The sequence below is a fragment of the Dermochelys coriacea genome, chromosome 1 (genome assembly GCF_009764565.3).
Source record: "Dermochelys coriacea isolate rDerCor1 chromosome 1, rDerCor1.pri.v4, whole genome shotgun sequence".
Classification (NCBI taxonomy): Eukaryota; Metazoa; Chordata; order Testudines; family Dermochelyidae; genus Dermochelys; species Dermochelys coriacea.
In genome coordinates, this window is record NC_050068.2 from 263875498 (window position 1) to 264447966 (window position 572469).

The 572469-nt window shown below is 45.4% G+C and overlaps 2 protein-coding genes and 3 long non-coding RNA genes across 8 annotated transcripts; 3 read left to right on the top strand and 2 right to left on the bottom strand.

The window, feature by feature from the left end:
• Positions 1 to 34495: 34495 nt before the first annotated feature.
• On the top strand, positions 34496 to 326053 carry GRIN2B (glutamate ionotropic receptor NMDA type subunit 2B). 4 transcript variants are annotated; one of them, XM_038386872.2, is made up of 14 exons: positions 34496 to 34764; positions 35578 to 35987; positions 87053 to 87481; positions 148864 to 149462; positions 213217 to 213331; positions 282733 to 282941; positions 283264 to 283435; positions 285202 to 285355; positions 287099 to 287224; positions 291312 to 291541; positions 307752 to 307912; positions 310084 to 310271; positions 314973 to 315211; positions 318123 to 326053. In XM_038386872.2, exons 3-14 carry the CDS (start codon positions 87071 to 87073, stop codon positions 320019 to 320021), a joined length of 4503 nt encoding a protein of 1500 aa, XP_038242800.1. In that variant the 5' UTR covers positions 34496 to 34764; positions 35578 to 35987; positions 87053 to 87070; the 3' UTR covers positions 320022 to 326053. The 4 variants fall into 4 exon arrangements, with proteins under 4 accessions (XP_038242800.1, XP_038242801.1, XP_038242802.1 ...); XM_038386873.2 differs by lacking the exon at positions 34496 to 34764 and adding an exon at positions 35147 to 35206; XM_038386874.2 differs by lacking the exon at positions 34496 to 34764 and adding an exon at positions 35152 to 35239.
• Positions 326054 to 389748: 63695 nt separating this feature from the next.
• Positions 389749 to 392210, top strand: LOC122457476. The gene is made up of 2 exons (XR_006277010.1): positions 389749 to 390489; positions 391877 to 392210. It is a non-coding gene; the product is annotated as an uncharacterized LOC122457476 (long non-coding RNA).
• Positions 392211 to 410324: 18114 nt separating this feature from the next.
• LOC122457472 lies at positions 410325 to 413888 on the top strand. Its single transcript, XR_006277007.1, has 2 exons — positions 410325 to 410464; positions 413596 to 413888. It is a non-coding gene; the product is annotated as an uncharacterized LOC122457472 (long non-coding RNA).
• Positions 413889 to 506123: 92235 nt separating this feature from the next.
• Positions 506124 to 524499, bottom strand: LOC122457479. The gene is made up of 3 exons (XR_006277013.1): positions 524489 to 524499; positions 506827 to 506833; positions 506124 to 506207 (listed from the first exon to the last, which is right to left on the bottom strand). It is a non-coding gene; the product is annotated as an uncharacterized LOC122457479 (long non-coding RNA).
• Positions 512014 to 530927, bottom strand: EMP1 (epithelial membrane protein 1). Its single transcript, XM_038386035.2, has 5 exons — positions 530518 to 530927; positions 519103 to 519238; positions 516312 to 516417; positions 516052 to 516192; positions 512014 to 513810 (listed from the first exon to the last, which is right to left on the bottom strand). The coding sequence occupies exons 2-5, from the start codon at positions 519178 to 519180 to the stop codon at positions 513650 to 513652; spliced, it is 486 nt and encodes a 161-aa protein (XP_038241963.1). The 5' UTR covers positions 519181 to 519238; positions 530518 to 530927; the 3' UTR covers positions 512014 to 513649.
• Positions 530928 to 572469: the final 41542 nt, after the last annotated feature.

Here is a 572469-nt window from a genome sequence, read left to right on the forward strand (position 1 = left end):
TCCATTTGAAATTTTATATGGATCCGCAAATGAAAAAAGGTTGAAAACCACTGGTCTAAGCAAAGAGAATGAAATGTCTCTCTGTTTGACTAAAAGTCAGGTGATTCTCTCAGGGGTAATGAAACTGTCCCTAGTACTGAATCTGCACAGTGACAAGATCACACAGAGAGAAATATTTGTAGACTAAGATTTTTTTAATATCCTATATCAATGCTCCTAGTCCCTCCTTAGGCATCTAAATAAGTGACCTGATTTTTAAATGTGCTGAGCACCAGCAGACCCCATGACAGTCAATGAGGCTCCAGACTGGCATATTGCCGGTTTGGAGCCCAAGGTCCCAATCCTACAAGCACACAGGTGAGGAAAGTTACTCCCATGTGCAGGCATGTGCAGGACAGGGGCCTGTGCCTGTGGGGTGGGGGGTTGTAGGTTAAAAATGGATGAATACTGCAAAAAGTTTTTTGTCCAATTATGCCTTTGGGGACTAATGGCAGAATTCCCTGTAGTGGATGAATCCTCAATGCCTGGCTCTTATCTGTGTGGAGAATGGAAATGTCAACCCCCTTTGGAGAGAGACCCATGGCCATTTCCTCGGCTCCACTCAGTGAACACAGCCAGGGTCTCTCTCCATGAGGGGCCCCTTTGTAATGATACACCCTGGTGCTCTCCAGCAGAAGGCTCAGCACCTGCAGTGGGGAACCTCCTGGGGGCCCATTGTCAGGGCAGCCAGGCCAGGGCTCTCTGATGCAGTTGGGTTTCTTGCCTGAACCTGTTTTTCCTTTTGTTTTTGTTCCCAGAGATGGCTCTAGCAAAGAAAGGGGGGGTTAATCTGCTTTCAACCCCTTAACTCCCAGCAGAGCAGCTGGCTCATTAGTCAGCAGCTTCTCTCACTCTGGGCTGGGCAACCTCCCACCGCTCCTACCCCTATGTGCACAAAGGGCCCAGATTCCATGCCAGACGGGGCTGCCAGCTCTTTTTCTGTGATGCGCCTTTTGCCTGAGGCTCGAGAGGAGGGCTGGGCTCTGTGGGGTTTTCCCTTTAGCTGCCTGTTAATTAACTGAAGGTGATAGATCTTGTTGTAAGAGTTGGGAGGCCACCACCTGTGCCTGGGGTTTTACTTTCCTGCCAGAAGAGACAGGGGGCAGAGAGACAATGTCAGGGTCCTTCTGCCCCACCTGTTCTTCAGAGAGCTCAGACCCCCCTAGAGGGTATTTTAGATCTGGGCATTTTAGCTTCCAGAAGTCATTAGAAAATGCTCATCCCAAACTGTCTCCGACATGACTGGGAAGGCCCTGGAGAAAGGTGCTGTAGGTAGAGCATAGAACTGCCCCACCCTTCTGCCCGCCTATGGCATGGGGACCCAAGTCTCATTGTTATGCTGAATTCTGCCTCCGAGCCTTTTTTGGCTGAGACCTGTGCTCCTTTGTAGAGAGAAATCTTCTGAGCTACCAGCACCTTAGTGGCACAGAGCAAATACAAGACGGGGACAGCTTAGTGATCAGGAGTCTAGCTAGCTGACTACAGACCCCTTAGATCTTTCTTCTGCAAGATCTACTGATTCTGTGGCAGGGATGGGGGCAATAAATCAGATGAGGAGTCTGGCTCCTCTGTCTTTTAAAGAAAGAGAATGTATCAGTATTAAACATGCCTCTCTTGATAGGGGTGATTTAAAATAGAAATTGACTCAAGAAGGGGAGAAAAAAATAGCTGGAGTTAAAAACTGGATAATGCAGTGCTCTTTGTGCATGGTGCTACCCCGGAGGTTCTGGAACAGGACAATCCTGGTACAGCTATGGTTTCCAGACGTTACACCTATCCTGTAATGATTATACCTCAGTGTTGCTGTCATCTCCCTGAGGGAATGGTTGGCTTGATGGAGTTCCCAGAAAAGTATTCTTGTGGAAGGAGCTACTGCCTCCTTGAATCCTGTGAGGCTCAAGACAGTCATATAAGCTGCCCTAAATAGGCTTTTGACAAGGCACAATCTGGAATTCATGAAGTTGTTTCATGTACCTTAGTTGGTCCCAGATGAAGATATAGGCACTATGAACCTGGGCCTGGGGCTCTAGTTTATAAAATCATGTGGTTATGTCTATCAAAACTTACATTTTCTTTAAAAAGGCCTTGTCTACACTCAAGACTTGCACTGATTTGACTAAATTGGTTCAGAAACCAATTAAATTAAATCAGATCTGTGCAACTCTCTTTTGGGAGTGAATCACTTTGACCATACCTTTTTACCAATTTAGGCTGAGTTCCTTAAACCAACTCCATTTAAATCAAATCAATATAAGGCCATGTCTACACCATAGAGTAAAGTCTTAGGTTACATTGATGATAACAAACCGGTGTAATTACATTGCTTGTGCATGTTCACACAATGCTCCTTATGTTGGCGGAGTGCATCCACAGTTGGTGCTCTGGCACTGAGATAGAGAGCAACTCACCACCCTCTGCCACTAGGAATTCCAGGAATGGATCACAGTGCATCATGGGGGCGGGCTCAGCATCCCACATTATTTCATGGGCTTCCGACAATGTTTCATGCCATTTTTCAACAGCTTCTGTAAACAGTGTGCCTGCTCTCTCTGCCTGAAAGCATGGATCCTGCACTGCTCACCAGTCCTGTGATGAGCATTATGAACACAACATTGCTGATCCTGCAGTATTTCATGAGCTGCAAATCTGAACAGGAATCTGTGGGTGGCTGCCCTGCTGTGTGCCATGGAAAGAAACAATTTAAGGTTGATTTTGGCATTCATGGAGCAGCTACACATGGTGGACTGTCACTACTGCACTCAGGAAACAAGCACTGAGTGGTGGGATCCCATCATTTTGCAGGTATGGGATGATAAGCAGTGACAGCCGAACTTTTGGATGCGCAAAGCCACCTTCTTGGAACTGTGTGCAGAGCTTGCCCCTGCCTTCCTGCACAAGGACACCAAAATGAGAGCTGCCCTAATGGTGGAGAAGTGAGTGGCGATCTCTGTGTGGAAGCTGGCAACTCCAGATTGCTACCACTCAGCCATGAATCAGTTTGGAGTTGGGAAGTCCACTGGGGGGGTTGTGGTGATGCAAGTGTGCAGGGTCATTAACTACCTCTTGCTATGAAGGACTGTGGCTCTGGGCAATGCCTGAGGGGGGGAAATAGCGGGTTGCTTTGTGACAATGGGATTCACTAACTGTGGCAGAGCGACATATAGCACACATATCCCAATTTTGGCCCGAGACCATCTTGCAATGTAGTACATCAACAGAAAGGGCTACTTTTCTATAGTATTGCAGGCACTGGTGGATGACCTGGGTCATTTTACTGACATCAGCGTGGGAGAGTCACTGAAGGTGCATAATGCATGCATCTTCAGGAACACTGGCCTGTACAGAAAGCCAGAACTTTCTTTCTAGACCAGAAGATTCCAGTAGGGGATGTGGAAATGCCCATAGTGGTCATGGGGGACCCAGCCTACCCCTTACTCCAATGTCTCATGAAGCCTTACATGGGAAACCTTGACAACAGCAAGGAGTGTTTCAACAACAGGCTCAGCAGGTGCAGAATGACCAATGAATGTGTGGTTGGCAGATCAAAGGATTGCTGGTGCTGCCTTTTTGGCAGGTTAGACCTTAATGAGGAAAATATTCCCATGGCCATAGCAGCCTGCTGTGCTCTGCACAACATTTGTGAAGCTAAGGGTGGAAAGTTTCCCCAGGGGTGGAATATTGAGCTTGATCACCTGGTGGCTGACTTTGAGCAGCCAGATACCAGGGCTATTAAAGGGGCTCAATGGGGGGCTATTTGATTCAGAGAGGCTCTGAAGCAGCATTTTGACAATGAGCCCCAGTAATGTGTCTCTCTGTAATGCATTCAGCCAGGCATTGTTTCCTTGCTGCCTTGAATGACCCTCGTAATGATTGCTGCCTGAGTGTTAATTGTAGTCTGCAAATGTGTCGTTTGCCACTGTGAATGAATTTCTGCAGCAATCACCCTATGTAGGACACAAAGATTCATTTTATTTCTAAGACAACATTTTTATTAAAGAGCAATACACAGATTTCCACTTCCTGCTAGGGACATGACACTGGGGAACACTTTCTCAAACAAGGCTCTCACAGCTGTGTGTAAATCCAGCTGTCATTATGAAACAAGTCCCGAGGGTGGAGTGGAAGGGGTACTGCGATGGGCCAGGAACATGCGAGTACTGTGTGTGGGGAGTTTGGGGAGGGCATGGAACAGTGTTGTGTATGGGCTGCAGGAGAAGTTGAGCACAGATGTTCCTGCAGCACAATAAGGGACCTCAGCATCTTTGTTTGGTCCTCCATGAGTTTAATCATCCACTCTTGCCCCTCTAACATCTGCTGCAGCCCGTCTTCTCTCCTGGCTGTCCATTCGGAGTTTTTCATTTATTGTCTCCCTCCATGCTTTGTGTTGACTATCTGAAGCATCGGATTACTGCAGAACTCCTTTAAACATGTCCTGCTTATTCCTCCTGGTTTGCCTTGTTATCTGATGGAGGTGCTCTGCTTGTGCGTAAGTGGTGTTCCTCAAGGGCACATTTTCAAAAGCTAAAAGAAACAATAAACAGCTTGGGGACACCTCAGCAGGGGAGTCACGGGCAATGCCCCTACCTCTGGCTGAGCAGAGGCCAGGGAATCTGTTGCCAGTTCCTTCATCAGTGACCCCCTGCTGGCATCATGACCCTGACTGTCAGGTCATAATGCCACTCACTGAAATTTGGCCCAGCCCCCCCCATCCAAAGAGCGAGGCAACTCAAACTTAATTGGTGTTGCAACCCTGCTGCTATGCTCTGACAGCAGCCATACTGATTTAGTATGGGGCCACTTCTTAAAAGTGTCAGGTTATGTCCCCCCAACTTCATGGAACTTTGAGCAAGTGCAAAAATTGTGGGATGAGGGGGACATTACCCCCCCCCCCCAGCACCACTGGCCAGAAGAGGCCCCTGTTGCTTGTTGTGGATTACAGGTTGTACCTCTCTAGTCCAGCACTCTCTGGTCTGGCAACATCCATGGTCCGGTATGATTTTATTTTATGTTTTATCTACTTATTTCCTTGTGCCAATACAGTGAATTTGTATAACATAAACACTTTATTATGAAGAGACCCGGTAAGCCTTGGCTAGGCAGGGTTGCAAGCATTCAGTTTATTTGCTTTGGCAAGATAAAAATAAAAAAAAAAAAAAAAAAAAGAGACCCCCCCCTCGCTACAATATTGACCTGTCGTGGTTCGGCAAATTTTCTGGTTCAACACTGCTCAGGTCTTGAGTGTGCTGGACAAGAGAGGTTTGACCTGTATTTGTATTACAGTAACACCTAAAGGCCCCAATCAAAATCCGGCTCCATTGTTCGAGGCACTATGTAAACAGTATCAGATAGTAAGGGGCAGTCTCTGCATTGAAGAACATGAAAAATAACACCCGATTTATATTTTCTCATTCTTTTAAAAAGGGAAGCATTCAGATTTTTAATTACAGTGAAAACAGTCATTCCTGTCCATCCTATAGGGGAGAGGCGGAGAGTGTACTCTTTTCATTGCATTGTGCTAAGAGACCTGAGATTTCTGACCTTTGTTGGACCCAAGGAAATGAACAGCTTTCTAATATTTCCATTGTCCTTTCAGATGTAGGCGCTGAAATCAGTAATTGAAGTGGTAAAGCCAGGGAGTATTTATCATCCATACATAGGCAAGATGCTTATAGTAATAAGTCTATTCTATGAGCAGCTGCTGAGATCATGTGATTAATTATTTCTTCCATTACCATTCAGCCTAGCGACAGCTTCATGCATATATACCAAGACAACACTGGTCCTGGCCACAGCTGCACATCAGGAGCCGACAGTACTGTTGCCCCTTGGCCCAAACAGTCAGCTAGTTTTGGGAGCCTTGCCAGCCTTTTCTTTTAGGAGGAGAAATTGATTATGTGAGTCAGTGTGATGGGGCACACACTGGGTTCTAAGGGGTTAATAGAGCCTTGCGAGGCAGTGCAGGAGGCAGCCAATCAGCGAGAGGCTGCGAGGAGCAGCCAATCAGGGCTTGGCAGGCCCATATAAGAAGGGCTGCAGGGCAGAGCCATTTTAGTTATTAACCCCCTGGAGCTTGAGGAGGACTGGTTGCCTTACAGGCTGAAGATAGCAAGCACCCTGGACAGAGCACAGGGAACCAGGGCATGTGACTAGGCAATGCCCTCAGACAGAACAGGAGCCCAGGGAAGGGCAGTGTCTCAATTGGGGATGAAAATGAGGACCAGAGCCAGGAGAAGGGCAAGGGAGACAGGAAGGAACAGAAGGAGGTGCCAGAGACCCAGAGGGGGTGCACCAAGATGGTGGAGAAGGCCAAAGGAGCCAAACAAAAGAGAAAGGAGAAGCAGGAGAGAAGGAAGAGTTCCTTAGACATCTAGCAGAAGGCTGTGGGGACTTGCATGGAGACCAATCGAAGGGAGCTGGGAACTCACTCCCTTGGAGAAGAAGTGCTGGGAGAGCTGACAGAGCAAGGACCAGGGTTATGGGAGAGGCTAAAACCCACTGAGTGGGCCTTGCTAATAGCGCAAGATGGTGCAGAGGCAGACAGGGAAACTCAGACACCAGGAAGGAGAATGACAAGTTGCTCCTCTTAGTGGAGAGCCTGAGACAGGAGAGGGACACCGTGTGAGCACAGCTGTGGGGGAAGCAGGGGAGGTGGCCCTTCCTCCCCCAGGGCAGTTGGTCTTAAGGGGAAGGGTATGTGGTGGGGGGCCTGTCCCACACTGGACTCTAAGGGGTTAATAGGGCCCTTAGGAGGCTGTGTGGAGGGCAGCCAATCAGCGAGGGGCTGTGAGGAGCAGCCAATCAGGGACGGGCTGCCCCAGTAAAAAGGGTTGCAGAGCAGCTTCAGTCATGCCCTGGAGCTCAAGGAGGGAGGAGGACTGGTTGCCTTACAGACTGAAGGCAGCAAGCACCCTGGACAGAGCAGTGCTGCAGGCAGAGACTCAGGGAGCTAAAGGCAGCTCCTGGTAGTCTGCAGGCTGAGGCCCTGAGGCAAGGGCAAAAAGGGTGCTGGGGTGATGGGGAAGGGGTCCAGGGAAATCTACTGAGGAGTCAGAGGGGGTGCCACAAGCAGCGGCCTGCTACAGAGTCCCTGGGTCAGGACCCAGAGTAGTGGGTGGATCTGGGTCCCTGCCCCTACTTGCCACGGAGGAAGTGGCTGGACTGAGGGACTGCGATACCATCCCCTGGAAGGGAGGAGCACAGCATGTGGCACAGCCAGAGGGCTGTTTCATGAGAGGATGCTGCAGTCCTGGGAATGACATACCCAATTCACAGTCCATTATGGAGAATTTTACAGCTGTAGGATTTGAAAATTGGTAAATTTCATGTTTTCAAATGTTTAAATCTGAAATTTCATGCTGCCGTAACTGTGGGGGGTCCTGACCCAAAAGGTGATGGGGGTGGGGTTTGCAAACCTGTTGTAGGGGGATCATAGGATTACCACCCTCACTTCTGTGCTGCTTTCTGACCTGGAAGGAGTGGGGAGGAGGGGTGTGGAGCTATCTGCAGCCGGGAGAGATACCAAAGAGCAACCTTGCAGGGAAAGAGCAAGCCCTGTCCTTCCCCAGCGCTGCCCAGACTAGCAGCTAGGAGCCTCCTTTGCTGGGCCCCTCCCAGTGGCATTGGAAGATTGGACCCACATCCACAAGCCTTCTCCAGCTGCAGAAATTGCTGTGAAATTGGTAGGGCCCTAGTCATGGGTCCTGGAGCAGAAGTGATGGTGGTGAGACGCCACCAGAAAAGGATGCACTGGTTTCCAGAGCTGATCTGGGATATCCACCAGGGTGCTGAAGTGGTGAGTCCACCCTGTCACAGTTGGGTATATCTTCGGTGCAATCCTGTTTATCTGTAAAGAATGTATACTAAGTCTTATTACCCTGAATGCACTAAGAACAAACAGTAGTAAGTTTCCTTGCTCACATTTCCAAGTCTACCTTTCCAGCTGTTCCTGTGCCCCAAGGAGCTCTCTGCTCCCTCACGTCTCACTGTCTTCTGGCTTTCTACTTTCTCACTGCTGTTTGCATCTGGCGCACACAGTTGCAGCCAATCAATGCCCCAGTCCCTATATTTACAATCAGTTCCCAAGGAAACCCCTGCCTGGCTTAGCTTGAGCTTCCAATTGGCCTTACACATGGCTTAGTGCCTTGAGTTGTGTCTTCCATTGTCTCTAGCTATCTTGCTCCATGAAGGAATTTTATTGCTTCTGTTTAGCCTAGCTGAAGGGTGGCAGCATGTCCACATGGTTTCTGATTGCCTATTATAGATCAAAAGCACACAAAGGCAGCCAGCATAACATCATTAACATCACCCAGCATAACAGTTTATATAGGTCACTTAGTGCATTATAATGGAGAAAGTTGGTCTCCAGCCACCAGGCAATAGTATCCATCACTAGTGTATCTGTGGGCCAGTTTCAAAAAACAACCTGGTGAAAGTGCTCCTGTCAGCTCAGAGTGCTGAAATGGCAGATTCAGGTGTAGTACTCACAACAGGCAGTGACAGACACAGCCTGTCCTGCCTCCAGCTCCTGCTGACCTTGCCAGCTTGTTTGGTCTAATGCCATGAGCTCTATTCCCTATGCAGTCCTTTCAGACAGTGGTCCCTGCAATCACATGTGTATATGGTCCAGCTAATTCTTTCTTGAGAGAGAGGTCTTTGGAGTAGTGGCTTCTGGACTAGGGGAGGGTATTTTACTCTTTCCCCACAGGACTCTGATTACAAAACCCAGCAATCTTCAGAAACTGTGTTTGCATGGGGGTCTGCATTTTGTGGATGGAGACAGGCAGACAGTGGGACTTATCTGGGAAGCCGAGCAGTCCAAGGTCATGGAGTGCCCAGGAAAATAAACTTTCAGTCAGGCTCCTAGAAACCAAAGCAGTTTGGCTAGCTTGCCTCCATTTCAGAAGGTTGGTAGTGAGAAAAGCTGTTCAAATCCACACAAACACTTCTGCCATTGTATACTTTACTTAGGCAACTAGGGAGGTATTCCCAGCCAGGGAATGGCAGGGGAGGTGGGGAGATCTCTTTATGGTGGAGTGTAATACAATAGAAATCGCAATGTTTCATACAGCCAGACGGGAGAATTGTAGAGTCAACTGGCTGTATGTAGAAACTGATCATACAAGGGAAATCCATCCCCATTTCTTTCAAGGAATTAGTCAAGGGTTGGCTATCTGCAGGAAGACTGATGGCAACCGGGCTGCACAGTAACCTCAGTTGCTGGAACCAGATATGCATTCCCCTTTGGTGGGCATTCAGTTTTGGTGTATGCTTTTCCTTGTCTTCCTTTAACGAGAAGAGATTGGAGAAAAATTAGCTCAGAAGCAGGTAATCCTGATAATAATGGTTCCCAATTGGCCAAGGTGACCTTGGTTTCCAGAGCTAGTCTTAAGAATATTGATTTCTCCATTTCATTCCCCTCTGAAGAGAACCCTTCTGTGCCAGTAACCAGAGCTGCCTGATGACCCAAATAATTTCTTTCTTAGTAGCACAACTATTGAGAGAAAACATTTTGCGAAGTAGAGTCAGTACGAAGTGCATAATAGAATACTGGAGGAAGCACCATATCTCCATACCTTCTAGGAACATCCCAGACTGAGAAACTTCTGGTCTGATATTAGAACTGACAAGAATGATTTCAAGTGTAATGCGGCTAGCCAGGGCTCAACCCTCTCCGGGGTGGTGGGGAGCCACACCGGCTCACGACACACAGATAATGTTTGGGGAAATTAGTCCAACCGCAGGAGTCTCCCTTGATGGCCCTTGCGGCAACTGAAACAAGGACCGTAAGCCCAGGCCCTAGGTCAGGGCAACAATAAGTCAGGTGCTCAGGCCCTCCAGCAGGGGCTGAGCAGTAGCAAACAGTATATAGAAATAGGCCCAGGGTCAGGGCAGGGTAACCAAGTCAGTAGCTCAGGCAGAGGCTGAGCCAATAGTTTAATGTTACCAGGCCCAGGCCTCTAAAGGGCCAGGGAGAGGGGAAGACTGCCACCCATGAGTTGGGTGGCCGGGGGGACACAGCCCCTCCCACTCCACTGCATCCCAGCCCGGGGCCTTAGCAGTGGCAGAAGACCCACTGCTGTGTCAGTGGGGATCCTGGCTGCAACACACTGACATGGGCTCCAGCAGTGTTACAGCCAGACTAGGGTCAGTTGCACCCAGGCTACTTCCTAATCCCCCCTCTTGGGGTACCTGGGTCCAGGCAGTGTCCTCCGGGGCATCCAGCACCATGGGTTCCTCAAGGTAGCAGGCAAGTGGCAGGTCCAGCAACTCCTCCAGGTAGCGGCCACAGGGTAGGTCCAGCAACTCCTGGCATGCAGCGGAGGCTTCCCAGTTGCGGGCCAGGCTGGAGGCATCTGACCTTCCCAACAGCTGGGTCCTCAGTGAGCTCTGAGGGTGAGCCTTTATACTTCCGGGTCGCCGCCTGACCCTCTGAGGGGTGGGCTCAGAGCTCCCTGTCTCCGCCCACTCCGGCACCCGGATAGGCTCGTCCCTCTCTGGGGTGGCGGGGAGCCACGCTCCCTCACTACACAAGGATGTATTCAAATTGGTATTAACAGGAGTTAGGAAAATGGCCCTGATTTTACTGAAATTAATCAAATACATACACTTTGTTTAGAATCCTTGTCATTGCACATAATAAATGCATCTAACCACTACAGTTGTTGCCCACTCACCCTAAAAGAGTTACAATAGAAATGTGGTTCACAAGAATAAAGGAATTAGGAGTATAGAAAACTATACTGCTTATATATATATATATATATATATATATATATATATATAAAACAGCTGAACTTTCTGGATCAAGTAAGATGTAATGATTAAAAACAATCATTGGTATAACTTCTATTACAGTAAAAGATATAATCATTAACCTGTGCCTCAACTCTGCCATATTGTCTTAAGGTGAAATCAATAGCACTGGCATAAAGCATAAGCAACTGGGCTCTCTGCTAGCAGAGTGGTTGGTGAGGTGAAATTCATTTTCCTCCAACTCAGCACTAGGTCATAGAACTGTGTGCGGGTCCTTTGCAACTGCTAATCCATCATATGGCCAGCCCCTTGGAGCTGATGCAGATCCAATGGTCCTAAATTCTTTGTGGACTTTTCTGCAGAGCTGGGGTGAGGACCGTTCATTCACCATGTAGGGGGCATGCAGACACCCCTGCATGTCTGCTTCAGCATTGACTCTGGGTACAAAGGAAGGGGAGTGTTAAATTGTGCTATAAGTATTGTAAGGGCGCTCCACACTAGAAGTGAATTTCACTTGTCTTTAGGGTGAAAGCCACCCCTATACAGAGGTCCTGCACAAGGTCTATGCATAAAGTGACCATATTTTGAAATAAAAAAAGAAACTTTTGTGGAGATTTCTTAGGGTCACAAAATATTTCTACAAAAGGCAAAAATACACTTTAAAAAATTCTATGCCAATGTTACTGTTGTAATATGGGCCTATAAATGTACCCTCATTGTGAGTTCTACTGTAAAAAGTAAGTGTAAGTTCATAAGATGCCACAATAACCTATATCAACAAAAGTTGATGGAGTGGGGAGGTATGAAAGGGAGACAGAGTTAGTCCAAACAAAAAGGCCTGCTGGTATAACTACTGTGTTAAGGTCATGTTTGATAAACAAGAAAAAAGGGAACCAGAAATCAGTGAACCAAAATTGGTGTGCTAGAAATTAGGCCTAATTGGTAGACAAAATAAAGAGAGGATAAACTATTCTACCCACAGGTTTCAGAGTAGCAGCCATGTTAGTCTGTATTCGCAAAAAGAAAAGGAGTACTTGTGGCACCTTAGAGACTAACACATTTATTTGAGCATAAGCTTTCGTGAGCTACAGCTCACTTCATGCATCCGATGAAGTGAGCTGTAGCTCACGAAAGCTTATGCTCAAATAAATGTGTTAGTCTCTAAGGTGCCACAAGTACTCCTTTTCTTTATTCTACCCACCACTCCCTTTGTGGGTCTTTAAAGAAAGATACTTTGGGGAGAAAAATTGTCTATAGGAGTGAGATTCACCATTATGGCTCCCACCCCCACCATAGATTCATAGATTCATAGATACTAAGGTCAGAAGGGACCATTCTGATCATCTAGTCTGACCTCCTGCACAGTGCAGGCCACAGAATCTCACCCACCCACTCCTATAAAAAACCTCACCCATGTCTGAGCTATTGAAGTCCTTAAATCACTATCTTCTGGTGGGGCCCTGGGCCGCCTTCATCCTGAGTCTGAGAGAGATCCTGACCAGACCAGGCCAGAGAGAGGAAGCCAGCTGATATCGTCATCTCTGCTGGCTCCAAACATCACCTGGGATGAAACCAGATTGGACTTTAACTACAACAGCCCATCTCAACTCACTTCTTTCCCCTAAAGGACAGTTATTACATCTTTGATGCCATCTAAGAGTCTGTCAGACAAAGGTTTTTTCATTCTAAAAACTTTCTCCAACTAAAGGGAAAGGGAACAAAGGATGCTGTGAAAATGAAAGTGTTTAATACTTTACATTGCAAATGCTTTAACTGTTTTTCCTTATCTTTAGGAAAGGTTAAAAGGATTTGTAATGGTGTGTTTGCCGTGGTACTAAGCAAGCTGAGTTGTCTATAACACACCCCAAACCTTGTTTAACATTGTTTAATGTTGGACAGAGAGTGGGTTATATTAACACCTTTAGCCCATTTATTCCATCTAAATTACTACTAGCCAACTACTGCCAACTTTTGAAACCACATTTCTCAGAGTGGAGGATTTCCCCCACCCCAGTAACTTAGTGTCAGAAAGAACCATTGTGATTACCTGATCTCCTGCACATTGCAGGCCACAAAACCTCACCCACCCCTGTAATAGAGCCATAACCTCTGGCTGAGTTACTGAAGTCCTCAAATCATGGTTTAAAGATTCCAAGTTACAGAGAATGCACCATTTTCACTAGTTTAAACCTGCAAGTGACCCGTGCCCCATTCTGCAGAGGAAGACAAAAGAACTCCAGGGTCTTGGCGAATTTGACCCAGGGGAAAATTCCTTCCTGACCCCAAATAGGGCGATCAGTTAGAGCCTGAGCATGTGAGCAAGACCTGCAGGTAGATACCTGGGAAAGAATGCTCTGTAGTAACTCAAAGCCCTCCCCATCTAGTGTCCAGTCTCCAGCCGTTGGGGATTTTTGCTACTGGCAGTTGCCAAAGGGCCACATGCCACTGTAGGCAGTCTCATCACACCATCCCCGCCATAAACTTATAAAGCTCAGGCCTTGTCTACACTACAAAATTAGGTCGATTTTATAGAATTTGATTTTTAGAAACCAATTTTATACAGTCGATCGTGTATGTCCACACTAAGCACATTAAGTGGGCAGAGTGCATCCTCACTACCGTGGCTAGCATCGACTTACAGAGCAGTGCACTGTGGGTAGCTATCCCACAGTTCCTGCACTCTCCGCTGCCCAATGGAATTCTGGGTTAAGCTCCCAGTGCTTGATGGGGCAAAAACATTGTCACTGGTGGTTTTGGGTACATGTCGTCAGGCCCTCCACCCTCCATGAAAGCAATGGCAGACAATCGTTTTGAGCCTTTTTTCCTGGGTTACCTGTGCAGATGCCATACCATGGTGAGCATGGAGCCCGTTCAGCTCACCGTGACCATACGTCTCCTGAGTGCTGCTGGCTGATGCTGTACTGCATTGCTACACAGCAGCAGCTCCTTGCCTTCGTGGCAGACAGTGCAGTAGAACTGATAGTCGTCGTACGTCTCCTGGGTGTTCCTGGCAGATCTTGGTGAGGTCGATCGGGGCACCTAGACAGACATGGCTATCCTCCTCTTAGAGCACCGAATGGGAGCCAGAGACTCCTGGTCATTCTTTTCTTTAAGTTTCTTCTCATGGAGATTCAGTCCTGCCTGGAATATCATGCGAGCTGGAGGCTTCTGCCTCATGCTGCTCTCCCAGCCGGCAGCACCTCTCGGTCTCACCTACTCCAGCCTACCCCTTGCTCCCATAGCTCATGAAGCCTGGACAGTAGTAGGGAGCAGTTCAACTATAGGCTGAGCAAGTGCAGAATGGTGGTAGAATGTACCTTTGGACGTTTAAAAGCTCGCTGGTGCTGTTTGCTGACTAGGTCAGATCTCAGCACAGCTGACATTCCCATTGTTATTGCTGCTTGCTGTGTGCTCCATAATATCTGTGAGAGTAAGGGGGAGACGTTTATGGTGGGGTGGGAGGTTGAGGCAAATCTCCTGGCATCTGATTTTGAGCAGCCAGACACCACAGCAATTAGAAGAGCACAGCAAAGGGTGCTGCACATCAGAGAGGCTTTGAAAACCAGTTTCATGACTGGCCAGGCTTCGGTGTGACAGTTGTGTGTGTTTCTCCTTGATGAAAACCAACCCCCTTTGTTGCTTTTAATTCCCTGTAAGCCAACCACCCTTTGAAATAAAGTAACTATTGTTTTGAAACCATACATTCTTTCTTTATTAATTTTAAAAAAAAGAGAGATAACGGACAAGGTAGCCTGGGTGGGGTGAGGGAGGAGAGAAGAACAAGGCCACATTGCTTATTGTAGCTACACTAAAAATCAAACTGTTTGAATGACAGCCTTCTGTTGCGTGGGCCATCCTCTGGAGTGGAGTGGTTGGGTGCCCGGAGCCTCCCCCTGCGTTCTTGGGCATCTGAGTGAGGAGGCTATGGAACATGGGGAGGAGGGTAGGTGGTTATACAGTGAATGCTGCGGGGGTCTTTGCTTTTGCTGGCTTTTCTGCAGCTCCAACAGATGCTTCATCATGTCTGTTTGCCCCCTCATTAGCCTCAGCATCATGTCCTGTCTCTGCTCTTCGAGCTCACTTAATTCTTTCCTGGCCTCTGCCACTGAATGCCTCCATGCATTAAGCTTTGCCCTACCAGTGCGGTAAGACTGCATGAGCTCGGAAAACATGTCATTGTGAGTGTGTTTTTTTCGCCTTCTAATCTGCGATAACCTCAGGGACGGAGATGATAGGGGGAGCGTAGAAACATTCTATGCTTTACGATTCTGGGGGGACTGCATGGTCACCTGTGCTGCTGAATGCTCCTGAGTTCGCTACGCTGACCAAACAGGAAATGAAATTCAAAAGTTCCCAGGGCTTTTCCTGTGTACCTGGCTAGTGCATCGGAGTTCAAAGTGCTGTCCAGAGTGGTCACAATGGAGCACTCTGGAATAGCTCATGCAGGCCAATACCATTGATCTGCATCCGCACTACCCCCAATTCTACCCCGCAAGGTCGACTTTAGCGCTACTCCCCTCGTCGGGGAGGAGTACAGAAGTCGATTTTAAGAGCCCTTTAGATCGACAGAACGGGGTTGGTTGTATGGACGCAGTCAGTTTTAAATCGACCTAACGCAGCTAAATTCGACCTAACCCCATAGTGTAGACCAGGCCTCAGTCTTGAAGCCAGTTAGGTTTTTTGCCCCCATTGCTCCACTTCGAAGGCTGTTCCAGAACTTCGTTGCTCTGATGGCTAGAAACCTTTGCCTAATTTTGAGCCTAAACTTGTTAATGGCCAATTTATATCTATTTGTTCTTGTGTCCACATTAATGCTTATCTTAAATAACTCTTTTCCCTCCCTCGTGCTTATCCCTCTGATGTATTTATAGAGAGCAATTCTCAGCCTTCTTTTGGTTAGGCTAAAAAACCCAAGCTCCTTGAGTCGTCTCTCATAAGGTAGGTTTTCCATTCCTTGAATCGTCCTAGTAGCCCTTCTCTATACTTGTTCCAGTTTGAATTTGTCTTTCTTAAACATGGGAGACCAGAACTGCACACAGTATTCCAGACGAAGTCTCACCAGTGCCTTGTATAATAGTACTAATGCTTCCCTGTCTCTACTGGAAATACCTCTCCTGATACATCCTAGGGTTGCACTAGCCTTTTTCATGGCCGCATCACATTGAGAGCTCATAGTCATCCTGTGATCAACCAATGCACCCAGGTCTTTCACCTCCTCTGTCACTACCAACTGATTTGTCCCCAGCTTATAGCAAAAATTATTTTTGTTAGTCCCTAAATGCATGACCTTGCACTTTTCACTATTAAATTTCATCCCATTTCTATTACTCCAGTTTACAAGGTTATCCAAGTCTTCTTGTATGACTTTCCGGTACTTCTCCGTATTGGCAATACCTTCCAACTTTGTGTCATCTGCAAATTTTATTAGCATGCTCCCACTTTTTGTGCCAAGGTCAGTAATAAAAATGTTAAATAAGATTGGTCCCAAGACCGATCTCTGAGGAACTCCACTAGTAACCTCTCTCCAGCCTGACAGTCACCTTTCAGTATGACCTGTTGTAGTCGACCCTTTAACCAGTTCCTTATCCACTTTTCAATTATCATATTAATCCCCATCTTCTCCAATTTAGCTAATAACTTCCCATGTGGAACTGTATCAAATGCCTTACTGAAATCCAAGTAGATTAGATCTACTGCATTTCCTTTGTCTAAAAATTCAGTTATCTTCTTAAAGAAGGAGATCAGGTTGATCTGGCATAATCTACCTTTTGTAAAACCATGTTATATTTTATCCCAATTACTGTTCACCTCTGTGTCCTTAACTACTTTCTCTTTCAAAGTTTGCTCCAAGACCTTGCATACAGTTGAGGTTAAACTAATAGGCCTGTAGTTTCCTGGATCACTTTTTTCCCTTTCTTAAAAATATGAACTATATTAGCAATTCTCCAGTCAGAGGGTATGATGCTTGAGATTACAGATTTGTTAAAATCCTTGCTATTGAGTTTGCAATTTCATGTGCCAGTTCCTTTAATATTCTTGGATGGAGATTATCTGGGCCCCCACATTTAGTCCCATTAAACTGTTTGAGTTTGGTTTCCACCTTGGATGTGGTAATTTCTATTTCCATTTCCTCATTGGCATTTGCCACCCTGCCACTACCCCTAAACCCTTCATTAGCCTCATGAAAAACTTCGGAAAAGTAATTGTTTAGGTGTTTGGCCATGCCTACATTATCTTTAATTTCCACCCCAACCGCAGTGCTTAGTGGTGCCACTTTTTCTTTCCTTGTTTTCTTCTTATTTATATGGCTATAGAACCTTTTACTCTTGGTTTTAATTCCCTTTGCAAGGTTCAGCTCTGCTTGGCTTTTGGCCTTTCTCACTTTTCCCCTGCACTTTCTGACCTCCAAGAGGTAGTTTTCCTTGCTGATTCTTCCCATCTACCATGCCTTTGTAGGCTTTCTGCTTTTTCTTAATCAGTATTTCATGCTAAACTCACTCATTTAAGTGTTAACAATACCTCTTGAACAATCATTTAAATAAAAACAACTAGTGGTTTGACAGATGAAATGAAAGAGCAGGACACTCTGGGTGTCCTGAAAAAGTTCCTGGGCTTGAATGGGACTTAATTGGCTTGAATGGTGCATGGGCCTTTTTCTGGCCTTCTGTATAAGAGTGAAGGAATTCCCACCCACTATGCTTAAGTAATATTATTATTTGTATTGCCATAGCACCTAGGAGCCCCAGTAATAGACCAGGACCCCCCTGTGGTAGGTGCTGTATAAACATAGAACAAAACAATGGTGTGCTACTAACTATTCTGTTTGTCTATAATAAAAAAACTAGTAACTATAAAGCCAGGGATTCCAAGATAAAATAACTTTGGTCCTTCTGCAATCTCAAAACAAGCCAGCCTCAGTGTCCTCTTTTAGGTTCTGGGCAATTTTTCTTAAACAGTTTGCAATGGGGAAACTAAAGGCTTTTGGAATGCAAGTAGCAGAAATTTGGTAGGTTTTTTTTTTGTTTTTTTGTTTTAAATAAGACTGGCTAGGTAAGAGCCTCGGTATCAGTTCCCTTGGGGTGAGTGCCGCAGCCTTCAGTAGCACAAGCAATAAACTAGATAATTGGTGTGTTGGTTCTCATCCAATAATAATGTATTTCCTCGGAGCAACTTCAAAGCCTAATCCTAGAATTAACTCCCCTGTTCCTCCCTGGGATTCTAATTTAGTTTTGAACGCTCAAATGGATCCTCTGTTGGAATATTTCAGTCAGTTTTCTGACCTAAGGGCAGCATTCCTGGTTGCTGTATGCCCTGCGGGGAGAATAGGTGAAATACAGGCACTTTTATGAGGAGACTCCTGTTTAGCCTTCCATCAGGATACAGTGGTCATAGAATCATAGAATCATAGAATATCAGGGTTGGAAGGGACCCCAGAAGGTCATCTAGTCCAACCCCCTGCTCAAAGCAGGACCAAGTCCCAGTTAAATCATCCTAGCCAGGGCTTTGTCAAGCCTGACCTTAAAAACCTCTAAGGAAGGAGATTCTACCACCTCCCTAGGTAACGCATTCCAGTGTTTCACCACCCTCTTAGTGAAAAAGTTTTTCCTAATATCCAATCTAAACCTCCCCCATTGCAACTTGAGACCATTACTCCTCGTTCTGTCATCTGCTACCATTGAGAACAGTCTAGAGCCATCCTCTTTGAAACCCCCTTTCAGGTAGTTGAAAGCAGCTATCAAATCCCCCCTCATTCTTCTCTTCTGCAGACTAAACAATCCCAGCTCCCTCAGCCTCTCCTCATAAGTCATGTGCTCTAGACCCCTAATCATTTTTGTTGCCCTTCGCTGTACTCTTTCCAATTTATCCACATCCTTCTTGTAGTGTGGGGCCCAAAACTGGACACAGTACTCCAGATGAGGCCTCACCAGTGTCGAATAGAGGGGAACGATCACGTCCCTCGATCTGCTCGCTATGCCCCTACTTATACATCCCAAAATGCCACTGGCCTTCTTGGCAACAAGGGCACACTGCTGACTCATATCCAGCTTCTCGTCCACTGTCACCCCTAGGTCCTTTTCCGCAGAACTGCTGCCGAGCCATTCGGTCCCTAGTCTGTAGCGGTGCATTGGATTCTTCCATCCTAAGTGCAGGACCCTGCACTTATCCTTATTGAACCTCATTAGATTTCTTTTGGCCCAATCCTCCAATTTGTCTAGGTCCTTCTGTATCCTATCCCTCCCCTCCAGCGTATCTACCACTCCTCCCAGTTTAGTATCATGCGCAAATTTGCTGAGAGTGCAATCCACACCATCCTCCAGATCATTTATGAAGATATTGAACAAAACGGGCCCCAGGACCGACCCCTGGGGCACTCCACTTGACACCGGCTGCCAACTAGACATGGAGCCATTGATCACTACCCGTTGAGCCCGACAATCTAGCCAGCTTTCTACCCACCTTAGAGTGCATTCATCCGGCCCATACTTCCTTAACTTGCTGACAAGAATGCTGTGGGAGACCGTGTCAAAAGCTTTGCTAAAGTCAAGAAACAATACATCCACTGCTTTCCCTTCATCCACAGAACCAGTAATCTCATCATAAAAGGCGATTAGATTAGTCAGGCATGACCTTCCCTTGGTGAATCCATGCTGACTGTTCCTGATCACTTTCCTCTCCTCTAAGTGCTTCAGGATTGATTCTTTGAGGACCTGCTCCATGATTTTTCCAGGGACTGAGGTGAGGCTGACTGGCCTGTAATTCCCAGGATCCTCCTTCTTCCCTTTTTTAAAGATGGGCACTACATTAGCCTTTTTCCAGTCATCCGGGACTTCCCCCGTTCGCCACGAGTTTTCAAAGATAATGGCCAAGGGCTCTGCAATCACAGCCGCCAATTCCTTCAGCACTCTCGGATGCAATTCGTCCGGCCCCATGGACTTGTGCACGTCCAGCTTTTCTAAATAGTCCCTAACCACCTCTATCTCTACAGAGGGCTGGCCATCTCTTCCCCATTTTGTGATGCCCAGCACAGCAGTCTGGGAGCTGACCTTGTTAGTGAAAACAGAGGCAAAAAAAGCATTGAGTACATTAGCTTTTTCCACATCCTCTGTCACTAGCTTGCCTCCCTCATTCAGTAAGGGGCCCACACTTTCCTTGGCTTTCTTCTTGTTGCCAACATACCTGAAGAAACCCTTCTTGTTACTCTTGACATCTCTTGCTAGCTGCAGCTCCAGGTGCGATTTGGCCCTCCTGATATCTTTCCTACATGCCCGAGCAATATTTTTATACTCTTCCCTGGTCATATGTCCAACCTTCCACTTCTTGTAAGCTTCTTTTTTATGTTTAAGATCCGCTAGGATTTCACCATTAAGCCAAGCTGGTCGCCTGCCATATTTACTATTCTTTCGACTCATTGGGATGGTTTGTCCCTGTAACCTCAACAGGGATTCCTTGAAATACAGCCAGCTCTCCTGGACTCCCTTCCCTTTCATGTTAGTCCCCCAGGGGATCCTGGCCATCTGTTCCCTGAGGGAGTCAAAGTCTGCTTTCCTGAAGTCCAGGGTCCGTATCCTGCTGCTTACCTTTCTTCCCTGCGTCAGGATCCTGAACTCAACCAACTCATGGTCACTGCCTCCCAGATTCCCATCCACTTTTGCTTCCCCCACTAATTCTACCCGGTTTGTGAGCAGCAGGTCAAGAAAAGCGCTCCCCCTAGTTGGCTCCCCTAGCACTTGCACCAGGAAATTGTCCCCTACGCTTTCCAAAAACTTCCTGGATTGTCTATGCACCGCTGTATTGCTCTCCCAGCAGATATCAGGAAAATTAAAGTCACCCATGAGAATCAGGGCATGCGATCTAGTAGCTTCCGTGAGTTGCCGGAAGAAAGCCTCATCCACCTCATCCCCCTGGTCCGGTGGTCTATAGCAGACTCCCACCATGACATCACTCTTGTTGCACACACTTCTAAACTTAATCCAGAGACACTCAGGTTTTTCCACAGTTTCGTACCGGAGCTCTGAGCAGTCATACTGCTCCCTTACATATAGTGCTACTCCCCCACCTTTTCTGCCCTGCCTGTCCTTCCTGAACAGTTTATAACCATCCATGACTGTACTCCAGTCATGTGAGTTATCCCACCAAGTCTCTGTTATTCCAATCACGTCATAATTCCTTGACATCACCAGGACCTCCAGTTCTCCCTGCTTCTTTCCAAGGCTTTGTGCATTTGTATATAAGCACTTGAGATAACCTGTTGATCGCCCCTCATTCCCAGTATGAGGCAGGAGCCCTCCCCTCACAGACATTCCTGCCTGTGCTTCCTCCCGGTATCCCGCTTTCCCACTTACCTCAGGGCTTTGGTCTCCTTCCCCCGGTGAACCTAGTTTAAAGCCCTCCTCACTAGGTTAGCCAGCCTGCTGGCAAAGATGTTCTTCCCTCTCTTCGTAAGATGGAGCCCGTCTCTGCCCAGCACTCCTCCTTCATGGAACACCATCCCATGGTCAAAGAATCCAAAGCCTTCTCTCCGACACCACCTGCGTAGCCATTCATTGACCTCCACGATTCGACGGTCCCTACCCAGGCCTTTTCCTTCCACGGGGAGGATGGACGAGAACACCACTTGCACCTCCAACTCCTTTATCCTTCTTCCCAGAGCCACGTAGTCCGCAGTGATCCGCTCAAGGTCATTCTTGGCAGTATCATTGGTGCCCACGTGGAGAAGCAGGAAGGGGTAGCGATCCGAGGGCTTGATGAGTCTCGGCAGTCTCTCCGTCACATCACGAATCTTAGCCCCTGGCAAGCAGCAGACTTCTCGGTTTTCCCGGTCAGGGCGGCAGATAGATGACTCAGTCCCCCGGAGGAGAGAGTCCCCGACCACCATCACCCGCCTTCTCCTCTTGGGAGTGGTGGTCGTGGAACCCCCAACCTCAGGACATCGCATCTCATGCCTCCCAACCAGCGGAGTCTCCTTCTGCTTTCTCCCCCCAGACATATCATCTGGTCCACTCTCCGCAATGGTACCTGTGGAGAGAACATGAAAGCGGTTAGTTACCTGTGTCTGTGTTACTGGAACCCGGACATTCCGCTTACCTCTTCTGGAGGTCACATGTTGCCAAGCTTCTTCACTGGCCTCTTGGCTCCTCTGTGCAACCTGCTCTATATCTTTAGAGCTTTGTGCCCCTAGAAGCCTATCCTGAGTTTGGTCCAGAAAATCCTCAGTCTCTTGTATACAACGCAGGGTCGTTACCTGTTGCTCCAGACCTTCAATCTTCTCTTCCAATATGGAGACCAGCTTGCACTTTGTACAGACAAAGTCGCTTCTGTCCTGTGGAAGAAAGACATCATCAAAGCTGTACCTCACTTCTTACTGAAAGCACTTTAATTTAAACCATGAAATCATTCTACCTCGTCAATATGTCTCACCCATCCCCCAAGTGAGGAGAAGAAAGGGTGCCATAGCCTAGATTTGGAGAGAGCTGATAAGGTTTTCATCAAACGGAAACTTGGTTTTAGAAAATTAAATCATTTGTTTGTCCTATTAGAGCGGAACAAAAAGGGAATTACTGTCTGCCTACAGGGTTAGTTTCCTGCCAATTGAAGGAGTGCATTGAAGAAGTTTACCTTGTTAAGATTAAAGTGGTGCCTTCCAGGACTGGGACAAAATCGTACTCCACTAGGGTGATCTTTGCAACCTCTACTGAGAGAAGAGATGCTTCTCTTCTGGGGCTGAGTAAGGCAATCTGTTTTGACCATAGAAACCTTAGGTTTTAGTTATGACAATTTTGGTTAACTAAATCACAGAGAAGTTTAAATTTTTAAGCAGTTGGTATCCTCTTATGAGGTACCACTACAAAAAAAAAAAAAGAAAAAGAAAAGATCATTGTAACGCTCCCAATGGAGAGCATGAGTACCAACATCAGGCAGACTGTTAAAAACAGGGCACAAACACCTAGCTGGTTGCAAGTTCTAAACTTAGATTCCACCAACCAATTGTGCCAAGTGCAAACTCCTCAGGCAAGTTAACAGCCTTAACACAGAGTCACAGACAGTCCCGTTGAGTATTCCAGCCTGTCTTGCCATGCAGGTAAGCGCATCTCTGTGATAGATGGCCCCTTACACCAAGAATCACAGCAACATTCAGATTACGCTTGATCCCAAAGGACCAATCACTTACCCCAGGTCAATTGTGCTTTAGGTCTCGCAACAAAGACAATGCCAGTAACCAATCCTATAGTAACCTGTATTAAGACTAATTAAATAGGAAAAGAAAATTAGAAAGTTATTTACAAGGTTAATGCAAGCAAATGTAGTCAAATGAATAAGTTACAATCTTATGTTTCAAAAGGTAATATATACTTCTATAATCAGCAAGCTTTATTTGTTCTTTAGGGATAACCCAGGCTAAACAGCTGGGGCTTTCTTGGGATTTATGCCTAGAAATACCTTGCAACCTCCTCACCCCCAAACCAAGTAGCACAGAGATACCTTATTCCTTTTGTTTTGAGGTTTTATCCCCCTCCTGCCATGTGCTCTGTCAGTGTTCAACTGAGACATGGGGACCTTGGCATGAGCTGGTGCCTAGTCTGCCAGCATCACAACCATATGCCTCAGTTTTACCTAGCAATCATGGTTCTTCATATTATGTCCTAATGTCCAGGATCCTCTTTTGGGACTCATGTTTTTTCATTTCATCAATCAAAAATTTTTGTAAATAGCTCCAGCATTTTTGATCAGGACATAGTAGGTTAAATCTACATTGTAGCATAGATGCTTCCTACAGCGATGGAAGGGGGTTTTCCATCGACTAAGATAATCCACCATCCTGATTGGCAATAACTAGGTTGATGAAAGAATTCTGTTTACACTAGGGGTTAGGCTGGCTTAACAATGGTGCTCAGAGACTTGAATTTTTCACACCCCTGCATGCCGATGCTATGTCAACCTAACTTTTAAGTGTAGACCAGGCTGTATTGCTACACTGAAAAGGATTTGCTCTGTGTTTATCAGGAACATACAGTGTCATGGGACAAGAATTTAGTGTGATGCTCACAGTCTAGAGCAAAGAGAAAAGTCAAAGGAATATAGACCCTATCAATGTTGTTCTTTCTCTCAAAGTGAATTTTAACTACACTTAATCATTGTTTCACGAGAAACTCATTCAGAACATTATATTACTAGAAAAAATCCTCCACCCTAAGAAATAAGTATATGTCCCTGTTGAGTCAGAGTCTGGTAGTAGTGACAACAGCACACAGCTAAAAAAAGCTTTTGTTTATTATTATTAATAATAATAATTAATAATTTGTATTACTGTAGTGCCTTGATGCCCTACTCATGGACTAGGACACCATTGTATTAGGCACTACAGGCTAATGGGCTTCTCTAACTGTCGTGGGACAATAGATGGGTCATATAACCTCATTCTGTTCCCCTCTCCTTGCTTCTGAGTACATAATCTACTTTTGCATGGTTATGCAAGTGATGGTCAGTCCCTGGGGACATGTCACTGACATTTACTTTGGCTGGTTAGGGAAGGTTCACAATTCTCTCACCTTTAGGAATACAGGACTTTTTGAAAAGCTGCCATCAAGGACATTTTCCCCAGACAGACATATTCATATTAGGGAGATGGGGAGGTTGCTCCCTAAGAGCTCCCAGAGAGCTCCTCCTCTGTCCCAGTCTCACCCAGCACTACCCTCAGAAGAGCTTCTTAACTGGTCTGCTGGCTCTCTGTTGGTGCGTGTCAGTTCCTGGGCCTTCTAGGCCTTCAGAAGATAAAATCTCTCTGGTAGCCCAGCCGAGTAGGTTTTCCTTAAGCAGAGGGTGTCAGGGCCTTGTAAGAAGGGTCAGATGGCCTGATAGACCTTGCCACAGAGGGGTAATTGCTTAAGGGGGTTTACCTCTGTGTATTGTAAGATCAAGAAAATAAATCATGTTTTTCACAAAATAGAACTTTGTTGTGCTGTAATAAACCACACACTACAGTATTAAAAAGGCAACGGCGAGGTGCTGGCTGCTCTGGGCTGTGTCAGTGCACATGTACTGAGAGTAGTTCTCATTATTGTCCACTGGGATTGAGCTGAAGGGATACTGTTGCAAGGCATGCGGGTGTGCTTGTTGTTGGAGGAGCTGCCTGGTGTCTTGGTGCACGTTGCGTGCTCCTATCAGTCCTTCTGCCTTTCCTCTAGCATGTGTCCCCTTCATTCCCTGGGCTCACAGGCCCCAGACTCAGAATTCTGTGCATCCTTATTCCTCATTATCATGATCAGCCTTAACTAGATGTGGCAGGATAGCCCTCACGGACACCCCCGCGGAGGTCACTGATTAACAATGGCTTTCTGTCTGGTTGTCTGAGCATAGGGATTAGTGGACGTCAAAAGATAAGGGTCACGCTCACAACAGCACACACCATGGTGAGTAGATGGGGGTACTTTTCGAACCCTCTAGTCATGAGTTTGGGGACTGGGTTTGGGGGTCCTTGGAAGGGGAAGCGATACTGTACTAAAATGGTTACACTTGACAGACAGTGGTGATCAGGGGTGTCATTTCAGAAAAAATTCAGGAAGAGGGGTTAAAGTTGTGCCATTATTTAGTACATTATATGTGGTTGTATTATATCCTGCAAAGTCTTTTTTTGGGGAGGAGGGAATGAAGGGAAGGAAAAATGGAAGACATAATGGAACATATAGACCAGAGGTCCCCAAACTGTGGGGTGTGCCCCTCTAGGGGGCGCAGAAGAATGTTCTGGGGGTATGGCAGGGCCTGGGCCAGCCCGCCTGGAGGCAGGCAGGGAGGGAGCACCACCCAGCCCTGCTCCGCCCCCAGCTCTGCTCTGGCGCTGCCCCCAGCCTCAGCCCCTGACTGCAGCGCGGGTGTGCCTCCACACCCGTCCCTGCCCACAGCACCATTCCAGGGGTGCTGGGACAATTTATGTAGTGGAGGTGCTGAGAGTCATTGAACCAAATTGTAAACCCTGTATGTGATGGAAACCACTTCAAGCCTGGGGGTGCTATCACACCCCCTGCACCTCTAGTTCCAACACCTATGCTCCATTCCCAGACCCACCCCCAGCTGTGGCTCCAGCCTCGTCTCCCTTACTCCTGTCCGTGTTCCCCTCCTGGGAGCCGTAGCCCCACTGCTGGCGCTGGCTCGGGGCGGGGGGAGCAGGGGCTGTCACGCAGACAGGGGCGAGGGGAGGGGCGAGAACCTGAAAAGTTTGGGGACCACTGATATAGACCTATGAAAAATCTGGGAGAGGCAAGTATTTCCTAAGGAGCAGATGCCCTTGGTGGTGATCTTAGTGCACATATCGCTCATCATGAGCATGCCAAAGGCCCAGAGAAGGCAGCAGCTTGAGATGGTTTGCAGTCACCCAGGCCCATATGCTGGTGTCCTCTTCACAACAGTGGTGCCTTGGAGCTCAATGCAGAGTGGTATGGAAAGGCAATTTATTGCAGTGGGAAAAACAAGGCTTTTCTTCCTGGATATGTACAGGCAATAATCAAACAGTACTTGCTTTGAAAAATTCAGCAAAATTATGTCAGAGGGCGAAAAGGATGTCTGGGCCAAGAAGAACCAGAAACTCTTCAAGCAAAGAAGAATTGTTGTTGCTGGCTAGTTCTGTGAACCAGTCCAAGCCCAGTCCCCCAAGCCAGTAACAGTTTCTTTATTTTTCCTGAATAGAAGCCTAGAATGCAGATGATTTGTTTTGTGCTTGGACTTTCAGACTTCAGAATCAAAATATTGTGTGTTAGACCAGAAACTCTGCACTCAGTAGGTTTACAGTGGTATATCTGCAAAAGCATATAGTCTGAATGCCCAGATGCTGGATTGTTTGCAAGCATTTTTGGATGTATTTGAATTTGGATGGATTTGAATTTCAATGCTCAGGTATTGGTTTGTGGTTTTGAATGCACAGAATTACAGTTGTATGGTTTTTATTTTACTAGATTTTTTTTTCTGCCGACAAACATTTTTACTTTGAATGCATCAAAGGCTGCTGCTAAAGTATGTATTTGGGAATGCTTTTTGGTTGTTTAAGGTATTCTAGCTGTTATTTTTTGCCAAGTACTGTCAGTGCATGCTCTTAAACCGGCCACTTTAAAACAGAATTTCTTTGTTCCCTGCCGTCAGGTGGTGAGCTGCCATTTTGAGAAGGGGAGGAGATGTGAAGTGTCAGGGGCTATGAAGAAAATTACAAGAAGGCATAAATGAATGGGGGAAGTAAATTACATCTGCCTGAGTTCCCTTACCCTTGCTCAGTGGGTTCTGTCTCTGGGTTTGGCTGGATTTGGAAAAGCTCCTGGCTATCCGTGGGCTCTTATCCTCCACATCCCCCTTCTCTGAGCTTGTTGTCAGTGTGCAGTTCTGGGAGCCCGTCTTCTGGGTGTTGCAAGGTGTTCTCTGTCACTTGCAGGAAATGTTATTGGCCTTTTTTGTCTTCTGGTATGACTGCTGCAGCTGCTCCTGCCAGGGCACTGGAACTTATCCCTGTCACACCCCAGTTTCCATGTCTCCTTTGAAACATCCAAATAAACATCTTTAGTCCTCTGAGATTTCCACAGCTGGGGTTGCACTTCTCCTTCCTGCCACAGCCTGACGAAATCCGGGACTTCCTTCCTGGACCAGGGAGCAGTGCTAGGTTTAGTGAGATTTCTAATAGGGTTGCCAACTTTCTAATCGCACAAAACGAAACGCCCTAGCCCCGCCCCTTCCTCGAGGCCCTGCCCTCCGCTCACTACATTCCCCCTCCCTTGGTGGCTCGTTCTCCCACACCCACACTCACTTTCACTGGGCTGGAGCAGGGGCTTGGGGTTCAGGGGGCGTGAGGGGTGCAGGCTCTGAGGTGGGGCTGGGATGAGGGGTTTAAGGTGCAGGAGGGGGCTCCAGGCTGGGAGGTGGGGCAGAGGGGTTCAGGGTGTGGGAAGGTGCTCCAGGCTGGGGCAGGGGATTGGGATGCTGGGGGGTGAGGGCTCTGTCTGGGGGTTCAGCTCTGGGGTGGGGCTGGGGATGAGGGGTTTACAATGCAGGAGGGGTCTCTGGGCTTGGGGGGGCTCAGTGTTGGGGCACAGGCTTACCTCTGGCAGCTCCCAGTCAGCGGCGCAGCGGAGGTCTTAGGCAGGCTTTCTACCTGTCCTGACTCTGCGCTGCACCCCAGAAGCGGCCAGCGGCTCCTGGGTGGAGGTGCAGCAGGTGGCTCTGTATGCTGCTCTCACCCTCAGGGACTGCCCTGCAGCTCCCATTGGCTGTGGATCCCAGCCAATGGGAGAGCAGAGCCAGTGCTTGGGGTGGGGGCAGCACACGGAGCCCTGTGGCCCTCCCCCTGCCTAGGAGCTGGACCTGCTAGCTGCTTCCGGGGTGCAGCATGGAGCTAGGACAGGTAGGGACTAGCCTGACTTAGCTCCACAGCACTGCTGACCAGGCTTTTAATGGCCCGGTCAGTGGTGCTGACCAGAGCTGCCAGGGACCCTTTTCGACTGGGTGTTCTGGTCGAAAACCAGACACCTGGTCACCCTAAGTTCTAGACATACTTTTACGTGAAGCCGTAGCTGTGTGCCCACAAAGATGGGCTAGCAGGAAGACAAGCATTTCCAAAACATGCTGTGGATTTTTAAAGGACTTCAAGCCACAGTGACCCCAGGTAGAACAGTTCAAAAATTTGACCAGAGTGGTCACTGCCACAGAGACAGTGGCTTTGTAGGATCATTGCTGGAGGACTGTTTGTACAATACAGGTAATGCAGCACCCATACAGATATTGTACCAGTGGAAAAGGGCTGGTAGAGTGCTTATGCCACTTGGGGAGGTGGTATAACCTGACCGGCAGAAGCTCAGGGTTTTGTGGGCTCAACTCAAAATTGAGTGTAGACACATGCAGCCTCTGTATTGATAGTAGGCAAGTTTTAGCAGTAAAAACTTGTGAAGACCAGATCAAAGTGTAAAACAAGATGGATACATACGGACCAGGAAGCACATGAAACAATATTGTCAGCACGATAGGTCGTGGATTTAGCTCCTCACCAGCCTAACTGTTAAGTGTTATTGTAGGCATCACTGCAAAGGAGAGTGTTAAAGAGGGTTTTGAAGAAGGCTAATGAGTTAACTTTGTGGCTGTTTATGGGGAGCGTCTCCTAAGTGTGAGGGACAGCATGGGGAAAAAGCATGAAGAGGCTTGTTTGAAAATTTAACAAGTGAGTGACAGAGGCTGGTATCATGGGCCAGTCAGCAGTGGGAGTTGACATTCTAATAAGGAAGGCGGGATGATAGTTTGGGTGGGGATAGGCCATGAAGGGCCATAAGAATGAAGACAAGTAGTGTATGTTTGATGTAATAAAGAAGAGGGAGCCAGTGGGGGGATGCAAAGAGAAGGGTGCATTGGTCCAAGTGATGGCCTAGGAATATGATCATTGCTACAGCATTCTGAATGGATATGAATGGGGCAAGATGGCATTTGTCAAGATTGGAGAAAAGGATGTTGCAGTAATTGAGACTGGAAAAGATGAGAGCCTGGAGGAGTTTTAGCTGTGTAGATAGGTAGGGAAAGCTGTCTTGGAGATGTTATGTAGAAAGAATTGGCAAGATTTAGACATAGCCTGGATGTGAGGACCTAGAGAGAGGTCTGAGTTGAAGGTGGGGCCCTGTTTATGGGCCTGAGTGAAAAGGAGGATGGTGGTGTTGTCCACAGTGACTAAGAAAGGAGGTATCTTCTGCATGTCTATTTCACAACACTAAAAAATGTTGCCACAAAAGGTTCTGGTGTTTAATTTTCAAAGTATGGTCACCTTATATAAAGTCCCATCCACTGTAAGAGACCAGGTAAAGTTAATTTCTCACCTAATAATTCAGTTTCTCCTAGGCAGCTTTCAGCAGCCCAGACATCTCACTCAGTTTGGTACATTTCTGTGAATCACATGGTCTTGGTGGTATAGTGAACTAATGGCATCATGACTATGTATTCAGCCTTGCTGTCATTGGGGATGGGAGAGAGGATGCACAAGGAGGCTCTGGGCAGAAGCAGTTTTGTTATCCAAGTAGGTCCTGAAGTCCCCAGGATTTCTAATATATTTTTCCATTGAGGTTTATGAGGATTAGAGCATGACCCTTTCCCCATTGCTACAGGCCCATTGTCTCCAGGGGGATGTTGTAGTGGAACTGGCCTCTGATGCCAGGAAGCTGGGGATGTGATTAACTTTTGCACATGTTACCATAGGCAGGACAGGATTGATAAGGCCCTAAATTCTATTCTAAATATGGATTCCTAAAAAAACCCAAAAACCCACCTTCCTGTGTTATGAATAATCCCTTTGAATGATTTTGAACAGAAAAAACTTTTAAAATAATCTTTCATTTTTCATCATTGATACTTTTATTTTTATACAGTTCATTCATCTTGGCCAATGAAATAAAAGTAGTCAATGGCACTTTATTTCTCATGCACTGGCACAATGCTTCTGTGGTTGGGTTTTCATATAAGTTCATTATTTTTTTTTAAATTTACAGGTCAAGCTTTTCAAACATCCCTAGTGCTTCTGGGTGCCTCAGTTTGTGGGTGTGCAACTTGAGTCACCTTGGAGGGCCTGATTTTTCAGAAAATGCTGAGTACCTGCCCTCTGAAAAGCAGGCCTCTTTAAGATGGCTCAAACTAGCCACCCAAAATCACTAGTTGTTTTGATATCAACTAGTGATATCTCTTGGCCTTAATGATTTCGTTAAGTAACAGAGAGAAATTTTTTTTGAAAAGGGGAGCAGGGGGTGATATTAGAAATTACAACAAAATGGAATTTCCAAATTTCTTCTGCTGGGCTAATTCACCCTACACATGGGTTAATACTCATAGAATTCTTATCATAGTACCAACACAGAGGAAATGGAAAAGTCATGTGTATCTCATGGAGCTTTAGTGCACTTTGGGATGACCTAAAAGGGAGGGTGTCTCATTTTTTACATGGGATTTGTACTGTAGAAATTGATGGGTTTATCTTGTGACTAAGTAGCAATGGGATTATTTGTCAACTCCAAGATCACTGGGAAACAAAGTGCAGCAATGATGGGGATCAAACTCTGCTGAAATGTAAGGACAAAAACTGTGAGATAGGAATAGACCACTGGTCTACTACCTATCTCTAAGAGTGGCCATTGCCAGAGGAAGGTGTAAAACTCCCATACTGCATCTAATCATGCAGTATTAAACTATGGGGAGAACACCACTGATCTGAGCTAATGAGCTACTTATGCCTTGAATCCTGAGGACTGATAACTTTATCCCACCTAGTTATCATTGCCGATGTTATTCTGATCCATATAACCCTTTTCTGGGACATTTACAAAACTATTTTCTTTAACCAACCATTCTGTGTCCCTGGTTACACGGGCAAATTACATGTTGCATAAAAAGCATTTCATTGTAGCCCTTTGTCATTCAGTTTCACTGCATGTCTTTTCTTGTATTTTGTAAAAGAATAAATAAAGAGCAGCCAACTGCTTTTCTTCTTTTATTTCACTATTGCCTCTTATTTTTCTTTCCAAATCCTTGTATTATCCCAGGGCCAAATCCTGCCTGCGTGTCTCATGCCACTAATCCCAGTGAATTGGATGGATTATTTGCATTAATAAAATGAGAAGGATTTGTACTCTAATCTATCTAATAACCTCTTTCTTTCCTCCAGTCATTTTCATTGACTTGCTCTGGACCTCTCCTGAGGTGCCTTCAGACACTGGCCAAGCCTAGAATGACCTCCTTTTACTGGAATTAGACTTAAAAGTGAGCTGGCATGATATCTTTCTTTTCTTTGTACACACAAAAATGATAGGAAACTGACACCCGCTCCATATCACCAACTTCCACACATGTAAATTTGTTTTTAAAGCTCCTGAGGGTCAAACTTGAATGCCTAGTGGGCCATCATGCACAAAGATATTAGATAAAGGTTCATTGACAACCGTTGATCCAAACGGGATCATGGTATATGCGTAAGAAGTCTAAACAGGTGCCTGATGAATCTGCTTATGGTTGACAAGCCCAATTAGAGAGCAATGCAGCTTGTTACAAATTTCACAGATCCATGTGTTGTCTGAGTTAGAATCCAAGATTACAACATGCTTCTTTTCTTCTTTCTCACTTTGATTCCATCCTCTGGATCAAAGCCACTTCATGTTGAGCTGCACCCAGTGCTACATATTCCCTCCAAATTGGACGGGATTCTGCATTCTCTTCCCAGCATTCTACGCTGATGTTGAATGACTTCATGTCATTTTTTCATGTTTTATACTGTCATAAAGGGCTATCCCTTTTCCTAGTGCCATCCTGAATCTTGCTATATAAAATATTTCTGGGGAGACGGTCTCTTCCCATTCTCTGACATGACCGAGCCATTGCAATCTCCTCTTCTTGACAGTGGTTTCTAAAAGTGTGTCAATGCGCTCCAGCTCCGGCACAGAATTTTATGCAGGCATCTCATATGGAAACTATTCAGTCTCCTGCTGTGCCTAGCATATGTAGTCCATGTTTTTGAACCATAATGAAGGGACAACAGCACACGAGTCTTGTAGATTTGCATCTTCACCTACACTCCACTACACATACACAGTAGTGGTAACTGTACATATAAATTGGACATACGATTGCACACACAAGGCATGCAGAGTACTAAAAATACCTCAGGCCCCAAATGACTCTGCAGTGTGTGCCTGCTGCTACTGTGATGTGTGCATTACAAAATGCCACCCACCCACACCTACACAAACAATTAGACAAAAATCACAGCTCTAAAGCAATACTGAAGCTTCTGGAGATTTTTGCACGTGGCTCAGATACAATGTTTTCATAGGTCCTTTATCACCGAGAAACATTAGGAGCATTGTAGTGTGTACACTACACTGTTTAGTGACAAAAGCTGCCTTTTGTGTAGTGCAAACAAGGCCTTGGGCTCTTTCACAGCATGGAACAGTGTGGATTCAGAGAGAATCCTTGCGGGAGGTGAGTGCCACCCCAAATGGCACAGTTGAAATCCAACTCCCTCTGTCACATTGGGCACTGTGCTCCTGTGCCTGGCTAGTGGGGCCTGGTGGACAGGTTCCCGCTCTCCCCCCACCCCGGCTCAGCAAGGAGCGTGGTTGCCCGGGGCCAGGGGTTTGGTTTGTAAAGAATCACACGTGTAGACAACACCCACTTTACCGCCTGAGGGCCAGTAGCCTTGGGAAAGAATGTGGGGGCTGGGCCACTGGCCTGTGAACCCCCAGAGATGCACCCAAGACAATAACGTTACACGTGTCTTGTCCCAGCAGGGCCTCACTGAATCCGCATCTGTTCCTTAGCCAGAGGCATTGACATGGCCTTGCCTCAGGGGCTGGTGAGCGGGAGGAGGCATGGGGCTCCGGTGGGGGGGTCCCGGGTGCTCCAAGCCACGCAGAGTCCAGTTGTCCCAAAGACGCCAGGCAGTCTAGTTCCAAACACTTGCCAGGGCAGGGTGGGCTTCCTGTCCCCCCTGCAGGTGTGGATGTGGGTTAGAAGCAGGCCCGGGCTTTCGGAGGGGGCAAGGATGTTCTCCAGATCTAGGGGTGCCACATAGGATCCAGCCTGCCTTGCCTCTCCCCGCTCTCCTTCGCCCTGGGCTGGGGAGCTGCCAGACTAGACCTGCTGCATAGGCCTGTCCCCAGCCAGGCCCCCAGGCCCAACATCTCCCTCCACCATCCGGACAGCTTGTCCCAAGAGTCTCAGCTAAAAAGCTGCCCGAGTGGGGGGTTAAATACCGGTCTGTTTTAATGTTAATCAGCTGGGGAGCCTCCCAAGCTGTGGACGGCCCCGGGAAGAGGGCGTGTGCTCACATGGGGACGCTGCAAACCGGCTGCCGAGTGAAATTGTGTTTTCCTTTCTGTTCGGGTTGATTTCACCTTACTCAGCTTCCAGTGGGATTTGAGCACGGCAATTAAACCACTGGGCTTAATTATGGAGTATCCACTTGGATTATTAATGTTATCTCGGCTCTGACCCCTTTCGTTTAGTTCAGATCCGATTTCCTTTTATGTTGTCTTCCTATTGCTTCATAGAATAAGCATGATAGTCCCCTCCCTGTGCCCCTCCGGCTCGCTGCCTGCCAGCCGTCAGCGAGTCTTGCCGGGCAAACGTGAATCTCCTTAACTGTGCAAACAGAGTCCTGAGATGCAACTCCCCAGAAATGCACTAGGGATTTAGGGTGGAGGTAAAGGGAAGGTTCAAAAAAATCCTCCCCCTTTGATTCCTTCCCTCTCCGGGTTCCTTCTTGCCAGGAGCCAGGGCTAGATGCTGTTCTATTCTTTCACCAGAAGGAGGCCCCCTGGGTCCGGGATAAGCCTGCGTTTCTCCCCTCTGCTTCCATGACGCGGGAAGCTGCCTCAGCCAGTGTCTCTGCACTAGGGGGAAAAGATCCAGAGAGACAGCAGGAGAAGAAATGTCTCTTTTTTGTACCCAGAGCCCGTTCTGTATGTGTGTGTCTCTGTGCGTCTGCGTGTGTGGGAGGTTCAAACCCTTTTCCAGAGCTGGACAACCTGCATCTCCCCACCCCCACTACTGGGTGATTAATATCCATTTCCCTTGCGCTCCCTCCTCCTCTTCCCCTGTTTTCCGTGCTGTTGACTTGCAAAGCTCCCCCCCCCCCGCACCCCATAACCACCAATTGGGATCGGGGTTCTTTGCTGTTCCTTCTTCTCTCTATCGCTTGCTTGCTTTTTGCCGGGTGTTTTTTGATTCACCGTCCTTTGCTTCCCCCCCCCTCCCCGCCCCCCAGGAAATCTTCTCTGGGATTTTATATTGCAGAGGATTTTTTTTAAAATTGGCTCTGAACAGTTCGCGCCGGCCTCCCACCTTGGCTGTGTCAAAGGAGATCTTGAGTGAACCTGAAGAAGTTCACAATGCCTGAGATGGATTGTTAATACTGCTTTGCGGGGGGGGGGGGGGGAAATAGCCACCCCAGAGAATTCAAAATTGTTGGAACAGGATTTGCTGGTAGGTACATGTGTCTATATTTTACCATCGCTTTGAGGTTTAATTGTTTTTGCGCGAGAGGAGTGATGGGAGAGGAAATAATACCCATGAGTTCATTAAGGAAACGTCGGTATAAATATAACCCCCCTGCCTTGATAAATATATTAGAGAGTTAAACAAACAAATCCCAGAGAGCAAATGGATGTGTTCGGAGGGTGACTGTGTGGCCGGGCGTTTCAGTTACTCTGAACGAGACACGTTGCAGGTGAAACCAACAGCCCTGTGATGCACATCAGCATACCAGCTTCCGTGCGTGTGCGTGTGTGTGTGTCCCCACCTCTCCAGAAATACAAAATGTACACTCAGTGCACAATCAAGTCGCTGTTCAATCCCAGAGCGGGGTGGGAAGAGATGGGGTGGGAAGAGACGGACAGACGTGTCAGCAGCAATGCAGATGGGGATGGTAACTGCATTTGCTAAGTGTTTGTTCCAAGCGGTGTGTTTTATTTTGTACGTGTGTGTGTTGGGGGTGTGTGTGGGGGGAGGGGGCAGAGTGGTGGGGGGAGTAGAGGTTTCTCTTTCTCTCCACGATTCACAGCTCGCGTTTTCCGATCTCGTATCCATGCCTATCCCAGGAATGGTACAACCAGACCGTATCTGAATTATTTATAGACTCGTGCCAGCTGTTTTCGATTCCTCCTGGCTGCATGCACTATTGGAAAATGCGTTTTTCCTCTCTTTCTTCGAGATAAATCCATGTCTTTATCGGGGAGCATTTTTCGTCTCCCTCAAACCCCACTAATACAAATATCGATCCTTTCCCCCCCCCTTCAGGTGGGGAACGCTGTGGGAATAATCATGCTTCACAGAAGAACAGCACCGATCTCCAGTGGCTCTAAACACAACCTCATCCTCTAGGGCTCCAGGAAAAACCAATAATTACAAGAATCGTACTTGTGAAAAAGCAAAAAAGAATGATTGCTTTGGATTTTGCGCTTTACCATCTTCCCCGCACGCTCTGAAGTGAATCTAGTCTCTTTGAATTTGCACCGCTTCAGGACCCAAGATCGACACACACGATACTTTTATAGCCAAATCGGATTTTTTTAATCATTTCCCCCATTTGCTCCCCCGACCCCTATTCTTCTTATGTGGATATGCAAGCAAGAAGAGAAGTCTGGATAGTCCCAACATGCTCGCTCCTCTAATCTGTCCGTCTAGAGGTTCTGCTTCTACAAACCAAGGTAGGGAAATTCCTCTTTTTGTTTTTCTCTCAAGGCTGACAGCTCATTGTTGCTCGCTCCTTTGTAAAGGGAAACCACAGGCGACAGAACGGAGAATCCAGTGATGTCGTTTTAGGAGTAGATCTAGCTAAAAGAAGGAATAGTCCTCAGACATGTTGATTCCTCTTCCCCTTGTCTCATCAGATAGGATGCGCAGAGAGGGGAATAGGAATGTTTGAGTTATTATTTCAGTGAATGGAGGGGAAAGTTCCCTGGGTTTTGGGGGGTGGAGGGGGCTGTAAGGGAAGGGGAATTAAGACAATTAAAACCCAACCCAGGGCAAATCGACTCCCTCTCCCGTCACTGCCCCCCTGGGTTCCCTCATTCATTCTATGCTTCGATTCCCTCCCCGCAGTCTGTTATTAAGAAGAATAAATGCAAACCTGCATGTTGCCTAAAAGGATGATGCATAGTCTAGAACCAGGGGCCCTGGGCATCATTGGAGGCCTAATGCAGTGAAACTGATGGAAATGGGGACCGAGGCTGTCCCAGGAACAGCGGCTGAAACGAGCCAGGCTGCTGAGTGTGCTTGCGTGCAGATGAGGGGCTATTTTAAGTCCAAGCACGTCAAGAGACTTTAAAATAAACCTACCGGTCGCTTTATTCAGACGAGTCCATAGTTTTAATTTATTCTCTCCCTCCTCCCCCCCGGGTGCTGTGTGGCGGCTGTGTTCAGCGGTGATCTTCCCTCCCTTCCCCTTTCTTACCCCACCCCCGCAGCCATACAGTCCCTTTCTCTGTCTCCGCTCCCACACGCCCTCCTCCGCACACGGCTACTTGCACTCGTGCAAAATGGCTATCTTGCCGTTTGACTGTGCCGAGGCGAGAGATACCGGTACATGCACGGCTGTAATTTGCCATGTGAGTCTTTCTGTAAGATGGTGGCGAGACAAAGGGAGACGTGCTCTTGGGGGCGTGTTCATTTATATGTGTCTCGTGTTTGCTCGATACGGAAAACTAGCAAGTGCTGGGTTTTGTTGTTTTTTTTTTAACCAACATCCATTCTCCAACCTGCTGTGCTGATCGGATCCCTGGGCGGGCCCCCCCAAATACACCCCGCGCGCGCGAAAGAAAGTGCTGTCACTCTACCAGGCTCTCCTTGGCCAATGGCTAATGTCAGAGAGGACTGAAATCCAGGGTAACCTCTGGAGCCTGTTAGATGCGATTCAAGGAGCGTGACAAGAAAACGGCCCCTCGCTCCCTGCCACGCTAGACCCGAAGGGGTCTCCAAAGGCCGGGGGACGCTGTAGCAGCCACTGCATGCATCCGATGAAGTGAGCTGTAGCTCACGAAAGCTTATGCTCTAATAAATGTGTTAGTCTCTAAGGGGCCACAAGTCCTCCTTTTCTTTTTGCGGATACAGACTAACACGGCTGCTACTCGGAAACTGTAGAGCAGTAGCCCGCAGAAGGAAGGAGGCTAGAAGGAAATCAACGTGCAGAGGAGCTAGCCCGGTGTGGGATTTGTTCCTACCACACCCCCCTAGCTTCACCGTACTGCGCGTCCGCTGCCCAAGATGCGGGACAATACAAGGGAGAGAGGGGGGACGGCGAGTGGCTTGGGTGGAAACCCCAGCAGAAGCAGCAGAAGCCCCCTCGCTTGGGTCATTTAAAACCGGACAAAGCCCCGGGGTGCGAAGGGGGAGGGTTCTGCAGGGGTGAGAGGGGGCGCGCGTCCAAGATCCTCTCCCCTCCGGAGTCTCTCCTAATGTTGCTAACGGGTCTTTCCCCTCGTTAATGTGTCTGACTCTTGTATTGCTGAAACCAAAGGCGACCCGTCCTGGCGAGGGGCAGCTGAGCGGCAGGGCCCCACCTTTGTAGCCACGTTCTCCCAGGCTCTAGAAATAGCATCCGCGCCCAGCTCCGGCTCGGTGCCAGCGGACTCCGGCCGCCTCTCTCAGCGGGCGGGAGCCGAAAGTTTCCCGGCGCGCGGAGCGGGTGTGCTGGCGGGGGCGCGGGGAGCTAGCCCGGCGGCGTCACCCTTTCCCCAAGGCATGTCAGAGGGCCCAGCGCGGGTGAGGCCGGGGTGGGCAGCCCGGCTCCAGGCGGGGACCGAGCCTCGGGCTGCGCCTTCCCGATCCCTTTGTAACAGCACCGGGGCTCCGTGCGGGCACCCCACCCGCCCCACACTGTGTGCAAGGAGGTGGGCTGGGGGATACATTCTCATCCGTTCTCTTCTCCCCACGGAGCTGGGGCTGGCCGGGGAGCAGGAGATCTGGCCGAGGGACCGGGGCCCGGGTCCTTAGCCCGTCCTACTATTCATCATTGTGCTTTATTTTATTTAGTGTTTGTGAAAAGCCAACTGCGTGCTCTGCCCGCTCCGTAGGGCACCGGCGGGAGACACGCCCCCTGCTCCGGGGGCCCACACGATACGTGCCCCGCCCGGATACTGACCAAGCAGCTGGGTGTGCGCCCGCAGCTGTAGCGGGGCCCTGGAAGGCTGCTGGCCCCCGGGTGCAGCACCTGGCCTGCGGGCAGACGCAGCAGTGGGGCGGATGGGGGCGTGCGTGCAGAGCCACAGGCTGCGCCGCTCACACAGCCCGGCGGGGACCCGCTTCTCACGATCACACCGTGCCCGGCACCAGCCTCCGCCTTGCTCTGCTGTGGCTGGGCAGGGCTCTCTCGGGAGGGTCTGCGCAGCTGATGCTCGGCCCTGGCTGCAGATCTCTCCGGCTGGGGGTGAGAGCTCGGTGTTCGCCAGCAGCGCGTACCAAGCTTGGCCAGCCCCTGAGTCGGCCCCCGCCCCCTCTGTCCACAGCCCCGCGCCCCCTCCGGCTGTCCCCGCCGACCGCATAACCCCCAGGAGGACGCAGCGCTTGGCCTGGGGCCCCGGGGAGGCTGAGAGGAGCAGGCTGCTTCTGCAACCCCGCACCCGGAGACCAGCGCAGGGGGGCTCGGGGGTCCCTGCTCCTGTGTGCGCTCCCGGAGCCCGCAGTGGAAAGCGCAGGAGGCTGGAGCCCCAGGCAGCGGCAGCTCCCCGGGGAGCGGGCTCGGGCTTCGCGCTGGCCGCCCGGAGGGGCAGGGGAGCGGCGGGAGACGGGAGGCAGCGGGCGGCGATCGGGGGCTCCGCGCTGCGGCAGCACAAGGCCCCGGACACACAATCCCACGCCCACGTGGACGCGCCCCGGGGGTCAGCTGTGGGGCGGGCAGAGAGCAGACTTCAGACCCATTGTAATGCACCGTTCTGCCCCCCGGCTCGCTCCACGCCCCGGCCGAGCGGGTCCGGAGGCTGTTTCATTCGAGGAGAAACGCGGCGTTTCCTTTCCCCCAGAAGGAGCGAGCGGCGCGGGAAGGAGGGCCGCGCCCGGGAGGGGTCAGACCCAGGTGCTGGGGGGGGGGGAGCAGGGGGCGGGCCCCCGGGGCGGGGAATCACCTCACCCCACACCTGACGCTTCTGGCACCCGCGGCCTGGGCTCTGCGGCTGGAGACGGAGGCGAAGCTCTGCCCATTCTCAGCCCAGGGGCTGCGGGACCCGGTGCCTCTCCCGCCACGTTATTCCGGGGCCACCACTCCCACCTCGGCTCCCCGCCTCGGCTCCCTTTCCCATTCCCAGCCCTCCCGCGGACCTGCTGCCACCTCTCCCTGCTCCCCTCTTTCCTCCCCCGCCCCCCGCTCAGTTGCTTTCTCCCTTTGTGTCTGGGTCTCCTGCGCTCTCCTCCTCCCTTCACAAGCCTCTTCCTCCCACTCCCTGCAGCCCTCTCGCTCCTCGGCATCTCGCCCGCCCAGTCTCTGTTTCTATCCCGCGCTGTCCCTCCTTCTTCCTCTCAGTTCTCTCTCTTCCTTTCCCCACCCTCCTCTCTTCTAGCCTCCCTGTCCCCGCTTCCCTCCATTCCCTCTCCTCCTTCTTCCTCGGGCCCGCTCTCCCTCCGGAGGCTGATCGTAATCTCAAGCGCGCTCCCTGACCCGCCTGCTCGCGCAGGGCACCGCCCGGCTGGCCCGCACCCAGAAGGGAGGACCCCTGCTCTGGGTGCTGTGAAATTGACCAACCCCGACCCTTGTCTGTTGTGCCCGCTGCTGTGAAATGAGGGAGAGATACGGACAGCCCCGACCCACGCCCCTGCGTTGCAGCTAACTTTGTTTATAGCCGATATAAGGAGGGAGCCAGCCCGCCCGCCCGCCGGCCGATTTGAGCGCAGGGAGAGAGCTGGCCACTGGCCCCGGCCGTCGCTCTGGGAATGAAAGCGGAGGAGCTGGGGCTGGCGCGCGGTTGGAGCAGTGACGGCCCGGGGATCTGCAGTCCGATCCTTGCCACTGGCCGGAGAAGGAGCACCACATCTGTGGGCAGAGAGGGGCTGGCTTGGCGGCCCCACCCCGCCCCAATTTCTCGGGGATCGACCCTCCGCCTGCTCAGGAGTCTGGGAAAAACATGCCTGGGAGCAGCTGAGGATCCAGGGCTGGGGAATACTTGCTCTTTAGGGGGTGTGTTAAATGGTCACCCAATCTTTTGATTGTATCCCGTCTCTGCCTTCCTACCCTCTCCCCCTATAGCGTATGTTCTCCTCGCTGCATCCAGGGACAGGGGTGAGTTTCTCCGTGGTTGGGAGAAGCCAAAGGAAAGATTATGCAGGGGCTTCATAACCAAAGGCAGAATTTATGGCTCGGGAAAACACGAACTTGCTTTGGAACTGCTTCAACTTTCAAACCATCTTTCCCTCAGGGAACAGCAGCGCAGGGAGAAGGTGCAAAGCACAGACCTAAAAGGAGAAAAAATTGAACCGTCAACTGTGTTAATTCTGTCCCCGCTGACCGCCACCTCTGCTGCCCCGCCTCCCCCCCTCCACACACACGAGCCTGCTTTGTGGGTCTCACTCTGATTGCACACCAGCGGGACAACACGCGGTGCACCACTGAGGTAAATAGCGTTACACCGAGGTCGAGCCTCTGTGTGTGCGCCTGCATACCGAAGCACAGGAGACAGTGTGCTACACATAGATACATATGTGATAAGCTGGTTATACAATAAGTTGGATACAATAAAGTTCCTAAGTGGCTGGTGAAGGACTCTCTGATCAGTGCAATTATCTCAGGACACCTGCGCTGATCGTAACTTTTGCTACATCACACTCTCCCACATATCCATACATCCATGAAAGAACATTAGGAGACAGCAGGAGAAAAAAAATTCACCAAGATCTCTCTTTCCCCCGACAGCCTTTTTAATCATTTATTGTTTGGTTCGTTTTATCCTAATGTTGGAATATTAACAGCCTTTAAAAATCTTGTCTGTAGGGGAAAAGGTGGTTTTATTTATTTATGCATTTTAAATACCAGTTGAAGTTAAACCAAACCTGTTTCTCCTGTGTTTTGTTGCAAAAGAGGCCAGCTGACTCTGGAGTCCAGTAGTTAGTATTCTGTGCTGCCCTATGGAATTGTATTTTGGTTCCAAGTCCTGGACTCTCAGTGCTTGGGTTGGTACCAGAGCTCAGAGATCTAAGGTTTAGTGTCTCTGCAGTGCCACCTGGGAGGCCTGGGTTTGGCCTCCAGATCCAGTTCTGTTCTCTCACCCCTCCCCTCAAGCTGGCACAGGATGAGGTTGTTGCACAGCCTACACAGAGCTCTAGGGGTTAGTGTCTCTGCAACGGGTTTGATTCCATGTTCTGGTCTTTCACTTCTGAGGCTTAAAGAGTTTAGGAGTAAGCAAAACCAGGGGCTCATCCCTTGATTGTTAATGGTCTACACTACCCTGAGAGAAATGTGGGTTGCACTGTGAGTCTGCTGAAGCAAGTTCCTTCATCTAAACCTCTTGGCACCTGGAATGTAGGGCATGTGGTGGTCAGCCGGGATCCAGCCTCAGCAGCAGGAGGAAATTGGGGGGAGGAATTTGTATGTCCTAACATATACATGAGGAAATAGACTAGTTAATCAGAGAGACAGACTGGATGATTTAATAGATATGAATGGAAAAGTTTTATGTATCTATCTGATCTACTGTATAGTTCCTGTAGCATCTGAGCACCCTATGATGAGGTTCCAAAATTGCCTGAATCTTCTGTGCCTCCTGTCTGGTGGAAATGTTTATACTTAAAGGAAAAGCAGTGAGTGACTGGGAGAAACATGACTGATAAATCTTCCATTACAATGATCCCTACTTCACCCACCCATCCACAAGAATTCTCTCACCCACAATGAATCAGCTGATTAATTTAATTGCTTCAATGCAGCAAAATATACCTGCAACTGACCTGGGTGCCTCAGGGACTAAGAGGAAATGGCCATTTGAAAATTGCAGTTCTGGGATTTGTAGAAGAGGGGTCCAGGAGTGATAAGATTAAAATCAAAGCATGATATCCTCCTACCAATTGCCTAATGCCCTCTAGTCTGAGCCCATGATTTGCTAAATTTTACAAGTATTTCATAGCAGAAGTTAAAGGGATGCCATAACTGGTCATGAGTGTAATTCCTACTGGTCATGAATGTGACTCCAGTCCCTCTTTGACCTACCTTTATTTTTCTTATATCTGTTTGCAGTTATTAGCCCAGGACCTCAAATGTAGTCAATTGGTGTAGTGCTACTGAAATTAATGGAACTATGCTGATTTACACCAGCAGAGGGTTTGGCTCAATAAGATTAAATATTAAACCTTAATTTTTGTCTTCTGAAAAACACAATCTAGGCCAGCACAGCAGCCCCACCACTCACAATCGCCTGATAATAACAAACAGCTGTTGAGTAGCCCAGCACTCATGAACAACCATGCAAAAATAAGTCAGTATATGTAAACCCTGAGCCAGTGAACAACCCTACAATATCAAACAAATGTGTGCAGCTCTGCACTTATGAGCAAGCCCACAATAAACCATGTGCACACCCTGTCAGAGGCAGAAAGAGGGCTCAGTGGATGCGAGCTAATTTTCATGCTATTGAGGTTTCTATGTGGAGAAGGAAAGGTGTGTGACTTGGTAGTAGACACAGTACACTGTAAGTAAGCAAACCCAAACCATAGCTAATTTGTCTCTTTGAGCTAAAATTGCTTTTTCATGTAGTTCTTTGGTACCCAGTGAGGCAGGAGTGCCTTAGGCACTAGTCCTGGGCAGATGGAGAGAGTTTTAGTTTTAAACATACACTGAATGAATTTAGTGCTGCTAAAAGGTGTCAGCTGATTTGATCTTTGTAAGCTGGGGGACTCCCTAAAAGGGATCTCCTCCCACAAAAACAACAATGGCCTCCCTTGTACAAAAAGGATTTACAAAAAACAAACAACAATTAATCAGCTGGGAGCAAATGATGAGAAAATAGGAACAGGAGTGTGGTGACAGGTTCAGCATGAGGGATGCACAGGGACACGTCAAACTGAGACCCCGGGACAGCACCCCTCCCTCCATTTAAGAAAGTGTCAAGGGAGTCAGTGAATGTCTCTGGTTGAATTCTGGAGAGGGATGGCCTAAATCGCCTGGACCAAATGAAGGAGAAGCGATAGAGCTCAGAAATCCAGTGAATATGGGGGATAACAAATGAAAACACAGGAATGGAATGAGGGTCAAAGCTATAAAATGAGTGAACTGAATGGGAACAGCACACAGAGAACCATGGACAAGGCTCACCACTCCATGGAAATGTCAAAGGAGTCAGTGGATGTTGCTGTTAAATGTGTTAGACTGACAGTCTTGAGAACTGAAGATCTGCTTCCTCTATCCCCAGCACAGATACAGCTTCCTTAACCCTGTTGTGTACTGCTGTGCCATACCGTTTACGTGGAGAAAAAGAGAATCAAGTTTTCATGGTGTGTTCAGTCCTTGGTGTCTGTGCCAATTGGAATATGACTGTTTGCCTGTCAGGAACTGGAGGGAAACCATCAGCTCACTTGACACAAGGTAAATTTTTCAAAGGTGCCTTGATGATTTAGGACCTTATTCCTATTTTCAAAAGTGGCGTAGGCACTTAGGAACTTCAGTCCTATTGACTTTTGATGAGACTTAGGCTCCTAAGTGCCTAAGTAATTTTTGAAATTAGGACTCAGGCTCCTAAATCACTGAGGCACTTTTGAAAATTTTATCTATAGCTACTAAACAACCATCAGATGGAAACCATTTGCAGTCTTTATTGACCTAGGCTGGATTTGAACCAGCAAGATGTAAATGATTGGATAGCTTAGTATTAGTCCTCTGACACAGCCAACACATAAGCAAGGTAACTTTATACAGGATACTGGTTTGTGTAAAACAGGAAAGTAATTATTCTCTTTGCAGCCTTGGTTAAGTCTCTTCTAAAGCATGATGTTCCAGTTTGGGCTCTATATATTTAAAAGACAGAGAAAGATTGGAGAGAGTTTGCAGGACTGAGCAATGAAAATGACCAAAGGTCTTAGAAAACAATACCTATTATTGTCAATATTAAAGAAAGGTTGAGAGAAAAGACAACAGTGGGTGGAGACATAATTGTCTGCAAATGTGTAAAGGACTGTCTCTGAAAGAAGACAGGGGCCAATTATCCTCATTAGTCACCAAGGACAGATCAGGAAGTAAATGAGTTGAAGAAGCAGCAGCAAAATTTTTGATTAAACATCAAATTAAAAGTTTACTGCAAGAACAGTTTGGGTGACAGAAGATGCTGATAGAGGTGGTGGAATTGCTATATTTAGAGATATTAAAATCTAAAACCTAGATGCTCAACTATCAAGATTATATCTAATCTAATCTTTCTTCAGTGAGCCATTCACCTTGGTTTCAAGGTGCAAATAAAGCAACTTTAGGAAGGAAATAACAAGATCAGTCTTGTCACTACGCTGAGGACTATATGTCTAATTTGTGAGGTCTCTTCCCACCAAAATGAGTCTAGAGCTCTGACACTTAACAAATGACACTCAACATCATGTTATGTATGTAGAAGCGAACATGGTGTTGCTGAATGCTGCTGTAGTTTGAACTCCCTGCAGAAGGTGAGTCAGGGGCTTCTCAAAGGTCTTTATATTTTCAAAACCTCTAGGATTTTGTGATATAATTATCTACCATGGTGAACTGCTAAGTTCACCATTAGTCTAAATGTTTACAGGAGAATCTCAGTTTTCACAAGTCTGTCTCACATCGTTAGCATTGGCAGGGGAAGTTAAATAATCATGAGTATATTTTTGGCCTCACTACCTCATGACCATTGCCCCTTGTCCTCAGAATGTTTCTCTCTATCTCCTTTTATCTTAAGGTTTTGAACTGGCTCCCATCATCATCCTATTTGAACATCCAGAATTGATGGTGCAAGGTGATGTGACATTAGTGTAGGTAGTCACACATTAACTCAATGTCACAGTATGAAAACACATGTTTTGCCATGTCACGGTATGGTTGTTTTCTCAGGCAAGACAAGCAAAAAAGTTAGATAGATCCTAGTTTAAAGCCTCCTTCTCTTTCCTTCCCTTTGTCCCTCCCACCAGCAGTATCATAATTAAAATAAGATTTGAGGGGACAGGCAACACAGCAGTTTCTAAGTTGTTTTCCTGCCACCCTCGATAGTAGCTTCAATCTCTGGTCTGATTTATTTGGAGGAATGGTGTTCTCATTAGAGCTCACAAGCCATGTAGGTTTGGGCTTGGTCAAATGGGAGACATCCAAGGAAAACTTGCATCAAGTGGGGTTAATGGTTCACTGAATGCATCTCATGAAGTGAGCTGTAGCTCACGAAAGCTTATGCTCAAATAAATTTGTTAGTCTCTAAGGTGCCACAAGTACTTGGCTTGTGATCCTTTAAGATAAAAGAAATTATAGACTTGCAAGATTGCTGTTTCAAACCTTGGGTAGCTCAAAAAGGGAGAGGGTTAGTGGGAACCAGGTGAAAAGGATATGATTTCGTGTCCTGAACTTGCAGTGAATATATCAGTGCAAATGCCATGTCCCTCATCCCATTCTGCAGTCTAATACATAGAGGATTTGCTTTCTGGCAACTGGCTTTACAACTCTGATATTACCTGAGGATAGGGGTGGTTCCATAGATAGACATGGGCTGTATTTTTTGTCTCTTAATTGTTCAACTCTAGCTGTAAACACTTGTAAGTACGGAATTATTTGACAAAAGGTTTTTTTGTCAATAAATGTCAATTTGTCCAAACCAAAACTTTTTGGGGAAAATGTTTCAGTTTGGAGGAAGCTTTCTGGCTGAAACCAGAAAGACACCTCCCAGAGTAGCCCTGTAGTTCGTGCACTTGTAACCCACACACCTTCTGGGTGTGGTGTTTTGTCCCATCTAGTGGCACCGAGACCACTTAGTTAAATGAGTCTGCTCTACAGCCTTTGCTAACAGCCATGGCTTTTAGCTCATGCAGTAGAGGCTTATGTTTTAAACTCCAGAGGTCCCAGATTTGATCCTACCCACCGTCGACTGGGGTCTGTTGGTGTTACACACTTGCCTGGAATCAGGAAGACCCGGGTGAATGCCCTGACCATTGGGGTTTAGAATCAATCTCTCTCTGGTTCAATGAATAGTCAAAGATATATGCAAAGTGAAACAGCTTCAACAGGAGAGCTTGGGAGACTGATTCTACAGCCTGATGGGGAGACTACATTGTTTGGGATGTGGGAGATGTTAACCACCTGGCAATTCTGGGTGTCTCTCATTTTTTTCACAAAAGAATTAGGTTTCATTTACGTTCTGATGCTAAATGAAAACAAAGGTCAAAACGTTGACATTTTTCCACAAACTGGAATTCTTGTTTTCTAGCCTAGACATTTACTTGATTAGGCTGCATTATGGGATTGGAAGAAAGCAAGAGGAATCTGTTATAGCATGGATTATCAACCTATTGGTCTTGAACAAGCTCTGCAGAGACATGGCCATCCTCCCTTTAATAGCTAGATGGAAGGATGTCCCAAAGCCTTTTTGGTGGTTGTTGTAAAAGGGGATCATGGTATCAAAAAGGTTGAGGGAAACTCCCATACACAATAGCTAGGGCCCTACCAAATTTATGGTCCACTTTGGTCAATTTCACAGTCATAGGATTTTAAAAATTGTAAATTTCATGATTTCAGCTATTTAAATCTGAAATTTCATGTTGTTGTAATTGTAGGGATCCTGACCCAAAAAGGAGTTGTATGAGGGTGGGGCTATTGGTTATTGTAGGGGGAGGTTGTGGTACTGCTACCCTTATTTCTGCACTGCTGCTGGTGGCAGCGCTGCCTTTGGAGCTGGGCAGCTGGAGAGCAGTGGCTGCTGGCTGGTGCCCAGCTCTGAAGGCAGACCTGCCACCACCAGCAGCGCAGAAGTAAGAATGGCATGGTATGGTAATGCCATCTTTGTTTCTGCGCTGCTGTCTGCAGAGCTGGGCCCTCAGTCAGCAGCCTTCCCTCTCCGGCCGCCCAGCTCTGAAGGCAGCAGAGCAGAAGTAAGGGTGGCATGGTATGATATTGCCACCCTGACTTCTGTGCTGCTGCCTTCTGAGCTGCATTCAGAGCGGGGCACCCAGCCAAGAGCTGCCACTTTGCGGTCTCCGAGCTTTGAAAGCAGCACAGAAGTAAAGGTGGCAATACCGTGACCCTCCTAAAATAAGCTTGTGAACCCCCTGCAACTCCCTTTTAGGCCAGGATCCCCAATTTGAGAAACACTGGTCTCCCCCATGAAATCTGTATAGTATAGGGTAAAAGCACACAAAAGACCAGATTTCACGGGGGTGACCAGATTTCACAGTCTCTGACGTGTTTTTCATTGCTGTGAATTTAGTAGCCAATCCCAGCAGGGAAGAAGGTCTTATAGGTGTACTGGATGTTTGGCACTTACAGCCACGTCACCTTTGTCTCCAGAAGGAGGCATTGTATTGAATGGTGTGGGAGAACTGGGCAGTACAGGAACCCCAAGCTACTGCAATCTGAGCCTCTCCAAACAAGGAGGCACTATGAGAAAAATGTCATGGGGATTGGTTCTGAGCTGATCCCAGCAGGAGGTGCTGTAGCTGTACTAGCTGTGGGGAAACTCACAGCTGCTTCAGGGCCAGGCTGGCTCAGAAGGTACTGTATGAAACAGGGTAGAAACTCTGTCTACTAAGGAACTTCCAACTTGTGAACTGTTTCTAGAGAAGGATGCAGAGGGGATTGCTGCTTTTCTGCCTTGAGTCTCTCTCTACTTGGTAATGCAGTGGATTAATTAACTGCACATGACTGGATTCCTGTGAGGTTTCTGTCAATGAACTCCTCTGAGAAATGCACTCTGGCAGAGGAAACACACAGTAATGCACACTATTACTTACACATATGCACACCGGAGGTATCCATGCATCCCTTTGTGTGCCTGTATCTAGCTCGGTTGCTAATTGCCTAGTATCACTGGCTACTGTATTCAATGGGCTAAGAATCTCAGGGGAGATTCCCCAGTGTCAGATGTGTTTCAGCAGTATCAAGATGAAACATCGGAGGATGACAATCCCCAAGGGAGAGTCTAATGAGAGTGACAGAATGACATATCCGTTTTCTCGGTCTCTCTCTTCACTTGTTCACATTTTTGTACAACTTGAAGTTGAAATTAATCTCTAATTCATGATTGCAAAAAAATGCAAATGTAAAGTCCTGAAATTTTGAAATCCAATGTAAAAAGCAGGTCAGTACAGTGCAGAGATCAGGCACTACACAGCCACAGAAGAAATGTTTGCAGTCTACATTTAGAGATAGTGGGGTAGCAAACTCAACAGTGACAAAAGCTGTGTGTGAAATATAAATTTGGAGTTTTCCATGACTATCTGAAGGGACATAACATTTAATTATAGGATTGGAGGTCCTGTGCCCAAGTTGAAGAAAATACAGATTGGGCAGTGTAACAGGTGCCTTGCCCCTTTATGGACAGTGGTGCCTACTAATCATTTCATCCCTGTCAGATGACATTGGCACTTTAAGAGTTGGGGTGGTCTGATGTATAAAGGTGGAGAGAGAGGAAATGGTCCCCTGAAAAAGTCGTGCTTGGAAGGAATCTTGTGACTGTATCTTTAAGGACCTGGGCTCAGGAGCAGAGTGGGTGGGGCAAGGCCACCCTGTTCCAGTCAAATGGGATGAGCTTGGGAAGGGGACCAGTTTATATACTGCCTCCGTCCTCTCATGGTAAGGTAGGTATCAGTAGAGGCAGTGGTGAGCTGGAGCCGGTTTTGAAGCAGTTTTAGAACCGGTTGTTAACCCGCTTCCCTGCAAGGGGTGCTGAGGCTTTGATGGGGTCTGGCTGGGAAGTGATTTAATTCCTCCTCCGGCCACCGGGGGCGCGCTGCGGGAGCCATGTGGGCTGCCGCCTGGCCCTGGGCTCAAGCCCTGTTGCTGCTGCTGCTGCTCCCCTGGCCCTGGGGCTCCTGATGATGCCTGGTGGGTCCCCGGCTGCTCTGCTGGGCCTGGGCTGCGTCCTGCTGCTTTCCCCGTGAGCACCCACCACACTGCCTGCAGCCAGCCAGCCCCTGCTGCACCCCCTGCCCTGCCTCCAGCCACCCCCACACCCCCTGCCCGCAGCCAGTCCCTGCCACACCCCCTGCCCGCAGCCAGCCCCTGGTGTACCCCCTACCCTGCCTGCACCCCCTGCCCTGCCCCCAGCCAGCCCCTCTCCAGCCAGCCCTGCACCCCCTGCCATGCCCGCAGCCAGCCCCGCACCCCCTGCCTCCAGCTAGCCCTGCCCCACACCCCTGTCTGCAGCTGGCCCCATGTCCACTGGTGCCCTGCAGTTCCCAGGGCAGTAACCCTGCACACCTGCTTCAATGAGGGGGGCAGGGAGCAGCTGGGACCCACACATGTGCACACCCTAGGGTGACCAGACAGCAAGTGTGAAAAATCAGGACAGGGGGTGGGGGGGTAATAGGAGCCTATATAAGAAAAAGACCCTAAAATCGGGACGGTCACTATAAAATTGGGACATCTGGTCACCCTAGCACACCCCCAGGGAGTGGCGGGGACCCACACATGTGAAACGGAGCTCATTTCTAGTTCAGGCCCATCTTTTTAAAAAAGAACTTTAGGCAGGGTTATCATACATCATATTTTCCCAGACAGGTTAGGCTTTTTGGTTCTTAAATCCTAAATCGGGAAAATACGGACGTATGGTAACCCTGTTGGTACAAAAAATACATACTAGGGCACATCCCTTAAATCAGAACTTTTTATAGGGAACAGGTTGTTAAGATTTTGGCAGCTCATCACTGAGTAGAGGGGTAGTTTGCTCATCTTTCTGAGCTGGAGGACTAATTGGGGAAAAGGGTCCAGCTGAAGGTGAAGCTGGCTAAAGCACTGCAGCTGGCCTGAACCACAACTCCATAGAGGACAGTTGTGGGGGAAACTCTTGTTCTGAGGATCAAAGTAACTATCTGAATCACAGCCCTAGCTCCATAGGGAGACCTGAAGGGATACTGCAAGCTTGAACCACGTCCTCAACTCCAAGAGGAGGGCTGTGAACGTTTCCCTCAAGGAGGGAAACCATAAAGATAGTTTGGAATAGAGTCTGCTGTATGCCAGAGAAGTTGAGGAGCCCCCAAGAGCAGGTGCTCTCAGTAACAGACTGAGAAGCTGCTCATGGAACCAGGACCCCAGGGGAGAAGACTATGGGACTGAACCAGAGGAACATTCCACAAGGTGAGCATAGCAGAAGCAGGCCAGAGAAACACTAAGGAGTTGGGGAGAGATTGGCACTAGCTGTCTTGTACGGAGCCATAGTCTGAAATCCACAGAGTGGATGGGCTTGGGTTCCCCCACTAAACTCCAGAAGAGAACTTTTTGTTATGGCCTTGAGCAAGTGGGTCTAACTGAAAGAGAACAGATTGGTAAGCCCCTCAGCTGGGGTGACTGGCCTCCGGAATCATTGAACTCTTTAGTACCCTGATTATTAACCCAGATGGAGGTTTGAGGTTAGGACAAGGACCACGAAGTGGGCTAGATAGTAAGGGGGTCAATCAGAGGAGGGACACTGAGGCAGATTTACTGATGCTTAGTTTTGCTGCAAGGGATGGTGAAGACAGAAACCAAACAGTTAACATGTGGCTGTGAAAGAAAGCTCTCCCTGACCCCTAATAGGGTATGGTTGCCCTGAAGAATGTGGTGGCTATGAGAGAAGGCTCTTGGAACCCTCACGTTAGAGAAGCTGCAAATTGTAATGGTTATAAATACCATGGTTACCAAGTCTCAAGTTGTGATCATGCTACTGAGGAGTAGAAGGACTGTGGTAAAAGACTCTGAACCATAAGGAGGAGGTAATCCTAGAAACTGGATGTCTTTGAGAGGAAGCTCTATAAACCTGAAGTTAGGGAAGCTACACTGGGGAAGAAGCTGGCTTAAAAACATAACTGACAAAACTGCCATGAATCAACAATAGTTCAGTTCTAACTTCTCTGTCTTTCCACATTCATCACTATCAGGGACATTAATATGAAATTGGGACTCTTGTCCCGTGGGAGTTCACATCCTCCTGTTCATTGTTCTCTATAAAGATCAGAATCCTCTGTTTGATAATGAGGATTGTGATGTAACTAACAGAGGGTCCTCATTCCAGGTGGGACAATAAGCCACAGGAAGAAGTGAATTCCCAGAGAACAGATACTATCTTAAAGCATATGCCCTTATTCAAAGAATGAGGGATAGAAGTTAGAGAGAATCTGCGACAGGGAAATGGAACTGCTGCTTAAATGGTTTTCTATGATATGCAAGTGGCTCCCTAAAATTATCTTAAACTCCCCCCTATTCCTCCTCCCCCAAACCACCTGAAAACAACACTGATACTAGCTGGAATAACTGAAGTCTTAATCTGTTTGTGCCCATATTTCATTGTTGATCATAGGCTTGCTTATATTAGAAGTGTGGGATATGTTTGACTTGAGCCACAAAAGTGTTCAAAATTCACCTTAGATTCTAATGGCATGAACATTATGTACATGTTAGGATGAGGGCTGGAAAAGGCAGGAGTTAAATTAAATTAGACACCCTCTTGGTTTACTTAGACTCGGCTCTGAACATGGGGATGAGTGTGTGTCAGAGCCAGGAAGAGAACCCAGATCTTCTGCCTGACTCCTAGGGCTGTGCCTCAACCAAAAGATTATTCTTCTCCCATGACAAAACTGGTTTCCTTACAGCCAGATTCCTTTGAACCTCTCAGTTTGTGGACTCTGTGATCAGGTTCTGGCATAAAAGGATTCTCAAACCTATTTTGAACACCATTTGGAACAGTTTACAAAGCTCTAGTCCAAATAGCACATTCCCATTCTCTGGACTCCAACATTTCAAGCTAATGGGTGGCAATTTGGCAGCATGAATCCCCTTGATATAAACAGATATTTTAGTGCCTGTCTCAGGCACTGCATGGAGAACCTGTCCTTCAGAATGGTTTGGGAAGATTAAGGAGATTGCTCTTTCTGTATCTCTGGTAACTCATGTTCCAAAAGGGAGTTGGTGCAGAAAAATATACATACCTATAACTATAGCAATGCATGTATGCGTTTACATGTTGCTGTATTCCATGAAAATAGTTATACTCTAAGAATGTTAAGCTTTCCTGATTAAACATTTGAAAGTTAGAAAACTGAAAAATAGGTTGCCCATATGAGTTGAAATGTGTCATTTGAGATGTATGCATTATGATACAAGTATCCATGTATGATTTCTGAAATTACACATAATGTACAATTTTTGTACAACCTCAAATACACAAGTCTCTTCTTGTAGAGCGGTGCACCGCTCTACATGACTGAATCCCTAAAAGTCATTTATCTACTGTATACCTGATGCTCAGTGAATGAGGTGGTTGCTCTTGAGGAGTCATAGCTCATTCAGGCTGACCCAATGCTCATCAGAGTATCTCACTGGGCTCTTGCTGAGTGTTTTGAGAGACACATAAGTCTATAGAAAAGATAGGATGATATGCTATTTGGTATGTTACTTCTGAATAGTGAGAAAGGTGGTGTCTCTACTACTTCTGAACTGTGAGAGAATGCCCCTGGCAGGCCAAGGGTTTAGCTATTTGGGGCCTAAATCCCCCTGCAGGGTATTAGTAACTCCTACTAGTTCAGTGGGAGTGATGCATATTTAATTGGGGAGAAGAAGGCTTCTTGTGATCCAAGTATGAACTATTAGAAACCCCTTGAACTCCAAAAGTGAAATCCTGGCCTCACTGAAGTCACTGGCAAAACTCCTATTGAATTCAATTGAGGGAGGATTTCACCACCAGAAAGGAATGGCTTTTGAAATTCAGAGCACACAAGAAGAATGAGAGAGAAGGGTGTTAGATATGTGCTTGCACAATATTGTAACTCAGCTGCTAAAGGATTAATGAATTCTGACATGTATGTACATGAGTTAAGCGGCGGGCTTTGCACCTGATCAAATGCTCTCTGAAGTCAATGTGAGCCCTTCTGTTGATTTCACTGGGTGTTGGATCAAACCCCAAATGCTTACTTTACTCTTAGCCGCTACAAGTGCTCAGTACAAAGGTTGAAATCTGTTTCATTTGGAAGTGTCCTCTATGAAATAATCAGGTTTTGTCTTCTAGAGATCAGTTTGAAGAGTTATCTGGAAACTGGTTAGCCTGCTGTTTTGATTGCTATAGTGAGTGCTACTTACATTTTGATTACTGAGCACAGCGGTTTTTACCTTTGTCTTTACTGCTTTTGCTATATCCGAAGCAGTAAATGTCAAGATTTTAATGGCACCTGCTGCATCAATTCTTTGGAAACATGCCTTTTTTGGTTTATATTAACCATTTATTAAGGATTGCCAAGTACATGCTCTTCAGGAAAAAGTAAGGAATATTTGGTGATGAGAATGGGATCTAGTCAGGATTAGGTTTGGGCCACATTAAGGTTCTGGCTTCTTTACCAAAGGGCTCTTCATGGGTGTACCTGTAGGAGACAAAATGAGTATCTAGTAGGAATAGTTTAAAATGGCTGTATATGGTACAGCTGAGGATATGCACTTTACTGGAAATGGAAAGTCTTGAATTCTGTGCCAAGTGCTCTGAGTGGTATCTCTTCACTAATAAAATTACTTCACAAGAAGAAAATAAAATAGTATTTTAAATTAAGGGGAGAAAACCAAAGCACTTAACTTCACTCCAGAAACCTAGTGGGGGAAAAAGTTAAAGACTTAATCGAGATAATGGGATTTTAGGGAGACACTATGTTCCCAGAACCATTGTATTGTTGGATATCACAAACTTTGTGAAATCAACTAGGAAAGGAAATGCATTCCAATTACCAGTCAATCTAAAGACAATGGCAGGAACATGCTTGTGGCCATGCCTACATGAAGTGTTATGTGATAGATTCATCTGTGGTGTGTGAAATCTGGAGCTTAGAGACTGCTTGTTGCAAAATACAGAAGACTTAACACTAGCCTAGAAAAGTGCCAGATTTTGAAGCAACTAGAGAAGTGTCCAAGTTGGGAAGAAACTAGTAGATAAAACCCATTCGATAAAACCAGGATAGAAGTTTAGAGAAAGAAGAGAGAACTGACCTGGAAGCACCAGAATGATTCATGCTTTTCATATAACCAGACTTCAAGATCTAGTGGGAGAATTTGCTGAGGATCAGGAATTTTACACTGGACACCAGTTCAGCAGTTATAGAAGAAAGTAGTGAATGGAACCAAGTTTCCTGCTGCAGAACCTGAGGATTTAGAAAAGATGCAGAACTGGGAGTTGCCTCATCCTTAGCTGAGATTTTTCTCAGCTGGGAGTCAACTTCCTCTTGACTGAACCGTAAAAGCCAGGCTGACATGTCTCTGCTGGAAGTTGTCTCACCCTGGTTGAGTGGGCAGGTCTATGCTGATCTGCTTTTGGCAAAGAGTAGCCTACCTGTGGCCTGAGCCAGTAGAGCATCTCCTCTGGGGGTGCATATACGTGGTGTCAGTGGGAAGTGATTCTTTTCAGACTTTACAAGCATCTATACATGTTCTGGTCTGTTGCTTCATGGAAGACCCATGATTTTCCAGGAAGCACAGATGTTAGAGATGGAAAAGATGTATTTGTATACACCTATTCCCTTCCCCCATTCTCTTTGCCTCTGGCCAATGTAGGGATGCTCCTTAAATTGTATTCTTCTGTGATTCATCCAGTCCTCCTTACATTTTTTTTTCCTTGCTCAAACCGATCACTTTACTTTAGTTCAGCCTTTTGAGATTTCCGTAAACAATTCCTTGTTCAGTGAGCAAGCCCACATTCAGCTTCTTAACTGGGGTCACATAAATGCTTTTCTTGTTTTTTTTTTTTTTGGTTTTTTTTTTTTGCACGCAAGAATGGGAAATTAAAGCAGTTGATCTTCTCCTGCTTCTGGTTGAGGGGAAATGGGCTGACATGGGTCACTAGAATAGGTGGTGAAGATTTACACAGCTCAGGAGATATTCACAGGCTGTAAATTCCACTGATATCCTGGGAAATCCTAGATTATGATGGAGTGAGGAAACTGGCCCATAAGTCGTCAAACACAAGCAGCAGAGCTGCATGGGATGAGGGGACAAGGAAGTCAACATAATTGCCTTCTAGGGAGGTGAGGAAGAATTACGATGGAGTCTGCTGCATCTTCATAGAAGTCTCCCCTGCATTCCCACTCCCTGTAGTGATACAACATGGGAATGTAGACTGGAGAGGAAAGCCCATCCAGCCATTTTATTTTCATTCAAAATTGAAACAGAGGTACTGGTGGGTGGCAGCTCTCTTACCACTTAATTTAGAAGACTGCTCAGCAACTATAATTTAGCAATCAGAAGAGGTAGAAATCAGCCTCTGTTTCATTGTAGTGCAGCAGTTAGACTCCCGCTAAAGGGGCTGCATGAGAGAGAACAACTGTATAGTTCTACCATCTGTCTACATTTTCACATGTGACCCATTGTGCACCTGGGAGCAAGTACAAGGGGTGGAAGGGAATAGACACACAATGGTCAATACTATAACAATATATTATATTTCTATCTTATCCCAAAGTGATCTACAAGCCAGGGCCAGACTGAGCCACTCCCTCATGTGAAGCAACAGCTTACTCTGTGAATAGTTCCCCTGAAATCAGCGGGACTATTGTGGGCATAAGGAAATACTCCACATGAGTAAGGGTTACACAATCACATCCTATGCACACGGTGGAGTCGCCTCAGCACTGAAATGCAGCGCCTCTGGGGTAGCACACAGCGCAGCTTAACAGGTGCAGGGACGCTCCAGAGCAGTGTTTGGGAGGATAAACGCTGGACGGTGTAGCCAGCTGACCCTGCAGGGAGGATTTCGGCTGGGCAGTGGCAGGAGCGGGCGGGTGAGAGTCTGTGGCCTGCGCTGTGCGGGAGGTCGGACTAGAGGATCAGAAAGGTCCCTGCCGACCTTAGTAGCTATGAATGCGCCTAGCGTGAGTGTCTTGGGCACCGCAGGTAAAACCCTCTTTTGGAAGTCCCACCCTCCAGCCAGCCCCTGCGGAGACACGTCTGCCAGGGCGGCCCGCGAGCCTGGAGTCCTCCCCCCCCGCCAGCCCTGGGGCGCCGTCCCACCGGCGGCCCCCCCCCCCCCGCGGGCCGCGTTTGTAGGAGCCGCTGAACCGAGTTTCGTGGGGCCCCGCGTTTCCCGCTCGGGGCTCAGCGACGCGACGGCGGCCCCGGGATGGCGGGGGAATCCCAGCCGCCCCCCCCGCGGGCCGTGGTCGCCGCAGGCCTCCTCCGCGCAGCTCAGCGCCGCGGCCCCTTCCCGCCCCCGGGGGACCCTCCGCCGCTCGCTGGGAAGGGACCTGGCGCTGGCCCCGCCTCTCCTCAGCCCGGGGGGGGGGGGCGTTTCCGCGCCGTCCCGGCCGCGCCTCTGCTCTGGGCGGCGGGCTGGGCTGCGCGAAGGCGGGAAACCCCGGGGGACGCGGCCCGCGGCCCGGGCCTTGCTCCGCCCGAGCTCCCCCGGCGCCGCTGCAGCGGGGGCCAAGCCTGCACCCCGCGCGGTTCCCAGCCGGGCTCCCGCTTAGGCCGACCCTGCTCTAGCAGGGCCCCGCGCCTTCCCCAGGCAGAGCCCCCGGGACACGTCACCCCCGCGGAGGAGAAAAGCGGGGGCAGGGAGGTTTCCCTTAAGCTAAAGCGCGGGGTCGCTCGCCTGTCCCGCTGCCGTGACGGCCCCGCGCCGCCTTTCGGGGGGAGGGGGCCAGACCGCAGGTTCGTCTGAGCCCCCGCACGGCTGGGAGACTTCAGGAAAAGACCTGCGGTAAAAAAAAAAAAGCCTCCGCTTCAGAAACACCCTATGGCATGGCCCTGTTGGCTTGAGGTGAATGTAAAGGGTGTAAAACTGAAAAATCTCTAGCATTAAAATAAACGTCCGGCTCTCAGGGAGGGGTTAGCTCGGGCCGGGCCTGTGAAAAAATTCATATGATCTTGTGAATGTGCAGCTGTGCCCTGGCCTGACTTCGAAGCCAAACCTGTGCTTTTTTTTTGCTTTGTGATAATATTCCCCTTGAAATCAAAGATTTGAGCGAGAGCGAGAACTCGCTGAACAGCCCTACCTAGGGCAGGATTTGGAGACTGTGAGAGTAGATAATAAAGCGAATAGCAGGCATTTAAAAACCGGAGGCAGTCATGTAGAAAGCAAACGCAGATATTCCATGGGCGGTAGAAAGCAGTAATGCCAAGGAAAAAAGCAGTAATGGGGGGGGAAGGTGTGATAATGAACAGTAAATGAGAGATGAGCTTGTAATACAAAATGGTAACAAAGAAAGCAATGCAATTTTGAGTTGCATAAACAGGACTATCACAGCACAGGTAGACAGTCTCATTTTCTACATATCACTGGTAAGACTGTGCCTAGAACATTGCTCTCATTTCTGGACAACTCAGGGCCACATAAATGGCAGCAAATTAGAATGAATTCAGTGGAGCAATAAAAAGGATTAAGAGGCTGGAGGGATTGATCTAAGAGGAAAGATTAAAATAACTAATTACATTTAGCTTGGCCAAATCACCATTAAAAGGGAGACATGACAACTGCCTAAAAATGAATAAAAAATCTCAAAGGGCTGAACTAAAGTAAAGTGATCGGTTTGAGCAAGAATGTAAACACCAAAGCGAGAGGAATCCTTGAGTGTGGTTCAGGCAGTTAGTTGTTGGTTAGATGCCCAGATACCATTGTAATGGGAGTGGTATAAGAATCTAAATAGAATTGAATGGAAATTGGCTATAACGAAGCAATGAAGTGAAATAGAACAAAGCGAGAATGCTGTCAGAATTCCAGAAAACAATTCCTAATGGTGAGGTGTATTAAGCAGTTGGAGAATTTCTAAGGGAAGTGGTGGAAGCTCCATCAACAAAACACTGGAGAATATGCTATATAGAGAACAATCCCGCGTTTAGAGCTCTGTGTGGATATACAATTTGTATCTGCAGCCAATCCGTGGTCCACAAACGTTGTCTGTGGATATCGGCAGATTTGCAGGGCTCTACCCATGTTGGCCAGTACAGGAATAGAGGAGAGGGAGAGGACGAGATGTCCTGCTAGGATTTCCCCCCTTCTCTGTTCCCCCCTCTGCATTTTTGTGACCCTATGGATTATTTACTCTCCTTGGTCCTGGTTAAGCCTCATGCAGAGGATTAGGTTCATCTCAGAAGTGCCACATTTTAAAAAGACAGTTGCAGACTAGAGAGAGTTGGGAGGAGTGAGCAATGAAAATGACTGAAAGTTTTACGCAGTAGGTCCTCTAAAGAAAGATTAAGAGAGGCAGCTGTGTTCAGTCAAGAGAAAAGACAACTGTGGGTGGAGACTTACCTGTACAAATGTGTAAAGGGTTATTATAGAAAGACGGGCTAATTATTCTCTTTACTCACTAAGGACAGATCAGGAAGTAAATGGGCCCTTCGCTGAGGCAGGGAAAGTCAGGTTCAGTATGAGGGAGAACCTTCTAAGTGTTGGGTGACCGAAGAAGCCAGTAAGAGGGTGTGGAGGAATTGCAATGGTTGGAGATACTCACAGTTGAGATTAGACACCCATGTATCAGGCATGATTTTGGGATATGGAAATCAGTCCTGTCATAATGAAGAAATGAATCAGCTGCTCCACACCGAGGCCCCTTCCCACCCTGACCCATATGCTTTCATTGTCTTTGTAAATAGCTCTTGAACTTGCAGATCATGCGCTACTCAGTGCTTTCTGACTGAAGGTTATTTCTTTAGGACATGTTTGTTAAGGCTTCTGTTTTAATATATACTGGGGATAACTTCCCCCCTGGACTGTGAATCTGTGCAAATGGCTCCTTTAGATTTAATTTGCCCTTGTTACAAGAAATGCAAGGGTGAACCAGTTCCAGTGGAGCAAGAATGAGATTGGACTTTTACCCCTGAACTTGATTCTTTTTTGAGATATGAAACAATTCAATTAACGTTTTAAAAAAAATCCCTGTGTGCCACTTAATGTCCTGAGTTTGACTAAGACGGGGAAGTGCCATAAAGAAAAGCTGTCCCTGGAGAATTTCTGACTGAGTCAAGTTCAGGAAGTCCTGGAAGTCTCTCAAGGAAAGCCCATTCTCAGAGACTAAGAATGCATGGTCCTGGGATATATTCGCATTAACTTCCTGAAACTATTAAGGTGAGGGCAACTGAAAGTGAAATTGGGAGATAAGGATAAATAATAAAAGGTTTTGTCTCTACAGCATCTCAGTTGATTGGAACTGTATAGGTAATAGTCCCATATAAATAGTAACCAAAAATTGTTGTCATCTGATAATTGTTTAGAGGTCGGTGTGACAAACTAGTGGTTTTAGCCCAGTTTCTAGTGAGCAGGTGTCTGTGTATCACAAGTTCACTATCACAGTGACACAACAACTACTAGTTCCTTAGTAGTTTTATGAGGGAGTCCAAGACCAAGGAGACTGAACTTCATTTTTATCCGAGAAGTAATTGTTTTACAATCAGAGCAGAGGCACCTTGGTGAGGGGCAATGTACATGGGGAAAATTGTGTTGCCATTTTCTATGCTATAGGGAAGAAGCTTGGCCTTATAATAAAGACATGGGACTGGGGATCAAGAGATCTGGGCTCTATACCTGGCTTTGCCACTGACTCAGTCTGTGATCTTAAGCTAGTTGCCTAACTGATCTGTGACAGATTTCAGAGTAGCAGCCGTGTTAGTCTGTATTCGCAAAAAGAAAAGGAGTACTTGTGACACCTTAGAGACTGATGAAGTGAGCTGTAGCTCACGAAAGTTTATGCTCAAATAAATTTGTTAGTCTCTAAGGTGCCACAAGTACACCTTTTATTTTTTAAACTTATCTGTGCTTCAGATATCTCATCTGTAAATAGGGATGCTATACACCTACTGCACAGATGTGTTATGAAGCTAAACATTAATATTTGTAAAGTTGTCAAAGGGTTTGTTTTTCCTGTAGTGCCCCAAGTTGGCCAAGCATTTCTATGCAGGGTCCTGATTGCCTCAGTTTCCCCAGATTTTAGGGCTTCCGTGTTAGTATTATGCCAGGATTTCCTGTGTTTATGCCCACCAGGGATTCTTTATTGGCACAATGCCACTTTATTTTTCCCACAAACAGGAGACTTCACCTTATTCTAAACCCTAATGTCCAGAGACAATAACAGTCTCTCTTTCTCCTTACTATTCTTCTAGTGCATCTTTTCCTGGGCTTTTCTTCCTCTTAAACAACAATGCTCAATAATTGAACACCCCGCTACCCTCTCAGCAGGTGATATCTGTCCAGGCTCTCCCTCTGGAGAGGAAGTTTAGCTGTATGCATATTATGTATCCTGCCACCTTTCCCCAGATGGATGTCTTCTCAGGGCTTGCTCCCTGGAGGCAAGCTTCTTCTCTAGCCCAGGATTTTGGATGCCCTTTTATCAGATTTACCAGCTTTCTTTTTGCCTCCTTGTTTCCTGTGAAGGGCCTCCATTATGAAGTCCAGGTGCCCTCCCTTAAGCCCAGTTGGGCAGTAGGCAATCAGTCACAGGTGCACTGGACCTCACTTCTGCTTATGGGGACCAAAGTGACAAAAGTGCTTTGAGATTCTTGGACTGATGGTGCTTTAGAAATGGGAAAAAAAAATAAAAACAAAAGCTCTTTATCTCTTCTCTGGATAAAGGATTTTGATTTCCAGAGCTGTAATTCCACTGCCTTCACCAGCATGGCACTTACTAAAAAGTTAAATATTAAAAAGAGCATCATACAGAGCAGAAAAACACTTTACAAACTATGTTCAAATGAAATCAACTCACTGAAGAGCTGCAGCAGGTCAGGGAAGCAGCCAGAAATGAAGAAGAGGGCATACGGTAGGTGACTTATACTATCAGACATCACTTCAGGGCCCCAATCCTGCAAGATTTTTGTACAGAGAGAACTCTGCGTGCATGGAATACTTGCAGGATTAGGCCCCTGGTCTTTGCCATTATTAGCCAATGGTCAGGAATTGAACCTGGTCTCTTCATGGCAAAGGAGAGGAATGACCACTAGGGTTCTGGCCCAGCAGCCTAAGTGCTCCCATTCTCTTCTGACCTGGGGAGTGGACAGTGAAATCAGCAGCAGAACTTCAAAGGGACTCCCTCAGTTCAGACACTGGCAGCCTCTTCCCATTCCCGCACACTACTGCCCCATTGTCTTGTTGAGCACAAACATGCACAAAGGAAAAATACGCAGTAGAAATGGAGGACTAAGAATACCCTGGTGTTCTGCCACCCCCTGCTCTCTGCCAACTAGGGCATATGGCAGTGATGTTCAAAAGCACACTGTGACCAAATAAGGAGACAAAATGATGAGGCTGCCAGAAAATGCATTGCTGTTTGGTTGCAGGCAGCATTTCTCCCCAGTGTTGCTAAGCGTGGGAATAGTTCAGTTGCCCAGAACTGGCAGCATTGTTCAGGAACAACAATGGTATGCATTAGAGAAAAGCTGCTACAACAAGCAATCTAGGCTTCAGTGCTGGTGGAGAAAGTAGTTGAGCTGGTTGGAGAAACTTTGACAGAACCACATTCCATCAGAGAATGCATCCCACTGAAATAAAAATGCTTTGCAAATTGGATCTGTTTAATTGGAATTTTGGTTTAGAAGAAAATGGGTGTGGGGGGAGGCTCCCATAATGTTGAAATGGGGCATTTCAATATTGTCAGAATAAAAGATTTCAATTTTTTTGTTTTGAAATGACTTTGTTTTGAAGTTTTTTAAATAATATAATACAAAACAAACAAACAAACTAAAAGCCAAAATCAAAACAAGTCATTCTGACTGACCCAAAACAATTTTTTTGCAACTTTGTGGAGAATTTCAGAATGATCAGGTTTTGTTCAGATTTGGAACAATGCTAAATTTTGAAATCTCAAAATGCTTCATGAAATAGAATTTCTGTCCTTTGCCCAGTTCTAATAATTAGTGTGTATGCGAAGGACTGCTCATAAATATTATCACCTCCCAGATGCCAGGACACAAGAACAAACACTGACCTCAACCAATCTATGGATGCAGGCTGTGAAGTGGGATTCACAGCTGATAGGCAAATGTACACATCCACATGACCAGCTGCTAGCAGGTCCTCCTGTCCTCCGCTCACTTTGTTGGCTAATATGCAATTCCCATCCCAAGGGGCTACTAATACAATGTGTGCACATCTGTCAGTTCTTATATGGCCATTCAGTGCTCCCACTCCTTGCATTAGAATGCAAGCATGTATGGAGACATAACTTGCTAAATCCATGGCAAACTGTTAGCTAATCTTAGGGGAGGGTGCCCCTGGGCTACCTAGAGACTGGCCTCTGGTTTGTGAACAGTTTCATGCAGGGAAATATGATCAAATTAAAGCTCTTGGAGACTGCCTTAATTTACACACTGTGTATGTGTCTGCAATCCTTGTGAAGGGCAGGATGCTTTTCATGAGACTTTTCCAACAGCACATCCCACACAGGCTGTTCTGCCCTTTACCAGTTCATAGTGGGAGCAGGGGAGCATGTGTGTGGGATTTCCTATACTGTTTTCCCTTACTTTTTGGTACTTTTGCATATCTTTTTTCAGGTGGGTGCTGTGAGCTGGATGGGATGATTGGGTGCCAGGGTCTATCACTGTGTGCTGACATATTTAGTTTACCTGAAGCTCTTCAGCAGCCTCTAACAGCTTCCTGCCAATCAGATTAAATATTTATCAGTGATAGATACTGGGCACCATATTTCTGACAGTGTGTTTCATGCATCATTTGCTTTAAATGTTGAGAGATTTACTTTCCAGATGTTTGCTGAAATCTCCTCATTGTGTCTGTCCCTTCCTCCTCTTTCCTTGTCCCTTTCTGTCTTTTACCTTTTGTCTGTCCCATTTTCATTCCATCTCTCTCTTCTTTTGCTTCCTCCTCTCCCCTCTCTCTTTTTCATGTGAGTGGCAAGCAGTGTAACTTGATTATTATTCACCAGTGTGTGTTTGTGTAAATTGCACCTGGAGTAGTTGTCAGTATGTGATGGAGGAGTAGCAGCACTGGCTCCATCTTAATGAGTACTCCAGCCTTCCTGGGGACAAACAACCAGAAACAAGCACTGTATGTCTATGCTGACACTTTGGTTTCCATGCGGGCAGTCCTCAGTCCAGGCAACACACACTGAGGAGAGGGCAAGAAAACTCCTGAACTCCTTTCATTCCTCCCTCTCTCCATCACACATCCTCTCTACCTGGGCACTGCTCAGCTTGTTCTTCACATGATATGCCAGCTGCTCTGCTGTGATGGAGGGGGCAGCTAAAGGTCTGTCCCTTTTAAGGTTAAAACCTTAAGGAGAGAGAGAGAGAATGGCACTACTCACCCCAGTACCCCATTAGCCTTGGGTTCACAGCTCCCATGAACTTCAATGTAAGTTGTATCCATGCAATTGATTGGCATGATCGGGACCAAGAAAAGGTGCAGCTTTAAATTGGAACAGGAAAAGAAAGCACAATGTACACAAAAAAGGGGGCATCTCCATGTGAGTGCTTCACACATGGAATGTGCGGCAACTAGAAAGGGAGTGTCACTTGGTGGAAAAAACAACCAGTAATGCGCATCCCTCTTCCTCTCCTCCCTCAGCCCCCAGTACACTAGAAGAACATTCTTCAAAAGTAGAATGGAAAGATGCCCAGTAGAACTGCAAAAGTGGCCCCCAGGGGAAAAGTGGATAAGCACGGATACATTCACAACAAGCAGAGGCTGCCTTTTTCAGATTCTATGGGGTGCCACATACTTTGAGTTTGTAGGCTTTATTCATGGCTGGGCGTTATGCACCCATCATTGCTGTATGCCTCTTTTGGGCTTTGTCCCAGCCTGGTCTCCTTTTGTCTGTGGCTTTCGCATTTTTGTGTTGCTTTGGCTGGCGAGCTCTGCCAGTTCACAGATCTTCAGGAGAGAGGCAATGTGTCGTCTACACACTCTACTTGGGATGTGCATCCTTTCCCATGCCAACTACCTACGATGTGTTCCTCTGTGGACATGTCTTCATGTTAAGAGGTTTGCTTGTACTCTTAATAATGCCACATGGGCAAACACATGGTGCTAGTTGCCCACATTCACCCTGGCTGGTCTGTTGCTCTACGTGGCCATTGGCCCACACCCTTCTCCTTCATCCTGGCCCTGGCTGCTCCTGCAATCCCTCCATTGTCTGTTCTATCTTGAGCAATGCCTAGATTGGTTGCCTAGGAGGACATATCTTGCTGCTGTGGCCATCTCCATGCACTGTCAAGCTATCTGGTGATGCATCGTTATTATCACTCTGTACTTTTATTGGTATGGTGATTGCCATTCATCATCACCACAGCTGCTACTGCACCTGAGGGTGGCTCTTGGGGATGCATAAGGGTGACAGTACTCCACATTGTTATCACTGATGGGAGAGGGTGCACACCTTCCCCCACCTCATATAGAAGGGAATGATCTAGCTTAGAGAAATGTGTGTATTGTTTTCCTCTTATGAAGAGCAGGGCACTGCAGTTCATAGCAGAGGAATGAGAGGAGACCAGAGCCATCTTGCCAGAGAGACTGGAGGAGGCTGTTCTGTTCACTCTGTGGCAGATGCAACTGAACCCCTTGGCTGGGGTCAGGGGCTGGGCTGAGCAGAGCAATCATAAGAATTCAATCAGAATAGAGATGCAACTCAGCAGCCAGAAGGTACAACTAGCTCAGATTCGATCCAGGAGAGAAGTGACAAACAGCAGCGAGTTTTGTAAAGAGTAATAACTAGTGAAGGGTGAAGTTGTTTGGTTCATTTTTCATGGTTTATATGGCTAGAAAAGGCCTCTGGGCCAATCTAGTCCATTCCCCTGCATCAGGCAGATTATTTCCCTGCAGATGTCTTACCTACAGTTAATAGCTCTAAAGCACCTCACTTGGGGAGTCTGTGCCACTGCCTAATTGCTCATTTTCCCCCATAATGTCTTGCCACCTGAAATTTTTCATTTTTACCTTTAGGCTATTGCTCCTTTTCCATTTTTTTTTTAAAGTGAATTTTAGCAGGGGTGAAGCCAGAGGACTGACAGCCCTGGAGAAGTTCTTTTTCCACAGGGCAGGCATAGGTACAAGCTTTCTCTGCAGTGGCAGTGCAAGCTTCCCAACACACAGGCTACCAGTGTGTGTCATCCCGGCTGTTAGGATCAGAAGGGAGGTCAGCCACTGTCTGATTCAGTCCTTGATCCTTTCAAGAAGGGGAGAAGGAATCAATTCATTATATCAGTAATTATTCTGTTTCTTATGTACAGGATTAGTGCCCACAGGCTCTGGTTAAGACTATGGCCCTATTGTACTTCAGACACATAGGAAGAGGGTCTCTGCCTCAAAGAGCTTACAAGCTAAGAAGGTAAAATACAGACAAAAGGAGAGGGATCAGAATACAACATACAAGCAAAGGAATCAGGGTAATGACAGGCACATGGCTTGTTGTTCTAGTTTCTCCCTACCCCCCACCTCCCCAGACCAATTACATATGAGGAGTGAGAGAGCAAAATATATACCATATTTATAATGACAGGTTTCAGAGTAGCAGCCGTGTTAGTCTGTATACGCAAAAAGAAAAGGAGTACTTGTGGCACCTTAGAGACTAACAAATTTATTAGGGCATAAGCTTTCGTGAGCTGTAGTATGCTCAAATAAATTTGTTAGTCTCTAAGGTGTCACAAGTACTCCTTTTCTTTTTACCATATTTATAGACACTGAGTTTGATTTCTTATTGCCCTGCACCTTGTGCAGCCATTTACGCCCATGCAAAGTAGGGGTGAAATGCTGCCAGATCAGTAGGGTGATGTTTTACACCCGTTTTTCATTGGTGTAAATGATTACCCAGAGTGCAGGGCATTGGGGAGTCAGGCTTCTTATGGACATTTTAAAAACCTAGTTCTCTGTTTCTTTCTATGCAGTTCCTTGTGGGTGTAAAACTGTGCCCTTGAAAATGGGACCCATAATTAGTGCTTCAGAGCAATGGAGAAGGTGTTCAAGACATCGGGCCAGAAAGGGGGTGTAGTGTGAGTAAGGTAGAGGGCAGAGGACTGACTGTACCTAACTGTAACTTTTGTTGATCTTCAAAATTCCCTGCTTACAGTTGAGTTGGAAAAGCATATAAGGTTTTCCCTGTGATAATTTCAGTGCATTTGGGGCCTGATCCATATTTCACTGAAGTCAGTGAGAGTGTTTCCATTGACTTCACTGGGCTTTGGATCAGGCCCCTGGGCTGGAAGTGGGAAGCGGAGAAGCAGCTGTGAAAATGAAAAATACCGTGAAACAAAAGCAAACTGAATGTTCTGAGCCTCTGGACATGTTGAAGGGTCAGTGGGTGGTTCAGGCGTATGTTTGGGGGCAAAGGTTGGAGGGCTGGTTAATATATCTGAACTGACTTGTTTCACCCACTCATCCCTACTCCATTATAGGGCCCTGAAGATATTTTATAGCAATGTAATCTTAGTGTTCTGAATAGCAAAAGATAGAAACTGTCATGTGAAAATAAGGGAAGGAGCTACCCGCAGAGTGCAGCCTGTCACTAGCTGGACTCCCACTTTAACAGGAGGATATTATGAAAGTATTTCAGAAGACAGGACTAATATCTCAGTGCTCACCTATCCCTTCACAAGAACAGAACTGACAATGCAATGGATGGGGAACCACTTTGGCACCATCCTTAGTTAAAATTTAGCTTCTGGCTGGATGCTGTTGCTCCCTTCACCTCAACAATGACCCTGGCGAGCAGGAGCAACAACCCAGCATGCTGGACTCTATGCTGGCATGGGAGGAAGGTTGGTGTCTGGTTGCAGAGTTGGATTTCTATATAAGAATGGAGCAATCCAATTTGGACAGAAATAGAAAGAGTCCTGAGCATTCTTTCCAAACTTCAAGCACTCATATTTGGTTGAGGCGTCAAACATTTCATTTCCCTTCCTCCCATGCATTTATACAATGTCTGCCTCTGTGCTTTTCAGTTCATTAGGTCTAGGAGGCCTGACATACTGCCAGGAAACCATTGCATTTGTGGTCCATTGGAAGCGGGAAGCACTGGAAACATCACAAGGAAATCCTATTCTCACGTGATTTCAGTTTTGCAATCTCAAGAGGGTTTGGTTGCTTACCTAAATGGAACCGCCAAACTCTTGGAGACTCACTATATGGTAGTGATAGCTCCATTTCAACCCTCTTTTTGAAAGGATTGAAGCATCTTTCTTTAGCCAGGAAATGTTTTAAAACAGAAAATTGTGTGGTTTGCCTTGGGTGGGGACTGATCAGCCTTGACAGAAATTCCTTACGTTCAACAACAATACTATTAATTTAATTTCTATAGAACTTTTCATTCCACAGGGTCCTAAAGCACTTGAAATATCATGTGCCAGATTCTCAGCTTAAGTAAATCAACAAAGCTTCATGGAAATAGATGGAGCTATGTTTATCCACATCAGCTGCTGATCTGGTCCGAAGTGTGTGTATGTATAAAATGCATCTACCAGTGAAATGTATTTGCTTCTGGAGAGGGGTGTGTGTGTATGTGTAAAATATGTCTACTTCTGGAGGGGAACATACCAGCTTTTTAACAGAACACACACACGCTATATGATAATATGGTCCAGGAAGTGAATATAATCTCTAATTGAAACTGCAAGGCAAATCTGGGAGGAAATTTCCTTTTTTCTTGACAATAATTGTAATTGGATCTCTGACTTTTATGGCCAGGGTATCAGAATGTGGAATCCTTGAAGTAGAGCAACTCTTAACACCACATCAGAGCAGTGATTCAATACTAACTACTCTATTGCCATCACTTCTTGAAGCACCTTGGGTTTCTTTGGCCGTCTCCCATTCAAGTACAGACCAGTCATGACACTGTTTAGCTTGTGAGGTATGACAGCATCACAGTCCAAATGGGTATGGCTGTGTCGGTATTGGTTATGAGGGGATTTTCCTTTGAAACCAATAACCATTTGTTGAATTAAATCAACACCTTTCTCCCTACCCCCAATTAAACTAGGATTTACTGCTCTGGAGACTTTATATATTAAAAAATCTTGTTAGCTCCTATCTAGGATACTGGGTGTTATCTCACAGAAAGAATATTATTGCCTTGGGGAAAGTGCAATGGAAGACAATAGATAATATACCATGAACTTCTACAGCTTTTATAATCTGATGATCAAAAAAATGCTTCACTAACAATAAATAATTAAGCCTCCCAAATCTATGAAGCAGTGCAGTTTTATCTCTTTTTTTTTTTTACAGATGTGGAAAATGCTCAGAAGGGGCACCACTTTGACTTTCAAATAGTATCCACTAATTCTGGGTGCTGAAGTTGGGGTTACATTGCAGCTTCATATGGTCCCTTCTAACCAAACTGTACTCAAAATGCTTTCAAGCATTTAAAAAAACAAAACTAAAAACAAAACCACAAAGCCAACACAATGGAAGTAGAAAGTAGGAAGGAAAAACGTAATTCAGCCGAGATTTCAAATGGGATAGGGAGTCACTGAGGCAGAGAATGAACAGACAAAAAGGATTCCAAGGTTAGCTAAGTGGTGGCTGTGGGTAGTGGAGAAGGGAGAGATTAGGATTAGATTAGATTGCTAACTTTCTAATTCCAGAAAACCGAACACCCTTGCCCTGCCCCTTCCTGAGGTCCCGTCCCCCGCTCACTCCATCCCCCCTCCCTCCATTACTTGCTCTCCCCCACCCTCGCTCACGTGATTATTTTTAATGCAAGGCCCAAACAGGCATATTTATTGTTTTGACAGATGTATTATGCTAATTTCAGGTTTAATTGTTACAGGACACTAGAGCTGGCAGCAAAATAGTCAAAAAGGATAATTAAAAAAAAAAAGAAATTTCACAAAGGTTTTCAAGATGCTTTCCCTCCCCTCTTCCCATTTTTTGTAACCAGCTCCATGTTTTTTGTTCACTAAAGTTATTGTAATTTTATGTGTGGAATTAGGGCCAACACATTATCACAGCTGCAATGGGTCCATTAAAGGCCCATTCCTGAAGCCCAAATACAAATCCATCTGACTCCCACACCTACATGCAGATACACACATGTATTCATATGTACACATACTTCCACGTTATTTTTGATCATAATTGTGTTTTTTTTGCCTAGAGACCCCAACTAAGGTCAGAGTTCCAGGGTGGCAGGTACTGGACATACACATAAAAAGAGTCTGCAACAAAGTTTATAATAAAGCTAGACCAAGGTGGGGAGAAATGTCTGATACATTGGCTCTTCTGCAATTACTAATCAACAACATTCACTTTTTAAGAAATAATGCATTTCTTTTAGAGTTCCCTTCTCTGTTAAAAACTTGTTATGAAATGAATACACATATATTTTATGTCGTCAATTTTTTTGTGCACAAGTCAGCAAAAGGACAGCAAAAAGTCAGTTAGGCTGCAAATTTTATTCACACAGGTATACACACATGCACCTCCCTACACAAAGACACAGTCTCTTACACACATACAATGCGTGCATGCACACACTTGCCTACACAGAGACACCCAGCCAGGAAGGGAGGAGAGTGGGCTGGAGGGAAATAGATTGGGGGGGAGGGGGCATGGACAAGAGAGGATGGGGAGGGAAAGAGGACAAGAGCAGGGTTGGGGTGAGAGGGGGCAGTGAAGGAGAGAGGAGGCTGGGGGGGTATGTGGGGTGGATGGGGATGCAGGAGGTAGCAGAAGGCTACAGGTGCATGAGGATGTGGAGGGCACAGGGGTGTATAGGGACATAATGGGAGTGCAGCAGTGTATGGAAGTGAATGGGGTGCAGGGCTGTGGGGGTTGAGGGATGGGGCTGGTGACTCTGGGAGGTGGAGACGATGAGTTTGAGAGCACTGTAAGTGGTACAGGACTGGGATGAGTAGGTGGGGGAGGCAGGGCAGGATGGGACGGGGAGGGATGCAGTGAGGGGGATGAGGTGGGGGGGTTAGGACAGGGAGGGATGCAGTGAGGGGTATGGAGTTGCAGCCCCATTCCTAGCACTCGGAGATGGGGATACATATCTCAAATTCGTGGGTGACGGCGACGGGGCAACAGACTGCGGTCTGCCACCAGGCATGCGCTGCCGCACAAGCCCAGCCACAGGAGGAGAAGAGGGTCAGCTGCAGCGGGAGAGGTGTATGCCACAACCCCCAACAGCCACTAGTTCATCCCCTGCTCTGCCCGGCCAATGGGAGCTGCACCTGCGGGTGGAGGCTGGGGCAGCATGTGGACCCCTCTGGTCACCTGGCCCTAAGCCTAGGAGATGGACATGCCAGCTGCTTCCTGGGATCTGCATGGCGATCCTGCCAGCCCAACTGTGCGGCACCGTCATCAACTGGAAAGTCAATGGCCTGGTCAGCAGTGCTGACCGGAGCCATCAGGATCCCTTTTTAACCAAGTGTTCTGGTCAAAAACTGGATACCTGGTCACCAGGGAGAGAGAAGGCCATGTGGCAGGCTGAGGCACATTTTGGAGGGCTTTGAAAACCAGGTTCATGATTCTCATCTACACTAAGGTTCCCTTTACACTGTTCTGGCAGTGTAAAAGTCCCTTAAAATGGGAGTAAATAGTATTTATTTTTACTTTTATTTGTTCTCTTTTATTCTTATTTTTAAGGCTCTTATGCTGCTAACACAAAGTAAAATGGCTTTGGTGTAAATGGGAATCAGGCCCAAGAAGTTTGAACTGTATTGAGTGGGGACGCCAGGGCAGAGCCTGAGGGAGAGAGCTGATATGGTTGCACATCTTCGGAAGGGAAGGAGCCACTCGGTAAATTGCTGGGGAAGATGATTGAAGTGGAGGCCGTGACTGAGTTTGTCAGGCACCGCAGTTTAGCTGTGGAGAAAGGAGAGTGTGAGGAAGTCTGGTGAAAACGGATGAAGGTGGCATTAAGCGCAGCCAAATCTGGCCCATCATTTTGAGCCAGGTTGGCTCTTTCCATTGTTGCCTTTGAAGTATTTGTAGCCAATGACTAAAGCTGGTCACAACTGGCTGTGCGTGTCTTATGTCTCCATCTCTACGGCTATATGAATATGATCTAGGGCTGAGCCGTATGAGAGGTCAGGAGATGTTGAACCGTTTTCCTAAAGCTGGCAAAGCTTTCTGGCCGCCACCGATGGAAAGTCTCAGTAAGATGAATTGGCCCTGACTCGTCGTACAATCACAGGCACAGCATGGTCTGGTGCACAGCACTAATGTACTGTGAAAACATATTGAATCCAATGGCTTGATGACTGACTCCTTACTGGTCATTAAACTGAAAGAGAAACTGGGTTGGGGGGAGGCGGGGGAGAGAGGGAAGGGGAGAGTTGGGAGAGGGAGAAGAAAAAGCCAGATGCAGGGAGGGAGGGAAATGAGCAAGAGTGAAACAAAAGAAGGAGGGAAGAGAGACAGAGGGAGAGACAAGCAGGGGAAAGGAAGATGGAGAGGAAGAAACAGAGAGACAATAGCAGAGAGGAGAGGGGCGAGGGAGAGAAGAGATAAGTGATGCTCCTGAAGCTAGAAGCCCCTGTGCTCTGAGCTTCCTTTTCCTAATTCCTTCTAATCTAGGACTGATCCAAATCCCAGGGTAGTCAAGGAAAGACTCTATTAACTTTAGTGGAAGATGGAGTGAGACTCTAGTGTATAGTATCTGGGAAATATTTTTGATTTTTTATTTACATTCCCCCCATCCTCCTTCTGCATTAGTATCCCCCATGGCTTTGATATTTATTAGAAGAGCCAAGGTTTTCCAAAGGGATGAGGGATTTGGATGCTTCAGTTCTTAGGGTGCCCAACTTGAGGCATCTTCAATCAGCCCCCTGTAAGGCATCTCAGATTGGCCTCCCCCAATCACTAGTCACTATTTGGCAGCTTGTTTTTTGTTCTTAAAGCAATGACAGTAATAATTCAAAAATTATGAGAGATCAGAGTGAAGTGAAACCGGGACAAGGAAAGGAAAAAGGGTCGTTGTTGACAAGGGCAGGCAGTTTTAAAGTAGGGTACTGACAGCAAGCCTCTGCTGAATAGTCATCCACCCTTCCCAAATGGTCGGTCCGAGCCACATTGCTCTGGACTCCAGTATGTGTAAAATGCTGCTGTCTGCTGCCTTGTCTATAGAAATCAGTTTGAGGTCCCAGAGCTCAGGCTGCAGAACCAAACCAGGAAATCTACACTGCAACTAAACAGCCTGGCAGCCCAAGCCATGGGAGCCTGAGTTAGCTGTCATGGGCGAACCATGGGTTTTTAATTGCACTGTAGACATACCCTTAGGTGTCTAAGTCCCAGTGACTTTCAGTGGGATGTAGATTCCTAGGTCACATGGGCACTCTTGAATATTTTGCCCCTACTTTAACCTTGTCCCCTTGTTTGTACAGAAGTCAATGGCTCTGCCCTGACCTGTCTCATGGACTTGACCTCTCTGTATTTCCCTTCCCACTTCTGCTACTTTGCTGCTTCTTTGTGCTTCCCCACAGTCTTGGCACTGCTGGCACAAGAGTCTTCTCCTTTGCAGTGCCTGCCATCTGTAACATCCTTCCTTGATATCTCTGACACACACACTGGGCAAGGACTGTTCATGCAGGCTGGGATTCAGTGGTCCATCCGTTATTCATCAAAGCACCTAAGCATGTGCTTATCTTAGAATCATAAATATACCTAGATCATCTCTGACAAGTGTTTGTCTAACCTGTTCTTAAAACCCTCTGGTAACAGAGATTCCACAACCTTGAAGCACATGGCTAAGACCCACTGAAGTAAATGCTTAAGGTTAAGTGTGTGCTTAAGTGCTTTTCTGAACTGGGGTCACAGCAGCAGCCTTTGTGCAGAGACTTTTCCTTTGCCTGCTGTCATTGAAGGGGGTATAGGCAAATAACCTCTTCCCCTGAGGACCCTTCCCAGGGGTTGGTTCCTTTCTGGGTTCACAATGCTGCCGGGGGGGGGGCAACATTCTGATTGTTTCCATTAAAAAAATTACAAAAACTTTCCTGTTCATATTATATTCTATGAAACCCTTTTTCTTTTTCAAGATGTATATTTTGGGTCTAAATAGCTTGGCAGTGTCCCTTTATGTGGCTTTTTCTACATCAGCCCTTGGGATTTAAGCACTGTGGTGACTGATGACAGCTGGTTCTCCAAGTGACTAGAGAAAATAATGCTACCTGAAGATTGACTTCTCTGTATTCCCCCTCAGGGGCATTGTGCAGGGAATGAAGAAGTACTAGGTACAGAGAGGGAGAGATTCAGTGACTTGGGACATTCCTTCCAATGTCTAACTTTTTTTTTATAAGGATATTTAGTTTTTTTTTCATAAACTTACAACAATCGACCAAAGCACAGAAAGAGCAGAATGGGCAAAGACTGCATCAAAAAACTTCACTCAATACGGGAAAACAACCGTGGGTGGAAAATTCAAAGAGAAACACTTGGTCAGAGGTATTCAAAGCCACCTAAGGGATTTAGATGCACAGCCCCCATTGCTATTAATTGAAATGGGGTGTCTAAATCCCATAGGTCACTTCGAAATTTTCAGATTAACTTTCAGTTTGGTTCAAATTGTGTCTTTGGTTAGGGCTAAAACCAGAATGTAAATACTTTTTTTAAGAAGATGAGTTTCTTTATATAAATGTTCTTCAGCTGACACCTTATTTATCTGTGTGGAATGAAAACTGAAAGAGTGAGGCCTGGACTCCACTCAGAAATTGCACCAGTTTAAGTAAAGGTGTGATGTTGCACTGGTTTAGCAGATTGGTGTAATTATGTGTGCTGACACTCTTGCATTGTGTTAAACCTGGCTTACATTGTTTTTGCTCTTCATTAAGCTAAATTGACATAACCCAGGTTCAAACCTATCGAGAGTGTTCACACATGCATACAATTGCTCAGTTGGCTCAGAGTATCTAGCCCTAAATCTGATTTCCACTCTGAGACTGGCGGAGGATGAGGATCTGAATTCTGCAGTTTGGGAGATCCAGGAATCAGTGTATGAAAACCCATTTCCATCTTGCAAGCTCTGAAAACCTTGTTTCAAATGGCACATACATGGAGTGACAGCTGCTGTAACTGAGCCCTCCAACTGGAGAGGATCATTCAATCTCTTTGGCAATGAGGGAGCTGTCTCATAGCTGCAAATCTGTCCAACAGGATAGATCCTGGCACATAGTGAGGGCTCCAGTCTGGCTCTGCAGGTCAGAACTGAAGACTGTGCCAAGCCTCTGTGTCTTGGTATTTACATGTTGGCACTGGCCAGTGCTATACTGACCTGCTGTCTCACGTAACGGCATGTGTGTGTTAAGCTCACTCCAGCAGCTCATCTTACATGTGCCAGCTCATAGAACTAAGTCACCAATACCCCACTCTCAGTAGCTTGGTTCTTACCTTGACTGTCTCTGGTTTGTCCTGCGACGGGCCAAAGGAACGATTCAAAGAACTAAGCACATACTGTGACCAGATGATAACTAAGGAGGTGATCTGATTAACCACCTACAAATACTGTAAGGGTGGAAACATCAAGGAGCAGAGGGAGGAATTATTTAAGCTGGACCACAGGGGTATAATTAAAGTCACTGGATAACACTGAGCAAAGGCTGAATGTCAGGAAATGTTTCCTAAGAGTGATCTCTGTTAGACTGTGGAACTGTCTCCAAATGGTGGAAACCCCATTGCTTGAGTCATTCCAAACTGTACAGCTTGCGGAAAAATATTTGGCATAGAACAATTCTGAAAGGCCAGGAGGAGGCCAGGATCATTAAATAGAGAATTTTCATTTCTAATTGCGATGAAGTATACAGTGCCGGTCTCTCCAGAACCATAGATCTTGTAGCCAGATAAGATAGCATCCATTTACCTATGCACAAAATATATATATTTGGAGAGAGGAGAGGTAGATTTGGCTCTGTTACAATGGTCTAGTATCAATATGCGACTGTGTGTGAAACAGAAGTCCCCACATGGGGTTCGCCAAGGGAGATCTTCTCAGCAGGGCATAAAAATGCTCCTGGCATTCTCCCCATCCCCACACTAGACACCTGTCCAAAAGTCACAGGCAGTATGGCCTTTAAAGATGGGGGAGAAGGGAACGCTGTTTACTACAGATGGCTCTGGACCTCCTCAGACTATGAGGATATTTGGATCTGGATCCAAACTTTGTGGCTCAAGGCTGTCTGTAACTTAATGGGGAAGAAAATGGCTGAAAGAAAAGGAACAAAAAAGTGACTATAGGGCCCAAATCAAAGATAATTTAAGTCAATGAAAAGACTGCAGTTGATCTCAGTGGGCATTGGCTCAGGTCCGTAATACATTCCACAATAAAAGAGAAAATACTAAAGGAAACAAAACTGAAAGCTAAAGAGAAAGCTAGACTTGGGGGAGAGAAATAGAGAGGGGAAATTCAGAAAAGTTGAATGTTAGAAAAATTAATTGGTGGGAAAAAGATGGAGGAAGAAAGAAAGAATGATGGAGGGGAAGAGAAGGACTAAACTCATAGGACATGTAGAAATGTTTTATTATTATTGCAGAGAGAAGTTTGTGTAACACGGTCAGAATGTAACTGGGTTTCAAATATGGTTAAAATAATCTAAATTGCAGCAATTTTCTCCCCTCAGACTTTCCAGGAATTTTCATTCCTTTCCTGAAGGGATCTTGCACAAATCACTGGGCGGCAGGTTTGTTTATTCACCCTCAGATATCAATAGCCTCTGGGCCCTCACTTTCTGAATGTGTTAATATTACTCTTTATCATTATTAATTTCATTTATCAACATCCAAAGTGTACAAGCAAATAATAAATGTCCAGGTCTTGCTCTGAATAGCTTATTATCTAAATGAAACACAGCACTTTCTGGGGCTGGGACTGTCTCTTCGTCCTTGCTTGGAAAGTGCCCAGCACAATGGGGTCCTGATTCCGATCGAGGCTACTGGGCACTACTGTAATAAAAATAATTAATAACAGCATAAGGGTTGACAGTGAACAAAGAAGTTGGGGCCAGGATTGGGGAGGACAAGGGCTTGAGCAGTGAAAATGCATGGGATGTGCTTTTTGTTGCATACAGCATGCAGGTTTTTAATACTTACAAATTTTCAGGGCAGTGCCTAGAGTGAAGTCTGGGGTGGAGGTCTGCAAAACAGGGGCTGGGTGAATAAAGAGAGCAGAGGAGAGGTTTAAAGGAGGTGTGAGGAGAGATGTGTGGTACAGGGGTATGGAAGGATGTTCCAGACATTGGGGCCAGCCTAACAAAAAGCACAGAAGCCCAGATCCCTGGAGGAACTTAGATATTGCAATGCTCAGCATCACTGTGCCAAACTTCTAGGCACCTAGAAAATCACTGGAACAACACTGTGATCCACAAAGCCAATTTAGAGGCCCAGGCTCCCTACACAATACATGTGGAAGGGAAGTGCCTACAAATGTCATCCACAAAATCAGCTTGTTAGGCAGAGAACCATCATAACTAGCCAAAGGGCGATGCAGACGAGAGGGGTGTGTCCTAAGCCCTGCCTCTCTCGCAGAGAGAGGTGCCTAAGTCTGGGCTAGCAGTCCATTGCTGGGAACCCCTCTCCTGGAATCTGGCAGCTTAGGGGCCTATGGCTTTTCTTCCAAGAATGAGTTAGGTGTCTGCCTCGTTACACACAAAGCAGCTGGAGGAGAAGGAGGAGGAGGTGTTGCCCACTTTATATCTCTTAGCTCAGCGGTTAAAGCACTCACCTGGAATGTAGGAGACCCAGAATCAATCCCTCCCCCCCTCCGCCCTTTCTGACAGAGCAGGAGAAAGCATCTAAGCAGAGATCTCCTGATAGTAACCCTGCTATTTCAGTCCTGACCTACAGCATGGCCAGAACTGGAACCCACTCTGTCCTGCTAATCCTGACCTATACCTCCTGCTACTCTGGGTTTGGGCCTGTGACAGTTGTCAGGGTAATTCAGGCTGAAAATTATCTTGTCACCCCCTTCCTCCAGCATGAGCGAGTCTTGCCTGTGCTTAGCTAGGTGCCAGCCTTCTAGCCACCCAAGTACTCTCCTCTGGGCTATGCTAGCCCTTACTGTGCCTTGCAGGTTAACAACAGGTGCACCCCGATCCACAATCCCCTTTCAAGTGTCCCCCTGTAATGTCCAGCCCCTGTCACTGGCTACTCATGAAATATCAGGTCTGCTGTTCTGTCCCCAAAGGAACAATATACGCTGCAGCTTGTAAGTTTCAGCTCTGATCCAGCACTTTGCTTAATATAATAGCATTTCAATAAACTTATTTTTGTTTTCTCTGTATATTACCAAAGGTTCAAGTGATAGTGAGTCAGGATATTGGAAACAAAAGGCTATATATAAAACAAAATCGTAACATACTTTCTAGAGACGAATGTTAATTAACAGGTTAACTTCCTGTCTAAAGAAGTTTCTTGTGCAACAGTTTCAACCAAGGTTGGTTGAGATCCCGTTTTCATGAATGTAAATACACTGCCCATTTACTTCCTAGGTGCAGGATGGGAGGGGGTGTTTGCCTTCTATTTATACTCTCCCCAAAAGTTCCTTGTCTGTTCTCAGATACAGGGTAACCACCTGTGGCTTATTTTTCCTGTGTGCTACTTCACTGTTGACTTCACATCTCTTCTTTGGCTTTGTATGTAAATTGTGTCCGCTGTGTTACCTAACAATGATTAATTTACATCTCAACAGAGATAGGTGAATTAACATCTGGTCTAACAGAACCCGTTTTTCCCCCTCAGTGCGTGATTCATACCTTGATACAAAATCTGAGAATGCATTTTCATCATACACACAACTCCTTACATTACTTCTGGGGGAATTCTGTGCCAAAAAATTAAAAATTTTGCACCAAAAAATTAAATATTCGCTACACAACATTTTAAAATTCTGCAAAATACTGCATATTTTATTGTCAAAAATAGCACAATATAATCTTGCCATTTTCCATTATTTTGGTAATTTATTTCAAAATACCTGTCAGCAAGTATGTCTGTAACAATAGAGACAACAAAAAAGATTCAGGAAATGTTTCTGACAAATAGATTCCTTATTAGGCATATTAACACAGAACGTTGAGTAATAATTCATTTAAATTACAATACAGAACTGTATTTCCTGCACCCCTCAGAAGCAGTGGAAAGTCTTGGGGGAGTCAGGGGTAATGGAGCAGCTGACGAAGAGGGACGTAATAGCTGAGAAGGAACCTGGGAGTGAACCAGGAGGTTTGTTGGGTGTGGGCGGGAGAAGTATGGAACAGTTTTTTTTGCAGGGGAGGGATTGTTAGGGAGTTGGGGAGTCTCCCCCATGCAGATCCTGACTGACCTCTAGCCTCTCCCATTCAGTCAGGCCCATCTGCCCTGTCCCCATGTGGCCTGCACTCCCCTCCCATTCAGCCTCTGGCTCAATGCTGTTATCCCACTAGCCCTTCTGAACCTGTCTGTGTGACCCCCTGCAGCTTTGTGTGCCCTGCTCTGTCCCCCCACCATCCTCTGCCTCCTCACCTGGCCCCGTGTGTAGGGTGCTGTGAGGAATGCAGTCTCTGCCCCCTCCCTATCCACAGCTGGCTGCTCCAGCCTGTGAACTGGCTGCCCTCTCTTCTGGTGCCAAAACAGCCCTTTGTGGGCAAAAGATGTAACTGTATCCAGCAGAATGTATTTTCTGCAGGGAAAAAAAAATCTGCAGGGGACATGAATTCTGCATGTGCAGAGTCTCCCCAGGCGTATTACATTGTATCTGTACATACATTTCACAACAATATTAGTAACAAGTGTTACCCTGGCTTTCATTTCAGACCTCGCATGACGTTCTTTATTGAACCAGAATGTACATACCAGAATCAAGACATTGCTGTAACCCCATTGTCAGTTGGTATTAAGGGATTCTTTGGTCACAGGACTGTCACACAACTTTGCAAATGGATCACAATCTTGACTTGCATCCCCCTACTATTTCAATCCTGGGTGTCTGCTTAAAGCCACCTAACATGACATATGACTTAAACCAGATCTGAACTTCAGGTCTCAGAATTGATAAGTTAGTGTGTTGAGATAAGGCTCCCATTAGTCCCACCCCTTCCTTCCCAGAATTCTCCTCCACTCTCACAGTTCATTTGGGGAACAGCTAGTGTAAAATATTAAATATACTGAAGTCTTTTTCTCCACCATGTAAACATAGAAATAAAACTCTTGTTTGGTATAAGAATATAGGGATTCCCTTTCCAAAACAGTGGCTTGTCTAGTATGGTATCCCACCTTTTACAAACCAATGGCCCAGCTAATCCAGCATCCTATCACCTGTTATATGTAATGCCATATACTTCAGAGGCAGGTGTAAACACCTATAATGCATCTAACTGTACTGTACTATACCAGTCATGAGGTGAATTTCTTCTTGACCCCACTGGTGATCTGCTTATGCCCTGAAGCATGAGTGTTGTCTTTGTATTCATTGTCTGTCATAGTACAGACTAAGTTAAAAAGTTAAGCATGGTTCATTTAAGGTTATATTCAGGGTTAGCAAAGGGTTAATAAAAAGAAAAGGAGTACTTGTGGCACCTTAGAGACTAACAAATTTATTAGAGCATAAGCTTTCGTGAGCTACAGCTCACTTCATCGGATGCATTTGGTGGAAAAAGCAGAGGAGAGATTTATATACACACACACACACACAGAGAACATGAAACAATGGGTTTATCATACACACTGTAAGGAGAGTGATCACTTAAGATAAGCCATCACCAGCAGCAGAGGGGGGAAAGGAGGAAAACCTTTCATGGTGACAAGCAAGGTAGGCTAATTCCAGCAGTTAACAAGAATATCAGAGGAACAGTGGGGGGTGGGGTGGGAGGGAGAAATACCATGGGGAAATAGTTTTACTTTGTGTAATGACTCATCCATTCCCAGTCTCTATTCAAGCCTAAGTTAATTGTATCCAGTTTGCAAATTAATTCCAATTCAGCAGTCTCTCCTTGGAGTCTGTTTTTGAAGCTTTTTTGTTGAAGGATAGCCACTCTTAGGTCTGTGATCGAGTGACCAGAGAGATTGAAGTGTTCTCCGACTGGTTTTTGAATGTTATAATTCTTGAGGTCTGATTTGTGTCCATTCATTCTTTTACGTAGAGACTGTCCAGTTTGGCCAATGTACATGGCAGAGGGGCATTGCTGGCACATGATGGCATATATCACATTGGTAGATGCGCAGGTGAACGAGCCTCTGATAGTGTGGCTGATGTGATTAGGCCCTATGATGGTATCCCCTGAATAGATATGTGGACAGAGTTGGCAACGGGCTTTGTTGCAAGGATAGGTTCCTGGGTTAGTGGTTCTGTTGTGTGGTGTGTGGTTGCTGGTGAGTATTTGCTTCAGATTGGGGGGCTGTCTGTAAGCAAGGACTGGCCTGTCTCCCAAGATCTGTGAGAGTGATGGGTCGTCCTTCAGGATAGGTTGTAGATCCTTGATGATGTGTTGGAGAGGTTTTAGTTGGGGGCTGAAGGTGATGGCTAGTGGCGTTCTGTTGTTTTCTTAGTTGGGCCTGTCCTGTAGTAGGTGACTTCTGGGTACTCTTCTGGCTCTGTCAATCTGTTTCTTCACTTCAGCAGGTGGGTATTGTAGTTGTAAAGGGTTAATATTAGAGTTAAGTTTATGCATAACATTGTGCTCAGGAGGGTGACTATAGTTAGTGTTGTAGTAGGGCAGTGTTTCCCAAACTTGGGATGCTGCTTGTTCAGGGAAAGCCCCTGGTGGACGGGTCGGTTTGTTTACCTGCTGCGTCCGCAGGTTCAGCCGATCGTGGCTCCCACTGGCCGCGGTTCACCGCTGCAGGCCAATGGGAGCTGCGGGAAGTGGCACGGGCTGAGGGATGTACCGGCCACCACTTCCCGCAGCCCCCATTGGTCTGCAGCGGTGAACCGCGGCCAGTTGGAGCCGTGATCGGCCGAACCTGCAGACGTGGCAGGTAAACAAACCGGCCCGGCTCACCAGAGGCTTTCCCTGAACAAGCAGCGTCCCAAGTTTGGGAAACACTGTAGCGGGGCATTAGGTTATGGTTAGCACCAAAATTAGGCTTATGATTAGGGATGGGTCAGAACTAGATTTGATTCAGAAGTGAGGTTAGCAATGGAGTTAGGGTTATGATTAGGACTATAGAATTTGAAGCCATGCTACCTGGGACTGTGACCTCATTCATAGATTCATAGATACTGAAGTCAGAAGGGACCATTATGATCATCTAGTTCGACCTCCTGCACAACGCAGACCATGGAATTTCACCCACTCACTCCTGCGAAAAACCTCTCACCTATGTCTGAGCTATTGAAGTCCTCAAATCGTGGTTTAAAGACTTCAAGGAGCAGAAAATCCTCCAGCAAGTGACCCGTGCCCCATGCTACAGTGGAAGGCGAAAAACCTCCAGGCCTCTTCCAATCTGCCCTGGAGGAAAATTCCTTCCCGACCCCAAATATGGCGATCAGCTAAACCCTGAGTATATGGGCAAGATTCATCTGCCAGATACTACAGAAAATTCTTTCCTGGGTAACTCAGATCCCACCCCATCTCACAGGCTAAGCAGGGAAGGGCCTAGAAAGCGTTCGGATGCGATACTTCTGAGGTGCTGTAGGAAGTGATGTTGGCAGTTGAATAGGTGATGTGCTTCTTCCTGAGTCAGCAATGAACTAATTTCCTAGCAAGGTTCCCCCTAAGATGGTATCCTGATAGCAAGCACAGTGCACTCAGCTATGTGTGCAGAGCAGGGGAGGCTTCCTGCATCAGCAAGCATCTTCCTCCTAGCCCGGAGAGAGGTCTCCACGGTTTTTCCTCCTGTGTCTCTCTCTGGATGAAGCAAGGGGATGTTGGGACTTCCCTTCCTGCTGCTGCCTCTGGCTGGGGGGTGGGTAGAGCTCATTGGGGTTCCCCTTCTGCCTGTTGCTGCCTCAATAGCTGACACAGCTATGGGGAAATGAGCTGGATTGTATAGCTTCCCCTACATTACCAACAAGAATGGCTAACGGAATTCCAGTTAGCAGGCCTCACTCTGTCCTCAGTTCCATCTGGGTAACTGTTTTCCAGCCTACAAGATTAGCTAGTTACCTTGTGTACTGTTCTAATGACAGCCTATTCATAGTTACATTTGTTAGATGAAGGATAAGCTGTTTGTGTACTTGACGTATTTTGAAATATTGTATAGAAGTATCTGCAATCACTGAGCTGTACTTTGTCCACACCTCCATATAATTTTCTATTAATACTTGTCTCAGATGTAATCTGTATTAAAAAAAAACAGTGTCAAGTGAAGATCCCATGGCATTTTTAAGTGTATTAGCTCTTGTGTCCTGGCTGAATTCCAACCTGAGTAATGACTTTCTGCCTACTTAAATTCCCTTTGCAGTTTCAACTAGAAAGTTGTTCTTCCCTTCCTGTCCTAACAATTGTTGTGTAACATTGCTCTGCCATGCTAACTAGATAGCACATTTCAAGAAAAGGGGTGGCTGCATTTTAATGGTGGGTGAAGTCAGGTTATAGGCTGTAAAACCATTTTAGCTCACCACACTCTGGTATATTCTCTCTCTCTCTCTCTCTCTCTGAGATAAAATGTTTTATTGGCCAAGCTTGAGCTTGGGATGGCTACATTGCTCAGGAGTGGCAAAACCTGGATTATATTTGCCACCCTAAATGAGGTCCAAACCCCACACAGAGCACCATTGTGTATCCTGAATATGCCACATAATTTACAGAAAAGCCATTTTAAAGAACTTTTATACAATATACCAATGATATTTTGCATTAACCTCCACCTCTGAGGGTAAACACCTTGAATGCTAAACCTGGTATTATTAATTGTGAATAAATTATTTAACCAGTGTAGCCCTTTTTATGCTAGTGAGCCTATCCTGATTTCTGCACAGATATATGTTATTTGCACATATTTAGTGAATAGTTTATATGAACAACTTTCAGCCAGTGGGGGTGTCTGTAAACTGCTCCCTTTGCTTCGGCTCCTTGATTGGATGATTGAAACTTTATTCTTTTTTTTTTTTGTTTAAAAACAATGAGCAAGGAATATTCTTGTTCTGGCTCAAATACCCTTTGTCATATGTGAACAGAGGTAGCAGGAGTAGCAGCCATTACCTGAACATTTGTGTAAATAAAACTTATTCACACGAGAAGTGGATAATAAAGATTACAAACACAGGCAAACCAAATGTGTTAGGGCTTGTCTACACTTAAAAAGCCGCAGTGGCACAACTGTAGTGCTTCAGTGAAGACGCTATCTACGCCAGTGGGAGGATTTCTCCCATCAGCATAAGTAATCCACCTCCCCGAGAGGTGGTAGCTAGGTTAATAGGAGTATTCTCCTGTTGACGTAGTGCTGTCTATACTGCTGGTTAGGTCAGTTTAACGGCATTGTTTGGGGTGTGGATTTTTCACACCCCTGAGCAATGTAGTTATAGTGACCTAATTTCCTAGTGTAGACTAGGCCTTAGAATCTGAGCAAATGTTTAGGAACACTTTTTGCAGTTACTGACCCTCAAAGCTTAGCACCACGAGCCCAGTTATGCAGGCCTTGTGGGGGTGGAGGAATGACACATTTCAGAAACCGTGATGAACTACATAATTGTGATTGTAGGGTCTAATTTCTTAATTTCTCTACTAGGGAAAGAAGCACATGACTTATCCCATTGAAAGAGCAGGGATTCCTGCTGGGATTCCTGTCCATTTTGAGGCCTGCTGGATTGTGGGATTATCAGTCCTAAAACCTCTCTAGTGTAACCTGTAAATTGCTGAGTTCCTTTATGCCCATCCGATCCAGGAAGAAATTAAAGATTCCATGGCTTTGATGGGAAGAAAAATGGAGGTAACTGTGGTGTATTGCCCAGCGTTTCCTCCTTCAAGAAAACAAGTCTGAGTGCAAATACAGAACAGCTGCCATGTTTGTCTGCCTACTTCCTGCATTGCTAGTCTCCATCTCAGTGCTTTGTAAAGCATTTCAGAATAATCAGTATGAAAGGGATGTGCTGTAAAACTAGATTCTATTCTCTGGGCATCACAACTAGCCATTGCATAACCAAGCATTATAATGTGTGAGAATAAGTAGCGAAATCACAGGAGACGTATTTTAAAGAGAACTAATATAACATTAAGGCGAGTGAATGAGCGAGAATAGAGTGCATTACAGTTAATAAAGCATTGCAGTTGTGGGGACCACATTTCACTGTGAAGGAATTTAATTTAGCAACTTGTAATTGGAGGATAACAGTCCTGCTGGAATGAAGTTAGCTGTTCATTTTGCTGAACTCTTGAAGTGTCTCACTCCTTCTTGTGAACTTGTTCTCAGAAGGAGAATCCAGTAAAAAGGCTGGAATTGATTGATGTTTCACATGCACAGGCATAGAATCTCAGGGTTGGAAGGGACCTCAGGAGGTCATCTAGTTCAACTGCCTGCTCAAAGCAGGGCCAATCCCCAATTTTTGCCCCAGATCCCTAAATGGCCCAACTCAAGGATTGAACTCAACCCTGGGTTTAAGCAGGCCAATGCTCAAACCACTGAGCTATCCCTCCCCCCAGTCTGTTCAGCCTCTAAGTGGATTTGATTCCTTCTGTGAATATTTATTATCTGTTTATTAATTTAGTAATATTAATGCAGTGTATGCACTCTCTGCCTGCCCTGGGCAAGAGAGACCAGGAAACTGAACTTAGGTCTCCTCCATATCAGGGCAGAAAACTAGCCTTTAGGTGACTATGCAAGCAATATTGTCCTGTTAGCCTCTGGCTCTGTTTAGGACAACAGAAGATATAAAGGAGGGTGGGTTGTACATTCTCTAAGGTTCTACCAGTCTCATTACAGCTGTTATGAATATCTATCTGTGTAACAGGCGAGGGGAGGAGATTTTGATAAAGGTAAGCAAAATAATGAATGGTATAGATGGGTCCAGCTGGGTCCTCCTATTTACGCTCTCTCACAATACCAGGGCAAGAGAGCAGCTGATGCAGTTTAGAAGACATCCTGGTGTACGCCATGTTTCTTTAAACCATTTCAGAATGGAATCTTGAGGTGAATATCTTAATGAGATTGATAGGTTTGAAGAACAGTCTTCCATAACCTGCAATACATACAACTGCTTGAGAAAGTGATGTGGGTGTTTGGTCTGAGCATGGGACGGAGAACCAGGAACTCCTGTATTCTAATTCTGGCTGTTCCTGACTTCCTCTATGGCCACAGGCTAGTCTGGAACAAACCTGTCTGTGGTGGTTTGCAGATCTGTAAAGTGATGATAATAGTATTTAATTCACAGAGGTGCTGGGAGGATTAATTAGTTAAGGTTTGTAAAGTGCTAAATAAATGCTAAGGATTATTACAAGGAGACTGGAAAAAACCTATAAACTATACTGTAGGGAAAGGTCCTGCATAGGGATGGACTGATGACCGAATAGAACTCTTCCATTTCTAACTTCCATGATTTTTAAAATAAAAAATAGACATTTGCAGGTTATGAATCATAGTAACATCTGTGGATACACTAGAAATGAAAATGTACAAGATCTATTTATCCTTGTGCTTCAGAGCAAAGAGGGTCATCAACTGGCGTAGAAAGGAAAATCTCCCCCATACTATAACAATCTGTAATTGGCCATGTGCACTATCAACATTTGGCCCCACTTCAACCCCTTTTTTTAAATAAGTGAATTTAGCATTGGTGAAAGGGGCCTAAATGACAGTCTCACAGATTGAAGTCCTGTATTTATCCCAAAGGTAAGTGGATTATGGGCCATTGCAGCATTTACACACACTGCCCCTGCCAATACATCCCAGCCTTGACCTGGAAGGATTATACTGAGAGCTCAGAAAGGAGTTCTGAATCCATGATCTAAGTAGGCTTTGGACTCTTTGCTTATAGTACCTAAATGTGGGCAAACTGGTGCCAATTATGTGATAATTGCTTTTGTGCTGGGGACACACATTTAGACATAGGACTGACATCTCCAGCTCATTCCATGTAGGTAACTTGACGTCAGTTAGAGGACAACAACTTTCAATCACTGTTGACTTGGGTCTGAGATGAAATACAGGCTTAGAGATAATGTGCTTTGTATTTTCTGGCCAGTCCCTTAAGCCATCCAATTCTCTCTCCACCACTTCCTCCCCTCATCTGAACTGTCAAGTAAAGGCTGCTGTCAGATGGCCTGATTCAAAACCAACTGAAGTTAATGGAGAGACTTCTGTTGATTGGGCTTTGGATCAGGCTCAGGGAGTGGATATCTGACAAGATGGACCAACAGTCGGATCCAACAGGAGGTGATCTAATGCAATGCTTGTCAACCTTTCCAGACTACTGTACCCCTTTCAGGAGTCTGATTTGTCTTGTGTACCCCCAGTTTCACCTCATTTAAAAACTACTTGCTTACAAAACCAGACATAAAAATACAAAAGTGTTACAGCCACATTACTACTGAAAAATTGCTGACTTTCTCATTTTTTACCATATAATTATAAAATAAATCAATTGGAATAGGAATATTGTACTTACATTTCAGTGTATAGTATACAAAGCAGTATAAACATGTTATTGTCCGTATGAAATTTTAGTTTGTACTGACTTCGCTAGTGCTTTTTGTGTAGCCTGTTGTAAAATTAGGCAAATATCTAGGTGAGTTGGTGGTACCCCCTGGAAGACCTCTGTGTAGAACCCGTGAGAACCACTGGTTTAATGGACTAGATGGACCAATGACATACAGTAGAGGCTGAGTGCTATATTGACTTCTCATTTAATCTCCTCTCTCTTTTCTTCTCAGGGAGTGTAAGAGCTGAAGATGAGGCCCAGGGCGGAGTGTTATTCTCCAAAGTTTTGGCTGGTGCTGGCAGTCCTTGCAACGACGGGTGGTGGGGCCCGTGCCCAGAAGAGCCACCCCAGTATCGGCGTTGCTGTCATCCTGGTGGGGACCTCAGACGAAGTGGCCATCAAGGACGCCCACGAGAAAGATGACTTCCACCACCTCTCAGTGGTGCCCCGAGTGGAACTGGTGGCCATGAATGAGACAGATCCCAAGAGCATCATCACCCGCATCTGTGACCTCATGTCAGACCGGAAGGTTCAAGGTGTGGTGTTTGCTGATGACACAGACCAGGAAGCCATTGCTCAGATCCTAGACTTCATTTCTGCCCAGACTCTCACGCCCATCCTTGGCATCCACGGAGGCTCCTCCATGATCATGGCAGACAAGGTAGACATTGGCTTTCTTCCATTACAGATCAGGAAAGTGGGGTTTGGTATCCTGAGAAATAACATAGCCAGTGGTCTGCAGATGGAATCTCACTTGGCCAAATGATTATGTGCTTGGAGAGAGTCACTTTCAAGGAGAGATTAAAAAAAGCTAGGTGTGTATAGTGTGGCTGAACTACATCTGTAGAAAAGATGCTAACTGTGTAGAATTATATGAGAAAGACAAGCTGGGTGAGATATTTGTTAATTGGAGCAACTTTTGTTGGTGAAAGAGACAAGCTCTTGAACCCCACATAGCTCTTCTTCAGGTCATTCTTCAGGAATTATATGAAGCACACAAAGATCAAGGAGAGAAGGGAGTTGCTAAAAGGGATCTGCAAAGGATTTAAATATTTTATTCTTTTTTATGATGTTTTGTGACCATTTATGACCACTGTATTTTTTACTTTTTGCCTTCACTGGTTTAGCTGGAGAATCACTTGGGGGTCTCAGGATGCTTACTGTGAACTCTCACATTTTAATGGAAAGAGTTCAAGTGTTGAAACTTTAATAAAACCATCCTCTCTCCAAAGTGGTAATTAGTTATTGGGTTAAATAGGTGTTAACCAAAGTGTCAAAACACAAAACCAACCCCTCTCCCCCATACAAAAAAACCCTCCAAAAATCCAACCAGTTTGGCTAACAACCCTTTCTAATTTCAAATCTTTCATTCTCTTGTATTGTATTGTCATAATTTCACTAATTCTTCAGTCACCATAGTATACCAGTGCAGACAAGTCCTGAATTTTGAATGTGAAAAAACAGCAGGCCTGATTTTCTTTGAACTGCAAGGCAGGTCTCAAACTTGTCCCTGTAGAGTTGCTAGGTAGGGGACACCTCCATGCTGCCACCCATGATCTGCTTTGGATATAGACCAGGGGAAGTTCCACCTCATGAGGTCTGACAGACAGCAGCATCATGGCTCCTGATTGACTCCCTGCCCCTTATAAATCCAAGAGACATTCTAGGAATTGTTCAGGCAATAGTATGGGTCTCCTGTGGCTTCCACAACCATTCCTGTTCTTGAACTCCTGGTTTTGACCTTGGCTGATTTGGATCTTGCCTCCTGACTTGGATCCTGAAACCTAACTTGGGCTCCGATCCTTGATATCAACCCCATCCTGAAACTTGATTACAAACTCCTCTGCTATTCCCAGCCTCAGGTTGACTCTGCTCTGACCAGCCTGTTCTGCTTAGCTGAGAATTCCCCCAGCTTGGGCGATCTTTTAACTGGTATACAGTCAGTGTAGCTGGACCTACATCGTGGGTGCAGGGAAGAATCTGGGCCAACAACTCTTTTTTGGCAAAATCTCTTCTGGCCTTCTTTTATACATCACAAACAAGAGTACAAGCCATTTTATTCCTTTGCAGGTCACCTTTCAGGGGATCTGAGAGACATCAAGACGTAATTTGATGTAATTGAATGGGGGGGTGGGTGGGACTTAAACTGGATAGTAAGGAAACATTTCCTTGGAGTGAGTTCTATTAGACTGTGGAATTTGGGTGGGCTGAATTTTTTGTTGTGAATAATTTTTTCCATTTTTTTTTCATTTTTGGGACTAAATTAATCACAAATATGTTTCTCAGTCTTTTATCAGCTTTAGAAATGGACAAGTGATATTCAGGAAGTAATTGAGTCAATAAAAAATAATCGCTGAATAAATGACTCTCAAATGATTTCCCCCCCTACTTTTTGCCCAGCTCTATGTACAATAACCCCCAAGCCTTTTCCATCTGAGAGGAAACTCAAGCAACAACTTTGTGGCCTTGATTATCCATTGCCTTGCACCTCGTGCAGTCGTCTACACCTGTGCACAACGGGTGTAAAACACTAACAGAGTGGAAGGATGGCATTATACAGTCACTTTGCATAAGTACAAATGACACCACCAGGCCCAAAGTATTGAAAAATTGTGAGTTTAAAGTTGAAGGGGAAAATTCCAATTTAAGATTATACCAGTAGAAATTCAGAGTAACTCCACTGGTCGTGGTGCAATCAGATCAGATTTACACTGGTGTAACTTAGAGCAGAATTTGTACCATGGAGTTGTTTGAAGAGTTTTTACCCTTCCCTAGGTCTTTCCTTGGCAGAGTAGCATGTAATCCTATTATTGTATGTTGCCCATTGACTTCTATGGGAAATTCTGGTAGGACCATGAGGGGGCATGAAGATGGGGCCCAGTGAATATAAAAATCGCTTTTACCAAGCTTCCCATGTGCAGCTTTTGAACAGGGTAAGCAAGTCAAATAAAGAGATTCCAGTTTTAGAAAAATTGTATAAACATTTTCTTTACAGACCTTTTAAAATGGCTGACCATTAAAGCTTCTGACTTCTCATGTGGGTAATGGATAATATTTATTTGGCAAATTGAATAAAATATGTTATATATGAAATATCTGTTATATTTCTTTACAAAAATGAAGTTATACTGGTAAGTGCTTAATGAACCATTTCCACACAGCCTCCATAAATACGGGTTGGTTTTTAGTCACAGTACTGGAAATGAGTTGTATAATTATGGTTTGATCCTGCAAGGTGCTGTGTGCTACCTGTGAAGTGCTGAGCATCCTTAACTTTGACAAGAGTCAGTTCTGGCTGAGGTTGTTCAGCATTTTGCAGCTTCAGACCCTTATTTCAACTCCATAATCCTGTGCTTGGTTTAGTATCTATCTATGGAGTGGTACGGATCAAAACCTATGGAACTGCACGAAACAGAGTTGTGCAATTCCTTAGTGTGACAGGCAAGATTCTATTTCTTTAAAAAACACTTGGCCAAATCTAACCCTGTTGCATGCTGTGCGTGTTAACTTTTGATTCACTTCAATCGAGACTAGACAACTGGTGCCTCCCCATACTGCGGGGGGAGCACAAGCTAAAGGGGAGGACACGTGACCTCCCCACATGTCTCCTCCCCAGCCTGGGGCCCCCACACTCTCCTGGCCCCACATTACCTGTGTGTGTGTGTGGGGGGGGGGGCGTGGAGGCGGGCGCTGTCCTCCTGCTGCGCTGGATCCCCTCTGGCATGTTTGGCTTCTGTCCCTGGCATCCAGGCCCAGGCAGGGAACGGGATGGAGCCACTTCCAGTCACTGCTCTGTGCAGAGTAGCCACCTGCCCGGGAGAGAGCCTGGCTGTGGGTGGGGGGCGGCAGCCCGGTCCCTGCTCAGGCTCAGCTTCTGGGGACAGAGGCTGAGCATGCCACAGGCGGGGACTCTGGCTCACTTGGTTGCTGTCCCCGGAAGTTGAGCCTGGGCAGTCGGAAGCCCCCCTGCTGCTGCAGCAGGCGCTCTCCCAGGCAGCTGTTGTGCTGCACCAGGCAGTGTACCAGCGCAGCCGGAAGAGGCTATGTCTCCATCCCTTCCGCTTCCCACTCAGGCCGGCTGCTGGGGTAAACCTGCATGCCCCCCTGCTGGTCGCTTCTCGGAGAGCAAATCTGTGTCCAAGTACAAAAACCTATGTTAGGGGTCAACATTAAATTGGAAAATTTGAACCCAAAAAGGCAAGAAATAAAAAAATAAGTTTCCAAACATAAGACTGACTCTGCAACATTGTGCATATCTATACCTATATCTATTACTGGTTAGACTGATACATATATGCAGTGGTGCAAGTAGAAATCATTTCTTGCTGGTACTGCACTCATGGGAGGGACACAAGGGGGGGCATGTGACCTTCCCATATGTCCCTCCATGTGACTCCTCCCTGCCCCCAATCCGGGGCCCCCATGCTTTCCCCATCCCCTCTGACACCCCCCTTTGTATATACAAACATCAACATGCTTAACTAGTCATTTTCCTTCAAATATGTAGTATTCAGTCCCTTTATATGGAATATGGGAGTTGGGTGAGGAGGCATTTCAGCATATGTATGACTTATTAAAAGACAAATTTTAAGGCGAACTGTATCCTAAACTGCTTTATGGTGTTGTACCCAAACATTGCATTTCAATGGGAGATTCAACTTCCTTTATACGAACAGAACAGACTCCTGAGACTCTTACCAGTCCACAAAAGTGGTCCATACTCATGCAAATAGTCCCATTGACTTCAATAGGATTGATCAAATGATTAAGGGTTTACAGGATTAGGTTCCAAGTTTGTAAATTGTTCTGGATGAAATTGACAATGCCTGAGCTGTCAGATCAGAAGGAGCTTCATTCGAATAAAGGTGGGCAGATGTGTGATAAGTCTTAGCTCCGTTGCTAAGATGAGGAACTTATTTTCAGTGAAGTTCTTGGCAGATTCCTGAGGTAGTTGGTTTAAGGCTGTCAGTGTCTAGCATTATAATCTTCACTTATAGTTCTCTCACCCACAAAGATGGAAAATGAGGCATTTGTTTTCTTTATTTTGCTGCTCCAATTCCAGTTAACAAAATGCATATTAGGCTAGTTTGGCTGCAAAAGAAGAAATCTATGTATGCTGGGGACAATACCTGATTCCTGTCAGGCTGCAGAACTGGGCTGACATCAGAATCCAAACATCCTCTGGTCAGTGCAAGCGGAGGCATTCCTCTAATGATTTGGACTTGATGTGATGCAGTATGGATGTCATGGATAATTCAGACCAATGGGGAGAAACAGAATCAGAAACACTGTTTAAACAGGTTTCAGAGTAGCAGCCGTGTTAGTCTGTATTCGCAAAAAGAAAAGGAGTACTTGTGGCACCTTAGAGACTAACAAATTTATTAGAGCATAAGCTTTCGTGAGCTACAGCTCACTTCATGCATCCGATGAAGTGAGCTGTAGCTCACGAAAGCTTATGCTCTAATAAATTTGTTAGTCTCTAAGGTGCCACAAGTACTCCTTTTCTTTTTACTGTTTAAACACCTTCCATCCTCCCATCCCTCCCCTCTTGAGGACTCCTGAGCAAACAGCACCATACATATGCTAAAAAACTTTTGTTTAAAAAAGTTTGTTAGCATATGTATTGTGCTGTTAGTCATTTAAAGAATGAATGCCTCTCCCTAGCTGTGTTGCTCCTTTAAGGAACAGAGCATAGGCCTACCCCCTCCCCCTTCGGGGGGGGGTGGCTAGCCCCAAGTCTTTCCGGTACTCCGTACCTGCTAAAAATCTCTTGCCACTACTGTGTACTGCAGGGTACTGCCCTACTTGCACTCCTGCATATATGATAAACACTAAATGTAACGTGGCAGAATTAATTATTCTGTTGGAACCTTAACTTTTGTATTGCCTGACTGCTTTTGTTCAAATTCACATAATTAATATTGCATTAATTTTGATTTTGTATGTAATATTTATTTTTCCTGGGTCTTTCTGCATTTTCTCTCTCTCTCTCTGTCCATTTTGTGTGAGTGGTGTGCGTGTGTGACCTATATATAGTTTCTTGCACACAGTTTTGTTGTTTGCTTTTCCTGATGCTAACACATTTAATTCCAATATAATATTATAAATAATATAATACAAAATAAAAAAGAAAAGAAATGAAAAATCATTTTGAAAGGAAAAATCAAACCATTTCATTCAGAAAATATTGAAATGGCATGTTTCAACTTTCTCAGAACTACTTTCCTCTTTTCCCCCCTCCCTCTAAAATGAAATTTCAGGGTAATTGACATGATTTTGCAAAGTGTTTCAATTATGCTGGAACTATGGTCTCTGATGGAAAATTGTTCCATCAAAGTTTTTCTGACCAGCTCTAGTAATTAACAATGAAAAACTATTTTTATTGTAATAGTTGTTATTACTCATAAAACTCCCCAGAAGTATTAAATCAATTTGTGCCATCCCGAGCCAGATGAGAAGATTAGTTTCTTGGTTCTGGAGCAGGCAAGACCTTTATTACAACCCAGAGCAGATACTTGTCTCACAAAATTTGAATTAATTACACTCAAATTGAAGTGAGCTGTAACTCACGAAAGCTTATGCTCTAATAAATTTGTTAGTCTCTAAGGTGCCACAAGTACTCCTTTTCTTTTTGCGAATACAGACTAACACGGCTGCTACTCTGAAAAATAAAATTGAAAACCTCAAGTGTGAAATTGACCAGTGCTGCTGCCTTAGATCCTCATGTCATTCCTCAGTAACCATAGGACATAGAAAAACAACTCTTTCCAGGGAATCTCTTGTTCTGTTTGCCTTTTCTTTGCTTCATTAACCACATTTAGAGGGAAAGGATTATGAGGGAAGTTAAGGGAATTAAATACACACAGCCTGAAAAAACAGAGGGTACAGGAAGAGATAAGATTGTAGTATATAACTCTTTTAAGGGCCTTAAGGAATTGATATATGAGGATAGATTAAAAGAGCTAAATATGTATATTGTAGCTTGACTAAATAATGACTACAGGTAAATATAACTAATGTGTTGTGCCTAGATATATACCAAGGAGAGAGAGAAACAGTTTAGGTTGGTCTAAACGAGGTGTAACTAGGAGCAGTGGGAACAAATTGAGTAAAGGGATCATTAAACAGAATATCAAGAGAATTTTCCAAATGGCAATCTCTATTAGATGTGGAGTAGTCTCCTCAGGGAAAGATGGAAACCCCATCACTTAAACTATTTCAGATTTGGAGTGGATAAAACTCTGGAAAATGCACTGCAAGGGAAAAATCCTGCCTTAGCTAGGATGAGTGGGAAGAGAAAATAAACAAGCTGAGAGAGAAGAGCAGGCCAGAGAGACACAAATAGGTGAGGGAGAGCTAGAAAGAGGGGGTCCTTCTCCTGAACCTCACATGATCAAAGAAAAAAGTTTCATTAAAATACAACCTGTGAGGCAATAAAAACAAACAAACCCTGAAATGATTCTTTTCCTCTCGGTGCTGCAGTGCCACGTATCTGCAAGGTTCCTTATGCTAATTAGAAACATTAAGTTCCAGAAGAAAGCAGGAGGGAAGAAATAAGGGCAGTGGAGTTGGCTGGAGAATGTTAAAGTCAGGAGAGAAAAGGAAGGCATTGTAAAACCAGTCATATTCATCCCAAGGAGGCATTGTGGCCAGTGCATAGGGCACAGTTCTGGGAGTCCAGAGACCAGAGTTATACTCTATAAATGGCTTGCTATATAGCATTGGATAAGTCTGTACTGCTGTTTCTCCATTCACAAAATGGAGATAATGATACTTTTGTAAATTGCTTTGGGATCTACAAAGGCAAAGCTCTAACTGCTATGTTTTGATTAATGAATTATTCTAGTTGCAGTCAATGTGATGCTTTATATAAAATTCTAAAATTCAGGAGAAGAAGCTGTAGCCTCTAATAGTGGGTAGTTGAATATCTCTGGTGTGCACGAAAGATTATTGTAGGAGGGGCTGGTCATAGAATCACAGGTTTAGAAGGGACCACAAAGGTTATCTAGTCTGATGCCCTGCCAAGATGCAGGATTTGTTGTTTCTAAGCCATCCAAAACAAATGACTATCTAAAAATCTCCAGTGAAGGAGCTTCCACAACCTCCCTAGGCCATCTGTTCCATTGTGCTACGGTTCTTAAAGTTAGGAAGTTTTCTCTGAGATTTAATCTAAATCTGCGATGCTGTAGTTTGAACCCATTGCCTCTTGTCCTGCCCTCTGTGGCAAGAGAGAACAACTTTTCTCCATCTTTTTTTATGGCAGCCTTTCAAGTATTTAAAGACTGCTATCATGTCTCTTAATCTCCTCTTTTCCAAACTGAACATACCCAGTTCATTCAGTCTTTGCTCATACGGCTTGCATTCCATCCCTTGGATAATCTTTGTTACTCGCCTCTGGATCCTTTGCAGTTTCTCTACATCCTTTCTATACATTGTTGACCAAAATTGGACACAATACTCCATCTGAAGCCTAACCAGTGCCAAGGAGAATGGTACTATCACCTCCCATGGCTTGCATGCTATGCCTCTGTTAATGCAATCTAAAATTGCATTTGCTTTTTTTGCAACAGCATCGCATTGCTGACTCATGTTGAGGTTGTGATCCACTACAACTCCCACATCCTTCTGAGCAGTGCTGCTGCCAGGCCAGTTTCCCCCCATTCTGTATCTGTACACTTGGTTTTTCTTCCCTAAATGTAGCACTTTACATTGGTCTTTGAATTTCATTTTGTTGTGTATAGCTCAGTTCTCCAATTTATCAAGATCTCTCTGAATTTTAGCTCTATCCTCCAAAGTATTGGCAATCCCCCAGCTTTGTGTCATCTGCAGACATGATCAGGATGCTCTCTACTCCTACATCCAGGTCATTAATAAAGATATTAAACAACACTGGACCCAGAACAGATCCCGGTGGAACCCCACTTGAGATCTTCCTCCAATCTGACATCATTCCATTAATAGATACTCTTTGTTTGTGGTTGTTTAACCAATTATGTATCCATTTAATGGTAGCTCTGCCAAGCCCACATTTCTCCAGCTCACTTATCAGAATGCCATGTGGGACTGTGTCAAAAGCTTGCTGAAGTCCAGGTATATTATGTCCACTGCATTCCCCCTATCCAGAAAATCAGTTACCCTGTCAAAGAAGGAAATCAAGCTAGTTGGCACAATTTTTTCTTGGTAAATCCATGCTGGCTGCTAGTGCTCACCTCTTCAGTGTCCAGGTATTTGCAAATTGAATGTTTTTTATATTACTCTAGTAGCTTCCCAGGTTTCGAAGTCAGGCTGCCGGTATATAGATCCCCGACTCCTCCTTTCCCCCCTTTTTAAAGATGGGCACTACATTAGCCTTTCTCCAGTCTTCCAGGACCTCCCCTGGTCATCGCCCATCAGCATTGTGATCAAACATGCAGTCTACTGATGACCATTGTGCTAGCCAGAGTGACCATGGTTGATGTAGTGTAGTTCTCAGATCTGCCTCAATCCTGCGAATCCACAAATCTCTGGAATGGCACTGTGGACGGCACCAGCTAGGATGAGGGCATGCACCCCTTCACACATTGATGGAGCGCTTGAGAGCACGGTGTGCAAGGGTGTTTTTGTCCATCCTGGCCACATGGCCAAAGAGCATGCAGTGCTACTTTTGAATATAATGAGTGAGCGAAGGAAGGCCAGATCTCTGCGAAATTGACATTTCTCACAAAGTCAAACCACTTTATGCTCAGGATGTGGTGCTGACAGTGCCTATGGAATGCCTCTAACTGCTCCAGGTCTGCCTGTAAGAGGCTCTGGATTTCTGACCCATATAGCAATACAAGTACTGTACAGGTTTGATAGATTCTGGACTTTGTTTCAGTGCAAGGATGTTTTTGCATCCATAAGCAAGACATGGACGTCTTGCAGGAGGTGGCAAGGTCTATTTGTCGAAGCACATGCGCTTTGCTGTGACTGTTTAAACTCCCAAGATAGATGAATTTGTCAGTGTTGTCCCTGGTACTTGACCCCACCTGCACCAGCAGAAGAGTCCCTGGGAATGGGGATGGTGTCCCTAAAAATGAAACCCCTCTACATCTTCCCAGTCAAGAGGAACAACCAGCCATGACAGACTGTGATAACAACACCAAGGTTAAAGCTCCTGCTATTACCGACTCCAGAAGGGTGGGAGTTTTCTGCACTCATAGGATGGGCATGATCTAAATTGTGCTTAGGGGAGGTGCAGCCCCAACTACCCCAACTTCCTGGAAGTCCAAACCAGGAACTAGGACTGATGGATAGTTGGGGGAGGTGAGAAATGGGGACTGGGAATATAGTTTGGGAGACTGGGATTGTCTGGGCAAGAAGCTAGGGCCTAGGATTCAGGAAGGGAAATAGGGTGGGGGACTGGGAGGCAAGTAGGTAGTGGTTGTGCGACTGAGATCAGATGAGGAGTTAGGGGTGGGGGAGAGACTAGGACTGGCCAGGCAGGAAGATGGGGGCTGAGAACTGGTGAGCGGGGAGGGGAGAGTGATGGGGTGCCAGGGTACAGGGGGAGAACTGGTCTGGGTAAAGATGCCGGGGCTGGGGAGGATGGACACTAAGATTGGATGAGAAGCCTGGGTGAAGAGATTGGGGCTGGGAATCAGTGGGAAAGGGGAATGTGTGGGGAGTGGGGAAGAGAAAGACACACACACACACACACACACACACACACACAGATCATATGAAGAACTGGGTGTGGGGGAACTGGGAGTGGCTGGGCAAGGAGGCAGGATGGAAAGAGCTGGGAATGGTGGGCAAGGGTCCCGGGGGCTTGAGCCTTGGGGGGTGAGACCTAGGGATTGGGATGAGAAGTTTGAGGAGTGGCTAGGTGAGAAGAATGGGACTGGGATTAGAGGCAGGGTAGAGAAGAGATAGGACTGGGGCAGTTTGGAGGGGATGGGACAAAAGGGCCATGCTTGGGGATATGGGCAGCAGAATCTGTGCCCACTATGACATATTCACCACCAGAGCCTGGAATGGAACCCAGGATTCTCGAGTCTCACCATTCCTCTGCTGTCAGCAAATATCTACGTAACCCACTGGCCAAGTGTTTCATCCCCCTCCAGTGCTGGCTCACATAGAGTAGGTTGTCGTCATCTATCAGTTCCCGCATTAGCTGAAATGGCAAAGGTTTGACTCTGGATCTAGAAGTTCTAACACTGCTGATGGCCCATGTGGGGGTCACTCGGTTGCCACAGGATGGAACTTCTGTTTGTTCAGTTTGCTTTTTAAAAAAATTGAAAACTACCCACAACAAATGATACTAAAAGAACACTATTAAAGTTGCAAAGTCAAGCACTCAGAAGTTGGGAAATGCCAGAGGTAAGGTTGACTCGAGCAACCTTAATTTGTTTCCCTTGTGCATATGGATGATGAGACAGACTTTCATTGCATGATGACATCCTTTTTTTTCCACAGGACCCCTGCCTCATTCAGTACACAGGGTGGATGGAGTTGTTCTGGGGGAGAATCAGGGTTGTCTAGTAAAGGAGGCTGTTGTTTGTAGGATACCTTTCTCATTTGTCGGAGAAGTTGGAAGGTATGTAGTGAAAGAGGTAGGGGGCTGTGGGAAGAGAAAGGATGGTCACATGGTTAAGGCAAGTGAATGCTGCTCTGGAGAATGGGATTCTATCCCTGCCTCTGCCACAGAGCTCCTGTGTATTGCCGGGCAGATCACTAAAACCAAACTTTTCACACCTGGTCACTCATTGTGCATTCCATGTTGTCTGGGTGCCTGGCTTGATACCCTGGGGACCGTTTTTCAAAAGTGCTGAGTGCTCCCAGCTACAGCTGAAGTCAATGGGAGCTCTGCTTTGAACATATAAAATGCTATATAATGTGCAGTACACTGAAAAATGGGATCCTGGGTGTCTCAAACTGGGCACCCAAAGTGGGTGGATACTTCTGACCTTAATCTTTGTGCCTCAGTGTCTCATCTGTAAAATGGGGATAACAGTAACTCCTCCTCTCACAGGGGTGTTGTGAAGATAAAAACCATTAATGATTGTGAAGCACTCAAATATAGTCTTAAGTACTTATACTGTAATAGCTGAGTGTCGCATCATTTTTAGTATGTTTATCCTCACAACACCCCACTGAGGTAAGGAAGTGCTCTTATCTCTCCATTGTAGAGATGGAGAACTGAGGCACAGAGAGACCACATGACCTACCCAAGGCCCCATGGGAAGCACACCCAGGTCTCCCAGCTTCCAGACCAGTGCCCTAAGCATCAGACCAACTGTCTGTTGTGAAAAGCATCATAGAAAAACAGTGAGGAAAATAATAATGCTGCAGAGCAGGGTTTGAGTAGTGCGCAGGAACTAAGGCCTAGGGCCACACACTGACTAATGAGGAGAAAACACAATATTGAATAGCTGCTCATTGTGTGCATAGAATGAGGCAGGGTGTGACGGGCTCTATTAGGCCTTCTCTGCCCCTTGCTGGAGGGATCAGCCCCCTGACACTCCCGCCCAAGAAAAATTCACTCATACCCCATGGACAACAAAACTGTCATCTAGATGGGCCAGTTAGAAATACTGACCAATCAGGAACCAGCAGGCCAGTTAAGAAGGCTTGCCTTCTTTTGCTCAGGGGAAGGGCTGGGTGAAACTGGGGCAGAGGAGAAGCACCTTATGGCCAGGGCTGGCTGTTCCCTGCCCTGCCCTGCCCTGAGCACTGCAACTAAAGCACTTGCATTTTGAAGGGTTTTTTTCTTTTTTTTTGTTTAAAGACAGACAGCTGAATCCTGAGTTGCTGTTTTGCCACTTGTCTATTTAGAGACTGATGCCAAGCTTATGGCATAAGCTACCCTGCTCCAAACGGTTGGCCACATTTTGTAGACTCAGGCCATGTCTACACTATGAAAGTACTCCGATTTTACAGAAGTTGATTTTTGAGAACAGATTGTATAAAGTCGAGTGCATGTGTCTACACTAAGCACATTAATTAGGTGGTGTGCGTCCACACTACTGTGGCAAGCGTCGACATTCTGAGTGGTGCACTGTGGGTAGCTAACCCACAGTTCCCACAGTCTCTGCTGCCCATTGGAATTCTGGGCTGAGCTTCCAATGCCTGATGGGGCCAAAAATTTGTTGTGGGTGGTTATGGGTAAATGTTGTCAGTCAATCCTCCCTCTCTCCATGAAAGGTGGAGTCCAGATGCAATACCACACGTGCCCTGAAGGGGGCATTGCAGAGCAGCAGTACCTGTCATAGCTTGGTAACAGAAGTGGGATTGACTCCTCCTTTTCCATAAAGGGGAACTATGGAGGAGATCCTAGCTCAGCACCAGAAGGACCAGGCAGAGACCCAGTGGCTTTTCCTGGAAGGGCAGAAGGAGGTTGTGCTCCTTTAACTAGAGCAGCAGCAGTTTCAGAAGGTGGTACTGGAATGGCTCACTGGAATTGCCCTTTTCAAATTGGGAATCCGCTGATGACACTGAGGCATATCTTGTTATATTTTGAGTTGGTAGTCCATGCTCTCAATTAGAGAAGACCATGTGGACTGCGTAACTAGCCTTGGGTGACCAGACAGCAAGTGTAAAAAATCAGGACGGGGGTGGGAGGGTAATAGATGCCTATATAGGAAAGAGCCCCCCAAATTGGGACTGTCCCTATAAAATCAGGACTTCTGGTCACCCTAAACTAGCCCCCTTTCTGCCCGGGGAAGCCCCGGCGGCTATGGGCCCAAGATGATGAAGCTGCGAGGATTATGATACCCTGAAAGCTGCTGTTCTAGACCAACTAGGAGCATTGCCTGAGATGTACCAGCACTGATTCCACAGAACCACTCCCACTGCGGGCATAACCCTGGGCTGTTACTCAGACCTGGTCTACACTATGGGGGTAAGTCAATCTAAGTTATGCAACTCCAGCTACATGAATAACAGAGCTGCAATCGACATAGCTTAGGTTGACTTACTGCGCTGTCTACTCAACACTAGCTCGATGTGAGAAACTCTCCAGTCAACTTACCTTATGCTTCTCATTCCGGTGGAGTACCGAGTCAACGGGAGAGTGATCGGCAGTTGATTTAGCAGGTCTTCGACCCCCAGTGCATTGATCACTGCAGCGTCGATCCCCGGTAAGCGTAGACATACCCTTAGTGGCTAAAGGACTGGGCCATCTGCTAACTCCAGTTGGCATTCTGCTCTCCAGCCAAGATTCTGGAGTCGGTGGTACTTGAACACTACCTAGATATTTTGCCAACTACCATCCAAATCTGGGTATGCAGATACAATTCCAGCATACTGAGAGTTGCCGTCCAACTCACTGGGGACTTTATGGAAGCAGGTTTGGTCTGGCCAGAGTGAATGGCCCAGGTCTGGTAAAGGCTGGCCCCAACTTCCTGAGGAGTCAACCTGGGGTACCAGAAAAGGGCCAGGGGGCTGTGGACTCCCAGTGGAACCCAGAAGATGCCCCACAACCCCACTTCAAGAACCATCAGTGGGAAGTACACAGAGTCTCATCTAGGGGCAAGCCATGGAGCCTCCGCTAGTCAGCCAATCCTTTGTTTCTGCAGTGGGAAGCCGGGGCATGTCAGCTGCCCTTGCTCCCTTATGGAGTAGGACTTTGTAGAATGGTGGGGTGTCTCTGGCCAAACGGATGAAAGCTGTTGCCAGGCACTTGTAACTGTAGTAGTACTCAGGGACTGAATGGTGACGGGACTAATAGACTGCAGGTGCTCCCAGACCTTGGTCTGGGAGACTCTACTGGATCTGGAAGGGTGGCAAGAAAATGAGCTGGTGCATGTGACCTGTGTCCTTGGGAACATTCATTCCCAACCCATGGCCTGGGTGCATTTGAATATAGGCAACCAGCCAGAATACTTTGTGTGGGTATAACCCCCAGCTTGTCATGAGAAGTGATCATTGAAAGGGACTAGTAACACTCCTCCTTCCACCGCATCACCTGGAGACCCCCAGATGCTGTTCTGGTCCTATTGTCTGACATCTTTCCTATTGCTGTATCTGACCTTTCTGATGGCCCATCATGACACAAGAAGACTCAGAAACAGCAATAATTAGCCAGGAAGTCCTGGTTGCAAACTGCTTTGGCAGCTGATGAGTCAGCTGGCAGCTCAATGGGAGAGTGATCAGAATCAGCAGAATCACCTTGGGACAACTCTCTTTTTGATGTTGACCAAATGGTACTGTGTAGGACATTTGCTTTGGTTCAGGAACAATGGGGAGATGACACCCTTAGAGAAGTGTATACTTGGCTCATGGTGGTTAATGGAAGCGTTGTGTAGGATGCTCACGCTTCCCAATTTTCTCCTTTGAATGACAGAATGATTTACTTTTGATGAGATAGGTCACTAGCTCCTGGTGTCCCAAAGCATTCAAAAGGAAGTATTATGACTAGCATACTTCATTCCCTTTGCTGGTCACCTGGGCAGAGATGAAACCCTAGAAAGGGTGCTAGCCAGATTCTTTTGGCCAGAGGTCTACAAGAAGGTGGCAAACTTTTGTGCAACCTGCCCAGAATGCCAAAAAGTAGCACCTAAAGGACATCTGCAGGCTCCCTCGGTCCCCTTACTGCTCATAAGCAACCCCTTTGAGTGGGTAGGGATGGACATAGTGAGGCCATTAGAACAAAGTGCAAGGCAGCACCAGTATATCTTGGTAGTAGTGGATTATGCAATCCATTTCTTGGAGACAGTTCCTTCTGCTCCATAACTGCCAAGACCATAGCAAGGGTGTTAATACTGCTTTTTGCCTGAGTAGGCTTGTCTACCAAAGTCCTCACAGATCAAGGGAATAACTTCACCTCCTGCCTAATGCAAGAAGGATGCCAGCTGTTAAGGTTAGACCCCCTCTGCACTTCAGTTCCCCATCCCCAGGCCAAAGGCCTGGTAGAAGGGTTTAACCAGACTCTTAAGTAAAAGCTGAATACATTTTATGATGACTGCCCCCTCCCAAGGATTGGTATCAGCTACTTCTCTATCTCCTGTTTGCCATATGAGAGGTATCTCAGCCCTCAACAGGCTTCTTGCCATTTGAACGGTTATATGGCTGACAGCCTTGAGGATCCTGGACCTCAAGAGGTCTGGGAAGAGCAGCCACTATATTCTCAAAACGTGTTGCAGCAAGTCCTGGAGATGCATGAGTGTCTCTCATGATTAGGACAGTTTGTGAAGGAGAATCTCCTGTGGGCTCAGTGAATCCAAGCCCAACACTATAATAAAAGAACTCAGGAGAATATTTTTCAGTCAGGGGACCATGTGTTGCTGCTCCTTTCCAGCTTGGAGAGCAAGCTTCTGGTCAAATGGCAAGGGCCCTATAAGGTTGTCCAGTGAGTTGGAAAAGTTTATTATGAAATTCTCTGTCTGGGCAAAAAGAAGAAACACTAGATCTTCCACCTAAATATGTTAAAATCCTGGTGGGCTAAAGAAAGCTTGTTCATAGATCCTGGGGATCTGGGCCACCAGATACAAGAGCCAAGAAGTGCTGAAGATGTGCCAATAGCAGAAATTTTTCCTCCTCACTTATGTTGGCAAGCCACAAAATTATTGACCTACTATGACACACAGTTCTCCACCCAGACAGAGTGTACACATCTTATGAAATGCTGAATCCAAACCAGCCCAGAGGCAATGCAGGAGCATGTGATTTATTATATTCCTAAGTAGCTCTGCAAAACCACGGGAACAGGAGGTACAGGCCCTGTTAGACCTTGGTGTCACTGAGGAGTCCAAGTATAGCCCGGTGGTTCTGGTTCCCAAACCCGACTGGACCACACCATTTTTTTTTGCATGGATTTCTCAAGGCTTAATACAGTATCACAATCTGATGCCTACCTGATGCTATGTTTTGACAAACTCCTCAACTGCCTTGGGAAGGCTAAATACATAACCACACTTGATTTAACAAAAGGGTAGTGGCAAATACCTCTGGTCCCAGATTCCAAAAAAAAAAGACAGCATTTGCCACACATCTTGGGTTTTTTCAATTGTGACCATGCCCTTTGGACAGCATGGGGCTGCAGCCACATTCCAGAGGCTTATGGACCAAGTCCTGTGCCACCATACCCAGTTTGTAGCAGCCTATTTGGTAGTTACAATGTAGGTATTTTTAGTACAACTTGTCAGTCACATCTGGTACATGTGGCCTCTGTGTTGCAATTACTGAAAGAGGCCAGACTCGGCATCTGGTAGGGAATGGCTGGGTTTAACCCCTGCAAGATAAAACAAAGGCCCCAAGGAAGATCTCGGTTCCTGCCACCAAGAAACAGATGTGGCTTTCCTGGGTCTAGCCAGCTACTACCAAAGGTTTGTGCCCCACTGTGTGACAGTTGCAGCACTGTTGTGAAGGTTGATGCACACCAACCTGGCCAGTGGACAAATGAATATAACATGGCCTTTAGCAAAATAAAGGATATCCTGGATCAACACCTGGACGTCTTGATCTTATTTAAATTACGTACTGAAGTCTCCACAGATGGATTAGGAGCAGTGCTGTTGCAAAAAACTACAGGGGGTGGAACAGTCAATACTATACTTAATCAAGAAGCTGCAGCACAAGAGACCTGATACTCCACCATCGGGAAAGAGTGCTTGGCTGTCAACTGTGCTATGGGGAATTACACTACTATCTTTTGGGGGCTTGCTTTGATTTAGTAACAGACTATGCACCCCTTAAATGGTGGCAGGCACTGAAGGACACTAGTCGTTAGTGGTATCTGGTGTGGCAACCCTACGCTGTCATGTATGACCCTGGTCTGGTTCACAGCACCAGAATACAGACTTCTTTTTCCGGGATGGTGGCATTATTGTGGAAGGGGAGAAATTGGGTCCCTGGGACCATTCTGTGGCTCTAGGTGTGTGACAGGGTCTAGCTGGTCTTCTCTGCCCCCTGCTGGAGGCATCAGCATGCTGATGTTCCCCACTCAAGGATGTTCCCCGCTCAGATTGGCCATCAACAAGATAGTTTTCCAGAGGCCTAGAAGGGCCAGGAGGAAATATTGACCAGTCAGGAACAGGCAAACCTTCTTAACTGGCCTGCTGGGTTTGCTCAGGGGCGGAGCTGGGTGATACTGGGACAGAAGAGGAGCAACTCAGGGCTAACCCAGACTAAGGCCTGGCCCTAAGCACTGCAACTAAGCACTTACATTTTTGAAGGGTTTTTCTCTCTCTCTGTCTGAAGGCACAGACAGCTGAATCCTGAGTTGCTGTTTTGCTAATGGACTGTTTAGAGACTGATGCCAAGCTTACAGCACAGGCTACTCAGCTGCAAGCAGATGGCCAGACTTTGCAGTCTGTTAAAGAGTGGCTGCCGTACCACCTGTGACCCTGAAGGGGGTGCTGTGGTGTGTTCTCCTAATGTTGTTTGTGTGTGTGTGTGTGATATATCGCTATACCTGCAGGGAAGAAAGGAATGGAGAAGGAGAGAAATCTATTTACTAAAAGTGTTTTTATTATTATTTATTTTATTTTATTAATAACTTATTACCATCACCCAACCTTTTCAAAAGACTAGCAATTTTAGGTCATTGTAAAGAGGGTTGATTATCAGAGGGTGAGTGCCCAGCTCTTTCTGAAAATCAGGCTGCTTTAGGGTATTTCAAGTTAGGCTCTCAAAAATCAAGGGACCCAGAATCACCAGTCACTTTTGAAAATGTCAACAATTATTGTTGGCTGTCCATGGTGCTGAACCACCTGGGTCCAATGCTCATTTCATGGGTTTTAGGACGGGATAAGCAGAGAAGAGAGAATTGCAGCCACAAGCAGGTTAGACTCATCCAGTCCCCATGCCGGGCTGATTGGCCAGATTCCAGGAAGCTGGCAGTACAATCAGTGCCAAGCTTCTGAGCCAGAGAGGACTGAAGAAAATAGCACCAAGGTTCTGAAATGGAGGTGTTGGCCCCTCCAGGTGTATGTTTGTTACCCTCAGCTCAGTTTTCTGTCATGTCCCCCAACTTCATTTTGGTGCTCACTTTCTGTGTAACTGGCTCCCCTACTGCACTTCCAAACTCACAGGCATTCAGTAGTGGCAGTAAAATTAGAGTTAGAGAGCCGTGCTATAGTACCTTTGCATACAGCAAGGCACAGTTTACTGCCAAACTATTAGCTGCACCAGGTGGCCACTGCATGCTTGTGTATTCAGATACTGCTCCCTACCCACTTTCGGCCTCTAGTCTCTTTTATCTCTCTCTATCTCATCCTCTTTTTGTTTGCCTCTCTACCTTTTTCTTAATTATTGTTTGTACAGTGCTTTAAAAATGTAAAGAGCCATATAAATAAATGCTTTTATTATTATTTATTTCCCCCTGCTTTTCTCTTTCCTCTGCATTCTTTTCTATGTATTCACTCTTGTGTGCCACTTACAGAAAGAATATGCAGGTCTAAATTATTTATAAGTGCATGACAGTAATTACAGAGATGATTTAATTATGCAGTTAACACAGTACTTCACATCACAGGCTTGGCTGGCTGGTGATACTCTCATCGTTGACTAGTGCAGACGTGCACCATGGCAGAGACAGGAGGACCTTGGGGGTTCCCAAGTAATGGCATACACATCTCTCCTAATGCATTGTCTATAGACCCTCCTTCCCCTTCTAAATGAGCCTGTGCTAGAATTATGGGGTTTCTCTCATCCAGCTGGCATTGGCAGCAGGAGGATTTCCTCAGTGTTATTGAACTATTGGGGTGGGGGTGGAGAAAGACACTTCAGGGGTTTGAGGAAGCAGTGGCCAATGCCTGTTGTCACCTAGACACTTGTGGGATGTAGCAGAAGGGGCCAGTAGGGCTCAGGAGAAAAGGAAGGGAAGGTGGCCAGGATAAGTGCTTCTCTTGTGAGGACACTGAATGTAAGAAGTAGGCAGCAGAAGATTCTTAAGGGTGGAGGCAGCTGCTTAGGAAGTAGTGAGGAACCTGTGTTGGATAAAGAGGCGGGCTGGAGCAGCTCTTGGAAATTCACTGATTCAGATCTCAGAGTGAACCTGAAAGGTTGGTTCACTTTGGACCCCTTCACAAGCTGGGCTCTCTGTAAGATTCACAAGCTCTTCTCTGTGTCAAGGTCAGGTGGGTAGAGAGCACATGGCATTAGGGCTGAGGGAGTGGAGATCCGTTAGCACCTGGCACTACATGCGAAGCTGCCAGATACCTTGTACCAGGCAACTGAACATGCCCCGCCCACCATCACAGGAAGTGATGCAATTCAGTGAAACAGGCCAAGATTTTCCAAAGGGACTATAGATTGTAGGTACCTCCATTTTGGATGCCAACTTGAGACACCTTAGAGGGGCCTGGATTTTTAAAAAAATGCTTGGCATCCATCAACTGAAAATCAGTCCCCTGTTAAACTGTAGCTTAAATTGGCCTTCCCAATCATTATTCACGCTGAAAACCTTGATGATAATGACCCTTTTTCCCCCTAGCTGGAATGCGTAATTGAGGGTATGGCTACATTTCATGTGTGACCTGAGATTGAAATAGCCTGGCGAGAGAAAGGAGAGGCTGTAGAGAGAACAGAAAAATGTGAGCAGAAGGGGATCAAGGGCCTCGAGCTGGATGAATAACGGATGTTATGGTTTGGTGGCAAGTCTCGAAAAAATTGGTTTGGATCACACTGAATCTGAATGTTTGGTAAATTGAAGGAGTCAGTTTTAGGCTTCTTCCAGAGTAGGGGTTTGAACCTGGGTCTCCCACATCCCATGTGAGTGCACTGATGGCAAGGATTAAGGTGATAGTGGCAGCAGCAGTAGTACTACAACCTCCTCCCCCAGCTGTTTTGTGAAGGGCCAGAACTATTTGTGCCAAATTTGCAATAGTTTCAGGTCATCTGAAACTACATTTTTTGTCTAATAGTCTGAAAAATTTTGCCTAGCTCTACTGGTGACACTAAACATTGAACTTGTGAGTTTCTTAAACACTCATGTACCATGATTTCTGCACAAACACTTACACTCATACTAATGCACTAACACACACTCATACACTGTGACTTACATTAACACTCACAGATACAGTGACTCATGGACTCACATAGGCAGTCATCAACTGTGACTCAGACTGACACTCACAATCATATGCTGTGATTCACACTGGCTCTCACAATCATACCTAGTGATTCACATTGGCTCTCTAACACACACACGCACTATGACTCACACTGACATACATCATGACTACTGACACACACACGACACACATGCAGTAAGAGCAAGTGAAACACAGTCCCACACAGACATATGCCCAATGGCTCATGCTTACAGCCATTAGCTTTGGAAATCAGCAAATGTGTTAGGAGCAATTATGGCGGACCACATGGTACTGCGTTAGACGAATCTGAAAGTTTCTCCCAGTAAAGCAGCCCTTTTAGAAAAGAATTTTTGTTAGTGACAGCAGCAGTAGCTGAATTATTCCATTTTTCTTCTCCATGGAATGGGGTGGTTGGGTCCTTTAATTATATTTTCAATGAAGATTTTTTAAAAATGACTTAAATTCAATACACCTAAGGGGCCTTAATAATTAAAGAGCGGGTGTGTTATTTTCTGCTCCAATTTCCTCTCCTCAGTCTCTTGTCATTACTTATGCAGCTGTTCAGGTGAGACAGGGATTCCCATTTGGTCCAGTCCAGGCTGCTCTGGTGGCAATGTTAAAATACTGTCGTGAGCTGTGCCTCTTTGGGTTCCCTATGAAGGAACCAGAAATAATTCAGGGAACCAAAAATAATTAAACACCCGAGGCGGACTGATATAAAGATTAAAAGAGGAAAATATGTGTAACTCAGTAAGTGAGGCAAACATTTGTCTGCAAACTTTTGAAAGGCCTAAAGCCCAGGGAGGGAGGGGGATTGTTCAAGATGATCTGAGGGGTGTAATCAGAGAAAGTTGAATGAAGGGGAACTTAGGATGGCTATTGGAAACATTTCCTAACAGTAAGATCTATTAGACTCCACAGATTAGCCTCCCAAGGGAAGTGGTAGAAGTTTCATCACTTGAGTAATTTATAACTGGACTTGACAAAGTTTGGGAGTATGTGCAATGCTACGGGAAACAGTCTTGCACAGGAGTGGAAATGGAGATGGACAAAGCCTGATCCATCAAATCTTCCTTATCTCTGGTTTCTGTAATTTGATGACAGCCTCAACCCTTTCCAGCCTCCCTGTCTCTCAAATAAAAAATGTCTGTGGTTAATTGAATAACCAATTGATGGGTGAGCTTTGCTGGTCTTTGAATAGATTCAGATCTCTGACACAGTCATTACCCAGTGAGAAATGTGAATTTTCAATAGTCAATTGGTGTCTTAATTTAGATTTAATACATGACTTTATGGTCCATTAATTAAGCCTTTGTGCAGAGTGCTTAATGCCAAGTGCTCAACTGCGGACTGTGGAACTACTTCAGTCAAAGAATGGCTGGTGCCACTCACCATGACCCTGGGTCCACCTCATCATTGATGAGCCATGATGACCAGCTCTTGATATCTTGGAATGAATCCACTGTGCAAATCCTCTTTACTGAGCTATTAAAACAGCAGATCCGTCCCTCTGATCCTGCAGCCCTTGCCCTATTCCCCGGGAAGGTTTGGTGAATATATGCTAATTTTAAGTTTGATCGTCTAAATTGTTATAAACTGAAGTTTTAGCTGGCAGCATTCTAGCCACAGGCAAAATGAGCTGGCATAAGCACTGGTGGGAGACAGAATAGGTGCTGGGACCTCTCACAGATGCTGCCTATTGGAAAAAGTTCTGAAGATTGCTAGCCATTTTTTTTCTCTCCTCTGGTTTGGGCTACAGGTTTGTCAGAGAGCAGTGTCTATTGTCCACGTGCGTCCAATTATGTCCGTGTTTGCCCATGTGTATGGGTGTCTGTGATAACAATAGAGGAAGGAAACAGGCTGTTGCAATATACCTTGCGCTACCAGAATGCCAGAAGCAAGCCGGCAGCTCCCTCCATGCAGCAGCCATAAAATATAGAAGTCTCTTGAATAATACATTGGCTTCTTTTATTAACTAGCAGTGGAGAGAGCTTTAGTTAGTTATTCTGTTTTCTCTTCAGTTCTAGACCATGGTAATGGGGGAAGGTTCTCTTGCCTTACGAGATCTTTTTTTTTCCCATAACCAATGTAGAAGTGGGTGTGTACAGTGAAGGGTAACAGTGTGTGGAAGATGTGTAGCTGCAGGGCTGCCCGGGGGGGGGGGAGAGAGGGGCAAGTGGGGCAGTTTGCCCCCGGCCCCCGGGCCCCACAGAATACTATAGTATTGCAACTTTTCTTTATGGAAGGGGCCCCCGAAATTGCTTTGTCCCAGGCCCCCTGAATCCTCTGGGCGGCACTGTGTAGCTGTACCATTGTGTGGGTGTATTCTCTCCCCCACTACACAGCTCTAATCATGGACTCTTCAAGTGACCCACAGGTCTGCTTCCATTTGATAAATAAATTGAATGGAGAAGTGAGCTGGTGTTCTAGTTTGAAAACAAAATGTAAATGCAAATATAAATAGACTATACGACAGCAAGGTGAAGGGGACTGTGAGGGGGTGTTCACTCCACACCAGCCCTGAAAAGGTTAAGGAAACTGAGAAAGGGCCAGTTAGTGATATAAGCCACAGGCTGGAGAAGCAACCCCCAAATGGAAGATGGAGCTCAACTGAGCAAGTGAGGGCTGGGCTAGTACAAAGCCAGGAAGCTGGCAATAGCAGGTGCCGGTGATGAAGCCTGCAGCTACACTCTGTGCATTAGAGCAGAAAGGAGGGAGCCTAGGGAAAGAGTAGCCCTGAGGGAAGGGTGTACCCAGAAAGCCTGTGGGAGGTGGATAGGAAAAGAGCAGCAAGGTTGGGGAGTGAGCACTTGGCTGCGTGTTGCAGGGTCTCTGCGCTTGTGCCTGGAGGCTGGAGTAGTGGGTGGGTCTGGGTTCCTTTACCAGTCAGTGACAAGGGTGGCATTGCCTGAACAGAAGGTCCAGTCGGACTCTATACCCTGGAAGGGGAAACCACACTGTGACTTGGCCGGGGGGCTGAGTCACAAAAAGGAAGTTGCAGTCCCTGGAATGAGAAAGAGGCTGCAGACCAAGAGTGAAGGCCACAGGTTGAGAGACTGCAATGGGAGGTGCTGGGCCTGGAAGATAACTAATCAGCTGTGAGTGAGTACTCCCTGCTCGGGACCTTGGAGTGACAATCCTTTTACCAGTTTGTACCTTGAAATCTGTAAGGAAGGATACTCCCCAGCCTTTTGGGAACACATGATTATCAGTTCATTTTGGATGCAGCAGGTTGGTACCTGTAAGGAAGTTATTTACTCCCTTCGGAGTTTCCTACTTGTCTGCTTACCTGGGCCTAGATCCTTAAAGGTATATAGACAGATGCCTAAGTACCTTTGAGGATCTGTGGTCTCACTCTGCTCTGACACTAGGGATCCACCTCTAGGCAGTAGACCTGGTTCTGCAACCCTTAATGGGACTTATACAGGTAGTGCCTCCAAAGTCAGTGGGGCTTCTTATGGGAAAGTGTGAGGAAGGGCTTAGGGATTGTGCCCAGAGATAGTAACAGGGCTGGGGAGAATGCTGAGTGGGGATGAGCATAACACTGATGGAGGAATGGAAGGCAGAAGTAATGGGGGAGGAGTGAATTGAGTGGACGAGTGTTAGAATGGAAGGAGGCAGTCATATGAAGGTGAGTAGTGTTTAGAGTTGTTCATCAGCTGAAGCAAACAGAAAGGTTTTAGGCAAGATTTGAATAATTAATTAATAACGGGAGGGATGACTTTCTCAGAGCAAGTAAAATATGTATTGCATGAGTTTTAGTGAACTGTTCCTCCCTGTCTCACTCTCCCTATACCTCTCCCCCACTCACTGTCTCCCTCCCTGACTGATCTTAGCACCCACTCTGCTTGCTTTCAGCACTCATATTTGTCTGGTGTGCCACTGGAAGAGTCCACGATGTTAGAGATTAGTGGTGTTTGTGTCGAAGAGGGCACAGTCACACAATGGTAAAGTCTCTATTTTATACACATGGCTATTCTCTACTGTCCCTACCTGCTGCTTCATTGGTTATTGGTTTCCCTCTTGCCCTGGTCATGTGGTGTGTGCGCTTTTTATGGTAGCACATATAAAGAGAAAGAAGGGGTTAATTCCTCTTTCACTTTCCCTATTACTCCTGTTGTTTCCCTTCACAAGAGTGTCAAGAGAGGTGATTTAGCCCCACTGCTTTTGCCCTACAGGCTTGGGGGAGGAGGCCAGGCATCAGGAAGGGAATGACTCACCCTTCAGAAGGGAGTCAAGTGTACAAATGTGTGTCTGTATTTACAGAGGTGGATGGGGGAACACAACTCAAGACCTACCAGAGTGTTCATGTCACCTACCAGAGTGCCCCCCAGAAGACAAGCACCTTGTCACCGAATACCTTTCCTGCGTTTTCCCCCCTTTTTTTTAAATGGTTGAACTGTTTATCGCTACATATAAAGTCAGGTCTCCCCGCTGTGGGGCGATTTTGGGTTGCCATGGCAATGAGGCCTGTCTTTCCAAATTAGGACATTTTCCCACTGCCTTTTCTATGTGGTTTTCTCTCTCCTCTCCTCTCATCTCATCTCTTTCTTTCTTGACCTCTGAAGCGCTGAACGCTGCCTCCCTGAAAGGGATCACTCTCTGAAAGGGATCATACTTTACCAGTCCAGATTGATTCCTATGAAGGGTGTGCCAACGGAGGTAATTGTTCCAGCCCTGGGAGGATGAACTTCATGCTCCCACATGGAAGTGCAGTAAGCTTAGAGCCACTAGCTAGGGCAGGTGGGGGAAGAAATGGCAGTGGTGGTATTGGAGCAGAGTGCCTGTGTCATGCCCAGGCCTTTCTTTACAAACTGATTACCGCAACTTGTAGGATGCTGCCATAGCAGTGTGGAAGTGGGGGCTTAGGTGTTAGAAGCTCAGGTTCAAATGTGTCTTCCACTTCTAGCTCCTGCACCTAGAACTGAAAATCATCCTGAAGGGAAGCTAGTGGAGGAGATTTGGGGTGGAGGGTGAGAGTGTAGGGGTGTCACCCTACTTGAAATTTGTAGGATGGTCCTGATTTTTGAGGGTCTAGTCCTCCATTCTGTAAGCCTTCACTTGCAGGACAATAAGAGTTTTTAACTTGTCTAGGGCCTTTTGGCATTGGGCCAGATTCTCTGGATCAGCTGAGCTGTGCACAGTACAGGTCTGGGTGGTGAAATGATTTTTAAACCAGCTCTGTGTCTGTGTGTTCCCTTGTCTGGGCTTTGGTTCTAGTTGGTCACTGATTCAAGGACTCCTGAATTTGTACTAGCTTCTGATGCCCCTGAGGGGCCATTTTGGCAGCTGCAAACTAGCCAGACACAGGAGAGCTCCAGCCCTTTTACCTCTGTTACACGTTCTACAAAGGGAGTTGGGGGCCTGTAGGGTGGTGACATAGGTGTCGCTACAGCTCTAGGCCAATGAGAATTGTCCTAGGCTGGGGGTAAGCTCACGTGGCCAGCAGTTTGACACCCCTGCAGTGGCACAAAGCTGGGCTAGTGCTCCAGAGAAATGCCATTGTGTTGGAGTGTGGGGTCATGGGATGACATGTTATGAGGCAGCAGCATGGTATTGCAATGAGATTATTTTTATCTGTCAGCTTATAGATAAAAGGTGTAGCTAATAGGTCACAGCCCATTTCTATTCTGGTCAGGTTAGAAATAACCACAGGAATGGCCTTTCTCTCACAGTATTTTGGTACTTTGACTTATGGCTGAAAGCAGGAAACCTGGGGAAACTTAAAAGAAGGAATCAAAGATTTTTTTTGGAGCTGAGGTAAAGTTGTGGGGTTTGGCTGAGGGATCATTGGGCTTATTTTTATTTTTGCCAAACGGGTTCTCCCCGTCCCCCGTAAAAAGCCCATTGCTGTGTGTGTAGAAGTGAAAAGTATCTGAAGGGCCTGACTGCAGTCCATGAGCCTGATTCTCCATTGCACTACTCTACTGACTTCAATAGAGCTGCACTGATGTCAAACTGGCATGACACAGTGATAAATTAGGCCCCCTGTGCTCAGGAAAGTGCAAGAAATAAGGTCTTAAAATTGCACCTTTTAAAAGAAAGGGGTGATTTTAAACTAAGGTAGTGCAACTCTGTGTGTGGACTCTTGTAAATTGATTTAAACCTGGCTTGTAAACCCAGTTTTAAACTGATATAAGTGTGTTCACACTGAGGTTTGCACCAGTTTAATTAAACTGTTGCAAGTGTGTGTATGGACAGGGCTGGTGTTAGACTCACTGGGGCCCAGGGCAGAAACTGAGGAGCTGAAGCTGAAGACCGATCATGTAACTTAGCTTCACGGGGCCCTGGGCAATTACCCTACTTGCTACTCCCTAAGGCCATCGCTGTGTATGGACAAGCCATAAGTAAGCCTAGCAACATTTTTGGTGCCAGACTTGCTAGAGGAAGGAGGGAAGACTATAACCCACTGCTCCCATCTGTACTGGCTAATGGAACTGGTCCTATGTGCAGAGAGCATATACTGCACCCTATTCAAAGCTGTTTAGGTGGCTGTGCTTCCTCTGAGCTCCTAGAAGCCATATCTAAGGCTTACAGCCACAATTGATTCCTTAGAGGTTTTCCTCTCTTTGCTGCTTCCCCTCCTACAAATTCTTGGATTGCTAGGCTCTGTGTCTCTTCAGCCTCTAAAGAATTAGTGCACATAGACACCCTTCAGACATATTACACAAATAAACTTTTGGACAGTGTCACTAAGCAGGCTGGAGCTTAGCAATATCTGACCTGCAACACTGGCCTTATTTGCTTGTACTTCTGTTTCTCCAGGAGGGGAAAGGGGTCCTATCCCAGGTATATTCATGGACCTCGTGACTTAGCTGTATCTTGACGTCACCAGTGTCTTTCTTTAATGGTCCTCTTCCTGATGGCATGCCAATGGTGCTCACTCAGCTGCACTGGACTGCTTACACTGACTCCTTGCGGGAGGGTGGGGTGGGGAAGGCACATGACATTGCTTGGAGCACACTTCATTAATCTGCAGGAGGAGCAGCTGTGTCACAGAAGAAGCTTTAGAGGGGTCTTGTAGATAGCCTGAGAATCAACTGCTGTCCCAGTCGCTTCCCGATCTCCCTGTGCAGAGTAGCATGAAAGGAAAAGAGATGAGCTGACTAACCCTCCTCTGCTGAAAACTAAAACCAACCAACCAAAAAAACCCACAACCAATCCCCAATCTCAGCAAAACAAAGAATTAACCCCTCCCCTCCCCCCCAAAAGCAAACAACATCCAGAATGCTTCAACTGCTTGTTCAGATGATGGGCAAATCTTCAAAGGTTTGGTCATTAATCCAAAAGATGCTTACCTAAACCTTTCTGAGCTGGAGACTAGGGCAGGACATCACCCAAACAGACATTTGCTGCAAGACTTCCAGTGCTTTCTTCTTCTAGCTGGACTTGAGGTATCCTGAAAATGGTTTTTCTTTCTGATATATTGTCTCTTCTGCTTTCTGTTCCAGCTGGAATCCAGACACAGCCACAAAAAGAAATTGCATAAAAAGTCAAGTCTGAATTTCCAATCTTTTTTTTTTTTTTAAGTGAATCAGCCCCTTCCCAAGCTGCTTTCTGCCCTAGCTACTTCATTGTGCAGTCTACCTCTCCTTAATTCACATGCAAGAAAACAATTAGGCTGAGAATGGATAGGAGGGGAATAGAGAAAGAATCGGGGGTGGGGAAACCTCTGTGGGGGATGAAGGGGGCAGGGAAGAAAGTGTTGAGAAGAATTTGTTGTGGGTGGATTTTGGCCTTGGAGATTCAAAGGGATTTTGAAAAGTTTTTATTAATGATGATATATTGAAATGTTTAGCTACCTATCCTTGAAAACTTCTGGCCACGTCAACAAAAATAGTTAGAAGGAAAACTACTTTATGGCAGCCCGAGCAAATGAAATCAATAGCATGAGCTGATAACATAATCAAAGTTAATGTCTTCACCCTTTACCCAGCCTAAAATAAACAAAAAGCTCTACAACAAATAAGAACAAAATAGGAAACCAAAGTGCATTGAGCATCACCACTGAAAAGCTGCAACCACTGTACATTCTCTGGCTGGCTGTTAGAAGTGGTAGCTGGACAAAGCAGAAAGTAACAGGAAGAAATAGTCTGGTCTTACCACTGAGTGGTAAGAATTTAAATCAGCATTTGTAAAATATAGTGCAGGATAAGATAGTTTTTTTTTAAAGAATTTCATTTTCTATCATTGTATTCACCTATCCAAATATTTGGAGTTCCAGCGGGAAGGGGAAATGCTCATCCCATAGCTTTCCTGGTGAAAATGATTCACTTTAAATTAGATTTTGAAATGCAGGATGAATCTTTATGTGAATTAATACTCTAGGATTCCTGCCAAACAATCAACTATGGTGAACAGAATAGGAAATACAATTATTGCTACAATTTCAGATCAGAGACACAGAATCTTGGCAGCCCTCAGGAAAAAGAGAGACTTAACATTTGAAGGAAAGAAAATTTTAATTTTCCCAGCTCAAAGCCCAGCCACATAGTCCCATGGGAGTGAGATGGTGGGGATTAGAAGAGCTTTCCAAGAAAAAAATGTTGAAGCAGCAATTCTACATCCTGCAAAGCTCGCAATATTTTATATGGAGTAAAACATACAGGGACTCCAGGGACTCCATCCTTCATCTGATAGCATGTGGGTGGATTGCTGCTCCCAGGCAGAGTCTTGTGGATTTCAGTGGGACTCTGTGCAGGGACAGCAGTCGACGGGCATGCTATCTACCGTAAGATCAGAGCCCAAATCAGCCAAAGACTGTTAATTGAAATCAAGAAGAAAAGTTAATCAGAATCGTCTGAGGGAGAAGAACTGCAGGAGTAAAAATTACAATTCTCCTTATAGGATCCCATTCTGTTAGAAATCAAAAGGGCTTAACTGCGAACATTTGCTGTATTTCATTAGCTCAATATTTTAACGATGTGTAGCTACAGATTTGGCTTTGTGGCTTACCTGCAAATAAACTAGGGACAGATGTGTAAGCTATCTAGGGGCTATAAAATGTGAAGCTGTGTATGACCCTGAAACTACACTAAACTTATGGATGTTGGTGAAATGTGTTTAGATGTACTAGAGCTGGTGACAGATTTTCTGATGGAACAGTTTTCCACTGGAAAATGTTGATTTGGCATCAATTCTGTTAAAATTTTTGGTAGAAAGCAGGCAAGCCAACATACCTACCTGTCTGGTTTCCTGCCCACCAGCCAGATAGCTGTTCCCCAGGCTGTCCAGGTGGGCAGCTAGCAAGTGGAAAAATTCCATGTTGATTCCCCTGCAATGGAATTTTTAAAATTTTTTTGTTTGACTTTCTGTCCCAATTCAGGACATGACATTTTTAATGGGACAGAAATGTCATTTCCTGGCCACCTCTATGAAGTGTGCGAGCGCATGCGTGCGCACACACATTTGTGTATATGTCCTCTAAAACAAAAATCTTTGTTAAATATCAGTTACAGTTGCTTAACTGTATCAGCAACATAACTCACAATTTTTTTAGGATTAAGTCCTCACCCAAATACAGCTATGATTTTCATCTTCTCCGATTCTCACACATGCACACCATCTAGTGCACACATCTCTTCTCTGTACCATGAGAGCATATGTAGGACCAGGAGCATAGGGAGGTAAGGGACAACGTGTGGGAGAGCATGAGTGCTGTGGAGGCCTGTGGGGAACAGTTATGTGGAGGGCAAGTAGGACATTTCTGGGGGAGTCATTTGGCAGCAGGGCGGGTGTTGTGGGCTATAATAACCATGGCAGATGACTGTGGCTGTGTGTCTGGTGGGGTTGTATGGAAGTTTGTACTTTGCTTGATGAGGATGGGTGAGAAGTGGGGCTTGAGTGCTCAAAAGGTCTGGAGAAGGTTGATGATGGTAGGTAATGGGGGTGGGGAGGAGAAGTGAAGGGGGAAGGATCTCCGCTCTGAGGAACTACAGGTCATGTGTCAGAGAGGGGCTATTTCGGAACTCGGTGCCGACTCCCTGGGTGAAATCTTGTCCCCACTGAAGTGAATGGGTGCTTTGCCTTGATTCCATTAGGGGCAAGATTTCACCCACTGTGTTCTGTTGTCAGTGACTATTTCTTCTGGAATGCCCAAATGAGAAAAGATGCCTTGTAGCTTAGCTGCAACCTATATGCTTGTAAGTCTAGTGAGAAGTAGAATGTATAGAAATCTAGAAAAATTGTCAATGACAACTGTATAGGTGTTTCTTTTCCTTACAATGGCCTATTGCGACTCTTTCCCAAGGTCTAGTGGGTAACATTGTGGGAATGAGAGGCTTTGTTTAGCGTCTTGTTGTCCTGCAAGCCCTATGCTGGGCTATCATACTGACACTGGGATTGTTCCTGGTATTTCATGAGGTGTTGGTATCCTTCATGTATCCTTTCCAATAAATCATCCTGTAAGGAGTGTAGGACTAATCTCCAATTGCCAAAGGTAATCTTCTGCTTTGGGGAATTCCCCACAACCTTGAAATGATCAAGATCCTGCAGATCCTCTTTAGTGTTAGTCATATCTGGCCTCAGTGTGTCTGACGGCAATGTGGAACCATATACTATCGGCATCCAATCTTCTAGGTGTATCTGGAGTTAGCCCCTCAACAAGGCCATTAGTTGCTGGCATCTAGTGACATGGCTGTAGACCTGGAACATTGCAGCATGCTGGTATGAGAACGTGGCCCTGAAGAGGGCATTCCTCTGCATTGTCCCAGAGCTAAAGGATCAGGTATCATTTGGTGCAGTTGGGGGACACAAAGGGTCTTTTGTACTTCCTTGATCCTATGGCCACTTTGTGCTGGACTGGTCCACTGAACTACTCAGAGCAGCCCAAAGGCTGCTCTAAACTGTGCCATCTAACAGCAGCCCCAGGGAGCTGTTAGGGCAGCAGGGGATAGCTGGAGGGTACAGGAGCCTGGGTAAGGCCGCCTCCTTCCCAGTGGAACCCTCTGCCATGCCAGCTGCTGGGAATGGTTAGTGGTGTATGAGCTGTTACAATGTGTCTATTCTACTGAAGATTCCTTTACAGCAGGGGTCCCCAATGCGATGTCTGCGGGCACCATCGTGCCCCCCCGGGCATCTTTATGCGCCCGCAGGAGATCCCACCGCCGAAATGCCGTTGAGAAGCATTGCCGTTTCTCGGAGGCATTTCGGCGGCGACGCTTCTTGCTGCTGCTGCTTGTCGACGGCGACATTTCGGTGGCAGGGTGTCTGGTGCCCGCCACAGTTTTCTGTAGCATGGTGCTATTCCCACAAGAAAGGTTGGGGACCACTGCTTTACAGAGAGGAGATCTCCTGGGGGCTGAATCTCCAGAGATTAGGGACACGTTCTGCTGATGGAGTAACATCCCCTTTTTGCCTGCCTTGGCAGAGACCAAAGACTGAGTGGGCTCTGGGGAAACTGAACTGCTCTTTACCTCTAGACACGGTCCCTCCAGAACTGGGCCAAGGTACATAGGCAGATACTGCTGTGTGTGTGCAGGAAATCTGCACTGCCACTGTCAGTGCTGTACCTTTTCAGAGGACAAGTAGAGGACTTCTGTCAGCCAGGCTGTCAATCCATTGTCTCTCACCAGCACCGAAGCCTCTTAAAGAGGAGAGACATGTCATGGTCATGGCAAGGATGTATGTGGGCAACTGGATTTATGTCCACAAAGTGGACTGGATTAGTGATGATGCTGCATTTGTGTATTATTTATTTCATTATTTTATAACACGTAGGTGCTCTAGTTATGGGCCAGGACCCCGTGATGGTAGGAAGTGTACAAAACCAGAATAGAATGATGGTCCTTGGCTCAAAGAGTTTCTAATCTACGTATCAGACTGGAGAAAACAGCCGGATACAGATAGACGGGGGAGTATAAGGAAACAATGAGAGTGTATCACTCAGCGTGACAGGCAGTGGTTTCAGCTCACCAGCAGCCTAACCATTGTCAGGCTTTTTGCAGGCATCACAGCAAAGGAGTGTTCTAAGGAGGATAATGAGTTAGTTTTGAGGAAGTTGATGAGTGAGAGGCAGCCTGGGAGAAAGCACGAAGGCTTGTTTGAAAATGTAACAAGTGGGCGATGGAAGCTGGCATCATGGGCTGATCAGAGGCAGGAGTCAAGCTCTTGTTACTGAATGAGAGATAATAGGTGTTAGGTTTCACAGCAAACAATCAGCAAAATTAGATAAAAACATAAAATTCATGCTAGAAAGTTGTAACATTACTTTAGGTCTTAGAATTCAGAACACACAAGAACCCCAAAACAGAGAGAACAAAACAGGCTGCTCCCTAAAACAGAGAGGCCCAGCTCACCCCACCTTGCACTTGATGCTGTCTGCAAACTGATTGCTGCTAGGCCCACACACTTCCCTAACGAACCCCCAGCCCTGCAAGCTGGGCCAGGATTTAAAGTGATATTTTGTAATTATCACAGTTTTCAATATGCTATAATAGGTCCTGTGGGGATAGTCCTTCAAATTCTTAAAAGTGGAGACAAACAGCTTATGTTTAATGCTGTAAAGAAGGGGGTGTTAGAGTGCTGGAAAGAGAGAAGTAACACGTTCAAAGTGATGGGCTAGGAAAATTATCTTTGCAGCTGCATTCAGAATGGCTGTGAGTGGGGCAAGATTGCATTTGTCAAGGCCAAAAGAAGGATGTTGCAGTAATCAAGATGCGAGATGATGAGAGCCTGGATGAGAGTCTTAGCCATGTGGATAGATTGGAAAAGCTGAGTCTTCGACGTTATGCAGAAATCATCTGTAAGATTTAGACTGGGCCTGCATGTGAGGACGTAGAGAGAGGTCCGAGTGGAAGATGATGGCCAGGTTATGGGCGTGAGTGATAGGTTAGATGGTGGTGTTGTCAACAGTGATTCTGAAAGGAGGTGGTGGGAGGGCTTTGAAGGAAAAGCTAAGAGCTCTGTTTCAACTATATTGAGCTTAAGCTAACGGCTAGACATCTACAAGATATCAGAGAGACAAGCAGAGATTTTAGTATGGACAGAAGGAGACAGGTCTGGAGCACAGGTAAATCTGTGAGTTGCCTGCATAAAGATGGTAGTTGTTACCCAGAGATAAGGTGTTGAGGTAGCAGGTTTAGTGGTAGCTTTTCTGATACTAAGTGCAAAAGTCAGGGCATTAGGAATGGAAAAAAGTATGCAATGGGATTGTCTGGTGGTCCTGCAATCAGTGCACCACGCTGCTAGGTGGAAGATATGGAATTTGAGAGCCACAAGTAAAATTCCATGGCATGACAGAGGCCATTATGGACCACCTATGAAATTGCTGGGCAGTCTCTGGCTCACTGACCAGTGGAGCTGACAAGTTCATCACCAGTGGGTGTATCTCTAGTAGTGCTAGAATGCCTGTCAGCATGCTAAATGCCAGCCCCCGTACATCTGGTGTGTTAATTAACTCCCCAAAGTGGTTAGAGCGGGCATATGGAGGAAATGGGGTGAATCTTGCAGCAACAGTACACACCTCTCATGTGACTTTTCCATCCATTTCATGGAGATTCATGTCAAGATTTTTTTTTTTAACCTGAGCCATGGGATGGAAACCAAAAACAAAAGAGAAGATTAAGGGGGAGCCTGTTCTGCATTCTAACAGTTAATTAAATCCTTCACTTTTGGAAACTAGTGTTCCAGGCAGACAAAGGAAGATAAAAAGAACCCAGTGCATGAGAATTACTGGGTTTGCGCCTTAATATATTACTAGGCAAGATTTCATTTGTGCAGTTTCAAGAAAGGATTTTTAACCTTAGATTTTTCTTTAATATTAGGGAAAAATCAATCCTGCTAATTCTTTTCCTGTCTTTCGAAGACACTCTTGTATACTAGTATCCAGGAATCAACCAAATAGGCCCCCACTTTTCCAGTGTATTGTACCCTTTAATCATTTGAAGGAGGGGGGACATGTGATGTGGAGGTGGGAGTTGGGGGAGAGAGAGAGATGCTTCAGTTGCAAAGGGGCCTGAAGGCACAGATTCACAGAGAGCCGTTTCCATGGCAGTGCTATGGAAACCAGGTTCTGCCGCTTGCTGCTTCTCAGAATGGAATTTCAATGCTTCATACAGCCTTGGTACAAAGAAAAAAAAAATCCAATCCTGTTGACTTCTCATCAGAACAGACTGCCTCATTCCACTCATTTCCCCCAGTCACTCTGTATGTCTCTTGAGTAGGGAGATCAGTGGCAAAGAAGTTCTGATACAATTACAATTTACCCCAAACTAGGGGGCAAAAACCCAGCTGGGCCTCTCTGAATAATTTTGGAGGTTCAAGAAAATGTGGTTGGCTCCGGAGTCTAGTTTTTTGTTGTATCCATGCTGCAGAGTTCAGTCTGGATTCAGAAGCTGAAGTGCTGAAATCATTGCATTATCATTGCTGTGACCAGGAAGCAATGGAAATCTCATAAGAAAAGCATCTCTGTGTGCTAGCTGGGCAGGAAATGAGGCCTAGTGGGTAAAACAAGGCATTGGGAATGAGGAGACCTGGGTTCTTCTCTTTCCAGTTCTGCCACTGTCTTTCTGTGGGACCCTGTGCAAACTCTGAGTTCTCCGGCCGTTAGTCTCCTCACCTGTACAATGGTGATGATAATAAGATCCCTCCCTTTCAAGAATGCAAAGCCTAATCCTGCAAGGTGTTGAATGTCTCTCTGAGATGCTGAGCATGCCTGACTTTATTGGCAAGCATGATCGAGATCTTGCAGGACTGGGCCCACTATGAAGCTTAATTCAGTAATGTTTGGAAAGTGCTTTGATGCCCTCTGATAAGTGCCATAAAATGCAAAGTGTTATAGACTGCCAGACTGGGTAGGTGTGGATGAGTTTAGATAAAAGCTTGTGAACATTTGTACTGTATGATGGCCCAAGCCTAACACTTGACTTTCTCTTATCTGTATTTCTCTTGCAGGATGAAACAGTGGGACTGTGAAGCCATAACATTGTATTGCAGGGACCAAAACAAATGCATGTCTCTAATTGTGCTGCGAGCACTGGGGCTGGAGAATACAGGGCAGACTTGTTAAAATCACTGTTACAGGGAAGAGGAGGAAGATGGGTCAGGGTTCCATAACAGACACAAAGTCCTTTCAGCTGTAGCTCATTTGTCCCAGTCTAGTCAACACCATAACCACCGGGGAGTTAGTTGGCCTGTGTGAAATTAGTTGATGGTCTAGTCAAGAGTATAGTGACAAAGTGTCCTCATCATAAAAAGCGCAACACAACAGTGTCTAATCACCTTCTTGCTGGCATTCTGACAGGGAAGGCCATGGATTGAATGGGTCACAGGGAAATGACCTCCCATACCCACTTGCCCTACTGCTTTTCATGCTGTACCAGTCCTGGGGATAAAGAGAAGACATTGGACTACAGACCTGCCAGCCAGGCACCTTTCACATTTACTTAAAACAAAATAAACTCTAAAATCCCGTAGGACCTGTCCGCATCCTTAGTGTCTCCCATCTACTCCTTGGAGATCTCCCTTCACCTGCCCTAGTGAATGTGGCGGACTTGTCAGTGTGACCTTTTGGTGCAGTGCCTATGTTTAGTCTCCAGTTTGTGCAGGACATTTAATCTGAAGGCACATAAACATATATGAACACTCATGCACATAAACATACAAGATCATAAGTGACACAGTACAGAAGTGAAGATAAAAGAGGCACTGGATTTAGGGTTTAATCTGTAAAGGGGCTGAAGATAAATTATAGTGAGGTGTGGGAAGGGAGAGAGAGAGACAGACACAGTGATCACTCTAGATTTGGCTTACTTAACAGCCATGGTATTGTTCTTACCTGGCTATCTTGTTCTCCATCTATTGGAAATCATTACAGTTCACTGTCAGCATTAGAAGTGGGTGAATATGGCAAGAAACTGTCTAGGAATATTCCTTCCAGCTTCCAGATGAATTCATTGTGCCATGCTTATAAACACTGCATTCCCTTTCTGCAAACAAGTTTTACTGGCATGAAAGTTCTTAAAAAATGGTTTTCAAACCCAGGGAATTGGTGATCTGCTCATGGAATGTCTGTAAGCAGAAAAAGTCTTATGACAAATGATTTGTTGGGAATTTTCAGTCAGGCTACTCATGCTCTCATACTACTCAAGTACTGTCCGCATAAAGATTTTGAAGCAATGACTCTAGATTTTGAACTCTGACCTCAGCTAGAAGAAAGAATTATGAAATTTTAGCAGGTCCATTGTAATCCAGAAGGGGTCAGTGGTGCACATACACTCAACACACTTGGACTAGCTTACAACTATTGTGCCAACTGAATAATGTCAGTCTAGGGGAAGGCCATTGTAAGGCTGAGAAACAGGAGGTGGTTTTAATGAGAGCTTTGTTATAATTATACAGAGATAGAAGCTGGGAGAAGATGACATGATATAGCAGCATGTGGCCTGTTAGAGAGCCTGGCGATTCCTCTCTGACACTGTTCAGTCAAGGTATTTTAACAGGCAGTAGGGAACAGAGAGAGACAATTCTGAGACATTGCATATGGCTCCCCTTAGGGCCTGATCCAAAGCTCACTGAAGGCAGTGGGAGTCTTTCCATTGACTTCAACTGGTGCTGGATCAGGTTCCTAGAGCGGGTGCTTAAGAGAGGCTGTTGCGTCCTGCTTGCCCAGAGTCTTAGTGACAGCATATCTGAGCCTGTTACCTTCTCCAACAGTTTCGTTGTACTTAGTTTCCTTGCATCCCTGCAAACATTACATACTTCAGTCCTATGTCCTCATAGTCATCTTTTTCCTACTCTCTGCTTGGTGTATGAAAACCTATATGTTCCTGGCTGCCCTCTTTTGTGCCATGTTCAATTCAAGCCTCAGGTGGAGGGACTGGGAGAAGGGTCTGGGAGCTGGAGTGTGTGACAGAAGGTGCTTCAATGCAGACAGCTTTATAAAAATGGCGAGTGACCTGAAATTAGTGAAGGGAGAACCTCAAAAGGACCAGGAGTTCAGTTCAGATAAACTTATCTGAACATTGGGAGGTCTTATTCATCCTTCCTCTTCTCTGCCCACCTTGCTTCTCTCTCCCAGACCTACCCCTGAGGCCCCTCCACTCCATGCTCCCTCCCCAGCGGCTGATTCCAGCTCCCTACCTCCTCTGTTTCCCACCCTCAATAGATAATACAGGATTCCCCCAATAGTGCCACTCAAACTCTCTTGTGCCTTCATGATTCTCTAGTTTGGTGATGTACTTCCCAAGGGAGATTCAGCTCAGATGGAGCACTGTGTTCCACTGGTGAGGGTTCCTGCATTTTGCATCTTCTCTCTTAGCTTACTTTTGTCCAAGACATGAATACATTGACTCAATCCCCACTACCTGCCTCTCTGAAGTCATGCCGTGAGCTAGAACGTAGCCTAGGGTTTTAGAACCTGGGGTCAGATTTGGGGATGAAGGCAAACCTGGCCTGACTACAAATTAACTCTGCCTGAACACCACTTGGTTCCCTTTCCCCCCAGTCCTTTTGAGGATTGTTTTCCAGGCACAGCAATGTACCCCGTCCTCTGCTGTAACTAGCAGCTCCCCCATTAAGGTTTTCTTTACTGGTCTTGCTCCCCTCTCCAATCTTAGCCTTGCCTACAGGTTGAAGCTCAACTGAGGCCATGGAGAAAGGACCATGCACCTAGTATTTGATGTTTGTAGTAGTAATAGTGATAACCAGCTGTAAGAATTGCCACCTTATAAACACGAAGCCCATGTCCCTAACAGCGAGATGGGACTTGGTTATACCTCGAGGGAGCGGGGGAGAGGGGAAATGTGAGGAGAAAACTGGGAAAATCCTCAGGGGCATCTGGCTGTCTTCTCAGAACAGCCTTCCTGTTGATGGAGGCAAAGCTGGGGTCCTGTCTTTAATGAGCAGTCTTCCTTCAGGAATCGGCTGTCCCTGTCCCTTTCCCCCCTCCCTTCCTTGTCTGGAGGAATTGCCTTCTGCTTAATAAATGTCTGCTTGTAATATTCTGAAACAAGGAGGCTAATCAAAGGCCCCGTTCCATGGAACAGGGACACTAAGTGACAAGATTAATTTCAGTAATCAAGCACTTAATTTGGACATTTTTTCCCTCTCTCTTTCACTGATGGAAATTGAGGTGATTCTCATCCTAGTGAGAAACTCCTTTCCTGCCTGGTTACACTCCGTTTCTGGTATTGGAAAAGGGAGTGCAGTGATTGTTGGGAAGGGAGAATAGGGACAAGAAGGGGTCACACAGGATGATCTTGGAGAAGGAATGTGGACTGCTATGACTGACATTGCCCTAGCACCGTTTAACCTGGAAGGATCCTAGAGCATTTTAGAAGCATGTACAGGAATGACCCCAGCCACCAGTGAAATGCAATCACTTTGTCTGGAATGCAGCAGCTGATGAAAGGACAAGGAAACACTTCCTGGTGTGTCCAAAATTGCAGCAAGACAAATAAGATAGGTAGTTCAAACTGAAGGACGATTAGGTGGGGAGAGTGTTATTGCCCAAACTGGAATTTGTCTGGAACACAAAGGAGAATGAATGTTCCTGATCCTGGTATTAAAAGTTGACCTGCAATCTTCAATGACAACAGATGGTCAGAATCTTGGTTTTTCACTCATCTGAAAGATGACACCTCCAGCATCACAGGAGCCCCCACTACCATTCTGGGACTTGAATCTAGCACAGATTCAGAGGGAAGAATTCAATCTATTGAATTATGGGCACCACTGCTGCCTGGATCAGCTGTTGTTTCTCTGGAGGTCACCCACCTAAAGCAGTGGCCAGACCCAATGTTGCTTAGCAGTCATCAGCTGAGGCGATCTGATGGTACAGCTCCTTTTACCAGCCTGCCAGGGTTGTGAAGGTCCAGGGAGCCCAGGCAGGGACTGTAACTGGAAAGATGTTCCCCTTGTCACCTGCATGTGGCGACTCCCTTTTTCTGGTGATGGAGGCACTGAAGAAAAAGCCTGGGAAAGGTGCTGAGGGAACTGGTGCTCTGTGTTTTTTATTGAGTGGGGAGATCCAAAGTTTGACTTTACACTGCATGAGGAAGGATTTCTTTGTGTTCCAAATTTAGACGGTGGAACAGTCTTCCTAGGAAAGTCATGGTGGCCCCATTGCTTATGTCTCCTTCAAAACTGGACTGAACAAGACCCAGTGGTGTATACTGTAGGGAGTAATTTTTGTGTGTGTGTGTGTATGTTTTTGCGGGCATGCGTGCACATATGCAGATTGGACTGGAAGCTCTAATAATAGATATTGTCTAATTGTAATGTTTATGATTTCATGAAGTTAGGACAGGTGTCCAATGGCATGTGACTGAGCCCTCTGGAATGAGTGGGTTTGAGGGTATGATGTTGTCCCCAGAGGCAGAGAGGTTTTGGGTCTGGCAGTTTTCCTTTCCAAGCTCTTAAATCCCCCTCTTCAGTGTGTTCCTCCAGTGTCTGGATCTCTCTCACGCTCTGTCTCTCCCTCTGTGTGTGTCTGTCTCTGTAGGGGGCATCTTTAACTTGACTGTACCCCTGCCATCTTTTGGCAGTCAATTTTTCAGTGACAATCCATGAAGTTCCTGACTCTCTCCTCCTTCTCTTCCCTCTCTCCCTCCTGCTGATTTGTTATTATATACTGGAGCTGCCTGGAGGATTTTAAATAGACTCATAATCACACAGCAGCTCCTCTTGGAAGTGTAAATATGACCCCCTTGTTAATCTCGTATGTGGTGGCAGCAGCAGCCCCTGGAGGAGGAAGTGATGGGCAAGACCCAAACCTGGGGTCTACATGAGGACCTGGAGAGGTGCATATTCACAGCTGTCTTCTGGTGCCCTCTGATCTGTAATCACTAGGAAATTGCCTTGTGTGCTTCTTTGTCTAAACATAAATGGATTTGGGACTGGCGAAAGGTGCCAGATTGACAGACCTCAGAGACTGAAATCCCCTATTAATCCTCAAAACAGGTACAGCATGGACAGAGGCAGTGAAAAATCCCCATAACCCTGCCCCCTTGCTCCATCTCTCCACAGGACAATGTCTCTGAACCCTGCCCTGGGAAGGAACACCTCTGAGATCAGAGTAGTATTCAGACCCTTTCAGTTCTTTGCCTCAGATGACACTGTCAGCAGCATGGCTAAGTAGAGTCAACTGTGATGTTTTTTGTGATATGGGCACATGTTGGTAAGGAAGTGGACTGAGATCCAGCAACTCATTTCACAGACTCGGTATCCCATTTCCAACCCTCAAGCAATTCATTCTCCCCTGAGACTGGGATACAATGAGTTGAACAATACAGTTAAGTGAAGCTATGGAAGAGGCTGTAAACAGTACATTTCCCCAAAGAAATTTAGGATTTGACCTTTAGGAACAGATCAATTGTCCATCAAGTATGGTATGGTGCTTTCAGCAGTGACTACTACCTGTTGCTTTAGAGGAATGTGAAACCACACATAATCTGTCTGGCCAATTGTATAAAGCTGGGAATCTCTTCCTGCCTGCCTATGGCCAGCAGGCAGCATGATCCATGGCACCAAGCAGTAGACTGTGAATTAGGGGACCTGGCCTCTAATCCCCTTTCTCCCACTGGCTTGCTGTGTGACCTTGAGCGAATTGTTTCACCTTCTATGCCTTAGCTTTCCTGTCTCTAAAATGGAGATAAAGATGATTACCTTCCTTTGTAAAGTTCTTTGAGCAGTGCTATGTAAGAGCTAAGTATTATTATCTTAGCATCCAGAACTACAAATATTATTACCGATTGTAAATTATCTAACCTTTTTAAAAATCCAGCCACAGTAGTTGATAGAGCTGAGGGAATATTTTACAACAAATTTGTTAAACGAATGTAGCCTCTCTGTGTATGGAATATCTATTGTGGAGATCATAATTTGTTTGAATATATTTAATGAATATCTCTGAATTTTTTTTTCAGAGTAGCAGCCGTGTTAGTCTGTATTCACAAAAAGAAAAGGAGTACTTGTGGCACCTTAGAGACTAACACATTTATTTGAGCATCCGATGAAGTGAGCTGTAGCTCTCCAAAGCTTATGCTCAAATAAATGTGTTAGTCTCTAAGGTGCCACAAGTACTCCTGAATTTTTTTTATAATTGTCAAGATCTGGAATTCAATCTGAATTGCTTGGTTATGGTTGGTCAGTTAAGACGCATGGTATGGTGTCTATTCCCTTATTGGATGAGCACACAATTCTGGCTTGAATACTTCCATGTACAAATTATAAAATGGATTTCTGCAAGTACCTTGTGCATTTCCATGAATGAACTTGCTGGTAAAACTCAAATGCTCAAAACTTTGTGGACAGAGAACTTAGAAAAGGATGAAAAAATGGTCAAAGTGAATTCACGGAAAAATGTGAATGAATATTCTCAAAGAGCTTGATTCACCATTTTACCCCAGTTTTACACATGTGTACCTGGCTTGTATAAGATGCATGGAGTAATGCAGTGGAGAATCAGGACCAAATCGTTTATGCTGTATTTACCCTGCACTACTATTTGACTAGGTGGTCTCCTATAGTGGTACATTCCACAGGTTGACTACGTGCTGTTTGAAGAAGAATTTATTTTTGCTTGTTCTAAATTTACCAGCCATATTCATATGACTCCCAACTGTCAGAATGCTCACATCATGAAACCAGTATAGCATTTGTTTGACAGAGGAAATCTGACTGGCCCTGTTTCCTTTAATAATCCTTTTCTAACCTTCCTTCCAAACCCCATATGGGTATCAGAAATTAGATGAAAAACATATATTAAGCAGTATATGGCAGTTGGGCTCAACATTTCAAAAATGGCCACTGATTTTTTTGGGGGGGGGGGGTGCCTCGAAAATGGGTTAACTGTCTTGTTAAAAAAGATGTAACTGCAAACCTTTACATTCTTAACTCTAAATGGGTGAGTAGTCTAATTTCAGCAGGATTTTTCATGTCTTAGAGTTAAGCATATGCATAAATATTTGCAAAATCATGCCTAATTTCCTTCCCACTGTTTCTTTGATGGACACAGAGAAATCCCCACAAGCTGAGGGTGAAATCCAGACTGGCCTCCTTTATTTTCCTTTTATGTGCTGAGCACAGAGTGGAGGAATTTAACACTAAATCCCTATATCTGGAAAGGACATTAGTACAGCTGGTGGGAGGAGGAGTACATGAGAACAACATGTAGTGAAACTGGGAATTGTCTCTCGTTGCAGCCCGTGTTTGGCATGGGCTTGGGTAAAGGGAAGCATTAGCTGGTTGATTGTGTATTGAGCAGCTGCTTGCACTCTTCCTAACCTGTGTTTAAAAAAAAAAAATTATCCCCAGTGGTGATCTCAACTGCTTACTCTATTATTACAACTTCCAGGAAAGAAAATGTATTTCTTTGTAATGCAGTTATAAGAGATTTACATTTTTGGCATTATTAGTGGTGTTACAATTATTTTTCAGTATATATTTATTTTTTATTGCTGGATGCCACTTCACAAATGGAAAATCTGTGTGTCCTAATCTCCTGGGCTTTGGAAAGCACATGAGTGGAATTAGTCGAGGGATGCACACATAATGGGTCACTGTCGGTGCATCTTGACAATGGCTGATAGCGGTTAAAGGATTTAAGGATGCATAGAGAGGCCTTCACAGCTGCACTGAAAAGGACTGCTGCGGCTGCTGCTATCACTGTTGTCATAGTAACAAAGCCGGGTCCTTAATCAGGAGGCACATTAATACACATTCTGCCATCCTCCTTTCTATGCTCCACCCTGGGTAAATTACTGAACAAACCCAGTGGATAGAGAGAGAAGTTTCAGGACATTGTGGGGGGACAGGGATCCAAATGGGAATTAGAGGAAAGGAAAGGGGTCCAAACAGTGCAGGACAGAAAGAGGTCTAGATGTTCCCTGGAGCAGAGAATGATCCCATGGGATGAGGTGGAGAACAAAGAGGGCCAGTGGTGTCTTATATGGGATTGGCTAGCCAGGGAAGGTCTAATTGTGACCAGGGTGGGAGGGTTAGTCAGAGAAGGTGTCATAGGAAATGAAGTATGTTGGATTGGGCCTACTCCAGAAAGGCATCCAAATAAGAGCAGGATGGGCTGGTTGGCTGGACTGGTTAAAACAGGATTGGGAGGTGTGTTTACGAGGATGAATGGTGTTGATCTTTTTCATTCTAGATGGCGAGAGGCAGAGGGGTCACCTGATGAAATTAGCAGCTAGAATTTTAGTGCCTTTAGAAGTGCAGGGTCAGCTGCTGGGGAGTTGGATAGGTCTCTTCCAGAATCCCTTTGTTTTAATCTGGGCAGTTTTAAACAGACGTGGCTGAGTGAAGAAATCATACCTAATTTGTACCCTCTGTATTGCTTAGATCTGTGTAGGAGAGAGTTTGCAAAGCTAAGGTCAGGCCTGTTCATAGGTGGAAGGTAGAATGCCAAGGAAAACACAGATGCTGCAGTAAAGCATGTTGCCAGTTCAGTAGAGGGTGCTCTTCTTTCAGAGTTAGTATGGTACTAAGGCCCCAGCATAGTGTTAAACTTGGGGGTGCAATTTGTCAGTGTGATGTAGATGTCCTGATCACTTGTGGTCACTAAAGAGTCCCTGACAGTGCTCAAGTAGGGCTGTGTGAAAAATTTTGCACAAATAGTTTATTTGATTGAAAAATGCAGTATTGGTCAACCTGCAACTAGTCATGAAGTTGACACAAAATTTTTCAACTATTTATAAAACAGCCAGAGCAGGAGGAGGTTGTGGTGATGCTGCTTCTCTTCCTGACCTTCCCTATAACTTTTAGCCCAGCAGTTAGAGCATGGAGATGGGAGGGCCAGGTTTGAATCTCTGCTCTGGAACGGACCTGAAAATAGACCTTTTCAATTTACTGAAAAACTTGGTTTGACCTGAACTGAATTTTGTATTATTTTTTTAATTTTTTGGAACTGCTACTGAACCAAAAAATCAGTTATTTGCTTGGCTCTGCTCATGAGAGAATGGGGGCTAGACCTGGTGTTCTGCCCAGTTTCCAACATGGGTAATTATGTCTAGCCTGCCTAAATTCGTCCTGCAGCTTCAATTGGATACGCTATTCCAACTTCCATTTATATTGTAAAATGTTTAGGGTTGCTGTGCACTGTTAAACTGCTGCTATCAAATGTCTAGGGGGCAGAGGACTTCCTCTTAAAAAGTTAAAGACAGATAATTGACCCTAGATAAGGAAGTAAACTATCTTGTCTAGTGGACCCCAGAAAAGGGTTGAGGCCAAGGCTGGGGGAGGAGGGGGCTGTATGAGTAATCCCTGCTGAAACATAAATGCTAGGAAATATGGAGTAAAGTCAACTCCTTCTAAGGAGTCATCTCTGCATCTGCATCTAATGCAGTTATTGGAAACATTATCAGTGATGCTTGCTGTATATGTAATATGGCAATACACGATCCTGCAGGGTAGACAACCAAACTGTTGCTTGTGCCCCTGATAAATATAACCATCCCTGTACTGAGAAGAGATTGTGGCCCAAGCCCTGCTGGAATCCAGGAATAGACACACACTCTATTTTAACATCACTTTGCGGAACTAGACCAAGGGTGAAATTTTTCACACACGCCCAAGTGATTTAGGAGTCCTAGTCCCAATGGAAGACTCCCAAGTCACTTTTGAAAATGGAATTTAGACTGTCACTCAGGCACTCTTGAAAATATTACCCATGGCCTAGCCCCATGAGCCTGAGCATACAGAATGGGCCTATGGGGAATTCAAATTGTATCCTGACTGTTGAAGAATTTATAGATTAGGGTATCTGAGGTTTCTCCTATGTTGTGATTTTTGGGCTGAGGTCAGGATTAATTTAATGGGCTTTTAAGGACTCTTCATATCTTTCTTTCTCCCAGGAAGGTGGCCAGAGGACCAGGAGTATACTAGGGATCTTGAACTTGAAGTCTGAGCAATGGGGCACACAGACTGAGTGATGGGTTTATGGGCCATGTTTCCCCTTGGTGAATAGAGAGGAAATTCAGTACTCTACCTACAGAAAGACATAAGGGGTCAGATTCTGCTCTGTTACACATGGGTTAATCAGACTGTGTTGAAGTCAATAGTTACAATGGTGTAAAACTGATGAAAGTAGGAGGAGAATGAGGCTCAAAGTCTTTACTTGGAAATTTTGTGGTAATGTTAAGAGTCCTTTGCCATTAAATGATCTGTAGATACACTACATTACTACTCCCTGGATAACTTTTAATGCTCTGTTCACGGAGCGTGCGTCCTATCAAAGACTACATATTTTGAAGGATACTGGTGCCAGAGTGATCCAGTAGTACCTAGTTCTGAAACCCTATTCCTTTCAGTTTCAGCAGTGAGCAGGGAAGGATCACTCAGGGTTGATGCCCGCTTCCAAGAAGAAGGGAACATGGCTTCTGCTGAGTGTGCCCCCAAACCATACTCCAATGGGGAGGTGTGTGACAGGGATGTCTATACCCCCACATTAACCTGGATAATGAAGGGATTAAATCCCTTCCCCTGGAGAAGAGATCCTTCCTGGCCATTGGAGCTGCATTAGCTACCAGGATTGAAAGGAAGGGCCTTCAGATGGGGCTTAAGAGACATCTGTAAGGAGATTGCGGGACTATTGAGCAGAAAGGTAGAAAAGGGCTTCCTCCCACCTTGTGTGGCAAGGAACTTGTGCTCTGAATCCAACCGGACAGGACTATTATCCTCTCATCACTCTCCCAGCTGCAAGGGACAATTTGAATGGCTTAACCAAACCCTGCTAAGAAGGGAACCTTCTGTAGTTATTTCCCCATCCACAAAGATTGTTTGTTTCTTTTTTGCCCTGTCTAAAGAAAATGACTGTGATTATTTGGCCCCTGCTGTAGATGATAATAAACAACCTACATTTTTTCCCAGAAAGGGAGCCTTAATGAATAGTTTCTTTCCCTAAAGCAATGGTTTTCAACCTTTTTTCATTTGCGGACCCCTAAAAAATGTCGAATGGAAGTGCAGACCCCTTTGGAAATCTTAGATATAGTCTGTGGATCCTCAATGGCCTGTGGATTACAGGTTGAAAACCACTGCCCTAAAGGGAAAAGGTCTTGTTTATGTAAAATACATCTGTATTCTCCTGAGCCCCCTCTCTTTTGTAGGATGAGCAACCCCTTTTACAGGATTGTACAGTGATAAAGCCTATTTAACCTCTGGCTCTTCTCTGAGGTGCTAACCAGAGGCCCAGTTAGTTCCAAGGGGGTGTGTGTGTGTGTGTCGATGTGAGTGTTAACTTTCTCTGCAGATGGACTGAATTAATCCCTTCATTCCATATAGGCCTCTGAATAGTTGTCAGATGTTAATAAATTTCAGCCACTGCCAGCTTGAATTGGATTGAAACTGGCGACCTAGAGGTGAGAAGATTTGTATCCCTTGAGCCAGGCTGCATATACAATTGTTTAAGCACACATAAGGAGATGCATGGGGCTAGAGGCAGCTAACGAGTGGAGAATGAGATGTAATGAAAGGGAAGAGACAACATATCAAAGCCAACATCTCCTCCCTTGGAGCAGGTGAAATGCTGGACACGGCTTTTTGTTTCCCTTCCCCTTTCATATCCTTATTCTTCCTTTGTCGAGAGCTCTAACTGGGCAGGCATCCTGACTGAATAGCTCCTTTCTCCCTTACTTGCTGTATCTCCTGCTGCTGCTTCCATCTATGTCCTACTTCCTCATTGTGCCAGAGTGCATGGTTAAGGAAGAGGACAGACAACGGGAGATGGAGAAAAACAAGATGCACTTCTGACTTCTCTTTGAGGCTGTCAAAGAACTGTTTCAACGCCTTGCATGTCTCTCCCTGGCTTTTATTCTTGCAGGTCCTTTTATTATTATTATTACTCCTTCAACTGGCAGACAAAGGCAAATCCGCCTGCTGCTCCACCAGTCCCTTTCTCTGCCATGTCCAGCTTGAACATAAATCTTGTTGGCACGTGTGCTTGTGTGATCTTGCAAAGAATGCTGCAGTTTCGGCTCAACTTAGGTTTTTTGTTTTTTTTTTTAAAAATGACAGTACCTAATGTAGGTAGAAATATTTGAATTAAAATGGAAAGGCTGACAATCACCAGGGCATGGAGAAGGAATTAGAGAGATATTGTTAAAATTAAATTAATTGGACCAGATCCTCAGCAGTCGTAACTTGGCATAGCTCCTCTTAAATGCCTAGATGTGTGTGTACATGTAGGAGAGTTTGTGCATCTGTGACTATCTTCTGTCTTTGAGGCTGTAGGAAGCCTTTCATTGAGTATGTGAGACATTTAATAGGTGGAAGCAGAGAAGGGAGAGTAAGGGAGCTTCTTGTCTTCTCTAATATCCTTGTAAATAACTCCATGTCCTTTATTGGCCTCACACTCTCCTCAGTGGGGAGGAAGAGAATCAATAATCATTGAATACTTTGCAGATCAATTAGCTGTGCAATGCAGGTGTGATAGCAGCTTTTGGACAGAGCCAGAGCTTGCAGGAGGGAGGGTGGAGTTTCTACCAGTTCAACCATCTTGGAACATTAGAGATAATTATCAGTGGCTGCTCTAGTGAGGACATGGATTTCTTGAAGCATGATGATTGAAGCTGCATGATGGTACACCCTTACCAAGTTCAACCAATAATTCCTGCTACAGACAGCTACAGACAGCAAAAATATATAGATTCATAGATTCATAGATACTAAGGTCAGAAGGGACCATTCTGATCATCTAGTCCAACCTCCTGCACAACGCAGGCCACAGAATTTCACTCACCCACTCCTACGAAAAACCTCACCTATATCTGAGCTATTGAAGTCCTCAAATCGTGGTTTAAAGACTTCAAGGAGCAGAGAAGGCTCCCTCAAGTGACCCGTGCCCCATGCTACAGAGGAAGGCGAAAAACCTCCAGGGCCTCTCCAATTTGCCCTGGAGGAAAATTCCTTCCCGACCCCAAATATGGCGATCAGATAAACCCTGAGCATATGGGCAAGATTCACCAGCCAGATACTACAGAAAATTCTTTCCTGGGTAACTCAGATCCCATCCATCTGATATATCCCATCTCAGGGGATTAGGCCTATTTACCCTGAATATTTAAAGATCAATTACTTACCAAAATCACATTATCCCATCATACCATCTCCTCCATAAACTTATCGAGTTTAACCTTAAAGCCAGATAGATCTTTTGCCTCCACTGCTTCCCTTGGAAGGCTATTCCAAAACTTCACTCCTCTGATGGTTAGAAACCTTCGTCTAATTTCAAGTCTAAACTTCCTGGTGGCCAGTTTATACCCATTTGTTCTTGTGTCCACGTTGGTGCTGAGCTTAAATAATTCCTCTCCCTCTCCTGTATTTATCCCTCTGATATATTTATAGAGAGCAATCATATCTCCCCTGAACTTTTTTATTTAGGCTAAACAAGCCAAGCTCCTTAAGTCTCCTTTCATAAGACAAGTTTTCCATTCCTCGGATCATCCTAGTAGCCCTTCTCTGTACCTGCTCCAGTTTGAATTCATCCTTTTTAAACATGGGAGACCAGAACTGCACACAGTATTCTAGGTGAGGTCTCACCAGTGCCTTGTATAATGGTACTAAAACCTCCTTATCCCTACTGGAAATGCCTCTCCTGATGCATCCCAAAACCACATTAGCTTTTTATTAGGCTGAAGCTTGTCATTGTTTGTATTAAAGTAGCACCTAGAGGCCCCAACCAAGATTCAGGCCCCATTGTGCTAGGCATGGGACAGACACATAGTAAGAGACTGCCCCTGCCCCAAAAGCTTACAGTGAAAATCGACACGACAAAGGGGGAAAAGAATGTTTGATGGATGGGAAACAGAGGCACAGAGAGATTAAGTGACTTAGGCTTGTCTAAACAAAAACTTTGCAGCAAGATGGGGTGTCAATCTATCCCCACTAGTCTACCACACACCAGCTGTCATGTGGGCCCTGCTTCTGCTCACCAAAAGTTCCCTAATGCACTTTGATCTACCTTGCTTTGGAATGGGAGTAGATTAAAATACGCGAGAGACCTTTTAATGCGCAACAATAGAGTCCACACAGACATTTAGGCTGCATCTGTGCTACAGGCTAGGGGGATGATTCCCAGCTCACGTACATCGGCTTGTGCTAGCTTGATGAGAGGTAGTGAGAGTGTAAATAGCAGTGTAGCTGTGGTTGCATCGGTGGGGCAGCAGAAGCATGGCTGAGCTGTGCTGTGTACATACCTAGCAGTTTGAGGCGGGTTTGTCTTTGGCACAGCTCAGCCATGCTTCTGCTGGCACTACTTATGCTACTGGTTTTAGAACACTAATTCAATGAAAGCTTCTGTGAACTGGGAAACACCCCTAGCTCCAGGTGTAGACGTAGCCTGAGGCTATGTTTACTCTACTAGCTTGAGGTGTGAGTTCCCTGCTCGTATACATATGCTTACGCTAGCTTTCATCAAATGAGTGTGCTAAAAATAGTAGTGTAGCCACAGTAGCGTGGGCAACTGTGAATGGTAGCATGGGCTAACCACCTTGGGCTCAGGGCTGATTTCTCCTGGGGATGGGAAGCCCATGCTGCCACTTGCCCCAGCCCATGCTACTATTTTTAGCATGCTAGCCCAAAGATAGCTAGTGTGAGAGTGTCTATGACACCTGGGAATTACACCTCTAGCTCCAAGTGTAGACACGGCCTTCATGTGCAGCCTGCTAGTGGGGGATAGATGTACTTCTCAGCTTGCTGCAAACTAAGTGTTCATGTAGACAAGCCTCTACTCAAGGTCCCCCAGGGAGTCAGTAGCAGAGCTGACATTTGACCCCACATCTCCTGATTCCAAATCCAGTGCTGATACCAGAAGACCATCCTTCCTCAAGTGTTGATATAGTGCTGGCCTGAACACTCTCATAAAACCCCATGTGTGCCCAGAGCCTTTTTAACTTCTCTTTGTTCCCCCTTTCTTTTCCCTGTACTGCCCTACTGCTTCCCTGTAGTAGCCAGAAACTAGAAATACCAAAATAACTAATGGATGGGCTGCTCTTATGAATATCTGTGACCTGTTCACATCTGGGCAGTAGTGGAAATTTTGTGAGAGAAGATTTCCCACTCCAAGGAGGTTCAGCTGGATTTGGAGAAGTTGATGAACTTTGAATGCTTATCTAAATGGAATCACTGTACTTTTTTGAGGTTTCCTCCCCACTGCTCAGAAGAGAGCAAGGGCCTTCTTGATGAAATGAAAGAGCAGTTAATTTAGAAATGATAAAAAGAAATTCAACTTCACACAGGATGTAGTTGATTTGTGGAATTTCCTCTATGCCCTCCTGCCAAGTACTGGGACTGGATTTTTAAGTGCTGGATAATGTTATTACCACTGGTTTCAGAGTAGCACTAATGATAAGAGGTTGCTTTGCCAGCTGACATACCATTCAGTATGTAGTCAGATTTCATGTTTCAGGGTACAAGCTGGTCACCTCTGAGGGCCAGAAAAAAAATCCCCCATACAAACAGCATAATATAACTTGCTGAGTGGATTATGGGGCATTTTTGCCTTTCTTTAAACCATCGGAGACTGGTCGTGTCAGGATACTTGACAAAATGGACTACGGTCTGATCTGGTATGGTAGGAGTATGACAGAGTACAAGGTGCAAACATGTGAACATGCACTCTGATCATTCTGATATTAATTAATTCCCCTGGAGAAATCAGATGTGGCTAATTAGTCAATCAGGATGGCTGTCTAAGCCAATTATCCTATCAGCCCAGGACAGATAAGAAGAGGTACAGGAAGGGTGGGGGAGAAACCCCCCCAGGGCTAACTGACCCTAGCCACACAGAGGCTCAGAGCAGAGAGACCTTTGTTCCCCTCAGGAAGTGGTGAGAGGGCCAAAAGCTACTTTAACATTGCAAATAGACTGTAGCACAAGGATTGTTGTATCAAAAGGGTGTAAGAAACACATAATAAAAGGACATGGTGACGGCACAATCATGGAAGTCAGTGCAATGTTTGCAGGAAGAAGGCAAGAGAGGAGCCATGCCCTGTGACAAGGAGGTAGGATTCTGGACTGGTAGTATGATCTGGTGTAGACAGGATACCTGACTAAATGGACCAGAGGTCTAATCCAGGTAGTCACGTATATATTTACACCTGTAGCATAACAACCCTTGTGATTTGGTCCAAACTTTATAGACTGGACAGTAGCCACTTCTGATGAATTATAGCTCTACCTATGTATTCTATTTTTTTTCTGTTCTCCTTCCTCTGAAGCATCAGAGATGGCCACAGCTGGAGATGGGACACTGGATGGGGTAGGTCAGTGATCTCAGGTGGCACTGAGCATTCTGTCTCTCAGGTACGTGGCTGGCTGGTTCTTGTTCACATGCTCAGGGTTTAACTGATAACCATATATTGGGTTGGGAAGGAATTTTTCCTCAGCTCGGATTGGCAGGAACCTTATGGGATTTTGCCTTCCTCTACGGTGTGTGAGTGCAGACCACTTGCCAGGATCATCTGGGTAGCTCTCACTTAATCATTTCCCTGCCATTGCCAGGGTCTTGGGCACTGGTGCACCTAGGTCCCTCCTATTCTCTGCCTGTGGCATATCATATCATAGTCTCCTGAAGGCTGTAATACTTTGGTCTAATTTCAATTGTTAGGTTCAGCATGTACATGCTGGGTAATACTGGTGGCCTGTGATATACCGGAGGTCAGACTAAATGATCTGGTGGTCCCTTCTACTCTTAATCTCTGTGACTAATCAAAGGATTATTAATTTCCCTAAGGTTTAATACTGTGTGTTCTATGGAGCAAGGCATACCTGCAAGAGAGGATATATCATTATCATACCCCAAGACAGGTATTGGGGATTATAGGGTGTCTTGTGTCTCCTCTGTTGCAGTATGTCTGGAATGATTCCTTGCAAACCCCTTAAAACAGGAATTGAAAATTACTTACAATTTTCAGTCTCCTGCATTGGCTTCAATAGGAATCTGCTTTGGTCGAGCTCCAGAGGGACTCCTTGGTGTACAAGTGTTTATAGTGATCCCAATCAGCTGGGCAGTGGTTGATTTTTGGGGTCTGGCAGCAGGTCAGTTTCTGTTGTTGCAGAGAAATTGATGCCATGGAGTCAGGTCTGGTGTAATCTGCTTTATACCAGGTTTCAGAGTAGCAGCCGTGTTAGTCTGTATTCGCAAAAAGAAAAGGAGTACTTGTGGCACCTTAGAGACTAACAAATTTATTAGAGCATAAGCTTTCGTGAGCTACAGCTCACTTCATCGGATGCATTTGGTGGAAAAAAAACTTATGCTCTAATAAATTTGTTAGTCTCTAAGGTGCCACAAGTACTCCTTTTCTTTCTGCTTTATACCATGTGCATATTCTAATCAACATGATGCATGTGAGTCCTATTGCTCTTAAACTGAGAGACAACTGTGCACAGAGGCAACTCTGGTTCCCCAACTCAGTCACTCTGAACAGCCAGCAGGTACAGCTGCCACCATTGCTGACTTTCCATCCTCCCAATTGTCACAGACCATCCCTTCCTGGCTACCCTATCACCTCCAGGGACCAGAAGAACAGCAGCCAATTCATCACCCTGCCCCAGGCTGATGCGGTACTGCTCAATACATGACAGCATATAGCCTATCAGAACCTCCTGATTACTGAGCATTCTGGACTCTAGCTTTGCTATGACAATAATAAGAACATTCAGCCACTCAGAACATCTCATTCACTGAAGATTCCAAACCCTACAGTTTGAGGCTTTCTATCGGGAACTGTTCTGTCATCAAATGCAGTGGGAAGAAGTTGGAATCGCTGCTAAGATCCATGGGGAAAAGTGTCATTAGGAAATGCCAGAAGTCCAGGCATCCCAACATTCCTTTGTGTGTGTCTGAAGAAGAGCTCTGAGTAAGCTCAAAAGCTTGTCTCTCTCACCAACAGAAGTTGGTCCAATAAAAGCTATTACCTCACCCACCTTGTTGTGTGAGACCGAGATTGAGTAAGAAAGACTCTGTCCCACATCTTATTCCCTGTAAGGAGTCACAATACTCTTGTCTGTCATACCACATAGCAACCAACAGGATGTCCCAAGTAGAGGGTTCACAATTCTGTGATACAGCATATAGTTCTATGTACAGGAATTATTGTATTTTTCAAAACTAAATATAATAATTAAATGCAGAGAGAAAAACAAGCGGAAGCCTTTGTCTCCAGGCTAGCCTGAGGCCTTGATGAGTTTGTGGTAGGGATAAGCAGGAGTAAATGAACACTTAAACAAACAGCTCTGCTGTAGCAGACAGGCCTGAGAAATATAGAAAAATTACTGATAAGACTTTGAATTTCTATGGCAATTTTCCATCAGGAACAATAAACATCCCACCATGACTGTGATGAATAGGTACATGGTGAGGTCTCCTTTTTAAAGACAGAAAAGGCACGGTGGCCTCTCTTTTGATGGTGCTTTTTTGCACCCACAGCATCTGTGGTAATTTGGGCTGAGGCTTGCCTAAAAATATAGCCCTGAGAGACTTGCCCCAGGTCACACAGGAGTTTTGTGGTGGGGCCAGATATAAAAGGAGCCTAGGCTCCTAACTCCCACTACTGTACTTAAACTACAATACCTACTTTCTTCTCTAGGAGTCATAGAGCTAAGGTCAGAATCTAATCTAATCTGACCTCCTATATATTACAGGCCACCAACACCCTCAACAAGCACACATTGAGCCCAACAACCGAGGTGAGGAAAATGGGTGGTACTGGAAATGGGAGAGAGATTAAGAGTGGGGGCCTGATTCATCATTACCCTAGGGCTATTCAGGCTGTGGCAAAGTGACTGTAGGGCAGTTGTAAGCCTCCTCCTGAAGAAAGGGGCCTGTATGCTGTGCAAAGAGCCAACTATACATGGCCATTGTAAGAGTCCCTGATGCAGGAGGAGGCATGGCTATGGTGGGGCCATTGAAACAGGGCTGAGGGCTGCTCTAGCTAATGTAGAGAGTCAAACTAGACTCCAGCTGCCCTAGAATAGGAGTGGCACAAGCCACCTTTCCACTCTCCCTGGGCTGGCACCTGCACCAGTGCAGGGATGACTCTGGCCCTAAGTGTCTTCCAAAAGTTTGACTAATGCCTCCTTGCCTGTAAAGTGAATACAAATTCATATTCAAATATACATATTCATATACAAATACAAATTCATGCTCCTCGTATGAATTAATAACACCCCCAGCCAGGATGCCTGCAACAGGGATTGTCCATGAGAGTTAAAAGTATGGGCCTCTACTGCCTGAACTAAAAGTCCCATCTCTTAGCTTGAAGCCAGTAGCAAAATCATAAACATCAATGAGTTCCCACCACTAGAGGGAGACAGGCAGCCATGCTGTGTGACTGTTACATAAAGGAAACCCCCAAACAGAAAATTGATCTCCTCCCTTCACTAAGTCAGATGCTATATTGCTTACTATGGGGTTCTGTAGGCCTGGAAGACAATTGATCTGCTGCAACTGCATTAATTCCTGGCTCCCTTGAAGCTTTTCTGTCTGTTTTAGGGTTGATCCCCAGTCTGCACCACACAAAGAGCCTGAAATCGAAGCAGTGTCAGCTCCAGGCTACGGCACTGAGATGCTGTTGTCTGTGAGGGAGCCATCACTTCTGCCTGCCTAGGGAATCCAGAGAAGCTGAGAGAAATGAGCTTGTGAATATTTCCACCCCCTCCCCTCGCCCCTGGGGCCTATCCTACCATGTTTGTGGCAAATGGCTTGTTAAATTATAGTGATCAGCTCCAATTGATCCAGCTGCTGAGGCCTGAGCTGCTGGAGCACCTCTCCACAAAATGAGAGACATGCTATCTTCCCAGGGATCCCTCCCAGGAGGAAGAAGAAAACTCCCAGCTTAACCTAATGCAATTTCTGCCTGGTTCTCCCCTGAGAGGGAAGGTGTTTGGGGGATCACAAAGGGGATAAGTGATGCTGCCTTTGAGGGAAGTGGATACATGGTAACTCGCTTTGGATCTTGAGCCATCTCTGTATAAGGCTCTCCCTCCACCGAGACACTTCAGACCTCCCCAAAGCATGGCTCCTAAGGGAGTTAGGATGCAATTGGCTATTACCTCTGCTTGCAACATACGCACTTGTGATACAACATCCCATTTGAGGGGGTTAAAGTTATGGCACTGCTGCTCGTTCGAGCAACAACGACTTCAGAGCAGTTTTTCTGTGGGAAGCCATCTGTCAGCCGGAGAGCCTGCTGTGTCCACTAAGCCTCTCCACCCTCAGCTCAGCTCTACAAAACTGCAGATCCCTGACCCTGTAGAGCTACAGAGGGGATCCCCTTGTCTGAAGGGATTTTGTGCCACATTTTCTTTTCTTATACAGCATTTAGCAATGGGTAACATTTGGCCCACAGCTGGGAGAGATGGATGAGAAGCAACTGCAAGGACAGGCTTGAAGTCGGAGATTGCAATGATGACCTCTTCATTTATAACCCAATCCCTTAATTAGCCCCCTGGTGCTAATACCAACACTTGTTCTCTAGCCATATCTCTAGTCACCAGTGGCTCTAATTTATAATTTTAGGTTGGGGCAGTGTAAGCCAAATACTGCTGGGAATCTTGGTGGCGGTGTTCCTCTGTGGAAACTTTTGAACTCTAGATGGGAAAATGATAAATTCTTGGGCACGTTAGAAAGCAATATGGCAATTTCAAGTTTGTATTTTTAATCTTTCTGAGCAGGGTGGTTTCCTCACAGCAGAACCATCATTGTTTCTGTCACCTTGCCTGGAAACTTACCTATAGTGGTGATAACTAGCCCCCTCCCTTGTCCGGAATCATAACCCTCTCGCTTTTTTACAGTCTCCTCTCTCTCACTGATCAGCAGCTACAGGTGGTCGGGAAAGGGGGAGAAGGAGAAAAATCGTGACACTTTGAAAATATTCCTTTTGTTTTTTGTCAGATATGTTTTCAGTGAAATTTTCCATCCACCTTTAGCAGCAACTCAAGTCAGATTTATCGTAGGAGAAAATATCCCTCTAGATGTTGTTGTCCTCTCCTTCCTCCACCATCCCTCCTCTTCTCTGAGTGCTGAGCTGGTGAAGCACTCGAGCATTTGGCCAATTGAAATGCTGGGTTGATTAAGCACTAAGGAGCATTGTGCCAGGAAGAAAGCTGGACTGGCTTGAACAATTGTAGCCCTCTCGTTTTGAGGAGAGGTTGCCCCCTCCTCCTACTGCTGAATAATAAAAATGCGTGAAATTGCTCAAGAATAATTATTACCTGCACAGACAACTAGCCTCTGCTGTTTGATTTGAGGATGAGGGTGTGTGTGTGTATGTGTGTATGTGTCGGGGGGGAGGCATTGTTAATTGAGATTGAAACTGAGATTGAGATTTTTTAAAACCAATCTTATTTTATTCTGTTAATATTTACATAATGCACTAATGCTTTGGATGGTGTGTATCTCGTAGCTTCACCCCAGTGGAAATGGAAATTTCCTATATCAGACATTGGGGTAGAACAACCTGGGGGACGTTTGGCTGTACAGTCCTGTAGTTCAAAATGTCTGACCCACATCCTCTAATTGTAATATCTGAATATGTTTCAAATCATTAGGGTTAGGATGGCAAGGACTTGTTCAGGTATGTCACCTCTCCCCCTCCCATGTGTCAACACAATCCTAAACAAATCCTTTTCCTCCTTGATATGTACACCCTTTAAATGCTAGCAGATTTATTATCTTCCATCTCTTAGGTGTCATTTAGCCAAGTGATACATTTTTTTAGCTCTTTCAATATTTTCTCAAGTGAGGGTGAGTGTCAGTGTACTCTATGGCTAGGGCCCTACCAAATTCACAGTCCATTTTGGTCAATTTCATAGTCATAGGATTTTAAAAATCATAAAATTTATAGTTTCAGATATTTAAATCTGAAATTTCACAGTATTGTAGCTGTAGGGGTCTCGACCCAAAATGGGGTCATGGGGAGGGGTCACAAAGTTATAGTCAGGGGGTCATGTTATTGCCACCCATACCTCTGTGCTGCTGCCTTCTTTACAGCTTGGCTGCCAGAGAGCAGCTGCTGGCCGAGTGCCTAGCTCTGAAGGCAGCACCATTGCCTGCAGCAGTGCAGAAGTAAGGATGGAAATACCATACTATGCCACCCTCACTTCTGCGTTGCTGCTGACAGCAACTCTGCCTTCAGAACTGGACTCACAGTCAGCAGCCATGGAGCTTCCTGAAGTTGGGGGAGATTCCCGGAGATGGGTCTGACCAGGCCTCAGGAGCAGCCCATGCAGAGGAAGAAGTCCTGACCCACCCCAGCCCATCTGGGACTAGCAGCTGGAGCCCCACTCATAGTAGGAGCTCCTGGTTGGGACCTGCCCCTCCCTGGCTCAGCCCTGCCCCTCCCTGGCTCCAGACCCAACGCTTGGGAGTTAAAGGGGCTTTGGGCTGGCTGTGTGGGTGAGTGGGGGAGGTGACATGGGGCCCTGGGTGGTCACCCACTTGCCATTTTAAGGCCAGCCCTGCCCCTCCAAATATTGATGACCCCCCTCATACCATGCCACCCTCACTTCTGTGCTGTAGCTGGTGGCGATGCTGCATTCAAAACTGGGCTCCTGGCCAGCAGCCCCCACTCTCCGGCCACACAACTCTATGAAATCTGGTCTCCCCTACAATAGCCAGATTTCATGGGGGAGACCAGATTTCATGGTCCGTGACACGTTTTTGATGGCCGTGAATTTGGAAGGGCCCTATCTATGGCTAAGTCCCTCAGTTCTGTGAGTCTTTGGTAGAAATTATGGAAATTCTGTAGAAGCTTTAGATAAATTTATGAAAAGGAGGATTTTATTGAATTTAATATGAAGATGAATAATACAATCAACAGAGTTCCCTGTGTTGGTTTTATATTAAATTTATTTTAAGATTTCTCTCCAGTTTCAGTGTTCAGTATGCAATACATTGTCATCTTCAGGTTTCAGAGTTAACAGTCCATTACAATGAAATGTCTCAGCTATTTGTTCAGGCTGTCTTCAAACTCAGATGTCACTGCATTAGTTTACATTTGGGTCACATTTTAATGTTTTTTTCCCCGTAACCATCAAGGCTAGAAATATATCGTTTAAAGAAAGATGAGATTTTTATGGCAAAGAGTGAATTCTATGACTAGTTCCAGCCACAGAATACATGGGACACAAATAAGGACTTTGGTTACTTTTGGTTGTTCTCTGACTTGCTTTCAAGTTGCAATTATTTTTCTGCTTTTTTGAGATTCTCAGAGCTATATGCAGTGTTCTAGGAGTGGTGTTAACACTAGTTTTAAAAATGGAGAGAAAATTTGGTGACAACTGACCTCATTGTTGTTGAAATGCTATAGCTCAGTGGCTCTCAATTAATTTCCAGACTACTGTACCCATTTCAGGATTCTGATTTTGTCTTGCATACCCCCAAGTTTCACCTCACTTAAAAACTACTTGCTTACAAGATCAGACATAAAAATACAAAAGTGTCACAGCCACACTATTACTGAAAATTTGCTGACTTTCTCATTTTTACCATATAATTATAAAATAAATCAATTGGAATATAAATATTGTACTTACATCTCAGTGTATAGTTTATAGAAGGTTATAAACAAGTCATTGTCTGTATGAAATTTTAGTTTATACTGGCTTCGCTAGTGCTTTTTTTGTAGCCTGTTGTAAAACTAGGCAAATATCTAGATGAGTTGATGTACCATACCCTGGAAGATCTCTGCATACCCCCAGGGGTATGCAAACCCATAGGGGAGAACCACTGCCATAGCTTACAGAGGGTTTAGGGACAACACAAGATCAGGTCTCGACAGTGAGTCAAGCAGGTTATGGCTGAGTTCTGGGATAGGCTTTTTCTTTCCAGAGTTGCTCAGCTATGAAATATTCTGCTAAAGGAGAGACAGCGGAAGCAGATAATCAAAAATATTCTTAAGGAAAGGATGGATGGATGGATTTAGCTGGGACCTCTGCTGAAAAGCAGCTTTGCCTGCCAACAGTAGGAGGATGGTTTTGGTGAAGATCTGCTCTTCACTCTATTCTAAATTTGTGTATGTCCTGAGGTAAAGTTTTAGGGCACTTATTGGCTTACTGTGTGCAATGGATTTCCTCTGACCTAAAACACCTGTTTATCTCCTTTAGGACCTCTGTTCCAATTCTTCAGGCTTGCTCGGAAGAGACAAGGCCAGTGCTACATTCCTAAAATTGGCTGTGGATGGTCCACCTTATTGTCAGATGAATCTCTGCTGAACTCCAAAATTTAATTCTACCATTTTTTAGGGGCTTAATCCTATGCCATTGAAGTCAATGGGAGTTTTACCTTGATTTTAAAGGGCATAAGATCAGTCCATAAATGAAAATCCTGTGGAAATGTTCCCTTCATTCCTTTCCAACATGGGTTGGGGAGAAGCAGGGATGTAAAATTACACTGGACTGTTGACAAATTCCAAGTCTGCTTTGAGCAGTGGCTTGGACTAGATGACCTTCTGAGGTCTCTTCCAACCCTAATATTCTATTATTCTAATTCTATTATTCTATTGTGAACTACCCGAATGGGAAACACTTTCGCTGTGCCGTGGGCTAACTGGGATTTGTAGAAAAGCTCTTTCTAAAGATCACTTTTTGAGGTTTTAAAATTGATTCCTTTTAATTTTTCTTTCATGCAAAGGCCTGAGCATGGTAAGAAAGGCAACCTGATACAGGTGGAGGGATAAGAAAAAACGCCACCAATAGAAATAGCATTTATTCTGTCCTTGTGACCTCATCTGCACTGAATCCATTCATCCTTCTCTTCCAGGATTACTTCTAATATTCCAGACCCCTAAGCAGCTTAAAATAGCCACCATCAAAAAGAAAACAAGAACAACCACCATAAAATGTTTCCCGCCTTTGGTATTTGCTCAGCTCTGTGGTTAATAATAATAATCCTTGAACCTTGCTGTAACACAGAGTTTCTTGGGCAAAGGGTCCCCTGTTCTTAGCAAACATCTCTCAGTCTGGACCTGACAAACTCACTACAACAAACACATGTCTTTACAGGATATTTATCCATAAAGAGTAACATGTAATGTAGCTATAGAAAACTTGTAACTTGTTGATATTCATAATCATTGTGAGATGTATGTACAGGTAATATTTAAGGAATAATTTATTTATATTGAAAGTATACTTTATGAACTCAGAGTAAAAATTAGTCACCACGTGTAATGTGATGACCCATTCAAGCATGAGGACATTGCCCCTCCTTAGTCAGCTGGCAAGGTAATGCAAGGTACGATTGTATACCCTTGTGACATCCCAGAAATCATCAAAGACAATTCCAAATGACCAAAACCACTCGGAGGTGAAATGGAATATTATCGCAGGCTGGAGATTGCCCTGGCTATGAAGAAAGACAAAAGATTGTTTCAGTATAACAGAGTGCAGGGAAATGCCCTCTGTATTAATTAACTGAGGAAACCTCTTAAAAAGCAGGCGGCTTTTATGAACATTTGGATTCTGGCTCTGCAACAGACTGAACTTTGTGGGGAAAGGTAACTGTTGATAAGTGTCGACCCAAGTTCACATTTTTTATTTGTTTGGTGTTGTAACCATTTGCTTCCATCACTTTCTCTCTCTTCCAGTTAAGTATTTACTTTTTCTTAAATAAAATTGCTTTCATTTTATGGTAAGCGCTCACAAGTGCTGTGTGGTTACAGGAGTGGTGCTTTAAGTTAAAACTGGTAAATTGGGGTGACCTGAAATTTCTTTGGGCAGCCATTTTCAGGGACTGGATATCACAGGGGAAGAATGTACAAGGGCTGGGGATTTGAGTGCATCTATTGTTACCCTGCAAGGCAAAGTTAGGGCTGGCCTAACCCAGAGGAAAGAGGGCTTGGGTGGCTGAAAGGCAGGTGATGCCAGAGAGCTGACATCCAGCTCCCACAAGAAAGCCTCCCTCTTGCTGGAGGCAGGAGATAACAAGGTGGCTCACAGTCCTTGGTGTCCTGAGAACTGTCACACCTGCCCAAAACACAAAGAAAGGAGGTGAAGCCTATCTTCCCCTCTTCCCCCACTCATTGGAGTTGGCCATGAACTTGTTTTTTTATTTCCTTTGACCCCTTCTTGTTTTTTCTCTCTCTCTTTCATTCTGTTCTAGGATGAGTCATCCATGTTCTTCCAGTTTGGCCCATCAATAGAACAGCAAGCCTCTGTCATGCTCAACATCATGGAAGAATATGACTGGTACATATTCTCCATTGTCACTACCTACTTCCCTGGCTACCAGGACTTTGTCAACAAGATCCGCAGCACCATTGAGAACAGCTTTGTGGGCTGGGAGCTGGAGGAGGTCCTCTTGCTGGACATGTCCCTGGATGATGGAGATTCAAAGATCCAGAACCAGCTCAAGAAGCTCCAGAGCCCTGTCATACTCCTCTACTGCACCAAGGAAGAGGCCACCTACATCTTTGAGGTGGCCAACTCTGTGGGTCTGACAGGCTATGCTTACACATGGATCGTGCCCAGCCTGGTGGCAGGGGATACAGATACAGTGCCATCTGAGTTCCCCACTGGCCTCATCTCTGTGTCCTATGATGAGTGGGACTATGGCCTTCCTGCCAGGGTGAGGGACGGGATAGCCATAATCACCACAGCTGCTTCTGACATGTTGTCTGAGCACAGCTTCATCCCTGAGCCCAAGAGCAGCTGTTACAACACCCAGGAGAAACGGATCTACCAGTCCAACATGCTGAACAGGTAAGGGGAATGGATGGGAGGTGGGGGTCACAAGAAGCATCTGAAAAACCCTTCTGAAGTTTGTGGCATTTAGGGTACCAGTAGGGAGAGCAACCCAAGCTTGTATTAATTGGAGGCTGAGCAAATGGAAGGCTTTTAATGGTCTGGCCAGTTCTGAGGTGGTCCATGTCCTTTTATGCTGCCACTTCAACAGCTCTTGGTGGTGCTAGAATGAAAGAATAGGAGCCAGAGCACCCAGGAATAGGGTGATCAGATGTCCGGATAAAACTGGGACTATCCCAATATTGAGCAGTTTGTCCCACATCCCGACAGAAGTACGGTCGGGATGCCATTTGTCCCGATATTTTGTTTCAGGCATGGCAGCCTTTTTTGTCGCTTAGGCAGCGGTGACAGGCGAGGTGGGGAGCGCCTTTTCAATTGTTACACTCACCCGGCACATCTGGGTCGTTGGCGGCATGTACTTCTCTCTTCGTCGGCAAGATTTATTTCCTGCCGCCGAATGTGCCGGGTGAGTGTAACAATTGAAAAGGCGCTCCCCCCCCGGCGGTCCCCAATTTAGCATCTGGATTTAGCATCTGGTCACCCTACCCAGGAGGGGGATGAACAGTGACTGCATAGTGCAAAAGTCTGTGTGCACATTTCCAAAGAGGAACGATTCCATGTGTGTGTGACAAGAATGGATTCTATGGTTCTTAACGGAGTGTCTTTGCATAAAAGAGTATATAACTCACACCCACACAGGGTGCTGCTCTGTCCCCTTCTAATAATGGCCATGGCACGCATAAAGGCTGATAAAACCTTGCCTAACAGACTTGGGTCTTCTAGGCCAACCTCTGGAGGCTCATGTATTTAGACCCAGAAGGCCCTGGGTTTGACATCGCCTCTCCCCACTGCCAACAATGCACACAGTGGTCTGGTTTGTGGGTAACAGGAATATTTTTATTAGATATTTATATGGCCCCCATTACCGTAGTTTCTGAGCGCCTCACAATCTTGAATGTATTAATCCTAACCATACCCCTGTGAGGTAGGGAAGTATTATCCCCATTTACAAATGGGAAGGGCACAGAGAGGGGCTATGTGATTTGCCCCAGGTCACTCAGGATGTCTGTGGTGGATCAGGGAGTTGAATCTCAGTTTCCTGAATCCCCAGGCTAGTACCCTAAGCACTGGATTTTCTTCCTCTTCCCATCTCTGCCCCCCAGAGCATCAGTATGTTATACCAATCCAGAGAAGGAGACCTGAATTGGGAAGGGATACAAAATCCTCATCTGGGTTTAATGGGTCCTGGAGGGTTGGGTTGTCATGCTCTAGTGACTTGCTGCTTGGTCTGTGCATATAGACATCCTTGAGTAGGTTGGTCCTATTACTGGTGGACAAGGGTGGGGGGAAAATCCAAAATTACCTTCTCCAAAGGGGGTCTCCACACAGCACATGCATTTTTGTCATTTGCCTTGATATAAATATCATGGCACAGTGCAAATATGGTAGGTCAATCAAGTGTTGTCACTGGGTGGTCTGCACGCTCTGATTCATCAGTACAATTTGTACCAGAAGTCAAAGTCTGTATAGAGCAGGTTTGTAGTATAGTGTTCAATCAGGGCTTGATTTTTCCGAGGTGATGAACACTTGCAGATCCCATTGACTTCAGCTGTAGTGTGTGCTTCTGAAAAATCTGGCTCTTAATGACTATGGCAGGTACTTCATTGTAATTGTTGATCAAATTGCATGCCACTTACCCAAAGCCTTTGGATTGTGCCACAATTCCTAATTCACACTGGTAAAGAACCACTTACTGACATCCCTTAAGCCCCTGCATTCGGATCATAATAGGATCAAATGCAAATAGGACAGGAGGCCCCTTGTTCATGTGCAAATAGGAGTGGAGGGTCTTTTCCAGTTAGTTTAGGTCGAAGGATAAGTAAGGAAGTTTCCTTACTGGACAGTATAATTGAATCATAAAAAAAAATCAAGAGAGAAAAGATCTCCCTTCAGATGCTGACCACCCCTGCAGCCATCCTTCGTGTTAACATAGGATTGTTTCCTTCACTCCTTGCCCAGTGCAGTTTTCTATTGCCAAGTAATGGGATCTTAGGGAAAAAGCCTTCTCTCTGTCCTCCCATTTTTTAAAACTATTATTCCATTTCCTAATTCCTCTTTGTCTGCACACTCCTTGACCATGCTGCCAGTTCACATTGGCTAGACTTCCTCTTCTTAATCTCTTCCAGTCTGGCTTCTTCTTCTCTGCTCCCCTGAAAACTACCTCATTAGCAGCCTCCTCCTCCCTAGCTCAGTCTTCCCTGTTCTTCTGTATTTCTTCTCTGTTCTTCTTCTGAGTGATGCAGTAGGGAAAGTTTTAAATCTAATGCATACAAAGTTATCAGCCACAGCATTAAGGTAAAGCTTCTTGGTCTACATTTTCAAGTGACTAGTGATTTTGGGTTCCCAACTGGATTCATCTTAAAGAGGCCTGATTTTCAGAAATTGCTGAGCCCCAATCTTTGGAAAATCAATTATCTTTAATATGTATCAAGTTGGACACCCAAAAACGGCAGCAGCTAAAATCACTAGTCACAGATGAAAATGCAGACCTCTTCTTCTGGCCTTCAGTGTGACTAGTGATTTTAGCTGCTGCTGTTTTTGTCTTGTGTTCTCTTATAGCTTACACATACTCTGCTAATCTTGATGTCCCATTCTTCCATTTCTCCCACAATCATCTTCAGACTGTTTTATGCTTCAATATTTTAGTGCCCGTTTTGAGAAACCGTAAAAAGGCCTGATTTTCAGAAGGAGGGTACATGCTCAGCCTTTCCTTCAAATTGGGCCCCTCTACGGTGTCTTAAGTTAGGCACCTAAGACCTTGAAGTCACTTTTTAAAATCTTGACCATAAATCTGAAGGTATCATGTGCCTTTGTTGCCTCCACTCAAAAATGATGTGAACATGTGAAAAAAGGAGGCTTGAGACCTCTTATGCCCCCCAATTCTCACACACTTGGGGCTTGATCCAAAGTACATTGAAGTTAATGGAAGTCTTCCCATTACTTCAATGGGCTTTGGTTCAGGCCTTTAATGTTTCACTGCCTTCAACCCGACTTACCGGGCACTAAACTTTGAGCACATACTTAATAGCTTTGTTTAACTGGGGCCCTAAAGTCTACCAACCGGTTCATTTTTCATGGGTACCCAGATAGTAAATAAAAATGTATTTTTTCTAGTTGCTTTCATCTCAGAGTTGTACATAGTGTATTGTGTATAGTAGTTGTACAATATATAGGAGCAATATATGAATGGATTTAAAAGGTCAGAAATGCTTGGGATTGGACTGCAGTTTCCAGAACATTAATTGCAGGGTGTCAGTGGACCCCTGCAGTACTATAGGGAGCCATTTACAGCTTGCCGTTACCCCCAATACGCCTACGCAGCATGGAGAAATATATATATATATAAGCATGATGGGTGGGGGTTAGCTACAAGCTGGTGCATGATCTGCTAATACACCAGGGATCAACTGATTGCCACGTAGTTAGTATTTCAGAAACTGCTGTCTAATCCAAAGTAGGTCTCAATTGCTTCAAATCCATAGCTGGGAGGTAACATGATGCAGGAATTTTCCTATTCTATCCTAGAAAGAATGACGCATCAAGCTAAAGAAAAGTTTAATTTAGTTCATCTTAAGCACATTATGAATTAAGGCTCTGAATTAGTCATTTCCCATGGTCTGGGTTTGAATCCTGACCACTGCTAGCCAATCTATTTTTGGGAAGTACATGCAGCTCAGGATGCAGCCAAAATTAAAAGAAAAGGAGTACTTGTGGCACCTTAGAGACTAACAAATTTACTCTGAAACCAGCCAAAATTAAATAATCTCTGTTTCTGTTGGCTCCATTAGTGGCCAATAGAATGGGGCAAATAATGGGGAAAAGTTATCTGAACAGTTTAGAGAATTATAAATAGTATTTTGGTTCGTCGTGTTCTCTCATCCCCTTTTAGTTCATCGTTGCAAACATTTGTGCAAGCAAAATTTTGTGTGAATGAATGTCCATATGCAGAGTGCATCAGAAAAAGAATGGTCTCTCTTCCGGTCTCTTTCTTTCACTTTGTATGGTGCTAATATTAGCAGTAGTGTCTCCTGTAGAAACTGTAGTTTCCTGTCTACTTTGAAACTGATGCTTCTTTGAGGTAGGTTAGGGATGTGGGTCTTTGATCCTGATTAGTGGATCTTGCAGATTTCTTCCTAAAAATAGCTCTACTAGTTAAATAGGGAAATGGGACTCTGAAAAATACTTGTCCCACATATTATAGTGGTCATTTTCTACACATGGGGAGATTTTGCTCCTATGGATCTTTTTGTTCCTCTCTGAGAGGTTGCTCTGGAGATAGCATCAGGTGCTTAGCTTCTTGCTGGAGTGTTGGAATGCCACACTAGTGAAATGAGCTCTTCTATCAGCAGATGAGAGTAGTACACCAAAATGCATGAACATGTCTTGTATGGGTGGTGCAAGTGAGTTATGTAGTGGGAACATCAGTCCACCTGGTGAAGTAGCCAACTGTACCACCAACATGTACACATTCTAGGTTTTGCTTGAAGGGACTGGGCCCAATGAACTGGTTGATATTTGAATTATGTGATATTTAGATTCACGGTCCAAATATAAAATGAACATTAGGATCTCCAAATCCAAATATCAACCTTTTCCCCCATTCATTCCTATTAGTGCCAAGGGCCCGTTCAGTTTCTCTCTTAGCATCATGGAGAGGGTCTGGAGATCCTGAGCTGTCAGTCTAGCAAGGCTACATCTGACGACAAAAGGCCCTAAATAGGACGGGACCAAGTTATCTGAGAGAGCACCTCTGTCCCCATGCCATACTACACCAGCTGAGATCACCAGAGGTGAGGAGCGGGAGCTTCCTGAAGGGCATATTCTGTGAAAGGCCCTCAGTTTTGGAACTCGCTCCCCATTTTGTCTGCCAGAGCCAGATTTGTTAACATTCCAAGCATGCTGCAAAGCCTGCCTATTCTCTCCTTTCTCTAAGGCTACTGGGCCGGGGGGGGAGGAGTGGACTTTGTTTCTTGTGTCTTTAATGTATGAGATAGTTGCCCAGGAAGGATGCCTATAGTTAGATTTTGGAAATGTGAAAAAAAATAACACAGGCATTTTTGAGACTGGAGCTTGGGGATGAGTCATGGGAAATAAATATTTCTGGGACATATAGTTTCACAAGCAAAAGCCTGTTCTTTTTGTATGGTTGCTCATGTTCACTGGGCAGTATACACTCTTATTATAAAAAGAAAAGGAGTACTTGTGGCACCTTAGAGACTAACAAATTTATTAGAGCATAAGCTTTCGTGAGCTACAGCTCACTTTCATCAAGCTCTATGCTCTAATAAATTTGTTAGTCTCTAAGGTGCCACAAGTACTCCTTTTCTTTTTGCGAATACAGACTAACACGGCTGCTACTCTGAAACCTACTCTTATTATAGAGACTTCCATGAAACCTGGGCGGTTTCTACTGATTGGTTGCTGTCAAGGCTGCTTGTGAATGCTGGTCCATTACTACTAGTTTGTTGTTGTAGGGTTACTAATGAGTTCTAGACTGATTGGCTTTAATAGTCTCTCATTTAGCACCAGTCTGCACATATAACTTTCCATTTTAATAAAGAGAGTACTGAAGCATTTGCTTTGGAATGAAACCCGAACATGGGATTACACTGACTGGGCAAAGAGATGTCACAAAAAGAAGGGAAAAGTAGATTCAATTTCTCACTCTTTAAAAACGGTTGGTAAACTGGATTGGTGTGTGTGGGGTGTACCTTTGATACCTCTACTCTGTGGGTAACTTTAACTCTTGTCTCTGGAACCTCCCATGCCAAATAGTTCAGAAATGTATTGGCAACCTAAGTAAATTTTTATTGGAAATTCTGGTTGAAACAACCTGAACAGAACTCAATTCTTGCAGAGTCATATTTCCCTGTTGTCAATTAGGAACAGGTTGGGAATGGTTGGTTAGATGCAGATCTTAAGAATTAGTGATCAGAGGGAGTACATGAAATAATCATGTATTCATGTATTTCTTCACTGGATGAGAATATAGACAGATCCAGATGTCTCTCCCTTAGGGTATGTGACTTAGTGACCTGTGTCCTTTGGGATCTTGTTTCAACCCTGTTGGCTGGAAGCAGAGAACTGGCCATAACCTTCCTGGACCAGACAGTTTGATTCAGCACCCTGGAGAGGTCTTGAGGTAGCAGGATTTATGGCAGATGCCCTGAATTGACTGGAATTCGTTCTCATTGCTAGAGACTGCATTGTGGCTAAGTGTAGGCAGGAGAGTAGCAGTTGGATGTTTCTTGAGAGTACTGACAGTGCTCAAAATGTGTGTGTGTGTGTGTGTGTGTGTGTGTGTGTGTGTGTGGATTGAAAGGGATCAGAGACTTTTTCACAATAAATAAAAATAAAATAAAGTAAAATAAAATAAAACCTTAGCTGTGTCACCGAGGGAGCAAGTCAGCACTGCATTTTAAAGCTGCTGCTCCCAGGTTATGATAGACCCACTGGCTCCTGACATGTATATCATGCAACTTGTGGTGAAATGGAGGGCATCCCATTCATACCATTTCTTCCCTTAGAAACTAAAAACACGGGGCCAAATTAATCTTTGGTGGAAATTCAAGGAAGTCAGTTGATTTACACTAGGGATGAATTTGGCCCATTCATTCTCAAATGGTCAGAGGGATGCCCACGGCTAGGAGAGACCACACATTTAGTCAGTTCTTAGTGGCGGCTTCACTTTTCTTTTTAACCCAGTCCTGGATAAACCAAATGATATCTGACCACTTCCCCACTCCTATTGTGGTGCTTTCCTATACACATCACCATGTTAGTTCTACTTTGGGCTTCTCTTATACAGCCCCTGTGGTGCTCTCCTATGTAACTATACACTCTGGATTGCCAGCCCTGGGGACTAGGGTCTCTAAGTATGTAACATACACACCCTGGTATGGTGCTCTCCTTTTTAGCTTGCCCTCCAATCCCTACCCCCGACACAGAGCTCTCCTGCATCCCTTCTCTTACCCCATTCTCCCAAAATCAGAACAGATACTCTGCGTCAGATTCAACCCAGGAACAATCGCTTCCTTTAACTTTAATGGGAGTTATGACAGCTTGTCCCAGGGCTGAATTTGGCCCTATGTCTTTCAGGAGTTCAGAGAAGGGGTCTGGGGTTGACGCTGGAGGAGGAGTTGAGATGAAGAGGAAGTGTCTGGGACTTCTTGTTTTGTAGGGCTAGCCTTTGAACCCCTTGTTCCCAAATGTGCATGCTTACTCACACAAATAGTCCCATTCAAGTCAGTGGGGCTACTCACGTGAATAACTGCTCACTAATGGCATGGAGGATTACACAGTCTAGTCCGTAGAGAGCAGCACTGCTCACCGTGCGGGAGACGGTGACTGAAGATGGGCCACATGGAGGCACTGAGCTTCAGACTCCATCCTTAGCTGCTGGAATGAAGGAGGCACTTGGGGATGTGATGTTTAAATCAAAGGCAAATGGATTTTTTGGGGGAAGGGGAGGGTGCTGCAGCATGATTATCACTTGACCTTTCAGAGCCCCTGAGCTGGGGTCTCGTTAGCCATTCATTATGTTCCTAGCGGTTGGCAAGTCCGGCTGCCCTCAGGCTGGCACCAGATTCCTGTGCCATGCTGACTGGTTGCACGTGGAGTGACTGCTGCTGACAGATTAGCGATCCGTGCTGCTGAAATCTGTTCGCTCCTGTCCTGTTCCAACAGCAGCTGGCTGGGAGCTGCCCAGTGCCTTTCATGTCACTCATGGGCTCTCTCCCTTTCTTTGTCATCGTCTCCCCCTGTTCTTTCTTACTTGCACTCTCTTTCTGTTTCTATAGAGCCTTAGGAAATGGTTTGCTTCCTTCCTTTTGATTTTATTTTCCCTGTCCATAACTGTACAGGTTTCCTTTGCCCCTGCCATATTTGTTTATTTCTCAGAGGGAGTTCACTTCTGGTCAAAGGTGGTGGATTAGCAGCCATGGGGCCTAAAGTCCCTTTTTTATGCACAGAGTAGGTGCAGCACGGGAGAAAATCATTCCGATGGATGGTCAGAGCAGAGTCGGCTTCTTCAGCCCTCTATCCCATCACTAAGGTATATCCTTCCTGCCCCTCTCTCAGGCCTTCCATTTGGATGGTTGCTAGGTTACGTTTTCAGGTTTTGGAGGATGCTGAAGAATGCTTTATAACAGTACCAAACACACATGCAAAGCCACAGCATCTCTTCCCTCTCCCACTATAGCCACCTGACTTAAAAACGTCACTGTAGAATGATCTGGCACAAGCTGCCCTCCTCCCTTTCTCCTGTTGTGCTAACTGGGGATGCCATGTGAAATTTTTACATTAAAATGAGTTAGGGCAGCCCCTGGGGGCTGAAGCCCTCTATTTACGCTCTGGAAGTGTACAACCTGGGCAGCAGCAGTACAAGCTTTTTGCCCATCTACCACTTTTAGCAATGGGCCTTAACTCTGCACTGGAGGGATTATCGCTAGGGGAGAGAGGATGACTTCAGTGTGTCTGGACCATTCGTTTCTTGATCTTTCTGCTAACACTGCTTGAAAGAGAGGAAAATACTATCAATTGTGATATTGGGGTTTGTGCTGTGGATATCTCTCCATTCGGAACCAGACTGAGACCCACTCAAGTCATTTCCCATAAGCCACCCAAGAAGGAATGAATTTTGATCTCTACCAACAGTAGTCAGATTGGTAAAATTTCCATTTCCAGCCCCCTGAACCATCCACTTCTCCAGAACCAAGTCTTTTTAGCGCTAATACCCTGGAACTTAATTTGCTGCTGGTAATATGCTTTTAATACATGAGTTTCAGTTCTTTTTTCTTGCAATGTGAAGTCAACCTAAACCTTTCCTCCAAAGTGTCCAGGGAGAAATTGGAGGGAGCAGAATACAAGACAAGGAACAGAGGTATCCCCAGTGATCACAGGCAAAAGGCCTTTGGAATCCAGTGAGTGTTAAAACATTGTACTGACTGTGATTACAAGTCAGTGCTTGGAGATAGCAAAACATTGGAGGTGAGGTGGGGAACACTTCCTTTCCTTCAGTTGAGTGACAGTCTGCTTATTATCTTACCATATCTGGGCTCTATGCATCAGGTACCTACAAACAAATGATTAGCTATTTACAGACTCATAATTAGATTCATTAAAGAACATATGCACTTTCTGGTTTTTTTAAATTAAATATTTTCCCCCTAGACTTAATGTACTTACTATCTTTCAAGTTTTAAAAATAGGAACTGCCGGGTTGCCATGGCTCCCCATGCAACTCTGAAGCAGCTTTCCCTTCCCTTTGATGCAATTTCACTTCAAAATGTGGTTTGACAAGACACCAGCTCAGTGCGTCCCCTAGTGGCTCAGTCCTGAGGGGAGGCCCTGATGATATTCATGATCATTAAAAGATCCTGTGGCACTTCTTGCAAAGAATTGAGGTGTTAACCCTGAAGTGTCCTGGCCAAATTTTCATTTGATTAATTACATTGTGCCATCCTAAATTTCCCCCCTGCAGTTTCAGTTGGGATACATCATTCTTTTTCAATTCCTATCCTACAGGGTTGTGTAATGTTGCTGGGCCCTGTTAAACAGCTGGCATATTCCTCTTCAGAGGCAGCTGCAATTCAGTGGGATATGAGCGTGTGAAATGATTTCTGCTTTATGGCCCCAGTTCAACAAAGCACTTATGCACAGGCTTAAAATTAAGCATGCACTTAAGGTCTTTGCTGAATCAAGGCTTATAGCAACAAAATGTAGAAGCTGCAGATAACCTTCTGAAGGCCATTCCCTTCCAAATCCCTGCTTTATGGATGGGTTTGAACCAAAACCCGGGATCCAAACATCCCCAAACTTTGGAAGTATGTGGCTCAGTTTATGGACCAAGATCCAAATGTAATGGCTGAATTTTCTCTCTCTGATGGGCTGAACTGAACTATGGATTTAAACACCCCCTCAACTTTGGGAAATTCCACAGTCCAGAGTCTGTAGTTCACATCCATCTCTACTGGCCTATTTTCAAACAGCTAGAGCTTTCTCAATACATTTTGTTTCAGGCTGCAACTTCTCATGTACATTCTCAGCCCAAAGGGGAATATTTTGGAAAATCTGAGCAAAAAAAGTTCCCCAATTTTGAGTTATGAAAGCATGAAATAAATGCATTTGTTCTTCTTTCAAATAATTATTTAGCATAAATAACTCAAAAATGGCTTCCCTTTCAAACTTCAACCTTAGTGTGTATGTAATGTTCAAGCTAAGGTTGGAAAAAATTGATTTTGGAAATAGTTATTCCATTTGAAAACAATGTACCTTGCCTTACCATAGGATTTTTAAATTTTGCACTATACATGCACTGTGTGGTATATTTTAAAAAACGTTTGCTTGAACAATGCTATTGAAGTCTGATATTATTTGTTATCTACAATGTGGATAAAATCGTAAAATAAAAATAAGCCTCAACAGAGCTCCATTTAATCATTTAGTCCACCATCTTCTCACCTATTGTATAATATCTGTTGTGATTTAAATAATAAAACTGTGCCTAGACAAGGCTGCAGGTGCCCTAACACGTAATTAATATTAAAATGTAACCCCAGCAGCATTAAAGAATCATTCAGGCAGAACTTGTCCTGCCAACCACCTACAAAAAAGCTCCTTTCTACTCCTATTAAGACATTCCTTAGCATGTTGTATCACACTTAAAAGCCCCCGCACCTGTCTTGGTCAATTGAGCAAAGATCACAAGGTGAGGGAAGCTCATCTCTGCAGGAATATGCTATAGAAAATGTTTGAAAGGCAAAGTTTGTAAATTACAGTTGGCATTTCTGAGCCTCTGGAAGGTGGCTGCCAAGTTGAAGAGGTTCATAATTGATGAGATAGGCGGTCTGGGTGAAGATTGGAAACCATTGCCAGACTGAAACCCAACTTCCTATCTGTGTTAATTGCAGGTTAGCAATTATTAAAAACACATGAATGCTGAATGTTTTAATATATTCATTTTATATTAAAATGTTACAGTTTTCTGTATGGTTTCTAAAGCAGTATTAAAATGAGAGAGAAACAAGTTTCTAGTGTCTGACCCTTGGTTCTTCATGGTATTTCAAATGTCATAAATGAAAGATGGTTGCCCCTTGCAGGAGTATCAGTGCCTTACGTTTATTTATGATAGACGATAGTATTTTATTTCTATATCTTTTATCTGTAATTCCAAAGCACTTTACAAACTACAAAGGGATGACTTAATTTACCACTGAAATTCAGCCACCGTTGGGGTGAAATACTGCAGCTATTTAACAATAACAATACAAAGGAAGCAAAGACAAATACCACATCCCATAAAAAGTTCAGAGAGAATTTAGATTGGCAGAGTGTAATTGCCAGAGGTGGTCTTTGGCCAGGGCATCAGGGATCTTTAACAACCACGAGATTAGTGGCAGGAAATTATGCCACTCATACTTCTGGTATGACTGTACACAGCAGACCACAAGCAGTTCTAGAAATGGTCTCAGAGAGGAGCTGGTATAGTTTCCCAAGTACTGTGAAGTGATGGACAGAAAAGGAGTTGGTTTTACTAGTACCTGACTTTTGATGAAGGAGGTGCAGGGGTTGAATCACCGTGGCATATCACAGTAGCACCTGCAAGAGGAAATGTATAGGAAGCGTGGTGGTTCTGCAGGTACGGAAAAATCAGCTGATACATGGGGAGAGAGAGAGAGAGAGGGAACTGCAATGGAACAGTACAGGTCTATCAGTGGATAGGACCACAGATCATTACAGCCACGAGTATCAGGGGAAGGGTTTATTTGCAGGCAACAAAACTCATGACACTTGTGCAATATCTATCCTATGACAGGATAAAGGTCAAAAAAGGAACATGTTTTTCACAGAATTTTTGCTAAAAATGATCTCTTTTTTGCCTCTTTTTTTGGACCAGCTCTACTTGCACCCCACAAACACCATGGATGTGTGTGTGTCAGGGATACATATGCAGTCACCAAACACTGTCCACTCACCTCCAAGAAATGCCATATGTAAAGGTAATGTCCTGTAAGAAACATGAGGCAAACATGCACCGGAGGCATATATGACCACAAGAAATGCCCTCCATGTGATTCGCATGGATAACCACTGTGCCCTGATGCAGCCAATAGGAGAGATAGGGGATGGGGAGAAATCAAGCAAACACATGGTAGTGAATCACCAAGTTGCTGGTTAGGCCAGGAATAAATATGCTCACCAGCAATACAGCTGTTCTGGGGGACCACAGAGCCAACGCAGTGGCTCTATAGATGCCAAGGAGATCACAGCCAAAGGTTTTCTTTGCATAGGTCAGAACACCTAGAGGCTGCTCTGCATTATGCACTGCTTGAACCTTTTCCAGATATCCGCTGTTGAGGGAGCATATGGTGTTAGGGTTTCCCCCGACCATTCCCTCTTTGCCTGAGACCATTACCCCTGTGTTCACTGAGTTCTGTGGACAGGCAACCCCATCCTGTTTCCACTGAGTTAAAGAAAGCGCAGGAGTGCCGGCTTTTTGTGCTCTTTACACCACTCCACTCAATTTATCACATCCCTTCCCTTACATGTGGTGTAATGGATGAGATTATTTTGGGCCTGTATTTGCAAATATATATTGGGGTGTAATTCTTGCTGTGAGGGGGCTTCTTACCTTTTGGACATGCAAGTTTATTGGACTGAGTGAGTGTAACATAGACAGAACAGAGTTGAATGTTACCTAGTATTTTAAAAAGATGTTGGCGAATTACAAGAAATGCTACTTTTTTGATTGGTTAGGGAGAAATGTTTACATACAGATTTATATTTATTTCTGTAAGTGATTTTTCACTGAAAGCTCAAGTTTGAATTGGTTAAGGAGTAAGCTTAGTGAGACTGTGGAATTGATTAGGGAAAGTTTATGATAATGCCATGAAATTGATTAACGAAGTTTTAGCAGAACTAGGTAACTGATTGAGGAGAGGGTGCAGTGCTGGCAGTGTCATATTTGTGTTGTCACCAGTGGGTTGCACTGGAGGTGCCGTGTAACTCATTAAGTTGTGTGTTTAGTAATAAAGATAATGCTGTGAAGGCTGCTTTTTTTTTTCCAGAGGGGGGTTTTAGAGCAAAGGTGGTGAAGGAGCACAAGGGCAGGGTGCAGGGCTTTTTCTTGGAAGTGATCTCAGTGCCTAAGACAAAGTACGTGCTGGTATCCATTTTGAATCTAGATGGTTTTCACTATGACTTGTGTCTAGTTGTGTTTGTTTTTTCCTTCTGAGTCTTCCATGCCTCGTGAGCTCAGGGAAGGATGTTGAATCTCCACACTCAGCTGCTGAAACAGTTGTCCCACTCCTTAGTCCACAGGGTGGAAGTGTGTCTCTGGGAAAAGGCCCTGGCAGAAGAGATAGTAAAAAAGGAAGAATGGGGATGAGTTGCTGAAGGAGGAGCATTTAGAAGAACTAAATCACCATTGGTGCAGGCTTATGGCATGCCCCACAAAAGGAATGCTGAGATAATAGGGGTCTCTGCAGATGCCCCATTCCTTATATGGTGATGGCTATGGACAGCATTGCATCTTTGTGCCACAATGTTGTGCTAATACGATGGCTTCAATTCAGAGCTCAGCTTTTCCGCTGGTGTAAATTGGTGTATCTTCATTGGGATCAGTAGAGCTGAGGATCTGGCCTGTAAATGTTATGATAAAATTGGGTGGTGGGGGTAGAGTGCCACTGTAGAATTCCTAAAGTCTTTTATTACTGCCAGCTGAGAAGAGCGGAAAACTCAGCAGTGGAAATGTACTATGTTTCTGACAGAAGCTCCTTCTGGATGCTTCACAAAACATTACAAAGAGAAGTGCTACTATTAGTTATTTATTTTTTTGTATTATAGAAGCACCTAAGAGCCCCAATTGGGCCGTATTGGTGCCCTGTACAAACATATATCGAGAAACAGTTCTTGCCCCAAAGAGGTTACTATCTAAATCTGAGAGGAACTGGGATGTGTGACTGGCTTAGGAGCCAAAATCAATCGGGGATGCTATAAAATTCACGTAGCCTTCAATCACAGGGCTTCGGGCTGTGATATTTGGATGGGAGACCACTGAGGGCAAATCAGAGGCTACAGGAAGAGAAGAAGGTGACTCAGTATTGCAGGTGGTGCTATGACTTTTAAGTGAACCAATGCCCCTCTGTGGAGTGAGGTGGGGGAATGCAGTTTGTCAGTAAGTATGCATGCCTCAGACAGGCTACCTGGGCAAAACACATGGACTTAAGCAGTGGCGCTGGAACACTTTTTATAGTGGGGGGTGCTGAATGCCAGCTAAGGAAACTGCAAAACAGTGGTCTCCAAACTTTTTTACCTCATTGCCCCCCCTTACCCCGTCCATGTCCCCCGCTCCTCAGAGCCTTGGCTCTGGGATTGGGGGACACGGACAGGGGTAAGAGGGCTGAGGCTGGGGCCACAGCTCGGAGTGTGAGTGGGGCTGGCAGTCGGAACCCCAGAGCCGGGGCCAGGAGCAGAATCCTGGGTGTGGAGCTGGGTCCGGGTGTGGAGCCCCGGGCATGGGGCCAGCAGCCAGGGCTGAGAGCAGAGCCCCGGGCACAGGGCTGGGAACCAGGTCCGGCAGGACAGGGCCGAGAGCAGAGCCTGGGTGTGGGGCTGGGAACTGGTGCCAGCATCCAGGACCCTGGGAGTTGGCTGGGGGTTCTGCAGCACCCACACACTCCTAGTTCCTGCACCTATGGACTTAAGATAAGCAACATGTGCTCAAATGGGGGGAATTGTGAAAGGACTGGGGAGGTGCAAACAGGGAGGGGAGAAGTGAGGTCTTCCAGTCTGTCAACAGCTGTTTGTCCTAGAGGAGCAGGTGCTGAACCATTATGAAAGAGATTTGGGTTGGCAGGAGGAACCATGAGACACTGCTTCCACCTCTCACTCCTCTGCCCTAAAAGAACCAGCAAAATCTCTCTCCCTGAAAATAATAATTTTTCCATGCTGCTGCCGAGCACGTGGGGGCTGGCTAATTTGTGCAGGTGAGTTGGTAGAAGGGCCTTAGTTTAAAAAGGTTTTTGGGACAAACATAACTGAGTTCATCAGTGGTTAGGGAGCAAAATAATAGAATTAATTCTGAGATGGGTGGAGTCACTGGCAATGATGCAACTTTCCTCCATCGCATTTGGTGCTAATGGGCTCCCTCATTGTTGATAGTCTCAGAAGAGAGGTGGAGCATGGAAAATGAACTTTTGTCTTGCTCTCAGAGGTGGTCTCTCCAGGTGAGGGCTGAGGCCCATTAATTGCCAAGGGTTGATATGATGGGGAAGCTTGTGTTGCTGCTGCCCCAGCTGTCCCTGTTTTGTGGATGATTGCAGGGTTTCTCCGAAGCTGTCAATCCAGCACTGCAATTCACTAACCATCTGTGTGAAAACAAGGAGAACATTCTGGAGACAGACCTGCAGACATGTGACTTTTTGTTCCCAGGTGAATATTCACAGAGCAAAGACTAAGAATTGTGTACTGAAATGCTGGTATTTCAGCTCTGGGGGTGGGTCTTATGCATCCAAGAGTGTGCCCACTGGATATTGTGCTCTTTCTTGCTGACTGTTCCCCACCAACCTTGTCTGTCTTTCTTACTTCTGTCTCTCTCTCTGCCTCCCACCTCTCTCTTTCCATAGGTCATTTCTTCTCTACTGGAAAAATAAATCTTGTTTTAAAACAGAAGAAACATCTCATTTCTCCCACCTCCTTTCTTTCTTCTCTTTCATCTCTCCTTCCCATTGAACTGTTTGAAGTAGCAAAAATTCCTGAGAAAGGCATTTTTCCCCTTTGAGCTTTGTTTCTGCGTCCTCCTTCGTTATATCTTCCCTTTGTTATTCTCCCCCCATCTGCCTCATTTCTCTGTTTCTCTCTATCTCTCATTCCTTCTTCAAGGCACTTTCTTAATTAATATGTTAATTCCTAACCCAGGATTGCTCCTTGCAGCTGGAGCTGTTTGCCAGGGAGAGTAAAGGAGGAGGGAGGGAGAATAGATGGAGGGTAATTTACAACTGGACAAAGGATATAATATAGGGGAAAATCTCACATTTGCTGGGGATGATGAGAGAAAATCTATGGAGATGAAGCTTGACGAGATGACTTAACAGTAGAACTGGGTGAGAAAAGATTTTCCTGTCCCATGAGAGTACTAGAAATGTCAAAATCTTTTCCCAACACAAAATAAGACAAAATGTTGAAATCTTGAAACTTTCATGAACCGATAATCTGGAAACAAATTTCAGATTGTGTCAATCAAAATATTTTGTGTCAATACTTCTCAAAACTGTTTCAATTTTGACCCTTTAAAAAATTTAACTAAAATTTCAAAACGAGTTGTTTGGAATTGAAAAACAAAACATCTTCTTCTTTAGAAAATGTTGAGATAGGCTATTGAGGCAATTTTGAACCTTTTTCCACAAACTTTTTGAATTGAGACATTAGTCTAAACCAACCCTTTCCTTTCAACCGTTTAGGTTTTAACAAATTGACATTTTCTGACCAAAAATGTTTTGTTGGATAATTTGTGACCAGCTCCGTGTAATTGGTGTAACATGATGGCAGTATTACTTGAAATGCCCTGGCCTGCTAGTAGGTGTTAACTCTGCTGGGAAAGAGTCAAGGGGGTTCTGCTGATTCACTGAGCATGTGGATACAAGAGATGTGGGAGAGGAGCTAGGGTGTGGGCTGAGCAGTCCTAAGAGGGGGACTCTGGAGACAGGAATGTGAGGGAGGTTTTGAGCAGCTGTTTATCTTAGTTAGTTTCTTTATTAATAAAGCCAAATCTGCAAAAGATGTGTGCACTGTGTTTACAGAGTAGATTGGGAAAGGTACCTGCTCATAGAAGGTTTTTCCATTTCATTGATAGGTTGAGGGGGTGGGCAGGGGTGGATAAACACAGCACAGGGCTGTTCTCTGTACTTCTTTGTTCTGAAAAGTTTTGCTCCTCAAAGGGATGGCAGGTTTGTATAATTTTTAGTGGTGCCCAGAATGGGCCCAAGTCCCGCGCGCCCCCCCCGAACACACATACACTTGCCTTGTAAGCCAATCTATATTTTTTTAAAATAGTGTAAAAATGGACTGGAAACAGTAAGCGTTTAACAATTTCCCTCTATTGCACAATATCACTATCGTAGGAAAAAAATTATTTAACTAAGAATATCAACTTTATTAATACTCTTGAATATGGAAACAACCAAGCACTCTTGGATCAATAACCCCCAAAAGCAAAAGAAATTAAAAGAAAATGTATCCCCTTCTTTTGTGATGTTCTTCAGGAGGCAGCAAACACTTTTCATTGTTGTTCAGTGGGGGATGGGGCTGCCCTGTGCCCAGCCTGGGCCAGGAGTGGTGACTGCAGGAGCCCCGGGGGGGGGGAGGGTGTCACGACACTCACCCAAGCCCCAGCTGCTCAGGGCCAAGAAGCCCCCTCGCCTCCCTTATGGTGGATGCCATCACGTGTGCGCGTCCTCCCTTGCTGCTGCCCCTCACCATTGCCTCACTGGAGGTGGGGGATGGGGCTGCCCTTTGCCAAGCATGGGGCAGGAGTGGTGACTTGGGGCTGGGGGCAGGGTGTCATTAGGTGTCACTCACCCAAGCCCCAGCTGCTCAGGTCCATACTCCAGGAAGCCCCCTTGGAGACGGAGTTGTCTCCCAGTGGGTGCGGGGGGGCGGGGGGGGCGCTGCCATCACATGTGCGCCTCCTCCTTCCCCAGGCTCAGCAGCCCCCTCAACCTGTCAGCGGTGCCGGTCCCTTTGTTATAGTCAGCAGCGGCCAGTGAGGGAGCATAGTGCAGAGTGGCAGAGCAGCCTCCTGCTGCCCAAGGTGTAGGCAGGGATGCTCCGGGGGAGGTGTGCAGGGGCGGCAGGTGGGACTGTGGGAGAAACCCGGCCCCAGACATTAGTGGAGCTGGGCCCTGAATATTGCTGGAGCATGAGCACCATGGGCCCATATAACTCATAGCCCCTGGTTCCTCATTAGAGTTGCCTCTTGTTTCAGCTGGGTGGGGAACACTGTGTGAACAGCCATTGCATATGGGTTTTGGTATTTTTTGCTTCTGGCTCAAAGCCTGCAATGTGAAAAAAAGAGTTAAAAACAAATCAAAAGCAAACACTAACCTATGTTTTCCTGTCAGAAATTATCTACATATTCAGATCTTTTATCTGCTTCAGGTGAAAGGTTCAGGTTAGCTCAGCCCCTGTCCCTAGTAATATAGGTTGATCAAGATTCCATGCCTGCAGAAACTGAAGAGCAGGTTACAAAAGATATTAATGGGATTCATGTTGCAAAATGCAAACAGAAGTGGAGAAGTCAAAGGGATGAACCAAAGGAATGTTTCTGGCTCTGCCCAGTTACTGCCTCTGTGATTCTGCAGAGCAGGTGGGAGCTGGGAGCAGATTATGGAGGCAGGGAAACTCCAGTAACGGTGCAGCACAGACCAGAGTTGGAAGGACACAGAAAGGTAAGGTTTATTGACTGCAATGCAGGTCTAAGCTGGAGGATATGGGCAAATGGGGAGAACTTCTGTATTTTGTTCTGGGTTCCTACAGAACCTAGCATAGTGGGCTCCTGCTCCATGACTGGGGCTCCAAATAGACACTCACCCAAATAGATTATAATAATTAATTAATAAAATAGCAGGGAAGGTCTGTGTTGGGGAACAAAGTGTAGGGGTGGGCGGATGAAAGATGGGAGAGCAGAGGAACTCACTATGCTTCCAAACAGGTCTGTATGCATTATGATACTGTCTTTAATTGCACACACACAATCGCCTACTGTTCTATTGACAGGACTCCTGCTTCATTCAGTACACAGAATGGATAGTGCTCAATATTTTTTTTTCTCCTAGTTGTTTAGTATGTGGCTCTTGGCCCTATTTACCGTACACTAGTCCAACCTGCTTTGAAGACAGGATTATTAATGTCCTTATGGGCTTTTCTATGGTTCTTAGCACTACAGTATCTGAGGGCTTCACAAACATGAATGAATTTATGTTCACAACCCCCCTGTAAGGCGAGGGGGTGTTACTCCCATTTTACAGCTGGAAAACTGAGACACAGAGAGATTAAAAGTGTTCACTAACTTTGGGTGTCCAGTTTGAAAGTCTTAGAACCTGATTTTTCACCGTACTTGGCATTCAATAACACTTAACCATGAGACGATCCTTTCTCTTTAGTAATCTCCTGCCTCTTTCACTACATGCCTTCCAGCTTTTGCAACAAATGAAGCAGGGGTACCAGCGACAACAAGTAACTACACAACCCTGACTCATCCCCAGAGCAGGACTTGTGTACTGACTGAGGCAGAGATCCTTTGGGGGTAAAAACAGTATGTGATCATGTAATTAAAGCCTGTCTCATAATGCATATGTACAAGAGGGGCAAATTAAGGTTGCATAGGCAGATTTAATTCTGGCATTTCCTAATTTCTGAGTGCTTGACTTTGCAACTATAATAATGTTCTTTTAACGTAGTTTGTTGTGTGTAATTTCCTATGGTTTTAAAAAAGCAAACTGAGAAAACAGAAATTCCATCATGTAGTATCATATTGACACCTACATGGTACATTCGCAGGGTTGGAATCCCTTAGGTCAACTTCTCATACCTCTGCTCCTTGAGCAAATGGAATAATTAATAGCAGTAGTAGCTTGTCATCTTCTATGTAGACCAGCACTAGAGGAGGATGACACATTTGGGTTTCACAGGTATTTGCTGACAGTAGAGGAACAATGAGTTGGGAACCTTAGATTCCACTACAGGCTCTGGAGGGGAATGTGCTCTAGTAGGCACAGACTCTTCTACCTTCTCTTCTCCAACCTGTCCCTGTCCCAGTCCTGTCTCTTCCCCACCTTAGCTCCTCATCCAGTCCCATTCTCCTTACCTAACCCGTCCCTGTTGTAGTAGGAAGAGAGCCTGAGACATAAGTCAGGGCCCAGGCTTATGTCTCAGGCTCTCTTCCTACTACACCAATCTCCATCCCTCAAGCTTCTCATCCCAGTCCAAGTTGGCTTGCCCAGCCATTTCCAGTCTCCCACTGCCACAACTCACTCTCCCAGTGTCCATTTCTACCCCCCGCCTCCGGTCCCAGTCTGTCTCCCCCTCACCCAAGGCTCCTTATCCCAGTTTATTTCCTAACTCCTCCCAGGTCCAGATCTTGTCCTCTCTGGATTTGAATCTGGTAGCTTCCTCATTCACACTCCCTGGGCCAAGTGAAGGGAGGGACATTGACAGCATGAGAGAGAGAGAGAGTAGTCTTGCTGTCAGTTCTGGTGCCATACCCAGACCTGGCACTGGTCCAACCCACGGTAGACCAGAGCTGCAATTTCAGGGAAAGTCATCTTGCTCAGCCCTTGGCTGGAGCATGTTCAGTATGGATGGAATAGCTGATGTTTTTAGCTCTGAAGTTGTAGCAAGTCTCTACTGAGCATATGTGAATTGAGGCAAACACCTTACATCGAAAATTTCAGCTGGAATGGTTAAAGTTTGGCTAAGTTATAAGAAACTGAAAACAGGTCCTTGCTTGACAATTCCCATTAAATCTCATTAATAAGCCGTGCTACTAACCCCACCTATAATACTGCATCCACCTGAATAGTGGACTTTTTCAACAATTCCCAGGACAGGTACAGTAGGTCTGCTCAGCAACTGGGCATGTCCTTATACTTAGGGACTCAAACCTGTGCCTTAGTCTGTGGGCAGAGGAATGATTCGATTTCTTTACTGAAGTTTGATTTTTATAAAGGACATTTTTTTAAAAGTGCCCATGCCAGGCTTTAGGCATCTTTGACACAGCCTTAAAAATACATTCACACAACAAAGGAAAACCCAGTGCTAGTCATCAGCATGGAACTAAAATAAACCAGCCAAGTACTTAAAACAAACAAATTAAAACAGTGGAAAAAATCCAACTCATAATGGGCTGTGTGTCTCTGCATCTACCTGCTTTACTCATGGCTGATAACCTGTAGGGTCCTAGTTTCCAGTGCTGCCCCCATCCAGACAGGTTTAACCCTGCAGTTCATGAATCAGCCTCACACATTAAACAACTCATTTGTAGAGAAACAACAATGGGATTTTTCTTTTCACTTACTGTATAGAGATTCCAGGAGCTCAGCAGCATGGCAAGGTCACAGCCCCAGAACGGATCATAGGGGCTTAGGTGGAATCCTCTCTAACCCAGTTAGTTGGTCGAGGTGGGAGCACAGAAAGGGCTAATGCTTCAGTATTTTTCTTTGGGGTGATCAAGACAGGGACTCCCAAGACCTCTGCAGGATGATTGTGGTATAACTTTCCAAAGGGTCATTAATGTGCTAATGTCCTGAGGTCAGGGCTATAGGGAAGTGGCAGATTAAAATATGGGACTTTATTCTATGTCAGCAGTTGACAGACAGGAATTATGCTACCTCCATGTGGACAGGGCAACTCCTGCCACCCATAGGCATGTTTGCCAGAATCTTTATTCACAGATCGCTCAATGAGACTCTGAACACACAACTTCCAGGGCTACCTGTAGCCAGGGACTGATCAGTTGGCAAGAGCAAATGGGACAAATTTCCACTTTTGTCAAAAAAGTGGGGTGCAGTGGAATATGTAGGGGGGCAGGCCAGCCCCAGGCGAGCAGCGAGGCCAGCCCTGACCTTGCGTGGGGCGTAGGCACGGCTTGGGCCAACCCCACGTGGAAAGCGGGGCTCAGACAAGAGGTTTGGGCAGCCCAGGGCTGGGGGTGGAATGGGGGCTCGGGCTTGCCCCAGGCCATGTCCCATTTTCCCTTTGGGAAATAAGATCACCATAGTCCTCTGTCATCAGAAAGGCCAAGGACTTGAACAGGCAGTAATACTGAACTACCATCTCATGACTGGAGGTGGCCCTATCTGATTGGAGTGGAGCATGTTAGTGGGTTGGTGTGGAGGAATCTTCCACAGTCACTGCCAGTGTTGAACCTGTCTTGGGGAGAACTACAGGTCTCCAGGGCTTTTAATCGGGCTCTAAATATACTGATTTTTTTTTTAAACAAAAAGAAGAAACAGATGCAATGTCAGCACCTGAAATGATGTGAGAGGGGGCTGGTGCCTATAGGGCTGCATGGATTCAATTTCATTGCTCTGTATTTACTTCTGTTTCCACTCTCTGGAAAGGGGACCATCAGGTACTTTGTTAAATGGATTGAGAGGTCTGTCTGATTTTACTAATGTTCCTGTAAATGCCTCCATGTTATTCCTCCACCCAAATTCTTCTGAGAGATTTTTGTGATGGCACTTGGCAAATCAGAATGTTATCAGTGCCTTGATGTTCAGTGGCAGTCCATGCTCTCTACTGGGGGTCTTTTAGAAGGAATAACTGGGATTAATAATATGATATTTTGTAGCAGTGAGTGCCCTAATCTTGGAGAATATAACAATCATCTGATTAATTTAGATGCAGGCGATCAAGTGGCATGAACTCCTAGCTATAACAATCAGATGACCTGGAAGCATGGTTCTTTCTCTGGTGTGATCCCTATGTGACATGGAATTTATTTGCTTGCTAACAATTCTGTGAGGTACTATTGCTTGTACACTTTCGCAGAAAACCTTCTCTGGAGACAGAGTTAATTTCTGACCTAATTTACACTGATATGAATCCAGAACACCTGTGACACTACAGAGATGAGTGCCACATAAGTACATAAACAGATAGAGTTAAGTGGAGTTATTCCAGATTTACCCCTATGTGACTGAGATAACAAATCTGGTTCTGAGGCACTAACAGTGGAAGGAGAAAACGGGTGAGCTAGCTGAATGCAGGAATGTGCTTCTTTTGATTTGTTCTACTGACTGTCTTACTGGATGCGTTCTCATCCTGGGGGGTAGCAAACAGGTGTCAAAAGAGGGTGATGAGTAGCCTTCCCTTTTGGTATTGCTAAATGGGAAGAGGTCCAGGCTAGATCTCAAATAGATGTGATGGGAGATTGCAGGCTGGTCCTGGTGTGGAAAAGAATGAAAGCTCCTCACTTGATTGACAACTAAAGCTGGTTGGAAAAATTCTGATCCAACATTTTTTTGTTGGAATTTGACAAATCCTCACAATCAAAACCTTCCCCGGAGATGTTTTGATTTTGACGTAGTCCGACAGAGCCCAGGCAAGGTTCCATCAGAAACCTGCCTGGTTTCCTGCCAGCTCACCTGTCCAGCTCCTCTGCAGCACTCTTGGCAGGTTGACAGGGTGCTGAGAGCCTAGAAGCTCTGGGAGTCCTGGCCCACAACTCTTCAGGAGTCAAAGCTCCCAGGGCTTCCAGAGTCTGTGAATCTAGGGCTACCCACCAGGTAGACTGCCCTGGAGTCCAGGTGCCATTCCCTTTTCTGGAGAATTTAAAAATGTTTGGTTTCCATTCCAGATTGGAACAAAACCAAATTTCAAGATATTAAAATCCTCCGCAAAGTGGAATGACTTTTCTCTGCCCAACTCTGTTGAGAAGCATGAGCTTGCTACATCTGCAAATTGTGCACGTAGCTAGTCTATACTGAAACATCCTGTTGTTGTTCCTTCGTCCTTCCTCCCTCCACTTGTTTGTCTCATCCATCTGTTATGTCTTGCCTTTGATAGAGCTGAGCAAATAATTGATTTTTCGGTTCAGTGGCCGAAATGGTTTGTTTAGAAAATGTCAAAATGAACGGTTTCCGTTTTTTCAAAAATTTTCCTAATTTTTTTTATTGGGCTGAAACTACTTGCTGAATTTGACTTGAATTTGCAAATAGTTTTGATTGCCCCAGAATGGCATTTTTTGGAGAATTTACTATTAGACCAAACATTTTTGTCCATCTGTAGTCTTTAACCTTTTTTGGGTAGGAGCTGCCATTCACCATCTATTTGTATGGTGTCTGGTGCAATGGGGCCCTGATTTCCTTGAGCCTCTAAGGGCCAGATTTTCAAAAGAACTCTGCTCCCATTAAAGCCCCTAAATAAGGGTCAGATTTTCAGAAGTGCTCAGAACCCTGCCCCTCCCATTATGGCACTTGAGGTCAGATTTTCAAAAGAGTTCAGCACCCATCAGATTCCTCTCTTTGGAAAACCTGGCCACTTATTCTGGTGCCTAAGTCTAAGTCGAGCTGTTTTGAAACTCTGGCCCTAGGTTCTGCCAATGTGTAAATAATGAGAATTTTTGAGTGTTCAACTATATTTGTGAGTTAGGGAGCCAAATTCTCTGCTGGCACCACTCTATCACAATCAGTGGGTTACATCATTGGAGAATTTTGCCCAGGACATATATTTGGAAGAGTGTGCAAGAGGGAGTTGATGAGTGACTTGAGGGAGTTTGTGAGTGAATCTGAGGAGGTGTTTTGATGGGAACAGGACTAAGCATGCAATAGCGGATTTGTGAGTGGTGAGAGAGCAGGTGTGAATTGTGAGTGGGTGTGAATGAAACTGGGTGTCTGTGAGTGGGTGTGTGAATGAATTTTGGTAGTGGTAGGTGTGTGATGTGGCAGTGGGTGAATGAGCATGTATGATAGAATGTGTTAGTGGATGGGCAAACATGCATGAGAGAATTATCAAATTGTTGCACATATGGCTGTATCAGTATGGCGGTTCTCTCCTTTCCTCCTGGTCACGATGTGAAGAACATGGACCCTGAAACTTATGCTTGGATTTATGTTGTAATCCTAGACAGCACTATCTGGGCACTGGATTAACTCTTCAGCTATGCAGGACATTACAGCCTCCTGATTCTCACTAGGGTTTTCTGGAGAAGCTTCCAGCAGTTGTCTTTTGTGGCAGGGCAATGAACCCATTTACATCTGGATAATACAAACTATAAATATTGCGCCATTGTGTCTCTCTGTCCATCTCACTCTCTCTGCCACGCTCACTGTTGTCTTTGTTAGCCCTTTCCCTCTGTCACTTTGAGCTAGAATGGACTTTCCTGTTACTGCACTGATTCTGATTTTAAACCTAGTTAGCAGTGCTTTTGCTCTCTGACTGATCAGTATTGTAAAGAGATTGCATTGCCACTTTGAGAAGGGGAAAGGCAAGGAGGAAAGGAGAATGGGGGAAGGGCCATACTTCCCTGGAGAAGTGCAGAGAGTTGGAGTAAAAAAGCTACCAATGGGTGGGGGCTGGAGGATGCATTGACATGAGCTTTGAGGAGAGAATTTGTTCTACAGGGAGATAGTTGAGCACTGGGAGAGAGGGAGGCGGTAAATAGAAAGCTGTGAAGAGGAGGCAGAAATATAGGGGAAGGGGAGGGTGCTGTTTTCCAGTTGTCCCTCTTGTTGGGACCCCCATTCCTCTCTATTCCACACGGACTTGCTGTGTTCTCATTCTTTGACTGCAAATAGTTGGCATCAGAAAAGCTGCCTCCAGAGACGGAGCGGGGAGGAAATTGTAATTCATGTGAACAGGACGAATCCCACCTTGTTTTAAGCATCTCTCATCAATGCTCTGCTTGGTTCTTTCTTTCCCACCTTTTAGATCTCTGCCCCACTTTGACCTCGGCAGGTTGAGAGTGGGTGTGGAGAGAGCACCCCAGGTAGGACTTGTCAGCAATAGCTTCATTGGAGGCTATGGGCACATGGACGGTTGCTGATACTATCTCCCCATTTATTAGTTATTGGTTAGTCTACATCTCCTTGCATGGCATTCTCCCTCCAAAATCTCCTCTGTCCCAGGGGCATGGGACTGTTATGGGGCCTAGCATCAATCGCCTCTGATTCCAAATGTGCTGTTTTCAACCTTTAGCCTATTCTGGGTCTTTCACTGCAGGGCCTTCTCCCTTTGAAAACAATGGGCCTGATTTTTCCAACATGCTAAACACTCACAATTCCAGTTGTAGCTGTGGGTGCTCAGCACCTCTGAATATCAGACCCCAAATCCATCTAATCTTGGCTAGTTATTATCTATCTCTACCTTATTTCTATGACACCTATCCCTGTGTAATCACCACTCCCCCTCTGACATTTAGTTATTTGATGCACACTGGAGGGGTGCTCTTTCCCCATCTCCTACCGGGGCCAAGCTTCCTTCATGAATATTTCCCATTTCCCCTGCTGATTGCATCCCTCTTTCTGGGGGAGGTTGCATGTGCTTTCCCTGCATTAGTGTAAATTATTGGCATGTTCCGTCCCTGCCCCGTCACATCCTGTTCAATAACCCAAGAACAAAAAGTACTCAAAGGAGTAAAAAGGCAGCAAATGTAAAATGGTTAAAAGGAAAAACTACATTTTTTTCAAAGTCTAATTAGACTGTGGAAATTGTTGCTGTAAGAGAATATTGCAGCAAATAGCTTAGCAAGATTCCAAAAAGGATTAGACGTTTCTCTGAATAGGACTAACCTCAGTAGTTATGCTAGGCTGGATAGAAACGATAAGAGCTATCAGCCCCCATGCTTCCGACCAAGTTGATTACCATCAGTGTTGCAAAAATAAGGTACAGGATGGTGGTAATGGGGGTGGTGAGAGGGAATTGCAGGCACTGGGCACAGCCAGAGACAAGATACTATATTAGATGGACCGCTGGTCAGTGCCACTGTGGCAATCTCTATGGACTGTTATCAATAATGAGAAGCAGTGGAGGGATATAAAAGCTTTGCCCGGCAAGAGAGATGGAGCCTTTTGGAATAGAGAAGAGCTGCTAGGCTAATAACAGGCCAGTCTTTTTAACTGACTCATTCTGGACACATGCTCATAGCTAGGGTGACCAGACAGCAAATGTGAAAAATCCGGACGGGATGAGGGTAATAGGTGCCTATATAAGAAAAAAAAAACCCAAAATTGGGACTGTCCCTATAAAGTCAGGACATCTGGTCACCCTACTCATAGCTTGTGTACACACAAAAGCTTCACTGCTTTAACTTCTAGTGATTTAGTGAAATTGATAGAACTATTTCAATTGTGTGCACTCACACTGTTGCACTTCCATTGGTGCAAGCAACATTGCATTTCAAGGCTTGTGTCCACAGAGCACCACACTGAACTCATTGCAGAAGGCTGTGGGATGGGAAGGTATCCCGGTGTCCCTTGTACAGCCTCCAGGCTCACAGCATTCTGAGCAATTTTTTGTGGCACATTGTAGGATCTCTGTAGGCATCCAGGGGGATTGTGGGAGCAGGAGTCATGCATCCCTCTGCTTTTCTGCTGTATCCCAGAACTCACCTGGTGGCTGTACTGTTTCCAAACTGGACTTTGCCCTCCTCTCTGTGCAGTGGCTATCCACTCATAGTGGACTTGTTCATTCTACCCTGCTTTGGGAGGTAGTGCAGATGTCATGGTCAGTAGGGCTCTACCCTGAGGGACAGGAATGCGGAACTGACAACACTTCAATGAGTGGATCTCAAAAAGATCAGAAGTTCAGTTCAGTACCCAATATATGAATGCTTAGCTGAAGTATTAACTCCTATTGGACTTATAAAATGGAGCTGGAAATCTCACAGAATCAGGCTTTTCTCATGAGATTTCAGGTACTTCTTGTAACTGTTCTGATTTTATTAAAACTAGATACAAAAGTCCCTTAGCCCTGGTAGTTCCTTCTCCCTTTCTCTGACTTCTTTCCTCTATTGGTCTCAGCCCCCTCTTATCCTCCCCCCCCCCCAATCCTTTCATTGCTGCTATTAGGTTTATTTTTAACATTCTGCTTTTCAGAGTAATTTGAAAACTTCATAGCAGCTGTTACATCAATGGGTTTGATTTCAGGATGGTTCTAAACAACTCATTTTTTGTGGGGAGGGATGGGTGAGGTGATTGTGTCAAGTGAAACAGCTGAGCCAATCATCAGAGTTGATGATGAGCCAGTTCAGTTGCATATTGCAATCCTATTGGTTGGATGCTTTGGAAGTTGGTCTGAAACATCACATATGTTCTAGCGACATCAGTCATGAGAGATGACCTTCTACTCACCTTACTGCGTGGCATCGGCCAGGCATTCTAATGGAAACAAACAGTACCCAGCATTCATTTCCCTTGGGCACAGAAATTCACTTTTTTCTCCCTGTGACGGAGCGGGACTCTCCCCTTTAGCACCTCCAGCTGGTCGTCCAGGGAATTAACATTTCCAGCCTCTGGAGTGCCCTCTGCAGGCTGGTGTTTCACTTGCCACTGGGCCCCAAGTCCCTTCTGGACCCCAGTCTCTCTTTCACGCCGGGGTGCTGCCCCTTGGCAGTACCCCCACAGATCAGGGTCTCCCCCTAGGGATTCCCCACCGTCTATCCCCACCTTGCCTCAGTCTTTGGCTACTGCCAGTCACCGTCTAGCCCCCACTCCCTGGGGCGGACTACAGTATACTTGCCACTCATCATCGGCAAGGAGGGTCTTGACCTGCTGCTTCTGCCTACCCTTGGGCTGCCCTCTGCAACCCCAGTACCCTTTTCCTAGGCCTTCATCAAGGCCTGCAGCCTGGGGGTTTCTCAGGCTGGAGCTCCCCAGCTCCTCTGGCCTTTCCCCAGCCCTGTTCCACTTTAGGTACCCTGCTCAGCTCCCAGCAGTCAGGCCCCTCCCTCTCAACATCTAGAGTCTTTTTCCTCCTGGCCCACTGCCCTCTTATAAAGGCCAGCTGGGCCCTGATTGGGGCATGGCCGCAGCTGTGGCTGTTTTCTCAATCAGCCGAGGCTTGCTGCTTTCCCTAGCAGTAGCTCTCTCCTAAGGCTGATTTCAAGCCCTTCAGGGCAAGAGCAGGTGACCACCCCACTACAGGAGGGAGAGGTCAGTCTGCTCGGGCTACCCTGCTGGCTGGAGCTCTTTCTCTCCCTGGGCTGTTGCTGCCAGCTGGAGCTCTCTGCCTCTTTCCCTGGAGGACCGCTGCTGGCTGGGACCCCTTCTGGGAGCTGCTGCTGTGGGGAGGGGGGCCTTGCTGGTCTGCTCCCCCCCATCCCCACCCCTCTGGAGGGAGGACAAGCGAGGACCCCACCACTGTTGTCACCCCTTCTGTCTGGGTCCTCACCTGGCTGGCTGCCGCCTGCTTGCTGCTGCTCCTAAGCTGGCTGCCTCATCGAGGAGGAGGAAGGCGGCTGCAAGGAATTGTGGAGAGGGTCAGTTATTGGACTGAGTGACTTTTAACAGCTGTGCTCCTGGGGTGGTGGTAGCCTTTTGCTGCTGTGGGGGGCTGGGGAAGAGGCGTGGAGCCCTCCCCGAGTCCCGCTGCCTCTTGCCACATTTTCCTTCACCACCACTGCCCCTTTTTGCCACTGCCCCCTCCACCAACCTAGCTGACCATCCACACCTGCTGCTCACCCCTCGATGGGGCTGCTTGCGTCTTCGCCCACCACTGTCTGGGACTGTTTTCAGCAGTGAGCAAAGACTGGAGTGAGCCCCACAAGCGCTCGTGGGTGCACTCCCCTCCTCTTTTGTTTGGACTTGCCCCCCCTCGCTCAGTTGCATTTGGGTGGAGGGCCTCCCTGTTACCCCCCGGCCCAGTTTTTTCCTCCCTTCCTCTTGTAGCTCCCTGGAAGATTTTTCCCTGGTTGTTTGCCTGTCCCATCCTGACCCCATCCTAGGTTGCAAGGTCCATTATTCAACAGGGGAGGACCGGTGCTTTCTCAGCTGGGCGACGGAGCATGTCCAGAGGGACTGCCTCCTGGCCCAGCCCGGAGGAGTGTCCGGGACCCCCGAGACCTAGGAGGGCGCCGGCCCTGTCACTGCCCTGGCAGCCCGGCTGCCACTGCTGCTGCCCCTCCTCCTGTAGAGCAGAGGGCGGCAAGACCTCTGCTGGCTGAGGGAGAGGGCCCGCCCCAGGTGGAGGTTTCCCTTTCTCCTATTGTCCCGCCCTTGCCACCTCAAGCCCCAAAATAATCGCTTTTGCCCCCTGTCCCTGCCCCTGCTGACCGGCCCTCCACTTCCACTTCGGAGGGCTGGGTGCTCGTCCGGGGGAAGCGTGGTGCCCGTAAATCGCGGGCTCGATCCCTCCCCTCCGATGAGGAGGGAGAGGAGGCCCCCCAAAAAATGCTGCTAGTGGCTGATGCTGTTACATCTTCTGCTGTGCTCCCAAATGGAGCTCAGCAGGAGATGCTGGCTATGGCAGCCATGGCAGCAGACGGAGATGCCACCGCCCCCCTTGTTGAGTCCCCTCCCGAAGAGGCCTCTGTAGGAGTTCCCCTGGCTCCTTTGCCATCTGTGCCCCCCGCCGCTGCCAATAGCGGGGCTATTACTGCCCTGGTTCCTGGCGGGGAGGACTCTGGGGCCGCGGGGACTGAATTTACTTCAATATTTGAGGAGATCAAGGCCCTGGATCTGACCCCAGTCACCCAGGAGGAGGATGACCCCCCCCCCCCCCGCCAGTGGGCCTCGATCTGGGTGGTGGCTCAGTTCCACCGCCCCCTCCTCCTTCTCCCTGCCCCTCACTCCCAGCTGTAGCCAGCTCTCTGGTCCTGGGGCACCCCTGGCTCTCCCTATTTGCCCGGCCATGGATGGCACCTCATCTGAGGCTGCTGAGTCCCCAGAGGTGACAGCCAATGCCAAGCGATCGGTTCCTGAGCCTGTGGGCATGCCCTCTAGCACTTGGACGGAGCGGTTGGCTTCCCCTTCGGAGGGGGACCCCACTGAAGTTTCCATAGTGCCTGACGCCGTGGCTGCGGGCGACATGCTTCTCACAGCCCCCGTACCCAGCGTCAGTGTAGGCCCCTCTCTAACCCCAGTCCCTTTGTCCCCCAATCCTGGCCGAGAGGAGCCGCACCCTGATAGATTCACGGGAATCTATCAGTGTCCCCGCTCCTGTTCCTACCCCTGCTCCCGGCCCCTTTCCTGCCCTGGTACCAATGTTGGCCCTTGTCCCTGATCCTGCCCCTTCTTCTGTCCTCGTTCCTGGCCCCGCCCCCACCCTGATCCTGTTTCTGTCCCCAATGAGTCACTCGCCCATAAATTCTGTGACTCCCTGATGACCTTTGGGGTCAAATATGGGTTGTTGTAAGGCCTGCTGGAGGCTGTTGATTCCCCTGCCCGTGAGGATTCGCCCCAGCCCTCCCTATGAAGGATAACATCTTTGCTATGCTGAACACCAGGGACTGTAGCGTGGGACTCCGCAGGAGCCAGGTGCTCTCCTTCCTTTGGGGGGGGGTACTCTGTGATCTTCCTGCAGGAGACCCACACGGCTCCAGCCATCGAGGCTAGCTGGCGACTAGGGACGAGGTTTACTTTAGCCACCTCGGCGTCCTTTCGGCTGGGGTGGCCTCCCTGTTCTCCACCGAGCTACGGCCCGAGGTGCTGGGGGTAGCCAAGGTCGTGCCGGGTCACCTGTTGCATGTCTGGGCCTGTGTGGAGGGGCTGAGATTAAACCTAGTCAACGTTTACTCCCTAAACACGGGCCTGGAACGAGTGTGTTTCTATTGGCAGGCATCGGCCTTCCTCAGCACTCTGGATCCTCACGAGTGCCTGGTCCTGGGCGGGGACTTCAACACCACCCTTGAGGACTGGGACCGCTCAGGAGTAGAGACATCCCAGGCAGCTGCGGGCATCCTCAGGGAGATCGTGGATCATCTCTCCCTGGTGGACGTCTGGCGCGACCATCACCCGGACGACAATGTTACCTTTACTTATGTCCGGGTGGAGGGGGATCGGTCACACCACTCCCGATTGGACCGCATTTATATTTCGCATTTCCATCTGGCACAAACCTACGCCTCCGGCATCTGGCCGGCCCCATTCTCGAATTACCACTTGGTGACCGTGACAGCCTCTCTCAGTTCGGAGTGGCCGGGGCCGGCCTATTGGCATTTCAATAACAGCTTGCTGGAGGACATGGGCTTCGTGGCGTCCTTCCGGGAGTTCTGGCTGGCCTGGTGGGGGCAGCGACGTGCCTTTCCCTCAGCAAGGCAGTGGTGGGATGTGGGGAAGGTGCGCACATGGCTTTTCTACCATGACTACACCTGGGGCGCCACCCGGTGGAGGGATGCGGTGATAGGGCAGTTGGAGCAGGAGGTTTTAGAGCTGGAGAGGCGTCTCGCCTCTGGCCCCGAGGATCCATCCCTCCGCTCAGCGTACTGGGAGAAGCGGGAGGAGCTCCGGGCCCTGGAGGACCATCCAGCCCGGGGCGCTTTTGTTCGATCCTGCATACGCCTCCTTTGGGAGATGGATTGCGGTTCCCGCTTCTTCTATGCCCTGGAGAAAAGGAGGGGGGCCAAAAAGCACGTCACCTGCTTCCTGGTGGAGGACAGGACCCCCCTCATGGATCCGGAGGAGATGCGTGGAAGGGCCAGAGCCTTGTATGCTAACCTTTTCTCCATGGATCTGACCGACACCGATGCCCACAGGGTGCTCTGGACCGAACTCCCGACAGTCAGCGCGGGCGACTGAGACTGGCTGGAGCTACCTCTCTCTCTCTGGCTAAGCTCTCAGAAACCTTCCATTGCATACCCACTAATAAATCTCCGGGCATGGACGGGCTGACCGTGGAGTTCTACCGCGTATTTTGGAACGTCCTTGGCCCGGACCTTGTCATCGTCTGGGCCGAGTCCTTGCAAAGCGGGGTCCTCCCTCTCTCATGCAGGCGAGCTGTGCTCGCCTTATTGCCGAAGAAGGGGGACCTCCACGACTTACGGAATTGGCGTCCCGTCTCGCTCCTCAGCACAGACTACAAGGTAGTAGCGAAAGCCATCTCGCTGCAGCTGGGGTCCGTACTGGCAGACGTGGTCCATCTCTACCAGACCTACACCGTCCTGGGCCGGACTATCTTTGACAATGTGTATTTGGTCTGGGACCTCCTTGGAGCTGGGGCGTAGGGATGGTCTGTTGTTCGCCCTTCTGTCCTTGGACCAGGAGAAGGCATTTGACAGGGTGGACCACGGGTATCTCCTGGGCACCCTGCGGGCATTTGGCTTAAGGCCCCAGTTTGTAGGCTTTCTCCAGGTGCTGTACGCTGATGCGGAGTGTCTGGTCAGGCTCAACTGGACCCTGACCGAGCTGGTCAGCTTTGAGTGGGGAGTACGGCAGGGGTGCCCCCTCTCGGGCCAGCTGTATGCTCTGGCGATCGAGCCCTTCCTCCGTCTCCTCTGCTGGAGGTTGACGGGGTTGGCGCTTTGGGAGCCGGAGCTGTGGCTGGTCCTGACAGCGTATGCTGACAACGTGCTCCTCGTGGTCCAGGACCCGGACGACCTGGTGTGGGTGGAGGCCTGCCAGACCGTTTACTCGGTGGCCTCCTCCACCCGGGTCAACTGGGTCAAGAGCTCTGGCCTGGTGGTCGGGGACGGGTGGCAGGCGAGCTCCCTCCCACCCGCACTTCAAGCCATCCAGTGGAGCGCGGGTTTGCTGCTCTATCTTGGCGTTTATCTATCTGCCACTCATCCTTCTCCGCTGGAGAACTGGCAGGATTTGGAGGCCAGGATGGGTGAGCGGCTGCGGAGATGGACAGGACTGTTCCGGTGTCTCTCCCTGCGAGGGAGGGCGCTGGTGCTGAACCAACGGGTCCTGTCCATGCTCTGGCACCGACTCAACACACTGAGCCCGGCTCCGAGGATCCTGGCCAGGCTCCAGAAGATGGCTCTGGAGTTCTTCTGGCCGGGGCTGCACTGGGTCTTTGAGTCTTCCCTTGGAGGAAGGAGGACAGGGCCTGGTTTGCTTGCACAGCCAGGTCCATGTCTTCCACCTCTGGGCCCTGCAGAGGCTCCTTTACGGTGCAGGTAGTCCCGCCTGGAGCACATTGGCGCACGCGTTCCTCTGCCACCTCCGAGGGCTCCAGTTTGACCGGCAGCTCTTTTTTCTCCATCCGAGAGGCTTTCCACAAGACCTCTCCGAGCTGCCGGTCTTCTAACAGGACCTCCTGCGGACCTTGAAGCTTTTTTCAGCGACCAGGTCATTTGTGGCCACCAAGGGAGCGGACCTTCTCGCGGAGCCCCTGCAACACAACCTCGATCTCCGTGTGCAGGTGGCGGAGTCTCCCTCAGTGTGTCGGAGGTTGGTCCTGGCAGAAACCACCAGAGTCAGAGACCTCCTGGACTACGACAGTAGAGATTGGGTGGAGCCCCGCATGCTTGGATGACGCATGGGGCTTTCCACCCTTCCACCCCTAGGTGCATATTCCAGGAGGTGAAGGCCATCTTGTCACCCAATTCTCTCGCTTTCCTGTGGTGAGCCCTGTGAGAGGGCGTTCCTTGCCCACCCCTCACCCCTGGCCCTCTGGACATTTTTTCTTGGGCCCCTGTTCCACGAGCCCCCCCTCCCGACCTCTCTGCTCCCACACTCTGAGCCAGCTGCATACCTTGCAGCTGGTCCAGTTTCGAACTGCGCCCAGAAACCATCCGTACACACTCATGCTCCATACATTGCATTTCCTCACCCTCATGTCCCGCCCCGACACCAAATGGTTGGACTATCTTCCACCTACAGAGGGTGAGGCGCCCCGGGTGGCCAGCCTTTATTCCACCTTGGTCCCACGGCCCGCCAGGCACATTAGTTGGCGGCTCCTTCATGGAGCCATGAACACGGGCGTGCACCTGGCACGCTTCATCCCTACACCTGAGGCCTGCCCCTTTTGCGGCGTGAGGGAGAACCTGGCACACGCCTATCTTGAATGCGCCAGGTTGCAGCCCCTATTCTGGCTCCTCCAGAACCTCAATAAGAGGTTCTGGCTGCACTTCTCCCCACACTTGTTCCTCGTCACACACCCTATCCATGGCTCCACAAAGTCGCGAGACCTCCTCATCAACCTCCTTCTGGCTCTGGCCAAAGTTTCCATCTATAATGTCAGGAGGAGGATGCTAGACGAGGGATTATTTCTGTTCCTCCCTAGTTTCACGCATCCAGGTAGAGTTCCATTCGGCAGTGTCCGCTGGCTCCCTCGACAGCTTTGAGGAGCAGTGGGCGCTGTCTGGGGTTCTCTGCTTGGTGTCCCCATCCAGTATTCTTCACGCCGATCCCTGTTTTTCATTAGTTGTCCCCCGCAATCAGTTGGTTCCTGGGTCCAGTGGTCCCTCCCGCTAGGCTGGGGGAGGGGCCTTTAGCAGTAGGTGGGCTTGCGCCTACCCATCTCCCGGAATTTTCCAATATGACCCTGCTACACTCCCCTCAGGGTCTGAACAAATATTGCTTTCTAGCTGAGCATGAAAATAAAATTCAGGATCACCTTCAAAGGGGTGCACTCAATTGTGTCTTGTCTTTCTCCCATCTACTCAGCTGCCCATGTGTTCCCCTTCATCATAGTATCTCAATGCTGTCATAGAAACACAGGTGTGACATCACATTTTTTCATGGCAGAATAATCTGATGGGGAGAGGGGTGGTAGTTTTATGGCAGTCTGAATCTGTAGTAGACTTAATCCCCTCACGTTTTTCTCCACTGAAAGCTATTTTCCTGAAGTTTTGTTACACTGCTATATCCTGAAGTTTGGTTTTCTGCAAAGACTCTGAAAGGGATTTTTTAGTAATATCAGACAATTTAATTTTTTAAGACATTAAAAAAAATGGGCCAAATAATCCTATTTTAAATGATTGGCTTTTTGATGTACTCTGAAAATTTACCGCTTAGAGCCACTTGAGGATAGCTAGTCGTCATATGTCCCTTCCCTGCTATTCCTTGTCAGAACTGGTCTGGATGGAGTGAGCGTGGGCTTGACAGATGGCAGTTCCAACTTTAGGGGGCCAGGGATACTTGCAACATTATTCCTTGGACACATTACTGAGCCACACCCCATTGAACCACTACTTTATAACCTCCCCTCCTTCAGCCTCCGTCCCTCACTCTTGGTCTTGAGGGCAGTTCCAACATTACATTTGGCTTTGCTCTTCAGAGAATTTCAGGAGCTCAACGGGGAAGTCCCTTTTCATCATCTGTGAATTTTTTGTAGCCAGTAAAGGCAGCATTTTTTGGAGTGGGTCAGCTTCCCCTCTTCATCTCGAGCTATTGGAAGAGCTGACTGCAAACAGATTTTCACTGCCCTAGTGTGGACTTATGTCAGGCAGAGCCCAATGAGAGCTGACAAGCTGACAGACCCAATTTGTCAACAGAGAATGGGGCAAGGAGGGATGTCTGCCTTCGAGACAGAAAGTGATGCCATGGATGTGCCAGTGGAGTTCCTGTAAGCAATACAGGTCCATATTTAGATAGTTACCCAATTTTCTGTGATGTTCTGTGGGGGGAAGAAAAATACACAGATGAAAAAGTAGTCAGAAGTAGTCAATAGGAATTGGTCTTTCAGAAAGATTTTTCCCCTTTGGTACTACATATGACCAATAATATCCTAGTGTCAAGTGCTGATGACGAAAGCTTATGCTCTAATAAATTCGTTAGTCTCTAAGGTGCCACGGGTACTCCTTTTCTTTTTGCGAATACAGACTAACACGGCTGCTACTCTGAAGCCTAGAATGTGTTGCTCTTCAGTCTGGTAGCTTGGCAGCCCTGGATTTAGTACTGACTAGCCAGGGCATGGGGAAAAACTGAGTTCAGAGGTGGAGGGTGTTTGAGTCCAGACTCCCAGCCAAAAGAAGGCTCTTGTATTTCCAGTTTCCCCTTCCCTTTCCTGCACGCCTAGACTGGGAAGTACAACCAGAGTCAGTGTTTGAACCAGCAGAGGAACATCTCTAGGTTTGGCAGATTGTTCACCTGAAAAGTAATTATGACTGTGGGACTGAGGGGTAAATGTTCAGGGCTGTCTCCTTTGCTGGGTGCTATCCTGTTAATTTCCTCCCTGCTCAATGAAGTGCTCCCAGCTGAGAATTTTCCTAGTAGAACAAGAATGGTGCCTGTTTGGAACTTGAATTAGAGAGCTCTTGAAGAAGTGATCTTGTCTGTGGACGCAAAACTCTCTCTAGAAGCACTCTTGGTTGGGGAAGGGGATTATCCTTTTTGAAGAAGAGTTTGGGTTGGGAAGAGTTCAGAGCCGGTTTCTGGGACTGAGCTAGGTTTAGAGTTGGGGCTGGGTTTTGAGCCTAGGTCAGGGAACTGGTCCCAGCCCCACTCCTAACTGGGGCTCAGACACTTATCCCAACCCATGAAACAACACCAAGGTTACCCTTACTTTGAGCTCAAAATCCAGTCCACAGTAACCCTAGCCTGGGCCCACAAACTAGTCCAGTGCCAAACCAAATTTGGGCCTATAAAGTGGCACCACCCTTAAGCTTATTTGAAGCCATTAAACTGGACCCATAAACTGACCCCAATGCTAATTGGGTAGCCCCCAAAACTGGTCCTAATTTCAATTGAACTGGCTTCAAATCTTTTTTTTTAGTACAAATCTGGAAGTTGGGCCAGACCCCAGTCCTTGTTGCGCCCCACAGATTGTCCCCAACCTGAACTTTACCCTGTGCATAAAATCTTGTCCTCTGCTAACTTTATCACATAGCAACAGACACTTCCATAGATTCACAGAAGGGACCATTATGAAGTGACCATTATGATCATCTCAGGGGTTCTCAAACTGGGGGGTCGGGATTTGCGAGGTTATTACATGGGCAGTTGCGAGCTGTCAGCCTCCACCCCAAACCCACTTTGCCTCCAGCATTTATAATAGTGTTAAATATATAAAAACATGTTTTTAATTTATAAGGGGGGTCACACTCAGATGCTTCCTATGTGAAAGGAGTCACCAGTACAAAAGTTTGAGAAACACTGATCTACTCTGGCCTTCTGCAGAACACAGGCTGTAGAACCTCTCCCAGCAATTCCTGCATCCAGACACAGTATTAATGTTAGCTCAAGCCTAAAAGCCAGACCCAGTCCTTTGCCTAGCCAGGACCCTGAAACTGGTTTCAATCCTTATCCTGGTCCAAGCCTGGCAACCTTACCTCTAGGCTAATCAAATCCCAGTGCTAACCTTAGTCCACCCAACTGGTAGCCACCCAACAAAAGTTAGCTGGTGTATGTGATAGGATTGGACGGGTGGTCTACTTCACCTTCCCTGATAGCCCCTGGGAGGAGACACTTGTCTTTACTGGATCCCAGTAAAGCAGCTCGAGTATCTCTTGATGTGTGTGTATATGAACACTCAAGGTATCCTTTCACTCCAGCTATCAGTCAGTTGGGGGGAGAATTTACCCAGCACCTTTCTACCGGTGTCAGCCCCTTGTAGAGCCACTGCCTTATATGGTGATGGGGGTGGAGTCAATGACTTCCTTTGGACGAGGGGCAGGGCTTGGTAGTCAGAAGTTCCATCCCCAGGGTTCCAGTGGAGCAGTGCAGCTGTGGTCAGACTCCATGTCCCTGGAGCATAAGGATTAGGACTTGGCTGCCATTAAATAGTTGTGTAGTGCAGCTAATGCAGTATGGCTGTCCTGTTTAACTCAGGAGGTGACCTAGTCAGATGAACGATTCCAATATGCATAGTGTGAAAACCTCTTTGGGATTCTCTTGGATGAAAGACACTAATGTAATAGAATAGTATTACATTCAGAATCAAGCTGTTTCCTCTGTACTGTGTAATCAATAGCAGCATTATGAACTGTCTAAAAGAATGAAAATTAGGCCCTTTACATTGGTTTAGTTGGGGTGTGGCTCCTAGCTGGGGTTCTTGCATCCTGCACAGTGGGAGGTGGGGTCTAGAGCAGGGCAGATTTTTCAGACAAATAGTTTTTTCACCATATATGCAGTTTTGAGATGACCAAAACTATTTGTGAATTTGGCAGAAAAAAATGGGAAAATTTTTCTTTTGAAAAACATTTTATTTCAACATTTTTTAAACAAAACATTTCATCTTTTTTGTTTTAAAATGACTTTTTTCATTTTGAAATTGTTAGATTTAATTATTTTTAAAGGTAAAAAATCCCACCCCCAAAAATGTTTTGGTTTTGGGTCAGACAATTTTTTTTAGTTTTCCATTTTGGTGAGAAAAACCAAAAAATGTCTGTCGTATAGACCCAAGATGAATTTTCCCCCTGATTTTTTGTTTTGGCCACCAAACTGAATAATCAAGTATTCAGTCAGTATTGTATGACTCTCTGGGTTGCTGCCTTTCTGTGTTTTTCCTTTTACATGGCAAAATATCCTCATGCCACTGATTCACAGTGCAGTGATGTGGGTGCTAACAGATACTGCAGAAGAAGACAACCTTCCTCCACAATCCGCTTAGCCAATAGAGTGGTAGTGAATTCCGTCCTGACTTATGCAGCAATCTGCTTACATTCTGAAGCATGGAGCTGATTGTCTTTATCTTTGTAGGCACAATTATACATGAAAATTTTCCATCTCCTTTAAGTTCTTTTCTCAATGACTTCGTATGGCAGAAAATTGCAGGCATTGAAAATACACTGCATAAAGGAAAATTTCACAGCGTTGTCCTTCCTTCCTGTACTGTAGGACAGGGTTAGAGGATGCATTAATCACTTTTCATTATGTGTTTCAATTCCATCTGTTGAGTGCCTTCTAATTCTTGTCTTTTCCACAACATGGTGACATTTGTATCAGACCTCAGTGATATTTTGGGACATTTGCAGTATTCTGTGGGATAGACAGTCAAAATTGGGAGAGTCCTGCGAAAGTTGGGATGGCTCAGGGAACTCTGAATCAGATGAAAACCTATTTCTTTGTTTCTATAGCTAACTTCACAGAGAGGTAACATTTCCATCTCAATTTCAGAGATTACAAGTGACATCGTCTTTCCTCGACCATCTGGGGTGTGAAAGCAAATACATCTGCGTGGTCCAAATTGATCCAGAAAGGTGGAAAGCAACTGACGGCTAAGGGAAAATTATTCAATCTTTCTTGTTTGTTTCATTTTCAGGTCCTTTCTTCCCTCCTCCCACACTTCACAGCTCCACCAAATTTGGCTCAGTCTGGCAGAGGTAACTGTACCAGTCTTTTTAGAGCTGCGGAAAGGAGGTCTATGTGGATTTGTTAGCATCCACAAAGGATGAGATGCTTTCACTGTAGAATGGGAGAAGGGGGATGCATGCTCACAAAGGCGGCTTCTCTTACCCAGATAACTGGTACTCAGTTTCCCCCCCCCCCAACTCCTTCCTACACTCTTACTAGGATCTTGACTTACTTTGGCAGTTGGCTGCATATGTAATAGGGTTGCCATAGGAACATTACCCAGCACAGTGTGCTCTATCTCTCCGTTCTCTCTCTCTCTGTCTTTCTTTCCCTTTCCTTCTTCCCTTTCTGATGTCCGTTGCCATGGAAAACTTATAATTCACCACAAATTCCAGACATGTTTTTCTTTTAGTTCATAGTTTGCTTTTCTTTTAACATCAGAGCGGGGGGGTGGAAGTTCCGTCTGCTTCTTTAAAGCCTTGCCCATTGGAGTAGGGGAAGGTTTTTTGCCCTGGGCTCTAAAGCCCTCTTCAAAGAAGGTGGTGGGAGGCTGGGTAGGGGAGTTCAGGAATTAGGGACGTTCAGTCATGATCTGAGGTTAATTTTCAAAAGCACCTAAGTGATTTAGGAGATTAAAGTCCCATTTTCAAAAGTGTCTTTGGCATTTAGAATTCTGTCTTATTGAAAGCCAATAGGATTTAGGCTCCAAAGTGTCATAGGTGTTGCTGAAAATTTTACCCCAGTGTCTACGTTTATGAAATGTTAAATTGAGTGTTGCAGAATTAAATTGGTACAGATTATTTATTATTATTTACTGCAGTGTAGGTGTTTACAGTGTGCTTTATAGGGATGAAATATAACAAGATATTGGTCCTGAGACAAATCAGAACTAGTCTCAAACCTTTGCCTGTTTCAGACCAAATCTTAGTGCTATTTCTAAATCTCTGAATGTTCAGTTCATATTCCCACCCCTTCCCCTGTTTCCACCTGTGATGTGGTCACACTTCCGGATTTGGGAGCTGGAAATCAGAAATACCAAAATACCGTGGAAAGGCTTTAATTGTGGCATTCCCTACCCAGCCAGGCCCAGGAAGCCTGGAAATCTTCTGAGGAAAGATGTATTCTGGGGCAGTTTTCAAGTCTTACTACCAGAGAGGGAAGAGTGAAGAGATCCATGCAAACCTTTTCAAATTTTGTCTGTTTACCTAAATCAAATCTCCACACTTTGAGATTCTAATGAGGAATCTACTATCATAATCCAGACCTCTTAGGACCGACTTCTTCCCAGGGAGTGAGCAGAGAAATAATTCGGGGCCAAATTTATTCTTGGACTAAGTGGGAACCGCTCCCAGTGGTTTCAGTGAAGTTGCACCCTCTTATTTTGAGGCTGAATTTGGCGCGCACGCTTTCTCTCTCTCTCTCTTCCCCCCCCCCCCACTTTTCTGACATGTATGTCTCTTCCTCATGAAGCAGTGGGGATACAGGAGAAGATTTTTGTGTACAGCATTTTAATTAGATCATTAGTAATATTAGAATTTTTTTTAAAAAATTTCCTATGAACTCGTAATATCACAATGCTGCACCCTCATGTCTCTTTTTTTACTGAATTAATTCACTGCGTGTGAAAGGTAATGGACTGGCAGTCCCTGCAGACTGAAGTTCTTTATCTGCAGATGAGGTAAAGCATGACCTAGCAAGAGTGCAGGCTCCCTCCCATTTCCCCCTTAGCCTGTCAATGTGCCTTGACTCTGTACAACAGGGGTTATCAATCTGGGGGCCGGGACCCTTCAGGGGGTTGTGAGGTTATTACATGGGGGGTCATGAGCTGTCAGCTCAACCTCCACCTCAAACCCTGCTTTGCCTCCAGCATTTATAATGTTAAATATATAAACAAATGTTTTTAATTTATAAAGGGGGTTGCACTCAGAGGCTTGCTATGTGAAAGGGGTCACCAGTACAAAAGTTTGAGAAACACTGAAATGGACCAGCTCTTGGCTCTTTGCTGATACTGACAAAAAAGAGGCCAGTTAGTTAGGGTGCTATTGTGGACAGCTGTCTAACAGAGACTGTCAATGTGTTTCACAGAGGCTGCTGAATATCAACTAGAAGAGAAACACTGAGGTCACTACCAATCTGGGCCCGGAGTTAAACTGGTCACCTAGAAGTGAATATTTTCTTTCCTCTAGCATGTTTCATACTCCAGGGATTGATCCCAAAGTGTCCTAAAGAGCAATGAGTGAGAAACTGAGAGTGCAATGACCGTGTAGGCAAATGATAGCCATTCTGCACTCAGCAGAAGCTCACACAGCCTCAGACATTGGAGTCTCTTTTACTGAGAAAGGGAAGGCAACTTTGTTTAGCATAGTGTCTTTCCTACAAACCACCACACACAACATGTTACAGAGTTTAATAATACAGATCAGCTGCCAGGAAGTGGTATAAATGATTTAAACACATGAACCCCGGGTAGGACATTGGTGTTGTCCCAAGCTCTTTTCAAAATGGGCCCTGTTATACCTATAACTAAGATTGTCCCGAAAATAAGAATTATATTTCACAAAAGGTTTTAAATTTGTTAGAATTCTGCACTGGGGGGAAATGAGACCATTTGAAATTTTTAATGAAAAAAATAAGAAACAGACATCTCTACTGCAGTACAGCAAATAGCCCAGTGATTAGGAATTCATCTGGGATAGAAGAAGCCTATGTTCACTGGGCTGTAGAGTCCATCTCAGTCTCTCCTGTTGGAGCTGTTCCACTTTGTATAAAGAATGAAATTAGTCATTGGGCCAGAGAGAGAGGCTGGCTCTCTAGGTGGGGAGGCTAGAGCACTCACCTGGGATGTGGGAGATCCAGAATCCATTCCCTGCTCCAAATCAAGGAGAGTAAGTAGTGGGACCTGGGTATCTCACATCCCGGATGAGTGCATTAACCCCTGGGGTATTTGCTCTCTGTGGTTTGACCAGAAATTCTGTCTTGAAACTGTGAAACCTTCCTAGAGAAAAGCTTTTGTTTTGATGAATCAGCATTTTCTGATGGGAAAAATTCCTAATTACTTCTAACTCTCATTTTAAGAGCCTGCCAGAGGCAGGCAAAAAAGACCTTGCTTGAATTGATCATCCAAAGGATAGCTCTTCACTTGAGTAGCCCTCGCCTTCATCCTAGTGCTATGCTGGGAGCACAGCATACAAGCCTGATCCCTGGTGAGAGAGTTCAGACTCTGACCTGCTGATCTAGAAGTGTGAGTGCCATCAATAGAGCCACACTTGACACTTAGTGTGGGAAAAACAAAACAGAAACAACGGGATGAGGTACTGATGCTGCAAGAGAGAGGTCTGTTGAGGATGTGGGTGATGTAGTTGGAAAGGTGTGGCTGGGAGAGTTGTCAGACTGGGTGACTTTGAGGGCAGACAGAGGGAGTACGTGAAATCAGGAAATGGATCGAAAGTCTGGAAAGGGGAGTTAGGGCCACAGATTCCATGGCTGACCCTCTTTCTTGTAGACCTCGCTAATGTTTACAGTGGTGGTAGAAATCATGGGGAGGATGGCAGCAGGTATAGTTGCCATAGAGATTACAGCTGTGATAAATCTGCTGAGGTCAGTAGAGCACAGTGATGAGTCTGCTTAGGGTGAATCTGCTGCTGCCCCATCCCTCTGTTGGGGAAGGACATAAATTGCCAGGAGGGGAAGGTTCTATGGCAGGCGGACAGGGTGTGGAGCCTAGGAGGAGTTTCGTGGTGGGAGAAACACATAATGGGACCCACCAGCTGCTAGAGCCCTAGCAGTTCAAGTGCTTGGCTGAGCCATGGTACACCTGGCATGCCAGCAGGGACTGATTCAGGGTGGTGGACACAGAGCACCAGAGACCCCCAAAGAGGGTTATGCAGTCATGAGCCTGCAGGAGCGGAGGGTTATAATGATGACACAATGAGGCTGGCTGTGATGACGGCAAGGGGTAGAGGGTTGTGGCTGTGCTGGAGCTGATGGTGGGTGCGACGGCTGGTATTACAGTGGTAGTATAAGGATGCTAGTGATGACAGTGGCAGAGATTTAGTGGTGAAGATAATGTTAATAGGAGCAGTAGCAGAGATGAGGATGGTGATGAGAGCATTGATTGCCCTGAGCATAACGATGGCAGTTGGTGTGGCAATGAAGAAGATAGTGGCTAATTACTGACATGATTATGAGGAGGAAGAGGAGGCTGGCTGGAGAAAGAGTGGAGATGGTTGTGACTATGACAGTTTGCAATGAAGAGGCTGCTGCTCACTGTTACAACTGATTTTAGTGCTTCTGCTCTGATATTTCCCCAAGCTGTCCCCTCACTGTGTGAGTGCTCACAGCTTTGTTTCTTCCTAGCTCTCCCACTCAGCTTCTTTTGCTACAAGAATTTTTCCTGTTTGGGTGTGGAGAGACATTTCAATAGTGGCTTTACATAAAAAGAAAAAAGAAAATCTGTGAGTTGTATAATTAAAATAGTAAATCAGACCATTCTGTAGACACCGCCTCCTCCCCCATAAGCCCAGCACACACCACTCCACATCCAGCGTAAGGTGAATGCTAGATGTGTTGTCTTCTTAGGACTAGGAATGAGGGTTTCCTAGTGCTTTAACAAGACAATCTCAAGGATGTTTTAAAAGGGGGGTGAGGGGCGGGGAATCTTTGCAGCCTGCCTTGGCCAGGAAAGGGTTAATACTTTAACTGCAGTGTAATTTCAGAGGCATTAAAGAACACGTTTCCATAGAAACGTCTACCCACAGAGGGAGATATGAGAGAGAGTAGAGAGAACTGGTCCTCTGACAAAAGAGGAACAGCAGAGTTCTAACCCCCACACAGTACTGACAGAAGCGATTATTTGTTCCTTCTAGTCAACTCCCCAATGAAAATGTTGGAGGGATTTAAACCACTGCCATGCTACCTTGTGTGTATAGAAGGGGATGCATCACTTCAGACAAAGTAATGTTGAGTCAAGACTTCTTTGGTGGTGAGCCCTTTAGGGTAGTGTCTGCACCAAATTCTATGTCCTTTAAAGTGCAGTGTATGTTTTTGGTGCTAGGTAAATGATTACTAACCCAAAGCCCCCAAACGTTTTTTGGTGGGTTGAAAAAGTTCATTTAATTTGCTGATTTTTAAAAAAATAAATAAATACTTTATTTCAGTTTCCTGAACTGCCTCAGCATTGCTCGGTTTCAGACAGCACAAAAATGCTGGAAGGAAATGTCTTCTGGCAGATTTTAATAGCCCAACTGGAAAGAAGAAGGACCTGAAATCTCTGGCGGAAAATCTGTTCTGCTCACAAAATTTATGGCCCTGGTTTCCAGCTCAGAAGTTGGAATGAATTCCAGATAAACAGAACGACATACTGGTACTTAGATATCACAGTGGTAGGCATCTAGGACATACCAATGGTCCTGATCCTGCAGACACTTACTACTAGATGTAATACTGCCATGAATAGTCCCAGGGACTTCCAAGTGGCTTCTCTTGGTATTATTCCTGGTAGTGTTTGCATAATTGGTCTCTAAGGCCATGTCTATGCTACAGAGTTAAGTCGACTTAAGTTATGTCGACGATCATAAACCACTATAATTACATCACTTGTGCATGTTCACGCAATGCTCCTTGTGTGGGCAAAGTGTGTCCACAGTTGGTGCTCCAGCACCGACCGAGAGAGCAGTGTACTGTGGGTAGCTATCCCATGGTACAAATCACCACCTTCTCCCACTTGGAGTTCTGGAAATTGATCGCAGTACATCGTGGGGACGGGATCACCACCCCAGGATGCTGTTTTCTCCATCCCATAATTCCAATGGCTTCTGACTGCATTTCATGCCATTTTTCAACTGCCCCTGAAAACTTTGCACCTGCCATCCTTGCCTGAAAGCATGGACCCTGCGCTTCTCACCAGACTTGTGACAAGAGTTATGAACACAATGCGGCTGATCCTGCAGTATTTCATGAGCTCTAAATCTGAAAAGGAATCCATGCTGCCTGCCCTGATGTATGCCATGGAAAGAAACAATTCAAGATTGATATTGGCATTCATGGAGCAGCTGTACATGATGGACCATTGCTACTGGGCTCGGGAAACAAGCACTGAGTGGTGGGATCAGATTGTGATGCAGGTATAGGATGATGAGCAGTGGCTGCAGAACTTTTATATGTGTGAAGCCACCTTCCTTGAATTCTGTGTGGAGCTCATCCCTGCCCTGTGGTGCAAGGACACCAGAAGAGGCACAAGGCACAAGAGCTGCCCTAACGATGGAGAAGTGAGTGGCGACAGCTGTGTGGAAGCTGGCAACTCTAGACTGCTATTGGTCAGTCATGAATCAGTTTGGAGTGGGGAAATCTACCGTGGGAGTTGTGGTGATACAAGTGTGCAGGGCCATTAATCACCTCCTGCTACAAAGGACAGTGACTCTGGGCAATGTGCAGGAAATAATGGATGGCTTTGCGACAATGGGATTCCCTAATGGTGGTGAAGTGATAGATGGCAAACATATCCCAGTTTTGGCCCCAGACCATCTTGCAATGGAATACATCAACAGAAAGGGATACTTCTTGATGGTATTGCAAGCGCTGGTGGATCACCAGGGTTGTTTCACTGACATCAATGCGGGATGGTCAGGAAAGGTGCATGACATATGCATCTTCAGGAAAACTGGCCTGTATAGAAAGCTGCAAGCATGGACTTTCTTTCCAGACCAGAAAATTCCAATAGGGGATGTGGAAATGCCCATAGTGATAATGGGGGACCCAGCCTACCCCTTACTCCCGTGGCTCATGAAGCCTTACACCAGAAACCTTGACAACAACAGGCACAGCAGGTGTAGAATGACCGTAGAATGTTCGTTTGGCACATTAAAGGGTCACTGGTGCTGCCTTTTTGGCAGATTAGACCTCAGTGAGGAAAATATTTCCATGGTCATAGCAGCCTGCTGTGCTCTGCATAACATTTGCGAAGTCTAGGGGGAAAAGTATCCTCAGGAGTGGAGCATTGAGGTCCATCACCTGGCAGCTATTTTTGAGCAGCCAGACACTTGGGCTTTTAGAAGGGCTCAACTGGGTGTTGGGTGGGGGGAGGGCACTACTCGAATCAGGGAGGCTTTGAATCTGCATTTTGATGAGCCCCAATAATGTATGGGTCACAAATAATCACTGTCTTTGTAAGCCTAAATTGTTATTAAACAGCAATACACAGATTTACATTTCTTACAAGGGACATGACAGTGAGCAGCACTCGCTGAAGTGAGGATCTCACATCTGCATACAAGTCCAGCTGTCGTTATGGAAAATGTCCCTAAGGGTGGTGTGCAAGGGGTACTGTGATGGGACGGGAACATGAGAGGAATATGTGGGGGGAGTTTGGGAGGGGCAAGGAAGGCAGTTCTATGTGGTCTTCAGGGGGAGTCGAGAATGCATGTGTTCCACTTGCAGCACAATCAGGGATCTCAGCATGTCTGTTTGGTCTTCCATGAGCTTTGTCTGTTCCTGACCCTGTTTCCTCTCCTGGCTATCCCATTTCTAGTTTTTCATTTATTGGCTCTCTCCATGCTCTGTGCTCGCTATCAGCCTGATTTGACGATTGCAGCACTTCATGAAACATGTCCTCCTTACTCTTCCGCGTTCACCTCTTTATCTGACAGAGGTGATCCATCAGTGTGTAGGAGCTGGCCCTCAAGGGCACATCTGCGTAAACAAAAGAAACAATACATTGAGTTAGTATTGTGACTATATTCACAGTCTTGGATCATAAAAGTTGCCTATACCTCTTTCTCATTTTCCCTTGGCAAGCACAAAGCATGGGCACAATACTAAGCATGGTAAGTTTGGCCTGGGGTGGTGCAAGACGGGACAAAGAGTCTGGATGGTTTCAAAAGGGGATCAGTACAAGCGCCTAGGGACACTATTCTGAATACTGGCACCATTTTCCACAGGCAGTGGTGATTGAAGCTGAAATCACACGACTGAGGGTTACCGAAGATGCAAGGATGCAGCTCCTGCATGTATGCGGTTTCAGACAGTGTCCGTATGTTGGTTGCCTGTGTGCTGCTTTGGTTCCTGCAGAAGTAGTTGTTGATTGTTGCGGCGAAGTTTCCTACAACGGGGAAAGAAACAAAACAGCTCTGTCAAGCCATGTGGAAAGCTAGCATGGTCAGCTGGGAAGATGTGATGTGAGCTGTCCATGCCGAGCAAACAGGAAGTGGAATTTCAAAAAATTCTCTGGGCTTTAAATGGGGAGGGGAGCATGCCTGTGTTCCTGGCTGCAGGGCAGCGGAGTAGAAACTGCTTACCAGACTGGTCATGATGAGCATTGTGGGACACCTCCTGGAGGCCACTTAGGGCAACATAAGCAAGAGCAGTAGCTATGCTGACACTGTGTAACTTTGTTGCAAAAAGCTCTATGCTGCTCATCGAGGTGGTTTTATGATGTTGATGCAGCAGGAGAGTTAAATCGTCGGGAGGTGCGTTATTGGGTGTACACCTCTGCTGTTCTGTTGACAAAACTGTGTATTGCAGAGAAGACCTAAAATAGATAAATAGATCTGAAGCGCATCTCTTGGCCTTTCTGTATTTGCCTTATGTCAGGAACCTGTTAGGTAAGTGCCAAGGAGTAATTATTGCCTACTGACATGCCTTCTGACAAATGTGATTTTTCCATACTGTTGCTGCCCTGTGCAGCCTAAAAGAAAGATTTTCAGTGGTCCAGCTTCCAGTTTGGATAGAAATGCCCAGGAGAACAGTGATGTATTAGCACATCCATTCCTACTGACTGAGCAAGGAGGGGCAGCTATGGAAATGAAAAGTAAAACTTAAAACCAAAAATTCGTTAGCCAGATTTTTTTTTAAACCTCAAAGGTGTTTGGCGTGAGCCATGCTTTAGCTGAAGGTTTTGTTTTGTTCATATTTCATCTAAACAGCTTCATCGCCCCTTGTCTATAGGCTCCTCTTTCATACGAGCAACGGGGTGAACCCTCAAGGGTTGGATGTTCAGTTAGTCTAAACTTCTGGAGCTAGGAAAGTTTATGAGAATGGGTTTATTTCCCATGAGATTTATAGGATTATCCAGCTTCAGCCAGATCTGAAATATTGTCAGAACTGGTTTCCTCTCGTGGGATTTTCACTTCCAGTCCCGGAGGACCCAGGAAGTGCAGAAAGGTGCACTAGAGCTGGTCAAAAAAAATTTTTTTTCTGCAGAACATTTCAATGTTTTAGCAAAAAATTGAAAACTGAAAATTTTCAGCTGAAAACTTTTGGGTAAAAATTGAAGAGTTGGATTTGGAAATCTCATCACAGTGCCTCATGGAAGTTGTAGTTTGTACTTTGTGCCCACATGCTGCTCATTGGCTAGGTCTCCCTGGATGGACTAAATCTCCTAGTTCCCCTGTTGCTGAGCTGTAGCAGTGTGTCTTGGGGGTTGCTGCCAGCTACTCTGCATCATGGACATGAAATCTGGTTGGGGACATGGCCCATAGAGGAGAATGGGGGTAAGAGGCACCCAAACCACAGCCTCCATATGTCACTGTGGTGGAATTTCCAAATTAAAAGTTTCTGTATTTTGGCCAAAATCTTTTCAGTTTTCAGATGTTTGGTTTTTTTGATGTAAAGCTGACATTTTCCACGGAAAGCAGACACTTTTCACAAAAGGTTGTTTGAGTAAAAAACCCATTTTTCCACTGAGAACAATTTTGAAAGACAATTTTTGGTCAGCTTTGGTGTGGACAGTATTTGTAAAAACAAGTTAATCAAATGCAAAGACTAAAGTATTTTTGGGGGTTGGGTGGAGGTTGGTCTGGGTCTCAGGATTATTTTTGGTGGGATGAGGAGGGAAGTGAAGATTTGAGCCTGCTGTTTATTTCAAATCAGATCATCCCATCCCAAACTGTGCCTACTTTTATTATTAAGGGCCTCATTTTCCACTGCCTGGCCCTTGTCATTTAGGAGTATAAAATACCACCAGATCAGGGTGGCCGTTTCAAACTGTCCTGCAGTGACTCAAGAGCGAGTACTAACCTCAGGGTAAACTGTTAAGAACCATGGCTCATACCCCAAATTGATTGTGAGTGATTTCACCAACCAATGATCAGGTGTAAGCGCCTCAAGCACTATAACAAAGCAGGAACATGGAGTCACAGACAGTCCCCTTGGGTGCTCTAACTCCTGTCTTGCCACCCAGGGAAGCCTATCTTTGTGCTAGATGGTCCTTTACATAATGAATCACAGCAATATTCTGGTTACTCCCAGTCCCAATCACTTAGCCCAGGTCAATTGTACTTTAGATCTCACACCAAAGACAACACTTGTAGCCAATCCTATAATAAACTATCTAAAGATTTATTGCATGGGAAAAGGAAACCAGAGAGTTATTTACAAAGTTAAAGCCGGTACACCCAGTGATGAGCTGCCAAAATCTTAACAACCGGTTCCCTCTTCACCCCACGAGGGGGTCATGGCCCACCCCCGCCCCTGGGGACTCCTGCCCCATCCAACCCCCCGCATTCCTTGAGGCCCCCCCCGGAACCCCTGCCCCATCCACCCCTGTCCCCTGACTGCCCCTGGAACCAGGCAGGAGGGTCTCATGGGCCACCGTAGTGGGTGCCCATTCCACCCTGCCCAGCCCCTAAGAGCCAGAGGGACTTACTGGGGGGTGTGGTGGGGAGTCCTGGCGGTGCTTACCTGGGGCAGCTCCCAGGAAGCATCTGGCAGGTCCCTCTGGCTCCTAGGAGTAGGGGAGCGTAGTTAGGGAGGGAGGAGGGGGGAACGGCTGCTCCCCCCACTGATCACATCAAAAGTGGTGCTTTAGGCACTGACTCCGTGGGTGCTCTGGGGCTGGAGCACCCACAGGGAAAATTTGGTGGGTGCAGAGCACCCTCCGGCAGCTCCCTGCCTCGCGACTGGCCCCAGCTCACCTCCACCTCCGTCTCCTCCCCTGTACGCGCCGCCCCGCTCTGCTTCTCTGTCCCCCCGCCTCCCTGGCTTCCCGCGAATCAGCTGTTCATGCGGGAAGCCTGGGAGGGCTGAGAAGCAGGCAGTGGGAGACAGAGGTGAGCTGGGGTGGGGAGCGGCTCCCCTGCACACCCCACAGGTTACCTGCTGCGGCATGGGCGGCCCTCCTCGTGCCCCCCAGCTCAGCTCTGCTCTGCCTCCCTGGGCCTGAGCGCGAAGCCGCCACTTGCTTCTCAGCTCTTCCAGGCTTCCTGTGTGAACAGCTGATTCGGGGGAAGCTGGGAGGGTGCGGAGAAGCAGAGCGGGGCAACGCATTCGGGGAGGAGGCGAAGCCGGAGCGGAGGTGAGCTGGGGCCAGGCGTGGGGCAGGGAGCTGCTAGTGGGTGCTCTGCACCCACCAAATTTTCCCCGTGGGTGCTCCAGCCCCAGAGCACCCATGGAGTTGGGACCTAAGGCGCCACTTTTGGCCGCTTTTTTAAATTTAGAAGCCCTTTTAGAACCGGTTGTCCCTCGGGACAACTGGTTCTAAAAGGGCTTCTAAATTTAACAACTGGTTCCAGCGAACTGGTGCGAACCAGCTCCAGCTCACCACTGGGTACACCCCCACACAAATGAGTTCCAGTGTTTAAGTTTCAAAAGGTAATAGAAGCTTATATAATCAGCAAGCTCTATATGCCTGTTAGGGCTAACCCAGGCTAGGCATTTTGCTTACACCTAGTAATCCTTGCTCTGCAGAGTTCAAGCAGCATATTGATACAGTTCCTCCATGGTAGGGGGTTTATATTTTCTTCCTCCCTTGTGCTTTGAGCTGCAAACTCAGTTGATGGGAGGAATTCACTTCCATGACTCATATTCATGGGGAGGGGGAGAGTAAACAAAAAAATCTTTTTTCCTCTTTAATGTTCTACACTAGTTCATCTGGTGTTGATGGGCCTTCCTTGTTGGGCAGGCCATAACACCGATTGTTGTAGACAGAATTTCACACTAGTTAATATCTCTCTCCTGTCTGGTGATTTACATGGTTAGAGGCTTACATGCAAATGCTCAAATATTACCTTACCATATGGGAGACAGATGTTATAAGTGAGATTAATGCAGGTAGCAACTTACATCCATTCCATAAACACTAAACACATTCTTGACAGGTTTCAGAGTAGCAGCCGTGTTAGTCTGTATTCGCAAAAAGAAAAGGAGTACTTGTGGCACCTTAGAGACTAACAAATTTATTTGAGCACAAGCTTTCATGAGCTACAGCTCACTTCATTGGATGCATCTGATGAAGTGAGCTGTAGCTCACGAAAGCTTATGCTCAAATTTGTTAGTCTCTAAGGTGCCACAAGTACTCCTTTTCTTTTTGTAAACACATTCTTATAATTCTAATACTTATTTTAGCAATACTAACACACAGGAGAGCCAGACTGATTCCAGCTCTGTGTTTGTCAGTGTTCAGCTGAAACAGGGGACTTTGGCCTGGAGACTTTGGCACCTGGTCTGCCAGCATGGCAGGCAGTGTCTTTCAGCTATTCCTTCCTAGGTGTAAATGACTGCACAGGGTGCCAAGCACTGACGAATCATCCCTGGGATGGTCTTTGGTGGGTGAAAGAAAGTTATTGAGGAGACTGGATGGCTCAGGGAGATTGTGGGATGATATGGCCTTTCATATTTAGGTCATCGGCATCAATCATTCCCCAGGCTGATAGTGCCTGAAAGCTGGTATTAACTGATGGCCATTCAGCAGCCGTTGCAAAATGAGTCCCGTCTCAGTTCAGTTCCTAATGGACAGGTGTCCATGTTGCAGAAACGGCCATTACAATTGCCAGTGATAGGCCTTTTTGTTCGTGCCCTCAATGGAGGGGCAGAGGACTGCATGGGCCATGGAAACAAAACTTCTTTCATTCCCAGTGATAATCTCCTTTAGTTAGGACTGCACTGTGTGTGTGTGTGGGGGGGGACTTGCCTTGCCATTGTCCGTGATGTATGGATTCTGGGGATAAATACGAACACCATCTCCAGGTGCTGTCATCTCAGTATCTTTCCCAAGTGCTACATTCACTGAAAATAAATAAATAGAAGAAAAATGCAATACACTGATGTTAACTTCTATTTTTTCATTTATTTCTATTGCAGGAGTGATGGAAAATGCTCATACTTGAATCTATTTGCCCTGAAAGTACACATAGCAGTAGCAAGAGTATGGAAATATTAGCACACATTTTAAAAAAATGTCTTCCAGGAGGTAATGGAGAAATAGCAATAAAACATAAATGATAATGTCCCTTCTGGTAGAAATGAACATTTTACAAGTCAGGATAAAGCATCAGGAACACCAGACTTCATCAAAATGGTGGGCCAGATCCTCAGCTGGCCTAAACTGGTGTAGCTCCATTGAAAACAGTGGGGGGGCTACATCCATTTACACCAGCCCCTCCATGTATTTTACATAGAAGTTGATGGCACATATAAACTAAACTAATGTCTTACATTTCTATATTGTCACTTAGCTTGAAGGAGCCTAAAGAACTTTACCAACCCAGGCACAAAATCTGCTCATCTACCCTTTTTCATGATTATTGATGAGATTAAAAAAATGATGTTATACTCACCCATTAAAATAAATAAATAGAGATGACTGCATGAATAGGCAAGGAGAATTGTGCAAGGCTGCCCTTAGCTCTGAATGGCTCACTTAAACCAGTGGTGAAGGTTTGTTTCAATAGTCACCAAGTGGCTGTAACTTGGACAGCTTTTCTGGCTGCCTTTGCTCAGGATACCTGCACTACGCCATGCTTCAGCCAATCCCTTTGCTGCCTCGTTTTCCTCTATCCTTAAAATACATCTCATCAAACTCAGTGGAAAATTTGAAAGAGAGATGGAAAGTAGTGGAATTGAGAGACAGACTGAAAGACGGTTCCTTTAAATTTTAATCTGATAATTAAATGGCTTCTGCTGTTTCATTTCCTTTTGCAGTAGAAGGAGCAGAGTCCAGGCCCTGTACCATGTTAAATAAGCACTGATTGGGCTTTCTACATGGAATTATTTTGCCATAAATTGCGCCTGACAACATCCAGATGCTCCATAAAAACAGCCAGACATATCTGCATTTCTCAGCAATACAAGCCATCAGCACTGCAACAGCCGATGTGGCACAGAATGCAGGTGGCGCATGGGCTGAATGAAAGATGGGTGAACTTCCAAAAGGTCTGGCAGATCAGTTGTGTTAAGCAACAAAAGTGCAGGAGTAGAGCTGGTCAGGAATTTTTTTTGTTTTTTGTTGCCAAAAATGCTGATTCGTCAAAACTGAAACTTTTTGTGAATCAAGGCAATTTTTGACAAATCGCTTGACTCAAAAGAAATCCTGGGAACAAATCAGTTGTTCAACTGAAAACACATCAACATTTGAGTGAATTTAGACAAAAAGATTATTTTGTTTAAAAAAAAAAAGTTTGAGTCAGAATTTAAGGCCAGAAGGGATCACTAGATCATATAGTCTGGCCTCCTGGATACGCAGTCCACCAGCACCCACCCAGAACACACCCACTAAACCCAACAATGAAAATGAGACCAAAGTAGTAAGGCCCACATGAGACTAGACTATTACATTCCACAAGCAGAGAGTAGGAGGGCACCTGGTCCAGCAGTGCTTGAGGCCCCTGCAATGGCAGGGAAATGATTAAGTGAGATCTATCCAGATAATCCTGGCAAGCAGTCTGCACTTCTGCAGAGGCAGGCGAACCCCCCACAAGGTCCCTGCCAATCTGAACTGGGGGGAAATTCCTTTCCGAACCCACATATAGCAACCAGTTAGACCCTGAGCATGTGAGCAATATCCAGCCAGCCCGGCACCTGAGAGACAGAATGCTCAGTGTCACCTCAGAGCCCTGGCCCACCCTATCCAGTGTCCCATCTGCAATCAAAATGAAACATTTTGAGTGACGCAAACCAATTTGTAATTATTTTTTTTTATTTTTGGGTTTGTGAAAATGTTTGAGACTTCTGTTTTTCATCCCAATTTAAGATGTCAAAAATATTGATATCTCAAATATTTTTGGAGGAAAACCATTCCCTGTCTAGCTCTGCTCTGGAGTCTTATCTAGACCATCGGTCGATCTAATTGAACTTGATGTCTCATTATCACAGCCTGTCTCAAGAGATTTCAGGTATCTCCAGCTAGGCCTGGGATGCTCATGAGAACACTTTTGTAATATTTGAACATATTGAGCCCTCACCAAAATCTAGAAGCAGAGAGGTGGTTGTTAGAAGTGTAAAAAGGTGGTGTGGAAAGGACATTATTCAAAATGACTTTGAACCTTCAAAAAGGTTTGGGGAATTCAGGTTTGATTCGGTAGTGAGGGGGAAGGTGGGTTGTTTTCTTTTGTTAACTACATGATTTGACTCTCATCTTGAGTGTGGACGGAAATGCTGGTGACATTGTAAGGGGGTTTGAGGACTAACTGTCCCAGGGATGAGGGAAGGGCTGAATGAAGAGATGTGGGACTGCTGAGTGGTGCAATGTTGGGTAAGTCCATCATCCTTACATCTCTTGCCTTTGACAACCAAAATTCATATGTGAAAAAGAATGTGATTGTCCCTTTTGTTTGTCCTGTAAATGCACCAAACACACTGGAGGTCTCTTTAGGAGGAGCCCAGGAATGGAGTAGCAGTAGGTGCTGCAGACTAGGAATGAGGTGCATTGACAAAGTTGCATGTGGCAGCTCAGGACTGGGTAGTACGGAGTGCCAAAGTCTGGATTGAAGGGCATTGGTTAGAACTATGTGGAATTCAGGACTGGTTTAGCAGAGATTATTGCAAAACTGGAATGATGCCAGAGCTTTAGAAATCCTGGGTTCCATTCTGTTTTACACAGTTGTAACTCACATAGTGGGGAGGGAACTCTGGGTGATTCAACTGACTGAATTTCCAATTTATGGTATCTTCTGTCAGGGGTTGTGCTATTTCTCCTCACAGAAGAAACGGAGTCCTCTAGCATGCAGATCTCAGCAGACAAAGGGCATGCACATGGATGCCTCTTTCCTCCGCTTTGCCACCCAGTCCTGCTGGCCCCTGCTGATTAACTCATTTGACAGCAAGTCGCCACAGAGGGGTTGATGTTAGTTTCCAGTCCCCTCCTACCACATCCCCCCACCAAATGCCTTATTCCTCTTCGTTATGCTGAGCAAATTCTTGCCAAGAGATAAATTTCTCTGCATTTCTCTTCCTCACCCTCTCCAACTGTCCTCCCATTGCTTCCTTTATTTCTCTTTCATACCCTGCCACTCCAGAGAGAGAAGGTGCTGCCAATGGAGTGGTGGTCTTATTTTTATGAGTGTCTAATTAGGGAAAGCAGCAGATATTGGGATGATAGTGCTTTTTTTCAGACTGGCTGTTTGTCGCTTCTGTCTGTAACACGGAATGACAGGACACAGGGGTGCATGTGGTGTGTTGGAGAGAGACCTCTACTGGCTGAGCTGGGTCATTTTCCAATTCAGCTCATCTTGTCTGTAGCTCCAGGAATAAAGAATCCGCAGTCAAGAAACTGGAGATAAGAGGCAGAACTGGTTAGCTCAGTATTCAAACTCATCCCCTTCAAACCTGTATCTGAGGTTCAGAAAAGTTCAGTTAACTTTTTTCTTTAAAAACATTAATTTCCCCATGTTTTCTCCAACACTAGCTGAAGCTATTTAAGTTGTCCTAGTAACTCGTCTGCAACCATTGAGTCCCAAATGGCCATTCTGTATGATTTTAATGCTCTATTTCCTGTTCCACAAGGCTTTTGAACTATTCATCACTAACCAGAAGTGCTGAGGATCTCAAATCTAGGAAAGTGAATGTAGCTTAGTGTTTCAAGCACAGGAGTGGGCGTCAGGTCTCCTGGGTTCTATTCTGGGGTCTTCCACTGACTTGCTTTGTTACTAGGGTCAAGTCACTTACCTTTTTGGTATCTGTTTGCTCATCTGTAAAATGAGGATAATATTGTGTGCATCTTAATTCCCTAAGGGCAGATTCTACCTTTGCACTCTTGGCAGCTCCACTGAACCCAAAGGGGCAGCACAAGGTGTAAATGAGGGCAGGATTTTTGACCCTTTAATGTTTGAAATTAGGTGCTAGAGAAATGCATGTATTATGATCGTTCCACAAACAGAAAGCTTTGTTAAAAGGCAATTAAGATTGCTCAAGTGCCTGTATCATCAGCTAAAGCATAAAAAAACCCAGGATATCACTAGTTAACTACTCACCCAACCTACAACCATGATTTCATCTTCTCTGAATTACCTCACCCCCCCCATCCACCACCCACTGCACACATGTCTCCTCCCTCCATAGCTAATGCCTCAGTGCAGAGATGCTGAGCAGTCTCCTTGCTCACTCCCATTCCCACTCAGCTCCTTGCTTGGGGGAGATGGTGTTATAGGGGGTTCTGGCAGAATGTAGGTCTTTCTTGGGAGCAGCTGGTTGGAGGAGATAAGGGCTGTTTGGGACACGTACCAAGGCAGCAATGCCGTGTGTGGGCCCTTAGTGTGCCAGTGGTGGTATGCACAGTCAGTCAGCTCCGTGGGTGTTGCTGTCTTGTACACTGTTGGTTTGCTGTGCCAGGGAGCCTTTCAAACACTAATACATTGGCACAGAAGCACTGGGCTTCCATCACCCCAGACCCTCTACACCGCTGCAGGCCCCCATCTGCCCTTCACGCAAGCTGCTTCTTCCTCAGGTCCCTCACACATCCCTGCTCAGCCTCTCATGTCCTCGCCCCCCATCCATCTCTGTTAACCAGTACCCACACCCAGAGGCCCATCTCCCCATCACTGTCCACCTACCATACCCTCGTCTGCCCAGCCTGCTTCCCTGGGTCCTGAGGATCTCTGTGCTAAGCAGAGCTCATGAGTCAGGGAGACAGACTGGCAGTGATGGAAAATGGAAGTAGTTGACAGATCTGAGCAAATCCGTTTGGCTAATCTTGGTGTAGTGCATGTCCATTATCCCAACGAAAGGGAAAGACTATGGGTGTAATTTTAACATTTCAAAAGTGGTCTATGTCAGAGATACCATTAGAGTGTGCAAGTCTATGTGTCCAAGGTCTGGAGATCATGGGTGCCGTACAGTAGTTGTTTGGATAAAATTATCTTAAGAAATGTAAGGAAAGCAGGGCAACGTTCAGGAGGGAGCACGTTTAAGTATTCCCACTGTAAAAGTTGGTAAATATGTTACTACAGGACAAGAAAGAGAACTCCCTAAAGAGTTCTTGTACAATTTTAGAGACTAAATTCAGTCATTAAAGTGTGAAACAGAGGGATTTTAGTACTGCTTTAAGTGCAAATCTCAATGCAACTCCTGACTCCTTCCTAATTATTAACAGGTTTCAGAGTAGCAGCCGTGTTAGTCTGTATTTGCAAAAAAGAAAAGGAGTACTTGTGGCACCTTAGAGACTAACAAATTTATTTGAGCATAAGCTTTTGTGAGCTACAGCTCACTTCATCGGATGAATTCAGTGGAAAATACAGTGGGGAGATTTATATACACACATAGAGAACATGAAACAATGGGTTTTATCATACACACTGTAAGGAGAGTGATCACTTAAGATGAGCTATTACTAGCAGGAAGGAGGGGGGGAGGAAAACCTTTTGTGGTGATAATCAAGGTGAGCCATTTCCAGCAGTTAACAAGAATGTCTGAGGAACAGTGGGGGGTGGGGTGGGGGGAGAAATAACATGGGGAAATAGTTTTACTTTATGTAATGACTCATCCACTCCCAGTCTCTAGTCAAGCCTAAGTTAATTGTATCCAGTTTGCAAATTAATTCCAATTCAGCAGTCTCTCGTTGGAGTCTGTTTTTGAAGTTTTTTTGTTGAAGGATAGCCACTCTCAGGTCTGTAATCGTGTGACCGGAGAGATTGAAGTGTTCTCCAACTGGTTTTTGAATGTTATAATTCTTGACGTCTGATTTGTGTCCATTTATTCTTTTACGAAGAGACTGTCCAGTTTGACCAATGTACATGGCAGAGGGGCATTTCTGGCACATGATGGCATATATCACATTGGTAGATGCGCAGGTGAACGAGCCTCTGATAGTGTGGCTGATGTGATTCATCCAGATCACACCACACGATCCATTGTCTACAGCCAGGTTCTACGATATAACTGCATTTGCTCCAACCCCTCAGACAGAGATAAACACCTACAAGATCTCTATCATGCATTCTTACAACTACAATACCCACCTGCTCAAGTGAAGAAACAGACTGACAGAGCCAGAAGAGTACCCAGAAGTCACCTACTACAGGACAGGCCCAACAAAGAAAATAACAGAACACCACTAGCCATCACCTTCAGCCCCCAACTAAAACCTCTCCAACGCATCATCAAGGATCTACAACCTATCCTGAAGGACGACCCATCACCCTCACAGATCTGGGGATAAATACGAACACCATCTCCAGGTGCTGTCATCTCAGTATCTTTCCCAAGAGACAGGCCAGTCCTTGCTTACAGACAGCCCCCCAATCTGAAGCAAATACTCACCAGCAACCACACAACAGAACCACTAACCCAGGAACTTATCCTTGCAACAAAGCCCGTTGCCAACTCTGTCCACATATCTATTCAGGGGACACCATCATAGGGCCTAATCACATCAGCCACATCCGATGAAGTGAGCTGTAGCTCACGAAAGCTTATGCTCAAATAAATTTGTTAGTCTCTAAGGTGCCACAAGCACTCCTTTTCTTTTTTGCGAATACAGACTAACATGGCTGCTACTCTGAGACCTGAGAGTGGCTATCCTTCAACAAAAAAACTTAAAAAACAGGCTCCAAGGAGAGACTGCTGAATTGGAATTAATTTGCGAACTGGATACAATTAACTTAGGCTTGACTAGAGATGAGTCATTACATAAAGTAAAACTATTTCCCCATGTTATTTCTCTCCCCCCACCCCACCCCCCACTGTTCCTCAGACATTCTTGTTAACTGCTGGAAATGGCTCACCTTGATTATCACCACAAAAGGTTTTCCTCCTTCCCCCCCCTCCTTCCTGCTGGTAATAGCTCATCTTAAGTGATCACTCTCCTTACAGTGTGTATGATAAACCCATTGTTTCATGTTCTCTGTGTGTGTATATAAATCTCCCCTCTGTATTTTCCACTGAATGCATCCGATGAAGTGAGCTGTAGCTCACGAAAGCTTATGCTCAAATAAATTTGTTAGTCTCTAAGGTGCCACAAGTACTCCTTTTCTTTTTTCCTAGTTATTATTATGGTTCTGATCTTTGCAATGAAAAACAAAAAGAAAAGAAACCCTGTTGTCAAATAGCTCTTGCTGATTTCCATGAACTTTCTTGCTGTCTCCACGCTGTGTTGATGGAGATTCCCCCAAAGTTATTGCTCTTGGAAGGTTGTGAGAAATATTGAATATTGATGCATAGTTAATCTCTTCTTTTTTTGCCTCTGTTTTCTAAACACTGAAACAAAGCTGCCTTCTAACCCGCATTGAAATAGTTCTCATGATGGCCTCACATTGAAGGGATCTTATCAATTTTTCTGGTGCTCTGAGGGAGCCTTTCACCTGGAATACCATTTGCTGTTCTGGACACATCAGTACAAGAATGATGCAAAATAATTGGAAGGAATTCAGAGAAAAGCAAAAAAGTAGTTCTCAGACTGGAGGACTTATAGCATGAGGAAATGTTCCAGACATTACATGGCCAAGATTTTCAAAAATGACTAGTGATTTTGGGTGCCTAACAGAACTTACTGTAAAAGAAGCCTGAATTTTAAAAAATGATAAGCACCCACTCTCTGAAAATCAGACCCTTAGGACTCAAATTGGGCACCCATTAAGGGAGGCACCTAAAATTATTAGTTGCTTTATAAAAATGTGATTGATTGTGTATACAGTCATTTAGTTAAATTATGATGGGGTTAGTAATGGTAATCATCTACAAATGTTCAGAGGATTTAAATAGCTCAAAGGAAGAGGGATTTTTTTAGGATTGTTCAAGTGCAATTAAAGGGAAATTTAGGTTGAGTACCAGGAAACATTTCCTAACAAAATGTGTTTAAGCTGACCTGCAGTGGCTCAAGAGCGAGTACCTACCTCAGGGCAGACTTTTAAGAGACAGGGCACAAACCTCAAGCTGGTTGTGAGTTCTGTACTTAGATTTTGCCAACCAATGATCAGGTGTAGTCTCCTCAGGCACTATAACGGCCTTAACATGGTTTCAGAGTAGCAGCCGTGTTAGTCTGTATTCTCAAAAAGAAAAGGAGTACCGGTGGCACCTTAGAGACTAACAAATTTATTAGAGCATAAGCTTTCGTGAGCTACAGCTCACTTCATCGGATGCATTTGGTGGAAAAAACAGAGGAGAGATTTATATACACACACACACAGAGAACATGAAACAATGGGTTTATCATACACACTGTAAGGAGAGTGATCACTTAAGATAAGCCATCACCAGCAGCAGGGGGGGAAAGGAGGAAAACCTTTCATGGTGACAAGCAAGGTAGGCTAATTCCAGCAGTTAACAAGAATATCAGAGGAACAGTGGAGTCACAGACAGTCCCTTCGGGCACTTGCCAGCCAGGGAAGCTGACCTTTGTAAGAGATGGTCCATTATACTGCGAATCACAGCAATATTCAAGTTACTCCCAGTCCCAACGGACCAGTAATTTACCCCAAGTCAATTGCAATTTAGATCTCACACCAGAGATGCTTGTAGCCAATCCTTTAATAAACTATGTAAAGATTTATTGAATAGGAAAAGGAAGCCAGAGAGCAATTTATAAGGTTAAAGCAGGCAAGCATACATACGCAAATGAGTTCCAATGTTAAGTTTCAAAAGATAATAGAAGCTTCTATAATCAGCAAGCTCTATATCTTTTAGGACTAACCCAGGCAAAGCAGCTTAGGATCCTTTGCTTATGCCTAGAAATCTTGCCCCCAGAATCCAATCAGGCATAAGATACAGTTCCTTCTTGTTAGGGGATTTTATTCTCTTCCTCCCTTGTGCTGTCAGCTGCAAACTCAGCTGACGGGAGAAATTCACTTGCATATCTCATCTTCATGGGGGTGGTGGTGGGGAAGCAATCAACAAAGTCTTTTGTCCTTTTTAATGTTCCACAATAGTTCATCTGATGTTAATGGGCCTTCCTTGTCAGCCAGGATATAACACTGTCAGTTGGAGCTTGGAGCTCAGCACTTTACCTCTGATTTACGCAGTCATAGAGGCTTATAATACAAACATTTAAAAATTATCTTACAGTATTGGATGCAGATGTTACAAGTGAGATTGCAAGCATTCCATAAAGTCTAAACTCTAAGCACATGTTTATAATTCTAATACTTATTTGAACCATACTAACACACAAGTGAGCCATGCCAATTTCAGCTGTGTATTTGTCAGTGTTCCATTGAGACCAGGGATGCTTGGCATGAGCTGGCATCTGGTCTGTCAGAGTCACAGTGGTGTATTAGAGTAGAAGAGTCTTTTGATGTAGGTGGTAGAAACATTGCTTTAGTAGTTTTTAAATGGGATTGGACAAAACACCAAAGAAATTGTTATTGGGGCCAACCCTGCTGATAAGATGGTCACCTCTAGCTTTTACCATTATGTGACTCTACTTGTGATATAGCAGGTGTGTAATGAAAAATTCTAGTTCTGCGAGAACAGGATAGTGAGTTGAAGTGAAATATACAAACAAGGAAGACTGCCAAAGGTTTCTTATAAGCCATTGAACTATGAAACATCTATTTTTCGCCTTTCTCTGTAGCATGGGGCACGGGTCACTTGCTGAAGGATTCTCTGCTCCTTGAAGTCTTTAAACCATGATTTGAGGACTTCAGTAGCTCAGACATAGGTGAGAGGTTTATCACAGGAGTGGGTGGGTGAGATTCTGTGGCCTGCATTGTGCAGGAGGTCAGATTAGATGATCATAATGGTTCCTTCTGACCTTAATATCTATGAATCTATCTATCTATGAATCTCTTTCCTCTCCCTCACTCCCACAATGTAATTTTAAAATAAAACTTGTAATTTGGACAGTTAAAAACAATAGATCTGATTCTCATGTACAGCCAGGCCTCTTTAAAATGCTTTGACCGTATCAAGGAGCCTTAAAGTGAGTAGAACTGCAAACTATGTCTCCATGAAAGCCCTTTTCACTGACAGAGTGGTGCAAAGTGGCCTTGGTGTAAATGAGTATGAGGCCCAGTCTGTTTAATAGACCATTTAAATTTTTATTATGGGATGGCCCAAGACTGGACTGGGCTGCTCAGCAGTGAGGCACCCGCTATAGACCAAATGAGATCTTGAGAAGGTGCTCCAGTGATTTGGTTGGCTGTTCGTCTTTGTGACTTTTATTGTTTGATCTCACTACATACAATGAACTATTCCATCCTTAGAGAAAGGCATTTTTAACTGGCTATCAGAGTCTTTAATCTGTGAATTAATCCTATGCCTCAAAGAGCCGCTTTGGGACATGTTCTGCTGCCATTGAAGTCAATGTCCAAAAGTGCATTGATGTCAATGGCAGTTGAATAGGGCCCCTAGAGGCACATCTCACTTTCCTTACTCCACTCCCTGCAGCACCATGCCACATTAGCTGGCCACCTGATGAGAGCAGTATCTCCACCTCTATAGCCCTATCCCATGACCATCTTTCAATGATGTGTGAAGGAGATGCCTCTCTGAGAGAGAGTTAGGACTAGGGTCTGGAGCACGTGCAGAATATCCATGCTCTTTATGGAAGAGGAAATTAAGTACTGTGAGCGTGCTTCCACTAATGTGGTTGTGATGGGTACTACTCACACAGCAATTCAGCAACAGCCAGAGAGGAAAGTGATCATCCTATCACAGCGGCCAGTAATGACATATGGGAGATTGCCTTGGTCTGTCTCTCTCAACTTCTTAGGTAACTGCTCTCCTGTTAACCCTCTGCCACTGCTACTTCCCCCGTTCCCTCTCCGATTTCCTCCCTGCTGTTCCAAGTCCGTTGCAGTGTCACTACAACCCTCATTTAAACTGCGGTCAGAGAGGTAGGTCCCTGTTCTGGATGTGGTTGTTATGTGTTTAAAATCTTCTATCTTTTCTCTCTCTTCTAGGTACCTGATTAATGTCACCTTTGAAGGGAGGAATTTGTCCTTCAGTGAGGACGGCTACCAGATGCATCCGAAGCTGGTGATCATCCTTCTGACCAAGGAGAGAAAATGGGAGAGGGTAGGACATGTTTGGAGACTCTTGGACTAAACTGGGAAGGAGGAGGGTGGTGAAGGTGCTCATCAAATTAACCCCTCTCTCTTCAGGACTTCCTTGTACCAAAGGGTGACCAGCTCCTTACTTCCTCTGAGGATCTGTGGGAGCCGGATTCGGGTATCTCCAATAATACAAGGACACCATCTCTTCTCAAATATAGGCCATTATCATATTAGTTTGCATAAAACGTTCATAGATTCACTCATGGTTCCCTTCAGCGTCCACTTTCCTGTTTTACGTAATAGAGTTCAGCTCCCTACAACAGAACCACTGACAGATTTAAGGACAGCCTTGAATGAGTACAGTCAGTCGAATGGACCCCTGGCTGTAGACACTGCAGTTACCAGCTTCACTTTACATATGACATGAGGACTAGAACTCAGGAACTTCAGCATCAAAATCGCAGGCCTTTACTAACTAAAAGAGATACAACATTAGCTATCCTTTGTATCAAGGTTTAGGACTCCAGCCACTAGAGAGCGACGCGTACAATTTTCAGTGGGACGGGGTGTTAAGTGCAGCTTCATGTATGACATTTTCGGTAAATTATTTAATGAGTTCATTTGCATATTGGAAGATGGAATTTCAAGATAGAAGGCAGCTTGGGTGAAAGTAATCATGAAATGATCGAGTTCATAATTCTAAGGAATGGTTGGAAGGAAAAAAGCAGAATGAAGAGAATGGACTTAAAAAATGCAGACATTAAACTCAGAGAATAGGTAGATAATGTCCCCTATGTAGCAAGTCTAAGGGAAAAAAGTTCAGGAGAGTTGGCAGTTTTTTAAAGAGTCATTATTAAGGGCATAAGAGCAAATTATCTCAAAACATAGGAAAGATAGGAAGTCTGGTGAAAGACCATCCTGGCTTAACCAGGAGATCTTCAACAACCTGGAACTCCTAAAAGAGTAAGACAAAATGTGAAAACTAGGTCAAATTATGAAGGATGAATATAAAAAATCGCCATAAGCATGTAGGGACAAAATTAGAAAGGCCAAGGCACAAAATAAGATTAAACTAGGTAGGGACATAAAGGCTAACAATAATACATTCTACAAATACAGAATAGGCCCATCACTCTCTGAGTAGTAGAGACTATAACAAAAATGCAGCAATGGCCACAGTATTAAATGTCTTTTTTGTTTCACTTTTCACCAAAAAGGTTAGCAGCGATTGGACGACTAACAATAGCGAACATCAGTATAAATGGGGTAGGATCCAAGGCTAATCTAGGGAAGGAAAAAGTTAAGACTTACTTAGACAAGTTAGATGTCTTCAAGTCAGCAGGGCCTGATGAAATACATTCTAGTATACTTAAGGAATTGTCTGAAGAGATCTCTGAGCCATTAGGCATTCTCTTTGATAACTTGTGGAGGATGGGCGAGATCCCATATGACTGGAAAAGGGCAAATACAGTACCTATTTATAGAAAGGGAAATAAAGACTAGTCAGCCTAACTTCAGTACCCAGAAAGATAATGGAGAAAATAATCAAACAAACAAACAATCAATTTGTAAACACCTGGAAGATAATAGGTGATAAGTAACAGTCATAATGGATTTGTCAAGAACAAGTCATGTCAAACCAATATAATATACTTTGATAGGGCAACAAGCATTTTTGATAATGGGGAAGCAATAGATATCATGTATTTTCAACTTTAATAAGGCTTTTGATATTGTATCATAAACAAACTAGGGAAATGTAGCTTAAATTAACCTACTATAAGGTGAGTGCATAAGTGGTTGGAAAAACATACTCCGAGAGTAGTTATCAATGGTTCACAATCAAGAGCATATCGAGTGGGGTCCCAGAGGGGTCTGTTCTGGGTCTGGTTCTGTTCAATATCTTCATAAATGATTTGGAAAATGGCTTAGAGAGTACACTTTTAAAGTTTGCAGACAACACCAGGCTGAGGGGGGTTGCAAGTGATTTGGAGGACAGGATTAGAATTCAAAATGATCAACACAAACTGGAGAAATGGTCTGCAATAAATATGATGACATTCAATAAAGTCAAATGCAAAATACTACACTTAGAAAGGAATAATCAACTGTAAAATACAAAATGGGAAATGACTGCCTAGGAAGGAGTACTGCAGAAAAAGATCTGGGGTTTATAGTAGATCACAAACTAAATGAGAGTCAACAATGTAATGCTATTGCAAAAGAAGTGAACCTCATTCTGGAGTGTTGTAATTCTTCCATTCTATTTAGCACTGATAGTTTATGCTCAAATAAATTTGTTAGTCTCTAAGGTGCCACAAGTCCTCCTTTTCTTTTAGCTAGAGTATTGTATTCAATTCTGGGCACCACACTTTGGGAAAGGTGTGGACAAATTAGAGAAGATTCAGAGGAAAGCAATAAAAATGATTAAAGGTCTAGAAAACATGACCTACAAGAAAAGATTGAAAAAATTGCATTTGTTTAATCTGGAGAAGAGAAGACTGAGGGGGCACATAATAAGTCTTCAAAGTACATAAAAGGTGGTTATAAAGAGGAGGGTGATAAACTGTTTCCCTTAACCACTGAGGACAGGACAAGAAGTAGTGGTCTTAAATTGAAGCAAGAGCAATTTAGGTTAGCCATTAGGAAAAACTTCCTAACTTTTAGGATAATTAAGTACTGGAATAAATTATCAAGTGAGGCTGTAGAATCTCCATCACTGGAGAGTCATAAGAACAGGTTAGAAACAAATACTTGTCAGGGATGGACTAGATCATTAGTCCTACCTCAGTGTAGGGGACTGGACTAGATGACCCATCAGGATCCCTTCCAGTCCTACATTTCTATGATTCTATGATATTTCTATAAATAATTTGCACCTAACCCTAAAGTAAAGGAGGGATCAAAAAAGGAACTGGGGTCAGCTGAGTACGGGGGACAACTCAAGAGGGCTAGGAACAGGAGTGAGGTAAAAGGTGCAGTAAAAAGGTGTTGGGGGCACACCGAGCAGAGAACCACACACAGTGTCCATTTATGCAAGAAGCTTTGAAGTGGGGAGTCAGTGGATGCTGCCCAGAGGAGCGCTGTAAATTTTAACAGCGAGGGTAATTAATCATTGGCAATTTTAAAAATCAAGAATTGATGTTTTTCTAAAAGATCTGCTTTAGTTCAAATGGGAATTATTTCTGGGAAGTTCTATACCATGTCTTGTACAAGAGGTCAGACTACATGATCAAAATGGTCCCTTCTGACCTTAGAATCGATGAATCTAAAACTGGATGCGTGCATGTGCAAGGCCCAGGAAAATAGCCCCACAGTCACAAAGGGCATTTTTATGAGTGATCTTTCTTCTCCTGCTTCTAAGTGGTCAGCTTGACCAGTGCCATAAGGAAGTCCATGGGGGAGACTTTGTGGGAAAGTCTGATACATGGGGCCACTATACATCTATTATGCTGGAATACCTTTTAACCCTGGCTGAGCTGAGCTGGATTCAGACTGGTGACCCTCGCGTGAAAAGCTTTGTAACTCATTAGCAGCACCTTAGATCCATAGGTTCGAAGGCCAGAAAGGACCATTGTATAACACAGGTCAGAGAATTTCCACAAAATAATTCCCAGAACATGTCTTTTAGAAAAAATTCAATATTGATTTAAAAAATTGCTAGTGATGGAGAACTGATAAATTCTTCCAACAGTTACTCACTCTCTGTTAAAAATGTATGCCTTATTTCCAGTCTGAATTTGTCTAACTTCAACTTCCAGCCACTGGACTATGTTATATACCTTTCTCTGCTAGATTGAACAGCCCATTATTAAACATTTGTTCCCCATGTAGGTACTTATAGGCTGTAATCAAGTCACTCCTTAACCTTTTCTTTGTTAAGCTAAATAGATAGAGTGATTGAGCTCCTTGAGTCTAAGGCATGTTTTCTAATTCTTTAATCATTCACACTGCTCTTTTCTGAGCCCTTTCCAAACTATCAACACTCTCTTGAATTGTGGACACTAGAATTGGACACAGTGTTCCAGCAGGGGTTGCAGCAGTGCCAAATACCTTTCTACTCCTATTGGAGATTCCCCTGTTTATGCATCCAAGGATTGCATTAGCTCTTTTGGCCACAGTGAATCATTGGGAACTCATGTTCAGCTGATCATGGAGCAGGTCCTCAAAGAATCAATCCTGAAGCACTTAGAGGAGAGGAAAGTGATCAGGAACAGTCAGCATGGATTCACCAAGGGAAGGTCATGCCTGACTAATCTAATCGCCTTTTATGATGAGATTACTGGTTCTGTGGATGAAGGGAAAGCAGTGGATGTATTGTTTCTTGACTTTAGCAAAGCTTTTGACACGGTCTCCCACAGCATTCTTGTCAGCAAGTTAAGGAAGTATGGGCTGGATGAATGCACTATAAGGTGGGTAGAAAGCTGGCTAGATTGTCGGGCTCAACGGGTAGTGATCAATGGCTCCATGTCTAGTTGGCAGCCGGTGTCAAGTGGAGTGCCCCAGGGGTCGGTCCTGGGGCCCGTTTTGTTCAATATCTTCATAAATGATCTGGAGGATGGTGTGGATTGCACTCTCAGCAAATTTGCGGATGATACTAAACTGGGAGGAGTGGTAGATACGCTGGAGGGGAGGGATAGGATACAGAAGGACCTAGACAAATTGGAAGATTGGGCCAAAAGAAATCTAATGAGGTTCAATAAGGATAAGTGCAGGGTCCTGCACTTAGGATGGAAGAATCCAATGCACCGCTACAGACTAGGGACCGAATGGCTCGGCAGCAGTTCTGCGGAAAAGGACCTAGGGGTGACAGTGGACGAGAAGCTGGATATGAGTCAGCAGTGTGCCCTTGTTGCCAAGAAGGCCAATGGCATTTTGGGATGTATAAGTAGGGGCATAGCGAGCAGATCGAGGGACGTGATCGTTCCCCTCTATTCGACACTGGTGAGGCCTCATCTGGAGTACTGTGTCCAGTTTTGGGCCCCACACTACAAGAAGGATGTGGATAAATTGGAAAGAGTACAGCGAAGGGCAACAAAAATGATTAGGGGTCTAGAGCACATGACTTACGAGGAGAGGCTGAGGGAGCTGGGATTGTTTAGTCTGCAGAAGAGAAGAATGAGGGGGGATTTGATAGCTGCTTTCAACTACCTGAAAGGGGGTTTCAAAGAGGATGGCTCTAGACTGTTCTCAATGGTAGCAGATGACAGAACGAGGAGTAATGGTCTCAAGTTGCAATGGGGGAGGTTTAGATTGGATATTAGGAAAAACTTTTTCACTAAGAGGGTGGTGAAACACTGGAATGCGTTACCTAGGGAGGTGGTAGAATCTCCTTCCTTAGAGGTTTTTAAGGTCAGGCTTGACAAAGCCCTGGCTAGGATGATTTAACTGGGACTTGGTCCTGCTTTGAGCAGGGGGTTGGACTAGATGACCTTCTGGGGTCCCTTCCAACCCTGATATTCTATGATTCTATGATTATCCACCATGCCCCCCAAATCTTTTTCAGTTACTGTTCCCAGGATAAGAGTCCCCCATCCTGAAAGAATGGCCTACGTTCTTTATTTCTAGATGTGTACATTTACAGTTAGCCCTATTAAAATACATATTTTTTGCTTGTGCCCAGCTTACCAAACAATCCAGATTGCTCTGTTTCAGTGACATCTCCTCTTTATTATTAATCACACCCTCGATTTTTCTGTCAGCCACAAACTTTGAGTGATGATTTTATGGTTTCTTGCAGGTCATTAATACAATGTTAAATAGTGTAGGGCCAAGAACTGATCCCCGCAAGACACCTCTTGAAACACACCTGTTTGATGATGATTCCCTGTTTACAATTAAATTTGGAGATCTATCAGTTAACCAGTTTTTAATCCATTTAAGGTGTGCCATGTTAATTTTGTATCTTTCTATTTTTTTAATCAAAATGTCATGCAGTACCAAATCAAATGCCTTATAGAATTCTAAGTATATTACATCAACACTATTACCTTTATCAACGTAACTTGCAATCTCATCAAAAATAGATATTGAGTTAGTTTGATAGGATCTATTTTCCATAAACCCATATTGATTTGCATTAATTACACTACCCTCCTTTAAGTTTTAATCAAATCCTGTATCTGCTTCTCCATTATCTTTCCCATGTCACGAGCAAGATGTGGGTGGTGAGACCTAGTGGTCAGAGCAGGAGTTGGGAGTCAGGCTGAGTCAGCTACCAAGATGTCAGAGTCCGAGATGGGCCGGTGGGCAGACCAAGAGTCAGACATCAGGAGGCAGGGAGGATTAGGTTACTGTGAGAACAGAGTCCAAGACAGGCCAGAGGATGAACTGGGAGTCCGGTGTCAGGTACAATTAGATTACCAGGAGATCAGGGTCGGGTGCCAGGTTACAGATGCCAATCGAATAGCAAAGTTGAGAAAAAAAAACAGGGTTGGAAGTTGTAGTCTAGGGTCGATCGCAAGCAGGGTCTGGTGCAGAGACAAGCAGACAATCTCTGGTGTTCCTCAGACACCCCGTCATGACTTCCTGGTTTAAGTACTGGCACGAGCCAATCAGTGGGATGTAAGGGGCTGCCACTCAGTTCCTGCTGGGCAGTACTTCCTGCTGAGCTCAGAGGTCTTCCCATGGGAGCCCAGTCTAAGCCTCCTGTGGTGATGCAGTGGCATCAATAGCCCAGAATCCCCATGATCCCAGGTTCCAGCCCTGCAGACTGTAACATCATGCCCTCTTTCAGGCCTCCCTTCATGGTGGTGCTAGCCCAACTTTGTCTGGGTAAGCCTGGTGGAATTCTTCCAGCAGGTCGGGGGTGTAGATGTAGGAGGCAGGCTCACAAGTGCATTCTTTAGGGCCGTAGTCTTCCCAGTTCACCAGATAGTACAGGCAGCTGTTGAGAATTGAGGCTGGCACATACTTTGTATTCCTTGTGACCCTGGATTTTGACTGGTGGAGGTGGCAGTGTGGTTGTCAGGGAAGGAATTCTCAGTATAGGAATTCAGAAGGGAAACATGGAAAACTGGGTGTATTTTGAGAGACGGGGGAAGACAGAGTTTGAAGATAACCGGATTAATCTGCTGGCATATTCAGGAAGGGTCCCAGGAACGGGTGGCTCAATTTATGGGATGGTTGCCTGGTCTGGAGGTGTCTGGCAGTGAGCCATATAATCTGGCCAACTGTAAATCCTGGAGCTTCTAGTCGCTGATGGTCCGCATGCCTCTTGTAGGCCTCCTTTGCCTCTTCTAAGTGGTTCTTGAGTTCTTCCTGAATAAGATGCATCTGTTGGACCCAGATGTTGGCAGCAGTGTTTGGGGAGGCTGCTGGTAACACCGAGTGGAAACCAGGGTGGAACTAGTAATTAGTGAAGAAGAGGCTCTGACCCATAGGGGATGGTCAGCATCGTTGTAAGAAAACTCGACATATGGCAGGAGCATAGACCAGTTATCTTGATGATAATTTACAATGCACTTCATGTAGCGCTCCAGTACTTGGTTCACCCACTCTGTTTGTCCCTCTCTGGGAGATTGGTATGCAGTGGGGGTGGATATGCAGATACCCAGCAGCCTGAATACTTTGCACCAGAAGTGAGAGATGAACTGTGAGCCTCTGCTGGGGAACTATGTGGTCTGGGAGTCTGTGGAGCTGGAACACGTTGTTCAGTAGGAGTTGGGCAGTAGTCTCGGCAAAGGGCAGCTGGTTGCAGAGCATAAATTGGGCCATTTTGGACAGGCACTCCACAACTGTTAAGATTATGGGGTGACCCATCAATTGGCTCCATCAGGTTTGGTGTATGGTTCAGCTGGAGGGGGATCTGGAGGGTTTAGGCTGACTCAGCATCTACAAAGTTGGCAGCAGCTTAGGGGTCTATCACTGCTAACTGTTGAGGAATCTGCTGTACCTGCCCCAAGACCTGGAACTGAAGTAGCAACTGGAAATGCGGTGTTCCCAGGTCAGCATGGGTGGTGCGTGAACTGCTGGCTGGGGGTAACCCCCGGCCCTGCCCCTTCTGCCCAAGGCCCTGCCCCTTCTTCACTTTCTGGACCCAAAGACCCTCCCACCGCGGCCACTGGCCTAGTCCTGTGGCTAGTCCCACAGTCCCAAAGGAGCACCCACAGGGTGTGCGGCCCCAGCCTCCCCAGCCCCGGAGCGCGGGAGGGCAGGTGGTGCGTGGCCCCAGCCTCCCTAGCCCCAGCTGGACCTCTGGGGGCTGGAGCTTCTGGAGGACTGGAGCCGCATGCAGGGAGCAGTCATGACGGGGCGGGGCCACACCTGGCAGTTTGGGAAGTGCAGAGCCTCCCCCAACCTAGGCAACCCGCCGCCCATGCAGGTCAGATTCTACTTGATGATGGTGGGGTGGCTCCAGAGCAAGGAGGTCTGGTGATGCCCAGGCTTTATCCCCCTACTGGGTCTGGGCTGGTCTCTTTCCCAAGTTCTTCCAAGCTGGGCAGGAGGCAAGGGCATGTCCTGCTCCCTCACAGTGAAAACAGGTTCAGCTGTTGTCGAGGTTCTGTCTCCTCCAGGATCAGACGTTGGTGACCCAAGTCAACTCGCATTGGTTCAGGACTTGGTTCTGCAGGCCTCGGTGTAGGGGGAGGGCGTGGGGGTGTTGGCCACTCCTCCCTTCCTCCTTCCATTTGCACAGTCAGGAGTCAATGCACAGGGTAAGATCAATAAAGATGTCTAGGTGAGTGGGGTTTTCAGTGTGGGCTAGCTCATTCTTTACCTCATCATTGTGCTCCCATCAAAGCTGGTAAAGTTTGGCTGCCTCATTCCATTCAGCACCAGCCACAAGCTGTCAGAAATAGGTGGCATAGGAGGTGGCTGGCCTTTGCCCGGTGAAGCTTCTAGAGGGCAGCCTCTGCAGAGTGGATTGCTATTGAAGATGGTTGCAAAGGCTTGCAGGAAAGCATCCCGGAGAGCACTGGGCTGTTCTGCTCCAACAGGGAGGATGCCCAATCAAGTGCTTCACCAGACAGCAGGCTGACTAGTAGCCCCATCTTAGTCTGGTCTGTGGGGGTACACTCGGGGGCAGAGCAGGAAGAGCAGCCAGCATTCAGGTAAACCCAGAATTTCCCATGATCGCCATTGAAGTGTTTGGGCAGTAACGCGGCAAGGACTGGTTGAGGCAATGGGTGGTCTGTTCAGCCACATAGTGTCGCTGCTTCTTCCTGTGAGCGTGCAAGCTGCTCACGTAGGGTCTGTGCCTCCGCAGTGAGCTGTGCCACCTGAATCTGTGACCAAACTAGTTGCTTATGCAGGGTCTTTACTTTGAGTGCACACTGCATGGTCTATAGTGTGAGGTTCTCTTCCTGCAGGCAGGTGACTTGGTCCTGCAGATCCTGGGCCCTCAGGGAACTGCTGGTGGGAGGGCAGCCTGTCTCTTCCATCATCAGTGGAGGGGATGGATGGATTGGGGTTGGGGGTGGGAGAATGAAGGTGATCTGAGTAATCTGTCATATCTGAGACATGGGCGGTCAGACCTAGTGGTTGGAGCAGGAATTGGGAATCAGGCTGAATCAGGTACCTCGAGGTCAGAGTCTAAGACAGGCCAGTGGGCAGACCAAGAATCAGTTGTCAGGAGGAAGGCAGAGTCAGGTTATTGGTAGGTCAGAGTCTGAGACAGGCCAGAGGGTGAACTGAGAGAGTGGTGTCAGGTAGGGTCGGGTTATCAGAAGAATGGGGTTGGGTGCCAGATTTATAGACAGCAATCAAATAGTGAAGTCAAGGATGAACAAGGTCTGGAAGCTGGATTCTAGGGTCTATTGCAAGCAGGGTGCGGTGCAGAGATGGGCAGGCACTCTGTGGTGTTGCTCAGATAGCTCCCCTTAGTGGCTTTCTGGTTTAAGTATTGGCACTGGCTAATGAGTGGACTGCAAGGGTCCACCACTCAGGTCCTGCTGGGTGGTACTTCCTGCAAGCCCAGCCTCACAGAGTCCTCCCAATGGAATCTAGCCTAAGCTTCCTATGGAAATGCAGCGATGTCAGCAGCCCAAAACCCCCATGGTTCCAGCCCTGCAGGTTATAATGGCCTTGGATCAATGTTGGGCCTGTAATCACAAGAGTCATCCTGTTTACCTTGGCACAACATTCGCTTTCTTCCAGTCTTCTGGTACTCCCCCACTGTTCCAAGACTTATTGAAAATCAACATTATCAATCCAGTGAGCTCCTCAGCCAGCTCTTTTTAAACTCTTGGACTCAAATTATCTAGACCTGCTGATTTAAACATCTAACCCTATGGCATCCAGTATGCAATACATACTAACGTTATGCCTTCAAGAATAAGTCTTGCTTCCTGAAAAGATAAATGTCTTATATCAAATCCTGACCTTTATGGAGCTTACAGAGGCAGGCTCTTCCATTCCCTGAATATATAGGGTGATTTTTCCGACATACAACTCTGTCACATACAGACATATTCTATAGTCCAGTGCTCCACCTTGTTCTTAAAGGGATAGATCCCATCAACTAAATACAAACAACCTTGTGGTGCCTCAGTAATTGTCCCCCACCAGTTCTAGGGGTGTTCTGAGCAGGGGTGGGGACTGGAAGAGTCATGGCCAGAATGGTCCTGCACCCTGTCAATTCCCTGCTTTTGCAAGCTCTATAGGGGCTATGTCAATGGTGAGTGCAACTTGGGGCAGCCCTTAGGCTAGCTTGTTCTGGGGGCCAAACTGGATTTTGCAGTGCCTGAATAGAAGAGGCAGACGTTCCCTCCCCTGTGACCCTAATGCTGTCACATAGATGAATCTCCTCCTGTGTCTTTTAGACAGATTGATGCTATAGAGTGCTGAACAACCATAGCAACCGTTTTCTGGAACAGATCTGTATCCCTGAGTTCTTCAGCTGATGTACTCACAGGTGGTATTTACTGTTAAAAGTAAATGCTCCACATTCATTCATTGGACTCACTTCCTTGTACACAGCTTTCATTAAGGGCAAAAGTTCACACGCTAATGGGGCATGTGCTCTCTCTCTATTTCTTAATTAGTCAATTAGTAGAACTCCCTCTGCACTGGCCAGGCTCACTCTGTATGTGTTTAAGTTCACGTGCAGCACAACCAGGACTCAAACGGGACCCTATATTGTTTACTAAAAGTGGGGCTAATTCACAGTCATCTTGTTCGCTCTTCAATGGCCTTGTCTGGCACAAGATGCGCTCCGGGGCATGTTGGGGGATAGGTGGCAGGGGATTCCAGAGAAAGAGTACTCCAGGTGCTTCTATATCCTGGCTAGTTGCCAGCTGCTGCAAGGTCAATATTGACAATGGATAGTTGGGCACCAAGAATGGTGGGAAGCAAGTCCACCACTCTGTCCCTATGCAGGGCTGTGCACCAGTGCGAGATAAACTGGGGCCACAGTCTCTATAGTGAATCCAAAAAGGAATGTCCTGTACTGGGCTGAGCCATTAGACTCAAAGCTGAGTTCGCAAAAAGAAAAGGAGTACTTGTGGCACCTTAGAGACTAACAAATTTATTAGAGCATAAGCTTTCGTGAGCTATAGCTCACTTCATCGGATGCATTTGGTGGAAAAAACAGAGGAGAGATTTATATACACACACACAGAGAACATGAAACAATGGGTTTATCATACACACTGTAAGGAGAGTGATCACTTAAGATAAGCCATCACCAGCAGCGGGGGGGGGGGGGGGGGAGGAGGAAAACCTTTCATGGTGACAAGCAAGGTAGGCTAATTCCAGCAGTTAACAAGAATATCAGAGGAACAGTGGGGGGTGGGGTGGGAGGGAGAAATACCATGGGGAAATAGTTTTACTTTGTGTAATGACTCATCCATTCCCAGTCTCTATTCAAGCCTAAGTTAATTGTATCCAGTTTGCAAATTAATTTCAATTCAGCAGTCTCTCCTTGGAGTCTGTTTTTGAAGCTTTTTTGTTGAAGTATAGCCACTCTTAGGTCTGTGATCGAGTGACCAGAGAGATTGAAGTGTTCTCCAACTGGTTTTTGAATGTTATAATTCTTGACGTCTGATTTGTGTCCATTCATTCTTTTACGTAGAGACTGTCCAGTTTGGCCAATGTACATGGCAGAGGGGCATTGTTGGCACATGATGGCATATATCACATTGGTAGATGCGCAGGTGAACGAGCCTCTGATAGTGTGGCTGATGTGATTAGGCCCTATGATGGTATCCCCTGAATAGATATGTGGACAGAGTTGGCAACGGGCTTTGTTGCAAGGATAGGTTCCTGGGTTAGTGGTTCTGTTGTGTGGTGTGTGGTTGCTGGTGAGTATTTGCTTCAGACTGGGGGGCTGTCTGTAAGCAAGGACTGGTCTGTCTCCCAAGATCTGTGAGAGTGATGGGTCGTCCTTCAGGATAGGTTGTAGATCCTTGATGATGCGTTGGAGAGGTTTTAGTTGGGGGCTGAAGGTGATGGCTAGTGGTGTTCTGTTGTTTTCTTTGTTGGGCCTGTCCTGTAGTAGGTGACTTCTGGGTACTCTTCTGGCTCTGTCAATCTGTTTCTTCACTTCAGCAGGTGGGTATTGTAGTTGTAGGAATGCATGATAGAGATCTTGTAGGTGTTTGTCTCTGTCTGAGGGGTTGGAGCAAATGTGGTTATATCGTAGCGCTTGGCTGTAGACAATGGATCGAGTGGTATGATCTGGATGAAAGCTAGAGGCATGTAGGTAGGAATAGCGGTCAGTAGGTTTCTGATATAGGGTGGTGTTTATGTGACCATCGCTTATTAGCACCGTAGTGTCCAGGAAGTGGATCTCTTGTGTGGACAGGTCCAGGCTGAGGTTGATGGTGGGATGGAAATTGTTGAAATCATGGTGGAATTCCTCAAGAGCTTCTTTTCCATGGGTCCAGATGATGAAGATGTCATCAATGTAGCGCAAGTAGAATAGGTCTGATTTGTGTCCATTCATTCTAGCCCGTTGCCAACTCTGTCCACATATCTATTCAGGGGATACCATCATAGGGCCTAATCACATCAGCCACACTATCAGAGGCTCGTTCACCTGCGCATCTACCAATGTGATATATGCCATCATGTGCCAGCAATGCCCCTCTGCCATGTACATTGGCCAAACTGGACAGTCTCTACGTAAAAGAATGAATGGACACAAATCAGACCTCAAGAATTATAACATTCAAAAACCAGTTGGAGAACACTTCAATCTCTCTGGTCACTTGATTACAGACCTAAGTGTGGCTATACTTCAACAAAAAAGCTTCAAAAACAGACTCCAAGGAGAGACTGCTGAATTGGAATTAATTTGCAAACTGGATACAATTAATTTAGGCTTGAATAGAGACTGGGAATGGTAAATAAATAAATAAATAGTAAAACTATTTCCCCATGGTATTTCTCCCTCCCACCCCACCCCCCACTGTTCCTCTGATATTCTTGTTAACTGCTGGAATTAGCCTACCTTGCTTGTCACCATGAAAGGTTTTCCTCCTCCTCCCCCCCCCCCCCCGCTGCTGGTGATGGCTTATCTTAAGTGATCACTCTCCTTACAGTGTGTATGATAAACCCATTGTTTCATGTTCTCTGTGTGTGTATATAAATCTCTCCTCTGTTTTTTCCACCAAATGCATCCGATGAAGTGAGCTGTAGCTCACGAAAGCTTATGCTCTAATAAATTTGTTAGTCTCTAAGGTGCCACAAGTACTCCTTTTCTTTTTGCGAATACAGACTAACACGGCTGCTACTCTGAAAGCTGAGTTGTATCAGCTGGAAGTCACTCTTTGTGTATTCTCCAGCAGGCAAAAGCTGGTGCTCCTTATAAAAGAGCACTGTAGTATTCTAACTGCAGAATGGGCAGTTATTGAAGAATATTATATACTTTTTATAGGGGAGGGAGGTGCCACATCCTGGCACAATTATGGACCCATTCTTCCTGGTGCACATCTGGGCCTGGGCTTCTTGAGGCAAGGGCGAAGCTGGCATCTCCCAGTGCAATGAGGCCTAGACCTTCTGAAACCAGTTCAGGGGCAATGCTGCCCAGAACATCATCATGACTAGCACTGCCAAGTGTGGAATCAGGACTGGCGCTTCCTGGTGCATGATTGGGTCCACACCTTTTCAATTAAGTTCAAGGCGAGTGCTTGTGGCACATCATATGGACTAGTAGCTCCTAATCCGTAACTGGGCTGTTGTTTCATAGAATCATAGAAATATAGGGATGGAAAGGACCTGAATAAGGTCATCTTATCCAGCCCCCTGCACTGAGTCAGGACCAAGTAAACCTAGATCATCCCTGACAGGAGTTTGCCTAACCTGTTCTTAAAAACTTCCAGTGACTGGGCTTCCAAAGCTTCTCCGGGAAGCCTAGTCCAGAGCTTAACTACTCTTATAGTTAGAAACTTTTTCCAGTATCTAACCCAAATCTCCCTTGCTGCAGATTAAGTCCATTACTATTTCTCCTACCTTCAGTGGACAGGGAGAACAGTCAATCACCATCCTCTTTATAACAGCCCTTAACAGATTTGAGGACTGTTATTAGTTCCTCCCCTTCAGTCTTCTTTTCTCAAGACTAAACATGCCCATTTTTTTAACCTTTCGTCATAGGTCTTGTTTTCTAAAACTTTTATAATTTTTGTTGCTCTCCTCTGGACTCCTCCTCTCCAATTTTTCCATGTCTTTCCTAAAGTGTGGTACCCAGAACTGGCCGCCATACTCCAGGTGAGGCCTCATCAGTGTCAAGCAGAGAAGGACAGCTACCTCCCTCATTTTACACACAACACTTCTGTTCATACATCCCAGAATATTAGCCTTCTTCACAACTGCATCACATTGTTGGCTCATATTCAGTTTGTGATTCACTATAATCCCTGATCCTTTTCAGCAGTACTTTTGTAGTCTGCATTTTGTTTTTTTCTTCCTAAAAAGTACTTCACACTCGTCTTTATTTAATTTCATCTTGTTGATTTCAGACCAATTCTCCAATTTCTCAAGGTCATTTTGAATTCTAAGCCTGTGCTCCAAAGTGCTTGCAACCCATCCCAGCTTGGTGTCATCTGCACATTTTATAAACATTCTCTCCACTCCATTATTCAAGTCATTAATGAAAATATTAAATAGTACCAAACCCAGGGCAGACTGCTGCAGGACCCCACTAGATATATCCTCTTCTCTGGTTATCTGGGACCTCACCCATCCTCCATAAATTCTCAAAGATAATTGCCAATGATGCAGAGATTGCTTCCATTAATTCCTTAAAAAGAAAAGGAGTACTTGTGGCACCTTAGAGACTAACAAATTTATTTGAGCATAAGCTTTCGTATCCTAGGATGAATTTAATCAGGCCCTGCTGACTTGAATACATCTAACTTATTTAAATATTCTTTAACCTGTTCTTTCCCTATTTTGGCTTGCATTCCTTCCCCCTTGTTGTTAATATTAATTGTGTTAAATATCTGATCACCACTCACCTTTTAGTGAAGGCATTAAACACCTCAGACTTCTTGATGTCATCCATTATTAGCTCTCCTTCTCCACAAATTAGTGGACCTACACTTTTCTTCCTCTTTCTCTTGCTCTGAATGTTTTTTATGGAACCTCTTCTTACTGCCTTTTACGTCCCTTGCTAAGTGTAACTTATTTTGTACCTTAGCCTTTCTGATTTTGTTCCTGCATGCTTGTGCTATTCTTTTGTATTCACCCTTAGCAATTTGTCTGTTTCCATTTTTTGTAGAATTCCTTTTTGATTTTCAGGTCATTAAGAGCTCCTGATGAAGACTGGCCCCATATGATTATTTGGGACCATGGCTCTGTGTGCCATCTGTGCTAACACTTCATGATACATCTCTGCTGCTTGGCACAACTCTCAGTATAGCTTTGATGCAAGCACTTTTCCAATAGCCCGGACAGAATTATAGTTTCCTGTCAACCTTGACTGGGAGCTGCCTGGGGAGTGTAGCTTACTCTGATCACATCTGCTTCTTTCATCTCATTAACCATCTCTTTCATTGATTGGTACAAGGTAGGTGGGACAGGTTGGAATCTCTCCTGGATCAGGGCGTGGTCTGTGACAATCCAGTACTATATGTGAATTACACACCCAAAATTGGCCAGGTGCTTGGAGACAGCAGCGGAGTGTTTCTGAATCAGCTAGATCAGTTCTCTCTGTTCTTTCATAATCTGTGCATTACCTATGTTTGTCTCTTGTAGCCAGGCCTCCTTGGGGCTTTTGTTAATGCTGTCTGTAAGGCAATGGGGGAAATTCCAGCATCTCCCAGACATCACTGCATCCTCCCAGTCTAGTCAGAGGACTTACAAAATGGTTTGATTGAGGAACAACTTGATGCAGGACCCCCAGTTGGCATCTTCCCTTTTCTGAGGGAGCAAACTGAGTCACCAAAATTTAGTTTGCCTGTGTGCCAGGGTACAGGTCCAGCTGGGTGGTATAATATTTGCCCCAAAGCCAGTCTTTGTCTTGCTTAGGAGGAGAGTTTTTATGTTCGGTTCTGTCTATAGAGGGTGAATGTCCCAAATCCTGGTGTCAGGCTGTCCAGAGTAGCTCATGATCATGGGAGACAACCTCAGGGCAGACTGTCAAGAAACAGGGCTGATGGCATGTTCTATAATTAGATTTCACTAACCAAGTAACAGGTGTGAACTCCTAAAGTGCTGTAACAGCCTTAACATGGAGTCACAGACAGTCCCATTGGGCACTCCGGTCTATTTTGCCACGTAGGCAAGCCTGCCTTTGTGATAAATAGCCCTTTACACCAAAATCACAACAATATTCAGGTTACTCCCAGTCCCAAAGGACCAGTCACTTATTTCAGATCTCAAACCAAAGACAACGTTTGTAGCCAATCCTGTAATAAACTAACTAAAGATTTATTAACTAGGAAAAAGAAATGAGAATGATTTACAAGGTTACATCAGGTAAACATGTATACATAAATGAGATTGTCTTAGATTCCAAAAGATAATAGTAGCTGCAATAATGTGCAAGCCCTATATGTTCTTTAGGACTAACCACAGCCAAGCAGCTTGGGGATCCCTTGCTTATGCTTAGAAATATTGTCCTCTCCAAATTTCAAGCAACATAGTGATAACAATTCTTCTTTGACAGGGATTTCTATAACCTTCCCCTCCCAGTGTTCAAGCTGTGATGGGATGAGGGCTTGTGCACATCCCTTCTTCATGGGTGTGGGGGAAGCCATCAACAAAGTCTTTTTTGTCCACTCATGTTCCTCAATGGCTTGTCAGCTGTCTATAGACCATCTTTTGTTGGGCAGGCGATGACACCTCTTGTGGTAAACTAGTATTTCACGCTTGGTAATGCTTCTCCCCTTCCTGAGGAGATTTACTATTTTAGCAAACATTTTTTATAGTTACAGAGAAAACACTTATTACCTTTATGACATGGGATACAGATATTATAGTAATATTAATACATGCAGCATCCTACAAGCATTTCATAAAGTCCAAGCACTGAACATATTCTTATAACTCTAATATCTATTTTAACACACAGGTGAGTCAGATTGGTTTCCAGCTATGCATTTGTCAATGGTCAGTGAGGCCCAGGGGTCTTGGCCTGAACTGGCATCTGGTCTGTCAGTGTCAAACCTGGCCTTTCCAGTTTTGCCCTACTTCTTGGTGAAGTGCTGGTAATTGTGTATTTGTTTAGCGGTGTTCTGCTGCACCCTGCATAGGCAGCGGAGGGTCACAAGCCCCCAGGGCTACTCAGTTTGTCATAGCCGTGCCGGAGCAGATTTACGCCTAGACCATCAGAGGGTAGCTCATAGTTGTTTGCATCACTCACAATGATCCCCTGTTGGTGAAGCATTTTGGAAATATGTATCCCACAGTGGGATGCTGAGCTCATTCCCAGCAGCTAATTATATCCAATTTTGGGGGGAGGGGGCTTGATAAGATCTCTGGCCACCAGTACTGGAGAAAGTTTCCCTTCCGGATAGTAGTCACCAAGGATCCAGTATCCAATAATGCATACATCTGCACATCACTGAGGACAACAATGACTGGGCACTTGCCAGCGAATTTAGACCACTCCCAGTCTGGAATTGGGTCTAGTAGTTCTCCCTTCAGGGTTAGAGCCCATGCCCTGAGGACTCCCTCTTTTAAGGCACTGCCTTTTGTGAGCCCCTCCTCACAGTGTGGCTAGCTTCCCCATACTGCCAGCAGATGGCTTGGCCATTCTTGTCAAACTGGACAGAGAGCCTCCTCCCGGGGCTTTCCCTTCACTGCCAAGTTTGCATCAGATCACTGGTCAAAATCTTCATCTGTTTACACACCTCATCAGTATGCTTAGACAATTCAGCCAATGGCTCCCTTAGGGTGGGCCCTGGGGGGGACTGATAACTCTGTCTTGGATGCTGAGCTGCTTCTTGCCAAGCTGTTTCTGTGTCCCAAGTGGTGATTGTCACCCTGTCTAGAGTGGCTCATGACCATGAGTGCCTGTCTCAGGGCAGACTGTCAAAAACAAGGCAGATACCCCAAACTGGCGGTAGGTTCTATAATTAGATTTCACCAAGCCAGTGACAAACCTGAATGCCTGGATCACTGTAACAATCTCACCATGGAGTCACAGACAGTTCCCTTAGACCAGCATTTCTCAAATGCGGCTGCCATGTCTGCATGTAGCCACCAGAGGGTTTTTTTGCAGCCATGACAGCCTCCAAAGCATGGAGGGAGATTGGGGGCGGGGCAAAGCGGCCGCCCTTCCCTGCAACAGCCAACTGTTGTTCCCAAATAGCTGTTACCAAGGGCAGTGAGGTGTGCTGCCATGTTGGTTTGCACTGATACTGCCAGCAAGGATCGGAGCCCTGCACTGCTCAGTCTCCTTGGAGGCTCTGGACAGTGCCTCTGGAGACACATGGGGCTGGAGTGCGCGGCACAGGAGGTGGCTCTTGTCAGTGGGGGCAGCTATGGCGTTCAGACGTTGGGGCGCTTCCCTGGACAGCTCCTCTGCTCCCACCCAGCAGGGGCACAGGGAGCCTGGAATCCTGCAAAAGGCCGGTGAGTTCCCAACCCACCGTCTCCGGGTCGGGCTTTTGCTGAAGGGCCATGGGAGGCAGCGACAGAGAGACAGGTTTGTCAGAGCAGCCGCCAGCAAGAGTTGTTGGCCATATTCTGAGGCCACCAAAAAAATTGCTGTGAGAACCCCTGCCTTAGACTCTCCAGTCTATCTTGCCATCCAGGCAAGCTGGACATAATGATAAATGGTCACTTGCACAAAATATCACAAATATTCAGGTTGCTGCCAGTCCCAAGAGAGCAGTCACTTACCCCAGATCAATTTGTATCTGAAATCTCACACGGAACAACACCTGTAGCCAATCCTGTAATAAACTAACTTAAAGTTTTATTAACTTGGAAAAAGAAATAAGAGATTTATTTACAGATTAAAGTAAGCAAACGTATACACACAACTGTGTTGCAATTTAAATTCTAAGAGTGACAGAGTTGTAGTGAAGAAAAGGAGTACTTGTGGCACCTTAGAGACTAACACATTTATTTGAGCATAAGCTTTCGTGAGCTACAGCTCACTTCATAGGATGCATTCCGATTTGAGTTGTAGTGATCTGTGAATTCAAAATGTCTTTCAGGGTGGACCCAAGAGGCAACCCTTGGGGATCTTTGGCTTCAGTTTGGTGTCTCTGGCCCTGTGAGAGTTCAAACAGAAAAGTGAAGGAAAATTTTCCTGCAACTTTGTTTTATTTCCTTCATTCAGCCTCCAAGTCCCTAGGATGAGCTTCCTTGCATGTAGCATTTCCAAGATGTGACAGGGCCATTCGCCAGTCCTTTGTATTGTGATGTTCTTTGATGGCCCATGTGATTTTGATAGTTCTTCTGGATAGGCTCTTCCCATCTGAGTTCTCAAGTTTAGAGCAAACATTTTCAAAGTTATTAAGCAAAACTTACATATTTCTTTATAGCCTGGAATATAGACATTACAGATAAGATTAATACATGCAGCAATTTACAATTCTCAATTCTATAGAGTCTAAACACTGAATACATTCTTATAAGACTAATACCTATTCTGAGCAACTCTAATACATAAGTGAACTAGTCTGGTATCCAGCTATGAATTTGTCAGTATTTAGCTAATGCCTGCAGCCTTGGCAAGAGCTGGCACCTGCCCTGCCAGCATCACACCTACCTGCAGTCCTTTTATGGCAATGAAAGATTGGATTGCCATTGCCAATCATCCTTGTTTTGCTAATTTCCATGTGTACATGGGGATTTATGACTCACTGTCCCTGGGGAGATGTGACACATGTATTTGTTTTACACCCTTTGGGCTATAGTGAGTGATTCTCTTCTGATTTAAATCAATATTTACATTGGTGTATCTTCACTAAAAGCAGATGGATTACTCTGGATTTAAACAGGTGTAGCTGAGATCAGAATTTGGTCCTATATATTTTTTCTTTTTGCAGATTATCTTTTGTGGACCTTAATCTAAGGGCTTGTCTACACTGCGACATTGTCGACAAAACTTCTGTCTTTCACAGGTACTTAAAAAAGACCCTGCCCTGTGTGAAAGACAAAAGTTTTGCCAACGCAAGTGGTAGTGTGAACGCAGCTTTGTTGGTAGGAGTGCTTTTGTTACTAAAAGCTGGGTAGTGTAGACAAGCCCTAAGAGACGGTAATTCACTCAATCCTTTGTTTCTCATCAGGCAGTAGATTTGCATCAGAGAATACACATTTTGTGGGTACTTCACACACAAGTGAAGGTCCCATAAACACTTGATCTATTTAAAATATGGTGCCTCTGCTGATTATTCTGATTCAGTCAGAAAACAGGATCATTTTAGTTCTACATCGATGCTCACTTCTCCAGACAAGGCACTACTTTGAGGCCAGCTGTAACCAATCAGCAAAAAACACACTCAAGACTTTTTTTTCATCAGTGGATGAATGGAAAAAATCCCTTGAAATCTTTAGATTAGATTTTCCCATCCTACTGTAATGAGCCAGTTCCTCTCTTTAACCAGGTTTCAGAGTAGCAGCCGTGTTAGTCTGTATTCGCAAAAAGAAAAGGAGTACTTGTGGCACCTTAGAGACTAACAAATTTATTAGAACATAAGCTTTCGTGAGCTACAGCTCACTTCATCGGATGATGCATCCGATGAAGTGAGCTGTAGCTCACGAAAGCTTATGCTCTAATAAATTTGTTAGTCTCTAAGGTGCCACAAGTACTCCTTTTCTCTTTAACCAGAGAGGGGACAAGCTGGATTTCTCCTCATAACCACTGCAGTGTGCGGGTGTAAGCTGTTTGTTCTTTCCTTTGCATCTTGCAGATGGGGCTTCCAGTTTCATTCACTTCTATTGTGGAACATATATTTTATGATTCAGGAGCCTGTAGAAAAATATTATGGCTCCTCTTTGCTAGGCCCTACTTCCTGGCTACTAGAGGGATTCTTACATTGAAACAATGACAGCTTTCTGGGGGGACCTTGCCTTTACTGCAAGTCAGATACTGGAAAATCTGAAGATCTTCATTAACAAGCGTCCACACTTAACACGTCCATTACAATTTAGTTGCCTGCTTGTCTCCTTGGGCAGGCTGACACTGTGATCAGCCCAGGATTGTGTTAGATGCACTGTTGAAATTGTACTGTCTAGACTCAAAATAAACCTGTACTTGTCCTATACAGTCTTAATACATATTCTGATAAGAAGCCCATCTCCCTCACCACTTATATACTTTAAACTGTGGGCTATCTCTATTATCTATGGCTAATCTGTAAACAAATATTTGTAAACACTATTATCTGTTGCGTGTTTGCTTTAAGATCCTTTGACAAAAGGTGTCACAGTGATCAGTATTATTTATTATTGTAGGATCACCACTCTTCTTAAAATTGATGGAACAGCCCCAACTTTACTGATATTTACTGAGAGCCAGAGAACATAGAGGGCCAATCTTATTCTAGATGTCAAAATGTGGTGACAACATCAAACCTCCATGGCAGTCACAAGTGATTGAGTTGCATCACTGTGAGGGTGTCTTTGCACACTAACAGGAAGTTCTTGACATCACAACCCAACATCAAACAGCCGCAGCATATCATGATCTCTTCCCCTGCCCCTCTCCACATACGAACAATGCAAACAGATGACAATCTAACATAGCTAGGATTAGCACACTGTACAGCCTCTGATATTCTTGTTAACTGCTGGAATTAGCCTACCTTGCTTGTCACCATGAAAGGTTTTCCTCCCCCCCTCCCCCCGCTGCTGGTGATGGCTTATCTTAAGTGATCACTCTCCTTACAGTGTGTATGATAAACCCATTGTTTCATGTTCTCTGTGTGCGTATATAAATCTCTCCTCTGTTTTTCCACCAAATGCATCCAATGAAGTGAGCTGTAGCTCACGAAAGCTTATGCTCTAATAAATTTGTTAGTCTCTAAGGTGCCACAAGTACTCCTTTTCTTTTTGCGAATACAGACTAACGGCTGCTACTCTGAAACCTAGCAAAATTCATGTCGTCCCCCACCCCCCCATCGCCAAATACGTAGCCCTGGGTTTGAAATCATTAGAAGGGCCAGAAATTAACCCAAAGCCAAATTCACTTCAAATTCAAATTCACTTCAAAAACAGCTGCATTGGAGGAGGTGGTTTTTTTTTTTTTAATTTTCTAATGACATTTGTTGGGCAGAATATGCAAAAGGCAGTGGGGAAAAAATCAAGGGAACTTTGGCTGCTTTAACATTTGAAAGACTGGGTTGGAGGGGAAACAACCAACAAACTGAGCCCGGAGACGCTGAAAATGCAGGTTTCAGAATAGCAGCCGTGTTAGTCTGTATTCGCAAAAAGAAAAGGAGTACTTGTGGCACCTTAGAGACTAACAAATTTATTAGAGCATAAGCTTTTGTGAGCTACAGCTCACTTCATCGGATGCATTGAGCTGTAGCTCACGAAAGCTTATGCTCTAATAAATTTGTTAGTCTCTAAGGTGCCACAAGTACTCCTTTTCTTTTTGTGAAAATGCAGGCTTAGTTTTTGCTTAAGAAGACTCACGGAGAATGAAAGTGCTCCCACATCCCGAGGACATGTTTTCATCTGTTCTGTTGCATTTGCTTGAGACAGTATCTTATGTCGATGTCTTTGCTTGGCCTATGAATCCTCTGCCTTTTCTATTTTTACATTTGCTGAGTTTTATTAACTGGGGTTGGTGGTTTCCTCCTTTGGATTCGGGGAAGGGGGCAGGGCTGCTGTTGCTCTCACTTTCATATTCAAAGGGCCCTGGGTTTGTTTTCCTCCTCCTTATTTTTTAACAACCTGGATTTGGTGCCCAGGGTTTGCTTTCTCTGGGGTTTAAATATGTTTGGCCAAGATTGCTTTCAGATGCATTTAAAATAAGTTTCCCTCATGCTGGCATGGGTTGAATTAAATTGTTTTTGCAAAGATGAGCTATGTTCGTCACCACACTGCTGACTTTGTTTCTCTGCGCTAGGGCTACATCTGTCACACTGTCTGGGGGTTTCCTGATTGGTTTTTACACCATTCACCCTGTTTGTGGTGGTGGCGACTGTTCCATTGTCAAACAGTTTTATCTTGGTGCGTCTCTGGACAGTCATTTTTTTTACCAGATTGGGACTGTGTTTCTCTCTGTGGTTGTCACCATGTTGGGAATGCTTGTCATCCTGTCTGGTGTTTCTTGGTGTGATTTTTTTTTTCTATGCTCACATCATGTTTGTCACCCTACCCAACATTTCTCAGGGTGGGTTTCACAGTGTTAAAACTAGTTGTCACCATAACTCCTGTGTGCTTGAGTTACTCTTATTGCTTGTGAACTCTGTCATGCACTTGGCCTTCTCAGTCTGAGCGTTCAATATGTTCAGTGCTGTTTGTTTTCCTTCTGTCTGAATTGTATTTTCCCTGAATAAGTAATTTTTTTCAGCCTGCCTTTGGTAACATTAGACCTTGGGGTTCACTCTTTCATTGCTGTAGAGTTCTGCTGGAGTGTCTGTTGCTGCTCTTTGGACTCTCTTTTGTTTGAAGGTGTCAGGTGCTGATTGACCTGTTTCTCACTCAAACATGCTAGGGGATTGTGCTCTCTTTTGCTGAGTCAGGAATTTGTCCAGTCTACTTAATTTTCTTATGGTGGGCTGATTGTATTCTGCGGCATCTCTTACCACACTGAGTCTGGCATATTGTTTGACAGGCTTTTCCTTGTTCTTGTTTAGCTGTCCGCTTAGTCTGCATTTTGTGTGACAGTTTCTGGTGCTTGTTTCTTTTGGGTTTATTTCCTCACAACTGTAGATGATAATGACTTACATTTCTATTGTGCCTTTCATCCAGAAGGCTCCTAAGTGCTTTACAAAATTTACATCCAGGCATCATTTCACCGTTACTAACATTCAGCCACCTTTAGTGTGAAATGTGGTGGCCATTTAATGATACAAAACAACACAGTACAATAGTCTAGGACAAGAAGGAAAGAAGAATACAGTATCTAGTTGAATGTGAGAGAAGAATTTTAAGTAGACAGCATGGATTTAGCTAAATTGCACTTTTCCCCACAGATGTCTTGTAACACCCTTGCTGTGGGGAAAGTGACATGGGTTTTTTTTAATGACCATGTGTAGTCAAGAGCTTGTCTTTATCTTTCATCCAATAGATAGTAGCTGCAGCATCAGAACACCCTTTGGCACCATGCTGGGGCATTGCTTCAGTAATGATGCTGAAAGAGGGAAGATTGCCACCTCTTGAATCACCATCACTACTTCTGGCAGTACCTGAGGTTTCCTTGAAGATTTCCCATCCAAGGGATGACCAGAACTGATGCTGCTTAGCTTGTGAGAGCTGACAAGATCATAGAACACAATGGTGCAAACTGAAAGCCAAGCAGTGGATTCAGTTCTCCAGTTGCCCGTTGTCTGAAATATTCTACCATTGACTTACCTTTATTCTGTGTGCCCTGAGCCTGAGCTCTGTTGCTTTACTGAGTCAGATCTCTTTCTAAGCCTGGCCTGGTCACTTACTTCAGACTGAAGTTTTATTTCCTTCTTTGTTGAAGTGGGAAATATTTGCTTTCCTGCTTAGATGCTTGTTCATTTTCACTAGGCCTGGGCTTCTTTGTAACACTGCATTTAATTATGTTTGCTCTGTAAAGACTGCTTGGATTATAGCCGTGTCTAAAGTCTATAAGCCCTCTGCCTAGAACTGAGGTTAATCTGTGGCCTGCTGCTTTCCTTGTGATTGATCTTGGAGCTAGACTGGTCTTTATCTATGTACTTACACGTACCCCTGTCCCTCTTCTTATGGGTGTATTGACCCTGCAGACAAAGGCATCACGGATGGCTGAACTGCGGCCTGTTGTCCTGTGCAGGGCGTGTACCCATATTTGAACAGTTGACCTACCCCTTGCCTCTTCTTCTGTGTGTTGGCTTTGGAGTAACTTCTGCGAATGTGTGAATTTTCCTGGCACAGGGTTCTGTCCATTGTCCGGGCACCTTGCTCCAGCTTGGGAATAGTGAGGAAAGATTTAAAAAAGCCCAGTGATGAAAACTGTATGAAGGCCCAACTCCATCAGAAAGTCCCATCTCAAATAACCACTTTAAAATAGTCCTGAAAGTTTTCAGTGCAATTTTATTTGAACGGTAGCTAAAACCAGGGTTTTACTGCACCCTAGACTGGTTGACAAAGAGAGGTTTCACTCTCTGTACAGTATTGTCGAATAGGGACTAAGGGGGAATATGATAATTGTCTGTAAGTATTTGTAAACAGCAAGGAAGGAAAGGCCTTCTTTAGGATGATCCAAGTGAGTATAATGAAGAGTAATTGGATGGGATGAAATTAAAGCAGAGGTAAATTAAGACTGAATATCAGAAAACATTTCCGAATAATGAGCTCTGTTAGGCCATGAAATCATTTTCCAGGGAAAGTGGTGAAAGCCCCATCATTTGAATAATTTAAAATGTGACTGGACAAACACAGTGGGGCAGAGGTCGGGAGAGGGTGTGGGGAAGGATGGTCTAACTTGTATTTTCAGTGGATAAGTTCTGTTATTTTGTTCTTTGTGTGAGCGCTCAGGGCTTGCCTACTCTTGAAAGTTAATTCAGATTAACGTAGGGTGTGAATTTAAAGTGCAGTTGCTGTTCCTGAATAACTCCATGTGTAGACAATCCCTGGGGAAAACTTTTCCTTTCAATAGTGCCCTCCCAAACAGTCCACCTCTCCGGCTCCTCATCAGAGCCCGTGTTTAAAGTTCTCTCGCTCTCTATTTAAACTTGACTCCTGGAATGTGTCCTCTTACAGCTAGATAACAAGAAAGTTTATTTGAATGCTGAAGAGCACAGCCGGCCTCAGATCCAGCTATCCATGCTCGGCTTATGCTAATGGAATTTCCAGCGACTTCTTCCCCCCCCCCCCCCCCACCATTAAAAAATTGAAGAAAAGTAACTCATGAAGATGCAGTCTTAGCGCACCGCTGACATGGTCAACATCTGGATTCAAAACAAAGTATATAAAATATCTGGAAAGATTTGAAATTGCTTCACTCAGAAAATAACTTTGGGGTAATCTTGGGTACAGAGCACTACAATTTAATTTTGTACAGTGTGTTTCTTACAGATTGTACTCTCAAATTCTTCAGGGAGCTAAATATTACAGTTAGAGGGCAAATAATAAATGAGAGGTGTAGGTAAGGCAAGAAAACATGTTTTTGTTGAGAGATGAAATGAAATGGAACGTGGATGGGGAGCAGAGACATAGTAAACCGGCGTTGGAGACTAGGAGCTGCAGAGAAGAGGGTTCTTGCACTAGACCTGACAAGACTGTGTAAAGAGAGAGGGAAGGATGGTGTGAAATGAGTGAGGAGGGAAGTGGAGCAAGGTAAGTCCAAATGGGTGGACTCGAGCCACTCCACAGGGAGGTCTAAAAGCAAGAGGGGCAGTTTTGAAGTGAGCTTATTGAAGGTGTCTGCTCTGTTTGGAACAGCATTTAAAAGCAATTGGGGTGTTAGAATGGGATGAAAAATAACACAGGAAACACCATCACCAGGGCCACTTTATTGTGCCTAAGACCTGATTTAGCACGAGGCCTCATCTGCAGCTGAATTGGCTGTGCACCTGGCAACTATCCCCACCTGCAACAGTCAGCCCTTAGATAGGAGCCAGAGAGCCTTGCTCGGCCAGTCGCAGAATCTCCTCTCTGCTGTACATGGTGCTGTTGCTGGGCTGGCTCTGCAGAGTGAAGGTCCTGGTTATGCTGTGTGTCTGCTGCATGAGCGGGGGGCAAAGACTCCTGAAGTGAGGCATCAGCACCCTGAGGGCAATAGCCTTGTCCCCTGCCAGGCAAAGCCCTTTAAAGTAAGCAAGTTCTCTAATGGGGAAATGGGGGTTGGCCAGGAAAGGGGACCTGGGAGGGGTCTGAATAGGGGATAGAGTGAGCCTCAGAGGGCCAGGTGGGGGTTAGGGAGAAGCTCTGGAGGTGTCAGAATGCAGGTTGGGAGGAGTCTTCAAAGACTGGATGGTGATTCAACATTTGGAGTTCCTGGGTGCAGTAATAAAGGGTAGTAAGTTAGGGGGTGATTTGGAGTGTGTGTTACTGGAGTGAGTTAGAGCCACAACAGCAGAGGGCTCTGTGGGGCTGGTTGCTGCTCTTCTGATCCATGACTATAGATAGGGCTTGAAGGGTGGGGCTGCAGGAGACTCCTGTAGAAATTAGGCCCTTACTCAGGGTCCTGGATTGCATTAATATAACCTCATATTTTAAACAGATACTCCTGTTCCATAATATTTAATCCAGTTTTAGTTGCTTCAACCCAAGAATGATAAACTGCGATTCAAAGGTGAAGAGAAACGCGATGAAGGTTTGTTAGAGGTATTATAGAAGATCTATACAGCATAGCAAAAGATTAGAAACCGAGGGCTTAGTCTACATTGGGAAATTTACCAGCAGAACTATGCTGGTACAGGTTTCAGGCCATGTTAGCTTTATCAGCAAAAACAAAAACAACAAGGAGTACTAGTGGCACCTTAGAGATTAACAAATTTATTTGGGCATAAGCTTTTGTGGGCTAAAACCCACTTCATCAGATGCATGGAGTGGAAAATACAGTAGGAAGATATATATATGTATAACAGTACATGAGAAGATGGGAGTTGCTTTACCAAGTGGGGGGTCGAGACAATTCAATTAAAATAGGCTATTATCAGCAGGATGAAAAACCACTTTTGTAGTGGTAATTGGGGTGGCTGTAATGCTGGTACAATTATGCTGGTACAGTTATACTGGTTTAACTCCCCTTGGGGACACGCTTATTCTGGAATTAGTGCGCCTTGTTCTGGTTTATTTTATACCACTTTCAAAGTGTCATAAGTTAACTGGACAAAGGCACTCATTCTGGAATTAGAGTGTCCATGTGGGGAATTATAGGGATAAAACTATTGTGGCATAATAATCCCAGTATAGTTCTGCTGGTAAATATTTCCACCTAGATGAGCCCTTAGTATGTTTTTTGTCTGGAAAGCAGTAGAAGAGGTATAATTAAAATATTCATATTAAGAAAGTGAGCCTGGGAAATACACTGGGGAGGAACCACCTCTCTATTATGTTCACAAAAGTTGGCCTTGGAGAATTTATCTGGAGTCTTGTTAATGCTGACACATTACTATGTATTGAAGAGTAGATCAACAACACGTACATGTGGGGACATATACATGTCTGAGAGCATCTGTCTGAAAATGGCTCCTTAATAATAGGGCTAGTCAAACATTTTCTGTTGAAACATTTGTAGGCAAAGTGCTGAACACTAACAACTTTTAAGTTTTTGTATTTCTTGAAAAAAATCAAAATATTTTGCAGGAAAAAACAAAAAAAATAATTGCAACCAGCTCTACTTAATAGTATGTTTATAGGTATTTCTGTAAGTTTGAGAAAAGGAAGAAACACGTCAGCTGATTCTGGTATTAAAGGTCAAACTAGCTTCCCTCAAAGGAAATTACCATCTTGGTCTGGTTGGAAGATTTTATACTGCCAAATGTCTAGCTGGGCAGGCACTGATGGATGCCTTGGAGAGATTAACTGAACCTTGGTCTCTGAGGAGACAGAAATCAGCATAGGTAATGGTTCAGGCACAAGGTCTTGGATGAAATTGAGACTGCAATCTCTTTCCCCAAAGAGTGTAACTGAAGGGCTGATCAGGGGCATGGTGAGCACTGGGACAGCTGAATGAACTGAAAAGTACTAGAAATGGTTGTAGAAGAGTATAATAATACATATTTATATAGTATCATATCTTTGCACAATATTTTACAGTAATTAGAGGAAAATAATACATGGTCAGTAAGAACGGCCATACTGGGTCAGACCAAAGGTCCATCTAGCCTAGTATTCTGTCTTCTGACAGTGGTCAATGCCAGGTGCTTCAGAGGGAACGAATAGAACAGGTAATCATCAAGTGATTCATCCTCAGTCGCCCATTCCCAGCTTCTGGCAAACAGAGGCTAGGAACATCATCCCTGCCCATCCTGGCTAATAGCCACTGATGGACCTATCCTCCATGAATTTATCTAGTTCTTTTTTGAACCCTGTTATAGTCTTGGCCTTCACAACATCCTCTGGCAAGGAGTTTCATAGATTGATAGTGTGTTGTGTGAAGAAATACTTCCTTTTGTTTGTTTTAAACCTGCTGCCTATTAATTTCATTTGGTGACCTTAGTTCTTGTGTTATGAGAAGGAGTAAATAATGCTTCCATATTTACTTATTCACCTTTTGCCACTCTCATTGAAATCTACTGGGGGTTAGTGATAGAGCAGCCCTTATGCCCCACTGAGTGCAGGGGTTGCAATTCTTGCCTTGCCCTTAGCATGAGCTGTGCGAGGTGGAGAACTCTTTATGTCCTCTCCCACCATTTTACCTCTGTTTAAGGCTAGGCAGAATGTGGTCCTAAATCAGACAAACCTAGAACATGAAGCTAGACAAAGGAAGGATGAGGATTAAAACAAATAAAATATAATGACAGTGGTGCAGAAAATTGATTAGTTTCTTCCATGATGGCGGATGTGTGTTTTGAGAGTCTGGGCTACACACACATGATCCTCTTTGCCTGGGCTTTGGCCATTGTCATTCACATACATTTCTGGAGGTGCTTTGGAAGTAGTGAGCTGCATATTTAGTGCAGATGACACTAAACTGGGAGGAGAGGTAGATATACTGGAGGGTAAGGATAGGATACAAAGGGACCTAGACAAATTAGAGGATTGGGCCAAAAGAAATCTGATGAGGTTCAACAAGGACAAGTGCGGAGTCCGGCATTTAGGACGGAAGAATCCCATGCACCGCTACAGACTAGGGACCGAATGGCTAGGCAGCCATTCTGCAGAAAAGGACCTAGGGGTTACAGTGGACGAGAAGCTGGATATGAGTCAACAGTGTGCCGTTGTTGCCAAGACAGCCAATGGCATTTTGGGATGTATAAGTAGGGGCATTGCCAGCAAATCGAAGGACGTGATTGTTCCCCTCTATTCAACATTGGTGATGCCTCATCTGGAGTACTGTGTCCAGTTTTGAGCCCCACACTACAAGAAGGATGTGGAAAAATTGGAAAACGTCCAGCGGAGGGCAACAAAAATTATTATGGGACTGGAACACGTGACTTATGAGGAGAGGCTGAGGGAACTGGGATTGTTTAGTCTGCGGAAGAGAGGTATGAGGGGGGATTTGAAAGCTGCTTTCAGCTACCTGAAAGGGGATTCCAAAAAGGATGGATCTAGACTGTTCTCAATGGTAGCAGATGACAGAACAAGGAGTAATGGTCTCAAGTTGCAGTGTGGGAGGTTTAGGTTGTATATTAGGAAAAAAATTTTCACTAGGAGGGTGGTGAAACACTGGAATGCGTTACCTAGGGAGGTGGTGGAATCTCCTTCCTTAGAAGTTTTTAAGGTCAGGCTTCACAAAGCCCAGGCTGGGATGATTTAGTTGGGGATTGGTCCTGTTTTGAGCAGGGAGTTGGACTAGATGACCTCCTGAGGTCCCTTCCAACCCTGATATTCTATGATTCTATGATATTGCAATTTGGATCTATATCCTTTTTGGCTAATAAAACATTGACAAATTGAGACTCTCATAGGTAGAAATTTAGTGCACTACTCTGTGGAGGTAAGGCCGCTAGCCTCTCACAAATGAGTGACTCTTAGACCTGTAACTCAATGAACCATGTTTTTTAGATGGATGATCTCACCAGTTATCATCCTGTCTACAATCAAGCTTCCTTTTTGGGGAAGATTATTGTTGAGAATTTTGTGAAAAGCAGTTCTGGCAGTGTCCGGAGTCCTCCTATTTCCTTGGCCTGTTTCAGTTTGGGTTTAAGACTGATATTAGCACAGAGGTTCTATGGTCTTCTGTTGACAATAGACAATGATCAGGAGTCAAATACCATCCTCTATTATATGTGTCATCCCCTGTCTCCCATCCGGTTTCAGTGGGATTGCCAGGATGTAATTGAGGGCAGAGTTTGGTCCCAGGTGTCAATGCTGATTCTTCAAGGTCTGTGTTTTAGTTCTATTTGATGTTGTTGGCCACAAGATGTTTTGACATCTCTGTGCTAGACTGAAGAGCCCATTATTAAATATTTGTTCCCATGTAGGTACTTTATTCTATTCTGGTTCTTATATTGTAACCATCAACATGATATCCGAGCACAGGAAAGAGAATCCGTACAATCATCTGCAACTCTGTCCATTACTCCTTGTGGTCCGTGAAATTCTGTGAGGGGGCCTGAGGCCTCTCTTTGACAACTCATTGGCCTGATTAAAGGAAGCACTAATCTTCCACTCATCCTGAAGTAAATAGCAGGACACTGTGTGCTCAGAAAGCCATCATTTGCTGTGAAAGTTCTCAGCCCATTGTCCTGAGAAAGGTGGCTGAATTATCTCTAACAGCACCTGTCCTTTACTCATATCTTAAATGCCCACAGAGGGGCTTCAGGCTTGGGTATGCTACTGAGGCTATGTCTACACTACGGCTTGTGTTGGCATAACATATGTCACTTCGTGGGGTGAATAAATCACCTGCTCCCCAAGTGACAGAAGTTACACTGACATAAGCACTGGTGTGGACAGCGCTATGTTGGCAGAAGAGACCCTCCTGCCACCACAGCTACTGCCGCTTGTGGGGGCTGGAGGAGTTAAGCTGATGAGGGAGCTCTCCCCTGTCGGCTCAGAGTGGCTACATTAGAAAGCTTACAGTGGTGCAGCTGCACCTGGTGCAGCTGTGCCGCTATAAACTCTCTACTGTAGCTGTGCCCTGAGACAGCATTAAGTTACAGCTGGTTAAAAGACAGTGAAGCTTTATCAGAAAAAATTTCGAAAATTTTCAGAGAAAAATTCATTGAAAAATGTTGACCATTTTGAGTTGTGCTGATGGCTAACCTTCTAGCAAGGACAAGGAGCAAGTATCCATGCCTGTATGACTAGGTCTATCAGCAGAATTTGACTCTGCTGGTCATGAGGTGAAATTGCTTCTCCTGAGACACCTGGAGTGAGTGACATCCCATTGAACTATCTCCCAGATGGTTTTGGTGCACTGCTGCTTCTCTACCATGCATGCTCTCACCTGTGGAATCCTGAAGAACTCAGTTCTATCCTCCATTTTCTTCAGCATACATATAAAACTCCTGGGGCAAACTGTGAGAGGACATGGAGTTCAGTGCCAGCCATGCATAAATGACACTCAGTCCTATATCTCCTTCATTCAAGAGACAGAAACCAGCTTTCCTGCTGTCTGAGCGAGAGAGAGACGTGCCTGGGATGAAGAGCAGCTGGCTAAAACTAAACACTGGCAAGATAGAAGGGCTGCTGGTGGAATGAGGAAACAGTTTGAAGAATCAGGTCAGAGCCATAACATGTCCCCAATCTAGGACATCTGCCCTCTAATTCTGAATGTGAAACATGGTCTTGGGGTCTTTCAGGTCTCTTTGCAGCTCAAAGTGCATTAGTGGTCAGAAATAGCTTTTCATTTACAGCTGCTTAGGAGGCCATGCTCCCTGTAAGGGGATGGATGTGTCCATGCTATTAATGCGTTCCCTCCAGGCTAGGTTTCTAAAGCACTGTACCTAACTATGGCAGTACCTGACCTGAAGAAACCCAGATGACTGAAGATGCATTGGCCCATCTTCTGAGTAGCACAGGTTGAGAAGAGCCCATGGCCCCGGTGCTACGCATGCTGCAGTGTTTCCCTGTCAAATACCATGCCTAGCTTAAAACATTAAACCAAATCTTCAAGGCACTTAGTGGCCAAACACTGGCTGTCTCTAGTGCTACCTCTTCCTCTGCAACCAGGACTGGCTGTGACAGCAGTGGTCAAATGGGATGATGGAGCTATCAGTTTGGAGAGTGAGATGTGGCAAAAGGAGACTGGGCTTTCTTGACAGCGGACCTCAAGATTTAGAACTCCCTTCCACCAGATGTCAGAGTGATCTCTTTGCAATAGCTTTACCTCAATAACACTTGAAGAATGACTCCAGTTCTCATCTCTGAATACAGAAGCATGAAAAAGGGAAGGAAATAAGTTTTAAGCTTGCCCCAGTTGTGATTATAATGAAGGGATGGAGAATGCGGTCTTTGCTTATTTGATTTTTGTTAGTGCTTGGCTACAATGTTGTTATAATAGAACATGTCAGGGGAAATTTGCTCTTCCACTGCCCATGCGATCACCAACACTGATTGCACTGAAGAAGATACACTTGGAGTTATGTACTTGTCCTGTGGGTTAGGCTCATAGTATGTGGGACTTTTCCCTGGGAAATTCCAGACAAATTGCTCCCATGTTTGGAAGAGGATCTAGGCACTCTAGAAGAGAAAGGGAGCTTTGCACTTCTAGATGATTGGCTCACTGGCTGCTTTTTGTGGAACATTTAGCTCCTCAGGCTAGTTTCCCTGATCGACCAGAATCTCTAAGTTTCACCTTCCCATTATTCATATGTGATGATTCTCTCCTTCCTCACAACTCTTCCATTAGTGTTCGAGTTTCCTTCCTGGCTCATTCATGGACAAATAACGGGCATGTGTATGAAGTTGAAATCCCATGTCCTGTATGACATATCTTACACTGCCGTCTTGGTTGTGGCCTGGCACTGATTCTTGTCTGCCGTTTGCACTCTTGTAAAACAAATTTGAAATGAACAGACACTCAGAACAGCCACAAAGATGCTTTGACAGCAGCCTGCTGAGAAGCTGGGCCTGCCTCCCTGATGTGTGGCATTTGGTTCCCAAGAGATACAAGCTGAGATGAAGTAGGAGGAGGACAGGCAAAACTCTTTACATAATATATTATGAGAGAGACAAAGATGAACGGTGTTTTGTGCATAGTCAGAGTAGTCAGTAGGAGTGTTTGTGTTTATGCTGGGGTGGGTAAAAGTGTCAGAGAACCTATAAAGCGTGCGCCTGTGTGTCTGAATATGGCTGGTTCAGTGTGTATTATTATTTTACAGCAACCACAGGCATTCTAGGTAGCTTCACAGAAAACGCATTGAAGACAGCACCCTTTCAAAGTACACAGGAATGTAACAATTGCCTTGATGGCTCAGATCTGTCTAGTCCAGTATCCTGTCTCTTATGCTGGGCAGTACGAGATGCTTCAGAGAAAGGTGCACAAAACCTTGCAGAAGGCTGTTATGGAATGACCTACTTCCAAGACATGTTTTGTCCTAGACCCCATTAGTTTGAGGTTGACTTCTACCCTGAAACAATAGGGTTATGTCTTTTCCAAAACTCTAGATTTTTTATTTGATTTTAATCTTGGCTGTTGTAATTCTGGACATTCCTGTTACCTGTATAAATGCACAATCCTTTTCTGAATCATGCTAAGCTATGACCTTCAGTCATATACTGTGGCATTGAGTTCCACAGGATAATTATGCATTGTGTGGGCAAGTATTTCCAAGATCCCCAAAACTTGTGTATGAGATCCTAGAAGAAGACAACCAAAGAATAAATCTGTAGCTGCTGCTTAAAGGTGAAGTAGGCAGGCTCTGGTTTCCAAAGGTGAGTCACTCATTAGCATCCCTGAATCCTGAGCAATCTGATCTGCAGACATCTTGGTTTCTCTGCCACAGTGGTATCAGATCTTCCATAGTCTTATAGTTGAAAGAGCCCTATGTTCAAGGGCCCGTCTTTGCTCCCTCATGATGATCAAAGTTTCTCCTTTTTGGATGGACTTGGCCCAGAAGTGATTTAAGAAACCCAACCAGTTTGAACAAAATCTGTTCAGTAGTTTTCACGTGATATGAGCATCCCTTCAAAAAATAAAAGGAGTACTTGTGGCACTTTAGAGACTAACAAATTTATTTCAGCATAAGCTTTTGTGAGCTACAGCTCGGCTGTAGCTCACGAAAGCTTATGCTCAAATAAATTTGTTAGTCTCTAAGGTGCCACAAGTACTCCTTTTATTTTTGCGAATACAGACTAACACGGCTGCTACTCTGAAACCTTCAAAAAATGCATCCCCTCTGGGGGGTAGGGGGGAAGCTGATGCTTTTTAGAGCTTAGATAACTGCACAGTGGGATCGTTTTTTAAACTTTAGACTTGTTTAATGAGAACAAGACCCTCTGATATGTCTGAAGAAATTTGGGTAGGAACCAAATTAAAAGGTTCTAAGCAATTGTAAATGTCATTTAGCATGCCTAGAGATTTGTTTTCATTACTGCTTTGGAATGTGTATTGAGTGCAGATCTCCAGAGAGAGCAGCACCTGGATGTGTGGCTTTCTGGAGATCTGTATTCAGCATAGTCTCCAGAACAGTAATGAAGATAAAGTACTGAGCTATGACCAAGTTCCAGGGAGACTGAGTTTAGGAGAGACTGGAAGTGCAGGAGAGGGGTGTGATTGCTCTATCTGGGAGAGCTGATATGAAGACAAGTGTCTGCATATGGGAACTGGAAAGAATCAGGGAGCTAGTTAGAGGCAGGGAGCGGGAGGATATGTCTCTTTTCCCTTAACTGAGGGGAGACAAAAAGGGGCAGATCAACCCTCTGTTCTCATGCTGTAATAGTTTCTCCCTTAAGATGCTTCACAATCCTGTTAAACCAGCTAAATACAGCAGTGCTTAGAAAGAGGTTAGTAAAATCTGCACAGGCACTGCCTAAAAATGACCTGCTGCTTGCTGAGATAATTTCCCTGGACAGCAGAACGCTGTGACACAACTGTTTGCACTGCACAAGTGTTGCGTTTCACCCTGATTCAGAGCAGAGAGTGTTTAATAGCCTATTGAGCTAGCCTCAAGGGATGTGGATCAGACCCAGGAAAGTCAGGATGGACTGTGCCCTCTGTCTGGAAGGCAGGAGGGGTAGGGAATGTGGTTACCACACTGACATATCAGCACTGTGAGGTCCTTTCCTGTGCTCTACATAACCTCTTCCTGTGAGGGTAGAGGAACCTCAGTATTTCCCCTTTCTCTCTTCCCATCCCCATCTCCCCCCTTCTCTTTCTCTCTTACCTTCTCACTGGCTGTGAGCTCTGCTTCCCTTTCTAAGAGCAGTTCAGCTGGGACCGAGGTGGAGATGCAAACCCGCCTCCTGTGCACTTTCCTACCTGCCTTTTTAAACAATCTCAATAATTGATGAGAACCCGGGCCCTGCTCCGCGTGAGCGAGTGCACACAGTGTTTAGAAGATGAAAATGCCATTTGGCTCATCAGCGCTCATCCCGGGAACAACACTGTTTCCCCAGGATACCATTTAATTGTTCTCTCCATGAAACCCAGTGTTTTTTTTTGTTTCCCTCAGTGGTCTTGGTTGCTCGACTTCTCGCTGGCATTGCTTCTTCTTCCCGCCTAGAGGCTGGTGTCTGCTCTCAGTGCATCTGTGTTAGCCCCACTCAGCAGATAGGAATTCAGCTCCTGCGCTGCCAGCTTCCCTTTCTCCTTTGTGCTAGAAGCAGCATCTCGTGCACTGCTGGAGAGCCTACCTTTAGTCACAAGTCAAACGAGTATAGCGGGTGTCAGATTGCCCCCTCACCGCCACTTTCCCACCTCGCAAAAGATGCCACGCAATTTTGCCTGAGTGTAAGAACAGCAGGGGTGTTGCTGATCATACTGAGGTGTGGTGACGTAGCTAGGGGGCTGCCCTGTATTGCAGTTGCAGGAGGTGTTACAAGACAGGGCTCAAAGGCTGCACAGAGCTGTGAGGGGAGGAGGGGGGAGGCTGCACTAGCAAAGGATGCTTCAGGCCAAGACTGAAATGCATTGACAAAGCCTTGTGTGGGTGGGTGGGATGGGGTGGGGAAGGACTGTATGTGCTCAGTATCTGATGGGGCTTGGGGCTTCAGCCCCGCAGGAGACACCTGCGAGGTCTCGGGGCTTCAGCCCTGCGGGAATGGGGATTTCAGGTCTTCAACCCCATGGGAGGCGCCTGCTTCGGACATCAGGCTTGCTCCCACTGAAGCCTCGAGACCGACCTCCCCACTGGGCAGAAGCTAGAGGCAACACCTGGGGGGGAACCTGCCCCTCCTGATTTTTGCCAGGGTTTGCGGGCCCTGCTTGGTCACATGGTGCAGCTGGCCCCCTCCCTGCACAGCAGCAGCTGGAGCTGGCTGGGAGCTGTGGGCCACGGGGAGAGGCAGTGGCAAACAGCTGGGAGCTGCAGGGAGAGGCCGCTGAGGGTAAGAGGGGGGTGTGCCGGGGGGGGAGGGGACATGGATGACTCAAGCTGTTGGAGGGGGTGGAAACTTTAAATTGTGCCCGCAACTCTCAGCAGGCAACAGTCATCTCTGGCTGAAGCCCCTACCCCCACCACCGCGACGGAGAGCAGAAGCCCTGAGCTCCCCGCCCCCTATGAGAACTATGTGACATAAAGCCCCCTTCACAGTGGCCAGTCTACTGCCCCATATGCTGCCATGTTTTCCATTTTCTCCTTTAACTCAGACCTCCCTTTGGCCTCCACTGTGTGCCTTGGTGTCCTCCTTAACCCTGAGTAGTTCTTCCTCCAACATCTCCTATGTCTCTAAATCTGCCCCTCATCAAATTACCAATTAAATCATGGTCCACCTGTGCCACTGCCCCAGCTCCCCTTCTGCTGACGTTCCCGTCTGTTCCTTCATGTCCGGTCATCTGGGCTATTGTAACTCCCTATGGCTTCCAAATCCCAGCTCTTCATTTATTATAGGGTTAGTAGTAATAAGGTTCCATTGTGCTAGGCACTGTAAAAACACATTAAGAAGACAGTCCCTGCCTTAGAGCCTTTACAGTGAAGGATACAACAGAACGCACATGGTGGATGAAACAAAGTGTGGGGGTGTGGAGTGGAGGCCAAGGAAGCAGTTTAATATACATATCTTAGCACAACAAGTGTTAGTTATGGCTTGTAATCTGACTAGACATTGTAAGCTGGGCTGACAATGTATTGTAGGTATCATGGCAGAGGTGGATTTTAAGGAGGCATTTCAAGGAGGCTAAGGTGGTGGCTAGATTGATTTTTGTCCTGGCTCTAAAGAGGCAGAAGTCTTCTGACTGCCTTCTCAAGGGGGCCCAGAAGCAAATATGTTGTCCCCATCCTCACACAGAATCACTGGCTCCCATTTGTTTCATGATCTAGTCCTAAACTGGTCTCCAATATGTTTGCTATGCAATGTGTTTACACCACTCTTTTCTGTAATTTATATTCAAGGCCCTGTGTACCGTGTAGCACATTTAACCTACATTATGCATCAAGGGCCCTGAATTTGTGTGGTCAGGACCTGGTGTGGCAAAACTTAGGAGCTCCATAGGACAGTCACTTTCCCTAAGGCATGTAGGAAATGTTTGGGGTTGGGGAGTGATGTGTTTGCTTCTTGGCTCCTTTGAGAAGGTCTGTACACTGTGGCTGGTTATAAAGGGAGCAGCAGAGATGGCTCCTAAGAACAGTAACACAGCATTTTTGTGGATTAATGAGCTTTTATGCAGCAGCTTCAAACAGGGAAATTATGTGGCCAGTTATATTGCCTCATAATGGCTTAGTGCACCAGATCTTCTTTATTCCATATAGCGTTTGCTGTCGTGTATTTAACTTTGTAAAGCCGTGTAGGACGAAAGATGCTGTATAAAACACAACTGTATTGTATTTCACTGTTGGAATGAGAGGATTTTCTCTGGAGTACAGTGCCTTCTGCTATTTTCTGCCCATTTTGTACCCTCCTGGGCTAGTTGAGTACCATGCTTGAGTTTGACAGATGGCTCGTCTGTTCTGGCCTGGTTTTGGCACCAGTATCACACTGTGGCTCTGCATTTGCTTGGGTAGTCATCATCTAAATCGTCACTTGAAAAAGTCCTCTGGGGCCAAATTCATAAGTGGATGCATCTCTACTGCGTTCAGTATAGGTTCATTCTTTTATGTCATTGGTAAATTTTAGATCTTGGTTATCAAGATGAATAGTCCTAGAGAATAATGGAGTAGTTTCTTTCCTTAAAGGACCCATCCACTGGCTTAGCTTGATTGTTTGATGTCCTCCATTTCTTTGCATTCTGGCACTTCTTCATCACCATATCTATATCTTCCCATCCCAGCTCTACTCCATTTCCCCATGTCCCCGCCCCCTTAGTTCCATTTCCCTGCTATCCTGCCACTCCCCCAAGCTCAGTTTACCCCATGTCCTGGTACCCCTTTGCAGTCTCATTTCCCTGGGTCCCAGACTTTTCCTAGGAGCACATGCTGTGCTGAGCACATGACAACTACAGTACCAGCCTTTCTCAGTGGCAAGCATTGTAGGGACTAAGCTAGGAGAGCTGACCTTGAGAAGCTCAACACTAGTACAGTCCTAGCTTCTGCCAGTAGAAGCCACTGCAGGAAACAGTACAAGAATGCTGGCTCACCACTCTTCCAGTCCTGGCTTCTCTTATTAGCAGGTGTCACATGGAATGATGGAAGGGCTGGGCTGTGTGAAAGCCTGGTTACTCCAGTGTTGCAAATCAGGGGTATTTTCAGCAAAGTGTATCCAGGCCTTAGCTGTCGTCTCTTTCTGTGCCTTGCAGTCCTGTAGCGTAGTGGACAAACAGCGTCAGCAGTTGTTGAATGTGGGGACAGTGCAAGTGCAAGTTGGCAGAGGCTAAACCGATTGACTCTTATTGGCAAAGAGCTATTTTTGGGAGCCAATGATGAGAACACCCTGTACTTCTGTGAGTTTGGCTCTATCTTGCAAGGTTATTATCAGGGAGTTTAATCAGAGACTGTCAAATGTATGGAGTGAGCAGCTAGCGTCTTAAAGAGCATGTTTCATGCTGGAGAAGCCTTTGAGGTATAAGTGAAGGCAAACATAAATCCATTTTCCTTTCTTGGGTTGCTCCAATATCCGCCTTTGCCACTTAACAGTATATCTGCTTCTTCAACAAAGAGCTGTCTTTTCACTTATCCCTGCTCCTTCAATCCAATCCTTCAGTGATGTCAGACAATGGCAAATCTGTGACACTGCAAGCCTTCTATTTCTAGTGTTCATATTATCCTAAAGGGTCGCAAAGCTCTTTGGACAAGCTCTGTACACAAGCATCACTTTGCTCTCCATTGAAATGTAGCCACCTCTCTTTGGAACGAAATGTGGCCGCTGTTTATCAGTGCACAGCAGTGCCATGCCGCCATTTAAGACATGAACTGAAAGTGGAGGGGTCATTCCGTGGTGGAGGCATTTAATGACTAGTACTTGTGTTGGAATAGGGCTAACATCCCTGTTCTTGCAAAAAGTGCCACTGCTTGTGTGCTTTAACACATAAATTATCCAGACCAGGAGACCTGGGTTCTACTCCCATCTCTGCCACTGACCTGCTGTGTGACCTTGGGTGAGTCTCTTCACATCTGTTCTCCTTCTTACACTTGACCTCACAATTGAAATAAACAAGTAAGTTCTTCAAGGTAGGGACTGTTTCTATGTCTGTGCAGGTCCTGGCACAATGGGGCCCTGAGCTTGGTTGGGGCTTCTAGATGCTACTGTAATACAAATATATAAATAATACCAATAACAATACTGGATCTTTAAAGACTAGGACAGGTCAGGAACCTGATTTTATATCTTCTCTGAAAGACAGAAGCTCCAGCAGCACAGGACCCTCTACCCCATGCTGGGGTGTGGCCTCTTAAGCTGTTCCTACACTGCAGCTGGGAGCAGGCCTCCCAGCCCAGGAAGGCAGACTCACACTAGCTTCCTGCAAGCTAGCCTGCTAAAAACAGCAGTGTGGATGATGTGGCTTGGGTGGAGACTCAGGCTAGCCACCTGAGTTCAGACCCGAGGGGTGGGATGGGCTTGAGAGCCCAAACTGCAACGTCTATACTGCTATTTTTTAGTGCACTAGCACAAGCCCAGCTAGTGCAAGTCTGTCTGCTCAGGCGTGGAGGCTTGCTTCCAGCTGCAGGGTAGATATAGCCTCAAGGAAGAGCACTCAATGAATCACCAAACATGGCTTCCTGCAGCTCCTTTGGAGGTTTCCTATCGTTAATACTGACAAGACCTGACCACTTCTTGCCTTGCGAGAGCTGATGAAATCACAGACACCCAAGACAACAGCTGTAGTAGGATAACTGCATCATGGTTTCCAGGAGAGGCTGAGAGAAGGTTCTTAGGTCAATGCTGAGAACTTCAAGAATAGCAAAGGGAGCCGGAGTCTGGGGAGATTCACGTTCTCTCATTTTTAACATTTGTCCTTATGGGAAAGTGGGGAGGTCTGTAAAGCTAGAAGGGAACATTTGCTGTAGAGCTGATGTAACACTGACAGACCCCGGTCATCGGCATGCGGGATCGAACCGGGGACCTCTGAAGCTTAGTGCTTGAGCCTCTACCGCATGATCTAAAAGCCAACTGGCTCTTAGTAAGGCTGTAGAGCAGTCTCATTAATCTCTCTCTCTAAGTGGTCTCGGTGCCACTGGATGGGACAGAACACCACACCTAGTAGGTCACACTGACAGATAGGGAGAGGGATGACATGGGGTTGACACCACAGACATGGACAAACCAGGCTGCAAGGAGCATGATGGTTCAACAGCTACTTTGGGGAATTGTCCACTGACAGTTGTATGGAGTCGGAGTCCCAGGGGCTTCTGCAGAAACTTAAAATACCATCATGCTCTCAAAGCTGGACGTGTTGATTTCATTCTCTTTCCCCCAATACATGCCACTCCTGGAGGCAGGGGCTGGGGTGGGATAGGGGCTGGCTCTTCATATTCCATAGGTCACCTTGCTCAGGGGGTAGGCTTGACAACTTTCTCGTTGCTCAAAACCGAACACCCTAGCCTCGCCCTGCCCTGAGACCATGCCCCTTCCCGCCCCTTCTCCGAGGCTCCACCTCCTGCTCACTACATTCCCCCTCCCTCAGTCACTTGCTCTCTCCCACCCTCACTCACTTTCACTGGCCTGGAGCAGGGGGTTGGGGTGCGGGAAGTGGTGAGGGCTCTAACTGGGGGTGCGGGCTCCAGGGTGGGGCCAGAAATGAAAGGTTCACGGTGCAGGAGGGGACTATAGGCTGGGGCAGGGGGTTGGGGTACAAGGGGATGAGGGCTTTGGGCTGGGGGTGTGGGCTCTGGGGTGGGGCCAGGGATGAAGGTTTTGGGGTGCAGGAAAGGGTTCGGGATTTGGGGGGGCTCAGGGCTGGGGCAGGAGGTTGGGGCACAAGGTTGGGGTGCGGATTTACCTTGGGTGGTTCCCATCAGTGGTGCAGCAGGGCTAAGGCAGGCTACCTGCCTGTCCTGGCACCATGCTGCGTGCCCCCCCCCCAAAGCAGCCACCATGTCCAGGGCCAGAAGGCTCTACATGCTGCTCTCGCCCACAGGCAACCTCCCCCCCCCACCGCTCCCATTGGCTGGTTGCCAGCCAATGGAAGTGCAGAGTGGGTGCTCGGGGGCGAGGGCAGCGCACGGAGCCCCGTGGAACCCCTGCCTAGGACCTGGAACTGCTGGTCGTGTCCGGGGAGTGCGCAGCGTGGTGCCTCAGGACAGGTAGGGGCTAGCCTCCTTAGCTCTGCAGCACTGCCGACCGGACTTTTAACGGCCCGGTCGGCGGTGCTGGTAGGAGCCGCCAGGGTCCCCTTTTGACTGAGTGTTCCAGTTGAAAATTGGACACCTGGCCACCCTATTAAGGAAGGGGCCTCTTTTTATGTCCCCCAGTGCACACTGCTGAGTAAGGGGACTCTTTCTCTGTGCTCCCTGTCTGTATATTCTCTAGTGCATGCTTGTTTCATATGTATGGTGGGTATTTTGCATAAGCAAACAAGCTCATGCCCATCTGCAGAATGGACACATTATTGCCTCACTCTTTCCCCAAAGTGACCCTCAAAAGGGGGGTTGTTGTGAAGCATGGGGAAATGGTGACAAAAACACCCTGCTGAGGTGGACGAAAAGCTGCAGAAAACAGCTGAAACAGACTGAAAAAGATGGCTTTGGCTGGCTGCCCTCATTCAGACCTTAAGCTCCTGTTGACCTCACCTCATGTGATTAAAGCAGCAGCCAGAATAGTTGTACCTAGAATAGAAAATAAAATTAGTGAACCTGAAAGGGGACCCTTACTGACCTTTTCAGCTCTCAGGGAAACATACAAAAGTCTGGGACAATATCTTGAAGGAAAGAGCTTCAGATCTCTTTGAAGGCTTCACTGTTTGAGAGCTGCATGCCAATGCACATAGAAAAATTGACCGTCGGACCACTGTAAAAATGTCTTGGAATTGTAACCTCTTCAAAAGAAAGTAGTGCAAAGATGGCTTTCCTAAAGACTTTATAGGTTTATTTTCCTGATGCAATAAGGAAGTGCATAAGTATTTCAGTTTCATAAATGGTCCATAAAACTGGAAAATAGGAGTTGCCATACCAGATTTACCATTGTGGTGACACACCAACTGGTAGAGCAGAATGGAAAATGATTTCTCTTGTGTTCATCCTGTCTCTGAGAGATCCTTCCAACCACCATCTCCATGAAATGCATCTAGTGTGGAGGACATTTTAACAGAATCAATATTGGGTCAATATTATATATCCCCCATACAATAGTGGAATTTTTCTAGAGAGCTATGGTACACTTTTAAACCATTGTGTCTTGGATGGGATGGACATGGCTAATTCTTACCTTTCCAACAACTATCTATTGTGGTCTCTCCAAAGAGACTCATGTGTAGAGTTTTGGAAGCAGGGCTTGTTAAGAGGCCCAACTCACCCTCAAATGCAATGATTCTAGCACTACAAGGTATGGGATCTTCAAGATGGTGGTACCATTTATGGGAGGTGGGGTCAGTTTCCTGGCATGGTGGCCTCACAAGTAAGAATTTTGACATGTGATCCCTCACATACGTGCACGTACACATGAATCATGATGTTAAAATCATGAAACACATGACAGTTCACTACTGTGATTGCTCCCCCAGTTCTGTAAACTACTTGTTTGTAACTGGTTTCAGAGTAGCAGCCGTGTTAGTCTGTATCCGCAAAAAGAAAAGGAGTACTTGTGGCACCTTAGAGACTAACACATTTATTTGAGCATAAGCTTTCGTGAGCTACAGCTCACTTCATTGGATGCATGCAGTGGAAAAGACAGTGGGGAGATTTATATACACAGAGAACATGAAACAATGGGTGTTACCATACACACTGTAACAAGATTGATCAGGTAAGGTGAGCTATTACCTGCAGGAGTGTGGGGGGGGTAAATCTTTTGTTGAAGAACTGCCACTTTTAGGTCTGTAATGGAGTGACCAAAGAGATTGAAGTGTTCTCCAACTGGTTTTTGAATGTTATAATTCTTGACGTCTGATTTGTGTCCATTTATTCTTTTATGTTGAGACTGTCCAGTTTTGCCGATATACATGGCAGAGGGGCATTCCTGGCACACGATGGCATATATCACATTGGTAGATGTGCAGGTGAACGAGCCTCTGATAGTGTGGCTGATGTGATTAGGCCCTATGATGGTGTCCCCTGAATAGATATGTGGACACAGTTGGCAATGGGTTTTGTTGCAAGGATAGGTTCCTGGGTTAGTGGTTTTGTTGTGCGGTGTGTGGTTGCTGGTGAGTATTTGCTTCAGGTTGGGGAACTGTCTGTAAGCAAGGACTGGCCTGTCTCCCAAGATCTGTGAGAGTGATGGGTCATCCTTCAGGATAGGTTTTAGATCCTTGATGATGCGTTGGAGACATTTTAGTTGGGGGCTGAAGGTGACGGCTAGTGGCGTTCTGTTATTTTCTTTGTTGGGTCTGTCATGTAGTAGGTAACTTCTGGGTACTCTTCTGGCTCTGTCAATCTGTTTCTTCACTTCAGCAGGTGGGTATTGTAGTTGTAAGAATGCATGATAGAGATCTTGTAGGTGTTTGTCTCTGTCTGAGGGGTTGGAGCAAATCTCTTTGGTCACTCGATTACAGACCTAAGAGTGGCTATCCTTCAACAAAAAAACTTCAAAAACAGACTCCAACGAGAGACTGCTGAATTGGAATTAATTTGCAAACTGGATACAATTAACTTAGGCTTAAATAAAGACTGGGAGTGGATGTGTCATTACACAAAGTAAAACTATTTCCCTATATTTATTCCCACTCCTCCCCCCCACCCCCAGTTCCTCAAACGTTCTTGTCAACTGCTGGAAATGGCCCACTTTGATTATCACTACAAAGGTTTCCCCTCTCCCCCTCCCCTCCCCGCGCTCTCCTGCTGGTAATAGATTTCAGAATAGCAGCCGTGTTAGTCTGTATTCGCAAAAAGAAAAGGAGTACTTGTGGCACCTTAGAGACTAAGTTAGTCTCTAAGGTGCCACAAGTACTCCTTTTCTTTTTGCGAATACAGACTAACACGGCTGCTACTCTGAAACCTGTCATTATTCAAGGTACTGAATTTAGCCATATAGAGTGGAAATCCGTCAACTTCATGAAAAAACTTGTACAGATACAGACAGACATCATCTTCCTCTCCAAATGCAAACAGATGGACATCATACCGAAAGGACTGAAGGTAAAAAATCCATTACAATCTACATACCACACAGACTATGCTGACAGCTTGTGCCACACACTCTCAAAGAAACTGCAGAACCACCTGATCAACATCCTCTACAGCAAACAGGGAAAGATTAAGAATGAGCTCTCAAAACTGGATACTCTCATAAAGAACCAACCTTCCACACAAACTTCCTCGTGGCTGGACTTTACAAAAACTAGACAAGCCATTTACCACACAAACTTTGCTTCTCTACAAAAGAAAAAGGACACTAAGCTATCTAAACTACTACATGCCACAAGGGGCCACAACAGTGGTTCCCGTAACCCACCCAGCAATATTGTTAATCTATCCAACTATACTCTTAGCCCAGTAGAAGAATCTGTCCTATCTCGGGGCCTCTCCTTTTGCACCTCCACCCCCACGAACATGATACAGTTCTGTGGTGACCTAGAATCCTATATTCGACGTCTCCGACTCAAGGAATATTTCCAACACACCTCTGACCAACATATTAACCCACAGAGACCTTCCTACCAGCATTACAAAAAGAAGGATTCTGGGTGGACTCCTCCTGAAGGTCAAAACAGCAGCCTGGATTTCTACATAGACTGCTTCCGCCGACGTGCACGAGCTGAAATTGTGGAAAAGCAGCATCGCTTGCCCCATAACCTCAGCTATGCAGAACACAATGCCATCCACAGCCTCAGAAACAACTCTGACATCATAATCAAAAAGGCTGACAAAGGAGGTGCTGTCGTCATCATGAATAGGTCAGAGTATGAACAAGAGGCTACTAGGCAGCTCTCCAACACCACTTTCTACAAGCCATTACCCTCTGATCCCACTGAGAGTTACCAAAAGAAACTACAGCATTTGCTCAAGAAACTCCCTGAAAAAGCACAAGAACAAATCCGCACAAACATACCCCTAGAACCCCGACCTGGGGTATTCTATCTGCTACTCAAGATCCATAAACCTGGAAATCCTGGACGCCCCATCATCTCAGGCATTGGCACCCTGACAGCAGGATTGTCTGGCTATGTAGACTCCCTCCTCAGGCCCTACGTTACCAGCACTCCCAGCTATCTTTGAGACACCACTGACTTCCTGAGAAAACTACAGTCCATTGGTGATCTTCCTAAAAACACCATCCTAGCCACTATGGATGTAGAAGCCCTCCTCACCAACATTCCACACAAAGATGGACTACAAGCTGTCAGGAACAGTATCCCCGATAATGTCACAGCTAACCTGGTGGCTGAATTTTCTGACTTTGTCCTCACCCATAACTACTTCACATTTGGGGACAATGTATACCTTCAAATCAGCGGCACTGCGATGGGTACCCGCATGACCCCACAGTATGCCAACATTTTTATGGCTGACTTAGAACAACGCTTCCTCAGCTCTCGTCCCCTAATGCCCCTACTCTACTTGCGCTACATTGATGACATCTTCATCATCTGGACCCATGGAAAAGAAGCCCTTGAGGAATTCCACCATGATTTCAACAATTTCCATCCCACCATCAACCTCAGCCTGGACCAGTCCACACAAGAGATCCACTTCCTAGACACTACGGTGCTAATAAGCGATGGTCACATAAACACCACCCTATATCGGAAACCTACTGACTGCTATTCCTACCTACATGCCTCTAGCTTTCATCCAGATCATACCACCCGATCCATTGTCTACAGCCAAGTTCTACGATATAACCGCATTTGCTCCAACACCTCAGACAGAGACAAACACCTACAAGATCTCTATCATGCATTCCTACAACTACAATACCCACCTGCTGAAGTGAAGAAACAGATTGACAGAGCCAGAAGAGTATCCAGAAGTTACCGACTACAGGACAGGCCCAACAAAGAAAATAACAACGCCACTAGCCATCACCATCAGCCCCCAACTAAAACCTCTCCAACGCATCATCAAGGATCTACAACCTATCCTGAAGGATGACCCATCACTCTCACAGATGTTGGGAGACAGGCCAGTCCTTGCTTACAGACAGCCCCCCAGTCTGAAGCAAATACTCACCAGCAACCACACACCACACAACAGAACCACTAACCCAGGAACCTATCCTTGCAACAAAGCCCGTTGCCAACTCTGTCCACATATCTATTCAGGGGACACCATCATAGGGTCTAATCACATCAGCCACACTATCAGAGGCTCGTTCACCTGCGCATCTACCAATGTGATATATGCCATCATGTGCCAGCAATGCCCCTCTGCCATGTATATTGGTCAAACTGGACAGTCTCTACGTAAAAGAATGAATGGACACAAATCAGACGTCAAGAATTATAACATTCAAAAACCAGTTGGAGAACACTTCAGTCTCTCTGGTCACTCGATTACAGACCTATCTGTAGGCTAGAGGAAGAGGAATCTGTAGGAAGAGAGGCTATCCTTCAACATAGAAGCTTCAAAAACAGACTCCAAGGAGAGACTGCTGAATTGGAATTAATTTGCAAACTGGATACAATTAACTTAAGCTTGAATAGAGACTGGGAATGGATGAGTCATTACACAAAGTAAAACTATTTCCGCATGTTATTTCTCCCCCCACCCCACCCCCCACTGTTCCTCAGATATTCTTGTTAACTGCTGGAAATAGCCTACCTTGCTTGTCACCATGAAAGGTTTTCCTCCTCCCCCCCCCCGCTGCTGGTGATGGCTTATCTTAAGTGATCTCTCTCCTTACAGTGTGTATGATAAACCCATTGTTTCATGTTCTCTGTGTGTGTATATCAATCTCCCCTCTGTATTTTTCACCAAATGCATCCGATGAAGTGAGCTGTAGCTCACGAAAGCTTATGCTCTAATAAATTTGTTAGTCTCTAAGGTGCCACAAGTACTCCTTTTCTTTCTGCTGGTAATAGCTCACCTTACCTGATCACTCTCCTTACAGTGTGTATGGTAACACCCATTGTTTCATGTTCTCAGTGTAAATAAATCTACCCACTGTATTTTCTACTGCATGCATTTGATGAAGTGAGCTATAGCTCACGAAAACTTATGCTCAAATAAATTTGTTAGTCTCTAAGGTGCCACAGGTACTCATTTTCTTTTTGTTTGTAACTGTTACTCGGGCTGTATCAAAATCACTGCAGTCCAACTCAATGCAATCAAAATGAACGAAAACCTAACCAAGACGATCCTGGTAAACCAAGGCAACCTCAAGGAACTAAATGCAATTTCACACAATCCCACCAAAACAAAGCCAAGCCAAGCCACATTAAGACAGTGCAATCCCAGCCCATGGAACTGAATCCAAATAAATAAGAACCAAGCTCATTCTGACTGGGTACAAGCATAGCAACCAAAGTGAAACAAAGCTAATGCATGTTAAATTGGGGCAATCCTCATCCATCAAACTCAAGCCAAATTAATGATATTAAACTCAGTTTCTAACAGCATAAAAGCAGTGTGATCTCATTCTACAAAACCTAGACCAACCTAGCAGAACTGATCAAATTACAGAACCAATGACACCTAGCAAATGGAACCACAGCAATTCCAGCTCCAACTCAAACGGAAGCAGAGCTGACTCAGCCCAAACTGCAGTGCCAAGAACACATCCAGGGGCATGCCCCGCCCACCCTACACCCTAGCCCTCTGGACCTTTTCATTGGGCTCCTGCCCCATGGACCTACCTGGCCATCCCACCCCTTTACTGCGAGCCAGCTTCACAAATTGCAGCCGGTTCGGTTCTGGACCGCGCCAAGAAAACGTCTGTACATGTTCATGCTCCACACTCTTCACGTCCTCACCCTTGAGTCCTGCCCTGACCTGCTGAACCTCCTGCCACCTCTAGAGGGTGAGGAGCCCCTGTGGGTGAGCCTATATTCCACCCTAGTCCTGAGGCCTGCCAGGGACATCAACTGGTTGCTCCTTCATGGAGCCATGAGCATGGGCGTGTACTTGGCACAGTTCACTCCCCTCCTAGACACCTACCCCTTTTGCGGCATGAGGGAGACCCTGGCGCACGTATATCTGGAGTGCGCCAGGTTGCAGCCCCTATTCCAGCTCCTCCTAGATATATTATTACGTTTTTGGTTGCACTTTTCCCCTTACCTTCTCATCTATGCACTCCCTATCTGTGGCCCCACAAAGTCACGGGGTCTCCTTGTTAACCTGCTCCTAGCCCTGGCCGAAATGGCCATCTACAAAACCAGGGATAGGAAGTTGGCTGATGGTGTTTCCTGCAACTGTGGGGCCTATTTCCGCTCTTCAGTCCATTTATGCATCCGGGCAGAGTTCCTCTGGGTGGCTTCCACTGGCTCCCTTGACACCTTTGAGGAGCAGAGGGCACTGTCCGGGGTTCTCTGCTCAGTGGCCCGTCAGGTTCCCTTCGTATAGCCCTGTGACCTCACTCCCGTTCCTGTTGTATATTTAGTTGTCCCCCACAATCACTTGGAATCCTGGACCTGTGGATCCCCTGCTTTGGCTGGCGGGAGGTCCTTTAGCAGTAGGCAGGCTTCCTGAATCCCAACAGGACCAACACATCCAGCTCTTGATTACAACAGGTTCTCCTAAGCAGCAGGCCTTGTACTGTGTGCACTGGGCTTTATGGAGCCCTAATAGCTTACAGATGGATAGAAACCCACTACATACCAGTTAAGGAGGATGAATATAATCTAGCAGAGAACAATATATGTAAGTGGTAAGTAAACTGAATATATAGATTGATAACATGAAAAAATATATGGTGAATGAGGGACAGGCAGGAAGATTCTACAAGGACAGCAGTGAAAAGACAGAGTAGCCTGTAAATAAACTTGTCATTGGACGTACGGTTTTTAAATGTGTATTTTGTATCTTGGTTAAAGGCTCTTGTCTTTCACCAGTCAGACGTTCTTGGTTTGGGATTTGTACAGCTGCTCATGTAGACTTTTCCCCTCTTCCATCAGTTAGCCCCAGTTAACTTAAAACAGTCTGCTATGCTGGATGGATGGGGGGACGTTTGAGTTTCCGAAGCAGAACGCATCAAGATTTTTCTTTCTCCCTCTTCTCTTCTGAGACGCTGCCATTCATTCACCCCGCCTTCTGCAGCCAAGTCTCCTGATTTTTGCATCTTTTGTGGCTTAGTGGCTACTTAAACATTTATTTATGTAGACCGTTCCCCAAGGGAGCAGCTCCTGGAGGCAAAGAGTTGTGTTGGGAGGGAAGAAGGGAGGGAGTAGTTCTTCCCCCCAGAAGGCTCAATATTATCTCTTGCTAAGGGGCAGCAAAGGAACAAAAAACTCTTGTCTTAAAGCATAAGATTAGCATACAAAGAACAAACCATGCGCACACACATACACCAAAATAGACTGGAAACTGAAGATGTGGGGAAGGAAATGTTTGTGTCAGCCAAGTGATTAGAAAGTCAGCTATGTTCAGTCATGGACTTTGTTTTCTTTTAACCCTTAGGACACTGGCATTTTTCAGATCTGCCAGCCAAATAAATGATTAGGATGCTGTGCTGCACATATCACACAGTGGGTGTGATTTGGGCATTCTGATTGTATGAACAGTTCATAAATTCCTCTTATGCTATTGGGCATTTAAGGTCATACCATATGTCATTGGGAAAGTAATTAAGAGTTTGGATTTGACCAGTGACCTCAATGTTAATGATCTCTATGTAGGCAGTATACAGGTAAATATGATTTTCTGTTGTTGATTTGATTGAATTTTAATAATAGACAGGGGTAAACTCAACTAGCTGAATTAATTAATTAGTCACATGTAACTTATTCACACAGCTGAATTCTCTACTAGATAGATTGGTATTTATCTATATATATTCATGTGTGTGTTTAGTATATGTATTTATTCCAACAAAGACCTATATTGAGAGAACATTAAAGTTGCATAGTTAAACAGTCAAAAGCCAGGAAATGACAAATATTCAACCTTAACTCTGCCCTCTTCTGCTTCATGAATAATAACAACATAGCTCTAGATCTTCAGCTGCAGTCTAAATATGCTTGGCGCAATTGGGCAGAGGGCAGAGGTGGCTGCATACCATCTTTATGTTTCCCCAGGCCTGGGGCCTGGCATCAGGACTGTTGCCCACAGCCTCGGGGCTGTTTTGGCAGCTGAGTATCATTGTGTGTTCGAATGTCCCAGCCATGCCCCTTCTTTTCCCCAAGATTATTCCCTATGCTGAGGGCCAGGAGGGAAGTGATCTAGAGGTGCTAGCAGATCTGTGGCACCCAGGGATTCCCCTTACATGAGAGGAATCTTCAAGGTGCCAGTTAAGCCGGCTTTTCAACCGCTTTGTGCCACTCCAGTGTTCAGAGCAGCTGGTGGAGACCTGAGAATCAGGCCCCAAGTCTTTAATTAATTACCCATTCCCAAACTACTTCTTAGTTAATATAATATAAAATCATGCCTTCTTTTCCCACAGCTATAGCTACAAATGAATAGCATGCTGTCATATTATTCATTCTTGTTTACTAATGCGATTTTCATTGTCATAGCTCCAATGTTGTAGACTTTGTATATGATAAATTGTCTTTTCTCTAAGGTAAGTCTTCTGATTAGTCAGTGAGCACCCATGTGCTGTGCAGTTGGTTTTAAACCAGCTGTTCTGTCTATTTGAGGTGCAGTAGAGGTGTTAATGCAGTTAATTATGATGCAGACATATTTGTTTCCCATTTTAGGATCCCCTTTAGATGAACTAACTGCAAAAGAGGAAGTGTAGTTATTCCCATTTTACAGAGCAGGAGCGGAGCCTCAGCAAGGTTAAATGACCTGCTCTAGGTCACAGAAGTCTGTGACAGAACCAGAACTCCGGTCTCTTGACTCCTAGGGCTTTGCTGCAAGATTATCGTTCTTCTCTCTAGTTGCTGCAACAACTTGCTTCCTTCTGTCTGTTACAAGTTTGCTCTTGCATCTTCAGTGCCGAAAAACCTTCTGTCAACCCCATTTGCCTAATTACTGCCCTGTCTTCCTGTTACCTTTTTGTCTCCAAGAGTCATTATAGTACTACCTTCATCCCACTGTATTGGTTTCCTCTCCTCCAACTCTCTTCTTACTTCTCTCTAGTGATAAGAGGGACCCAACACACCTTGGTTGGTGTGAATGAAAGACCGCCTTTATTTCTGTTTAAGAAGATGGTTATCTCCTTGCTCTATGCCCCTTAGGGCTGCTCTGAACATTCACAACTAACGCTGCACCTTCCAGTTAGGAATCTGTCCTCTTTGCACCATGCAGACCCTCACCAAGATCAAAATCAGATGGGAGCAAACCTCTGTCTTTCCCTTATTTGATTGGTCTGCTGCCTTTATCTGTCCCATCAGTCACTCTTTCTTTACTCCCTCTTCTCCCTGAGTTCCGTGAGTCTGTTTCCTGGTTCTCCTTCTACCTCATTGAAAGTTCCTTCAGCAACTTCTATGTTGCTTTCTCATTCTGCTTATTTGTTTTGCAAAGGCTTATGAACATTTATGGAACTATATTAGAAACTACCTAAAAAACCCTAAGTTAAAAGAAAGTTATCTGGGTTGCAAAGTCAAATATTTGTGGTTGCCCCTGCTACCTTATTTCTGCCCCTGTGTGTATTCATCTTATCCATAGAATGAGGAGGACTGCTGTGGGAAAAAAAGTATGTGGTCCTGTACTTTGAAGACCTATCATAATGGACATGCACGAGGGGGTTGAATTAAGGTTGCATGAGCAACTATAAACCTGGCATTTCTTAATTTTTGAGTGCTTAACTTTGCAATTTAAATAATGTTATTTTAGTATAGTTTTTGATGTGTAACCTCCTAGGCTTTTTAAAAGGAAAAGGGTAAACACAAATCCTATTATGTACAACTGTAACAAACCCTCATCACGCATTATCAGCAGGGATTGAATCATGAACTTTCAGCATCGCAGCACAGACTTGTACCACTTAACTTACAGGACTAGTTACCAGCAGCCTCTCCTGCTGGCACCAGAAGGCAGATATTATTCTAGAGGGGTAGTGGGCAATTGATACCATTTCCTAAGTCCATGGGATAGTCATGGCAGCCCAGCCTGGCTTGATTTTCTCTCTTCCCCACCTGGGAGATAGGGGGTTCCTGTTGATGATGGGGTCATGAGAGAGAGGGGATGGGCTGCTGGGGGAATGTACTGGGTCCAGGAGGATATTATATAAGGTGTGTGATCTGGCTTTCTCCCCCACCCTCTGCTACCACTGCTCTGGCAGCTCCCAGGTGTTCCTTGTGTGGTTTGTGGTGTTGGTGGTGCTGCTGCATTGATGACACTGTGAGCCTGGCTCTTTAGAACATTTGTGTTCAGTTATTATTTTGGCAGGTTGCCAGAAATTTTCCTGAGCAATGCAACTGACAGAAGGGAAATGGCAATTATTTAACTGTCTATAACACAGCTGAACCTGAATGGAATTTCATGGACCAAAGAAAAAAGGCTTCTCTAGTATGAGGGTTTTTTCCCTGCTCAATTTCAAAGGCTTGCTGCAAAGAATGGAGGTGTTAGATTTTCTCAAAAAAAGGTCCAGAGAGAGAATTTTATATAATGAAAAGTGTGAGGTAACCTAAATATAGGGCTTACTACCAACTCCCCCATAGTCGTAGTAACTATGCAGTACACACAGGCACCCCCCTCACACACACATATACATACACACAGATTTAAACACATATACGAAGTCACCTAGATAAATTAGACTGTGTAAAGTCATTCCCCATATATATTTCTATTTGCTACATGACCCTCAGGCCCTCTCTCACAACCTTCCAAGAGCCTCAGCTTCATCTTATGTTGGCAGGACCCTTCCTATTATTCTTGCCCTTCCACTCCATGGCATCAACTGAGACCTCTTGCAACGCTAAGCATGCCGTAGATAATGTGAGCTTTGCACTGACGTGCTTCAGACCCGTCATTCCCCAGTTGAGATTCTGAATAGCTGACGAGCCTATGGAAGATACGAGCTCCAGAGATCCACCAATACTGAGAGAGAGTCAGCTTGCTTTGGCTCTAGAAAGCTCAGGCCCCCAGGAAAGCAGTCCACAGCTTTTCCCTTCCTTTTCTCCAGCTGGGGTTGGCAAGTACACAGCCCTTTCTCCCCTCCATAACTTTGCTTTGAAACTTTTCACTCTTTACAGCAGTGCCTGAGGTGCTCACAGTTTGCTAGTGCTCTCCAGTTGGTGAGAAAGCAGCAAAAGATGCCAAGAGTGGTTTCCAGCCACGCCCTGTTCAGCTTGGTCCCTGCTGGTTCTGCCAAGAGGAAGGAGAGTCCCAGACAAGACCAGCTCACTACACTTGTGCTGTTTTAGTGTGGGTCGGGCCAAGGGGATACTTTTAATCTCCTCTGGCAGAATCACTACTTGCTGACCACAGTAATGGTTCTGGCTAAAGTCTGAGCCACAGTAATGTGCGCACATGTAGAAAGCCTGGCTGTCTGATTGGTGGACTATGCCCAATGGTGAAATCTAGTCTATGGCATGTGGCCACCAGTGGCGAACGCAGCTGGCCCTGACTGAATGCTATGGAGTGTTATGGTAACATTGTGCTCCAGCCCTGCTTACTCTAAAATGAAGCCAAGTGTACAAGGGAGTAGGAGTGGGATGAGTAGGGGCCCCTAGACATTGTTCCTCTTGCTCTTGTAATCTCTTCTCCAACATAGACTGTAAATAGGTATTACTTCTGAATCAGTGGCCCAATCTGTCACCTTTGACTGCCCTTGGTCACTTGCACGCGTGAGTGCACTTAGAGGTGACACCCTCCTGACCAGAAGTGGGACATTCAACCTGACTTACTTCCAGAGGCGCTAACTGATGGCTAGGCCAATAGGCTTATTGAAGCTCAAAACCCTCTGAGTTATTTAAATGACTACGGGCCATATCCCCCACCCGCCCTGGAGGAACCCAAGCTGGCCAGAGAGGCAGGAAAACTCAGTCTGCTGAAAAACATCCCCTTATAGAGCTAAAGCTGCCCATGGAGTCAGGGGCCAAGGTCCGCCAACCCCACTGATCCTAGGGATCTATGGGGATGTATCCCCTGGATCCACAAAGGCAGAGCCATGCTGCGTGGGTCTCTTGAATCTGTCAGTGAATGTGCTGGGGCCCCCTGCCTCTGAGCAGCCATTGCATGAATAACCTGTAGCTATGCTCCTGCCTGAGTGCACCATATGTCAGTGCCTGGGTGAATTTCTCTGCCTTCATGTGTCTGTGGCCTAGAGTCTGATCTCAGCTACACTAGTGTAAATCCACAGTAATTCCGTGGATGTCTCATGGTGGTTCTCCCGTTTTCGCTGCTGAAGTAAGAGGCGGGCCCTTTGCATCTTTGTGCAGGAGTGTATCTATGCATGCCTGTTTCATGGAGAGTGGGTGCCTCTTGTTAAGGGTGCCCCAGTGTGAGGGTCAGCCAGTTCCGTGTAAAAACTATCGACTTAGGGGACCAAAGGGTTTTGGGCGGTGCTGGAGGACAGGGCTGTTGATTTTTTCCTGTTTTGCAGAAGGCAGGATGGTATTTGGCAATGGGGGCACCACAGCAGGTGAAATTCCAATGTTCAATATTCCGATCTCCTCCCATTCCCCAGAGGCACCTTACAAAGTGGCTTCTTCGTTCTGCCTTGCTACTTCTGACAAACCATAAAAAATGCAAGCGAGCCCCTCCCTTTCCATTGCTTATTCTCCCATCCTCACTGTGGCCGGCTTGCTTTCAACACCCTGCTTGTCTTAATACAAAGAGACTCTTTCAACCTCCTCTAGGCCTGCATTTTTAAACCTCCCATCAGTGCTGGATTGCAGGGGAGCCCAGAACAGAAATTCACTCAGAGTAAAACAGTCACTGCCAATGCCTTACCTGAGCGTTCATTGGGTTTTGTACACCCCAGTTCAGTGCCCAGATTCATTACTTCCCCCAATCAGTAAAAGGGTTAAATTGTCTCCCAGGCTGTGGCATAAATTGGTGAGCTCCTCTTTCCCTGTAATACGTTAAAAAAATTGAGAGAAAAGAAAGCTCAGCAAAAAATATTGCTCAACAAGAAAAACCAAGGGGAAAAAAATCGTTAGTCAGGGCATTACATGCATGGACACGTACTGTATGCAGGCACCCACCTGCACAATGTGGACACACACACACACTCAAGAGAGGGAGTATTTTTTTATAAGGCCATTTAAAAAACAATACATCTCCACCACAATAAACCACTGGAACAGACAGACGCTTCCATCACATGAAACATGCCTCTGACCACCTTGTCCTCAAAAAGTCTGCCACCTTTTTCCCTTGGGCCACACTACCACAGTGGAGAAAAGCAGAGGAGCTCAAGATGAAGCCCTACTGGTTTGGTATTCTCTGTAGGGGCATCATGCCTTTGGAGTTTGCTTGTCCTGACCTTAGTCCAAAATAAGCTGAATCTGATGACCCTTAAGAGATGGTGAAATGCTCATCTTTCTTCCCCCAGGCATTTCAAAGGGGGTGGGGGCTTGCCAGGGTGCAGAATTGTTGCAGAAGAAGGCTGAGCCTAGGGTTTGTGTTGCCTGATTGGCTGTAGATGGTTATATTGAACAGTACGGCTGCACTTTAGTTATGGTGGGGTATTGTATCTGAGCTATGTTTAAGATTTATGTAAAGGGAGCCTAGCACGTATGGAAGAGCTGTTCCTTTGCATTTGTATAAATCCAGAGAACTATTTGCTGCAGGATAAGCCACACACTGTTCACCACAGTAGACCACATCTCCATCACACTATATAAAACATGGCCTCCCCAACCATAAATGACACCCTCTGCCACCATATTAAGCTGTGCCTTCCACCCCCGTAAGATATGTTCATCACACCCTCCGTTACCATAAGCCATGGCTGCTGCTGTTGTAATCCATGAGCTCTACATCTGGAAGCTATTCATACCAGTCTAATACCAATACTAAAAGAAGATTGAGGGGAGATATGATTGCTCTCTATAAATATGTCAGAGGGATAAATACAGGAGAGGGAGAGGAATTATTTAAGCTCAGCACCAATGTGGACACAAGAACAAATGGGTATAAACTGGCCACCAGGAAGTTTAGACTTGAAATCAGACGAAGGTTTTTAACTATCAGAGGAGTGAAGTTTTGGAATAGCCTTCCAAGGGAAGCAGTGGGGGCAAAAGATCTATCTGGTTTTAAGATTCTACTTGATAAGTTTATGGAGGAGATGGTATGATGGGATAATGGGATTTTGGTAAATAATTGATCTTTAAATATTCAGGGTAAATAGGCCAAATCCCCTGAGATGGGATATTAGATGGATGGGATCTGAGTTACCCAGGAAAGAATTTTCAGTAGTATCTGGCTGGTGAATCTTGCCCATATGCCCAGGGTTTAGCTGATCACCATATTTGGGGTCGGGAAGGAATTTTCCTCCAGGGCAGATTGTAGAGGCCCTGGAGGTTTTTCGCCTTCCTCTGTAGCATGGGGCATGGTTGACTTGAGGGAGGCTTCTCTGCTCCTTGAAGTCCTTAAACCATGATTTAAGGACTTCAATAGCTCAGACATGGGTGAAGTTTTTCATAGGAGTGGGTGGGTGAGATTCTGTGGCCTGCGCTGTGCAGGAGGTCGGACTAGATGATCAGAATGGTCCCTTCTGACCTTAATATCTATGAATCTATTAATCAGTCACCAACACTAACCATGCCTTCAGCTACCGGAAGCCATGTAGGCCTTCTGTTACCGGTACTATGAGCCACAACCTTCCGTGCAAAAAAAAAAGGACTCTCTATCACCATCTAAAAGAAAAGGAGTACTTGTGGCACCTTAGAGACTAACAAATTTATTAGAGCATAAGCTTTCGTGAGCTACAGCTCACTTCATCGGATGCATTTGGTGGAAAAAACAGAGGAGAGATTTATATACACACACAGAGAACATGAAACAATGGGTTTATCATACACACTGTAAGGAGAGTGATCACTTAAGATAAGCCATCACCAGCAGCAGGGGGGGAAAAGGAGGAAGACCTTTCATGGTGACAAGCAAGGTAGGCTAATTCCAGCAGTTAACAAGAATATTTGAGGAACAGTGGGGGGTGGGGTGGGGGGGAGAAATAACATGGGGAAATAGTTTTACTTTGTGTAATGACTCATCCATTCCCAGTCTCTATTCAAGCCTAAGTTAATTGTATCCAGTTTGCAAATTAATTCCAATTCAGCAGTCTCTCCTTGGAGTCTGTTTTTGAAGCTTTTTTGTTGAAGGATAGCCACTCTTAGGTCTGTAATCGAGTGACCAGAGAGATTGAAGTGTTCTCCAACTGGTTTTTGAATGTTATAATTCTTGACGTCTGATTTGTGTCCATTCATTCTTTTACGTAGAGACTGTCCAGTTTGGCCAATGTACATGGCAGAGGGGCATTGCTGGCACATGATGGCATATATCACATTGGTAGATGTGCAGGTGAACGAGCCTCTGATAGTGTGGCTGATGTAAACTGGATACAATTTAACATCCAGCTGATGTGACTGGATACAATTAATTTAGGCTTGAATAGAGACTGGGAATGGATGGGTCATTACACAAAGTAAAACTATTTCCCCATGTTATTTCTCCCCCCCACCCCACCCCCACTGTTCCTCAAATATTCTTGTTAACTGCTGGAATTTGCCTACTTTGTTTGTCACCATGAAAGGTTTTCCTCCTTTTCCCCCCCTGCTGCTGGTGATGGCTTATCTTAAGTGATCACTCTCCTTACAGTGTGTATGATAAACCCATTGTTTCATGTTCTTTTTGTGTGTATATAAATCTCCCCTCTGTTTTTTCCACCAAATGCATCCGATGAAGTGAGCTGTAGCTCACGAAAGCTTATGCTCAAATAAATTTGTTAGTCTCTAAGGTGCCACAAGTACTCCTTTTCTTTTTGCGAATACAGACTAACACGGCTGCTACTCTGAAACCTGTCACCATCTAGTGTGAGCTCCACTACCAGAAGCCAGGCCTTCCACTACAGTAAGCCATGAGTTCTGACATCAGCAACATTTGACAGTTCTCACATCAGTTCTGGCATAAGGAGTAATTTACAGAGGTGGTCACCTCATCATTCATGTAGCTCTCCCGCTATGATACCAGAGAACACTATATTTCATGACTTTACAAAACACAGGCACTCTTAGAGTACACCTCTTAAACATTCTTGGGCTAATTAGGGCAGAGGGTAGGACTTAAACACCGACAAAAAAGCAAGCAAAGATACCAGTAAAGAAACAACCAATTGGTGGCATCTCAGTGAATGGCAAGAGCAGTGTAAATGCCAATTTGAAGTGAGCAGAGGACTGCATTCCTGGAAATTATTTTATTTGGAGAGCCATAGGATTGAGAGATGGAAAGCAAAAGCAGTTACTTTATGCTGTGTAGTGTCCACAGAATGCTAGGAGTTGTACAAACAGAAGAAGGAGTAGTCCCTCCAGCCCTGCAGTGATCGTTCTCGCTGAAGCAAAAGCCCATTAGAAACAATTCCCTGTTGTGCAGATGTAGTAAGGGCATCAGACTTCACCAGGTGGTTGTGGAAGGTGAACTTGATGCTCGAGAAGGGACATTGTTTTCATGTTAATTAATTTGCATATGGAACATTCACAAATATTCTTTTTTTTCTTTGGCTGATGTGGCTAATTAATGAGCCCATGTGTTTGTAAGCAGGAGATTTTCACTCTCAGTGGTATTTCTTCTCCCCCTGCTTGTTCAGTTGCATGCCAACGCCTCTGGTGATGTGCTTTTGTTACATCAGAGGTGTTCCAGAGGGAAATAGCTGTGATGTCACCCGTGGAAGCTTACAACCAGTGACTGACAAGCCTCAATAAAGGTTAAGATTGAAAGTCTGTTCAAGTGGCTGCGTGGGAGGCATCACTATCTGTCTAGTGGTTGAGGCACAAGACTAGGAGGCAGGAGACCTGAGTTATAGTCTCTGCTTTAACATCCATTCGTTGCGGGATGCAGAGCAAACACTTGACAGCTCTGTGCCTCAGGGTATGCCTACACAGCACTAGATACCTTCAGCTGACACAGGCTTGCGGGGCTCAGGCTGCGGGGTTCTTTCATTGCAGTGTAACCATCTGGGCTCAGCCAGGGGCCCTGGGCTCTAGGACCTTGCGAGGCGGGAGGGTCCCAGAGCTCAGGCTCCAGCCTGACTAGAAAGTCTACACAGCAATGAAACAACCCCGCAGCCCGAGCCCCGAGGACCTGAGTCAGCTGGCACAGGCCAGCCACAGGTTTGTCTTTGCTGTGTAGACCTACCCTTAGGCATCATTCCCCCACCTGGGCAATGAGACTAATGATGCTTACCAACCTATGCCTGGAGATCTCCAGACTGAACCCCTCCCCACCCCACCCCCCAAGAGCAGGTTCGCCTCACAAGATTTCATCTTCCTACTTCTAATTCTAAATTAGGAACATAAATGTTTCCTTGTCTTTCTATCTTATGCACTTATATGGCCCCCGTTGCCATAGTATCTGAACCCTTCAATGTAATGCTGCCTGCAGTGAATCAAGAGCATGAATACCGCCCTCAGGGCAGACTGATGAACCAGGGTACAAACCTCAGATAGACTGCGAGTTCTACACTTCAATTTCACCAACCAATTATCAAGTGTAAACTTCTCAGGTGCCATGACAGCCTAAACATAGAGTCACAGGCAACCTGCTTGGGGACTTCAATCTAAGTCACCACACGGGTGAGCTCACCTCTGTGATAAATGGTCCTTACCCCAAGAATCAAGTCACTTAAAAAAACAAAAAAACTTCAAGAACAGACTCCAACCAGAGAGACTGCTGAATTGGAATTAATTTGCAAACTGGATACAATTAACTTAGGCTTGAATAAAAACAGGGAGTGAATATGTCATTACACAAAGTAAAACTATTTCCCCATGTTTGTTCCCCACCCGCCACTGTTCCTCAGACGTTCTTATCAACTGCTGGAAATGGCTCACCTTGATTATCACTACAAAAGGTCCCCCACCCCCCCTCCTGCTTAATAGCTCACCTTAAGTGATCACTCTCCTTACAGTGTGTATGGTAACACCCATTGTTTCATGTTCTCTATGTATATCAATCTCCCTGCTGTATTTTCCACTGAATGCATCCGATGAAGTGAGCTGTAGCTCACGAAAGTTTATGCACAAATAAATTTGTTAGTCTCTCAGGTGCCACAAGTACTCCTTTTCTTTTTGCGAATACAGACTAACATGGCTGCTACTCTGAAACCTGTCAAGTTCCTTTTGTTTGGGACTTTTATCCCCCTCTTGCCATGCGCTCTCAGCTGCAAACTCAGTTGATAGGAGGAATCCACTTGCATGATTCATCTTCACTGGGAGGAGACCAGGACAACAAAAGTCCTTTGTCATCTTGTTGAGGGTACATAGGAAAATTCCACTCCCAATTTCCCACATTAGTCCTGACCTTTCCTTTTGGGAAGGGTGTAACACCTGTTGAAGATCAGCCCTTCACACTGCTTAATGTCTCTGTCCTGTCTGGTGACTTACACAGGGACAGAGGCTCACAATACAACAGCTCAAACACTTCCTTACAGTATGAGATACAGATGTTAGAAGTGAGATCAGTGCATGCAGCAACTTTCAAGCGTTCCATAAAGTCTAAATACTAAACACATTCATTTGATTCTAATACTTATTTTAACAATACTAACACACAGTGAGCCAGATGGATTTCAACTATGTGTTTGTCTTTGTTCAAATGAGACATGGGGACCTTGGCATGAGCTGGCACCTGGTCTGCCAGTATCACACTCAAGGCATTTTGTGTTTATTCGCACAATTGAGATAGGAAAGTATTATTATCCCCATTTTACAGATGAGGAACTGAAGGACAGAGAAGTCCCTAGCCCAGGTCACTTAGGAAGTTTTGTGTCAGAGCAGAGAATTAAATCCAGTTCTCCTGAGTCTTAGGCTGCACCACCCCTCTTCTCCTTCCTTATGGTATTTCAGCACTGGAATTAGGAAGCACAAAGGCAACTGCGAACATTAAAAATGATAGGGGGGTAATATTATCTGAGTTTTGTTGAACCTCGGGAAAGGTTTGGATTCCCAAATGAGCTTTGGGTGACCTTTTTGGTCACTTTTTAAATGCAACTGAAATACCCTCATTCCTATTTGTGACCTCTTATGAACTGTAGGGATGAGGGTAGAGGTGGTATAAGACAGTGCAAGAAGGCGATCAAGCCTGGATAAAATAAGAACCAGAAAGAAGCTGTGCTAAAACTTGATCTTCCTGAAGCTTCATGCAAAATATTAACAACATTGTCCAGTCCCCTTTTATCATCACCCAAACAAGAAGCTGAGCCTCCTGAATTTTTTTGTCCCAAACTTGAACCTGTACCTCTGGACACTTCACCCAAAACAGTATCTGGAAGGAGTCTTGCCCAGAATGTAAAACCCAAACCTCTGAATGGTCACATCCTTTAACTTTTAATTAAAGAGTTCCCCAAGTGGCCTTTGTGTTCTCCAGGCCAGATAAAAATGAAATACTAAGAAAAACACAAGGGATGCTAGTTCTCTGACCCAGTTGGAAGGAGAAAGTCTTGGAAATCTCACTGGAGTGACATATTTTTGGCTATGTCCACATGACAACTTTTAACCAGGGTTTTTGTAATGATTAGATGAGGAATGGTCATCTTAACTGGTCACAGGTTACAAAGTTCAGTTTGTCACACAGCAGCTGTGTTTGTGTGTCCATACCTGGTATACTGCCGTGCCTTGTTTGCCTAAATGCACTCTGGAAACTCTGAACAGCTATCCTATAGTGCCTCAACAGAGAACAAAGTACTCTGGTGACATGTACAAAGTGGCACACAGCATGTGGGGTTCTGGGCTGTCCTACCACCTGGCTAGCTAGGAATAAGCAAGACCATGCAAATCGGTTACACAAACGTGATTAGTGTATCATGTCAACTCTGAACAAACAAACAAACAAACAAACAAAACCCGTGTCCTGGTGGGTGACAGGAAGACAGCTATGTGCCAGTCCAAGAGTTTGGCAGGAGCAGAATGCTGCTCGTTAGCCTTTGTTACTAATCAAGTTTGAGCAATGATTTATGAGCACAAACCATGTTTAGAGCCAGCCATACTGACCTTTGCGCACTCTTTGGTCCCAGTTCCAAGACATGGTAGGTGCAGAATTATTCAGAGAGGTTTCTAAACTTTGGAAGCTTTTTCAAGCTTTTTTAGGTCTCAGAAAAGGTTTGAGTGGCCTTCAGGGATTGAGATTTGGGGACAAAGATCTGTGCCGGTTATGCATCCCAATTGTTTTTTTTCCTCACTTATAATTAAATTTCCTCCTTAATAATTATTCAAGGAAGTGGCCTGTAGGGAAAAAGAGTGACGTGATTGACAATGATATCTATCCAATCTGCGTTTCCATATTATTTACAAAGGGATAATATTTATTTGGGTTTTGTTAGCTTGGGATTGGTTAACCTCCTGCTTTTGACTGCGTACTGTACAAAATATTAATTAGATCAGTCCATTGGCTCCTTTCTGTTTTATAATATCTTAGTGACTTGGTAACACTAAGAAAAAGAAGTAAGGGGAGATAGGAGAATGTATTCTCCTTTCCTTGAGACTTCCTGTGGGGAATTTTGGTGACTGATGTCTGATTGGATAAGGTTTTGGTGTTACAAGTGGGTGGGTTCTCAGAACTGTATAATGAGTAAATAAATGGGATGTGTGGCGCAAGAACCCTGAGCATCTCTGGCTTATGCAGGAATTGAGTAAACACTGGAGTAATAAGAATTTACAAGCTGCCCCAAAACACACTGAGATGTCAGAAGTGCCTCACTCTGCTTTGCGCTGGCTGGCAGGTTATATTCTTTAACTGCAGGCATCACTTTTAATGACTTGGCCAAGACAAATCTGTGACATTTTATTTTGTTGAAACTAACCTCTGTCCTCACAACACATTGCTCCTTCCCTCTCGCATAGATATATACCATATAAAAATACACTCAGATCTACCTTTGCTTGCATTTTCTCTCTCCCTCTCTCTTTTACACTGATATGCACACACACACATTTCTCAAAAAGAAAAGGAGTACTTGTGGCACCTTAGAGACGAACAAATTTATTGAAGCATAAGCTTTCGTGAGCTACAGCTCACTTCATCGGATGCATTTGGTGGAAAAAACAGAGGGGAGATTGATATACACACACAGAGAACATGAAACAATGGGTTTATCATACACACTGTAAGGAGAGTGATCACTTAAGATAAGCCATCACCAGCAACAGGGACGGGAAAGGAGGAAAACCTTTCATGGTGACAAGCAAGGTAGGCTATTTCCAGCAGTTAACAAGAATATCTGAGGAACAGTGGGGGGTGGGGTGGGGGGGAGAAATAACATGGGGAAATAGTTTTACTTTGTGTAATGACTCATCCATTCCCAGTCTCTATTCAAGCCTAAGTTAATTGTATCCAGTTTGCAAATTAATTCCAATTCAGCAGTCTCTCCTTGGAGTCTGTTTTTGAAGCTTTTTTGTTGAAGGATAGCCACTCTTAGGTCTGTAATCGAGTGACCAGAGAGATTGAAGTGTTCTCCAACTGGTTTTTGAATGTTATAATTCTTGATGTCTGATTTGTGTCCATTCATTCTTTTACGTAGAGACTGTCCAGTTTGGCCAATGTACATGGCAGAGGGGCATTGCTGGCACATGATGGCATATATCACATTGGTAGATGCGCAGGTGAACGAGCCTCTGATAGTGTGGCTGATGTGATTAGGCCCTATGATGGTATCCCCTGAATAGATATGTGGACAGAGTTGGCAATGGGCCTTGTTACAAGGATAGGTTCCTGGGTTAGTGGTTCTGTTGTGTGGTGTGTGGTTGCTGGTGAGTATTTGCTTCAGATTGGGGGGCTGTCTGTAAGCAAGGACTGGCCTGTCTCCCAAGATCTGTGAGAGTGATGGGTCGTCCTTCAGGATAGGTTGTAGACCCTTGATGATGCGTTGGGGAGGTTTTAGTTGGGGGCTGAAGGTGATGGCTAGTGGCGTTCTGTTATTTTCTTTGTTGGGCCTGTCCTGTAGTAGGTGACTTCTGGATACTCTTCTGGCTCTGTCGATCTGTTTCTTCACTTCAGCAGGTGGGTATTGTAGTTGTAGGAATGCATGATAGAGGTCTTGTAGGTGTTTGTCTCTGTCTGAGGGGTTGGAGCAAATGCGGTTATATCGTAGAGCTTGGCTGTAGACAATGGATTGTGTGGTATGATCTGGATGAAAGCTAGAGGCATTTAGGTAGGAATAGCGGTCAGTAGGTTTCCGATATAGGGTGGTGTTTATGTGACCATCGCTTATTAGCACCGTAGTGTCCAGGAAGTGGATCTCTTGTGTGGACTGGTCCAGGCTGAGGTTGATGGTGCGATGGAAATTGTTGAAATCATGAAAATCATGAAATCATGTCTCATGTCTAAGACATGTCTCAGACAAATGCATCCGATGAAGTGAGCTGTAGCTCACGAAAGCTTATGCTCTAATAAATTTGTTAGTCTCTAAGGTGCCACAAGTACTCCTTTTCTTTTCAGATATTCTTGTTAACTGCTGGAAATAGCCTACCTTGCTTGTCACCATGAAAGGTTTTCCTCCTTTCCCCCCCCCCCCGCTGCTGGTGATGGCTTATCTTAAGTGATCACTCTCCTTACAGTGTGTATGATAAACCCATTGTTTCATGTTCTCTGTGTGTGTATATCAATCTCCCCTCTGTATTTTCCACTGAATGCATCCGATGAAGTGAGCTGTAGCTCATGAAAGCTTATGCTCCAATAAATTTGTTAGTCTCTAAGGTGTCACAAGTACTCCTTTTCTTTTTGCTAATACAGACTAACACGGCTGCTACTCTGAAACACACATTTCTGTCACTCTTCTCCTTATCCTCACACTGCCTTATGCACACACTTTCTTGAATTCACACTCATACCCATTTACTCTCCCATATTCACACTTGTACACATTAACTCTCCCAAATGCACATTGTCTATCACAAATACTTAAAAACATTGCCCCATCCCCCCCGTTTTCCTAGGTCAGCAGGCTATACATCTCCTGCCTTTGTACTCTCAAATCAGCACTTACCTATAGACATGGAAATGCCTGTTTTATGTGCCCGAGTGTTCATTTGAGCACTGAAATGTAGGATTTGGACACGTTATTGAGGCATTTATCGTACACTTGAAAATTTAGACCAACCCACTTACATACCTTCTCTTTTTCCTCCTCTTTGGGCAATTTATAAAAGCTTATTGGAATGGAATGGTTTTTAAGTTGTGCTGTTATTTCATTACCCTCTGATGGGCAGGTGAACAGGTTGTGTACTGCTGTGTTTGCAGTTTAGGTACTTCAGTGCTCACACTGTGGTGTTGCTGGGCTGCCATTCCCATCTTAAGCCACATAAATTTACCCCATATAATACAACACAAAAAAATATTCCTGGCCTACCGTTCTATGAGCTCCCCATCTCTTTCATCGGGAACCATGGGAAGTTATGAGTCAGGCCTGACTCCTCTGTCTATCTATCTGTCTATCGTCTATGCTTTAGGGGTTTATATATTGCTGTGGTTTCTATGTGCTGCTATGACATGGAAAGATGTCTCTTTCACTCACCACTTATTGATAATGTTAACAAATGTTCCTGAATGTGTGTCTGGGATGGATGTGTGCTGGGGATGCCCTTTTGCCTGTAGCTCACTAGTGCCAATCCAGCCTCAAGTCTGTCATTTAAATGAAAGTTGTTCCTATCTGCCAGCTTGTTTTGTGGCCTGAGTGAAATGGCCTTCTGATCTGAGCCCAGTTCTTCATGAGCATAAATCCAAACTGCAGAAACCACCAGCACAAATGGCTCTCTTTGGGCTCCTTGTTGTCATTCTCAGCAGAGAGGCCAAAGAGACCAATGGACCATAGAGAAAACTGTCCTCTGCCCCTCAGAAATGGACCATCTTGATTAGTGCTGAAGTATGAGATTGGGGAGAGAATTTTCTCTTTTGTTGCCAAAGTTTTACCTGTTCTGAGGATAAACAGAGGCCATCAGTCCCCTGGGGTATTAATCTGGCATGAAAATGTACTTTAAAAAAAGAAAGGAAAAAATGGCTGAATTTGTTTCCTGTTTTGAATATGGCGATCCCTCAGGATCACGAGAATGTCAGATGCAGCCCATTCCTGGCATCTGCTGCCAGCTTCTGATCTTCAGGTTCCCATGGGCTGACCCAGCTCCACCAGCTGCTCAACCTTCTGACAGCACACCGTTGCCATCCCCCTACAGGACTGTGTTGGCACTGGGAGGGGGTTATGGGGTCACTGCTGCCCCGGAGTGACTTTTTTGTTCCTTTGAACAATTTACTGAATAAACCCACTCTGAGTATTTGCTCTTTTTTAAGTCAGATGAAGGTTTTTAAAAAGCAATAAATGTTTTATGCTGGTTCTAGATGCCATCAAATGCAAAACACCAGAACAGCTTTGATTTTTATTGAATAACCTTTGACACTTAAAAAGGCTCTAATAAGTGCTTTTCCCCCTGTAATTTTTAAAAATGAAATTCAGTGAAAGGTTGACAGCCGCTGGAGACTCCAGCCCTCTATTTAACCACAGAGCAGGTACACCATGAGCAGCAGCAGGTCATGCTTCCTATGCACACATACCGCCCCCACCATCAATGTACCTCAACTCTGATCTGGAGGCATTGCTTCTAGGAATGAGTGGGGAGTTTGTTCTCAAGACCCATTCAGACCTGGCCTGTTCAGCTGAAGCTGCCAAGCAAGATGCTTATTAGTGTCAATTGTGATGGGATGGGCGAAAATGTGAGCAGAGGTGAGACTTTGATGTTTGAAAGCATCATAGGTGGGTTTTTCTGGAATTTCTGTAAGGAATATCTTACCCCGGGTAGTGTGTGTTTTAACTACATCACCTGGTGGGAGATTGCAATGGCTTCAAAAGAATAACTCCTGTCTGTGGGGTGTACATAGCAACAGCTAAACAAAGGAACCCCCTGCAACAAGGAAGTCCATGTTTACCCAAAAAATGAGAGTAGTGGCTGAAAGGGTAAGATTGTAGTATTTCCTTAAGCAAAAGTAACATAAATAAAAGTAATAGAATCTCCCTGAAATATCTTCTCATGCTTCAGGAAGACAGAGCACCAATTCTTTATCTGCATCTAATCTGTACAGCTATGCCATTTAGTGATTGTGAAAGTGCAGGAGTGATAACACTGGAAAGATTTGAGCTGGATCGTGTTGGAAACTGTTAAATGAGCTTTTCCTTCAAAGCTCTGCTTATGTATGGTCAATCCTGACTTATAGCACCCCCAGCTATTCCAGCAATGGTCCCCTCCACCCAGGGAAACTCAATCCTGACATGTAGCTCTCCTCTTATTTCAGTTTTAGCCCATCTGAGAACAGAGTCTGATTATTATGCCAAAGGGACTCTCCAAACTCATTTCCTGTGTGATCTTCTCTATTGTTAACCCATTTCCCCAAGGTCTGCCTCTCAAAAAAGTTCTTGCACATGTGAGTGGACTCAGGCACTCTGGGGACCTCTTGTCTCCAGACAATACGCTACAGGGTAACTTGGAGAGGGATTGGGCAGTCACGTGTTTCTGTCTTGTTTGTGTCTCCGCAGGTGGGGAAATGGAAGGACAAGAGCCTCCAGATGAAGTATTATGTGTGGCCCCGCTTTGAGCTGTACCCTGATTCTGAGGAGCGTGAGGATGACCATCTGAGTATTGTGACCCTAGAGGAGGCACCGTTCGTTATTGTGGAGAGTGTGGATCCACTAAGTGGCACCTGCATGAGGAATACGGTTCCCTGCCAAAAGCGCATCGTGACCGAGTAGGCACTCACACAATCTTTGTCCTTCTGGCTCACTGTTCTCCACAAAGCAGGTGGAGCCTTCTTGGCTTGCCCTGATACTCTGCTCCAGTTAAGCCATCTGGGCTCTCTCAACCTGGCCCATGCTGCCTCTTGTCACTGGTACAGCCAGCCAGACAAGCCCTGCAAGCTTGGCTCGTTTTGCCCCTCAGCAGTGGTACCACATGCTAGGGTCTTCATGAGAAGTGTGTTCAGGGAGTAAGGGGAGGTATTCTGGGAATAGAGGGGGGATAGCAGAGGGAGTTCTCCTCAGACTTAATCCCTTATTATTGTGACTGGTCAGGAACAAGACGGACGAGGAGCCTGATTACGTCAAGAAATGCTGCAAGGGGTTCTGCATTGACATCCTCAAGAAAATCTCCAAGTCTGTCAAGTTCACCTATGACCTGTACCTGGTGACCAATGGCAAGCATGGGAAGAAGATCAATGGGACGTGGAATGGAATGATTGGGGAGGTAAGCAATGAAGGGTGGGGCTGAGCTTTACCCAGAGGCTGGGCTCTGGAGTCAGATCCTAGGCCAAGTTCTGATTAGTTCCCCTTCCTGGGAAGGGACAGATGAGACCTCATAAAAATGAATCCATTGTGGCATGCTCACTGCTGAACAATAGCTATAATCCCTCTCATTTATTATTTATTATTTTTTACTGTGCCCCGTGTGTTTGGAACTTTACAATCAAATAAAAGGAGATGTCCTGTGATATTGCCCAAGGTACAATCTGGACTGTTGGACAGCTGAGTCCCCTCAGTTCTCCAGCCTTTCACACTGCTTCACTGTGAGAGCAGCCATTCCTGGCTTGCTCACACACAGCCTTCAGCATGTTAATTACCCCAAGCTATCATGCAAGAGTGCTTCAGACAGACAGCCTTCCACCCTGGAATTATACTGCAGAGTAACACCAGCAAAATCCCAGTCCCAGACTTTCCCCCAGAAATGTGCGTCTTGTACTGCCCAGTACCGTCCTGGACAATGCACGCTCATAGGAAGTCCATTGTTTCATTAATAGAAAATGATATGCACACATTTTGTTACCTCAAATGTTGTCCCCCAAACACTTCAACCCAAACACACTGGCTTAGATAAAACAATACAAGAAGTTTATTAATTACAGAAAGATTTTAAGGAATTACAAGTAATAAGGCATAAAAACAGAACTGGTTACAAAGAAATAAAAGATAAAACACAAACTAATACCTAATTTAGCAAGCTAAATGCATTTAAAGCAAAAAGATTTCTCTCACCACAAGCTTACGGCAGTCTAGCTGGCTTCCTTCAGCCAGGACCATTCCCACAGTTCAGTGATGCTTCTTTTGTCTTTCATGTGTGCTTGATGCCATGAGCAGAGATGAAGAGAGAGAGGTGATTTGGGAACTCTGTTCCTCTTTTTTATATCTCTTCCACCTCTTTGAGAATCATCTTCAGCTGGGGTTCAGATGGCAGCCAGTCTGTTTGCACGGGAACCTCCAGTTGTTCCATTGCCAAGATGTAAATGTCTTGCTCACACCCTTCTTCCTGACAAAGAATGGCTGCTTAATCAGGTGATAGTCCGTTTGCTAATGTTGACACCTGGCTGAAGCATCAGTTTGCCTTTTGTCTCTAAGGTTTGTGCTGGGTTTTCTAAATTTGGAACATATCTTATACAGTAGAATTTTATAACTTCACATACAATGTTGCCACGCATTTTTAGCGGGGCACTAATGTTCAGCAAATTATGAGTTTTCAAATGATACCTCACCAGGCACACTTTGTACAAAATTGATCATGGTCTTGTAAAAAGGATGAACATAAGGTTACTGACTGTCACGTGTCCCTGCACCAAAGAGTTTATGATCTAAATTAAGGCAAGACATATAAGGGATAATGACAGACATTCACAGATGGAAGGGAAGACAAGGACAACAGAAATAAGATAACTTTCCTTCTAGACAGATGATGTGTTTATCCTGAGCGCTACACAGATATACTTTAAATATCATTTTTTTAATACACACAACATTCTTTGAGTAGAAGTTTAATATTTATAAATCTCTTGGAAAAAGTATGTCTTGAAGAGAGATAAGAAAGAGGAAATGATGGAAGTAAGGACAGGGAGAGAATTCCAGGCCTAAAGGAATGTATGAAAATATAGGAGTGGGAGAAGATACTGATGGGGGTGGGGTCCTTAACTATGAGACATGAGTGGAACCAGCCTCAGTAATTGTCCGTCTTTCTCCTTACCTGAGGTGGTCACCAAGCGGGCCTACATGGCGGTGGGATCCCTCACCATAAATGAGGAGCGTTCAGAGGTGGTGGACTTCTCTGTGCCCTTCATCGAGACAGGAATTAGTGTCATGGTATCACGTAGCAACGGGACTGTATCACCTTCTGCCTTCCTAGGTAAGCTCTTCTCCTGAGGTGATGGTGAGGGGAAACTAGTGTAATGAAAAAGCAACCAGAGAGTCCTTGTGAGTCTCTGGACAGTCCCGAGGAAGGAGTTTCAGGGAAGGATTTTTTTTCTTCAAGTTGTTTTATTTCAAAATCCCAAACAAGCAAAATCCAAGCAAATTCAAACACTCAAACTCCAGGAACTCCAGAATATTTCTCAGTGACCTTTAGGCACAATATTAGCAAGGAGGTGACTCACATACAGCTCTAAGCCTACAGTACACAGTATCACTGTGGGTCTGTCTACGCTGCTGTCAGAGGTTAACTGCAGCACATGGGGCATACCTGACCTAGCGTTAATTTAGCTAACTCCAATCACAATACCAGTGAGGTTAAGCCCACTCTGGGTGCCTACTCAAATGACTAGCCCATGCTGCCGTGGCTTCATTTCTATTGTTATGGGAGCTAGCTAGATCAAAGCTAGCTTGGGTATGTCTACATTGCTGCAATCACAGTTCTGATTTCCAGGTAGGTGAGGTGCCCGATGGCTCAGCTAGTATCACTCCCAGTGAGTGTGAGCCAGAAGAAAAGTGGTACAGGCCATCGTACCAGAACGTATGCCTGTCCTTAGTGATAACACAATGAGGGTGGTAAGACATGGCTTTAGACATGTCACCCTACAAGGACACATTAACCTAAACTCTCTTTGGCACAGTATCCAGTGGAAGATAACTATCTACTAGCATTTCTGAAAAAGAGTGGGGCACAATCCCTGTGGTAGGCCAAGATTCCAGCCCCCAGTTTTAGTGTCCCAAGGTAGTTGAGAGTGATCACTGAGTGCAGAATTGCTGCTGTGTTTCCTCAAGCAGTTACTACATTCCTAATATTTACCACTTTACTTTATAAAATACGTTGAGATATAGCAAAGAATAAAAGGTGAGCTATAGGATCAGTCTGCTCTCTGACCCTGATTCTGCAAACACTTATCCATATGAAGTTACTCATGTACCTAAGGAAGATTATCTAAACCTCTTTGGGCTGAGAATCTCAGGAGATAATGCTTTTCTTATAAGCTTTCCAGTGTTTTCTGGCTTTGGCCAGGTCCTGAAATATCACTAGGAAATTTAAAACAGCAGCAGCAACAAAATCAACACAATGTTTTTGAACTTCAAATAGGTTTGGGTTCAAACTTTGACTGAAGGTTGTAGCAGGGTCATATTTGATCTGAACTCGCTCAGCCCCATCACTGCCCCTTAAGCTTGGAGAAGGGCAGAAGTCAGCTTCGGTCAAACACTCACAGGACATGAATTGTAGCATTTCTAGTGCAGCCTGCTGGTCTCAATTGCCAAGTGGCAGGGCGGAACATTGGTTGAACTGCAAAAACTTCAGGGATACAGTTTGGTTCAGGCAGGCACCCCAAAATTAAATTGCTTAGCTGAATCATATCCAAACCTGTTTGTTCCCCAGAAATGAGCTGAAGGACTTAATGGGACAAGCATTTCATCATTGCATTTGATAACATCTGGCCCTGCAATGAAAATGGAATAAAAAATGAACTAACTTTTTCCAGTCTCAGAAGCTTTGAGGCTTGATTTGAGGTGGGGGAGTGAAGGTTTTGGAGCTATTTTCTATTCTATGCAACCAGTCCCCCCCCATCCCCAACCTCGACATGGAGCCCTCTGAGTGGGATAGTACGCTGGCTGTGGTGTGTCTGGCATTTCACCCTGTGCCCTGTTTTTCTCCTTTCCTGCCCAGAACCATTCAGTGCTGACGTATGGGTGATGATGTTTGTAATGCTGCTCATAATCTCTGCAGTGGCTGTCTTTGTCTTTGAGTACTTCAGCCCTGTGGGTTACAATCGGTGCCTTGCTGATGGCAGAGGTAAGAGGACTTTTTTCGATTGTAAGTTTCTCTCTCTTCTCATCCTGGCTCTTTAGTCAGTGGGAGTTCCTTTTCCCCTTACACATGCTCATGGAACCAGCCCGCTTGGATCTCTATGTGCTGTTTAAGAAGGGAAGGGAGGGAGGTGGGAAGATGACTCTTAAGATAATAATGGGTATGGATAATGGATAATCAGCTTGGCTCAGGAGACTGTTATGTAGAGCCTTTCATTAATAGAGTGCTAACTCCAAACTATTTCTAGCTGGTGAGGAAGGGAAGTGGATGCGGTTATCTAGCACTGGCCCTGCTGTAAGCCTTTTTTGAATAATTAGAGTGTCCTGCACTGCCAGTCCACCTTTCATCAGTGCTACGTTTCACTTTAAAACTTAAAAGCCCAGAGAGAGAAACTCTCCCCTATTATATTCTTCTATGCCCCAGACTTGAAATCCATTACCTGGGCGTGTCCCCACCCCATTTAGTTTTAAAGCTCTTTTGTTGACCAAACGTTGTGAGAGGACTGGGAAAGTGAGACATTGGTTTTCCTGGGGCTGAATGAGGAGTTACTTTGCAAGGCATGGGAGAATGGAGGGGGCAAGTCTGATCTCTCTCTGTGATGTTCAAAAGCCTTCTTCCCTGGGAGAAGAAGAGATGAGTCAGAGAAGAGGACAGAGAGGGATTTTTGCATTAGCAGAGATGGAATGCTGAGCAATTAAGGTTGCTATACTCTCCTTAATCTCACTCCATTATGAATTGGTCCTCAACCTAAGGCCTTCTATTTTGTCAGCACACTGGTCATTTAACAACAGCTGAACTCAGATGTTTGTTTGAAAATATGTTCACTTGCCTGCCAAGCCATTGCTTCCAGCTGATTTATACTACCAAGTTAGACAGCACTGACAAAAAAAAAAAATGTGTAATGGAAATACAGACAGAGACTTCAGTATAACTGTGCCAGTGGGGACTTCTCTAATAACACTGAACGGTGGACAGCATGTATGGGCAGATGCACATATCTAAATAGATGTAAGAGCAGATGAAAATAGCTATGAGGTTAAAGGGAGAGACTAATACAGATGTGCAATCAGCTGCTGATATTAATACAGCTGTGCAGCCAGATGCAGATATTAAACTAGCTGTATGGGCAGATGCAATTAATAGTATGTCTGAATAGTTGTAAATATTACATGTTCGGACAGATGTTTTTGTTAGTGCAGATGTGGATGGCAGGTGCATATGTTACAGTGTTTGCTTGGTTTCAGAGAAGCAGCCGTGTTAGTCTGTATCCTCAAAAAGAAAAGGAGTACTTGTGGCACCTTAGAGACTAACAAATTTATCTGAGCGTAAGCTTTCGTGAGCTACAGCTCACTTCATCGGATGCATTCAGTGGAAAATACAATGGGGAGATTTATATACACAGAGAACATGAAACAATGGGTGTTACCATACACACTGTAAGGAGAGTGATCAGGTAAGGTGAGCTATTACCAGCAGGAGAGAAAAAAAACCTTTTGTAGTGATAATCAAGGTGGGCCATTTCCAGCAGTTGACAAGAATGTCTGAGGAAGGGTGGGGTCGGAGGAGGGGGAATAAACATGGGGAAATAGTTTTACTTTGTGTAATGACACATCCACTCCCAGTCTTTATTCAAGCCTAATGTAATGGTGTCCAGTTTAGAAATTAATTCTAATTCAGCAGTCTCTCTTTGGAGTCTGTTTTTGAAGTTTTTTTGTTGAAGAATTGCGACTTTTAGGTCTGTAATCATGTGACCATAGAGATTGAAGTGTTCTCCAACTGGTTTTTGAATGTTATAATTCTTGACGTCTGACTTGTGTCTATTTATTCTTTTACGTAGGGTCTGTCCAGTTTGACCAATGTACATGGCAGAGGGGCATTGCTTGGTCGCTAATGCTCTAGTTAAGGTTACTTTGATACTCCCATCGCTGTGTGGTTCTGTGGTTGACAATGCAGTTGTGAAAATATGCAGTGAAATCGGTTGAGAGATTAGTGTTTTTGGGTGGAATTTTCAAATGCACTTACGGGGATGTCTACACTGCAATTAAAAACAGGCAGCTTGCCTGTGCCAGCTGATTCAGGCTTGTGGGGTTCGGGCTTAGAGGCTGTTTAATTGCAGTGTAGACGTTTGGACTCGAGCTGCAAGGTGGGAGGTCCCAGAGCTTGGGCTGCAGCCCAAGCCCAAAAGTCTGCTCGGCAATTAAACAGCCCCTTAGCCCAAGCCCCTTAGCTGGAGTCAGCTGGCACAAGTCAGCTGCAGGTGTTTAATTACAGTGTAGCTATACCCTTAGTGATCTAGGCACTGATAATCAGTGGGACTTGCACCCCTAAATTATGAGGGCATTTTGAAAATCCCATTTTTAGCCTCTCTCTCTTCTTTTTTCTTAATAATAAATTAATGCAATGCACAAAACCATGCTAATGTCTTACTAACATTACAGTTATAAGCACTCAGAAAGCCAGGAAGTCCAAAAATGTATATTTCTCACAATAGCTAACTTGTCTCCATTTCATATGGAGGATCCAATTTTGACAGCTGATACATCCCCACTGGAGTCAGCTGGAGTTGTGTGTGCACCTCCAAGGGTAGAAGTGGGCCAGTTGCATTTAAAGTTATATTTTAAATAAAACAATTGGTTATCTCGAAGGACTAGGGTGTAGCTAGCATGACATGGGTGGAAGAGAAGGTGCAAGAAATCTTCCCTCCCTTGTGCTCCTCTGTAGAGGTCACATAAACAGCACAAAGTCACCATAAACAGCACAAAGACTATATTTAAGTGTAGCACCACTGCTAGAACTAGATGCTCCACCGATGCAGCAGATGGGAGTATGGCCCTATCTTTTCAATACCACACTGTGGGGCCTGATGGATAGTGCGCTGGACTGGGACTCAGGAGACCTGGGTGCTATTCCTGACTTGGTCACTGGACTTTGCTAGGTGACCTTGGGCAAGTCAGTTCAACTCTTTGTGCCTCACTTTAGCTATCTGTAAAATGGGGATAATGATATGGACCTCCCTGTAAAGTGCTATATAGGAGCTAGATATTGTTACTATACCAGTTAGCTGAGCTGAGCTGACACCAGAGGGTCACATGTGTAGTGGAGCTCCCACTTGGACAGTTGCTTCCTGAGAAGAACTCTTGGAGTAATTCCAATTATAATCTCTCTCCCAACCTTGTGGGGGAAAACTCCAGTCTGTCTCTCAGAGATCTCTAGCACTGTGTCTGGTATATGCATAAGGTTGCCATAAGAACTTTACAGTTTTCATATTCTGAGTTTTCAAAATGATAAGCTGAGTGCTACATTCCCAGATGTGTTTGTTATAGTTAGAGTGAGGTTCTACTCTGAAAAGTGACTATGTAAAAATAGTCCCTTCTTGCATGGCAGATCTGTTCCTTGCGTGTCAGATTCAGAATCAGAGCTGCTGACTTTCTGAAAAAGTAAGATCTGTCTATTTTTTACTACTGTCTGCCCCTCAGAGCCAACACAGCTCAGGGAGATAGAGCTGGGCTCCTTTCTGGCTCATGCATCATCAACATAATGGCAAAGGGATATCCATTTGTAGGGCTACTTGTGCAACCCTGTGGTCTTCAGGTTGGGCACTTACTTATGCCTGGGCCAACCCACTAAGGATGCTAGTTTGCATGCGCATCCCTGAGGGAGTAATTGGATGGCAGTGGTGTTGAACAGCTATAAGAGAGGGCAGAATTCATCTGGCAGAATCTTTATTGCTAGTGATGATGCCCAAAGCAGAAAGGAACAGTTTGGTTTTCAGATTCCAAGGGCAGTTAGGAGTTAGAAAAAAGCATCTTTTTTCCTTGTAAACTGTACTAATTTGTCAACAAAATCCTGGAGACATGATAAACATGGAAGTCCATGTTGCCATTTATTACAAAGTCACTTTTCAGAGTGAGGCTGCTCTTTAGTGCCACTGCAAGGACACATGTGAGTGCATTACAGCTGTTGGAACAGACAGAAATATTAATCCAGTGATCAAGTTGCATGAGTAAGTAGAACTGCAGTTTGCTTATCCTGAGGTTTTCACTGCCTGTATTTTATTCCTTTGTCACTCCAGAGCCAGGTGGACCCTCTTTCACCATTGGCAAAGCTATCTGGTTGCTGTGGGGTTTGGTGTTTAACAACTCGGTGCCAGTGCAGAATCCCAAAGGTACCACTAGCAAGATCATGGTGTCTGTGTGGGCCTTCTTTGCTGTCATCTTCCTGGCTAGTTATACTGCCAACCTGGCTGCCTTCATGATCCAAGAAGAGTACGTGGACCAAGTGTCTGGACTGAGCGACAAAAAGGTAACTGATCCATTCCAAACTTGAAAGCATCTTTCACCCTCTCTAGCCCATTCTAATTGGCAACCAATGCATTGATGCAGTGTCTGGGATAAATAGTGCTAAGACTGATCACTGAAAAATAGTTGCACTTTACATGTTCAAAGCACTGTGCAAAGAATGAATGGGTAACAGTATTGGATATTATGTTATAAAATCTGTGGGCCAGATCCTCTGCTAGTATAAATGAGTCGAGATCTATTGACATTAGTCCATGCACTGATTTACACCAGTGGAGGGTCTGGTCCTGTATTTTAATGCTCACTGTTATGAATAGACACTTAGAAACTCAAAACAGAAATGCTTTTCTTTTCTGAACAGTTTTCTATCCCTTGTTTACACACACTGGTTTTTGTTATCTCAGAGTAATCACTTATGCTGGGCGGTACACGTTGGTTTGCTCTGATGTGTGCAGGACAGTGCTCACTGGTTTGTTAGGGTAGGGTTGTTTATGAGCACTTGGCCGTGCACCCTGGTTTATTTTTATTATATGGGTACTCATGAGTATGCTGCTGTAGGTTCTTGTTTGTTAGCCTGGAGTTTGTTATTCAACCAAGGGCTGCTCAAACTGTTAATGTTGATAACTACAAAGTAATGCACATTAGAAAACGTAATCCTAACTATACATATACAATGATGGGGTCTAAATTAGCTGTTACCACCCAAGAAAGAGACCTTGGAGTCACTGTGGATAGTTCTCTGAAATCATCCACTCAATGTGCAGCGGCAGTCAAAAAAGCGAACAGAATGTTGGGAATGATCAAGAAAGGGATAGATAATAAGACAGAAAATATCATATTGCCTCTGTATAAATCCATGGTACGCCCACACCTTGAATACTGCGTGCAGATGTGGTCACCCCATCTCAAAAAGGATATATTGGAATTAGAAAAGGTTCAGAAAAGGGCAAAAAAAATGATTAGGGGTATGGAACGGCTTCCGTATGAGGAGAGATTAATAAGACTGGGACTTTTCAGCTTGGAAAAGAGGCGACTGAGGGGGGATATGACAGAGGTCTATAAAATCATGAGTGGTATAGAGAAGTAAAGAAGGAAGTGTTATTTACTTCTTCTCATAATACAAGAACAAGGGGCCACCAAATAAAATTACTAGGTAGCAGGTTTAAAACAAACACAAGAAAGTATTTTTTCATGCAACGGACAGTCAACCTCTGGAACTCCTTGCCCGAGTATTGTGAAGGCAAATACTATAACAGGGTTCAAAAGGGAGCTAAATAGATTCATAGATGATAGGTCCATCAATGGCTATTAGCCAGGATGGGCAGGAATGCTGTCCCTAGCCCCTGTTTGCCAGAAGCTGGGATTGGGTGACAGGGCAGGGATCACTTGATAATAACCTGTCTGTTCATTCCCTCTGGGGCACCTGCCATTGGCCACTGTCAGAGGACAGGATACTGGGCTTGATGGACCTTTGGTCTGACCCGGTATTGCCGTTCTTATGATTTATTGCTGTAGGATGGCCTCTAAACATGAAGCTGCAAACCCTTTTGTTATCATATGGTGACTAGTAAGAACTTGACTGTACACACTGGCTTGCTATTGCAAACCTGGCTTGTTATAGTCAAGGGCCCATCTATTCCATGACAAGATAGACTCGGTTCTGGGGCCAGGTCCCCTAATGTAGACAATACTTCTGTGCAGCAGCCTGGAAGTTCTGTGACAGATTCATGTACATTTTTTTAAAAATAGCATTTTTAAAGGAATGAAATACGTCAATGAATAACCCCAATCTGTACAGTAGCCCTCGTGGTGTTTGTTTTGATAATATCTTCACTTTGTTTCATGCTGTCTCCACATTCTCACATTTCAGCTTTTTGTATTAACAACACGTTACTGCAGGCTAGAAGCAGTCAGGCAGAAAGCTGGAAGTTTTGGCAGCTGGGTGAGGGATAATTGGGGCTTTTGACACCAGAGAAAGCCTGGACATTGTACGGGATTGTGGGATAAACATGCTAGCTGGAAGTTTCTACTAAAATGATCATCACTAAAACAGTTAAGTGTTGCCATTAATGTGGTGTTATTAGGTTTCACCATTAACAACCCATTGAACTGAGTGCACCTCCAAGTCTTGTTTCAGGATGCCTGCAAACTCAGGAAGACAACTAATCATCTGTTTGCACTCTATGCATATTTTTAAGGTATTCTTCACAACCATGAGGAGGTGTATATAAAATATGAAGTTGATTCTGAGGCAAATTACACAGCTTCAGATTCATGGAGGGCACTGGACCTTGGCCATATTGTTGAGGATGTTATTGTAGGGTTGCTGGAATGAAGTGGGTCTGGGTCCTCTTTCCCCCACTTTGTTTATACATTTATAATTGTTTTGGATATTTTCTACACAACAACCAAGTTTATCAGAACAGAGAAGATAGACAGAACATATTCAGCTAATCAGTGTGTCACACAAACATGGCTTTCAGTGCCGATGGTGCATCAGGGTTAGAATTGCAAAGTTTTGCCACAAAATCTGGAACCAGGTGCAACTGGCCTAGCAACAATTCAGGGGGTTTCATGTAATTTCAGGCCCAAGCTTTACTCTGCAATGTACCCTGCCAATGCCCAGTGAGGGGGAGGCCAGGAAAGCTCTACTTCAGCCAAAAGCCCTCTAAGTAAATAAGCTAGGACTACATCTTAATAGATTTTCACTCACTTCATACCTGAAGAGGCACAAACAAGCAATGACAGAATTTTCAAGCAGCAATCCATATGTCCTTGAGCAGTTGTTAAATGCCCTAGTCTATCTGGTTGAAATTCACCCCTGTGCAGAGGGCCCCCCACAAAGTTCATATGTCACTTATGACCCACTTACACTTTCAATACAGGATTTAAATAGGACTTGAATGCTGCATTGTCCCAGTTGGTTAGGCAGAAAGGATACTGTGAGGAGACAATAGCTGACAAACCACAGAAAGCCAAGAAGAGAACAAATGCACATCCTTGCAAGGAATCAAGGACACCTAGGCTTTCTGGGAGTCTCTTTCCCCAACATGCTAAATCACTGAAATCTTGCCCTTGGCAATCACTGGGGCAGCAAAAACCTCCCAGCCTGTCACATTTTCTGGAGAGGGACAGGTGCCTCTAGCAAGACGAGTCAGGGGACAAAATAGCCCAAGCTAATGCTGAGGGTCTGGTCACTGTAAGGGATATTGGCCTTCCTCCCGTTCCTCTCAGAGACTTCTTGAACCTGCTAGCAAAAGCCTTTAATAGCATGAAGATGGTAGGTTGAGGATCCCAGCACCTTAACTGTTGAGGAGTCCAGCATGCCAGATATAATAAGAAGGAAAAAGAGACTATCAGCAGCTGTGGCTTTCTATCATCAGTCAAGTTCAAGGCAACTACTGTTGAGGACATTTCCACTGATAGTGTCTCCTTGGATGTAAGGATGTGCTCTAGAAAAGGTGCTAGACCAGGGGTGGGCAAACTATGGCCCATGGGCTGGATCGCCAGCCATTTTAAGCTGGCCCTCGAGCTCCTGCTGAGGAGTGGGGTCTAGGGCTTACCCTGCTCTAGCCGTGGAGCAAGGTCAGGGACTGCTCCACACGGCTCCTGGAAGCAACCACATGGCCCCGCTCTGGCACTCCAGCCGGTGAGCAGGGTTGGGGGCCACTCCATGCAGCTCCCGGAAGCCACGGCATGGCCCTCTCTGGCTCCTATGCGCTCCAATGGCCCCATTCCAAAGTCCCCCTCCAGTGTTCCAATGGGAGCTATAGGGGCAGTGCCTGCAAACAGGGCAGCATGCAGAGCCGCCTGGCTGACCCTCAGCGTAGGAGCTGGAGAAGAGACATGCCGCTGCTTCCAGAAGCCGCTTGAGGTAAGGGCCACTTGGAGCCTGCACCCCTGAGCCTCTCCCCACATCCCAACCTTCTGCCCCAGCCCTGATCCCCCTCCCACCCATGCAGGAGGGGTTTTGGGCTGGGGTGAGGGAATGGCAGGTGGAGGCTCTGGCTGGGGGTGTGGGCTCTGGGGTGGGGCTGGGGATGAGGAGTTTGGGGTGTAGGAGGGTGCTCTGCCTCAGTTCCAGCCCAGAGCACCCTCCTACACCCCCAACTCCTCATCCCAAGCCCCACCCCAGATCCTGCACCCCCAGCCAGAGCCCTCACCCCTCCACACCCGATTCTCCCAGCCCAAAGCCCCCTCCTGCACCCTGAACTCCTCATTTCTGGCCCCACCCTGGAGCTCGCACCCCCAACAGAGCCCTCACCTCCTCCCTCACCCCAACCCCAATTTTGTGAGCATTCATGGCCCGCCATACAGTTTCTATTCCCAGATGTGTCCCTGGGCCAAAAAGTTTGGGGTGGCACTCCGGCAGCAGCCCCGGCAGCAATTTGGCAGCAGCTCCCTCCTATGTTCCTGTTCTCTCCGGCGGCGGTGTATTCGGCAGGTGTTTTTTGTTTTTTTTTTTGCTGCTCGGGGCAGCAAAAAACGTAGAGCTGGCTCTGCTTTCTTTCATGCAGGCCAGGAAGTCCTAGTCTGGACAGACAACTCAGCAATTGTGGCCTACTTGAACTACCAGTAAGTGCTCAAAGTCCAAGCTTCTACATTAGCGAGGTCAATAGAAATCTAACCGCTCTGCGGGCTCTCCTCTCCCAGAGAGGTAGATCACCTCACCAAATGCGTTCCAGTTTCTAGTGTCCCGATAGGCTCTACCCCTCTTGTAGCTGTTTGCCTTCTTGCCAAATGTCCCTGCTTCAGAGTTCTGCATCCAGCTCTTGGGCCTGGATTTTTCCTGGCTTTAATTAGGGGTCATAACCTGGTTTCTGATAATAAGTGTTTCAGACGGGCTTGGAGAAATAAGTGGCTGCTGTAGTTGAGTTTTCTGAAGGCAATAAATACAGAAATCAGAACATACATGAAATAATATTTGAAATAATCTGCTGGCTACAAACACATTTCCATTCATATACAGTAGTAATAGAATAAAAGCAAATGAGAACGGCCAGCAGTGCATATAAATAATGCCCGTAGAGATGAGAAAAATTAATTAAAAATAAATTCAAGAAAATAAATAGGGTCTATACATTGGTTGAAAATGCCTAAGAACCTAGTAAAGCAAAGCACGAAAATAATCATCTCATAATTGACATAAAGTACACAGAAATGGCCATCTAGCTCCTGGTAAATTAATGTAGATTGTCTAGGTTTCACATGTATTTACAATTTTTTAAGAAGTTAATGAAATGTTAAGGTGAAGGCCCCATGGGCTGTGCAGCACATTAAACCTGAGTTATACGACCAGGCCCTCAGATATGCAAAGCACTTAAGCACGTGCTTAACTTTGAGCATGTGACTAGCCACATTAAAGTCAATGGACTGCAACTCACATGATTAAAGCTAAGCACATGCCCAAGTGTTTTGCTGGGCTGTGTGGTCGTATATAGCAGATCTCTGCTCAGGAGGAGGCAAGGAAGAATGCCAGGTGGGAACCTTCTATGTTTACAGATCTCCTAAGTAGGGCTCATCTTCTGCGCATCTTAAAAGACCTGCAGGAGGGGAAACTTCTGGCCATGTGTTTGGAGGTAGTAGTGGAACTTGTAGGAGGAACACTTAACACTAACGCAATTTTTTTTGTGATATTTGTGTGGATTTATGTGACAAAAAGAGGCTTGTATGCAGCAACTTGAATAGGTGGAAATTGTGCAGCTGTTTCCGTGGCAGCACAATTGTGCTGTTCAAGCGACCTCAGCTGAGGTTATGAGTTAGCTGGACAAAAGTCAGGCAATTCATAGTTAAAGATCACACAGCAACTTTAACTCTGTATTGTTGCAAGTAAAGCAGGGTTTATCTCACATGCTCATAGAATCCTGCCTTATGTCACATCCTATTTGGAAAACAGAATTCTGTAATGGAATAGGATTGCATTTCTTTCTCCACTGCTTCTCCAGCAAGACTGTTTGCCATACATAAGTTGAATTGGGTGCTGTGTTCTGTGTAAAAGTAACCTTTCTAGTTAACATTAGATGCACATCTGCAGAGCTTTCTATCACTGCATAATATAGTATATGTTATGAACTGTACAACACAAGATTTAGAGTCAAGGTTCACTTTTAACTCTGAATGTCTCAACTTCTATGCCATCTGATGATCTCTCTGCACATCATTATAAATTGTCAGTTACTAAGATGTATAATAACAGTCAAATTGGAATTTCTTATTTCCCCTTATACATACAGTGAGTTACAGCACAAATTGTACAGTCTTCAGGCTGGGCTTGATTTTCAAGTTTCAGTGAGATCCTCAAAACAAGCCACTGTGCTTGAAGAAAATTGGATTTGAAGCTATGGATGTTTAAAATCGGCAGGGTTTGAAACACTCTCTTTCTCCCTCTCCCCTTTCTTCTTTCATTTCTCTCTTTTTTTTAAACCTCCACTCAAACAAGAATGGTTTGGGACATGGCGAGGCTATGATATTTAGCTTTAGCTAAACTTTAGCTTTGACTCACAGGATCCTCGGCAGGGTTTGAAACACTCTCTTTCTCCCTCTCCCCTTTCTTCTTTCATTTCTCTCTTTTTTTTTAAACCTCCACTCAAACAAGAATGGTTTGGGACATGGCGAGGCTATGATGTTTAGCTTTAGCTAAACTTTAGCTTTGACTCACAGGATCCTCTCTCTTCCATGGCTCTGCAGGGGTTAATGGCAGTAAAAACTTCTAATGCGGCTCTTCAGAATTAATGGCAGTACAAATGTGGTTCTGTCAGGAATTTCAGCGGATGAGACACAGGAGGAGCAAATGTGCTGAGTAAGGCTCTGGGTTTGATTCATCCCTTCAAGCAAAGGGAGATGCAACTTCTTGGGCTTTGCTGCACTCATGGCAGAATGACGGGATTCACTCTATCCCTAACTTCCTCTGTGTTAGGTAGGATGGCAGACTAGATGTTCACAGTGGTCCCATCTGGCCTTGGAATCTGTGAATCTATAATCTACCCTTACTGCACTTGGCACATCACTGGCATCACTAACTATTTTCTGACCCTTTTTCTCTTGTAATCTTCATTCAGTATTAACCCTTTGGGGATTGCAGCTTTATTTGGCCACCTACCTGTTCATTTGGCTGGCAGTCTGGGAAATGCCAGCCTTCTGAGTGGTGTAATAAAAAGGAACAATGATTCGTTCTGTTTCCTGCTTCCGAATAAGCCAGCAGAGGAAGAAACGAAGATTATTTTTATTGATTAGTTATGTCGTTTTGGAACAATATAACTAATCAATAAAATGTGTGTGGCACTTTGCAGCCAAATAAAAGACAATGGCTCTGCTGCCTTAGGAGAGTTTACAGTCTGTGAGCTGTGAACTGCTTCATGCATCTCAATGGGCTTTTAACTCTGAAGCTTCATGATCCAAGAAAGGGAGGATGTGGGTGACATGAAAAAAGACCATTGGGTTGCTTAGGTTAGCAATGGGCACAACCTGATGCTACATTTATCTTTTCAATAATGTAGATTGCAAGTTGTATGGGGCAGGGACTCTGTTTTACTATGTATTTATACAAAGCCTAGTGAAAGGTAGCCCTGATTCTTACCGGGACCTTTGGATGATACTGCAGTATAAGTAATGGTCGTTTTTAAAGTTACTCTGAAGAGAATTCTATGGTTTACAATTACTCAGGGTAAAATCCGGGTTCCCCTGAAGTCAATGGGGCCAGGCTTTCATCTCAGTGTCCAGTACTCCACGCCCATGTGCAGATCAGCTTGCAGCAGGGGCAGGTTAGCCACTACTAGCGCTCTGTTCCGTCATCACATAACTTTGAATATAAATCCCAGAACTTCATTGGCCTTCTTTAGTAAAGCTGGTCAGAAATTGAATTTTTTTACAAAAATTTGTGCAAAAAATGCGTCTCCTTGATTGGTCAGAAAACTTAATATTTTTGATCAGCTCTATTCATTGCAGTCAGATTGTTTTTCAAACTCCTGTGTAATGTGCTGTCCACTGTCACCCCTGGATCTTTTTCACTATTATTGAATCCCAGGCTTCTCCCTCTCATTGAATATCTATGCTTCTGATTATATTTCCCCTAACGTGTGTGTGCACTTTTCCAAGTGGAATCTCACTTTATTTCCTTCTCACTGTTTGCCTGGGAGTTTATTACACGGCTTTCCCCCCCATTGTATTTTAGTGGGAGGTTGACTGCATAATAGAGAATGTATGGTAGGATTTCATGTTGGGAGGGGTGGCCCATAGAATGAATGACCCACACCCTCTACACATGCATGTTCACAAATAAAAGCTACGGATACCCTGTTTTAACTCATATCTGGTAACCCACTGAATTGTAACACATATGGCCTGTTCTACACAGGAAAATTAGGACAGCATAACTATGTCGCTCAGGGGTGTGAAACATCCACATCCCTGAGCACTGTTGTTAAGCTGACCTAAGTCCCTGTGTTGACAGTGCTAGGTAGATGGAAGAATTCTTCTGTTGACCTCGCTACCACCTGTGCTGACAAGAGCATCCCTCCCATCAGCATAGATAGTGCTACAGAGGCACAGCTGTGCCGCTATAGCAGTTTAAATGTGGACAAGCCTAAGTCTGTGCTTATCGTATCATGTGTTAGTGTGTGAAGTGGCCTTTGTGTTCTGCTTGATTGAGAGGCTAAGTGATCCCAGTGGGTGCATGGATTTCTTTTGGTGAAGAGGTTTGTGGCGCATCTAGAGAACTGACTGGGGTGGGGCTGTATAGTCCGATGGGTGTGCACTGATGAAGCATGTCAGCCCTGTGGTGAAGAGGCTGCATGGACTGTACATATAGTGATCTAGTCCTGATGTATATATGGTGTTTTGGTGGTGAGTGTGTGTGCAAAGGCCTGGTCATGAAGAGGCTGCAGAACTGTGATGTGTGTGTCGCGACTGAGTCAGTGAAGGGGTTACCTAGCCCCAGCGAGTGCATGGTGATGTGGGTGATAAATAGCCCTGAGATGCAGTTTGGTCAGAGAAGAGGCTATGCAGCCTTGAGGTCGGTAGTGATCCATTTAGTACAGAGACTGCTCGGACCTGACATGTGCATAGCGATCCAGTCATTGAAGAGACCTACTGTGAGCATTTCTTTGGCAATAATTACATGTGATGGAAGCTGCTTCCACCAATTGGATTGCTGCTTTCATCTCAGCCATTTTACAAGGACAACTATTTTTAAACTTGCTATTTTTGAACTTCCTTCCTTTTTTTTTTCACCTCTGAATTGTTCCCAGTTTGCTCTGTTCCTTTGCCTGACCCAGTGGTGTCAGTATTTCACCCGCTGACATTCTTGCATCTTGCGCATTTGCTAAGTGGAAACTGACCCTTTCCCAGCACCTTAGTGGGGGAGTTTAATCTAATTCTTTGCCAGTGTTGTTACAGTCAGCAGCACAGTCAGCAGCATTAACACTGATACGTCCCTTGAGACTCATCTAAGCAGTACCCAGAGCAAGGCACTGTGCCCAAGAAGGCCAGGGGATTTGGAACACCAAAGGGTATTTGTGAATATGATAAACCACAAGAGCAAGGCCTGAGGGAACTGAATGCATTTTCAGGACCTCCCGACGCTGTATGTTAGATATGGCATTGTCCCCTCACACGTTAGAATCAAGGCAGTGTATTTTTTCATTGTAAATGATAGGAGACGTCAAGGGACCAATGTTTCACCACTGGAGTCCTGGGTTTGAATCCTGTCATGGGGTATATGGAAGGACTGATGGGGAAATACAGTGGGGGGAGAGGAAATGTGGGGATGGGAAAAAGGGAGGAACTGCATGTTTGCAGCCACCTGGAAGGGACTCTGGGTTCAGTCTTGGGAAGAAAAAGTGTCTGAAATGGAAAAGTCTGGTGTCTGAGTGGAGGTGAGGAGGACAAGCTGGGACTGAAGCTTGAGAAGTGTCTGTATGAGGGAACTCTTATTAACTAAGGAATGAGCAGAGCTGTCTCTTAAGCCTGCCCTACACACAGATTTTGTGCCTATGTAACTCTTTAGGTGCCTTATACCAACACAGCTTATGGAAATGAGCTGTGCAGGTGTGAGGCACCTTTAAACAAATATAACTGTGTCCCCCTGGGGCGGTACAAGTTTTGTGTGTAGACAAGCCATTAGAAGGAAAGGAATACAGATGCAGTCTCTGATGATAATGATGATATAGATTCCAGTAGCTCTAAAAATGTATTAGGCACTTTCCAATTACAGATCAAGGCATAGGTGCCAACTCCGTGGCTACTCCAGGGCTGGAACAACCGGGGTAAGAAATGCTGGGTGCTGAGCACCCACTGGCAGCCCCCTTTTCAGCTTCCTGCCCAGCACCTCCCACCTGCCAGCAGGCCCCGCTGATCAGCACCTCCCCTTCCCTCCTCACACCTCTCACCGACTGCAATCAGCCTTTTTGCCATGTGCAGGCGGCTCTGGGGGGCAAGGGGGAGGAGCAAGGGTGTGGCGTGCTTGGGAGAGGGGCCAGAACGGGGCCGGAAGAGGCGGGGTGGGGGTTGGGCCTTCGGGGAAGGGGTGGAGTGGGGGTGGGGACTGGGGTAGAACTGGGGGTCCAGCACCCACCTCCCCTGGCACATTGGAAAGTTGGCGGCTGTGGATCAAGGCATGGTCTCTGCTCCAAATCTAAAAAAAAACAAAGATGAAGGAGGGGGCAAAGGGATACTGTCCAGAAGCAAAGTGACCAGGGTGATTATAAGCATACATCTCAACAGAAGCAATGGTGTATCTTTTGGTTTTGATTTGTTTGTTTTTTAATGTGACACCTTTGTAAAGGTCACAGTCAGATTGGTCCCAAGTGGGGATGATGCGGAGACCTAGTGCACCATGTGAATCAACCAAACATAAGCCAAATGAGGGCTCACCTCGCATGGGAAACAGTGATATAGGTAGGAGTAATGAGATGAGATTCAGAAAGGGAAAATGTAGGCTGATTATTAGGAACGATTTCCTAAGACTGAGCTCTGTTAAGCTGTGAAGCCATTTTCCAAGATAAGTGATGGAAGTCCTGTTCTGTGGGACATGTAGACCTGTCCTGTGGGACATGTAGACTTGACAAAGCACTCGAAAACGTACTGTCAGGAACAGCCCTGCCCAGGCCAGTAGATGGACTAGATGACCGAGTGGGTCTTTTCCAGCTCTAATTTCTAGGAGAAGCTCGATGCTGGGGGAAAGCCACACAGCAGCTTCTGGTTCACTGAGCACGTGGCTGGATACCTTCGGACACTAAATGAAGATGAATTATCTTTGGCAACAAGTGGAAAATGAAATCTCTCTCTCTTTCTCACACACACATACCCGAGCACAGGTTCATGCACATACACATCACATGCCGCACACACACAGCATCTCACACTGTCTTTTGTTCTGTGTCACGCATACACACATGCCTTGCCTCAGTCTCTCTCACAGATGCCATAACAGATCCCCACATACATCACATGGCATTGGACACACTGTGGCCTGGTGTACACTTCAATGTTTTGTTGGCGTAGTGAGGTTGGTCGTGGGTGTGTTTTTTTTTACCACCTCTGACTGACATAGCTATCCTGGCAAAATCTCTAGAGTAGATGCACTTTCAGCAGCAAAAAAAGGTCTTTTTGTTGGCATAGTTTATTCAATTCAGGGAACAAATTTAAGCTGTACCAGCAACAGCAGGTTTGCGCTGCCTCTCCATAAGGGGTGTTTGCCAGTTTAGCTATTTCTGGTGTCGACAATGCCTGTAACATACAGACAACCATGTGCAGATGCACTTTTCTCTGGGAACCATTTGGGATGGACAATATATGTATATTTTAATCTCAAGTTAATTGTGGCCAATTAGCTACCCTCTTTCCCCCTTATCCCTGGCAATTCCAGCTGTCTGAATGGGAGGGAAACTATCACCTGTTTCATTATGCAAACTGATATCCAAACAGCTGAAAACAGCATAGCCTAGCCTTCTGTGTGGAATGGCTCCAAATTGCTAATAAGATTCCACTGCCAGACACGTTGCTTAACGCACTGCTGCTGAAAGCTTTCATGGAGGAGTGTGGGGGGAGCAGGAAGTGAGACTCTCAGCTGTGGTTGACTGCCAGCCCTGGGCATAGTGTTTGTTTAACCTCCCTGAGCACTGATAAGATCTCAGTCCCTGAGGGCATCATGCCTTCCCGAAGTCACGGCAAGGTTTTGATTTACTACTTCTCACTTTCAATGGGAGGAAGAGGAATATGAATGTGGAATGGCTATTCGGCTTCTAATGTACATTGCCACAGAAATGCACACACAGATTCAGCCAGAACCACAGTGAAACACTTTTGGACAAAAGCACTCATACGCTACTCTATCCAGATAGACCAATACAATGCCTACCCCGACACCTCCACCACACACACACACACTCCATACGAGCATTCCCTTTGTCCGCTCCCCTGTAGCTCACCACATATGGAAATTGGTTCTCCACTTGTGTTGTTACTTCACCTGTCCCTCATCCCCTTCCCTGTAAGGAAGGGAGATGAGTTACTGTCACTCTGTAGCCCATATATGGATGTTGTTTGTGGGTGCCTGGGAGCCCTGACAGAGTAGCTATGCCACTGGGTGTTTGTAGAAGGGGTATTTAAAATATGTGAAGAGGGAGCAGCTTAGGGATGTGGGATTTAGATCCTGATGCTTTACACAAGCATCCACATTTAATTTCTGAAAACGTATCTAATGTGCGTCCTCTCTCCCGCCCCCTCCAGCAGTGACCCTCTCCACATAATGCTCCTCCAGCAAGCCTCAGCCAGTACCCATCCTTTCTTGTCTTTTCCTGGGGAGGCCCAGCAGCCTGCTTTGCCTTCCCTGGGTTAGCATCTTCTGGTCAGCTGGGGAGGGAGGCCTACTGCCCGCCTTTAGTTCTTTCAGTGGCAGCTAGGAAGCCTGCTCCCCTTGTTAAAAACTATAGCAGCAGCTGGCATCCTGCCTCCCTCTTTTGGCTCTCCCAGTGAAGGCTGACAGACTAGATCCCCAGTTCTGCATCTTTGATGGACTAGCAGGAGGCACATTCCTTCCCCCAATATGCAGTGCTGGCATTTTCTGGGGGAGTAAGTGGTCATCCTGCTCTTTCACTAATTGTTGTATTTTGGGAGCACTAGAAGCAAGCAGAAGTGCTCTGCTTGATCCTGCTGTTCCAGGCTCTTTCAAACTTAAAGCACAGTGGATATTGCACTCCCATAGTGAGCCAGGGTGTTCTCCAATCCCTGGTGAAAAGGACAGAAATGGGGTTCTTTCAGGGCAATCTTCCCTTGAAAAATGAAATTATATGATCATTTCTCGGAGGGTAAGGCATTTTCTCCTTTCTCCAGCCTCTTCCTTCTCTCTTGGGGCCCATGGACTGTTGAGTGGCAGCTGGGCATCAGTTTTTGTCAGTGTTATGAACATAAAGCCAGGAGTCTAGGGATGAATATTTATGTGTGTTCCTGTCAAGCTTTAGAGCCAGGGATCTCTGGGTCTGGGTACTGTTATGGATCCTTGCATATAATTTCTAATCTCACTCTTCACAGGGCTGCAGTGTGCATAGTGGTGGTGGTGGCATCTGCATATTTGCCTTCCATTGAACAATGAGAATGGGTTTGTTGTTCTTTTTAAAGGGATGGTAGTGAAAATACCTGGGCATAGATTTCATAACAGCCATTCTTACTAACTATAGTTTCTAGGGCCAATCTTTTTCATTTGTAGGGAAAGGAGCATTTTTGGCTTAGGAGACTGAGAATGAGGTATGGTGGCTGGTCTTAATCTGGTCCCTGATCAGTGGTGGGGAGCACTAGGTGGCTCAGGGATCATGTTTTTATTCTACACCACTTTATATGGTAATGAAATGTGACTGTATTCCTTTTAACTCCAGCTGGTAGGAGCAGCTGCGGAAACAGCCCAGGCAAGGATTGCTGCATTTTGGGGAGTGGGTAAAATGGGACCCCGCCAGAGCTACCCCTTCCCCCAGTACTCCTCCCCCTGCACACAAAACTGTGCAAGGGAGATGCCCCCCCACACACACACATTCTAGGCGGGCCCTAAGACCCAGGTGGTGACTCCCTTCCCTCTTGGTATGTGGCCTTGTGGGAAAACTGCAGAGAGGAACCAACCAGACTCCAGCTGATAGGAGCAACAGCCGTGGAAGCAGCCAGACCAGGGACTTTCAGACATTTGGAGAACTCGCTACAGTTTTGACTGGACTTTCTCTGCCCTGTTTTGATTGGCTGTTTGCTCCAACCCGTTCCCTCTCCCTCCCAGCTTCTTCACTCCATACCTGCCCTTTTTCTCCCTTGCCCTGTCCACCATCACCCCCTTCCCTTCAATATCCCCTCCCCCTCTCTTCTCCTTTCATTTAGCTGATCCTCTCTTAACTAACTCCACCCCACAAAAATAAATGATGGCACTAGCCTGTCTGCTGCCATGACACTGTTCTCTCAGCTTGTGTGTGCTAGATCCCTTCTCCCCTACACGGTGTCTGTCTGGTCTATTTAAATGGTAAGTTCTTTGGGACAGGGACTGTCTGCTACTCAGTGTTTGTATAGCACTTAACACAATGGAGCCCCATGCTTGTTTGGCACCGGGTCACCACTGTAACCAAGATGAGGTTTAATAATAATAACTTGAACATACTGCAGTGATTTTTTTCCTACCAAGGTTTGCTCTTATTACAAGTTTTGATCACTCCAAGTTTGTCTACTCCCATTGGGAGGGACTCCAGGTTCTGAGATTCATTTTTCTTAAGTGTCAGCCTGTGTTTTGGGAACCATATCTGACATTTCCCATCCGCTGAGGAGCAATGGTGGATGCATTCATTATCTTTCTCTCTCTCTCGCACACACAGCAGCCAGTCCATCTCATCATAATTAAAGGGAAAAGATTCCCTAGCTTAGACAGCAGAGGGGTCTGATGCATATGTATAAATAGGTGTGATGTATTCCTTCCACTAAGGGGAATGGCACATGCAGGTGCACACAAACACAAATGCTGGCCGGTTGCAACCTAAAAGAAAAGTTCTGCTAGCACAGCCAGTGTATAGAATGTATTCTGTGCAGAAGAGTGCAGTGTTGCACACACATCCTGTATCTGACATATTCCATGAGGTAGAAGGCAGTGGGACACAGACACATGTATACTCACACACCAGCTAGACTGTTATCTCAACAATATCTGGTAAGGTTTGGTCATTACACCAAGATCTGAACTTGCCTCTCATGACCCCCACAATGGACGATCAAAAGATGGTACTAAACGGGGAGTGCCATGCAAAATACCTTTCTGCAGCACCAAAGAAGGAATTTTCCATTGACTTGACTAATCAATGCATGATTTATTTTTTCTTTACTACTTTTATTAGGTTCCTCGCTTGCAATTTTCTGTGCTTCTTCCTGTCTCCCTTTTGTATGGATTTTAAGGAGTCTTGATAATTGGCAGTGATAAATTTTACTGCTCATAAAACTCCAGAGAGGATTGATTGTGACTTGAGTTAAGCAAGTGGCATATAAAGTCTTATTGCCTTGCAGTCATGGGGGAGTTTTACGGTGAGTGTATTTCTTGGAAGCAGTAAGAGGTTTGGAGGTTTACTTCCACCATCCCTGTCTTAGCCATCAGTTGTTGTTAGTGAGGAGCATACCTTCAGCAGAAGTGGGCTGTTGAATCAGGAGACATGCCCAAAAGCAGAAAGCAAACTCATAGTTTGCCAAGCTGGAGGTGGAAATGTTGTGAGAAGAGCCTTTCCTCACTATTATTGTAATTCTTCCTGCCCCAGGAAGCACAGAAGTTGAAGAATATATATATTTTTGGAAATTAAGTGATACAGTCAGGTTAAAAATGATATATTGTATTTAATGAAAATCCTTTCTGACCTTTGTTCCTAATCCATGCACTAGGGTTTTTGGGTTTTTTTTAAATAAAGGATTTAAAAAAATCTAACTTACCTTTTTCCTTTATGATGGTTGGTTATTTTTTGCACTTCTTTCAGGTTGGAAAGTGAAACTAGATGGATAAGTTTTGCTTCCTGGCACCTGCCAGACACTGTTATGTTTGGAAGTAGGGGAGTATTTAATTTCTTTTAAAAAAATATCCACTCAACTTTAAAAGAAGATTGGGGCTAATTTTGGCGTCACTACAGATATTTTCTATCTCAGTAAAGTGGGTTCTTTCATGCAAACTACTGCTTATTGCTGAAAGAGTGAGGAATTTTCTTTCTGTGCCTTTCTAGTTCCAGAAACCTAACGACTTCTCACCCCCTTTCCGCTTTGGGACGGTTCCCAATGGCAGCACAGAGAGGAACATTCGCAACAACTACCCTGAAATGCATAGCTACATGGTGAAGTTCAATCAGAGGGGGGTGGACGATGCCCTATTCTCGCTGAAGACTGGGTGAGGCCTTCTCCTTCCAAACTTGTCCATACCATGAGTTTGGCTTCTTTTCCTGTGTGTCTGGGGCTTTGAGGATCATTCTCCATGATTTATTGCAAAGGTGACATCCACCATGACAGCTGCCAGAGTGATTTGGCCTTGATGCTATTTGCAACTGTTTTTGTCAGTTTTCCTCTAACATTTGTACAAGTGATTTTTGTTTGTTTGTAAGAATATTTGCGGAAGGAGAAAATCTTGTGAATACTCGTTAGTACCCAGAGCCTCAAGCTGCTCCATGCAAGCAGAGCCTTATGCAGAGTAGCTTGCAGGGTGTGGCCAAAGTTTGCTCCAGAAGTGTTTGTACAATCATCTTGAAATTTCTTTGATATCCCTCCTCTGTTTTATAAAAGATGGAGTCAACCAGGGAGCAGAAGCAATACCATGTGACTTGATTGATAAGTCACACGCCGGTATGGCAGTAATGAATATTGTATAGTGGAAGGCATATAGTCGAAGCACATAGTTTGCGAATGACCCATAGGGTAGAAAATCTTTGTATAAAGTGCCTGTCAAAATTTTTTAATCCTGAACAGATCTGTGAAAATCAGAGTCTCTTCATAGATAATTTTTGGAAAACAGAGAGGGAAGCATTCACTGGAAAAAATATGTGCTCTGAACAACTTGTTTAGGTCTACCAGTCACTATGCTCCCCTCCAAGAGCTAGGTAGAAGCCATATCTAGTTTACATGTCTCTGTATGAATAAAGCCCCCCCCCTTGCTAAACTTCCCTCTAGTTTTCAGGGCCCCACCCGGTGTAAAAAAGATCCTTGAGCCTCATTCTGGCTTGCAAGGCCCTGCACCCTCTGATAAGGTTTATTCTGAAGCACTAAGGGATGTTCCGCCAATTTAATTTTTAGATTGACTGAACATTTCTAACCTATTTGCTAGGCTCAGGGGAGCGTAGCCCATTACAAATGACTATACTGTTTCTGGATGCCATCCTGGAAATATACATGTCAGGATAGGCATCATCCAGGAAATATATATGCCCTGAGATAGATGTCATCCTAGAAATGTACTCCATTCAGAAGAGATGTCATCCCTGACACATAAATGCCCTGAGACAGACTTCACTCTAGATAGGCACATGTACTGGGATACTGGCCATCCTGGAAATCTACTTACAGTGGATTAGAATGATGAGGTGGCTGTGAGTGTATGTGGGAAATGGAAGGTCTTTTGTCCTCTGTAAAAAGTGGTTCAGTTCATATTTAGTGGTAGGATTTACTCCTCAGCAATCTGATTATTTGGAAGATCCAAATTCCTGTTCAGGTATTTTCCCTAGTTGCTCCCCCTTGTACCTGACAAAAAAAAAAAAAAGATTATTTTACTGGGATGTAGAGAGGGGCTCCCAACAGACTGCTCTACTACCTGCCAACTCTCGAGTGTATCCACCCTAGCATGTAATTATATAGCGTCAGTGTTGGTGATTCCTCTGAGTCTGTACTGAACTCGTTTTTCACCGTGTTCTGCTAGCAAGGCACTGTAACGCTAAAGCTACTGTCTTCATGGTGAGATGTAAGACTGCTGTCCTAACCACTTGTCACAGTTAAAGATCCTATTGGATTTTTCACAGTAACATAGGAGTTAAATTCAGGGTTCTGACCAAATATAATCTGAATAATTACATTCTGCTTAGCTAAATCACATCATCAGTGGAAATGGCTTTCTTCCTTACTTCAAGTCCTAATTTGTTGTGTGGTATTTATGTATTCAATAAAGTACTTCAGGATCCTTTGGGGTGAAAGGCACTATTTAAATTCAAGATATTATTTTGAACATAGACCTCCCTTCAGCTTCCTCTTCATTCAGCCTTGACCCTGTAATAGACTTCTGTTCTAACGTTCCTTCACACTGCCTCTCTGGAGACCATGCTGGATATCAGGGAGAGAGAGATGAGTCCTTATCTAATCTAACTCAAATTCAAAAAAGATTCTCGTCTCAGATTTCAGTTCCTGTTGAAGGTTCAGGAGGCAATTTACAGTATTCCATCTGGATGGGTTCCTCCCATCCTTACTTAGTTAAGGCCACTGTTCTTGATATCTGCAGTTCCTTTCAGTTATGTGCAATGCTTTGAACTCACACAGAATCTTTTCTTTAATGTATTCTCCCTTTTTCTTGCACCCCGGCAGGAAATTGGATGCATTCATTTATGATGCAGCAGTGCTAAACTACATGGCTGGCAGAGACGAAGGGTGCAAGCTGGTAACAATTGGTAGTGGGAAGGTTTTTGCCTCTACTGGCTATGGCATTGCCATCCAAAAGGACTCGGGTTGGAAGCGTCAGGTAGATCTTGCCATTCTACAGCTTTTTGGTGATGGTAAGTGGTCTGTGCAAAGAGGTACGGGGCTTCCTCTCAAATTTCCAGATCCTGGCTGTATGGAAATGGGGTTCCCTCCCTGACCCTAACATCTTAGACTTGGTAAATGGTGCAAGAGTAGTGAAAAAGTGTGTTGGGAGAGGGATGGGGCTAGACACACACAGTTGGGTATGCTTTATGCAAGTTAATAACATCTTCAGGGGTAATATCACAAGTTCCAAAGGTTTAATGAGATTTAAGCCCCCAAAAGTTCAGATGTGTATTTGAAGTTTATCTGAACGTCTTCACTCTGGAAATCATGTGAGAACAGGCTTTTCCTTGTCAGATTTTTGGTAGTTCTTGATTTTAGCCATAATCAGAAATCCAAGTGAGAATGGAGCTTTCAGTAGTTATTTCCGGGATGCCTGTGTTTTCCAGATGTCACCAAGTTGTGCAACACCCATGTGATCAATAATTAAACATGCCAGGAGAAAAGAGAATACAAAACTTTCTTAAACCTAAAAATAAATAAATAAGCAAGTTGGGGATTCAGGGATAAATTTTGTAGTGAAAGATCTGATCAGTGTTTACTGTATACAAGCTGCTTTGCCCCAATCCTTAGTGAATAAAATACTGCCACTTTAAAGATATGGTGGCTTGTTGGTGGGATTGGAGCTTCTTTTTTGTTAGACTCTTCTGCTTTTTCTCTCTTTCACCTCACTCCTTTCTGGATATTCTTTTTAGAAAATTAAAAATGTTGATCTTATTTTGTAAATGAATAGGAAGTCTAAAATCGGGAAAAAAAAGCTTGGTATAATAAATACAAAAAGAACACAAGAATTGATGTAGGTTAACAGAACAGTGGGCCATCAGTCTGGTAGTGCAGTGGTTCGCAAATTGTGGGGCACGCCCCCCCCCCAGGGGGTGTGTGGAGGAACATTCAGGGGGCTGAACGGCAAAACCAGGCGACTTGTGCTAGCCCTGCATGGTGGGGCGTGGGCCAGCCCCCACAGGGGCTGGGGAGGGAGTGTCATCTCCATCCTCTGACTCACCTCGGTGGGCCACCCAGCCTGTGGGTCAGTGTGCTGCATTGGTTTCCACTCCTGGCAGCCTCCACGCCCAGTGCTAGCTCCACCCCCAGAGACTATCTACGTGCCTTGTCCCACACTGAAAACCTGAGGGGCAGAGGAGCAGGTGTTGGTCCTGCCTTAGGGGTGCAGCCTGCCTGCAAGGCAGAAGAGGCCTGCTGCTGAGGAAGTCTTGGCTGTGAAGTAATGGAGGTGAGGTGCAGACAGATTCCATTAATTGGTGCGGGGGAATGGCGTGACTGGAAAAGTTTGCACATCATTGTGGTAGAGTATTCTTTCTCCAATAGTGGTTAATACTGAATATTTCAGAGGAAGGCATAAAAATCCCATAATACCTCACACTGCAATATGACATCATATAAATGTGGGGAATTTCTCGCTGTCTTTATCTGATCCTGAAAAGTGTGAAGAGAAAAGGAGTACCCGTGGCACCTTAGAGACTAACAAATTTATTAGAGCATAAGCTTTCGTGAGCTACAGCTCACTTCATCGGATGCATTTGGTGGAAAAAACAGAGGGGAGATTTATATACACACACAGAGAACATGAAACAATGGGTTTATCATACACACTGTAAGGAGAGTGATCACTTAAGATAAGCCATCACCAGCAGCGGGGGGGGGGGGGGGGGAAGGAGGAAAACCTTTCATGGTGACAAGCAAGGTAGGCTATTTCCAGCAGTTAACAAGAATATCTGAGGAACAGTGGGGGGTGGGGTGGGGGGGGAGAAATAACATGGGGAAATAGTTTTACTTTGTGTAATGACTCATCCATTCCCAGTCTCTATTCAAGCCTAAGTTAATTGTATCCAGTTTGCAAATTAATTCCAATTCAGCAGTCTCTCCTTGGAGTCTGTTTTTGAAGCTTTTTTTGATGAAGGATAGCCACTCTTAGGTCTGTAATCGAGTGACCAGAGAGATTGAAGTGTTCTCCAACTGGTTTTTGAATGTTATAATTCTTGACGTCTGATTTGTGTCCATTCATTCTTTTACGTAGAGACTGTCCAGTTTGGCCAATGTACATGGCAGAGGGGCATTGCTGGTACATGATGGCATATATCAACTCCCATCTTCCCCACAAGCATAAAAAGCATTCCCAAGACAGAGTATCTCTCTGTTTTTGAATCTCTTTATAGATCCTGAAAATCCTGTACCAGGGTTGTGTGTGCGATAAATCTAAGACAGGAAATATTTATTGTTACTTGGCATAAATTGGCAATAATTTATGCTAGTTAGACATTTGAAATTTTGACAAAATTGGAAAAAATAAATCAAAAACACTGAAAACATTTTTGTGAAAATGTCAGTCTATTTTTGACCAGCTATAGAGATGATTGAAAAATTTTAAAATAAAAAATTTCAATGAAAAATGTCATCAACTTTTTGAATTTCAGCCTAAAAGATTTTCATAAACATTTTGGCTCATTTGTTGACCTGTGCTAGTAGTAACTGTTTTCTCTCTCCTACCCAAAAACATAATTTTTTCCCCCATTTCATTGAAATTTACTGAAAGGGAAAGTTAAAAACCATGTATTACTGCACTTGGAGATAATTGGTGTCATCTTTTACTTTCAATCCTGCTTTACAGCCAGTTAACAAAAACATAATATTATGAAAAGGTTATAAGTCGTATATATTATAATTTCATTTCTGAATCTGTTAAGAATCGTTACTTTTCCTATAAGTAAATGTTTAAGTATTTGCATTTGATATCTCAGGCTTTATTTCCTGCTAGTGCAAAAATGTAAACTGATAAAAGTTTCAGGAAAGTGTTTGGAAATAAACACTTGAAGTTATCTCTCAAAATTCACAGAAAATAAAAAACTTAATCTTCCTAACGTTAAATAAATGCTATGTCAAAAGTTATAGAATAAGTAAACCTCTTAAAGGAATGTAGTTTATTAATCTGCTATATACCCTACTGGCCTGGTGACAGGAAATATTGCAGAGCTGGCAACTGGCCTTGTTCACCCAGTCAATGAGAAACTGGCTCAGCTCATCCAACCAGTCAAAACTTCCCCCATCAACCATCAAGTGATCTGGTTCATCTAGCCCCTGGTATGTGCAGTGCTGGGAGTTGAAAGCAATAATGAGCTGCCAAAATCTTAACATCTGGTTCCCTCCTCACCCCACAAGGGGCTTGTGGCCCACCCCCGCCCCCCAGGACTCCTGCCCCATCCAACCTCCCGCATTCCTTGAGCCCACCCCCCCCCGGACCCCTGCCCCATCCACCCCTCTCCCCTGTCCCCTGACTGCCCCCAGAACCAGGCAGGAGGGTCTAGTGAGCCACCATAGTGGGTTTCCACTGCGCCCCGCCCTTAGGAGCCACAGGGACTTGCCAGGGGGCAAGGTGGGGAGTCCCGGCGGTGCTTACCCGGGGCGGCTACCAGGAAGCATTCGGCAGGTCCCTTTGGCTCCTAGGGGCAGGGGAGCGTAACTGGGAGGGAGCAGGGGGAGCAGCTGCTCCCCCCACCGATCACATCAAAAGTGGCGCCTTAGGCACCGACTTCCTGGGTGCTCCAGGGCTTCTCTGGTGCTCCAGGGTGCAGAGCACCCACCAGCAGCTCCCCGCCCGCGCCCGGCCCCAGCTCACCTCACCTCACCTCTACTCCGCCTCCTCCCCTGAACGTGCCGCCCTGCTCTGCTTCTCTGCGCACCCCCCCCCAGGTTTCCCGTGAATCAGCTGTTCACGCGGGAAGCCTGGGAGGGCTGAGAAGCAAGCGGCAGCTTTGCGCTCAGGCCCAGGGATGTGGAGGTGAGCTGGGGCAGGGAGCAGTTCCCCTGTGCGCCCCCCGGGTTATCTGCTGGGGCGGCCCTCCTCGCTCCCCCCCGCCCCAGCTCACTCCGCTCCATCTCCCTGGGCCTGAGCGCAAAGCCGCTGATTGCTTCTCAGCCCTTCCAGGCTTCCTGCGCGAACAGCTGATTCACGGGAAGCCGGAGGGAGGACGGGGGCGGAGAAGCAGAGTGGGGCGGCGCATTCAGGGGAGGAGGCGGAGCGGAGGTGAGGTGAGCTGGAGCCGGACGAGGAGTTGCCAGTGGGTGCTCTGCACTCACCAAATTTTCCCCGTGGATTCTCCAGACCCGGAGCCCCCACAGAGTCGGCGCCTAAGGTTATCCTGACAACCGGTTCTAAAAGGGTTTCTAAATTTAACAACCGGTTCCAGCGAACCAGCTCCAGCTCAACACTGGTTGAAAGGTCCATAACCAAGTGCCATGTGCAAATTTGAACCATGTCTTGCCAGAAAACCTTGCTATAACTTGATATCCCAGTGAGTGAACTGGTGTGGAACTTCCTCAATATAGAGGACTTTTGGTAGCATGGCGGGTGTCCTGAAATACAGCTTTTTGTCACCAATGTCTGGTTATGGCAGAATGTTGCCCTGTTACCTCTCCTCTGACTGATGCAATGGTTTTTTACTGCTTTGAAATGCTGCATCCTACCAAAAGTGCTAGTCACAATGTTATATGGACAGAGTTCCACCATGACCAGACAGCTGGTGTGCAAACAGGGCTGAGCCATTGGAAAAGACCTATCCAGTCAGCTTCTCCTACCCCAGTCCACTTCTACTCCAGTCTCTCAGCCAATGTGGGATTTACTCAACTTTATCTCCTTCTATCTGTCTGTCTCTTTCCAGGGGAGATGGAGGAGCTGGAAGCTCTGTGGCTTACTGGAATTTGTCACAATGAAAAGAATGAGGTAATGAGCAGCCAGCTGGACATAGATAACATGGCAGGTGTCTTCTATATGCTGGGGGCAGCCATGGCCCTCAGCCTTATCACCTTCATCTGTGAGCATCTCTTCTACTGGCAATTCCGCCACTGCTTCATAGGTGTCTGCTCTGGCAAGCCCGGCATGGTCTTCTCCATCAGCAGGGTGAGTGTCTTCAGAAAATGGAAGGAACAGTGTGGAGGTGAAGTCACATAGTCATAGAAATTAGAAATGGGATAGTTCTACTAGATTCTCTTGGCCATTCCTCTTACACACAGCCAGCAAAAGGCTGTTGCCTCCACTATATTGTTCAGCGTTTTGACCACTCTGGTTTTCAATGTTACAAGGGTTGCCACCACTTTCCTTGGGAGAACTGCCTTTTCCTCACAGTGTTTCATAATTTCTGCTCTCTGTTGGAACTGGGTAATGGTGAAGCAGTCTTGAAAATGGGAAACTATATAGAAAAATTAATGTAACTTTTATATCCCTCCAAAATTGTTTGAAAGGACACTGAATTCTTGGAGGAAAAGTTGTGGCAGTTTTCTCTATCAACCAATTCTCCTCTGGTCTTAGTTAGAACACCAAGCTTAAATTGTCCTGAGTGTTGGAGCAATTCAGATAATTCTGTGAGAAATCAGCACTCTCTTGTGATTGTTTTGAGCAGTAGGAGGTCCCTAACCTAAATTCATATTGTGACCAACACACAAGCCCCTGGAAAAAAAGATAGCCACTTGCCCTCAGCACTCACTCAGTGCAAAACCTACCATAAACATTCCCCTTTCAAGAGTCTCCTTTATCTCTAAACGATTTTCTCCAGCTAGTCATTTCTGTGTGATCCTTCTTCTCCTCTTGTACATAATATTTGTGCTGCATTTAGAACTTTCTTCCTCTTCTTCCTGCTTCTGGCATCTCCTTCTGCTCCATTCTGCAGTGAGGTTATAGGTCTGTTTTTGATATCACCATCCCTGTGACAATAAAATGGTTGTATGAAGAGTGCTACACTGTTTGGGGGAATTAGATGGCTCAGTTGAACGGGCAATAGTGGTAGAAAGTCCTTCTTATATAACCAGTCCCAATCTTATCCCAGGTTGGAGATCAGATGGGGGAACTGGATGTGTCAGGAGATTATTAACAGAATGCAGATCCTTTTATCTCTTGGTTATCTGTATAAATCTGGGCCTGGTTGGTGGTGACTGAAAGTCATTAACCTTCTGCTAGTTGTTGGGTGACCTATGTCACTATGTGAAATGACTTGGTGGTCAGTCCACTTTATAATACACCCGTGTTCACTTCACATTTGACATTAATTGGACCCCAGATTGGTAGCCTCACTAAGGAGGCAAATGAGGAATGAGTCATGGAATCTGAACACCTCTCTCACCCGCAAAAGTGGTCCTTCTGTGTCATGGCTGAGATACACCGGTTGGTGAAACATGGAGAAATCTTGCACTGCTGCTGTCTGTTTTGCAGTTGAATTGAGGATTTCACTTTCCAAGGATGTCAATCTGATTCCTGAACTAGGGGTCACCAAATGAAATGAATAGGCAGCAGGTATAAAACAAACAAAAGGAAGTATTTCTTCACACAACATACAGTCAACCTGTGGAACTCTTTGCTAGAGGATGTAGTGAAGGCCAAGACTATAATAGGGTTTAAAAAAGAACTAGATAAATTCATGGAGGATAGGTCCATCAATGGCTATTAGCCAAGATGGGCAAGGATGGTGTCCCTAGCCTCTGTTTGTCAGAAGCTGGGAATGGGTGACAGGGCATGGACCACCTGATGATTACGTGTTCTGTTCATTCCCTCTGAGGCACCTGGCATTGGCCACTGTCGGAAGACAGGATACTGGGCTAGATGGACCTTTGGTCTGACCCAGTGTGGCAGTTCTTTTGTTTTATGTTATCAATGTTAGATTTAACTTGAAAGTAATTAAAAATATCTGTTGTGCCATACTCAGCTAAACGCTAAAGAGCTAAAATACCTATTCATCGGTCCTGCTCTTTCTCCTCATTTCCTTTTCTAATCTGTGATGATGACTAAGGTATCCAAGTAGATGACAAGAGAAGCTTTCTCCTTTTTAACCAGTCCCTGGCCAGCTTGATTCAATGAAGTCTGAGAGTGAATTTCAGGGCAAAACAAGACTATTCTGAACTCCTTGCATCCACGTAGAAATTCAGTGTTTGCCCAATTCTGAGGCGGCTATTCTCACAGACATTATCTGTGGTGCTGATGCCCATCTTGGAATCCAAAGTGCCAGCTGCTGGGTTCAAATAACTCCCACTGACATCAGAGAGCTTTGCTTATATACTGCAGGGCAGATAGTTTTGTCCTTGGAGTTAATGGCTTTTGAAGAGAACCCCTATCTTGTGAGGTATTGATTCCTTCTACCCCAAATAAATGAACATCTTCCCAAATGGAAACTATCATTATTCTCATTTAATATTTAATTTATTTATGTATACTAGGATAATCCCTAGAGGTCCCAATTGACATGAGAGCCCTATTGCGCTAGGCACTGTCCAGACACTTAGTCAGAGACAGTCCCTGCCCCCAAAGAGCTCATACTGTAATCTAACTAGAAAACACAGACAAAGGAAGTGTTGTTATTCCTCTTCGATAGCTGGAGCCAGAGAGAGGCTAAGTGACTTGCCTATGGTCCCACAGGCAGTCTGTGCTACAGCTGGGAACAGAACCCAGATTTTTTGAGTCCCTGTTCAGTACCTTCACACAAGGCTGTCCTTCCTCTCTAGGCTGTTCTGCTGGTGAAAGGAGGTGAATGGGAGAAAAGAAGAGAGGGAGAGGAAACGAGAGGGAGCAAAGTAGAGGAAGAGAGATGGAGAGGAAGGGAAAAACAGAAAGGTGGGGGGCAGGATACAGAGAGAAAGAATACTCAGTGTTGATACATGCAGATTTGACCTCATTTCATAGTGATGCAAGATTGGCAAACTCTAGGGTCCCATGCTAGAACAAACTGTTTTCTCTGCTTCCCTGACTCAGTTCTCCCAGCCCTGTGTCTTCTCCTTTCTACCCACCTGCAGAAGCACTCACCTCTGCCTCCTCCATTTCATTTCAGGGTATCTACAGCTGCATCCATGGGGTAGCCATTGAGGAGCACCAGTCAGCGATGAACTCCCCCACAGCCACCATGAACAACACCCATTCCAACATCTTGCGCCTGCTCCGCACAGCAAAGAACATGGCCAACCTGTCAGGTGTCAATGGCTCACCGCAGAGTGCCCTGGACTTCATCCGCCGCGAATCCTCAGTCTATGATATCTCTGAGCACCGCCGCAGCTTCACCCACTCTGACTGCAAATCTTATAACAACCCGCCCTGCGAGGAGAACCTCTTCAGCGACTACATTAGCGAAGTAGAACGGACCTTTGGCAACCTGCAACTGAAGGACAGCAATGTGTATCAGGACCACTACCACCATCACCATCGGCCCCACAGCATTGGTAGTGCCAGCTCCATCGATGGACTGTATGACTGTGACAACCCACCCTTCTCCGCTCAGCCCAGGTCCCTTGCTAAGAAGTCACTGGACATTGGTTTGCCACCTTCCAAGCACAGTCAGTTAGGTGACCTCTATGGCAAGTTCTCCTTCAAGAATGATCGCTACAGCGGCGGAGGAGGCCATGACGACTTGATCCGCTCAGATGTCTCCGACATTTCCACCCATACGGTAACCTATGGCAACATCGAAGGCAATGCCGCCAAGCGGCGGAAACAGCAGTATAAGGACAGCCTGAAGAAACGTCCAGCTTCAGCCAAATCGCGGCGGGAGTTTGATGAGATCGAGCTGGCCTACCGCAGGCGCCCACCCCGCTCCCCAGACCACAAGCGCTATTTTAGGGACAAGGAAGGGCTACGGGACTTCTACCTGGACCAGTTCCGGACCAAGGAGAACTCACCGCATTGGGAGCATGTGGACCTGACGGATATCTACAAAGAGCGGGGAGATGAGTTCAAGCGCGATGCTGTAGGGGGAGGAGGGTCCTGCACCAACAGGGCCCACCACAAGCATGGGTCAGCGGACTTTGGAGGAGCCAATGACCACAAGCATGGTGTTGTAAGTGGAGTGCCAGCACCATGGGAGAAGAACCTGACCAACCTAGACTGGGAAGACCGGCCAGGGGCTAATTTCTGCCGCAGTTGCCCCTCTAAATTGCACAATTATACCCCAGCAGTGGTGGGGCAAAACTCCACCCGCCAGCCCTGCATCCGGTGTGAGGCCTGCAAGAAGGCAGGCAACCTCTATGACATCAGCGAGGACAACTCCCTCCAAGAGCTGGACCAGCCATCTGCCCCGGTGCCAGTGACGACCAGCGCCACCTCCTCCAAGTATCCTCAGAGCCCATCTAACTCTGCCTCCAAGGTGCAGAAGAAGAACCGCAACAAGCTCCGCCGGCAGCACTCCTATGACACCTTCGTGGACCTGCAGAAGGATGAGTCAGCCCTGGCTCCCCGCAGCGTGAGCCTGAAGGACAAGGGCCGCTTTTTGGAGGGGAGCCCCTACGCCCACATGTTTGACGTGTCATCCAGCGAGACCGCTTTTGCCAACAACAAGTCCTCAGTGCCCGCCACCAGCCACCACCACCACAACAACCCCGGCAGCAGCAGCTACATGCTCAGCAAGTCACTCTACCCCGACCGGGTCACGCAAAACCCTTTCATCCCCACTTTTGGGGATGACCAATGCTTGCTCCATGGCAGCAAATCCTATTTCTTCAGGCAGCCTGTGGTGGCAGGTGGGCCCAAAGCCAGGCCAGACTTCCGAGCCATTGTCACTACCAACAAGCCAGTGGTCTCAGCCCTTCACGGGGCTGTGCCAGCCCGTTTCCAGAAGGACATCTGTATAGGGAACCAGTCCAACCCCTGTGTGCCTAACAACAAAAACCCCAGGGCTTTCAACGGCTCCAGCAATGGGCATGTTTATGAGAAACTCTCCAGTATTGAGTCTGATGTCTAAGTGAGGGGAAGCATGTGGGGAGCAGCGGAGAATGTGGAGTGTGGGAGGGCAGGATGGGGTCAGACCTGGTGCCCATTTGCTACTCTCTTGGTTCATTGTGGAACACTGGAGTTCTGAGTTCTCTCTAGGGAAGCACTGGTGACAAGTGCCACCTCTTTCTTTCCCCACCCCCTTTATCTCTTTCCATTTTCCTACTCTCTCCTTCCTCCTCCATTCCTGGTCATCACACTTCCGTTGACATAGGAATTGGGTGTCCTCGCTTAGGGTGTCCCAGGTGGAGAAGAAGATGTGTGTTTGGGCTGAGGCAGGGGAAGGTGTGTGGGCAGGAACTGTGACCGTATTGTTTCGGGTTTTTTTTAACTCCAAACAGTGAAGGGATACGCAAGCGCATGCATGACGGGAGGAGAGAGCAGAAGAGGTGGAATGGACACAAAGGAAAATGCTCTATCTGGCAATTCTTCCTAAAACTGTTTAGAAAAAAAAATATTGAATACATGGATAAAATGAAGGAAACATAACATGGGATTGACTTGATGCACTTACATACTGGTTATATTGAGGTTCTCTTTAATTTTTTTTCATGAAGACTATGGGGGTTTAGGGCTGAAATATGTATTTGCATATACACTGAGAGATTTACACTGAAATTTGGAATCATTTTCTGGAGACGGGAAGGGTGATTTGTACGCAGGACTGGCTGGTGGTTTCGTTATGGTAACACAGCCAGCACATCTGTGCCAGACTAGCAGGAGAGGTAGGGGAGGCTATTGGGTCTGGGGTGAGGAAGCAACACAGAGGTCAGGAAGCCTGGGAGATGACTTTGCGTTCACTAAAATGAGAGAAGCTTGGGGGTGGGAGGTGAGGCTTGGCTTGTTCATTAGCAATTAACTCGTTAATTTTGGGCATAATTAAATCATTGGAGCAGTTTTTAAGGTGAGTTGGCTTGTAGGTGGGTATACACAATCATTCTACACTTGAAATGTCTGTTGGAAAATGAAACAATACCACAAATGGAGTGGGTGTTCAGCTAACAAACCCAGCAGGACAAAGGTTGAGAAGCTGGGGAAAAGGCAAAGATTGTGAGCGTATGGGAGAGACAGAAGTGGAGATCTGTCATCCTGCCACTTCAGGAGATGTCAGCCTTGTTTTGGCCAATGTAAAAGTAAAGGGGCAGGTCAGGAAGGGACCTGATCCCTCCTCCTTCCCCTCCCCCTGCCGGGCAGAGAGAAATATGTCACAAAATGGCACAGGGCTCTCCCTCCTGATGGTGGTACAGTGTTCTGAGTCTGGCTGTGAGGGAAAAGGAGGTGTGAGGAAAACGTGTGAGCGTGGCAGCAGCAGGGACTGCTTAAATGCCTACGTGCAGCGCGTATGTACGCACTTGCTGAATATGGGCTTACATTTGCTATTGAATGTGCTGTGGAAACACATGGCTTGTCTTCCAGAGGGCAGGAGGGAATGACATAAATAAATGACAACACTCACGGCAGCTATGAGGAGGTCTGAAGACTATAGGTGGAAGGTTGGGGAGGGAGAGAGAGAGAGAGAGAGAGTGTGTGTGTGTGTGAGAGAGAGAGAAATACTAGCACAGGTGCTAAGCTGGAATAGCCTAACGCTGTACTCAGCTTTCCCAGCACGCGTGGTATCGGTAAAAGTGGTTTTCTTTCCATTGTATCATTTTAGATGCAAATTAAACTAAACTAAAGGGAGTGATGATGGGCGTGAGATGTCCACCTCCCCTTTCATTTGTCTTCTTTAACAGGAGGAACTGAGGTGGAACCCCTGGTCAGCACCTCTCATCCTGAAATTTGTGGTACAGACCCTGACTTTTTAAATGGATCTGTCCCATTGTCCTGCCAACCTTCATTCGCATAAGGGATGGTTAAAAAAAATCCCACATTTGACTGGGGTGGCACATAGAATTGACGCTAAACAGAGGAAGGCTGCCATTTTTTTCAAGCAACATTTCCTGGAGCTGAGACCCCTCCCTCCCTCACACTCCTCAATGCACCCCAGGTGATTTTATCTTACTATCTTTCCTTTTTTAAGCCAACAGAAGACCTCAGTTTTTTTAAAGCTGGGGCTGGGGAGCTGAAAAGTCTCATGGTGTGAGGAGAGGTTGGGCAGGGTGGGAGGTTTGTTTAGATTTCACTGAGGAAATTATAGGGGAAGGAGTTGAAGGGTCTATGAATTTTCACCCATGGTATCAGGGGAAGGGACCTGCTTATTCTTTCCCTCTCTTCCCTTTAAAAGAAAAGCCAAATGAACTAACCTAGCAATCTGCAATCCAGAACACGAGGCGACTGGTCAGAACCCTCTGACAGTGGCCACCAAGAAGGCATTCATTTCATTTGTAAATATTTTTTTTCTATTGCATTTTGTATAAATTGATGTTTCTCTTCTCGTGAAAATTCAGGTCGTGGGGCAACCAGGGTGGGAGGGAGGGTGGGGTGAGGTGGTTTTGTTTTGTTTGTTTTCTATGACTTTCAGGCTGTGTATTTGGAAGCGGTTTACGCAGGTCGAGGCCGTGCAAATGGGAGAGCAAGAGAAAATCATGTGCACTGTGTTCCCTCCCCCACCCCAGTACCATTTAGTTGGGATTGGTCCTGCTTTGAACAGGGGGTCGGACTAGATGACCTCCTGAGATCCCTTCCAACCCTGAGATTCTATGATTCAGTCCTGTTACTTTTATCTTCATGAATTGAAGATGCTGGCATGGTCACCTCCATCCTTGCCAGCAGGGTTTTCATGCCATGGTGGAAGTACCCCATCTTCCCCATTTGATTATAAACTCTGTTCCGCATCTGTCAGTGGAATTTGGGCCTCAAGACATTGCGCTGTTTTGCCAGCGATGGGGTGAGCCATCAATTTGGGTGTTCAGTTTGGGTCATCACCCGATGCTATAGAGACTTCTCCAATACTGCTTTGGCTTAAAAATCTTGGCGCTGGGAAAGCTTGCAAGATTTCTGGCACTTCCCAAGGGTTTTTTGGCAGCTGGCAAGAACGGCATGCCTCTGATTGTTATTTCAGTACTTTCCCCTCACCTTGTTTGCAGCTGGAACCAGGAAGCTCAAAGGTGGTGCTGGGAGGGAATTAAACTGAAAACAAACCAACAAGAAGTCAACAGGACTATTTCAAACCTCTCTAAAGGGTTCAGATTTTGTGTTTTGGGCAACGTTTTGGTATGGTTCTCAATTTCTCAGAACTAGTTTGTTCCATCCCTAGTTCAAGTGATTGCCAGATAATGGTTTGCCATGATCATTAGATTTAGCATTTACACTGTATAGCGCTGCTCATGTTCAAAGCACTTTGCAAACATTAATCGTGCCATGAGCCACATGAATACCTCCTCTGAGGACAACTGGAAATGTAGGACTGGCAGCACCAGGTTGGACTATTGGTCAACCTACAGAAGTCTGGTATCTTGCCTTCTGCCATATCGGGTCAGACCATTAGTCCATCTAATTAACCCTTTCTCCTGCAAATGGCCTTTTCTGGTTGCTTATTTTTACTTGAATTCCATGGGTGAGAGTGTTTGGGGCAGGAGGTGGGGTGAGGGTTGTTTGGGGGAGATCATTATCCAGCAAAGAAAGTGATGTGATTAACACTGTTGTGAGTTTAGGATTTTAGATTCAGTGTTATTCCATTGTAATTAATCAAGTGACGCACACAGGTAATGTTAGCATCAGGTGCTCTTTCGGCTAGAACAGAGCCCATGTGATGCTTATTACCTTCCAAAAAAGCGGGGGTTTTCATACCAAAGCCCAACAAATGTTTTCCATTCCCCTTTCCTCCATCCCCCTCTCTCTTTTTCTTCCTCTTAGTAAAAGATAAAATTTTCTGGGATGTTTTATGGGATCATTTCACACCTCAAAGGCTCTGGCTACTAAAATAGTGAGGTTCGGGTTGAAGGGCAGAAGTCATTGTATCATGGATGTTACAATGAGCTGTACTGTATGTTTTCAGTCTACCTGAAAGAATCTGGCAACTCCGACCATGTATTTGCCACATTCTTCTTCATTTGAACCCCAGGCATGGTTCCCTTTGAGATGTTCTAATGTTCTCATCATCCCTCTTCTTCTGGAGCAGTGCCAGCATGTATGTATGGCGCTGAAGGAGAATGGGAGGGGAGCAAATGTCCCTAAAATATCAGGACTATCCCATACAAATTTCAGGGTATCTGGCAGTCAGACTTTCCAAGCTGTGGAGCTTTGCATGATGCCCTGTTGGAGTATTCATACTGGTTTTCTAAAACAATATAATATATGCTGATATAACAATAGTCCATCACATTCTATATCCTGGCATAACACAACACGCCATGATCCTGATATCAGAACATAACACATCAATTCCAAAAATATAAAGACAAGCTTCAGTCAGCCCTCACTGTCAGTCAAGACAGTGTGGTACACCCTACCCACCTCAAACAAATGTATCACCATCTCTGACGCAAACATATCCCCCATATTTTTCGCACTGGACTCCCCAAGTGGCTTCCAATTGCTCAGCAATTCTCTAGTATAAACTCCTTTAGGGAGTTATTTTAATTCTCCATATATGTAGTGAGGAAGATTCTTCCATGATGTCCTAAAAGATTATAGGGTTTGATGGTGAAGTTGTAGTTGCCAGGATGGGTCATTTTGCTTCAGAGCTCTCCAGCATGCACACAAAAGTTGACCTCCTAATAGCAAGGAGATGCCCACACCCATCCTGAATAGAGTCCCTGTTACCCTAGGGTTGTTCCTCGTAGTGATGGTACTAGCAAGAGAGAGTAAGGATGTGATACTGGTGACAGGTTGACATGGTACCTCAGGGATCTTGCAGGCAAGTCTTTGCTTTAGAGCTTTCTATAAAATGTGACATACCTTCCAACCTCCATTATTTATTAATAGATGTAAGCAAGCCTGAGAACATGGCCAGTGATCAGACTGAGGCCTGTCACACACCCTTCACTCCAGTCAAGCAATCATGGGGGCGGGATTTACATTTCCCCATATATATTTGGTTGCCAGAAGAGGGGAAAGCGTGGGGACAGTGTTGATGAGGGAACTTTGTGCTGACCATCCACACTGTTGGTCTAAGGATGTACACATGAACTTTCCTGCTCTACCCAAGCTAGAGGCATGGAAAAGCCTAGGACCTGATTAGATGATTTTTGGCACATGCATGACTCATATTGAAGTCCCTGGGAGTTTTGTGCATCAAATTTATGGCATGGTCAGGCTCCTGGCTTGCTAACAGCAAATGGGGAAGGACTCAAAGCCATGCCTTCCCCCCCGCCATCTGTCATAAATGCTTCCCTGCTGCTGATCAAACCTGGTATGTCCAAGTGGACCACACCTACCATGCTGCTGGATGCTGCAGGGCACATCAAGAAAGTAACTAGAGGGACCCAAGCTATGTCCCCACAAGGGCTTATTTCCACTTTGCAACCAAATAGACTTCCAAGCCATATAGCCCCACCTCACCCATTCACTCACACAGAAGAAACCCTCCCCCAAGGAAAGGTTGAGATTATGACTGGCTCAGCAGCAATCCCAAAATTACTGTGTCATCTTCATCACAGACTGTCTGGAACTCATCAGGGCTAGTCACAGACGAACAGGGGCATCTCTCAGAAAAACAAGATCACTTTTTAATGGGCTTTGAGTCCCCTCTCCATCTCTCCAGCATCCCCAACTTCCTCTCTTAACCACAACGTTTGGGTGAATTCTCACACTTTTTGGTGGTTACAGACAGGAATGCAGACACAGAAAAAAATTGGGTTTATTAGTAATGCCCAATAAATAGAAAAGTGAAACCATCACTGTGTATCATGGGAAACAGACCTCATGACCTTAAACTCCAAGAGCACAGTTCTCTACCCACTGAGGTAAAGAAGAATCTGCGTTAGCCATTAGTAGTTATGGGGCTTTTAATCTGTATTTCCAGGTTTTCCACCATTCAAAGTTGAAACAGCTAATGCTGATTAACACCTGAGCCAGTCTGACATTCCATCCCATAGGGACAGGGACACACACACACACACACACACACACACACACACACACACACACACACACACACACACACACACACACACACACACACACACACACACACAAAATAATATGCATGTGAGCAGATCTGACATTAGCAGGAGGCAATGGTGCATCTGCACACACAAGAGCCAGTACACTGCAGTATGCTTTGTGACTCTTTCTGTCCCAAGATGCATCTTCTTAAAGTAGGAACAATGTGACCTTTCCTAATGTTCTGCTGGTAGTTATTTACTTAATGTATTCATTTTGTGACTTTTATATCATCTGCTTCCTTGACTGCAGTATTGTGTATAAATATATATATATGTATATATATACAGAAGCTAATTCAAGCAACTACATTCAGGTTGGGGAAGAGGGCAATTTTTATATATGTACAGTATTTCCTTGTTAAACAATGGCATGATGTGCTGGGGGCGGGATGAGGAAGCTGACTTCTCAATTGTGGTTTTTCTTGGTATGTGGTGTTTGAAGTTGTTTCAGTGGCTGCTTTTGCTGGTTCGGAAAGTTTATCTGGATGTTATATGTGTGTGTTAAGAAAGGGACCAAAGGTAGGGGAGATTTGGGGTTGGGGGAGGGGTAGGAGAGGGTTTTAATAATTTCCTGTATTAGAAGATTTGTTGATTGTTAGGGACTGTTTGTCTGAGGCACAGGGCTGTTTCCTCCTCTAGGTGACTTGCTGCTTTTATCTGGTTGCTTTCTCTTCTCTGGTCCCTGTTGTTGTCGTCCCTCTGGAGTGTTAGTAGAATCCATTGTTGTTATGACCTTGCCTCTGCTGGAATCTTTCTCTGGGCCTTCATTTCCTCCCTACCCACTTTCTCCACAGTCCTCTCTTTGTATTGTCCTCCCAAATCCCTAGAGGACAAGGGACTGCATCGTTCTGTGTCCTCTGCTATCTTTGTGCAGTTCCTAGCTACTTTACATTATTCCCTTTAGAATCTCTCTATCCACCTCCGAATCCACCTCTTACCCAGGTGTTCAAACCTTTCCAGTGCTTCACTGCCTCATCTTTCTGCCCTCATGTCCACCTATTTCCCAATACTCATCCCACTCCTCCAATCCTATCTCTGTGTGTCTTCCCTCACAACTACTCACCCTCACTGTTTGCTCCCTGTGCTCCTCTGGTTACCATCTTACTGCTCTGTTGTCTTCATGTGATCCTACAGTTGGAGAGTGGCGGTGCTTGAGCAGGCCACTCTATCTCTTGTATTGCTGCCCTGTCTCCCTGAAACTCTGTAGCCCTCACCAAGTCACTTCGTTTTTAGAAGATGATATTTAGCAGCTATATCAGCCTTTCACTTTCACCAATCTTGTGTTCTGCCCTTGAACACCCATGAAGGAAAACATGAGCAGTCTGGTAAATTTGCCAGTGCAAGAAACCTGATGAAACAATTTTTTTCCTTGGAAAGTCGTGAGTGGTAGTCTGTAAAATTCCCTTCTTTGACAGCTGATTGTTAAGTGCACAGGAGGGTGGAGATGTACCAGTAATCCATTTCAGTTTGAACCCACTTCAAACGTGAGTCTCTCTACCACACCTCTTTACTTGATGTGAACCGAGCAGGGACTTTTGAGAGGTGGTGCTGTTTTTGAACAGCATTTACTACCCTGTGTAGTTTGCGGAACCCATCGATTTGTTCACTGATCGTATGATTATCTGCCACGCTGTGCAGATGGGAAAGAATGGCACTGAGGACTGGCTCCCCCTTGGCCTGGCAAGTCAGTATGAGAAGGAGTGGTTGGAGGGATGACTTTGGTTGACTGTGCTGTGGTTTCTGTAAGTGAATAGAGTGACTGAGTGTGGTTGCGGTCTGTGAGAGTGTGTGTCAATCTGTAAATGGGAATGTGTCAGTGTGCGTGTGGACATATGTCCAAGTGTGTGTTTGTGTGAGCTGGTGTGCCAGTGCAGTGTGTGGTGAAGCTGTGTCAGCATAGTATCCGAGCATGGGCTGCAGGTGAGCATGAAGTAAGTGCGTGTGAACACTGGGCAGTATGTGTGCAAGTATATTGGTGAGATTTCACATTCTAATCACCCTGGATATAGCTTTAGGCGCAGTGCCAGTCAGTCCACTCCTGTTGCTCATTCTGCTTACTTGGTGTGCCCCAATTGTGACTTACCCAGCTGGCGTTCTAGCGAGAAGGCACCTGTCAAATGAGACATCTGTGTGGGCCCAGAGGGGCTAGCAGATGAGTCCCATGTCACCTTTGCGAGACTCAGATGTGCTTCAGAATAAATGAGATTAGTGAGGTATGTAATGGAAGTTCTGCAGTTGAACTTTCTTCCTCTGAATGCTGGGCAGGCTCTTGGCTTCTGTGGACTTCTCCCCTTTCTGAACCTTTTGCTGGGATTCAGCTCCCATGAGCTGTCATTTCCTCTGAGCACTGTCAGCTTCCAGGGGCTCCTGCTGCCTCAGAGTACCATGTGTATGTTGCATGCCTGTTGTTACGTGTGTGTGTGTGTGTGTGTGTGTGTGTGTGTATATATATATTGTGTGTACAGTCTGTGTATGTAGATGATGTGTGTGTGTGTGTGTGTGTGTGTGTGCGCTTGAGTAGAGGGAGTCCAGTTCGAAGCTGTGCTAGAGCAAAGCCATTTGATAAGTATCTCCGGGCTGGCAGCCTTTCCTCTTTTTCTTTTAGCTCTGATGTGTGTCCTGGTAAATTCACCCATGTCTGGCAGCCGTGGTGCTGCTCTTGCTGTCCTGCTATGCCCCAGGTCTGACTTCCTTGGCGAGGACCCTGAAGGACCTGCTCTGCATCACAGATCAGGTTAGAAAGCAGATTTCTCTTTGTGGTGGTTGGAATATAGCATCAGAAACCCATTCCACATGCTAATTCAGTTTTGTGCTGAAGCCACTGTGCCATGTTTCTACACCAGCGTGCCACATGCATTGCATCCTTAGGCCTTAACTGGCAGATGGAGAAGGACCGACATCCCCTCGCAGCACAGTAGAGTGTTTCAGAAGATGCCTGGTAAAGCAGAAGGGGGATGCACTTGTCCCATGACTGGAGCGGGATGCACCCTTGCTTTCTTGCTGCCTCAGTGCACTTTCAGCATGGAAGCACTAAACCTATTTTCATTCTTGGATGAATATGGAGGGGAGAGCTAAGCTGCGATAGATTTGATCTCAGGTCTTCTGTCTCCCTGTCTTCGTTTTGCAAGTGTAAAATGTTCATTGAAGGGCCTGGAAAAGCAGCGCACCTGGTGACCTGAGTTGGGAATTGAGTTCACCTTCCCCAAGCTCTGCAGCATTGTGGGGGAGAAGAGGAGACAGCGAGCTCTATGGGGAGGCAGCAAGTGATCTTTCTGCATCTTCTCCTTCCCATCCCAAGGAGATATCAATAAACTGGTGGCATCCCAGCAGAGGGGGATCAGTTGGGAATCCCCTCTGGTGCCAGCCAGTTCTGCACTTTAACTGGCCATGTTGAACAACACAAAGATCTCTTCTGCCAATAGTTGGGGAAAAAACCCCAGGACCTGATAAGCAGCCACAGTGATCAGACAGCTGAGGAAGGAACAAAACCCTCTGGCTGTTGCCTCTTGTCATTTATGCCACCTGCTTCCATTAAACTGACCCACTGTGTTCCAGTCTCTTGGCCACTTCGATATATTTTTATCTATTTATGAGGCAATGGAGAGTATATGACTCCTTAGATGACTCCTTATTTCAAAGGATACCCATCCACATCCTCTGCTTTCTTCTGCATGCATTCACTGGTTCCTCTCCAGCAGTATCCTGTGCACTGCCAGGTTTTGCTTTCAAGGAGGAGAAAAGGTTTGTGTGGGGTTTTTTTTAAATTCTTGAAAGGCTGGGTACCTAAAACCAGCCAGAATCCTCACAAGATGCTCTAGGAATGGACTTCGCCACTGAACACATGTGGCAGTAAGAGGGATTCAAATGGAAAATGGCTAGCTTTGGAGTTCTGTTGCCACTGGTGGCTTTTCTTATCCATGGAGCGGGCTCTCTCTTTTCACGCCTGCTCAGAATACAGCAAGCTGCTCTTTTTATCTCTCCATTTTCAACATTTTTAAGGGGGGGAGGGGGAAATTCGTAAAGTCATTTTGGTGGCAGAAAGGGAGCCTTTCTTCAGCAATACGACGTTCTGAGACCTCAGTTCTGTGTACGCAGTCAGCTGTGTTTGGGCTTTTTCCTTTGCAAATGCTTTTGATGCCAGGGCAATCTTGAGACATCTCTTTGCCAGTGAGCAAAGTGCCATCTATAATTTGGAGATTGGGGCTGCTGCAGAGAAAAGGCCTCTCTGACAGTAACTTCTAACTAACTTCTACATGGATTCTCAGAGGGGGGGAAATGTTTAATTGTTGCACAGGTATTACCACAGAATTCCATAGCAGAGGCCCCAGATGCTATCATAACCCTGGGGTGGGTTGCAGTGTTGTATAATGACAGGTTTCAGAGTAGCAGCCATGTTAGTCTGTATTCGCAAAAAGAAAAGGAGTACTTGTGGCACCTTAGAGACTAACAAATTTATTTGAGCATAAGCTTTCGTGAGCTACAGCTCTGTATAATAAGAGCCCTCTCTCCCCACTGTATATTTTCACTAGTTTCCTTGCTATCTCAGTCCCCACTCACAGGGCATAACTCATTCTTGGCAATGGAAGTGCGGACTATGATTTAGATACAGCTCACCCAACCAGTGTACCCTTTTAGACCAGACCTCTCCATGGAATTCCTGAATAGTAAGGATCTAGACCAGACCAAGCTCCAGCTGTCATGATTACATAGGGTACCACTACTGCTGTTCTCTCTGACGTGGAGTGATGGACATTCCTGGGGCTCTTTCAGGAGGAGTCTTTGTGATGTTTTCCTAGGCGATATGCAATAAATGGTGTGTCAGAGCTGAGTTGGTGGTGATCAGTAGGGGAGGGGAGGCCGGCATGTGCGTGGGATTCTGTAGCTCAGATACAAGTATGTTGCAATCTCTGTTGAAATACAATGGAACAATACAATAGAGGTTCTACTCACAGATCGGCCCTCCATCGCCACTGATCTCACTGTAGGGATGCTCCAAGGGTGACTTCTCCTTGGTGATAAGGGGAAGGGTAGCAGGGAAAAGAGAGGTGGAGGTTTCTCTCTTGGGCTTGCAGCAATAATTCCTTTAGATCATGCTCTTGGGTGGGAACAACACTAACTAAACTGTGGAGGCCATATTAGAAAACATGAGGGGAGATTGAGCAAGGTGGAGTGAGCCAGAGCGCCTGGTTGGAACAGCCTAAACTTTCTTTTCAGTAATTCTTCCTCTCCCTCCTTGCACAATCCCCCTTTCCCCCTTTCCCCACTTATAGAAACAAAAGGGACTGGACCTGGGTTCTGAGGAATAAGATCCAGAGAGGGGAACCAATGACTCCCATGCCCACTTCTGTCTTTCTCCTGCAGCTCTGTGCTGTTCATGGGTGGCTAGGGCTGGCCTTTGACTCAGACAGTGCCCTCCTGGGCCAACCAGAATCTAGCAATGCCCACTGGGGAGAAATATGGGGCCTGACCAACACTCTCCCTATGCACCATTGTGACATGTGAGATAAATCACAGCATGTGGATGTGAGCATACAGGGAATAGGTGCAGCAGGGTGCTCTTGGCTTGGTATATCCCGCTCTCATTGGTTTGCGGGAACTCGAGTGTGTTGACTTTCAGGAGATGGTGTCAGGCTGCTTTATGCTTTCCAGGCTTTTGGCTGAAGGAGAGTAGTAAAGGGGAAAATTCTAGTTTTTTCGGGGGTTAGGGGAGGGAGACTATTTAGAGTTGACACTGGTCAGCATCTTATGTATTTTGCTTTTAAATAATGTACATTTTGCCCAAAGAATGTTTGATGAGCTCAGTCTATAGATCAAAAGAGAAATAAATATTCACCTACAACAGTGGTTTTCAACCTGGGGTCCACAGCCCTGTCTAAATTTCCAAAGGGGCCCGTACCTCCATTTGAAATTTTTTAGGGGTCCGCAAATGAAAAAAAGGGTGAAAACCACTGTCCTGCAGTGTAATTCCCCTACTGTCCCACTGTCCCTCCTTCTCTTCTCCTGAGCTGATGGTTTCTCCTGGTGGGCTCTGACACCTACCAGGCCTTCGTTCAGAGCAAACATTTCCCTCCTCCTTCCGTGAACTTCTGGACCTAAATATCGCCTCCTCCTCCCTTTTTTTCACAACACATGCTCAACCCCCAGCCCCTCCACTCATGAGAACCAGAGCCACAGAGGCAGGAGTGCCAAATGACTATTTATTTCTCAAAAGAAAATGAAAAAAAAAGTTTTTTAAAAATATGCAATTGTGCAAAGGGAACCGACAGCAAGATGATGGTGGCAGAGAGGAAACGGGATGTTTTGTAACCCTAGCTGCAGTAAAAAAAAAAAAAACACATTAAAAATATTGAAAAAAAGAAAAAAGAAAAAAAAATCTTGACCTATTTTGGAAATATTGTGAATAATTTTTTTGATATAAAAATAATTTTTATGTAGCATGAAAATCACCAAAATAAAATGATCAAGAATAAAAGTTGCGCAGAGGTTTTTTGTGGTTGTTGTTTTGGAGGGAAATGAAGGGGTAGGAGAGGAGTGGGGTGTGCATGTGTGTGTGAGAGAGAGTGAGAGAGAAAGAGAGAGGGAGGCAGTGTTGTCAAATCCTGTGATTTTATCTCAAGTTTTTCAATATTGATGTTTTTCGTAAAAACCCAGTTCCTGGAGTCCTGTGATTATGCAAGAATCTCTGCTTTCATTTTTTTAATACTAAGTTTTTAGCCTTCATTGTTGAAGAGAAAATAATAGACCAGAAAGTCTCAGAAATCAAAAAAAGAAATATAAAATACCCAACATTTATGATTTTTGAGCAGCTGAAGTTAGCAGTACTGGTGAGGGATGTAGGGAGCAGGGAGGCCAGGGGTATGAAGATTGTATTCACACATACATCATTAATTTTGTCATATGATGCACGAGCTTCCCTGTAATTAACTTGACTTCCTGTTTTCTGCCCCTACCCACTGAGAAATGGGGCACAGATCCATCCGAGGACACATAGGAACTGCCTCCCTGGTCCCCTTTGAAGAAACCTTACATTTGTTTCCAATTCTCCCTCCCTTCCAAAGGAAATATGCTTCCTCTCCAAAACCTGGGAAAACTAGATGTTGGGCCCTCAGCTCCTTTAGGAAATATGGCAATAATTCCCAAAACATCATGAAGAAATATGGTGTTAGACTCCTGACCCTCCTCCCCAGAAGAAATGTGCACCCCAAAAGCAAATATAGCACTGCCACCTTAAAGGAAAAGAGGTGTTGGCTCCCTGAATGCTCATGAGAAAAGGGAATAGTGGCCCCTTGAATCTCGAGAGGAAAGGAGGTGCTGCGTCCCTCCATCATCTCCTCAAAGAACCTGATGTTCGTTCCCCTGCAGCAATCTGAGTGTAAATGAGAGACTCCAGATGCTGCTCCTGACCTTACCTTCCAAGCTAATTGTGCATCAGCAGAGCTGTAATCATCTCCCCTTCTCCCAGGGGAACGGTGATACTGGGCTTAGGGGGCAAGCACAGCACTTGCTACATTGAAAATATACCCCAATTTTTCACTTTTATGGGCCTGAATAAATGTATCCTTCTGCCCTATTAACTTCATCTTTCCATCCTCATATAAATGCTCCCAGACTCCACCCACTGGAATAGTGACTCACCAACTGTCAGCCAGCCTCCATTGCCACCAGCCTGTCCTATTCTCTGCCTGGCTCCTCCCTGCCCAACAAACCTTCAGAAGGGCAGCTGATCCCCTGGCTGGAATGACAGTGGATCCTGGGGATCTGGGCCCAGCTGCTTGTAGAGAGACACAGCATGGGTCAAACTCCTCTCTCCTGATGAAGTTCCAGTTGTTGGCATTTAGCGAGTTACTAGTATTCATTTTTCTTTGAGGCTGCTCCTCCAATATGTGTCTTCTCCACACAGTGCACAGTTAACCTGTGGAACTTGTTGCTATAAGATGTTGTGAAGGCCAAAAGTATAACTGGGTTCAAAAAAGAGTTAAGTAAGTTCATAGAGGACAAGTCCTTCAATGGCTATTCGCCAAGAGGGTCAGGGACGCAAGCCCATGGTCTGGGTTTCCCTAAATGTCTGACTGCTAGAAGCTGGGACTGGGTGACAGGGGATGGAAAGTGTGCCTGAGTTTCAAGTGAGTGGTAGAAAACCTGGTCGAGAAATTTCTCTCTGAAAAAACCCTGAAACAATTCAAAATTCCTCTGCAGGGCTTTTTCAGAGAGAAATTTCTCGACCACTCACTTGAAACTCAGGCACACTTTCCCCACACTGTGTGAACAATGAAGTTGCTTGCCAGCGGTAACACAAGGCAGCTCTTCGGCTGGCACACTCAGCTTGGAGGTGTCGATGGTTCCAATCCCCAGTGTAAGGACCCGTGTTGTGGACGTCACTACTCTCTCATTACGGTGGCGGGTCTTAATGACGGGCAGACTTCCAAAGGCGCCGCAGAGGTTTGGCTAAGCAGCACCCAGAAGTCTGGATGCTCATAATAGGCCTGAGCTTTTTCTGAAAAATCTTCCCCCATTGCTGTAATAACAATGCAGCTTCCCCAAGGCTAAGAACAATGGCAGGGCTAGTACAGGTGAGCCAGTGGTGTTCTGACCACCTAGACCATCTCTGGGCAGGGTTAATGGCATGTAGGAATGCTGCCAGCAGCCTACCCCAGCCCACTGTTGCTAGCATGAGGGGAGCTGCATTGGTAGCTCGGTGACGGTGGGAGATATTCAGAAGAAAGCTCAGTGTAGCTGCAGCCTCGAGGGTAGTAGGAGCTGGAAAAATATGCTTAGGACTTAGAGTCAGGCATGTCTGGGGTCTAATCTGGCCCCTGTCATTTCACTCCTTTGCCTTGTTAGTCCTCTTTTACAGGTAGGAAACCAAAGCATGCTTCTGGGGAGTGTCGTGAAGATCAATTACTTAATGTTTGCACCGGGTTTTGAACAGGTGGGGGGAAGGAGATTTTCAAAAGCACCGGTGGGATTTAGGTGCACAAAAGCCTATTGGTTTTTATGGGCTCTTAAGAGCTTTTAGAAAATGTCTCCCATAACTTGTATTATAATGCTAATTAAGTGCGTAGATACCACAGTGGCTGGGCATTTGATAAACAAGATCATCTGAACTATTTGAACCCTCTAGAGTCTACAACATTGGCATGGTACTTGCAACAGAACAAGCCTTCTCGGAAGATTTTCAGGATACCCTTGTTCTGATCAGGCTGGCAATACTCATAGAGCAGCCTATCCCTCAAGAGTATTGTTGGCCTGCCATTACTGGCCAAAACAAGGAAACATAGAGGCAACTTCAGGCCTGGGAAGAAGTGAGGAGCAGGGAAATCAAATGTCATCAGACTTCAGCAAAGATTTGAGGCTGATGTTTTGGACAAGCTGTGGCTGAAGAGTCAGATCAAATATTATTTTATTTAAAATGATGCCATCCCTCCTAATCATGCTGTTATAATTATTTATGGGTATAAAGTCATTATCGATACCATTTTTAATTATTAATCAGGAACGTGCCTGGTGTGTGCTAGGTGCTTTCTAAGCAGGTGTGAAAAACAGGGCTAAAATTTTCAAAAGCATCCTAACTCCCATTTTCAAAAGTGACTTAGGCACTTTTGAAAATATTATCCAAAGTCCCTACTTCAAAAAGCTCTAAATCTTGATGTTAAGCGTAAATATGTGTATATTAGCATTTATGTTAAGTAAATTGATAGATGCCATAAGTTTACATACATTATGCAAATGTTTTAAAATCTTACTTTGTACACATTTACATACCATGTACTTACGGATAAATGAGATGTACAAATTACAAGGAAAGCAATCACAGCTCCCTTACAGAGTGTAAAGTAGGTGAACTTTGTGACTTGTGGCGTCATCTGTGGGTAAATCAGAAGGGGGCAGGAAATCCAACTGTTTCCAATAAAGAACACAAACGACGGCCTCCATGCTTTGGCGACAGCAGGACAGGAATCAGTGTCGGATGGAGGAATCGCATCTGGGGCAGAACCAGACGTAGTGAGAAATCACCTCTCCCAGCATTGATTCTCAGTCAGATGTTTAGTTTCGTACAGTGGGAAGACCTGGTTTAGATAAATTAGGAATCAGTTTTAATGGTCACCTGAAACATGAACGGTCAGCTTGAACTTGTCTGGAGGTTTGAAAATAATACTACTATTAATGCCAATGATTAGTACTTATATGACCCTTTACATCTGTAAAGCACTGTGGAAAATTTGTGTGACTAAGGGTATATTTACATTGCAACTAGACACCAGCAGCTGGCTTGGGCCAGCTGATGGGTTTGCAGGGCTCGAGCTGCTGGGCTGTTTAATTGCAGTGTAGACTTCCGGGCTTGGACTAGAGCTTGAATTCTGGGACCCTCCTTTCTCACAGGGTCCTGGAGCCCGGGCTCCAGATCAAACCCAGAAGTCTACACTGCAATGAAACAGCCTCACAGTCTAGGCCAGCTGGCATGGGCCAGCTGCGGGTTTTTCACTGTAGTGTAGACACACCCTAAGACTCCCAACACAGTGGGATGCAGTTACATAAGCAGTAATGTCCCCATTATACAGGTGGGAAAATTGAGGCAGAGAGGTTGAACGATTTGTACAGAAGCCAGTGGCAGAGGCAGGGATAGAACTCAGGTGCTCCTCGCTCCTGGTCCTGCGCTCATTCATCTAAACCACACCTGCCCCAAAAGAAAATGATTGCTGTACACTAGGAGTTTTAGTCATTTCCTCAGGCTCGTGCTGCCCCCACACTTTCTGGCTCTGAACAAAAGTGGAAATACCAACATCACTGTGAGAAAAGCCTGGGCTCACGGGTATTTCTGACTCAACCAGATCTTGTAAGCTCTGGAAATGTCGCCCAGGAAGTGGTGTTGTCATGAGATTTACAGGCCCAGAATCATGAGGTTTAGATAATCTCTGGATCAGCAGCCAAACTTTTTGGGTGCATCCTCTAAATGGAATCTCCCAACGTGCTGTCTTAATGCTCCCTGGTCACTGGCTTGTATTGTTTGCCTGCAAAGCTTAAAGAGGAAGTTTCTCAAAGACTGCTTCACTGCTGGTGGTGTGTGTGTGTGTGTGTGTGTGTGTGTGTGTGTGTGTGTGTGTACTTGTGATCTGGGTGACTGAGGGGAAATGCTATTATTCACAAAGCCATGCTCAAAATGACAAGTCTCTGCTTCATGAATGGTCACAGAGAAATCGCACCATTCATGTAGTCTGATGGTTTCCCAGCTTCTTTTCATTCCTCCTTCCCACAAACTAAGATCTGAGGGAATGGAAAAAGCCTTTGACCCCATCACAAACTTGCATTGACAGACTTTCCACTGGCTGCCCATGTTTTTCTCGTGTGGTTAATTAGCTCTCCTTTCTGAGGGAGGAGGAAGGTGAATGTGTACAGGACACAACCCTGCAAGGAGCTAGGTGCCTGCATGCTCAGCAGCACCTCTCTGTGGACCTGATCCAAGTCCCACTGAACGCAAGGGGATTCTGTCCGTTTTCTTCAATGGGAGTTGCATAGGACTGTTAGAAAGACCTACACTAAGTCTGAAAATTCAGAGTGGTTCTGGTCTCTGAAGAATCTCACAACAGGATTTTATTTTACCATTTGTGAATGCTTTACAGCGTGCATAGGGTGACCAGATGTCCTGATTTTACAGGGACAGTCCCAATGTTTGGGTCTTTTTCTTATATAGGCTCCTATTACCCTGTCCCGATTTTTCACATTGCTGTCTGCTCACCCTAGGCGTGTGTCTGTTGCTTTTTGTCAAACTGTCACAAACATCTGGCTTTTAAAAGCAGGCTGTCAAGGTATTATATTTAAAATAATTTCCCTTGCCTGTGTTACTAATGTATAGTAACCCCTATGATCATTACCTTGGAAAGAGTTAATCAAGAACATCTCTCATTTACTTAAAGAAAAGGAGTACTTGTGGCACCTTAGAGACTAACAAATTTATTTGAGCATAAACTTTCGTGAGCTACAGCCATCCAATGAAGTGAGCTGTAGCTCACGAAAGCTTATGCTCAAATAAATTTGTTAGTCTCTAAGGTGCCACAAGTACTCCTTTTCTTTTTGCGAATACAGACTAACACGGCTGCGACTCTGAAACCTCTCATTTACTTAACAACACTGATGCTGTTCATCCAGTCTGGCATTTCGCTCAGCTTGGTTCATTGAAGCTAGGCTGGTCTGTCTCAACAGTCAGTTTAACTTTCTAGTTTCCATACACTAGCCCAATGCTTCTCTACCTTGAGTTTCAAGGAATGCTTTTGAATTAAACAAAACAACCCCCCCACACACACTTATCCCCCCCACAACAAAAAACAAACAAACCCCAAATAAACTCCTTGCACTTCCACAAAAAAAACAAAACAAAACTCTATTATGTTGAATTATAAAAAGGGACCATGAAAACATTTCTGTGAGCTATTAAGTGCTGCAAACCCTTTTTAACAAAACTAAGGCTATGTCTACACTCGCACTTTTGTTGGTAAAACTTTTGTTGGTCAGGAATGTGAAAAAACCACCCCCCTTACCGACATCAGTTTCACCAACAACAGCACCAATATGGACAGTGCTATGTCATCAGGAGACGCTTTCCTGCTGATATAGCTACCGCCGCTCATTGGGGGTGGTTTAATTATGCTGACGGAAGAGCTCTCTCCTGTCAGCATACAGAAGCTACATGGGAGCCCTTACAGTGGCACAGCTACAGTGGTACAGCTGTGCCTGTGTAAGGTCTCTAGTGTAGACGTAGCCTAAATCTGATTTTTAGTCCTAAACGACCTGAGGGAGTCAGTCTCTAAGGTGCCAAAAGTACTCCTTTTCTTTTTGCGAATACAGACTAACACGGCTGCTACTCTGAAACCTTTAAATTATGTATGCTGTTCTTTACAGATCCAAGATGGCTCTGCCAATCTTCAGAGGCTTCTTACATTTAAGTTCTGGCATGTTAGTCCATAGCAGATAAGTTGTTTTTAAAAAAGAATTCACGGACTAAAAAGATGACATTTACATAGCTTTCAAAATAAGTAGCAATTTGATTGTCTAATGGACACGTGTCTTGGATGTTTCTCAACTGCATTTCAAGGACACATATGACTTGGACAACCATGGAAGCCACTGCTTTCCCAACCAGTAATATTACCTAAACTTAATGGTTAATGTCTAGTTTATATTAACATTCACAAGTGCAGTGGGAGATTAGTTTGTTTACTTGTATTATGTAAAACTGTTTTAAGATCTTGGTTTGCATTTACACACATTTACATAGCATTTCCTGATGAATGCATTATAATTCACAAAAATCACATGTAAATCGCAGTCTCACATCGGCACCCATAAGCTTCATTGTTGTGCAATGAGATTTCTGACTTGTCTAATTTAGAGAAATTTTTCAGTAGATGGGGTTGGGACTGAAGTCAAGAGGATGGAGAGAGAAAGGGAAGGAAAGAGATGACTGATGGCTTTTTATGGAGAAAATCCTGTAGTGTTTTCTTTGCTTCTCATCTGATGCTTGTGGAATTCTTGTAACTGTGAATCTGGATCAAGTTATACAGGGGATGGGTGGGGCTGGGGTTGGGGTTGAGGGGAGGAAGCAGAACTAATTTCATTCTTTGGCTCTTGGCTTAGGCTGCTCTAAGTCAGTCCTAGTTAGTCTGGTGTGCACAATTACTTGGGGTCAGGGGATGGGGTGGGATGGGGGGCTGGAGGGATGGAAGGGGAAGTCAGGAAAGGGAAACCTACCATGGTGTTCAATCACGTGTTGTTACCGAATGGCCATCTTGGCCCTGGTCCTAGTACAATGGCTGCAGGTGCTGTTTAAGCATATTGGGACTGCTACCTATTCTGGTTGGGAGTAGGGAAGTGAAACAATATACTCTGAATGCAGTCCCAGTGCCCCCTGCAGGCATAATCCCTGTTATAGCCAACAACATTGACAGAAGCAGGGGATGGGGACGGCAGTCGTGAAAATGCATTCAGCGTTGGGCCGAGGCAGAGAGCCATAAAGGCAATTCCCCCACAACTAACTTGGGGGAAGGAGACATTGTTGTTACTTACAGCACAGCGTCTTCCTGAGGGAAAGCGCACTTGAACTCAGGCTTACCTCGTCTCTCTGAGGCCCGAATCCCACTCCCCCCACCAATCACCACTCTTCTTTCTCCAATCCTCCTCACCACTGAGCCCCCCCCTCCGGTTCTTTTTTCTGTAAATAGCTATTTCTCATTTCAGACAAGCAGGGATCGACAGATACTGGAGGGGGAGAGGGGAAGACAGCTTTAGGGTTTTTTTCTTTTTCTCTTGAATTTTGGTGTTTGAACTTGAAAAATAATATATATATATATATATATATATATATATATATATATATATATATATATATATATATATAAGCAAATGGATTTCCTGGAAAACAAAGAAAGGAGTTGATTTTTCCCCCTTTGATTTGTCTTGTTTCTCATTGGAGGCTGTTTTCTGGGCAGAGAGTTTTTTGTGAAATGTACAGATTTCCAGTTCGGCCTTGTTCAAATGATGCAGAGAAAATTTAGAAAAGAAAAAAAAAAAAAAGAAAAGAATAATGAACAACAACAAAATAACACAAAACAAGCAAAACTTTGTGATGTACAAAATCTGTAAATAGCCGAAGATGCTTTCTCTTTTCTAACAGCAAATTATTTCTGTCACTTTATATTCAAAAATAAAGAATCCTACCACAAAATATCAGGGTTAAAAAAACCAAAACCAAAACCAAATCCAGAATTTGAACTTTTTCTTGATTGTCTTTGTTCTTTTCGCACTTGACCTGGGGAGGGGCTTTTGTAATGTATTTGTGATGTTCCCCTCAAAGCATGGAGACTGTGAGGAGTTAAAATGAAGGTCCAGTGACTGGCTCATGGTCGTAGTATCATATTGGGCCTTCTGCCTCTGTATTACTTGGTAACAGTGGATAAGGGAATGGAATTTGGAAACTTTTTCCTTTAGGTCATTGACTCCATTCTGGATGGTTGGACTGGAGGGTTCATAGGGATGGCATGGAGAGCTTTCACTCGAGAACCAAAATGGGAGAAGAATTCTTTCATCTCTAGCTCACTAGTCCCTGCGCCCCATTGTTTAATTCTGCTCCTGGGTATTTTGGGCTCCTTTTAATTTCCCATATTTCACTTTTTGATGCATAAACCCCTTAGAATGGAGGGATGAGTAAGGGGTCTTCACATCTATCCTCCTATTCTCCAGCAGATGAAGATGGAAAGCAGAATATATGATGGTATGTGAGGTAACCAGCTATCCTGCCCTTATGTGTAATTGTTATCATGCTTTTCCTACCATGACCCACATCCCAGTGAACATTTGAGAAGGAAAAGCCTTCATCCCAATTTTCAGCAGTAAAATTGCTCTCACTTTTCCTCCATGGCCCTGTGTAACTGTCTGGCTTCAGAAGGCTCAAAAGGTGTGTTCTCAGATTCTTGTGTGGCCCCTTTCCATGATATACAATATTCTTGATACATTACTATGGGAAGGGACCTCTCTAGCTGCATGACAGGCTTTTATTATTCCACACAGCATTCCCTACTAGGTGGCTCTAGTCTCAGTGCTCAGTCTCTTCTGAGATCATGAGTCCACTGAATGTACCATCTCCCCAGGCAGCATCATCCATCATCTGTACTGTGAAACCTTCACCTGATGCCTAGCCTGAATTTTCCTTTCTGCAGCCTTGGCGTGTAAGTTCCTGTTCTGTTTTCAGGGTGTGTGTGTGTGTGTGTGTGTGTGTGTGTGTGTGTGAGAGAGAGAGAGAGTGGGGGGGGGAGAGTGCAACTTTTGGCTCATCTGAGACAGCCACTTCCTGCAGTCTCAGAGGGGGGACCCAGTTCACTTGTCAGCCATGGTCACATTCAGGAAGAGCAAACACATGGTAAGTCAGACCAATGGGAAGGAACTCTGGCCATGGGTTAAGTCTCACTTTATAGTGTTTGGACACTGGTTGGTAGATGTGCTCAGGGAAACCACAAGAAGTTTGTGACAGTGCTACCAAATTAATCTAAAGAAATCAGAGTTCTATTGAACCCAGTCCACTCGGGCTGGAGGTCTACATAAAGCTTCCCAAAGTGTCAGCTGTCCCAACATGCACTACATCTCATGTAAATTCTTTCTGCTGTAAACCGATACTTTACATCGGGGAAAGGGGAGGGAACTCCATTACTAAACCTCGAAGGACACCTATCAACCTTGCATAGGATCAGAGGAGCTGAAGATTTCTTGGACTGGCAGGTTTGGGCATCACCAGTGATGAGCTGGCAAAATCTTAACCACCAGTGATGAGCTGGCAAAATCTTAACAACCAGTTCCCTATGAAAAGTTCTGATATAAGGGATGTGCCCCAGTATGTATTTTTTGTACCAACAGGGTTACCATATGTCTGGTTTAAAATTTAAAAATTCCTCCCGGATGGTGATTTAAAAACCAAAAAGCCTGACCTGTCCAGGAAAATACGGATGTATGTTGACCCAGCCTAAAGTTATTTTTTAAAAAGATGGGCCTGAACTAGAAATGAGCTCCGTTTCACGTGTGGGTCCCTGCCACGCCCTGGGGGTGTGCTAGGGTGACCAGATGTCCTGATTTTATAGGGACAGTCCCGATTTTGGGGACAGTCCCCTGTCCTGATTTTTCACACTTGCTGTCTGGTCACCCTAGGGTGTGCACATGTGTGGGTCCCAGCTGCTCCCTCCCCCCTCATTGAAGCAGGTGTGCAGGGTTATTGCCCTGGGAACTGCAGGGCACCAGTGGACATGGGTCCAGCTACAGACAGGGGCGTGGGGCAGGGCTAGCTGGAGGCAGGGGGTGCAGGGCTGACTGCGGGCAGGGTAGGGGATGCGGAGCTGGCTGGAGACAGGAGGGTGCAGGGTTGGCTGGAGGCAAGGGGGTGTGGGGCTGGCTGGAGACAGGGCAGGGGCTGACTGGAGGTAGGGGCTGGCTGCAGGCAGGGCAGGGGGGTGCAGGGCTGGCTGGAGACAGGGGCTGGCTGCGGGCAGGGCAGGGGGTGCGGCAGAGGCTGGCTGTGGGCAAGGAGTGCGGGGGTGGTTGGAGATGGGCTGGCTGCAGGCAGGGCAGGGGGTGCGTGTGGCAGTGGTTGGCTGGATACAGGGCAGGGGGTGCGGCAGGGGCTGGCTGCAGGCAGGAGGTGCAGGGGTGGCTGGAGCCGGGCTGGCTGTGGGCAGGGCAGGGGGTGCGGCAGAGGCTGGTTGCAGGCAGGGCAGGGGCTGGCTGGAGACGGGCTGGCTGCAGGCAGGGGGTGCGGGGGTGGCTGGGGGCAGGGCAGGGGCTGGCTGGAGGCAGGGCAGGGGGTGTGGCAGGGGCTGGCTGCGGGCATGGGGTGTGGGGGTGGCTGGAGGCAGGGCAGGGGGTGCGGCAGGGGGTGGCTGGAGACGGGGGCTGGCTGCGGGCAGGGTGGTGGGTGCTCACGGGGAGAGCAGCAGGACGCAGCCCAGGCCCAGCAGAGCAGCCGGGGACCCACCAGGCAGCATCGGGAGCCCCAGGGCCAGGGGAGCAGCAGCAGCAGCACCAGGGCTCGTGCCCAGGGCCAGGCGGCAGCCCACATGGCTCCCGCAGCGCAGCGCCCCCGGTGGCCAGAGGAGGAATTACATCACTTCCCAGCTGGAGCCCATCAAAGCCTCAGCTCCGCCTGCAGGGAAGTGGGTTAACAACCGGTTCTAAAACTGCTTCAAAATTTAAAAACCAGTTCGCGCAAACTGGCTCCAGCTCACCACTGGGTATCACCACAGAGGAGTCAACAAGGGAGGAACCAGCGACAAATGAAGAGGTGAGAACGGAACACAGAGGTAAGAGTTGGCAGCTGGAATTCACCAGGGGGGAGGGTTGGTTAGCCTCATTTCTGACCTCCAAGGGCAGTATTTCAAAGAGCGTTTTTAAAACGTGACATGATGCTGCTGTGGTCTGTCCAGCCCAGCCTTGGCCCTTAAAAGAACACCATCCAGGCTGTCCGCCATCTGCACAGCTAAGGGCAGGAATGGCACTGGAGTTTCCTTCAGAAACAAGCTCTCTCCATTGTGTAGGAGCTGGCATCTTCACGACTAGACTCAATCAGAGGCATAGGGAAGAGTGATATAATTAGGAGGCAGAGGGGAACGTAATGAGCGGTATTGTTTTGGGCGTCTCTTGGCAGTATGCACCCACTGGCACATCAATACGCAGTCAATAGTAGTCAAGTCAGAAAAGATTCTGCGAAAAAATATAGCCAGAGGCCATAAGTAATTATAGACGCAGCTTCCATCTCTGCATTCGTAAATACAATAGGGGGCTCCCAACATACTTCTATAAAGGAACCTCATTTGCAGCTCCCATGACTGTTCTAGTTCTGGAAACAACATACGGTTCTGCCAGTGCTAGTGAGTTCTGACCTGTAGCCCATCCTACTATTCCAGCGCTGCGAGCCATCACCCCTCTGCCTACGCATTCTGCACCATCTCCTGCTCTTCCTTTTGTGGGTTTCCCCCAGAAAGCTCTGGCAAATGGACCTCAGTCATCACATGCTGTGAGTGGGAGGTTTACCCAGGATGATCTATGCTTGCAATGGCTACACTCAGGGCTCTTTGCTTGTTATGTGCACTAGAGTCACTCCAAATTTTGCCAAAGGAAAGTGAAAAGCACATGGAAAGCAGTTTGCTCTATGAAAGGTCGTACTTGGTATTCGTTCCTTTGACTGCCACAGGACAAAATGACTGCTTGGTGTGCCCTCAACCGAAGTAATTGAGAGCCAGGACTCTGTTCTGTCCCTGGCGAATGAGTGAGCGCTAACAGAGCAATTAAAATGTATTTGTGTCCTCACCTTCCCCCACTATCCTATGCTGTGCTCCTTCTCTACTGGCCTGCAGGACATGAACCCTTCAGCTTTCATTAGTCACAAATTAAGGAGTCTCAGAGTAGCAGCCATGTTAGTCTGTATCCGCAAAAAGAAAAGGAGTACTTGTGGCACTTTAGAGATGAACAAATTTATTTGAGCATAAGCTTTCGTGAGCTACAGCTCACTTCATCGGATGCATTCAGTGAAGTGAGCTGTAGCTCATGAAAGCTTATGCTCAAATAAATTAAGGAGTGTTTTTTAGATGAATCTGAAGCTAAAGTGATTGGAATGGGGCCTTGCGTGGGATAAAGTCATTGCTGGGACAGGAGGCTTGAGGTGTGTCCACACAGCAGTTTGGAGCGAACCTCCCAGCCTGGATCAATAGACTAGAGCTAGCAGGACTTGCCCCAGTGCTCTAAAAATAGCTGTGTAGACAGTGCTTTGAAGTTGTGGCTCAGACTCTGAACCTCACCCTGTTTCCTAGGCTTCAGAGCCCAAGCTCCAGGCTGTGAGGCTCACTCCAAAAGATATAACGTAGGATGGTGTTGGTGTAGGAGGCACTCTGCTCTGAATCAGTGCTGAAATAGGGCTTTGCAGAATGAGGTTACGAGGCACTGGGCTGCTAGCAGATGTGCAATATGAAAGGCCATACGAGTCTGCCATACGAAATGCAAAAAAGGCACTACACACTTGTGATCACTATAAGTCCCATTGCATTTGTCTGTGGTGTTAGTCATTGTGGGCTTGTTCATATTACAGCATGTAGCTGGGCCCTGGGCTCAGCCGGTGTAAACTGACAGAGATGCCTTAAAGTCCATGGAGCTATGCGAATGCACTACAGCTGAGGATCTGGCCCATTGTGTTTCATGACACAGTCCTGAGCATGACTTAGCGGGCAGTGGGGAGCGAGACAAATTGTGCTTAGCCCTGTGGGTTTAATCATACTAACCTGACAGAGTGCTGAACACAAGCTGTCCTGATTTACACTGCCAGCTAAACTGTGGTCAGCATCATGCCATCTAACTCAGCAGATCACAACAGGAAATCATTATGTAGTATGGAGAAGGCCAGTGTCCCAGGCAAATTCCAGCTCATATAATTAATTTCTGTTTATCTACCTGTTGTTCAAGTGGATACAGCTGTTTCTTCATGTTTTCCCAACTGTCTTTGGGAAAGACAAATCACGCACTTTTTTTTCCTTTTCTTTCCTTATCCCACAACCCTTTATGGAGCCCTCTTTCTCCCCTTTGGACTGTTCCAGCAACAAAAGCTGTAATTCAAGTTGATTTGTTCATTCATAGTAGGATATTGTGCTATACAGAGTAAAAGTATAAATTAAATAGTTTCACGTTCAGAATAATATAAAAATGTCATTTACACATGTCTTGAAAATACCATTAACTGTACAACCCCCAATGTGCCGAGTGTTTAATGTTGCATATTGTCAAATATAGTAATAGAAAGATTTTAAAATTTAATACATATTCTATAGTCAGCAATATATGCAGTACTGCATATGCATTTGGATATGATTATAGATATTCAGGAATTACAAACCATAAAACAATATGTGATGAAAAAGTAGCCATTCATTTGGTATATATTCAGTTAACATTTATTTAAAAAATCTGCCCAAAGTGTGCAAAAGTCAAAATATGTGTAACACTTTTGTGCAAAATGATTGCACAATTATTTTTTGTTAAGGATTAACAGAAGGTTAGTTACTGTGGTTTTCTCAAGAATTTCATAGTTAAACATTTAAATGGGAATTGTCTGTTTCAGCCAATTTTATAATTATAACATACATTTAACTGTACAGTTGTGGAATGCCTGCTCCCCGCAAGTTTGTGCAGTAACATGCCATATATTCCAGCTACTTATTTACTGCAGCAGTTTAAATTTAGAATGTTATCTTCTTAAGCAAAAATGATAAGCGTATTCTATTTAATGGAAACTTAGACTGAATAGAATATATGTCGTAATATCCAGAAAACAGCCTTGTGGCCTATTCTGAGGGTGACACTCTAAGAAGTGTTAAGACTTGGTATTCTCCTTCACTTCCCATCTAATATAACTACACCTATGTTTTTATACCCTGCTCTGAATTCCTCTCCTTAACTGTGGGGCACCATTGCTGAGTGGTGTTAAACAGCTGCCATCCCTGAGGGGCCTGCATTTCACTGTCGGGTATTTGCATACACAGACTGTTAAACAGCTTAGGATTCTGCAGAATTGCCTTCAGATCTTGAATCTATGTACCCCACGTTGGCCCAGCAACCAAAGGGTTACCACAAACACTGCTGACCAGTGCTGATTGGCAGGCTTAAGGCAGCTCCAAGGATAAAAGGGTGGTTACCAGAGTGACTCACAGAACTTTAGTAACCACACCTAGCGATGCACTTAATTTTACAAGCACAGTAGCCCCCAATGCCATGCGAGGGGCATTTGTTCAGTACTGACTCAGGGGAAGAGAGACCCAATCAGCAACCCCACTCCTCTTATCACATTGGATTATTTGTGAGAGTTGGAAGGAAGTGCCTTTACCTTGTGAGAGATGATGAGCTCATACCCGCAAGATGATATAGCAGCTGATCCAGAGAACAAATGCCTTTAAGCACCTTTTCCAAATATATTTTCCAATACTATTTCCCCGCTCTGGGTATTTCACTGTAAGAAAGAGGCCACAATGTAGTTACGTTTCCATCTCTTCACTTGGATCCACACAGAATGGAAGTAATTTCCTTCAGCCAGTCACTGTTCCCTTTCTCTTGGGCCCCAGTTAGCAGGGGCAATACAGTAAAGGAACGTGTGTAGTTCTAGGTGACTGGGTGTCGGAGCCAATTCCTCAGTCAGCAGCACCTGTGTAACTAACATGGCATTTTGACGGCTATCTAGCTCTCACCAGCTAAGCCATTTCAACACCCTGTCACTGTGCGTTTCTAGGCGGTTGTAAAACAAACAAACAGAGGTGTGCAGGTACAAACAGAAGGGTAAACACGGGAAAACAGGACTAGAGTAATTAACAAGGATAGCAAAAAATCACAGAAGTCAAGTGAAGGGCAATTAAAATGATTTGAGGTAAAGGGGAAAGACCAGGAATTTGAGGCAAGGAGAGATTAGAAGACTTTGGAAATTAGAAGTGTAGGAGGTGATAATAAACAGGCCTTTGAAATAAGAGAAGGGCAAAGAGACATTCCTATTCACCCTTTCCCATCATTAAAGGCGGGGGAGGGAATGCAAACAAGGCCTCATTTTGCTTAAAATCAGCAACCAAGCGTTTCACCTCCATGCTCCACCCAAGCGGAAACTTTCCCCCCTTTGCTTCACAGATATTATGAAGTACAGCACAGGCAGCTGTAACCATGGGGATCATTTTTTCACTCAAGTCTAATCACGTGAGTAGACAGCATCAGTGGCCTTTCAAGTAGCCAAAGTCACATTCAACTGTCATTCTTCACTTGCTGAGCCTGTCGTTGAAGCACTCCTTGCGCACACAAGGTGGCTGGTGTACGGCTTTATCACGGGAGTAAGGGGTAGGCTGGGTCTCCAAGGATCACTATTGGCATTTTCATATCCCCAATGGTAATCCTCCAATCTGGATAGAAAGTCTCAACTTGCAGCTTTCTGAACAGGCCTGTATTTTTTTTTTAAAGATGTGTGTGTCATGCACCTTCCCTGACCATCCCATGTTGATGTCAGTAAAATGTCCCCCGTGATCCACCAGCGCTTGCAATACCATAGAAAAGTAGCCCTTTCTGTTGAAAGGGCTTGGCAAGGTGATTTGGTGCCACAATAGGGATATCTGTGCCTTCTATCGCCCCACCCAGTTCGGAACACCGTTGCTGCAAAACCATTCGGAATCTCCTGCTTGTTGCAAAGAATCAGTCCTTCATAGCAGGACGTGATTAATGGCCCTGCCTACTTACCTCACAGCAACCCCTCCCCGGTGGATTTCCTAGCTCCAAATTGATTCCTGACTGACCAGTAGCAATCTGGCGTGGCCAGCTTCCACGCTGTGGCTGCTACTCGCTTCTCCACCCTGAGCACAGCTCTCATTTTGGTGTCACTGCACTGGAGGGCTGGAGTGAGCTCCGCACATAGTTCTATGAAAGTGGCCTTGAGCATCCAAAAGTTTTGCAGCCACAGCTTGGCATCCCATACCTGCATAACAATGCGATCCCACCAGGGAGTGCTTGTTTCTTGGGCCCAGAACTGGCGCTCCACCATCTGAAACTGCTCCATGAATGCCAACATCAACTTTGAATTGTTTCTCTCTCTGTCTGTCAGCAAGGCAGCCTGCATGGCATCGACATATCCCTCGCAGCTTCTCTGGCAGCTCTGAAAATACTGAAGGACCAGTGCATTGTGTTCATAACGGTCAGCACAATACTGAAGAGCAGTGCAGGATCCATGTTTCTCACAGAGCTAGTGAACACACAGGTTTGTGGGGCTTTTGAAAAAGAGGTGCAAAACATTGTGGGATGCAGATAATATTATGGGATGGAGAAAACTGCATCATGGGTCATTGAAACCATGTTCCCAGTCACCCCTGCGTGACTCGTTTGCCCCCACGAGGCTTTGCAAACCTTTCCCAAAACATCCTGCACCAGATGGTGGTGAGTTGTACAGTGGGATAGCTACTATGGTATACTACTCTCCGCATTGATGCAAGTGCTGTTAGTGAGGACACGTCCTGCCAATGCCAGTCGCGTAGTGTAGATATGCAAAAGCAATTTAATTACTGTGGCAGCTGTGCATCGATGTAACTTTGGTTGACTTAATTTTGTAGTGTAGACATGCCCTGAGTACATTTCTCAGACCCAAAGAAGAGCTCTGTGTAAGCTCAAAAGCTTGTCTCTCTCACCATCGGAAGTTGGTCTAATAAAAGATATTATGTCACTCACCTTGTGTCTAGGATTAAATAAACATAGTTAATTACTTGAGAACTGAGAGTTTTTTAGATTTTGAATGGGATTAGAGCCTTAACTATTGGTGGCAGGCCCAGAGTAACCAATGTGCACTAGGTGCATTTGCACAGGGCCCCCATCTCAGGGATTCCCCTCACCACCAGGAAAAAAAAAAAAAAAAAAAAGAGTGGTGCTGAGACCCCTCCCCCCAACCCCTCATACACCAGGTCGCAATGCAACACATTCAGATTTGGCCTGGTCTCCATTCTGACAGAGGAGTGGCCAAGCCAGTCCTGAGTGACTTGTGGTGTGATCAGCAGATTGGCCCTCCCACTTCTACCATAATCACCGAACCATCAGAAGGCTCACCATACTCTTCCTCACCTCCCCCCAAAAGTTCAACATGCCTCCTGCAGTTGAGAACCTCAGTTCTAGGCAGCAGGATGGGGAGGCATACTGAACCTTTGCCCAGGATGGTGATAGTTTTGAATATCACATACTTTCTGAAGTCTAAGAATGGAATACCAATTTTTAAAAAAGGCTTCAGAAGTGATCTTGAAAAGTACACACTGATAAGCCTAACTTCAGTACCAGTCAAACTGGTTGAAATTATAGTAAAGAACAGAAAGATGAAACATACAGATGAACACAATATGCTGTGGAAGAGTTAACAATGCTTTTGTGAAGGGAAATCATGCCTCATCAATGGATTAGAATTCTTTGAGGGTGTCAACAAGCATGTGGATAAGGGTGACCTTTTCAGTACAGTGTACTTGGATTTTTAGAAAGCCTTTGGCAAGGTCCCTCACCAAAGGCTCTTAGGCAAACTAAGCAGTCATGGGAGAAGAGGGAAGGTCCTCTCATGGATAAGTAACTGCTTAAAAGATAAGAAACAAAGAATAAATGATCTGTTTTCACAATGGGGAGAGGTAAGTAGTGGGGCCCACAAAGGATCTGTACTGAGACCTGTGCTGTTCAGTATGTTCAGGAAAAGGGAGTGGCAAAATTTTCAAATGATACAAAATAACTCAGGATACTTAAGTCCAAAGCTGACTGTGAAGACTTACAAAGGAATCTCACAAAACTGGGTGACAGAGCAACAAAAGCTCTAAAACGTGTCTCTCTCAAAAACAGAAGTTGGTCCAATAAAATATATTACCTCACCCACCTTGTCTCTCTGAGCAATAAAATGGTAGATGAAATTCAATGTTTATAAGTGCAAAGTAATGCACTTTGGAAAACATAATCCCAACTACACATACAAAATTATGGGGTATAAAGTAGCTGTTACCACCTAATAAAGAGATCTTGGAGTTATCGTGGATAATTCTCTGAAAACAACCACTCATTGTGCAGTGGCAGTCAAAAAAGCTAACAATGTAAGGAACCATTAGGAAAGGGCTAGCTAATAAGACAGAAAATATCATAACACCATTTTATAAATCCAGGGTGTGTCCACACAGTGAATACAACATGTAGTTCTGGTCACTCCTTCTCATAAAGATATATTCGAATTGGGTAAGGTACAGAGAAGGGCAACAAAAATGATTAGGGGTATGGAAAAGCTTCCATATGAAGAGAGATTAAAAAGACTATTACTGTTCATCTTAGAAAAGAGATGGCTGATGTGGAGGATATGATAGAAGTCTATAAAGTCATGAATGGTGTGGAGAAAGCGATTAGGGATGTGTTACTTACCCTTTCACTTAAAACAAGAACTAGGGGTCACCTGGTGAAATTAATAGTCAGCAGGTTTACATCAATAAAAGGAAATATTTCTTCACACAGTGCACCATTAACTTGTGGAACTCATTGCCAGGGGATGTCATGAAGGCCAAAAAGTAAAACTGGGTTCAAAATAGAATTAGATAAAGTTCATGGAGGATTGGTCCATCAATGGCTATTAGCCAAGATGGTCAGACTCGACGCCATGCTCCAGGTGTCCATAAACCTCCAATTACCAGAAGCTGGGACTGGATGACATGGGATGGATTACTTGAAATTGGCCTCTTCTGTTCCTTCCCTTTCAAGCATCCGGCACTGGCCACTGTCAGAAGACAGGATATTAGGCTAGATGTACCTTTGGGTCTCACCCAGAATGTCCATTCTTATGAATATACAGATCACTTGAATCTGACAGGGATTTGTCCATCAGGTACTTTTCTATTTGTACAGACCTTTCTGTTAACTTATTCAATAATGAATTGGCGTGGTGTGCTTGAACAGACATAACCAAGATAATTGTTGAAATGAGTTGTAGATCACTCTCTGATACACACCTGAAGTCTCCTGGTGCATAAACTGCCGTTTACAATGTTATTACATTGTTACTTGAAGTGTTGTGCGACAACATCTTTTAAAAAAATGAATAGAATTAAGAACAAGTTTTTTCTGTTTAATTCAAATACATCTGCACCAACCTTGGACCAAGAGCAATCAATAATCTCAAGTGATTTCAATGGTCCTTTTTTACTCTGTTTCCTAGATTTATTGCAAATTTTGTACTGGATGTACATGATCATCTTGCAGGACAGCCTAACCTATATGATCTTGCATTGATTGAGATCTTTGGTTCTTTGTTAATCTCAAAATATTTTAGCACAGATGTTTCTGCAAAATTTTATTTTAGTTCCCAAAATTGTTTCTCTTGCAACCATCCCTGTATCATTCTGTACTATCCTCAGACGTGATTGGGACAAATCAGGGATAACTTTGCTGAGATATTAATATACCCCTTACTCAGTAGAAGGCCTGTGTATTTGGGGATTTTCCACTTTTGTGTGACCTTTTGCAGTTTGAAGAATCCATTGGAATGTGGCCTGCTCTACACACAAATTTGTACTGCTTTCATTACATCATTTTAAAGCCACACCTTTAGTTAAACTGATGCCAGTCTGCAAGTAGACAAGGCTTGTATTGTACATCTCCAATGCTTCTGGGTCTGCCTCACGTAGGAACACAAAGATTTCACTGTCTCCAGTTTCTCTTCAATACTATGTGCTGACTGAAAAATTTGGAAATGGTGCAATTCTGATGGCTGCCATTGTAGTCAATACAGCAGGAATAGAGCTGGAGACCTCCAGAGCTAAAAGCATGAATTGCTAAAGCTCTGAAGGTGCTCGTATCCTCTGTGGTCTGGCACAAAGGGGGATCTGTAACACACACTCTCCAGTGGGTTACATGATCACCACTTCTCTGCTTGATTCTCTTCCAGACTGAGGAATTGAGGTGGCTTCATTAACTCCAGTTGTGTCATTCTGACACCAAGTAATAAAGAGGGGGCCACACAGGAGTGCTAGTCAGACACTGGTCTGTATTCACAGGTTCCCTTCTTATGACATGGGCCAGGGTTACAAAAGGCATGGAAATGTGTCAATTTTGACATATCTTCTGATAGAACCTTGCCTACCTGATGGTTTAGAAATTTACCTGGTTTTCCTTCAGCTCACCCCCCTGGCTCCTTAGCAACCCACCTGATCGACTGCCCCAGCATCAGCAACTTTAGGGCTTCCAGGGTCCTTGTTGCAGAGCTGGGAACCTCAGAGTTTGGGCTCCCAGGCATATTTTAATTTAGAAATTTAAAAAATGAAACGTTTTGATTATTTCAGTTTGTGGTTTCCAGAATTCCTCTTCCACGTGTGTGTCTTGCTGTGGAGAAATGACAGTATATGTGACACAGACAGTACAGGGAGAGAACCACCGACCTGCTTCCCATCCTGTCAAATATGCACACAACAGGGACTGGAAATCAGTTTCCATTCTGCACTCCTTCTAGATCAGCAATCAGTAGCCAAGCATTGCTGTTTAACCCATAGCACACTGCAGATGGATGCATATGCCTGTAACCCAATCCCTCCTCCCACACACACAATTGCAAGGGAACTGCAACCTAGCACCCTTCCACATGGAAGTATCTGCAGTTCCCCAAACAAGCACAGAAATCCCCATCTCTCTCAGCTGCAGAACCCACTGCCAACCCCCATGCTAGACATAGACTCACAGCTATAGAATATCAGACAGTCCCCACATTGAGCACTAGAGCTGCTTTTCTCAGCTGCCGAATCAATTTGCAACTTCCCAATAAGTGATCTGCCCAGTTTTGAATCTGCTCATTTGATTGCTGGCTAGTTTCCCTGCTCCTGACCTCGACTTCATCCTGCTCCTTGCAACCACTTCCAGTCTCAATTATTCACTTAGAAATTAGGACATATTCACCCCTTCACAGCTGGGGGTCTAGGTCTCTTATACATCATCAGCCCCACTGGTTGGCAAAGAGAGTCAGAGAAGAAGAAAGCAGGGCCTAATGGAGGTAAGGCCTTAGATGATGTTTAAGAACAGTAAGGATGCAGAACTAGTTAACGTACTTCAGAGCCATAATTAATCAATGGAGCAGCTCAACTGTTAATAACAATGTTAGAGTCTGTAGCCTAGACAGAGCTCAGGCATTTTCACCACTGTATGGTAGAGGTAGAAACCTCAGAGCACTATCTATGCTATATTGCTGCCTCCCCCACCTCTCCTCCTCGGAATGGAAAGCTCTGCAGGCTGTAGCCTGCCAACCACCCTCCTCCCCACTGCACTGGGCTCTTGGAACTGTTGTCATCCCCACCCACGGACCGATCTGTAGGGCTGTCCCCTATCCCACCTACCTTATATGGTCTGTGGTGCTGTTGCCCCTACCAGCTCCTCGGAGCTGTGAGTGAAGGGAGAATCACAAGGGTGCTTGGCTGAGGGGGCCCCTGTCTGGTTCTGAAGGCCCACATTTTTACAGTGTTTAGGGCTCCGGTGTATCTTAATCGAGCCCTAGCCTGCATTGAGTCAACCTCACTACTGCCTGCACTACCTCAGGTCTTTTTCCTCTGTCTCCAACCCAAACTCTGATCCAGCAGCTCCTGGTTAGTCTGTGATTTGATGAGGTCACAGCACAAGGGCTGACAGCTATAGCACATGAGCCTCTGGCATTGCTGGTTCAAAATGTCTTGAGAGGCTTAAAATCTTTTTAAAACTAAGTGCCAAGTCTTTTTAATGCAAAGGGTTTTTTCTATGGCTTCTCATCTGCATCAGAAGGTGGATTGATGGGCACCCGTTGTTTCCCAAGCACAACTGGAGAAGTCCAGCCTGTTGGACAATGTTATGCAGCCTAGCCTTCTGATGGGAAGGAAAACAGCTTTGCCTCTTCCACCAGGAATTTCCAAGGACCGCATGTAAAATGAGAGGCATAGCCATGTGGCACATCCAGAGGCAACAGGTAAATTTAAGTTATGTGGAATTCTCTTCACAGGTTCACGCGCTGTGCTAATAGCAGCATGCCATTGTGTGCTCCTCCCAACTGGAAGAGACTGCAAAGGCCTTGGGCTCAACTCGGCATCACTACCGGAAGTGGAACATACACAAGAGGCTGTGCAATCTGCCCCAGCATATTATTATCAATCACAATTCCTCAGACAGTCCTCTTTATTATAACGCAGCTGCCCTCTACAGCTCCTTGCACATCACAGCTCGGACAGGGAGGGTCGCTCGTGAGCTGGAAAGGGACGTTTACAGCAGGTGAGAGGGCGGGTGGAAGAGAACTAGCTATTGTAGATGGGACGGCAGCACAAACAAAAGAGCAAGGCCCTACTCTGAAGAGTTAGCAGTAGAGACTGAGAGCTGATGATCAAGGGTCTGGAGAGTATGTGTCTTGGATAAGAGACCAGGGAGGCTTTCTGGAGAGCAGAGGAGTGGAGTGAGTCAGAGGGGGATTATGGGATGATGGGTCCAGAGAGCGGTTAGATTATGAGTAAGGGCATCAATTCTTTCAGTTCACATGTCCACACAAACGCATTTCCACCAGCTAGTCCAAACCTCAGCGTCTGACACTTGGCCAATTCCCCTCCACAGCCCAAACAGAGGGGGCCCCAAGGCTTTTCTCTGCTTTCTAAAGGGCATGCACCGTATTCCGAGCCCCCATCCAAGATAAATCACATACACATCCACCAACTAGTGGAACCTCTGGCGTGAACTGATCCCCACATTCATTGCCAGGGTGACTCCTGCCAGAGCGCTATGCTGTGGGAGATGTCCCCGCCTGTTAAGTGGTTTATGTGCACAGGTCCCTATAAAAGAGGCAGCTTCTCTCACACCCAGAGCCTGGCTCCCTTTTGTGGTGTTCTTCTTAGCATATGCGCAATGTGCCTCAGGTGGCACGTGACCGGGATTCATCACTGAATTTGATCCGCTGGTTGGATCATTAGTTTCCCCGGGAAGAGTACTGACGGGGAGTGTGATGTGAACACTGTTCCATCCCCCACTTATGTGTTTAAAACATACATCAATGAATAAGTGGCTCTCTTCTCTCCCCTGCACTGCTCCCCAATCATTAGAGTCCCTTTGGGTGCGGCCAGTCAAAGTCTTTGCGACACATTCGTCTTTCCCAACAGCAGGACCATGAACAGACTGCTAGCAAAGAACCAGCCCCCACCCCATATCCAACTGCAACAGCTCTGAGCTCCATCCTTCTCTTCCTGTCTTAATGAGTGACTGCGGAGACAGCTTAAAGGGAAAGCGCATTCCCGCTTCAGAAGGCGGGAAACCCTTTCTTCTTGGGGACAAGGGAAACAGGCCTGGATGTAAAATAACTGCCTGGCTGGGGAGGGGTGATCCCAGGTAATACTGTAACAACACAATAATCGTTAGTATGAAATCCAGTTCATACTCAGAGCTCTCTTCTAACATTACAGCATCTAATCCTGTCAACAGCTGTGTGAGAGAGGTCAGTGGTGACGTGACTTGCCCAAAGCTGGGAGGGAGCCAGTGTGAGAGCAGGCATTACCCTTCTGGCCCTCCCAGTGCTTAATTTGTGCCAAGGCTTGCCAGGGCTGAGCCCGGCACCTCTAGGCTTAGCAGTTCAAAGCCCCGGCACCTCTGGCCTTGCTGTGTCATTTATGAAAGTAAAAAAATTGGTTGAGCCCCAGTACCTCTTTCATTACAAATTAAGAACGTGGCCCTCCTAATGCCAAGTCCTGTGTTTAAGCCACTGGACCATGGACTCTTCCGTCTCCATGTACCACTGAAGACTTGCTTTCCTTACTCTTCCCAGGTGACAGTACTGTGACTGGGTAAAGCAAGGGAAATGAGGTCAGCGACATACTGATAAGTCACTGGTAAGGGAAAGGCAGTGATGCTCAATGCACAGCAATGGTTCGAAAGGCTAATAGAATGTTAGGAATCGGTTAGAAAATATCCTAATGCCACTAGATAAATGCATGGTGCTCCCACACCTTGAATACTGTGTGCAGATCTGGACACAGTTAGTCTCTAAGGTGCCACAAGTCCTCCTTTTCTTTTTGAGTATTGAAGTAGTGATCCTTTGTTCCCCACCCAAACCAGGACATGCTGAGAGGCAACCAGATAAATGATGATGGGTATTTAACATTTGTATCTACCACCATAGGAGTGCATAGTGCTTTACAAAGACAGTAATGACACAGCTCCTGATCAGAGGAGCTCACAGTCTAGACTAGATATGGTATGGCAAGATGAAAGGCCAGACGGTATCAGGCAAAGAGAGAAGGATGGATTTGGGCTGGGTTCCCTGTTGTGCCCTTTCTCTAGTAATTTAAGATGTGCTAACTGAGGGCAATGTAGGTGTAAAATGCTCCCAAATCAGAAAGTGAGCGGTTTACAGCTCCCCACTGTTGCCAATTCTTAAATTCTTAAAGCCCTGGGTCCTACAGTCAAGTGATCATGTGACAGTCAGCCTTCACTTACAGATATATGGTTTCAGAGTAGCAGCCGTGTTAGTCTGTATTCGCAAAAAGAAAAGGAGTACTTGTGGCACCTTAGAGACTAACAAATTTATTAGAGCATAAGCTTTCGTGAGCTGTAGCAGAAGTGAGCTGTAGCTCACGAAAGCTTATGCTCTAATAAATTTGTTAGTCTCTAAGGTGCCACAAGTACTCCTTTTCTTTTTAGATATATGGTTCTAGCTCTTGTGGTTATGGAGAAAAACTTGAAAACGTGACTAGAGGGCATTCAGAAGGCTTAAAAACCAACAAAGAACCCCAAAGTATTTAAAAAAACCCTTATGATTTTTAAAGGTATCTCATGATTTTTTGGGGCCTGACTCACGATTTTAGAACATTTAATCGCATGAATACTGTACTTTGCATGAGTGTAAGTGACATCACAAGGTGCTGGGCAGCAGGGAATCAGGTGCTGTGTCTGGGACTTGGGAGACCTAGATCCAGTTCTGGGCTATGCCACAAACTTCCTGTGTGACTGTGGGAAGTCACTTAGCCTTCCTGTGCCTTGGTTCCCTATCTGCAAAATGGGCCTGGTAATTCCCTTCCATAGGGGTGCAATGGGGGTTAAATTCATTAGTGTTTGTGAAGCACTCAGGTACTCTGGTGATGGGGCCATAGAAGTATTTAAGTATTCAGGAGGGACACCAGACAAGAGGTTGAGGTTGCTCGTTGCCTAGTATGGATTGTGTCAATGTTTTTAAAAGAATAAATGGAAATGTTGTAAAGTTGGCCAGTAAGCAAGTGTGAGTTGTTGTGGGAAATGAAATATCATTTCAAGGAGTGGGCCTAACTTTTTCAAACTACAAAAAAAAAAAGTTCAAGTTCTTATCTTACTCAAACCATTTTTCATCCCTGTCCCTCCTTGTTAGACAGGAGGCCGTCTGCTAAGACGAATGAGAGGCCAGGCATCAGCAAAGCTGTTTACCTAGTTAATCCCTGCCAGTCAGCTCTGCCTTGCTCTCTCACCCACCCACCAGCAGGAGCCCAGTTCCAAATGGTCCCCTCCTGGTGTTCATATGACTTGTTTTGCTCATGGCCACACATCCCTCCCCCCCTGCATTGTTGCCTTATTTCAGTTTTCCCTGAGAGGGAATGCCAGGTCTGGTCAGACATCTTCTGAGCCAGCAGACATGTTGTGTGTCTAATACGTTAGAAATGAGAGGCTGGAAGACAGAGCAAGCGAAAGGCTCTTTGAAATGAGACCATTGTTCAAACACTTTCATGTTCCTCTCCCGTGGCGATATTTGTATTCTTATTGTCCTCCTCCTTGTGGCCTGCGGCACTGACTGAGCACCATCTGGGGCTGGGAACGACAGTGCAGTTTCAGCTTGGGTGCTTCTGATTACTGAAAGGAAGGCAGTTTACACTGTGATACAGCAGAGCCCAGGATGGACCTAGCCCAAGAGGTGAATTGCTCCGTAGTTCACCGAAGAAGCTGAAGTGATAAGAAACCAGCAGGTGGCTAGCAACTGAATGGAGACAAAATGGATGACAGCATATGTTCCATGGTCCCTTCTCCCTAAGCTAAAGCTAGAGGAGATGACAGGCCCAAAGCCTTTGCCTTGCCCTGGGAGTTCCTGCATAGCAAAGGAGAGGGAAGCATATGAGATGCTAGCCCTTGTCAGTCATCTAGGTGTAAGGGGACTGTTGCCCCCTTACTAACATTCAGTGGGGGTGTTTTAGTTGTTAGCTCCCAATACTAAAAGGGGAAGGGTCGATGGGAAACCAGGACCCTGAGACTGATAGTCCCCAGGAACAATGGGGAGAGGCCAATGCTCCGGGTCAGCCTGAATAACAGGGGGAGCAGGCTAATCAGGGAGTCAGGAGGCCAGAGAGGTCCCATCCTCCGTGTGAGCTGGAATTGCCTGGGTCAGACAGAGTGGGGCCGAGCTAAGGAGGAAGCAGGGGCCTGAGCTGAACTGGGGACCAGAGCTGGACCAGATCCAGAGAGAGCAGACCCTGTCCTGGGAGCAGAGCTGCAGCAACCAGAGCCAGAGGGGCCAGAGAAGCAGCCCAGGGAGCTGGAGGCAGAGCAGCAGAGACAGTGTGGTGGAGCTGGGGCTGGAGCAGTCCGGAGCTGGGTGTGGTGAGCAGCTCGGGAGCGCGAGGGGGACCCTGGACAGTGGGCCCAGCACAGGGAGACGCCTCAGCCAGGAGGTTCTGCAGGCCAGACTCGAAGGGGGATTGGTAACCCCGACAGGGCGGGGGCAACGCTGGGAAGAAGGGTCCTACCACTTAGAGTCTGAGAGCGTGTGGCCACCACCAGAGCAAGTGTCCAACCCACAGCATCCCTGCAGCACAGCCAGGGCCTGAGAAGAAGGCCTGGGACTTACAAGGAACAGGCTGTGAACTGCCCAGAAACACTGTTTGAGATGTTCCCTGCCACACAGCGGGGTGATGTGTTTTTTAACCTTTCCCATTTTTCCTTATTCTTTTTAAAATTAATTGTTGATTAAATAACTTGCATTTGCTTTAACTTGTATGTAATGGTCAGTGGGTCAGAGAAGTGCCCAGTGCAGAGAGAGTACTCCAGAGTGGGGACACCCTAGCCCCTGTCCTAGGTGACCACAGCAGGGTTGAGGGTCGAGCCCCCCAGGAATCCTGGGCCCACCCTTGTTGGGGTTACGAGGACTCTGCCAGACAGGGGAGTGGAAGGAGAGTCCTCAAGGGCAGGGAGGTCGCTGGGTAAAGGAAATGGGAGCGAGGACTCAGATCCTTTTGCTAGCCCACTTCACCGGGGTAGTGCAGAAGCCAGGAAAGTTCCCCACAATAGCGGGACTATTCCCCCGCTTACATAGGGTCTTGGCACTCTAGAGTGATGGTAAAGCTATGTTCATAGTGATGGGTTGGAGCATCTTTGTGGTTACTCAGGAAACCACTCAGCCATTCCCTGCCGTTCTGGGGCTCTATCTATAATTGAAGAGCTCCAGGAGGTTTGCAGGCTAGTGGTTCTTCTCCAATTAGAACAAAAAGGCTCCATTTATTAACAACTGGCTTGTTTAAATAGCAACTACCAGTGAGTGTTTCAGTGCTCTGTGTGTCTGAGGCAAAGGGAAACTGAGAGTGGCCTGGAATGGTCACAGCAGGCATTGCATACACCACTCCCTGCTGACACCCCAATCTTCCAGCATAGCCCAGACCCTGGAAAGCACTAGACTGCTCAGCCAAACATCCATGCACTCATTAGTGCATAGACACCCTTCCACCCGCCACCCCTGCAGATGCCCCTCACTCACACACGCACCCTCACAGTAACACAGTCACTCCGGAGCACAAATCAGGCTTTTTTGAGGAAAAGCAGTGCAGGCATTTGGAGGTGACATTAGAGGGCCAGTGGTTTGGTTTCCCCACAATGCCCCCGGGATGCACTTGCACTGAGCTTGTACTATTCCTGCTGAACACGTTTTCCCACTTTTCGGCCTCACAGACATTCATGTTTTTAATTTTTTTAAGCCAACCTAACGTCCTCCCGTGCCCAAAAGAAACTTCTGTTAGATCCATAAAACTTTTAAGAGGTTTGTGTTTGTTTGTTTTTCAGTTTTGTTCAAGTGGAAGAGTCTTTGAAATTTGAACAGGCAGGTTGGGATAAGGGAAGCCCCAGATTTTGATTATGCCAGGCCCTGCAAAGAAGGGCTATTCTTGGTGCTTATCATATTTCTATAGCACCTTCCCGGTAAGGATCTCCAGAAACTTCATACACATTAGTGGATTAAGCCTTGCACAGCACCCCCGTGAAGTTTTTCCCTTTTATCAGCTCCACTTTACAGAAAGGCAAACCAAGACATATTAATATTAAGTGACTTGACCAAGACCATGTGATGAATGAGTAGCAGCGGTAGACTAAGAAGCCAGGGGCCTGATGATCCCTGCTGTTGTGCAGTGCACAGCAATGCTGAAGTCTGTACATTGTGGCGTAGCTAGTGGCAAATGAGTAGCCCAGGACTCTGCACCTTCTGTGCAGCAGAGCCATGTGTACACCATGCCCTGATGTGGAACGTGGGGAGTTCTGAGAAAGGATTTGGTACACACGGGGGCTCTGGGGAGAGTTGCACAGGAGATGGCTTCTTCCCCCAGGCAGAGTGCATGGTGCAGGCATGCAGGAGTAGTGCCATTGAAGCCTGCTTGGAGCAGGTCTAAGTTGCACAACATGGTCCAGCCAGGGAAGGACTTTTCCCCTCAGCGTTTGCCATTGCTGCCCAATCCTTAATTCGTATGCCCATGGCATTTAATTGCCTTTGCAGGGGAAGTGCTCCTGATCACTGACAACGTGCAGGGATTTAGCTGTGGCTTTGTCACGAAAGAGGTGGAGTCTGTAGAACACTTCCTGCCATTGGTGCTCCGCTAGCTGTGAAGTTTTGAATGCCAGAGCATGGCAGCAGCACCCTGAGGCTCTGCAAGGGGATTGGCTGGCCCCCTAGGGCAGCATGGAGTGCCCCCTGTGAGGCCTTACTCTTTTTTGCCACAAACGGGCTCCTCATTCCTCTGTCTCCTACACATGTAGTATTTATTATTTTTCTAGTGTTTAAGAAGACCCCAGGGGAAAAAAAATAATGAGTAATACTAAACAGCTAAAGAAAAGGTCCCTGCCCTGAGGGCACTTTGCTTTTCACTGAACAACTGTCTGAACACTGGCAAACCACATGTGGGCTTTCTGTGGCTGATGCATTTCCATCGCTGTGAACTTGTTTGCACAAGAGGGAAAGCTCGAGCCCTGGCAGGGCTGAATCCTGGTCCCATGGTAATAAAGACTTTGGTTTTCCTCACCATGTACTGAAGCTCTGAGTCGGGGATTGTCCGTTTAAGATTCACCTCCCCTTCCACAAGCCCCAGCAAGCACTGAGATTCCCCTTCCTCCCGCAGTGATCAGTTTCTGGAAACTGCCTTCTCAAGGGGCATTGGCAAACCTCCATGTTCCCCACCGCATGCATTATACCTCTCTCTGCCACTCTCTCTCTCTCCCTCCCCAGCCCAGCATTGCTGGATTCTGAGCCCCAATCCTATGCAGGCTTCTGTTTATCCCTTTTCCTCAGGCCCCAGAGAACAGAAGGAAACTGAAGCTGATTGATAAAATGGCTGAAGGTGTTTTTTTTTTTCATGAGATGTGGCGAGAGCAGCAAAAAGATCAATTATGCTCTGGCTTCAGTGATAACATTTCATTCATCTGCGGAGATGATGAATGTACTCGGTACCCCTCAGGCAGTCATGTCCCGAGTCCTTTCCCTTTGCTTCAGCACAATCCTCTTTAATGCCTCTTCTCTGAACCCAAAACTATGGGACCTTGTGGGGGGACATCAGTGGCAGGAAAGTGTCTGTGTTAACTAGGGTAAAAGGCTACAAAGTCACAGCAGTCACCATCTACGTTGCAGCCAGTGCCATCTGCAGCGTGTGGGTGGCTGCTGGAGCAGACCTGTGACACCCGAATCAATTGATGCTATTACTTCTATTGTGGGTGTGTAAACCACATGCCTCCTGGCTGTGGGGTTCTGTCCCATCTAGTGGCCCCGAGACCACTTAGAGAGAGAGATTAATGAGACTGCTCTACAGCCTTACTAAGAGCCAGTTGGAGGAGGAGGGGGGAAGAGCATAGCAGGCAGGAGAGTGGGATGGGCACTTGAAAAGCTGTAGTGGCAGGAGAGGGGCGGGACAAAGGGGGATGGACAACCAATGGTGATGCTGCAACAAAGGATGCAGGGGCGGGGGACGGACGGACAGGGAAAGAAATAATCCAGAGCCCAAATTTCAGAGCTGGGTGTGTGGCAGGAGGCTGGACAGGCCTCTTCCAGGAGGGAGGGGTACTATTGAGCTTGGCCTTCTGGGGCAAGCTGGAGTGGGTGGTGGACAGGCAGAGTGGAAGGCCCTGACTTGACTTACCCTCTGCATTCTCAGCTCTAACTGGAGCTGGTGATTTGGGAAAGGCTGCAGTGGTCTGAGGATTTCTACAGTCCACCTCCCTGCAGCTGTTGTGCTCCATATTGATGGAGTGGAGCAGAGGGAGCAGAAGCTGCTGAACTGGGGGTAGCTCCCTCTGCTTCAGGGTGGGGGTGAAGGCAGGAGGAAGGCTGGAAACCTTGGGCTTACCCCTGGGCATGGTATAGCTGCAGGAAGGTATTGGGGACAATGCAATCAGACTAGAGACAGTGCAAAGCAAAGCTGCAGAGCACACGCAAACCTGCACCCCTCTCCCCATAAATGGGTCTCCACATATTTACCTCTCCCCATAGGCAGCACACACTCCTCCCTGCATGCAGTGAGCCCCCAACATAGATTCCTCACACGCTTCCCCATGCAAACAAAACATACCATATTCACTTAGCCTGCCAGGGGAATTGAAACAGGCAGCGTGAAACTAACCAAGCCAGAGGTTGGCTGGCAGCACCCTTACACTTGCAAAAAGACCCATCGGATCTTCAGTGCCCATGAGGGTACCAGGACACACCTTGGTTGTACACCTGCTTCGGAAAGATGGAACATCCAGCAGTACAATATCCCCCGGTACCTTGATGGGCTGATGATTCCCATTATGCAACACCCTGGGTAAACCAAACTGGAGCAACCTAGAATTTTCTTTTGGGACCTCCCAAGTACTCCACAGGCCTTGCGTTTGTTTGCTTGGGAGGTATGACATGGCCCTAGCCCAGGCTAATAGCGTTGCACATTACAGAGAGAGGAAATGTATGTGGGAAGAAAATTATTTCATTTCAGCCTTGAAAACTGTTACCATTTCTAGCCCTGCCCCTGTGACTGGAACTAACTATATTCTTCTTGGCAGTCTCTGATGAGAAGCCCTGGACTGAATGGGCCATGTTATTCCTGCAGAAGATGGGTTGGGTATGTTGGTGGGGCAATGGGGGAGAAACAGGTACTGACATTGCCTGTGCTGTCCTTGTTTTGTGGATAAACAAAGGACTTCATTCTTGAGGGGCCCTATATTCTCCCACTGCCAGACACAGGTCACTCCCCTGGATATCAACCGGAATTATTTGTTTGCTGTGGAAAGGGAATCAGGCTTTAGGGCTGTCCCATTGGCATCTTTCACCAGCATCAAGATCTCTCTCGGTATCTGCCCAGAAAGGAATACATTTTAAAGAGCATCTTTTCAGGTGTGAAGTATCTTGTGGTCTCTGCATGGTGGCACAGCTCTGCCTCTGTCTGGATTCAGCTGCCAATTAAGCAGAGGAAACGAATGCTGCCTTTAATTGCCTTTTTTCAGGGGCTGCTTCTTCCCCAGAGACAGATTCTGCTGAGGTGTTTTTGAGCCAAGTCCAGCACACCCTGAGAAATATGGAACTGAGAGAGATGGGGTTTGGCAGAGGAGGGAAGGCAGCTGCCCCGCTTGGCTCGGGGACTGTCTGAGTGGAGAAGAAATGAACTCTACCAAAGCAGAGAGTAAATGCCAGCCTGCGCGTTTCCCCAGTTCCTGTTAAAACTCATGGGTATCAAAGAAAGCTTCTTTCACTCCTTGGAGGTTTCCCATCTTATCACAGTACCTGCGTCACTGGCAGCAGCCCAAACCGGCCGGACCTTGTGTTATTACCTTGATTAGTTGTCCTAGTGTCTTAACGCTTTCCCAGCAAACTGGAAATGGCCCTGCAGAGGTTGGTTATTGGAGTCCTATAAATCCATCTCAGGCCACTGTGTCTCCACAGCCCAGCCAACAATGCATTCTTTTTCCTGACCTGCCATGGCTGTTGCTCTCATCTCCAGCTTTCTTTTGTTGAAAGTGCAACACTTGTCTTCTGTGGGGTACTTTGTGTGGAGGGAATGGCTCATCAGAAAGGGAAGGCTGATTTAAGCTGATACAGCCTGAGTTTTTCAAGATCTGAGTTCCAAATACAGCCTGAGGTGTCTCAAGGTGGCACCCAAAATCAAGGACCACTTCTGAAAATTTGAGCCTCAGCTTCTCTGTGGCCATTTTCCTATCTGTAAAACAGGGATACTAAGGCCTGGTCTACACTACAGCATTAGGTTGACATAAGGCAGATTACATCGGCCTAATTAAATCAGTGTACACTCCCGCTCCTGCCGATTTAAGTACCCTGCTACACTGACAAAATAACTCCACCTCTACGGAGGTGTAGGGCTTATGTCGGTGTAGTTAGGGCAAGTCAGTGTCCTTGTAGTCACTGTGTTACTTACATCTATTGGCTGTTATTCTTGTCAATTTCACGGCTCTGCCGGGAATGGGGCAGTTGACTGGACACCAACATGGATCTCCCTGCTGGGAGCTTAGCTGCCCCCTTGGGGCTCTCAGCTTCCCGCTCCCCACTGGGAGAATGGCAGCCAACCAGACTCTGGTTCCAGAGCTTCCAGCTGTGCTCGCAGTGGGGAGAGGGGAACCAAGAGCCCGGGGGAGTGGGGGCTGCTGGGCTCCTAGCAGGGAGATCCATGCCAGTGTCCAGTCAGCTGCCCTGTTCTTGGCAGGGAGCTGGACTACCGGCGGGGAGCTGCGCATGGAGGTGAGAGCCCTATCGCTCGGCTCCCGAAACTGCCCTTCTTAAGTTGGTGGAAGTACTCGTGCTGAGGATGCAACCCACTGACAAAAGAAAGGCAGTGTGGACATGAACCACCACAGTAATTATTGTGGCGGCTGTAAAATGACCTAACATATGACTTAAGCTCATAGTGTAGATGTGCCCTATTAATATTTACCTATGCCACAGGGGGACTGGGAGATTTAATTCAGTAGTGTCTGGGATGTGCTTTGAGATCCTGTGCAAGAGAGGTGTTTTCTGGAGGACTGAGCGTGAGTTTGGGAGTGAGGCAGCCTTGAGTTCTAATCCCAGTTCTGCTATTGACTCATTGAGCAAGATACTTTGGCCCAGAAGTTAGGAGTCTTAATACCATTGAGGATCTGGGCCTTTGACCTCTCTCGGTCTCTGTTTCCCCATCTCTAAAGTGGATCTAATAGCATTTATCTACCACTCCTAGCTCGCAAATGCGTTGTGAGGATTCATTAACAGGATCTTGAATGTGTGCTGAAAAGGGCTTTCCAATGCTGAATTCACTCATAATGTCTCTATGCCTTCCCAGATTATGCTCCTGGCTTTTGCTGACTGACATGCTACCATATCATCACTTTCGTGTCTTGGGCATTGCTGCCAGGCAAGATTCAATCATTTCTTCCATCAGCGGCAGCTTTTCCTTTAGCAAGTCTTCATTTGGGCTCTTGGTCAGACAAGTCCTTTCTTGGTCTCCCGTTTTCATTTGAAATCCTGTATCCTTGCTAAGGGGATGGAAACGGGGGTGAGAGGGGTGAACTCACTGATATGCTCTGGCTACTGTATGTTGTTCCAGCGATGCAAGGCAGCCATAAACTTAGTTTACCCAGTTGGCGAAGCTAGTTCTGCGGCTGCTTTTTGTCAGTGACGCATACTGGTGAATCCGGCCCAAGGATTCTTCTCTTGATGAGGGTTACCGCTGGCGGGCTCAGCCCAGCCACTTCCCCGTGATTCTTTCTGCTTTTTCCTTATTGCTGAGTCTTACTTTGTTTGTCCTTTTGCTTTTGCCAGTGTCAGTCTCGGATTGAGTTGGAGGCAGCCTGACAACTTCTTCTCTCTTCGGCCCATAATGATCCTACCTCATATAAACTCTTTTTGCAGCAGTGTGAATTTGCAGTGCTCGGCCAGACTCTGCACAACTGCTCTGAAAGACTTGGCAGGCTCAGCTGGTTCTTGAGAACACTGGTTAAATCTCTCCTACATATCATCACACCTCCCAATAAATCCAGCAATAAAGGCTTTCTGCACCTTTCCCTGTTCCTTTTTTCTTCCTCATTCAATTGGAGTTTTGCCAGGATTTCATCCCCAGCATGCTCCACTACATAGGGCAAGAAGACTACTTGGAAACCACCTGTCTCTCCACTGAGACCTGACGCTATTCAGAAGAGCCCAGCCCTCCCAGATTAAGGCCTGGTCTACACTAGGAAATTAGGTCAGTATAACTGTGTTGCTTAGGGGTGTGAAAAATCCACACCCTTGAGCAATGTAGTTATACCAACCTAAGACCCAGTGTAGACAGCACGAGGTCGATGGAAGAATTCTCCTGTCAACCTAGCTATCACCTCACAAGAAAGTGGATTACCTATGCCAATGGGAGAACCCCTCCAATCGGTGTAAGTAGCATCTTCACTGAAGCATTTTAAGTATAGACAAGCCCTCACTAATCCATCTTCCTGTGGCTGTGCCATTAAATGTCTCAGGGGCTGCACTTGTCATTGGGAATGCAGGTATCAGCACTGTTATTAAGCAAACAGCTTATCAAACCAAATAAATATTTAAATAATGATTTTAAAAACATTTTTACACCTAGCGTTGGGCTCCATACAGGAGTAACTGGACAATGCTCTCTGTCTCCTGTTTTATACAGGAGGTCAGATTAGATGATCATGAAGGTTCCTTCTGGCATTAATCTCTATGAATCTAGATTGATTTGGAGAATGCCTTCTCCAGGGTCACAGACTCTTCATGTGGGACCAGATTGGCCCCTGTTTCCTTGTAGTCTGGCAGGTAAAACTTGTAAAATAGGGCCATGTAGACCAAGTTCAACTCCAGAAGGGATAAGCTGCGAGCAGTCCCTTGATCCTGATGGTCACCGAGAGGTGTGGCAAGGGGTGTGCTCTGACAGAGCATGGGGGTGGTGGGATAGAGAGAATTCACCTCTGTGCAAAGGCCAAGCACCAGGCCTGTGCACTATTTAAGGCACCCTTCAGCCTTAGAAGTGAAATTCTGGCCCAGCTGAACTCAGGAATTGACTTAAATCCTAGGGTGCTATTGACTTAAATCCTAGGATGAAATCCTGGCCCCATTGAAGAGGTGCATAGGCCTTGGGCTGGCCCTCCACACAGAGGTGAATTAAACACACAGAGGGAAGGGGTCTAGCAAAGAGTAAAGCATGGGTAGTCACCTTTGGGAAAGGACAGCCTGGCCCTCTGCCTCTAGGAATATGCCCCCACCACCGATGGAAAAGGGAATGTAAACTGAAGCCAGCCAGTGGTGGCTGTAAAACATATCCTCGCAGTGCAGGGGGCACAATGGGGGTGGGGAGCTGTTCCTATCAGGGACAAATGCTAGTGGAGCTACAGGCCGCTGGATTTTGGGTGGCTTGTGATCCTGTGAACAAAATCTGTGATGCTGTGTTACAGTTGTCGGGTGCAGTTGCTCACAAATGGCAGTAGGCAAACCCAGCGCATCCCAGATGACTTTCCCAGCTCAGCACTGCAATTGTCCTTTGCCCGGCAGTGTGTCTGGCCTACCGGGACATGTGCAAACTGGCCAGGGATCCCACCCCAGCATGGTGATGCTCCAGGTGCTCGTTATCACTGTGCCGCAGCCTGTGGGCCGAGCCATGAGCTATAGCAGACACTGCACACTGCAGACACTGCACAGCAATTCCTACGGCTCCCATAAGAAAATTTTAGCAATTAGCAGCTGCTAAGGGGAGACAGGGGCACAACTGCCTAGCAGCTAAACCTAGCATGGTCTTCTCAGGAGCATCAATTTGACTCTAGTCACTAGTCATAATCAAGACTTCCCATTCCCTGCTGCTTCCTTGCCTGTCTCACTCCCAGAGGGCCTGCTCCCCATCACTTTACTGTCACTGTGACACTGGCAGATCAGGTGCCAGCTCATGCCAAGGTCCTCATGTCTTCACCGAACACTGGCAATCACAGACCTGGAATATGTCTGGCTCACTTGTGTGTCAGTATTTCTAAAATAGATATTCGAGTTATAAAAATGTGTTTAGACTTTATTAAATCCTTGTGAGTTGCTGCCTGCACTAATCTCACCCATAACCTCTGTCTCCCATATTATAAGGTAATATCTGAGCATTTGCATTGTAAGCCTCTGTGACTGTAAATCACCACACAGGAGAGAGTCATTAACTAGTTTGAAATCCTCATCGCCTACAGACGGTGTTATGTCCTGCCCCCACAAGGAAGGCCCATCAATACCAGACGGACTAGTATGGAACATTAAAGAGGACAAAAGTCTTTGTTGTTTACTCTCCTCTGTGAAGATGAGTCATACAAGTGAATTCCTTCCACCAGCTGAGTTTGCAGCTCAAAGCACAAAGGGGGAAGGGAATAAAACCCCCTAACAAGGAGGAACTGTATCTCTATGCTGCTTGGACTCTGAGAGCATGTCCACACCGCAAAGAAAAACCTTTGGCTGGCCCATGCCAGGTGACTTGGGCTCGTGGGGCTAGGCTGTGGGGCTGTTTCATTCCTGTGAAGACTTCTGGGCTCGGGCTGGAGCCTGAGTTCTGGGCCCTTTCCACCTTCCACAGCCTGGGATCCAGCCTGAGCCTAGAAATGTACATAGCAATGAAACAGCCCCACAGCCTGAGCCCTATGAGCACAAGGCGGCTGGCATGGCACAGTCTTGTTGCTGTGTAAACATACCCGGAGGGGCAAGGTTTTCTAAGTATAAGCAAGGGATCCCCAGCTGCTTACCCTGGGTTAGCGCTAATGGACATAGGGCTTGCTTATTATGGAATCATCTACTACTTTTTGAAACTTAAGATTTGAACTCATTTGTGTGTACATATGTATACCTGCTTTAACCTTGTAAATAACTCTCTTGTTTCCTTTCCCTATATAATGAATCTCTAGATAGTTTATTGTAGGATTGGCTACAAACGTTGTGTTTAGTGTGAGATCTAAGGTGTAATTGACCTGGGGTAGGAGACTGGTCCATTGGGACTGCCATTAACCTGAGTATTGCTGTGATTCGTGGTGTACGGGCCCAAGGCAGACTTACCTACCCGAGGGGACTGTCTATGACTCCATGTTTAGTCTATTACAGTGGCTGAGGAATTCACACTTGATAATTTGTTGGTGATACCTAAGTGCTTGTGAGATCGATAATCTGGGGTTTGTGCCCTGGTTCTTAACAGCCTGCCCTGAGGCTGGAACTCTTGAGTCACTGCAGGACAGCCACATTTTCACATCTCCTGGCTGCCTGCTTTATTGCACTCTCTGTGACTGGCCGGAGACATTTTTGCTTGACTGTTACTACCCTGACTTTTGTGATAGCCCTTTGCTTCCCTCCCCCCTCTCTGTCTACTGCAGCTCCTGTGCCTAGCTGGGATCTGTCCTGTGCTGCTATGGAGCACATTAAGCTCCGCGGTGGGGGTGGCTTGCACACTTCCTTCTGTGTATATAGTGTAGCACACTTTTGCTCCCAGTGCAGGGTTTTTCCAAATAAGGCCTCTGGACTTTGCGCTCCCCTCTCCCAGTGGGCTCACTCTTTGCTGCTGCCTACTCAGCATTGAAGAGCAAAAACTTTTAAGGCCAAAGAGCTGGTGCCCGGGCTGCGTGGCTGGAGCTGGTGTGGACTGATTGCATATCCCTCGCCAAACCCCTTCAGGGTCTCACTGAGCTCAGGAAGGACCAGCCACACAAATCTGGGCTCCTGTCCCCTTCGGGAGGGGGACGTTACCCAGGAGCTTCAGCCTTTTCTATTTGTTATTCATTGTAACACAAATAAATGTGCACTCTCTGGGCTCCTCCCGGCTTCTCTCAGCAGGCCTTTTCTCTCTCTGGAGGCTGCTTTTTTTTCTAAACAAATAACAAACCCACAAAGTTGGAAAAAGAACCAATACCCTGGAGAGCCCCCACTGTGGTATTTTCATACAAATGTGGCTGGGCTCGATCTGTGGGACGGAGCATGCCCCTCTTGCTGATGCTCCCACCTTCCCTGCACCAGCAGAGGGACTGGGACAGGCACCACACCTAATTAATTGTGATTGAAAGAGTTTCTGTCTCCAAACAGCACATTCTGGGTTTGCTGAGATGATAAAGTCGCCAGTACAATTTCAGATTTAATTACAGATCCATTTCCAGGGAAGGGGGAGAAATCTTTGGAGGTCCTATTGCTGCAGTTCTACCCCCTACAGGGGGCTATGACACTCTCAGATCTCACAATCTAAACAGGGTCAGGTCTAGTTTATCCTTGCACTGGAGAAAACCAAGGGCTACAGCAACTGAAGTTGTTGACTATGTGGGGCTCCTCCATTAAGTTGCTACAACACTTAAGCACTCCCTGTTGTCCTAGTGATCAGAGTGCTACCTTTATGGACTAGAATACATACCTTGAACCTATGCACGCTGGTTAATTACATGGCTGTATAATTATATTGACAGTCTCCAAAGGGTTAAAGCTCATTCTCTACAGCACCCCTGATTAAAGGAGCACCCACTCACCAGCTGCCCGTGGCTCTTCCTCCTCCAAGTTTTGCCTGCCTTGTGGATTTATTCTTTAATATGCCCAGGCTTTCCCTTTCTGATACATTTGGAAATTTTAATCAAATTTCAGAGAGGCTTTATTGAGGATTTGCGCTATCTTTAAATACACTCTTCATTTGCTCTTTGGTTCCTGGCCTCTTAGGGCAGAAAAACTCCACACTCTCCTGTGTTATCGCTTCCCCAGCTAAAGAGCAGCAAGGTCTTAGTTTGCTATTCTCTCCACACCCCCTGTCTTTTCTGCCCAGTTGCCTATAGCAAGTTGAACTGATGGGCACATAGAGAAAAATCAACAGTGGTCTAGTTAGGCCAAGTGAAGTGCATTGTTGGTGAAATATATTGTTTGTTCTGTCCTGGGGAGGCGGGTATGGCGGGGAGGGGGGAGGTGGGGGAGGTTCAAGCATGTTGTAGAAACTCACGTTCTATTATCTATTATTTGTATTATTGTAGTGCCTAGGAGTACCTGTCACAGATGAGGATCCCATTGTGCTAGGGACCATACAAACACAGAAAAAAAAGACCGAGCCAGCCCTAAGGAGCTTCCAATCTGTGTAAAAGACAAGGGCAACAGATGGACCCAGACTGATAGATGAGGGAGTACAAGGAAACAATCTTGTTATTTTGACATGTCTGCAGCTATACTGACTCTGGATGTCAGAGTCAAAAATGAAGCACTCTTGGGCCGGACCGTGTTTGGGTGGGAGAATCCCAAGGATAAACTCAGGGAGCTGTTGATTCTGGAGCTGGAGTGCTTCCTCTGAGTCAGCAATGACCCAATGTCCTAGCACCATGCTCTATTGGAGGTACCATGGTTCTTCTGAAACATGGGGGGGGGTCCTTCAAACTTATGCTCATTTAAGATTTCTAAGCATTTACTGCAAGAGCAGAGGGGTTAATCTTGGTTTTCTAGCCAAATTCCAATTTCGACAATTTCACTGTCTTCCTAAAATTGCTCCAGTTGTTTTAATCGGGACACAATGTTTTTCTCCTCTCTTAAACTGTTCTGTAGTATTGCTGGGTGTAGTTGCACAGCTGCCATATCCCAGTGACTGGCTGATTAAGATTATTCTAATATTCTTCGACCCTGAAGTTTTTACTTATTTCTTAATCTGGGAAAACTCTTGGCTTCCACATTGGATCAGGCAGGTGGAGATCATGTAATATATTCATGTCTCCCACTCCTCTGAGGTGCTTATTCCATGCTCAGAATCCAGAGAGGGATGCTGCTAATATCTTACAGTTGCACCAGTTCCTTTCACTCCCAAAGGATCCCAAAGTACCTTACGATTTTTATAACATAGGGCCCTCTCACCCAGTATAGATGTACCACCACTTCCGTGGTGGACAGCCACAGAGCAACTTAGGACAGGGAGTGAAGAACTTGGTAGCCAAATGGAAACAGAGGAAGGAGTTTAAGTAGGCACAATCTAATTACCTACATTGGAATTAGACTCGAACGCCAGGGTTACCAATGGAAGCCTTCCTGATCACAAAGGGCTTTCTGCTTTGGCTGAGAAATAGAGCCCTAAGAAACATGCTGGGGAAACGTGTTTATTACTAATACAGAGGGCAGAGTGCCCTGTGCTTTGGCACAGCTGCTCCACTTCCCGCAGCACCCTGTGTTTTACTGTGGGCAGCTCTCATCCAAATACTGACCAGATCTGCCGAGGCTCCAGTTGAGAGATCTGACAGGATCTGAGCCGAGGTGGTTCGGCTGCAGGCAGAATAATTCTTCCTTTTATGGAATTCTTCTGCTTCTCCCCCAACAACGGCCCTCAGATCCCTGCTTAGTAACAGGAGATTTTCTCCTTCTCTTGAGTCCTCGCAACAACAATCTCACCCACGTAGAAACCAGCTCACCTTCTGCAAAGAGCCTCTGCTATCCGGCTCTCTCATTTCAAGGAGGCTCCAGCTGCTTTAGGAGAGATGGGGGATGAAACAGAGGGCAGGAGGTGGTGGTGGTGGGGGGGGACTTGTGTGAATGCCCAAGCAATGCATTTCCCTGTTATAGTGTAGTGTGCAGGAGAAGTAGGACTGAAGTGCTAATTTGAGATTTTAAGTGTGGGGTCAGAACGGGAGGCGGGTGTCTTTCTAAGTCTCTTGATCATGTGGCTTGGAGATTCTGCTGCCACTTCTGGAAAATTTAGGGAATTGGCCAAGAAATCAACAGCACAGAACTTAGCAGTACAAGTGGTTAGGGCCAATATTAGTTATCTGCAAGAAATGCTGTGGGTAGGCATAACAGTAGCCTCACATCCAACATCCCTTCTCACATGACCAATAGGATTCAGTCTCTCATCTGGCAGGATCACCAGCCTATATTTTTTCCCTATCAAGAGGAAGCTGAATGGCCAAGGGGCTATCCAGGTATATCCATCAGTCTGACTGTATCCTCCTCAAGGCTGAGCAGAACTCTGTTACCATATTCAGGAGATTCAGTCTTTTCTCATCATTCAGTTCCTTCAGCCCTTTAATAATTTCCATTGCCGAGAGCTGAACATGGCACCACTTTGTGATCTGTGTGTGATCCCTCTGCACATGCAGCTCAGCATTGCCTGCACCTCGCCCCTGTAAACACACATTCACATTTATTTTATCTCTTGCCCTATCCTATGGATCACTGAATTAAATAGCTTTTACCCCCTCTCTTACAACATGCAACCTGTAAAGATGTCAGGCAACAACCAGTTGTATGACATTCACATCCTGATTTGGATTCTACCACCCTTTTAAAGTTTAATGTGTGTTTTGGATATAAGGTTTCTAAAAAGAAAAATATTCAGTGTGATAGCAGGATTTAAAATGGTATGTGGAAGTTCAGTCAGGATCTCCTATTTGTCCTCTCACAACAAAAGAATAATAAAGTACAGGGTAGAGTTGGGCAAAATTTTTAAGTCAAATCTTTTTTTTACCAAGAAGTGTAAATTCAGGTTGACAGAAAAAATTAGAAAATTGATGCTTAATTTTCTGAACTGTTCTGCTTGGAAAAGGAATTGAAATATTTCGTTTTTGAAACGAAACATTTCAGTTTTTCAATTTGAGAAGATTTCATTTAGCAATTTCAATGTATTTAAATGTATTTAAACTTCAAATGTATTTATTTTAAGTTTAAAAAGCTGGGAAACTGAAATGTTTCATTTGATCTGAATTTTTTTTGTTTTGTTTGGTTATGCTGAGCATTTTTTTAAAAAAAAGTTTGGCGTGTCACTCTGACATTTTTTATATTTTGGTCGGGCTAGGAAACCAGAACATCTGGTCTTCACACACTCTAGCACAAGAGAAATCAGGAAGATTGTTGTGCAACAAACACTGAACTGGTGGCTCTCACAGCTCCGAGGCATGGTTGGAGAAATAGCTGAGTAAGATTCAGCAAAAGATTAACACCTTTATGAATAAGAAATACATCTGCAGTAGGTCTCTCTATGATAAAAAGTACAAAGGCCATTGATCCTCAGACTTCAGGGATAAATTGATCAAGAGCTGGGTTAGAGAGAAATCTTCACCAATCCACCATAGTATAGTATCACACCTTACGGGCTTAGTGCTGCATACAGTGAAGTCAATGGCAAAACTATTGTCTTCAGTAGGTGTGGAAAGTGTGTGTCTGTGTGCGTAGGGGAGTGATTAAACTTATCTCTAAAGAATTTAGTATTGGCTGCTGCTGGAGACAGGAAAAACCAACCAGATGGGCCATTTATTTGTGTCGATGCAGCAGATGGTGGCATACTGGCTGACATGAACTATTTGTCTGCTCTGGTGTGGCAGTTTGTATGTTCCTTAGTTCTGCCACCTATAGAAAAGCTTTAGAAAATTCAGCGTACCGCTCAGAACCACCCACACTGAATTCCCTGCTCAGCAGAAAAAAAGATTCCGGGCTTCTGCTCTGCAGTTTGACCCTGACTGCCTCCTTCTCTTCTCTCACCTCCTGTCTCAGATGAGTTGTCCTTATAATGCACAATGTGCACTTTGGTTTAAATGAGAGGAAGGGGTTGTTGGAAGCTAAAAAGCTTTTATTCCCTGCTCTCTCCCCTTTCACCCCCCCCCCATTCCCTGCTGGCAGCCAAATAACATGTCTTGTCTCTAAGCAGTATTCACAGTGTATAATTTAGGGCCTATAAATAGATGGCTGTTATTAACCAAAGAAAAAATCACATACACACATTTTCTCCCCTTTCCAGGCACCAGCCCAACCATTCCAGGGAGAGAATGGAAGCCACTTTAAATGGGAGGCACGCAACACCCATCCAGGTGGCTGTGTTTCTCTCTACTTCTGCCTTCTTTTTTATTCAGTTTATTCTGCCCCATCTCTTTCCCCCGCAACATTTTTCTCTTTCTCCATCTGTGCCTGCCTTTGCCCCTCCCACATGCTATCTCTGTCCACACCCAGCCATCTGTCACTCCCACCTGCCTCTGCTCCCCCCTGTGTGTTTCCTGCTTCCTTCCCCCAGTCCTCCACCCTTACCCGTCCTAAGTAAAGTTCCCACTGGATAAAAGAGGAGCTGAGATTTGGAGAAAGAGAGACAGAGGACGACAGGGATTGAAGCAGGGGCCCAAGCCATAACAAATGGAAACAATGGAATTGCTTACCAAATAGCACGCACAGGCTGGGTTCCTCTGCCCAGCCCCCAGACAGACTAGCTAGTCTGGGCCACCGGAGGAGAGGGGCAGGGGAGAGGAAATTATCCTTGGCAGATTGTGAAGCAGCCACAGCACAGCTGCAGTAGGGCAGCTACATCCACCTAAAGACCGGAGTATCTCTCACAGCCCTCGTGTCTCTTCACCTGCAAGGAGCTGGACTCTATCAGAACAGCCCCACCGGGGGCTCCCAAAATCTTGCTTCCTTTGTGCAATAGGGGTGAACAAGTCCAGGGGGTTTGCCATTCTCAACCATCATGGCAGGACCCAACCAATCAGGAGATTTAGAAAAACAAAGACATTTGGGGTTTGTGAGGGGGTGTCCACCCAGTGCTGGCTCCAGTGTTTTTGCTGCCCCAAGTGGCAAAAAACCCCAAACCTTCCCGCCGAACGGGGAGGCGGAATCCTGCCCACTGAACACGGAGGGGGAGTGATGGTGCGGCTGCCGAATTCTCGCCGCCGCTGAGGGCAGATTGCCACCCCAGAGCCCGACGTCCTGCCGCCCCTTTACATTTGCCGCCCCAGGCACCTGCTTGGTTCGCTGGTGCCTGGAGCCAGCCCTGTGTCCACCCCACATGAGGCTTGAAGGGGTTAAGGTGGCCAGGTAGGCAATTAACTCCCCAGGCTGCAGCTGGAGGAGGGGCCAGAGAGCAGGGGTTAATCAAATGAGGCTCAACTGTATAAAGGCCCGGAGCTGAAAGCAGAAGGGGGGTTTAGGAAGGCAGGCTGGTAATACTCCCTGAAAGGAGATAGTGGGAAGACTGGTGAATCTAGACTGGGGGAGCTAGGAAGAAAGGAGAAGGTTCAAGGGAAAAGCAGCAAAGAATAGGAGTACAGACCTTGGCTGCTGACTAGAGGACCCTGAACTGGAACCCGGAGTAGAGAGCAGGCTGAGGCAGAGACACCGCTAGAGGAGGGTGCAATGCCTGACCAGGATTACCAACAGTGAGTAGATGCTGTGATGAGGTTCTTTATTTGGCATCCAGTTGCTGGGCCTTTGGGGTTCACGTTTTCAAGCTGTTCTCTATAACCATGAGGGCTAGAAACTTATCTTTTTAAAAAAAATGAAAGCTGAGATTCTCACATCATCCCAGGATTCCAGGAGCTGGGGCTTTAAAAGTCACATATCACTAGGCTCTAGGGTGACCATATGTCCTGTTTTGGCCAGGACAGTCCCTTTTTAAGCCCTGTGCCTGACATCCTGACTTTTTTGGCAAAACTGGGTATTTGTCCCATTTCCAAGAGCAAATGGGACAAATGTGCAGTTTTGCCAAAAAAAAAAAAAGTGGGGCATCCCCTCCTAGGGGACACAGAGGAACATTTGGTGAAGTTGGGGGACTGACAGCCCCAGGCAGTGTCCTGTTTTCACTTTGGGAAATATGGCCACTCTACCAGTCTCACAATAGTGTGTAACAGAGTATGCCCTGCTCTTGGCTTTTCGCACCACAGAAACCGGCTCCAACTCCACCGCTAGCACAGCCACCATGCCGTTTGTTTGAGTTCCCTCCACCAGCAGCCTTACAGCCACATGCAATACTACTAGTGCAATATCCCCTGGGCTTTCAGCCCTCTCCTCAGGAGCAGGGGTCTCCCTTCCTTGAGGCCCCTGGACTCAGCTAGCCCTGTTTCTCTCCCCACTAGAGCTTCCTTCCTGTGCCTCTTGGCTCATTAGCTCCCCCCAGCCCACTGCCCTGCTTAGTTAATTACCTTTAATTACCCCAGCTAGCTTTCTCAGGGGAACTAATGGGAGTCAGAGTGCCGGTTCCCTATTGGCACCACGGGGCTAGAGGCCCTTCCTTGGCTGGGAAGGAGGGGGGCAGCGCATGCACTGTGGCTCCCTACAAAATGCACTGGCAGTGTGGGAATGGAGGGTGGGGGCCATAGCCAATAGAGACACAGAACTGCCCTGTAAGGAGAGTGGGAGTTGCTAATGGCACAAGCCAAGTGGCAGTACCCAGCAAATCCCCTGTCAGCAAATGGTATAAGCAGGCATGCACAGGGGGAGGAAGTGGGGTCGTAGGATGACCAGATGTCCTGATTTTATAGGAACAGTCCTGATATTCGGGGCTTTGTCTTATAAAGGTTCCTATTACCCCCCACTCCCTGTCCTGATTTTTCACACTTGCTGTCTGGTTGCCCTGGGTGGATGGGACCTTCTGCCCTTGGGTTGAGGGAGAGAACTCTCTTACACCTGAAAACACACCCTCTGTACTTTCTTCCCGAGTGGTGCAGAGCACAATTAGGAGGGTGATCGGTTAGGGACAAATGATTTTGGACTTGCTCTGGGGGTCTTTACTTTCCTCTCTGCAACTCTGACAGGCATCTCCCCGTCTTCCTGTGATCACAGCCTATGCCCAAACCAGAGCCTTTCCCAACTGTTTGAGACACATGGTTTTATTTTTCAGCATGGGGGTGGCCATCCCTTGAAATCAGCCTGCACTGCGGAGGGAATGTGAGTGTTTGGGGGTGGGGGGGGCGGAGAGGAGCAGTTAGCAGAGGAAGAAGAGACAGCCTCAAGGTTGTGGGAAGCAGAGAGGCCTGTGGAATGCTCAATGAGCCCTGCAGTGGCCCCCAGGGACCTTCCTGTGTGAGGTGAGAACAATCTCTGGGCCAGAATGAATTCTCAACAAGACTGATGGACCAGAACAGAATGGATAATGAAACAGACCAAGCTGGGGAGGGGAGTACATAAGCCCACTTGCCTGCCAGTCCCCTCAAGAGTGTGGGGTGGGGAGAGATTCAATATGGGCAGTGGGAGATCAAGCTGCTTCTTCCCAAGACACCTGGAATGGATGGAACAACTTGGACACACGGGAATAAAGCTGCCATGTGTTTTGAAGTTGTGGCTCCCTGCTAAGCATTTGCTAACAGGCGACAATGCCTCATGTGGTCATAGGTATGGAACTAGGGTGCTGCCTCACTCCGTGGCTTGAAGTGGTTTCCATCATATATAGGGTTTACAATTTGGTTCAATGACTCTCAACACCCCCACTATACAAATTGTCCCAGCACTCCTGCACGTGCTTTATCCCAAAGGATCCCAGAGCACCTGAAGCCATACACAGAAGTCCCTTCACCAGCCACTGAAGGTAGCCATCTCTGGGGCAGAAACACAATAGCTGTTTTAATGGCGCATAGCAATACAACAGCCAGTGATAGAAATGAGAATGCTATAATGTAAGGGAACTTCAGGTTGGCCCAATGTAATCACTCAGTCTGGAATCTCCCCAAGACTCTGGGGTTGACCCCCCCTTTCCTCGTTAAAAATGCCATGCAATTTGTAATGACCCCATGTATTCGGGACCTTGGTTTTACCTCTCATCTGAAAGAGTGCACCTCCAGAACAGGGTAACCAGATAGCAAGTGTGAAAAACTGGGACAGGGAGTTGGGGGAGGGGGGAATGGGCACCTACATAAGACAAAGCCCCGAATATAGGAACCGTCCCTATAAAATCTGGACATCTAGTCACCCTACTCCAGAAACCAGGGCCCCTGAGAACCAGGCTGAGGTGTAGTTTAGTGCTGATTGAGAAAGAAAAGGACTCCCCCTCCCCCTTGAGTCACCAACAGCACTTCCTGCAGCACGGCATCTCCTAGCGCCACACTGAGGTGTTAGACTCAGAGGGATACTCACCCTGTATGGTCTCAATAGATAACTCAGGTAGCATGGAGTCTGAATCACACCAGTGCAAATTTAGCTATGGGCAGCAGGAGGGATATGTTAGCACCTCTACCTTTGCTGCAGCCTGGATGTGTAGCTATAATGTACATTGGTGGTTCTCAAACTTTTTTTTCCACAGACCACGTGAAAATTGCTGAGGGTCTCGGCGGACCACTTAATGATCTTTCCAAAAGTTGCTTGTACCATTAGCTAACTATTGTAAAGCGCTTTGGATAAAAGCGCTATATATAAAAAAACTTAATAATAATTAACATTTTTTGTTCTACAAATAAAAGCACACACCTCATATTTTCATATCAGTAGTCTTACCTTTCTGATGGGATGGATATGCCCTCTCTCCCCGACCGCAGCAGTCCCCAAGCTGGGGGTGGAAAGGAGGGGGATGGAATCTGTCTCCCAGCACAGCAGCCACAGAGCTGAGGCTGGGAGGGAGGGGGGGTCTCCCCATGGCAGCCGCAGCCCTGGAGCTGGGGAAAGTCGCCTCTTTCTCTGGCCACCGCAGCGCTGCATGTTCCAAATTCCTCCCACCCCGTCGTCTCATCCCACTGCCCCCTCCCACCTATCCCCTATTTCCCCCAAGGCCACCACCTCACCTTACATGGACATCTTCTCCAGGGTCCAGGCACCTAATTAGTGGAGCCACGCCTGCACGGCTCCACTAATTCAGTGGGTGGCCCTTCATTCTCTAGTGTGTGGCCACCCAGGCGGGCCCCTTAGAGGGAACTGTCCGCAGACCACCTGGAAAGAGCTTGCGGACCGCTGGAGTTTGAGAACCTCCGATGTACATCACAGCTGGGTCTCCACTGGCGGTGCTCCATTGTATTGAAGCAACGGGAAAGGCCAGTCCCAGGCAGAGGCATCAGATTCCATAGCCTTGGCTTGTGCTTTCCTGGGGGAGTTTAGTTAGTTGGTTTTTTTTAAATAATTTCCTGGAGGCTGGCAGTTCTTTCACAGCATGCATGTTTATGGTGGGGATTTAATTATTTATTTTTCTCATAGTTCATTGCACATTTGTGTGTCACTGAACACTTATGGTTTTTGTGTCTTGGAATCTAGCCCTGAGCTGCCTTCTTAGGCTTTTGAATTTTAATGTAGGAAATTATGTACAGCGTCTGCTAAAAATAACATCTTAAGTGTCCTCTAAAAAGGGTGGTCCTCAAAACAGTGGTACCTTAAAATTACAAAGAGGGTTGCATGGAGTCGAGAACCTCGTTGACCAGCCCTGTGTTGTGGGAATCAAATCTCTAGAGCAAACGATTCTACAGTTACTATACTAGTAGCAGCACTGCAGTTTTAAGGATGATGGTTCTCCATTCTCAACCCCTCTGTTCAATCTCTGGAACTTTCACACACGTTTTCCTATTGTGCTGAAATATCTCCTGCCTGGCCTCAGCCCAAAAGGGAATGAATATCTCTGGGAAAGTTCAACAGAAACAGTTCAGCAGTTTTTGAGTTGGAGAAATGTGAAAAACAGAGTCTGAGGTGGTGAGCACCCATAACCCCAGTTGTTGTCAGCGCACATGCTGGATGCTTAATAACTCTGATAGTCAGGCCAGAGGTGCACATTTTCAGCTTTAAAAAGAAGCATACTGCTGTTTTAGGTATGAAAATGTTCGTCAGTTGGCATTTAGATACCGAGATAAATGGCTGAGATCTATAACTTCAAACTTGGCCCCGTTTAGTGCTCACCAAGGAACAGTTGTTTAGCTAAGTTTTGAAGGTGTGTGTGTGTGTGTAAAACAACCAACCAAAGCTATGTTATAGAAATCTACAGACCGTATGTAGTGTATACATTTCCTTAACAATATAGTAATGCATTTTCATGCATGTGCTCCACTTGCAACTGTGCATCTAAATTACTAAGGAAAATTTGTCTGGCAGCTGCCTGTTATATCATTTATAATCACTAATTTAAATATTCACTTGCAGATGCCACTTGAAGCGACTAACTGGCATGGAGAAAAGGAGTACTTGTGGCACCTTAGAGACTAACAAATTTATTTGAGCATAAGCTTTTGTGAGAGCTACAAATAAATTTGTTAGTCTCTAAGGTGCCACAAGTACTCCTTTTCTTTTTGCGAATACAGATTAACATGGCTGCTACTCTGTAACTGGCATGGGATCTGCCAGGGCCGGATTCACCCATAGGCTAATAAGGCTATAGCCTTAGGCCCTACTTTAGGCCCTAAATTTTAGGCCCTCCTATTTTTAGGCCCTACTGTAGGCCCTCCATTCCATATTGAAGTAACAGCTGAGCGACGGTAGCGGGACCATCGGAATTTCTTTTGTCTCATTAGATATTGCTTTGTACAAATGAATCCATCAAGCTTGTGAATTCAATTTATGGTGGTTGTGATTTTGTCTTCATGGGCTAAGCAAGTGTTTGTGGGCCCAAACAATATTGAACTTTGCACAAAGTAGGCCTACACTGGACAATAGAAACCATGCTGAAGAAAGGAGGGTGGCAGAAATTGAAGGAGGCCAAAGAAAGATGGCAAAGACAAGATGTAGTGCTGAAAGGTTCTCCTTCGCTCCTAATGTTTTTCCTCCTCCTAAGTCTGGTGGGGAGGAAGTGCAGGCGAATACCAGCCCACGTGAACCTGCTGCGCCTGTGCCTGATGAAAAGGAGAAGCCTCCTGTGGCTTCTCTAGCTGCAGTCTCACCCCACCCCTGTGAAGACTTCCCCAGTGATAGTAATATAAAAATAGCCTTCTCCAACAACCCAGGCGCATGGGACGTGACTTCTCAAGATCTCACTGCATATTGGACTGAGAAAGGCCCACAGAAATGCCAGAATCTAGATGCTGACTTTTCATTGACAAAGCGAGAGTACACCAATCAGAATCGTTATCTGACCAAATCAACGTTTGAATATGTGATGCCTAACAAACAGATTGGCCAGCGACAATGGCTCATTTATTCACCTTCTAGGAAGAAAGTGTACTGTTTTTATTGCTGCCTGTTTTCTGACACCAAAAAGTGGCGAATGTTCTGCAAAAGTTTCAGTGATTGGAAGAATACTGCATACATTACCAGTCATGTAATGAGTGAACAGCATACATTGTCAGTGAGCAGTTACCATGCCTGAAAGAAAGTTAGTGGCAGAATTGATACCCAAATGGAAAACCAGTTTTTGGAAGTGTGTGCTTATTGGAAGAACGTTCTCAGATGCGCAGTTGAAACCATAGTTTTTCTTGCTGAGTGTGGTCTGCCATTCCGTGGCTCAGATGAGACTGTTGGATCAAAACACAATGACAACTACCTTGGCATTCTAGAGCAAATTGCTAAGTTCGACCCTTTCTTAGCTCAGTATATCAATGAACACGCAAATCGTGGAAAAGGCCATACATCATATCTATCAAAGACTATTTGTGATGAATTCTTTGCTCTGCTGGCAAAGAAGACGCTATCAGACATTGTAGATGAGATCAAAAATATGGGATATTTTTCGATGTCCATTGACTCAACACTGAATGTGTCACATTTAGATCAGCTGACTGTCATCTTGCATTATATGGTACCCAGCAGACCAGTTGAGCATTTCATGACCTTCGAAAACATCACCACCTACGCAGGGGAGAAACTTGCCTAGTACCTACTGGATTTCCTCACTGAAAATAGGATTGACATCAGCCTTTCTCATGGCCAAAGCTACCACAATGCAAGTAATATGAGTGGCAAATATTCAGGGATGCAGGCAAAGATAAAAGTGCTCAATGCTTTGGTTGATTACATCCCATGTGCTGCACACTCACTCAACCTTGTTGGCTCGTCTGCCATGGATTGTTGTGTTGAAGCAGATTCTTTTTTTGGATTTGTCCAAGAATTGTACAATTTTTCTCTGCATCAACCAGTCGTTGGATGATTCTTAGAGATTCACTACCAAAGGGATACCCAGTGCCCAAATCACTCTCAGGGACATGGTGGAGTGCCAACGCTGAAGCTGTGAATGCAGTTGTTCTGGAACACCCCAACATCCTTGAAGTGTTAGAGAGCATCAAGGATGATGAATCTCAAAAATTAACAACAAGAAAAGATACAAAGATCCTGAGTCATGCAATGTGCACTTTGGAAACTGGTATTTTGAGTGAGGTCTGGAATGATATACTTCAGCCATTCAGCAGGTGCAGTCTAAACTTGCAAAGTGCTCAAATTGACCTTTCCACTGCTGTAAACCTATTGAGGAATCTTGGAACTGTTCTTCAACAAATGCGGGATAGTTTTGATGAGTATGAAATTCAGGGGGCTGTAAGGACTGCTAACCATGAGAATAAGTCAGCCAAGTGCTGCAAAAGACAGAAAACATGCAACAATGCAACTGCCCACTCATTCAGTGATAAGGAGGCCTTCAGAGTTAATATCTTCAACACAATCATCGACAAACTCAAGAGTTCATTAGAACATTGGATTGAGGCTTACGAAATTATTGACAAAACCTTTAAAGTACTGACACATTTTTCGCCTAACATATCAAGTTCCGAAGTCAGTGAAGGTATCAAACATCTGTGTCAGAAGTACCCAGATGATCTCCCAGTAGATTTTACTAAAGAATTCTTTCAATTTGTAGAATTCACATCACTCTCAGATATATAGAGAAAAGATGACGAAAGCAAATCTATTTGGATGCACTGAGAATGAAATCATCAGGTCTTTGAATTACAGTTACATCATTCATGACTTTGTACGTACAGTCAAACCTCGCAATAGCACACTCCCCTGTGCTCAGGAGTGCACTCACAAGCTTGTACCTCCTGTGAAGGCCCTTCTCCCGGACCACCTGGCCAGTGGTTTGCCGTGTTGCATTCCGTCATGCCTTGGGAAGACTTATCTTCATCACACCATCCATCGCTGCGCTGTGGGACACTTACCTTGAAGAATCCTGACATCTACAGTGCTGTGCCTGTCCTGGGAGCGTGAGTATGTGAGTATGAGTGGGTGTCCCCTACCTCCCCCCAACAGTGGCATCGTAATAAAACAATATAAGTGTAACCCTTGGTTGGTTTCTAGGGAACTTGAGGTAAGAGAAGGTTGCTACACAGCTGATCGAGTTTACAACTGCAACAAGACTGGTTTATGCTTTAAAATGTTATCCAATTGAACCCTCACAACCAGGACTGATAGTCACAAATGAGAAGGCTTTAAGCAGAGGAAGGACCGAGTCACTCTCTTGTTTTGCGTCAACAAGTCTGGCATCCACAAAGTCAGACCTCTGATGATCGGAAAAGCAAGGTCTCCCAGATGTTTTCATCATGTTAATATGAAGGCCCTTCTCTTTGAATACAACAACAGCAAGAATGCATTGATGAATAGCTCCATATTTGAAGACTGGTTCCATAAAACTTTCGTGCCAGCCGTTTGGGCTCATTTGCGAAAACTCAAGCAGGAGCAAAAAGCTCTCCTCCTGCTGGATATTTGCCCTGCCTACCCCCGGGCGGAAAATCTTGTCAGTCGTGACGGCAAGATTAAAGTCTCTTACCTCCCAAAGAACACTACGTCAGAAATTCAGCCACTGGACCAAGGCATCATATTGGTATTTAAACAAAACTATCGTCTCGAAATGATTAAGTGGATGGTAGCAGATAACAACTCCTCCATCGACACATCACGGGCATCACTCAACTTGAAAGAGATCTGTCACCTTGGCGGGAAAGCCTGGGATGCTATCTCTGCACGTTGCATTGAACGATGCTGGATAGAGGGTCTTGGTCCAGCTTTTCCATCATCTACACATGATGATGGTAACGACGACGAGCCTGAATTTACAAGATTCATTGAAGATGACATACGTTTAGCTGAAGAGGCGCTCCGAGAATATGAGCACAATCATCATGATATCCTCAACTGGTTTTCAGCAGATGACATGTGCCCCCCATATATGAACACATCTCAGATGACGAAATTGTTGCAAATGTCAGCAGGAAGAATGAAGTTGCACCACCAGAGCCTGAAGCCAGTGGCGCTAATGACGATGACGATGATGGCACCTCAACTCCCCCACCAAAAGTGTCTGAGGCAGTAAAGCACCTAGAAGCCAGTTTGAGGTGGCTGGAAACTCAAGACATTGGACAGCATCAAAATCCTCCAACTCAGAAGCATTCTTGACTTTGCTAGAAGCCAATACTCCATGGCAAATAAGCAGAACACACTAGATAGCTTTTTTAAGAAGTGATGAAATTTAAAATTATGGAGTCATGCAACCCGATTGACTTTGCACTCTGCGCAATGATTAGTATAGTCGATTTCACATATTTCTTTCATGTACATGTAATTAAATTACTACTTTTGTGTTTAAAACACACTGGGATAACCGTTGTTTTTTTTAACAAGACTTAAACTGACCGGTTTATCGCAATCGAATTTTTTGGACCCCAATTATCGTGTTATAGCGGGGTTTCACTGTATGTATGTAGATAAATGTTTGATGACTTCATAATTTTTTTTGCAATACGTAATTCATATTTAGGCCCTTCCCTCCCATTAGCCTTAGGACCCTCATAACTTTAATCCAGCCCTAGTATCTGCAAAGCTGTGATTTGTAAGCTAGTCAGAGAAACTCTTTGCAACACAAGTATGATTGGATGTACCTAGTAAAATGACTTCCTTACTGCAATACTGACCCACTGCCACCAGTTTACACCTAGAAGAAATTGGTTACAGGCTATTCACACAGCACATAAATATCCTGTGTTAATATAAAGCAAATGTCCACAGGAAGTGCAGCACCTTATATGGGAACTCTGTAAACTGATGATGTTATATTCATGTATAAAGCCACATTTAAATCCAGATTGGATGTATGTCTGAAAGATCTGCTCGAGAAATAATTTTGGAGAAGTTCTGTCGCCTATCACAATGATCCCTTGTGGCCTTGGAATCTATCAATCACATTGTACCGAAACATTCTTCCTACCTGAATTGAATAGGAACCCTGTACCAATTGTCAGTATATCAGATGGTTTCTGTCTTCCAAAACCTGCCTGTTTAACATTTACCAGGATACCCACCTCTCTGCATACATACAAATTGGTCTGTGTACACATTCGTGAATCTACCTGTGTATGTACCTGTAAAATCCTTTTCAAAAACACGAAGAGCCAGTCAAAATAACTTTGATTTATTTTTAATACTTCTAGTCGGTAAAGTCCAAGTTACAATGTTCTAGTTGAAGGTATTTTACCTTTGAATGCTGCAGGGCTTGATCAGAGATCATTAATGTCTCTGGTTGCCACTTCAGCAACAGACAGCCAACAATTCCAGCCTAAAGGCGTCATTTCAACCACATTACTCTGAGCTCAAGAATAGGTGCAAAAAGAGGCTTTATGCCTCCTTTGTGCCTCTCCGTATTCCGTGGATGTCCGGGGCCTAGTCAGCCACTGGTGTAAGTTAGATCAGCCTCAGGGCAGCTCTAACTTGCATTCAGCCACTAGACACTGTTACAGCAGCTGAGACTAGCTGCAGAGTAGTGGTGATCCAGCCACAATCCTGGCATGCTCCCTGTGCTGGAAGCTGTGAGGGAGGTAGCCTAGAGTTGGCAGAGTTTGATTTTATTTTTTTTAAATAACAGAGAATGTGCAAGATTTTATTTTCCCTGCTGTTATTTTAACACCCTTTGGTGACACAGGGACCTTGGCAGGGTAATGTGGATATTCAGTTCTGGCCCATGTGGTCGTCATCTCATTGCCTAATCAGATTTTTTCCCCCTCCATCTCTCCCATGTTAGGAGATGTAGGGCCTGATTCTGGTCTCACAAAGACTGGTGTAAACCAGTTGTAATTGTTGAAATCAGTGGAGTTACGTTAGCATGAAACTGATGAGAAAGTAGAATCAGACTCACCATGTTGGTGCTGTTGTGGGGAGCTGTTCCCTGGCTCCCCCTTTGCACCTTAAGAGGTTCTGGTGACATGTAAAGTGGATGGCAAAGCAATGGAGCTGAAATCCCTCAAACCTGACACTTAAAAACCTCAGCCTGTTTAGAAGCAGAATGTAAGGAAGCCAGATCCTTGCCTAGTCCAACGAGCAACTAGTATCCGCATGTGAGCAGAGGCAGGTGGGAGGGAGAAGCTAAAATATGTGGGGGAGGGGAAGAGAAAGAAAGAGGTGACCGAGAGTTTGGATGAAACTGAGTTCCAGAGATTGTGGGAGGGAGAGAAAGAGAGAGGAAGAGGGGAGAAGTGATGGAGAGTATGTGAGAAAGAAACAGAAAGGAGAGGGAAAGAATAGGGGGTGGTGAAGAGGACAAGGGGGAGGCAAAGAGAGACTCATTTTGGCTTTAGATTTTTTTTCTCCTGCTCTTTATAAATCCTCCCTTTAAGGGTCCTTCACTGCTGATGGTGAGCTGCCAGGGAGATGAGGGTTATAAGAAAGAAAAATGCCAGTGGGGGTCTCGGAAGGCTTGGGGGCACGCTCCATTGGTGCTGTACTGTGTGCTCCTTGCTCTCTTTCTCCTCACTGATGAAAAATTCATGACCACACTTGGATCAGCATGTGAGTGTGAGCGTGCCACAGACAAGCAGTGCAACAAAAACCAGAAGGAGTCAGTTTAGCTCCAGGTGCTGTTGGATTAGAAAACATTTCCCTCCCCACAGCAGCTGCCTGTTCCCCACTTTCTAAAACGCATACTGCACCCCTTGCATAGCAAACACCATACTAAGCCCCTGTCTCTTCCACTGACCCCAAAGGGGCCTTCCCTTTGAAAGGGTGCTGCTGGCTCATGCCTCAGTGAGTTTCATGTTCTGCTTGTATAGTCCGTTCTATGATCATGCCCTGGCCTCCTTTGCATCTATCCATCACCCTCCTCAGTTACATGCATGCTTTATGGTCCATATTTTGATACCCTTATTTATGCTTACACCACAAGCAGGTGTAGGTATGGTGGTGATAGAACTGCTTGTGGAATAAGGTACTAGTTAGTGCAAGTGATGGCATCACAGTCTGGCCCTATGATCACACAGCATGTAACTAGCAATACAAGATAATACATTCTATGCAGTTCGTGCACTGAAAATTTTAGAAAAATTTGTAGCTTTAATGCCCCTATGCCCCTGAACTGTTGTTTTACACTGTGATCAGAGCTAGAAACATTGATGCCCCAATAATAGTAGCACCCATCTATCTCTGTACCATGCCCAGTTCTTATTGCAAACAGTCTTGCTGATGGGTTTCCAGCCAAGACATAAAGCACATAAATTACCAAGAAATCAATAAATGACTCAATGATTTTAAAGTGACTAAAATGAAACAGATCTTATGTATGTTAATAAAAATGACTGACAGTTCTAGCACCTGTCTTCCTGAAGGATCTGTAACTGCTTCACAGACAGTGTATACAGCAATCATTCAACCACAGCTGAAAATGCAGCTACCTCTGGGGTAGGTCATGACCACTGGCTAAATATGCATGAAATCATGGTATAGCTGTATAAAACAGGAAGTGAAGAATAACACTTCTAATTTTAATTGTTGGGGAGAATTTTAGTTAGGTGGAATATAATTACAAATTGGAATTTGACCAGACACTGAGCTAACACCTCTAATCTTGTGAAAAATACCTACCATAGAATATCTAAAGTTTGATTTTTCAGGAATTTGAAGATTGAAGTCCATGTGGCTCTGGTGTGTGTAAAATTGCACACCTGTTTTATGCATCTAATGATTACAGTTGTGCATACAGATGAAGCTAAATGAATACCTATTTGCAAGTGTAAAATGCCTGATTTGCATAAGGAGTTCTGCAATTGCATACAAAAGCTGGTGCATCTCAGGTCTTAAATTCTGAAAATCTGTCTTTGAATGATTATGTGTGGGCAGACCCCTGGCTTAACATCTCATCCAAATCCAGTAAGTTATATATCTTTCCTTCTGGTATTATTCAGATTTCAAGTCACCGCTTGGAAAGCCACCTTTAGTATATCTGTGGCTTATTGCAAAGTTAACCCCTGGATGACCTTTTATATATATATGTGTGTGTGTGTGTTGTTCCTATTTTTGGCGCTCGGATAGAGGACGTCTCAATTTAACAATCTTATCACCTGATGTCTGGGCTGTTCATATGAACTTGCCCCCCAATTATACAAGAAAAAATGGGTCATCTCCTCATTGGGTGTAAGTGAACATGATTCCATCAAAATCACTGGTGCTTTGCTGATTTACCCACAGCTGAGGATCTGGCCTAGTACAGTGATCTACAACTGTTAGGTACACAGGTGCTACAGGGAGCAGATAATATGTTGCATCAGGGTACAGAACTCATGCACATCAGCCCTAAGAAGACAAGGAAACTGTCCTGTGAGGTAAAGGGGACCCTCCATATGGATAGTTTTATTTCTGTGTTTGGAGGGTGCACATGTGTGGGGGGAATTGCAGTTTGGGAAGCAATGCCCCCTGATTCCCCCGCAAGCTACATCCATGGGACCCTCCCTCAACTATCACTAGTTCTTAGAGGTATTCAGAACATTTTGTTGAGGCTGAAACATGTCACAGCTGAAAAACACTGTGCCAAATGAGAGACTTGAACGTGGGGCTCCCAGAGGCCAGGCTAGGATCCTGACCACCACTCCACTGGAAAGTGCATGTTTTGATCCAAAAATGGACATTCTGACACAATTCTGTTGCCGTGGAAAGGTTCTGTTGTTGTTCTCTGTGGCATAAAAACAAATTTTGAAACCTCAAAGGTTGCCGCAAAGCAGAATTGTCACCCTCCAGTCAGCTCAATGGCGACAGCTTATAGCTTCTCTTCATTCCTCCCATCCCTGGGGGTAGAACAGTACCAACTATTGAACTTAGAGAAGCCACTCCCTTCTGCTGGGAGGCCTCCCCCTGGTATCAGACCAATAACGCTCTGCACCCTCTTTCAGTTCTCCTCTAGACACACATTCCTTAATGCTGGGCCAGGGAACCCCCCCCCCCGGGGCTAGATTAAGCAAATGATCCCGTTTAGGCAGGAAAATCCCTCACTATCTCCCAGGAAAATGGGTGAGGGGATGCACCTCTGCTGAATCAATGATTCCGCCCTCTAATCTTGGTGAAGGGTTGGAGAAATGGCTCCCCCTTGTGCTGAGTCTCGAATACCTCTGGCGCTGAGTTCGAGAGTCAAAGAAATGCTTTTCTCTTGCTGGGCAGCGCATCTTGGCACATGTTCTGGATGGACATAGTAATTCCGTGAATGTTTCTCTCACCTGGCTCCTGTGCTTCCTTCCTCCTTCAGTGCCCATGATTCAGGTAAAGCATCCTGGATCCAGATGAAAATATTGCCGTGTGGGGCGAGAGGGATCTAAATGGGTTTTTTTAAGGAGTATAAAGTGTGTGTGTGGCAGGGGGAAAGAGCGCTGAGGAGGAGGTATCTGATATACTCACTTTTCACAGTCTATTCTATATGTGGCCAGACCCTGACCCCTTCCACCGCAGCACGCACACAATCCATACACACACTTCTGGTGCATGGCTGCACTCCGGTCACACACTGGCTGCATAACAAGTTCAGAGAAATCCATGATGCGAAACAAACAGAGCTGGAAGCCATGAGAGAAGGAGGAGGAGGGCAGAGCAAGGAGACAGAGGGGAGGGGCTGCCACTCCTGTGTGCGAATTCAGTTCTCAGCGGCTGCTTATTTGCACCCCAGCCAAAGGGAGCTTTTGTCTTCTGCATGGTTCATTTTAATTATTTATTAGTTTTATACAGAAGGATGACAGACGTCTCAGGGCACCTGTACACCGCTAATATTCAAGTGGCCGAATAAAGCCAGCATGACTGGGGGAATTGTAGAGATGTGAAATGGGAGCGAGGGGTCCCTTCGGAGAGCAGGGTGTCTGGCTGTGTAGCCTTCAGCTCCCTCCCACTGGCTCCTGCACATTCCCAGTTGGGAAGGGTGGGGTGAGTCAAGTGGTGAAAAGATTTTAGATTGTAAAGAACAAATAGCGCGCACGCGTGTGTGTGTGTGACATAAAGTGTAAGATGCCTCGTGTGTTTATAAATCTACACAAATAAAAATAAATACAAACCCTGTGTAAACTTAGCTATGGAAATGCAAAGAATCCTTACCCGTACCAACTCCCAGGGCTGCTGCTCTTTCTTGTGGTGGGCGGGAACAGTTACTGGGCCTGGTTACTGCACCTTTCCTCCCTAGGTTAGTGGTTCTAATCCAGCACTTGCCTGTGGGGACTGATTAAACCAAGAGTCAGAGAAGGATCTTTTTCACATCAGGGGTCTGATTTTTGAGCTTGCTGAGAGTGGTTTTACATTAGTTACTCCTTAGTTACATCACTGTCATCGAGATCAGAATCTGGCCCTGTGTCATTGGTTCCAATGCACCCACCAGGCTGGGAGGAGGTGCGTGGCTGGCTGGTTCTTGCTCACACGCTCAGGGTCTAACTGATCACCATATATGGAGCTGGGGAAGGAATTTTCTGCCAGTTCAGATTGGCAGGGACCTTGCGGGGGTTTCATCTTCCTCTGCAGTGTGGGTTGCAGGTCACTTCCCAGGATGGATGGATCGATGTCCCTAAATCATTTCCCTGCCATTACAGGGGCTGGGGGAATTGGTACAATTTGGGCCCTCCTATTCTCTGCCTGTGGGCTGTAATACTTGGTCTAACTTCAGTGGTTGGATTCAGCGTGTGCATGCTGGGTAGTGCTGGTGGCCTGGGATATACCAGAGGTCAGACTAGATAGTCTGGTAGTCCCTTCTGGCCTCAAATTCTATGACTCTGACTGAAAATTGTTATTATCTGGGTTTTCAGGTTTGGGTAGAAACACTTTGTTTTGCTGTCTAACTCCCCACCCCCAGTCCTCCACAATCAACAGAATGGTGCTGGCTGGCTTTGCAGGAGCCGTACATGTAGTCCTCAGCCAGAGGGAGGGAAGATGTCAGCAGATGAAAGTGAACTGTAGGACTCTATGTAGATACATACAAATGGCCCCAGTCCTCATAGTATCTCAGTGCCCTCCAAGTATTTTTGGATTTCTCTGCACAGCACTTCTGTGAGGTAAGGAAATATTATTGCCCCAATTTAGAGATGAAGAACTTAGGTACAGAGAGACTAAGTGATAGGCAGAGCTGGAAAAAGAACCCAGGTGTCCCAAGTCTTGGTCCAATACCTTAACTATGAAATCATTCTTCCCCCTCATTCTCATGCTCTGAATTTTCCAGAAGGTGTGGTGGTGTTTGGATATGGGGTGTTGCTTTGGGCCTATAAACCCAGACTTAGTATAGGCCCAAAGCAACACCCCATATCCAAACACCACCACAGATGATAGAGTCTCTGGGTTTAGGTTGGAAAGCGTCTTCTTTTGTTTGGCCATTTACTCACTAATAAGTCTGGGAGAAGTGAGTACTGCAGGTGGAAAGGGGAATGGATTTCTGCTGCAGTCAGATGATAGCATATATTTTAAGACTCCAGGGAAGCAGTAGGGAGTTTGACCTCTTAGTAATCTCCAGGCTTTCAGTTTTCTTTCTGCCCCATTGAGGGCATCTCTCAATCATTCCCCAGGAGATTTCAAGCATTTCTATTATATATAATCACACCAGAAAGAACTCTTTGGCCCATGAAAGGAATAAGAGGGACAAATTAATTAATTCTGGACCACAGAAGTGAAAAAGAAAGCAAACACTCTGCAATTAATCAGGAGCAGCTGAGCCCTTCTCTTCTATCAGATATGGTGGGAAGTGTTAATTGTGGAAGATAAGCCACAGAGGGCTGGCTTCTGTACCAGGGAGAGAGAATGCTTTTCACTCAAAGTGTATAGCAGGGAGCTCTGGAGGGGAGGAGAGAATAGGCAGCTCCTCTGTCTTAGGTCTGTCAGCTATGCAACAGAGGGGGCCTGGACAGTTCAGGGCAATTGAGGATGGGAATGGGATACGGAGCCTGCATCATACGTTCCAGTCTAGTCCTGTGTGCTGGGGCTGGCTTGCTCACAAGGGCTGGGGGTGGAGGATATAAAGTCACTTTACCCCACTGTGCTTCAGTTTCTTCATCTGTAAAATGGGATTAAGGGTACTTATTTCTTTACTAAGTCACTCTGAGGTCAGTAGAGGTGACAACAGCTATATGGGACAGATTCTGATCCGAGCTGCTCTACTCCACTGACTTCAAGGGAGCTTCTTCAGTTTTACACCAGTGTAATGGAGCTCAGAGTCTGACACTAGAAGTGCTAAGTATGTCTATTATTCTTAGCACTCACCTTGAGTCTATTGATTCTGCTTTGGCCCAGTCAAGAGTCTGGTTACATGCTGCAGAGCTGGAATCACTGACACCTAGGTCTACGTATTAGACCTACTTTGGGACATTGTCTCTATTGCAAGAGACTGCCCAGTGTGCACCAGCAGTGAGGCTCCCCCACTAACAGCTGAAATCACTGAAAGCCGAAATCTCTGAGAGCTATGTTAAGTGGGGGACCCTGAAGACATCTTGGTGAGTGGCCGGCTGGCCGGCTGGTGGAGACAGCCAGGCACAGCAATTGACCGTTGGGTGATGAGCGTGTGCCCAAGCAGTGGAGTATGTAAGGTGCCTCCTTTCCCTTCCACCAGGGTGGGAGGTGAAAACTCTGTGGATGAACCTCTGAACTCTGGGGCTGCACTGGCCAAGGACAGCAACTGTGAGTGGGGTGCAGAGAAGGGAGGTGCATATTAAAAGGACTTTGGGGTTGCTGGAGTTAAGAATCTAAAAGGAAAAGGACACTGCCCAACTTACTTGGGGTGGGTCTTTTGCTCATGCTTTATGTTTAAGAACCCTAGTTGTGGTGTTTTCCCAAATTAATGCTGAGTTACTTCCCTCCTTTTATTAAAAGGTTTTGCTACACTTAGACTCTGCTTGCGAGAGGAGAAGTATTGACTCTTAGAGGCGCCCAGGGAGTGTTGTGAAATTGTCTCAGGTCACTGGGTGGGAGCTCGAGTCAGTTTTGTGTTGTGTTGTTGAAAAGGATCCCCTAGATACTGAGCCTGGCCCTTGTTGCTGCTGGCTCCACCTGGCAGAAAGGTTACATGTCAGGGCCTGGCTTGGCTCCTCAGTCACATGGGCTATCCACTGGCTCCCTGCTGAGCCTTGGGTGAAGCTTAACGGGCCCAGGATAAATAACAGGCCACCTTTTCCTCTGCGACCTTGGCTGTAGTACAGCTCCACTCCTCAGGACCAGTGGGATTCTGTCCCCTAAGGGAAGGGATGTGTGTGTGCGCGCACGTGTGTGTGCACAGGAGACATGCTTTAGCTCACCAGAGACTCTTGAATTCACTCCTGTTCAAACCAATGACCACACAGCTCACCTCTTTGAGGTCCAAATACAAAACTCACTCCTTTTACCTTGTAATTTCCCCTAAACAACTCATAACGTAGTTGCACAATGGGGAAAAAAGACATCAGCTGACTCCCCATGGGGGACCTAAATCATAGTTTGTGTGTGTGTTTTTTTTACTTCAAAGGTGCTCAGATACCATGGGGTTGGTATATGCCCTCAGTTATACATATGCTCCTCCTGCCGCAGCCAATCAGGGTTCTACATATGTACTGAGGATGGGATTTAGCCATCTGGTGGTAGAAAGAGCCATGATGGTAACCAGACAATTACAGAAGACCAGAAATTGGAAGTGGTCAAGACCCGTCTAGAATGATTTTAAAATAAATGCATTCTATGTGGCCAGATTCTGTCCTCTATGATGCTGGGTTAAATTCAGAGTAACTCTGACTTTAATGGAGTCAGTCCAGATTTACATCAGTGTACAGGAAAAGTCTGCCTTGTATAAATGAAGTAATGTCTTCTCTATTCCTTTTTGCAAACAGACACCCTTCCTAGTCCTGGGGGTGACTTTATGGCTCTTCCTTGGAGGGGAGGGGGTCCTCTCTGCTTGGCCCTCTCTCAGGCCCTGCAAACGCCCATGTCTGCTTAAAGAAAAGGAGTACTTGTGGCACCTTAGAGACTAACACATTTATTAGAGCATAAGCTTTCGTGAGCTACAGCTCACTTCATCGGATGCATGTCTGCTTAGAATCATATGTGATCTGACAGCAGCAACCACAGCCCCTGTGTTTCACTATCCCATTCTTCTTCCCAGGATTTCAGCAAATTTATATTCTGCCTGCTCTGGAGATGAACTGCAGCTTCATCCTCCTGCTCCTTTTGGAGCAGAATTCATCAATATTTTAGACCAAAAGGGGAGGGGGGAGATATATATACATCTACATAGTTATAGAAAGAAAGGTTATCAGCATGCATGGAAGCAAATAAACCTGGGGAAATAAAGCGGAGGGGAGAAACGGGCTGGGGGAGGGTGGGAGGAGGGAAATATTCCTTAATTTATTTGACCTCTCGCAGGATATAAATATTCATGTGGAAGGAAAAATCCGTGTAATGTGGAAGAATCCCTGTTTAATCATGATTTAATTTATATACTTCAGCCGTGGCAGTAACTGTATTACAGCCATGTCAATACAGCAAATAGATTTGGGAGCGGCAGAGAGAGCTGGAGAAAGAGAGCAAGTGAACGACATGAAGAGAACAAGAGGTGGGAGGGTGCACACATGGACTGGGGGAGGGGGTTCAGTAGCAATAGTCTTTTCACTAAAGCCCCTGTGGCCCTTACTCAGCATAATATGGCCAATCAAGTGAATACAATGCTTTTAAAAGGCTCTGGCAGCTCTTTCATTAGAAGCCTGACCGCGAGGCTGGGTTATAAATAATTTGATATTAAACACACACATAACAAAAAGGGGGGGAAGAGATCATTCCCAAGCCACAAAATAATTATCCGGTTGTGTAATTTTAGCTCCAAGCTTCTGGGGGCTGATGAGGCATTCCAAGGGCAGGGCTGCAATAACAGAAGAGTCTCCAATTGCCTGTTAGCGGGCAGGTCAAAGTGGGGCTGCCAGCTGGGTGATGCGCTTACCTGCAGTGAGTTGGAGGAGGCTCAGTTACTGGACGAGGGAAATAAGCGTGCAAACGGTCACTCATTGTCTCTCTCTTTCACAGACACATGCCCATTACCTGCATCCCACGCACACCGACATGGGCCCAGCGCTAGCTTTGCTTGCAGGGCCCTAGGTGAATTCCGTTGGCAGTGGTCTGTCTGCTTGCCACCCCCTCTCAGGCTGGGGGCACCCCCCCTCACCATTTTGTGGGACTGCTCAGCTTCCAGGTGTCCCTTTCAGGAACAGTGTCGTGTAGAGGAATTGAGCAGTATCCCTTTAAATAGTTTGCAACCCCCCGCCCCCCGCCCGCAGTAGGTCTGTGTCCTAGGACAAAAGCCACCTTATCCCTAAAAGAGCAGCAGTGACTGTGAGTAGCCAGGCCGTGTCTGTTTGCATGCAGCTAGTGAACAGGGTTGTTTGGAACCCAGCTGTGTCCAGGTGGTTTTCTAATCTTCTTAAAACTGTGTAGAGGGCAAAGACACAACCGACAGGGAGTGGACACAATGTGTGACTTGCCCCCCAGGGAAGCTCGGGAAATAAATCTTTTCTGCGCTTCTAGTGCTGGCATCCTAAAGGGCCCCGGATGGGGGATGGGAGTTGTGAGGTGATGGGAGGTCAGATGTGCATAGGGTTGCCAGGTATCCAGTTTTCAACTGGAACAACCACTCGAAAAGGGACCCGGCAGCTCCAGTCAGCACCGCTGACCAGGCTGTTAAAAGTCCGGTTGGCACGGGGCTGGCAGATTCCGTGCCTGGCTCCACGTGGCTCCCGGGAAGCGGCCATCATGTCCCTCTGGCTCCTAGGCATAGGATCGGCCACAGGGGCTCTGCGTTATGCCCCCACCCCAAGCACTGGCTCTGCAGCTCCCATTGGCTGGGAACCATGGCCAATGGGAGCAGTGGGGGCAGTGCTCGGGGTGGGGGCAGCGCGCGGTGCCCCCCGGCCATCTCTGTGCCTAGGAGCCAGTGGGACATGCTGACCGCTTCCTGGGAGCTGCCTGAGGTAAGCGCCACCTGGAGCCCGCACCCCCTTCCACACCCCAACTCCCTTCCCCAGCCCAGAGCCCCTCCTGCACCCCAAACCCCTCATCCCCAGCCCACCCCAAAGCCTGCACCCCCAGCCAGAGCTCTCACCCCCCCCGGACTCCAACCTCCTGTCCCAATCCAGTGAAAATGAGCAAGTGAGTGAGGATGTGGGAGAGCGAGCGACGGAGGAAGGGGGATGGATTGAGTGGGGGCGGAACCTCATGGAAGGGATGGGGAAGGGAGCAGGGCAAGGGTGTTCGGTTTTCTATGATTAGAAAGTTGGCAACCCTAGATATGCAATATGGGGCTTTGCAAAGCTCTGTGCCCTGTGCATCCACATACTGTAGTTCACTTTTACCCTAAGGTCATCACTGGACTCACGTCCTGTGCACAACCACTTGTCACATGTACATACTTACTCTACACATCCAGATACCTAGTGCACATGCATCCATCTCATCCTATGCACACTGACACCCTCCCCCCCACAATCTGCTTCTCTTGCTGGGTCAGCTTCTGCTCACAGAGTCCTTTTTCCTACTGGGTGTGGGCTTGCCCACTGCACAACCAGCCCTGGATTTTAAAGTAAGTTTGGTGAGGGTAAATGCTCACAAATGTGAGGAAAGCATAGGCATAGGGCTCAATCATCAGGCCTGACAGACAGCCCAAGAGCTAAGGGAAGGTCTGATACCTTTATGTCCCTTGATCCTGGGGCTGGCTGGAGCCCAGTTCAACCCCCACAGAACAAGCTAAGGAAGCCCTGAGGTTGCTCTAGCTTGCACTCACCTACCACAGCCCCCAAAAGTCTGTCCCAGTAGTCAGGGGTTGCTGGAGATCTTAATCATTCTCTCTCCTCCTGGACACGTCCTCCATTCTACAAGGCCTGGAAGGAGAATGAATACAGCCAGCTATCCCAGCCCTATGCCAATTGGGGAAGATTTCCCTACAGTAGGAGAATCCATGGCCAGCCCACTAAGTTGGCTTTGAAGTTACTTGGTTCCATAGTAATCCCATAGTGAAGAAACTCCCTTTTCCTGCTATACCTCATTCCTGACCTGCAACATCACACTCTTCCAATTCGGAGCCTCCACACCGTGTTCACCATTAAAAAATCCACATTAACTTATTGGTATTTTGGACATATAAAGTACTATATAAATGCTAAGTATTATCATTGTATGCAGTGTAATTGGAGCCATGTTGGTCCCAGGATATTAAAGATAAGGTGAAGGAAGTAATATATTTTATTGGACTGACTTCTGTTGGTGAGAGACAAGCTTTCAAGTTATACACAGCTTTTTTCTCACCGACAGAAGGTGGTTCAATAAAAGATATTATGTCACCCATCTTGTCTCTCCATTAATTATTATTATTTATTCTTATTTTAGTCAATAGTTACTACACAGTTTCTATCCTTATTTCCCCTTCTAAATATTGGATAGGAGAAATTACTACACAGTTTCTCCTTATTTCCCCTTCTAAAAATTGGATAGTGGTTGTTTGATATAGACATGGTAACTGAAGGCAAATACTTACATTTTAATGGCAATCAATACAACTCCTAGCCAAAGGTATCCCCTGTTGCCCTCCTCTGACTGCTCCCTCCAGTTCTGCTGGTACACTTTAATATTCACCTGCAGCACTAGCTGTTATTGCAGTCTTGGGTCTTCACACAGCTCTATCAATGCACCTCAGTCCTGACCTGCAGTATCACCTGCTGTTCCAGTTCTGGGTTTCGCTTGAGTTGCTGACAGCCAATTAGGCCAAACTTTGTGGAGATTTTGAGAGAAAGAAGAGTGGACTAATCCTTTGCCATGACACCATGACTAAAACCATATTTAAACACAAAGCAAATGCAGCTCCAGCAAAACTGATTCACAAAATAGTTTAACCCACCTAAATGTAGATGGTGGCAGACTGTGTTCATCTTTAGTTAGAGAGTGGGTCATACCTAGGGCCACATTCACTGCTGCATTACTCCAACTTTAAAATGGTATATTCATGATTGTTATCTGCGTTACCGTAGCACCTCAGAGCCCTAGCCATGGAGTGGAACCCCATTGTGCTAGGTGCTGTACAAACAAACACGGAACAAAGAGATGATGCCATAGCTTAGTGTTCAACACTGTTTTTAAACAGAGGCTTAACTTGTCCATTTGCACAGCCTGACCAGTCTGAGTCAGAGCCTCGATGATACAGCCATTGGCACTGCCGACATTTGGTGATGTTCTACGAACAATAATTTTATTAAAAAGAAAAGGAGTACTTGTGACACCTTAGAGACTAACACATTTATTAGAGCATAAGCTTTTGTGAGCTACAGCTCACTTCATCGGATGCATTTGGTGGAAAAAAAAAGTTTTGTTTTTTTTCCCACCAAATGCATCCGATGAAGTGACTGTAGCTCACGAAAGTTTATGCTCTAATAAATGTGTTAGTCTCTAAGGTGCCACAAGTACTCCTTTTCTTTTTGCCAATACAGACTAACACGGCTGCTACTCTGAAACCAATAATTTTATTGTGACTCAAAGGGAAGAATGCCCCATCTGAGTCCCTGGCACTGAGCTCCCCTCTTCCTGAAGCATTCTGGGACTTGATTGTACCTCTCATTGGCTTTATTGAGTATTGCTCACATCATGCAGTGAGAGAATTAAGGCCCCTTGGTTTTAACTGAAGGTCTCTCAGGGTATGTCTACACTGCAATTAAAAACCCATGGCTGGCCTGTGCCAGCTGACTCAGTCTTGGGGGGCTTGGGCTAAGGGGCTGTTTCATTGCTGTGTAGATGTTCGGGCTCAGGTTGGAGCCTGGTGTCTAGGACCATGTAAGGTGGGAGGGTCCCAGAGCTCAGGCTGCAGCCTGAGCCTGAACGTCTACACCACAATTTAACAGCCCCTTAGCCCAAGCCCCACAAGCCTGAATCAGCTGGCATGAGCTAGCCGTGGGTTTTTAATTGCAGGTTAGACGTATCCCCAGACAGGTTTTGGCCAGACTCCATCATGCTAGGCTTGAGGGAGATGTGATTGCTCGTTCTCTGGGAGTTCCAATATGGCCACCTCCACCATGGATATCCGAACAACTCCCAAAGTTATGAGGTGCATGAAGCTCAGCCTATCACCCAAGATGGTATGGCTGCAAAGGGTTCCCTTTTTTTAAACCAGTACAAATAAGAACAATCTTCCTGGACAGGTATCACAGTGTGTGGCTGTGGGAATAATGCTGATAACAGTGGTAATAAGCAGCCTTTTGACTCTGCTTCTGGATCCCAGGGGAAGAAACCCTCCCGGTATTTACAGAAAGGCTGCCTTCACCTTGCCAGTTTGCAGGGACATTTTTTCCCATCTGCACTGGGGAACAGGTTGCATGCTTTTATTTCAGATGTGCACTTTGCCTTAATGATTCATGTCTTGGCTGCCTCAGGACAGGGCGACAGCAGTGCCAACACCTTCAGACCATTCTGAAATTTCAGCTGCTGCAGAATGTGGCTGCCTGATCAGTACGTGGGACTCCCTGTCGGGTGCATATTGCATTTGTGCGCCGGGGTATGAACTGCCTTCCAATTGGTTCAAAGGGTTGGTTTTGTCCTACAAAGCCCTAAATGGTTTGGGTCTTGGTTACCTAAGAAACTCTCTCGCCTCTCTCGCTCTCTCTCATTCTGCAGCAGTTAAATCAGCAGAGGCATTCAAGCTAGCAGCTCCCTGATTCACATGGAGGGAGTTGCCAGCAGGGCATTCTTCATGAAGGGCCCTCATCGCTGGAACTCATTCCTCTCCCTTGTGACAGATCCTGAATATGTTGCTCTCCAGGAAAAGCTGCAAGGCCTATCTGCTTAGTCTGGATTAGGTCAGCTGGGGTGTCAGCAGGCGCAACGGGAGGAGATTTTCCTTTGAGATGGGTTGGGAACTTTTGCGGATATTGATACAAAATAATTTTATGGATGCTGAGTACAAGCAATGTATAATTGCTTATAGCCAGGGATAGGCATTTTAACCAAATTTAAATCTGTTGAATAAATAAATAAATTACATTAAATAAACTTTGAGCTAAGTCATGCTCTCTGCAATGTGGTTTTGCCTTAGTCCTGTCTACACTATCCCTTAAACTGTTTTCAAGCCCTGTTTGAATGTACCATGGCCAGTAACTGTTTGTAGCATAGACAGGGCTGAGGCTATAGGGACTGAGGATGGTGTACAAAGCCCTATATCTTTGGGCACCAGTTCCCCAAGCCCCTGGTCAGTAGTGAGTGACTGGAAGCCACTCCCATCTGATAGCTGTACACTGGTCCAAGTGAAACCAGTTAGAAGATCTCAGTCTGGTTCCTAGTGGGACAGATCACACCAATAAGCAACAGGTACCAGTTGGCAGTCTCAGCAGGAGGCCAAGGACTGAATGGGCCTGTGGTCTAGAGTATGGATTTTTCCAGGATGCACTAACAATTCCTTCTTTAGCTATGGTGGTTTATTTGTTTTGGGGGGGGGTTCAACCCCCTTGAGCAGATTTCTTCCTCTGTGTCTTGGCTGCATGTGGCTTCAATTACACTGAGTGTTTGTGTGGCTTAGTGTTCAGGGAGAGGCTCCGATTCATTACTGTGAAATGTGTTTGATCTCATCTCAGCTTTCCATTTGAAATGGAAATAGCTGCATTTGTCAGTTTGTCAGGTCCCCAAGTAGGCATCCCACCAGAATTCCCTGACAGGCATCCCTCCACCCTTGCCACTCTGCAAAGCTAACACCCAGCCCACCCCACATTCCTGCTGTCCCAGCAAGATTGCTTTTCCCTAGTGTAATTTTGCTCCATGGTTGATAGTTTCTTATTCATCCTGATGGCAGTTAGCTTCCACTTTTCACTTGATCCCTTCTTACTCTTCTCCTATTCCTTTCCCTCCTGCCCTGCCTCTCCCCTTGGCTTTATTTAGCTCTAGCATCCCCCCACTTCTGCCACACATACTCACTCCTTCCTACTGGGTTTTTGGCTCTCAGATGGAGGAGAGGGAAATAAGAGGAGGAAGAGACTTGAAACTTCACTCATCTCTGCTAGACACTTGCCTATCCAGGATATTAAAGTAAGCAGAATGTTTAGTCAGTGGAGCAGTAACTTGGGGGCATAGACCACTTGGGGTTGGGACAGTTATTTATGGGGGAAGGGGAGGATTCAAAAGAGGCTGGAGTATGGCAGTCTGGATGGGGACATTTTATAGAGTACACATAGCTTGTCCATTCCAGGTGGGCAGGTGAATCCAGTGCACAAAGATGCCACACCACCGAGTTCAACTCCAACACAGGCTCTGTTTATCTGCCTGATGGCTGCACTCAGACTTCACTGAAATCCAGAGCAGGTTCTTTTCCTCCTCCCAAGTATTGTAACCAGGATCTATTCCAGGCCAGCACAGAAAGCTTTGTGCCATGCCATTCCCCCCTCCCTCTTGTTCCCAATGAATCCCCATAAGCAGACTCCACTCAGCATTGGCCCTAACTGTGAGCTGAGTGGGAGGGTGCATAGGGATTTATCCACACTCTGGGAGACCCTGCTTTCTTGATACTTCCAGCACATTGCTGTACCCCCTCCCCACTTTGCTCTCCCTCCTTGCACTTGAGACGATGCATTAGAGTTCTTTCCCCTTGCTTGTCACTGGGACCAGAGTTCATTAGCCTTGTCATAATGATCCTTCTGGCTAACCTTGTCATAATGATCCTTCTGGCCGCCGAGGTCACCCCCTGTGGGTGCAGTTTGGTTTGCAGCACTTTATGAATATCCTTTATTTCTCTGACTGTTACTCCTTTAAGACTGAGCTTTCACAGACCCTGCCACCCTGCAGTCACTGGTGCCAGGATGGGCCAATGATTGTATTTCACTAACTCTGGAGCAGGGGGAATTTGATTCATTTCTAAGTTAATCTATCACTCTTTGGCATCCTTTCAAGATGGGCCTCATGCTGTAATTGCAGGACAGGGAGAGAGCGGGGAAGGAGAGTTCAATTTGTTCCATTAACATTTTTAAAAACATTTTAATTACAATAAACATTGAAAATGTTTTTAACATGAAAAAGACCTTGGCTTTCTCGGCTCCTCTCGGTCCTTCTGCAGAGACATCCCCCGCATGCTCTCTCTGCAGCTCTTTCCCCACCACACTGCTGTTGTCTTCCTTTCTCCCTCATTGCCACCCACATCACTACTAACCTTTCCTTCCCTATGTAGCTGTTTCCTTCCACTGGACCCACCTTCCACAGCATTCACAGCCCTGGGGATTTAGCGGCCAAAGCCCAGCAGTCAAACCAAGGATCCATCACAGGAGACAGCGCAGAGCACTCACCACTTGTTCTGGCTCCCACCACACTTCCAACCTGGGAGGACCAAGGCTTGGGAATAAGATTTTGGCTGGACAATATATGTCACGAACCCTTCTGACCAGGGGCCCTGATTTCTTCAGCATTCCAAGGCCAATAGGGAGAGAGAGATACAAGATCAGGAATTAGATTCAAGGTCTCTTGCATAGGGCAGGGCAGAGCACAGCACTAACATCTAAGACACTCATCCTGGTCACCACAGTAAGTCCAGCCCTGAGAAGAAAGAGACCAGAGTTGCTCAGGAATCAGATTCCAGGGCGTATTCCCAGAGCAATTCAGAGCCACCACAGTATTCCCTGCCCAGGGAATGTGAGACCAGGAATCAACCCAGGGTCTCCTGCATTGCTTTGCAGAGAACTAATCATTGGAACCAGACTCCCAGCAGTAGAGGTCCCAGCAAGACTCTGCTGCCAATGTACCACGGGCAAGAGACCAGGGCCTGAGAATCAGATCTGGATTCTCTCACATGAGGCGGCATAGAGCATCAGCCATCTGGTTCTCCAGGCCAGCCACTGCAGCAATCTATAGCTGAAGATGGGGTTGAGAAAGTGGGACCTCTTCCTGAGATCTGGGACCACCTGCATAAGGCACCACTGAATGCTGCCCATGGGGTTACCAGGCTCTCTCCTCTACTGCCGAATGTCAACAACCAACCTCGAGGGACACAAATGCCCTCCACAAGGCAGCAGAGGCTGCTGTCTGCAGTGTACAAGCAATTGGCTCTTATTCATCTCACACAGAAAACATAATTAAAGTTGCCTGTTCTCCTTTATTGGAGGCTCAGGAGAAAAATGAGTAGCGGGAAGAGAGGCAGCAAAAAGCTAACTAAACTCTCTTTGATTTTATTTTTAAGTGATTTTTTTTTGGCCCCGGTGAAAGGTGCCAGATTGGCAGCCCAGCAGCTGCAAGTCCTCAATTTACTCACAGGAAGCTCACCACATCTCCGGCACTCGCACAGCACAAGTGTTCTTGCTGCTGCAGGGCTGCTCTTCCCTTTCCCTCTTTAAAGGAGCAGACCCCACAGGGCTAGTAGTTTGGAGGGATAGCACTTCCCTACCTCCCAGTGCTGTGGTGAGGACAAATCCATTCCTGCATAGGAGACACTGTGTTACTTAAGGATGGGGCCATATACTGAGATGGATAATTGAAAAGATAACATCACTCTCTCCCTCCTTGCATTCTTCTTTCTCTTGCCCTCTCTCTGCTCTCCCTATGCTCATTCTCCTAATCCTCCTTCTCACTCCCTTGTTCTCCTTCACTTTCCTTTTCTCCATTCCCACTGCCCTACTCTCTGCTCTTTAGACCCCTCTTTGTAATGTCAGCCTTGGCGCTCTAAAAAGAGAGGCTGCCCATCAGTCCACTAGTGAAGCTCCGGACTGGGTAACCCCATGGGAATCTATGATTTCTGGTATGGTGTTACGAGCGTTCGGTCACCACAGTGGGAGTAAGTCTGCCCTCAGCCTCACAGAACCCCCACAGATCACATGCCTGAGAGCAGCCCTTTCGCCCCAGAGGTGTCTTGCTGTGGGGAGTAAGGCTGAGCCTGCTCTTGCTAGTCTGCATTATTTGTTTCTTTGCCAAGGAGGAAGGAGACATGCTTTAGCTCACACAGAAGCAGTGGGCTATGAATGTTTCTGGGCTGGACTGGGCTGGTTTTACCCTCCTCCTTCCTGTGCTGTGAGTGAATACACAGGGGTGGCCTTCGCCCTGAGCTCTGCTTTCCCTCAGCAATGGGCATCGTCACACTCCTGGCCTTCACTGGAAGGTCCTTGAACTGTGATGAGTAAATTGATGTCCTTCCTGCTTCTCCACCTGCCCCAGGCATGGTCCTCTTAAAAAGGCTTTAGGCCAAGCAGGAGGTTCTTCCACCTTTGCAAAACTCCCCAGGGCAGACAGAGAGGGGGGTGGGGCATTTCTTTTTCTCTAGTACATTGCCTCCAGCTGGATGGAAGATGCTAGCCCCAGTCTTGTCTTTGGTGCATGGAGGTGTAGTAGGTGGGTATGTGCTGATGTGTGTCATTTTGAGAAGATGCGAATGAGCCTGCATGCATGTTCCCATTGGGCTCACTGCATCACACTTCTCAGCTGAATTCACAGGAGCCTGCTGCTGGCTGCCCTTACAGCCCAAACCAAACCTGATAACTGATGCACTAATCCTCTGATCCCTCATGAGCAGCTGCTAATGGCTGGTGTGTGAGCAAGGAACACCCCCCAAGCAGGACCAATTCAATTAAGCGCCTAATAAACCCATTGTAAATTGCAGTAATGACGGAGTTCAAAGGAGGGATTATGGAAACTCTTCGCAATGGTTTATGACATCAATGGAGGCAGCCCTTTTTTTACTGGCAATTGCCTGCTATGGGACTGAATGACTTTCCTAGAAAACCTGTCACTGACTGGCTGGCTTGGATGGCATGGAGAAGAAGACAGGAGAGGTTGGGATGTTCACATGGAATCCTTATACTTACACCAGACCCTTCTGGTAGCTGGGTAAAGCACCTTTAAAGTACAGCCCAATAACATACAGAGCTATATATCCCTCCAGCCTTTCTATTCCAGCCATGGACCCCAATACACTCTACGCCTGACTGGCAGCACTTCCGGCTACAGCTGGGCATCTAATTGTAGTGGATAATTGCCATGACTTTTCTTCTGCGATGCATTGTCCATGAGCAGAATATGATTTTCTTGAATTTGTTATTCAAAATGATTTGCCACATAGTTTCCACAGATAATTCTTGCTCTGTAGCTCATTCCAATTAGTTTGTAAGCCTTCAACATTTGAGCTGTTTTGATTGGATTTGTAGGTCACTTGGCTTGTTTCTGTTCCCTGATTGGATACACATAACTGCTAAATTGAATTTCTTGTGATGATTTGAAACCTTCTGCAAGATTCATTTAAATGTGGATGCTTCCCCAAACATACCCAGCCTGAACTCATTTCCTAGAATGCTTGTGGGAAATGAACAGAAATGGGGCACAGACACAGTCGGAGCAAATTGGTTAAACAATTTGAAAGAATATTTACAAGTCAGCTCCACAACCTGCTGTTCCAGTTCCAGGCCTCACACTGCTCTGCTGATGCATTGTGCACAAGGAAGAACTGGAGTTGGGAGATGAGGTGGGAAGCAAAGGGGTTGCATGGTCAGAGGGGGCTAGATTCACACAGGGACACTGCCTCTTTAGGTGCTTCAGTCCAACATTTAGGCACTACTGACATCCACAAGACCACTGCTTAGCTGCTTGGCTAACTCTGGAGGTGCTAAGGTGTCTTAATTGCCTAGGTTCCCATCTCTGGGCATGTGCACTGGCACCTTAGTCCTAATGCCTCTGAGCTTCTTGGATCCCTCACTCACACCTATGCCTCAGCAAGAGGAGTTCCCTGCCTATCTAGCCAGCAGGGCCCAATCCAGTCAGCCAGCTCAGAGCATGTGTACCAGTTTAGGCCTCCCCTGCTTTACAGCAAGCCTACCAGTGCAGCCCCCCCACACAAAAGACAGCTAGGGGCAAACGGATGGCATATCCCAGTCTAACCAAGAGCCCTGTGGTTAGGGCACTTATCTGGGAGACCCAGGTCTGAATTTATGCTCTGCCTGATTTGGAGCAGGAACTCGGACCCTGCTTTCCCACAGCCCAGATGCCCTGATCTCTGGACTGTTGGTTGTGATGGGATGTGTCGTTCTCTGGTTTTTCATGAGAAAAGGCTGTCTTGTCTTAGGTCCCTAACTCCCAGAGAGCGGTCATGGTTGAAAACGCTGATTGGAGATAGGAGCCTTCCTTTGGCCTGTCAAGTCCGTCCCTTTGTGGATTAGGGCCCTATGCCCTGCCCCAGTCCTCTGCATTTTGCTCCTGGCTAGATTAGGCGACTCAGTGTGCTGGCTTCTGTGGATCCCTTTCTTAGGTGCCTAACTCTTCCTGTGCACTGTATGAGGAACCTGGCTGCCTAACCTGGGGCTGTGAATTCCACAGAGCAGCAGGGCACGTAGGTGTTGGGTGCTACAATGCTCATCTTTGTAACTCCTAAGTGCCCATTGGGAATGTAGCCCAGGGAGAGGAGAGTCATGGTGTAAGGGGGAGTTTCTTTTTGAGGGGAAAAACTGAATCACATCTACAGTGAAAAGACAGTCTGTGACTCTGTGCTGTGTGAAAGGAGCAGAAACTAGACTGGAATGGAACTGGACCAGGGATTCTGTTCTGTGGAGAGAGGCAGGAAGGGGGGAAATCATGAGCAGGCATCTCTTTCGCAAATTACAGCCTTGGGGGAGTCTGTCAGTGGGACTCCAGACAACTGGGAATAGCTTGGAGCGCTAGCCTTGCTTCTGGGTGTTAGTCACCACCTCCAGTTTCTGTCTTTTTCTTCTTCCCCTCGCTTCCTGTTGCCTTTGTTCTCTTAATTCTTGCTTATAAAGAACACTAGGCCATTCATACGCAAATGAGACAGAATGCTGGGGGGAGTGTGTCGGAAAGGGGATGTATTCTAATTCCAAACCTCTGCCTTCCTTTCACGTTCCACTCCAAAATCTGCTCCTACTGCCATTCTCTAGAAAGGAGAGAGAGAGCGAGCATGCAGGGTGGGAAGGGCCCCCCCATGGCCCCTTTGTGCCGCTGGTTTATCTGGCCAGCTGAGTTCCCCTGTTACAATTATCACTGATGGAGATTATTAGACTGATTTAGTGTTGTTTCCCATTGGTCAGTGTGCATTATGTGTTCCTATCTGTGCCTGCGCCAGACAGGATGGGCATCTGTCATAACTCTCAGCTGCAGAGCATGGAGGTCCCTGGTTCAATCCCCACTGTTTCAGCCAGGATGGGGGCTCTTGCATTATCATCCATACAGCACCAGAGGCATGCATGTGAGTGGTAAGACAGGCTTAGGTGCTTTACTGAATCAGGGCCTAAAAGCTGCATCACCTTACACCTGTTTGGCAAAAAGAATTAATAGTCTCGCTCGAGTATCATGTGAACAAGTGCCCATTTCACAAACAGCCCCACAGCACATTGGCACCCTTTTATTGGCGTGGCTCCTAAGAGCCCTGATTTGGCTTATGCAGCAAAGGGCTTCTTCCTAGCTGTCCAGGGCTTTAATGAGAGCTTGTTCTGTATTCTCTGACAGGCTCATGCTCCCCTTACCCTATCTCTCCCCATCCCTTGTGTCTCATCAAAGAATGGGCTTTGCGTGCTACACTGGGTCAGGGAGTGAAGCAGAGAGAAAGATTTCACTCCAGCCAGGTGACCTTTTACTTAGAGTTGCAAAAATGCTGCCATTATCTGTGCTGAAATATCAAACCTATTAGTCTGAGAGGTTCACCTTTACGAGTCTAAGGTGATAGCCATTGAATAACAAGAGAAACAGAGCTGGTCTAGCTCCCCAAACCCTGACTGTGGCAGAGCTCCGGCACATCGGCCCACTTCCTCAATGCAAAGCCCATTTTCGAAAAATTCAGTTATTTAGAATTGTTATTACAGCAGCACCCAGAGGCCTCACGTAAGATCAGGGCCCCATTGTGCTTGGCACTGTTCATCCACAGAGTTAGAAACAGCCTCTGCTCCAAAGAGCTTGACAGCTACATAGAGAAGACAGGCAAAGGGGTGGATGGGCAGGGACAGAGGTACTGAGAGAGAAGTAACTTGCCCAAGGTCACTATGATGGGGATGTAGCTGACCTTTGCAGTTCCCTACAGGAGGCCCTACCATCCTACTACCCTACCACTGCCACCAGGAAGAAGCAGAGTGACAGGAAAGGAGCAACAAAGGTGGGTCCTCCAGGCCTACCCAGAGAGTCTTCATAGGAGGAGCCAATTAGAGCACAGTAGGCTCAGATAAAAGGAGTTGCAGGGCCTTAGCAGGTCATTTGCTGGCTGGGACCAGAGGAGTGAAAAACGGGGCTCCTCTCTGGCCAAAGAAGCCTACCTGTTAGATGGAGTTTATGGCTGGCTGAACTTACATAGCTGGGATTTCAGAGAGAAGAACCTTAACCCTGAGATGAGGGTAAAGCTAAAGGGGCCAGGTAGGAAGAGACCCAGTGAAGAAGTGACAATGCATTGCACTGAGCAGTATGTGGGGCTCCTGTTTATAAGGTGCCTGGGTTGAATCTCAGAGTGGTGGGTAGGGGCAGTTTCCTTCCCAACTGCAGGTAAAATGCCATAAATCCTAGAAGGGGATGGAACTTACTTGGAAGCCTGAACCAAGGGCTGAATTTAAAGGTCCCAGAGCTGGGGCTGAGGACCCTAACAAGGGCAAATAGACTTTGTTTATTGGACCCTTTAATATCCTAGAAGGGGCTCATTTGGACTTTGTGGTTTTGCTGGAGGAACAAGACCTGTCAAAGTTGTCCGGTAGCCTGCAGGGGGTAACAGGGGTGAGAAAAGGACTTCAGTGTCAAGCTGCTCAGAGATGCTCAAGAGGAGAGTGCCCTGTTATAGTCACTTAGCAGCAGAGTGGACAATCTCATTTTCCTGAGTCGTAGTGAAGTACCCTCTACATGGCACCATGCTGCCTCTCTACAGCCAAGACCCCTTTTCTGCAGCAAGATCTCTGCACACTGTGGCACTCCTGGGCAGCAGGGCTGGAGGTTCTGCAGCAGCATCAGATACATTCATTAAAAACCTCCTCCATGTTTTAATATGGGCATGAGCGATAGTCAGAGTATTCCTTGGGTTATTTACTGTCCTGCTATTAAGTTCAATTTGTTTTATGTTGCTCATAAATTTTTATTTTTTCAATGCACTGCAGGATCCCGTGTTGACTATGAACCACAGCATTACAGGTTTCAGAGAAGCAGCCATGTTAGTTTGTATCCGTAAAAAGAAAAGGAGTACTTATGGCACCTTAGAGACTAACAAATTTATTTGAGCATAAGCTTTCATGAGCTACATGGACGACTGCATATTCTCCCAATCCTGCTAGGAGACCATCTACAAGCCTTTGGAAGGTGGCGGGTGCATTCCGCAGCCCTAAAGGGAGCACATTAAATTCATACAGCCCGACATGTGTGGTGAAGGCTGACCTTTGCTTGGCAGATTCATCTAGCAATACCTGCCAGTACCCCTTGGTTAAGTCCAAGGTACAGATGAGCTGGGCCCGTCCCAGTTTCTCCAATAGTTCATCTGTGCATGGCATTGGATAGTTGTCTGAGCGAGTTATGTTTTTGTGTGGACTACTGTAAGCTAGATGCTGTATCTCCCCATCTGGTTTGGGAACTAGAACCACTGGAGATGTCCATGCATCACCAGAAGGGCAGATTACACCCATCCGTAGCATATCCTGGATCTCCTATTCTATAGCAGTTTTAGCTTGAGGAGACACCCAGTAAAGTTGGGCTCTAATTGGATGAGCATTACCTGTGTCAATGGAGTGGTATGCTGGTTCAGTCAGTCCTGGGGTGGCTCAGAACGTCAGAGTGTAGTTAGTGCACTAGTGATCTGCTGTCGCTGCATATGCCCAAGGGTCATGGAGTGGTTCACCTCTTCCCTTTGTAGTAGTATCTTCAGGCCACTCAGCGTTATCTCCTCCCTGGGCTGTAAACTGACAAACCTTTAATTCTCTGGAATAAAAGGGGCTGTAGAGAATTAATATGGTACACCTTAGGCTTTCGGTTGGAGGTGGGGAATGCTATGAGATAATTAACAGCTCTCAGGTGCTCTTGAGCTGTGAATGGCCCTTCCCACAATGCTTCCATTTTATGGGCCTGGAGCCCCTTTAAGGCCATGACCTGGTCCCCTACTTTGAAGGAACGCTCTCTGGCATGTTTATCATACCAGGCTTTTTGCTCTTTTTGAGCATCCTTTAGGTTTTCTTTAGCAAGGGCTAAAGAGGTTCGGAGGGTGTTTTGTAGGTTGGTTACAAAGTCCATAATGTTAGTTCTTAGAGAAGGTGTAAACCCCTCCCATTGCAGCTTCACCAACTGTAATGGCCCCTTAACCTCGAAGTGAGCTGTAGCTCATTAAAGCTTATGCTCAAATGTGTTTAGTCTCTAAGGTGCCACAAGTCCTCCTTTTCTTTTCACAGCATTACAGAAGTTGTCAATGGAAAAAGGAAGGCTTTGATAGTTGGGGAGAGGACAGCTGGGGGTTTTGACCCTTGGTAGTGGTTTGGGTTTGTTGTATAAACACATTAGTTGGGTGCTAGAATGATCAGCAGAGAAATAGTTAAAAATGTGGCTGTTGAAATTTGTATCATATAGACTTCAGTGGTAACCTGCCATTGAGATAAATGAGTAGTGCATACCTTTCAGGGTTCTTATTTCAGGTTGCGGGCAGACATCACAGCATTGGGTTATGCTTAGTTCACATTGTCCAGGTTCTGGAAACACAAGATCTTTATAATAATGAAAACTTAGGGCTTGTCTAAATGAATATTTAGCTCATGGCAAGCTGGGGTGTGACTCTATCCCACACTAGCCAGCCCTGCTCTGACTGTCCGTGTGCACCCTGCTGGTGCACATTAGCAGTTTGTTAATGTGCTTTGATCTAGTCTTGAAACAGGAGGTCTTTGCTCTCCAGCAGGGTTAAGAATGGCTGATGCGGATGGATATAGAGTGACACTGAAGAGGCTTTTGGCCAGAATCATGCTGGGAGCTGCTCACATAGGTGGATGGGCAGGAACAGTGCTTAGGGCTTTGCCTACACCGGGGGTGGGGTTGAAAAAATGTCCACTGTTGCTAGCACCTGTTGAGTTGAACCAGTGTTAGCAAGGCGAGGAGCCCTAGTGTTGGCTGCTGATTCTCAATTTAGCCCTTGTGTCACTTAGACTTGCCCCCAGCAGGTGTAACATACACAGGAGCCTGATCCAACATCCATTGAAGTCGGTGGAAACTTTTAATTGACTTCAGTGGGCTTTGGATCAGAACTACAGTGTTGAAAATAGCATTTGGTAGCATCTGGGCTGTGTTACCGAGGCTACGCTAGTGATGGTAATATTAGTTCACCTCTTTCATTGCTAGTGTAGATAGGCCTAAGAATCCTTCAGCTTAAAGGGAGCATGGGAATGGCTGAGCTTCATTAATGGATAATAGGACGGACAGTGGCTGATCTGGATGGATGAAGGGAGGAGCACTGGAGAGGCCTTTGCCCCGCAATGAGATGAAGGCCTTTTGGGGATGGACAGAAAGGAGCAGCACTGAGGATATTCTTCCCCTAGTGAGACTGAGAAAATGGATCTGGATGGAGGGACAGGTGAAATATTTCATCCTGCAGTGGACCTGAGACCAGATTTGGTGGGTGAATTGACAGGAGTGGCATCGAAAAGGATTTTCCCCTGCAGTGGGGCTGAGAGCAGTTGGAGTGCAGGGATTCCTGGACCGGAGCAGCACTGAGAGTCTCTGCCTTCAGGGGCACTCGGAGTGACTGTTGCGAGTACATTCATCGAGAGAACAGATTCCCAGCCTTGTCAGGTGGACAAGGCACCTGCACATTAAAAATGAATTTGTTTTATATGTGAGCTATCCATTTACACTGATCTAGATCAACAGCTATGACTTGCATTTACATAGGGTCCTTCAAAAGACTGTCAGGGCTCCATTCAAGTGGGGTGAATGCTCTTGTGCTTAAAACACAGGGCTTACAAGTGGGGCAGGCAGGCTCTGTCATCAGCTCTCCCACAGCCCTTGTGTGTACACTTGATCACTTTCAAAAAACTCTTTATGCCTCAGTTTCCCCAGCTGTTGAATGAGGACAGTAAAGCATATCTCCCTCACAGCAGCTGTTGGGAACCTGAACTCATTGACATGTATGTAGCTTTCCTAGACCCTGAAACAGATGATGCTGTGTAGCGCAAAATATTATAGCGAACAGTAACAAAATTACCAGTGCTTACAGTGAGTAAAAAATAAAGAGTAACCCTGTAATTCTTTAGCCTTGTCTTGATGATGAGGCAGACTATCCTGAACTGTAATAGGCGGAGGACTCCAGACCAGGGAGCATCATTACGGTAAATGTGGTATTCGTGTCTTATTTTTCAATCAGTAGACAGGAGTGGGTAAGGCAGGAAAAAGGAAGATCTGGCTCGCTCAGAATCTGAACTTTCAGGCTCAGCGTGGCTTAGATTTCTGGCCTGGTTTTCTGTATAGCACTAATAAAACCCATCATCCCAATGGGGGCTGATTGACTCCTTTGTTGGAGTATCTTAAGAGGGGCCAAGGATTAAAGAGGCGATGGAGACTGAACTGCTGGCTCATCCCTCCAGGTGGTCTCTCTATGGCAAGCTTTAGTCACATCACTCTTTCCACATCCCACTCCTCACAAAATGCTGTTGCTGCGGTCTGTACTGTGGGAAAGTGGAGGATTTCTGTATGTAGTTATCTGTTCTGCTTGTTTTTCTGATTTTTTTTTTCCATCTGGCTTTCTCTTTCCTTGAGCTTCTTGTTTCTGGAGGGGGATATGCTCCCCTATTTTGTGTATTCTGGTAGCCATTATTTCCCTTTTCAAGTATCTACAAATAACCTGCTCCAACTTAGTGGTAAAACAAAACCCTACATTGACTCAGACAGTAGGATTAAACATGCTCTGGGCAAGCAACTCCAGAAAATGACATCAATTGTTGACACAGCTGACCACAGCAGGGCTCTCAATGTAGAGGTAAGGGAAAGGGAGCCCTTCTACTCCCTGGTCAAGTACAGGTATTACTTCCAGAGGGAAATTTTCTTCTTTCTGAAGTTTCACCTGCTCCCAGGTGATGGGGGTAGAAGAGACATAGGGGTCAATTAGATCCAATGTACCTAGCTTACCAGACCCTCCATTATATTTATAGCAGATGTTGCCCTTCCAGAACTAATCAAGGGTCTGAGTCATTCCCTTTAATTATATGTTTTGTACAATAAAACAAGAAGCAACATTTTAAACAATTTGATCGCAAACCAGCTTGTTCTGATTCCTACATGTGGTAGCTCTCCAAGCAGACCTCATAGAGCATCCTCCAGTAGAAAGCAGAGACCAGGGTAGATGTGAAAGTGTGCAGAGCCACCATTTAGACATGGGTCATACCAAGCATCTTTTTTGCAATCTATGTGAGTTAATTTAAATGGTATCACCCATGGTGAGCTGGGATGCCTTTCTCTTACACAGTATAGAATTGCACAGAAGCATCGTATCAGTGCTGTATTGCTAGAGATGCCAAACAAGTGAAAGGACTTTGGGGCTAGAGCTTCAAATGTATTTAGGCACCTAACTCCCATTGATTTCAATGGGAGTTAGGTGCCTAAATACCTCTGAGAAGCTGGGCCTTGGTCCATATGTCCTGGTATTGGCCACAAGTAGGAAAATAGTGATCTGCAGAATAACTTCCTGATTAATCAAAGAAAGATACCACTCTACTTCAAGCTGTTCCATTTGCATAGCAATGAGGACATCCCCTTAGACAAGTACAAAGGGACCCTTGTAGATTGTGCACTGTGGAAAAAGCAAATCAACTGGAGAGAGAGAAACAAAATTGGTCCCCTTTTTGTCAGGAAACTACATACAGGATATGCATTTGGATACGTTTAATATGATTGCTAAATGACCTAAGACAAACTGCAGCAACAGTTGCCCTTGGTACTCTTTATGAGACTTGTCTCTCCACTAGTGCGTTTTGTTGTATTTTTCAGGACCCTTAGCTAATCTGACTGCAGTGGGACCACTCACGTGTGTAAAGTTAGGCATGTGTGTGAGTCTTTGCAAGAATGAGGCTCCTAAATTATGTTTTACATGCCTTACATATAGCATGTAATAGGAGATAGGGCCTGATCTTAGGCTGTACCTATACTGTGGGCTAGGAGTGTGATTCCCAGCTCATATACACATAGTCATAATAACTCCGGTGAGAGTTAGTGTGAGTACAAATAGCAGTGTCACCACAGTGGCATGGATACAAACTTGTGTGAACCCCATGGATATGTACTCGGCATATCTAAGATATGCTGCTGCTGCCGCCGGTGATATCGCAGCAACACCACTTTTGATATATTTGCACTAGCTCTCATCAAGCTAGAGTAAGTAGGTGTACGTGAGCTGGGCATCTCACCCTCTTTGTGTAGATGTAGCCTTACAAACACTTACTATTGGGTCTAATGTCAGCTCCAAGGGTAATCCCCTTGTCTCGGCTAGTCATGGTAGACAGCAATATGCCCACGAGTAAGTGCTTTACTGCATTGGGTCCTTAAATTGTAACTCCCTTTGCTTTCCGTTTTATATTGCTTCTCTGGAATGATTTCTTAATCCATATAGTGCACTCCATTTATAAGAATACACTGAATATAGTGAGCAAAACCACTGGGACAAAATCATTCCTACACTGTGCTTGTGAGAATCAACCGCTTATAAGAATCAAATCATGCGGGATGGATGTGATTCTTATTAAAGGTGTGCACTGTATAATGGAATGAATACATGGCTGTATGATACACAGTGATTAAGGTCTGGATCTACAAAGGGACTTAGGCATTATGATGCTGAGAGTTGCAATACCTAACTTTTAGGTACCTAGAAAATCAAAGGAACTACACCATAATCCACAAAGTCTGAGTTAGGCGCTTAGGTGCCCTAAACAATGACTGGGAGATATGGACTCCTCAGAATGCTATCCCCAAAAGCCGTCATATGAGGCAGAGAGCTGTCTAACCTAGCCATTGGGAGATACTGATGGGAGGAGTGTGTCCTAAACTCTACCTCTCTCACAGAGTTGGGTGCCTAACTCTGTGATCTACAACCATGAGCTGAGCCCCTCTCCTGGAGTCAGGTGACTTAGGCGCCTGAGAAATTCATTGAGAGAATGGGTTCGGTGCCTGCCTCACTCCATACAAAAAGGCTGGAGGAGATGCCTGTCTTATAAGTTTTAGCCCAGTGGTTAGACCATTCACCCAGAATGGGGGGAGGCTCAGCTTCAATTCCCCCCTCTGCCTTGTGGGGGAGAGGATTTGATCAGGGTCTCCCATCTTTCAGGAGAGCTCCCTAACCACTGAGCTATGGGATATTCGAGAGGAGCAGTGGGGCTCCCTCAATCTCTCTTGTTTAAGTTGTTCCACTTGGATAAATACTGAGTCACTGGGCGAGAGAATGACTGTGACTCTCTAGCCTGGGGGTTAGGGCACCTAGGTAGGAGATCCAGAGTCCAATCCCCCACACTAGTGACTTTTTAATTATTTATCCACAGTGGAACAGCTTCAATAAGAGAGGTTGCGGGAGCCCCATGTTAGAATAGCCCATAGCCTAATGGTTAGAGCACTCTCCTGTGAGCTGGGACACCCTTGTTCAAATCCTTTCTCCCCGTCAGGCAGAGGGGGGGATTGAACCTGGGGCTCCCACATGACATCCCAGGTGAGTGCACTAACAACTGGGCTAAAAGTTACAAGGTGGGCACCACCGCTGGCCAGATTTTGATTGAGGTCTAATCTGGTAGGCAGCTTCTGAGCATGCCTACCAGCTCAGCTCCTGTAGGTGAGATAGGCAGAGAAGCTCCTATTTGTCCCTTGGTGCATGGGTCACACTGGGGCTCAGGCAAGAGTTAGGCATCGGGATGCCTAGAATGAGGCAGCAGTGTGCATGGCCAGAGGCAGAAGTGTAGGTGCCTAGGGAACTTTTACAGATAAAATTTAGGCACCAACAGGATTAGCAGCAGCCGAGTGAGGGTTTTGTGTATTGCAATGGTGTCTAATACTGGGACATGGGTGCCTAAGTGACTTACACAATACAGGAAGTCTATAGGGACATGTCTACACTGCAGTTAAATACCCATGGCTGGCCTGTGTCAGCTGATGGGCTCGGGCTGTGCAGCTGTTTAGTTACAGTGTAGCCATTTGGGCTCAGACTGGAGCCCGGGTTCTGGGACCCTCCCCAGGCTCGGGGTTCCAGAGCCCAGGCTCCAAACCAAGCCTGAATGTGTATACTGCAGTTTTACAGCCCTGCAGCCCAAACCCGACTCAGCTGGCACAGCTAGCTGCAGGTGTTTAATTGCCGTGCAGACGTATCCTAGCAGATCTGGGACTTGAACCCAGGTCTCCAGCTGGTAGTGTAAGCATAGGACCAACCTTCCTCTAGCTGTAAAGTATATTATTAAGGCTGATTACTATTAGGGACTAGAATGCAGAAGCTCCTACCTTCTAGCTTTGTGATCAGCCCACTACCCATTTCTGCTCTTTAGGGATGTATAAACATCTCTTACTTCATGCAAAACATTATAGTTTTGTAGATTCCAAACAGGCAAATTTTATTGAAAACCTGTTTCACGACAAGTGTTTTGCTCATCTTTTCTCATGACTATGACTAAGAATATTTCATACTCAAATTATCCATCACATTTAATACTGTTAACTTTTCCACACTGACTGCCCAACCCACAAAACATACAAAAACTCTTCTGGGATTCTTTGGCATCATAACAGCAACTACAGAAGATATTTGTCCTCCCAGTGAAAGGCACTTGAATCATGCTATTGCTTCAGGGGCTTCTCAAGCTCTGAACCTATTCCCAGGTGAGTGCAATCCTCATTGTTTCTCTCTCCATTTCAAACTCTGCTTGGAAGCCTGGGGGATGGGTAAGATTGGCTGTTGCCTGCATGCAGAATAAGGGGTGGGGATATTAATTACCTAAGACAGGTGTGAGCTGGCTTTAAGGGGCAAGGTTTAAAGGCAACTAGAACAATATTTATTCTCTCTCTTGGGCAGGATAGCTTTAAAGCCATTAGAATAGGGCAGAGAATCACATTGGGGTTTATGCATCTCTGCCTGGTCGTTGACGAGGCAAATTCTTCTAATCTTTGGGATTTTGTTAGGAGTGACTCTGTAAGATGGAGGCAGAGGCACAGAGATAATAGCTTTCTGATAATTGTCTTTCTGTCATCACTATTGTCTGGTCTCGTAAAATGTCAAGAGGTGAGTTTGGTAACAACTGCTGGGCCCTGAGAGATGTTTGGCAGTATGACATTGATCAAAGCTGTTGACCTGTCTTTTAAAGGTGATGGCTACACTACAGACTTCACAGCTGCACAGATGCAGCAGCGCCGCTGTAGCGCTGCTAGTGCAGACGCCAATGGGAGAGAGCTCTCCCATTGACTCCAGCCCCCATGAGGGGACATAGCTATGCTGGTGGGAGAATCTTCTGCCGACATAGCACTGTCAACACCAGCACTTAGGCCAAGGTAACTTACATCACTGAGGGGTGGCTTATTCATGCCCCTAGGTGATATAATTTATACCGATATAATCTGTAGTGTGTACATAGCCAAAGAAAATAAGTTATTGAGTTACTTGTCCTTGATAGATGATGGCAGACTGCCTGGTTTGCAGCATAACCCCTTCAAGCAACCCAGCTATATTAAGAACAAATCCAGCTGTGAGTCCTATTGAGTGTCATTATCCAAGGTGAGTCACAGACACTCTAGTCAATCTGTCACTCATTCAGCCTCCTGAGACTGGATTTAGCTACAGATATCTTTTAAGACAGATCATCTGAGCAGCAGTGCCATCAAACCAACATGATTTTCATTCAGCTCTGCATGGTCTGCAAAAGAGAGGCTGAGTTTCAGCTTGTGCCTGAAGAATGGTAGGTGAGCACAGAGCAGGAATGGTGGGGGGAAAACTCACTTAGCCTCATTTTTCAGAGGACCCTGGCATGACTAGACTTACCTGAAAAATGTACAAAGTTTTTACTCTAAGGATTTGTTAGGGGGCTTATTTCTTCACCTGCTTATTTCCCTGGTCCTTCTTGCATGAACAGAGAGCAACAATACCCGAAGTCCAAAGGTGCAAACAATTAAATGTTTATTGGGGTGAACTTCCAGCAAGCATGATTCCAGTTTCCTTTCTTAGTGTCCCCCTTCCCAGCTCTGACACCATAGAGCCTTACCTGTGTCCCTGTTCCCATTCTCCCCCTTAGCAAAACATGATTCCAATTTCCCCACCCCCATTCCCTGTTCCCATTTTCCCCCACCTGACTTCCTGATTGACTGCAGACTATATAGTAAAACTTGAGTTCTGGTTAGCTATACCTTAACCAATCATTTTACTGAAATTTAACTAACGAATCCTAACATATTGTAACATAATTATTTAACCAATTATATCCCACCACCTTAATTAGTTTACACCCAGCAAAATTAATTATTCAGCAGACAGAAACAATCACAGAACAAGACAGAGATTATACAGACAAACAATAGGGAAATGGGGACTACAGTGATAGAACCTCAAAGAAATGAGGATTTCTCATCCCAGCAATTGATAAGTGAGTTCTTGCCAGACAGGATGCTATTAAATTAAGTTTCCTTTTACATCTTCTAGATACTTCCCTTTCTCTGGAGGCGATAGGCATTATCAGGACAGGGTTGTATTCCTAACAGCCCAATAGCACCTTTTTTCCATGTGACTAGTTTGGGATGTGACTGTTCGCTTCCCAGCTTATGGCTGCCTCTGCTGCTTAGCCAAAGGCCTTAGCCTCAGAACAGGGCCTCAGACTGTCACAGTAAGAGAAGGCCCTTACATCAGCAGACAGTGATTTTGATTCTTTCTTTTATACCTCTATAACTAGCTAAGTGATAAGAATACACCTAAATTCTTAGAGTATAGGTTTTTACAGACAGGCCTGCATATCTATATCCTAAAAGGATTGATCACCAACAGTTTGCAAGTATTAGATTCTCAATATTTATTACCTTAGCAACAGTAAATTGCATGACATTTCTGTTATAATCCAGGATGGGGTTTAGAGAAACCTTTGAGATTCTTAAGGGAGATGTATCAGAAACATAGTTAAGAAAACTTTTCCTTCTTGGGCTCAACAGGCCTTGCCCAAGGCATCATTTCTAGAAAAAACTATGCTGTTATAATATTTAATGGCTGGCTGCATACTTAAAATTCTCTCCTCACAGTCCCACAAGTAATGATGTACTTATATAGCCCTAGTTGCAAAGCATGTTTCAGATATACCTTGTATAATTTCCTCTCCAACAGCCCTGGTGAGGGGTTTGGTGAACTCTGATGTTAAGTGGTCTTCCTATCAAACGTAAAAAATGCCACTGTGCAACCTCACACTTGCTTTCTGGGAATCTGAGTGCAGGTAAAATATAACTATTCAGCTTTCCACAGGAAAAATGCAGACAAGGGACCAGCAGGACTGATACAAATTCACTTTTAAATTAGAGCAAATACTCCAGCAAATTTCTTCTATTAAGAGAAGTGCACTGGGTATTTACCTGAAGGGGGGAGCAAAAAAAGGGACAGAGCTGTTGAACTGAAAATTTATTAATGGAGCTATAACTGTGAAAATGGGAACTGTACTTGAAAATTGATGGCTCTGACCTATGGGATCAAAGAATCTTGCTAAATGTACTGTATGATATTAAAATATCACCGGCAATCCCTCAGAGTTCGAGGATGATTGTCTTCCAATAAAATGATAGCCAGTTATCGCTGGTAAATCTGCAGGTGACTAATGAGACCTGTTTGGGATCCACAGACCTTGTCATAATTGGGGAAAACATTTCCCAATGGAAGGGGAGGATCTGGATTGTTAAATCGGGGTGTGGCACGTTCTTTCCTCCTTTCCCATTTCTCCATTTCCTGTTGTCTACAGGGGATCTCAGATTACTGGCATCCTTGCCACAAAGTCCCTTTCCATTTTGGTCAATCGGGGGCTTTGGTTTCCCCATGAGTTTGTCAATATTGCACTTCTTCATGTTGGCTTGGAGGGTGTCTGTGAAGTGCTTTTTTTTGCCCACCTCTTGACCATTGGCCATAGGTCAGATGTGAGAACATGACCTGCTTTGGGAGTCAACTTTCTGGCATTTGAAGAACATGAGCAGCCCAACAGAGTTGATAACCATATTTTCAGTGCTGGAAGTTTTGGCTTGGGACAGAACACTGTTGTTGGTGTGTCAGTCGTCCCACTTGATTTGGAAGATCTTTTGGAAGCACCATTGATGGCATCTTTCAAGATCATTGAAATGTCTACTGTTCATAACCCAGAGTCTCAGCACTATACAAAAGAGCAGGAATAACAATGGCCTCATATACAAGAAGGTTGGTTTGATTCTTGATCTCCTGATCTTCAAAGACAAGTTTTCTAAAACATTTGAAAGCTGCACTAGTGCATTGATAGCAGTGTTGAATATCCTTGTCATGGTCAGCTTTCTGCAACAGATCGCTGTGGACGTAAAGGAAGTGCTCGATGTTCTCCAGGGTCTCTTTATTGTTATGAATTACAGGAGCAGGATCCTGATGATTCGGAGACTGTTGGTGGAGTACTTTAGTTTTCTTGCTGTTAAGTGTGAGGCCATGTTGGTTGTAAGCCTCAGAGAAAGTGTTCAGTTATTTTTAAGATCTTCTTCCCAGTGGGCACACAGGCATCTGCATATTGGAGTTCAGTGACCGATTTAATGATCGTCTTTGTCTTGAATCAAAGGTGATTGAGGTTGAAAAGCTTGCCATTCGTTCTATATTGGATGTAAAGTCTGGAGGGGAGCTTCTCAACAATGAGAAGGAGGATGACAGCAAGGAAGATGGAGAAAAGGGTTGGCGGGATGACATAGCCTTGACTAGGAAATGGTCTGTTTTGGATCCATTGCTGACAACCATCACAGACATGTTGTCGTGGAGGAGTTGGAGGACAGCAACAAATTGAAGGAGAATTCTCCACAGACCTTCATGACTGATGGAGTCGAATGCTTTTGTGAGGTTGATGAAGACCATATACAGAGGTCGATGTTTCACACGGCACTGTTCTGGAACTTGGCGGGCAGTGAAGATCATGTTCATGGTACCTCAAGATGGCCAGAATTCGCACTGCGATTCTGGGAGGATTTCTTCAGCCAAGGGGAGCAGTCGATTGAGGAGAATTCTGGCAAGAATCTTTCCAGAGATGGAAAAGAGGGCCATTCCTCAATGGTTTCCACAATCCAATTTTGTCTGTCTATTAAAACATTAAAATATACAGCACTGGGGAAAGGAGAGGCTCCTTCTGCCTATAGGATAATAGTGGTGGGCAGGGCCTAACCTGCTTCCTTGATATTCTTCATGACAAATGATCCTAATGGTGGCGGTTGAGGGGGTACCACTGGTTCCCTATATCTACAAGGAGTGATGGTAGTGATTTGGAGGTTGGAAAAAAGACTGAGGTCTTTCTCCTGTGGGTGTGAGTAGATGTGTGTCACCATAACACCACCCCAATTGCTTATTTGGGTGAGAACTTGGTCCTTCATGATGGCACGTGTTACATGATGCCTCCCTGACTTGCCTAAAACACAGGGTCAGAGCTGTCCAAGTAAGGAGTGAGGTAGAGACATATGTTGCCAGAAACGTTGTACAGTACTTGCTACCACCTGCTCCTTGGGGATGAAGAGAGGGAGAAGCTGAACAAACCTGGGAAAGGAAGTGGAAGCTGCTTTTTCTCGGGGAAGAGGGGAAGGTAAAGAGAGGTGTGATTTTGGGCAGGTGAGGATGGGCTAGAACCTCCCAACATCTTGTTCACTTTATTTAAACAGTGTATCTATGTAGATTTGCCTCACACATAATCTATCGCTGGCACTAGGAAACTCTTGCAGTACCTACCACTAACAAACTCTCTGTACAATACACAACATGAAGTAGTAAAGTCTGTACTCCAAGGCTGACACTTAATCTGCACCAAAAAGACACCAAAGTCAATAGGCCAAAGCCTTGCAGAAAGATGGAGAGTAGCTTTAGGCAGCCTGATTGGAGGCAAAGGGCCTCCTCTGTAACTCAGCCACACAATTATTCATAGATTCCAAGGCCCCAAGAGACAACTGTGGTCATCTACTCTGACCTCCTGTATAACGCAGGCCAGAGAACTGCCCCAAGGTAATTCTGAGAGCAGATCTTTAGAAAAACATCTAATCCTTGATTTAAAAATTGTCAGGGATGGAGAATCCACCACAACCCTTGGTTAAGTTGTTTCAATGGTTAATTACACTCACCATTAAAAAGTTGCACCTTATTTCTAGTCTGCAGTTGTTTAGCTTCAGCATCTAGCTATTGGATCATATTTCAGCTTTCTCTGCTAAACTGAAGGGCTCATTATTAAATATTTGTTCCTCATGTAAGTACTTATAGACTGTAATCAAGTCACCCCTTAACCGTCTCTTTGGAAACAGACTGAGCTCCAGCGTTAATCTTATCAAGCAAGGCATGTAAGGGGAAAGCCTCCTGTGGTTGCCACTTCTATATCTTTGGATGCTAACTTGTTTTGCTTATGTCTGCTAGAGCTTGTGTTGCGCTGAACTTTAGCCAGATCTATTGGAACTTCCCTCTGCCTTAAGGAAGCTGTTACTGTCTACTCAATATTGCATCCTAAATCATTCTGCAATGTGATTACAGATGCAATTGCAAAGATTAAAACTCATCACAAAGAACAGCACTGCCTTTCTCAGTCGTGGTGTTAACAAGATGCCCACATTCCTGTGTATTGCTCTCTTTCCCTAATATTTGCATTCTACCCTTGCTGCTGATCAGCTAGTACAACCCCTGGTTAAAAAAAAAAACAAAAACAAAAAAACTTAAAGTGCACTTCTCAAGTCTTGAGTATGATTCAACTATCTTCATCTAGATGCTTAATGTCAATGTAACTAGCACGAGCTTGCTCTTCCTGTTAGACTGTACAGGACTTCTTGCAAGATAATACATTAATAATAAATGCATGGCAGCAGAGGATGTCTCTGATTGCTCTATTTGACTCCCTCAAGAAAGGGAAGCTGTAACTCATGTATGGAGCTGTATTGAGAGAAGGTAACTTTAATAATCAAGTGGACAGTCCTCCCATTTCTAGTGGGTGGGAGAGAGAACATGGGCTTATTCCCTCATTTGGAGAGAAGTAATTGTGTTCTGAATCTGTGTATACCACTATTTTTATCTCCAGGCCTTTCATAGTCCAGGAAGGAATGGTCAGTTCTCCCTTGCTGCTGATCAGCTAGTACAACCCCTGGTTAAAAAAAAAAAACAAAAACAAAAAAACTTAAAGTGCACTTCTCAAGTCTTGAGTATGATTCAACTATCTTCATCTAGATGCTTAATGTCAATGTAACTAGCACGAGCTTGCTCTTCCTGTTAGACTGTACAGGACTTCTTGCAAGATAATACATTAATAATAAATGCATGGCAGCAGAGGATGTCTCTGATTGCTCTATTTGACTCCCTCAAGAAAGGGAAGCTGTAACTCATGTATGGAGCTGTATTGAGAGAAGGTAACTTTAATAATCAAGTGGACAGTCCTCCCATTTCTAGTGGGTGGGAGAGAGAACATGGGCTTATTCCCTCATTTGGAGAGAAGTAATTGTGTTCTGAATCTGTGTATACCACTATTTTTATCTCCAGGCCTTTCATAGTCCAGGAAGGAATGGTCAGTTCTCCCCTTCTAGGAGCCAGGTGTAGCATAAAAGGGAAATAAGTGTGTACTGTGCCACGAAGCAATGAAGCCTCTGCACTATGCCAGACAAGCCAATCCAACACAATATATCATGAGGAATGCTGGCACCAAGAGCCTTAATTTATGGCAACTGTGCTGCCCTATATCTCTGAAGATTTGCATGTCACTCTCCCACCCAGCTCAGCCCCCTCCTGTGACCAGAGCAGGTTTTCAAAACAAAACATTCCCAATGCACATTTTGAGATAAAAATTACTCTCCTGATGAATGTAAAGCCTCAGAATTGGTTGAATGCAAGGAAAAGGTATCTTCCCCCCCACCCCCATTCCCCAGAATGAAATAGTGGGGCTGCTGATTTATTGGCATCCAATCAGCCCTGCCCCTTTGCATAATCTTCTAGTCCCCTAATTTTTCTCTTCCATTTAGCATTGGTGCTGTGAGCTAATTAATGCTAGAGATGGCAGGGCTTGGATTCATGGCCTATAGGAATTGAGTATCTTACTATCCAAGTTTCTTCCAGGGGTCATGGATCAGCTTTCACATCGCACTCCGCATCAGTACCCTGCCCGGGCCGGGGAAGCTAATGATCCAACCAGCAGACCAAATTTGGGGATGAATCCTGATCACTTGCCACCTGAGGCAAGTTGTGCATACACTAAGAAGAAGTTTCTTCTCCCGCTCACTTGTACCTCTGATTTGCAATAACCTTCTGCCTTAAGAGCTGTGTGCCCTGATTCTCAGATTTCTGATGGGATAAGATTAAAAAATAGATAAATGGAGCCTTCGGAAACATGGCAGAGAAAGCTAGGGTCCAAACCAATCTTTTCTCCCTCGTGCTGTGAGCCAGGAATTTTCACCTAGGCACCCTGCGTGGGATGGGAGCCCTGAATGGCTAGAAATCCCACTCATAAAAGCTCTTCTCACAGATCTAGTATAAAGTAAATTAGGCATGTAGACACATTCAAGCTAATGTAATTTTATTGACAATGTAACTTCCTATATAGCAATAGCTATATGTATATATAGTTAATGCAACTTCCTATATAGCAATGTATAAATCATATACAACGTTAAACTACCCCTCAAAAATCCTCCTTCTTGCTCCCTTCACACCAAATCCACAATGTGTGGAAAATAGAAATATAGTGGTAGCTTATATACAAGGTGTCAGGGTTCCCTCTGCACTCTGAACTCTAGTGTACAGATGTAGGGATCCGCATGAAAGACCCCCTAAGCTTATTTCTACCAGCTTAGATTAAAACTTCCCTGAGGCACAAATTCTTTGCCCTTGGAGGGTACGCAGCCACCACCAAGTGATTTAACAAAGAATCAGAGAAAGGACCACTTGGAGTTCCGATTCCCCCAAAATATCTCCAAGTCCTTACACCCCCTTTCCTGAGGAGGTTTGAGAATAATATCCTAACCAATTGGTTACAAAGTGAGCACAGACCCAGACCCCTGGGTCTTAGGACAATAGAGAAATCAGTCAGGTTCTTAAAAGAAGGATTTTATTTTTTTAATAAAAAGGTAAAAATCCCCTCTGTAAAATCAGGATGGAAAATAACTTTACAGGATAACAAAGATTCAAAAACACCGCAGAACTTCCTCTAGGTTTAGTTTCAAAGTTACAAAAAACAGGAATAAACCTCCCTCCAGCAGAGGAAAAATTCAGAAGCAGAATAAAAGATAATTTAACATGCCTTGCCTGGCTTTTACTTACAGTTTTTGTAATATGAGAGACTTTTAGGATGGTTTATAGGAGAAGGAGTTTTCTGACCTGATGCTTCTCTGTTTTCCAAGAGAACACACACAAACAAAGCCTTCCTCCCACAAGATTTGAAAGTATCTTCTTTCCCCATTGGTCCTTTTAGTCGAGTGCCAACCAGGTTATTTGAGCTTCTTAACCCCTTGCAAGTAAGGAGGAATTCTAGGCTACCCTTAGCTGTATGGTTATGACACAAGGCAACTTCATTTTTCATGGAGCGAGGAAAAATGTTCAAGCCTCCATTCTTGTGTAAGGAAAACACCAAGTGTGAGCATATGGGAGAGAGAGGGACATCATCTTGGTTCTCAAAAAGAAAAGGAGTACCCGTGGCACCTTAGAGACTAACAAATTTATTAGAGCATAAGCTTTCGTGAGCTACAGCTCACTTCATCGGATGCATTTGGTGGAAAAAGCAGAGGAGAGATTTATATATACACACACACACACAGAGAACATGAAACAATGGGTTTATCATACACACTGTAAGGAGAGTGATCACTTAAGATAAGCCATCACCAGCAGCAGGGGGGGAAAGGAGGAAAACCTTTCATGGTGACAAGCAAGGTAGGCTAATTCCAGCAGTTAACAAGAATATCAGAGGAACAGTGGGGGGTGGGGTGGGAGGGAGAAATACCATGGGGAAATAGTTTTACTTTGTGTAATGACTCATCCATTCCCAGTCTCTATTCAAGCCTAAGTTAATTGTATCCAGTTTGCAATTAATTCCAATTCAGCAGTCTCTCCTTGGAGTCTGTTTTTGAAGCTTTTTTGTTGAAGGATAGCCACTCTTAGGTCTGTAATCGAGTGACCAGAGAGATTGAAGTGTTCTCCAACTGGTTTTTGAATGTTATAATTCTTGACGTCTGATTTGTGTCCATTCATTCTTTTACGTAGAGACTGTCCAGTTTGGCCAATGTACATGGCAGAGGGGCATTGCTGGCACATGATGGCATATATCACATTGGTAGATGCGCAGGTGAACGAGCCTCTGATAGTGTGACTGATGTGATTAGGCCCTATGATGGTATCCCCTGAATAGATATGTGGACAGAGTTGGCAACGGGCTTTGTTGCAAGGATAGGTTCCTGGGTTAGTGGTTCTGTTATGTGGTGTGTGGTTGCTGGTGAGTATTTGCTTCAGATTGGGGGGCTATCTGTAAGCAAGGACTGGTCTGTCTCCCAAGATCTGTGAGAGTGATGGGTCGTCCTTCAGGATAGGTTGTAGATCCTTGATGATGCGTTGGAGAGGTTTTAGTTGGGGGCTGAAGGTGATGGCTAGTGGCGTTCTGTTGTTTTCTTTGTTGGGCCTGTCCTGTAGTAGGTGACTTCTGGGTACTCTTCTGGCTCTGTCAATCTGTTTCTTCACTTCAGCAGGTGGGTATTGTAGGAATTGTAGGAATTGTTGGAATAGTTGTAGGAATGCATGATAGAGATCTTGTAGGTGTTTGTCTCTGTCTGAGGGGTTGGAGCAAATGCGGTTATATCGTAGCGCTTGGCTGTAGACAATGGATCGAGTGGTATGATCTGGATGAAAGCTAGAGGCATATAGGTAGGAATAGCGGTCAGTAGGTTTCCGATATAAGGTGGTGTTTATGTGATCATCGCTTATTAGCACCGTAGTGTCCAGGAAGTGGATCTCTTGTGTGGACTGGTCCAGGTTGAGGTTGATGGTGGGATGGAAATTGTTGAAATCATGGTGGAATTCCTCAAGAGCTTCTTTTCCATGGGTCCAGATGATGAAGATGTCATCAATGTAGCGCAAATAGAGTAGGGGCATTAGGGGACGAGAGCTGAGGAAGCGTTGTTCTAAGTCAGCCATAAAAATGTTGGCATACTGTGGGGCCATGCGGGTACCCATCGCAGTGTCGCTGATTTGAAGGTATACATCTTGGTTCTGCTTGCAATGACTTCTTCAGGCACAGGAAGGTGGAATTACAGTTTCTGTAAAGATTTCAACTACTCTGAAGAGATGGATTGAAAATGGTAATAATTTATCTCAGTGGTTCCCAAACTTGTTCCAGCGCTTGTGCAGGGAAAGCCCCTGGCAGGCCAGGCTGGTTTGTTTACCTGCCGCATCCGCAGGTTCGGCTGATCATGGCTCCCAGTGGCCACGGTTCGCTGCTCCAGGCCAATGGGAGCCGCTGGAAGCAGCGGCCAGTATGTCCCTCGGCCCACGCCGCTTGCAGCAGCTCCCATTGGCCCGGAGCAGCAAACCGCAGCCACTGGGAGCCGCGATTGGCCAAACCTGCGGACGCGGCAGGTAAACAAACTGGCCTGGCCCACCAGGGGCTTTGCCTGAACAAGCGGCGGAACAAGTCTGGGAACCAATGCTTTATCTGAAGCGAACTGCAGTCAGGATCTGAAATAAATCAATACATCTCACCTGTTTAATTTGTAAAAACATGATCTGTTATGTATATTACATGCTGCCATAAAAATGCCGTGGAAAAAAACTACCCCTTTACAGTTTAGTTGTAGAATTCTTTTAGAAGCTGCAGCCCTGTCCAACCTCCTCCACTTCAAACCCCTCAGAGGAATAAGAATTTGGGGTAAAGATAGAGGAGTTCTCTTTTCTTATCTCCATGCTCCACTTTCTGCAATACTTCAGAAAGGAAGAGTGGTGATGGTAGGGTGACCAGATAGCAAGTGTGAAAGATCGGGACAGGTGTGCGGGGTAATAGGTGCCTATGTCAGACAAAGCCCCAAATATTGGGACTGTCCCTATAAAATTGGGACATCTGATCACCCTAGGTGATGGTCAACTGCAGCATGGGGCACACACCCACCACATTGTGTACTCAAACGTTCTTCACAACATTGTTGGTATTATCCCCATTTTACAGATATGCAAAGAGAGTTTAAATGATTCCTGTGAGGCCTGGTGATGAGTCAACAATAGACTTTGGATTAGAAATAAAAAGTGTCTGACTTGCGTCCCTGTGTGTATCACTACAGATCATGCTGTCTCATTATATACAAATGCTGTATAAGGAGCGTATGTTTTACTCATGAAATCATATTGACTGATCTGAGCTAATACAAAAGAGGCGCTTTTCATATGTTAGTCGATACACATTTGTGGTATACTTATTCTGTCTAGGCAACTTTAGTGCCCTTATCACCGTGGTATCTGAAGAGATGTGTGTTTGTAACACATTCTTCCTTGCCGGATGGTGATGTATGCCACAGCACTTCAAAGGAACAGCAACAGAGAAGGAAGGGTACTTTCGCATGACCTAGCTGGCTGCAGGAACCACCCTCCTGCCCATAGACTAGCACAGATGGGAAGCACTATCTGCCAGAGCATGGACTGTATGTTCCAGGGGAAACCCTCCCCCCAGATTTGTCTTTTTTCCTTTCCTTTATTAACATTTATTTATTCATTCTTCCTCCCTCTCTTTTCCACCCCTTCATGCCATCAGTTGCAGGATTAATGGCATCATGTCAGAATCTTTAAATATATCTGCTGTGCAGGTTCACAGCTGAGCGGCATTAGCTGAGCTGGCCAGGGGAACATCTGGGCAACATCTGTCTGTTGTCACACAAAAGACCATGGGTGGCAGGGAAAATTAATAAAGCTAATTGGTTATTAAGCTCTATTAGCCCTCAACAATACCACCTTGGAACCCCTCCAATATCCTTGGAGCTACTGCCTGGAATCTCTTCATGTTTGGGGTAGAGCATGACCACAAAGGGCTGGGACAGACTTGGCTTGCAGATACTGAAAGTTCTGGGTAGAGCTACTGACAGATAATGGTAATAATACAAGGATTTTCCTCTTATATAGCACCTTCTTCACCTCAAGGACCCCCAAATATGTTGCCAATGCTATTTAACCATTGGCTGGCCTCAGCTCAGATGCTGACCTAGGTCTAGTAGCATGTGAAGTTGGTAGCACATTCAGTTATTATCTCCTTTACCTGAGACCTTGATTGGTGTGGTAGGACTTTCACTCTGACGCTTCCCTGCCAATAGCACCTAGGGGCTTTCTGCTGCTAGATGATGTTAACTCCACCCCAAGTACAAAACACACTTCCTCCCAAGGAGTCAAGCAAAGACCAATCAGGACAAGGGTTTAAACACCCCTCCCTGCAGAACAGAGGGATGAGGGTTTATTTAGGTTTACAAAGAGGATTTTAAAGTTATGTGTGGGGAGGGGGAGAGGACCAAAAACAAACAAGGGGTAGAAAGTATAACCTTATATAAAAAGAAAAGGAGGACTTTTGGCACCTTAGAGACTAACAAATTTATCTGAGCATAAACTTTTGTGAGCTACAGCTCTCTGTGTATATAAATCTCCCCACTGTATTTCCCATCGAATGCATCCAATGAAGTGAGCTGTAGCTCACAAAAGCTTATGCTCAAATAAATTTGTTAGTCTCTAAGGTGCCACAAGTCCTCCTTTTCTTTTTGCAGATAGAGACTAACATGGCTGTTACTCTGTAACCTTTTATAGTTATGCTCATTGGCACATTCCTGAGCAAGTGGCAGCATAACTTTACCTTACATCAAGTTTAGCAAATCAAGCTTTCCTCAGAGCAATATATTGACAGCTGTGAGAGTTAACAAGAATTCTCTTTGTGAAACATAGTGCTGTTTCATGAAGTGTCCCAGCCCCACCAGATTAGCCCCTAGCCCAGTGAATGCCCTAATCAGAGACCTCAGCTCCCCTGCTGATTCATAACAAGTACTTGACCCTGAGTCTCCCAACTCCCAGGTAAGTGCCCTAACTCCAGGGCTATTGGCTGTTCTGGGGTCTCTCTCCCTCCCTCCTCCTCAGTCATGGACTTGAGAAACCTTCCCAACAAAAGTTTAGTTGAAACGGAGCAGTTTCTGTGAACATTTTTGGTTTTTATGAATTGGCCTTTTCTGACCAAAGAACATTTAGTTAAAAAATTCCCAACCAGCTCTATTAAATAGGTAGGTGTCACTGACACTAATTCATTCATTGCCAGCTCATGTGCAATCGGGCCATGTGCACTCACTCAAATCATCTCCTAACTGTGACCAGAGAGTCTCTCAGAATAGGTGCAGTTAAAAATTGTAGTGTTACGCTGTCCCAGATTGCTACTGATTTCCCATGTCTCCTGTGTAGCCAGTAATTAATTCTTGAATGGACCTTGCTGTCCAATCCAGGCTTTTGTTACCTTGCAATCTACCTTAACTACAGCTGCCTGAGCAAGATGAGGATACAAAGTCAACGAGAATGACATACTGACAAGTTGGTGACAGCTACTAGAAGGCAACAGATGTGAAACAGGGAAAGACTATTGTTCTGTGTTGATAGTCAAGCAATTCCAGCTGCCTTGAACTGATGAGCCGCTTCCGCATCTCCTGCTTTGGTCCAGGACTGGATCTAAACATGCTGAAATGATGCAAGAAAAGCTTTGCCTGTGGCATGTTGTAGGGGCAAGGTTGCGGAAGATTGTAGAGGAGCTAAGTGGTGGACTGAGTACGTGACTGGATGTAAGCGGAGGATGCAGGCAGTTTCAATGAACTTTGTCAGACCGACCCTGCCAAAAGATATTGTAGCATAGCTCAGCATATATTTGCCTGTAAACAAGTTAGTTTATGTAATGAGCATAAGTCATACATATAAGCATGTAACCAGCTGTTGACCCCACGTAACCCCGAGATAAGTGCAGAGAACATTGCACTGCAGAGGACTCCCCCTGGTGGAGTCCTGCCTGGTCAACTGTCCTGAACGGCCAGAGTCCCCTGCAGCCCCTCCGCGCGTCCTAGGGGCTCCCCGTGCAGATTGGAATGTAAGTTCTTCCTTCCTTCCTTCAATAAAGCATAGTTTACTATTCTTAGGCCTGAGTGTCCTCCTTTCGCTGGTATCCTCCCTGCCCCACCCTTGCGGGCACACATGTCTACTCCTGCTGGAAGCAGCAGTAACAGATGATGTGGAGAAGGCTGGTGGCAGACTCAAGATTTGACTAAGCTGAACCTTATTGACTAAGCTGAACCAGACTGGATTGAACCTCTAAACTGAGTTTTGTCCATCTCTAGTGGTGGTCACTCTGCCTCATAATGGGGACTAATAGCACTGCTCCTTTAATTTATGTGGGCAGAACAGCTCTTCAGAGCCATGTGACTGCAGTTCAAAATCACTGACCCTCATTATTTCTAAAACATGTCATTAGAGCTGGGTGACCCCTGCAGTGTTTGTATCAGTGCAGCCTGTTCCCTACAAACAAACACTGAGCCCTGCAGTGAAGTTCACAAGGTTTTGGTTATGAACTAAACCCTTCAGGTTCACGCAGCGGTGAGAATCACATGAACTCAAACTGCCAAGGAAACATACTCCTCAGACTCCAGTGGCCTGGAACGTCCTTGCTGGAGTCCTCCTCCAATGTGGCTGGCTACATTCCTGTATGAGTGTTGTAACCCAGGATATTGGAGAGACAAAGTGGATGAGGTAATATCTTTCACTGGACCATCTTCTGTTGGTAAGAGAGAGAAGCTTGTGAACTTACAAACAGCTCCTCTTCTGGTCTTTGTAAGCTCAAAAGCTTGGTGAGGAGACAACAGAAGTTGGTCCAATAAAGGATATTATCTCACTCACCTTGTCTGGCTACTGTCCTGGCATCTTCAGGGTTGGTGTCTGGTCAGTTCAACTATTTTCTGTCGTTGTGGTGAGGGATGGTAGGCAGGACCCCTGCCCCCATTCTAGGATTTTTGGGGGAGAGGAGGAAGAGGCCTTTCTCTCTCCACAGAGCACAGTGAGAGGAGAAGTCCCTCCTTCTCTCAGTGTAAATGACTCTGCCCTGTGCTGAAGGGCAGATATCTCAGAAGGCTTAGCACAATAGCTAGGAATCTCTTGGGTCCCCTAGCACCTGCACACTAGAAAATGAAGCCCCATAATTTCTAGCATGTCATTGTTCGGGGACCCCCTGAGGGTTGCATAGCTATCACTCTAAGCCTCAGAGGGCTCCAGCTGCCCCTGATTTAGTGCACAGCCTTCAGCAGGAGAGAGGAGGATTCCCCTCTCACTTCCTGGGGTGGAGGTTTGGCTAGCTTCTTGATGACCTTTGGGATTTAGAGGGGACAATAGTTCTGCCTGGCAGTTTCTCTGAAGACAGAACATGGAAGGAGCAGGAGTGCCAGCCATTGCCCTGCCAAAAACCCTGAGGTGGAGCTACCCAGGTGTCCGTAGGAAGAGGTAGCAGACCACTGGACCTCCTTTGAAGACACCTCCAGTAAGTAGTGGGTTCCTGGGGCTTGGATGGGGCACCTGTTGGGGGAGGAGGAGGTGAGACCAGTTGAGGAGAAGTTCATGGAATTCCCTACTGTGACAATTTCCTTCCCTTATGTTTGCTAAATATATTGAACCACAAATCTAGGCTTGCTTCAAGGTTTGCTGTGAACACTGAGCACAGCTGTAACAATGAGGCTACTTTTAACCCCGATGGACATTGCACACAAACTACCCAAACCATCCTGCCAGATTCATAGTTAATACTCACCACAATGCAGACGTTTACCCATCCACGCCAGAATCAAGCTAGAACCACACCTAACGCTCACCGTAACAAAGACCCCATCAAAACCTTCCAGCTGGATTCAGACCCTGCTGATACCTCACTTCCCTTTGTATCCTTGTACTGTTTGACTGAAGTTGCTGCCACTCCACCTGGTGGATTTGCCAATGCTCCTGGTGTGACCGGTCTCTTTCTCAGGCTGTGCATGTCAGTCTGTGCTCCCCTGGGTGGTTCTGTTGCTTACCCACCTGAGTGCTGATGCCATGGTAAAAATAACTCTGTACGGAAATGAGAGAGCTGATTGGGATTTAAATAACATTTACATAAAATTGTGCCCTGAGTACTAATTAATTAGGTGCCAAGAGCCCCTAAATGGGGCTTGTCTAGTCTGCCAACTGAAGAAAGCTATCAATAGCGACTCACAAGGACTTACTGTGGTCTGGCTTTTTGTGTACTAGCATACAGCCCTGGAGCCAAATTCACCACTAGCATGCATGTAACTCCATTGGTTATAATGGAGTGGCACATGCTTATGCCAGCAATGAAATTAGGCCCTAGATTTGATTCCTAGGCCTGATCTGTCCACATATCTTTGTAAAGCCTAGGCTGTGCACTAGATTTAATTCTCGTAGTTGTCTCTTTGCTTGTATAATCCAGAGGTTAGGGCTGTGCACCACCTGGTTTGGTTTGATTTCTGACCCCCCACATTTGCTTTGTGGCCTACTGAATAGTTTTCTGTCCTGGCTGTGCAGGAGACGGCACAGGTGGTGGCAGTACTTGCTGTCACTCAACAGCAGCCTCTCAGGCTAATTTCCCCACCATTTATTACAAGTATTACAATGGACAGCTTGGTGGCATGTGGTGACTTGCTGGCTAATTAAGCAATAAGATGTACCAGTCCTGATGACACCATCAATTAATTTGTGCCTCATATTCTTCAGCTAATTTAATCTATCTTGGATTTCATACTGTGCTCATTACAGTGGAAGGGGCGAGTGTGGTGGCCATTAACCAGCATTACAGCTGTTTCTGAAGTGCCTCACTGCCATTATAAAATGGGGCATTTGTACAGAGAAGTAGTGGAAGTTCTATTGCTCGAGACATTTCAAACTGGATTGGACTCAACTCTCTGTACCATACTAGAGAAGAGTTCAGCTCTAGCCAAGATAAGGTTGACTATATGACCCAAAAGGTCTTCTCTTTCATGAATTTCTATGTGGTAGAGTCTGATATTCTTACACTGAATAGCAATAGACTGTACTCCACAAATACTGTAGCTCCACTCCACTGAAACCTGCAGGACTACTTGCACATTATAGGCCTGATACGATGCCTGTAGAAGTCAATGGAAAGCCTCCCATTTGAAGCTGGTTGGAAAAATTATGACAAAACATTTTTTCATTGATGTTCTCCATTCATCAGAGATGGTTTGATTTCAATGACATTCCCATGGAATATCATTGCATCCTGTTTACCTACAATTCCCTTTGAAGTTTCAGTTGGATACTCTTGTTATTTATTATGGTATTGGGCCAGTGCCTCAAAGTCACAGTATCAGGGTCTTACAGGAGAAACCAGGGTCCTGTTGTGCTAGATGCTGGATGAATATCTAGGAAAAAACAGAGCTGGTTAAAAATCAGCACCTAAAACTGTGATGTTTTTTCCTGTGTGTTTTTATGGTGGTCAAGTTTTTTCTAAAAGTTGGGATATTTAAATTCAAGCTTTTAGTCTCAGTGAAAAGGTGATTCACTTTGTAGTCTAAACATACGGTTGAAAAAAGGAGCCTTGCTGGGGTCTCTGGCTGGCTCAGCTTTTATCCTCAGGTTAGATACAGTGAGTTTCGTGTAGGCTAGTGGGTGCATTTTTGAGGCAAGACATTTAAAATGGAGTCCTGCCTGCTGTGTGTGGATGCTAAAGAACCCACAGCTCATTTTGTATAAGGAGGGGCTTGTTCCCTTGCTTCTGTCCTTGTCCCATGCTGGTTGTGCAGCACCCTGTGAGGTGGTTGACTGCTGGCCCCTGCCCCAGAGGCTGCTGCAGTTGCATAATGCTCAGAGTGTATAATTTATAATTCACTTCAGGCTGAAACTGGTTAGACTCCCTGCAGACTTGGACATCTTAAAGGTGGCATGTCTTTGCAGGTAGGCTATGTGTATTCTGCTTTGTAAACCACAGTGGATATGATTTAAGATGCCTGCAGCTGCAGGCAAAATGCCAGGGGAAAAAGTTTTTAAAATGTCCCTAGCTGCCTGGGTTGCTGGCAAGGTATTCATGGCTAGCTGCAATCCTGGGATACTTGTCAAATATATATATCTACTATATCTGCATGGATCCATTGTTTGGCCAGGATACGAGGGCTGGGTTAAGGTTGTTGGGGTATATTAGTTCTTCATTTCCATATTTTCCAGTTTGTTTAATTTTAACTGTGTCTTTCCTGACCTCCCAAGGTTTGTGTTTTTGTTAAAAATCACATCCTAAAGGATCTCAGCTTTGGTTATTGATACACATACTATATTTACAGCTGTAGCCCCTCCATTTTAACAAAGTTTTTTGCTTTGGCGGCTGCAGGAAGAAAGAGAATGTGTGATTGTCTGATTTGGGTGTGAAGGTTTTAGTGCACGAGCCTGGGAAAACAGCATTACATGTGAGCTGTTACACTTCTTCTGAGTTATGCCTGTGATTCCCTAGGCAATATGTCACAAAAAAACTATTTTAAAATTGTTTTAAAGGTTTAATGTTTTTTGGATGATACTGTATGTGTGTTTTTTTATTTTTTTTACATCTCTCTACCTGTAAATCCAGACTCTTTTAATAATGTGGGTTCAACTAAACAGGATTTACAGGGAGAAAAGTATTGTAACTAATATCTTTTAGGTATCTAAAAACCCGTCTCCATACAGAATAACATAGTAGTTTTAAGATCTAGTATTTCAGGGGCCACCCAGGACTGCAATCAAGTGTTGTATTTTTCACAAGAGAATCTGGAATCTCCCGTCCAATGACAAAGTTATGGGCCAAATTGTCAAGCATATGTCCTCCATCCAGCTCCATACAAAGTATACAACCCTAATGGGGTATAACCAAATGCTATGCATTTTAATATGGCTAAATGTAAATGTATTTATCTGGGAACAAAGAATGTAGGCCATACTTACAGGATGGGGGCTCTGTCCTGGGAAGCAGTGACTTTGAAAAAGATTTGGAGATGCTGTGGTCAAGAGAGCTAATATGCTGCTCAGAGGCATAAATGGGGGAATCTCAAGTAGGAGCAGAGAGGTTATTTTGCCTCTGTATTTGGAAGTGTTATGACCACTGCCAGAATATTGTGTCCAGTTGTGGTGTCCACAATTCAAATTAGATGCTGAAAAATTGGAGAGGGTTCAGAAAAGAGCCACGAGAATGATTAAAGGATTAGAAAACATGCCTAAGGGTATATCTACACTACCAAATTAGGTCAATTTTATAGAAGTCAATTTTTAGAAACTGATTTTATACAGTCGATTGCGTATGTCCACACTAAGCTCATTAAGTGGGCAGAGTGCGTCCTCACTACTGTGGCTAGCATCGACTTACAGAGCGGTGCACTGTGGGTAGCTATCCCACAGTTCCGACAGTCTCTGCTGCCCATTGGAATTTTGGGTTAAGCTGCCAGTGCCTGATGGGGCAAAACATTGTCACAGGTGGTTTTGGGTACATGTCATCAGGCCCCCCTCCCTCCATGAAAGCAATGGCAGACAATTGTTTCGCACCTTTTTTCCTGGGTTACCCGTGCAGATGACATACCACGGCAAGCACGGAGCCCTCTCAGCTCATGCTTACTGTACATCTTCTAGGTGCTGCTGGCAGACGTGTTACTGCATTACTACACAGCAGCAGCTCCTTGCCTTCGTGGCAGACAGTGCAGTAGGACTGATAGCCGTTGTATGTCTCTTGGGTGCTCCTGGCAGACCTTGGTGAGGTCGATCGGGGCACCTGGACAGACATGGCTATTCTCCTCTTAGAGCACCGAATGGGAGCCAGAGACTCCAGGTCATTCTCTTCTTCAAGTTTCATCTCATGGAGATTCAGTCCTGCCTGGAATATCATGTGAGCTGGAAGCTTCTGCCTCAGGCTGCTCTCCCAGCCGACAGCACCGTGTGGTTGCACCCACCCCAGCTTAGTCCTTGCTCCCATGGCTCATGAAGCCTGGACAGTAATAAGGAGCAGTTCAACTCTAGGCTGGGCAAGTGCAGAATGGTGGTAGAATATGCCTTTAGATGTTTAAAGCTCGCTGTCGCTATTTGATGACTAGGTCAGATCTCAGCGCAACCAATATTCCCATTGTTATTGCTGCTTGCTGTGTGCTCCATAATATCTGTGAGAGTAAGGGGGAGACGTTTATGGTGGGGTGGGAGGTTGAGGCAAATCACCTGGCATCCGATTTTGAGCAGCCAGATGCCAGGGTGATTAGAAGAGCACAGCAAGGCGCGCTGCACATCAGAGAGGCTTTGAAAACCAGTTTCATGACTGGCCAGGCTTTGGTGTGATAGTTGTGTGTGTTTCTCCTTGATGCAAACCTGCCTCCTTTGTTGATTTTAATTCCCTCTAAGCCAACCAGCCTCCCCCCTTCGAAATAAAGTAACTATTATTTTGAAACCATGCATTCTTTCTCTATTAATTAAAAAAAAAAAAGAGATAATGGACAAGGTAGCCCGGATGGGGTGGTGGAGGAGGGAAGGACAAGGCCACACTGCTTATTGTAGCCACACTAAAAATCAAACTGTTTGAATGACAGCCTTCTGTTGCTTGGGCCATCCTCTGGAGTGGAGTGGCTGGGTGCCCGGAGCCTCCCCACCCACCCCCCGCGTTCTTGGGCGTCTGGGTGAGGAGGCTATGGAACATGGGGGGAGGGTAGGTGGTTATACTGTGGATGCAGCGAGGGTCTGTGCTCTTGTTGGCTTCCCTGCAGCTCCAACAGATGCTTGATCATGTCCATTTGCTCCCCCCAAAAGATGCTTCATCATGTCCATTTGCTCCCCCATTAGCCTCAGCATCGCATCCTGCCTCCGCTCTTCACGCTTACTTAATTCTTTCCTGGCTTCTGCCACTGAATGCCTCCATGCATTAAGCTGTGCTCTATCAGTGCGGGAGGACTGCATGAACTCAGAAAACATGTCATTGCGAGTGCATTTTTTTCACCTTTTAATCTGCGATAACCTCAGAGACAGAGATGATAGCGGAAGCGTAGAAACATTCTACGCTCTATGATTCTGGGGGGACTGCATGGTAACCTGCGCGGCTGAGTTTGCCACACTGAACAAACAGGAAATGAAATTCAAAATTCAAAACTTTCCTGTGTTCCTGGCTAGTGCATCGGAGTTCAAAGTACTGTCCAGACCTGTCACAATGGAGCACTCTGGGATAGCTCCTGGACGCCAATACCATCGATTTGTGTTCGCACTACCCCAAATTCGACCCAGCAAGGTCAATTTATAGTGCTACTCCCCTCGTCGGGGAGGAGTATGGAAGTCGATTTTAAGAGCCCTTTAGGTGGACAGAACGGGGTTTGTTGTGTGGACGCAGTCATTTTTAAATCGACCTAATGTAGCTAAATTCAACCTAACCCCATAGTGTAGACCAGGCCTTAGTTATAGAATCAAGGAGCTCAATCTATTTAGCTTAACAAAGACAAGGTTAAGGCATGAGTTGATTAGTCTATAAGTACTTGCCTGGGGAACAAATACTTAATAATAGTCTCTTCAGTCTATCAGAGAAAGGTATAACATATTCCAATGGCTGGAAATAGAAGCTAGACAAATTACGACTAGAAATAAGATAAATTTTTAACAGTGTAATTAGCTACTGGAACAATTTACCAAGGGTTGTGGTGAATTTTCCATCACTGGCAAATTTTAAATCAAGATTGTTTGTTTGTTTTTCTAAAAGATCTGGTCTAGGAATTATTATGGGGAAGTTCTCTGGCTTATACAGGAGGTCTGACTAGATAATTACAATGATCCCTTCTGGGTTTGGAATCTAAGAATCTATAAACTCTCACCACAGACAACAGCTATAGGAAAACCCAAGCACAACATGAGACTTCATTGCATCACCAAAACAACACTGTTACAAAAGGTCATTTCCTTTCCACCCAAAATACAAACAATCCCCTCTATTAACAATCAATCATCACAACACACTTAGACATAACCATCAATTAAAAATCTATACCATACACACTAACCATTTACTGCAGCTCAGCACTAGTTCAATGTTGTGAACAATTAGGAAACATTCCTTTTTAATGTCTCCATGTGGTTGGTATTAAAGGTGGTGTGTTCTGTGTGGAGGCATGTGTGCAGTGAGTGGTGGATATGGGTGAGGTAATATAGAGAAGAACTGTGATCTTGTGACCAAGGCACTGGATTGGGACTCAGGGGATCTGGGTCTCATTCCTGGTTGGGCTAAAGAATTCCTGTGTGACCTTGGACAAAGTCACTTAATCCCTCAGGCTAGATTTACAAAGGTATTTAGGCACCTAAAGATGTAGATAGGTGCCTAGTGAGATTTTCAAAAGCACTTTGTAAATCTGGCCCTCAGTTAACTATTTGCACAGTGGAGATCCATAATTCTTGGGTGGGTGAGGCTCTGTGGACATTGTTGTACAAGAGATTAGACTAGGTGATTTTAATGGTCCATTCTGATCTTAAAATCCATGACCCCTATGAAGATCGAATCATGGTGGCAGGTTGCAAAGATTGGGTGAAGATGTAACTAATGATTCCCTGGCTTTTCTTATGGTTGTTGATGATAAAGGCACTTAAGCAACATTAACTATTTTTAACAACACTTTTTGTATCTATACAGACATGTTCCTAACATGACTGCGATCCTGTGCAGTGCTAGACATGCTCCATCCCAATTTAAACCATTCAAGGGCAATCAGCCCACTGCAGCAGTAGGCCCTCTCTGAAATGATGATATCCAGATGACAAATGGCAGAACCATGTGATAAATTACAGAGCCATTGGGAAAAATGAACTCATCATATACCTTTGGCTGTGTAATCTGCCCTTTTGTTCACTAATCCATCCCCGCCAGGATTTACTCTAACTTTCCAAACCACTGAGCACCTTCAAATAGCTGTCATTTAATATTATATATAGATATAGATATAAACAATGCTTCCTTTTTCTTTCCCCAGATATGGAACTTTTTCCCCAAATAATCTTGGTGTGAGGCCCAGAATGGGCAATATTCAGTCCTAGCCAAGTGACAATTGGTTTTCCATATATAATTATGTTATGATTTCAAAGTCTGATTTCATATTCCTGGAAAGGATTTACTGAGATTCACTTAGGATGCCCAGCCAAACTCAGTTATGGCTACTCCACTTGTGAATAATGTGGCCATCCAAAATTCAGGACAATGAACTCATTATACTACACCCTTATGTAATCTTTACATGACAGACAACAAAAATATAGATACCTTATAAAGTTATTTATTTATTTTTAATTAGCGCTGTTTTTTTATATCCTCCTCTTTCCAAAGTCAGGAGTGAAATTCTAGCCCCATTGAAGGCACTGCAAGTTTTGTCATTTACTTCAGCAGGGCTAGAATTTAATTCCAGGTGCCTTAGTTATCATGGGGACAGATTTTCAGCTGGAGTAATTTGGCAGAGTTCCATTGAAGCCAGGTGAAGATCCAGCCCATGACTCCAACTGTGCCTGGCTCAGTAGGAGCCACAAAAGCCTGTAAGAATGGCCAGAAATACCTTTTCTGAAGCTAAAAATGTCACTAGTGCAAAGTATCATCTCTCAGGATCTTGCAGGGATAGAAAGAATGTAGTGTCCCATTGAGAAGCTGGAAATATCCCCTCCCTCGTGGTGTAATGGTCCTGGTTCTAGCTCTGTAGGGGCTCAGTGTATCAGACTTCAGAATTATTAAGTTTTATGTCATGAAAAACAGTTTTGGGCTCAGGACTGAGTCTTGCCCATCTAGGTGAATAGGTGCAAATTTGATGGGGAATTTTTGTATTTTGGGGGGAGGGAAGGGGAAAGGAGGGAACATTCCTTTGACAAGCTTATTTAGATAAGAATAAAAAAATCAGTATCTTTCTGAAGCTGTTCAGTAGTTTGGATGAACATAAGAACGGCCATACAGTCAGAGCAATGGTCCATCTTGCCCAGTATCCTGTCTTCCCACAGTGGCCAATGCCAGGTGCCCCAGAGGGAATGAACAGAACAGGTAATCATCAAGTGATCCATCCCCTGTTGCCCATTCCCAGCTTCTGAAAGCAGAGGCTAGGGACACCATCCCTGCCCATCCTGGCTAGTAGCCATTGATGGACCTATCCTCCATGAATTTATCTAGTTCTTTTTTGAATCCTGTTATGAGTCCTGAGGGAGATGCATGAATGGTCAAAGGTGTGTAATAAATTAATTCTTCACATAGATATCACCTCCACATGTGTAATAGATGCCTGGGAAGTTTTCTCTCCTTCCCTGTCTCTCTTTCTCCACCTACCCACCATGTATATATGTGTGTCGCTCATGAAAGTAGGGAACAGCTGTAAGCTCTGTGGGGCAGAGACTATTGTGTGGTGTTGTGCTTCACAGGTCCTGATCCCTGATTAAGGTCCTTGGGCACTGGTGCATTAGGAACACTAACAAATAGGCAGAGAAAAAGAAACCAGTGCCCCATATACAGTTCTCCATATAACTCTCTGCCTTTCACTCATAGACGAGCTGCCTGTGAAGTGTCAGATTCAGAACTGCCTGTTACATACATGCAGACAGGAATTGAGGATTTGGCTACTGGAGTAGAAGAAAATCCCTTGACCTCCACACCAGCTGATATGAGAAGTGGGAAAGGTGTGGATAATTGGCTGGAGCTAGGGCCGGCTCTAGGATTTTTGCCACCCCAAGCAAAAAAATTTTTGGCTGCCCCTGCTTTTTTTTCATGCCCCCCCCCAGCTCCACTCCAATTCAACCCCTTCTCAACTCCTTCCCCAAATCCCCGGCCCCACCTCCTCCCCCAGGCGTGCCACATTCCCCCCTCCCATTGCTTCCTGTGGCTCCCCTTCTCACCTCCGCTCCACCTGCTCCCCTGAACACGCCGCCCCTCTGCTTCTCCCCCCTCCCTCTCAGGTGAGGGAGAGGCAGTGCATTCAGGGGAGCAGGCGGAGCAGAGGGGAGTGGGGGAGCGCAGGAAGTAACGGGGGGGATAGAGGAACCTCTCCCTGCCCCAGCTCGCCGCCGCTCCAGCACCACCGCCTCCCCCGAGCGCGCTGCTGCTTGGCTTCTCCTCCCTCCCTCCCAGGCTTGCCACTCCAAACAGCTGTTTCGCGGGCAGCAAGTCTGGGTGAGAGGGGGGGAGAAGCGGAGTGGTGGCGGCATGCTCAGGGGAGCAGGCAGAGGTGAGCGGGGGCGGCGGGGGCACGTTTCTAGGGGTGGCGTGGCCGGCGCCGGAATGCTGCCCCTAGAAATGTGCCGCCCCAAGCACTAGCTTGTTTTGCTGGTGCCTAGAGCTGGCCCTGGCTGGAGCCAGCATTTACCCTTTTAGGAAGGCTGGAAATGACTGTGATTAGTAATTTTCCTTTCAGTGTCTTTAATCTTCCACCTTCAGTACTTACATGTCCTAAAGAGAAACAGAATCTGCCTACACATATTTCTAGCTGGGTGATCCCTATTCATTCTCACCACCTGCTCCTATCTGAGACCATCACTGTTTCCAGTGTCCTAGGTGGTGTGGGTGCGTACACTGCATATCTGAGTGCACAGTAGCTACCCCATTGGTCCTACACACTCACTGCACTCCTGATTTCAAACTCAGCCCTGTTGTATAAACATGTGTGTTGTGTGTTTCTGTGTGAGATTATTGATGTGTGAATGAATATAGTGCTTTGTATCTACTCAGTGAGAGGAATCTGGGTTATGTGTGTTTTGGGTATGCCTGAGTGTGGTTATGTTGATAAATGTGGATACTTGTGGGTCTGAGCTTGAGTGTTTTGTGGAGGTGTCTGACTGTGTATTTAGGTTGTACAGTATGTGTATGTATGTGGGGTGCATATTGCGCTTGCATGGAAGTGTGAGTGTTGGGTATATACATGTGTGGCATCTTTTGTGTGCATGTGCATATGGAGTGTAGCAGAGGAGGGGATTGTATGTGCATGTACCTCTTTATGGGCTGTGTTACCTCTGCATCCATGTGACTGGGAGTGGGGGTGGTGGAGTGTGGGAAGTGGGTTATTGTCATGTGCACACATGGTAGTTTGTTGTCTGTTGTGTATCTCACTAGTGTGGTTGTGTGTATGTGCACATGTATGTACTCATATGGAATTACCTGAACCAGATTTTACCCTCAAATCCTTAGTTGATCAATGCAGCAGCCACATGAAAGACAGCTGGAGAGGGGTATAACAGAAGTGATCAGGTATGTTTGTATTCCCCTTTGCTAATGTCTACGCTGGCGGCATGCCATGTGTATCCTGTGCCTATGGGCTCTCGTTCTCAGGATGGAGGGTAATATCTGCTTGATAAAGGTGGTATGGAGTACATTCCCAGAGGGTTGAATGTGTCAGTCCCTAGGCTCTGGTCTACACTAGGCGTTGAGGTCAAATTTAGCAGCACTACATCGATGTAACCCTGCACCCGTCCACATGACGAAGCCCTTTTTTTTACTTAAAGGGCTCTTAAAATCAATTTCCTTACTCCACCCCCGACAAGGGGATTAGCACTGAAATCGGTTTTGTTGGGTCCAATTTGGGGTACTGTGGACGCAATTAGATGGTATTGGCCTCCGGGAGCTCTCCCAGAGTGCTCCATTGTGACCGCTCTGGACAGCACTCTCAACTCAGATGCACTGACCAGATAGACAGGAAAAGGCCCGTGAACTTTTGAATTTCAATTTCCTGTTTGGCCAGTGTGGCAAGCTGCAGGTGACCATGCAGAGCTCATCAGCAGAGGTGACCATGATGGAGTCCCAGAATTGCAAAAGAGCTCCAGCATGGACCGAACGGGAGGTACGGGATCTGATCGCTGTATGGGGAGAGGAATCTATGCTATCAGAACTACGTTCCAGTTTTCGAAATGCGAAAACATTTGTGAAAATCTCCCAGGGCATGAAGGACAGAGGCCATAACAGGGACCCGAAGCAGTGCCGCGTGAAACTTAAGGAGCTGAGGCAAGCCTACCAGAAAACCAGAGAGGCGAATGGCCGCTCCGGGTCAGAGCCCCAAACATGCTGCTTCTATGATGAGTTGCATGCCATTTTAGGGGGTTCAGCCACCACTACCCCAGCCGTGTTGTTTTTGACTCCTTCAATGGAGATGGAGGCAACACGGAAGCAAGTTTTGGGGACGAGGAAGACGATGATGAGGAGGCTGTAGATAGCTCACAGCAAACAAGCGGAGAAACCGGTTTTCCCGACAGCCAGGAATTATTTCTCACCCTGGACCTGGAGCCAGTACTCCCCAAACCCACCCAAGGCTGCCTCCCGGACCCAGCAGGGGGAGAAGGGACCTCTGGTGAGTGTACCTTTTAAAATACTATACAAGGTTTAAAAGCCAGCATGTTTAATGATTAATTTGCCCTGGCATTCGTAGCTCTCCTGCATATACTCCCAAAGCCTTTGCAAAAGGTTTCTGGGGAGGGCAGCCTTATTCCATCCAGCATGGTAGGACACTTTACCACTCCAGGCCAGTAGCACGTACTCGGGAATCATTGTAGAACAAAGCATTGCAGTGTATATTTGCAGGCGTTCAAACAACATCTGTTCTTTATCTCTCTGTATTATCCTCAAGAGAGAGATATCATTCATGGTCATCTGGTTGAAATAGGATGCTTTTCTTAAAGGGACATTCAGAGGTGCCCATTCCTGCTGGGCTGTTTGCCTATGGCTGAACAGAAATGTTCCCCGCTGTTAGCCACATGGTGGGGGGAGGCAAAATGTGACCTTGTAACGAAAGCACATGTGCTATGTATGTAATGTTAACAGCAAGGTTTACTGTGAAAGAGTGTACTCATTGTTCTATAAAGTGTGTCTTTTCAAATACCACTGTCCCTTTTTTTTTCTCCACCAGCTGCATGTGTTTCAAGGATCACAGATTCTTCTCCTTCCCAGAGGCTAGCAAAGATTGGAAGGCGAAAAAAACGCACTCGCGATGAAATGTTCTCTGAGCTCATGCTGTCCTCCCACACTGACAGAGCACAGACGAATGCATGGAGCCAGACAATATAAGAGTGCAGGAAAGCACAAAATGACCAGGAGGAGAGGTGGCGGGCTGAAGAGAGTAAGTGGTGGGCTGAAGAGAGGGCTGAAGCTGAAAGGTGGCAGCAGCGTGATGAGAGGAGGCAGGATGCGATGCTGAGGGTGCTGGAGGATCAAACTAATATGCTCCAGCGTATGGTTGAGCTGCAGGAAAGGCAGCAGGAACACAGACCACCGCTACAGCCCCTGTTTAACCAGCTGCCCTAGGTTCCATAGCCTCCTCACCCAGATGCCCAAGAATGCGGTGGGGGGGCCTCCGGCCACCCAGCACTCCATCCTAGAGGATTGCCCAAGTAACAGAAGGCTGGCATTCAATAAGTTTTAAACTTTTAAAGTGCTGTGTGGCCTTTTCCTTCCCTCCTCCACCACCCCTCCTGGGCTACCTTGGTAATTATCTCCCTATTTGTGTGATGAATTAATAAAGAATGCATGAATGTGAAGCAACAATGACTTTATTGCCTCTTCAAGTGGAGATCAAAGGGAGGTGGGGAGGGTGGTTAGCTTACAGGGAAGTAGAGTGAACCAAGGGGCGGGGGATTTCATCAAGGAGAAACAAACAGAACTTTCACACCGTAGCTTGGCCAGTCATGAAACTGGTTTTCAAAGCTTCTCTGATGCGCACTGCACCCTCCTGTGCTCTTCTAACTGCCCTGGTGTCTGGCTGTGCGCAACCAGCAGCCAGGCGATTTGGCTCAACCTCCCACTCCGCCATAAACGTCTCCTCCTTACTCTCACAGATATTGTGGAACGCACAGCAAGCAGTAATAACAATGGGAATATTGGTTTCGCTGAGGTCTAACCGAGTCAGTAAACTGCACCAGCGTGCTTTTAAACGTCAAAATGCACATTCTACCACCATTCTGCATTTGCTAAGCCTGTAGTTGAACAGCTCCTGACTACTCTCCAGGGTGCCTATGTATGGCTTCATGAGCCATGGCATTAAGGGGTAAGCTGGGTCCCCAAGGATAACTATAGGCATTTCAACATCCCCAACAGTTATTTTCTGGTCTGGGAAGAAAGTCCCTTCCTGCAGCTTTTGAAACAGACCAGAGTTCCTGAAGATGCGAGCGTCATGTACCTTTCCCGGCCATCCCACATTGATGTTGGTGAAACGTCCCTTGTGATCCACCAGTGCTTGCAGCACTATTGAAAAGTACTGCTTGCGGTTTATGTACTCACTGGCTTGGTGCTCCGGTGCCAAGACAGGGATATGGGTTCCGTCTATGGCCCCACCACAGTTAGGGAATCCCATTGCAGCAAAGCCATCCACTATCACCTGCACATTTCCCAGGGTCACTACCCTTGATATCAGCAGATCTTTGATTGCGTTGGCTACTTGCATCACAGCAGCCCCAACAGTAGATTTGCCCACTCCAAATTGATTCCTGATTGACCGGTAGCTGTCTAGTGTTGCAAGCTTCCACAGGGCTATTGCCACTTGCTTCTCAACTGTGAGGGCTGCTCTCATCTTGGTATTCTTGTGCCTCAGGGCAGAGGAAAGCAAGTCACAAAGTTCCATGAAAGTGCCCTTATTATGCGAAAGTTTTGCAGCCACTGGGAATTGTCCCAGACCTGCAACACTATGCAGTCTCACCAGTCTGTGCTTGTTTCCCGAGTCCAGAATTGGCGTTCCACCACATGAACCTGCCCCATTAGCACCATGATGCCCACATTGGCAGGGCCCGTGCTTTGAGAGAAGTCTGTGTCCATGTACTCATCACTCTTGTCACCGCGCTGATGTCACCTACTTGCCCGGTTTCACTTTGCCAGGTTCTGGTGCTGCATATACTGCTGGATAATGCGTGTGGTGTTTAATGAGCTCCTAATTGCCAAAGTGATCTGAGCAGGCTCCATGCTACCAGTCATACTGCACTGTCTGCTGCCAAAAGGCAATAAACTGCTGCTGTGTAGCAATGCAGTACCATGTCCGCCAGCACCCAAGAGACATATGGTGACGGTTAGCTGAGCGGGCTCCATGCTTGCCGTGGTATGGCATCTGCACAGGTATCTCAAGAAAAAAGGTGCAAAATGATTGTCTGCCCTTGCTTTTATGGAGGGAGGGAACAGGGGCCTGATGATATGGACCCAGAAGCAAAATATTTGCTGTCTTCCAAAAAGATTTATTATAATTTATTCATAGAATTAGAATTAATGATTAACCTTCATCTAGTTACTTCAATAGTGAAACAGGGCATGAACGAATGTTCTTGTAAGTAAGCTAGAAGTTCCTTCCCACTAGGGCTAGCAGGGGCTACTGCAGAGACTGGGCTCACTTGCCTAGTGGTTAATGCATGCACTCAGTCATAGGTGACAGCATCCTTCCTCCTGTATTCACTGTGGGCATGGAGAAAAAATGGGGTGGTAACAAGACATAAGCAGGGAGAGGAGCTCCCCTTGGAAGTGCAGCAAAGCCACTACTTTGATACAGCAGAGTTCTGTTGCAAGCAGGCTGCAATTGGGTGGCTTAAACTTCAGCAAATGCTTCCTTTGCCCTAACCTTCTACACATACTTGGTATTTGACAAAACCATCTCCCCGGGGCCATTCAGCTGTGACATTTCCCCAGCACGTCTTAGCCTTGTCAACATGACATTGCACAGGAAACCTTTCAAAGTGTGTTTAGGAGAGAGAGAGACCTCGACATCACCTGATGAGTGTGCTGGACCCTGGGTTAAATATAAAATTCAAATAGCTTCCAAGTTGGGCAGCAGAGAATGCACCACTTAAATCTCTTTTTATACTAATCTCTGTGGGATCGAATAAGAATAATGCCTTTCAGTTACAGAGTGTCCTTTATGCAGAAGGTCCAGGGCATCATGCACCCAGAAATCATTTTGCTTGCTATGGAAATACAGCCACCTCCAGGTTGGAACATCCCAGCTATTAAATTACACTACCACAAACAGGAAGTGAAGAACATGATGTCTGATGGAAACTGCTGGGGGAATTTTAAGGAGGCAGAATGAAATTATCCAAGATAGAGTTTGGTCAGGGCTCTGGGGTGAACAGAGAAGAATGTTCCACAGCTTGCTTCCTGCACTGTCTTGGTTTCTAGTTCTCACTGTACCCAGTATTTCTGACGATTTTGGTTGTGTGCCTGTTATGAACAGGTTGGGAGGGGAATGAAAAAGAAGAGAGAGAATGAGGGAGGGAAGGAAGGAAGGAAGGAAGAAGAGATTGTTGGAGAAGGTTCAATGCCTAAACATATTTAAAAAGGCACTGTGAGCAACAGGAGCTGTAGCACGGTACCTGGGGAGTGGTGCTATGTTTTCGGATGGACAAAGTATAAAGCATTTTCAGTCTAGATGACTTTTAATTCAGAGTAAGGAAAACAGCAAACACAGAAAGAACAAATGTAAAGTTTCCATGAGACTGCGCAAACACAGTAGTGATTTAATCTGTAATAAGCTACAGCTGAACTGAAACATGAAATGGCAGCTGCCCCTCTACCAGGCAAGGAAGCTCCACTCTTTTTAAAGGGAAACACACTGGAGAAAAAATGGCATCTCCTGTCCCTTATCTCCATACACCACATTGAGGGGATTGTTTTGTATCCAGAGTGCTGACTCCTAAAAAAAATTAATGCATATTGCTGACATTTCACTGCACGTATTTTATGCTTTGGAAAAGTCAGAGAGAGAGAGAGAGAGAAAGGAGGGAAGAAGATTGGGATCCAGGAAGTCCTGAGATCTTATCCCTGCCCTGGCAGTGAGTGGCTGTGTGGCTTTTGAACAAGTTCCTTAAACTCTCTGGGTCCAACTCACCTCCTCATTGCATCTCTTGTGTGTGCCAACTGTGCTATGGGTAGGGGCTGTGCAGTTGGTGAATGCAGCCACTGGGAAATTCCCCTGGTATTGGGGGCTTCCCCAACTGGTGTAGAGCTCGCTATGCCCCCAAAGGGACATTTCTGGGACTGCAGAGGCATGGCTGGAGTACTGCTGCACTCTGGCCCCCTCAAGACCATAGGCTGATGGGCAACAGTTTGGGCAAATCTAGGCTGCACTGACCTGCACCAGGGGCCAAAGTGGCCTCCAGCTGGTGCAAAGATAGGGCAGGGGCAAAGATGACATAGAGCTATCTTTGCTCCACCACACCATGGACCCTGCCCTGAGCTCAGCTTCAGCCCCTTTGTGTCTAAAGACATGTCTGCATGCTGAGCTGGGGTGTGCAGTTCCCAGCTCAAGGGGACATACTTGCCATAGTGCTGATAGAGCTAGTGCATTAGCAATACAGTGTAGCCGTGGTGGTGCTAAGCACCCCAAGTAGGATCCTGTCTGAGATGCTAGGTATGTACTCAGGTCACCAAGCCCTGTCTTCTGGTGTGACTGTACTCTATTTTTAGCATGCTAGCTAGTGCAAATACATCTCCTCAAGCTGGAAATTACACCTCCACCGCAAAGTGTAGGCACGCCCTTAGTATCATCAGTTGCAAAATAAGGACAGCATATGGACCCCTTCCCCCACAGGTGTGCCTCAAACATCTTCCCTGGTGCTTATTACTGTGAGTGGCTTCATCCCTCTCCTCCCACGGGTTGGGTCCTGGGTTCTTTTTGTGATGCCTGGTGCCTCCACCGAAGGTGACTCCTCACTGTGTCCAAGGTACAATGGGTGCTGCCCCTTGGAAAAATGAGTAATGCCACCACTGCTGGCAAGGCTTATAACACCCAGTACACATGAAATGATAAAGTGCATCAACACAACCCCTAGCAAAGGAATGACACACCCCAAAATCACAGTATAACGAAGGGAGATGTTATTGGGAGCAGGAAAATAGGAGCTGGGGAAGGAAAGGGTTAGGGTTAGGGTTCAGTAAGTACTTAATATTAACAAATCAACCAATTCTCCATTTCTCAACTCACAATTCTTCCCAGTGCCCAGTTATCTCTGTGGGACCTTCCCAATCCCAGGCTGATGGTGAATGCTAAGAATGAGCCGGAGATGGTGCTGCAGTGATGTCAGCATCGTTGACTGACTTAAACAAAAAGGGTTCTCTTACAGTTATAATGCCTTCACCCTGGGATGGGCAATGTCCTCTCATAGTTCCATGGTCTGGAGTCCTGTGGAGGTCTCAGCTGGCTCTTGATGGCTGGTGAGGGGTCAGATCTCTCATGTTCCAGATGCTGCTCTCTGCAGGAATGGAGGTATCTGACCCATGCACGAGATACCACAGCAGCTCATATACTCCCTTTGTGGGGAGTGAGCAGAGGCAGATCAAGGGTTCCTGACACCCTGGGCCAGAGCAAGTGGGGGTTCCTCCCCACCCCTTCCGCCTGTGGCGCCCCACCCACCCGGCGCTGCTGCTGCAGAGTGGGGTCGGGGCATGGGGTCTTCCAACTGCTGCAGAGCAGGGTCGGGGCGGCAGATTTTTTCCGGGCCTCTCCAGTTGGCCGGGACCCTGGCCCAGTGGCTAATCCGCCACTGGGAGTGGGAATTAATCAGAGACACCTGAGCTGTTCTGTTTCTCTGTCTTACAGCTCCCAAAACGAAAACGAAAACGAAAACCAGTCTCTTTGTCAGGCTGTCCCCTTCCATCGAGGGGCTGAGCAGCCCTGGCTCATCATCCCAATAAACTGCTTCTCCTTATCACCTCTATGGAGAAGCCACCCTCAGCAGGAGTTTCTAGTCCATTCTGTCTCCAGCCCTGACTCCAAGCATGCTGGGAAATGGTGTCAGAGGGCTCTGGTACTATTACAGTTGTAGTTCCTTGAGTAGGATCCTTGAGAGGCTCAGTCTGGCAGTCCAGGAGCTGACAAACTCCAAGAGGGGTTACATATGAGTACAACTGGGTAAAATTTCCAAGATGAATAGCTGATTCGCTGCAAAATGCCATTTTGGTCAACTCAAAACTATTTGTGAATTTGACACAAATTTGTCAAATAGATTCAGCCTTGCGATAGGGAAGTAGATTCACAAACCAACTGGAGGAGGAGAAGGTGAGTGTTAGTGCTGCTTCCTTTCTTGTAAGCCTTAGTCCAGTGGCTAAGGCACTCATGTGGCATTCAGGAGTCTTAGATTCTATTCTCCTCTCTGTCTGATGTAAAGCAGAGATTTGAACGTGGGTCTCCTCCCTCCCAGGTAAATGCCCCTAGCACCTAGGCACAAGGTTATAGAGGCATTCTCACTCTTTTCCTTGCTGGCCTAATAACTATTGTATTTTATATAAAATGGAACAGCTTTAATGGGAAAGACTGAGAGATCCCCACCCCAGAATACCCATAGCCTGGTGGTTAGGGCACTCAGCAGTGGGCAGGAGAGACCTGTGTATTTCATGTAGTGTATGCTGTGTAATAATAGGAAAGGACTCCATGTTTCTAAAACTAAATTGTCTCTTTACTAAGATAATTATTTACACAGATGCTGCAACTGCAGCTAGTATTCCAGTCATGTGCACACCGACTGACTTCCTTGTGTCTCCCTGCACTGTTCCCTCCTCCAACCTGTGTTCTTCCCTCCAACTTCCATGTGAGTTACTCGAGTGGAAGGGTCAGGAATGTAGTCTCTCCCCATGAACCCAAATATTCTACCCTCCTAAAGCACCACCTGTCTGAAGACCTCAAAGCACTTTACAGACCTGAGGGGAATTTACCTTCCTGCCCCCTAAGCCAAAAGGAAGACAAAGGAAAATAAGATTCATTACAATCAATTCCTGCTGCCTTGATCCTCTCTTGCTTCCCCCTCTATCCCTCCACCACCCAGGCTTGCAACCTCCATGATGCCTTTTACTCCCTCACTCCCTATCCCCCATATACCTAGGCTGTCATTGAATCCTCTCTGTACTTACCCCTGGCGTCACCAAACCCTGCTCTCTACCTTGGTCATCTCTCTCCTGGGCTCCTGCAACTGCCTCCTCTCTTGGCTCACTGCCTCTCTCCTCCCTTCCCCTAAGCCCAGCCAAAGTGCTGCTGCTAAAACCCCCCTCCTCCCCGCCACTTTGCTCATGTCAATCACTTCTTCAGATCCCTGCACCACCCTCCCTGTGCCTCCTGAATCAAGGTCAGACTTCTTACCTGAGAGGCCCTACACAGCTCTACTCCTGCCTCCATTTCCTTCTACTCCCACCTGACTCAGCCCAAGCTTCCCCTTGTAGCCTTCTTCCCACCATCTTTACACTGCCTTCCAGTCGTCCCCCGCTTACATTGGACAGTGTCTTCCTCTTCTTGTGTGTCATGTGACCTCCTGCTTCCTCCTTCACAACTCTCCCCAGAGCTCACTCCTCCCCATGGTGACCTTTGTGAGCACCCTGCACCCAGCCCTTGGTGTGCTTTGTGGGTCTGAGCTGTTCTGACTGGGTCTGGACTGCATTGTAAGCTTCCTAGGGCAGGGACTATTTTCTTGTGTGCCAGCAAAAGCTTCCCTGGCACCATTCTGCACTGTTGGTACCAACATCTCTGGTGCTTTGAAACTAGGGTGACCAGATGTCCTGATTTTATAGGGACAGTCCTGATTTTGGGGTCTCTTTCTTATATAGGCTCCTCCTATATAAATCAGGACTGTCCCTATAAAATCAGGACATCTGGTCACCCTAGTTTCAAAGCACCAGAGATGTTGGTACCAACAGTGCAGAATGGCGCCAGGGAAGCTTTTGCTGGCACACAAGAAAATAGCTTGGGCTGAGTCAGGTGGGAGTCAGGTGGGAGTAGAAGGAAATGGAGGAAATGACTTCCCCACCCCCGTCCAGATTTTGCTGTCTGGTCACCCTATTTGAAACAGAAACCACTTTGTTGCTTCTGTAGACTGAGCTGTACACTCAAGGAGAGAGAGCAGCATACTAACCTGCTGCCTGTGAAATGTGTACCCAGCAGCAGAGGGCACCAGACCAATTCCGCTGCTTGCAGCACCCTCTATAGGATGGCTAATGGAAATTGGGCTTTTCCAGGTTTCCCATTTTCATGAAAACTCAATAGGATTCCACCCATTGCTGTTGAGAACATTCCCTGAAATTCTAGAATTGATTAGATGCAGCATTCAAAGTTGCTGCATTATACACTGAGAAATGCCGTTGAAATGCTAGCAGTTTGGCACAGGAAGTGGAGAAGAATGTTCAACCCTCTGGGGTTGAAAGAGGCAGGTATTTTAACAGCCAGGCTTAACGCCAGTTTGGGGCAGGAAGTCAAGAATGTTGTATTCAGCTGAAACTGCACAGGGGGAGGAAGGTTAACAAAACATAATCTCCCTGAGTTGGATTTTGCCCAAGACATTAGGATTAGCACCCTTGCTTTTGCAAAGAGTGCCAGTAGATCTTGAATCCTCACTAGTGGTCAGGACCTTGGTTTTAAGCCTCTTCCAAAAGATGACCTCACCAGCAGCACGGTGCCCTGGAACACCGTGCTGGGGCAGTGATTCACTCCTGACACAGAGGGAAGACTGCCACATTCTGAATCATCAGTACTGTTTCTTACAGTACCAAGGTATTAACCCTAGCGCTAGCCCCAGTGTTCTGGCCAGATTCCTTTCTATATAACAGTAACTACATTCTGCGGCCCTAAAAGTGCCCTGTGGTTTCAGCTGGAGAGAACATTTATCTTCATTTTCTGTCCTAAACTCTTACATACTGTTGCTGTTAAAGAGTTGTCTCATCCCACCCCAAGAGAGGCTGCATTTCAGTGAAGTTAATTCTCTCAATGAAACTGTTGTAAAAACTCTTTGGGACCCTTTGCAGGAAAGGCATTATTGAACTGTAAGATAATATTAAAATTCCTCTTGGTTTTATTGTTGGCATTTTCAGAGTGGGCTGTGTTTCTTATCGTGGAGAGGTATCCTTATGGTTCTGCTATGGAGAAGTTGCTGACAGTATGCATATTACATGTATTTACCAGATAACTGATTTAGGATTTTATTCCTCCCTTACTCCCCCTCTCTTTGCCCTGAAGGTCCCACTTGCCTCCCCATACCTACAGAAATCCTTAGCCAACAGGAGAAGCAAAATATTTGCTGTCTTCCAAAAAGATTTATTATAATTTATTCATAGAATTAGAATTAATGATTAACCTCCATCTAGTTGCTTCAATAGTGAAACAAGGAATGTTCTTGTAAGTAAGCTAGAAGTTCCTTCCCTCTAGGGCTAGCAGGGGCTACTGCAGAGACTGGGCTCACTTGCCTAGTGGTTAGTGCTCTGCACTGCCAAGAAGGGTCTAGCAATCAAATCTGAATTTGAATCCCCTAACCTAAGCCATTCTGTTGCCCATTCTGTTTGGCTTGGGGCCAAATTAGAAGCAATGACCTAGAGGCAAAATGCTCTGTATCCCATTCTTAACCCCCTGAGCCATCCCCAACACTTTATTTCTGAGAAAAACTGTGAGCAGAATTCTACACATGTCTACAGATGCACAGGTGCACATACACCTTGACAGGACTGTCCTGCTGCAGACACACACAGGCAGCCATGTATTCACTGAAAATGATATAGACCCACACTAACACACACACATATAAATAAGTACAGCCAGACAACAGACACTCACTGGCATGCACTCACACACAGATCCTGATACAGACATGTGCTTCCAGGCAAGACATGCACACCCTGACACACAGACACGTACCCTTAATGATTCATTCACATGCATGCCCTGACCTCAACAGGCCTCTGTGCTGACACACACATCCACACATGAAAATTCTTCCCTATCCCTGATATAGTCACTCATTGACAGTGACAGACATACAATCTGACACATGATCACACACTCAGGCATGCACTCAGAGTCTGCAGGGTGCCCAATGTAGCTCTGATTTGTGCTCCCACTTATCTTTCTCTTCCCCTATGTTCCCTGTTCGCTCCCTGACTCAGGGATACAAGTCTGCAACTAGTCTGCACCAACATAGCCTCTGAAAATAATGTGTGTGTGTGTGTGTGTGTTTGGGGAGGGCTGGCAGGAGGCAGCAAGTGTGCAATGGAAGTTAGCTGTAAAATATAGTGTGTAAAGAACACTCCACCCCTCCTATAAACATCGTGACAGATCCCCTGCTTCCTACTGACCCTAATGAGGCCCAACAGCATGGGCTGGAGGGTGACAAAGGGAATCACTGATGAACAATCAGAGACAGAGCACGGTGGTAATGGGACTAATGAGCTGCTTTGCATAAGTGTGGCTAGCATTAGAGACAGGCAGGCGGAGGGCTTCAGGGAAAAGGTGGAGACTGACTACTGGGACAGACCAGTCACAGCAGAAGCTCAAGGAAGACTCCCCTACAGTACAGGGGTCCATCTATCATCCCTCTGATTGGTCCCATCCCTCACTTACTGGAGTCAGGACTCACATGGGGAAACAGTCCCCAAGCCCACCCATTTTTGATCATTCTCATTACCCCAGTCCTTGCTAGACTCCTATTAAAAGGTGCCTCAACCCAGTTTCAAGTCTTTTGTTCCCTTACTACAGGGCGTGGAAGTGTTGTGAGAAGTCTGGCTCAGTGACTTAGCAGATTTGTGTTTTGCATAGCCAGGCAGGAGACTAGTGTTTGATTCCCAGTCTTGGTTGCTTGTTCCTCCCAGGGCTGGTTAGGGATGCTACAAGGGGCTGGATTCAGTAGCCTAGTGGTTAAAGGCTTTGCAATGATATGGATTTGATTCCTGCTCCCTGCCTCTCAATACCCTAGCTGGCTGGGGATGAGGCCATGCAGAGGGAGTGGCTCTCATCTCAGACGGAAGGACAGCAGTTGTGACACTGGAAGTGGTGACACATGACAGATGCTGGGGATATACTCATCACATGGTGCCACCAGGGGGTAGTTGATGGAAACAGTAGGAAACTGACATGCATCCTGCAAAAGGGAGAGACTAAATTGTGCCTCTCCCAAACAAGTTAAGCTGAATGAGTGGGGCTAACCCTAGGGTTACCATATGTCCATATTTTCCTGGACATGCCCGGCTTTTTGGTTCTTAAATCGCTGTCCAGGAGGAATTTTTAAATATCTAAAAACGTCAGGGATTTTGCCATTATTATTTTTCCCCAAAGAAGAGTTGATCATTCAAGAAAGGAAGTGAATGTTGATCACTCGCGAGAGTGCCTGCTTTTCCCCACTAGCTCCTAGCGCATGCGCCGTGAAACAGCTGTTTTGCGCGGCAGGAAGGAGGGGGAACGTGGCATGCTCAGGGGAGGAGGCGGGGCTGGGGCGGGGATTTGGAGAAGGGGTCCAATGGGGCAGGGAGTGAGTAGAGTTGGGGTGGAGACTTTGGGGAAGGGATGGAGTGGGGGTGGGGTGGGGGGGTGCGAGAAAATCCCCCCCCCGTTGGAGTGTCCTCTTTTTTTAATGTTCAAATATGGTAACCCTAGCTAACCCAAGCCAACCAACAACTCCTGTGAGGCTTGCTGAGGATTTCCAGATTCTTAAAAAATGCTCCATCAGTGCTCTAGCAATGGAAAGTATGAGCACAAGCTTAATTTACTACCCAGTAAATATGACACAGGCAACAACTCTTCCTGGTTCTGTTAATGCAGCCTGCAGCATTCCTTCTGTTCTAGTCCTGCGACTGGATCTACAGCACTCTGCTATGCCACTTAAAACTGAACCATAGTGTTTTCAGTGCATTTTTACTGTTTATTGTTATGGAAGAGCCACTAGCAATTATAAGAACAGAATTCAGGTTCCATAGCCCAGTTTCAGTCCTTTAGCCCTCTGCTGAGCTTGCAATGAGACCAGTTATAGGCTCTTTTGTGATATGGAGATCTGTCTTTTAGTAACTGGACTGCGATCCCCTAAGACATTTCACATAGGCCACTGAGCAGTCAGCAGATGGTAATGATTTTTTGGTCACTACTAACTTGGGGCTAGATTTGTGCCAATGATCTAGAGGTTAAAGGCACTACAGCCTGTTCTACAACCCCCTAAGCCATTCAGTCTCTGAAATGAGAGAATAGTTGTGTTTTCACAGAGCAGCAAATTAGAGGCTGCAGCTTTGCTTTCATTTGAGCTCAGAGAAGTGCATGCTGTAAATTATCCTACAAATGGAGCTGTAGGAATGGTTTGCTGCATCACCTCTGTAATTCATTGGCTCTTTGTTGGCTGATCCTTGCTCCATTGCCTGGAGAGAAACTCAAAGACGTGAACTCCCAGTTCAGAGGCAGAACTGCTGCTGGCCATGATGCAGGGATACTTTGTTAAAGCAATAGGTCTAATACTAGCTTTAAGGCATTCTATGTCTTGGACCTATCATTGCTCTTAGAACATTCAGTCCCAGCTTATTGTTTGATCCCTCTATGTCCTGAGTACAGTTCCACCCTAATGCACTGGCTGTGGACCTATGTGTGCCACTGCCTGCTACCACCGGGAATGTCAGACATGCTCATGTGTGCATGTGCTCTATCGCCTTCTAGTGGTTATACAGAAGCCTGTCTAAAACACATCTGGATTTTTATTCTGATCTTTATTAAAAAAAGAGAATACCACTAGGAAACAAAAGAACATAACTTGATCAAAGGCACCAGGCCTACAAAGTCTAGCAATCTGTCCAGAATCACCGATTGCTGAGAGAAAGGTGAAAAAAACAAACAACTCACCTCTTCCCTAGGGGCTACCGTATTTTTAAAATGTATTTTGTTTATCATGTTTACCACAGCAGTGTGCAGGGGCAAGAGGAGAACAGGGTCCTGTTGTGCAGATATAGATGCACTGCACAAGCCGCATAAGAGACAGTCCCTGCCCTGAAGAGCTTACAGTCTAAATAGACAAGACAGATGGAGGATAGAGCGAAGAGATAGAATGTACAAGCAGAGCAAACAATGCCACAGCAGCAAATACAATGTTAGTTTTGTGATTTTATTTTTTTATTTACATCCTTCCATTCGGGTTATGTTAGGGGGATTAGACAGCTGAAAACAGCAAAATGATCCTGGGACTAGAGCAGGACTGTTGTGATTCAAATTCCTTGGACACAGCAGTTTTAGATCTTATATTTTGGTTGATATCCTTGGCCTTTCCTCCCTCTACGTCGTAGAGTGAAAGGGAAATTGAGACTACTTCCTCCACACAATCACTCGCCCACACCTGTACAAACCTGGCCCCAAACATTCACATACACATGCCAGGAGCTCACTCCCTTTCCTTTTTGGAGAATCCCCTCTCTGAGGGCTAGAGAAAATCTGAGCACTTACAAAAATTGTGTGGTGTATTTATGAATGCATCCAATTGAGGGGAGGAGGGGCAGATGACTGTATAATTATCTCTCAAGTCATTGACTTCCCTAACAGGAAAGGCCTTTTTCTTTGGTAGATTTCTCAAGCTGAGGCACCATAGACCCTGTTACCAGGGAAACCAAACCCTTTCTTTGTCTATTTTAATGGTACATTGAAGATTTGGAGGAGTTTTTATTCCCGTTTGCCTCCGCTGGGCTTTTTCAGTGTTCACCCTATCTCTTATGCTCAAAATGTAACATGCTTTATATTTTAAAAAAACAAACAAAATTGTTCCTCCCCCACAAATTGTCCCTTCTCCCTGCATGCACCCCCCCCCCCCTTACTCCCTATCCCTGCCATCTGGTGGTCTTGGCTGTTATGTTAGTTTTATTAAGAAAGCAATTTTTTTAGCATGACACAAAGCCCCCTACCAAAAAAGTCCCCAAAGAGACATCAACAAGAAACCCTCCTACAGTGGAAACATGCCCTTACAAATAGGCTTGCTCAGCCATACAATATGACATGTTCACACAGGGTTACTTAGTCCTCTTCATGAGATGTGGTGGGGGAGGAGGTGATCTTTGCAGGTTGGGGACGAGGGGAGACATAAGTATTTCCTCTCACGTTAAGAGGAGAAAATGATGAACAGTGATATCACAGCAGTGCTATTCTTTGCCACGGTTTCCAAGCATCCCTGGGTTAGCTGTGTGACTTGAATTGTGAACTGAATTGCCCCACTGCCGGAACCAACGTGTGGCAGTTAATTGGGGTTTGTGGGAACCTGAGTTGGTGCTCTCAGTCTACTTCTTAGTGGACAGCAGTGATAGATGAAACTCAGACTATATTTAGGTTCAGATCCATTAAGTACTCCAAAGTTCCAATGCTTTTTGAAATTACCTTGGCTTATAGAGACTGTCCCTATTGTGCTACAAAAGTTCCCATCTCTTCACAATACCCATTCCCCTAACATGCCTCCCGAAGCAATGCCTGTCCATCAAAAGGCTCCTAGCTCCCATTATCTCTTGTTCCCTTTTGAGGGTGGCTTGCTAGCTCCCTTCAAGTATGAAGGTCTCTTCTTCAGTGAGCATCCTGCTGTGACACAGTGTGACCGGGGTGATTTCTTTGCTTGATCCTACTGAGCTACCCTTTAAAGTTTAACAGACATTCAGGGTCTCCGAGTCACTGATAGAACCTCTACCATTGTGATGATACAGGAAGAGAGGAGGGCAATTCTAACAGTATTATCTGAAGAGTAAGATCCAGAGGGCTGTTAAAACTTAAACAAGGGCAACTCCATGGGATCCAGCAGAAGAGTTACTCAGTACCCTCATGCCAAGCCAGGACAGAAGGCATTCCCTGAATGCAATGGCAACCAGCACAAGCAAGTAGGCCACACGATTATTCTCTATAAAAGAGACCCCAGCACTAGAGAAGGTGAAAGGATACCAGGCCTCCAAGCCGACAAGTAAGAAACTGAGCTGCATTTTGCTTCTACAGGTAAGAAATTGGGATGGAAAGGATCTCAAAAGATGTTTGGGTTTGGGTCTGACATAGGAACAGGAAAAAAACAGGCATAGCGGTTCTTATAAGCTAGTTTGCTCCACTCTTGTGGGATCTGTGCCCACACCATAAGAACAGGCACCAATAATCATCACTAATTTCTCTCCTTCTTTGATGTCCCATTAGAGAGGTCAAGAAAATAGAAATTTCTTCTCACCCTAATGGTCATGAATTTTGGTAGGTCTTGGTGTGTGTTCAAGGGGAGATGAAGATTGCTTTGGCACAGTGTATGCTCTGTCATCTGTTGTTATCTGTTATCTATAGTATCCTGTGGATAACTTGAAGCCATATTCCTCTGCGCTGTGTTATTAACGCTCAAAAACTAAGTAGGATAGGGCTAGGTCAGTACTTGGTTGGGAGACCTTGAAGGAAAACTCAGTATATGGAGGAAAATTGATGGAATCAGTGGGTGGTGCTGTTCCCACTGAGTCTTGTGGTGATTGAGCATCTGGAAAACACTAATAAAGTGCACTGTACGGAGGTGCCATCTTTCAGAGAAGTAAAAGCAAAGTGCTGACCACTTGTGGTCATTAAAGAACTTGCACCACATTTCACAAGAAGCAGAGCGGGAAGGAGTTTAACCTTGGCAAAATTCCAGTTTGAGTTTTACATTCTGATGACCTAAATCCTTTATTGGATATGTCATTGTTCTTCATTTCCTGGCCTAAATGATTGTTTACTGTCACTGTGAACTCCAGTTACCTATTGCATTTCATTCCGGAGCTACACTACTGAATAAAGCATCTCTTCAGTTGTAGCATTTACTGATAACAAATGATGTGGTTACAGCTTGGAGGAGGCACTTTCCTTGAAAGCCCCTGTTTTCCATTATGCACTAGAACTTCATGTGCTTGGTCTCACCCCAAAGTTTACCTTGTTGTATTCAACAAGGTAATGAGTTAAATTATTTTCATGGTTTGGAATTTAGCAAGAGTGAACAAAATCCCCTTTTTCTCCTGTTCCTGCTGTGTGTGCACTCAGAATCATCCTGGGTTTGATTAGTCAGCCAAAGAAAGAAACAGGAACCTCTTTTTGCTATGTGTTTGTACTGTGCCTAGCACAATGTCCATAATGCTATAGCTGGGGCACCTAGGTGCTACCATAACATGAATACTAATAAATAATAATACTACTGTGATGAGCTGAGGTTAGCTAGATGATATAGACCAGTGGTCCCCAACCTTTCTTGTGGGAAACATATTGCTATTCCCAGAAGACTGTGGCGGGCGCCTGACACCCCACTGCCGAAATGCTGCTGCGAAGCGGCAGCAGCAAAAAGTGTCGCCGCTGAAATGCTGCTGAGAAACGGCAACACTTCTCAGCAGCATTTTGGCAGCAGGGTGTCCTGCGGGCGCACAAAAATGCCCTGGTGGGTGCCATGCCACCCACAGGCACCGCGTTAGGGACCCCTGATTTAGACCAAGGGTAGTCAATTTTTTTTGTCAAGGTCCAAATTTCTTGGTCAAGGTATAGTCAAGGTCCAGACTTCAGAGAAAATAATAAAAAAATAACAATAATCATAGAATCGCAGGACTGGAAGGACTCTTGAGAGGTCTTCTAGTCCAGTCCCCTGCACTCATGGCAGGACTAAGTATTATTTAGACCATCCCTGATAATAATAAGTAAATAAAAAGGTTTTGGGGTCCATTCAGAAGTGTTTGGCAGTCTGTATTTGGCCCACGGTCTGCCTATTGACTACCCCTGATTTAGACATAGGTGGAGGAGTCCCTTGGGGTGTGAGAGTGAGATGGAAATGTATTTGGCGCACTAGTGTCATTCACTACTAGTTGAACTAGAATTTAAATCCCCTTAGTTAGCGCTGGCAGAAAGGCATATGTGCAGGCAGAAAAAGGGGTGAGGTTTGAGCAGATGGGATGTATATTATCTCCCTAGCGGCATAAGGGTGACTAATCTTGACATCTAAATCCCTGTCTATGCCTGAAGTTCAGCCATACAGATACCAAGGTAAACTCAATTGGTGCAAATCCTGACTTTCCTTGTCTACACTTGGGGTTTCGATCAGTGCAGCTATTGGGTTGGAACTGGGGCCACACCCAAGTATATACAATGCCTACATTAAAAGAGCCAACCCTTTCCCAGTATAACTGGTGGAACGCTGCCCTCCAGGCAGAATTTTTATTAGTTAATTAACACAGTAGTACTCAGAATGTGCTAGGCCAGTGGCTCTTGACCTTTTCCATACTGTTAAGCGCAGGATACAAGGGATAAATGGTTTGGGACCTCCTTCCCATTTAGCCATAAAGAAAGGCTGAGCACTTGTGACCTCCCTGGATTAATGTGACCCCCTCCTGCCCCCCCAATGAGAGTCTATGTGCTAGGCACTTTCCAAGGTGTTGCGTCTGTTGACCTTTACACAACAATAACAATAAGTAGAAACTGCAAGGGCACAACTGGGTTCCAAATAACCATGTTTATTAGCTAGACACAAACATACAGGGCCTAGCTATGCACACCCTGCTTCTCTGACTGGTTTCTGGCACCTTCGGAAACAGAGAACACAGTCAGTGCACCACTAGAGGCCTCACATTATTTAAAAAGCCACTACCCTATTCCCGTATGCTACATAACGGAAGGCCCAGCCACTACCCTGAAGAGCTTACATCCTACAAAAAACAAGAACAGAATAAAGGTAGGGAAAAGAGATACAGTCTATTGGCAAAGTGAGCTGGCTGACAAGACTCACACAGCTTATTAATGACCCTTTTTAACACACTTAGGGCTTGTCTAAACACAGTTTTTGCACTGGTTTAACTAAATTGGTTTAAAAACCAATTTAGTTAAGGTGGTGTCATCCCCTAGAGTGGACACATTTATATCCGGACACATTTATATTGGCTTAGCTTGTGTCAGTAAATTTACCTTCCTCTGCTCTTCTGTCACTTCAACTCCTTCCCACAGCAATCAGTTTCTCTTGCAGTGCCTTTACCTCGCTCCTGGATTCTGCCCCTTCTCTTCACACCAAAGAGCAGTTCACTCAGATGGTAAACGTACAAACTAAATTTGGGGGGTAGGGGTGGGACACGCTTGCTCCGTCCAGGCTTCGTGGAAGGAATGGGTCTTCAGAAGGGACTGAATAGAGAAGAAGGTTAGTGGCTTTGCAGATGCAGTGTCTGCCTCAGCTCTGATGTGCAGCTTTGCAGCAGGCTATGTTGGAGTATTGGTCTTTCCACAGCTGTTACAGTGACATGATATGTTGCAAAGGAACAAGACAAAATATCTGAAACTGAGGAGGCAACATACCTGCTAACTCCACTATGGATGTCTGTCCATTTTGGTTTCACAGTCATATGGCTTTTGGCTTTATAAATGCCCTGAGGCCCCCATCATCAGCCCACCGAATGACACTGTTTTCAAATGGCTGCACTTAAGTCCTTGGGTCACACTGAAGGAAGATCCCGGAGTAGTTCTTCCTGTGTGGACATTTAAGGCATATCATTCTCCCTCCCCACCACCCATGGATACACCAGCACTGCACTTAGTTTTTTTTCCTACCAAATGATGCTGGTGACTATTGCTCCCACTTTGCCCTGTCAAATGATAACATTTTACTGGCAACTTGCATGCCAGAAATGGAATCGAGACTCTCAGACTTAACATTAGGCTCGTCCTCGAAGAATAGATACAGTGACATTGCTAAGTTTGAAAATAATTAGGTTCACAGTTTAAAAGCTGTTGAGGATTACATTTGTTGGCACACGTGCAGTACATGTGCACATTCATGTTTAGGAACTGCAGAAAGTGCATGCATTAGACATGGCTGACCGTCTGGGGAGGAAGATGCCATTTTGTGCAAAAACGATGTCATGTCTGCTAGCATCGACCGGTGAGCACATATTGTCTCAGGTAAAGCTGCTTTACTGCCCAGAGCCAACGAGGAATTTTTTGTAAAATCTATCTATCTTCCAGTTGTTTGGTCAGAAAGGGGAAAAACACTGTGTTCCTTTTTTCTGCAGGATCATTTTTGTGCAAGATCCCATCAGCCAGCATAGTTAGCTGTAGTGTCTAGAGTCGCACAGTGCCCATACGCACTTCTTGTGATTCTAGGTCAGGTGAGAGTATCTGCCCTACCCCTTCACTATAGCTTTCCACACTGGGTTCCAGAAGTGGAAATAGGCATCCCCCAAGTCTCTCCCACACTCTCAATGCAGGCCTTCATGTGGGAATCCAGCCTCCTCTAAAGCCACACGGATGTTGAGTCAGTTCTTGGGGTGAGGTGTATGTGTGAGCCCATATACATTTTCAGGGACACCAATTTATTGAATGCAGTGTGTGCTTGGAAGAAAACATATGTATAAATAATAATACTAATACTAATTAATAGTTGGGTCATAGAATGTTTTGAGGAGGGATTTGAATGAAGGAGATGGAGGGGAGATTTTTTGGCAGGACAAGTGGAGGTTCAAAGTGTAAGAGTAGCCTTGAAGGTGTGAGGATGAGGTGGGGAAGAGATGCCAGGGTACTGGGGCTTTACGGATTTCTTATGTTAAAATGTAAATGTAACGAGACCATGCCACTTGAAGAAAAAGTTCTCCTATAATCTACAAAATGGAACATATCTTCCAACACAATCTCTGAGAGGAGGAAGAGGAGGATGTGGGAGGGAACAGTGAACGGGGAAGATGGGGAGAAGACAGGAAGGAGGGGGAGAGAGACTGCTTTGGAGAAAGCAATAAGGATAGAAGGGGAACGGAGAAGAAAAAGAGATGGGTGAATTGTAACAGAGAGAAGTGGAGGAAGAGGGGACAGGGATAAGAGAATGGTGGGGGGAGAATGACAGATGGAAGGGAGAAGGGGGAAGTGAGGAGGGGGGATGGGAAAGGGGAGATGGAGAAACTAGGGGGAGGGGAAACATGCTGGGAAAGGCTGCAGAGGAAGACAAAACATAACTGTGAGTCTCCTGATGTCATTGAAATTGCCTGGAGAGCCATCTACTGTCCACAAGCAGAACAGCAGCCCATTTTGTGAGGGGAAAAGTGCTGGCGTGGTAAGTCTATATCAGTTCCATCACTCCCTGGCGCTGGGCACACACTGAATTTGTCACAGATCAGTAAGTGATGCCAGAGAGTGAGCTGAGCTGGAAACAGCTGGGCCAGCTGCATACAGCTGGAGGGTAACAGAGCAGGCTCTAGAGGTTCCCCCCATTGCGATGCTCCCTTCTGCCCTTCGGGGATTGATGCTTGCCTAGCATTGCAGGAGCTTGGTGGTAACACCTGTCTGGGCTGCTCCACACCCCCCGCCACTGCAAGCCCCGTGTTATAAGTTTATTTCCAAGGCCCAGATACTGCTGCACTCCTTGGGCCTGAGAGCCCAACAAGAGGTTTTGAGGCAGATGGCCTGTGGGGGTGGGACAAGGCCAAAAGCAGTGGACATGTCTGAGCAGTGCCGGATAGTTTGTCACTCTTTGTGCCAACAGCATGTGTCCTTCTGGAAGCCACCTCTCCAGGGGAATCATAGCTTTAACCCACTACAGTCATATTTTTGACACCAGTGGTTGGAAAACATTTTGTTGAAGGATCAGAATGGCAGGGGATCCCCTGGCCTCCTCAGTCTCCCAAGGGGAATAAAGTTCTAATCAAAATAAAGCAGCAGAAGGAAGAATCCTCTCCAGTAATGTGCTTGGTACAAGCTGAAACACTGGCAGTATATACCATCAGGTTGCCTTGTGTCACTGCCTTGGCGACATCAAATGCAGCTCAGATGAGAACATCTTCCCTGCATGCCTCCAGCTGTGCCAGCCCCCACCTACCATGAAAGCTTTGTTACAGCGCTGTGGAAAACGTGTCAACCTCTGCTGTGCTGGGAGCTTTCTCAGAGCATTGTACAGTGATCCGCCATTAGGCCCCTGAGCAGTACTGCGGCACAAGTAATAACAAGTTCTGTTACCCCTACTGACAGCAGCAGTGACTAAAGCTTCCATAAAAGCACTACCTTAGCTGTACCAGGTTTCCCTGCTGCTAAAGGTCTGGCATATGCCTTGATTATCTCATTCACTGGCTACAGTAACTTCCTCCTCTTTGCCCTTCCTCATTGTCTGGTCTCTAATCCACCCAAAGCAATCTTCCTCTCCCTCCATTCTCACCCCACCATCCTCTCCTCATAGTGCCTCACCTGCTTCCTCTCATTTTGCATCAAGTTCAGGCTCCTCGTTCTCCCTATCAGTGCTCGCACACATCTTCAGTAGGCCCCTGCATGTGTCAGCTCTTATTTTCTCTTGCACTCATTCTCATGCTCTACGCACTGCCTTATATTTCTCTCACTATGGGTTTGTGCCTTTTCCTCATACCAACCGCTAAACTACAAACAGCCGCCTTCCTGTGCTCCAGGCCATCTCCATTTTCTCCTTTGGCTGCTTTCTTACAACGCTCCTTTTGCTTAGTCTTCTCCCCCTGATCATCTCCGAAATGCTGTCAACTCTCATTCTTGTGTCTGACTCTTAATTATTTGGGTGCTGTCCATCTAATTTAGATTCCAAACTCCTCAAATCAGGAACCTCATCTTCCTACATGCCAATGGACTACGGGGCTACTACTAATTGCATCAGCAGCCCTGAGAGCTTGCAGCACTGCCACAACCCCTCAGACCTCAGCAGCATGGAGAGCTTCTCCACAGAACAGGCTTACCCGTGTCAACCACACCTTCCCTGACAGCTTCCTCACAGCATTGTGTCAGCCATGCCAACTCTTCCAGCAGTGAGCGCTTCCTCACACCTCTGCTTCCAGCATGTCAAGCCCAGAGCAGACCTGTCTGGCAGCATGGGGCATGTCACCTATTAATTTCTGCCTCACACTTCCACTCATCTCATCTCTATGTTCCAGCCGTCCAAGATGTTCTTTCTCACCAAGGGGATCCTTACCAATCTGGTTCATGTCAAACTAAATGAGATGTAATTAGGAATAATTATGATACGACAAGGTCTGAAATGAGGAGCAGATGGGGCTTCCCCCAACATGATCCAGGTCTGATTTCAGGGGGCCAGAGGGGGAGCCATGGTGATTTTAATGATTTCCTGTATTCCTGCCAATGGAAATTGCGTGGATGAATACAGTGTCATGGTCAGCAAACTGCACACAGCATAGGAGGAAATCCAGCACTGTTATACAGCTGCCTCTTGCTTACCATGCCCGTGTTCTGTTTCTGAAGGTATTGCAGCACCCTACTGGGATGTTCACTGGGCAGGGAGGAGAGGAAAAGGAAAGGAGGATGGGCAGTTAATTATTAGGCATAAGCAAAGCAGGGAGGGGCCTCAGGTGCAAAAATGAGAGTAACAGAAGGACTTTCCTTTTGGCTTTTCTATTTAATAAACAACAACCAACCTCAAGCTAAACTGTTCTATCTTTCTAAACCACATGATGGGGGCTCTCCATGATGTGGGAGTCCCAGCGTGGCGCTCACTGTAAAGCAGAATACACAGTGTGGGAATCCCAGCTCTTGGCTTTCCATGAAGAGAACGTTGGCAGGGAACAAGGGCATGACCTCACTTGTGATGTTGCTGGAGATGTCAGTTGACTTTGTCAGTATAGTACATGAATGTGGGGTGGAATATGGATTCTGCAGTCCGTAGCTAAACAGAGTTGTGGGTCTGCATGTGCATCCACAGAGGGATGGAACGTTCAAAGGCAAGAGAGTAACCCAGGGCCAAAGTGGACACTTCCTTCCTACATTTAAAATAGTGTAATCCTAAAGAAAATCCCATAGCGCTGTGCTAAAGCAATCCCAGTAACCAGCCCCTTTCCCTATTGCAATAACCTTGATCTCAGAGGGCAATTTATCTGAGATTTATCACCACCACATATCTGGATATGTCCCTTAGGGAATCTATCTAATTTAACTATACAGCACATGTGGTGGCGATATCTTGCACTCTGCCCTCTAATCCATCTCCCGTGGGGCTACTTTTAATACTCTAAACAGCTGAGTGGTTCCAACAGCTGATACAGATTTACTGTTTAAAACAAACTGCCTGAGAAATAGCCTGCCCTGGAACAGTGACCAGTTCATATATTTCCTAGTCATAGTTTTCAAGGTGAAAAAGGACCATTATGATCATCTAATCTGAGCTCTTGCACAGCACTAGCACGACTAAAGGGCCGATATCTTGTAGACCATCAGGGCTTGAAAGAGGATCTCTATGCCATACCCAGCAGAAGCAGACCCTAAACTCTTGCATTGTCATCTGTGGAAAGTCTACTGGAGGTGACTTTTAAAGGGTTCTGAGATGCACCCGTTATTTTTCTGTCCCTCTGAGGCCTGTGCATTTGGATTGTTGGAGCCTGGTTCTTTCCTGCCAGTTTTGCACCAGCATAAACCTATTGACTTCAGAGCATTGCTTGTTTTACTGTGGCCTCATGAGGCACTAGTCCTCTCTGTTGTCATTCTCATTGCTAGTTCCCTTGCTTTTCTTTTGTTTGTACATTTGTTCGGAGGTGAAAGTCCCTGACTTATATGTAGGCTTGGAAGGATTAGATTTTTATCAGGAAATGTCAGTAAGTGTTGATTTCATGGACACACAAACCAATGAAAAAATATTTCCATTCATGATCATCTATATTTACAGACAGGCAAAGTAAGAAAAATGCTGCTTGAGAATTTATTAGAGTTTGATTTAAGGATTTCTACTTTGTATATTTTGACATGTGAGGTTGACAATTTGTGTTTTAACTGTTATAAAGCTTTAACTTTTTGAATCTCAGTGTCAACTCTTATTAAGTAATTATTGTCTGACTCCCCAGTTGTCTGCCCCTGCCAAAATGTCATGTACCTGTGAAAATTTAAATGGAAGAAAATTGAAAAAAAGACTTAAAAATAAACATTGATATTATCTGTCAGGGGAAAAAATCTGCCAAGTCTACATATATTACGCACCATGTTTAACTAACTGTGTCTGTCACTTGCTGAGTTGAGAAGCATCTGTTTTGTAAGCTAGGAACTTTAATTTTCCTAAAGGATTTCTCATGTAACTCTTGGAATAGGCACAGTTCTAACAGAATGCTCCATGAACCTAATTTTTGTTCTGCTTTTGAGTGGCTTAATAATATGCAAAGGAAAATCAGGATGACTATATGGGCTTGACTTCCTCTTTATTATTTTATTAATTATCATCATTATTATTATATTATTTGGTAATTGTATTGTGGTCATACATAGGAGCCCCAGTTGTGGACCAGGAGCCCATTATTCTAGGTGCTGGACAAGCACACAACAACAAAACTAGTCCCTGCTCCATAGAGCTTACTCTCCTAGAGGCAGATCCTCAGCTGGTATGAGAAATCATCATTCCATTTAAGTCAGTGGAGCTATGACCATGTACACCAACTGGGGATCTCTCCTCTAGATTGTGTCATCACCGAGCCCTGCACCCTGAGCAGGACTGAAGCACCGAGCCCACAGCTGGGCTGAAGCCTGGAGTCTCACGTCCTGAGCCCGCCTTGAGCCCACCCTGAGCAGGGCTGAAGCCCCGAGCCCCGTGGGGCAGAAGGTAGTAGATCATCATTTTTTTTCTAATGGGGGATCACAGGTTTTTTTTAAGTCCAAGCGGGGTCACCAGCACGTAGGTATCTCTGTGTTGCAGCTGGGAGGTGTGATTCCCAGCCCAGGTAGACAGATTTGTGCTAGCTCAGCTCAAATCTGTCAGCCCAGGAATAACACCTCCTAGCTGCAGTATAGACCTACCTGTAAGGGCGAGAAGCTGCAGCATAGATACTGGGCCAGATTTACAAAATTGTTTAGGCAAAAAGATGCCAATAGGCAGCTTGTAGGATTTTCAAAAGTGCCTAAGCAGGTTAGTCAATGGGAGGTAGGCACCTACCTCACTTAGGTTCTTTTGTAAATTTCTCTAGATGCCTAAATACTTTTGTAAATCTGGCCCACTCTCATTAACATTCTATTCCAGTTTACAAAGCCTCTTGCTGGCATCACTGATCATTCATTCCAGGCTCTTTTGCTTTTGACTTGGGATTGCTCCTAACACACAGAACCTTACATCAGGTTAAATGATAGGGTAGAAGCAGAGCAAGCAAGAATTGGTGCCCTCATCAGTGTCCCAGCTCCTCTGTGGTAGCCTGAACCATACCTTGGCAGCAGACGGATGGTGGACTCCATTCCCTGACTAGCTGATCCAAGGGCTCATCTATGTGTGGGAAATTCGGGATGAATCAGCAATAGTATCCAATGAATCCAAATACTTGATGGATATCATAAAGGTGCCTTTGGATTGACCATTTCTGCAGTGCTTTTGTTCTGTCTTCATCATCATCTTCTACCGCCGCAGCTGACAGGATGTGCACCAGGAAGGATATTTGCTTCTCAGCTAATGGCTCTGCATTCCATCTTGAGACCTTTGTTCTGTTGACATTCAAAGACTAGATGCAGCCTCTCCAAAGGAGTGTCAAAATCTTCAGGGAATACCATGTATCATTCAGCTAAATCAGCAGGAGGTCAGAGACATAATCCTAAGGACTATCTCCATTAATCTCTTTATGGTTCCTAGGCTCTGTATAGTCCCAGACAGCATGAGAATCCCTTTCTGAAGACACAATGACTTGGTTACTGCTCTCTTGGGGGCTTGTGCTGGGTATCCCAGGAAACCTTGGATGGAAGCAGAAGTCAAATATAGGGTAAGCAGAGAACTGAAGCAGTCTTCTACACAGGGCAGGGAGCAAGCACTTCTGCTGGTCATGGTGTAAACCAAACCCATTTTTTCATCTCCAAATACCTCAGTGCTGGAAAAGTCGAAGAGCCCACGAGGACAAATATCCTAAATAGTATCAGTTATGTTCCAAGTGGGGTCTCCGGGCTGCTGAACCCACTGACTCTACTGGAGTGCTCATAAAGAGCTGGGAGAGTTTGAACCCTCTCTGTCCTCCACATCATTTGGAGGTGCAGGAGTAAGAGAATGAACCTCTTGATTACACTTACCTTCTGTGGAAACAGTGGAAGAAACATGCTGCTGGGCCAGCTGCCTGGACTACCAATGATAGGAGAGGATGCAGAGAGAAGTGACCTGCTGCCTCCATCTATAGGAGAGATTTGAGAAGAGAAGGCTCCTTCCACTCTAATCTATTAGCATCATCGGTGGGGTGGAGTGGAAGAAACTTCAGAGCAGGACTTAGGTGGGCAGCATTGAACCCAAATGCCAGTGAATATGAAGTTCCATGTTAGGCTGAATGCTGGACTTTGGAGCCTGTGCAGATCCCTACAGAGTGTAGGTCTTGCTTGGCATGTTGTGGGCTCATCCACCCATCCTGTTTACCAGAAGCAACTGACATTTTATCCTGTGATGCTGTATGGAATTGTGAGACATTTTATATTATTATTAATACCAATATTATAAAATTGCAGTGAATCATGCCAGATATGCCGTGTAAAGTGTCAGTGGAAATGTTATGATTTGCCAAGTATGATAGTCTTGTTTATATGTTTGTATCACCTTTGTATTGTGAATTATAGATATGTATGATATATCTGTATTTCAAAACTTGTGCTGTTTCTGGGTGACACCCCTAGACAGATTGGTATCTGCAGTGCCTAGCCTGTTTGATGGTTATTAAGGGACATTAGCTATACAAAGAACTCATTGAAAAAAGCCAGGAACTACACCTTATGAGTCAGCAAGACATGTAGGGGCATGCCTATGGACAGAACTCTAAGGCTTTTCCATGCCATGTGCTGTGAAGCTTGTGTTTGGAACACAGGAAGTACCAGTCACATGGCAAAAGGAATATAAAGGGCAGCTGCATTTTCTTCATTTTGTCTTCATTCCTGCTTCTTACCTCTGGAGTATTCTACAAACAAAGCTCTGAACAAAGGACTAAATGACCCATTCAAGGGGTGGATGTGTTCCAGAGGGACTTTCAAGCCAGCGAACTCACCAACACTGCTAAGAACCTGACCATATGGACTTTATAGTCTTATATATATATCTGATTGCTGGATCATTTAACAACTCTCTTCTTGTTCTTTCTTTTTTCTTTATAATAAACCATTAGTTTTAGATGCTAAAGGATTGGCTGGCAGCGAAGCAATTTGGGTAAGATCCAAACTAATACTGATCTGGTAACGTGGCTGGCCTTTTGGGGTCAGAAAAATTTTTTGTAAAGTGAGCAGAGTTTTTAAATAATTTCTCACTGTACTGGACCTAGGTGCTGACTGGGAGCCAGAGAACTGGAATGCAATAAAGGGGGCTATATGATTTCTCTTTTTTTAGCTTCTTGATAACCTGTGTGGGGGAGCAGGAGCACAGTTTGTTACTGGTTGGTGAGTTTAACTTCAATGTTAACCACCAGTGTTGGGAGAATCTGTTTTTCTTTTTGCAGCCTGCCCTGACCTTGGCATATTCAGTGAAGGCTACCACAGATACCCCGAGTCACATACCCTCCTGTCCTTTTCCTCTAGAGATGTGGCACATGGACCTTCTGTAAAGATATAGAAACTTCTAACCATTGAGAGATAACTTACTTAAGAATGAAGTAGGTTTTCTAAGTCCAACTGCATTACTTGGCTTTAGAGAGCATTTTTTCTACATTTCAGTCTCTACCCCCAGAAAAATGGTCCCATCAATAAGCCAGAAGCATGTAATTTTTCTTCTTTGAGTTGTAACTCTATCCAAGGCCTCTTAAGCAGCTAGCCAACATTAGTTTTAGTCAGGTTGATCTTGAGCCTAATCATTGTTCAGGCCTTGATCGGGTGGTTCCCAACAGGGTTATCTCCAAAATAGTGGCTCCAAGTAGAAAATTTAGCCAAATTATACCCCAACATCCCCAAACTATCCACAATTAATATGTAAATGATGTACTGCCTCGCTCAGTCAACTTCCCTTGCTCTCCAGCAGATGCCAGCAGAAAGCTTACTCAGTTTTCAGAGTAGCAGCCGTGTTAGTCTGTATTCTCAAAAAGAAAAGGAGTACTTGTGGCACCTTAGAGACTAACAAATTTATTAGAGCATAAGCTTTCGTGAGCTACAGCTCACTTCATCGGATGCATTGCATCCGATGAAGTGAGCTGTAGCTCACGAAAGCTTACTCAGTTATCTCCCTTCTCTTCCAGGTTTCCCAGGCCACATGGCTTACTCGTAGAAAGTAGTTTTAAAGAGGGGATTATATATCTATGCTAAAATTCTCAGAAGAAACTGGTGATTTTGGGAGTCCAACTTGAGGTACACCCTAAAGGGGCCTGATATTCAGAGGGTGGCTGCTCAGCATCTTTTGAAAATCAAACACCTTTAAAACGTCTCAAGCTGGATACCTAAAATCACTAGTCAGTTTTGAAAATCTTGGCCCAGGTATTCTAGCTGGGAGGTGCCTTCTGCAGCAGACGCAGGTCTAGTTATACTCAATTCAGATTAGAAGACGCTCGGCATGGCTGTCTCTACGGTAGCTTGATGAGGAGTCTGGGATACCCTGATAATAAAAAGCTTTGGAACATTATTCTTTTTGTGTGTTTACACAGATTTAGTCACTCTAAGACCACCTTTTCTCACACTGGATCATGTTAAACATGCACGCACTCATCACCCAAGAGAAACACAATACAGAAACAAAAAAGAGGACTTGTATATTGTGGAAATGATGCTCTCCCAACAGCAGATTCCCTTTCCCTCCTTCTTTCCCGCCCTTCACACCTCCCAGGGTCTGTTGTCATTTCTCGATATGCTGTTTGTTATAAAGTGCCAGGCACATTGAGAACAATTTATAGAGAAATAACAACCACATACAAAAAAACCCATATTAATGGGTGCCCTATTTATGGGCAGCATAGATTACATATAGGGACATGCTTGCTTGCTTTATTTTTATTGCAGAGAGGAAAGCACAGTAACTGAGGGCAGATTCATGTGATATTTTGCATGCAGGGAGGTCTTGGTATGAATTAAGGAGTAGACTTCATTTGATCACTTATCAGACAATATGCACAGGGCCCTCTGGTGGCCAAAACAGTACCTGTGAATTCCCAATTTAAGAGTTAAAATCAAATGACAGTATATGTGAGGTGTTTTTTTTTTAATGGAGGAATTTACAAACCCTAGTATGAATGTTTTTTTTTCAATCAGATGTTCTTAAGATTTCAACTCTGCTTCAATTATAGATCCCTTAAGTCTGTTGCTCAATAACTGACTTGGAAAATGGGATTGGCCTGAAATTGGCCATTTACTCTGAAGGCCAAGGAGGCTGTTTCAATAAAGTTTGAAGAAAATTCATTACATGTTTTTGACATAGACCTCATTTAATATTTCCCTGAATTGGAAGTTGACTTGTCTAAAACATTTCTTTATGCCCTTCCAGCTCAAAAATGGCTTGTTAACTATCCCAAGGGCAGCTGAGCCCATGAGAAGCAGACGGGAAGAGAAAAGGGTTTCAAGAAACCAGCTCTGGATGCTAATCAACTTGCTAATCACCACCTGGGTCCAACTTCCCTTGCCTGGGCAAATTCATTGAAAAGTGGCCATGTCTAGACTAACGCAGCATATAATCTGCTCCTGCTTCCTTGACCTCCTCCATAATATGGTTCAGCCCAAACCCTGGCATGGAGAGGGCTGTAGTAGCACTGATAGGTGACCTTCCTATTGCTGTAGTAGTCAAACCTTGGAGGTCATGCTGCTGGACTTATTGAAGATTTTCATACAGTTGATCTCTCACCTCCAGATACTTGATGACACACATCCAAGTCTTGCAGGAGTGGATGGGGTAACATTACATTGCCTTTGATCCTTCAGTCCAAGCAGATCCCAGAGTGGCAAAGCGTTTCGCATCCTCGAGAGTCCTCCCATGCAAAGTCACAAGCAGGATCAACTTTGTCTCTTCCCCTTTTCTAAACGTATATTATGGCGAATCCCATGGCCTGGTGACTCCTGATGCATACAAAGCATGCATGAATAGCTTAATCTGCTAGTGCACCCCCTCCTGTGACTCATTGCTTGCTTTTAATAAGGGTGAGGCTCTCTGCAAGCATCAGCGCATTGACAGGTCATTGCAATAGAAATCCGGTAGGTGGCAGCAATATGCTTTTTATGAAGACATCTGTGCCATTACTCAGCTGCAGCAGAAGGTGGCTGTTTCTTTGAGCGAAGGGAAAGAGCTGGTTCAGCACAAGAGGAAAAGCCAGAGAGAATGAATCAGAATAGCGGTGGGGAGAGTAAGGGGAGTGAAGATTGTGTATAACGAGAGAGCAAGTGTGAACTTTAACGTGGTCAAGGTGGAGTGGGCTTGAACTTCCCCAAACCCAAAAGAGCATAGTTTGGGGAAAACCTACAACCACGTCACCTCCCTCTGGGGACAGTGCACAGGAGTAATTGGCTGGCTAATCTAGAATACAATTAAGTGAGCTAATGCAGTCCCATCTTCGTGTGAGGTACCGATTAGGTGAGAGTTGAAATTGCAAGGTGCCCTTATTTAAAGCGCACCTCTCAGACCATCCCATCCTTTCCTCAGCTAAGGCAATACAAATGTATGTCTTGCACTGTAATAACATCCTCCAATGGAGCACCTGCAAATTCAGTGCAATGGCTGCAGAGCATTTGTTCCTGTTTTACACCCTCTGGTGCTGGCTCTCTGGTCAGGTGCATCTCCAGCACAATCGCTTTGTGTCTGATTGTTAAAAAATGAATGTAATAGCTGCCGACTGGCAGCACCTGGTGTCTGAAATTCAGAAAAGGCCACATTTCCCCTTCCCTCATAAGTGCCCATCTGCAGCACTGGAAATGCTGGTCAGCTGGCATACCTGCTCCTTATGAAATGGCCTCAGGCTCCAACTTCCCCTTGGCCTGTGTGAAAGGAATGTGATCTGAATACAGGCTGGGGCATAAGTGCTTTTGTATAGAGATCCTGACTCTGACTCCAACTCCCATCCCCACAATCTGTGCTTCCTCATCTGACAAATAGGAGGAACAGTAGTTACCTGCCTTGCTGAGCTGTTGTGAAGATTGATTAGTTAACATGTGCATGTGCTTTGAAGATGTTATGATCTTGCAACCTAAGCTGGGTTGGGTCTGAAATGTACTTGGGTGAGCCACCTAATAAAATCCAGGTAATGCTAGGGATACAATAGTTGCTATGTCACAACATCACACATACTGGGTTGGAAGTAAATGCTGGGTTGTCTGTGGTTCAATAACCTGCATCAAGCAGAAGTCTGCACTCTCTTTATCAAAGGACTTTGATATTTTTCAAAGGGATGTTGTTTTGAACTAGTAACCTTGAGCTAAAATCTCCATCTCATATCTTCAGTCCTCTGAGCCATCTACTGCGACGATCTCCCCCTCCCTCCCAAATATATATTTTAATATTTTTTTTAATTTTGGAGAGAATAAAAATGAAGTTCCTAAAGATCTAGGAACTTCAACGTTCTCTAGAGAGCTAAAAGGCAAAATTGGAGCTATCTTGGCAGTGTGAGAACTCCAAAAAGTCAGATTAAAGTTCCAACTTTCTTAAATAACCTCCTAAAACAATCAAGTGTCACCTTCAGCTTCTCCAGTTTGAAGGTGGAAACTGATCCTCAAAGCGTGGGGCTTGTCTAGTGTTGCAGACCCCAGCCTGTAGTGGGGAGCAGAGTGCAATGAGTTAAATACCTTGGGATGGTAGAGCAGGGTGAGGTGGTGCAAGTCTGTGCAAGGCTTCAAGCAGGTAATTATCGTGTCCCACCCTCCTTTTCCCTTTCTGTTCTCTTGCAACTTGTTCTTCGTTCAACCTTGATCATCTTTTTTTATTTATTGTGGGTTACTTTGCCCCAGTGAAATAGTACGATTTTGTCACTGCTGTTGCTAATTGGAAAAAAATGCAGCTTCTAATCTCCTGCTAAACAAAAAATTGTCTTAAATTCTGTTCCTGTTTGTTGGTGTGACACTGGCAGGCCAGGTTCCAACTCATGCCAAGGTCCTTGTGTCTCAGCTGACAGAAGCTGTCTGGCTCACTTGTGGGGTTATATTGGTAAAATAGGTGTTAGAATTCTAAGATAGTATTTAGACTCTATTGAATGATTTGTGAGGTGCTGCATGCTTTACTTTTAATATCTGTGTTCCGTATTATAATGTGCTGTTTGAGCATGTGTAGTGTGAGCCTCTGTGGATGTACAAATCGCCATACAGGAGCGGGACATTTATTAGTGTGAGGAGTTGCTCTTCCACAGAAATAACGCCCCTCCCGAAGGAGGAGCTCCAGCAATACCAGACAGGCTATGGGCAGATCTTACAATTGGAGTTTCTTGTCTAGATTGAGAAACCTTCCACAAAAGGACTAAAGACTCTTATTATTGTTCTGCTCTCCTCCACTTGAAGATGAGTCATGCATGTAAGTGAACTCCTCCCATCAGCTGAGTTTGCAGTGGAGACCACATGGCAGGAGGGGGATAAAACCCCACACAAAAGGAACAAGGTATCACTATGATGTTTGGACTCTGGGGGGAGCAAGGTGTTTCAAGGCATAAGCAAGAGATCCCCAGCTGCATAGCTGATTATAGAAGCCTATATTACCTTTTGAAATCTAAGACTATAACTCTTGTGTGTATATGTTTGCTTGCTTTAACTTCCTAAATAACATTCTAATTTCCTTTTCCTAGTTAATAAATCTTCATATAATTTATTATAGGATTGGTTACAAGTGTTGTCTCTGGTGTGAGACCTAAAATGCAATTTACGAGGGTAAGTGATTGGTCCTTTGGGATCAGGTGTAACCTGAATATTGCTGTGATTCTTGGTGTAAGGGGCCATCTTTCATAGAGATGCGCTCACCTACATGGCAAGACAGGCTGGAGTACCCAAGGGGACTGTCTGTGACTGTGTGGTAAGGCTGTTAAAGTGCCTGAAGAGTTTACACTTGGTGCTGTTGGTTGGTGTAATCTAAATTTAGAACTCACAAGTGATTAGGGGTTTGTTTCCTGGTTTTTAACAGTCTGCCCTGCGGTTGGTACTCATGCTCTTGCTTCACTATTGGAAGTGTTACACCTGGAATTATTATTATTAACATATAGTATATTGCCACAACATAATATAACCATAAATTCTTTTATCAAATCTAAAGGCCTAATGGTATTTCTACAATTGCTCTAAGCATGCCTAAAAAGTCTAAATAATAAGCGATTTACTACATCCAAACAGTGACAAAATATTTATAAGCATTTTATTAAAACACTTACAAAAGGTCTAAATCCATAGTTACTTAGACCTACATGAGTCGGCTCCAACTTGGTCAGGCAGATATTAGCAATGAGTCCTGTAAGAATTTACTTTTTTATACCCTTTAAGAAACTAGTGATGTCATTGCCAATTATCGGACCTAGCTAAGGCCAGATTAAGCAGGTTTTTTTATAACACATTAAAGAGACTTTTATAGCCAATTATTTACTGTATCTGGTACCCAGTTAACTATGTTTCATTTCTGTTACTTCAGCCCAAACTTTAAAAAAGGTAATACTGATATTGGGCGGGGGGTCACTACAAGTTTAGCACAACAACTCTTCTTTCTTATGATCTCATTCTTTTTGGTCACATGCTTTGGGGCTATTGCTAATATCCCAGCTCAATTTAAAACCTTAGTTCACCCATGTCTAACGTGGACCTATTTTGCTACACAGCTCCTCTATAGTCAGGGACAATGGGGCTGATATAAATTGTGTAGCTCCATTGAAGTTGATGGAACTATGCTGATTTAAACCAGCTGAGGAAATGGCCCTATATTTTGGGCGGTTGCCCTCTCCACCAAAACAATTACTGTAACAATCTTGGGGTTCATTAAATAACAAATCAGTGAATGAGAAAGGAATCCAACTTTAATCAAACAAACTGGATAGCGTCTGTAGTAAGCTGCTGCACACAGCCATCATGGTATTCCCAATCCCCGCCTTCAGGGTACAACTGCAAATTCCTATGTTCATAATACTGTCCCGTATGAGGAAGCGTCTCTAAATTATAATCTTCTACAAACATATCTCTACATCTTCCCTCTTACAGAAAAACAAGTTAACTCTTATATATATAAACAGCTAACAACTGTCTAATAACATATGCATTAAATTCTTAACCTATGTAATACATTTCCATAAACCCAATGTGTTAGCTACCTAGAGAGCTTACCAGTACATCACTCTTGAGTGAGTCTTTGCCTCTCACTTTCCTCAAATATCCCTTCTCCTGGCAGGTTAGCAAATCTCTGAGTCTTTCAGGACATTTAATCTCCCCCTCTGATCTTCTCAGTATCAGCCTTTCATTAGAGTCTGAGTTGTTCTCTTGTTCCTTGACAGTTTCTCCTTTGTGCACTGATGATAAAGGATCAGTCAAATGGGAAATGCCACAGTCCACATCTACTGTACATGCAGGGCTGGATTTACACCTTATACATCCCTAGGCACATCATCTTCAGCACCCCTCCTCCCGCCCCGCCTCTCCATGTGGCCCTGCCTGGAGCCCCCTCCTCCCCAGGTGGCCCTGTGACCCTCCCAGTAGCCCTGTGTGGCCCGCTCTGCCTCCTAACCTGGTTCCAACAAGGCTGCTGTGACTTTTCACTTGAGGAAAAATGCATCCGCCACCTGCCTGCTAACTGTTTGCTGCCACCTGCCAGACCAGTCAGCCTCAGCGGCCTCTGGTGGGCAAAAGGTAGAACGGCAGCACATTTTCTGAAGGAAAAATAATTTCTGCCTCCCTCCGACAAGAATTCTGCTCATGCTGCAAACGTCATTTAACGGGGGGAGGGGACCCACAACGTGAGACAAGCGGTGTATGGGGCGTCTCGTCAGGGGGTGGGGCAGATCAAGAGGCTCCCTCCCTCCCTCCAGAGCAGGGGCAGCAGGGCAGCAAAATAGCCCAAAATGCTGCAATTTGCAACTGCTTAAAACCCCCGGCAACTGACAGCTAAAAATAGCCCAGTTGGGCTAGAAAAATCGCATACTTGGCATGTACCCTGGTGCTCCTAGGCACGGGCCTATTGTGCCTAAGTGGAAATCTGGCCCTCTGTCTATGTGTTGGAACTTTCTGGGATTACTCATAAATCCCTTCAATTACATCAAAATAGTCCCCTGGTCTGTCTGGGTTACATAGAACCTTGGATGCAGCTGTTCTTTAATGGTACCCCTTTGGCCCCAAGTATTAGAGCTGTGATTCCTCAGGCACACTCTATTACCTAGGGTAACAGGGGGGAGCTCACGTGCCCTTTTGTCAAAATAATATTTCTGCTTCCACTTCTGATTTTCTTTCATCTTCCATATGGTTTCATCAGCAAGTTATCAGGAATTTGGTAAATTCTTCCCATTAACAGCTGAGCTGGAAAAAAGCCATTCTCCAGGGGCATACTTTGGTAAACCAGTAATGCTTTATACAGTTCACCCCCTGTGACACATGGCCAGAAAGGGTTAAACATCTTGCAGGCTAATTGACCCAAACTCAACCTTTAGAGACATGTTAGAAATGTATGTAAATGGTAATTAGGGCCATTCCATGTTAGATAGGCTAGCACTTTGAAATGTAAACTTGTATTGTTAAAGAATTGGAAGAAGATAGTGATTGTAGTAGTCTATGTTTACCTATATCTTGTTAGAGGTTAACAATGTAACAAAACAGTTCCTGTCTAAGGCTGTATTCTGTTAATTCAGAGATCAAAAGGAAATATTAACATTTAGATGAAACTTGGATGAAATAATGTCCTTGTCTATATGTCTTTTTAAAGTTTGTGGTAAACTGTCTGTAAATCGCTTAATGGATAATTACCTTATGTTAACCCATGTAGTTAATTACGGGTGATTTTAGGAAACAGAATGTTACTTCAAAAGCCTATTGATCATCCAAGAACTCTGTGCTGCCCAGGAACTGTATAAAGAACTCTTGGGACCTGATCTTTTCACCTCAGATCTGCTTAGGCTTCATCAGGGGAAGCTTGAGTCACAAGACTATGGTCTCCAGTTACATGCTGGACCACCCTGTTATTGAATATTTGGACATTGGACTATAATCTATGGACTAATTCTGAAATAACTCTATGCAATTCTTAAGGTCACCATCTCTTCCGATGAAGTGAGCTGTAGCTCACGAAAGCTTATGCTCTAATAAATGTGTTAGTCTCTAAGGTGCCACAAGTACTCCTTTTCTTTTTGCGAATACAGACTAACACGGCTGCTACTCTGAAACCTGTCATCTCTACTATGAAACTGATTTAAGAACTATATTCCTGTCTGTATGTATAATGATCTTTTAACCAATACTCTTTTTAAAATAAATTTTAGTTTAGTTAATAAGAATTGACTGTAAGCATGTATTTAGGTAAGATCTGAAGTATTCATTGACTTTGTCGGTAATGTGTCCGATCCTTTGGGCTTGGTAGAACTCTCATATTTGACTTGACTGTCTGGGACGGAGCCCAAAGGCTGGGTTGCTTTTAAGGGAACCGTGTTTTGGCTTCTGTGTTGTGAAGCTGTTTTTTGGCTAGCTCGGTGGATCTAAGTATTGAAATAACCACCAGCTTTGGGGATTGTCTGCCCCGTTCTTTGCAGTTTGCTCTAATTGAGCAACCTCAGCGTGACCCCCATGGAACCCCGGTCACACCGCCATTGTCAAAAGTCTTTTTCAGAAGGTTCTTTACTGTCCATATAGACCTTTCCACAAATCCACTTGACTGGGGGTAATTTGAACTTGATGTTTTGTGATGAAAATCCAAATCTCTGGCAAATTGTCTAAAATCTGCACTGGAAAATTGCAGCCCATTATTGCTAAAGACTTCATCTGGAATTCCATGTCTGGAGAAGACATTGGCATTCCCTTCATGCCAATTATTGCTGACTTACTATTAGTACTATGCAGTGTGCACATTTCTGGATACGGAGAATAATAATCTGTCACAATTAAAGAATCCTTTGATAGCCAGGTAAATAAATCAGTGCAGACCTTCTCATAAGGCCTTTCTGGAACTAGATGAGGTCTCAGTGGTTCTGCCTGTTGTCATGGCTTGTATTACAAGCATGAAAAGCAGTTTCCTACCATGTCAATAATGTCATGATTGATCCGCAGCCAATACAGCACCTCTCATGCTCATTGTTTGCATTTCTCAATTCCTAAATGACCTGCATGGATCTTCTACAGCATTTCTTTTCGGAGGCTCATTGGAATTACAACCTTACTGCCCTTGAAAATCACCGCATCTATCACAGAAAGTTCATGTCTGCAGTTCCAATAGGCTCTTATACTTGAACAGCACTGCTTATTTCTTCAGGCCACCTTTTAATTATCATTTCTTTAAGGATTCCCAGCAATTCATCTTTCTCCATTTCCTTTCTTATTTGTTGCAGTTTTCTATTAGCTATGGGAATTGACTTTACAATCAAATCTACATAGGCTTGCATCTCCGTCTCTAAAGTCTTTTCTGGTTTCATGGGAGCCACTGCTCTGGAAAGTGAATCATCAGTGAACATGACCTTACCGGGCATGTAGGTCACAACCAAATCATATTTTTACAGCTTTATAATCATTCTTTGAATCCTTAAGGTACTGTCATTTAGCTGTTTGCTAAATAATGCTATCAGGAGCTTGTTGTCTGTTTCAACTTCCACTGTCTGTCCATAAATATACTGATTGAATCTCTCATAGGCAAACAATATTCCTAAAAGCTCTTTCTCAATCTGTGCGTATCTAGTTTCTGCCTCAGTCAGTGATTTGGATGCATATGCCAGTGGTTGCCAACAGTCTTTATGTTTCTGTAAAATCACTGCACTTAACCCACACTGTGGAGCATTTGCTGGAATTTCAATAGGCCTTCCTGGTGCATAGAACTTCAATACTGGTTCTTGTATCAGTTGTTGTTTAAACCCTTTGCACGTGTCCTCCTGTTCTGCACCCCAATACCATTCATTTTTATGCTCTAGGAGTTTTCTCAAAGTCTCTGCTTAGATAGCTAGATTAGGTATGAATTGTCCAAGATAATTAACTGTTCCTAGGAATCGTTGGACATCTTTCTTTCAAGACATGGCATCATGTCGATGGCTGAAATCTTCCTCTTACCACGTTTTACACCTTTGTTGGAAATAATGTCCACAACAAAAGTCAGTTCTGTAACTCCTAAAACACCCCTAAAATTTTTCCTTATTTAGTTTGAGGTTTGCAACTCTAGTTGCATCCAGGACTTCCCAAACTCTATGATCATGCTCCTCATTCATTGAGCCCCATATGATGATGTCATCCACTGAGGATCATAGATCATCAATCATATGTATCGTTTTGTGGTATACTTCTGGTGCTCAAGCTATGCCGAAGGGTAAGGGTAAGAATCTCTGACTTCCAAATGAGGCATTAAATATGCATAGCTTTGAGCTTTCTTCAGTTAATTTTAGCTGCCCTGCATATTTGGAGAACTTTTTCTAAAATTAAGTCTCCTTCAAGGAGCAGTCTCTCTCTTAATACATTGTCTTTGATGCTATAAATGATTCCATCTCTGACCAAAGAGTCTGTCAGCTCACAAAAGTCACAGGTTTTACTGAGTTTCCTTAATTCTGTGGTATATTGCTCTATGGTGTCATCACTTATTTGCATGCATGTAAAAAATGTGTGTCTCTCAAGAATTTCATTCCTTTTTGGCATGCAATGTTCCTCAGATTTAGTCAGTATTTTACTTATCTTCATGCTTTCACCTTCTTCAAACTGAAAGTTGTTATAAATATCCAATGCTTCCTTCCCAGCAACATGCAAAAAGATTGATTTCACATTGTCATTTTTTCCCTCTGCCTCTATGGCTGCTACATACAATTCAAACCTCTGTCTGAATGTTTTCCAGTTCTCTGCAACATTGCCTGACAATTGCAGACTGGATGGAGGTTGCAACATATCTATTTTTGGCTTTTTCCCCCTTCTTGAGCTAGTCAAGCTACTATTGTGCTCACCAAATACAAGCAAAAGCCTCTGTGCCTGGTGCTCCTCATGCTTCTCTGATGCCTACCTTCATCTCTGATTTCCAGCTGCAAACACGGGAGTTAACTTCAAAATCACTGTAGTTTCCTTCTCATTCAGCACTTCTGACACCATAGAACAATTTTGGATTCATTAAATAACAAACCAGTGAATGAGAAAGGAATGAATCTTTAATAAAACAAACTGGAGGAAGAGCTTCTGTAGGGAGCTGCTGCAAACAGCCATGCAGTGTTCCCAACCCCCGTTTCCAGGGCAAAACTCCAAATTCCTATGTTCATAATACTGTCCCATCTGAGGGAGCGTGTCTATATTATAATCTTCTACAAACATCCCTCTACAATTACGATCCCCTTTCTCTAAATTAAAAGACCAGGATAAATCTACACAAAAATTCTCCATGCTTTTTCCAATGGCTAGTCATGATATCAACTGCTCATGCTGTCATGCTTGCTGCTAAGTAGAAGGCAGGGAGTACCTACATCTAATAATTCCAGTGAATTTACAGAGCTCTTAAGCACTCCTTCTTTGAATAACAATGGAGATCTTGAATTTCCCCTACTCCATCTAAGAGTTACTGTAACTTCTCTCAGCAATAAATATGCAGTAGAGGAAAATTCCCTCACAATGTGTCAGTCTGTGTAACCCTATGTATGGTTGAGAGGTATCAGAGATACATACCAATCCCAGGAGATAGCAAATGGTAGCAGTGGCGTAACCCCACCAGACTGTTGTGTAGTTTATTGAATGGGATCTTGTGAGAGGGTTCCACTGGACCTGTGGAATTTTTCCCATTGTATGTTGGGAACTGGAAGAGTGTGTTGTTTTTCCTGTGGAGCACTGTGCAGAGATTGTTTGGATGCATTAATAGGCAGCAGGTTTAAAACAAACAAAAGGAAGTACTACTTCACACGACTCACAGTCAACCTGTGGAATTTGTTGCCAGGGATGTTGTGAAGGCTAAACCTGTAATAGAGTTCAAAAAAGAACTAGATAACTTCATGGAGGATAGGTCCATCAGTGGCCAGTAGTCAGGAATGCAACCCCATGCTCTGAGTGTTACTCCCTATCCTATGTTTGCCAGAAGCTGGGAGCGGATGACAGGGATGGATCACTTGGATCACTTGATTACCTGTTCTGTTCCCTCTAAAGCACCTGGCATTGGCAACTGTCAGAAGACAGGTTCCTGGGATAGATGGACCATTGGTCTGACCCAGTATGGGTGTTCTTATGTTCTTATGTTGTGGGCGTATCCATTACAATCTGTTCCCTGCTGCTGCAAGATCTGAGGGTTTGATCTGGGAGACCCTTCTTTTTTTCTTTCCTAATTGTAGATCAGAGTTTTGTGTTCGTTTTTTAGGGCTCTTGCTTTCCTAATGTTTTTCTGAGAAAACTTTTAACTCTGTTTATTGACAAGGTAATAATAATTTTCTGAAAGTGCAACCTTAGGTGCTTCTAAGCATTTTCAGTTGGGTCAAATTAAAAAGCACACAGTTTCTCAGATGAGCTGTGAAATCAAGATCCTCGCCACTTGAAATCATTAAAAATTACTTTTGCAGGAACATGCGGAATCAACGTGTCTGGTGAGATCAGTGGCTTATCTGGTCCAATATTTTTTGTCTCTGACAGTGGCCAGTACCAGATTCCTCAGAGGAAGATGCAAAAATCCCACAGTAGACAATTATGGAATAACCTGCCCATATGATATCTTCTTTTTAATTCCAGTCAATTAGTATTTAGTTTATGTCCTGGGAAAGAAAAATGTATATCCCATTTAAAAAATCCTGTCAAATGTAACTGTAGGTATTCATATTATTGAATATTGAATTATTATTATATCATATAAATTCCTTATTTGCATGCTAACTTCTTATGCTCAATATCTTGTGGCAAAAAGTTTCACAGGTCAATTAGGTGTTGTGTAAAAAGTATTTCCTTTTTATCAATTTTAAATTTTTTATTCCCTTTCAATTGTATTGAATATCCTTGTTCTTGGAGGGTAAATTTACCCATGGGCGACAGATACCAGAGGCTGGGGGAGGCTGTGCCTCCCCAAACAACCAGGCTTGGCCCTACCCACACTCTGCCCCCAGCCCCCCCTTCTGCTTCACGCTCTGTGCGGCTCCAGTCCCCCTGTGCGGTGGCCTGAGCTTGGGCTGGAGCCATGCCACGCGCCCTCCCAGTGCTCCGGGGCTGAGGGGACTGCAACCGTGTTGCCTGCTCTCCTAGCACTCCAGGGTGGGGGCAATAGCCTGGGGCAGGGGCCTGTGGACACAGTGTATGTGGAGGGGTGGGGGGGTTCTGGACTCCGGCAGGGCCTTGGATAGAAGGGGTGGGGCTGGGAGCCAGCCTCCCCTAGCTGGTGGTTCACACGCCACCTTCTCTATACCATTCTTTATTTTGTATTTCTCTGTCACAACCTCATTTATTTGACTTCTTTGGAAATCAAACAGACCCAGTGTCATAAATAAGCTTAGCGGGGCTTTCATGTGGGTCCCCACATCTGTACTCCAGAGTTCAGAGTGGGGAAGGAACCCTGACACCCAGTCTTTCTAATCTCCCCTTATTCTAGAGTATCTCCATGCCTCTGATAATTTTTGTCACCCATCTCTAAACCACTTATTTTTCTGCTATATCTTTTTTTGAGATGAGGGTGAAATCCCAGCTCCAATTAAGTCAATGGCAAAAATCCTATTGACTTCAACTAGGCCAGAATTTCATTTCAGATTATCAGAATTGAACGCAGTATTTCTGGTGACTCTGTATCATTGATTTATATATTGCCATTATATTGTCATTATCTTCTCTCATTTTCTTTAAAATCTTTACTCTTTTGTCTTTACCAATAACCTTTACCACAGTTTTCAGGGTATTCCCTGTTCTTAGTGGAGAAAGGCCCTGCCTTCTGTGGTGACATCAATTCCTTGTCAAAGTGTTCGTAATGATTTAATAGACCCCCTTATTTAACATCAGTAAGTGGTCTTGGCTCCTTTAGGTTGAATGATGCTGAGGAAAGCTAATTTATTTCCCTTGTAATTATCTCAAACAACTTTCCAGACAGATAATGTGTTTACTTTGCCTAGGTGACTTCTGTGAATTATCACTGAAGTCCTTTGTGATCCAGAAAGAGTTAAAACCGTCATGGGACTCAATACTGGTATTGGCTTTGAAGATTCTACCAGGCCCCAAACTGGTGATTCCAGTTAGCTCTGATGATCAGGAAGACAATCTTTCCCATATATAACCAGGTCTTCATTTATTTTTGAGAGAGCAAATGCTTGAAAAGGTAAGGTCTGCTTCAGCACTGTGATATGTGGAGCTATTCAAGAATGAATCATTAGGATGGTAGGAAATTGCTTTCTTTCTCTCATGTAGATGGAAGCTGATGGCAATCAAACATTGTGCCAGTCTGTAATCCTTAAATTTATGACCCCAAGCCTAGCCTGTATATCCACCAATCACTTTCTCCATCTACCTACAGTACTATAGCAAAGGCCTGAAATGTTTTATATAGTTCTGTAATTACAAAGATGTAACTTTCGTAAATTCGAAGCACACTTTCTGCACTCTACCCTAGATCGTCTATTAGTTCCTGATGGAGTGAGACTAAGGGGGCTGTAGCCATGTCTTTTGACCATGTACTTAATTATTGTGCAATGGGAATATTGCTGCTGTAAATTTACTTTTGCAGATTTGAAAATAAATTTACAGAAAAAATATTGAAAACGTAAAAAAAAAATCTCCTGGAAATAGTGAAATGTGGGCTTGGTAGGACAGTAAATATGTAAATAAAATAAATCTGAATGTAAACAGTTCTGCAAAATATTAACCCCGTCAACAATGAGCCATTCCTCGGCAGAGGACACTGAATAACTGGGTCTTCTGTAGAGCTGGGTGAATTTTTTTTGGTGAATAATTTATTTGGCAAAAATTGCCATTTCAGGTAAGCCAAAACTGTTTTTGAAATTGGGTCAAATTCAGCGAGAAGTTTAGGCCAAAAAAAAAAAAGTGAAAAAAAATTCCCAAAACATTTAGAAATTTTCATTTTGACATTTTCAGAATGAAACATTTAAACTTTTTGTTTAGAAATGATGTTTCATTTAGACATTTAGCTCGTTTTAACTAAAAAACACCCTAAACCAAACGCTCCAAAAGGGTTTTTTTAAAAAAGGACACCCACACAATGAGTAAACATTGCATTTTGGGTTGAAGAAAATGTTTCATTTGACCCATGATTTTTAATTGAATTGAATTTTTTCAATTTGGCCACTGAACTGAAAAATCAACTGTTCACCTAGCTTTAGCCTTCTGTTTAGGTCTTGTGGAGCTGGAAGCCATGGTAAGGGGAATGTTTCTGGCATCTGAGGCAAGTTGGAGTTCTTATCTGGAGAGAGCACAAACTCACCCCTTCTCTCTACTGCTGGAAACTCTCCCCATTTCTCTGGACATACATAGCCAGATGATCTCATCCTGATAGCTGGGTCAGGAACCAAGAAGGGGATGAAACCCAGCAATGGGCCAAAGGGCAGGGGAATGCATTTAATTACTCCCACCAAGCAATCTTAAATTGTTGCCAACTGGAGGTGGCTTTGGAGATCTGAATTCAGTCCCCACCTCTACCAAACCTGTGTAACCTTTGGTAAGTCACTTCAGCCTCAGTTCAGCAAAGCAAATGAGCACGTGCTTAAGTGCTTTGTTGAAGTAGGCTCTTTATAGCTCTGTGCCTCAGTTTCCCCTCTGTAAAATGTGGATAATACTTTCCCACCTCATCCCTGTTTAACATACACTCTGATACCATGGTGAGTGGGGCCATGTATGCAAGTAGAATACAAAAAAAGTGTGTTATTTTCTAAATTCAAAAAGATTTGGGTACTTTTGTGGAGAAAATCCAGGGGGCTGAGTTTGGTGTGATGATTCAGGTCACTGATTATTTTATTGCTTGTATCCCTACTGATTATAAGAGGGAGTTTTCATGTAGCTAATGGATGCACCAGTGAATCTCTCACCACACTGAGGAGCAAATAAGTAGAGAAAAATGGAAGACCTTCCCTCCCTTGCCTTACCCAAAAGGCCCATGTACTTTACACTTGATTAATGAGTAAGGCTACAATTTTGACAGGGTTATTTTTATTGAAAGTCACAGACAGGACATTGGAAATAAACAATAAATTATGGAAATGCATACAGGGCCAGTGTTAGGGGGTAGCAAGCAGGGCAATTGCCTGGAGCCCCACGCCACAGGGGGCCCCACAAAGCTAAGCTATGGCAAAGCTGAAACCCAAACCCAAGCCCTGCCGCCCGGTGCTGAATTAGTGGAATTTTGAGGAAGTCACAGAGCTCTCGTAAAATCACGGAATCTGTGACCTCCAGGACTGACTCGTAGCCTTACTAATGAGAACCCAACTGTAACACAACTTGGAGGGATATTTAGAGTGAACAGTTAGATACTGCTATCTGCAGAGATGAAAGTGCGTCAGCCTAAATTAAATATTAGTTTGAACAATGTGTAGCTATTGTGCATCTTGGGGGAAAGAATGTCAATGAGAAACTCAGGAGTGGAAAAGCAAGATAACCCCAAAAGAGCAAATAAGCTTTTTATCAGACTCCATGGTTCTGTATGGCATATGGTCAAATTCATTAGCATATCTTAATTACGAATTAGCCTATCATTTGTAGAACAAATTATACTGCAAGAAATTTGGGGGATAGAAATAATTAATTTAAGCTTAAAAACGCAAAAATTGTTTTAAAAAAATTGCTGGGTATGTACTTTATATTGCATACGTGGCATTTTACTTCAATTCTTCCTTATGCCCTCCCCCTTAAACACATCCCCGCTAACTGTGATACACAATGATCACACAACTTTAAAAAAGAAGTACACACAATGACATGGGCCAATTCACCTTGAATGGTCCCTCGAAATATGTGCTAACAACTTATGCTAAACAATCTGTTCCATCTTGTCTTTAGCTGTAACATTCTGAGCACCCAGACCCAAAGAAAAGCTCTGCGTAAGCTCAGAAACATGTCTTTCTCCAACAGATGTTGGTCCAATAAAAAATATTACTACGTCCACCCACACGCTTACACACACCGCCACACTGTTGCCCAGAAAATATGTCCATCTGTCACTCTCATGTGTGTTTACATGCACGCACACACACTTTCTCATATACTTACATGTCACCCTTGCATTCAGGGGAAAATACGTTTGGTACAGAAGCATGGGCACAGCTCTATGGACACATGCTCAGTGATTGAAAACAAGGTGCCACAAAGAATCCCTTTGTTCGTTTCAAAATGCCGGTCAGTCTGCCAGTACTTTTGTCTGCAGGACTGGCTCAATTCCACTGTCTGTCACATAAAAGCTGAAAAATATTTCTCTGGCCCCTCTCCCACATTCTCATATTCTTGGCGAAATAGCTTTAAAATGTCTCCTTTGGATGCATGTATACATACTTATTATGCGTGTGTATAATATATTACACAAACATATACATAATGGATGATATGTACCCCTAGACTGAGCCCCTGTTCAATGCATATGTACCACTTAAGCATTATTTTGAGGCCTTAAATGATGCTGAAGTGGTGTAAAAGAGGGCTTGGGCTGACCTTCTATATAGAGGTAAATTTCACCCTATATGTGTAATACAAACAAAAAACTTACATAAAAAGATCATAGTTAAGTTTACAGAGTCAAACACTCCAGAGTTAAGAAATACCAGAAGGAATGTTGCCTATGCAACCTTAATTTGGCCCCCTTATGTGACTGCATTATGGCACAGTTTTGAATTACAGGTTTCAGAGTAGCAGCCGTGTTAATCTGTATTCGCAAAAAGAAAAGCAGAACTTGTGGCACCTTAGAGACTAACAAATTTATTTGAGCATAAGCTTTCATCCGATGAAGTGAGCTGTAGCTCACGAAAGCTTATGCTCAAATAAATTTCTTAGTCTCTAAGGTGCCACAAGTTCTCCTTTTCTTTTTTTCAATTACATGATCACATACTATTGTTTCCACAGACCCCCTGCCTCATTCAGTGCACGGGATGGTGCAAACTTAAAGAGCAGCTATTTCCTCTTTTGTTTTCATCTCATTGGTCAGTGTGTGGCCCTAGGCCTTATTTCCTGCACACTATTCAAACCCAGCTCTGAAGACAGAATTATTAATTTCCTCATGGGCTTTTCTCTGATGCTCGCTACTATAGTATCTGAATGTTTCACAACCATTATTTCACAACCAGTATTTGCATAGCACCCACTGAGAAAAGGGGTTTATCTCCCTTATACAGATGGGGAACTCAAGGTCAGAGAAAGATCAAAATTATCCACGAATTTTGGGTGCCCAATTTGAGATGTCTAGAATCTGATTTTTTCAAAATGTATTTATTTATTTAAGAGTAGTAAGCATTATATAGCACTTCATATGTTCAAAGCAGAGTTCCCATTGCCTTCAGTTGCAGCTGTGAGTTCTCAGCACTTCTGCAAATCAGACTAAGGGCCTCAAATCAGGCACCCAGAACATGAGGAACACAGTGATCACCTTTGAAAAGCTTGGTTTAAGTGACTTGCCCAGCGTAACACAAGAAGTCTCTGAGAGAAGCAGGGACTAGAATCCTATTCTCCAGGGCAGCATTCAACTGCCTTAACCATGAGACCTCACACAGGCAACCATGAGTTTGGCCTTTCCTCACTTCAGAGTGCTTGGTTTTGTGAGTTTAATAATATCCTTTTAGACGTAGGATTTTTTTTTTGCTTATGCAATTTTTCTAGGTTATTAAAAGAGTAAACTGAAGAAAACCAAATTTCATCATGTGTCATCATACTGAGACTCACATGGGTCACCAGTAGTGTCTGACATCATAATCAAAAAGGCTGACAAAGGAGGTGCCGTCGTCATCATGAATAGGTCAGAATATGAACAAGAGGCTGCTAGGCAGCTCTCCAACACCATTTTCTACAAGCCATTATCCTCTGACCCCACTGAGGGTTACCAAAAGAAACTACAGCATTTGCTCAAGAAACTCCCTGAAAAAGCACAAGAACAAATCCGCACAGACACACCCCTGCAACCCCGACCTGAGGTATTCTATCTGCTACCCAAGATCCATAAATCTGGAAATCCTGGACACCCCATCATCTCAGGCATTGGCACCCTGACAGCAGGATTATCTGGCTATGTAGACTCCCTCCTCAGGCCCTACGCTACCAGCACTCCCAGCTATCTTCGAGACACCACTGACTTCCTGAGGAAACTACAATTCATCGGTGATCTTCCTAAAAACACCATCCTGGCCACTATGGATGTAGAAGCCCCCTACACCAACATTCCACACAAAGATGGACTACAAGCCGTCAGGAACAGTATCCCCGATAATGTCACAGCAAACCTGGTGGCTGACCTTTGTGACTTTGTCCTCACCCACAAATATTTCACATTTGGGGACAATATAAACCTTCACGTCAGCGGCACTGCTATGGGTACCCCCCTGACCCCGCAGTATGCCAACATTTTTATGGCTGACTTAGAACAGCGCTTCCTCAGCTCTCGTCCCCTAATGCCCCTACTCTACTTGCGCTACATTGATGACATCTTCATCATCTGGACCCATGGAAAAGAAGTCTCTGAGGAATTCCACCATGATTTCAACAATTTCCAGCCCACCATCAACCTCAGCCTGGACCAGTCCACACAAGAGATCCACTTCCTGGACACTACAGTGCTAATAAGCGATGGTCACATAAACACCACCCTATACCGGAAACCTATTGACCGCTATTCCTACCTAAATGCCTCCAGCTTTCATCCAGACCACACCACACAATCCATTGTCTACAGCCAAGCTCTACAATACAACCGCATTTGCTCCAACCCCTCAGACAGAGACAAACACCTACAAGATCTCTATCAAGCATTCTTACAACTACAATACCCACCTGCTGAAGTGAAGAAACAGTTTGACAGAGCCAGAAGAGTACCCAGAAGTTACCTACTACAGGACAGGCCCAACAAAGAAAATAACAGAACGCCACTAGCCATCACCTTCAGTTCCCAACTAAAAACCTCTCCAACGCATCATTAAGGATCTACAACCTATCCTGAAGGATGACCCATCACTCTCACAGATCTTGGGAGACAGGCCTGTCCTTGCTTACAGACAGCCCCCCAACCTGAAGCAAATACTCACCAGCAACCACACACCACACAACAAAACCACTAACCCAGGAACCTGTCCTTGCAACAAAGCCCGTTGCCAACTGTGTCCACGTATCTATTCAGGGGACACCATCATAGGGCCTAATCACATCAGCCACACTATCAGAGGCTCGTTCACCTGCACATCTACCAATGTGATATATGCCATCATGTGCCAGCAGTGCCCCTCTGCCATGTACATTGGTCAAACTGGACAGTCTCTACGTAAAAGAATAAATGGACACAAATCAGATGTCAAGAATTATAACATTCAAAAACCAGTTGGAGAACACTTCACTCTCTTTGGTCACTCGATTACAGATCTAAAAGTGGCAATTCTTCAACAAAAAAACTTCAAAAACAGACTCCAACGAGAGACTGCTGAATTGGAATTAATTTGCAAACTGGATACAATTAACTTAGGCTTGAATAAAGACTGGGAGTGGATGGGTCATTACACAAAGTAAAACTATTTCCCCATGTTTATTTCCCCCCGCCCCGCTGTTTGTCAGACATTCTTGTCAACTGCTGGAAATGGCCCACCTTGATTATCACTACAAAAGGCTTTTTCCCCCCCGCTCTCCTGCTGGTAATAGCTCACCTTACCTGATCACTCTCTTTACAGTGTGTATGGTAACACCCATTGTTTCATGTTCTCTGTGTATATAAATCTCCCCACTGTATTTCCCATCGAATGCATCCGATGAAGTGAGCTGTAGCTCACAAAAGCTTATGCTCAAATAAATTTGTTAGTCTCTAAGGTGCCACAAGTACTCCTTTTCTTTTTGAAATCTTTTTAGATCCACTGCTCAGATCTCTACCACTTGAGCTAATGAAGTAACTGATAGCAATAACACAACACATCCTATGTGTGGACCAGCGTTAGAGGGAAATGGGAGACTTTGCCCATGAATTTCATGAGTATTTGCTGACAGTGGAGGAATGGCGAGACTCGGGAATTGTAGGTTCCATTCAAGGCTGTGGAGGGGAGTGTGCTGTACTGGACACAAATTTTCTTCTGCCCATTTCCTCCAAACTCAACTCTTTCTTCCCCTTCTCTTCTATCCTGTCGCTATCCTAGTCATGCATCTTTCCCACTCTGGCTCCTCAGCCCTGCCCCGTTCTCCTCATCCAGTCCCTGTCTCCACTCCTCAGCTCCTGAGGCTTTTCAGACCAATCTCCTTGCCCAGTCAATCCCAGTTTCTCCCTCCTGGCTTCTCATCCAATCTCAGTGTCCCATCCCCCCACTTTCCTCTCTGCCTCCCAATCTCCTTTCCCAACCAGTTGCAGTCTCCCTACCCTGCTCTCAGTCCTGGTTTCCTTCTCCATTCCCTTGCAAGCCTCCAGTTCCAGTCTTTTGAGCTCTCCCCATTCCACCTCAGGTCTGGCTCAACCGTTTTGGCTGTAATTTCCCCCCAAAAAATCACCCTGAGGCAGAGACCCCAGAATGGAAAATTTCAGCCCAAATTGTTGGAGTTTGGCAATGTTATAAGCCACTGAAAATAGGATCTCATACTGGCAGTCCAAAAAGATGTTTAAATAAGGTTAAGTTTGTAAAGCCAAGCATTCCGAAGTTAGGAAAGGCTAGAATTAAGTATACTTGTGTAATCTTAATTCTGCCCCCATACATATGCTACAAAAAGGGACTGGACTGGGGCCTAGGAGAACTGGATTGAACTCTTGGTTCTACCACGGACTTCCTGTGTCAAGGAAGTTAGACTAAAATTTTCAGAAGAGGCCACTAATTGTCGGTTTCTAATTGCTGGTCACTTGATCAATGTGGCTCCCAAAATGAGGGGACAGTTTTATATATTATGGCCTTAATCTCTCCGTGGCTCAGTTCCCTCAATTATAAAACAGGAGTAATAATGCCTATATTTCACAGGAGTGTTTGGAACATAAAAATATGTTAATGTTTGTGAAACACTCAACTACAGGAGCAGTGAGCATAATAGAAAATCCCATGAGGGATGTGTTCAGTGCAGTGTTTTGATGGTATGCAGAATATAAGGCCACATATTGAATGAGGAGGATAAAAAGAAATATTGAACAGCTGCGTTGTTCCCTGAGTACCATCCATCTTGTGTACTGAATGAGGCAAGTATCTGGTGAAATTAGTATGTGAGCATATAATTCAAATTATACCTGCATTTTTAAAGTATTCAGCTCTTCTGCACAACCCATTTGGTATTAAACCAAAGTATATGGTTTATTCTCAGTGTCCCTTGTGGGTTTAAGACTGAGCATTACTTACAGAAAGGCTTTTCATGTCAGTTGGTGAACTGATATCATGCTATTCTGCAGCAGTAGCCAATGGAAACTGTTGATGCACTTACAGTACCCATAACCCCTTTCCAAGGTTCAGAAACTGGAAGAAGTGTGGGTGGTTTTTTGCAAGTGTAAATTGCATTTCTACAGTGTTCTTTCAAAGGGTAACAATTGTTTGTGCCATTTAACAGATGTAGGAATTAAGACTACACACAGAATAAAGATAAATGGGATGCAATGAATTTACTAATGGCTTTCAGAATCACAGCATAGATCTCGAACCTCTAAAGCTAAAATACCAACTTTGTTAGCTGGTAGCAGTAGCAGGCTGTTATTCTGTGTGTGGGCCAGCCACTGGGATGTGTGTGCAACAGTCACTTTGTCAGTGAGTTACACAGCTATTTGTTGGCCTTAGCAGTACAGTGCTGGAAATCAGATTCCTGGATTCTTTTCCTGGCTCTTGAGGGAAGTGTTCCCTGGTGGTTAAACCAAGAATCAGCATTAGGAGTCCTGGGTATTATTTTAATTAATGGTGCTTGGCTTTTACAGTGTTCATTCATTCAGTCTCAAAATACTTTGTGAAGGTGAGTATGCAGAAGTAGCCCTAGACAGCATAGTAAGCACATAGTTTTGGCCAATTCATTCTGAGAGGCAGAGTTGATAAGACCTAGATCTGCCATATTAGAAGCCTGGGTTCTATTCAAAGCTCTATCTGAAGTGACTTTATACAGCTCCTCAATGCCTTATCTGTAGAATGGGGGAAATAATACTTGCCTGCATTGAGTACCAGCCGCTAATGAATAATAGGGGTTGTGAAGTACACAGATCAGTTCCGGTTAATGGAAGAGGTGAGACGAAAACTCATGGTCTCCTGGTTTCCAGCCCTTCACACCTTCTCCAGGCCAAAGGAAATGGAAAAGGAGGCGAAGGGTCCATTTTGCCTGTGTCCTCTTTGGAGCTCTAGCGCTAGGCATATTGTACTGTGTTGTCACGAGAGTGTTCACTGGAAGCCATATGCAGGACAGTTTGAACATTCAGGAAATGAAGAGCAAGCCTCTGACTGGGTGTGCAGCGTGTGTGCAGAATGGTGGTTTTCTGCTGCATGACTTGACCAAATCTGGATGGCTTTTCACAAGAACAGCAAAAGGCACCTGACTGACCCCAGGACTATTTTTCTGCCAAATTTCATTGCCTTCTCCACAGCATGATGGTGCTAAAACTGTTCAGGGAATGGATGAGGGGGAAATTTAACATTGATAAAACTATCTATTTTTATGTAACCTTGTGCTTGGAAACAGATGAACTGTTGTTGCTCAGTTTTATTTAATGTATTTTATTTATTTATTTGTTTGTTTATTTATGTATTTAAATGAACCTGAGGCAGAGACACCAGCATGGAAAAGCTCAGCCCAGATGGGGAAAACTTGTCAAAGCAATAAGCATCTGAAAACAGAGGTTTATCATGGAAAGTGTTAGGCAACTGTCAGCATTGCTCACAACTGCTCCTCCTAGAATACAGAATGGCCAGAACCAGAGACTTCTTATCAAAACACTCTACACGTTGGTGGCTGGGCTGAAATGGATCCTGGGTTGGAACCAACCCTATCTCTGATTTTGCCACCCAAAGCCTAAATGATCATAGAATCATAGGGCTGGAAGGAAGCTCTAAAGGTCTTTTTGTCAAGTCCCCTGCACTCGAGGCAGGACTAAGTATTATGATGAGGGTTTACAAAATCCAGACTTCCTTACTGGCTCATTGTAGAGATGAAACAAAATCAAAATGTTTTACCTCAAATACTTCTCCCCAAGTTGGGGGCTCAGATTAACTGGAATCTGAATCCAAACTGCCTGTTTTTATAAAATCAAATGCAGTCTTCTCAGCCCAATTTCTGTGTGTCTGTATCTCCCCGACTTAAGGACCTCTCAAGTGCTACTCGTTTGGCAGAGCACTTCACAGCTGGGCAGGAAAATGGAAAGTTCCGCCCTTCTCTCCCACCCCCACTCCCCCGCTCAGCTTTGACACTTGCTCCCCAACCTCTCCCGTGGTACTGACTACAGTCCGTCCCCAGCTGGTGCTAGGTGTAAGCACCTCTTTGCCAGCATGCACAAGGAGCAGGAGAGAGAATTATCCTCTTTTATTGATACGGAAACAGAAATCGCTGGATATGGTCACATTTATGGGTACAGTAACTGACACCGGGCATTTGTGGTAGTAAGGTTTGAGCAAATCTTTCAATGGGTACACGGCAAAATAAATGACTACTTTGAATTTTGGCTCCTTGCTGCGCTCTTTGGAGGCCTCCATTATGCATCTGAGCTACATTTGTCGAATGTGGGTGCTTAAAACAAGGTACTTGGTTCAGGGGCCTGACTTCCTGAAGTGCTGAGCACCCACAGGCTTCAAAGGCAGCTCATCAGTTTGAAAAATGGGCTACTGATTCAGGTACCTCAGTGTGAATTTAGGGGCTGTTTTTTGTCATTAATATATACAAATGTTGGTCTTGATCTCAAATGGGTGAGAAAGACAGAGAATGAGTGAGTGTCCTGCTTTCCTGAGGAAATTGAATAGGGCTCACTTGCTGGGCTCAAGTGGACATAAGACACATGATCAGTTCCCAGTGATTGCATGGGGAAGTGAAAGCAGATCTTGGGCTCGGTTTATGCTACAGAATTTGGTTGCTGCAAGGCAGCTTATGTTGACCTAACTAACTATGGGAGGGTCTACACTTGAATTTCACTCCTGCCAACATAACTGCCCCACTACACCGACTTAATAACTCCATCTCCTTGAGTGGCGTAGAGTCAAGGTCAATGTAGTTAGGTCAACGCTCTTGTAGACACTGCATTGCTTACATTGTTACTTGCTTTCAGAAGCTGTCCCGCAATGCCCCACACTGACAGTGCATTCAATACAAGCGCTCCTGGTGAGGACACGCACCACTAACACAAGGAGCAAAATGTAGACATGCACAAATGATGTAATTACAGTGGCAGCTGTATGCTGACATAAATTAGGTTGACTTAATTTTGTAGTGTAGACAGGGCCTTAGTGCTTCCTTTTCCATGTTATTCTGTGATGATGAGATTGGGGTAAATGTTCACTTTATTTTACATCTCACCTTAAAATGCTGTACAGTAGCATCTGTCTGAGAGCTAAAATGTGTGCTGCAAAGAGCCAGGGTGCTCTACATAGGAACGCCATACTGGGTCAGACCAAAGGTTCATCTAGTCCAGCATCCTGTCTTCCGACAGTGGCCAGTGCCCGGAGTCTCAGAGGGAATGAACTGAACAGCTTATCATCAAGTGATCCATCCCATCACCCATTTCCAGCTTCTGACAAACAGAGGCTAGGGACAGCATCCCTACCCATCCTGGCTAATAGCCATTGATGGACCTATCTTCCATGAATGTATCTAGTTCTTTTGTGAACCCTGTTATAGTCTTATTCTCCACTGAGAACAGGCAACACACAGTCCTAGAACAATTCCCTCCCACTCCATCACAGGCCTCAGGGTAGAGATTTCAGATTTCTGCTGTGATTTGCCCATAATTCGGCTTCCAACAGCCAAATCTCATATGCTTCATTATTGAGCTGTAGGATGTGGCAAATTATTATTTGTCTTTCACTGACCTCTAGTGGCAATGTATAAAACAGCAATCTTCAGATCTGACCTTGATGAGATCAGGGAAGAGTGATGCCATAGAAATTAGCGTTGGACAAGAGCTATTAGGTCAGTGAGTTCATCTCCACTTCGGGCTGTTCAAGATCACTCCTTGCAATATATTTTCCAGAGCTTTATCCAGTCCTATTTTCAGTAGTGTCAAGCAATAGGGCTTTTGCCATTGCCCCGAGGAACTATCCTACAACTTAACAGTTCTCACCATTGCCAGACATCCCTGACTTTCAAACCTTTGCTCCATTTTATTCCATTGTACTAGTTACATCTACTAGACCCATTCTGTACAATGTAGAGTAGTAATTCATAATACAGATCTCTAAGATGCCCGCTCCTGTAGTGTCTTGGCTTCTTCTTCCTTATCCCCTTTTTGTGATTATGACTTTCAGATACTTGCAGATGTTAACATCTCACTTATTGATTTCTTCCTCCTCCCCAGACAGTATGGTTCCCTACATCTTCTCTTTTGTGCAATCTAGTTTGGAAGGTGTCTTGCATAATGCTCAATAACAGATCACCAATTCATTTGGATTTTGAGAAGAGTGTTTAATTGGGCAGTATGGACACTTGACAGACAGTACCCTTCATATTTCCGTGGTAACCCTGAGTACTTGACTTCCTTGGCTGAAGAATTGTCTCTTTTTCCCCTGCATCCCTCCTGCTTGTGTAAGGACTTTGAGCCCTTTCCAGGGCTCTCAGGGCTGCTCACATTTTTGCCATAAAAAAGGAGCCTTTTCTTCTTCAAAACATCCCTGACTAGATGAGTTTTCAGAAGAAGTATTCCAGCTGTACAGCTGACACTTTACACTCTTTCCGTCTTTCTCTCCCTGCCTTTTCACCCATTGAGTCTATAAACTCTGTTGGGCAGGGACTTTGAGCCCACTCCTGGTTGATGCTTCCTGTGAGGGACTGAGAAACCCTCAACTTTCACTGACCTCAGTACCTCAAAGGAGATATTCTGCACCTTGCAGAACTGAGCCTCTTTCTTGTGTGGCTAAGTGTACTTGTTCATAGATTGTGCACGCACTTATGGCTCTTTGGAAATGATGACATCATGTTGCATGATTTAATTTACATTCTTCTTGTTATCCACATCAGTTCAGATGCTGGGACATTCCTTCACAACCAGGCAATCTGGGATCTAGCCCCACACCCACACAGGTGCCATATTAAAACTAGAGTCAAGTTTAGAGTGGCCATGCACTGCATTTCCAGGCTCCAGCAGCCAGACTTTGGGCATGTCCATAAGCCCTAAGAACTACCCATATTCCTTGTGAAATTATAGATTAAAAGATAGAAGGGACTACAATCATCATTTAATCTGATCTCCTGTATAACACAGGCCATAAGATTTCTCTGAATCCATTCCTTTTTGAATAGAGCATATCTTTTAGACCAAACCAATCTTGACTTAAAAATTGCTAGGGATGGCAAATCAACCAACCTTTGCCCAGGGTAATATCAGAGTGGTGACTGAAAGCTTCTTTGTCAGGCATAAAAAACAAACAAAAACCTTAGCCCAGGAATTATTTCCAGAAAAATGTTTCTTCTGCTGCTCCACAAAATTGAAAAACTGCTCTTGGAACAAAGTCAGCCAAGAGCCCCTAAAGTTAGGCTCCGATCCAAATCCCAACACTGAGTCCTGGTGACGGTTGCTGTCTGGGGCCCAGTGGATAAGACTGAGTGATTAGGTGTCCCAGAAGTCAGTTTTGAAAAGCATGCTTCCCCTTCACTTCTGGAGCAGTATTTGTTGAGGACACCCTCTCCCCTTGGGTTGACATTCCCTCTTTTGCATAGCCTTAACCACATTAGCCCGTGAAATTGAGAGTAGATGAATGGGGAGGAGCTGCTGCTTACAGCCATCCGTGCCAATCACAGCAGTTGAGCAGGAAGGCAGCGTCAGTTTTCTAAGCAATATAACAAATGACAAAGTGTATATTTATCCTAGATACCCACATACTTTGGGTGAGTTGTGGAACGTAGGATTTGTCATATCGCATCAGATCACTGGCACATCTAGTCCAGGATCATCTCTCTGACAGTGTCTAGTGCCAGATGCTTCAGAGGAAGCTGAAAAGCCCACAGTAATACACCTTGCCAACTGTGAAGCACTCTAAATAGGGAGTTGGAGTAGAATTCCTTCCTGATTCCTCAAGCAATCAACTCACACCTCGATTGCTCTTATTATCTTAGCTGGCATGGCTACAATTGTAAACTATAAGATTATTCAGCCTCTTACAACACTCCGTACAGCAACAGTATATGTCTTCATGGTCCCCAGGGCCAGGGCATTCCATACGCTGAAGGTGCTTTGCATGTAGTAGTATTTTATTTTTATGTTCCAGCTTTCCTCCTCTGAATAGCCTGATGCTAAATTCACCCCAGGTGTAATTCCACTAGACAGCAGAATTACTCCAGGGATGAATCTGGCCCCTAGTCTTTTTAATATCTTCTCCTATAAAAGCCCTTTATGCCTCTAATCATTTCCATTACCCCTTCCTGTCCCTTTGCTATTTCTGTTGTCTTCTTGGCTAAGAGATGACCAAACCCTGACCACAATATTAAAGATGAAGGCAGGCCATTGTTTTATGTAATAGCACTACCATATTTTCTGCATTATTCTCAGTCCCCTGATAAATACAGCCCAGCATCTGATTCATACTTTTGGAACTGCCACTGCACATTGAGCGGGCATCTTCATCGAGCTGTCAACAACAGGCCCTAGATCTCTTCCCTGAGAGTTTACAAATAATTCAGAACCCATCAGTGTGTACACACAGTTTGAGCTATTCTTTCCAACGTGCATTACCCACTCATCTAAGATCAGTGTCATCTGCCGTCATTACCCAGTTAACTGTAATCCATCTCTTTAGATCTTCCTAGAGGTCCTCATAGTCTTCCCTTGTGTTAACTAATGAAATAATCTCTCCTCTTGCATTTTCTTAATACAGCTATTGAAACCCCATGCTCTTTGCACTAGTCCCTTGGGACATCCCATTATGTTAACTTCTTTCTATGTTGAGAAGTTGCTATTTAGTCTGACTTGTCCTTGCTAGCTCTCATATCAATTTCTAATACAGGACAGAAATGCCCCACATGTCCTTCAGTAGCTTCTTGTGAGACTTTATCACATTTAGTTTGGTAGAGTTCATGGAGTTCAGGTATTGAAAGGTATGTGCTGTTTGGGAAAGAGAGAAATAAAGGTAAAGGTGTCAGAGTGGCATTGTATATTAGTGATATGGTAGTCTGTAAAGAAATTACAAGTGATGGAATGGATAAAACAGAATCTGTTAGGGACAAAATAACTTGGCAGAAGAAAGATAATAGAGGCTCTACTAGGATAGTTATTGTGGTATGCTACAGACCCCCATTTAGATATGGATAGAGACCTCTTTAATATTTTAATTAAATAAGTACTACTGAGAATTGTGTGATGATGGGAGACTTTAATTTCCCAGATATATATTGGAGGACAAGTGTTACTAATAATGGTAGGGACCAGTTATTCCTGGATGTGATAGCTGACAAATTTCTTTACCAAATAGTCACTGAACCAACAAGAGGTGATAGATTTAATATTGGTAAGAAGCTAGGACCTCCTTCAAGAACCAGTTGTAGAGGACAACATTGGTTTGAGTGATCATAAGAACGGCCATACTGGGTCAGAGCAATGGTCCATCCAGCCTAGTATCCTGTCTTCTGACAGTGGCCAATACCAGGTGCCCCAGAGGGAATGAACAGAACAGGTAATCATCAAGTGATTCATTCCCTGTCGCCCATTCCCAGATTCTGGCAAACAGAGGCTACAGACACCATTCCTGACCATCCTGGCTAATAGCCATTGATGGACCTATCCTCCATGAACTTTAGTTCTTTTTTGAACCCTGTTATAGCTTTGGCCTTCACAACATCCTCTGGCAAAGAGTTCCACAGGTTGACTGTGCATTGTGTGAAGAAATATTTTTTTCTTGCTTTAAATCTGCAATAAGATGTGTCCCAAGACTGAACTCTGAAGTAATTTGTGAGCTAATTCAGTTTAAACTAAATGGAAGGATAAACAAAAATAGCTCTGCAACTAAGGTCCTTGATTTCAAAGGGCAAACTTTAAAAAATTAAGGGAATTAGTTATGGAAGTGGACTGGACTAAAAAACTCAAGTGTCTGAATGTGGAGAAGGCTTGGAATTACGGTAACTCCTCGCTTAACATTGTAGTTATGTTCCTGAAAAATACTACTTTAAGCAAAATGATGTTAAGCAAATCCAATTTCCCCATAAGAATTAATGTAAATAAGAGGGGTTAGGTTCCAGGGAAATTTTTTTAGACAGACAAAAATCTCTCTCTCTATATATATACACAGTATAAGTTTTAAATAAACAATTTAATACTGTACACAGCAATGATAATTGTGAAGTTTGGTTGAGGTGGTGAAGTCAGAGGGTGGAAGAGGGAGGGATATTTCCCAGGGAATGCCTTGCTGCTAAATGATGAACTAGCACTCAGCTGAGCCCTCAAGGGTTAACACGTTGTTAATGTAGCCTCACACTCTACAAGGCAGCGTGAATGGAGGGCAGGGAGACAGCATGGCAGAGAGCGACAGAGACACACACCATGTATATGTGTGTGAGAGAGAAATGTGCATTGTCCCTTTAAGTTCGCTGACCCCACGCTAAGTACATTGCCTTTTTAATTAGATCAGCAAGTTGAGACAGCAGCTGCTGCCAGCAAGCTCCCTCTGTCCTGAGTCCTGTCGGGTGTCCCCCCTGCTCTGTGGAGATAAGATACAGGAGTGGGTGGCAAGAGCGGGGGGTGGGGAGGATGGCAGGGGACACCCTGACATTAGCACCCCTCTTCCCCCCACTCCCCTGCACAGCAAGCAGGAGGCTCCCGGGAGCAGCTCCAAGGCAGAGGGCAGGAGCAGCACAGGGCAGTGGGGGGAGGGACAGCTGAACTGCCCGGCAATTGGTAGCCTGCTGGGCGGCTGCCGCACAGTGAACTTAGGGGGGCTGCCAGTCCACCCTGCTTCCAAGCCCCCACCAGCTCGCTCCAACAGGCTGCTCTTTCTGCAAGCAGTGGACAAAGCAGGCAGCTGCCAAATGATGTTATAAGGGAGCCTTGCACATTTTTAAATTAGCAGGTTCTCTCACTGATCAACAATGTAACAACAAAAAACAGGTAAACCAGGATGACGCTAAGTGTGGAGTTACTGTACTTTACTTTAAGTCAAAGCTGCAAAAACAATCTGAAGCCTACATCCCAAGCAAGGGGAAAATATTTATAGGGAAGTGTTGCAGTCCAAACTGGATGAACAAGCATCTCAAACAGGTTATTAAGAGAAAGCAGAAAGTTTAAAAGGAATGGAAGATGAGATGGATCAGCAAGTGAGTGGAGGTCGAAAGTGTAGGGGGAAAAGCGAGAACTGCCAAAAGCCAAGCAGAGTTGGACCTTGCAATAGAAATTAAAACCAACAGTAAAAAGTTCTATAGTCATATAAATAAAAAGAAAACAAGGAAAGAAGAAGTGGCACCACTAAGCACTGAGGATGGGGTGCAGATATTCTAGGCATGGCCCAACACCTAAATGAGTACTTTGCATCAGATTTGAATAAGGATAACGACGAGTTTAGGAGTATTGGCTAATGGAAACAACGACATGGAAGTAGAAATTACCACATCTGAGGTGGAAGTCGAAGTCAAACTCAAACAGCTTAATGGGACCAAACTGAGGGGCCTGCATAATCTCCAGCCAAGATTATTAAAAGAACTCGCACATGAAATTGCAAGCCCAATAGCAAGAATTTTTAATGAATCCATAAACTCGGGGTTTGTACCCTATGACTGGAGAATTGCTAATATAGTACCTATTTTTAAGACGGGGAAAAAAGTGATCTAGAAACCTCAGTTACAGCTAGTTTGACCTCAATTGTATGCAAAATCGTAGAGTAAATTTTGAAAGTGAAAGTAGTTAAGGGGATAGAGTTAAATGGTAATTGGGATAAAATACAACATGGTTTCACAAAAGGTGGATCTCACCAAACCAACCTGATCTCTTTCTTTGAGAAGATAACTAACTTTTTAGACAAAGGAAATGTAGTAGAGGTAATCTACCTGGATTTCAGTAAAGCGTTTGATACAGTTGCACATGGTAAATTATTAGTTAAATTGGAGCAGATAAGGATTATTGCAAGAATTGAAAGGTGGTTAAGGGACTAGTTAAAGCAGAAACTATGAGGGGTCCTAATGAAAGGAGAACTGTCAGGCTGGAGGGAGGTTACCAGTGGAGTTCCTCAGGGTTTTTGTTTTGGGACCAATCTTATTTAACATTTTCATTAATGACCTTGGAACAAAAAGTGGGAGTGTGCTAATAAAATTTCTGGATGAAATTAAGTTGGGAGGTATTGCCAATATGGAGGAGGACCAGAATATCATACAAGAAGATTTGGATGACCTTGTAAACTGGAGTAATAGAAATGGGATGAAAAATAATAATGCAAAGTGCAAGTCACACACACAGGGATTAATGACAAGAATTTTTGCCATAAACTCGAGACATATCAGTTGGAAGTGGCAGAGGAAGAGAAAGACCTGAGTGTATTGGTTGATCGCAGGGTGACTATGAGCTGCCAATGTGATGTGGCCATGAAAATGGCTAATGCAATCCTAGGATGCATCAGGTAAAGTATTTCCTGTAGAGACAGGGAAGTGTTATTAGCATTATAGAAGGTGTTGGTGAGACCTCATCTGGAATACTGTGTGCAGTTGTTGTCTCCCTTGTTTAAGAAAGATAAATTCAAACTTGAACAGGTGCAGAAAAGGGCTACTAGGATGATCAGAGCAATGGAGAACCTACTTTTCAAGAGGAGACTTAAGGAGCTTGGCTTGTTTAGCCTAATGAAACGAAGGCTGAGGGGAGATATAATTGAACTCTCTAAATACATCAGAGGAATAAACACCAGGGAAGGAGAGGAATTATTTAACTTAATGGCAATGATGGCTCTAGAACAAATTGATATAAACTGGCCCTCAACAGTTTAGGCTTGAAATTAGACAAAAGTTTCTGACCATCAGAGCAGTGAAGTTCTGCTTTTAACAGCCTTCTAAGGGGAGCCGTGGGGACAAAAAACCTAACTGGTTTCAAGAGTGAGCTTGATAAGTTTTTGGAGGCGATGGTATGATGAGACTGGCTACATGCCATTGTAGGCAATCTGTAACTGCTAATAGCAAATATCTCCAACAGCCAGAGATGGGACACTAGATGGGAAGAGCTCTGATTTACTACAATGAATTTTTTCCCACAAGTTTGGCTGCTGGGTCTCGCTGACATGCTCAGGTTCTAACTGATCGCCATATCTGGGGTTGTTAAGGAATTTTCCCTCGTCAGATTGGCAGAGACCCTGAGATGGGCGGGGTTGCCTTTCTCTGCAGTGTGGGGCACAGTTCATTTGCTGGCTTGAACTAGAGTAAATGGTGGTTCTCCGTAACTTGAAGTCTTTAAATTAAAATTTGAGGACTTCAGTAACTCAGCCAGAGGTTATGGGTCTATTACACGAGTGGGTGGGTGAGGTTCTGCGGCCTACGAGTGCAAGAGGTCAGACTAGGTGATCATGATGGTCCCTTCTGGCCTTAAATTCTGAATCTATAATTTAATATCTCGAGTTGGTCCATCAGTTCTTTATTTGATGCCTCTACCTCCTCTACTGCCTGCAAACAGGGGCGGCAAGTTGTATGGGCCCGTGGAGCCTGGGCTCCTACAATATTCAGGGTCCGGGAGCCCAGCTCCACCAATGTTTGGGACCGGGTCTCTCCCCTGGCCCTGCCTGCCTCCCCCACTCGCCTCCCCTGAGTGTCCCCTGGCCCCCACTTGCTGCCCCTGGCCCCTGAGCATCCCCGTCTCTCCTCTGCAGCTCCATGCTGCCTCCACTCTGCTGGCTCCCAGCATCAACGGCCGCCGCAGGGTCCTAGTGTCCCCCACCACTAGCGCCAGGGCAGGCTGCCCCTCCCCTTCCGCCTAGGACCCTTCCCTTTCCAGCAGGACCTTCCACCAGCACAGCCCCCCCCACAATCACTGATCCTGCCCCATGCTGGGCAAGAGGCATCCCCATCCTCCGCCCCCAGCCAGGCTACAGTGAGGGGCAGCAGCAGGGGAGGAGGCACACATGTGATGGCAGTCCCCCCCCAGCACCCACCACAGGGGAGGCAAGGGGGCTTCCAGGACCTGAGAGGGGCCCTAGGAGCACATGCAGTGACAGTGGTGCAAGGTGAGTATGCAGCTGGGGGGACAGGGGGAGAGGTGGGCCCCTCCCCCAGACCTCTCTGCTGCCAGTGGGGAGAGAGCTGGGGGGAATCCTGCTCTCCAGCCCCAGCCCCGAGGCAGCCTGCCTGCACCCCAAACTCCTCATCCCCGGCACCACCCCAGAGCCCTCACATTTTTACATTATTTAAATATATATATATATTGGCTTACAAGGTAGGTGTGTGTATGTGTGGGAGGAATGGGGGCAGGACTTGGACCTGTTCTGGGCAGCACCAAACATTATACAAACCTGCCGCCCCTGCCTGCAGAGTGTGTGCCTGGGGTGTGTTCCTTATCTCTGCGGTGAGGCTTGAGGCAAAGAAAGCATTTTGCCTCTCTGTAATCTCCTTATCCTCTTTGAGCGCATCCTAGCAACTTACCAGTTCCTGTGGCTTTCTTCCTTGTGTTGTATTTAAAGGATTTCCTATGTGTCCTGAGATTCTTACCTATTCGGGCCAGTTCTCTTCTTCGCCCTTTTAAGGCCTGAACCAAAGCCCACTGAAATCAATAGAAAGACTTTCAACAGGCTTTGGATTAATACCTTACCAGCCAAAGTTTGTGTTCCAGTGTATTAACCTTCCTTGGGCATTGATTCCCATTTGATAAAGGATGCTTTTTTCGGACTGCATATAATATTGGTTGCGTCTCACCTTTTTAGCTCCCTTTTTTTAGGGTGTTCATATATCTGTGACTCTTACAAGATGTATTACACTTGCCTAATGTCCTAGGTGACTCTGTGGCTTTTCATTTCCTAATGTAGCAGGACCAGAGGCAAAATGATGAGGGTTAACCAGATGAGAGTCTCAGGTGTTTGGAACAGAGATTGGGTTGGGTTACATTGCAGGGATTTTGGTTTAACCCAAACTGGCACCAACTAGGGAAAGTCTCCAGCTACATTCAGTTCCGGCCCTGTTCCAAGCAGTAAACACAGAGATACAAACCAAACAGGATAGCCCCTATGTTTCTCCACAGCACCCTCTCCAGGCTGCTAGGCAGCACAACACCCTGACAGTCTCTCCCCCTCCTCTGGGACCAACTGCCCTCTCCTTTTAAAGGTGTTGAGCCTAAACAGATTGAGTTGCACGTAGAGTTGCCAACTGTCTAATCACACAAACCCAAACACCCTTACCTCTCCCCCAGCCCTGCCCCGCCCCTTCCCCGAGGCCCTACTCCGCTCACTTCATCCCCCCTCCCCCATTGCTCACTTTCCCCCATCCTCACTCACTTTCACTGGTCTGGAGCAGGGGGTTGGGGTGCAGGAGGAGGTGTGGGGTGCAAACTCTGGGAGGCAGTTTGGGTTAAGGAGGGGGCTCAGAGCTGGGGCAGAGCATTGGGGTGCAGACGAGAGTGATAGTGCAGGCTCTGGGAGGGAGTTTGGGTGCAGGAGGGGGTTTGGAGTGCTGATTCCAGGAGGGGACTCAGGGCTGGGTCAGGGGATTGGGGTGCAGGAAGAGGTGTGGGGTGCAGGCTCTGGCAGGGGCTTAGGGGTACGGGAGGGGGTGAGGGGTGTGGGCTCCAGCCAGGCTGAGCTTACCTCGGGCAGCTCCTGGTTGGCGGTGCAGCGGGGTTAAGGCAAGCTCCCTACCTTCCCTGGCCACGCACCGCTCCCAGAAGCAGCCAGCATGTCCTTATGGCCTCTGGGGGGCAGGGTAGGGGACTCCGCGCACTGCCCCTGCCTGCAGGCACCGTCCCCGCAGCTCCCAGTGGCTGCAGTTTCCAGCCTAAAATCTCCCGCTTTGGCTGCAGTAGCCTCTGGGAGATAGAGCCCAATTCCGGGAGACTCCTGGTGAAACCGGGAGGGAATTAGCATGGAATTAGCTCACAGTGAGGAGAACCTCCTGAGCTGGGTTGGCAAGGTCTCCTCCCAGGCATGCCTCGGGGGTTAGACACCGCTCCTCAGGGAGCGAGGAAAGCCCCTGTACATCTGGTTACAGTGCAAGTATTCCTTCCAGTTGGTTCCCATATCCCATTGTGATGTTTCAGCCAGTTTATACTTGTGGCGTAGAAGTCCCACACTATTACAGCTGATTTCTCCAAGGTCCCATCTGTGAATATGTACCACTCTAACTGTGTGGCTTATTTGGTTGGCAACACTTTCTACCAAGATGGCTATCCATGGGCCTGATCGTGCAAGCTAGGGAGCAAAGGATGCTTAGCACCTCAGAAAATCACATCCCAGGTTTGCTGAGGCCAGGAAATGCCATTGGCACTTGAGTTCTGATCTCACGTTCTAGACCTGTCCAGGCATTAAATCATAGAAACTGAAGGTGGAAAAAAGGTTCCAGTCAGTCATCTTGCGCATCTCCCAAATAAAGATGTACACAGTAAATCTTTACAATGCTGATGTTGGAACTGGGACCTACTCATGCCCAGAGTAAGATTGAGGCATAGACACTATGGGCTCCTGCCTTGGGCCTGAGCTTCTGGAGCCATGGGACTGTATCAGAATCTCAGCTTTGGTACAACTAAATTTCTAGTTCTCATGGTTGTGAAGAAAGCTTAAAAATGGGAACCAAGCATAGCCAAGTGCAATGGCGTTTGCCTGAGTTGCAGAAAACCTGAAACAATAGCCTGGCTCACACCCAAAGGGAAATCCTATCATCTGCACCAGCAATCATGTAGTAGTATGGCAGCATCATAGCAGAGTGAGCTTTGGTTTGGCGGGAAGAGCAACACCTTCATTCACAGTCTCAAATACTTTTTTTTTAAAAAAGGCAAAAATGTGTAAAATAAAGGGAATTAAATTGTATTTTGTATCCCTAAAGCTAGAAACATTTGTATCAAAATATTTACAATGACTGTATAGAAATAAACACTCACTCTGTAAAAGAAAAGAAAAGTACAGTACTAGAATATGTCCACCGAATTAACAAAGTCTATATGGAAAGAGAATGTAATGGAGCAAGTATGAGAGAAAATACTGTTCATGCTACCCCTGCACCCATGAATTTTTTGTTGCCACCTAACTTTAGTTTGTGGGCCTAACCACAGTGAGTCCTGACCTCTTACCACTAACAATCTCCACTTACTATTTAAGCTTTTCAGAGGGACAGAAATGTTTGGATTGGATACTCTGATGCAGACAGTTACACTATTCCTGCAATTATGACATGACAATGCTATTTTTTTCCATACAGGCTTTCGTGTGGGGATTTCATTGTATAGGCATTAATTAACAAAGCCTGTCAGCACCCCTGGGAGGTAGGTAAAATGAACATCATTTTACAAATGGAAGAATATAGGCACAAATAGGTTAAGAGACAGAGTTGGGAACAGAATGCTGGATTCCTAACTCTCAGATTTTTTCCACTCTAACTACTAGGCCTTATTTCTTCTGCCATCAAATGTCTTTTTAGTTTGAGGTGACTGACAATGTCACTGTGGGGTCAGTGATTAATGCCCCATCCTGTGCTGTTTTTCCAAGGAGGGGGGAAAATCTATTAACTACAGGCAGTTATAAAAACCTAATTCAGTGTTTCAACAGTGAGCTCCCACAAGCCTAAGCAGGCTGCCTCAGTGATCAGATTGCAAAGTCCCTTCAGTCCCACGGCTTATAGAGCACATGCATCACAAATCTGCCTGTTTATGGCTTCATAGGGACTTCCTGAGATCTTCATTATGCTGCTGTGTTAGAGAGTTACACAACCAACTATAGTGGAGAAACACCCCCAGATGACTCTCTGGGGTGTGTACCACTGAGTTATAACTGCATCCTCTGTTACTAGGATCATTGCCTGCCTCCTTCCTTCCCTGGCTCCTCCCCTCCATTCTTATATGCTTCCCTCTCTCCCTCCACCTCACTCTCCGATTTATTCATGGGAATTAGTCTCTTTCTAAAGTAGGAAACAGGATGGCAATGAATTTGTAGTTATGATATTTTTAAAAACTTGAATTTAGTCTAGTTGGGCTGTTTCCAGATATAATGTCTTTAACGCTTCTAAAAATGTAACAAAAGGCCTGTCCCATTGTTCTCCGGGGCAAAAAGTCTTATCCCTCACTACCGCACACACAATGCAGGCTAAAGGGAAATAGGGGAGGAGAGAGGGGAGGAAGTAAGACGCAGCGCTCATTTCTTTGAGGTGCCGCTGAGTCAGTGATGTAGAGTCTGGTGGTTCCTGAAGGCACAGCCTGACTTTGCGAGGAAGGAAAGCAGAGTCAGGTGACGAGGCGGTTCGTCTGTAACTTTAGGGCCCAAGGATCAAGGAGGTGCTGGCTGGATTGGAGGAGCTGTTTCTCGCTCTTTGGTGGATTCATTTGTGGTGGGTGTTTTTTTGTGTTATTGGCCAAACGGTTCTTCCAGCTGAATGATTCCTCATCCTCTCCATCCCCAATTTCTAACCCTTCCCCGACCCTTTTACTCCTTATTTCTTTCTAAGGACAAGGTAGAGGACGCCAATGATGAAGCTGAAGCAAAAGCAGATCCAGGCCAATATGAAGGAGTAGCCATGATGGTCTTGAGGCTCTGTGAAGTAGTGTGGGAATCGGGCTGTGTAGATGGAGACTGCAATCAAAATGAACAGCCCTGTAGGGGGAGGGGAGGGAAGAAAGAATTGGAAGATGTTGGAAAACTTTAATCTTTGCAGGACATCTCAGATACTGCAGTGATATTGTGGCATGTGCTCTACGAAGCTGATGTCCCATTTATTGTCATTGGGCTGCTCATGAGCACTGAGCACTTTATGCTAATTTTTTATCACAGGGTTTCTTGTGAGCACCGGGTCAAGTACGTCCTGGTTTGTTACTAGAAGGAGATAGGCTGAGGTTGCATACTGGAGCTACTCAGATTCCAGAGTTGTCGGGAATGGTTCACAAATTTAGATTCTGGTATGTTAGTGTCAGCTCCCTTACAAGTACTGAAGCTGTACACACTAGTGTGCATTTGGGCAAATCACTCACGAGTGGGGCTGCGCACACTTGTTTGTTGTGTGCTCGTACATTAACACTGGGGTTTGCTGTTGTAGGGTTTTTCATGAGCATTGGGGCTACTGGCACAGGCTTTTCATATATATATTTTTTTTAATTACAAAACCACATAAACATAATGCACGCACTGAAAACTGATTGAAAGGGGGGGAAGTGAATGGCATTTTTGGGCTTGCCAACCTTGACAGTGATCCTTTATCGACTGACTGTTCTAGTCACTCTCAGGTGTAAAACCAATAACAAGTCAAACAACCTGCTTCCTCTAAACACATTTCCTTTCCCCCTTCCTCCAGTAAGGACTTCCAATTGAAGACTGTGATCTGTATCGACGCTTGGACCCCAAGAGCAGCGCTTATATTGGGAATCTATTCATAACCACTGGGGAACTCTGGAGAATTAAACGCTATTATATTTGACTTGTACTCTCCCTCTTTCATATAGTCAGAGTCTGATCCAAAGGCAATGAAGTCAATGAAGAATCTCCCATTACTTTAATGGGCTTTGGGTGAGATCACCTTCTGTTTACGATTCACACACAGTAGGTGGGGCTGGTATGGATAACTGCCTGGAGCAATAAACCAAACTGTAATCTGAAGTGGAGAATTAAATTGCCTCTGGATACATCTAACCTTTAGGTGAATGTCTGATGCCCTCCTTCTCAAAAAGGCAATAGTAATTAGAATGGGCGGACTTCTCCTCTCACTGCCTGATGGTGTTGACAGTTTGAAAACATTATCGGCGATCCCTGTTCTTTCTTGGAAAGACCCTGTTGTGTTCCAGACCATGCGTTGTGAATAACCAAAGCAGTGACTGCTCTCCTGAAACAGCCTTTTTGAATTTTACGTCAGAACCACTGTGAGGTGGAGCAAGATGCTCTGGGACTGTTTGGTTTATGCTGTGGAGAACGACCCGTCCCATCGTGGAGTCAATGATAAAACCTTCAGACACTTTGATAGGGCCCATTGAATCCAGAGGGAGGGATACCAAAGCAGTTTACAGACAATGGACAAAGCCATTCCAACAGGTGTACACTTGCATCTTCCATTCATTCCAATGGAATTCCACTGGTGCAGCAGTGGGGATGGTTGCACTAATAGATTTGTGTGTGTGTGTGTGTGTGTGTGTAAGAGCTAGTTTGTAAATGGTAAGTATTTCCAAAAGACATTTAATCATTTTGATTTTTTTTTCAAAAAATGGAAATTTTTTATTTTATTTTTATTTATTATTTATTAATGGAAATTTTCTGTTTTTTTTTTAATGAAAAACAGAAAATGTTTCAGTTCCTTCCCTCATCCCCCAAAATCAGTTTTATTAAAACTGAAATTTTTTTTTACTAAAAACGTTTTGATTTTCAGTTCTTCAGAATAACACTGGAAAGCTTCAAATGAAAACATTCAACAAAAAGTTCCTTTTAGGAAACAGCCATTTTTTGTTGAAAAAATTTTGGACACTTTTCAACCAGCTCTACAAGCATGGGCCAACTTTGGGGAAGGTATGGGGGGCATTCCCCTCCGCCCCCCCTCCAAAACAACTGTATATGTTGATAGTAGGGAGGTGCAATTTAAGGTTCCAATGACCTCAAACAGCTTGAGTCATGGCCTCCCACTTATCCTCAATCTCCCCTCCTGAAAAGCAGCGCCCCCTCCCTGCAGGGCCCAGCTATTGCTCCTGCCTCTCCCTGTGGGGTGCAACTCACAGCTCGCCTGGCCTCCAAGGTCACTTGACTGGTGGCTCCACTAGCTGCTGCATAGGGGAGGGGGAGGGAAAGGGGTATGTGTTACATGTGCGCGCACACACGTTTAAACCTTTTAGCATCCTGCTGCAGAGAGACTAGACTTACAGCAAATCAGCATGATGGCTCCAGTGATATAGAAGCGTTTCCCTTTCTCCATGGTGAAGAGCTGCACCACAAACATGACCAATGAGACGAAGGAGAAGATGATAGCCAGGATCATGAAGGCTTGCACTGCTTTGAGGGAAGCTGGCAATACAGAGACGGGGGGGGGGGGAGTGTATGTTAAGACACCAGCAGTATCACAATGTACTGTAGTCCTTCAAACTATACAGGTCATATCAAGACCTAAAAAAAATGTTTCTTACGCATATCCCCTTCAGCAAATGCAATCTGACTGCATTTCCCAGCAATGCAGTTTAGCCAGAGTCCTGTTGAGTTTGTTCCCATGGGAGAGGTACCTGCCATCCAGACCTGAAATAGAACAAAAGTCGTGGCAATGTTGTTGCTCTTGACCATTCTGACAATGATTGCTCCAGCCTATGAGCTGATCTGGGCCTAAGAGGGACAATGACTGCAGGAAGCTTGTGTAGAGATAAAACCTTCACCATCTGCATGTTTGCACAATTTTTAAAATGTGTGCAATAGTCTCTCATTAGAGCTCCTAGCCCCTCTTTTGGCTATAGTTCTTTGTCTAGAAAATCTGCTAGGCGGGGCAGTCTATTCCCATCTAGGTCTGCTGTGCCAGACTTCTCTAGACCATCAGAGTGCAGGATAAACTGAGAGTTCACTGGGGTTTCTTGAGCATTTTAGTTCTAATTCTTCCCTCCTGTTGTCCGGTTTCAAGGCAGCCCCTTAAATGTGATTTGGAGGCTGTTGGATAATTTTCAGACAGAGGCTGCCACAAGGGGGCAGCATAAACTAAGGCACAGGAACAGCTCCAAATGTTTGCATTGCTGCTTGTGCAGGTGAAGTCTCTGAAAGACAGGAGAGTTCTTCATGTGTATTTGGCTATGAAGTTTAAAATGGAGCTGGGCTGGCCACTATAAAGATGTTGACCTGCCCCTTTGCCTCCCTTCTGCTGTAAAGAGGACTGGGGAGGAGGGATTTCTTTTGTAGTGTAGTATACAAACAAGACCATTTGTCTAACTAAAAATAGCATCCGTCTTTATAAGCTTTTGGGGCCAGGGGCTGTCATTTTACTATATGTCTGTACAGTGCCTAGCGCAGCAAGGCCCCAACCTTGCTGAGGCCTCTAAGTGCTAACGCTATATAAATAACAATCTGCAGTGGCACTGGAAAGGATACAATTACTAAGGGGGGGGGCAGGGGGCATACACTTCCTTCAGCATCTAAGCTCTTTAGCTGGCGGTATCAGGAAGAAATTTCTGCTTGTGGCACAAGATTGCACCCTGAGTTTCAATATGGAGTTTGTGCTTTCTTTTGAACAATGAAGGAACAATTATTGGAGACAGTATACCCAACAAGATGGAGCAATAGGCTTTCCCAGGAGGTTGTTTGGCTAAATGAAGAATTGGTTTCCGCTCTTATGGCAGAATATGGGACATAATGCATCACTGGTTTGCATGGATGTGACAGCATTTGTTCCTTAACAAGCCTTTTATCTTCACTCTGATAAGAATTGTTGGTTTTCCTTTTTGACTTGGTGAGCAAGAGCATGTTGTTGGGAATAAATACTTAGACAGCAGCATCTTGACACCGAGTGGGATTTTTATCAGCTCTTTCCAGCTCAAGAAACTCTCCCCTGCAAATCTTTTGGTATTCACACTGCTGTGAGTTACTTGGCCATTGGCCTAACAATTTACAGTCACGAGTCCCCAGCAACACTTGGCCTTTTTGTGTTATATGTATGTGCTCTTGGATCACATGTTCTATGGAATCTGGGGAATTTTCATTGTATGAACCTTCTGCAGCCAACTCCTTCTAGCCTGGCAGAAGATGAATTGCATGTGTTATATAACAAATCTTTTCTCCCAGATTTTGTGATAATCTCTTAATTTTGACCTATGATTTTAATGTCACAAGAGATCAATGATCTGTGAGCATGTGAGAAAACATGGCCCCTGTAATATTCACACAGCCTCGCTGGCTTCAGTGACATTGCATGAAGGTATCTGAGGGCAGAATTTGAGCAATTTACTATACCTATTCCTTGGACTTGGGTGGCACTAATGTGTCCGGAAGAATCTAAAACTGATTCAGCCAATCAGATAAGATATTATCCAAACGCTCTTTGTTTTTTCTTTTAAATGAGATGCCATCTTGTGTCATGGAATGGACAATGAACTGGACTAGTCCGGTTTCACCATTTGGGATGGGAGCTTTTTGGGTGTAGCAATTTTGTAGTATGTTTATAGATCTGCTGCATATTTCAGCTACTACAAAGTGCTTTTGGTTTGGACAGGGACCAGCCCTTATATGTCTTCTGTGTTGTGTTTTATCATATAGATGATAATGAATGCTACCAATAACTGTATTTAGGTTTGCCCAAACAGTTCATGAGAACAGTTTTTAGTTCCAGAAACAGACAAGCATCCACCGTATAATTATACAAGAGACTGTCTGGCAGATGGGATGATAAATTTCAGCTCAAAACTATCCTCCATTAATCTCACTTGCTCAACTAGTTCTTGAATGAGGCGTGTACCAGTGGTTCCTACTACAAAGTTATGGGAGTGGAAACATCACTGTGAGGCTGTCTGTGTTTGTTTGAGTTCAGGACTAGGAACTTTGCTGTTCTCAGGGTGGCATTTAAATTAAAGAGGCTTGATTTTTTTTCAGAGATCCGTTTATTTCAAGGGAGTTAACCCAGCTTAAAATTGGAGTAACAGAGCAGTGAATCAGGCTCGTTATGTTTTCTGAACAGAGCCTTTGCACATTATTGTTTACTGAAAGAGGGCGCCCTACTCCCTAACTCTATAGACTGGCATCCCTACAGTGGAACCTTTCAATGGTATGTGGGGTTATAACTGTGGAAGGGTTGAACGTTCAATGTCTGCTGCCTGTCTTGTTTAGAGAGACACAATGGGTAAGGTAATATCTTCAGCTTCCATTAGTGAGAGAGACAAGCTTTCGAGCTTACACAGAGACTGACATGGCTACAACAACACAGTCTTGTTCAGAAGCAGAATTACTTACGTTCGCAATGGTGGATACAAACAGCATGATCACGGTGGCAATGTGGACCACAAAAATACCAGCTAATAGCACCAACATCTTGGCTTCTTAGTGTGTGTGTGTGTGGTACGGGGGAAGGTCTCAAATGCAGATGATTCTGAGGAGAAAAAGTAGTGGAGAAGAAAATAAAGGTGGGTGCTGGAACCAAGAACTTTGTTACAATAAACCAGTATTTACCTGCAAGAAAGTAACCAAGTTTGTTTTAAACCCACCCCAGAAACATTGGCCTAGTACTGAAAAATTACATCTAAAAATACCGACAACACCCCCCCTCCACATACCAGCAAATCACTCAAAGTAGTTGGAGAGAAGCTGTAGCCACTGTAGCCAGTCTTGCAGGAAATGCAATGGACGGTTTTGAAGATACTGTGGGTAGTTTTTAAAAATAGGCTGAATATATGTCTGACCATGAATAAGGTTAGTGCTGTGAAGGGTAAAGTGATATACTCCAGTCCCACATGCCAGGAAATTGAGCTACTTGCCCCCTGGGGCCGTGGATGTCAGGAAGGATTTCCTTTTCCTCATCCTCCCACCTGACAATACAGTTTTATCCAGTTGGTCTGGTGTATCATGAGTCGGCAGGGGTGGAGATTTGTCTTCCTCTGACATGTCAGGTATTGGGCACTGTTGGAGTGGACTACAGGACGAAGCAGGCCTGTGGTCTGATCTGTTATGTTAAGAGAGAATACCAGCATAGATGAACCACTGGGCTGTTCTAGAGGGGGAGAAAATAGACTACTGTACTTGGTGGCTCAATGGTCAGATCTGGTATGGTGGAAGATGGGATAACTAGAGTCATTGCGGGGCATGGATCAGCATTCATGTTGTGGTCCCTGTGAGTACCTGGCCCAGGCCGGGGAAGCTAATGATCCAACCAGTGGACCAAATTCAATGATGAATCCTGGTCATGTGCCACCTGAGGCACATTGCACATATACTAAGAAGAAGAACTGGAGTCAATGCTTTGCTCAGATCCTTTATTCCTAAAATGGAAATGGTTGCAGTTTCCTTAAAAAAAGCCCAAGCATTGGTTTGTAGTGAGGACTACTCTTGATTTCCCTTTAAATTCAAGGAAATCTGCTCAACATATTACTGCATTAAGACACCCTTCACAAGTAATGCATCTCATTCCTTTGCATTATTCCCCTACGTGCAGCAGGACTTGAATTCATGCAGTGTTCCTTGTCACTGATGAATATTTAATTTAAAAAGAAGTGAGATTTTAGGAACTAGCATTGGCGGGTTCTGATGGTGCCATTTAACCAAGGCTACTGTTTTCTTTTCTGCAATTATGAAATCTAAGGAGCAGAGGCCTGATATTGACAACAGATTCACTCCTCCTGCACAGAAGTGGCAAGTGGAAAGCATTAGGATTTCAAATCTCACCTACTGACAGGACGCTTATCAGTATTTTGTCATTAGAGTCATAGAAATTAGAGACAGCAAAGGCTTGTTGGGTCCTTTAGTCTATTTTCTCTGTCCAGGAGAAGACAGCTCCTGAAAATGTAGGGGGTAAAATAAAGGGGCTAAGTTAATTTCCTGCCCTCCCTCTCTTTGCTAGGTGACAGCAGTGTCAAACACCTGCTTTATATTTGCAGCTGTTCTGGGCCAGTTGAGTCAGGCAAGGAATCCAGCTGTAGCTTTCTAGATGAGGAGCAGTGACAATGCAATATAATACTGCAGTTATCATTTGTACTAACATCTGTCATACAGAAAGGCTTTGTAGAGTCACCCAAATGGCATATGTTACTCATTTACTCCACCTTCCTCTTTCCTTCTCTTTTGTCTAATTGAAGCCTTGTGTGTGTGAGAGCTGATATGAGAGATTACTGGGTTGTATCATCACAGTTCAAATACTATTTTCCCACACCTCATGGGGCTGCCAAGCTTTCCCACTTGCTTACTATTTGCCCAAAACCAGTACTAGTTAATAACCAACAGGAATTCCCAGAATTACAGAAAGTGGAGAAAGAAGTGACCTCTGTGCCATGCAGGATTGTTCTTCACTGTAAATATCTGTGCTTTGTCCTGTCCAGTTTGCAAGGTTTCAACCAATGAGGCTTCCACCACTTCTCTTGGGAAGTTCTTCCACAGCCTAACAGATCTGATTAGTAGAAAATGGGTCCTGATATTCTGTGTCTCTTTGTCCTGGCTTGCTTTTATCCATTGGATTACCCTAGAAAACTCCTTATACTTCAGGATTTTCAAAGGTGGGGAGCACTCATACCTCTCACTGACTGCTGTGGCTGCTGTTGGGTGTTCAGCACTTCTGTTGCTGGAACCAGGCTCTAAGTGGATTCCTCCAGCACCTTTAATAATCTGTCATCTGAATTCCCTGTGCTTTGGTTCTGAAACTGCTTTGACTAAAGAGAACATGGACTCATCCATGCATATAGGCTGTGAGAAATCATAGCTTCCCTGCTCCCTGAGGAGAGGTCTCTGTGTACGGTCACCCAAACCACATTGGCTTTCTTTACCACCATATCACATAGGAAGCTCATAACTCGAGGTCTTCACATTTTTTTCAAACAGAAAACATTTTGCATTGGAAAATGCCATGTTAAAAAAATTAAAATATTTGGGGGGGAAATGTTTTTTAAATTTATAATTTTTATTTTTTTTTTTAAAAATTCAGAAATGATTTTTAAAAATCCTCACCTGACCAAGCTGTCCAGAACATTCATTTTCAAATGTTTTTTTATTTATGAAAATAGAAAATAACTGAAATGTACCTTTCTCCTATAAAAATGTTCCACCCAAAATTTTAAAAAAACCAACCAACCAAACCAAACCAACCCCCCAAAAACTACCACCAATAAAACAACCAAACATAAATTGATTTTGGAATTTTTGTTTTTTGTTTGCTGTGAATTTTCTTTTTCTAATCAGTTCTACTCAAATCTAGCATGCTGCTCAAGATCAGCCCTAGTTAGGTCACTTTTGGCATTACTAATTCCCATGGCCACTCTCACTATGCATGCTACCTAACGTGAGCTCCTCAGGGGATGTCGATTTGTAGCTTTGAGTCTTTCTGAGGAAAAGCATGACCACCCTCTCCGTTCGTTATCCCTTTTGCCCATTGAATACACAGTAGATAATAATCCCATGTAAACTCAGGGGTAGGGGAGAGCAAGATAATTGGTCTTTTTCATTTCTGACTGGGCTACATATGCTTTTCTTCTCATTAAAGCACAATAGAAAGTGCCTTGGTGGCTCTGAAGGAGTGAGGCATGTGTTCTCATTAGCCGGGTGGGGTCACATTGCTAGAGCAGCAGCACATGTCGGGTGCATATCCTTTCTTCTCCTTTCCTCAATCTAGTTGCAGCTGGAATTGGAGTTTATCAGGCTTTTATTGGACAGTAGTTCAATCCCAACCATCCTGGAGTTGCCAGTTTTTCCATTGGCTCACTCCAAAGAATGCAAACCTGCAGTTACTTAACCCTGCAATTGCTCAGTGTAGCCTGTCCTTTCCAGGTCTGCATCTCGCAAGCCAGGTAGGTGTCATGTCCAGGAACCAGAGCCTGTGGAATGCTCAGTAAGCATTGCGGCAGCCTCCTGCGGACCTTTATGATGGGAAATCAGTCCCTGGGCCAAGGTGAATGGGTAGAACAGTTACTGAAAGATGCCAGACTTGAGGAGAGGAGAGGACGTGAGCTCATCTGCCTGGTATTCACCTTGGATGGCTTGAGATGGAAGAGAGACTTACTACTGGTGATGGTAGCTTGAGATTCTCCCCCTCTTCCCCGGTTCCCCCTGAGATCATGGTTGGAGAGAATGCTATCAATGCACAGGAGTGCTAATAATGAAGAACAACAGCTTACATTCCTATAGCACTTGTCATCATGAAGGATCCTAAATTGCTTTTACAAACACTGTCCATCCATCTGCTGGAATGCAGCTTCTTCTGGGGAGAACACAGTGGTTGGTTCATAGCATGCAGCACCGCTACACTACAGTTGAAGGCAGGAAGACCACCATATCCGATTCCCCCCTACCCCCCCCGTATCCCTTCCCTCAAAAAGTCATCTGCAGAGAGCATATACTTTTTAGGGGGGAAAAATCATTTAGTTCAACCCAACTTTCTGGCAAAATAGTTTGGATGGAAAATTTTCAACTGGTGCTAGTTGTCACCTTAGAATTAGTGCAGACCAGCATGACAGATAACAGAGCCAATGGCCCTAATTAGGGCCAGGATCATAGAATCATAGAATACTAGGGTTGGAAGGGACCTCAGGAGGTCATCTAGTCCAACCCCCTGCTCAAAGCAGGGTCAATCCCCAATTTTTGCCCCAGTTCCCAAATGACTCCCTCAAGGATTGAACTCACAACCCTGGGTTTAGCAGGCCAATGCTGAAACCTCTGAGCTTGAAGGTGAAGAGTATGAAGGCTACAGCAGAAGAGAAAAATACTGAATGTGCCACCCTACAGCTGATACAAACTAATAGCTCTGGCACCAGCAAATCACCAGAGCAATAAAGCAAACCTACAATGGGCAATGCTACTTATGGTATCACCATGACCAAGTGGCTCAGGACAATGCATCACCTATCACAAATTCGTAGAACTGTTCCACAGACTTGCCTTCCATAGATACATTATCTGAGCACCCCAGGGGCCATCGCAGTTTTGTCAGGCCCTGTGATGTGAGCCTGCTGTTTCACAATGGATGGACTCAATTGTCATAATACAAAGATGCAAAGATCATCCTGCCATTGTGACATTATTATTTTTCCTACAGAATCAATACCAGGGAGTTGGTGGCCCTACAGATTACAAAGGTGAAACATCATAAATGGTCCATTTTTCCCTATGGTCTGCTTCTTGTTTGAGACCCAAGTAAGGCCAGAGGCCCTGTTGACACAGGGTTTGTGTCATTATGTGCAGGTAGCATGGTACAAAGCCTTGAGATTCTGCTCTTGATTCACCAGGCTGACTCAGTTTGCAAATCAGTTGCCTTTTATAAAGATGTGGGTAATTTGTCAGTTCTCCCTGCAGAGAGATCTCTGGAGAGTCTGTGTGTGTGTACATGTGCTTTTGGAGTCTTTGATTTAAGGGGTGTGATTAAAAGGCCTTACTAGGTGCACAGCTTGGCCTTACAATAACTAGCGGGGATATGCCAACCACCTCCAAGTATTTGATGGGTGTAAACATAAAGGAAAGAGAGGAATTGCACAGGGTAGCCCAAAGGGCTATAACTGAGAGTAATGGGCTGAAATTCAGCAAACAGAATGTTTTGGCTGGGGATCAGGAAACATTTTCTAGTAATGAGTGAGGACTGTTATGCTGTGGAGTAGTCTCACAAGGGAAGTGGTGGAAGACTCATCGCTTGAGTCACTTATAACTGGACTGGACAAAGCCCTGGAGAACAACTGTAGGGAACAGTCCTGCACTAGGAGGACTGGAAAAGATGATCTGACAGGGTTTTTCCTCTGTGATGTCTATGATTCATTTGAGAGTTGGTGAACCTCTCAGTACTGAAGGGAAGCGCTGAGAAATTGGCAATTTCTCAGGAAGAAAAGCCTTGGAGTGCCAACTCATGTGACAGCCTCAATAGAAACACCGAAGCTCTCTTGGTAGGAGGAAGGAGAAGAGAGAGCTGCCTGAGGTCTAACAAGCTGCCAACAGCCACTGCTGGAGGAAACTACTGTATGGAGAAAGGGAGGGGCCGAGTTCCTAAAAAGGGAAGGAGGGAGACCAGGGACGGGGTAAGGGGAAACAAGAGTAAATGGGAGCCACAGAAATGTTTCAGTGGCTTAGTGATTAGTAATAATAAGATCCTCCATGCTGGTACTTCGGGGGAGTTCAGGAAGTGAGGGAGGGAGCATACACACCTCGCCACGTTAAGAGTCTCAGGATTTCTATTCCTAAAACTGGTTAATTAAAAATGTACAATGTTTGGGAGGGCCTGGAACATGCAGTGAATTAATGAAAAGGAACAGGGAGAGAAAAGAGCATGCTTAGACGTGTCTGGTCAATGGGTTAGAGGCTGCAGGTGTGCAGGGGTATGTGTGTGTGTATATGCATGTTTATTTCTGTGCATGTGTCTCTGTGAGTCTGCTTGTGTTTGCATGTGTGTGTATCTCTCTTTGGGTATGTCTGTGAGCTTACCTGCATGCGTTTGTGTTTGTTTTATTTTTGTGTGCACATATTTATCTGTTTGAGTGTATCTGAGTTTGGCTGTATGTGCATGTGTGTGTTAGTGCACATATTGTAAAAAATGGTTTACAATCATGATCCCATTAAACTGTCCTATAAAGTTATAATACAGTACGCTGCTATCAAAAGCCTGAGCATGAAACCTGCCTGAACGCTATTCTGTCTCCCTGTAGTTTTTAACTGAAGGGGGATGGTTAGCAAAGCACCCTGCTGCTGTGCCTTTCCCTCCAATTGTTGTTCCTCAAGAAAGAAAGAAAGAAAGAAAGAAAGAAAGAAAGAAAGAAAGAAAGAAAGAGCTGACATAGTAGGGAATATATTTGTGAAACTTTTCTTTAGAGAAACTGAATTGAGAGAGTGAGCAAGAGAGAATCCCGGTTCCTGGTCAGACGACCTCTCCTTTTCCACTACAGCAGTGGTTTTCAACCAATGATCTGTAAACCCTTGGGGGTCCACAGACTTAGTGGCGGATTAACACATGTGCCCCAGGCAATTTGGGGGCCCCTACAGGAGGACAGGAACCTGTGTAGAAGTGGACAGCCCCTGCCACCGCCGCTCCATGCCTGCCCAGGCTACTATGCCCATGTTAAAAAGTGGGCGGGCATGGCCCTCTGACTTTTAAAAGTGCGGGGGCATGGACCCCCTTTTCCCCGCAGTTCCGGTGCCCCTGGGCCTCTGAGGCATGGGGAGCCCAAATGTCCTTTGTGCCAAGAGCCTCAGTAAATCTTAATTTTCTTCTACACAGAATATGTCTAAGGAGTCTGCGAAAGGTTGTCGGTACCATAGAACCATGGTTTTCAATGTGTGGTTGGCTGACCCCGGGCGGGTGCGCAGATTAAGTCTGAGATTTCCAAAGAGGGTCCCGGACCTCCATTTGAAATTTTTAGGGGACTGCAGATGAAAAAAGAGTGAAAACCACTGACCTAACGTGTCAACAATAAACCTGCCTCCTATGTGCCAGCATAGACATGGGGCCCCCAAAGAGCTGTTGTGTCTGAAAACCAGCTAAGAAAAGATTGAGCTGGCTAAAGTGCAAACTGTTCAGTAGCTCTCTTTTTTCAATATCATCCCATAATATGAGATTAAGGGGGGACGTGGTGAAATGAATGGCTAGTTAGTTTAGAACAAATTAAAGTGCATTACTTCTTTTTGCAAAGTGCACTTAGCCTGGGCTCTTCACTGCTGCTAGAGGTCATAAATCCTATTGGACTGTAAGAGAGTTGGGAGTTACAAACAATAATAGCACGCACTGTTATTTATCACAAGGGAAATTAGATCTCCTGTTGTAGGGTGTAAACTGATTTCCACAAGGTTCGGGAAAGAATTCCTGACATCTGATGAGGCATGGCAAAGGCTCTGCTCCTGGGTCTTTGGTGCAAAATCCTAACAGTAAAATGGTTTACTTCAGCAACGTGTGAGATTTCAAAAGAGGGCGGCCACACCTTAGCAAACTCTTGCTCTGCTTGTGTTTTTTTTATCCCTCACCCATGAGTGTTCTGCACTTCAGTCCCCTTGTCCTGATTGCTCACTCTCCCTTCCATGAGGCATAGTCTATCTCTTAAGAGGGACACAGCTCAGACATTACTCAGCGATGACAAGTGCTTGGATGTTGGACTCCAAAGTTAAGAACACCCAAGCAGACTTTGGCCTGAGCGAGCAATGTGGGGAAGGAAAGGCACTTGCCGTGTACACCCTCTAATCAGAAGGTGTGTCCACACAGCACCAAAATAATCACCAGGATGGCTTCCCAGGAGCTATAACTGTGGCTTGAAAGGAAAACAAGGGGTGGTCAGCAGGATGATGGAAACCTCCCGACTGATTTGGTGGCAAAATGAAGCAATGTGTTTCAGCAAGCATGGTCAACTGATTTTTGCATGTAGCCCAGGAATGTCATGGTTCACGCCCTTCAACTGAGTTATTAGACTCTCACTGCGGGACTCTTACCTCTCCTGCTGCAGACACTGTGTTTCCTATTCGGTGGGTAAATCCTATAGCCCAAACTTCAGCTTGACAAGCAGGATCCCTCCTTCAATGTGTCTACTGTTGAGAAAGTGTTAGTGCTGCCCAATCGTGCGGGAGGAGGTCCACCTACGTGGATGCCCAGTCTGGTTCCTCAGCGCACTGCACACCAGGTACAGTGCTCGGTGTGATGACAGCTTCTGCCCAGCAGGCCGAGGGAATTTAGGGCAGGATTGGAAATCTGCCATTGTACAGGGGATGTGTGACACCTGGCCTCAAGCCGACATGAAATCCTCTGGCAGAGGGAGGGGAAGCAGTGTTAGTGCAGAGATCACCTGCCTTCAGTATGGGGAAATTCAGGCACACATATTGAGGAAGGTTCTGGCTGCCTGCCATGCTGTGCTGCCTGGGAGTCATACAGCAGGCTTATGGACAAAGTAAAGGACACCTTTAGGTCTGAATTCTCCTATCCTGGGTCAGTTTAGCTAAATGTATGTTACATGGCAGCTGGAGGTGGCTTCCCAGCATGGATAGGCAGATGCACCAGCTGTGTTCGAGCCAGCACACTAAAATTAACCACATTGCTGTAGTGGAACAGGTGGCAGCTCGACCTAGCCCCCTGAGTACAATCCTGCCAGACCCCCGCGTGGCTGGCCCAAGCTAGTGCTGCGGTCATGCTGCTATTTTTACCACGCTAGCTTGAGCAGAGCTCATCTGTCTACCTGTGCTCGGAAGCATCCTCCCAGCTGCTGTCCAGGCATACCCCCAAGTTCCCTGCCTTGGGGGCCTCTCTCGAAATACCAAAGCAGCCAATCTGCTACATTTCATTTCCTGGAATTAGGTCTGTTTTCAAGCTTTCTAGACAGAGCCCACGCTCCATTGCAAGCCATCAGATGGCTACCGTACTTTATTGTCATGCCCTTGTATCACTTAAGAATGGAACAAGTTGAAGGCCCCAAAGATGCACCCTGCGGGTGCTATACAAGCAGAGAGGGCCTTTCGTGCACAGCTTTCTCTGCCCAAAGAGGGAGAGAGGAGGTGTCAGCCACTGCTCTGGCACTGTGCCCCACTGCCCCAGAACCAGAGGATTCTCTGTGGGGCCCATAATCCCTGGCCCACTTCCCTCAGGTTTTTCCATGGGAGGGGCTCAATCCCCCTCCTTATGAGTTTTAAAATTGGATGAACAAAAGGTACAGGCTATTCTGTAGTCAGACACATGTGATGTGCCGCTGTCATATAGAAACTGCACAAAATGCCTGCAGGACAATCAAGGCCGAGGTGTGTCCAACAGGACTGCCTGCACAAGTAAAACAAGCAGGATTTGTTCCTCCGTCACTTTAATTGGTCTCCTATAAGAAGCACTGTTGTTCAAAGGGTGCACAGCCAGGCTGGCACTTAGGAGACCTGGGTTCTAGTCCTAGCTCTGCCTGTGACCATGGACAAGTAATATCCCTTTTGTTTTCCTGCCTCCCTTGGTCTGTTTAGACTGCAAGCTCTTTGGGGCAGGCACTGAGTGTGTCCGGTGCGTAGCACACAGGGACCCCAATGCTGGTTAAGATTTCCAGGCATTACAGTAGTAGAAGTAATAATAATGACCCCAAGACACAACAGCATGCAGTGGCATTACTGCACTATTTTTGAGCCATCACTCCAGCGGTGTGTAGTTGTGTATCTTTGAGCAGGGCTGCTCTGCATTGTCATGTTCTAGGGAAATAATCTGTGTTTAAGCACAGGAAAAACCTCTTTGCAGTCTCAGTGCTTACCCTCCCCACCTCCCAGGTATTTGTGCAAAGAGTTTGGGTGGAAGGAGGAGGGTGAGTCTGGCAGGTTGAAAACCCTTCTTGGCAAACATCTCAGATTGCTGTGGGTGACGCCTAATGGGCCAGTGGTGCTATCCCAAGGATGAACTTGGCCCCATCTCCTCAGGCACATCACGTTCTGTGCCCTTTGCTGTGTGTATTCAGAAAAAGAAACTCTCTCCTCATGACAGAGATGTTGCAATAGGGCACGCCTGGACAAAGCCAGTCTCACAAGTGCCTTAATAGAGAGTACCAGTGCCTTCCAGCAAAAGCCTGCTCAGCCATTGTTTTCTTCCCCCAGCCCTTCTAAATGTGTTAGTATTAACCATACCAAAAAACTGCTTTCACTCCCAAACGTGCCTTTCACCCAGAAAGATCTGTAAGAGCTCTAGAGACTCTCTCTGTCTTGATCACTTCTCCCACCACTGAAATGCGGTTACCTCTTGGGTGGAAGGCAACAGCTGCAAGCATGCACAGCAACAGGTTAAACTCCTACTATCTGCAGACAGACTGAGAATTAAATGGGAGCAGGGCTGATTTGAACTATATTTAGGGGAGATGAAAGAATTGCTGGGGAAAGGCATTTCGTGTGGGAGGAGGATTGAGTGAGAAATTTGCCAGTTTCTGCAATGCTCTACTTCCCACCAATAGGCTCCCACCACTCATTTATCCCCTCCACTTTTCTCATGTAGCTCTCCTATTGCTTTCAGCACTTCTCTCGTCTGCCTTACTTTTATTCTCATCACTCCCAACCCCAGGGATTCGGCTGCCAAGAAGGCGTAACATGTAATCACATTGTTCATATGTCTTTGGTTAGATCTTCTGGTCAGCTTCAGTCTCACTAGCTCAGATTCTGAGAAGGAACCTCCCAGCTCTGATTTGAGCTGTGCTAACCCTTTTGCCATCAAAGACTTACGTTTTAATTATTTTGTTAAACCAGTGACTTGCAAACCACTAATAAAAAGGGAGAGCTTTGAGACGCGCACAAAAGCTTGAGAGACATCTGAAAAAACCAAAGGCCAGCTTCTGATCTGAGTTGAGCTGGTGTAAATCTGAATTAGCAGGACTGATTTCAAAGAGACCTGCACTGAACTTCGAAACTTGCCAATATGTCATTGCTAAATAAATAAATAAATGAAATGTGGCAAGCATCTCCCTTACTCCATACTGCAGACAGTTCCGCTGTGTGTCTCTCACACCCTCAAGTCAAGAATAGAGTTACCTTAGCAAGCAGTGTGCAATTGCAGTCAGACCTTGTAGTGCCTTGTACTGGTGCCTCAGCCCTATCTGTGGCTGGATTTCAAAGCACAATATAAAGGCATAAGCGTCTGCCGTTAGTGAGTCTCCCTCAGAGATGTAGAGAATCATGGAAAGAAGGGAAAAGGGAAAGACAGCTTTAGATCAAAGGAATGGGAGATACTGAATGGAGGAAGCAGTTGCAGAGGATTTTGTGAAGAGGTCTTACCCTGGAAGGGGGCTGGTTCTGGCACCTTTAGAAGAAGGCACTTGCTTTGCCTTAGTCCTGTCTTCTTGATGTACCGAGCTGTAGTGGAGGGAGTGCCCTGCCTGCCGGAGTTATGTTTCCTCTGCTGCTGTGTCAGGATGTGCGATGGGGGGTGTCTTTCCCCTGCGTTTTAAAGGAGTTTCTAATAATCAGTCTTGCTTTAAAGAAAAAAAATGTATAAACTACGCCCTGCTTGGCAGCAAGTCAAGAGTCACTGGGAGGAAACCAGCAACTCAAAGAAATCTCTTGTGGAATTCTGACTGACTCAGAGCAGAGTACAGAGACCACAGCCTGGAAAAAGGAATGACACGAATCCAGATGAGTAATAGGAGGCACCCAAACAACGTCTGTTTACAAAAACGGACTTCTGGTTACCATTTTTTTTTTAAATCTATAGTTACAAATGTGGTCAAAGATACAATGCACTCAAACAAACAAATAAATGATGCTGTGTAGGGTGTGGTGATGTCTGAGTGAGTCATTGAACACCACACCTCTCTACCACTTTCAGGAAAAGGGGCCCTTCCGAAGGGAGCAGGGGAAGGGGATATTGATCATTCCTGAAGAATGGGACTGGGTGAGCCCTTTGGAAATACACTATGGAGCCGAGATCCCTGAACGGCAGTCCCTGAAGCAGTGGAGTACCTGTTCGCCTGATGGGGATGGCTTGCCTCCTTGTGTCCAAGTGAGAGCAGGCCGGAAGGAGAGCTGAAATGAGGAGACAGTGTGAGGAACTGTTTTCAGAGGATAATACACTCATCACACTAGAGACATCCAAAAATACAAGAACACTTTCCCATGGCTGAGGTGCCTTGCGGCCGTTAGATAGTTGTGACTGGGAAGGAGAGGGGTCTGGGTGATGGTGAATGGCAAGGAAATGGCATCCATAGCAAGCTCTCTTGTTAAAAATGTGTCCCTACTAGGAAAGAGTTTGAGATCCTCTGCTTTAGGGAATAAGCCTGCATTTGCAGAGCGGAGCAGTGACAGACAAGATAACTCGATAAGGCTTTTCCATCTCTAATGACGAGGACACTGGAGTGTTCTCATAAAAAGGAAGCAGATGCTTTTTGAAGTCTGAGCTGGTGAAAAGACATACTGGCTCTTTTTCAGACTACTCCCTCTGTCTGGCACTGCTGCCTTTCCTGTGACCCCTGTCTAGTTTTAGTGCAAAGCACCCAGCGTAAACTGGGCTGTAGTTGGCAGGAGTGAGAAATGCTCACATGCACCGAGCGCAGTCTCAGCTCTATTGAAGTCAATGGGAATTTTGCCATTGGTTTCAGTGGAGTCAGGATTTTGTCCCCCAGCTACAGCATAAGGCTAAATGGGCCCTAGCTCAATGGGCTGTTTTGGTGACATCCTCTAGAATAGTCATGGAAAGTGGAGGTAAAAAGTACATTTTCTTCCCAGTCCCAGAGAGGCTGTTGGTGGAGACACTGCCCCATTACCCCTTTCATTCTCCCAGTGGTGTTTACTAGAGTGAGTGATGCTCATCTCGGCATGGGGTTTTCATTTTCTCTTCGGGCAGTTGGCAGGATGTTTGTATGATGGCGTCTCTGAGACACAACGCTGAGCCAACTTGCCTAGAACACACTGCGACTGCGAAGAAGTGGGTGCTGGTGGGAAGTGGTGTGCAGAGAGATCTATGGTATGTACAGCACTCTTTGTATGGATAAAGGGAATTGAAGTCACATGAATCGCTATACCAGATCAGTCCGTCTGTTCATCCAGTCCAGCACCAGCTGCTTCAGGGGGAAGTTCAAGAATCCCTGAGTAGGCAGGTATGGAATAACCTGCCCACAGGGAGAAGTTTCTTCTTTACTCCCCATCTGGAAATCTTGACACCAAGTTAGTACAGAAACTTTACCAGCCAGGCCACATAGACAGTGACCTGTGCACCAAAGGATGGTCATGGGAGGGATCATAGAATCATAGACTTTAAGGTCAGAAGGGATCATTATGATCGTCTAGTCTGACCTCCTGCACAATGCAGGCCACAGAATCTCACCCACCCACTCCTGTAACAAACCCCTAACCTATGACTGAGCTACTGAAGTCCTCAAATCATGGTTTAAAGACTTCAAGGTGCAGACAATCCTCCAGCAAGTGACCCCTGCCCCATGCTGCAGAGGAAGGCGAAAAACCCCAGGGCCTCTTCCAATCTTCCACGGAGGAAAATTCCTTCCTGACCCCAAATATGACGATCAGTTAAACCCTGAGAATGTGGGCAAGACTCACCAGCCAGACACCCAGGAAAGAATTCTCTGTAGTAACTCAGATCCCACCCCATCTAACATCCCATCACAGGCCATTGGGCATATTTATCGCTAATAGTCAAAGATAAATTAATTGCCAAAATTAGGCTATCCCATCATACCATCCCCTCCATAAACTTATCCAGCTTAGTCTTGAAACCAGATATGTCTTTTGCCCCCACTGCTCCCCTTGGAAGACTGTTCCAGAACTTCACTCCTCTGATGGTTAGAAACCTTCATCTAATTTCAAGTCTAAACTTCCTAATGGCCAGTTTATATCCATTTGTTCTTGTGTCCACATTGGTACTGAGCTTAAATAACTCTTCTCCCTCTGTGGTATTTATCCCTCTGATGTCGTTATAGAGAGCAATCATATCTCCTCTCAGCCTTCTTTTGGTTAGGCTAAACAAGCTAAGCTCTTTGAGTTTCCTTTCCTAAGACAGGTTTTCCATTCCTCAGATCTCCTACTAGTCCTTCTCTGTACCTGTTCCAGTTTGAATTCATCTTTCTTAAACATGGGAGACCAGAACTGCACACAATATTCCGGCTGAGGTCTCACCAGTGCCTTGTTTAAAGGTACTAACACCTCCTTATCTCTACTGGAAATACCTCGCCTGATGCGTCCCAAGACCAGATTAGCTTTTTTCACGGCCATATCACATTGGCGGCTCATCCTGTGATCAACCAATACTCTGAGGTCCTTCTCCTCCTCTGTTACTTCCAAGTGATGTGTCCCCAGTTTATAACAAAAATTCTTGTTATTAATCCCTAAATGCATGGCCTTGCATTTTTCACTATTAAATTTCATCCTATTACTATTACTCCAGTTTACAAGGTCATCCAGATCTTCCTGTATGATATCCCGGTCCTTCTCTGTATTGGCAATATCTCCCAGCTTTGTGTCATCCGCAAACTTTATTAGCACATTCCTGCTTTTTGTGCCAAGGTTAGTAATAAAAACATTAAATAAGATTGGTCCCAAAACCGATCCTTGAGGATGTTTGTACCATTGGAGTTGTTGTGTCTGTGACTGCCATCTTCACTGGCACTGCACCCATGGAGTTAGACACAATAGTGGGTAGCATGTTGGTTAGCCTTGCTCACAGCAAGCGTAACCCAAACAGTGGTGCAAACGCCAGTCTGCTGTTGGGGACCGTCTTGTGTGTGGACACATGGTGATGTTCTGGGCAAGCTCGGGAGTCCACATTGTGCTTAGTACCCCAGATCTTGAGTGCAGGCAGGAACTTTGAATTTCCAATGAGAGAAGTGGCAGCTTCTCTCCAGGTATACACGTCCATGGATCTATCTGTCTTTCTAGTCTAGAGAAGGGTGGAAGTGAGAGAATAAATTATCTCTTCCTAACTGTGTTAAAAGGTAGCATATCATTTTAAATGAAAATGTCTTTAAACTCATAAATAACAGGAGGAATTCATTGCTTCAGGATATTGGTTTAATATAGGTATATATTAAGTAGTTGTTTATGCAACAAGAATAGCATTTATAGTGACATGAACTAAGATAAAAATGAGGGTTTGTCAAGCCTCATTTAAAAATGGAAATTGATTATCAGGAGAGGAGCTGGATAATTATCCTGCCATATTTTATATTGCCCAATGAAGAGCATTACTGGGGCTGGAGGGGAAAAGTATGCTCAACTTCCCTTTGAAGCATCCAGAATTGGTCACTTTTGGAGGGTGGGATACCAGACTACAGAAACCAATGGGCTATGCTGTTATTGTATGAGGATTTATCTTAAAACAAAGGTTTGTTTGAACTATGTATATCCAAAGAGCATGCTAGATTTATCAGAACTCCTCATCATACAGATTAAACAGGAGCAATTGTAGCACTTGGGTGTATTCTTTTTTTAATTCTTTCAGACAAAAATACACCTCATGTATACATTAATCCCCAATCCAATTTCCGTCACTTACTGCCCTAATGTATTTGATCTCTCCACTGCACACATGCACAAATCAGTTTGTCACACCATAGAAGACTGCTGTAGGAAATGTCAGAGGTCATCAAAACAGGAAATGAACTCCATGTAATTCATTGCACCTCTACTTGTCATTGCTCGAAGTGGGTAGAGTTGGGAGCAACTTTAAGGTTCAAAATATAAATTAGTATAGCAGTTGTTCTAGAAATGCCAGAAACAGTTGCAGTAGGTCATTTGTAATGGGCTTTGAAAGGCTTTTGTGGCAGTGCTGGTTCTTTAATATTGCATACACTGTTTTCAGGTTTTACAATTGATGCATATGCACATTCTGGGGATCGCCATGTGATATGATAATTTGCAGCAGCATATGATACATTTCAGAACCATGTGATAAATTGTGTTTGTCATGCATGACCCTTCAGGGCTAGAAATGGGAACTTTCATTTATGCCGCTGGAAAGGAGACAATTCCAATTTTCAAGTGGGCGTTACACGAGACTTGCTTAAAGCTCTGCTAGGTTTTCAGGTAACAGGCATTTGATATCACAGGAGCATTATGTTGTTGTAAATAATGTTTAGAGCTTTCACAGATGTATTTGTTGTAATTTTCCTCTCTCTCTCTGAGGCCTGTGCAGTTAGACTCATGGTACTAAGGGAGCCTGGCTTTACAGGCTGAGGGATATGAAAAGATGTAGTAGCAGTCAACATTAAACTCATTGTCTTTCCCCAACGATGTTCTGGCTTTTTTTATGGTAGTTCCAATGATGTACTAGGTGTTTTCTAGACATTCAAAAAGGGATGATCCCTGGCTCAACAAGCTCAAGTATTTCTGCAAACCATATGAAAGGTAACATTTTCAAAACCGCCTAAATCCCATTTTCAAACGTAATTTAGCACTGAAGTCCATTGACCTTTTGAAAATGGGGCTTAGGTGCTGTGGAGAATTGTACCTAATGTCTGTAGAATTCAGGCTGGCGTGGTGTGATATGAAGCATTTATTGACATGACCTTCAATGACTCACTCTTGACTCCACTACTCGAGAGTAATATGATATGGTCAGCCCAGAGTCATGGCAAAAATCTTTTCCTACATGTGTTCTTTCTAAACAACATGAAACCATTTACCAGGTGAGAAACTAACTTTTCCAGTCACTTTCAGAGTCACTAGAACAACTTTTCTGTTTTGAAAATGATGCATCCATTCTTCTGGTGTTGGGGTCTGGGAAATTTTGACCTCTCACCTTGTCTTGGAGAACTGTGACTTTTTCACTTGAAATTGGACAGTTTATGACATCAACCTTGGCTAGAATGGACTGTGGTCTTTGCATCAGGTAGGAGAACAGCAGACTGAGGAAATTATGGCTTCTCTGAGTGCAGAGATTAGACTAGCTCTCGCATAATATTGGGGAATTATAAATCGCTAACATGGGACCTTGGGATTATGGCCCTGCCCATCAGATTGGGAAACTGTTGGACTGGGAGATTATGAGTTGCATCAGATTGAGATTTTGACTCCCAGGGAGTGGCAGATCAAGGCTGCTTGTGGATTACAGCTCTCCTCCATGCACTGGTTAAAGTAGATTGAAACTAGAAGGGGAGCTCTCACTGCACCAGCTAAAGGGGAACGGGAGCTAGGAGTGAACTCAGCTCTCCTGAGGGATGGAGAGGAGGAAGGACTCTCCTCTCTGCCATAGTAGAGGTGAGGGAACTATGCTCCCATCCACTCCCCCTTATTTTAACCTCAGCCCCAATGTCTTCCTTTTGACACTGAAAACTGTCCTGTTGAAGAAGCTCACTAGCTATAGTCCAAATGGTGCATTTGCACTGGCTTTCCCATGTGGGCTGGCCAAGAGTCCCTCCCAGAGCCTCAGGCCTCCATTGTCAAAGCGATGATGGATGGAGGTTGTCCCAGTTCCCTTGCTGGAACTCCTTGCTCTCCCATGCTGGCAGTGGAGCTGATTCTCTTTATTGCCCCCTCGCGCCCCCTGGAATGTCTCTGCACACGCAGGTTTACGCCCTCTGGGATGCTGCATTGTGTAGTGTCTGCTTATGAATGCGATGAAGATAACTAGGTGACACCACTTTGTGTTTTAAGAGATGCCTAGAAACCCATCTCCACAGCAGTCCATTCCAGCACTTGTTGTCATAGATGGTTCTTTGACAATGGAGGCCCTACCCAGGGTGTGGTGCTGGGCTGCTTCTATCAAAGTGTTGTCCTCCCCTTTTTTCTTTACAAAGGTAACATCACTCCCATGCAAGGAAAACAAAGACAAGAGCTACTGTCTGGTAAGCCCTGGTCAATTGACAACATAGTAGTAGTGTGAGCCGGTACGACATCATGCATCAACTATGGGAAAGGGACTGAGAGACTTTTTCCATTGGATCATATGAACTGGAACCATAAACTCACTGAACATTAAATCCCACCAAATGAGGGTAAATCCATCCTCATCATCATATCCGCTCATTATACTCCACACCTGAACATAGCCATTATATGAACAACATACCCCCATATCTCAATGTCTGTACTTTGATCCGTTAAACTTTTACCCCCAATTGGGGAGATTGCAGATTATGTATTCATTACATCACCCGTTCCTAAACTGAATTTTGCACCCCTTGATAATCTGTACCTTATTCCCTGATAACCAGAAACTTCTATGCTTAAACTCTGTACCGTTTTCTTTTTACTTCAGCATCATCTTAATAAAATTATTAAATCTGACTGTATGTTCCTATAAAAAGAAAAGGAGTGCCGGTGGCACCTTAGAGACTAACAAATTTATTAGAGCATAAGCTTTCGTGAGCTACAGCTCACTTTATCGGATGCATTTGAAGTGAGCTGTAGCTCACGAAAGCTTATGCTCTAATAAATTTGTTAGTCTCTAAGGTGCCACCGGTACTCCTTTTCTTTTTGCGAATACAGACTAACACGGCTGCTACTCTGAAACCTGTGATTATGTATGTTCCTATGTTAGCCGAGTCTAAACTGTCAACAGCCAGGAATTTCAGGGTTAATAGTGCCACATTATTCTCCTTACATTCAACAAAATGGCTCAAAGGATTTGTAGCAACATTGTCTTCAACTGTGATCTTATCTCTTCTACAAGCTAAACATGTCTAGTCCTTGCCTCTACTTGGCTGGGAGACCCATAAAAACCCAGGCACTACTTGAGCTGATGCTGATGGCTTAGTAGGTGGCATTCTTCTCTTCTGAGTTGGTGCTGCTCCACAGGAGTGTTAGCAGTGCCTTTCTCCAGGCCTAATTACAGTTCCTGTGGCCTTTCTTGATATGATTTTCTGTTTCTTCCTGTCTTCATTCATGCTGAAGCAGGAAACCAGACTAACATTCTGTCATGCTTTACAACTGCGGTAGGGCTCTTGCAGTTAACTAATTATATCGTTACGGGCTGGGTGAAATCTTGTTATAGGTGGAGTTAAAATCTCTTTAAACTGATGTGTGAATGTCATCCCCATTTAAGAGAGATCAGGTGGGTGAAGAGTGATATATTTTATTGGACTAACTTCTGTCCGAAAAAGAGCTTTGTTTAAGCTCAAAATCTTGTCTCTCTCACCAACAGAAGCTGGTCCAATAAAAGATATTACCTCACCCACCTTGTCTCTCTGATATCCTGGGACCCACATGGCTACAACACTGTATCCCCCATTTAAATCAGTTGTACTAAGAGATGGTTAAGGGGCCACACCTAAAACAAGGCCTAATAGAGTCTGTCCAGAAACTAGTAGAAGTGGGTGGAGGGTTTAACTGGATATTCTAACCAGGTGGGGCACAGGGAGTTTGAGAGAGGAGACACAGAAAATGTGAACAGGTAAGAACAGACTGAGGAGAGAGAGCCTGAGTGAGAGGCTAAAAAAGGATATCTGATCCTGGAAGAAGTTGGGAATAGGTTTTTTGGGTCAGGGATGCAGACTGAAAATACTTTGGTGCTGTGAGCAAAAGAACCTATTTCCTGCTATTTGATCCCCTCTGAGTTCACAAATGCAGGATTTTGTCCATTCTTTGCGCATAAACAAAACTGCATGAAAGAAATACCTATCACCAATTTCTACTCCCAACTGGAACATCCACAGGGCCCTGCATTTTGATTAGCCGCACAGGACAAAAAGGGACAACAATAGCAATGGATTACTTTTTATCAACGAGATCCGGATGAATTTATAAAATAAAATATGTAAATGTAATGTATATTACTTTCAGTTTCTTTCCTTAGCAATCCTACCTTTCCTGTCCTAAGTATAAGTGACACTGTCCTAGTATTTATGGCACTCAGGACAGCAAAGGGAAACTAGAGAGCTAACAAGCAGAACACAAAACCAAACTAATACTGTTGTGAGAAACTACTAACAATACCTAACAGGTAGCACATTTACTCTTCAATGCATTTATAATCACTCACTAATTATCACAACTGAGAAGTATGGGAGTAAGAAGTATAATCCACATTTACACATATGGAAAAATGGCAAGATTAAGTGTGGGATCTTCAAAAGTACCAATGTGATTTAGGAGCAAGACAATAGAACTTGTTCTCTTAAATAACTTCATCACTTTTGAAAATCATACCATAATCAGATGGCACAAGGCTATATACAGAAAGAGTCAGTATAACAACTGGAATTAGAACTTGGGAGCTCCCGGCACACTATCCTATGCTTAAACAACCAGTCCATGCCTCAGACCTACTAATCAGTCATTATGCAATCTTGCCCATATGCTCAGGGTTCAGCTGATCGCCATATTTGGGGTCGGGAAGGTCGGAAGAGGTCCTAGGGGGTTTTCGCCTTCCTCTGTAGCATGGGGCACGGGTCACTTACTGGAGGATCCTCTGCACCTTGAAGTTTTTAAACAATGATTTGAGGACTTCAATAGCTCAGACATAGGTGAGAGGTTTATTGCGGGAGTGGGTGGGTGAGATTCTGTGTCCTGCATGTGCAGGAGGTCGGACTAGATGATCATAATGGTCCCTTCTGGCCTTAATATCTATGAATCTATGAACAGGGATGTTATCCTGGTATCCTGAGCAGTCTGTAAGGTTACAATCTAGCTCTGTGTTTGGTAGGTAGGATCCAGGGGTGGTGCATGAAGATAAACTGCCCTCACTGCTCCCTCTCTGAACCGCTTCCCTTTATCTGCAGATTCATTTATACTGAAGAGCAGCAAAAATGTGCCAGGTGCTTTGCAAACATGCAGAAAGACCCGGTCGCAGCCTTGAGAGACAAGAAGAGCTCTGTGTCGCTTGAAAGCATGTCTCTCTCACCAGTAGAAGTTGGCCCAATAAAAGATATTATCTCACCCACCATGTCTCTGTAAAGAGACAAGAATGAGAGGAAGGGTGGGGAAAAGGGATATGACATACAAGCAAAGTGACCAGGATGATGCTAGAGACAGACCCAAGTAGTTCTATGCTTTATTGATTTATTAATATTATGAACATAGAGATGAGTTTCTTTTCTATGGGCGGGAGGAGTCACTTTCTGGGACTGAAGTGGGGGGAAAGGAATGGGGGGAAAGGAGGGGAATGTGGGAGTAAGCCAGGGCAGGGGGAAAGGAAGAGGGTAACTGCACGGGAGGTGAGGGAAGGATGAAAGGCACAGCTGGCAGAGAGAGTGGACTGGGCAGCTGAAGGGCTGCAGTGGCAGAGGAGAGACCAAAGGGTGGGGGTTGAACAAGCAATGGCAATAGAGCAAATGAGGAGAAAAAAATCAGAGCTGAGTGAAAAGTGATGGCAGGAGACAGGGAAGGGTCCTCCCAGGTGCTGCTGTTCACCACATAGCAGAAGGGAGGGTGGAGAACTCAGTTTCCATGTGTCTTTAACCCCCCCCCACACACACACACATGCAACCAACAAACCACACACTCAGCAACAAGGGGAGAGACACAGAAATCACTTTTCCAAATATAGAGACATTTGTCCCTTTGTAAAGAAGAAAATATACAAAGTACATTGGACCAGTTTCCATGTAAATCTGGAAAAACTCCACTGATACCAGTGAAGTAGCTCTGGTTTGACACCAATATAGGTGGGATCAGAATTTCAACCAGTGCCTCTTTTTCAGGAGACTAAAGGTAGTTAAAGGGTTCGGGGGGAGACTCTCAAGAGAATGTGATCATGGGTGGGCAGGTCAATATCTCTCTCCTGTGTAGTCTCTCCTTCTTTGCCTCTTGCTCTCTGTCTCTCCATCCTGTCCTCTCTCCCTTGCTAGGAAACACTCTCAATTTTCATGTTTTAAGTATTTCTCCTTTGTAACATACTGTCGCCACATTTGTGGCTTCCTTGTTGTTGAGGCAGGATATGGGCAGGAAATATTAACATGAGAGTCAGTTTGGAAAAATACAGCTATATTATCTGGGGGAAAATAAAGTGAAACTCGGCTATTCACTGAGAGACACTGGAACCTGAAAAACAGTAAGCTGAAAGCAACTTGTGGGGACAACAGACAAACATTTGGCTACAAACTTGCAATGTGACATCCAAATCTGGGGTGGGTGCAAAGAAAGTTAATGCAATTCTAAGCTGTTCATAAAGTGGCTCTTCCTATATCAGCAAACTTCACAGACGTATTTCACCACCAGCGTATTTTTGATAGCAACTATATACCAAAGGCTCTACTTCCTCATCATTGGGGAGTTATGCTTCAAAATAAGTGGCGTGGGATGACCTTGAGTGGAGTCTCACCAGTGCCACAAGAGGGACTATTGTCTTCCTGGCCTGTGAGATCTGGAGCTGAGATCACACTAGCAAACTTCATAGCCATCATTCACCACCCTTGCAGCTCCATTTATGGTAGCAATGGCATAAGCTGTAGTGTTAGACTGGGCTCAGGAAGGTTTTGCCACCATGTTGTCTAACTCTGCTCTCAGATAGGGTAGATGAAATGATGGGTAAGTGTCTGAACCTTGCCTGTGCTGTAGTCTCTACTGTAGCTATTAATGATGGAGCTTCACTGGCCGTGAATTGAAGTCAATGGCAAGTCTTGTCTAAATATCAATGGCTCATTACAGCCCCTAGAATACTGTGTGCAATGCCGGTTACCTCAGTGCCCTAGAGACATTGGCAAATGTGAGGCAATTCAGAAAAGAGCAATCAAATGCTTATGAGCCTGAAGGGACTAACGTATGAAGATGAACAGAAGTAAATATACATAACTTGGCAAAATGAAAACACCAAGGGGGAGAGGAAGGGCTATTTAGGGTAGCCCAAAGAAATTTTCTGGGATAAATGGATAAGCAATGAGATTTTAAAAACATACGTTATGTTTTTAGTAATCAGCAGGCTGCAAATTAAATAGCCCTGATGTCGTTGGTGCTTCTTGCTCAGAACAAGCACTCCCTCCTTTGTTATGTGCAGTGATGATTTGGGTTTTTAGTTAAGGAGCTGGCCCAAAGGGAGTAAGAGGATGAACGTGAGCAAAGGGAAGCACAGCCTGAATATCAGGAAATGTTTCCTAATGGTGAGGTCTGATACGTTCCCTGGCCGACAATTACACCGTGTGCCGGAAGCCTTGTTGTTGGGGTCATTTCAAAATGAACTGGGCAAAGGCCAATAGACTGTAGGGAACAATCCTGCGGGGAGAGAGAGAGTGTTTCAGGGAGTGGCTTGTGGAGGGATAATGGCAAAATTATCTAAGAAGTTGCTTTAACATCCTATCTGAAGTGGACATGGATTGTCACAGTCCTCTTTACAACAGGCCTTAACAGATTTGAAGGCTGTTATCAGGTCCCTTTTCAGTCTTCTTTTCTCAAGACCAAGTATGCCCAGTTCCTTTAACCTTTCCTCCTAGACCAGGTTTTCTCCACCTTTGATCACTTGTGTTGCTCTCCTTTGGACTCTGTCCAGTTTATCCACATCTTTCCTAAAGTGCCCAGAACTGGACACAGAACTCCAGCTGAGGCCTGACCAGTGGCAAGTACAGCAGGACAATTACCTCCTGTGTCTTACATACAACACTCCTGTTAATACACCCCAGCATAGGCGCCGACTTCCTCTCTACCTGGAGAGTGCTCGACACCATCCCTTCACCACAGGCTGGCCCCAATTCCACCCCTTCCTTCAAGCCCCCACCCCTGCCCCGCCTCTTCCCACCCCCACTCCACCCCTTCCCCTGGCCCCACCCCTTCTTGCCCCCACTCCATCCCTGCCCTGCCTCTTCCCTACCTCACCCCACCCCCTCCCCCGACTGCGCCCCATCTCCACTCCTCCCCCTCCCTCCCAGCATTTCCTGCATGCCACTGAACAGCTGTTCTACGGCATGCAGGAGGCATTGGGAGGGAGGGGGAGGAGTTGATCGGTGGGGCCACTGGTGGGCAGGAGGCACTGGGGGGAGGGGAGGATCTTGGCTGCCGGTGGGTGCTAAGCACCCACTAATTTTTGTCTGTGGGTGCACCAGCCACAGCTTCAGCTGTTGTTTCTTGACTTATTTTTAGACTGTAAGCTCTTCATGGCAGGGACCATCTCTTTGTCATGTGCTTGTACTGAGGCCCTAGATGCCTGCAATACCAATAAATAATATTAATACTAATAATGAAAGTAGGTCTGAGAGAGCTGGGATCAGCAAATAAACATCTGTTTTCCAGGTTATAGGGCTGGGTACATGTGTCTCAAGTGGGCTTCTTTCAAATGCCGGTGTGGAGTTCTGCTGCTGTTTTTTGCCATCTTCATTCAGGGAAAACGGGATCTGTGGGTATATTTTGTAAATAAAAATAGATGGGGCAAAGCACCTGAAGGTTGTGTCTCTAGAGTCTCTTAATGGCACCAGAGCCACTCCAATCCATTTGCCTCCTGCCCCGTGGCAGGGCTCTGATCCCGTTATTCCCATTGTGTGCTGCCAGTGTCCTTCTCAAACTGCACAGCGGCCACTGGCAAGCATGTGTAACTGGGAGGAGTCCTGCAAAGCACACACTGTACTCAGATCATGCATGGGAAACAGTGATGGGAGAGTCATAAAAGCAAGGAAACAAACACTAGCTCTCTGGGAACTCCTCATGACTGTGTGGAAGAATTTGAGCACAGGCTGCTGTGCAGTTTAAGGGCAGGCTGCTGATCAGCCCATCCCTGCCTCAGGGCCATATGTAATTGGTACTGTGGGGCCCTTAATTCAGGACTAACTGATTCCAATTGTAATTGGAACTCTCCATTGCATTGTAGGGACGGGCAAATGCCAACATGCAGTAACAGATGATAAAGGGAGTGTTTGCCGCGCAGACAGAGGCGCTCTTGTGTGCCGGTCCGGCCTAGTGACCAGTGCACAATCTCAGTGGCAGAGAAAATGGCCTCTGAAATGCCACCCCTTGCACAAATGCAGGAGGCATGTGAGGTGAAATGGCCATACCTGAATAGCCACCTGCCAAGCTGTCATGTGAGTAAATGGGATGTTGAAACACAGTGGCAAGGAACTGGCAACAGGCCCAAGGGAAGGTAGGTAAACTCCTCTGGTGTGGCTGACGTTTTTAGATTCCTTGGTTTCCACCTGACGGTACAATCAATACTCCAGCGGCTAGGTGACAAACTCTTCTGTTGTTGAGTTTAGCTCTGCAGAGACTGGGGCGGAAAGAAGAGAGGAGGAAATGGGTGTGGGAGAAGGGCTGAGGTGTTTGCAGGTTTGGGATGCATTCCTATTTGCTGTACCCTGGAATGGCTGCTTCTCACCTCAAAAGAGGCATTTCTCCTGAAATTCCAGGTCATGTGACTTAATTCTTTCTGTCATCTGCAGCTGCAGAGTTCAAGAGGCCACGCGTGCCCCTTCCCCTTCCACCTGGTCAGCATTCCAGCCATATGGATGGATCGTGGAGAAGAGACGTTTTGGAACAGAAAGTGAGTGACAATGATCCGTGTGTGCGTTCTGCTGAAAGATGGAGCCTAAGATTTGGCAATGGAAGCTGGCATGTGCTCTGCATTCTTCTCGGGCTTCCTGTCCACTTCTGCGTTGACCTTGCAGACCTAGAGCTGGATTTTTCCAGCAGTCTAAAACCACTTTGCACTAGGTAAACCATGCAAAGTGGCCTTACAATATCCCGAGAAGGCCGGTGGAGCAATTCCCTGTGCCAGGGAGCTCTCTGCTGGTGTAAATCTGGCAAAGGCGGGTTCCCTTGCCTCTTACCCCAGCCATCCCCTGCCTCATTGCCAGTTTCAAGATCATGTCAGGGAGGTTCCACGGCAGGGTGCAGGCAGAACAGGGACGGGGAGATGGTATGGCAGAGTGGAGTGGAACTACTCTCAACCCTCCACTGGTGTAAGGCCCTGCCAGTGACGGGTTGCCTCTGTGCGGCCCTAACTTCCACAAAGCTGAGTGGCTGTGAATGAGGGATCCATATCCAATGCCTTGCAGCTACCCTTCTCTGCCAGGTCTGAGTGTCCTAGTCTTCATGTCCAAGAACGTCAATGGATTAGGATCTGAATAACTATCAGACCTTCTTACCCCACAGGAAGCACAAAGACCACTGAAGCTGGAAAAGCACAGCATCAGGATTGTGGGGACTAGAAAGTTCTTGGTGATAGATCTTGGGCTGTGGGATGCTTTAAAAGAGATCAGACTGAGCCACGGCCAGCTGTGATCAGATCAAACAGAAAAGAACGCACCTTTTTGCTGCAGGCTTCCCTCAGTGAAAACATCTTTCTCATGGCCAGCATTTCATAAAGCCTGCCAGGACCAGGAGAGAGTGAAACAATGAGCAGGAGGAGAGTATGGCAGCTGAGATCTCTTACGGACTTTTTCAGAGGTACCTAAGTGGTTGTGTGCTACCACAAGGCATCCGAATCCTTCCCACATCATCAGATGTCACTTAGGGCTTGACAAACCATGGTGAGAGGTGCCTTAATGACGCATGGATGGAGACACATGGGGGAAGGTGAGCAAATGCCATGCCACGCAGTTTTAAAACTGGAGAAAACCTGCTGTTTTTCTTATTTACATCTACAATGAAATAGATGCCATCTGATGCTTTACAAAACAAACAGGGCTGGATTCTGCTCTCAGGAAACATGAACAATTTTTTCTGGAAGCCTGACTCTGAGTTACACCATCCAGAACACTCACAGCAAATTGCAGACTAGGAGACTATTCACAGCAACAATTTGGAGTGATATTCTCCTCGGGGAATTTAACAAGCCTTGTGCTGGCCCTCTGCCCTGGGAGGAATTTCACCTTGGGCAAATAATTTAGAGTAGCGAATACTGTAAATTTGAGAAACGGGTACGCTGTTTACAGGCGAGTTTTGCAGAGAAAAAGAAGATTGTCTATAAAATATGCACTGAGCTGGATTAGCAACGAGCCTACACGGCTGAACCATAATGCGGTCGTGGTCTGAGTGCTGGCTCGAAAGGATTTTAGGGAGTATCAGAATGTAGGATTCAACGAGTAGCACCCCTTAGGGAAAGCGTGAACTTCCTGTAGGCAAAATTCCTTCCTGTTTCTCCCTTCACTCACTTGGCCCATCCCATTTTAAATTGTTTGCAGTTAGATTTCTGGTGTCTGATGTGCCATATGAACTACTAATATGCACACAGGGACTGTTATTTGTAACACAACATACGTCCTGAATCATTTAGCTGTAGCTCAGTCCTTCTTTCTTCAGCTCTCCTCTTCTGTTCCTATTCTTCTCCTCCCACCTTCCCCTTCTTGGTGGAGAATGTTTTTCCGTTTCACTTGAGAGACTCTCTCAAAGCAGTTTCCTCCCCCTCCTGTGTGGAGGAGAAACAGTCACATCTGGAGGCCATTTACATCTGGAAGATCTCATTTGACATTCCTCCCTTTGAAATCCATGGATGAAACCTTCCATCCAAATGGGCCTCCTGAATTATGTGCGTAGCTGGAAAAAGGCTAGGGAAGGGGTCCAGGAAAGAAGCCCCTGCCTGTGTGTTTGATTAGCAGGAATCAAACACAAGAATGATATGCACTGTGACATTTATTTCCTGAATGTAGTAGTTATATGGGGATTGGGTTTCATAGTTCTAAGTGCACACAACACCTGTTCTAAAAGTAATATGATAAATAACCTAAACACAGTGAACCTGGTATGCCACAGGCAGGTTATAAAGGTGCATGTTAAATCAAATCCTCTCAAACATTATGTAAATTACACCAGGAAAAATTAATTAGATTGTAAACTCTTCAGAGCGTGGACTTTCTTTTTGTTCTGTGTTTACACAAAGTCAGTCCAGTGGGGCCCAAGTTTATGATTGGGGCCCATAGGTGCTATTGCAATACAAATATTAATAAAAATGCTCCCATCACAAGCACTAGCACTGGAATATTTTGGCCTTGTTGTAGAGAAAGTCAGCATGTCCAAACACGAAGTGTGGTCAAGGCAAGATAATCCCTTTGGCCTTGATCCTGCATCACGGCCCACAAGCACTGCCCCAGGGGGAATCCCACGGCTTCAACATTCTGATGTCCTCAATGGCTCTCTGCTATAAATACCATTGCTAACAGCAGCCTTTCATGTCGGAGGCTTGTCTGCACTGGCACTTTACAGCGCCGCAACTTTCTTGCTCAGGGGTGTGAAAAAACACCCACCTGAGCGTAGCAAGTTCCAGCGCTGTACAGCGCCAGTGTAGACAGTGCCCCAGCCCTGGGAGCCACGCCCCTCATGGAGGTGGGTTTTTTAGACTCTGGGAGAGCTCCCTCCCAGCGCTCTGCCACAACCACACAAGCCACGTTAAAGTGCTTTAACGTTGCCAACGTAGACTAGCCCTGAGTGAACAGCTTTGGCTATGTGTAAACTATTGCATGCTGTATCCCTGGCCCCCTGCCAACCAGGGTGTGTAACAGTATCACAGTTAGGTAAACATTCCCTCTGATACTGAGCTTCTGCCCTGTCTGAAACCACAACCTCTGGCTGCTGCTCACATTGCAAATGCGTGTGGATTTTGTGGTTGATGCTCCTCTGTGTCGGTATAATTTCTGAAGAATTTTCCCCTTTGATTTGTTTACATAATGTTGCTCCAAGTGTAATTGAGCTTCATTGCGTGGAAAGAAATGCCTTATAGGCTGAATCCTATATACAAGAAGTGAGCATTGCACAGCTACAAGCCCTTGATAGAGAGAGGCCATGTCTCCTATTTTCTCCAGGTTGTATCATGAGAGAGTCTGCAGATCTAGCCTTCTGTGACCATAGGTAAGGCACCTGGTCCCTCAGATGGATGGTCCCAGGATTCCTAAGACTTTATATGCCAAAAGTAAGAACGTCTATGGCACTTAGGGTGACATTTACTCTTGTGCAGGGGCCAGCATGACACCTATGCCCTGCTTAACTCCTCTTCTGTCAGGCTGAGCCATCAAGTCAGCATTATTACTACTTGTCAGCAATGCCCCTCAGCCATGTACATTGGCCAAACTGGACAGTCTCTATGCAAAAGAATAAATGACACAAATCTGACGTCAGGAATTATAATATTCAAAAACCAGTCGGCGGGCACTTCAGTCTTCCTGGTCACTCAATAACAGACCTAAAAGTGGCAATTCTTCAACAAAAAAACTTCAAAGACAAACTCCAACGTGAAACTGCAGAACTGGAATTAATTTGCAAGCTGGACACCATCAAATTAGGCCTGAATAAAGACTGGGAGTGGTTGGGTCCAGTGGTGAGCTGGAGCCGGTTCCCACCGGTTCGCTAGAACCGGTTGTTAAATTTAGAAACCCTTTTTAGAACCGGTTGTTCCACGAGGGACAACCGGTTCTAAAAGGGCTTCTAAATTTAACTGGCCAAAAGTGGCGCCTTAGGCGCCAACTCCATGGGTGCTCCAGAGCTGGAGCACCCATGGGGAAAATTTGGTGGGTGCAGAGCACCCACTGGCAGCTCCCCGCCCCACCCCTGGCCCCAGCTCATCTCACCTCTGCTCCGCCTCCTCCCCTGAACATGCTGCTCCACCCTGCTTCTCCGCCCCCCCTCCACCCAGGCTTCCCACGAATCAGCTGTTTGCGCAGGAAGCTAGGGCGGGCTGAGAAGCAGGCGGAGGCTTCCCGCTCAGGCCCAGGGAGGTGGAGATGAGCTGGGGCGGGGGCAAGGGGGGGCGCAAGGAGGGCCGCCCGTGCCGCAGCAGGTAACCCGGGGGGGGGCAGGGGAACCGCTCCTCTAGCGTGGTAGTTATGGAAGTCCAGGGAAAATGTGAACACAAGAGCCTAAATGGTGAAAACTCATTTAGATTTTCTATATTCTCCACCCTGAATAATTTGGGCTTTATTACAGGCATGTGATGTTGACCGGGGCATCAAGGTCCTCATTATCCTATCAGTTGTGACGTTCGTTGGACTCGCCTTTAAATCAGTGCTGTATGTGTCTGCAATTGCAATGATCGCCTCCACCCGCCCCGCCCCCGGCTGGGATACTTCACCTTTCGCTGACACTTGTGGCCCACCTTCCAGAGGTGCTGAGCACCTGCAGCGCCCATTGACTGCAGCTGGAATTGTGGATGCCCAGCAACTCTGCCAATTAGGCTCTTGGAACTTCAAGCTTCCCTTTGATTGAGCTGTTTAATTTTTGATTGACGAAGAAGGGCGTCTTCTGAAAACCTGGGTTCTTTCTCAAGGGGAAGAAAGTGAAACTTGGAGGGGTAAAAGCACATGGCATGCACTGAACATTTTAGGTGGTCCAAGAAAATGTGGCTAGCAGTAATGGAATGAAATTGAGTAAAAGGAAACTTTAATTTGGCTATCCGGAAACATTTCCTACCAGTGAACACTGTCAGTGTGCGGAATAGACTCCCAAGGGAGCACTGTCATGTCAGCCCAGTCACTTCAGTAATTTCAAACTGGACAGGCCGGAGGACAAAATACTGGAAACTAGGCTGGGGAAAAAACTATGGGTGTGATCTTGCTCCATCAAAGCCAATGGGAACTTTGCCATTGTTTTCAATGGTCAATGTACAATGATTATGCCCTATATGATCTAATGGTACTTTTTCTTCAGATCTCTTTCTTACACTCCAAAGTATGGAGATGGCTCGGGAGTAGTCCAAATAAAGCCCAAACTCTCAAGTTCAGCTCTATTTCCGTTTCTTCAGGGCCAGTTTTATGAATAAACAGAAGATGCAAGATGCTCAGTGTCATGCAAAATGCTGGGAAATAGAGGCCTATCCTGCTTTTCACAAGCAGTGAAAAGAGAGGACACGCCCTTCCCCCTAGGTAGCCGTTCCTAGCTATCTCCTAGGCCCCAAGATTCAATTCACTAAAACACACTTCCCCCCCCCACACTCTGTCTGGTAGATTCTTGTGGATTTCCTCTCCACCAAGCCACATTCCGAAATGCCTGGCCCTGCCCACCTATGAATAATGCCTGCAAACATTTCCTCTCCATGGACTTCTCTGAGCACTCCTCCGTGAAAAATCTCTATTGCTATTCCTTCTAATCTTTCCTGGTATTCCCCAGGCACGCCTGCTGCACTAGAGTATATTTGTGTTTGGAGTAGACAGCAGGAGGGAAAAGGTGAAGGCAAATACTGTGGTTTCATGAATAAGGCATTTATTTGAGCAATAACCTCTATGGTGTTCTCCACCCAGATAATCACTCTGAACAAACATTCCATATGTCAAAGTGCTCTCGCAGATAAGAGCTAACTCAATGACCCCTGTTCTCTCTCAGCTTGATCTGAACTTTCAGCACCCCATAGTGCTACACTTGCAGAATGCAAGGAATGCTCTGTTCAACTAGCTGGCGTAGTGCCACACATTAGACGTTGCATGTTCCCGTCATCATTTTCAAGAGAGGCCTTATTTTGAAGGATAGTCCACACAACAGTGGGGTCTAAATTTTCAAAGCAGCTTTGGGCTAATGTCTAAAACTTTGCTTGTAGTTTAGAGTGCATTATAATTCACATGCAACTTTTTGACAATCTGGAAACTCAGATTTGTGTATGAAGACTGCCGTTGTGCATACAAATCACAGCTAGTCTTCTGTTTGAGCGACGTGTGCAAATGCTGCCTGGAGTAAATCCACACCCTAGGCATACATATGGATAACTGAAAAGGTGTAGTTTTAAAAAGTGCTTCTGAAAATTTGACCCTCAAAACTGTCCTGAAATATACTTAGGGCTGACACAGCGGTATCATCTTGTGATGGTTGCCTAGCAACATTGTGATAGCTGTGCTGAGACTTCCTGATATCATTGAGGGGTAATTGTGTTGGACGCAGTAATAGTTGCATTGCAACATAGTGATGTTTGCATGAGTATGTGGAGCCATCGTGAGATGCTGGTGTAATAATATGGTGACATTTACATTCTGCCTTATTGCTTACGCACTCGATGCCTTATCATCTTAGTTCCTCAGAATCCTTATTTGGCTTTATCCTGTCAACATTGCTATGAGGTAGAGAAATATTCTCTGCATTCTTCAGATGAGGAACTGAGGGTAAATTCAGTAAAAAGGACACACAGAAAGTGGGTGACTGAGCCTGGAATTATACCTAGATTTCCTGCATGCCATTTCAGTGCTTTAACCACAAGGGCATCCTTCCCCTTGTAATGTGGTTATTTTTGCTTTATTACATCATAATATAACAGTCAGAACATTGAAATGTAACTTCTCCCTGTCACAAAACATAAACTTTTCCCCAGAGGTCAAGGCTTAGAACATGGAAACTATCAACTATACAAAATCAGTGTAGCTCATATTATATGGATTAAAATCTGGTTAACTGCTAGATATCAAAAAGTAATTGTAAATGTGGACTCATCAGCCTGTGGGCTTGTTTCTAGTGAGTTTCTGAAGAGATCTGTTTTTGGCTCAGTGCTGTTCAAAATGTTTATCAGTCATCTGGAAGAAAATATAAAAGCATTGCTGCTAAAATTTGCAGATGTCACAAAAAATAGTGGAGTGGTAAATAATGTTGGAGATGGTTCAGTTATACAGGCTGACCTGAACTGCTTGGTACAGTGGGCACATTTTAACAAAATGTATTTTAAGACAGGCAAATGCAAGGTCATACATCTCAGAACAGATAATGTCCATGACATTTACAAGATGGGAGACAGCATCCTGGAATGCAGTGACCTTGAAAAGGACTTAGGGCTTATTGTTGATAACCACCTGAACATGAGCTTCTAGTGCAATGGAGCTAAGTGAGGGAGAACACACTTTTGGATGTATACGGGGACTATTAAGTAAGGTAGGGAGTATTACTTCTGTTAACTTCGTTAGCGGGACCATTCCTGGAATATCGTGTCCAATTCTGGAGTCATGTTTCGAAAAGGATATTGAACAATTGGAAAGGATTCAGAAAAGAACTACAAGAATGATTCACAGAAATGAGGCATATATTTTTAACAATGAGGGTAATTAACCTGTGGAACAATTTATGAAGGGATGTTTAAAATCAAGTTTGGATGGGTTTTTCCCCCTAAAAGGTATGCTCCAGGAATTACTTTTGGCAAAGTTCTGTGGCTGTGTGGTGTGACAGAGGAGGTCAGACTAAATGATCACAATGGTCCCTTCTGGCCTTGGAATCTATAAATCTATGGGCTGATCTACACTACACGGTTATGTCGACCTAATTATGTCAGTGTACACACTACAGCCTTGCTCCTGCTGATGTAACTGCCCTACTACACCGACATAATAACTCCACCTCTGCGAGAGGCACAGGGCTTATGTCAGTGTATTTAAGGAGAGGCTGTATCTGTGTAGACACTGCATTACTTACATCTGTTGTTGGCTGTCTTGTCAATTTCACTGCAGGAGCCATGAAAATGACAAGAAAATCGGGCAGCTAGATCCCAGCTGCCCCTGCTCCCCTGGAGAGCTGGGCGGCTAGACCCTGCTCCCTGCGGGGAGCCGGGGTGAGAAGCCCATGTGGCTGGCCCCACTCCCAGTGGGGAATGGGGAAGCAAGAAGCCCCAGGTGGCTTCTCGCTCCCAGAGGGGAACGGAGAGTCAGGGGCAGCCCATTGGGAGCCTGTGTGGCAGCCCGTCTCCCAACTGAGAGCTGCCAGTGGAGCTGAGAGGCCAGGCTCTGGGCTCCCCACACTGCCCCTCTTAATTCAGTGGAAGCACTCCTGGTGAGGACATACACCATCAACCTGAGGAGGGTAGTGTGGACATGCCCTCACTGTGGTGACTGTAAATCGACATAATATAGGTTGACTTACATTTCTAGTGTAGACACACCCTATGTCTGGTGTAACCGTGCCTCAGTGGGTGACAACTGAGAATGCCAAATTCAGGACGAAATGCTGAGAAATAGGGCAGATACACCCCAAGACTGGTAGCTAATCTCTCATAGGATATAGCAAACCAGCAACAAAAGTAAATTTCTGTTTCGCCACGCTGGCTAACAAGAAGCCAAAAAAGCAGTTTCCTTGGGCATCCCAGTCCTTGTATTACTACTGGATTTTAAGGTGAGTGGTTCTTTACAGCCAGTCTCATCAACTTCTGATTCTGGGTTCTTCTGATCCCAAAGGAACAGCCACACACCCAGGTCAACATAGAACTTAGATCTTACCCCAAAATCATGCTGATGCCAATCCTTTAGTATCTAAAATCTAAAGTTTTATTCAAAGAAAGAAAGAAAGAAAGAAAGAAAGAAAGAAAGAAAGAAAGAAAGAAAGAAAGGTGAGAGTTAAAATTGGTTAAAAGAATCATATACATACAGTAATTGCAAAGTTCTTGGTTCAACTGCTGGCTTAATATGTCTCTGGTTGCTTCCAAATGATTGGAAGGACCTCAGTCCCTTGGTTAGAATGCTCCCATTAGTATAGTCCAGAGGTCTGGGCAAGAAGAAGGAGGCAAAATGGAGGTGTTTTCAGGGCCTTTTATAATTTCTGCCATGTGAAGGGAATCCCATTGTTCTTACTGCGGAAAATTACAGCAACAAGATGGAGTTTGGAGTCACATGGGCTCCATGCATTTCGCCTAGTCACAGCAGGAAATTCCATTAAGTGTAGATGGGCATCTGCCATGGTCCATTGTGAGTTAAGTGTCCTTTCCATGGGCCAGTCCATTTGAATAGTCCCTCCAAGATGTGCTGGCTAGCTACCTTGTGGGTGGTACCCCAGGAACAAACATTTGAAATCCCGGTATAGAGCCAATATGTATAACTTCAAATACAAAGATGATACATGCATACAGATAGCATAATCATAATCAGCAAATCATCACCTTTTCATAGACAACTCAATCCTCAATACAATTGACAAGCTTTGTACAAGGTTTGCTGCAAATATATAACAGTGGTTGCAACAATGATCTATATGGTCATATTTTAATCAGATAATGTCACAAGGTAGTGTGGACATGCATACACTGTGGTGTCTGTAAATCGACCCAAAATAGGTTGACTTACATTTCTAGTGTAGACACACCCTGGAAGACATGCCTTATAGTGAGAGACTTAAGAAGCTGAATCTATTTAACTTATTCAAGAGAGAGTTAAGAGATGATCATGGTCTGCAAATATCTACATGGGGAAGAGATTTCTGATAGAATATGGTTTTTTAATGTAGCAGAAAAAGACATTAACAAGATCCAATAATTGAAAGCTCAGTCAGACAAGTTCAGACTACAAATAAGGCACATATTTTTGACTGGTGAGGGTAATAAACCATTTGAACAACTTACCTAGGGACATGGTGGATTCTCCATCATTTGAAGTTTCTAAATCAATATGTGGTCTCTTTCTAAATGGTACACTTGAGCTCAGACTAGGTGTGGGCTTCATGCAGGAATTACTGGATGGTGACGATCTATGGTATATGCTATGCAGGAGGTCTGACTTGATTATCACAATGGTCTCTTTAAAATCTATGAACTCCCACAGTACAGCAAGTTTATTACAAAGGGAGGAGTGGTTATTGGGAGAGAGTCCTCAAGAAATCCCTGGGAAATGGAAACAGAATAATTAATTCTCAACAGTAATTAAACAGAGCTCTCAGCTTTAGTGAAAGTGCTCTGATAAAATCTCTTGACAAACCTGCACCAGTGTGCAGAAGGTGGAAGCCATGCTTGCCTGCAGGTCCATCCTCTGGGGAATGTGCAGCCCCGGTGTACTCTGGAAGTAAAAAGGAGCCACATAGCCCTCTAAAATGGGAGACAAAACTTTCTTGGTGTGGATTTGGACATTTCAAGCAGTGATCAAATAGCTGGCCAGGAGTCTGAAGAAGTGAAATAATTTTCTCTGGATGTAAATGTAAGTTGTTGGCCAGCAGTGAAGCATCTGAGCCACAGGCTTGAGCGATGGGCATGGGTGGAGAATGTTACAGTGGGCACTCCCCCCTCCCCCGCCCGACGTAATATAGTAAGTGAAGCCAAAGGTCAGGTATGAGAATTGGCTTTCCCAGGGTCCAACCCCTTTGCCCACCAAAATGAGGGCATCCCTGAGGCAACAAGCAAATGTGAAGGTGCTAGCTAAAAATTTTGCCGTGCTAGCTGCAGCCTATTAGTGACAGGGAAACAATCTCTTTCCCAGTAACAACACGTAATAGGGTTCTCTAGCACTGTCCATCTGAAAGGGTCCCAAAGCACCCTGCAGACGCTATATGGGCTTTCAGAAGAAAGGCCTCCAGTTCTCCTGACCTTATGTAAAGCTGATGAAACAGCTGCGAATGGGGCTTGTGGGGAACTTTACTCTCTCTAGATTTTCATTTTCATTCAAATCGTTAGAAAGTGGCTTTTCACCTCTGGATGGAAACCATATAATGGGGTAGGCATAGACACTCCAATCCAGCGAAGTACTTATGCATGTGCTTAAGGGCCTTGATGGACTGGAGACAGGAAAAAACTCACCAGTACATTCTGGCACAGTTTTGTTGTGACTCTAATGCTGTAATATTCTGTAACAATCACTCAAGCCTGCGCTAGCACTATTATCAGAGGGAATAAGAGGGCATTGGTCTAGAATCCCATATTAATTCTAAAGAGGAGGCAGGCCAAGGGAGAGAATGGGAGGGGATGCTGCAGGTCAGATTTCTAAATGCATGTTGGCAGAGCCATGGGACATCCTTAGGATTGAAATAGGTTTTCCAATGTCATGACTGAGGTTATTTATTTGGCGTATTCAATCCGGTCAAGCCAAGCCACAGCATTCTTTATCAACGATGTTCAAGGCATGAAGACCTCCAGGAAGTTGAGTCATTTTGCAGGCCTCAACAATGTGTGTCATAGTTTGTGGCTGCCTACACTGAAATAGTGGACTGTCTTGACAATGCCACTGAAATTCCGCTGCAGCACAAATTCCACGTCCAGTACAAAACCGGTTCAGAAGGGTCCATTGCCTTCGTGGAAAATCAAACCTGGGTTGAAGCTGAGTGAGGTCCGAGACAAGATATTATTTGTCACTTTCTCTGCGGACCATGAATCCGGCCACTCATCCTCAACCAGTAAATTTATCCACAATGGGCAACTTGAGGGCAGACGACCATGTGATGGATTAAACAAGTCTTTAATTAACAGTAGATGTGGCATATCTACTTTTGAAGGAGAAATTAGTTAAGGACATTGAAGTCAATGGTAAATGGGACAAAATACAACATGGTTTTACAAAAGGTAGATCGTGCCAAACCAACCTAATCTCCTTTTTGAAAAAGTAACAGATTTTTTAGATAAAGGAAATGCAGTGGATCTAATTTACCTAGATTTCAGTAAGTCATTTGATACCGTGCCACATGGGGAATGATTAGTTAAATTGGAGAAGATGGGGATCAATATGAACATCAAAAGGTGGATAAGGAATTGGTTAAAGGGGAGACTGCAACGGGTCCTACTGAAAGGCGAACTGTCAGGTTGGAGGGAGGTTACCAGTGGAGTTCCTCAGGGATCGGTTTTGGGACCAATCTTATTTAATCTTTTTATTACTGACCTTGGCACAAAAAATGGGAGTGTGCTAATAAAGTTTGCAGATGATACAAAGCTGGGAGGTATTGCCAATTCGGAGAAGGATCGGGATATTATACAGGAGGATCTGGATTACCTTGTAAACTGGAGTAATAGTAATAGGATGAAATTTAATAGTGAGAAGTGTAAGGTTATGCATTTAGGGATTAATAACAAGAATTTTAGTAAAAGTTGGGGATGCATCAATTAGAAGTAACGGAAGAGGAGAAGGATCTTGGAGTATTGGTTGATCATAGGATGACTATGAGCTGCCAATGTGATATGGCTGTGAAAAAAGCTAATGCGGTTTTGGGATGCATCAGGAGAGGCATTTCCAGTAAGGATAAGGAGGTTTTAGTACCGTTATACAAGGCACTGGTGAGACCTCACCTAGAATACTGTGTGCAGTTCTGGTCTCCCATGTTTAAAAAGGATGAATTCAAACTGGAGCAGGTACAGAGAAGGGCTACTAGGATGATCCGAGGAATGGAAAACTTGTCTTATGAAAGGAGACTTAAGGAGCTTGGCTTGTTTAGCCTAACTAAAAGAAGGTTGAGGGGAGAGATGATTGCTCTCTATAAATATATCAGAGGGATAAATACAGGAGAGGGAGAGGAATTATTTCAGCTCAGCACCAATGTGGACACAAGAACAAATGGGTATAAACTGGCCACCAGGAAGTTTAGACTTGAAATCAGACGAAGGTTTTTAACCATCAGAGGAGTGAAGTTTTGGAATAACCTTCCAAGGGAAGCAGTGGGGGCAAAAGATCTATCTGGTTTTAAGATTCTACTCAATAAGTTTATGGAGGAGATGGTATGATGGGATAATGTGATTTTGGTAAGTAATTGATCTTTAAATATTCAGGGTAAATAGGCCAAATCCCCTGAGATGGGATATTAGATGGATGGGATCTGAGTTACTATAGACAATTCTTTCCTGGGTATCTGGCTGGTGAATCTTGCCCATATGATCAGGGTTTAGCTGATTGCCATATTTGGGGTCGGGAAGGAATTTTCCTCCAGGGCAGATTGGAGAGGCCCTTGAGGTTTTTCGCCTTCCTCTGTAGCATGGGGCATGGTTGACTTGAGGGAGGCTTCTCTGCTCCTTGAAGTCTTTGAACCATGATTTAAGGACTTCAATAGCTCAGACATGGGTGAGGTTTTTCATAGGAGTGGGTGGGTGAGATTCTGTGGCCTGCGCTGTGCAGGAGGTCGGACTAGATGATCAGAATGGTCCCTTCTGACCTTAGTATCTATGAATCTATGAATCTATATCACTCAGTTTTTTCACAAGCTTTGCTATGCTTTTCCTCTCTACAATCACTGGGCGGAGCAATATTGCAGAGAACCAAGAACCATGGTAGAGGAGTAGATTTAAGTGTGCCTGAAATAAAATGCATGGTGGATGGAGTTAAGTTGTATGTCCACCATCTTTGTGTGAGACAAATGAGTCCATACTGGAGCACAATACTCCACTGCTGAATAACAGAGTGCCAAGACTGAAGTGCATAACGTCTGGGTGTTGGCGCCCACTATTGAGGTGCATTGGCAGAACTGAGAGCCAAGTCCCAGGCCTGGAACAACAAAGGACTGGAGAGCATTGGCAGAGCTGTTTGGTGTGCCCACACTGGGCTAGCAAAGAAGTGAGACATCAAACTCTGCATTCTAGATTTTAATCCATTCTTGTAATCCCTGATTTAAAAACCCTTTTACTTTGAGAAAATAGGGGAAATCATTAAAAATTCAGTTAACTAAAATAAAAATCCTCTTGTGAAAAATGATGGATGAGAGCCTGGCTGCGATTGTGCCTTCCCCACATCTCTACAGCTCTCCCTGGAAGTGGGTCTGAGTCAGGCCGAGCAAGGCGGGAGATCACAGCACCTGATTATGGGTAGGCTTGTTCCCTGTCATAGTTGTTGTAACATTCTTGTGACATGTAATCCTCACTGCAAGTCTCATTTGTCTTGCTGTCCATGTTTTACCCAACTGGGAGCCGCCCCTCAGAGTGGCAGCCACAGATGTTACTGCCCCTGACCTCTCAGGACTTCTTATTCCTTTCAGGTAGGCTGTCTGGCTCCTCAGCAACTGCAGGGCTACAGGCTTCTTCTGACTGTATCCTAGCCATGCCCTCCTCTCTCTCTCTGTCCCTGTCTGCCTGTTCATAGATCTATGTTCTTTTCCCCTCTGAGATTCTGTAGCTCATGCAGAAAAGTCTCAAACCGTGCTAACTGCATTGTATAAAAACAGCATATCATAGAAATTAGAGATGGGGAAGTCCTGTTAGAGAATCTTGTCGATCTCCCTACATTCAACCCACAGGACTGTTCCCTTACAGTACCATTTCCAGAGCTCTGTCCAGTCTGTTTCTATATGGCTTATGCAATGAGGCATCCATCACTTTCCTCAGGAGACTTTCACACTCTAATAGCTTTCACTGTTTGGAAAGATTTCCTAGCTATGCTCTAGATTTTCATTTTCATTTAAATCCTTCAGGAGTGGATTTTCACATTTGGATGGAAACCAGATAATGTGGTAGGACCAGAGGCCTTGATCCAGCAAAGCTCTTATGCATGTGTGTTAGGGCTTTGCTGGATTGGGGGTAGAAAGAACATTGCTTTCCACTCAGTATTATCCATGTTCTCCTAGTTATATCTTTATAACGCATTAACCAGTTTCTCTCATTCATTGTATTTACACCTTGCAGATGGCTGTAAATATTGCTCATGCCTTCCATATAGTCTTTATTTAGTCAAGCTATTTAGTGTTTGGCTATGAAGTCTGGCAATTATAAGTCTTGCCTGCCTTATGGGAATTGGTGTTAGGATGAATTAGTTAGTGTTTGTACAGAACTTTATAGGCAGGGTTGGTAGCATCGCTTATTATTAAGGTTGCCCAATAATTCCCATTAGGAGACACTGTTTTCAGTTGCATATTACTTTGCCAGGTTTCAGAGTAGCAGCCATGCTAGTCTGTATCTGCAAAAAAAAAAAAAGCTCACGAAAGCTTATGCTCAAATAAATTTGTTAGTCTCTAAGGTGCCACAAGTACTCCTTTTCTTTTTGCATATTACTTTACCAAACTTTAACACTTTGGACTGAAATTTTCTCTATGCATTGCCTGCCTGAGGCAGAATTGTTTTGGAAGATATCTGCCACAACAGTTCAGCCATTTCTGAGAATGAGGCTAAGGGGAAAAAACCACATTGTTTTACTTATGTTAGAATATTCTTGCATCCTTCTTTTTTAATAGCTCTAGTGCCACCTTGCTTTAAAAAATGGCCTTGAATTCTGACAGGGGAGTTGCCTTTGCATGAGGGATGCTTAAGTCGGTCACCATCCCCATGGAAATCTGCCCAGGTTTGGTCAAGGTATACACACCTTTGTAAAATCACAATTTGCACGTGTTCAGGAGATATCTTCGATTTTAACAGCTAACATCTTGGAAGAGTCTCTCCTCACTGAGCCTCTCTTAGCTCCTCCCTTTGAGTGGACTGCTTATGTGTCATCCCCACAGAATAACTGAGTTGGACTGAGGGTAGGAGAATAAGTAGACTGGGACAAAGAGTCTGGTGATACTAGGAGTGGAGGAGAAAGAGAAACTCTGACTGGGAATTGGATAGAGGGAGGCTGGAACTGGTTGAGAATGGAGACTATGATGAGTAAAAATGAGGGAGAGGTGGAGATTGTGATTGGGAGCTGGTGAGGGAAAGGGGATAGGACAATTTGGCTGGGGATGGGAACACCGAGAGCAGATGAGGATCTGAAAGAAGGGATACTGGGACTGGCTGGACAAGGAGATTGAGAGTAGGAACCAGTGGGAGGAGAATGGGGCCATGTGCAGGGAGGAGAGACAGATCTAACAAAGAGTTAGGATGCAGGGGGAGAACTGGGAAGTGATGGGAAGAGACTGGGCCAAAGAGATTTGGAGAGACTGAGATTGGATGAGGATCCTAGTGTGGGGAGATTAGGATTGGGAACCATTGTGGGGAGGGGAGAGGCAGGTCAGATGATCTGGGAGGGGGAACTCGAATTGACTGGGCAAGCATACTGGGACTGAGTGTATGAAGGGAGAGAGGCTGGGAGTTGGGGGAAGACAGGGATTCAGACAGCAAGCCCAGAAAGGGAGAGTAGGATTGGCTGGGCAAGTAGACTGTGATGAGAAGCCTGAGGAGTAGAGACTGGGTAAGTGTGATATTCCCCAGGGTACAATCTGGACTGTTGAACAGCTGTGTCCCCTTAACTCTCCTATTGGGGTACCTTTTACACTGCTTTGCTTTGAGAACAACCACTCTACTGAGGTGATTTGTGTCCTCTGGTCTTCCTTCTTATAACATTTCTCTTCTTTGAGAATCATCTCCAGCTGGAGTTCAGATGACAGCAAGTCTGTCTGCTGAGATGTAAATTTCTTGCTCACACCCTTCTTCTTGCCAAAGAATAGCTGCTCAACCCAGTAATAGTCCACTTGATTATGCTGACACCTGACTGAGGTGCTGGCTAACCTTTTACCTCTGAGAAATTGGTTTGGGCTGCATTTTCTAAACTTGGATCATGTCTCAGCAATCTCATAGAATAGACTCTTTACATGCAATGTTGCTACACACATTTTACCAGGACAATAATGTTCAGTAAGGTATAAGTTTTTAAATGAGACCTCACAAGGGATACTTTGTACAAAATTTATCATAGTCTTGTAAAAGTGGTGAATAGCGGGTATGGTCTGTCACAGTAGACTAGTAGGATAAGACTGGGACAAGAACCTATAGGTAGGAAAGAGACAGGACTAGAACACGGATAGGCTGATGGGGATGAGCTAGAAGGGGGAAAAAAGCAGAACAGTCTGTGGCTTCTAAACCATATGCCTCTCCAGAGGCTGGGGTGGAATCCAAGTTTCCTGAGTCTCACTATTCCTCTGCTGTCAGAAAATATCTATGAAACCCACTGGCAAAGTGTGTGTGTCGTCCCCCTCTAGTGCTTGTCCATATAAAAGATGACAACCTGCTATTGCTATTGGTTACTCTGTTAGCTAAAATGGCAGAGGTCTCTGTGGTTGATCTAAAAGTTCCAACTCTGGTGATTAATCATGTGGGGGGTCAATATGATGCCACATGATGGAATTTCTGTTTTTTCAGTTTGCTTTTTTTATAAACCTAGGAAATTACTTGCAACAAACTATATTAGAAGCAGATTAGGGATGCTAAGTCAAGCAGCCAAACATTAGAAAATGCCATAATTAAGGTTACCTGTGCAACCATAATTCAGGCCCCTTGTGTGTGTACATTGTGATACAGACTTTTGTTTCATAAAGTCGTGCTATTTTTTTTCTATCGGACTCATGTCACATTCAGTACACAGCCTTGACAAGGCTCTGGGGATGAATGAGGGTTGTGTTGTGGAGGAGGCTGTTGTCTGTAGGACCCCTGCCATATTTATTGCAGAAGTTGGAAGGCACAGCTACCGGCTTCCTCCTTTCTCTGGGGGTGCAAACTCCCACTCAGACCCAGGCCCCACCCGCCCCTCCAACCCTTCCCCCAAGGCACCACCCCACCCCACCTCTTCCCACCCCCAAGCATGCCCCATCTCTGCTCCTCCCTCTCCCCCCAGTGCCTCCTGCACTCCTCGGAACAATTGATCGCGGTGGGTGGGAGGCATTGGGAGGGAGGGGGAGGAGTTGATTGGTGGAACTGCTGGTAGGCGGGAGACGCGAGGTGATGGGGAAGGGAGGAGGAGAGCTGGCTGCCAGTGGGTGCTAATCACCCACTAATTTTTTTCTGTAGGTGATCCAGGTCTGGAGCACCCATGGAGTCAGTGCTTATATTGGAAAGTCTGTAGTGAATGAGACAGGGATTGCAGGAAGAAAAAGGATGGCTTCATGGTTAAAACAATTGAATGCTGCCCTGGAGAACTGGATTCTATCCCTGACTGTGCCACAGAGTTCCCATCTGATGCTGGGCAAGTCACTTAAACCAAGCTTTTCATAAGTGAACACTAATTGTGTATTCCTCATTTTCTGGGTGCCTGGCTTGAGGACTTAGGTTTTACAGAAGTGTTGAGTACTCACAGCTGCAAATTAAGTCAGTGGGAGCCATAGGCACGGGAACTAGGGGTGTGGGAGGTGCTCTAGCACCCCCAGGTTTTACCCGGGGCTCTACTCCTGGGCCTTCATGTGCGGTCCTGGCTGCTGGCCCCAGCCTTGGCCCCCTTACCCCTATCCACATCCTCCCCGCCCTTGGAGACACGGCCCTGCTCCCGGCCCCAGGTCGGGGGGGGGAAGGGGGCACAGACAGAGGTAAGGGGGCTGGCTTTCAGCACTCCCACTATTAAAAATGTTCCAATGGCACTGATGGGAGCTGTGCTTTGAATGTATAAAATGACATATTGCTGAGTACTCTGAAAAATAAGGCTCTAGGTGTCTCAAATCAGGCACCAAAAATTAGTAGATACTTTTGTCCTTAATCTCCCTGTGCCTCAGTTCCCCATCTGTAAATGGGGATAGCAGCACCCCCTCATCTCTCAGGCGTGTTGTGAAAATAAAAATCATGAATGGCTCTGGAACACTCACATGGTACAGTGGTGAGCACCATAGAAAAGCTCATGAGGAAACTGATAATTCTGTCTGCAGAGCAAGATTTGGATAGTGCGCAGGAAAAAAGGCCTAGGGCCACACCCTGACAATGAAGAGAAAACAAAAGATTGAATAGCTGCTTGTTAATTGAGTAGTGTCCATCCTGTGCAATGAGTGAGGCAGGGATCTGTGGCAAAACCAGGACATAATCATATAATTATTGACTATATTATAATGCATTTGCACAAGGGAGCTGAATGATGGCTGCACGGGCAAGCTTCATTCAGGCATTTCCTAACTTTGGACAGATTGAACTTGCAACCTTAATAATGCTTTTAATAATGTTTTTGGTGTGTAACTTAAGATCTAGAGCTTGATCCTAAGATGGGTTAAAGTGGTCCGGTACCATTGAAGTCATTGGGGTTTTTCATAGACTTTTGTAATCCTGTCCTGTGAACTCAGCCCCTCAGTTAATGAGCTCCAGACAAGCCCTCTAAGGGTATGTCTACACTGCAGCTTAAGCCCATGCTTGAGTTTGGACTCAAGCCTAGCCCCCCCCCCCCCGTGCGTCTGCACTGCATTTGTGTTAACCCAGGGCTCAGACCCAAATTCAAGTTAAGCTGGGACCAGGGTCTGAGCCCTATTGCTTTACAATGTAGATGCAAACCTGCTTGACTCAGGTCCTGGGAGTCAGCTGGAAGTATCTCACAATTCCATGGGACAACTTGCTTAGTCCTCTCTATCTCAACTATCCGCAATCCCCTCTAGTGAAAATGGAAGTCACCCCCCTGCAGAGCAGGCACAGTTTACCTGTTTACCCACAGTGCACCACAATCTTTGGGCCAAGTGGCCACATTTTGGAGAGTGGAGGGCGCTAGGGACTCTGGGATATGGTTATTTTGACTAGGGTCTGCGCACCCCAGTGTGGAAGCCAGAGCCCTAGGTTTTAGTATTGGTTAGAAAAGTTTTAACATGGAGTTTAAATACAATGTAGATGATCATGCCCAAGGTTCCCTAACATGGGTCAGCTGACTCGAGTCTCACTAACCCTGGGCTTACATTACAGGGTAGACATACCCAAAAAGAACCAGGGGGCATGTGCTCCTTGGCTGTGTGAGCCCCAGAGCAGGACAGTGACACATTATGCATGCATCACACGCAGATGTGGTGCTGCATAAAGAAATAATAATACCCATGACTCTTGCTCTGTTAAACACATACATGCAGCTGGAAGTGGAGGGAGTGAATGAGAGGAAGGGGGGTTACACAACAGAGACCATTACTATAGCAACCCTCCCCCTCTTCCCCTTGGCATGGTGTGAGGAACGATCAGCTGGGTGTTCCCCTTCAATTCTCACACCCAGCCATTCCCAAAGCAATAGCAGCAGCAGCAGAAAGCCCCTTTTGCCTTGATTTCTGTTTCCCAGCCTATCCACTAATAGGGTAACCAGATGTCCCAAATGTATAGGAACAGTCCCGATATCTGGGGCTTTGTCTTTTATAGATGCCAATTACACACCACCCTGTCCTGATTTTTCACCCTTGCTATCTGGTCACCCTATCCACTAACGCCTACTGGCCTTCCTTGTACGTCACCTTCATAGCCTGATCGAACGCTCTTCCCTCCACTTTTGTCCAGCTATACTTGAACTCTACTCTTTTGGGGTATTTCTGTCCAATCTCCTTTCCCTACCCACTCTGGATGCTGTCTGCCTTGGGAGTGTTCCAGGAAAGCCGTTATTACCAGCGGCAGGAAATGGAGAAGAGGAAACATCCCCCCCACCCATTTCAACCCCCTTCTGCTGCCCGATTAGTGACTAGTCGGGAGATCTAAGGCCTGTTCTCTGCCTCCAGAATTCACAACATGTTCGGTGTGGTCCTGGGGTTGCCCTGGCAACAGAATGGCTGGCTTTGAGGCAACTCCAGGGTAAACAGAGAGAGAGAGAGGGAGGGAGACGCCCAGCCCTATGACTGTTCCTTGTTCTCACTTTGAGTGGGTCGCTCCCTTTCCATGGGGCCTCCAGCTCCCGCCCCCTGCACAAGCTTCTGTCCATTTCAGTCATCAGCCCGCGTGAGGCGAACGCGCCACAGGCTGTGCAGAGGCAGGCTCTGCAATTCTCCCAGCTGGCTGGGAAATGGACAGGAAGCCATTCCTGCTCATCGCACCACACCCCAATCCTGTTGCTAGGGGGACTCCAAAGTAGGGAGCGGAGGCTTCACAGCTGTGTCTCTTCCCCCAGAAGACAAGGCTGGGGAAAGTTTCCCCAAGCCTCTTTTGGTTAACAGAATTTCCCCTTCACATTAATGGAGATGGGGGTGGAGGAGGGGGCTCAAAAACCCTGTGTTACTGCAGCACTGAGCTGGACAGTTCCCAACACACAGAATTTATGCGATTCAAACACTGAGGTTCCCCTGCCCTCTCATGTTAACCTGGCCCCATTGCACTCACAGAGGCAGTGTTCCAGGTTACACTTTGGTGCTGTTAAAGGTGCAATTTAATGCCGTGATCCAGCACATGGTATTTACCAGCCCTGCAGACCATCAATAAGCAGATGACCTCAGAGAGCCTTGAAAGAATTACAGGGGATTTAAAATCCTTATTTAAAACAAAACACCCAAAAGCTATAATCCCAGATAATGTGAGTTAAAATGTGCCATAATAATATTCAGCACCTTTTGTTTTCAAAGCAAGCATCAGAGGAACTAATCCTCCTCCATCAGGCAGCTTATTCTTATTATGACACTTAGACCGACATCTCTGGCCTTGTCTCTTGTTGCACTCTCCGCCTGCTCCACTTCGTCAGTTCTGCCAACTTGTTTTGCCACCGCCTACTGCTCCAGTCTCTGCTCCACTTATCATGCTGTCTTTTATGCATGAACACCCACAGGTAGGCAGTTTGTATTATCAAAAGAACAATAACACCTCCTTCCACCCCAAAAAGCTAACTCTCTACATTACTCTCTCCTCTGAATGTTCCAAGCATCTTCTGTCAACTCAGAGACTTTCTTTAAGGTCTAGATCCTGCAAACACTTATGCATGAATGTAACTTTAATAACATGGTTAGTCCCTCTGCCATCAATGAGTAAAGTTATTCACATGCAGCCTGAGCCTTTAGATTTTAAGCAGAGGTGGTCAAAACAAGTTGGATTAAAATTTGATGGGGAAAAATTCATAACAGTTCATTTCAACTTTCTTGTTTCATGTCAATAACATCAAAATTTTTAGTTTTGATAAGGTAAAAACATTTTCTTTTGACTTTTATATTATATTTAAATTACTTTTCATATTATATATAATATTGTATATATATTGCATGTATATTATAATGTTTCAACAACATGTAAATGAAACACTTCTATGGTTCTGAATCAAATGTTTTTAGCATTTTTGTTCTGTGGAAAATGGTGGCTTTTCAGTCTGATTTGGAATGAAAACATTTGAAATGTCAGAATTTGCCACACCATGAAAATTCTGTTTTCTGACCAGCGCTAATTTTAAGCCGTTTGGACCAGAGTCAATCTTTACCTTTGTGTTTTGTACATCAGTGAGCACGCTGTCAATGCTAATCTGTAATAAATAATAATATTAATTTTGAAGACAGAATAATCAGAGGCAGAGATTAAATCCCAATCCTGCAATGAACTCCACAGGGATAACTTTTACTCCTAGAAAGAAAAGGAGTACTTGTGACACCTTAGAGACTAACAAATTTATTTGAGCATAAGCTTTCGTGAGCTACAGCTCACTTCATCGGATGCATTTGGTGGAAAGGACTTCATTGAGGCTCCATGTGCAATGGGGTGAGCCCACACAGATCTCATTTAAGATTGAGTGTAAATTCCTTAGCCACTACCATAGAGTCAGGTTTCAGAGTAGCAGCTGTGTTAGTCTATATTCACTAAAAGAAAAGGAGTACTTGTGGCACCTTAGAGACTAACAAATTTATTTGAGCATGCTCGGGGGTCGCATAACTAGTTAGCATGCCAGAATCTCATTTGTTATCGGAATTAACCAGACAAGTTGCTCCACCAACTAAGAATGGCCATGCACCACCCCCCACAGAATCGAGAAAGAGCTATCAATCTGTCAGTCCTTTCCGTGTCCATGTTAGTCTCTAAGGTGCCACAAGTACTCCTTTTCTTTTTACCATAGAGTCAGTGTCAGAACCAGGAGCAGAACTCAGGAATTTGGGTTCCTTGCTAAACCATTAGCTCACACTAAGCCTCTCTAATAAAATGCATTTATTTGTGGCATTTAAAATAAAATATTTAAAATCATTTAGCTGCATGTCACCTGCCAAGTTTAGGGTTCTGTATCTCCTGTGGCACAGATGATGACAGACATAACGAGTTCCAATAGTTCAAAAGTGAAGCTAGACAAATTCAGACTTGAAAGAAGGCAGACATTTTTGATAGGTGAGGGTAATTAATCATTGGAACAATTTACCAACGACATGGTGCATTCTCCATCACCTGCAGTCCTTTTAAGTCAAGACCGGATGTCTTTCTAAAATATCTGCTATAGTTTAAACAGAAATTATAGGCTTGATTCAGAAATTAATGGCTGATGTTCTATGGTCTGTGTTTTGCAGTAGGTCAGATTAGATTATCATAGTTGTCCCTTCTGGTTTTAAAATCTATGAATCTATGACAGTTCTTTTCTCTATTTAGGTGTTCGTGAGGATATTTATTCTTAGAAGGGATCCCATAATAGGTATAACTAAAACGGTCAACAACTAATTTTAAGAGCATTTCTAAATGCAAAGAGAGACTTTCTGCAAAACTGGAAATCCTGCAGCTTCTGAGACATATTACAAAATGCATGAATTAGCAAGCTTAGAAAGAATTAACCCGTCAACAAAATGACAAATGTGGTGCATTTCAAGGCAGCTGGACAGATTTCCTGGAGATTCATGATTGATGAATGCTTAATGAAAGAAAAAGAATAGCTGCATGTTTCCATTCTTTCATATGTGCCATTTTGGGTATTGTCCCCAAAGAACTGATGGAGATAAATGCTTACCTTACATAATCTAACGTGTCTGTCTATGGGCTTGAATGGCCCACACCACTGTAATATCCATGGTAGTATCCGAATGCCTTGCTCACACAAGCAAGCTCTGGATCTTATTTAATATAGCTATAGAGGTATAGACACTGTTTTTTCTTTTCCCTATATATTATATGTTGGCCTAAATTTTTAGAAGTTCCTCAATTTTTGAGTGCCCAATCTGAGCCAGATTAAAGGGGCCGATTTGAAGAAGGCAGGCTCTCAATACTTTCTGTAAATTGAAATCCCTTAAAATATCTTAAGTTGGGCATCTAGAAGTCAAGGCAACAAACATCCCTAGTGAATTCTGAAAATTTAGGCTGCTGCATTTAATTTTTCTTTGTTTCCTGTAACCTTGTGTGTTTCTGAAATAGGTCAAAATCATAAAGATATAAATGAAGAAAAAACAATCCCCCCACAAACAGAAACTTTTCCTGAAGAAATGCAGGAACTTAAAGTCAGGTCCTAAGAGATGAAAAGCTTGTTTATTCACCTTTAAAATATATTTGTAATGTGTAAACAATGTATATTCAACACATATATTCTGTTAGTGAGCTTGTGTCCCTAACAGTATAACCAATATTAACGATTTTTTTAAAAATTCAGCTTTAAATGGATTTAGAATCCAAACATATGCCTAACTAGTTCATTGCAAAGTAAGAGTTAATTCATACATGCAAACAGCTAAATAAAGGTTGCAATCTGAGTAGAATTACTTAGGGCTCAGGGAGAAATCTGGCATTTGCAGTCTGTCACTGGTTTCGAAAAGCCTGGCTCTAATGTCACCACCACCTGGAGATATTCCCTGTGTATGTGTCACTGAGGGACGGGACCACTTCTCTGGACTTTACTCAGATAAAAGGAGAAGAAGGAGCTGTAGGTAGAAGGTAATGCAGGTGTACTGTCTGAGGAGCTTGGAAAATGGTTTGTGGGTATGAGTGTGTCTATGTGAGTTTAGCTGAGTGAACGTGCGAGTTTTCGTTGTTATTGCCATTTTCTCCCAGGGCAACTGAAGAATCCATGTCAGATCGTCACATGATGCCTTACTTACCCCTGAGAAGACAACTACATAAAGGGATATGAAGAGCCATATACCTCTTGAGATCCACCGGTTGAGTATCACTGCCTTAGGGTGCTATCCAGTTAGATACTCAGCACCCTCAAATCCCACTACAGTCTTTGGGCACTGAGGGTGCTCACCTCCTTGCAGGAGTTGGCTCTGAATGTGTATGTGCAATGAGGCCAAGCTAAAAATGCTGTGGGAAATTTAACTTTTAAATGACCTGACTTTTGTATATGTAACAATTGCCTCAAAGATGTTGCACTAATATTGTGTCTTGCAGTGAAGTCCCTCGTTGTGTTCATATAAGAAAAGCACCTGATTGATCACACAGTGAAATCAGAGTGCTTCACGTGTTGCCTTCACTAGGCAAAGGAAACCTTTAAAATGGTCAGTGGTGTGAAGCTGCAGATACACAGAGGGGAGAAAATTGGAAGAAACAGTGCTCCCCACAGCATTCTAAGGCAGTGGAATCGTTTAGGATGTCTGGGAGAGTATTTCTAGTAGCAATGGCATGAAATTGAGCTAAGGGGATTTTAGGTTGAATATCAGGAAATATTTTCCAAGGTTGAAATTTACTGGATGGTGGAATAATCTCCAGATGGAAACCCCATTGCTTAAGATATTTGAAATGAGACTTGGTCAAGCATTGGAAAATACTGTACCGGGCGCAATCCGGCATTAGCCAAAAGATGAAGCAGGGGACCTATTAAATCTTTGCCATGGATAATTTTCATGGTTTTATAATTCTTCGGGGCTTAGCTGATAGAGATAAGCACCTTAGAAAAACCTAACACAGAAAGAGAGAGAGAGAGACTCAGAGAGAGAATTTGTTCTTTGAGAGAAGACAGAACAAAAAAGGGAGAGAAGATACATATAAACTGGGATAGGAGTACTTGTGGCACCTTAGAGACTAACACATTTATTTGAGCATAAGCTTTCGTGAGCTACACCGATGAAGTGAGCTGTAGCTCACGAAAGCTTATGCTCAAATAAATGTGTTAGTCTCTAAAGTGCCACAAGTACTCCTTTTCTTTTTGCAAATACAGACTAACACGACTTCTACTCTGATAAACTGGGATGTTGCTTCCCAGATACACGTGATACAAGTTAGAGCAGCAAGTGCGGCTTCCAGAGAAAAGAATGAGGAAAAGTTGCCACCTGGTGGTAGAATAAATTCTGCCACCATCAAAAACACTAAGGGACAGATTTTTAAAGGTATTTATGCAGCTAAACACTTCCACAATTCTGGACCTTAAGTCCAGTATTTTTAAACATGGGGACCTAAAGGTATACACCTAAAATCTATATCTAGACACATAAATTAGAACTCACTTCCACAATATAGTTAAACATGTGCCCAACTTTAAGCACGTGAGTTGTTCCATGTACTACAATGGGAGTACTAATGTGCTAAAAGTTAGGTGCATGCTCCACAGTTGACTCAGGGCCTGCAAGAGGATTTTCAGAGGGGCTGCCCACCTCTCAGACTCACCCTCTGAAAATCAGGCCACTTTTATTGAGGTCTGTAAATATGGATTTAGATGCCAAAATTTGCATACTCCCATTTGAACATTTTGGCCTACAGAAAGAATTGCCTCTCTCACTAGAAGAAGACTCCTAACCAATATTATATATGCGCCTTACTCTTTTCACTCAGACAGAGGAATCTGCATTCAGCACAACTCAACAATCAATATAAGGATCTGAGGACAGTGATTGTCCAAACATTTAGTACTGCTGCCAATTAACCTCAGAAAGAAATATATACATAAGAGTAGCCTGTGCAATAGCTAGGACTAAAGTGATCTAAGGGCTATCAGTCCTCCTGCTTCAAAATATAAGTGATCAGGAGGAAATTATGCTATTGACCAGGTAGGGGCATTGTGTGACATTTTCATTAATGTCAGTGTGGTACTTTGGAGACAGAAAGTACTATACAAGTGCCAAGTATTATTTTATATCTACCTCTCAAGCATCTAGTAATGGGATTTATAAGAACCAGGACCCCTGACTAGATAGACCATTGCTTTATTTGGTATGACAAGAGGCAAGAGAGTAGGCTAGCTACATACACAATCCATTCTGATAACCCCGAACAACACTGAGAGACTCGCCCATTCTGTACAAGGCCTCCACCTGATCCCAGATAGGCAGGCGTGCATGGGATTCCTTACAGGCACTTTTCTGTAATGAAGTTCTAACTTAAAACAAATTCCTTGCATCATAGTGAGAGCTCCCCTATGCCCTTTATTGGCTGTTTGACATATTCATCCAGTTATTTCTTTTTATTAAAATTTGAAGAGGTTGTGAGAGGTGCCGGATTGATGTCCCTTGGAGTCTCAAATCTTTCATCCTCAGAACGGGTGCAGAGCACCAGCTTTTCCCTTTCCCTGTCCTTTCCTTTTCACATGCCTCAGTTCTGCCAAGGAGAATACTACTCGAAGGATCAAGGGAACTCAGCCTCTAATGCCCATTCAGTCCCTTGCCACTCTGTTGTGATTGCCAACAATGGGACCAGCTAATACCAATGGTGGTTGTAGTTTTTTGGGCTGCTAGGCATGAGGCTGAGAAACTCTGACTCATTTTGTACAGGCTACCAAACATCCATCAGATGGGAGTAATTGGAGGATCCTCTGTATTATATTGAAACTTTTTCCTCAGTGAATGCAGGTCACTCTTTGCGCTTAATCCCAGCCTGCAACACCAATCTCTTCCCGTATAATCTCCTAGAACAGCTGTGCCATGATTGCATTGTCGATTATAAAACAGCTCAAAACAGCTGCTGGCTGGAAGGGAGAGCATTTAATAATCACAGGGTATTGGGGGGCTGGGTGGAGTTGGGAGGAGATGAAGGAGAAAGAGCTTTAGAAGCTGTTTGTTTTCTTGAAAGATCTAGCTGGTAGATGCAGGAGAGAGCAAGGCAAAGAGTGAGTCCTACAGCTGTGCCATCCACAAACTAAACAACAGCACGTAAACGACCCACCAGCAAGGTAAATTCTACTCTCCTTTATTTCAGAAGGTTAGCAGCAGAGGCTTTCCAGATGCCAGAAGCTGTCTGACCAGTTATTGGCAGTAAGTGCTTGGCTTTCATAGAAGGAAACTTTTCCAGGTGTGTTTGTCTAAGGAAGTTATTCAGGTTGCCTTCTTACTTTCCTAACCAATGTCCTCCTTGCTCTCAGCTCTTCTACATCCTCCTGGCACTACCATTTTCTGCCCTTTCTTCTT

Bases quoted from the DNA above. Each gene is read 5' to 3' on its own strand.
- GRIN2B (XM_038386872.2), top strand. From the start codon at position 87,071: ATGAGGCCCAGGGCGGAGTGTTATTCTCCAAAGTTTTGGCTGGTGCTG. The intron at 283,436-285,201 runs GTAAGCAATGAA...TCCTTACCTGAG, and splicing joins GGAATGGAATGATTGGGGAG to GTGGTCACCAAGCGGGCCTA. The intron at 310,272-314,972 runs GTAAGTGGTCTG...GTCTCTTTCCAG, and splicing joins TCTACAGCTTTTTGGTGATG to GGGAGATGGAGGAGCTGGAA.
- EMP1 (XM_038386035.2), bottom strand. From the start codon at position 519,180: ATGTTGGTGCTATTAGCTGGTATTTTTGTGGTCCACATTGCCACCGTG. The intron at 516,193-516,311 runs GTAAGAAACATT...CTGTATTGCCAG, and splicing joins ATTTGCTGAAGGGGATATGC to CTTCCCTCAAAGCAGTGCAA. The intron at 513,811-516,051 runs GTAAGTCTAGTC...CTCCCCCTACAG, and splicing joins AGCCATCATGCTGATTTGCT to GGCTGTTCATTTTGATTGCA.